The sequence below is a fragment of the Prionailurus bengalensis genome, chromosome C2 (genome assembly GCF_016509475.1).
Source record: "Prionailurus bengalensis isolate Pbe53 chromosome C2, Fcat_Pben_1.1_paternal_pri, whole genome shotgun sequence".
NCBI lineage: Eukaryota > Metazoa > Chordata > Mammalia > Carnivora > Felidae > Prionailurus > Prionailurus bengalensis.
The window spans coordinates 93,817,298-94,394,013 of record NC_057350.1 but is presented as its reverse complement, the minus strand read 5'-3'; the positions used below and the strand labels follow the sequence as shown (position 1 = coordinate 94,394,013).

General features: G+C 38.0%; 4 protein-coding genes and 2 pseudogenes across 7 annotated transcripts in view; 2 read left to right on the top strand and 4 right to left on the bottom strand.

The window, feature by feature from the left end:
* TNFSF10 (TNF superfamily member 10) overlaps positions 1–11,868 on the bottom strand; it is a 19,832-nt gene extending 7,964 nt beyond the window's left edge. Inside the window, exons 1-3 of the mRNA XM_043594892.1 lie at positions 11,650–11,868; positions 5,948–6,085; positions 3,314–3,353 (exon numbers count right to left, since the gene is read on the bottom strand). Coding sequence (XP_043450827.1) covers positions 3,314–3,353; positions 5,948–6,085; positions 11,650–11,853 — 382 coding nt within the window. The 5' untranslated portion in view covers positions 11,854–11,868. The remainder of the gene's footprint in view (positions 1–3,313; positions 3,354–5,947; positions 6,086–11,649) is intronic.
* Positions 11,869–106,621: 94,753 nt separating this feature from the next.
* On the bottom strand, positions 106,622–167,011 carry NCEH1 (neutral cholesterol ester hydrolase 1). Its single transcript, XM_043594891.1, has 5 exons — positions 166,710–167,011; positions 125,903–126,131; positions 123,944–124,013; positions 112,437–112,608; positions 106,622–110,561 (listed from the first exon to the last, which is right to left on the bottom strand). The coding sequence occupies exons 1-5, from the start codon at positions 166,845–166,847 to the stop codon at positions 109,944–109,946; spliced, it is 1,227 nt and encodes a 408-aa protein (XP_043450826.1). The 5' UTR covers positions 166,848–167,011; the 3' UTR covers positions 106,622–109,943.
* Positions 167,012–191,318: 24,307 nt separating this feature from the next.
* On the top strand, positions 191,319–256,346 carry ECT2 (epithelial cell transforming 2). 4 transcript variants are annotated; one of them, XM_043594886.1, is made up of 25 exons: positions 191,319–191,557; positions 195,486–195,637; positions 196,988–197,067; positions 197,172–197,264; positions 199,553–199,735; positions 201,618–201,707; positions 202,552–202,659; positions 203,601–203,674; positions 205,898–206,028; positions 206,177–206,292; positions 207,663–207,725; positions 209,080–209,302; positions 213,935–214,071; positions 218,385–218,504; positions 222,913–222,981; positions 224,797–224,907; positions 225,818–225,914; positions 227,512–227,593; positions 233,133–233,211; positions 233,375–233,494; positions 236,836–236,974; positions 238,280–238,434; positions 250,291–250,398; positions 251,378–251,524; positions 254,996–256,346. In XM_043594886.1, the coding sequence occupies exons 2-25, from the start codon at positions 195,508–195,510 to the stop codon at positions 255,083–255,085; spliced, it is 2,745 nt and encodes a 914-aa protein (XP_043450821.1). In that variant the 5' UTR covers positions 191,319–191,557; positions 195,486–195,507; the 3' UTR covers positions 255,086–256,346. The 4 variants fall into 4 exon arrangements, with proteins under 4 accessions (XP_043450821.1, XP_043450823.1, XP_043450822.1 ...); XM_043594887.1 differs by having other exon boundaries at positions 191,414–191,557; positions 209,080–209,215; XM_043594888.1 differs by lacking the exon at positions 197,172–197,264 and having other exon boundaries at positions 191,377–191,557.
* LOC122491725 lies at positions 244,450–244,841 on the bottom strand (annotated as a pseudogene).
* Positions 256,347–306,527: 50,181 nt separating the features above from the next.
* LOC122492380 lies at positions 306,528–307,958 on the top strand (annotated as a pseudogene).
* Positions 307,959–320,976: 13,018 nt separating this feature from the next.
* Positions 320,977–573,471, bottom strand: SPATA16 (spermatogenesis associated 16). The gene is made up of 12 exons (XM_043593302.1): positions 573,369–573,471; positions 571,911–571,971; positions 542,018–542,648; positions 489,769–489,914; positions 446,284–446,373; positions 407,365–407,449; positions 383,841–383,988; positions 366,797–366,943; positions 365,625–365,737; positions 358,256–358,420; positions 355,591–355,674; positions 320,977–321,365 (listed from the first exon to the last, which is right to left on the bottom strand). Exons 1-12 carry the CDS (start codon positions 573,469–573,471, stop codon positions 321,243–321,245), a joined length of 1,896 nt encoding a protein of 631 aa, XP_043449237.1. The 3' UTR covers positions 320,977–321,242.
* Positions 573,472–576,716: the final 3,245 nt, after the last annotated feature.

Sequence of the window (576,716 nt, the reverse complement as noted above, 5' to 3'; positions counted from 1 at the left end):
CGTGTCCAACTCTTGATTTTGGTGCAGGTCATGATCTCCCAATTCATGGGATCAAGCCCTCCATTGGGTTCTGCATTGACAGTGAGGAGCCTGCTTGGGATCCTCTCTCCCTCTTTCTCTGCCCCTTCTCTCTCTCTCTCCCCCTCTCTGTCTCTCTCTCAAGATAAATAAACATTAAAAAGAAAAAAGGAAAAAGAATAGTTGAAAAGTAGAAAGACATCATTACAACACTTATATTGAAGAACATTTTCTTCTCTGCCAGGCTGGTATGCCCTAAGTCTCTGGTATATGTATTCAGGCCTCTATGGCTATTATCATGGGAAAATAGGACTATGGTGAGCCAAATGTGAAGAAGTAGCAAACTGATTTAATAGTTTTATTTACTTATGTATTCACTTTAAAAATATGTATTAAGAACCCTCTTTTTTGAGAGAGAGAGAGAGAGAGAGAGAGAGAGAATGTATACATGAACAGAGGAGGGGCAGAGGGAAAGGGAGAATCTTAAGCAGGCTCCACACCCACCACAGAGACTTGCTCAGGGCTCAATCTCACGACCATGAGATCACGACCTGAGCAGGAATCAGGGGTCACACACTCAACCACTGAGCCACCCAGGCACCCCTGTATGAAGAACCTTCTATGTGGAGAGAGATGGTGGTGGCACAGTATTGTGAATGCACCATTTGCCACTACACTGTGCACTGAAAAATGGTGAATTGTAAAATTTTTGAAGGTAGTGGGGTAGGAGGGTCCTGAACTCACATCCTCCCATGGACACACCAAGGCTACAACCACATATAGAGCAATGCTCTCTGAGAAGGACCTGAAGACTAGCAGAACAGCTCTTCCACAGCTAAAGATATAAAGAAAGAGCCACATGGAGAAGAGTTGAAAGGGGCAGAGACAAGTCTGGTCAGGACCCACACCCCAGGTGAGGCGATCTACAAGTTGGGGGGATATCATAGGCGTGAAATTCCCCCTGGGGAGCAAGGGATTCAAGCTCCACATGGACACTGACCAGGGGCCTGCACTGGGAAGACAAGCTCTCACCATGTCCAGCTTTGAGAATGAGTGGGGCTCAACTCCAGGGGAGCCAGCTAGCACCACTCGCCTCATCCTGGCATTACCCTGTGGACCTGTCCCCCTCAATCTTCCCATCCCCTAAAGCAGCTGGGATGAGATCAATTATCCCCATGAAGCTGCTCCTTCCCTGCCACATGCCAGGGGTGACCTCAGCTGAGACTGGCGTCCTTTCAAAGTGGCTTCTGACCCAGGGCAGGTAGCCAGACCTAGGGCCAGCCACACCCACCAGCAGTTGTGGCCTAGTCACTACAGGAGGATACACATAGTCCACACAAGGAACACTCTTGAAGTGCCTGATTCTGGTGACCAGAGAGGATTATATTTCTGGTCGCCACAGAATACCTTCCACATAAGGCCACTCCTTCATGAAAAGATGCTCAGCATTGCTCATCATCAGGAAAATAAAAACCAAAACCATGATGAGATACCATCTCAGACGTGGTAATAACAAAAGGACAAGAAACAACAAGGGTTGGTAAGGATGTGGAGAAAAGGGAACCCTACTACATTGTTGGTGGGAATATAAATTAGTGCAGTCACTGTGGAAAACAGTATGGAGAGTTCTCAAAAAGTTAAAAATAGAAAAAACATATGATCCAGCAATTCCACTTCTAGATGTTTATCCCAAGAAAATGAAAGTGAAATCACTGTCTTGAAAAGATATATCCACCATTATATTCATTGTAACATTGTTTATAATAGCCAAGATATGGAAGCAACGTTAAGTGTCTATCAACAGATGAATGGATAAAGAGGCTGTGGTACACACACACACACACACACACACACACACACACACACTGGAACATTATTCAGGCATAAAAGAGAATAAAATCTAGCCATTTAAGACAACATGGATGGATGCAGAGGGTATTATGCTAAGTGAAATAAGTTAGACAGTTAAAGACAAATAACATAAGATTTCACTTATATGTGGAATTTAAAATCAAATAAACAAACAAAACAAGACAAAAAGACTCATAGGTACAGAGAACAAACTGGTGGTTTCCAGATGGGAGTGGGGTGAGGAGATGGACGAAATAAGTAAAGGTGATTAAAAGGTACAAATTTCCAGTTGTAAAATAAATAAGTCACGGTAATATAAAATGCAGCATAGGGAAGATAGTGAATAATATTGTAATAATTCTGTATGGTGACAGATGGTAACTATACTTATTGTAGTGTGCATTTTGTAATGTATATAAATGTCAAATCACTATGGTGTACATCTAAAATTAATATATTATTGTATGACAACTATACTTCAATTAAAATATAAAATGAGAATGACACCTTTTATCCCCCCCCAAAAAAGATTACTTGTATATTATGTGAATTTCATCTCAATCAAAATACATACATGCGTGTACAAAAGGTGGTCCACCTAAGGGCCAGGGGAATAAAGATTCTACTAGGTTTGGAGCATAGAGTTAGGTGCTAGGTATAGAGAAATGAGAGAAATAGACATGTGTTCTATCTTTATGTATCTTTAAAGTAGTGGGGAATCAGCACACAGATAAAAAATACATAAAAATGGAAAGAGATGAAAGGAGGTGCTTGTTATCTTACCTAAATAAGGTAGCCAGGGACATTCTCTCTGAAGAAGTAACATTTAGGCGATAGTTTGAGAATGAGAAGGAGTCAGTTGTATGAAAAGCCAGGAAGGGAAGAAGCCAGCCTGGGGAATAGCCCTTTGAGGGGAGCCCTTATGGGTTAAGAGCAGGGTGCTGACCATGAAGAAGAAGGTGACCATGGGTGAGGGACCATGAGAGAATTGTGGTGGGTGGGTCAGTGGGTGAAGGATTGCTGGGAAAAATGACGAAGTGAGGGGCTCTTGCATAAAGAAGGGCATAGAGCTTAGTGGTGGTCAGAAGCAGAGAAAAGATGAGTTACTTGGGGGCCTTTACTTATCTTACTTCCAGCCATGTACCAGAAAGGATTTAGATGGCTCATTTATGAAACACTGACAAGTAAAAGATAAATAACGGAAGAAATTGAGATGAAAGGAAAATCCACATTGGGAGAAATAAAGTTTTGACCATAGGTGGGCCACAGATTTGGCCCTAAGTGTTCTGTCAGTGCAAATAGGAAAATAGAATCAAGTGTTTTGAGACACGGAGTAGAAGTTGGAGGGGGGATATGTGGATGCGAGCAGAGAAGAAGAGCTGGAGAACTAGTCACCCCGTCATGAAGTTGACAGTAGAAAATTAAAATAACAAAAAAATACTACCTGGAACTGTAGGAATGGTTTCCTCATAGGTTCTCAAAATCTGCAAACAGTATTGAATAAAGCTTGTTAATTTCCCTAAAAATAATTAAACTGACTACAGAATGCCTGTGGCTCTTCTTGCGGGTGTCTGAGATGAAATTTCTACATAGGACATCAACCCCAGAAGCTTTAGTTGTTCAAGCACAGAGTTTGTGTGGGGTAGGGTGGGAGATGGGGTGAATACTGAGGCAGAGGCAGCTGTTCCTGCATGGTGACCGAGGATGGTCCTATGTCTGGGAAAGTTCTGTTTCTTGATGAAGTCTTCAAAAGGCCACACCTGAAGCAACACAGGAGGAAGGTGCCAGCTGCCAAGTTAGGACAGGCTAATGTTCCCTCAAACCCCCTTGTAGCTAATGGATGTGGCAACCATGCCACTTCACTCTCTCTGTGTGGGGTGTGTGTCTGCACACAAATGTGTGTATATGTGCACTACGTAATAGCATTCAGGAGCTTTGCATTGGGCAGACCCAAATCTCAAGATATAAGGCACACTTCCTCTCTCTTGGGATGCCCACAGACACAGAGCCCATCAAGCCGGGACCTGCAACACTGTCATTCTCTCATTTCTGACATTGGCTAGGGCATTCTTCACATCAACATAAAAAATAATATCTTTACTAAACAACTAACATCACTTTCTTTGTACTAACCAGTGGGGAAAACCAGTAAGAAAGAGTGAAACCTTAGCCTTTCTATCAGACGGGCTAATGCGGACTGCTCATCCACAGCTTCTAAACTCCCCTCCACCCAGCTCTGCTACTTGGGCCTTTATCCATCACTGCCTTCCTTTCCTGCCACTGTTGTTAATTTTGAAACTGCCAGAAACTCCCCTCCTCTGTACTCCCACCCCAGAGCAGAAGCTCTCTGCCTTCCTCTTGGCCTCAAGCCCTGACCTGGTAATGGAGGGTCTGCCAATAGCACAATGGGCACTGGTATATGGAAGGGAAAGGAGCTGTGCCTCGGCATAGTCTCTGTGTCTCTCTCATTCTGGGACAGAAGGGAGGAAGGAAGAAGGAGGAGCAGCAGGAAAGAGAGAAGGGTAATTCCTACAGCTTGGGAAACAGATTAAAAGAATAATGACTGTCTGGTCAGATGGTCCAGATTCAGATCTGTCAATCATTAGCTCTGGAAAACTTTGCTCGTTACTTAACTGATGTAAACTTTAATTTCTTCATCTATTTAAAAAATAAAAAAGAGGAAGATAATAATGCTTCCTTCCTCACAGAGCTGTTATGGGGATTAAATGAGATATCCTACGTAATGGGCATAGGATGTTTACTGGAAATAGTCTGTTCCATTAATGGTGCCTGGAAAAAAAAAGGGAACTCTTTCCCCCCTTTTTGTCTGCATCCTCTTCCAGCTTCTGCCTGTTCCAGTTAGTGGCAGCATATGAGGATGGGAGGGAGAGAGAGAACAGCAAGAAAGAGGTATGTGCAATCTATCCTCACCCCTTTTCAGTCTCCAGATTTCTGCCCTAGTTCTGAGTTTCTCTCTCCTACCACCTGTGGGTTTGCCCCCATGAACACCAGGGACCGCAGAGTCCCATTCATTCCTCGGTCTTCTCAGGATGTTTCCCAACCCTGGGCCTTTCCTCGTCCTTGCCACTTGGGGCCACAGAGTCACAGCTGCATCACTGTAGCTTGTGCTGTGAGCTGGTGGGCACCCTTTTCCGGCCTCCAGCCGAAGTAAGATTTCATTTCTCATAGAAATGGCATCATAGATGACATCTGGGCTCTACTATGAGGACTGATTGGGGTTATAAATCAGAGCTCTAACCACTGACATAACACTGTTTTAGTGGAAAGACAGGGCACCAAACAATGGACTTTCAATCATATCTTTAAAACACACCTTCTTCCCGCCTGGGAATGTCCCCAGTATTTTTAAAACAATAACAGTGTATCCTAGTTTACAGAGTATTTTTATACCCATGTTCTCTTCTGACCTTTCTGGAAGGCAGAAGGCAAAACTATGAAAGCAAAATGATATAATTTAGTGAAATAAACTACTAGCTAACATAGTGTTTCTGCTAGAGATCCTGCATCCATAAACAGATCATAGTTTGTAATTTGTCACTTATTGACTATATATTGAGATGTCATCACCTTCAATTTCTCAAAGCGTCTCTTCGTTCCCTCTTCTTTCCTCTTTTTTCATCTCTATGTGCATACACAAATAAAGATATATTTAATTTCAGACATCAACAAGGTGCAAAGATTATAAAACACCATTATTTGGCATCTTTTGTCTTCTGAACAACAACAAAACCACACACATCTTTTATCATTGTGTGATCTTGAACACATTGCCCAGTCTGTGCCTCAATTTTCCACAATGTGAGATAAAAAGGGCAGACTAGATGGGGAGACTCTCTGGAGGAGAGGAATGAGCTCTAGCCTGGGAGTCAGCCAGGCCCCTCTGTTTGGTGCTGTTCCACTTTCTTCTAGTTTTAGGAATTTGGGGGAGATCACTAAAACACTCTGGGCCTCTGTTGTCTCCTTTGCAAAATGAGGCATCTACGCTTGATGATCCTAGGTGTTCTTTCTCTTGCGACCCTCCACGTCTGCTGGCGGAGTGACCCGGTGGTCCACCTACCTTTCTAACAAACTGACGGAGCTGCCATTTCACTTGCCAGCACGGGGTGTTCATACTCTCTTCATCATTGGGGTCCCAAGGGATATCGTCTTCCTTTAAGAAACAAGCAATGCCACTTTGGGAGTATTTGTCCTGCATCTGGGTTAAGATGGAATATAATACATTATTATAGAGAAATGCTTTTTATTTTTGTTCATTTACAAGTTAAGACAACAGGAACCGATGACAGATTCAGAGAAGTCTTGGTACCTTGGATAAGCTTGTGGGTTGAAATAAACAGTAAGCATGCTGTCCTTTGTCTTGTGAATAAATATAAGCAGTCAGACGTGGTGAGAAGGATACAGGTGTGGGCCAGACATCCTGGGTCACAATGCCCTTCACTGATCCTGCTGTTAAACAGCTGTGTGTCCCTCAACAAATTGCTTTTTCTCTTCTGTGTCTATTTTTCATTTGAGTTTTGAGCTGGTTCATTGTGGTGATCTTTGAGGTCCTTTCCACCTCTGAAATGGGGGGTTTTCCCATTCTAAAGCTGGGAAGCTATCTAGGTACAAAGTAGGCAATAGAGTCCATTTAAATTCCAGCATCCTAAATAAAAAATTAAACAAATCTTCTGGGATGCAGACAATATTGTGTAAATTCTAGTTATTGTGATTTCTAGTCCTCTGGATGGCCAAATCTGGACCATATTGCCACTGAAAATCTTAATGTTGTCTCATTAAATGTCCACACTAGCTAGGGATTTACCTGCAGAGACTTGAAACACCATTTGAAGGTTTGCCCCCTCCTTCTGAGAGCAAACAGTTATAACGGCCAGGTAATTTTCAATAAAGTCCTAGCTTGATATTAAACACACACACACACACACACACACACACACACACACACACGCACACACACATGTGCATGCACACATGGAACAAATGCATGCACGCATATATCCCAAACCACTCAGCACATTGCAGGGTGATAACTGGTTAATTTTACAAAGAAAAATGGGAAGTCCATGCAAGGCCAGACATTGTTTTTTGGTTTTTTTTTTCTTTCCTGTTTTCGTTTTTAACAAGTGGGATTGAGGATATGTTATTTCTCTGTACAAATCTGAATTGTCTTTCTCTGGGGAAATAAATGGGAAAATGGCCATTTTTATCTGTTGTTTGAACTTAGGGGACTCCCAAGCTTGAAGGAAAGACCAAACAATGATGCTCCTTCTCATAAAAAGACAATCTCATTCCAGATCAAAATAACTTGTTTATGGGAGGTCCCAGCCAGAGTCAGCTGGTTCTGTACTCAGTCATGCACTCCTTGGACATTTGATCCAGGTCCTTCAAGTGCAAAAGTACAAACCTAAGCTGATTAATTCCTTCCACACACTCTGGCATAGAACATTCATTTACTTTTAAATGTTTATTTTCTTTCTTCCTGTTTTAAATTACAACAGTAAAACATTCAGCCTAGTAAATGTAGTAGGGGTGACAGCTGGGGCCACCTGAGTAGAGACACAACTAGCAGTGGAGTCAGTCAACATCACTTTGTCTCTACCCGCCCCATGGCCTTCTCCTGTAGAGTTCTGTTTGCATCTCCAACATATGTGGGAGCTGAAAAGCATTTCCCAGAAAAGCACTCAATTACGTATAGTTTAGAAATATGAGAACATATCTAGCAAATCGGGGCATAGGATTGGAGAGGGAAAGCTGGATGTAGTACAAGGCCTGAGGGTGATTCCAGGAAGAGCAAGTAAGCTTCATTGGACACTGTCCCAGTGCAGCCGGTATGGGTGTTCTCTGGCCAGACATTGGTATGATAAAACTGAATAAACAGGCTCACAAACTTCTGTAACATGTTGAGATGAAAAGTTGTGCATGACACAGAGGGGAGGGAGTGATTTATTTTCTTACTTCACAGCAGTTAGAAGCTGTCTCAGCAGGAAAAGATGAAGAACATGGAGGATAGGGCCAGGGGCAAGAAAGGGCAGAGCTGAGCACTGACTGAGACTGGGCAACCATGGTAGCTGGCAGCTGCCTGTGAACCGAACTGGGTGGAAGCAGGGACTAGCCCAGGCCAGAACCAACTGCTGCCTATAGGCTCTGGCTGCCCACTGGGGGTTTTCCAGAAACATCTCTAGCAGGTGGGAGGGAGAACCCTGAAAGCTGAGTAAGATCCTAGGTGTACATGGGAGGGAGCGTGACAAGCTAATGTGACTCCATTGTTACCCCCGAACTTAATGAAGCCTAGAAACATTGTTAGTACACAGGCAACCTGGAAAATATAGGAAAATAAAGAACATTTTTCTAAATGAAAAATAAACAAAAAACACACTAAAATCACCCTCATCCTACTTCCTAATTAAGCTCTGGATGATCTCTCTTGTTTACAGGGCTGTCTGTGGGCAGTTTTGTGCGTGATTGTTTTCTCTTAAGACTACATAAAAATGTCATGTTCTTTAAATCTACATGAAAATCTTATATAGATAGCATAGATGCTTTTATGACATTCACTGTAGAAAATTTATAAAATACAGAAAAACAAGACACCCATATACACCAAAAACATAGGAAAAAAGACACCCATAATCCCACCATTTAGAAGTCACAATGACCAGCATTTTGGTATTTCTCTTCTAGAAACCCAGAGAGAAAGCCCCAACCACCTTCCCCATCCCCCACATTTTCTTGTATTATCATATTTGGTGGTTTCTTCTACAGACTTTGGCCAATGCTGGAGACTAGATGCATGAGTGAGGGGTTGCTGTGGTTGTTTCAAGAATGATTCATGAGGATTAATATGATGTGTCTCTCTTTCCCCTTCTTTTGCACATCCTTTCCACTTCAAAGCATGAGTTTCCTGCCTCACACTTCAGACCAGAGCTATTCTCTCCCTAACCACATGTGGGTGTTGGGGCAGGGGGATGTGTGTGCTATTTTCATTTGTATGCTTCTCAGGGACACAGCTTTCACACAGGTTCCTGCTCTTCTGCTCCAAAAGCCCTTGGTTTTGACAAGTGGATTTCCACTGTGTTGGTGTCATCACAAACATGGTGATTGTCTAGGCCACGGCCAGCCAGTCCTTCGCAGGGCTTTTGGGCTACAGGGTGGACTCCTTTGCCAGTTGACTCAGGGACTTCAAGGTGGCAGCACTGACCCTCTCTGCTGCCCTGACATTAGTGTCTAACAACTATTTTCTGCAAACCACAAATACCATAAAGAACCACTTATGGAGATTGGTAGATAATGGTCCCCTTCTCCTTTGTCTTACCCATCTATGATACCACAGTGATAGGCAGCCCCCTTGTCACAAAACATTCTCAGACAGACAAACTTTAGAGACTAAGCCCATATTTATTGATCATGCTTGCTAGTCTATAGGCTTATTTGGGAACGTCCAGTTAGACGTTACTCAGCTCTCCTTAGGCCACACTCCCTAAAGTCCGCTCAGTGTCTTTTCTAGAAAGTTTCATTAGCCAAAGTAGAATCTGTGATTTATTTTAGAAAATTAGTACTTATGTTAAGTATGCTTTTCCAAACTTTACACAACCAAAGAGACTCAGATTCATTTTTCCTTACAAGCATTCCTGGTGAAGAGGTGGAAACTTCAAGAAACTTCTCAATACAATGGCCACAGTTTATTGAGCACTTACCTAATGCCAGGGTTCAAAATTGGACTTTCCCTTTAACCAGCTTTATAATCTTGGACAAATCGCTTAACTCCAAGAATCTTAGTTTACTTATGTGTAAAATGGGGTAATTATATTTATAAGACTTTTGTTTTAGAGACAGAGAGTGGGGGAGGGGCAGGGGAGAGAGAGGGAGAGGGAGAGGGAGAGAGAGGGAGGGAGGGAGGGAGGGAGAATCCCAAGCAGGCTCCATGCAGAGCCCAACGCAGGGCTCAATCTCATGACCCTGGGATCATAACCTGAGCCAGAATCAAGAGCTGGATGCTCAACCAACTGAGCCACTCAGGCACCCCTACAGGATTTTTATAAGGATCAAATAGAGCAATATTTTGCAAAGTTCCTGGAACACAGTATTTGCTCAATATCTATTAATTCTCTTTCCTTTCTGGAACTCTCAATGAATTCTTCTGCGTGTCTGTAAACATATGTATATATATGTAACTACACAATCAAGAAAAACATATGCACACGGGGACATGTTAAGATTTGAAATTTCCATTTTTATAGAATTCAAAAAATTACTTGATCATAAACACAGACAATTGCATGAGTCTGCTCAGTCAAGAACCAGTTAATATAGTCTTAAAATTAGGCCAACTTGTAATGTCAGCAAATTGAGGCAATGATTTTCTTTCGTAATAAAGATACAGACTCATTCTGCTTATGCTGCAAAGTCAACAAAGGTTAGGACATTCTAGATCCAAACTTGTAAACACAGCAGTATTCCAGACTCTCATGCAGACTTAGAACTAGAGGCATGCTTATAGTTACATTGATGTTTTAGTTGCAGACATACAGCCTCTTCTGAATATAGCAAAGCTGACTTTACTGGTCACCTAATGGTAACCATCACTTATATAATTACTTGCAAGTCAAACAAGAGTCTACTTCATCCAAAGTCAAAGGAAAAATTTGCAAGTATCTGAGATAACCAAATTTATACTCCACAGGGTATACAAACTACATTTCCTTAACAGATACTCACTCTATGGCATTTGGATAATTTATATTTTTCTGAGATCCTTCTTACTTGCATTTCCTAGCCAGCTGGCAGATGTAATATTGCCTTATCAGTGTGCATCACAGGGTGCAAATATATTAACCCTGTGGACACCCTGTTGTGGAGGGAGGAATGTTACTTAGCTGTCTGAAGACCTGATTTCAACTCTGCTTCCAAAGCTCTGTCTGAGCCTGGATAAGTCATTTTGCCTGGGGGTCTCTAGTCTCCTCATCTATGAAATAGAGGGTGTTCAAAGTTCCTTCCAGCTCACAGTTCTCTACTATATAATACACAATTAGTCAAAAAATACATAAGAAGCCACAAGCTGACTTGGTTTATTGTCAGCAATTCTGCATTCATAGTTCCAAACGGTTTATACAGTTGAGAAGTACATGAACTAAAAAGCCACTAAGGTTTTTTTCTGTCAAATGTACCTGGATTCCTACTTGACCACCCACAGGCATAGAATAATTGTTTTATTTTCAATTATTTTATCATGAACAGTAAAATGCTGAGTCCATATGGTAACCTCTTTATTACAGGCTTTATGCGTGGCATGTCCGTGGCCAAGGAATAGACGCGTGCCAGTCTTTAATATCCTCTCTACTGTCAACAAAGAAGTGCCACAGATCTAAAACCAAAACATGTTTCTAAGATCTGACTTACCCTCCACCCCATGTCTTGGAGGAAAAAGAGAAACCTGATGACATTCCAAGACTCAGGTCTGATTTTAGTTCGATTGCTAGTATTGTAAACTATACATAGTGTTGAAGAGAAAAAAAAAAAAAACAACCACCTCCGGAGTTTTGTTCCTGCATCTGCTAGTAGCTGGTAGCTGCACTTGGTTCACACAATCCTTTCGACTTACACTTTGACAAGGTCCTCAGCAATTACATGCGTTAGCAGTTAGGGTCCACAGGCAGAGAAAGGGAACAGTTTTTCCTACTGTAAAGTCTTCACAGAGGAGGAAACAGAGGCAGTTAACCAGGTTTGCCGAGAACCTCAGTCAGGAACTGTGTGCATTGTACTGACCTGCCTCAGTTCACTGGTGAAGTACATGTAAGTCACGGCCACGCAGAGGGACTGCAGGAGCACAGTGAAGATCAGGATCAGCACGCAGGTCTGCCCGGGACTGGGGCCCGCGGGGGCCTGCATCTCGACCACGGTCCTGTCCTCTCCGACAGTCACTGCTGCAAAGGCAGCCAGACAGCAGGTTGTTGTTTTCGAACCAACCATCGGGGGTGGAGCCCTTTTTAGGTTTCGTTTATTAAAGAAATAATCAAAGTGAAACTGAAACAACATGCTGGAAGCCAGAGGAGCCAGAGAAACACTAGTAAAATTCTGGGAAGTTCTTTCCATTTTATAGGAATGTCAGGGACCAAGGAAGTAAACACACAGGAAAAAATTGTTCAGGGCACGTGGGTGACTCAGTAGGTTAAGTGTCCCACTTCAGCTCAGGTCATGATCTCATGATTCAGGAGTTCGAGCCCCGTGTCCGGCTCTGTGCTGACAGCTCAGAGCCTGGAGCCTGCTTCAGATTCTGTCTCCCTCTCTCTCTGCCCCTCCCCTGCTCATGTTCTGTGTGTGTCTCTCTCTCAAAGATAAATAAACGTTAAAAGAAGGTTTTTTTAAATGTTTTGAAGTTGGAAGGACTGTGCGTTAAGTCAAACAGCTCCTCCCGCAATGCTCAGGGCCTTTGGGGTCCTGTGGATGCACCTTTGCCCAGAAGCTGTACTGGTTCCTAAGCTCCCAGGCTGCATCTCCTGTCAGCAGCCTATCACTGGGAGCAGGACCACAGATGTGACCCTGAGCTGAGGCCACTCTGGTCTGGAGATGCAGACTGCACTGGGAAAAGCATCCTTTGTCATCTACCCAAGGTCACTCATGGCCCCATGCAGCACTCAGCAGCCTGGCTGGTGTCTTTGGTTGGGAGGTGTGGTGTGGGGACAGCAAACAACCCCTGGGACTCAGCTGCCTGGAGTCAGATACTGGCCCTGCTGCTTCTTGATGTGTCACCCTAGGTGGATTTCTAAGGGCCTCATTCTTAAGCTTCAGCATCCATGGGATGATGGTAGCACCTACCCCAAAGAGCTGTTGGAGGGTGAAATGAAATATTCATGCCTGGCTTCCTGGGGGTGCTTAGCAAATATAGGCTGTAATGTTTCTAGCAACAGAAATGGAAAGTGAAGTGGACAAGAGGGTGGAGCATGGCCAGCTCTTCAACTTAATAAAAATTAAGTCCCATTTTACTCCTAAGCAAGATTTTATTGACAGTGAGATAGGGAATTCCAGAAAATGTACCTGAGTGGTTTAGACCAGCTACATTTACGTCCGAGGATTAATGAGATAGAGATGCAAAGCATTCATCATGGTCTCTGGCACCCCACCCCTAATTATATATATACATTTGCTTTTCCATCTTTATCTAGGTTATTCTGTATATACATTAAAATTGATCAATTTCAAAGATATGGTTTGATTCATTTTGGTGATTGGGTACAAGGGTATAGCCACAACCACAACCAAGATATAGAATAGTTACTTTGCTTTAAAAAGTTTTTCGGGGCCTGGGTGGCTCAGCTGGTTGGCAACTGACTCTTGATCTCCACTCAGGTCATGATCTCACTGTTGGTGGGATCAAGCCCCAAGTCAGGCTCTGTACTGATGGTGTAGAGCCTACTTAGGATTCTCTCTCTCTCTCTCTCTCTCTCTCTCTCTCTGTCACTCCCCTACTTGCACACGCATATGTACTCTCCTTCTCTTTCTCAAAATAAATAAATAAACACTTTAAAAAAGTGTTTTCATCCCCCTTGGCCTGAATTCAGTTTTGAGACACTTCACTGAGCTCTGTAGCCTTCTCTAATATTGACTCTCCAGGTGATTTTAGGAAAGTACTTCACCTCTCTGGATGTACCCTTATAAAATGAAGGATGTTGAAACAGATTTGTCTGTAGGGGCTTTTCTAATACATCCAGAAAACAAGAAGGTGGGGTGCGGGCAGGAACCTCAGCTTTGCCTCCCACTTCTTGATATAGCACACAGCCGTGGTGGACTCTAGTGGGTAGAAGCCTACAGTCCCATCAGGCAGACTTAGGTTTCCACTTCCTCTTTCAGTACCATGTGACCTAAGCATCTGTTTCTTTATCTACAATATCAGGCTTTTTTAAAAAAATTGAGATATAACTACACATAACTTTATATAAGAACATAATTTGATATATTCGCATATATTGATATTAATATTGGTATACATCATCAAATAATCCCCACAAGAAATCTAGTTACAATTCATCACCGTATATAGGTACAAAATTTTTTTTTCTTGTGATGAGAACTTATGAGTTACTCTCTTAGCAACTTTCAAATATATAATAGTACAGTATTACTAACTATAGTTACCATGCTGTGCATTGCATCCCTAGGACTTATTTACCTTATAGATGGAAATTTCTATCTTCTGACCACCTTCACTCATTTTACCCACCCCTCTTTCTGTCAACCACAACCACCAATCTGCTATTTGTGTCTGTTGGTTCAGGTGTTTCTTTTTTGTTTGTTTGTTTTGTTTTGCTTTTGTTTCTTAGATTCCACGTATGAGTGAGCTCATATAGTATTTGTCTTTCTGTGTCTAACTTATTTCACTTAGCCTCATACCTTCCAGGTGCACCTCGGTTGTCACAAATGGCAGGCTTTCCTTTTTTTTTTTTTTTTTTACAGGTGAATAACATTCCATTATGTATATATACTATCTTTTTTCCCCCACATTTTTATTAAAATTCTAGTTAGTTAGCATACTGTGCAATATTGGTTTCAGGAGTAGAATTCAGTGATTCATCACTTATCTACAACACCCAGTGCTCATTACAGTAAGTGCCTTCCTAATACTCATCATCCATCTAGCCCATTACCCCCCTTCCCTCCATCAACCCTCAGTTTGTTCTCTTTCTTTAAGAGTCTCTTGTAGGGGTGCCTGGGTGGCTCAGTTGGTTAGGCGTCCAACTTTGGCTCAGGTCATGGTCTCGTGGCTCATGGGTTTGGGCCCTGCATGGGGCTCTGTGCTGACAGCTCAGAGCCTGGAGCCTGCTTCAAATTCTGTCTCGGTCTGTCTCTGCTCCTACCCCACTTGTGCTCTGTCTCTGTCTCTCTCCCTCTCTCTCTCTCTCAAAAATAAATAAACATTTAAAAAAAAGAGTCTCTTGTGGTTTGTGTCCTTCTCTCTTGTTTCTTTCTTTTTCCCCCTCCCATATGTTCTTCTGTTTTATTTCTTAAATTCCACATATGAGTGAAATCATATGGTATTTGTCTTTCTCTGACTTTTTTTGCTTAGCATAACACACTCTAGCACCATCCACGTCATTGCAAATGGCAAGATTTCATTCTTTTTTTATGGCTGAGTAGTATTCCATCATATATATATACATACATATACCACATCTTTATCCATTCATCAGTCAATGGACATTTGCATTCTTTCCATAGTTTGGCTATTATTAATAATGCTGCTGTAAACACTGGGGTCCATGTACCCCTTCAAATCTATATTTTTGTATCCTTTGGGTAAATAGTAGTGCAATTGTTGGATCATAGGATAGTTCTGTTTTTAACCTTTTTGAGGAAACTCCATACTATTTTCCAGAGTGGCTACACCAGTTTTCATTCCCACCAACAGTGTAATTAGGCTTCCCCTTTCTCTGCATCCTCATCAACACCTATTATTTCTTGTCTTGTTAATTTTAGCCATTCTGACAGGTGTGAAGTGGTAGCTTATTGTGGTTTTGAATTGTATTTCCCTGACCATGAGTGATGCTGACCATCTTTTCATGTGTCTGTTAGCCATCTGGATGTCTTCTTTGGAAAAGTATCTATTCATGTCTTCTGCCCCCATTTCTTAACTGGATTATTTGTTTTTTGGGTGTTGAGTTTGATAGATTCTTTATAGATTTTGGATACTCACCTTTTATCAGCTATGTCATTTCCAAATATCTTCCCCCATTCTGTAGACTGCCTTTTAGTTTTGTTGATCATTTCCTTTGCTGTGCAGAAGCTTTTTATCTTGATGAAGTCCCAATAGTTCGTTTTTACTTTTGTTTCCCTTGCCTCCGACAACATGTCTAGTAAGAAGTTGGTCTGGCCGAGGTCAAAGAGGTTGCTGCCTGTGTTGTCCTCCAGGATTTTGATGATTTCCTGTCTCACATTTAGGCCTTTCATCCATTCTGAATTTATTTTGGGGTATGGTGTAAGAAAGTGATCCAGTTTCATTCTTCTTCACATTGCTGTCCAGTTTTCCCAACACCATTTGTCGTAGACACTGTCTTTTTTCCATTGGATATTCTTTCCTACTTTGTCGAAGATTAGTTGACCATAGTTTTGGGTCCATTTCTGGGTTTCTTATACTGTTCCATTGATGTATGTGTCTGTTTTTGTGTCAATACCATACTGTCTTGATGACTACAGCTTTGTAGTATAACTTGAAGCCTGGAATCATAATGCCTCCAGCTTTGCTTTTCTTTTTAGGATTGCTTTGGCTATTCAGGGCCTTTTGTGGTTCCATATAAACTTTAGGATTGTTTGTTCTAGCTCTGTGAAAAATGCTGGTGGTATTTTGATAGGGATTGCATTAAATGTGTAGATTGCTTTGGGTAGTATAGACATTTTGGCAATGTTTGTTCTCCCAATCCATAAGCATGGAATGCTTTTCCATTTCTTTGTGTCTTCTTCAATTTCCTTAATAAGTTTTCAGAATACGTATCTTTTACCTCTCTGGTTAGGTTTATTCCTAGGTGTTTTATGGTTCTGAGTACAATTGTAAATGGGATCAACTCCTTGATTTCTTTTTCCATTGCTTCATTATTGGCATATAGAAATGCAATGGATTTATGTACATTGATTTTATATCCTGCGACTTTGCTGAATTTATGTATTAGTTCTAGAAATTTTTTAGTGGAGCCTTTCAGGTTTTCTACATAAAGATCATGCCATCTGCAAATAGTGAAAGTTTGACCTCTTCCTTGCCAATTTGGATGTCTTCTATTTCTTTTTGTTGTCTGATTGCTGAGGCTAAGACTGAGTACAATGTTAAATAAAAATGTGGAAAGTAGACATCCCTGACCATAGAGGAAAAGCTCTCAGTTTTTCCCCACTGAAGATGATATTAGCTGTGAGTCTCTCATATATAGCCTTTATAACACTGATGTATCATTTTTCTTTATCCATTGATAGACACTTAGGTTGTTTTGGTATCTTGGCTATTGTAAATAATGCTGCGGTGAACATGGGGTTCATACATCTTTTCAAGATAGGGATTTTATTTCCTTTGGATAAATACCCAGAGTTTGCTGGATCATATGGTAGTTATGTTTTTAATTTTTTGAGGAACATCCACACTATTTCCATGGTGGCTCCACCAATTTATAGTCCTACCAGCAGTGCACAGGTATTCTCCTTTCTCCTCATCCTTGCCAACACTTGTTATTTCTTGTCTTTTTGATACTAGCCATTTAGACAGGTGTGAGGGGATATCTTATTGTGGTTTTATTTTGCGTTTCCCTGATGATGAGTGATTAGCACCTTTTCATGGACCTGCTGGTCACGTGTATGTCCTTTTTGGAAAAATGTCCACTCAGATCCTCTGCCCGGTTTTTAATCATATTGTTTTTTCTATTGAGGTGTATGAGTTCTTTATATATTTTGGATATTAACCCCTTATCAGATATATTATTTGCAAATATTTTCTCCTATTCTATAGGGTGCCTTTTCATTTTGCTGATGGTTCCCTTTGCTGTACATGAGTTGCACATGTGTGTTAGCTACTCTCCCAGAAACCTTTCATCACATTACAATAAAAGCATGGCTCAGACCAATTTCTCCCACATGGAGGTATCACTATACAAACACTTATTGGTAAACTGAAAGAACCATATCACCTGCCCTGCAACTTAATGAAGTCTCAATTGTCCTCTTGAGAGCAGCAGTTCTCAGCCTTTTCTGCCCATTGAAATCATCTGAGGAAATTTAGAAACTACTGATCCCTGGGTCCCACCCCAGAGATTCTGAGGTAAGTGGTCTGGGGTATAGCTTGGGCATGAGAGGTTTTTATCTCCCCAGATGATTCCAATGTGCAGCCAAGCCAAGAACAGCTGACTTTCATTGTGCCAATAAGCAGAGCTAATGGTGTGGGTGTGGCATGGACAGTAGGAAGTGTGGTAGCTTGGAGGACCAGCTCTGTAACAAGAATGGCAGAGACCACCTATGGGTGTCAATTCATAGTTAGAGTATAAGACCTGGGGGGATAATTTAAGCTAGCACATTTTATTTATTTATTTATTTATTTATTTATTTATTTATTTATTTATTTATTTAATTTTATTTTATTTTATAGACAGAGCACACAAGTGGGGGAGAGGGGGCAGAGGGAGAGAGAGAGAGAATCTCAAACAGGCTCCATGCTCAAGGTTATCCCACAACCCTGGGATCATGACCTGAGCTGAAATCAAGAGTCGGATGCTCAACCAACTGAGCCACCAAGGCACTCCTAACCTAGCACATTTAAAAACTCTCACTGTACTTCATGGTTCTCAATCCTGGCTCCATACTGGAATCATCAGGAAGTTTATAAAATACATCAAACACTACGTCCCACTCCATAACTTTTAAATCAGAAGTTCTGGAGGTAGGACCCAGATATTGGTATGTTTTTTAAGTTCCCCAAGAAGACTCTTGTGTGCAAAGGTTGGGACCCATTATTTTGTGATGAATACCTTTGAAGTAAATTACTTGCATCATAACAGGTAGGTAAGCTAATATATTAGACATGAACAACTAAGACTAGTAAAATGAAATAGATGGTATAATCAATATTTACCTTTTCTATAATTCTTTACTGAAATTTCAGTGCCTGCTGGTAGCTACTCACTCTAAGAATGTCTAAGTTTACAAAAAGAAAAAGAGTAAGACTTGAAGAAACACAACACTTCAGTACTGGACACACACACTCTTGATTAAATCACCCCCTTTATCAAGCCCTGAATAATTTAATCTAATGATGGGTGTGTTATAAGGCTAAGATGACATCTGATTTGCATCATATGCAAATTATTTGAACTCTTTTACTCTGGAATGGGGGGTTGGTAAATATTTTCTGTAAATGATCAGACAATAAATATTTTAAGCTTTGTGATCTCATTTACAGTGACTCGATTTTGCTATTGCACTGCAAAAGCAACCACAGGCCATACATACACAAATGAATGTGACTGTGCTCCAATAAAACTGCATTAACGAAAACAAGAAGTGTGTCAGATTTGTGCTTCGGGCCTGGCTGGCTGGCCTCCACTCTGGAACAGCAGTTCTCAAAGTGTGGTCACCAGCAGGATCAGCATCACCCAGGAGCTTGTGAGAAATGCACATTCTCAGGTCCCCACCCTGGACCTCCTGCATCTGAAACTCTGGCCCAGCAACCCATCCAGGTGAAGCTTATGCACACTAAAATCGGAGAACCACTGCTCTGGAGTAATCCTTCCATCTGGTGTGGAACATCCTGTGTGGCTTTTTAAAGTCTACCTCTGGACATTCTCATTCAGTAGGTCTACCATAGACCCTGGGTCTCTCTGCTTTTAAGAATTTCAACAGAATTCTTTTTTTTTTTTTTAATTTTTTTTTTCAACGTTAATTTATTTTTGGGACAGAGAGAGACAGAGCATGAATGGGGGAGGGGCAGAGAGAGAGGGAGACAGAGAATCGGAAACAGGCTCCAGGCTCCGAGCCATCAGCCCAGAGCCTGACGCGGGGCTGGAACTCACGGACCGCGAGATCGTGACCTGGCTGAAGTCGGACGCTTAACCGACTGCGCCACCCAGGCGCCCTCAACAGAATTCTTAAAGACATTCATAACAGCCCCACACAAGCACAAGCATGTACTACAGATTGTCTTCCCTCACACCAACCTGTGGCGGGAGACTGTATTTTAATGCCCATTTTCCCTCTGAGAACACAGGCTCAGAGGATATATGCAAATTTCCCAAAGTCACACAGTAAGGGCAGATCTAGGAGTCTAACCACACTCATTCTGACTCCAGAGCCCCGGCCTTAATCATCACCCCACATGCCACTGCAACTCCAGGAACAAAGCCCTCCAGAATATGCAACTAGTGATCCACTACCTAAGACAGTATTTTGGTTTGAATGGCTCATCTCACTTTGATTTAGGGAAAAGAAATTACTCAATTTTATTAGAGGGAGAACATTCACCTGTACTATAGGCATTTTAGCTAAAACCTTAATCTAAGGGTGCCTGAGTGGCTCAGTCAGTTAAGCGTCTGACTTTGGCTCAGGTTATGATCTCACGGTCCGTGGGTCCAAGCCCTGCACTGGGCTCTGTGCTGACAGCTGGGAGCCTGGAGACTGCTTCAGATTCTGGGTCTCCCTCTCTCTCGGCCCCTCCCCTGTTCATGTCTGTCTCTGTCTCTCTCAAAAATAAACATTAAAAAAAATCAATCAATCAATAAAGCTTTAATCCAGTTTTCATTTCCCAAGTTCCTAGGGTCCCAACCAGAGAACTACTTTTCTACTCTCAGGCTGCAACTTGGCTACAACAATGAAAATTTCCAGAGGAGAGCTTTTTACAACGTATCACACATATGTTGTGTGTGTGATAAATGAACCCACACCCCAAGTGTTGTGAGAAATATTTGTTTATTTGTAAAGAAATAATTTCTCTATATTGTCTGTAATTAACCTAGTTATTCTCATGAGGGCTTCATATGGAGAAGCAGGGTGGGGGAACTTGACGTTCATTCTGTTTCAGTTTTACCTCCGTGTTTTTCAACCCACCACATATTAAAATCACCAGGAAGTCTGTTGAAAGTGTTGCTGCCTGAAATACGGCTGTGTGAAGGTGGTGACTGGAAAGTAAGGGGACCCAATACAAGACCTTCTTCTGCCCCTGAAGTCTATGCACTCCTCTTTTATACTCACCTCTGCCCCACCTGTTCCCTTTCTCACTCTCTGTCTTTCTACAACCCCTTCAAGCCAAAGAAGGGTGGGGTTTTCTTTTATTTTTCTTCACATATCCTCATTCTACCATAGACGTCCAAGCCTCATGGCTTCGCTGCCATAGGCACAAAGGTTGTTTTCTAAACTGTAAGACAATATATGTGACTTGACATTTCCATACTTGATATTTCTTTTTTTTTTTTTTAATTTTTTTTTCAACGTTTATTTATTTTTTGGGGGGGACAGAGAGAGACAGAGCATGAACGGGGGAGGGGCAGAGAGAGAGGGAGACACAGAATCGGAAACAGGCTCCAGGCTCTGAGCCATCAGCCCAGAGCCTGACGCGGGGCTCGAACTCACGGACCGCAAGATCGTGACCTGGCTGAAGTCGGACGCTCAACCGACTGAGCCACCCAGGCGCCCCTCCATACTTGATATTTCTTACGCTGCTGTAATATGCCAGAAAGGAGGGAGGTTGGAGCGAGTAAAGTAGAAATATTCTCTCATAGCTATTGTCTTGCTACGTAATCTATTTTGAATGTCAGAATCTTAATATAAATTCTTTTGTTCTCTTTGCAAACCTTCTAAAACAAATTATAATCTCCCTCCTAATCTTCACCCCCATCCCTACCCTTACTCCCACCATTACCCCTCTTCACCATTACCTTGTGTACACACACACACACACAGGGAAGTAGGGAGCATTAACACACTCAGGCAAAGAAGAGAAACACATCAATGATTTTCCAAAATACTAACCCATCACATTCAGTGTGCATTCTAGTCTTTTCTTCTGCCATTTTCTAGCTGTTCACCATGACCAAGTCACTCACATTTTGGTGCTTTAATTTCCTTATCAATGAAGCAGTGGGATGCACTACGGAGTCTTTAAGATCCTTAACAGCCCCCGAGCTCCTGGGTGGCTCAGTCAGTTAAGCATCCAACTTCAGCTCATCTCATGATCCCACAGTTTGTGAGTTTGAGCCCCACATCAGGCTCTGCACTGACAATGCAGATCCCGCTTCAGATTCTCTGCCTCTCTCTCTGCCCCTCCTCTGCTCATACGCATGTATACTCTGTCTCAAAAATAAACATTAAAAAAAAAATACTTAAAGGAGGAGCCAAGATGGCAGAACAGCATGGAAGTTTTTTGTGTGTCTCACATCCATGAAATGCAGCCAGACCAACACTAAACCATCCTATACACCTAGAAAACTGACTGGAGGATTAACACAACAATCTGCACAACCTGAACCACAGAATTCAGCAGGTACGCAGCGTGGAGAAGTGAACTTGGGGAGCGAGAAGGCGCAGCTGGCAGAGAGAGGCACTTTTGTGGGCAGAGAGAGGACGGAGATGGTGGGGCAGAATACGGGAAAAGCACCCCTCCCCAAAAGCAGCTGGAGAGAAAGTGGAAAATTGGAAACAGCTGCAGAGACTAAACTAAAAAGGGAGAAAGGAGAGGGTTTAAATTCCATTAAGACTGTAAACAAGGGGAGCGCAGAGGCTGCAACTCCGCAGCTCCATACCTGGCGGTGCTCTGGTGGGAAGGGCGAATCCCCAGGAGCAGAGTGGGGTCCGGGAGGTTCTCTTGCCACACGGGGAAAAGCGGTTCCGCTGCTGGAAGGACATTTGGTAGAGACTGTTGAGGCCACCAGGTCCCAGCAGACCCCAGAGAACGGCCACATTCGCTGGAGCTGGAACAAGGTCATTAAGGGTGAAGCCTGGTGCCAGATGTGTGTTTTGATTTTCCATAATCCCTGAAACGCTGCTGCTACACTATCTTGCGAACTTTTTCTGGGGCGGGCTGGCACCTGGCCACAGTCTCGGGGCACCGACAGCAGCAGGATCCAGCAAGCGTTCTTGGGTGCAGCCAACATTCGGCCATTGCTCATTCGGCCATTGCTCCATGAGACACTTCCACAGAGGGGTGGAACAGGTCAAAGCCACAGTCCTTCAGAAGTAAGGGGCCAGGGAAAACAGTCCCATCTGAGGCAAAACTCGGGAGAGAGGTACTGCCTGGGGCCTGGTCACGGAGAGTGAAAAAGTGGGGAGTGGGCAAAAGCTGAAGACAGAGATCAGGTGCGTGATTGCTGATCTGGGAAAACACACTGGGTACCTGGGTGCCGCCATCTTCACCAGTCCCACGCATGCGCATACGCACCTACGAGCGCCACAACAATCCACTCTAGTAGGCTAAGCAGCGCCGTCTAGTGGAGAGGGGAGCGGTTACACTGAGCCCCGCCCAGCTGGGCCAACTTCGCTCTTCAAGAACACAAGTCTCACCGCCGGCTTAGTTTATGGACTGTAAAGCATTATATAGACTGACTTCTAGGGGAAAATGAAGTAATTTCAGTCCTACTTCAATCTGTTAGCAGGTCCATCTATTCAATTTTCTTTTTTTTTCTTTCTTTTTCACAAATACAGAAGGAGAAAAAATTCATTTTCATTTGCAATTTTTATTAAAAATATTTTTCTTTAATTTTTATTGCTATATTTTTTACTTTTGTGTAATTTTTTTCAAATTCTATTTTACTTCCATCATTTTATTTTAGTCTACTTCAGTGTATTCACCTTCTCAAATTTTCGAACGATCTCCTTTTTTCTTTTTCTTTTTTCTCTTTCATTTCTTTTTCTTGAATGCAGAAAGGAAAACTTCACTTTTACCTTCAACTTCTATTAAAAATATTTTTCTTGGGGCGCCTGGGTGGCTCAGTTGGTTAAGCGTCTGACTTCAGCTCAGGTCACGATCTCACGGTCCGTGAGTTCGAGCCCCGCGTTGGGCTCTGGGCTGATGACTCAGAGCCTGGAGCCTGCTTCCGATTCTGTGTCTCCCTCTCTCTCTGCCCCTCCCCCATTCATGCTCTGTCTCTCTCTGTCTCAAAAATAAATAAAATGTTAAAAATTTTTTTAATATTTTTCTTTAATTTTTTACTATAATTTTTGCTTTTATGTAAATATTTTCAAAATCCATCTTACTTCCATCATTTTATTTTAGTCTCCTACAGTGAATTCACTTTTTCAAATTTTCAAATGATTTCCTTTTTTCCCTTTTTTTTCTTTTTTCTTTTTTTCTCTTTTGTATCTTTTCTTTTTCTTGAATATAGGGAAAGAAAAATTCATTTTTTAAATTTTTAATAAAAATATTTTTCTTTATTTTTTCTACTATCTTATTTACTTCTGTGTATATTTTTTTCAAATTCTACTTTACCTCCATCATCTCATTTTAGTTTACTTCAGTGTATTCATTTTCTCAAATTCTCAATTTCCTTTTTTTTTTCCTCCCCCCCTTTTTTTTCTTTAATTTGTCAAACCACTTTTAACACTCAGACCAAAACACACCTAGGATCCAGCATCATTTATTCGATTTGTGTGTGTGTGTTTAATTTTTTAATTTTAATATTTTTAAAATTTTAATTCATTTTTAATTTTAATTTTTCTACCTCATTAATTCCTTTTCTCCCTTCAAAATGATGAAACGAAGGAATTCACCCCCAAAATAAAGAGCATGAAGAAACGACAGCCAGGGATTTAACCAACACAGATACAAGCAAGATGTCTGAACCAGAATTTAGAATCACGATAATGAGAATACTAGCTGGAGTAAAAAATAGATTAGAATCCCTTTCTGTGGAGATAAAAGAAGTAAAAAATAGCCAGAATGAAATAAAAAATGCTATAACTGAGCTGCAATCACAGATGGATACAGCGGCAGCAAGGATGGATGAGGCAGAACAGAGAATCAGTGACATAGAGGACAAACTTATAGACAATAATGAAGCAGAAAAAAAGAGGGAGATGAAGGCAAAAAAGCATGATCTAAGAATTAGAGAAATCAGTGGCTCATTAAAAAGGAATAACATCAGAATCATAGGGGGTCCCAGAAGAGGAAGAGAGAGAAATAGGGGTAGAGAGTTATGTGCACAAATCATAGCGGAAAACTTTCCTAACCTGGGGAAAGACACAGACATCAAAATCCAGGAAGCACAGAGGACCCCCATTAGATTCAACAAAAACAGACCATCAACAAGGCATATCATAGTCAAATTCACAAAATACTGAGGCAAAGAGAGAATCATGAAACCAGCAAGGGAAAAAAGTCCCTAAGCTACAAGGGAAGACAGATCAGGTTTGCAGCAGACCTATCCACAGAAACTTGGAAGTCCAGAAAGGCATGGCAGGATACATTCAGTGTGCTAAATCAGAAAAATATACAACCAAGAATTCTTTTTCCAGCAAGGCTGTCATTCAAAGTAGAAGGAGAGATAAAAAGTTTCCCAGACAAACAAAAATTAAAGGAGTTTGTGACCACTAACCAGCCCTGCAAGAAATTTTAAGGGGGACTCTCTGAGGGGAGAAATGATGAAAAAAAAAATATATATATATATAAATACCAAAAGCAACAAAGATTAGAAAGGACCAGAGAACACCACCAGAAACTCCAACTCTACAAGCAACATAATGGCACTAAATTCATATCTTTCAGTACTCACTCTAAATGTCAATGGACTCAATGCTCCAATCAAAAGACATAGGGTAACAGAATGGATAAGAAAACAAGATCCATCTATATGCTGCTTACAAGAGACCCACTTTAGACCTAAAGACACCTACAGATTGAAAACAAGGGGATGGAGAACCATCTATCATGCTAATGGTCAACAAAAGAAAGCCAGAGTAGCCATACTTATATCAGACAATCTAGACTTTAAAATAAAGACTGTATCAAGAGATGCAGAAGGGTATTACATCATAATCAAGGGGTCTATCCACCAAGAAGACCTAACAATTGTAAACATTTATGCGCCAAATGTGGCAGCACCCAAATATATAAATCAATCACAAATATAAAGAAACTCATCGATAGTAATAATAGTAGGAGACTTCAACAACCCACTCACAGCAAAGGACAGATCATCTAATCAAAAAATCAACAAGGAAACAATGGCTTTGAATGACACACTGGACCAGATGGACTTAACAGATATATTCAGAATATTTCATCCTAAAGCAGCAGAATATACATTCTTCTTCAGTGCACATGGAACGTTCTCCAGAATAGACCACATACTGGGACACAAATCAGCCCTAAGTAAGTACAAAAAGATCGAGATCGTACCGTGCATATTTTCAGAACACAACGTTATGAAACTCGAAATCAACCACAAGAAAAAAATTGGAAAGGTAACACATACTTGGAGACTGAAGAACATTCTACCAAAGAATGAATGGGCTAACCAAGCTCTTAAAAAGGAAATTAAAAAGTGTATGAAAGTCAATGAAACTGATAGCACCATAACCCAAAACCTCCGGGACACAGCAAAGGCGGTCATAAGACAAAAGTATATAGCAATCCAGGTCTTCCTAAAGAAGGAAGAAAGATCTCAGATACACAACCTAACCTTATGCCTTAAGGAGCTGGAAAAAGAACAGCAAATAAAACCCCAAACCAGCAGAAGACAGGAAATAATAAAGATTAGAGCAGAAATTAATGCTGTCGAAACAAACAAACAAAAAAAAACCATGAGAACAGATCAATGAAACCAGAAGTTGATTTTTTGAAAGAATTAACAAAATTGATAAACCACTAGCCAGTTTGATCCAAAAGAAAAAGGAAAGGACCCAAATAAATAAAATCAAGAATGAAAGAGGAGAGATCACAACCAACACAGCAGAAATAAAAACAAGAATAAGAGAATATTATGAGCAATTATATGCCAATAAAATGGGCAATCTGGAAGAAATGGACAAATCCTAGAAACATATACACTACCAAAACTGAAACAGGAAGAAATAGAAAATTTGAACAGACCCTTAACCAGTAAGGAAATCAAGTTAGTAATCAAAAATCTGCCAAAAAACAAGAGTTCAGGGCCAGATGGCTATCCAGGGGAATTATACTAAACATTTAAGGAAGAGTTAACACCTACTCTCTTGAAGCTGTTCCAAAAAATAGAAATGGAAGGAAAACTTCTAAACTCTTTGCATGAAGCCAGCATTACCTTGATTCCAAAACCAGACAGAGACCCCACTAAAAAGGAGAACTATAGACTAATTCCCCTGAAGAACATGGATGCAAAAATCCTCAACAAGATATTAGCCAACCGGATCCAAAAATACATTAAAAAAATTATTTACCACGACCAAGTGGGATTTCTACCTGGGATGCAGAGTTGTTCAATATCCGCAAAACAATTAACGTGATTCATCACAACAAAGAAGAAAGGACAAGAACCATATGATCCTCTCAATAGATGCAGAGAAAGCATTTGACAAAATACAACATCTTTTCTTGATAAAAACCCTCAAGAAAGTAGGGATAGAAGGAGCATTCCTCAATATCGTAAAAACCATATAAGAACGACCCAATGCTAATATCATCCTCAATGAGGAAAAACTGTCAGCTTTCCCCCTAAGGTCAGAAACAAGACAGGGATGTCCACTCTCACCATTGTTATTCAACATAGTATTGGAAGTCTTAACCTCTGCAATCAGACAACACAAAGAAATAAAAGGCATCCAAATCGGCCACAAGGAGGTCAAATTTCACTCTTCGCAGATGACATGATACTCTATATGAAAAACCCAAAAATTCCACCAAAAAACTGCTAGAACTGACTCATGAATTCAGCAAAGTTGCAGGATGTAAAATCAATGCACAGAAATTGGTTGCATTCCTATTCACCAACAATGAAGCAACAGAAAGAGAAATCAAGGAATCGATCCCAATTACAGTTGCACTAAAAACCATAAAATACCTAGGAATAAATCTAACCAAAGAGATGAAAAACGTATACACTGAAAACTATAGAAAGCTTATGAAAGAAATTGAAGAAGACACACAAAAAAAATGGAAAAAGATTCCATGCTCCTAGATAGGAAGAACAAGTATTGTTAAAATGTTGATACTACCCAAAGCAACCTACATATTCAATGCAATCCCTATCAAAATAACACCAGCATTCTTCACAGAGCTAGAACAAATAATCCTAACATTTGTATGGAACCAGAAGACTCCAAATAGCCAAAGCAATCTTGAAAAAGAAAACCAAAGCTGGAGGCATCACAATCCTGGACTTCAAGCTATGCTGCAAAGATGTAATCATCAAGACAGTATGGTACTGGCACAAGAACAGGCCCTCAGATCAATGGAACAGAATAGAGAACCCAGAAATGGACCCACAAACGTATGGCCAACTAATTTTTGACAAAGCAGGAAAGAATATCCAATGGAATAAAGACAGTCTCTTCTGCAAGTGGTGCTGGGAAAACTGGACAGCGACATGCAGAAGAATAAACCTGGACCACTTTCTTACACCATACACAAAAATAAACTCAAAATGGGTGAAAGACCTCAATATAAGACAGGAAGCCATCAAAATCCCCGAGGAGAAAGCAGGCAAAAACCTGTTTGATCTTGGCCACAGCAACTTCTTACTCAACACGTCTGCTAAGGCAAGGGAAACAAAAGCAAAAATGAACTACTGGGACCTCATCAAAATAAAAAGCTTCTGCACAGGGAAGGAAACAACCACCAAAACTAAAAGGCAACTGACAGAATGGGAGAAGATATTTGTATATGACATATCAGATAAAGGGTTAGTATCTAGAATCTATAAAGGACTTCTCAAACAACACCCAAAAAACAAATAATCCAGTGAAAAATGGGCAAAAGACATGAATAGACACTTCTCCAAAGAAGAAATCCAGATGGCCAACCAACACATGAAAAAATGCTCAGCATCACTCATCATCAGGGCAATACAAATCAAAACCACAATGAGATACCACCTTACACCTGTCAGAATGGCTAACGTTAACAACTCAGGCAACAACAGATGTTGGCGAGGATGCGGAGGAAGAGGATCTCTTTTGCATTGTTGGTGGGAATGCAGACTGGTGCAACCACCTGGAAAACAGTATGGAGGTTCCTTCAAAAAACTAAAAATAGAACTACCCTACGACCCAGCAATTGCACTACTAGGCATTTATCCACGGGATACAGGTGTGCTGTTTCGAAGGGACACGTGCACCCCCATGTTTGTAGAAGCACTATCAACAATAGCCAAAGTATGGAAAGAGCCCAACTGTCCATCGATGGTGAGTGGATAAAGCAGATGTGGTATATATATACAATGGAGTATTACTCGGCAATGAAATAGAATCAAATCTTGCCATTTGCAACTACGTGGATGGAACTGGAGGGTATTATGCTAAGTGAAATTAATCAGTCAGAGAAAGACAAAAATCATATAACTTCACTCATATGAGGACTTTAAGAGACAAAACAGATGAACATAAGGGAAGGGAGACAAAAATAATATAAAAACAGGGAGGGGGAAAAACAGAAGAAACTCATAAATATGGAGAACAAACTGAAAGTTACTAGAGGGGTTGTGGGAGGGGGGGATGGGCTAAACGGGTAAGGGACACTAAGGAATCTACTCCTGAAATCATTGTTGCACTATATGCTAACTAATTTGGATGTAAATTTAAAAAAATAAAATAAAATAAAATAATAAAAAAAATAAAATGAAAATAATGATCTTTAGCAGCCCCATCATTTAGACTATCATCACCCGATCATGCAAAGATGATAGAAATTAATTTCTTTGTCTGAAGGCAGCATGTCCAAGACCTTTTCTGACAAGTCTTCAACCGCCATAAAGCAGAAACTCTGACACCATCGCCAGGCGTTACCTAACACTATGGTTTTTGGAGGAATGCGGTGTAGGCTGGTGTAGTAGATTTCATTATTGTTCCCAATTCTTTATCCCTCCCTCTCTACATGCTCTTTGTCATGTGCTGTGTAGTTCATCTCACTAGAGAATAAAGTTCCTGCTTCACTGATGTTGGGTTTAGCTGTGGGACTTGGACATGGGAATGCTAGTAAACCTAACATGAGAAGGTTTGAATCATAATTGCACAATTCATCTTGCCCTCTTGACTACTGTCATTTCCATAAGAAGACAAGCCCTGGGAGGTCCAAGGAGGATGACAGAAGCATGGTTCTGGGCTAGACCCAGTATGCATTTTGGAGCTAAGATCCACTGAACACAGCCTACATCAGCTGAATCTTAGGCAACCCACAGACAAGTGAGCAAGAATAAATGTTGTTTTAATCCACTGTGCCATTTGCTGCAGAGCATTATGTGGTAATAGTTAACTGATAGAGCCCAGGACTGGGATTATTTAGGATACTTTCAGCTATAATTAACAGAGAATGCTACCTACAAGAGATTCAGTAAAATTTCAGTTGGGTCTTTAGTGTCAGGCAACTGAAGCAAATTCAGCCAAACTGAATAAGAAAAAGCAATTTATTAAGAGGATATAGGAGAGTTACGATTGTGGCGGAGGTTTCTGGAAACCTGGACTTGGAGCCTTCAAATTCAGAAACAACATCAGGACCTGATCATATAGTCGTTCTGGTTGCAATGTAACTGCTACCACCTCAGGCTACATATCCCTATATGCCACCTCTGCTAGACATCAGATTCTACTACTAGAACCGGTAACACTGCTGTTTCTGGAAATTGAACAGAAATGTTGAGTCTCTGGTTCTGCTTCATGAAACTTCGTGAATTGAATCACCATTAGATTCTGATTCGAGTATATGTTATATACATCTGTTTGGTAGAGCCTCGCTCATACTACACCTTAACCTCAAGAGAGAATGAAGTGAGTGTCTGACATTTTAACTTCTCTTGTGAGAAGTGGGCTATTCATAAAGTGGGGAATTCCTAACATATAAAAGAGATTGTGAGCTGGCCAGCCACAGTGAAAGATAAATGCTCATTTCAAACAATCAGGGAGGCTATCAGCTCATATATCAGTATTTCTGGATAGGGAAGGCTTCCTTAAAGCTTGACCCTGGCATATATATATGACATATATATCTGCCCCTGTTCCTGGAACAGAGCCCCTAAAACTGGTAATTCCCTAGGTAATTTTCCTAGGAGCCTTTTTTGTTCTTTGAGACAACTCTAGGTGGGCCCCTGGATGGTTCCTGAATCAAGACTGGTCACCAAAAGACCAAACCATGATCAGCAACTTTGGATTTTCAGCCCCATCCCCCATCTTCTAGAAAGGGGAGAGGGGCTCAAAGTGGAATTAATATTTGGTCATGCCTGTGTTCTATTTTGATCCCGATAGAACAGAGTTCAGCAAATTTCCAGGTTGTTGAACACATTCACGCTGGGAGGGTGATGCACCCCAACTCCATGGAGAAAGAAGTTCCTAACCTCAGGACCATCACAGACTTCACCCTATATATATCTTCATCTAGCTGTTCATTTGTATCCTTTACCACATCCCTTAATAAACTGTAAACATAAGTAATTGTTTCCCAGAGTTCTGTGAGCTACTCTAGTAAATTAATGAAACCTGAGGATGGGTCTGAGGAACCTCTGATTTGTTGTGGGTAACCTGGGCACCTACTACTTGTGATTGGCATCTGAAGTGGGGAGGAAGCAATCTTAAACTGTGGGATCCGTTGCGATCCCTGGGTAGATAGTGTCAGAATTGATTTGAATTGCAGGGCCCTCAGCTGACATCATGGAAAATGGCTTGGTGTGGGGAACAACCTCCACCCCCACATTTGGTGACCAGAAATGTCACAAGTGTTGTGAGTGTTCTGTATGAAAGGAAGGGAGACAGCCAGAAGAGAAGAACTGGGTTTCTCCCTGCATAGGAGGGAGAACCGTGGTTTTTTCAAATTTGGTAATATCCTCTGATTTTCTCTGTAATTTCTTCTTTGAGAATACTTTAGAGTATGTAGTGTAATATCTAAATCTTTATGGCATTTTCTAGACATTTATTGATATTTGCTTTTCAGTTTTATTCTATTGTGGGCAGACAATGTACTCTATATGTTTTTAATCCTTTGAAATGAATTAAGATTTGTTTTATGAATCAACATATAATCTGTCTTGGTGGAAATTCCATGTGCTATTGCAAAGAATCCAGTAATTGGTGTGGTGTTCTATAATATCAACTAGGGCAAGTTGGTTGTTAGTGTAGCTCAAAATTTCTAGAACTACTTCAATTAATTGCCAAGAGAAGTGAGTTAAAATCTCTGCAATAATTGTGGGTTTGCCTCTTTTTTCATTTTATTTCTGTCAGGTTTCTCCTTGTATTCTGAATACATTTTGTTAAATATTATGTATTCTTCATGACTTATTGATTTATAATTATACTACTTCATATATAACACAAGAATTTGTAGCATTATAATACTATTTCTCCTTATTCCTGTTGTTTAGTGCTATTGGTGACATAAGTTTTACTTCTACTTGTTGTATACCCCATAATACATGATTATTATGAAGCTTTAATAAGTCTATTGTCTTTATAAAAATCTAATGAATAAGGGGAAATATTGTTTACATTTACACACATATTTACTATTTCTGGCCCTCTACATTATTCCCTATGGGTCTGAATTTCCATCAGGTACCTTTCCTTTTTGACCTGAAGAATTTCCTTTACTAATTTTTATAGTGGTATTCTGCTGGTGACAGGTTCTCTAGACTTCAGTTTTTCTGAAAGTTTCTTAATTTTGCATTCACTTCTGAAAGATAGTTTTGCAGTATATGGAAATCTAGGTTGGCCATTGTCTTTTCTTTCATCACTTGGACTACATCTTTTCATTATCCTTAGAACTCTATCGTTTCTGATAAGAAGGTGGTTGTCATTCTTATCATTATTCCTCTATGTAATGTCCTTTTTTTCTCTTTAAAAATGTTCTCTTCTGGGGCACCTGGGTGGCTCAGTCGGTTAAGCCTCTGACTTCGGCTCAGGTCATGATCTCATGGTGCATGAGTTCTAGCTGCATTTAGGACTCTGTGCTGACAGCTTGGAGCCTGGAGCCGCTTCAAATTCTGTGTCTCCCTCTCTCTCTCTGTCCCTCCCACATTCATGCTCTGTCTCTCTCTTTCTCCTTCAAAAATAAATAAACATTAAAAAATTATTTAAAAAATGTTCTCTTCTTTTTTCAAAAGTTTTATTATGATGTGCCTCAGTATAGTTTTCTTTGCATCTAACCTTGTTGTTTCTGAGTTTCTTAGATCTCTGGAATGATGTTTTAAAGCAAATGTGGTAAAATTTCAACCAATCTACCTTTAAACGCAGTTTCTCCTCTCTTGTCTCTCTTCTTACTCTGGGGCTTTAAATATAATTATTTTAAATCACTTGATAGTGTTTCACAGCCATTGAGATTCTGTTCTCTCCTCCTTTTCAGTTTTCCTTCCTTCTGTGGTTCAGTTTGTTTTTCAGCTTATTTATTTATTTTGAGAAAGAGAGAGAAAGCATGAGTTGGGGAGGGGCAGAAAGAGAGAGGAGAGAGAGAATCCCACGCACTGACAGTGCAGAACCTGATGCAGAGCTCGAACCCTAAAACCTTGAGATCATGACTTGAACCAAATTTGGATGCTCAACCGACTGAGCCACCCAGGCGCCCCCCATTTGCATATTTTTTTATTGACTTGTCATCAACTTTGTCATCAAACTTCATCAAGTTTCTTCTACCATATCTTTCTATAATTCTCATTTGATAAATGTTTGATTTCAACATTGTTTATTTCACTTCTAGGATTTACATCTGGTTCTTTTTCAGAATTTCATGTCTCTGTTGAAATTTCGCATCCCTTAACTGATTGTATCAGTTTTTTTCTATTGACTTTTTAAATATATTTTTAATAGTTTAAAGTACCTGTCTACTAACACAAACATCTGGGTCACCCCGAGCTCTTTATCAACTTTTAAAAAAAATTTATATGATCTCATTTTCCGGTTTCTTCACACTCCTAGAAATTTTTTCTTATATATACCAGACATTGTCAGTGATACATTGTAGAAACTGTGGATTCTGTAATCTTCCTCAAAGGTGTGTTGAGGTTTGTTTTTTTTTTCCCTAGCAGACAGTTAAATTACAGATGAATCACCTTGATCCTACAGAGGCTTGGTTACAGGCTTTGTTTTGGCAGGTTCATTTTGTGTTTCCATTAGTTCTAGGGCATAGCTGTTAGTCCTGGATTTCGGTGGTTACTCTTAAGATTTGGCCCTTGAAATTTCAGCGGAAAGACCAAGGTGTTTACTAAACCTTCCAACTTAGCATGATTTGAACTCCATAATCAGGTTTTCTAACGCTAAGTAATTGCTAAAATCCTTGCCCATCTCTTTCAGGTTTCCAGAGTTGTTCTCTGGCTGAGTTCCCTGGAGACTTTGCATGGACATGCATAGTTTAGGAGTCAGCCAAGCATTTGAGGTATGTTTGTATTTGGATTTTGAGACTCACTTCTGTGTAGCTCCCTCATTCCTGGAATTTTCTTTTCGTTTTCCAGGTGTGACTATAATAACCCTAAAAACTATCCTCTGACTCTTCAACTCAGCAAGACTGCTGTTTTCTGCCTGAGTTCTGTTCCCTTTGCATCGTGAAGTCAAGAGAACTCTCTCAAGAAAGTGATGGGGAATGTGATATTTTACCCAGCATGCCTCCCTTTCTTCAAGACTGTCTCCCTTTCAGTTTTTGTCTGTTCTGAGTTGCTTTCCAGGGCTTTGAAACAACGGTTATTTCTTCTTATATTTTGTTCAAAACTTATACCTGTTGCCAGCAGAAAAGTAGTCCAATACAAGCTACTCTGCTATTAAGTTGGAAATCCAATAATGACTTACTCTTAAGAATGAGGAAGAACTTTTCCAGACATCTCTGGCAAGTTCTCCTAATGATTCATTGGCCAGAATTGGGTCCCCTGTTTTTTTCCATAAAGATTTTCAGATTGTTCTTGAGCAATGAGCATTAATTAGCAATGAAAAATTACTCCTGCAGTCAAGAGTAGAGTTAGCTTCCTCTGAGGCAAGGAATTGCATGGAGCACAGGGGATAAAGACAAATACATAAAGAAACCAATATTTGGTTAGGAAGAAAAAGAGGATATTTCATAGAGAGAAGAGAGAATAGAAGAAAGGAGGGCCAAACCACTGGTTCTCAACCCAAGCTGCACATCAAAACCATCCTTTTAAAATACTAATTAAAATCCAGTATCTTCTGGACGCATTGGGGCAGAGGTTGGGCCTCCAAGGCTCTGGTGGCCCTGCTCCCTTGGCTTTGGGTGGTCCTACCCCTGTGGAGACTCAGGGCCTGGGTTGTGTGAAGTTCCTGTTGAAGTTCTGGCAGCTCTACCTGTTTGGGCCTGCAGGGGTGGCCCCAACCCAATGGCTCTCTGCAGTGGCCCCCCATACTCGGGGAGAGCCCTCTTGAGCCTCTTTTGGAAAGACACTAATCCCATTCATGAGGACTCCACCTTCATGACCTTATCATCTCCCAGATGCCCCACCTCCTAATACCATCACATTGAGTACTGGGCTTCCACATATGAATTTGGGAGAGACAAAAACATTTAGACCATAGCACCATGGAACTTGTTTAAAATAAAAACCCCTGGGCCCAATCCTAGAATGAAACCTAGAAATCTGCTGTTCATACAAACTTACCAAGTGGCTCTGAGGTAGAATCTTTTTTAAATAAGAGGAGGTTTTTTTTAACCATTCACGAAATTTGCTCTGTTCACATTTGCACCCAAGGACTCCTTGCTACTCCGTAACCCTTCAGGGCCTGCAACCTTCAAGTGGGGGTCTACTGGTGGAGCCTGCATTATTGGAGTGGCACAAAAGCCCAACGTGCAACACTAGAAGGATGGACAGGAATATCCACATGGGAAAATGGATGGGTACAAGTAGCAACCGCATGGGACCAAAGGAAAGCAATGGTCCGTTCCCACTGAAGAGGGACATGAGAGTGTTCATAGGGGATATTAATGGAGTGTCTCAGGACATCCATGTAGGTAATGTAAGGGCACACAAGTCTATGGGACCTGGAAAAGCCACACACAAATGTCCCCATGAGATGCTGAAATGTAATATATAGCCACATGGGTTCTTGCAGGACACATGGGTTCTTGCGGGACACTGAGGGTAACAGGCTTGACAGCCAACAGGGTGAGAGAACGCTACAGCAACACCAATTAACTGGGTCTGAGTGAGGGTGACCAGAAGGGAAAGACAGGTTGGGGTGAGCCATCAAAGATAATACTTGCTCAGAGATCCTTGTACAATGTAGAGATAAGGTTCTTGAGTTTGTGAGCTCCTAAAAGGAAGTGACTTTGTTTAATGTATCCTTGCATCATTAGGACCTGTCACAGGGCCGGCCTATAGCATATATTCAATACATAAGGTGACCAAATAACTTATCCCCCAAACTGGGTTGCTTTTGGTAGTAAAAGAGGATGCCATTAATAACTATGCCAGGATAAAAGGCATAAACCAGTACCATTCTGGTACACTGAGAAGTATCGTTGCCCCACCAATAAATTTTGGGTAAACAGGTGGGTGGATGAAAGAGCGTATTACTTTTTAAGTGGAAACAGTAACTGGAAATACCTGAAGATACCATAGACTGGCGTCTCAGACAGGATGACAGGCCTTCTCAAAGGTGATAAAGCTGTGGCATAGGGGTGGCTGCAGACTTTCTGTGAAGTGGCTTGTGTGGTCCTGGATGAGAACAGCACAGTGGGAGATGTGCGAGAGCACTCACCTGGCAGCTGCAGATGCATATCAGACACTGCGTTTCCCATAAGATTTGTGTTTTTGTGATGGGGGGTGGGGGGTGGGTGTGATGGGGATGGGAGTGGTGAGCTAAGGCAATGCCCTTACCGGCTCCTGGGGCTACTACAAACAGCAGTGTCACTTCTGCAGGGAGCCTTGATGAGCTGTGCTGGCAGGTGCAGACTTCCAGCTCCCATGCACAGAGCAAAGTTAAGATGAACTCGGGAAAGAAGGCAGCTAGGGAGCAGGAAGCAAAATGACTTTCTGAGCACAGCCTTCCAGAAGTGGCACTTTCCCACTGACTTTAAAGAAACATGAAATTTGTTAAACAGTGATATATAGTTTAAAAGAAATGAGCAGAAGCAGTGGGAAAGCGAAACCATCAGGCCTTCTGAGGAAGTGGCTCTGTGCTTGACCTTCTTCACCACAGCAGGCCCCAGTGTTGCGCCTCATGCTGCCACTCCTGTCAGAAGGCCATGCCCCTTCCCCATGGCCTGCAGCCCTTGCTCCACCTCTAAAAGACAGTCTTCCGGGCCACCTGGGTGGCTCAGTCCATTAAGTGTCTGACTCTTGGTTTCATGATCCCCCAGTTCGTGGGTGTGAGCCCCACACTGGGCTCTGCAATGACAGTGCAGAGAGATCCCTGCTTGGGATTCTCTCTCTCCCTCTGTCTCTGCCCCTCCCCACTCACGCTCAATCTCTCTCTCTCTCTCAAAATAAATAAAAACTTAAAAAAAGAGAGAGAGATGGTTTTCTGTGGTAATGCAGAGGAGCCCTCGACTCTGGGAGCAGGAAAAGATCAAGAGGCTCTGCAAGACTGTGTGGGGGGTTGGTCATGCATCTCAGAAGGAGACCATATGAGCTGTGTGCTCCCGGGCAGGCCAATTAACTTCTCTGATCAGAATTTCTCTTCTGTCACGTTGGGATTCTAACAGCTACATGGCATTGGGAGTAGGCAGAGGATGGAAGTGAGGTGAGAGCAGCTGCCTCGCTTCCCGCCAGGCCTTCCTCCATTAGCCCTGCAGCCCAGAGACTGCTAGGTTCAGTGAGTTTAGCCCTGAGCCGATGATAAACAAAGACCAGGAAGTCTGCTTGGCGGGAGGAGGGAGAAAACAACCCCAGTGCAACCTCACAGGGAAACGCTTTTCTATTAATCTTTGATTTTCGGTGCTATGAGTTCCTGGCACTTCAGCACTTCATAAAGAAGCGGTTAAGTGGGAAGGAAGAGGTGGAGAGAAAGAGAGAGAGAAGGCGGTCCCGGCAGGGCAGAAGTGTCACACAGTGGCCTTGTTACAGGAAGGGAGTGAGCAGGAGCATGTGCTCAGAGGAAGAGAGGAAAAGGTGGTGGCTTGTGGTTGCCAGGTGCCAGTACTGGAGGGCAGGCCTGAAATGTTTCAGTGTGCTGGAGAAGTTTCCACAACTCATCCTGTGTGGTGGCTCAGCCTATACCAGGTCCGGGATACAACGACTGGGGAGTATTCTGGGCAACTCTGGGTGTGGATCTGTGACCGAGAAGTTCCTTTTAAGCTGGTGATATGCATACCAGTGTGGGAAAGGAGGTCAGGGGGCTAGCCTGGCCTCTCAGTAAGTTAGTAGCTGCCCCTCTCCTGTGCTGTCCTGAGAAGGGCAGAACCAAATCTTGAATGCCTGCCGAATGGGGTATGAGAGGCTGAGGGCAGAGACCCTTTGCATTTGTCTCAGTAACTCAGCATTAAACTGGTGCATAGTCAATGTTTGTACAATTTTTCAAATTCGCAGATACTCCTGTGTTTCCGTAGGTTTTGCAACCTTTCCTCTGTCTTCAGGAAAGAGCACTCTGGGATTCCTGTGTCATTTCCCTTGTGTCTTTGTGGGACATTCCCAGAGAGAATTTTAACCCCAAATAGTAATAATAATAATAATAATAATAATAATAATAAAATATTTTATCTAAACAAGTAACCTAATTATGAGTTTGGTTTGACTTTCAAACTCACAAAGCTATGGAAACGAAATGATAGAATCCAGTGTAAACAGCCCAGCTCACAGTGAGCTCAGCCTCTTTTTCAGACAATGGGCTAAATTAATTGTTGTCTGAAAGAGGAAATCCAACTGCAAATGCCACCAGGCAGATTTGCTTTTCTTCTCTATTCCAGAGTACAGTTAAACAGTCTCTGCTGGTCTACAAAACAGCACCCTTTGGGATATTTTCCCCTGCAAAGAAAGGAGAGAACAAAATAATTTTTGAAGGGTTGTTGTACCTAGACTGGTGCCTCAAAAGCTTTTAGGTCACTTCTATTGAACACAGAGGAAAATAAGGCTGTGTAATTGGCCAGGAAATAAAGGAACACGATCTGTTTTCACCTCCATTATCTAACTAATGGAGGTCACTATGTCTGATTGTGACTAAGGTTAATCATTCTGACAGATGTACCTGTGGAGACTCAGCTAAGTTGTTTTGCTTGTCCCTTGGCTGAATCGGATTGCCGTCCCTTTGTTGGGGTGGGCAGGAGTGGTTTATGGCATCCAAGTTATTATTTCCCAGTAGGTTTCTTGCATTTTCAAATGGGAACACACATTTATTTTCTTTGGAAAGTGCATTTACAACCAAGCTAATTGGCTTGCTTCTCCACTGACCAAAGACCACGGTTATTGGTGGTGTTAAGATCATTTATAAACTTGCTGAATATAATCTTACAGGCTGATAAAGGAAAGGAATGAACAAAGACCACATCACAGCTGGAACCTGAATGACTAGGGAGGGACAGCAGTGTTGTTAGGATGTTGGGGAAGAGAGGACTTTGGTACTAATGCTGTTTCTCACTTGCAAACAGTGAGAAATACCCCCAAAATACCATTAGTCAATGATTCCATTTAATGTAACGTTTTAACTTCAAACTAGTTTCTATTAAAAAGTGTTTGGGGCACCTGGGTGGCTCAGTCAGTTAAGTATCCGACTTCGGCTCAGTTCATAATCTCACGGTTCGTGGGTTCGAGCCCCATGTCAGGCTCTGTGCTGACAGCTCAGGGCCTGGAGCCTGCTTCAGATTCTGTGTCTCCTTCTCTCTCTGCCCCTCTCCCGCTCACACTCTGTCTCACTCTGTCTCTCAAAAATACATGAAAAAAAATTTTTTTTTAATTGTTTGTCAGTCTGGATTTGATCAGCAGTTTTAAACAACTGGATGGATTCCCAGTCTTAGCTGTTTTCCCAGAAAATTGTTTCCTCATACATAGTGCAGCTAGTTTGCAGAAAGATGTGGGAAATTATTCTCCACATAAGCAAGTCTGCTGGGTATTAAGTATTTTTCTATAAAGTTACATGAAGTAACAAGATTGGGCAAGACGTATGAATAGAGTATAAAAAGTCAAAATGGCAGAGTTTCTTGCTAGGATTCTCTTGGCAATTTTTCCTAATGTTTGTGCCAAGGGCTCTCTGGTATAATTTATTAGCTCCTTTAGTAATAGTGAAATTTTCATTAGAAATGTAGCTCTATGTTACTTACTAAAAATGACTACTATTTTCAAATGCTTTCTAAGTGCCAGGCACTATTCAGAACCCTGCATGAATATTATAAACATCACAACAACCTGATGAACTAAGCCTTATTATTACCCCATTTTACAGATGAGAAAAAGGAATGTAACTGTCCTGTGCCATAAAACTATTAAATGGTAGCATCATGGTTCCAGGCAGCATGGCTCCAGAAACCATGATATTCAGAGTGGGTCTGTGGACCAGTTATAAATGCAGATTCTTGGGTTCCCAGAACTCCTGAAGTCAGAATCTGCATTTTAATATGTCAGGAGATTCATCTGCACAATAGAGTTTAAGGAGTTCTGGTATACTATCTCCTTTTTGACTGGATTGATTTGGGCAAGGCATTTAACTTTTCTGAGCCTCAGATTTCTTGTCTATAGAACAGATACAATAGCACAGTCTTTGTAGATTTGTTGTGATAACACAAGGAAATGTTGCAAAGAGTCTGGCATTCAGAAAGTACTTGATATCTAGGCAATGGAATGATGCTTAAGTATCCCCAGGCTTTGGGGCACCTGGGTGGCTCTGTTGGTTAAGTGTCTGACTTTGGCTCAGGTCATGATCTCACCGTTCGTGAGTTCAAGCCTGGAGCCTGCTTCGGATTCTGTGTCTCCCTCTCCCTCTGCCCCTCCCCTGCTCATGCTCTGTCTCTCTCTGTCTCTCAAAAATAAACATTAAATAAAATTTTTTTAAGTATCCCCAGACTTCAAAAGTAGTCCATGATATTATCCAAAGAACTTAAAAAGACTATCCACTACTCTGCTTCTCCTTGCTCCAAATACTTTTTCCACTACTAAACAGTTGAGTGACTAAACGTTTACAGAAACCTGTTTTTTTTTTTAACATTTGAATTTATGGTAGTACCTCCTGACTCCAAGCCTAGTACCCGTTCTTCCATATTGGTTTCATTGCCCTTTTTAAAAAAATGATTTCTGTGGTGCAAAATATATCATACATAGATAAGGTAATTTAAAACATACATATGTGTAATATAAACAATAATCATAAAGCCATAAAAGCCATAAACTATAACCCAAGTCATAAATATAAGACTTTGATCTAGAATAAAATCTCTTACCTTGTCCAGTAACTTGGACACTACCTTGTGCTCTCTTTATTCCCAGAGAAAATAGCTATCTTGATGTTTGTATTCCTTTTTTTGCTTTCAAAAAAAATTCTTTTAATGTTTATTTATCTTTGAGAGAGACAGAGACAGAGACAGAGAGACAGAGCACAAGCAGGGGAGGCACAAAGAGGGAGACACAGAATCTGAAGCAGGCTCCAGGATATGAGATGTCAGCCTGATGTGGGGCTCGAACTCACAAGTCATGAGATCGTCACCTGAGCCAAAGTCGGACACTAAATCGACTCAGCCACCCAGAAGCCCCAGTTTTTTGCTTTAACAAAAATAATTTTACCACACCTGAATTCTATGTACAAGGGATTGTACAGGAAATATTCTTTTGTGACTTGTTTATTTCACTCAGTCTTATTATTTTTACATTTCATTCATGTTGATGTGTGAACCGTAATTTGTTAAAATTTTCATTGCTTTTGGGTATTTAATTGCATACATGTTCCACAATTTATCTGCTAAAAAGACTTTGGGTGCTTTCTCGTGTTTTGGATAGGTAGTGCTGCCATGAGTACTTTTACACATTTCCCTGACACACGTGTCCATTTACCTGGGTTGTGGCTTATGTTCATGTCGCCTCACTAGGGAAAGTTTCCAAGCGCTAGCACCAATCTGTAATCCCACCTCCAGTAAAAGAATTCTTATTGCACCGCGCACTCATCAACACTTAGTATTGTAGAAGTTTTGGGCCAGTCTAGTGGGTGCATTATTGGAAGTCATTGTGGCTTTAATTTGTGTTTTCTTATAGTGAGATTGAATATCTCTTGCTAGGTTATTGTTCATTTAGGGTTCCACCTTCTATGCAGTAGCTGTTCAAATGTCTTTAACATTCTTTTTCTATTGGAATGTCTTATTCTTATCAATTCATGGAAAATCTACACATATCCTGGATACATGTCCTTTGTTATTTACATGTGTTGCCAGTATCTTTTGGTATTTTTGTGGATTTTCTTTGCGTTCTTTTATTATTTTTTTTTCTGAAATTTATTGACAAATTGGTTTCCATACATCACCCAGTGCTCATCCCAAAAGATGCCCTCCTCAATACCCATCACCCACCCTCTCCTCCCTCCCACCCCCCATCAACCCTCAGTTTGTTCTCAGTTTTTAACAGTCTCTTATGCTTTGGCTCTCTCCCATTCTAACCTCTTTTTTTTTTTTTTTCCTTCCCCTCCCCCATGGGTTCCTGTTAAGTTTCTCAGGATCCACATAAGAGTGAGACCATATGGTATCTGTCTTTCTCTGTATGGCTTATTTCACTTAGCATCACACTCTCCAGTTCCATCCACGTTGCTACAAAAGGCCATATTTCATTTTTTCTCATTGCCATGTAATATTCCATTGTGTATATAAACCACAATTTCCCTATCCATTCATCAGTTGATGGACATTTAGGCTCTTTCCATAATTTGGCTATTGTTGAGAGTGCTGCTATGAACATTGGGGTACAAGTGGCCCTATGCATCAGTGCTCCTGTATCCCTTGGGTAAATTCCTAGCAGTGCTATTGCTGGGTCATAGGGTAGGTCTATTTTTAATTTTCTGAGGAACCTCCACACTGCTTTCCAGAGCGGCTGCACCAATTTGCATTCCCACCAACAGTGCAAGAGGGTTCCCGTTTCTCCACATCCTCTCCAGCATCTATAGTCTCCTGATTTGTTCATTTTGGCCACTCTGACTGGCGTGAGGTGATACCTGAGTGTGGTTTTGATTTGTATTTCCCTGATAAGGAGCGACGCTGAACATCTTTTCATGTGCCTGTTGGCCATCCGGATGTCTTCTTTAGAGAAGTGTCTATTCATGTTTTCTGCCCATTTCTTCACTGGGTTATTTGTTTTTCGGGTGTGGAGTTTGGTGAGCTCTTTATAGATTTTGGATACTAGCCCTTTGTCCGATATGTCATTTGCGAATATCTTTTCCCATTCCGTTGGTTGCCTTTTAGTTTTGTTGGTTGTTTCCTTTGCTGTGCAGAAGCTTTTTATCTTCATAAGGTCCCAGTAATTCACTCTTGCTTTTAATTCCCTTGCCTTTGGGGATGTGTCGAGTAAGAGATTGCTACGACTGAGGTCAGAGAGGTCTTTTCCTGCTTTCTCCTCTAAGGTTTTGATGGTTTCCTGTCTCACATTGAGGTCCTTTATCCATTTTGAGTTTATTTTTGTGAATGGTGTGAGAAAGTGGTCTAGTTTCAACCTTCTGCATGTTGCTGTCCAGTTCTCCCAGCACCATTTGTTAAAGAGGCTGTCTTTTTTCCATTGGATGTTCTTTCCTGCTTTGTCAAAGATGAGTTGGCCATACGTTTGTGGGTCTAGTTCTGGGGTTTCTATTCTATTCCATTGGTCTATGTGTCTGTTTTGGTGCCAATACCATGCTGTCTTGATGATGACAGCTTTGTAGTAGAGGCTAAAGTCTGGGATTGTGATGCCTCCTGCTTTGGTCTTCTTCTTCAAAATTCCTTTGGCTATTCGGGGCCTTTTGTGGTTCCATATGAATTTTAGGATTGCTTGTTCTAGTTTCGAGAAGAATGCTGGTGCAATTTTGATTGGGATTGCATTGAATGTGTAGATAGCTTTGGGTAGTATTGACATTTTGACAATATTTATTTTTCCAATCCATGAGCAGGGAATGTCTTTCCATTTCTTTAAATCTTCTTCAATTTCCTTCAGAAGCTTTCTATAGTTTTCAGCATACAGATCCTTTACATCTTTGGTTAGATTTATTCCTAGGTATTTTATGCTTCTTGGTGCAATTGTGAATGGGATCAGTTTCTTTATTTGTCTTTCTGTTGCTTCATTGTTAGTGTATAAGAATGCAACTGATTTCTGTACATTGATTTTGTATCCTGCAACTTTGCTGAATTCCTGTATCAGTTCTAGCAGACTTTTGGTGGAGTCTATCGGATTTTCCATGTATAATATCATGTCATCTGCAAAAAGCGAAAGCTTGACTTCATCTTTGCCAATTTTGATGCCTTTGATTTCCTTTTGTTGTCTGATTGCTGATGCTAGAACTTCCAGCACTATGTTAAACAGCAGCGGTGAGAGTGGGCATCCTTGTCGTGTTCCTGATCTCAGGGAAAAAGCTTTCAGTTTTTCCCCGTTGAGGATGATGTTAGCTGTGGGCTTTTCATAAATGGCTTTTATGATCTTTAAGTATGTTCCTTCTATCCCGACTTTCTCAAGGGTTTTTATTAAGAAAGGGTGCTGGATTTTGTCGAAGGCCTTTTCTGCATCGATTGACAGGATCATATGGTTCTTCTCTCTTTTTTTGTTAATGTGATGTATCACGTTGATTGATTTGCGAATGTTGAACCAGCCCTGCATCCCAGGAATGAATCCCACTTGATCATGGTGAATAATTCTTTTTATATGCCGTTGAATTCGATTTGCTAGTATCTTATTGAGAATTTTTGCATCCATATTCATCAGGGATATTGGCCTGTAGTTCTCTTTTTTTACTGGGTCTCTGTCTGGTTTAGGAATCAAAGTAATACTGGCTTCATAGAATGAGTCTGGAAGTTTTCCTTCCCTTTCTATTTCTTGGAATAGCTTGAGAAGGATAGGTATTATCTCTGCTTTAAACGTCTGGTAGAACTCCCCTGGGAAGCCATCTGGTCCTGGACTCTTATTTGTTGGGAGATTTTTGATAACCGATTCAATTTCTTCGCTGGTTATGGGTCTGTTCAAGCTTTCTATTTCCTCCTGATTGAGTTTTGGAAGCGTGTGGGTGTTCAGGAATTCGTCCATTTCTTCCAGGTTGTCCAATTTGTTGGCATATAAGTTTTCATAGTATTCCCTGATAATTGTTTGTATCTCTGAGGGATTGGTTGTAATAATTCCATTTTCATTCATGATTTTATCTATTTGGGTCATCTCCCTTTTCTTTTTGAGAAGCCTGGCTAGAGGTTTGTCAATTTTGTTTATTTTTTCAAAAAACCAACTCTTGGTTTCGTTGATCTGCTCTACAGTTTTTTTAGTTTCTATATTGTTTATTTCTGCTCTGATCTTTATTATTTCTCTTCTTCTGCTGGGCTTAGGCTGCCTTTGCTGTTCTGCTTCTAGTTCCTTTAGGTGTGCTGTTAGATTTTGTATTTGGGATTTTTCTTGTTTCTTGAGATAGGCCTGGATTGCAATGTATTTTCCTCTCAGGACTGCCTTTGCTGCGTCCCAAAGCGTTTGGATTGTTGTATTTTCATTTTCGTTTGTTTCCATATATTTTTTAATTTCTTCTCTAATTGCCTGGTTGACCCACTCATTCGTTAGTAGGGTGTTCTTTAACCTCCATGCTTTTGGAGGTTTTCCAGACTTTTTCCTGTGGTTGATTTCAAGCTTCATGGCATTGTGGTCTGAAAGTAAGCATGGTATAATTTCAATTCTTGTAAACTTATGAAGGGCTGTTTTGTGACCCAGTATATGATCTATCTTGGAGAATGTTCCATGTGCACTCGAGAAGAAAGTATATTCTGTTGCTTTGGGATGCAGAGTTCTAAATATATCTGTCAAGTCCATCTCATCCAATGTCTCATTCAGGGCCCTTGTTTCTTTATTGACCGTGTGTCTAGATGATCTATCCATTTCTGTAAGTGGTGTATTAAAGTCCCCTGCAATTACCACATTCTTATCAATAAGGTTGCTTATGTTTATGAGTAATTGTTTTATATATTTGGGGGCTCCGGTATTCGGTGCATAGACATTGATAATTGTTAGCTCTTCCTGATGGATAGACCCTGTAACTATTATATAATGTCCTTCTTCATCTCTTGTTACAGCCTTTAATTTAAAGTCTAGTTTGTCTGATATAAGTATGGCTACTCCAGCTTTCTTTTGGCTTCCAGTCGCATGATAAATAGTTCTCCATCCCCTCACTCTCAATCTAAAGGTGTCCTCAGGTCTAAAATGAGTCTCTTGTAGACAGCAAATAGATGGGTCTTGTTTTTTTATCCATTCTGATACCCTATGTCTTTTGGTTGGCGCATTTAATCCATTTACATTCAGTGTTATTATAGAAAGATACGGGTTTAGAGTCATTGTGATGTCTGTATGTTTTATGCTTATAGTGATGTCTCTGGGACTTTGTCTCACAGGGTCCCCCTTAGGATCTCTTGTAGGGCTGGTTTAGTGGTGACAAATTCCTTCAGTTTTTGTTTGTTTGGGAAGACCTTTATCTCTCCTTCTATTCTAAATGACAGACTTGCTGGATAAAGGATTCTCGGCTGCATATTTTTTCTGTCTAGCACCCTGAAAATCTCTTGCCAATTCTTTCTGGCCTGCCAAGTTTCAAAAGAGAGATCAGTCACGAGTCTTATAGGTCTCCCTTTATATGTGAGGGCACGTTTACCCCTTGCTGCTTTCAGAATTTTCTCTTTATCCTTGTATTTTGCCAGTTTCACTATGATATGTCGTGCAGAAGATCGATTCAAGTTACGTCTGAAGGGAGTTCTCTGTGCCTCTTGGATTTCAATGCCTTTTTCCTTCCCCAGTTCAGGGAAGTTCTCAGCTATGATTTCTTCAAGTACCCCTTCAGCACCTTTCCCTCTCTCTTCCTCCTCTGGGATACCAATTATGCGTATATTATTTCTTTTTAGTGTATCACTTAATTCTCTAATTTTCCCCTCATACTCCTGGATTTTTTTATCTCTCTTTTTCTCAGCTTCCTCTTTTTCCATAACTTTATCTTCTAGTTCACCTATTCTCTCCTCTGCCTCTTCAAGCCGAGCTGTGGTGGTTTCCATTTTGTTATGCATTTCGTTTAAAGCGTTTTTCAGCTCCTCGTGACTGTTCCTTAGTCCCTTGATCTCTGTAGCAAGAGATTCTCTGCTGTCCTGTATACTGTTTTCAAGCCCAGCGATTAATTTTATGACTATTATTCTAAATTCACTTTCTGTTATATTATTTAAATCCTTTTTGATCAGCTCATTAGCTGTTGTTATTTCCTGGAGATTCTTCTGAGGGGAGTTCTTCCGCTTGGTCATTTTGGATAGTCCCTGGCGTGGTGAGGACCTGCAGGGCACTTCCCCTGTGCTGTGGTGTATACCTGGAGTTGGTGGGCGGGGCCGCAGTCAGACCTGATGTCTGCCCCCAGCCCACCGCTGGGGCCACAGTCAGACTGGTGTGTGCCTTCTCTTCCCCTCTCCTAGGGGCGGGATTCACTGTGGGGTGGTGTGGCTCGTCTGGGCTACTTGCACCCTGCCAGGCTTGTGATGCTGGGGATCTGGCGTATTAGCTGGGGTGGGTAGGCAAGGTGCTCGGGGGCAGGAGGGGCAGGCTTAGATCGCTTCTCCTTAGGTGATCCACTTCAGGAGGGGCCCTGTGGCAGCGGGAGGGAGTCAGATCCGCTGCCGGAGGTTTGGCTCCGCAGAAGCGCAGAGTTGGGTGTTTGCGCGGAGCGAGCAAGTTCCCTGGCAGGAACCGGTTCCCTTTGGGATTTCGGCTGGGGGATGGGCGGGGGAAATGGCGCTGGCGAGCGCCTTTGTTCCCCACCAAACTGAGCTCTGTTGTCAGGGGGCTCAGCAGCTCTCCCTCCCTTTGTCCTCCAGCCTTCCCGCTTTCCGAGCAGAGCTGTTAATTTCTGACCTCCCAGACGCTAAGTCGCGCTTGCTGTCGGAACACAGTCCGCCCGGCCCCTCCGCTTTTGCAAGCCCGACTCGGGGGCTCTGCTTGGCCGGCGAGCCGCCCCTCCGCCCCGGCTCCCTCCCGCCAGTCCGTGGAGCGCGCACCGCCTCGCCGCCCTTCCTACCCTCTTCCGTGGGCCTCTCGTCTGCGTTTGGCTCCGGCGACTCTGTTCTGCTAATCCTCTGGCGGTTTTCTGGGTTATTTAGGCAGGTGTAGATGGAATCTAAGTGATCAGCAGGACGTGCGGTGAGCCCAGCGTCCTCCTAAGCCGCCATCTTGCCGCAACTCCTCTTTGCGTTCTTTTAATAGTGCGTCTTGATAAGCAGGTGTTTTTAACTTTAATGTAGTCACATATATTAATCTATTTCTGTATGTTTTGTGCTTTCTATGTCTTGTTTAAGAAATCCTTTCCTACTCCAAGTCATAAACATGGTACAAAATTCCACGTATTTATGTCTTAACATTTATGCTTTCAATCTACTTGGGATTAAAAAAATTTTTTTTGTTATGGAATGAGGTAGGATGTGCCATATTATTTTTCTTCCATATGGGTAACCAACTGTCCCAGAACCTTTTACTGATAAATGCACTCTTTTCCTGTCCATCTCTAGTACTAACTCGGTCACATATCCAGTTTCGATAAGTGCATAGGTCTTTTCTGTGAGTTCCCGATTTTGTCCTTTGATCTATTTGCCTGTTGCTTTGCCGATACTACACTGTCTTTTATAAAAAGCTATCTCAGCTTCTTCTTCAAGAGAGAGTCTTAGTTGTTCTTGTTTTTTCTTTAGTTTTCTTAGCTGTAAAATTAGGAGCTAGTGCTAGATAATTTCTGTGGTTCTAACTCTGAAAGATTTATTGGATTCTATATGACAACATATTAGGTAATCACATGGTGGTTTTCCCTTGATGATACCATCATATTTAGGGATTATTTTACAAAACTGTATTAATCTTTTGAAATAATTTTACATGGTTCTGTTATGAAATTAACACTGCCCTTTTGTTTGTTTTTTGAGAATTTTAAATGTTTATTTATTTATTTTTTTTTTTTAATTTTTTTTTTTTCAACGTTTATTTATTTTTGGGACAGAGAGAGACAGAGCATGAACCGGGGAGGGGCAGAGAGAGAGGGAGACACAGAATCGGAAACAGGTTCCAGGCTCTGAGCCATCAGCCCAGAGCCTGATGCGGGGCTCAAACTCACAGACTGCAAGATCGTGACCTGGCTGAAGTCGGACGCTTAACCGACTGTGCCACCCAGGCTCCCCTAAATGTTTATTTTTTTAATGTTCATTTATTTATTTTTGAGAGAGAGAGACAGAGAGAGAGACACAGAGAGAGAGAGAGAGAATGCGAGCAGGGGAGGGACAGAGAGAGAGAGAGGGAGACGCAGAATCCGAAGCAGGCTCCAGGCTCTGGGCTGTTAGCACAGAGCCTGACATGGGGCTCAAACTCACAAGCTGTGAGCTCATGACCTGAGCTGAAGTCCGAAACTTAACTGACTGAGCCACCCAGGTGCCTCTGTTTTTGAGAACTTTAATGCTCTTAGACTCTACCATCATTTTAGGATAATGGCATTGTTGATACACAAGAGTTTTTAGAGTGTTACATGTGCCCAGCAGTTGCTGGGATTTAAAGGAAATGTAAAGAAGCATAAATCACTGTCTCCGGTGTAGAAGAATTCATGTTTTAGCTGGGAGACATGGCAATGACCCAATGCTATCTCTGACACATCTGGACTTGGTTAGTTAATTTTCAGGACCTCGAGTTCTTGTGGGTTTTTTTTTTCTCCATATGAAAAATTAAGGTCTTATACTGTATTATGGTAATGCCTTTTTATTAGCTCTAACATTTGATGAATTTCCATATGACAGCTCTTTCTATTCTCCACCCATATGAAGGCCGTCAAAACACACATAATCTGCAAATAACTCATCCAAGACAAAAACTTGGAAGAGACACTCTTTCTCTTTATAAACATTTTGTTAGGAAGAGGGGGGTGGGGAACCATATCTGTGGCAATAAAAGAAAAAAACAACAAAAAACAAAAAAACAAAAAATAACCTTTCTGGGTTTTTGCCCCCTCTGTTGAAATCAGAGTCTGTATTGTAAAGTTCTGTTTCTATTAACTAGTTTATCTTGTTTAGTTTGTAAACCTGGACTCATGCCATGGTAATGTGTTAGCTACTTTGTATGCCATCCAAATGCTGGATATGCTAACAAAAGAATTGCCTGAAAACAGCAAAGCACAGATGATCTTTGACACATTTTGAACCTAAATTAAAAAAAAAAGCCAAAACGGAAACCTGTTTCCCAAGAGAACCGCTGCAGGGTGAATTTGCCTTGCCCTAAGGAGGAAAGGGAACTTTCCAACTACACAGAGGTAAAACCATGACTAGAATACTGATTTCCAACCCCAAATTGGCTCTTTCTCCCCAAAGAAGTATATGACTCTGACACAGATGGCCTTTTGGGGAAGGGTCTGTGAGAGAGGAGATCCACTCTCTTCTAAGTGATGAAATGATTTTAAAATGATTACTCTGTATGCAAATAGCATTTCCCTAGGAGTGCAGAGAGGAAAGTCATACCTTGCAGTACACTATAGCAGTAAATATTCATAGATGAACTCTTTCACTGAGGTCAAGGCTAATAAATATTTCTTCAAGAGATAGAATTTATGGCAGCCAAAAAATATGTCTGATCTGTATTTTTACCGAATATGTTATGGACTGAATTATGTTCCTCCCAAAATCATATGTTGAAAGCCAATCTTAGAATGTGACTTTTTTCAAAGATGGGACCTTTAAGGAGGTAAGTAAGTATAGTAGGTCTTAAGTCTGGGACCCTAATCCAATAGGACTGGTGTCCTTATAAGAAAAGGAAGAGACATCAGGGATGGGCACATCTGGAGAAAAGGCCATGCAAAGACACAGTGAGAGGGTAGTCATCTGCCAGCCAAGGAGAGAGGCCTCAGCAGAAACCACACCTGCCCACACCTTGATCTTGGACTTCCAACCTTCAGACCATGACAAAATAAAAACTCCCAGTCTGTGGAGTTTTGTTATATGGCAGCCGTAGCAAACTAACATAATACCTACAGAATCTCCTTTTCTGAAATTTTCTCATTATTATTCTGGGAATAAAGGAACTGCTTTATTGACTTAATTCCATAAAAATGTTCTAGCTGAAGCCTCCTGCCCTATCAAGTAAAGCACAAGCACCTTGCCTCTTACTTTGGCTCCAGCTACTGCTCTGCTATTACAGAGCCTCTTACTCTTCCTGTCCCATTGTGCTCTCTCTGATCCCTCCCAGGGGCGCTGGGCCGGGTTGGGGGTGGGAGCTGTAAATAAAGTAGGGTCACCCAGACTCGAGATGCAGGGGGATTCCAATTTTTCAAGTTGACACATAACATATAACTAGGTAAGCAAATATCAAGAATACTTGGGCAATCATGTAGCCAAAGTGGAAAGTTAGCATTGATTTGGAAAATACAAGCAAGGCAGGGGCTAATTTTCTTAGAATTAAAATAACGACTCTTTACTTTTGGGTTTTTGTTTTGTCTTAAAATTTTTGTTTTTTACATTTATTTATTTTTGAGAGACAGAGAGAGACAGAGCACAAGCCGGGGAGGGGCAGAGACAGAAGGAGACACAGAATCCGAAGCAGGCTCTGAGCTGTCAGCACAGAGCCCAACGCAGGGCTCAAACTCACAAACCATGAGATCATGACCTGAACTGAAGTCGGACGCTTAACTGACTGAGCCACCCAAGCACCCCTGTTTTGCTTTGTTTTTCATGCAGAGATCTCTGAATTGTCACTGGGGGTATTTGCCCAACTTATCTTGCTTAACTGTTTACCTGGTTCACATTCTTACGTAATGCTGTCTACTTTGTAATGAGTGAGCATGATTCAATTTCACCAAATCAGCATTTTCTGAAATGCATCTTTTGTTTTTTTCTCTGACTCGTATGTTTTTTAAAAAAGAAAGGGTTCTGTGGTCAAGAAAATTTAACAGTCTTCTCCTCCGCAACTCAAGGCACTTATTTTTATTTATTTACTTGTCATGATTTATTGCTGATTACTATGTGCCTAGCACTGTGTTGAGTGCTTTTTGTGCATTCTACTGTTTCATTCTTGCATTATAATTATAAGGTATATGCTCATCAATTTTATGTATAAGAAACTTGGGATCAGAAAAGCTAAATGATGATCCCAAGCCTGATCAGTGGCAGAGCTAGGATTTGAAAACAGATCTGTTGGGGCATTTAAGCACTGGGTGCTGCTACCTCACAGTCTTTCATGGATCACGTGCATGAGTCTCCCAGGCTGACACATACATTGCAGGGTTTCTCAAACCACTTGACACAAAATCCTTTACTGTTTTGTGTGTGTGTGTGAGTGTGTGTGTGGACTATCTTGGGAACCTTGTTTCCCACAAAGCACACTCTGGAAAAACTTAAAAACTGGAAAAAAGTGACCCAAATATAACAGTTTTAATTGGCGAAAGGATCTTTGTTACAGAAGTACAACTAAAATACCACCTAAGACATCAAATTCTTTGTAATTAATAAGAAAGTCTTTTTAGGGGCACCTGGGTAGCTCAGTCAGTTAAGTGTCTGACTCTTGGTTCTGGCTCAGATCATGATCTCATGGTCCATGGGTTCGAGCCCCACATCAGGCTCCACATTGGCAGTGTGGATCCTGCTGAGGATTCTCTCTCTTTCTCCCTCTCTCTCTGCCCTGCCCCCCCAAAATAAATAAATTTTTTAAAAAGTCTTTTTAAAAAATATTTAATGGTGACTATTCAAGATCACCCTAGAAGCAGAGCCTGAGATGGGTATGCGTATGCAGGAGATTTGTTGAAGGGATACTTTCAGGAGAGAGGGAACCATGAACCCAGGATAGGGCGAGGGAAGCTGGCTAGCAAGGAGGAGGCCTCAGTGGGGGCCCACCTTCACGCTGATCCCATAGGGAGCTCTGGAGCATAAATTGCACCACATTGTTTATCTCATATTGAGACAAGGGGACTGGCTTTTTGTGGTCCTGTGTCAGTCAACCTTTGGCTTCATGCTGCTCCTACATGTGGTGGGGTGGGAGGGCAAAACTTCTCGAGGCAGCTCCTGTTGGCTGGAGACGGTTCTCTGGAGAAGGAGCACAGCAGCTGGGTGGTGATTGATGCCCCAGCTCAGTAAACTGGATCTGGGTGACACATCAACAGCACTCACCATATCCTCCCCATGTACTGGTCAGATCCACTCGCTTCTTATATCAAGTTCACTCCATCTACGTATAGATTCTTCACAATTTTTTTTAATGTTTATTTTTGAGAGAGAGAAAGAGAGAGAGAGTGGGGGGTGGGAGGGGGCAGAGAGAGAGGGAGACACTGAATCTGAAGCGGGCTCCAGGCTCTGAGCTGTCAGCACAGAGCCCAAGGCACGGCTCAAACCCACAGAATGAACCATGAGATCATGACCTGAGCTGAATTCATGACCGTGAGATCATGGCTTGAGCTAAATCAACTGAGCCACACAGGCGCCCCTGATTCCTCACAATTTCTAAGGGAATCTTACAAAGGCAGATTTGATGGGGGGCACTATAGCCCCACTACTGCAGTTTGTCCTAGGACAACAATGGACATTCCACCACCTTCCTCCTCCACTTGTTTAGATTACCATCCTTTTCTGTTAGTACTTATGCTAGCCTGCGTGGCTAGTCTGCGTGGCTTGCCTGGTTAAGTGACCCAGACCTTCCTCCCTGGGGTGGTCTGAGCCACTGGCGTGTGGTTGCACTTGCCCGTGTGCAACTAAAACTGGGTATGGAAGTGTTAATATATGCCCCAGTGGAACACTGAGAGCCAAATATATTCCCCCCTAGCCCATTTTGTAGCGTAAAATCTACCTTCATGTAATCATCAGTGACTCCTGCAAGTGTGCTAATTATTTTTGTGCCTGCTGTTCTATTGGCACAAGTAGACTCAAATGACAAGGGGGTAGCTGTAGCTTTAAATTCAGTGATACTCTTACTATGTGCATGGTGTAATTGATCTCCTGTTGGGAATCAGGACACTCAGACTCACAAAAACTAAAGTTGCAGGAATAGGAGGTATGAATTCCCCAAGTGTGTCTGAAAGTGGTGTTAAGGGTTTCATCATCATGGCCGTTCATAATGGATAGTTGACATTTTGGCTGCCCACTATCCAAACACGCTTCTTCTTTGAGGAGACTGTCAACAATAGCGAGGGGGTCAAGCTTCGACTCCCAGTACAGAGGCCAGGGAAGATGGACATTACACTTCCCCTGCCCCCGGCAACGAGAGTGGCCAGGCGGATGTCTCTCCCAGTTCTTGACTGTCAAGTGGGATCAGACAGCTCTTAGTCCCTGCAACTGCAGCCATGTGTCCACAGCAACAACAGTAGAGACAACGTTCTATGAGGCAGTTTCTGTGAAAAGTTCTTGGCTATGCTTTCCTGCCTTGTTTTTGCTGGGATCTGCATGTCTGGCCTTTTCTGCATTCTGTCTGCAACCCAAGACTCTTCCAATGATTTCCCTTTCTTACTAAAGTATTCCGAATCAGTTTTTTGTCTTCTCACCAAGAACTTGGACTAACATATGCTCCTTTGTTGGCAGCAATAAAGCGTCTGACAAGGTAGGTAGTGCTAGGTAACAGACACAGAAAGATATGAACCATGGCCCCTAGAAAGAAAAATACTAGATAGAATGAGAAGATGAGTCTGTGGCAGATATTCACAGAACGTGACCAGGTGGGGAAGGGCCTCACTGAAGAGGAGAGACTTGAATTATGTTCAGGGTAGCTGATACCTAGTTATTGGAGTTACCAAACGTACACCAAATAAATACCACCACATTTACCCACATTATCTTTGTTTTTAAACTCCAGGGACCAAAGTCCACTTAATGGGAACTATTAGCTCTTATTATCTTTCAGCTCATGTGTCTTTCTGTCCCATATCATGGAACAGTTTGAAACGGAGAAATAGTCATATCTGTACTACCACATTCATCAGTCCAACCAAGATTTTCTTGTTTTCTTTTTCAGAATAACATTTTCCTTAAAATACTGATTTCAGAGTGTCTGACTCTGAAATCAGTATTTCCAAACCACTCTGAAATCAGTATTTTGTCCTCCCTCCCTCCTTCCTTCCCTTCCTTCTCTTCTCCCTTCCATTCTTTTTTTACTTTAAAAATTTTCATTTTATGAATATTATTATTCAAAATATTATTTCACTTTAATATGTATTCATTTCAGAGGAATTAGAATAGGAGAAAAATGTACATCAGAAAGCAGTAATTATCAGTAATCATTCTTGCCATATCTTTTGTTTTTGTTTCTTTGGTATATTTCCTTCAAGATTTTTTTCCTACTCACTTAAGCCTATATTAACCAAATCGTGACAAGGAATTAGTAATGTGAAAAGATTTACACGTATACAATTTATGTATATATAATAAATATATAATATGTTCTGCTTTACCCACTTAATATTTTCATTTTCCATTTATGAAACCATTTGAAGACGTCATTTTTTACTACACAATTTTCCAGCATATGACATAACTTTTTATGCGTTCCTCTAACATTTGGATTGTTTCCAAACACTACAATCAAATTAATAGTACGAATGTTTCATTTGTTCATGAATCTTTCCCCACATATCAAATTGCCCTTTTACTTTAGCAGAACTACAAGGTTAAGAGATACAAAAATGTTAAGTTTATTAAAGCATAGTGTCACTTCATCTTCAGAAAGTTTGCACTAATTCACACTGTCAGCAGCACTGGTGTGATTACCAATCTCACTACTGTAGCTTTTCAAAATTATTACTAACTGGATAATTAGAATTTTGGTGTTATTATAACAAACTTTAAGTTACAAATCCTGCTCCTGCTTTGATAACCAGAGTTATCACTCACCTGTCATTCCAGATTTACAAATGTACAGCTTGTGAGTGGGGAGGTGCAGATGATTTTTAAAACATATTCTTGGGGCGCCTGGGTGGCGCAGTCGGTTAAGCATCCGACTTCAGCCAGGTCACGATCTTGCGGTCCGTGAGTTCGAGCCCCGCGTCAGGCTCTGGGCTGATGGCTCAGAGCCTGGAGCCTGTTTCCGATTCTGTGTCTCCCTCTCTCTCTGCCCCTCCCCCGTTCATGCTCTGTCTCTCTCTGTCCCAAAAATAAATAAACGTTGAAAAAAAAAATTAAAAAAAAAAAACATATTCTTTATCAGGAAAATGTCTAACAGGAAATGTCTAATATGAGTTGAGGTTTTCTATGAAAGGAGGAAGACTACAATGACTGTAATTTTCTTATCTGCCTTGATAACCCCATGTGCATATTGTCTGTTTTACACATAAGCAAATTATGTGGATATATTTTCTATCAGGTTGTACATTGTCTATTGCAATGTCCTCTTTCAAATTTAGGTAGTTTAATCTGAGTCTAAAGACAACAAAAGTCTTTTCTTGTCTCCCGAAAGCAATTTTCCCCAAAGCAACTTGAGAACTATAAAACTAGCAATTACTAGATAAGTTCCACTGGCAAAATAAGACGTTTGGGGCTAAATTACCTGATTTGTATAGAAAAGGACTTCAGAAAACTCAGAAGGAGCACTTGAAATACTACTAACTAGACAACATGTGGAAAAGAAATTGAGTTTTGTTTCCTTTCCCTACAAAGATGTTGATTCTAAATTGTCTGGAAGTCCACATAGTAAGAATATTTTAGATAAAATTTTTCAAGTCAAGTGCAACCATGTTCTTAAAGTCTTAAAATAATATCTAAAATGTGATGAGATTTTAAAGCAAGAACTTTCAGATACAGGTTTTGTCACCTCAGCTTTTGACACATTATGGCTGATACACACTTAAAAAAATTTTTTTAGGGGCACCTGGGTGGCTTAGTCAATTGAGCGTCTGACTCTTGATTTCGGCTCAGGTGGTGATCTCACAGTTTGTGGCTTTGAGTTCCGCATTGGGCTCTGTGCTGACAGTGCGGAGCCTGCTTGGGATTCTCTCTCTCTCTCCCTTCCCCTCTGCCCCTCCCCCATTTGCTCTCTCTCTCTCAAAATAAATAAAATAAAACTTAAAAATGAAAAATTTTAGAACCTGTTAACATCTTTCCTTTACACCCCAATCAATTGCTACCTGTAGAAGAATGAACCCCAGGATTCCCTAATATGCACTCATACACATAAACATGTGCACACGTGTAACCACACCATATCTTCCCTCAGCTTTCCTTCACTGACCGTGTCACTATTCTCCATATAAAACAACTAAGAAACAAAACAAAATAGTGGCTTCTGCATCTTCTAGTGCAATTTAACTTGATGCCCACAAATGAAGCATTGGCCATTTTTAGCATCATACCGGGTAATGCAGTCTAGGGGAATTGACTTGAGTGGAAAGGAAGGCATTTCTTCTAGTTTTTTAACTAAGCTCTCATGAACTAAAAAGCTGGGTGCTGGGTTCAAGGAAGCTTTATCACTCATCTGCATTAACCATGGATTTATAAAGTTTCTGGGCATGCAAAAATATTGTGTGATAAAATTTAAATGCTGGGAAGGTTACCAACAGTGACATGATTTCCTGCTTTAGTATGAAGATTTGCTAAACAGAATAATTGAGGTTTTTTTTTTTGTTTTTGTTTTTTTTTTAAGCACTAAAGCTGCCGAAGAGATTATAACTCAGCATTATCTGGAAGAAAAGTTGGCAACATGTATCAAAGGCCATATCAAAGGTCCATCCTTCTTGACTCAGTGATTTCACTACTAACAATATATCCTAAGAAAAGAATCATAGTCTTGCAAAAAGATTTATGTGCAAAGTGTTCATCACATCATTATTTGTAAGATAAAAAATTGGAAATAACCTAAGAATCCAGCGATGGGAAAATATTAGGTGGAAACATATAAAATTGATGATATTCAACTATTTGACCTGCAAAAATGGCAATTTTATGTAGTTCAACCTAAATATATATCAAATATATTATGTTAGATCCAATTTCTAGACCAGATACCTCAACAAAGAATCACTAAGTAGAAGTATACTTAATGATGTGAAAAATATCAGAATATATTGATTGAAGAGGAAAAAACCAGTCATATAACAAAAGAGTCAACAGGACATGTCCTTCCTTTAGTGACTAGATAGACATATGCCCATGAATTAACATGATTAACATATGTTATCTCTGGCTGTAAAACTATGGATTATTTTATATTTATCTTTTGTGCCTTTGTTTTCCAAATAGCCATGGTAATTATGTATTATTTTTTGCAATCATAAAAATACACTAAATGCTACACACATAATAAAAAGAAAGGGCAGAATATTTCCATGCCATTTTACTTCTGTAGACAAAGCACTTTGCTTCCCTTCACAGTTTTCCACAATTCTTGTCATGGATCCGTTTCCATTTTCAACTGGGCAGATCGTCATGGATGTAAAACAATTTATTATCCACCCTTAAATCAAGGTTGGCTTTGGGTTTAGATAGTTAATTTGGAGAGGGGAGCTGTGCCTTCAGAAAAAAAGTTTTCTAGATGGCTGAATGTCTTCAATAGAAGAAAAGCTTTCAAAAGGACAGCCTTCTTTCCCGAACAGTATAATTCTCCTTAGGTTGGGGGAAGGGCATGGTGCTAGTGGGCCAAGACTGAGCCTCCAAGGCTCCAAGCACATGGGGCAGGGCATTAAAGGCTGAAAAAAGAAGAGCTTGGTGCCCTTACAGACCTACTCTAGTTCATGGTAGAGTAATTGAAGCATAAGATGAAAAAAGCAAGAAATGGGCTTCTAATACCTTTGCACTTTGACACATGTGTGGTGAATTGGAAGGAGTTCTTAGGTTCAAGATCGAGTTGAGAAATCTATCTGAACTGGATTCTGTAATCCACTGGAGAGAGGAAACACATGTTGAAATATTAGGGTAAATGATTACAAATATGAATAAGTCCAGATTTGTTTCAAAACATGTAACATCTTGAAGTATGAACTTAGTTACTTCATAATTTGGCAAGTTACTTCATTTGGGAAGTTTGAAATGTGACAGTTCTTTGCTAGGGCCCTCCAGATGAACTGCTTGGATCCACCCAGAATTTCAGAAGTCCTGTTTCACTGACAATGGAGGGAGTTCTCTCCTAGGGTTTTATAAAACAAGGAATTGGGAAAACACAAGTGATGTTATTGGTAAAATGTATTGATTTAGTAAATAGTTCATGTGGACAGGTGTTGTGACATATGTTAGTGTCATTTTAACTACCAATTCCTCTACTCAACACCAACTCCAGAGCTTGAGTGCCTGGGCTTGAACACCAGCACTGACACTTATTGTCTGTGTGACTGTAGTCAAGTTACCTAACCTCTCTGTGCCTGTTTCTCTATACAATGACTGTAGTAATAATGCCCGCCTCCCCTTGTTGGATTATTGTGAAGACTAAAGTGAGTTAAAATATGCAAAGTACTAGAATAACTGGACATAGTAGATAAGAGGGAAGTGGTAGCTCTCAGTATCTTAGTACTCTTCTGTCTTTTACATCAGTAGTTATTAGTTTTTTGTTTTGTGTGTTGTTTTTTTTCTTTGACCCAGCATAGTGAGAAACACAGTATCTTCTCATCGGTAATAGCAGCTTATTATGGCAGTGATTTTTAAAGGGAGGGTGTGGAAACTTCCCTTGTGTGTGTCAGGGAGGGGTGGGGGTAGATATTAGACTCTTCAGTGGAGTCCCTCACTTTGTAAAAGCTTTCCAGATAATTTTGATACCTACTTCATTCCAGTGAGGACGACAGGGTAAAATAGCATATTTGAAGACACAGTTCTGCATCATCCTCTTCCAAACTGTACTAACCTATCTCCTTGGGGACTTGCTGCTCCCGGACACAACAGTTCTCAGACACCCCTCTCCCCTACCAACTTCAAATATTATTGTCATAGGTTTGCTTCTTTTTGCTAAACTTTGGTAACATTATTAATACCACACCTGTCTTGGGCATTCTTTTTGCATCTGCACGCAACAAGCACTAGCCACTCCACTCTGACCCCTCAGGGAACCCTGCTACCTCCCTGAGCAGGAAACAGCTGCCCATAGTCTATACAATGGATGTATTCTATTACGGATCAGCCCTGTGATTTGGGGCAGGAAGAATCAATAAATGGGGATGTTTTTAAGGCACTGCCTCTGCCTTTGTTGTGGGAAAACACACAAGGCCATTTCTCTGCAGCACTCTGTCTTCTACTTCAAAATCTTCCAGTCAGAAGAGACTTCCACTCTGGCCACAACCAGGACGACACTGGGACTCTCATGGGCTCTTAGCACTTTTGCTTTCATGGCCCCTTTCTCCATAAAAAATGTTAAGTTACAATTTTATGTTTGTATTGGTATAAAGATGAATATATCGATATTATATATCAAAACATTTTATTCAGCCTAAACATTTAGATTTTTTCTTCTGATTTAAAATTTTTTAAATGTTTATTTATTTTTGAGAGAGAGAGAGAGAGACAGAGTGTGAACTGGGGAGAGGCAGAGAGAGAGGGAGACACAGAATCTGAAGCAGGCTCCAGGCTCTGAGCTGTTAGCACAGCTAAGAGAGATCATGACCTGAGCCAAAGTCGGACACTTAACCTACTGAGCCACCCAGGTGCCCCTTTCTTCTGATTTTAATAGAAATGAAAACATTTTCATAGACCCCTAGGAACACTGTGATCCCGAGCTATAGTGCGCCCCCGCCCCTCCCCCCCCCCCACCATGCCTAACGACAAGTCGACAAGTCGGTCCTCACCACAGCACCTGCCTGGGGCCCAGCACAGAAGAGAGTTGTCATTTTCCCCAGCCCCCTCCTAGCGCTCACATTAACTCCAAGGCAAAACCTAGGAGGAGCAATTCAATGAGTAGAGAATCAGGTATGTTAGCATCCTACAACTTAGCAGATATTGTTGCCTTTGGTCTTGAAGGAATAATAGTTCTCAATGTCTACAATGCATAACTACAAATGCCAGCACCTTATCCCTAACAAATATGGGTTGTTAGCTGAATTGCATGGGATTAAATTTCCAAGGGCAAATCTACTCACATCAGGTGATGAGGTCCTACCCAGTCTGGATACTATCATGGGAATACATATGAGGACTCAGGTTTATTGTCTTATGCATACACTTGCCCCTGCCTTTTATATTTAGAAGCACACCCCATTGTATACCCGCTGGGGCAGCTCTGACTTGTTATAATGCTGTTTATCTCAGAAATAAATTTAAAAACATGATGTGTGTGTCTCCATGGTGATGTATGCGATTTATGTATACATTCACATTTACATGTTTCTTTGTTTCGAGTGCTATGGCACATTTCCAGGAAATGAAAGCAAGGGTTACAGATGGTTTTTTTTAATGCTGTTGGCCAATAAGCTTTAGCTCTAAACACAAAGACTATGAGCCAGTGAGTACTATAGCAGGCTGGTCTGAACTCTGTGATTTCTGAAACGTGTAGTTTATTCTGCTGTAACTTCTTTTTCTGCAATTTAGTTGGCATTTTGTCAAGTACCTTCAATCATTAATGGTTCACCAAGGCTGTGTAAGTAATAGCACCGAAAATGCTGCAAAGTATCAAAGGAAAAGTACCATGAGAACATGAAGGGGCGGAAAAGCTCCTAAAAAAGATGCTTTCAGAATGACATAGGCAGAGATCAACAGCTACATTTGGAATTGCTGTAGATATTTAAGAGGAAACAAGAGGACACTTATTTTATGTCAATAAAAGTGAAAATTTAGATGAAATAGATGAAGTTTTGAAAATGTTTGTTATATTGAACTGACTCAAGAAGACTAAAAATCACCCACTTGAGATAGCACTTAGAGACAGTTAGCAACCTTGACCAGACTGGTTTCAGTGAAATAATGAATGGGAGGAGAATAAAGAGAGACAGTAAGAATGGACAATTCTACTGAAGACTTTTGATGTAAAGGGGACAGATCTGAATCTGTTCCAGATCCTATCCTACACCCACACACACACATGCACACACAGATTGCCTCACCACTTGACTGAATTCACCTACTCTGCGAACTCCTGGATTGGATACTGAATTCTTTTTATGCGATTCCTGCCTGGATAGGTCACACTTGCAGATATTTAGATGACATCCTTTAGGATTATGCATATCTTTGCCTGTCTCTACAGTCAAGGTTAGCTAAAGTTATGCTAATGTTCCAAGTTATTCCATGCTTTTAAATATCTAATTGGATTTTTCAAGATGTCTTGCTTTCCCACCCTTAGTTAGGATCTTATTATTGTATATCTATTATAGTACTGTACCCGTCTTCTACCCTTCAGGTTTTTTCCTTGACATCTGCCTATATAACTCAGCCAGACTGGCATTTGCCAATATGGTTTCTAAGGAACACTAGTCCCATGGGCTACACTACCAAAAAGGCTTCCACGACCAGCTGAGGTTAGGAAGTGCAGAACGCTGGAACCATCACCAGCTTCCCTATCACCTCTTGGAAAAGCGACAGTGCACACAGTGTATGAATGCTTTTAAGGAACCCAAAACCCATTGAGTTTTACTTAACACAGCCTTTTACAATGGAGATACTTGTGACCAGGTCTGACAATATGTTAAGATATCTACAATTTACTTTAAAATAGCTTCAGCATTGACTCAGTCTGTGGCTCTAAAAGAAAAATGCACATTTCAGACGGTCAGCCAGCATTCTGAACTACAGAACTCATTATTTAAGATGTTTCTGTTATACGTGCCTCAAAAGATACCCTTGTTTGTTAACTGGCATGGTGAATATTAGAAGTTTTTTTTTTTTTTTAATTGGTGAAAATAATGGCTGATTAGCCTGACAAATGGTTGGAATGAGTTCTCACTGGGGAAATTAAAGGTATATAGGATATGCGGATTGGCTTGCATTATAACCTGGTAGCATGGTCATGTGAAGTAGATGACCTTCACGCACCTCAAACTTCTGCAGTGACTATCGTTATCTACTAAAAAAATCATGAGTCAGGCATTCCTAAAGATTGTTTAAAACAGAATTTCATTTTTAAAAAATAGGCACTGTGGATTGTAGTGTACAAGACATGTAAGTGAAGGATGAGATTTGAGGCAAAACTCTAAATAAAGTTTAAAAAAGCATCACTTCCTTTGAGTATACAGATAATGATGCATTTGCTTCTCTGATTGTATTATCTCAAGCAAGGGAGAACGGCTACAAGAAACAAACCTAATCAAAACTTGTCCAGTATACTTGCCTGGAAATTAGTCATGAATCTCTATAAACCCTACGTGTCCTCTCAGTTCATCTAGAGCAAAATTATAAAAAAGAAAACAGTGCCATTGCCATGTTGATGCATCTATAATTCACAGAGCCCAGGGGATCTAAGTAAAAGGTGAAAACTTCCAACTGTTCAATGCTCTGGTGGTGTATTGTGAACTGACTTGAACATATTTGATTGTTTATAGGAATCAGATTCTTTTTGATTAGAAGGAATTAAGAGCTAGAACTCTCCTCCTCCCACAACCTACCTTTCAGATAACAATGAAGTCCAGAACTGCACAGCATTCTGCTACACAAACACACACTTGTCAGCGATGATCATTATCACCTGTCCTTGTCAGACTGATGAACTCAAAACTCTGTTCTATCATATGTCCAACCCATATCTTTCAGGAAGGCTTATTTCAGGGAAAAGTAATAAATTCTGGCAGAATTCAGCTACCTTCCCAGTTAGAGTCAATGAACAACAATCCTTGGGGAAATCTGCTGCACACGGGAATATATCGCAATCCTAAACCTACAGGACCATTATAAAGAGTATGAACTGCTAGGCTCAGGTTTGCTAGAAACTTAGATGCCCTTCAGGCTGACACAGAAATGCTGGTACAAAATCCCCAGACAGCCTGAACATCTTGACCACCACTTGTTTCAACAAAGAATAAATCAATTAGGCTGATTAACCAGGCCTCTTTTGTTGAACAAAAAAGAGATAGCAGAAACACTTGTCGTAGGCTTTTTAAAAGTTACTATAAATTCCAAGAGTGTGTTCTCCATTAAGGTTGAGTGTAGAGTTAATTTAACTAACATAACTTCCTATTCCAATGACTGTGAGGTATCTGGTACTGGACCAGTCTTCCCACCATTAACAACTGGATGTATGTATTCAATGACTGTTTTCAGATGTTGAACAACAGGCGGTTGTAGTGATCCCAGAGGGAAAAAACAAACAGTGTGAGCCTGGTGATCTCCCGCCTTCTGCCTGGAGGCATTTTTCAGACTGTGGCACTAAGAGGAGCTACTCAAGCACCGCATGACCATCTCACTGAGCTGAGTACTAGAAGAAGGGAGCTGCACAGAGAAATCTACACAGTGATTCCTGAAGTATCTGCCTAGTAATCTGCTCGTTCCTTGAACGCAACTTCATGGGGCTAGACAAAGAACTACTGAGGAAAGAAAAGCCACCTGGAAACCATGTACTGAATAGCTATTGGAGTTTCCAGAGGGCTGGAAGACGTTTCTATTCTAACCTCCCAGAAAAGAGAAACCTTCCTGTACCTTCTGGGCATTCACTGGAGACCCTTGAAAGGTGATGCCTTAGGAATAGGGCTAATCTACCTCTAGAATAAATGCAACTCAAGATCTTCCATAACAAAACTTCAAAACAATCTTGAAAAGAAAGATCAGGCTGATCTGCAGGAATATTAACTACCCACCAGAACAAAATAACACTCCTTAAAGGAAGAAACAAAACCCACCTACTCAATATAGCACTAACAAGATCTATACAATAAAACTTACAAGGATGTAATGTTTCCCAAGGACTGGAGTGATCACATTTCTGGGTTTGGTAGGATATTCCTTGAGTTTATTATGTGTCATGGAAAATATCCAGATACAGACCACTTGTCAATCTTACTTGGGAACTTTGGTTCCTTTCATTTTGGAAAGAGCATTGTCTTGGGAAATATGGGTTGGGGTACAGCAGAGGCAGAGTGGACTGAAGCAGCAACCTAGGATGCGTGTGGGATCATAACTGCACTTTGACAGTCATTGATTACATGCCTGCTGTATATATAGCATGGGGCTAGGCACTGACAGCCACAGAGACATATATAGGCATTGAGATATAAACATAAATACCTATAATTAAAATTTGAGGGGCCCCTGGGTGGCTCAGTTGGTTAAGTGTCTGACTCTTGGTTTTGGCTCAGGTCATGATGTCTCCATTTGTGGGTTTGAGCCCTGCATCAGGCTCTGTGCTGACAACACGGAGCCTGCCTGGGATTCTCTCTTCCTCTCTCTCTGCCCTTCCCTCACTCGTTCTCTCTCTCTCTCTGTCTCCCTCTGTCTCAAAAATAAATAAATAAACATAAAAAACAAAACAAACTTGAGTGAAAAAAGTGAGTTAGTACAGGGGCAATATGGTAGAAGGTCTCACAATTGATTTCAGCCAAAGTGGTGGGGTGAGACTAAGAAGGAAGGCATACGAGGGAAGGAAAGAAGTGCTCAGAATTTTTCCAACCTGGCTGCTATATAGTCTCAGGGATTGTGCTCTGTGGTTGCCTCTGCTCTTTCTCAACTTCTGGTCTGGTTCTAGGATTCTCTCCTCCTGAGAACTCTGAGGTTTGCTTCTGCAGGGATCTCTGTGCCATTGTCCCCAAAAAGGACCAAAATGGAGCAATGCCTGGGATCAAGAATGGGGTAGTGAGCTGTGAAAGAACTTATTCCTTTCATGAATTCTGGAAGCACAAAAGGAAAGAAGGGTTAAATGCATGGATTAAATGAGAATGAGGAGCAGGGTGTGTAAGTAGCCCATGGGGAAATGTCAAGAACAATAGAGGAGTGTATTTAGAGATTGTGGAAAGAAAGAAGTTCCAGATTTGAGGCTCCATACAGGAGGAGGAGTTGGAGGCTCAGGGTGCAGAGCTAAGGGCCTGGCTGGGAATTTCTATGGGAAGTGTCTGGTAGTCACGGGTTGGAAGACACATAGCTAAAGAGAGAGAGGTCTGAACCAAGAAAGATGCGCCTGAGTCCTGGTCATTAAAGAAACCTGACCCCTAGAGATAAAGGCAGCTGAGAGAAAATTCAGCTTTATCTAGAATGGGGAGAAAATGAGGAATATAGAGGCTGAGTTAACAGGTAAGGCCAGTGAGGACAGGAAAGGAGCGGTCGGTGCTTTAAATCTATGACAAGTTTGTGAATCACTATGAACTAAGAAATCTCAATTCTATGTAGTTAGCTTGTACAACTAAGATTGTCTCTATAGTATTAAATAGTTTTACTTTTGAACTGAAGTATTCCTTCCATCTTTTATTAATTCTCACCAGTATACTTATACCAGAATTTACCACGTGTTGGTTCCTAAATTATTCTCTTTATTTCTTCAAATAGTTTATCTGGGACGATATTTACATACATGCTAGTAACCACCACATTTCCTCATCCTTGTTCTATCTCATCTGTTTATCTCAACTTTTCTGCTTCTATATTGAGTTCCAACACAAGAATTAGCTTTTCTATGAAACCTTCCCTGACTTCAAATGAACTGGATAGTGGGTTGTAGTACAACGTTTTTCAAACCCTTTGTTACAACCTATTCCTGGGGCCTGAAATCAAGTTAGAGAGTTATGACCAACATTTTAAAATGTGAAATTGAATACAAAAGAATAGAAAATATTAGCGTGCCTCACATGTAGTAATTATAAGTATCATATATCATATATTTATACACATATGGATATTGGAGTGTCTAATGTAAAATGTATTTCTGACTGTACATTATAGTCAAAGATATTCTGAATGTCACAGATGCTGCAGAAAGAGTGTTGGGGGATGTGAAGGACTGAGAGATCCGGGCTACCATCCCAATTTCATCACTGTAATTTCCAGGTGACCCTGGGCAGGTAAGTCCTTCCTCCCTCTCTGGTCCATAATGATCTTCTCTTGTAAAGTGAGAGGGTGAAATTTGTTCCCCAAACTTTTCTCAGCTTTCAGCTTTTAGGAGTCTTTGATTCTTGGAACTGCAGGGAACAATTTTTGGGAGGAAAACTGCTGAAGTAAAAAGGGGCTGAATTTCAAGGATGCTGTTTTTGGAGGAAGAGGAGGACCTAATTTGTCCTGGGCAGTGGGCAAAGTCCTTAACACAGAGTGTTTCTAGCCCTTATGTAACAGAGGACTTTGTTGAACCCGTCCAACCATGATGATTTGGATTGTGCAACTTTGGGTGTAGAACTGAAATTCTTCAACAAAATAGAGGGGAGGAAAAACAATGGTGAAAAGGATTTTAGGAGAAATATTAGCCCATGAGCCTGGGTCCTGAGTGGAAAGAGGCCACCAAAGAGAAGACTTTGGTGGCTAAAACAGTCCAAGAAGGAACATTAAAGAATAGAAATACTTAAAGTTTGTTCTTTTTTGAATTGAGATAGGGAGAAGGAAGGTTGTGCAATTCAAACGGATCTTCTTCATTTCCCCTCTAACATCTGCAGAAAGTCTAAAATAGTTCTATGCACGTGCATTCTCTGCAGTAATTCAAAGAGCTGAGAGTCTTTACATTGTGAGCCTGGCTTTGCTCAGCACGAAAAAGCACATAAAAGACACAGGAGCCAGAGGAAAGGAGATCTCCAATTACTGCACACCTGAGCAACAACCCTGAAAGAAAGCTGGTGTTATCTCCAGCTCCTCAGGCCATACTAAAAAAAACACCCCAGAGGTCCCTCACTGACATTTTATGCAGTGAAGGGCCCCCTTCCCCCTCCCCCTCCCCCAATCAAATATGTTTACAATTCTCCTTGAAGAACCGGAACCCTTTTAGGAAGTCATGGTCTAGGACAGGTTTTATTCTCCATTAAATTCTCCTTTTTAGAAAGAAAAAAACATCCCTATGCTAGTGTTTAGAACCTAACAAACTGCACATGTTTCTGATACTTTATTCTTTCTCTAGGTAACTGAAAAAAAAAAAATCGTTCTTACCATGGCAACCTCCGTGCTGGCTCCAGAAAATGCCATTTTTTATTGTGCTTTGGTATACTGAACATCAATGGAACATTTCTGTAGGGATCAATTTTTTTAAGTAATCATTTTTTTATATATGTTATTTAATTCCTATCCTTCAATGCACCAACATTCTTAAATGGCAAATGAAAATTGCGCTTTCCCAGTAGAGTGAATTAATTCTTAAACCAGGGCTTCCAACAGGTTGAGAGAATGTGAATTGGTTTTCTCGCTGGACCCAGATGATATTTCTTCTGTATTTATGAAAGCAAGGAGGCTGCTGTCCCCTTGCAGAACCAAGCCACCCAAGCCTCTAAGAGCATGAAAGCAGCCTGCTAGGAAGGAGATGGGGTATAGCAAAATAAATGTTATTACGAATTTTAGCAGTACTCTTTGGCCTATTGGCTTTTTTCTACCTCTGCTTATTGCTTTAGAGGTCATTTAAAATCTACTACCTCAGGATCTATGAGGACCTTTTTGTTCACACCGCCCTCTTAGATGAATGGCCAGAGGTGGCCTAGGGTTTTGCCTCGGGTGGGAATTCTTGGCCTGGATGGGTTTGAAAATGGGCACATCCATGGGCTGGAGAATATGGATCCACAGGAGGCTAGAAGAATATGCAACTGCACTGGTGTAGCCTCTAATGGAAGGTGAAGTTAATTACCAAACAGATTCTCCAAATTGTCAACTCTGGAACTGCCAGAGAAAGAAAACCAGGTACTAAATACAGAACAGCATGCAGGAAAACCCAGGATAAGCATATGGTTGTGAGGCAAACCATGACAGGAGGCTGACCTGGGGGATTCTCTGTGATAATTTCTTTTTTTTTTTAATATGAAATTTATTGTCAAATTGGTTTCCATACAACACCCAAGGCTCATCCCAACAGGTGCCCTCCTCCATGCTCATCACCCACCCTTCCCTTCCTCCCACTCTCCATCAACCCTTAGTTTATTCTCAGTTTTTAAGAGTCTCTTATGCTTTGGGTCCCTCCCTCTCTAACTTTTTTTTCCCTTCCCCTCCCCCATGGTCTTCTGTTAAGTTTCTCAGGATTCACGTAAGAGTGAAAACATATGGTATCTGTCTTTCTCTGTATGACTTATTTCACTTAGCATAACACTCTCCAGTTCCATCCACATTGCTACAAAAGGCCACATTTCATTCTTTCTCATTGCCATGTAATATTCCATCGTGTATATAAACCACAATTTCTTTATTCATTCATCAGTTGATGGACATTTAGGCTCTTTCCATCATTTGGCTATTGTTGACAGTGCTGCTATAAACATTGGGGTACAAGTGCCCCTATGCATCAGCACTCCTGTATCCCTTGGGTAAATTCCTAGCAGTGCTATTGCTGGGTCATAGGGTAGATCTATTTTTCATTTTTTGAGGAATGTCCACACTGTTTTCCAGAGAGGCTGCACCAGTTTGCATTCCCGTGTGATAATTTCTTTGGTGAGCAGGAGGTAAGCAGTTAGGGATGCTATTATTTATAGGTTGAATTATGTTCCCCCAAATTCTTATGGTGGAGTCCTAACACCCATTACCTCAGAATGCAACCTTAATTGAAGACAAGTCTTTGGCGGGGGTAATTGAGTTACAGTGAGGGTATGAGGGTGGGCCGTAATCCAACATGATTAGCTGGGGGAAATGTGGTCACAAATATGCACGGAGAAGAATGCCACATGAAGATGAAGGCAGCGATCAGGGTGATACTTCTATACACCAAGGATGCCAAAGATTGCCCCAGCAAAACCTCTGGAAGCTAGGAGAGAGGCGGGAGCAGATTCTCCCTCACAGCCCTTCAGAAAGGAGCCACCGGTGCTGACATCTTCCCTGCAGCCTCCCAGCCTCCACGACTGTGAGACCATCAATTTCTGTCGTTTAAGCCACCCAGTTTGTGGTACTCTGTTATAGCAGTGCTGGCAAACTAACACAGACACACTGAGGGATTTCAGTTGACCATACCTCATTATAACCCTCCTGCTGCTGGTGTTCAGGCGAGGGACAGTAGAAGTCAGGTTAAAAAACAAAACCAGGGGCGCCTGGGTGGCGCAGTTGGTTAAGCGTCCGACTTCAGCCAGGTCACGATCTCGCGGTCCGTGAGTCCGAGCTGCGAGTCAGGCTCTGGGCTGATGGCTCAGAGCCTGGAGCCTGTTTCCGATTCTGTGTCTCCCTCTCTCTCTGCCCCTCCCCCGATCATGCTCTGTCTCTCTCTGTCCCAAAAAAAATAAATAAACGTTGAAAAAAAATTTTTTAAAAAACAAACAAAAAACAAAACCACCTGTCCTAGTGATTATCCTCTCACTGTAAAATCTGCCACATAAAAATTAATGACAATTCTGGAACTGCTTACCGCAAAAGCAGATGGGAGCGTCAAATACCATCTAGCCCAACCTGTCCTTTTCAGATGTGGAAACCAGAGCCCAGAGAGGAGAAGGGCCCTGCCAGGTCACATGGTGAGTCAGGAGTCAAGGACAGACTCCTATCTTAATGTTCACAAGGGCTGCCACCGCAAAGTACCATGAATTGAATGGCTTAAACAACAGAAACTTGTTTTCTCTCAGTTCTGGAGCTTAGAACTCAAAGATGAAGGTGTTGGCAGGCTTGGTTTCTTCTGAGACCTCTGTCCTTGGCCTGCAGCTGCCCACCTTCTCACTGTGTCCTCACATGGCCTTTTCCTCGGTGTGCACACCTCCCTGGTGTCTCAGTGGAGTCAAGTGTTCCGATCCTCCTGTTAACATCCTTTCTTCTCAACTTGAAGAACTCCCTTTAGCATTTTCTGTAAGGCAGGTCTAGTGGTGATGAACTCCCTCAGCTTTTGTTTCTGAAGTCTTTATCTCTTCATTTTTGAACAACAATTTTGCTGTGTATACTATTCCTGGTTGGCAGGGGTTTTTTTCTTCCTGAGCTCTGAATATATGGTACGACTCCCTTCTGGCCTGTAAAATCTGCTGAAAAATCTGCTATAGCCTTGTGGGGTTTTCCTTGTATGTAACAAGTTGCTTTTCTCCTGCTGCTTTTAATATTCTCTCATCTTTAACTTTCAACAATTCAATTATAATGTGTCTGAGCGTGGGTTTCTTACGATTCATCTTATTTATCTTATTCAGAACTCTCTAGGCTTTCTGGTTCTGGGGTGTGTCTGTCAGAGTGCTTTCACCATCGACTGAAAAAAAAAAATCTACCCTGAAAATCCAGAATCATCAGGGGCAAATGAAAAACGTATTTTTGAGAGGGAAGAAGTGAGGCAAAATTTTACCCATTTTACAGTCTGGCCACAGGCCACCCTTGATGACAAAAGCCTACTCAGTATGAGTTAATCCAGAATCCTAATGATAGTGGTCTTGTGTTGCTAAATAAGAAGCATTTACACAATACAATATTTATTTACATTTAAGAAGGCCAGGGGTGTCTTGGTGGCTCAGTCAGTTAAGCCTCTGACTCTTGATATGAGCTCAGGTTGTGATTTTGCAGCAGGAGATTGAGTCCTGTATTGGGCTCTGCGCTGAGCGTTAAGCCTGCTTGGGATTCTCTTTCCCTCCCTTTCTGCCCCGCCCCTACTTGTGCTTTCTCTCTCAAACTAAATCCATAAGCTTAAAAAAAAAAAAAAAAAAAAGGACATGGTGGTTCAATCGGTTAAGCGTCAGACTTGGCCTCAGGTCATGATCTTACAGTTCGTGGGTTTGAGCCCTGCATCGGGCTCTGTGCTGACAGCTCAGAGCCTGGAGTCTGCTTTGGATCCTGTGTCTCCCTCTCTTCTCTGCCCCTCCCTCACTTGCACTCTGTCTCTTTCTATCTCACAAAATGAATAAGTATTTTTTAAAAAAGGACAAAAAGGGTTTTTGTCAAAAGTGATTTTAAGATTTGTCAGCATTAACCTCTTACTTTCACACTTCGTGTTAAATGGTTTCTGCAGAAAATGTAGGAGTCAGGAAACAGAAAGCAGAGAGGGAGGGAGAGAGGGAGGGAGAGAGGAAGGATGCAATCTGGGGGTAGGAGTAAGGTAGTGATACTTGGGTGCATTTGCTATCTTGTCCCCGGATTCCCTGCGACAAGCAAATTTCTGAGAACAGACACTGCCTTGGAGGCCTCCTATTGGCATCCTTTCCTACCAATTGGGCCTTTTCTAAATTATTAAGCAATTTAACTTGTTTATTTGGCAGTATCCTGATTCCCTTTGATTTCTGGATTATATAACACCAAACCAAAGACAATGGTCAACTAAAGAAAACTAATAAATTTTTCTTCACATTTTGGCAAGTGTGTTCACAAGTTAAAGATCTAGATCTGAGAAACTGATAAAAACGAAGTTGCAATTAGAAAACCAAATGCCACAGAAATTGACTTACCGGTCTCTTCCAGGAGTGTTTTCAAGGTAAAATATTTTCATCGGAATGAATCATACATTTTTTTTTTTTTTTAATCGTCATGGGTCAAGTGGAGGTTGCCCTGGGTAAAAGACATGTTGCTTTGCATTCTGCTGGCATGATTGGTGAGAATGCCCTTGAATTCAAATTAGAGAAATGTTTAGTGCTGGTGCCTACAACAGTGATCTATAACTTTGTTTTGCAGTCATACACAGGTCACCTTTCATGCTACCGGGAACTTGCTTTTCAACACAAGAGATAAGAGAACAAAATGACTTAATTGATATTAAACAGAGGCTATTGTTATCTTTTACACGGTCTCATTTTGGCCTGAGCAGAATCTTTAAGAAATGTAACAAAAACTGTATACTCATTTAAATGTGAAACGAGTTCTTCATGCAGAAAACACAAGGTTATGGCCACCTGGAGAAGAAAGAGCAATAAATAGTAACCCAAAAGCAGGTACCAGCCCCACATCTGGCTTGATTTATGTGATCTTGGAGAGAGTGACCACACCCAAAATGGAGATAATAACAAATACTTATCCTACCTACCTTATAGGGACCCTTAGGGACTACTGATGGGGACCACTTTCACAATAATATGTCTTCTTTTTTACATTGACTTTGTCAAGCCTTATGCATTATGCCAAGTGCATTGCATTTTATATCTGTTTTTCCCAACTATTCTGAAACCTGAGTGGTCTCTCTCTTTCTCTCTCTCTCTCTCTCTCTCATAGAAGGAAAAAATTCAAAGTTAGAGACTCTAAGTAATTTATCCAAGGGGTAGCTGAATGAGCTAAGATCATAAGACTGAGAAAAACAGAAGTTATTCTTCATCAGGAGTTCTAAAGCACTTGAGTTTGGATTGATGCTGCTTTCATGTGATTGTTTTCTCTGATAAAATTCAGATGAAAAGGCTGAGAGGTTTAGCTTTTTACATATTAGGTCATTTTTCCTGGGAAAGGTTAAAAGCGGAATAATTGCTAAAAATAATAACAATCCTTTATATTCACTTAAGTGCTTTTCCAGTTTATGTAATGCTTTCTCATATATAATCTCTGCTGGAACACTTTCTAATTTTTTACTTTTAGTTCCTAACAAATATGAATTAGTTCTCTTCTTCATAAGCCTCAACAAAGCAAATTGAAATGTAAAGAAGAAATATTCAGAGATGAACGTCTACCACACCACTTTCACCAACTGGCCAAAGTTGACATCATCAACAAGGGACAAATCAATATCATGTGCCTTCTGGTATGATGCATTGAGAAGAACACAGCAACACTTGAGTAACATTCCTGCCAGAGACAAATAATCTAATGGTGAGGCAACATCAGACAAACCCAAGCTGAGGCACATTCTACAAAATAACCAGTTGATATGCTTTAAAAATGGTGATGTCCTGAGATTCTTAACTATAGAGAATAAACTGAGGGTTGCTGGAGGGAAGTTGGGGGGAGGGGTGGGCTAAATTGGTGATGGGTATTAAGGAGGGTACTTGATGGGATGAGTACTGAGTGTTATAAGTAAGAAATTACTAAATTCTACTCCTGAAACCAATATTACACTATATGTTAACTAACTAGAATTTAAATAAAAATTTGAAAAAAAATAAAAATAAAAACTGTGATGTCCTAAAACACAGAATATCTGTTCCAGATTAATGGAGACTTAAGAGACATGATAACTGAATGCAATGCATGACCCAAGGTTTTCATTTGTTATAAAGAACATTATTGGAATAACTGGCCACCTTTGAATAAGATCTGTATATTAGATAATAGAATTGTATCAATGTTAATTTCCTGTTGACAATTAAATGTTCATTGTTGTATAATTATACAAAAGAATGTACTAAAGCATTTAGCAGTGAAGAGTATGATGCTTGCAATTTATTTTCAATTTTTTAAAATCTTTTATGCACTGGCAAAGATAAAAATAAAGCAAAGTCACCAAAATGTTAACATTCACAAAATCTGGATGAAGAACATTCAGGAATTTTTGTAGTAATCTTGCAACTTCTTTGCAAGACCGAAATTCCATCAAAATGAAAAAAAAGTTTTTTTAAAGCACCTATGCAGATTAATTTTTGAAACCTTTCCTATCTTCTGCCTCTTGTACCTTCCTAGGCCCAGACATGGAATTGGCTATTTTTCCAAGGAGTCCTGGTTTGTTTTTGTGGAAAGATGTTACTACAAACACTATAAATATGTGTACTAAGGATACATGCTAAGTGTGTCCCCTCTGGGATGCCATTGTTAATAAGCAATTTTAGTGGATCGTCCCAGAAAAGACCAATTTTTTTCTCTCTCAAGGCATGGGTTTATAATGATATTTCTAACTCAGTGCTAACACTGTGTTCTTACTGAGAATTTTTTCTATAATTATATCTCCGTTTCTCTTGTGCTGAAAAAAATCTTGATTTTTTTTTTTTACAAAATATTACTGCTTGTTTTACCTAACAGTAAAAAGAAAATAATTCCCAAACAGTAACACCATTAATGCAAACAAGAAGATGAGAGGATAAAGCTTAGGGTTTTCCTTTCAGTTCTTTCTGTCCTTAGATTACATCTGAGGACATGTACCTCTAAGTAAATGTACCGCATCTTACGTTACTAAGATGTAACAGTGAGGTTACGTCTCACCACTGATGTGTAGTCAGCTTACTGTGGTCTCAAATCACTCACAATCCCTCATTTCTATGTGCTACAGAAACCCTTACCTAGTGAATGATTGTTCCTGTTCCTTTTCAGTTTGAGGTTATTAATCGTCTTATAGGTGGCCATTCTCAGATTTTTAGAAGCTTTTACGTTATCTTCAGAGGAGAATGAAAATCGCTTAAGAGACAGGAGGGAAAGTTCTGTGTATTAGTTTCATTTAAGTCACCATTTGATTTATCAACAGTTACTGCATGAATGGTAGGTGTAAGATTCAAATACATAAGTTCTAGCTGGGCAACCAATTCTGCTTTTTACTATTTAACAATCAAAAAATATATTAATATTATGTCTAAGCTCCTGTGGGAAATTTTTTGAAGCTGTAAAACAAGGATTACTTCATATCTAAAGGCAAAATTGCTTCCGGGTCTACTTATTTAAACTTCAGGATCAATGGTTCTTCTAGATTCAGATTCTTTGATAAAAGCAATTGCTCTATTTTCTGTTGTGTACAGTCTAGGCTTACTCTGAGGACAGAGCTACTTCTTGTTCACTATTTCTAATTTCCAACTGTGGAGATAAAATGTTCCAGATAATAAGTCCATTATTTCTAAGATTGGGTTTTCCTAACTTAGAGTTTTGGGAGTTTAGAGATAATATCTCAAAGGCTCACTCTTATGAGGCAACCTGGGGGACGGTATTCTGGCATCACTGGATGGTTAACTGGGAAGCTCTTGAAAATTCAGTTCAGGGGGCGCCTGGGTGGCTCAGTCGGCTGAGCGTCTGACTTCGGCCCAGGTCATGATCTCACGTCCGTGAGTTCAAGCCCCGCATCGGGCTCTGTGCTGACAGCTCAGAGCCTGGAGCCTGTTTCGGATTCTGTGTCTCCCTCTCACTCTGACCCTCCCGCATTCATGCTCTGTCTCTCTCTGTCTCAAAAATAAATAAACGTTAAAAAAAAAAAAAAAGAAAGAAAAAGAAAATTCAGTTCAGGAAGAATCTAGGGGATTTATGAGGCAGAGAAGGAAAGAAGCCTAACCAAATAGAAGATTTATGTTCCTGTCAAGGGTGGGTGGGGTGGAGACCAGAGTACAGTCTTGGAAGTCATTTTCCAGAGGGATTTTATAGGTGGTTGAGGGGACGCCCACTGAGACTTTTTCTCAAGGTCTTCAATGATGTCTTGGGTATTTGGTAGTAAACCTTATCTGTTAACTACACACACACACACACACACACCCCAAATCTATCTTGGTCAGAAGAGCATTTTCCAGGATTTTCCTTAGATATCTCATGATCTATCAAAGAAAAACTACCTTTTAAAAGATATTTATTTTGAGAGACAGAGAGAAACAGGGGAGGAACAGAGAAAGAGAGACAGAGACAGAGAGAGAATCCCAAGCACACTCCAGGCTGTCAGTGCAGAGCCCCACTCAAGGCTTGATCTCACGAACCAAGAGATCATGACCTGAGCCAAAATCAAGAGCTGGATGCTTAACCAACTGAGGCACCCAAAAGGAAAAAAAAACAAAAACCAACAACTAGTTTTTGAAGTCATTTCTTTTTATCTGTTCCAAATTTTAAAATATTTCACAGATTGGTGACCATAATGATCCAGCACTCGTGAGCATAGATGGGGCTCCCTTCTAATGTGCACACTGGTGTGTCCATAACAGGTAGGTTTTACCTAGGGATGCAAGCTGGGCACCATTCTTTTTACAGATCTTACAGAAAATGCATGAGGTGGAATCTCACAGATCTAGACAGATAGATGGGCAGACAAAAAGCCTAATTTTTTTCCCCTCCTTTAGATGACAGAGCTTTTTGAACAATGCAAGATTAGAGTCCAGCTAAGGCAGCCCTGGAGGGTAAAAAAGGAAGCAAAAATCATCATCATCATCATCATCATCATAAGCAGGACTTTAGCTTGTCATTGTTTCTCATCCTGCCATCACTGCTGCTGGATTTTGGTAGGAATTGTTCCAAATCTCCCAAGACTGAGACAAATTGCAAAATCCTGTGAAAATGGAGGGCAGGGCCACTGCTTGCTGGTGTTACACCAAGGTGCAGGTGAGAAAAAAGAATTCTTTTCTCAAGACACTTTTGTCTGTTGGAAAATTGAGGTAAAAAAATATACAAATCTACAATATCTACTATATGAATGGCGCCCCCTAGGATTGTGTAGCTCACAGTCTGAACATGTGGTAGCTCTGGGAACTGTGGACTGGAGATGTCTATCTGGGAGGATGCATAGAGTGAGGCCCTTAGGAACAACCCTGGTGGTTAAGAGCAGGGCAGAGGAAGAAAAGGAACACTTGGGATAATGTTCCTCCAAAAAAAAAAAGATATCTGAGAGTTGTAGCTGGATTGGAAGATATCTGAGAGTTGTAGCTGGATTGGAAGGTAGGAATTGAAGCCATCCCTATATTTCTTGGTTATGGCTCCCAAACCAGAGATAGGAGATGGGGGGAAGAGGCAAAAAATGTTGGGAAAGGCAGTGTGGTGATTGCAGTCTTTTCGCCCCCACTTAGCCATGTGAGAATGGACCTTGGGTCTGGAATACTTTCTTACCAAGAGGTAAGGAGCCCATGCACCTGCACTGGGCTTATTGCCCTGCGTGGGAATAGCTTTCAGGCTCAAGGTGTATTCCTTTGTTCTGCTTACATGCCTGTGTCAGTGCCTCAGGCACACCTCCAGCTTTCTGTGTGCCGGACCCCACAGGCGTGAGGCTGGAGTCAAGTCTTCACCTGCAGCGTGAAATAGTTGACCCTGGGGGACTGGCATATTGCAAGGGGCTGAATCTTAAGCACCCTTTCTCTCCTCTTGCTATTCACTGATGTATCACTTGAACTTGGTATGCAGGTTTTCTGCTCTCAGTGACCTCAAATCATGCACTGGTTTCTTTCCTGGGTGACCTTACTAGTTTTTTAGTCTTGACTCCACTCATATTATATTCTATCCTGATCTATCTATATGATCTATCCTGATCAACCAATGAAAGGTAAAGCAGAAAGAGATGGTGTGATGGACTAAATAATGGTCCCTCGAAGATGTTCATGTTCTAAGTCCCCAAAACTATGAATATGTTATTTTACATGGCAAAGGGGACTTTGCAGGTGGGAATAAATGAAGGATCTTGAGGTAAGGAGAATCTCCTAGATTGTACAAGTGGGTCCAGTGCAATCACAGGTTTTAACATGAGAGAGGCCGGAGGGTGACAGTCATGATGACGTGATGACAGAAGCAGAGGGAGAATAAGGAGATGCAATGTGAGGCCACAAGCCAAGGAATGCAGGCAGCCTCTGGAAGCTGGAGAAAGCAACAGATTCTCTTCAACAGCCTCAAGAAGGAACCAGTCCTGCCACCATCTTGATTTTAGGCCACTGAGCTTGATTTTGAACCTCTGACTTCCAGAAATGTAATGTAATAAATTTGTGTTGTTTTAAGCCATTAAATTTGTAGCAGCAATTAGATACTAATATAGATGGCTTGCAATCAGACCCAAGAGTAAAACAAGGCCAGGAGTTCTTTCTAATAGGCAAGTCACAGTCTGGAAGAAGAGAACTAAAATTTACTGAGTCCTCTATTATGTACTAAGTAAAAGACTACACATTTAATATGTGTGTTCTGCCTTGCCTAGTTGTATAAAGAGCAGGGACTTTGGAGTCAAATAGCCCAGGACCTGGGTGGGATCCAGCTCAGCCCTAATTTTTGCTGGGTTGCTTTGCATTTCTGAACTTCACTGAACCTCACTATAAAATGCTGATACTATGGGTCCCTGGGGGCCTCAGTCGGTTGAGCCTCCAACTTCGGCTCACGTTCTCATGGTTCATGGGTTCAAGCCCTGCGTGGGGCTCTGTACTGACGGTGCAGAGCCTGGAGCCTGCTTTGGATTCTGTGTCTCCCTCTCTCTGTGCTCCAACCCTGCTTGTGCGCTCTCTCTCCCTCTCTCTCTCAAAAATAAACATTAAAAAAAATTTAAACTAAAATGCTGATACGAACCTTGCAGTGTTGTTCTGAGACCATGAAATAATGTATCTAAAACTCCTATGATAAAGTATTATTCACATTGCTGTTATTGATATTATTATCCTAAGAGCAAAGTATGGTAGATCCATGTGTCTCCTAGGACTGGCAATAAGGCCACATGTGGGTTTAAACAGTCCCTCTTTGTTTCCTGGTCCACTGGCTGCCCCCTGTTCCTACAGCCCTTCTGCTGCAGGCCTTGCTCCGTTATTAGATCATGTCAGCTAGTTGTTGCTCTTTACTCTCTACTTAAATATAAGAGGCCTCAAATGTCCCTGTCCCTACCCGCAGCTTGTACTGCCGAATTTCACAACTTGTCACTTAGAGGGTGCTTGGGCAAAAGCAAATTATAAATGGATAATGATATTTGCATGGCCCTTTACAGTTTTGTGAGCTGTTTTGCGTTATACTTAAGGGCTTCCTTGATGCCTGCTTCTCTGACTGTTGAGCAAGACCTTTCACTCTTCCTGCTCTCAAGAAGCAGGTTAGTCAAATAGTGGTTCTTCTGGCCTGCAATCTGTTTTAGTAGAGAAATCACCTTCTAATGAGGCAGGATAAATTAGAATGCATAGAATACACAAAAGATATTCCAGAGAGTTTTAAATAAGGTGGACTAATTTTGCCTACCAGATTGTCCCTCCTGAAGGGACTACTTTGGAGTCAAACAGAATACCTCTTACAAGCTGAATGAACTTGAGAAAGTTATTTAACCTTGAAATTACTTTAAAATAAATACACACACACACACACACACACATATATATATTCAGAAATAACATCCCACATGTGATTACTGTATAATTACATGTGTAATAAACTACTCAGCGAATATCCATTTCCTTTCTTTCCTTAGTTCACATGGGCTCATTTTTAATTCTCAGTTCTTTTCTGTTTCTGTGTTGACCATTGTTCAGATATATCCTCAGTTTTGCATTGCCTTGATTGTGAGATTTAAAGAAGTCTTTCGTGTCCAGGTTTCAATAAATATAAGAGGAACCTGGGGCATCCGGGTAGCTCAGTTGGTTAAGCATCTGACTTTGGCTCAGGTCATGATCTCATGGTTTGTGAGTTTGAGCCCTGCGTCTGGCTCTGTACTGACAGCTCAGTACAAGCCTGGAGACTGCTTGGGATTCTGTGTCTCCCTCTCTCTCTGTTCCACTGCCGCCCCCCCCCCCCCCCCCGCCAACTCATGCTCTGTTTCTCTCTCTCTCAAAAATAAACATTAAAAAATTTAAAAATTATATAAGAACCAAAAGTGTCACAAAATGAATAAAAAGAAACAATGGCCATAAGAAGAATACAGATGTGGTTTGGTATGTTGCTCATCAGGTAAACTAACCCATACAGAGAAAGCAATGAGAGTTTATTTTACATTTTCATGGTGGATGAATCCTCATAAATTTTTATTATTGCAAATAAATAAAAAGTTACATTATAATTACATACTCTATTATCTGAAGGACTTTTAAAAAGAATTCACACAAGAATGGAAATACAAACATAGCAACCTTCTTCCTCCTAGGGTTAGTACTCATAGCAAAACCACAGAGGAACAAAAGTGAGACCTTAAAAAAAAAAAGGAACAAGAAACAGCTCCTGTTTGTTCCTGGAATAGAATTTGAATTAAACTTAAAAAGGAAGTTTGCTTCCTCTTGGAAATCAAACTGCATTTAAAAAAAATCAGAAGGAACAAAATCAGTTATATAATTTTGGTTGACAAAGAACTTTATTGTGGGGATGGGCCAGGCGTGTAACTGATTTTGCTTTATACTACAATGACACCTGTTTTCTTCTCAGGTGGGGCAAAGGTTTCAGTTACGCTCATTAACCTGAAAGGGCTTTTATACCTCATTAATTCAAACTCCCCTAGATGCTACCAGACTGATACTATGAATGGGTTTCACATTCCATGGGAGACTTTCATTTATCAACTATAATAATGAATGTGAAACCATCAAATACCGTTTTGGATATATGGACTTCATTTCAGAAGCTGCCTTATCAGGGCACCTGAGTGGCTCAGTTGGTTGAGCTTCCGACTTCAGCTCAGATCACGGTCTCCCATGAATGAGTGAGAGCCCCACATCAGGCTCACTGCTATCAGTGCAAAGCCCGCTTCAGATCCTTTGTCTCTCTCTTTCTGCCCCTCCCCCACTTGCACTCTATCAAAAATAAATAAACATTTAAAAAAAAAAGCTGCCTTATGAACAATCACATGAAATGGATTCTTCCAGAATCTTAGAAGGACTTAAATTACCCCAAACTTTCCCCCTCAATATACAGTAGTTAGACTAGATTTTTCTGCCTGTGTAACACTTTGCCTACACGGAAAAGGTGAAGTCTTGGTGGATGATTCAGATTGCCAAAGGTTTAAAACATTCACAAACATGTCTGAACATCGTAAGCGAAACTCATCCTATCCATGAAAAGTGAATTACTGGCTTTCTTTCTCTTTCAGCCTCATCCACAGCAAAACAGAAAATTTGATACACTAGTTATTTTCTAATATACATGAAACAACAAAATTATTTAAATTAAAATAAATATTTAATTACCATGTAAAATCATAACATGGAATACCAGTAATATCCATACAAACTTTTACAAACTATAGACTGAAGTTGTTTCAGACATGGGCAAGTGACTATTGTCTATCCCATGAGTTAGCAGCTTGAATTTGTTGAGAAAGGATCATTCTTTCTTCTAAGTGTTGCTTAACCAGTGAAATATGCGTCTAGAGATGCTGGTATCCATATAGCCCCCATATGGAGAGAGCCAGCCCTCATGAGATTGAGGTCAACGTGGGATTAGGAGTGGAGAAGGAGAGAGAGACAGAGACAGAGAGAGGTCTGCCTGCATCTTTTAAGTACTTGGTTTTAGTTATGCCCGAATCCAGTCTGATTCCTACACTTTCCAGTTACATAGTCAATACATTCTCATTTTTGATTGAACCAGTTTGAGTTGGATTTCTGAATGCAAATTTTTTGACTCTAAAACATAGTCTGTGGAAATGAGGTTTTACATAAAACAGACCCTGAATTACGTACTCGTGCAAGACAACAAATATCACAGGGCAGTGAAAACTCTCCTATCCTGGATAAGAAAGAATGATCCCTGTAGACTTTATTTTTTAAAGAAGTTTTAGATTCACAGCAAAATTGAGCCGAAAGTAGAGAGATACACCCCCTGTCCCCATAGATGCACAACTTCCCCCGCTATCAATATCCTATACCAGGGTAGTTCGTTTGTTATAATTGACAAACCTATATTGGCACATCCTTATTACCTCGAATCCATATTTCACCTTAGAGTTCATTCTGTCATATAGCAACAGGTTCTACAGATTTGGGAAAAGGTATAAATGACATCTATTTGCTGTTACATTATCATACAGAATAGTTTCCCTGCCCCTAAAACCCTCCGTGCTCCACCTATTCGTCCTTCCTTCCTGCCAACCCCTGGCAACCACTTTTCACTGTCTCTACTGTTTTGCCTTTTCCAGAGAATCATATAATTGGAATAATGCATTAAGCATGATTGGCTTTGCCAATTAGCTTCCTTCACTTAGTAATATGCATTGAAGTTTCCTCTATGTCGTTTCATGGCTTGATAGCTCATTTCTTTTTAATACTTGAATAATACTCCCTTGTCTGGATGTACCATTTTGCATATCCATCCATTCACCTGCTGAAGGTCATCTTGGTTGCTTCAACCGGCGATTATGAATAAAACTGCCGGAAACATCTGTGTGCAGAGTTTTGTGTGAACATAAATTTTTAGTTCATTTGGGTAGATACTAACTGGAATGACTGCTGGCTTGAATGGTAAGTGTGTTTAGTTTTGTAAGGGATGCCACGCTGTCTTCCAAAGCAGCAGTTCCACTTTGCAATCCTACCAGCAACGAATGAGAGCTCCTATTGCTCTACACCCCCACCAGCATTTGGTCTTCTCAGTGTTTTGGGTTTTGGTAGTGGCATCTCACTGTTGTTCTAATTTGCAATTCCCTAACATGCCGTTGGACATCTTTCATACGCTTATTTTTCTGTCTACCTTCTTTCCTGAGGTGTCAGGTAAGGTCTTTGCCCACTTGCCAACAGGTTGTTTGTTTTCTTGGGTTGATTTAAGAGTTCTTTGTAAATTTTGGATAACAACTCTTTATCAGATACACACCCTTTGCAAATATTTTCCCTCTGCTTGTTGGTTTTTTTTTGGTTTTTTTTGTTTTTTTTTTTAAATAAAATCAGGATGTATCCTTGTACCAAGCCTTGATTTGTTGGGGGTAGGGGTGGGGTGTGTTGGTGGAAAGACATAAGGAAATGAGGGTGTATTGAGTACTTTCTACAAACTTCTGTAAAGTTACACACATGACAAGTTTCTTTTTTGTTTTTCTCAATGTTTTATTGGTTTTTGAGAGAGTGCAAGTGGGGGAGGGGCACGGAGAGGGGGACAGAGGATCTGAAGTGGGCTCTGGACTGACAGCAGAGAGCCCGATGTGGGCTTTGAGCTCATGAACCATGAGATCATGGTCGGAGCCAAAGTTGGACGCTCCAACGACTGAGCCACCCAGGTGCCCATACAAGTGACAAGTTTCTATCAAATGTGGCCTGCCTGAGAGGCAGACAGGAAGGAAAATACAGTTTTTCTAAGGATATATTTTTCCTATAGCCATAAATCCAATGTGGTTGAATGGCAGATGGGCTTGAGTTTTGCAGAGTTAAAAAGCTAGAATCTCTGCACAAAGCTAAGGGTAGAGGAAGTGATAAGAGGAAATGTAGTTGGATGTAAGATTGCGACCCAGACAGCTCCTAACACATGCTTTTGGGCTTTTTTAATTGGCAAAGTTGACAATCACCTCCATTGTAAAAAACACTCTATGACATGTAACTTGGGACAAGGGGAAGGTGAAATGGTCTTCTCTAACCCAGGCTATAGTTTTTCACAGTCAAAAGGTCCACAGTCGGGGTGCCTGGGTGGCGCAGTCGGTTAAGCGTCCGACTTCAGCCAGGTCACGATCTCGCGGTCCGTGAGTTCGAGCCCCATGTCAGGCTCTGGGCTGATGGCTCAGAGCCTGGAGCCTGTTTCCGATTCTGTGTCTCCCTCTCTCTCTGCCCCTCCCCCGTTCATGCTCTGTCTCTCTCTGTCCCCCCAAAAAATAAATAAACGTTTAAAAAAAAAAAAAAAAGGTCCACAGTCATGCTGAACGCTGAAAATTTACAGAATGGATGAAGCATTATAACCTGGTGCTATGTCACAGAATCCCTCAGATTTAGCTCTTGACTCAAGAACCATAACTAGTCAGCATCTGTGGAGCTGAATAAATACAAATAGAGGCTAATTGACTTTAAAGGAAATATGCTACCAGAGAAACCCCAAACCTATTACCCAAGAAATCAAAACCCTGCAAAAATACAAGTCCCAATGAAACCCCTAGGCCTCAGAACCCACACCAACTGGAAATAGACTAACAGTACATCCCCCAGGAAGTGAATTCTCCACCGTGCTCATCTCAGCCAAGGCAGGAGTTTGTGTATCCACATCAATGGCTCAGTGCCTGTGTGCTTATTAAATATTTGGAGCAGCACGTCTAATTGAGAGGGAGACACTGCTCTAAATTGTGCTTTGAATGTATTTTTTGTTCATGAATGGTTGTCTTGCTTAATGTAATTGGGACGGCTTCAAGTACAGTTGTAAATCTAAAATTTGATCAAATAATAGAATAATGTGGATTTTAACCTAAAGTATAAAATCAGAAGAAAGACATTAAAAAAAGAGTGCTATGGGGTGCTTGGAAAGGCTTGAGCAAGCCGCTAGTCCTAATTTTCAGGAAAATGTTAGGATCCTTATAGCTCTAAATTTGGAGTAAAGCAAAAGTGAAAGAGCTAAGTAAAAGGAAACTTAACAATACTTTTAAAGGTGGCTAATTCTGGGAAATCAGGTTTCCACTCAAACTTTGCCAAAGAAGCTTGCAGCGAATAAACACACACACTCACACACAGTTAAGTCTTCCACACAGACACGCAAACAGACAGAATCGGTGAAAGAAAGCATCTCATAAAAGCATCTTGTTTTATTTAAACCGGAGGAAGGCATTAGTGAATTCAGCCTGAAATAGTATTACGGGCATTCTTTTTCCTTCTGGAAATTCTGCCAGCTAATCTAGGCATGCTCAGATTTACATCTTTCTACATTTTTACCCCCATTAAATTCGTTCTGGAAGTCTGATTATCAGCACACACCTAGCTTTTTTTTTTTCTTTCTTTTCTTTTCCTGGGTCCATCTTCAGAAACAGGAAAATTTGTTTTACTTTATTAATTTTTTTGAGAGAGAGAGAAAGGGAGAGAGAGTGCAAGCAGGGGAGAGGGGCAGAGGGAGACAGAGAAAGAATCTTAAGCAGGCTCCACACTCAATGTGGAGCCCAACACAGGGCTCAATCTTATGACCCTGGGATCAGGACCTGGGCCGAAATCAAGAGTTGGGTGCTGTACCCACTGAGCCAGGCATGCACCCCCCAGAAACAGGTAAAATTTGAGAGAGTGGACATGAGGAGAGTAAAGAAAGGAAGAAAGAGAAAAACACAGGAAAAGAATATAGGTCAAGGCCTGCGTGGATGGGTTTTGTACGTTTTCCTCCAACTCAAAGTCTAACCAGTAGGCATTCCTGTTCACGAGGCCAAATTCCCTGAGTGACCCCTGAGGGAACACCTTCCTTCCCGCCTTTCTTCATTCCTGCCTTCCCTCCTTTCCAAGGACAATGCAGACAGCTGTAATTACACTTTGGGTTCTCTGGAGGTAAGGAATTATTACTTTAACAACTAGCTACAAAGATACACACACATAATATATATTCATATACATAAAATGAATATATACTAGTTTGCATGTCTGTATCTTTAAAGCTGCAGAAATGTCTTTTCCAACTTGCTGTTCTCTTAGATGAGAATAGTATTGTCCCTTCACACTTTATTCCTTAGGTAAAGAGGAACTGTGTGCCAATTCAGGGCGACACAAAGGTATTTAAATGCAACCGAGCTGGTTCAGTCAACTAGAAACTGCTCCCTTGAGTGACCAACCCAGTGCTTCACTAATTAACTAGAATGGGCAGGAAACTATTCTGGAATTTCCCAAGGACTGGGTGGGGTGTTTTAGATAAGTTTTGAATTGAGTCCAAGGTAATGTAAGAGTGCATGTTCATATTGGACTAGGAAACCCAGCAAAAGCTTTATCAATCTAAGAAAGATTAAGAAATCCTAATAAACATGATAAAGAAGGGGAAAGGAATAATGATCATAGTTCTTAAAAGCTATCTTTGGATGTAGATGACCTCAGAATGTATATTTCAGGATTTGAAGTAGTTTGTTTTTATTCCAAATTGCTGCTTCCCTTCACAGGTTGTGCAAGAGACCAAAGGTTTTTGTGCTATTTCTCCTGTCCTAATATGACCCCATCACTTTTTATGTAATCACTCATTATATCGGAAGAGGGAGGGAGTGTGCATTGACAAAGCAATCAATGTCAGGGCTTATTAGAATAAACCTTATAGACTGAAAGAGCCTAGAGTTCCATGAGAAAGGACTTTACAAGTCCTGGTGTGTTGCTCCTGTGGCCTTGACCTTCCCCTGGCCATGGACAATAAGTTAATTAAAGAATAGAAAGTAAAACTGACAATGTCATTTGAAAGAAAACAACTCAGGAACTGTGAATGTTCACAGGATCTGTGTTCAATAACTGCCCTCTGTAGGTTCCCCTGAAGAGTGCACTAGATGGGACAGAGATCCCTGAGGGGACTTTTTGCTGGTTTTATCATTACTGTACAAGCCAAAAGCCAGAACCTTCTTCGGTCTCCAAAGTGAGGAGAGATGTGATCTTAAAGCCTCCGTCTTGCCATCCTGGGCGGCCCTCTCAGGAGGGGGACACCAAAGCTGTTCAGGTGGAAAATGTCACAATTTGAGGGCCATGTACTGGGTGGAGGTGTTTACGGAGACGTTCACTTTGTGGATAAACATCTCTCCTGACTTCCCTTGACCTCCTTTCATGCCAGGAGACCCAATGAGAAAGAAAAAGGAGCATGCGCTGTGGTCTAAAGGAGTTGATTCCAGTTGGAGCAGTTTCTGAGCTGTGGGTCCTTGGACAAGTCCTTCAGCTTTCTGAGCCTGAGATTTCTGCTTGCCCACTTCTCCACCACCCCCAGGTAGTAATCAAGATGTGGAGGTGTTGTGCTTATGCAAACTCGAAGTACAGGTGTCTAGTCCTGGCTTCAGAAGAATAAGAATTCATGCAAACATCATGTTCTCATTCAAACGACTGAGGATTGGAGAGTAAAAGTCACCTTAGGTTTCTGTCTGTTTCCACTTTTGAGGTCCTAGGAGGCATTCTGATCTAAAAAGTGTAGACTCTGGAGCCAGACAGACATGGATGCAAATACTGTCACTGGTTTTTGCGGGTCACTTATCCGCTCTATGCTTCTATTACATTATCAGCAAAAAGAGGAATGGTATGGACGCAATAAATACATTATATTTCTAAAGTTTTTCACAGAGACCAGAGTTATAAGAAACACTCATTATTCAAGCATAAGTGGTATCAGCAAAGAGCTGAAGTGAAGTAATCCTCTTCTAATAAGGAGCAAATTTCAAGGTAAATAATGAAAGTAGTGATCCTAAAGTTAACAGAATTAATATAATTAGTTGCAATGATGTACTGATTTTCAATCCGAAGAATGTTGAGGGGCTGATTTGACGTGGAGAGGACACATATTTTTCTTGGACAAAACTATAGGATGGCACAGTGCAATGCCCTTTAGCTCACATTACCCTGTGCAACACCATCAAATGAGGATCATTTTTCATGTATAAATAAATAAGTTTTTTTTTTCTAACATTTATTCATTTTTGAGAGATGGAGAGAGAGAGCATGAGTTGGGGAGGGACAGAGAGAGAGGGAGACACAGAATCCAAAGCAGACTCCAGGCTCTGAGTTGTCAGCACAGAGCCCAAAGCGGGGCTCCAACTCACCATCTGTGAGATCATGACCTGACCTGAAGTCCAAGGCTTCACCAACTGAGACACCCAGGCACCCCTAAAATAGGCACCTGCCAGGTGACAGTAAGTTTTTTAAAAAAAACATCAATCTTCTAGGAGCGCCTGGGTGGCTCAGTTTGTTAAGCATCAGACTTCAGCTCAGGTCATGATCTCACAGTTCCTGAGTTCCAGCTCCCTTTTGGGCTCACTGCTGTCAGTGCGCATTGCGTAGGATCTTCTGACTCCTCTCTCTCTGCCCCTCCCCCACTCATGCTCTGTGTGTGTGTGTGTGTGTGTGTGTGTGCACGCGCGCAAGTGCATGCACGTGCACACACTCTCTTTCTCTTTCAAAACAAACAAGCATGACCAAAAAAAGACCTCTTTAAAAAGAAATCAGTCTTCTAGAAGGATTTGTAAAATTCTTTGATATTTACGCCAGTACCTTTTGGAAACATTTATTGTGTTATCATCCTTACCGACTTTCTCTTCTTTAGGTTAATTTGCTTGATTCTTTGTGTACTTTTCCTTCTTTAGTTTTTACTTAGTGCCTTGACACGTGACTATACATGAGACTGGAACAATTCTCCAACGTCATTTTCATTAATTTCATAAAATTCTATACCTTCTGCAAGAATTGCAACTTCGCCTTGCCATCTAGTTGCTTTGTATTGTGAGACGTTTAAATATCTTACCCTCAGTAAAAGACACACTGAAAAAATTTTAACTGATCAGGAATAGTCAGTCAAGCCAAACTGGGAAGGTTGTGTGAAAGGAGAATAATTTTATAAGTATTCAGTTCATCAATAAATACTTACATGTAATGACAAACTTCCTTCCTGTATAACCATGTCTTTTTTTTTTTAATGTTTATTATTGAGAGACAGAGAGAGACAGAGCATGAGCATGAGAGGGGCAGAGAGAGGGGGAGACACAGAATCCGAAGCAGGCTCCAGGCTCTGAGCTGTCAACACAGAGCCGGACATGGGGCTTGAACCCACAAACTACAAGATGATGACCTGAGCCGAAGTCGGACGCCCAACTGACTGACCCACCCAGGCTCCCCTTTGTATAGCCATGTCTTAAAGGAATTTGGGTAAGGAAAACACAGATGAGTCTGAGTTGGAAGAGATGCCTCTTCCAACCGAGAATTCGTTTCTTTGTTTGTTGACTCAGCCATAATGGATTTAGGCTAAACCATATTTACTGTCATATAAAGGACTAGCATTTGCTTTTCAGTTCACAGCCCGAGTTTAGGAATGCTAACTTTGTCTGGAAAATAATTTTATATTGTATTAAAAACTGTCAATAGCTTAATGTCAAACAAAACTAAAAAGTGATAACTTATTGGATTTATTGTTTCTACCAGTAAAGACAATAGTTTATTTTTTGTGATACCAAAAGCCAGTAATTCAATCAAAAGCACAACTAACAGAATGAAAGATTGGAGGGGGCATTTATAATACATATATTCAATGAAGGACTTGTATCTAGATTTGAAACCTAATTTTAAAAATGAGCCAGTGTTTAACAGGCATTTCACCAAAGACTGTATCCAAATAACCAATTGACACATAAAAGGTGCTGACCATCATTAGTCATCAAGGAAATGCAAATTAAAACCTCAGTGAGATACCAATATACCTGTGCCAAATGGCTTAAATTAAAAAGGCTGGCAATACATGGGTTGGTGAAGATATGGAGCAACTGGAACATTTATAAAGAGCTCATAAGAGTATAAATTGTGTAGCCTCGTTAGAATATGGCTTGACAGTATCTACTGAAGCCGAGCGCATGCATACTCTATGACCTAGCAATTCTACTTTTGAGAATATACCCCACAGAAGTGCTATGTTCATCCACCAGCAAAATAGGTACAAGCATGTTTATAGCTTCTTTAATAATAATACCCTCAAACTGGAAGAACTCAGTACAGTAGAACAGATGAGTACATCATTTTCATTTCTATGTCATAGTCCATTGGAATATTGGGTGGTAGTTATATGGGTACATGTAAAAATCAAATGGGGGCACCTGGGTGGCTTCGTCAGTTAAGTGTCGGACTTCGGCTCAGGTCATGAACTCACAGTTCATGAGTTTGAGCCCCGCATCAGGCTCTGTGCTGACAGCTCAGAGCCTGGAGCCTGCTTCAGATTCTGGGTCTCACTCTCTCTCTCTGCCTTGCCCCTCCTCATGCTCTGTTTCTCTCTCTCTCTCTCTCAAAAAAAAATGAATAAACATTAAAAAGTAAATAAAAAATAAAATCACATTCTCATCCTTCATGGAGTATTTCCTAATTTACTTCATGCAGTACTTTTCATGCAGTTTAATTTTAGCCTCTTTGAATCCTGATAACCTTTTGTTTTTCCTCTTATTCAGCATTTCTAACATTCTTTTGTTTTTCAATTATTTGGGTGTTTGTCTTCCCCCTCCACTTCCATTATTTATCTTAAAAGTTCTTATACTGCCCAACATAACGGCTCAAAGAGGAAGATGTCTTTGAATGGATGAATAAGTGAGTTAGTGATGTAGCAGGCAAATGGGTGCACGTTTCAATATATGGTTCATGAAACAAGCTTGAGGACACGTGTCATAATACACAAAAACAGTGCCCTTTGTTGAGATATTTGACTCCAGCAAGGGACTTGCAGATTCTACTTGCATTTCATTCATGAAAAAAATTTTCGAGGTTTTAAAAATAGGATTCTTGCTCAGTTGTCCTTGGATCTGACCTCATTAATAAACTGGAAATGAATTTGCTCTCCTTTGCGGGCACATTAACTCCTACAGGCCACAGAGACGGGGCACTCATAGAAAATCCCCTGAATGTCAAAAAGATGAGAGGGCTGGGGTCAGAGCCCCTTAGCAGCAGATACGCAGCCAACCTTTCTCTGGGTGGGTCAGGATGCTCCTGCTCAGGGCAAACGTCATATTCAACGGGTTTGTTTAACAGACTCCTCAGTATGAATAAGGAGACTGATAGGAAAACCCTCTTAGATATGGCACAGTCAATTATATTATCTGATGCAAAATGTGGTGCTAGAAATTAGGGGAATTATTCATTTCCATTTTTATGCATTTCAATTTTGTAATGTCTCCCTTTCTGACCTCTAAGTTTCATGTGGCTTGAGATATACTTGAGGCAGTTTGTACAGTATATTTTGTGTGTTGATGAATACATACCTGACTGTGCACAGTAAAAATAGAAAAATAAATTTGTATTTTGAGCCAAAGAATCTGTGCTTTTAAAAAATAAATTTTGCTAGCATTCTGTCTCTCTTTCTTAAAAATAAACATTAAAAAATTAAAAAAAGAAAAAGATTCTCTTTCTCTTTGCCCCCTCCCCCACTTGTGCTCTCTTTCTCTCTCTAAAAAAAATTAAAATTAAAAAAAAAGAAATTTTGGGGTGCCTGGGTGGCCCACTCAGTTGAGTGTCCAAGTCTTGATCTCAGGATCATGTGTTCAAACCCCACATAGGGCTCTCTGTGCTGGGCGTGAAGCCTACTTAAAAAAATAAAAAATAAAAAATAAATTTTATGTTTAAACATTTTTTAAATGTTTATTTATATATTTTGAGAGAGAGCTAGAGAGAGAGCGGGGGAGGGGCAGAGAGAGGGAGACAGAGAATCACAAGCAGGTTCCACAGTTGACAGTGCATAGCCCAATGTGGGGCTCAAACTCACCAACCGTGACATCATGACCTGAGCCGAAACCAAGAGTCAGACACTTAACTGACTGAGCCACCCCGGCACTCCATGAGCCACTTTTTATCTCCAGAAATTCTCAGTAACACCAACAGTAAGTGGGTGTGAATTTTGCCAACAAGAAAGTATAGTGGGAATTTCCAGAATATTATCAGAAATGAGTGTATCAGAGGTTTGGAGATGGACCAGATGAAACAAATAACAGCTGGCTGATTGATCTCAGAAAACTTGCTGGGAAGAATTGTGCACTGGTCTGAGTTCTCTAGAGAAACAAACCAATAGGAGATACATAGATGGATAGATGGATTCATTTTAAGAAACTGGCTCACAGTTCACATGTTTGGGAGGCTGAGGACCCCCAACATTTGCAGTCAGCAAGCTGGGACCTGGGAGAACCAGTGGTGGTTTCGGTCCAAGTTCAAAGGCAGAGGGGCGCCTGGGTGGCTCAGTCGGTTAAGTGGCCGACTTCGGCTTGAGTCATGATCTTGCGGTCCGTGAGTTGAGCCCTGAGTCGGGCTCTGTGCTGACAGCTCAGAGCCTGGAGCCTGTTTCAGATTCTGTGTCTCCCTCTCTCTGACCCTCCCCCGTTCATGCTCTGTCTCTCTCTGTCTCAAAAATAAATAAACATTAAAAAAAATTTTTTTTTCAAAGGCAGAAAAGATAAACATCTCAGCTTGAAGTCAGTTCAGGATGAGGGGAGTTTCTTCTTATTAACAGAAGGGGCAGACTTTTTGTTCTACTTTGGTCTTCAATTGATTGAGTGAAGTCTACCTTGGAAAAAGCGACCTGCTTTACTCAGGCTACTAATTCAAATGTTAATTTCACCCAAAAGAGCCTCAAGGCATGCCTCAGAATAACGTGTGACCAGAATAAATATCCTGGTACCTTGTGACCCAGTCAAGTTGACACATATAATTACCATCACAAGTTGTTTTAACAGTATTTTCCCCACTGCCCCAAACAGTCAATGCAGCTCTTAAAGTTGGAGCTTAGAGTCCGAAGACTCACTTCCTCCGGTGTAGAGTCATGTGATGACAGAGCTCAGACTTTGGAGTTAACTGGGTCTGAATTCAAATCCCCACCATTTCAGCAACTTTTTAGCTATGTGATCTTGGACAAGCTAATTAACTTCTCAATTTCCTCACCCATAAAGCACAAGATATTGCACATAATTAGGGGATAATATTTATGATGTGATTGTCACATACATAAGCATTTAATACATCATATCTATTATCATTAGTGCTTCCCTCAGGATTTATATAGCATTGCTCCAAAAAATAATTTTTCCTCTTCTTCTTCTTCTTCTTCTTCTTCTTCTTTTTTGAGAGAGAGAGAGAGAGGGAGCGAATGAGCAGGGGAGGGGCAAAGGGAGAGAGAGAGAGAATCTTAAGCAGGCTCCACATTCAGAGCAGAGCCCTACCCGGGACTCACTAAATCCCACACCGTGAGGTCACGACCTAAACTGAAATCAAGAGTTGGATGTTCAACCGACTGAGCCACCCCAGCAGCCCCCAAAATAATTAATCTGCATTTAGTACTTTAGGTTACATAGGAAATAGTTTGTAGATGGAAGATAAATCAGAGTAGTATGAATGTAGTCTTTTTAAAGGTATGTTCAGTTTTGTTTTAAAATAACTAAAATGGGGGCGCCTGGGTGGAGCAGTCGGTTAAGCGTCCGACTTCAGCCAGGTCACGATCTCGCCGTCTGCGAGTTCGAGCCCCGCGTCGGGCTCTGGGCTGATGGCTCAGAGCCTGGAGCCTGTTTCCGATTCTGTGTCTCCCTCTCTCTCTGCCCCTCCCCCGTTCATGCTCTGTCTCTCTCTGTCCCAAAAATAAATTAAAAAACGTTGAAAAAAAATTTTTTTTAAAATAACTAAAATGGGGGCACCTGGGTGGCTCAGTCTGTTGAGTGTCTGACTTCGGCTCAAGTCATGATCTCACAGTTTGTGGGTTCGAGCCCTGCATCAGGCTCTGTGCTGACTGCCTGCTCAGAGCCTGGAGCCTGCTTCGGATTCTGTGTCTCCTTCTCTTTCTGCCCCTCCTGCACTCATACTTTGTCTCACTCTGTTTCTCAAAAATAAATAAATGTAAAAAAAAAAAAATTCTAAATCACTAAAATTTATCTGCAACTTTAGTCTGAGAGTCAAACCAGGCCATGGTATTAATTCTTTATATAATCCACATTCCTCTGTAATGTGCTTTGTATTTGAGACATCCTGGATCTTCCTTGGATCGCTGGTATGCCAAGTTGGCAGGGAAGCCTAGGAAGGAACGGGAATGTCTCCATCAACGGTCAGCAAAGTGTTCTCTCTTGTTTACTCCACTCTCCCAGTTAGGTCATGCCAACTTGGAGACAGAGGAAAAACATGATGTTGGGACTGCTGATGGGACATTTTAATTTGGCTACATAGAGCTTCATGTGCTGTTTGGGGCACAAACTCATTGTGGCCCCAGTGAAAAAGCAAATGCTGACCGTGAGGACAAAGAAAACACAGTCTATCACATTAACTTGGTATTCCACTCCCTTTCAGCAAAGCTGGAACAAATAATCCAGGCTTCATTATAATTGGCCTGGCTAGAGACTCAAGCCTAGAAATGAATCCTGCAGATCTGGAGCAGTCATGGAGCAGGGCCAGACCTAAGTGGAGTTGTGAAGTAGTGATGTTGTCTGTGGGTGACCCTCATCTTCTGTTTTTATACTGTTCTCCTCCTCTCCAGACCAACTTTCACTATGTACCTCCTTTCTTTTCTGTGTTTTCTCAAGGCCTCTGTTCCTGTCAGTTAAAGCTGGTTTGTATTTTGGCATTAAGGACTTGGTATTTTGCCCTTCCGGGTGTATTCGGGTTTCAAAGATGGCAATTGCAGAGCAATGCCCGGCTGAGAGGCGTATGTCCTACAGTTTGGGACAACCTTCTCCACCAATAATTACTGACTAACCATCAGCATCTCAGTTACTCACCTGTAGAATCAGGACAATAAAAATGACTCCCAAGTTGAGGGGCGCCTGGGTGGCGCAGTCGGTTAAGCGTCCGACTTCAGCCAGGTCACCATCTCGCGGTCCGTGAATTCGAGCCCCGCGTCGGGCTCTGGGCTGATGGCTCAGAGCCTGGAGCCTGTTTCCGATTCTGTGTCTCCCTCTCTCTCTGCCCCTCCCCCGTTCATGCTCTGTCTCTCTCTGTCTCAAAAATAAAAAACGTTAAAAAAAAAAAATTAAAAAAAAAAAAAAGACTCCCAAGTTGAGAGAGGACTCAATAAGATAACATCTGTAAAAAAAAAAAAAAGAAAAAAATGCTTTGGTAAACCATGGATTATTACAAACACTGTTAGTTATTTTTTTATTTTTATGTCTTATTAATTTTTTATGTATATTTATTTATTTTGAGAGAGAGAGAGCGCACACACACAAGTCGGGAAGGGACAAAGAGGAGAGACAGAATCCCAAGCAGGCTCTGTACCATCAGCCCAATGCAAGGCTTGACCTTATGAATGGTGAGAGTATGACCTGAGGCGAGATCAAGAGTCCAACACTTAACTGACTGCACCACCCAGGCGCCCCAGTGTTAGTTATTTTTATAACTAGATCAATATCACCAATTTTTCCACTTCCCTCACAGGAATATAAGCTCTTTGAGAGCCCTGGAGAGTGTCTTGTTCACCACTGATCCCCAAGGACTGACACTGTGCCAAGCATTCAGGAAGGATGCTACAACATTCCTTAAATGAATGAAGGAAGGAATGACCATGAGGAAAGTGCAGATTTTGAGATATAGTGTTTAGCTGAATGCATCATCCTTTTGTCCCTTCTTGGCCTGGACAGTCCTCAGTGGCCATAGGAAAGAGGCAGGCCTCTCTCTCTCTCTCTTTTTTAATGTTTATTTTGACAGAGAGGAGAGAGAGAGAGAGAGAGAGAGCATGTGCATGTGAGTGGGGGAGGGCCAGAGAGAGAGAGGGAGAGAGAGAGAATCTCAAGCAGACTCTGCTGTCAGCACAGAGCTCAACACCAGGCTCGATTTCATGAACCGTGAGATCGTGACCCGAGCTGAAATCAAGAGTCAGATGCTTAACGGACTGAGCCACCCACACTCACCAGGGTTCTCTTTTTTGATTGACCAATAAACTGACAATTTATCTGAAGTATTCACCCCTATACATGTTGGAACTGTAGTCTACATGAGGTCCTTTTTCTACCTACATAAGCAAAATTAGTGCTCAGAAGCATGCAGAAAAAAAATCATTCAATCCTAAAACTCATACTTGAAAGGCTAGTAGGGTATTTTTAGGTAGTTCTTGTGCCTATGAATTTTGAGCCAGGATAACCACCAGGCCTAGATATTGAAATAGAGCAACACCTATTATTTCTGCCAAGTTCTATCCTACATTAAACATCACTCCTATTTTTTAAGTGTAATTATTTCAGAGAGCCTAAAGAGCTAAAATTTGCCTGTGTGAAATAAACATGAAAAACACCCACTTCCCTTTATTATCTGTGCTGTTAAGTCTTGGGCTACAAAAGCACTAGATGTGGGGCACAGCCTACTTGCTCTGTGTGTCGATTATCTTCTGTTTCCAGATTCATCTTCTGCCTTTCTTACCCTGCTGTGGGCCCAGAGTCTGACCAATATGGACTGCACAAGCAGGGTTCCCCACTTCCAGTTCAGAACATGGAAGGCACAGGCAGCAGAATGAAAGGCAGAAGGAAAAAGTTTGGAGAATTTGTTCCCCCTGTTTCTTCTCCAATGAACCAGCAAAGGACACAGTGGATGCCAGGCTTTCTTCACACAGCTACCCTCAGAATGGGGATTGCTTCCTCCTTTGTGTTACCAGGTCTAGATGAGGTAACAGCTCTGTGTTGCCACAAGCCCCAGAATACTGCACTGCCTGGTGGTGGTGTTCTTAATCCCTGCTCATATCTCTGCACAGGGTCTTTTTGTTAAATGCTTCTCAAATGAACTAGTTTAAGCATGCCTCTTTCCTGTCAGGAAACTAACTGATACACCTCACGTGCAGAGAGAAAATAATGCATCTGTGAGTCAGCCTTTCTAGCCTAGATTCTTAAATATTAGCAAAAGCCTGGATGGAAATCATCTCCTATCCATTTCTCTGAGTAATTCACTAACTGCTATCATTTTCAACGTTTATTTATTTTTGGGACAGAGAGAGACAGAGCATGAACGGGGGAGGGGCAGAGAGAGAGGGAGACACAGAATCGGAAACAGGCTCCAGGCTCTGAGCCATCAGCCCAGAGCCCGACGCGGGGCTCGAACTCACAGACCGTGAGATCGTGACCTGGCTGAAGTCGGACGCTTAACCGACTGCGCCACCCAGGCGCCCCTCATTTTTATAGTTCTAAGTAATTTCATTAATATTTACATGCATTCTTTCTGTCTGTCCTGTTTGTGAGATGGGTGACCATCAGTAGCATTAACACATGACAAAGGGCTCTCACAATGTGCTCAGCATCAGCAGCAACAGTGTTACCTGGGACCTTATAAAGATGTAAGTTATTGGGCCCAGTCCCAGTCCTACTGTATCAGAAATTTGAGGGATGAGGCCAGCAATCTGTGCAGCTATTTGTGTTGTAACAAGCTTTCCAGAGGATTCTAACATGTGCTAAACTTTGAAAACCACCATTGTAACATATGGCTACATATGCATTTGAATGTAAGAAACCCCATCATGTTCTACCCCATCCTCCACTCCATTGGAACAGACTTTCTTTAATCCAGTTCAGTGGTCTCAGACTGGAGTACACTAATACACCAGAATGGCCCATGCATGGAACTTGTTCAGAATCCCAAAGCCTAGACCCCTCACTGGATTCAGTGAACCAGAATATCAAGTTTGAGAACCACTGATTGATCCATCAGCTCAAAATGGCAAGAACCACACCTAGAATAGATAGAACAAAGCTGAAGGAAAAATGTACTTCATCTGGATGTTGTGACATGAAGAGCCAGAATTACCTTTGGACCTGACTTTAGCTTGTTGTATACTGGCAACAGGGGAAGAAGGTTTTCTATTGTATACAACTGGATCATATTCATGGCAACTTTGGATGCAGACAAGACTAAAATGTCTGACCTATGTTTTGAAGGTGCCTGCCCACCCATTCTTTTCTTTCTCCTAGACTTTTTTCCCATCCACAACTCCTGCTAAGTGGGCATGCCATACAGTTATCCCAGGCCATATATGCTTGCATCCAACCCAAATCATTGACTGACTAGCCATTAATCAGACACCTCTCAAAATGTGGTCTGCCGACCAGCAGCATGAAGCTATCACCTGGGTTTCTCCAGACCCACCTAGACCTACTGAATTAGAATCTGCAGTCTAACAAGATCCCCAGGTGATTCACATACAGATTAATGTTTAGAAGCTCTGGTTAAAGAGACATAAACATTTTAGAGAATCAGGAGTGGATGTTTCAACCCCACTCCTGATCAGTTTTGATCATACAGAATTATGATGGATTCTTTTTTTTTTAATTTTTTTTTTAACATTTATTTATTTTTGAGACAGAGAGAGACAGAGCATGAACGGGGGAGGGTCAGAGAGAGGGAGACACAGAATCTGAAACAGGCTCCAGGCTCTGAGCTGTCAGCACAGAGCCCGATGCGGGGCTCGAACTCACGGAGCGCGAGATCATGACCTGAGGTGAAGTCGGCCGCTTAACCAACTAAGCCACCCAGGCGCCCCCAGAATTATGATGGATTCTTAAAGAAGAAAGCCTGTTTGCTGAGAACAGGTGGCTATTGGGGAAGATAAGAAGGAAGAAGCAGAAATTAGGTACATGGAGAAACAGAGAAAGTAGCTGGGTTCTTGAATTTTCTATACCAAGCTCCCTGACAGCAGGCTTTCTTTCATTTTTTGATCATGGATTCTAAGAGATTTCTGATTGTATCATTATAATAAAACTCCCTTTTTACTTAACCTAGTTGGAATGAGTGTTTCTTGCAAGGGATAATTTGCAAAGAGATGAACTAAATTGCAACTAAAAGAAAATTAAAATAGATGTTTGAAATCCTTTTTAGGGTATACTGTATAGGGTACTACTTATGAGTAAATCATCTTTTTAAAAATATTAAGTAGTACATAATCATTATGAAAAATTCAAATTCTTTGGAAAGAAGCAAAGTAGAAAAAAGAACTTTCTTCCCCTAAGATCCTTCTTCCTATCCCCCAGAGGTAAACAGTTAAGTGTCTTGTATAACCTTTAATAATTTTTCTATGTAACTATAACAACCCTTGTTTTCTTCCTTTGGCACCAAAGAAAGCTGGTCACCTTATTATCAGTATGCCTAGAGAAATACATCTATTTTATTTTTTTTATTTGAGAGAGAAAGAGAGAGTGCAAGTGGAGGAGAGGGGCAGAGGGAGACAGAGAAAAAGAATCTTAACCAGGCTCTACACAGAGCCCAATGTGGGGCTTGATCTCACAACCCTGGGATCATGACCTGAGCTGAAATCAAGAGTTGGTCGCTCCACCTACTGAGCCACCCAGGCACCCTGACAGGTTCATTTAAAAATATCTAACATTTGGTCCATCAACGGATAAATGGATAAAGAAGAAGTGGTATATATATACAATGGAGTATTACTCAGCAATCAAAAGAATGAAATCTTGCCATTTACAACTATGTGGATAGAACTAGAGGGTATTATGCTAAGTGAAATTAGTCAGAAAAAGACAAATATCACATGACTTCACATACATGAGGACTTTAAGATACAAAACAGATGAACATAAGGGAAGGGAAGCAAAAATAATATAAAAACAGGGAGAGGGACAAAACATAAGAGACTCAAATATAGAGAACAAACAGAGCGTTGCTGGAGGGGTTATGGGTGGGGGGATGGGCTAAGTGCCTAAGGAGCTTAAGGAATAATCTAGTCCTGAAATCATTGTTGCACCATGTGCTAACTAACTTGGATGTAAATTATAAAAAATAAATTACAGAAAGTAAAAAATATGTAACACTTGTTTAACTTACAACTTTTAAAAATGCCCTTCTATAGCTTTATTTATAAAATAGTCCTTGGAGGCCTGAAGTAGGGCAAACACTCTAACTTTCATGGATGTAAAGTATGGATATGCTGAGGTTTAAAATTATGCTCTCAGTTTTCATTGAGGTTCATTAAATAAATAGTTATGTGAAAGTTCCTGTTGTATTTGCTTTAGAATACTCGAAGACACTGTCCAGAAGCACACGTAGGAATTTTCTTTTAGAATTTGGTGCTAGAGAAAGACTGCCACCTCTGAGACGTTGGGATTCTTCATTATGAAGCAAGCTGACTCACCGCCCGCCGTTGTTATTTTTTGCCTTAACCGCCAGGGTGCTCGGAGTCAAACCAGAAATTAACCCAAGCAACTGATTTTTCTAGCTGGCATATTTTTGTTCTTTTCCTTGGCTATGAGCTCCTATGTCTATATAACTGTTTCATTGTACATTTTGTTTAATTATAAGCTGCTTCAAGTATTATTGTGGAATAAGAAAGAAGTTTAGATAAAGACTGTCTAGCTTTTTAAAGGGTGGAAACAAGGCACTAACCAAGACTTACCTAAATTTGCTTAGATATTTGCTGGCTGAGCTGGACATGGAATTGTGGTTTAGTAAATGCTAGTTCGTGCAATTTCCTCTGTTCCATGTGGGCTGGTTGAGTGGCAAGCTTTTCCCCCGTAACTGTAGAACATATTATATGTTTTTAAAATATGTCAGTCCTGCAAAGTCCCTGCTGAATGTTTTTTGAATTGAAAATGTGCTTTAGCTTTTGAAGGCTACCTAGGTCTGCCTTACATATTGTTTTCAAAAGCAGTTTCTTCACATCTAAGGATCCACCAAAGGCTGGGTCCCTGGGGTTTGCCAGCAGGCACAACAAAAGATGAAGGTCCTGTATTTTCTCTGGCATTAAATGGTCCTTCAAAAATGCAGAACACCATTCTTCTGTCAGCTTTTTTCCAAAAGGACGGCAAATATCTACCTTGAATACAAACATGTAAGAAAAAATGACACACACACACACTCTGGTGGGCAGGGAAGTGAGTCATGCTTTAACAAAGGATTGATGTGAGTCCTTTTTTTGTTTGTTTTGTTTTGCTTTGTTTTGAGATTTCAGTCATTCTCTACCAGGTGCTTAATGAGGATTTTAAACTCTACTTAAAAAAAAAAAAAAACCTCAATTTATTCTGTGATGAAACATAGCGTGGCTTTTTATTTACCTTTTATAAATATAAAACGTTCCAGAAAGCTACTGGGAAATCTTTTTTTGAAATTCCAGATGAAACACAGCAATGTCGAGGATGGTTAATGCCTTTTACTTTCAAGAGTGCCCTCTGCTGGCAATAGCCTTGAATTTAAAAATATTCTATTACAGGCTTCAGGATTTCATTTGTTGACCAAATAAGTTTTTAGTGCATTAGTAAAAGAAAACATCTGAAGGAAAACAAAAAAACAAAACAGAGATTTTATATTAAGAATATAAATAAGCAAATATATATATAATAGTATCAGGCATAATTTTACATGTTATGAGAACACTGTTTTAACTTGTGATGACATGAGAACATTTGTTCAGCAAAGATTTCTTGAGTGCTTATTCTGTGAGAGGTACTGTGTCAGCCATTGGAGTCGCAAAGGTGGTGCTGACATGACCCCACTCAAGGCTCTCATGGTGCTGTGAGGGAGTCAGACCCACTAACAATTACCTGGCCATGTTTTGAGTGCAATGTGAGACCAGAGGCTGAATCATCCTGTGGAGGGAGGAGTTAGAAAGAGGTACCCTGGAAGAGGCTGGCAAAGGGAGACAAGGCAGGATGAAGAAAGGCAGAGGGAAAAGAATTAAGTAGGAGAACACGTGGTGTATGTTTAGAACCATGATAAGTTCAGCATTGGCCGGCTGTATCTTAGCACAACATACAGGGCCTGCTAAGAGATGATGATGTACAACAGCACTTCTCCAATGTTTCAGTCTCAGGACCTTACATTCCTGAAAATTACTGAGGACCCAGGAGCACCTGGATGGTGCAGGGGGTTAAGAGTCCAACTCTTGGTTTCACCTCAGGTCAGATCTCATGGTCTGTGAGTTCAAGCCCCACGTTGGGCTCTTCTCTGACAGTGAGAAGTTTGCTTGGGATTCTCTCTCTCCCTGTCTCTGCCCCTCCCCTACTCATGTGTGCACACACACGTGATCTCTCTCTCTCTCGAAATAAATAAACTTTAAAAGAATTATTGAGGACCCCAAGAGCTTTTGTTCATATGGACTTTATTTATTGATTTTTAATTTACCATATAGGAATTGAAACTGAGAAATTTTAAACATGGTTACTAATGTATTTAATTACATGTTAAGGCTCAAGCTATATTTTTTGGAAAACGAAACCCTAAATTTTCTAAGCACAAAATGAGTGAGACGTGTGGCATTGTTTTACATCTTTGCAGAAACTCTTTCATATCTGGCTTCACAGGAGCCAGCTGGATTTTCGTATCTGCTCCACATCCCACCTGCTGCAGGACCACATGTCAAGCAGCAGCTGGAAAACTCCACTTGTGAAAGAAAAACAGTCAGGAAGCTAACTAACATCATAGTATTGTATGGAAACAGTTTTGAGAGAGAAAGAGAGAATCAAGAGTCGGTCACTCAACCTACTGAGCCACCCAGGCACCCTGACAGGTTCATTTAAAAATATCTAACATTTGGTCCATCAACGGATGAATGGATAAAGAAGATGTGGTATATATATATATATATATATATATATATATATATATGTGTGTGTGTATATATATATATATATATATACACTTCACCTGGAAGGTGAAGTATATATATATATATACATATATACATATATATATATACTTCACCTGGAGGGTGAAGTCTGCAGGCGCAGGGCTGTGAGGGAGAGCTGTGTATGTCAGGTGAGGTGCACTGGACTTAACCGATGGCCTGAAGGATTTTGAGCTTGGAACTAGAGCAGAGGGTCCAGGCATGGAAAGAAGGGAATGGATTTTTGCATGTTTGGGATATTTGATATAGAAACACTTTCATAGGGGCGCCTGGGTGGCTCAGTCGGTTGAGCGGCCGACTTCGGCTCAGGTCATGATCTCGCGGTCGGTGGGTTCCAGCCCCGCGTCGGGCTCTGTGCTGACAGCTCGGAGCCTGGAGCCTGTTTCGGATTCTGTGTCTCCCTCTCTCTGACCCTCCCCCATTCATGCTCTGTCTCTCTCTGTCTCAAAAATAAATAAACGTTAAAAAAAATTAAATAGAAACACTTTCATACAAATATCTTAGACATATTAAATATATAAGTATTTTATCTATAAATGTTTGGGAAATAGAACTGAGTGGTCTTGGGGACTGCCAAAGTTGAAGGCCTAAGATGAAGACGACCTTCACACTCCTAGCCTGGGTGACCGGAGACTGGAGAACTACCCTGCAGTGAAATGGGCCTAGATCAGGCCATGCCAGAGCAGGGGGAGAGGGCAATGTGTGCATTTAGTCTGGGACTTGCTGCACTGGTGGGGCTACTGGATGGCCCAGGAGAGGCATTTAAGTGAGGGTGAAAGTATGAACTGGAATCTTGTGCAGGGGGAGATTTACCATAAAATTTGAGCTTAGGGCCCCTCATAGGCATGGGTCCCATTCAAGGAACTAGAGGGACCCCACTCAAAGGTACACAAGATTATTGCCTTTTTCTTAAACACACAAAGTTTAAAATACCTTCTAACTGCAGCCGGTTACTGTCACTGACTCCACCCCAGTTTCTCCATCACCATTGCCCAGGTGTCAGATGCTTAGAGTGGTGGCAAACATTTTGGGGATCCAGTCAAGGGAAAAGTGAGATGGTGGGGCATTTGGCTTGGGTTTAGTGGGATATGTTTATGTGATTTGCAGCTGTGTCAGTTAAGTTATTGCTGACTCACCCACAAAGAGAATAACTTCCAGGAATACCCCTAACCCTCCCTCTGCTGACGTATGAGGCCAGATGTACTAAAATATGAACTGTCACCAGCACCAGAAGTTGAGGAGTGGTGGAGGAAAAACAAGGTTAAAAACGTATGGGGGCCAGAAGTATGGGAAATTCTCTATGGAAAATTCTCCCCATCATCAATGTACTATAAATGCAAGCAAAGGATTTTGTTCTTGTCAATGGCTCATCAAAATGAAAACATCTCCAGGCAGGAATTGTGGTGCATTGAAGAGGACTGTAATTCTTTGTCACTCCTTCCAGTAAGCAGTGCTGTTTCACCTCCCCTTGAATCTGGGCTAATCCTGTGATTTGCTTTGACCAACAGAATATGGTAGAACGATGCTGGGTAACTTCCAAACCTGGATCTTAGGAAATACAAAGCTTCCCGCTGTTGCACACTCAGGCATGCTCCATCATGGAATCCAGATGCCATGCTTTTAGGACTCTAATCCAGGAGGAAAGGCCATGTGCAGGAGAACCCAGTCACCCTGTTAATAGCCAGCAACAACTGCCAGGCATGCAATGAGCCATCACGATGTTCCAGCCCAGTGGAGTGCTACACTTAGCATATGATCCACCAAGCTAAGCTTAGTCAACATCACGCAGTAACATTTGGCTGGTGTTTAAAATTATGAGTTTCAGAATAATTTGTTACTCAGCAATAGATAGGACAGATTTGGCTATATTTATAGAGCTAAGAGGAAGGAAGGAGTTCAGTGAGAGTAAAAGGTCCAGCAGAAAGTGGAGGTAGTTTAGCACATCTTTGAATAAGTCAATAATGAATTGATCAAGGATGCAAATTGAGGTACTGGTTTTGGGTATAAGGCAGGCAACTTGATTCCATGAGAGTGGTGAAAATGGAGTCAGCAAGGGTGATGTGATGTTACTCGGCTTAGTAAATCTTTTAAAGAAGAATACTCAAAATAAGTTTACTCTTTGGCCAAGCAAGTAAGTACTGCATGAATATTTTTTAAGTTTTAATTTTTTTTTTTTTTTATCAATTTCTATACCCAACATGGGGCTCTAACTCAACTCTGAGATCAAGTCGCACGCTTCCAGCTGAGTCAGCCAGGCACCTCTACTGCATGAATTTAACTGGAATAAGGAACATAGAATTTGATTCCCAATTTAAAAATAATGAGACCAGAAAGAAGACAATATCCTAAAGTTCGTAGAATTGTTTTGACTGATTAAAATTTCTCAAACTCTTAAATTGACTTCCATGGAACACTTTGAGTGATGTGTTATATAGATCTTTTTTTTTAATTAAAAAAATAATTTTTTTAATGTTTATTAATTTTTTGAGAGAGAGACAGACAGACTACGAGTGGGGCAGGGGCAGGGAGAGGGAGGAGACACAGAATCCGAAGCAGGCTCCAGGTTCTGAGCTGTCAGCACAGACTCCGACACAGGACTGGAACCCATGATCCCCGAGATCATGACCTGGGCTTAACCGACTGAACCTCCCAGGCACTCCTATAGATCATTCTTTTAGGGCAGTTTGCAACAGTTTATTTAAAAACCTCAGTCAATATTTGTTAAGAAAAATACAGAAAGGACCCAAGCTATGAGAGAAATTGAAAAAAAAAAAAAAAAAAAAAAACCCACAAACCCAAGCTGCACTTTATCTGATGTGATATAATGTATTCAGGGTCTGGGAGTGAACCGTGAAGAAAGAATTCTTGAGACATCCTTGGTGCAGAAAAGTTGGTTTTATTAAAACATGAGACAGGACCCGTGGGCAGAAAGAGCTGCACTGGGGTTGTGAGGAGTGACTGACTGGTTATATACTTTTAAGTTGGGAGGGGTTTAGGGATAGCAAAAGTCCCTAAGGAATTTGGAAGCAAGGTTTCCAGGACTGTAAGGGGCTAGCTGCTGTTAGTAAAATGTCATTTACTACTGTCTAGTAAAACCTTAGTTATGGGAACTTCAGATGTGTATCAAGGGACCAAATGTTTGGAGGATGATTGTCAACATATATTTTGGGGGGTGGGGGTGAGGGTAGAGATAAAGGAAGTTTCCAAAGGGATTTTCATATGTTAAAGGAGACTTACAGGATCCTGGAGGCTGGCTAATATCAAGCTAAGGTTGCCTTTTGCCTCTGGCAAAATATCAACATAGAGGCAGTTGTCAATTTTTCTTGGCGAGGATTTATTTATTCAAAAACACTTTTCGAAAGTCCACCATGTGTTCTGTTCTAACTGCTGAGGAAATAGAACTGGACAAGACAAAGTCCCCGCCTTCATGGAGCTTAAATTTAAATATGGGGAAAACAGAAAACAAACACATAATCAAGTAGTGAGAATTGCAGACAGAGGACTAAACTACAAACAGGAGCAATAAACAGAAATCAGAGGGGGCTAGAGAATGGGTGGTGACTGGAAAGGCTGGGTCTAGTTTGGGCAGTCTCTCCAGAAGGTGGAGCTCTCTATCTCAAATGCCAACAAGGAGCCAGCCCTGAGAAAATCTGAGGGAGGGGCCTTCCAAACAAGACACACAAAAAAATGCCAGCAGCTTCTCTAATGACACAAGATACTGGTTCTAAAGTGACAGACAGGGCTACATAGCCCACGTATGCCTACTTGAAAACATATTTACGTTTCTGATCTCCGAGATTTGGGGAATCTGGTACTGGTATAAACATCTTCTAGATGTTTAAATACAGGATCTATTGGAAAACATGTTAAAAAAAATAGTGGGAGATTAAAGAAATGAAAATCACAGAAACAACAATATTAAAACACATAAAGTACATCTTTCATGCTCCAAAGGAGAATTGTTGGAACTGTTAGTGGATCTCTCCAGCCAAACATAGCCATCCAGCAGAGGTTTTGTTGAGAATGAAAGATTGAGTTGAATAACTGAATAGAAAAATATAATTTATATACACATATGTGACCGTTTAGAATAGGAACAATTCACTTTGAAAAAAAGTTTTGAACATTCCTACGATGTTGATATAAACTAAGCAAAATAAACTCATGTGTGAAATTATTAGATATGCTTGTAATGTCAGGGTTAATTTGAAAACTTGCCTCTAGTAATACTGATACATCTCCAGTGATATTGATACATCTGTGGATTGAATTCCAATCCAAATTCATCTGCCCTAAAATCATCCCTTTCTAATACGTGTATTGAAAGACCCAAAATAGCCCCAGGGTCTGCCTCACTTTTAAGAATATTCTAGCCAGACCAAGGCAGGTTTCCCCGATATGAGCAGCACATACTGTATCCAGACAAGAATCGATTGTCATCAAGGAGGCCACTGAACTACCTCTCAGTGATTGAAAGGCAGCTGGAGGATTCTGACCGGCAGGAGATTTGAGCAGAGCTGTGGCTAGGGATCTGAGATACAGAGACAGAGATGGGAACCAGAAAGGGAGACAAAAAGTGAAAGAGGCACATTCCCAGATGGAGCCATTTTATTTCCAAACTTGAATCAAAACAGATACAGGCTTTCCTATCTCCACACTGGATTTTCGTCTTATAAAATAGATTTGCTACCAAAATCCTTCATAAAATCTGCCTTGCCCTTGGCAGTAGGAAATAAGCAAAAAGTCAAAAGTTAAAAGGTCATGCATAAAATATCATAGCCACCAAGAGAATGATACAATAGTCTCAAATTCTTCACAAATCAATGATAAAACATTAAGATCGATTTACACTTCACTATATTTGTAGCACTTCAAGATTTTTTTCTTCATATATTTATGTTCATATTTCACAAACATTACAAAAAGACTATCAACTTTTTCATAAAATAGAAAAACAAAACAAAGCCATCACACTATAAAAAAAAAATCAATCTGCAGAACATAAGCTTATTTAAGAACAAAAATTAAAAGAAAGCGAACTCACCCCAAACTAAAATATCTTCACCAAAAACTCTGTAGTCTTCCTAAAGGAGTTCTTAACGCTCAGATTTTTGGTTGGTTTAGCCTCTCTTGTATGTACTGGTTTTTCTGTATCCTGATTCCCAGCTGTTATTCCAGGGAGAATTTCAAGAAAGAACTTCAAGCAAGGTCTGGGGTGGGATCCAGTGCAAGTCATTAGGCAAATCATTCACACATAAAAGCTTTAATGAAACTCACGTGTTTCATTAGAAACAGTGGTTGACCCTTTTTCTTTTACTCCCTTTTCATCCAAGAGAACCCTTTAAAGGTCTAGAATCATTTTTGTCTGTAACTATGGCAGCATTTGGCTCATAATTCTGGGTGAAAATATGCCATTTTAAGAAACTCTGCGCATGTATTATATTTTCTTTGCTTTCTTAGAGGTAGATAACCTCAAACTAAGGTCCAAACATTGGTCCCTTCAAATGATGTAAGAAAACAATAGTATTAAATGAGAGTAGCTGTCAAAGAGGAAGAACTAAAATCCTGTTGTTGTTTAGGAAAAAAAATCTTTAATGATGTTTGTGTCTGTGTATATATGGAAAAATGACCTACCAAAACCCCCCCCCAAAAAAACAAAACAACCCAAAACACCATAGAAGAAGCCAATACAATTTGCCAGTCCAACCAAATGGTTGGAATTGACTGTTGGAAGACACCTGGCAGATTAAGTAATTCAAATCTCTGACTTTAGAGGAAAGGGAAAAGAGGCTCAGAGACAGTAAATAACTTGTGTCTGTCCATTAGCATGTTAATTTGCATGATTATTTTTATACACATACAGGCACACACACATACACACACTGTTGCATTTACATCTGTTTTGTACATAACAATGCTACTGGCTTGTACAATAAATGAAAAATAAGGGGTGCCTGGGTGGCTCATCAGTTAAGCGTCCGACTTCAGCTCAGGTCACGATCTCCCGGTTAGCAAGTTCGAGCCCTGCATCGGGCTCTGTGCTGACAGCTCAAAGCCTGGAGCCTGCTTCAGATTCTGTGTGTCCCTCTCACTTTGCCCCTCCCCTGCTTGTGCTCTCTCTCAAAAATAAGTAAACATTTAAAACATTTTTAATAAAAAAAAAAAGAAAAAGAAGGGTGTACACTTTCACTTATTTCTTTGCCAGAAGTAGGAAATGCCCAACTTTCAAATGAGTGAAAAGGTTCCTCTTCCTCTCCACTGATGAACTGGCTGTATCATGACCTGGCCTTGGCAGTCCCTGCAAAGAGCAGGGTGGGGGCAGTGGTAAAAGTGGCAGGAAGGAGGGCAGAGGCACTCAAACCACAACTGGAGTCCCTTGCTATGCCGAAGATGTTCCCACTGGCAGTGAAGGCTTTACACAAAGTCAAGCTTGGGCTATTGTAACTCCTAGACCAGGCTGGTAGGAGACAGAAAAGGGGTGAAGGAACCAGGTATGCATCACCCTGGAGAATATGAGCTAGCGTTCCTCTCACCACAGAGGGCAGAATTGAGCAGTGTGTGTCTTACCTAAATTCTCCAACTGTCAACTTAGATGAATTTACTAAGTGTAGTCACAGTTTCTAATTACTGTAATTTGTATATGCATATAGACATCAAAATATTTAAGCCTAATGTACAGTAGTATTAATAGCTACTTTACCTCTTTCCATAAAATTACATGTGGATATAATTCTAAGGTAGTTTCTTAAAAAATATCGTTATTTTTAGTATTCATCATAGATGTTATTCTGAAAAATCTTAAGTCGAGCTGTATATATTAACATTAAATAACTTAAAAAAATAAACAATACATTTCATATATATATATGGTTATATATATATACCAAATATATATATATAATACCATATGTATATGGTATTATATATATACACCAAAATAGCCCAATTTTAAAGCCATGTAAGTGAAAAAGTTGAGTTTTCAAGAATAAACTAGACCTTCTAAAGGTATTTTTTCATAATTTCAATATTAAATGTATCTTCTTTTCTGACTATGCCAAAAATATACACACTGCTCTTGGTAATTTATGTCAGAAGTATTCATTATGAAAATAAATAAGTTAGTTCATTTGTCTGTTTTCACTTGTTTCTGTAATGACAAATTTATACTAAATCTAAATGAATTTGCTCCCAAAAGATCTCCCCTATGGAGACAGCATAACCAAAAAACTTTACAATGTACAGATATCCACTACATGCAATCGTATATTTTCTAATAATAGTGGTAGAAAGTAACCTTCAAGTATCGTCATCATCCAACTGGACTTACAGAGAGCTATCCCATAAAATTAACACTCTAAAGGAAGAAAGTTATTTGAGAAATTTGTCCTTGCTAGAACACCTTTGTTGAAATTCCCATAGGAAACAAAACCATCTATCCATAAAGCACACAGGGCGCTTGGTATCTAGCACTGACCTTAATGTGCACACAAGTAACACTGCTCTGAATGTAAAGTAAACTCTACAAGCTAAAGAAGAGCCCACATATGCCACCCACAGCTGGAAGAATTTCTTCTGGAAAGAATTCCTTGACGAAGACAGAACGCAAAGCTATTTCAGCTCCTAGTCCTGCTTTCTGTAGCCGTGAGTATTGGTGGTAGTTTGGCTAAAAACAAAACAAAACAAAACACAAAAAACAAACAAGAACAGAAAGACTGGTCCACTTGGAGAACCAGATTTAGACATTTTGTACTTACGTTAGTCAAACACATTTTTCAAAAATTAAATTAACATAAAGTCTGCAGGGAATGGAGATTCCATAACTCACAAGTAACAAGGGAAAAGTAATCAACTAAAAAGTGCATCTCTTTCCAAAGCAGGTGCAGGAGGTCAAGATTCTGGAAATTTTCCTCTTTCACAGGTTTTGATCCAGCCACTTGATGTAACTATTCCTAGTCCGGATTCCCACTGAGAAGTTGGTGGGCCAGCTGGTGAAAATCATGCATCCATGGAAGCCATCCTCAAAGTGATCCAGGGTCACCTCCACACCTGCGCTCTCCAGACGCTTTGCATACATGATCCCATCGTCTCTTAGGACATCATGCTCACACGTCAGAATATAGGTCTTCGGGAGGTGCCGTAGGACTTCCTGGTCTGCAATGAGCGGGGCCGAGCGAGCATCCAACAGCTGAGGGATCTCCCTCAGAATCCTGGCGTTGCCGGTGGTCTGCACCACAGGCTTGTAGTCCTTTGTGATGGATGCAGGCAAGAGGGACGTCCAGTTTAGACGGGCCCTGAGGGCAACTGCCTCTTCCACGTCCATCGAAGTGTGGTTGTTAACAATCATCGCCTGGACAAAGTCATAGTTGCCTTTGAAGTAGTCCACCCAGTACTTCACCATGACGTAGCGGGGCAGGATTGGGGTGTTCACATTTTGCTGGTAAGAGGGTGTGTTGAAATCTAAAGCTTGAAGAACTGGATAAATTAAAGCTTGCACTTTGAGCTTGTTTTTGAGGTTGGCATCTTGAGTAAACTGGAGAAGAGGAAGCAGACACATTATTTCCTGCTGCATGGCTCTTTGTATGGAAACCACACCTTTTAAAGTAGCTGAATGCATTACCTGGAATCAGTCAAAAGGTTCTAACTAGGAAATTTCTACCAGACATGGTATTAAGTAACACGGTTTATAAAATAAAAACTTCCCCACCACCCACCACCAGCACCACTCCCCACACATGCATCAAGCTGCTGGATGTTTACTAAGAAAGTTATGATGTTTGCAACCCATGTTTTTAGTGAACACTGCAAATGCATGTGATCTCTTAGGTCTTTAACCCCCCGTGAACACTTCACTTGTATCTATCCTTCGGCACTAGCACACCTTGCTGGGTACTATGGATGGATAACATGAGAACTTTTCTTAGTTCAGTATTCTGTGCAAAGTGAAAAAAGGCAATGGCTTTCTAGGGAGAAACAAACTAGTCTAACTCTTCCAGAGGAGAAGGGTAGGAAAAGCTAAATGAACAGATGATGGGACTCCAAAGTGTTATAGCAGGACCTCAGGATATCTCCTCTGATGAGCATTTAGTCTTCATGCTGCATAAGTGAGAATTTAAATAGTGCTGGCAACATGCCCTCCATTCTCCTTAATGAGCATGTGCCCCAGAGTTGAGGTTAAATGGGAATGTGAACGCATCCTCTACCTCATCAGATCTCCATCCCCCCATGCCTTCACAAAATGTGAACACACTGCCTCATTTTCCAATCCTAGGGTCCAAAATGGTACACATTTGCATGTAACATCTAAAAGGCAGCTAACTAGGTCACTGGGTTTTATAGGCAACTAAACAACCTTCAAGGTCACTTTAGCTGTACAATTTTGTTTCACGTCAGAGTTTAGAACCCCATCCCCCAGGGAAGATATAACTGCTCTGTAAAAGCAAAAGGAAATGATCAGTTAATAGTACTATTAATATGTGCCAGGAATTGCATATACATCATTTCACTAAGTCCCAGCAATAGTCCTGCAATCAGATGGCATTATCCTCATTTTCCTGAGAGTCACAGATATTCAGGGGCTTGCCTGAAGCCCTGTAGCTTCCAAAGCAGGGAGACTGGATTCCATTCCACTGCTAATTTTAAAGCCCATGATCCTCTCCCCACTGCACCAGGACTTTCTTCTTACCACATCAGAACACATGTATACCAAACCCATCAGTGCCCACCGAAGTTCTCTATGTACTGCAATTTGAGAATACCAAAAGAAATCTGGAGATGAGAAGACAGAGATGCTCTTCTAAACTTGTTTAATCCATCAGAGGAAGAATATATACTTATCTTTGAATTTACACAGCCGCCCAAAATTTTGGGTGCTATTAGAGCTAGATAGTTTTAACCAGAGAATTTAACCAGGTAAGCTCAGGTTAACTGGTATTATAACACTCGAAGTGGCTGACCCATTTTAATTTTTTTTCTTTTAGATTTAAAAAAATGTTGGGAAACACTTTTTAGCTTTTCAGTTTGACTCAAAGTTCTAAGGAAACAATCTTAGCAACTGGAATTTAAGCAAAAATATTTTGCAAGTCCAATATGGAAAAGAAGCTGGAGATACTTGATTTCCATGCATATTGCTGAGGAGCAAGAGAGCCCTATAAACTGTTAGCCCATCTTTCATATTAATTGTAATCAGGGACTTTCCAAGGACTCAGAGGTGACATCTCTTTCAATTACCCCTCTTGCTACTTCAGAAAGATCCGAGAATTCTCCCAGCGCAGTCATCTGAATAACTTGGCCCCATACTGACCAGCCTACCTGCTAAGCCTTTGCCATACATAGCGAAGAATATGTGTGTAGGTCTGCAGGTTAGCAAGAATCCTCTTACCACCAGCCTGTCACGGCAATCTGTTACCTGTTGGCCCAGAGCAGCGGCCAAATTCCCACCAGCACTGTCACCAGAAATGCCAATTCTGCCCGGGTCAACCGAATACTTGTGTAAGACTTCTGGCTGCAGAAAATACTTCGTGGCACGTACAACATCATGAATTTGTGCAGGAAAATAAACCTTTGGAACTAGCCTGTATCTGTGAAGACAAAAGTTGTATTCATTTAAGGACTTCACCAAGTCTTTATAGGCCCTTTAAAGTTTATGGGGAAGCTGGTTCTTTTGACACAGAAGTAAACAGGTAAGGATTGAAATAAATATAAAAATAAACCATTCATTTTCTTTTTTTAAAAAAAGTTTATTTTGAGAGAGAGAGAGGGTTGGGGGGGGGTGGAAGCATGAGTGGGGGAGGGGCAGAGAGAGAAAGGGAGAGAGAATCCCAAGCAGGCTCTGAGCTGACAGCTCACGAACCGTGAGATCATGACCTGAGCCAAAATCAACAGTTGGATGCTTGACCAACTGAGCCACCCAAGCGCCCCTGAGCCATTCATTTTCTTGCAAATCAAATAGTTTAAAAATGTAATGATTTGGGGGTATCTGGATGGCTCAGTCGGTTAAGCATCCGACTTTGGCTCAAGTCATGATCTCAAGTTTAGCTCTGCATCAGGCTCTGTGCTCACAGCTCAGGGCCTGGAGCCTGCTTCGGATTCTGTGTCTCCCTCTCTCTCTGCCCCTCCTCTGCTCACACTCTGTCTATCCCTCTCTCAAAAATAAATAAACATTAAAGAAAAAGGGATTAAAAATGTAATGATTTTGTATTAACAATAATCTTTCCCCCCTTTTTTATCATCAGCCATGAAACACAACTTCAAAGTTAAAGGTGGATGTTGATTAAGATATGGGTAGAACCATAACAGATTTGGGAATTTTATTTCTGGATATCAGTGTTCAATTCACGACACTTATGGATTAGAAGGTGACTTGGCAACATTAACCACTTCATTGATCTCCTGTTTAATGACTCCATATGGGATCCTTCATGATTTACTTGAGAAACATAGCAAAACTGTGTCAGATACCCCATCCATGATAACATCTTACAAATCCATAGTTGCTTGTAGTCTCTGCTTGGAGTGCCCTCTCGGCCTCCTCCTTCTTTCCCTATTAATTCTCACTCAGCCTTTAAGCCTTACTCATGGGTTTGGACTCCTCCAGGTAGATTTCCTTGACTATAATAACTCCACTTGCTTCTGGGGCTGAGCTGGATGCCTTTCCTTGATCCTTCTATGTGCTGGAGTATATTACTGTTCTTACTGCCTCATCTTAAAATGATTTATGTGTTTCCTCTGAAGAGTATGTTCTCTGAAATCAGGACTATGTTTTATTCATCGCTGTGTTCCCAGTATCTATCAATGTGCTAGGCACGTAATCATCCATCCAGTAAACCCTTTTATTAACATACCTTCCTTTTGCAGACAAAAGAAACTGGGGCACCAAAAAGTTACTTTATTTGTAAAATAAGTCAAACACAGATAAAAACAAGGTGGAATAGAAACTAAGTACTTAATTAAAATCTAGTAATATTAAGAATTCAGGTCTCGGGGTGCTTGGGTGGCTCAGGCAGTTAAGCGTCCTACTCTTGACCTTGGCTCAGGTCATGGTCTCACAGTTCATGGGTTCAAGCCCCATGTTGGACTCTGCACTGATGGTGTTGTGCCTGGTTGGAATTCTCTCTCCCTCTCTCTGCCCCTCCTCTGATCATGCTCTCTCTCTTCAAAGAAATAAACAAACAAACAAACAAAAAACTCAGGTCTTTTCATTTTCATTTTATAATTAACATACCTATTCTTAGAAACTTATTTTCTCCCATCTAAAATCCAGATAATTATCTTGCCATTCAATGCAAATACAATCAAATGAACAAACATTTGTGAAATACTCTGAGAAGTAGTGAATATTGATTACTGCATTTTAAAAGTCCTAAATGTGACATTCCTTCAGTGGTTACCTTATAACAGATAAAATAATTTTTCTAATTTATTTTTTATTTTCCTATCTGTGGTGATCATTTAATCATCCAAAATGTTTTTTGTCCCTTTGAATTTCATTATGCCCTAAAGTGGCTGCTATGCCATACAGTACTACTATCCTACTGATCAATGAGTGAAAGGAGTAGGATTATACAATTGTGTCCACTAGATGGCGCCATCTTACATGATTCCATTTACCCCCAGTTTTAGGACTTGATCTCAATTTGAACTTCAGTTTACCAAGCTGAATTCTTAATTCTTTCAATGAAATAAAAACACATGTCCTTCATGAGTCAAGTTGTGAGAATAAGGGCTATTTTGTCTCAGCAAGATTCCATATATCATAATAAACTGTTTTCCTGGTAGCCCAATATGACAGAGCATATTCTACCAGTACACATACATGAATTGAATCTTCAGATGTTATTTCCCAAAAGGTCTAGTGACTTTGAACCAAGAGAAATTGGTGGGACACTTGAGTGGCTCAGCTGGTTAAGCATCTGACTCTTGATTTCAGCTCAGGTCATGATCTCACAGTTCTCGAGTGCACACCTGCTTGAGATTCCCCCTCTTTCTCTTTGGCTCCCCTACTCACACTCTGTCCCTCTCAGAATAAATAAATAAACTTAAAAAAAAAAAAGAAATTTCTAGTTAAGAAAAAAGATACCCTGCTACTGCCACAATCTTATCAGTTGATTAATAACTGGCTCAGATAACAGAGTAAACATACTTAAAAAAAAAACAAAACAGATTATAATACAAGCGTCTTCCTGGTGCCCTTAAAGATCTACCTCCTAAACCCTTCTCTTTGTTCAAGCTGAAAACTTTCTCTAATTTTATTCAATAAAAAGGGACACTATTTTCATTGATTTGAAAATATAGTTAAACTATACATTTCTGAGGTCAGCTAATTCAAGATAAGCCTTGAAAGTAACTTGAATTTGACCTGAGAAGTATAATAAAAGTTCTGTAATATTTTTGTAGCCACAGAACACTCAAGAGTCAGAAGAAAATTTATGAGTGCTATAGCCAAAGAAAGCAAGTATATGTGTATTTGTCTGCAGCTTTTGTTTAAAGATAGGTCTCTGCAAAGTACTGAAAGGATTCTGACTTTTTTTAATTTCACAATTATAGATCTTGAGTTAAAGCACCTGATGAATTTATGGCAGATATAGTCACAATTTGCCCAGCTCACTGCAGGGATAGATGACTCTGCAGTGCTGGCTTCTGCCTATCTGTTAACTGCACATGCCTCCTGCTATAGAAATACAAAATTTGCTTGTAAACTCAGGAATGAAGCTTAATCAGTTTAACAAATGTGTACACTCTATAAAAATTATGTTATTTCTGCTAGGTGAGGCACCCGCCAAATATGCTACAGATGTGTTTCACTCAAATTGCAGGGCAAACCCGTGGGTTTAAGAATGAGAACATGACGGGGCGCCTGGGTGGCTCCGTCTGTTAAGTGTCCAACTTCAGCTCAGGTCATGATCTCATGGTTCGTGGGTTCGAGCCCCGTGTTGGGCTCTGTGCTGACAGCTCAGAGCCTGGAGCCTGCTTCAGATTCTGTGTCTCCCTCTCTCTCTGCCCCTCCTCTGCTTACGCCCTGTCTCTCTCTCTCTCAATAAATAAATAAACATTTAAAAAATAAAAAGAAAGAAAAGGATGAGAACATGAGGCTCCAGGAGGATGCATAACTTGTCTACAACAGCTGATAAGTGGCAAAGCTGCGTGGTGAATTCACCACTGACTTCAAAACCCACATGTAACCCCTGCCTTAAAAAATATTCTTATTCTTGAAAATCCACAGCCTTTTAAATGTGTGTCTGTGTGTTTTCTCATGACCTCATCAAAGCAGTAAATTCTCAGAACTATAGACTTCTGACATCCCAGGACACCCCTTATGATTTCAATGGTTTTGCAAAAATATTCTCAAACAAACCACCTAGCACAGTGCCTGACATGTGATGCATCTTTATGAACATACTTTTATTTCTTCCAAACAACACTTTAAGGATTTATTTTACACTTTTACATATAAAATATGTCATATGGCACCACCTGTGGCGAGGAAAGTGATAAGCCATATGGCTTTAAAAAAAAAACATAAAAAAAAAGAAATTGTTCCTAACCTACCTACTCTGGGGGCACATCGTCAAGGCCTCTACTTCCTGTATTCTATGCGTAGTTCAGGGTTTCTCAACTCAGCATGCATCCTAGGATAATCCTGGGAGTTTTACAAAAACATTGAGGCCTGAGGCCATCTATGAAACATTCCAAAGTATTTGGTCTGGGGTGGAGCCTAGCATGTCTATATTTGAAGGAAAATCCTCCCCCCACAGCCCGCCCCCAATAATTCTAACGCACAGCCAAACTTGAGAAATATCACTGAGTCCAGCCCATACAGTCACTGTTCTCCGAACACATCTGCCTGTTGCCTTCCCCAGTGCTTTGTTCTCTATTCTCTCTGCCCTTCCCCCAGCAACTCATCAAATGTTCCGATCCTGTAAATTTAATCTCAAATGCCACTTCTTTCATGAAACCCTCTCCGAGTCCAGCCAAAAGTCACTCTCCTTCCTTGGAGCTCTCAAAGTCGAACAATAGGTCATAGCACAGACACCTCTATTTCCTCTAGAAGTAGACGGAAAGTCATAATTATGTACTAAAGACTCTGACGTACACGTACCTAAGATAAGCAGTATCATGTCTCTGGTCTGTTACTTTGTTACCTACTTTATTCAGGGTACCAGGGAAATGGAGAGATGCTCAGAAAGACTTACAAGGTCTTTCTTAAGTCCAAAGCAGACATGCACACAAGCCCAGAGTGGGGGGAGTTGATCCAAACCCACTGAAGTTGAAGTCCTGAATGACACTAGCATTCTATGAGCATTGTGATACACGTTGTCCCTCAAAATAACCTCACCTGGCAACAGTGTGTACAAACTTGAGCTGCAGGCAAGGACACTAAGGTTGCTTCATCCAGTGCCACTTAGGTGAAAGATACAGGAGATATACTGGAATGAAATTATACTCCTTTAGATTCAGTAGGATTAAAATAAAGTCTCCTTCCTTTTTTTCTTTTTTGGCTTCCCCACGCTCCCTCTTACCAGCTCCTGAGAAGAGTTCAATAGATTCACCTTGAGAACATAAAAAGGTTAATTATGTTCCTCAGTCTTAAAGAATCCCTGTCTTCAGCAGGGGTTATCTGAAACAAATCAATTACATCCCTACTACGCTCTCTATTTGAGAGAGACAACTCCAGAGGAAGAACCTCTTTATTCATCTACCAGGCAGATGCTTTTTTTCTATTAAAGAAACACAAAAATAAATAAATAAGATAAAAAAAATAATAAAATAAACATATAATAAAATTGCACAAAAGTGGAAGCATAAAGGTTAAGGTTAAGGAAAGTTCTTCCTTTCTGTTTCTACTCTCAAAATCTGCCCCTGCAATAGTTTTGACTGCCAGCCATTCAGCAAGGGAGAGCTGAGACCAGTGAAGGCTTGGCTGATTGGACAAGAATGACATTCAAAAGAATTGACAAGAGGTCAGGATGTTTTGCCAAAACCCTAGGAGTGACTGAGCCTAGAATTGTGATCCCACGCTCTTTCTGTCTCTCTCAAAAACAAACATTAAAAAAAGTTTTTTTTTAATGAAGTGATTCTTTGATGCACAGTTCACAATTTAAGACTTTCTGAGACTTATCTATATACACAGCAGGGATCTCCCCAGGCTCTTGGTGTTTATCTAAACTGCCTCCTCCCATTCAGACCAAACCTTGCCTATACCCACAAGGGTAACAAAGGCGCCAGAGCACTCCCAGGTGGCCATGAAAGCCCAAGAAGGCTTAGTGCCTCCTCCCCCTGGCCTCCTTTCGCGATTTCAGAAGCTAAACGATTTCAGAAGCTAAACGTAGCTTCCCTAGAGCTCAGGTGTGGGTGGAAGCTGGCTTCACAGCCTCACTGTGGTTTGCAGTCAGGTGCTCTGCAGCTGCATCACAGGCTTTTTGTAAAAGCTCCGATTACCCCCTGCTCCCCAGAAATTCTCAAAGACCTAAACCACAAGAGAGGAACCAGTGGATTTTTCAAGTTACTAGAAAACACAGCCAAGAAGACATTAGTCGAATATGTCTAAACAGGAGAGATTCATTAGCTAAGGATAAGGAAGAAAAGAAAACAAGCTACTTCTTAAAAGAAGCACATTATCTCTCTCTAGCATTAAGTTATTTGTGACGTTGGCCTTTACATTGGCTAAAGTTGGCCTGGACTGAGTGAAAGGGAAATTTTCAAATCTTTCCTTCTTCAGAGGAGAACCCTCGGGAATCTGATCTGCCCACCGTCCGGTGCTGCCCAGATAGGAGTGATGCATGAGCATTTCTCTCCTCAGGACTCAGAGGAAGAGCAGGAAAAGGAACAGAGAGCAAGTCACAGCTAGGTCACTGTCACTCTGTGTTCTTCTGAGTATCTTATTTGTACAACTATTTACTGAGATGTGTGGTGTACTGAGCCTCTTAAAAGCACTCTGATTTTGTCAGCTTGCACTCATCTAATTTTGTGGATTAAAAAGAGAAACATAAAGATCCCCTTCCTTATAACCCTGTTTGCCGCAGACTAAGATAAGTACTCCAGCTTCTTTTCTGTCTACATTAGCAATATTCTTTACAGCTCTGTGAAGTTTCAAGTGCTCTGTGCACAATGCCACCTGACATTTGGTGGAATGGGACTATGTCTCCACCTACATAAAATAGGGAGTTTGAGTGTAGAAAAGATTTAATTAAAAGCATAACACAACTTAAAAACCATTTGCCATACCCAAAAAAAGCAACGAAGATGCCTTGTAGAAGTAATGAATTAAGTAGATCAAATAGAATTTAATCACATCCAACATGCCTCCTTTGCTATTATCTGACATTTTATCTTTAAAAAAAAGATGGGGGCACCTGGGTGGCTCTGTGGGGGTAAGCATCCAACTCTTGGTTTTGGCTCAGGTCATGATCACACGGTTCGTGGGTTCGAACCCCACATCACACTCTGTGCTGACAGCAAGGAACCTGCTTGGGATTCTGTCTCCCCCTCTCTTTCTGCCCCTCCCTGGCTCGCTCTCTCCTTCTCTCTCCAAAATAAACAAATAAACATTAAAAAAAAAAAAAAGAAATTAGGGGCAGCTGGGTAGCTCAGTAGGTTTAACACCTGACTTTGGCTTAGGTCATGATCTCGTGGTTTGTGAGTTCGAGCCCCACATCAGGCTCGCTGCTGTCAGTGCAGAGCCCGCTTTGGATCCTCTGTTCTCCTCTCGCTACCCTTCCCCTGCTTGAGCACTCTCTCTCTCAAAAAAATAAACATTTAAAAAAAAAAAGAAAGAAAGAAATTAAATCTTCCTTATATCTTATGGTTCCAATACTGTGTCTTATTATATAAACTACAGGTAAAAAGGTACAGTGTTCTGGCTAAAATGCACTATGAAATAGGTTTATGAAAATAGGTTTAGGAACATAAAATAGGACCTTCCTAGATTATATAAATGAGCATGAATTCATGTATCTTACTTGCGTAGTATAAGATGAACTTTATTTGTTTAACAAATATTTGTGTGCAACTGATACGTAAGAACAGCATCGTATTGTAGAAGCAACTGAACAGAAGCATGGTCTATTTTTATATCTTAAGGCTGTTATCTACCTTAGTTGCTGGGCCTGTTCCCAGAACTGTGAGCCAGCACCAGCAACATGAACTGAGGCGTTCCAGCTCCTAGTACTCGCTGCATGGGAGTGATTCCATTACCAGGGCTGCCCTCAACCACTGCCTACCAGCTTCCTCAGGCTATAACCTTCCCCGGAGCCACACCCCATGGGAAGCTAAGCCATGCTGCCACCCAAACCTATGGCCCTCAAGGATAAGGAGCAGTGGTCTCCAGATGGCCTCCCCACTAGAAGGCAGAATTCCAGGAGAACCAGGGGTCCATCATCCTCCTAAGACTCTCAAATCATCCACTCCTCTTTCTTATTTTCCTTATTCATGGCCAGAAATCTCCCCATCTGTCTTCTCTTGTGTTTTGTTCCCTTCGCGCTCTCTGCTTTCTCCCCTTCCTCCCAAGCTCTCTCATTACACCACTCTGGACTCTCATGACCAGCTCACTTTGTCTAACTAGATTCTGCTCATTCTTAGGAGCTCAATGCAAACATCACTTTCTTTAAGACATGAATTCTCTGACCCTTCAAACTAGGTAAGATCTTACCTATTTGGTGAGGTACCAGGATTTTTGCATTATTATTACTTTCACCACAATTGCTATAGTTATTATTCACATTCTTATTAACACTATTAATAATAAACCCTTTAAACTAGGTAAGATATTACCTATTTGATGCCTTCTACTTCATATCACTTATCATAATTTAACCTTACTTGTTTGTGTTTTGTTTTTTCATCTAGATTGTAACCCCCAGGAGGCAGGATTATGATTGCTTTACACTGTTATGTCAGCAGAGTGTAACAGTAACTGGCACATAACAGAAATTCAATAAACATTTGTGGAATGGAAGAAAGAGGAAAGAAGTGAGCAGTGAGAAGAAATATGTTCCCAAGTTAGATAGCTGAATATACTTTCCAAGAGAAACAGCATGATCACGGACCACGTGGTATTGGCTATCCTTCAACTAGAGCATAGGTTATGTGACTTTTTGTGGGCTGGCTGGCCTAGATTCTAACCACCTTAGCTCTTGATTTCTGCAAAGGAGTGCTATGAGTTCCAAACACACAGGTGATAAATAAATTTGTAAGTTGGGTCTTTCCATTCCATGGCTAGAGCACTGATCCTCCAGACTTGTCTAGTGCATTAGAGTATCTGAAGCCCTCTTACCTCCACTGTCCAAACTGATACTCATGACAATTCTCTGGAGTCACTGACCTAACTCAACATGTGTTTTACTTAGCCTACATGTTCTAAGTCTTGTACTAGGTGATGGGAACCAAAGGAAAGAAGACATGATTTCTCTTCCCAGTAGCTCACATTCTAGATATACAGGAAGGATTCTTAACTCCAGTTTGCACATTTCATTAAATGATCTGCCTGAGGTCATGCAGTCTTGAGTAACAGTACTTGCCTACTGCTGTGACGCCTCCCAGTAATAAACTTGTGGATAGTACACTGCATAGATGAGGCACAATGGAAAGGTAAGATGAGAGCAGTCCTTCTAGATTTAAAAGAAATCTTAAAAACATCCTATCTATGTTTTATGATAAGCCTGGAATTAAAAGAACACCTGTTTTACTTGAGACAGATGGTGACGGGTAGAGAAGGGCATGTAGGAAGAATTTAGGCACGTTGCCAATTGCTTATATTGAAGCCCTGGATGGTAAGGCCTGTGTGGAGAATCCTCACGGTGCCAAGTTAAGTAAGCCCAGTTTCCCTCCTTTTGTCAGCCTTTTGAGGATTTGAGGAGCTGGAGCTGCACAGGAAACCACTGAAAAGTCCATGAGGCTGGTTCCTCAGTTCTGAGCTGTAGGGTCTAGCTCTATAATGGGGCTCAGCTATTTAAACAGCTCCTGCTTTTCTCTGGCCAGCTGCCCAGGCTAGATGATGCAATCCTTTACTTGAAGGTTCCTACATTATAAAACTGCACTGAGGGCCCTTGAGTGACCTGGGTGGTGTGTGGAGAGGCCAGGGAAGGCTGGGAGCTGTCCAGAGCTGTCTCGGAGGGCAAATCTGCTAAGGAGGAGCAATAACACTGCTCCGTGTGACTAAGTCTTCTGTTCCAGGATCACAGTTGCCCAAGTGACTTGGGACACCAGCCCTTCCCAGACCCTGCAGAAGAACAGATTCTCTTAGGTCTCAGATCTGGAGCAAGGGCACAGAGGGGATGAGCTATGGTGGAGAGAGGCAGAGGGAAGAAGAGAGCTGGATGAGCTCTGGGCGTGGAAAGTGGTTAATGTTATAATCTTGTCGCTCAGCATTATCAGCTTTCTTCAATACTGGCTTGATATTGGATTAAAAATGTATAGGGGCCTCAACACCTGGGTTTAATGCCTCACTCTATTTATGTAACTTGCTAGCTATGTAACCTTATGAAGGTTACTTAACTTCTGGGCTCTCAATTTCCTCATCTATGAGAAAAATAACAAAATACTTATCTTGGATGATTTATAGGAGAATTAAGAAAGACTCCTTATTCATTCCTTCTGTAAATATTTATTGAATACTCACTATCTGCCAGGGATGTCTCCAGGGACTAATGATTAACAATGAACAAAACAGGGGCTCCTGGATGGCTCAGTCAGTTAAGCGTCACACTTCAGCTCAGGTTATGATCTTGCAGTCTGTGAGTTTGAGACCCTCATGGGGGTCTGTGCTGACAACTCAGAGCCTGGAGTCTGCTTTGGATTCTCTGTTTCCCTTTCTCTCTCTGCCCCTCCCCCACTCATAGTCTGGCTGTCTCTCTCTCTCTCAAAAATAAACATTAAAAAAAATTAAAACAAACAATGAACAGGCAAAAATCCCTAAAATCCCTCTCTTCATGGAACTTACTTAGTCTATTTCAACCTAGCACACTACACACATAAGTATTTATTATGTATTAAATATTTATTATGGTCTGTCAGAGGTTGATGACAGTTCTGGAGGAAAATAAAACAGGAAAAGTGGGCTGCAATTTTAAATAGTATCAAGAAAAGCCTTGCTGAAAGGATGATATGTGAACAAAGGTCTGAAGGAGGAGAGACAATGTATGCAATAGCTCCGGCACATGCCTGCCACAGGACAGGTACCAGGATTTCTGTATTATTGCAATCACCACAATTGCTATAATTATTAGTCATACTGTTATTAGTACTATTAATAATAATGACAATAACGGCATTGACTGAGATTTGCTGAACACATTACATTTACAAGGTCTGAGATACAGAACGGAACTCCAGCAGAATGACTTTTCCAACTCTTAATTGGTTTTTAAATTTTATTTAAAAAAATTTTTTTAACGTTTATTCATTTTTGAGAGAGAGAGACAGAGCACGAGCAAGGGAGGGACAGAGAAAGAGGGAGACACAGAATCCGAGGCAGGCTCCAGGCTCTGAGCTGTCAGCACAGAGCCTGAGGTGGGGCTTGAACCCACGAACCGCAAGATCATGACCTGAGCTGAAGCCGGATGCTTAACTGACTGAGCCACCCAGGCACCCCTGGTTTTAAATTTTAAAAGGTAGTAAACAAAATTATTTCCTGCAGATAACTGATCATATATTTTCCTCAGTTTCCATTAATTCTTTTCAGAACTTTTCCAGAAGTTTTCAAAACTAAAATAAAAAGATAATTCAAGGTGTTATAAAACTAGTTCAAGAAATTCTATGTTATATCAGAAAATCATTTTGTGTGACCTTGGGCAAATCCCTTCATCTTTCTGGATCTGTATTTTTCACTTTATTTTACTGATTACAAAGTACAGTAACTAGATGGTTATCTAAGATCCCTTCTTAAAAATTATTTTTTTATGACTAGTATTAATTACTTACTCAATGGAGACAATGACAGCATTCAATTCTTCAGCCATTGCTGTGCACAGTTCATCATAATACCTGATTTCTAAAAGAGACAAAGGAACAATCATTATTAAACAAGTTACTTAACACGGTCCATTCTTAAATTCTGCTAATCGTGGATTGCTCTTAGACTTGCACTTAAGTTATTAATAATAAAAACCATAAAAAGCAAATATCAAAATATGTATCATTAATAGGGTTACATATAAAAATGCAAACATTAAATCTGGTTTCTGATAAAATGCAATTAGTATAAAATAACAGGACATCCATATTAGGTTACCTTTGAATGCGTTTTTAACTAAGTAGCCATTGATTTCATAATAGGCTATGAGAAATGCACCAAATTCTGATTTTGTAGCTCTTCAAATATACGTGTTTTCAAAAAACACTGCAGATGAACAGTTACCTCCTTAGAACTACATAATTTTTCTGTTTTAATATCTTTATTTGCTGCAATTCAATTGAATTCTTCCAATTTGAAGAACAGGATATTTTGTTTAAACCAACAAATAAAAAATAGAATTTTAGGAAGTCTTAGCATTCTTAGAAACAGGATCCAAAGGTGTGCAGTGACAAACAATTTTAATACATAAAAGTTGAATCCCTTAGGTCTTATTTCAATAAACTAAGAGATGAATTTGCTTACAGAGAGCCAAATATTACTTTAATTATACATTTTTCAAGGCAGTCTTAGAACCAGAAGTTTAGTAACTACATAACCACCTGCAGAGAGCCCACAGCCCGAGCTCTTCCTCTGGCAGGAGTGATCAGTCAAAATTATGGGGAAAAGGCCATGTGAACTCATAATCCATGCCATTTCCAGCACTTATACTTCCTGGTCTCCATGGAATGTCTCACTGGGCAAGTGTCCAATACTATATAGATTGCAATCATTTCTGTTACTCCCTTTTGTGTTCTCATCCCCTAGCACACATTAGGGTAACCAAAAGTGTAAGATTGTACCTAACTATTTGAGTTTTTCTACTGGAAGTCCTGTACCCCCAGAGAACCCCTCAGTCCTGGGCAAACCTACTTACTCAGTAAACATCTGTTGAAAACTTGAGCAAATCCATGAAATCAAAGAATAAATAATGAATATGAAATGGGATTACAAGAAAAAGTTATACTTCTTTGGGCTTTGCCACATTCAACAAATGTTATATAAAAACACAAACTGGAACAAGTTGTCATTGCCTTAAACCTAGGGGATGCCAAAAGCTTTGAGCTAACGATGTGGTAGTAGCTCCACAATGACAGGCAGAGATAAGGCCCTTACTTCCTCCTTGGTATTCTTTCCGCCAGGCTGCTCCACTTGGCTGCCTGCCATTTTGAATGTGTTCTGCTCATGAAAGTTATCCGACACCAACAAGAATATTCTTGAATTTTGCAGCATTGTTTCCTTTTAATGGTGGTACACCCTTTATAGCTTCATCTTTGGTTTCATAAGCAGATGGAACGTGGATGAGTTAATGTAGGTATTCAGAAACACTTGTCCTATTTCATAGAAAAATGTCTTCAAACACAAGTTGGCAAAAGAGCTGCAGATAATTTCCTCATATTCCGGCCCAGCGAAACTTCAACTTGTATTGGTAGAGAAAGCTATTGTCAGCCCTTCACAGGAGTTAGCCTATGATTTCGGTCACAGGAAATATTTTCAAAACAGTGGGCCTGAATTAACAAGCAGTAAACAGGTGGGCAAAACCTTTATGTATGTAGGGTAATCATAGAATCAATCATCAAAAACCAGGACCCTTTTGAGTGCGAAAAGGGGACACTATTAACAATCCTGCTGGGATAATAGAGGTAGCTGAGACTGTCCAGGGGAACCAAGTCAAATGGCCCTTACCCAATAAGGAAGTCAAACTCAATCACACATCCCTCCCAGGGCCAACCACAATCCCAAACAACCTGAAGGTGACCAGGACATACTTGCACTGGCTAAAGCCCAGCCTCCTCCATGGATGTAAACAATGCTGCGTTTCAAAGGCTCTTCTGGCTTTGGGGAGCCCTCAAACACTCTGACCTCCACACCGTCAAAGTCAGTATCGGTCACCTTCACCTGAGGAGACGACCAGGCGCTTTTCTTGCCAAAAGAAACGATGATAAAATTCAGTGCGAGCAGATGATGGCTCAGGCCCAGGTAGTGGATCAGGTTGCTCTGCAGGGAGAGGGAGGGAACACAGAGGGAGGGTATGAGTCAACTCCACCACCACCAGAGCCACACTCACCCACTCTTGGTGTTTGAATTCCTACAAGCAGCTGACAGTACTCTTGAGGACCCACTGCCCACTTTTAATATGATAACAAATTATATTTACTTTTTGCTTTTTAGAGCCTGCAAAGTATTTTCATACATGAGATCTGATTTTTTGGATTAGCTCTGAGAGGGAAATTGGGCAGGTATCATCAGTCCCATTTTACCAAGACGGCTTAGAAATTAAACATGACCATTTGGCTGGATAAGTGGTAGTTCTAGGACTGAAAACTAAGACTTGTGCATTTTAGGATTTAGTCCTTTTCCTCCTCCTCTCCATCAGCAATCACAGATCCAATAACACACTAGGAATCGAGGAAGAATACTTTATCTAAATGCAAATAAAAGAGAGAGAAGTTTCATATTTACTATAGGTATCTTTAAATTTGTAGCTGATATACTTAAGTGTGTCGGTTGTTTTGAGAGTAGAAGAAAGAAATGCGTGTGGGAGAGGCAAACAGCCAGTTAACTCTGGCTCCAGCACTGAGAAGCAGAACGCCTCAGATGTTACCAGGAGCTTTTCAGAAATGTGCAAAGAACATACAGTCTGCCATCACTTGTCCTTTGAACCTGAGGGCATTGAGCTCTGCATTAAGTGTCTGCAGGAAGTTACTTGGTTGGAGAAAGAGCAAAGAGAGAAGAGACCCAAGTCATCCACCCAGCAAAGACCCTACAGAGTATATTCCCCTCTTTGTACTTTTAAAAAAATGTTTATTTATGTTGAGAGAGACCAAGAGCATGAGCAGGGGAGGGGCAAAGAGAGAAGGAGAGAGAGAGAATCCCAGGCAGGCTCCACACAGCCTGAGCCTGGTGTGGGGCTCAATCCCGTGACTGTGGGATCATGACCTGAGCCAAAATCAAGAGTCAGAGAGTCAACTGACTGAGCCATCCAGGAACCCCTCAACCTTTCCACTTCTTATACAAGGTCTTCCTATTGAGTAGACTTATCAAACTAACCTCTCAGTAAGACTTAATGGCCACGGTTCAAAGCCAGATAACTGGAAGCCATGTGGCAGTGAGTGACTAGTCCAACTAGTGTCCAACAAGTGTCAAAAAGAGGCAGGAAACTTTCCTGACACTGGTGCATGAATTTAGATACTATATCTCCTCGAGACTCTCCAACCTAGGAAAGAAGGACAGCTAGAGAGTAACAGTGCCCTTCTGGAAAATATGAAACAGAACGCCGATGATTAGTGAAACATTTCATGTCATCATAAGATCAAGAAACAATGTTACTAGCAGAAATCAGGACTATATAAAGTCTGTGATGCACCATAATACAGCTTCCCAGAATAGGCATGCAACACGCTGGTGTGCCTTGAAGAGGGTACACGCGTACTAGAATACTGATCCCCTCAGCCCCTGAGGAGCTAAGCTCCAGAGAGCCCTTTACCCCAATGTCCTATATAAAGTATTATTATTATATACGTATGCCTGGCCATGAAGTGAGCTGGAAAACGCTGCATTATAACACCATGAACCAATGTTTATGAAAAACAAAAACAAGAGGCCATTAATCTAACCACGAAGAGCTATTTCAGTAATTTCATTAATATTTGTTTGCTGGCAATATAGGCAGCAGAGCAAATAAATATTAATAAAATAATTCAACTTCTATATGTATCAGTTGCCCAATTTACTGAAAAAGTTAAAACAACTGATAGTGTTTTTTTAAAGCTTATTTATTTTCAGAGAGAGAGAGAGAGAGAGAAAGAGGGAGAGAGAACACATGTGCGAGTGGAGGAGGTACACAGAGAGAGAAAGAATCCCAAGCAGGCCCTGTGCTGTCAGAGTAGAGCTCTATGCAGGAGTCATTTGCAGGAGTCAAATGATCCCACAAACTGAGATCATGACCTTAGCTGAAATCAAGAGTTGGATGCTTAACCGACTGAGACACCCAGGCACCCCACAACTGATAGTGTTCTTGCTATGAAATAAAGTGTGATAGGAAATAAATTCACATGCACAGGGGGCCCAGTTGGTTAAGCATCCAACTTTGGCTCAGGTCGTGATCTCACAGTTCTTGAGTTTGAGCCCCGCATCAGGCTCTGTGCTGACAGTTCAGAGCATGGAGCCTGCTTCAGATTCTGTGTCTCCCTCTCTCTGTCCCTCCCCCATTCACTCACGCTCTGTCTTTCTCTCTCTGTCAAAAATAAGTAAACGTGAAAAATATTTTAATTTAAATTAAAAAAATTCACATGCACAGAATTCTAATTCTAACCAAATCCAATTTGGCAAATTGGATAAAGATAATCATCATTTGAGTTTTGTGGTAAAATGTCAGTCTTACTGAGGGTATACTGACTTTTGCCAGGACGTAGCCAAGAATCACTGCATTCACTAAGATTCTAGAGTTCACACAAAAAGCTCTTGTCAATATCGTTATCAATTAATACAGAACACACAGGATCCATCCCATTTCTTGCAGGACAAGTAGCATGATAGCATGGACTAAGGAAATATGAACAAACCAATGGCAGGCTTGCATCTGTTACTTTCTGGACTATTTTTTTTTAAGTTGAGTGAAGACTATTCAATACTTTAAACAAATCATATATGAGTTTCTTCAATTATAGGAAAGCTGCAAAAGAGGTGAATTGTCTCTCTAAGACAGATTAGAGAAGATGGCTCATTTTATAGAGAACCCACCTCGGGTTTCCTTCATGCACTGCATGCTCTGAATGCATGCAATCTTGACTCAATTTGCCCATGCCTTTCCAAAAATACCTCTACCATGTCAGATCGCTTGCATGAACAGAATTTCTCAACAACTATCTGCATTGTTCACCATACTGTCAGGGTGGCGCAGGGGCAGGAGGGTTGACTCAAGAAGGGGTAGTTTATATGGAGAAAAACAGATAAGCAGATAGGAATAAGAAAGGGTCAGAGAGGTGCTAAAATAAAATACGATAAGTAAATACAATTTTATTTTTTGCATCCTTGCGTTTGTGAAGTGAGATTCAGATCCATCTCCAAAAACATTGCAAATTAACAGTTTTCTGAAACCTCTTTAGAAGTAGCTGGAAAATTTCAGTAGCACAAAGAAGCAGGCCAAGTGTTAAGAGCCCCACAGGTTAAGAATTGACCAATTCTTGGCAAGTTCTTGAAGTACTTTAGGGCAGTGCTATAGATCTTAAAACTTGCCCCCGTAACCATTCTAGGATTTAGGAGAGAAATTCTACCTGAGGAGATGGAAGGGGTGAAGGGTCATTACTCATTACACCTCAGTGGAACCAGACACAACAAAATAGGTGGGCCACTGGCTCCCTACCCAGGTATGATGGCCAAAGATCAAAGGACAAACAAGAATCAAAGGAAGCCAGGTACCTGGTGGCTCAGTAGTTACGTATCTGACTTTGGGTCAGGTCATGATCTCAGGGTTTGTGAGTTCAGTCCCACGTCGGGTGACCTCAAGCCCCGGCTTCAGTGAGCCCTGCTTCTCTCTCACTTTCTCTCTGCCCCTCCTGGGATTCTCTCTCTCTGCCCCAAGCTCATTTGCTCGCTCTCTCTCTCTCTCTCTCTCTCTCTCTCAAAAAACAAATAAAAGAACAAAGAATCAAAGGAAGCCAAGCAGAAACTGTACTCCGTTTCTCAATATACAAGTTAGTTATTATGTTTGTGAATGGGGTTGTTCTCTGTTAATTCATTCAACATGTAAATCATGAGATATATTCCAAGGGCAGGGAAGCTTAAGGTGGAGAGACAACCTTTCCGGAGCTTGGGGAAATAGAAGAGGACCAAGATTTGTAAATGAATAGCTGATGTTAGCTAAGCAATACAAGCACTAAGAGAGATCTAGATAAAGAATTAGTTCTGTTTGTTCTTCCTGGGATGAAATCCAGTAAGGCTTCTAGCCTAAACGGTGGCTTAATGGAAGAGGAAGCATGGGTAGCAAAGAAAAGGGTCGGAAACCAAGATGTGAAAGTATTGGGCAAGTGCTCTAATTCAGATACATATGGGAAGGTCAGGTAAACAAGGGAAGCGAAGGCAGGGGGAACATGGAAATAAAAGGCTAAATCTAAGAGGCATGGATAGCAGGCACCAAGGTCAACAGCACAGACTCCAGACCTAGAGTGCCTGAGTGAAAAGCCCAGTTCCTCCACTTACCAGCGGTGGGATCTTGGGCATCCCAATACTAAACCTCTCTGTGTCTTGAGTTCTCATCTAAAGACAGAAATATAATACTAACTACTTCAAAAGATTGTTGTGAAGCTTAAAATAGGCAAAAACACCTAGATTAGCACCTGGCACATACTAAGCCTTATATGGGTTAACTGTTATTATTATACCCCTGATTCAGCAGGTCATTGCATGAAGAAACGTGAGCCCAAGGACTGTCCAGTATCTCTAGGGAACCTGGGACTTTCATTTTTCCTATTATGTACATTTGTTACGAGGACCACACTGATGACCAAGTTCTGAAATTATTATGGGGTAAACAGATGTAAAATAATTGTCTCTAAAAAGTTCATTTGTATGCTCATGTCAAAGGGGGAAAGGGGAAACTGGGGAAAAGCTATAGTACACTGACACTACCAATGCATCAGTAACTTAGCCTGGGTTTCAATTTCAACACGAACCAACCACATTAAATACTTAAAACATCTATTGTAACTCACTACCTGCCTCATCTCCCATATTCAAAGGTTTAAATTCTGTCAGTGGTTCTCCCAACTTTACCAGTGATGGCCATTTTATCCTGCAAACACCTTTTAAATTCTCCTAGGCAGATTCTGTTCAATTTCATACTACAGGAGAAAAAAAAAAATTCAAGGAATATCTGCATGAAAATTTGTGGTCATGTTTTTTTTATTTTTTTTTTAATTTATTTTTTTTTTAATTTTTTTTTATTTTTGGGACAGAGAGAGATAGAACATGAACAGGCGAGGGGCAGAGAGAGAGGGAGACACAGAATCGGAAACAGGCTCCAGGCTCTGAGCCATCAGCCCAGAGCCCGACGCGGAGCTCGAACTCACGGACCGCGAGATCGTGACCTGGCTGAAGTCGGACGCTTAACCGACTGCACCACCCAGGTGCCCCGGTCATGTTTTTTTAAACATGCTAAAGTTTGCGTGTATTTTTAAATGCAGATTTTTTATTGGCATGCAAATTATATGCCTCACATTTAAGCCCTCTGTAGGGATCACATGCGATTCACTAATGCAGAACTCTTGTTCTACAGGAAAACATAAGGTCTGTGGCAAGAAACTACCGAAGGTCATATAAGTATACTTCAAGTATTAATTAGGCACTTACTGTATTAAAGACTCTGCTACATCCTCTAAGAATGCAAAGGTCGGTAAAAGATGGACTGAGAACTTTAGTTTAGAATTTAAATCTTCACTGATTCCCTCCCTTTCCCCAAATTTCCATCTCTCCATAAAACTTTCATAGTTCTCTGAACTTTCTCTAAGACTTTAACTTTTAAGAAAAATCCTCTGATTTTAAAGCATTGATTCAATTTTTTTTTAATTTGCATACAAAACAAATCATGCCTGCAGGCCAGATTAGGACTAAGGACTACCAGATGCAAATTCCGATGTAGAGGTAACCTGGTCCTACGGAAGGTACAGCTGGAAAGATGTAGCAGGTAAATTAATTCCCTTAAGTACAGGCCCTAGTTGTCAATGGTGAAACAGCAAAGATTTTTGGACAATTTTTTTTTTTTTTTAAAGATTTGATTTTTAAGTAATCTCCACACCCAACATGGGGCTCCAACTCACAACTCCTCAATCAGGAGTCATATGCTCCCCTGACTGAGCCAGCCAGGCACCTCGGACATGTTTTTTTGTAATGAGACTATACTTTGGGAAGAATTTTAGCTGTGGTATAGATAATAGATTGGTGAGAAAAGAGATTGGAGACAGAGGTAACAGCTGTAAGAATTTGGCAACTGTCTGCCGGAAAGAAAAATGAAGGTCTGCCCCTGGAGAATACAGAGGAGGAAACTATACCAAAGAGATCACTGAGGCAGAGTTGATGGAAAGATAAATTCCATTTCAGAATTATTCCCCCTAAAGTCAGCAGAATATCTAGGCAGATGGGTCCAAAATTGCAGGCAGTAAATGTATAGTCAGAGATCCAAGGGGCTGACGCCTGGAGAAAGAACTCAGAAGTAACTATTAATAACTCAAACAACCTACAAATATGCAAACATGGGAACATCCTAGGGATGTTCACAACAGATGATTATGAGAGGATACAGAAATTTCAAAAATAGAGATGTGGTACCTTTAGTACAAAGGTATGTGACCCAGCCTAGAAGAGAAGAGACAGAGGCTTTCCAAAGAGGCTGCCTGGGCACACAGCATCAGCTAAGTTGAAGTGAGTTTTAATAGATGCTCAGTTGGCTGGAGACAGGGAGGAGGGTGGGAAAAGGCATGCAGATATATGTGGCTGTGGGGCAGGCGTTCCACACTTCCCTGTCCTGCCCACCACCCACACTTTCAGTATCACTTTCCTCCAACAGGGGTGGAAAGTCATCAAAGTCTTCTTTCCTAGTCCCACCCAGATTACAAAGGATAAACATATTCCCTCTCCCTTGCTGGGGCTGGATCTCCATTTCGACCCAACTCTGATGAAAGGATAGGGCTGTCTGAACACCATTCCTGGGAGGCTTTAGGCCATACAGTAAATTCCACCAGTAAATTCCATCAGGGAAGTCAGTTTTGCTGAGGGAAAGCAGGAATTGTAAAGCTGAATAGAATAAAGACTGAAATCTTGGCAACACCATCTGTTAACACAGCTGGGAGGCAGAAGAGAAAGAACCAATCATTAAAAGATTACCCCACCCCACCCCCTGAAAAAAAAAAAAAGAGGAAGAATTCATTGTTAGCATGGCAAGAGAGACAAGAGACTGAAGAAGTTAAGGGGGAAGAGAGTTTCAAGAAAAAGCAAGTTGTTAAATGCCTGTGGAAAGACCAAATCAGTCACGGGTGTTGGCAGTGGGGTCATGGGATCATTGGTGAACCTGTAAGTACTGTTTAGTCAGAGATAAGGGGCTGGGAGCCAGATTGTAATGGGTTGCAAAGTGAGTGGGAGTGAAGAAATAGAGATAGTGAAGGCAGAGGAGTACTTTCACAGCTGAGATTAGGGAAGCAGTCAGACAATAAACAGGCTGAGGGAGAGTAAACAAAACCTGTTTTGTTTTGTTTTAGGTGAGAGACTTGAGCCGGTGGTAAGGAAAGAGCCTGTGAATAAGGAGAGATGAATGTTGAACAAGGAGGGGGGGGCGGGGGGGAGGGGCGGTGGGGAATGACAAGTGAATTGAGACCCTAGAGGAAGAAGGAAGGATCTGGCAAAGAAATGGAAGGGTTGGCCTTGGGGGAGGCCGTAGCAGGTGAGCTTAGAGTAGGCAGGGAAAGAAGCGGAGATAAATCTCTCAACAGAAGCTGACTTCTGTTGAGATTGATTCTGTCTTTACCCCAAAGAAGACAGGGGTTTTTCATAGATCAACCTCTTTGAAGGCAATTCATTACAGCTTGGCTCGAAGCCCTGAATCTCTGGCAAAAAACAGGCCTTACTGGGTTCACCAATGACCTACCTACTTGGCCTCTCTGTAGGCAGTTAACAACAATTTGCTCTTCCTTGACACTCTCTTCTCCCCCTTAACTTCAATATCTTGTCTCTCTTACCATACTAATAATTAACTGACATCAGGGTCAGTAGCTTGAAATTGGCCATGATGGTAATATGCACATCACAGAAATCAGCAATAGCTACAAATCAGGGTTCCCTCAATTCTGGTTCCCCCTCCATCCCACAGAGGGCACTCCACCACTCTATTTCACCCCTTCTCCTTCCCTACTCATCCAGAGGATAGCACAGTGTTTTACAGTGCAGACTATGAGGTCAGTTGGCCAACATTCAATCCTGGCTCTGACACTTACTAGTTGGGTGATTCTTAACAAGTCAGCAAACCTCCGTGTGCCTCAGTTTCTTTACCTGTAAAATTGGAAGTGATCATAATTATCTACTCTACCGTGTTTTTTAAAGGATAGCTAGCATAACAGAATATAAGTGCTCATAGTGTTGCCTCTTTTTATTTGCTTATGTCAGGCCTTCACAGCATTTCAGTCTGCCGTATAATATAGTCTTGCTCCATCAGCGAGGAAGAGCCAGGCTAAATCACCAGCCGCATGTTCCTAAACTGGGGGATATACAGGGACTTCAAGGCAGCAGGGCTCTTTAACTGATAGAAACCCCATCTTCCTAGGTATTTCATGCTTCTTGGTGCAATTGTGAATCGGATCAGTTTTTTTATTTGTCTTTCTGTTGCTTCATTATTAGTGAATAAGAATGCAACTGATTTCTATACATTGATTTTGTATCCTGTGACTTTGCTGAATTCATGTATCAGTTCTAGCAGACTTTTGGTGGAGTCTATCAGATTTTCCATGTATAATATCATGTCATCTGCAAAAAGAGAAAGCTTAACTTCATTTTTGCCAATTTTGATGCTTTTGATTTCCTTTTGTTGTCTGATTGCTGATGCTAGAACTTCCAACACTATGTTAAACAACAGCGGTGAGAGTGGGCATCCCTGTCATGTTCCTGATCTCAGGGAAAAAGCTCTCAGTTTTTCCCCGTTGAGGATGATGTTAGCTGTGGGCTTTTCATAAATGGCTTTTATGATGTTTAAGTATGTTCCTTCTATCCCGACTTTCTCGAGGGTTTTAAGAAAGGATGCTGAATTTTGTCAAATGCTTTTTCTGCATCGATTGGCAGGATCATATGGTTCTTATCTTTTCTTTTATTAATGTGATGTATTGCATTGATTGATTTGCAAATGTTGAACCAGCCCTGCATCCCAGGGATGAATCCCACTTGATCATGGTGAATAATTCTTTTTATATGCTGTTGAATTCGATTTGCTAGTATCTTATTGAGAATTTTTGCATCCATATTCATCATGGATATTGGCCTGTAGTTCTCTTTTTTTACTGGGTCTCTCTCTGTCTGGTTTAAGAATCAAAGTAATACTGGTTTCATAGAATGAGTCTGGAAGTTGTCCTTCCCTTTCTAGTTTTTGGAATAGCTTGAGAAGGATAGGTATTATCTCTGCTTTAAATGTCTGGTAGAACTCCCCTGGGAAGCCATCTGGTCCTGGACTCTTATTTGTTGGGAGATTTTTGATAACTGATTCAATTTCTTCACTGGTTACGGGTCTGTTCAAGCTTTCTATTTCCTCCTGTTTGAGTTTTGGAAGTGTGTGGGTATTTAGGAATTTTTCCATTTCTTCCAGGTTGTCCAGTTTGTTGGCATATAATTTTTCATAGTAGTTCCTGATAATTGTTTTTATTTCTGAGGGATTGGTTGTAATAGTTCCATTTTCATTCATGATTTTGTCTATTTGGGTCATCTCCCTTTTCTTTTTGAGAAGCCTGGCTAGAGGTTTATCAATTTTGTTTATTTTTTCAAAAAAAAAAAACAACTCTTGGTTTCATTGATCTGCTCTACAGTTTTTTTGTTTTTGTTTTTTTTTTTAGATTCTATATTGTTTATTTCTGCTCTGATCTTTATTATTTCTCTTCTTCTGCTGGGTTTAGGGTGTCTTTGCTGTTCTCCTTCTATTTCCTTTAGGTGTGCTGTTAGATTTTGTATTTGGGATTTTTCTTGTTTCTTGAGATAGGCCTGGATTGCAATGTATTTTCCTCTCAGGACTGCCTTCGCTGCATCCCAAAGTGTTTAGATTGTTGTATTTTCATTTTCGTTTGTTTCCATATATTTTTTAATTTCTTCTCTAATTGCCTGGTTGACCCATTCATTCTTTAGTAGGGTGTTCTTTTTGTAAAATATCTGTATGCTGAAAACTATAGAAAGCTTATGAAGGAAATTGAAGAAGATATAAAGAAATGGAAAAACATTCCATGCTCATGGGTTGGAAGAATAAATATTGTCAAAATGTCAATACTACCCAAAGCTATCTACACATTCAATGCAATCCCAATCAAAATTGCACCAGCATTCTTCTCGAAGCTAGAACAAGCAATCCTAAAATTCATATGGAACCACAAAAGGCCCCAAATAGCCAAAGTAATTTTGAAGAAGAAGACCAAAGCAGGAGGCATCACAATCCCAGACTTTAGCCTCTACTACAAAGCTGTCATCATCAAGACAGCATGGTATTGGCACAAAAACAGACACATAGACCAATGGAATAGAATAGAAACCCCAGAACTAGACCCACAAAAGTATGGCCAACTCATCTTTGACAAAGCAGGAAAGAACATCCAATGGAAAAAAGACAGTCTCTTCAACAAATGGTGCTGGGAGAACTGGACAGCAACATGCAGAAGGTTGAAACTAGACCACTTTCTCACACCATTCACAAAAATAAACTCAAAATGGATAAAGGACCTGAATGTGAGACAGGAAACCATCAAAATTCTGGAGGAGAAAGCAGGAAAAGACCTCTCTGACCTCAGCCACAGCAATATCTTACCTGACACATCCCCAAAGGCAAGGGAATTAAAAGCAAAAATGAACTATTGGGACCTCATCAAGATAAAAAGCTTCTGCACAGCAAGGGAAACAATCAACAAAACTAAAAGGCAACCAACGGAATGGGAAAAGATATTGCAAATGACATATCGGACAAAGGGCTAGTATCCAAAATCTATAAAGAGCTCACCAAACTCCACACCTGAAAAACAAATAATCCAGGGAAGAAATGGGCAGAAAACATGAATAGACACTTCTCTAAAGAAGACATCCAGATGGCCAACAGGCACATGAAAAGATGCTCAATGTTGCTCCTCATCAGGGAAATGCAAATCAAAACCACACTCAGATATCACTTCATGCCAGTCAGAGTGGCCAAAATGAACAAATCAGGAGACTATAGATGCTGGTAAGGATGTGGAGAAATGGGAACCCTCTTGCACTGTTGGTGGGAATGCAAATTGGTGCAGCCACTCTGGAAAACAGTGTGGAGGTTCCTCAAAAAATTAAAAATAGACCTACCCTATGACCCAGCAATAGCACTGCTAGGAATTTACCCTAGGGATACAGGAGTACTGATGCATAGGGCCACTTGTACCCCAATGTTTATAGCAGCACTCTCAACAATAGCCAAATTATGGAAAGAGCCTAAATGTCCATCAACTGATGAATGGATAAAGAAATTGTGGTTTATATACACAACTGAGTACTATGTGGCAATGAGAAAGAATGAAATATGGCCTTTGTAGCAACGTGGATGGAACTGGAGAGTGTTATGCTAAGTGAAATAAGCCATACAGAGAAAGACAGATACCATATGTTTTCACTCTTATGTGGATCCTGAGAAACTTAACAGAAACCCATGGGGGAGGGGAAGGAAAAAAAAAAAGAGGTTAGAGTGGGAGAGAGCCAAAGCATAAGAGACTCTTAAAAACTGAGAACAGGGGCGCCTGGGTGGCGCAGTCGGTTAAGCGTCCGACTTCAGCCAGGTCACGATCTCGCGGTCCGTGAGTTCGAGCCCCGCGTCAGGCTCTGGGCTGATGGCTCAGAGCCTGGAGCCTGATTCCGATTCTGTGTCTCCCTCTCTCTGCCCCTCCCCCGTTCATGCTCTGTCTCTCTCTGTCCCAAAAATAAATAAACATTGAAAAAAAAAATTTAAAAAAAAAAAAAAAAAACTGAGAACAAACTGAGGGTTGATGGGGGGTGGGAGGGAGGGGAGGGTGGGTGATGGGTATCGAGGAGGGCACCTTTTGGGATGAGCACTGGGTGTTGTATGGAAACCAATTTGACAATAAACTTCATATATTGAAAAAAAATAAAAATTAAAAACAAACAAAAATAAAAACCTGAGAAAAACTGAGGGTTGATGGCGGGTGGGAGGGAGGGGAGGGTGGGTGATGGGTATCGAGGAGGGCATCTTTTGGGATGAGCACTGGGTGTTGTATGGAAACCAATTTGACAATAAATTTCATATATTAAAAAAAAAAAAGAAAGAAACCCCATCTTCAAGGCTTCTTTACAAGAAAAGGCTATGATGAATCAGTTTGCATTATCCCTGCCTTGAAATTCTTTGAACAAGGGCAGAATGGGTTAAGGAAAAAGGACTGAGAAGAAAGAACACAGACTTTACATAGAGACAAGTCCTGGTTCTCTTGTTTATTAGCTATATGACCTGGGCAAGTCCTAAGTTCTCTGGGCCACAGTTGCCCAGATAAAAAGAGGGGGAAAGTACACATGAGGAGTAAATCCACATTACCTATTGTTGTCCCCTCTCTCTGGAAGTCCTGAATTGACAGAACCCCATCTGGCTAAGGACCCTTCCCACGCCTGACCTTCCTCCAAGTTTCTCTCATTTCTTTTAGTCAGCATTATTTTTATAAAAAACAAACAAAAAAAGAAAAGAAAAACAACTTCTGTCTCACAGAGTAGGCATGGACCAAAAGAGTTCAGTTTGGGGCCCTGTCATACTCTCTCCATATACCCAAACACTGGAGAGAATTATTAAGCAAGCCTGTGAAGCACAAATATAATTATGTAACAGTAGGACTCTGATGAGATTACTTTATTACAAAATTTCAAATTGGTTTAGTGTCATATCCAAGGATTTCATTACAGGCTACAAAGCAAACCTGAGGAGAATCTCACTGCTGCTAAATTAGCAGGGTAATCTAGAATCACAGGATCTGACACTCTAGCCCTTTCGCCCTAAAACCTTCACTTTGTTCTCACACTCCCAGGGTGGAAATTCAGTCTGGGGGGAGCACAGAAAAGGACAGGCTTGTCTCTTCCCAGTTCTAAAACCTTTTGTTTCGTTTTTACTATGACACAGAAGATAAACATTTCTTTAAAAAAACTTTTTCTTAATGTTTATTTTATTTCTGAGAGTGAGAGAGAGAGCGAGCACACAAGGTGGGAGGGGCAGAGAGAGAGGGAGACACAGAATCATCACAGAGCTGATAAGCTGTCAGCACAGAGCCCGATGAGGGGCTCAAACCCACGAACCATGAGATCATGACCTCAGCTGAAGTTGGATGCTTAACCGACTGAGCCACACAAGCACCCCAAGACAAACACCTTTACATCAGAAAAGCACTTGCTTAGCTCCAAAAGCCTCCTATATTCTCTCAGGGTATGTCAAGGGGAATAATAGCTCACATGTACTGATGTTTGCTCTCTGCCAGTCTCTGTTCTCAGTGTGGGGGAGTCTTGGATCAAGTGCAGGTCCTGTCAGTCACCCAAGGTCACACAGGCAAGAAGTGGTGAGCTGAATTTGAACTCGACATTCTGATTCCAGAACTCTTAACCTCCAGAACTTCCAAAGGACACTCATAAGTCAATGTAGTTTGCAACCCATATCATAAAACCATAAGATTTTACATCTGGAGTGAATATTTAGCCTCCCCTAAAACACAAAAGGAAACTAATCTCAGGGTCAGCTGCTCTAGCATAGTCTGGCCTTGACACTTGGGCTGAAGAGACACCCCCATCTTCCCCTTTCCTCTTCCAGCTCTCCCTTGCCGGCACATTTCTCTCGTGACATCTCTTTCTAGCTCACTCTTCTTTGCCTTCCAAACACATGCTTGTGACAGTTGAAAGGAGACTTTAAAAACTTACTTTGAGTTCTTTTTCATTCACAATTCTGTTATCTCTAACAGCAATAACTAATTGTGAACTCCTTGGGACAAGGTCTGAGTCCTCAGGATCTAATTTCTTTTTGCCAGTGCCTCATGTACAGCTGGTCATAAACAAATGTCCTTCCTGAGGCTACTCATGCTGCTAAAAGCCTCCCTTGACTGCCAGGACAAGAGGCATTTGTTTTCATTGGAGTGTTCCAAATAGCAGCTGACTAAAGGCAACACAAAAGAATTAAACTTGGAAACAAAACCTCCCAGACTCCCTTCTGCTATATGGCAATCCAGGGCTTGCCCACTCACACCCCTTGCTTGACTTCACAAGGGTGTTGCACAGGACACCCCAGAAGCTGGGGTCACCTTCTGCTTTACGGAAAATGCGGCCAGCAGCACATTAGATGTGACCTTTGAAAACGGGTTCTTAAATGGCATGTAAATCCAAAAGATAAGGCAAATGATTTTTATAGATATCTACAGACGTCTGAAGGGTCAGATTCAGATGGTCATTATAATAAATTGAGACTCCTTTGTGCACAGAGTGTGATTATAACAAATTAATGCATGCTATGTGAAATATTTAAATTATAAAAATTATAATACTCTTTTGTACAACGCTTTACAGCTTAGAGCCGCTTGCACCCTCACCACTTTGATCTCACGAGGACCTGTGAAGTAGGAAGAGCAGGTATTGCGCTCATTTTATGCTCATTTGAGGCTGAAAGAAGTTAAACGCCTTCACCAGGATTATAAAGCTCAAGAAAGCAAGTACTAGAACCCAAACGCCCAACTGACTGACCCATCATTCTCAGGGTTATGACTCAGAGCTCGGACAAAAATCAGTAACAAGCCACTACAGAGCCTCTCACATCACACAAGTTTTGAACACTTAAGAGTGAAAGGTTTAAAACCAGGGTGGGGAAGGGAAGTAGGTCAGGAAAAGTACCCCAAACTCTACTCCGCCAGAGGCATGCTTGCCAGCAGATCTGCCAGGCTGGTTCACGGTCAACGTAAACAGTACCTAAGAAAACTAACAACAGTACAAAGCTTTAATAGCAACTGGAATTTCTACACCCAGCAGTTTCAAGTGAAGGTAGTTCAGTCCCTCCTTGGCCCATGTGTCCCAGAGGCTCAAGAAGGCAGGCACAGGCCACTGTGATAGAATGTGGAGTCCCTAAAAACGGAGGTTTCACATCTACCCCAGGAGAAGCCTCTCACTTTAACACCCAGGAAACAGGAAAAATTTACTACTCCTTACACACAGTCAGTCAAGATCCACAATCACAAATGTATTTAATATTTAAAATATTAAGTTAAAATAAAAATATCTATACAGCAGATAACTATATTGCCCTCCCGAGGTGAATTTATAGGTTAGATATCCTACTACAAGGAAAAGGCTATGGATCTATTTTTCATCTACTTGTTCAGCAAACATTTGAATGTTTACTGTGTTCCAGACACCAAGACTGGTGGGGAGACGAGGGGAAATACGAAGATAGGCTCCATCTTTAAGAAGCTGACGGTGTATAAGGTGGATATATACAGTGCAATGCAATAGTGTGATAAATACCAGAGATACAGACACAGAGAAAGAAGTAACAATTTCCACCCAGAGGAGTCTGCAATGGGTTTGCAGCATGGGAGACATTTGGGCTGTGTCTTTAAGAACAAATAATAACTTGCCAGGAGAAAAGGGGGAAGAACATTCCACCCAGTGGAATAATAATAGAACACACAAAGATGCGGAAGAGAAAGGCTTATTGGAAAGTTGGGATGGACTACTGTCCTGTGGTCCTGAGAACAGGGTTGGCCCTGTATTTTAAAATACCAAAATAGTCTTAATTCGATGAGTTTGCATCTGGTCTTTATGATACTTTTAAAGAACATCTGTTCCCCCCACCCTTACCCTATCCCCAGGACAAAACCCAGGGAAGCCAAAGTATGGCTCCACTTAGAGAGATAGCTCCCAACTGAAGAGACAAAAGGAATTTGGTTCACCAATATATTAGCAAATTATTGATTTTTTAAAATTTACCTGTTTTTAAGAGGTTTTTAAGAACTAGTTCTTTTATCTCTTAACTCTATTATCGCCATTAAATAATCATAGAGGCTGTCCAGTCCAAGGCTTCAAAGGGTGGTCCATAGACTGGCATCATCTGAATGCAAATTCTTGTGTCAACTCTCCCTATTAAATTAGTGTCTCTGGGGGTGGGCCTTAGGAATCTCCCCAGGTAGTTCTTTTCCATGTTAAAGTTGGGAAATGCTGGCCTAGCTCAAAGTGTAAAACAGTGTTTCATTAGACAGGTTTTGTTTCAGGTCTTTTTGTTTTGTGTTTAATGTCAGCTGTACGCCCAACGTGGCACTTGAATCCACGACCCTGAGATCAAGAGTCATATGCTCTACGGACTGGGCCAGCCAGGTGCCCTTTCAGCCAGGTGCCCCTAGACAGTTTTATAGTTACTGATTTTCTTTGCAACAGTAACGGGTGAACAAATTTGAGACAACGTTGCTAAGATCAGGGCTTGCGGTGACAAGGCGCCGTTAGGTTTGAAGGAGCACTGCTGGCCTCAAGATCGACTGGTCCCTTTTATCCTTCGAGACACCTCCACTGTGAAGTCCCCCTCCCACACCCCCAACACCCACCCCAGCGGCCCCTGCTCGCGGAGAACAAAGCTCTTTCCTCCCGGGCAGGCCAGGCGCTCTGTGCGACGACACCGCTTGAACGCATCTCCACTGCCGCACCTGTCCTTTCTCCGAGTGAGGTTTGCCCTGCGTCTGTCTCCCCCGTGAACTCTGAGCGCAGAAACCGGGTGGGGCCCTCCGCACACACGAGCGCCCAGGCGGGCGCGCAGTGGCTGCGCACCGAGGAACGGCTGCGGAGAGGGCGTGAGGTCGCCTGAAGGCCACGGGGACAGGGGGCAGGGGAGGCGTCTACTTCCTACCAGCCTGGCTGACTCACAGCCACAGCAGCCGGCCGGGTTTGGTGCAGGCGCTGAGTCACAGGCCCACCCCTCCCAGTTCCCGCCGTCTCGTCCGCCGGCCCCTCGCCCCGCCCCCAGCGGCTGGGAGGCCAGTGCCCCCTTCACCTCTAACCCTCATCCTCCAACGTGGCAGACCCAGGGAGCAGGAACCTCCGGAGCCCCGCCAGGAGGCGGAGGTAATGAGGAAAGGAGGCTCGAGGAGGGGGGACTGACAGGGCAGTGGTCACTTGTCAGAGGAGCCCAGGCCCCGGCAGAAGAGTGCACCCAAGTCTAAAGTGCCTTTAGGGTGAGCCGGCCGCGCTCTGAAATGCCCAGTCCTTGCCCTCAAAGCTGCAGAAGCGGCGTGATCCGAAAGAGGTCAGTTAATAAGGAATTTCAGATTCTGGGAAAGAAGTCCAATGACCTAAGATCTTGTCAAAATCCATGAGCTCACCAAGGAGGGATACGCGTGGACCTTACAGGCTGAGGACCTGACCAGGTGGGAGCCGGAGGACAAAGAGGAAGAAGATAAGGTGGAGTCTAATGACGAGGGTCTATCTCTGAAATGTCAAATAATGACACTCTGAAGTGTCTCAAGATGCAGAGAAAGAAGAGGGGACAGAAATGGAGAAGGAGAAAGAAAATGAAAGAAAAGAAACACTAAAATAGTTTAAAGTATTGAACTTCAAAGTAACAATAATATGACAATGTGATATAAACAATAAATATGATAATAAAATAACAATGTGAACCTATTCATACATTCCTAAATCATGTTAAAGGTGAACAACTAGATCCTGGCCAGCCCCTTGGTTTCAAATTTGACTTTCATTCTGTTTGTGTTTTTTTTAATTTTTTTTCTTTATGTTTTTGTTTATTTTTGAGACAGAGAGAGACAGAACATGAGCAGGGAAGGGGCAGAGAGAGAGAGACACACACAGAATCGGAAACAGGCTCCAGGCTCTGAGCAGTCAGCACAGAGCCCGATGCGGGGCTCCAACTCACAGACTGTGAGATCATGACCTGAGCCGAAGTCGGACGCTCAACCGATTGAGCCACCCAGGTGCCCCTGTTTGTTTTTGTTTTTAAAGTTTATGTTTATTTTGAGAGAGAGAGAGAGAGAGAGAGAGAGAGAGAGAGAGAGAACGAGCATGAGAAGGGTAGGGAGAGAGAATTCCAAGCAGGCTCCACATTGTCAGTACAGAGCCCGACACAGGGCTCAATCTCACATAGCAGGAGATCATGACCTGTGCTGAAATCAAGAATTGAACACTCAACTGACTGAGCTGCCCAGGCACCCCTTGATTTTCATTCTGAACACAATACATCCAAAAGTGTTAAAGAAGGAGTTAAACTTGAGATGATTTTTTTCATGATCTCTTCTAGGAGTATTGGAAATTAGGGTTTATAAAGGTTATCAAGTAGGTATGAAGTGAAGAATTTCATTTTGAAATGCTTTTCCTGTGCTATCACACTACACATGGAATACCCAAGCCCAAACTGAGTAGGTTCTAAGTGCTTAATTTTTCAGCTCCTTTAGCCCTGAAATTTCCTAGTGCAGAAAAAACATAACTCAAGAAAAACGCTTTTTTTGTAATCCAGAGAGAAGGCCTGTGTTGGCAATCAGGACACTACCGTTAATGAGGCCAGGAAAACCACCGATCCAAGAGTGTGCCCCCATCTCCAGCTCAGAAGTGGAAAAGGTTTGTTTGCATTAGTTGTGCCTTCGTTATTTTCCTATGTAAATATAAAATGGTGCATGATCACATTATGCTTGAGGATAGACTGGCAGATAGCAGTTAAGGATTTTCAGGAAAAACATTTAATTCAAAGCCCCTAGCTTTGGGAAACCTGGGTGGCTCAGTCGGTTAAGTGTCCAACTCTTGGTTTCAGCTCAGGATCTCACAGTTTATGGGTTCAAGCCATCAGGCTCTGCGCTGACAGCAAGGGTCCTGCTTGGAGTTCTCTCTTGCTCTCTCTCTGCCCCTCCCCCACTTGCTTTCTCTCTCTCTCTCTCTCTCTCTCTCTCTGTCTCAAAATAAATAAACATTAAAAAAATTTAAGGGCGCCTGGGTGGCTCAGTCGGTTAAGCGTCCGACTTTGGCTCAGGTCATGATCTTGTGGTTTGTGAGTTCGAGCCCCGTGTCGGGCTCTGTGCTGACAGCTCAGAGCCTGGAGCCCATTTCAGATTCTGTGTCTCCCTCTCTCTCTGCCCCTCCCCTGCTCACGCTCTGTCTCTCTCTGTCTCAAAAATAAATAAAACATTAAAAAAAATTTTTAATAAAAAAAATTTTAATTTAAAAAAATCAACAAAAGTTTAAAAAAATTAAAAAAAAGGACTTAGTTTCTTTTGTGGGTTTGAATTGTATGCAACCAGCAATTTGCAAAGAAACATAAGTATAGGGGTTATTTACCACTGTGGTGTTAACAAGACTTTGTATTATCAAACATTTTCCTTCTCTCATGCAGTGTATTGGATAAATAAGGTGCCTAACGTATTTTCTTTCTGGTAAAGCTGTGCTGAAAGTTACCGTTTCATCATTCTTTCATAACTTAAAATGAATAGAATAATTAAATCAAAATGAATGAAGAAGTTAATATTTGTGTGTTCTTTGTCTGAAGCTATGTATGTAACCACACAAATCATGAGGATGCATTTGTTCACTGCTTCATATCACTGCCTGGCACACAGTGTGTATACAACTAACACTTGTGGAATGAATGAATGTCCAAAATCACACTTAGAAGTATGTATTTAATGCTTGAAATGCTTGAAAAAGTGCTCTCCATACGTTGGAAACTATTTACTGAGACGTGCGTTACCGGGTCTCCTAAGATTACTAAAACTAGTTTTACCAAGAACATCAAATCTAGAAAACGTCAGAAGACTGCAAACAAAATTGGAAACGGAGCACCACAGTGTGATTATTCAGGTACTCTATTAACCAGAACAAAACAAACAAAAAACTATAAATCTGGGAAATCCAATCAAATAAATCAACTTCTTAGGACAATTAATGATAACTCAATCTAGTTCGGATGTCTGGTGGGTTTCATTGGAAAGTTAAGCCATGTTAACATAAGAAGTCAACCAAATACTGTCTAGTCTATGTGCAATTCTGTAGAGAAATCCCAGTAGTTGGAACTCAGTTTCACAGAGGACCATTAAAGATCCATCCCCCAGGAGCTTGTAAAGCACCTCTCTTGACCTAATTCTCTCTAATCTGGGTCTCAGCTCTCATTTGTTCAAACATCTTTCCTCACCAAATCCCTTTCTGAAGGACTCAATCCTTACTAACTTATACAGGATACAAATAAAAGTACAATTTTAAAACCTAAAAGGGCCTACCTATATACTCTCTCTTTTTGGAAAACTGAGAAAATGGATGCCCAGAGAGATGGGGAGACAAACCCCCAACCATCCAGGTCAGTGGATTACCAGCTACAAGTTTTTTCACTACATCTCTATTGAAAAAAGTTCCATTTCACCTCAAAAAGTTTCTGAGACACTAACTTTTCTGTCTTCCCCTTCATAGCGAAATTGTGTAAGTCTACTTACTTTTGTTCGTTTAATGACACCCTCCCACTGTATTGTTCCATCTGCCTCCTGAACGGAGATCAGGAGTATCCACGTTTCAACAGCATCTTCCTAAATCCTCATGATCTGCAATCTTTTCAGCTGTGTCCGTCGACCTGATCCTGAGCTGTCTTTGACATCTCTAGCTTTCTAGGGTTTTGCTGCCTTTTTACTTAGAATATTAGAATGTTGGGCTAACATTAGCTTTCCCCAAGCTGAGTTTTGTAAAACAGCAAGCAGCTTGAGGAGATAATTTGCACAGAGAACAAAGAATGAAGGGTTTGGTGATGCTGTGATTAAATAACCTGGGAAATGCAGCATATTCATTCTTCTCTCAGAGATTCACAAGGCACAACACTTGTTAAGACCCTGACAAGTCTCGGAAGTGAGAGAAATTTATTTAACTCCGCTTACTCTTTAACCTCCTCACATCTATTAACATCCCTTAAAAGTGGTTTGGGACCGCCTTACCTAGTCCAGTCCTATTTTATAAATCAAAACTTAAACTGAATTCGAATGATTTACAATCTCCTTCTATTTGGGGGCCAGAGCCAGGGCTCCAATCCAGATCCGAGTCCCAGGCAGGGACTACTTTCTAAGTATTATTTCTCCTCTACTGGCTCCAATTCTGTCTGGTCTTCAGCATAACTAGTACCCAACCATTTGCCCTGGGATAGACCATAAATGTCATGCTGTGTTCTATGCTTGATCTTACTTCAGCTTGATCCTGCATCTAACCAGACCAGAGGACTGTGCTGGGTCCTCAGTTAACCGACTTCTACGTAACACTAAACCCTGTAGAACTTAAGTCTTAAACTCGTGTCTTCAGGGGCCAGAACAGCTAATGCAAATGAGTAAAGTAGGTTGTACTCTGTCAGGGGAGTGGTAGGCTTGTAGCAAACTGAAGAAACAAGGCCCCAAATAAGGAAGAAGCTGTGGTGCCCCTAGGTGATTGTGGGATATGGAAGGTCTGGCCTAGTGTTGCCAGATGATCTGACGTTTCAAGGGAAGTAGGAAGCCCAGATTGTTGTGTGAAAGATCTTGAATTTTAGGTGTTGGCAATGAATCTAAAAATACTTAATATATAATGTGGACCAAAGATAACATATCTGCAGATCAGTCTGACTCTCAAGCTGCTGGACTGAAAGTCAGAACACGTTTTTTTCCACACAAATAAGATGCCTAATTGACAGTGTTCTACCCCCACACCTGGATAGTGATAACTAAAACCGAGACATAAAATTAGAAATATTTGATTTTGGGATTTTGTTTCTTTTGCATTTTAAATTGCAATGATGCATAGAAGCAGTTTAGAGAACAATGATAGTAGACCTGGGAATTATGGACAATCTGAGAGCAATGATAATGGATATGGCAATTATGGAGAATCTGAATGGGATTTATGGGCTCTCTAAGGACTGCAGAGGCTGATGCACTTGTTTCTTTTTAAAATTTCTTTTCCCTTCAAAGCAAAAAATAAATAAATAAAATTTATTTTCCCTTTAAAGCATAAAGATTTCCTTATCCTTGATTTGAGTATAGTCTCCTTGTCAGAAGTAATTAAGGTATCACTGCTTGGGGATTACAAAAGAAATAGGGGATAAAGATTCATTTTTCTGAGATAATAAACTGGGTTAAAGTTAGAAGACAAAAGGAAAATATGTTAGAGAGACCATAAAATAATATGATGTAGTGTAAGTATGAAAGAAAGTCCAAGCTGCCTAAGTACTGTCTCCTTCACTACCATCACCTCCAAGGATGCTGGGAGGTGGGCTATTTGTAACTGGGTGTTATAATGATAGGTGCCCAGTACTATGCTAAGGGTCACCGGTCCTTCTCCTTGAGGCTGACAGATGTGTTAAATGCTTGGAGGTACTCTGGATGTGCAGTGCCCTACAACACAAGCAGGGGTGGAGGTTGGCAATCCTCACAAACTGAAAACCAAAGCAATTTCTAGAGCAAGTAAATGACTTCACCCTTGCAAAGAAGCAGGAAGTTCATATGTATGATCCAACGTGGCTACCACTGACTAACGTATTTCTTTAAAACTGCTTCCAGAGACTTTCGCTCACTCCTTTATAGACTCTTAATAAACACAAGTCTTCTTTCCCTGAGGCTGAGTTAAAATACATTTATGTACTGTACTGAAAAAAAGATCCACGTGTAAGTAGAGCTGCGCAGTTCAAACCTGTGTTGCTCAATGATCCACTGGACAACTGTCCGTGCTGGTAAGGGCACAGCACAACTGGCATTCTCTCACATTGCTATTAATCACGTACAGGAAAATAACTTGGAAATGGGAAATAAGGCCTGTAAAATATTTACGCCCTTTGATGGTAGTTCTAACTGGGGGCAATCACTCAAGGAAAAACCCTAAAAACAAAAAGATTATGTATTCAAATATGTTCACAGTAACATTATTTATAATAGCAAGTAACTAAATAGTCTAAATATCTGGTAACAGGGGAACAGTTAGGTTAAAACTGGCACCTGCTCTTTGATACATCCATTCCAAAGGGAAGGGAATATTATGCAGCGATAATGCGACAAACCCTTCTGGTAAATGATAAGTAAAATAAGTTGTGCATAAAACTGTATATACAGTGTGATAGCATCCAACAAAAGTAAGCCAACATATACACAAAAGGAGAGACTGAAAGGAAATATAACAAAAAGTGAGTGGTGGCTATGTTAAGGTGAGACTGTAGTCAAGTTTTTCTATGTTCTGCGTTTTCCATAGCATGATTCTACACCTCTTATGGTATATAAAAAATAATTCAGTCCTGTAATTTGTTCAAGGAATTATGCTTCTATGGGAAAACATTTTTAAAGCAGCTGTAACAGCTAGGGATTATACAGCTTAAAGAACATTCTCCATCTCCTGATATCCACCTACTGTACAAACATACCTTTTATCTACTCCTATTACTACATACTACTTCCCTGGACACACTTTCGCAGGTACAACCTATCTCGCCCATATACTATATATACCGTCCTCAAAGTTACAGAAGGCTAACCTGCAGGGTTCCATCTGCTAGTGGAATTTCTCCCTCTTCCTCTCACAATCAAACTCCTGTTCATCCTTCAGTATGCATCTCAAATGCCGTCTCCTCTATGGCACCCTGCCCTACTCACTCCTCAGACACTCTTCCCTTTGAGCTCTCCAGTTCTTAGTTCAAGCTTCTACTTTTGATACCTGTGGAAATGGATAGTGATAATATAACATCTACCCTCCTTCCCTTTTGTTCCCCTAGGACTGGTATACTGTCTGGTACAACACTAGTGCTCAATATAATTGTGAACAGATTAGCATAGTGTAGATTATATTTCTCTTCATTGTTGCTTTTAAGTTCATGCTTTTTTTTAAATTTTTTTTTAATGTTTATTTATTTTTGAGACAGAGAGAGAGCATGAACAGGGGAGGGGCAGAGAGGGAGACACAGAATCCAAAGCAGGCTCCAGTCTCTGAGCTGTCAGCACAGAGCCCGACATGGGGCTCAAACTCACGGACCGTGAGATCATGACCTGAGCCAAAGTCGGACGCTTAACTGACTGAGCCACCCAGGCGCCCCAAGTTCATGCTTTCTGAAAAGAGCAGGCAGCTTACCTGCCCCCTATCATTTTTCTACTTGGGCTCTTCATGGAGAGGAACAGGAATCTGGGAGAAAAGCAAGCACATTTTGGTGCTGATCCTACTGATGATGCCTTATTTGAGAAGTGGGGTATATGGGGAAAACTTCTTGTCAGGACATCTTTACCACACCTCTTTACAGTAAAAGGTATCATGGATTTGCTCAACAAATATGTGAGTGTTTACTTCGTGCCAGGTACTTTTACGAGTTGGGTGCATGGTGATGAAACCCACAGACATGCTCCCTCCCCTCACAGAGCTTCCAGCTGGCCAGGAAGACACAATTACTTAGGAAGACAAATTACTTAGGAGTAATTAAACAGGGTGCTTGGGTGGCTCAGTTGGTTAAGCATCTGCCTTCAGCTCAGGTCATGATCTCATGGTCTGTGAGTTTGAGACTCATACCGAGCTGCATGCTGGCAGTGAGAAGCTTGCTTAGGATTCTTGCTCTCTCCTCTCTCTCTGACCCTCTTCTCCTCATGCTTTCTCTCTCTCTCTCTCTCTCTCTCTCTCAAAATAAATAAACTTAAAAATTTTTTTAAAGTAATTAAACAGACAATTCCCATCCATCGACAGATGAATGGATGTGGTACATATACATACAATGGACTATTACTCAGCAATCAAAAAGAATGAAATCTTGGGGCACCTGGGTGGCTCAGTATGTTGAGTGTCTGACTTCAGCTCAGGTCATGATCTCATGGTTTGTGGGTTCAATCTCCAGCATCAGCCTCCGTGCTGACAGCTCGGAGCCTGGAGCCTGCTTCGGATTCTGTGTCTCATTCTCTCTCTGCCCCTCTCCCACTTGTGCTCTGTCTCTCAAAAATAAATACATGTAAAAAAATTTTTTAGGGGGTGCCCGGGTAGCTCAGTCGGTTAAGCGTCCAACTTCGGCTCAGGTCATGACCTCACGGTTCAGGAGTTCGAGCCCTGCATCAGGCTCTGTGCTGACGGCTCGGAGCCTGGAGCCTGCTTCGGATTCTGTGTCTCCTTCTCTCTCTGCCCCTCCCCAACTTGTGCTCTATCTCTCTATGTCTCTCAAAAAAATAAATACATGTAAAAAAAGAATGAAATAAAAAAAAAAAAGAATGAAATGTTGCCATTTGCAACTATGTGGATGGGAACTGGAGGGTATTATGCTAAGTGAAATTAGTCAGTCAGAGAAAGACAAATATCATACAACTTCACTCATATGAGGACTTTAGGATACAAAACAGATGAACATAAGGGAAGGGAAGCAAAAATAATATAAAAACAGGGAGGGGACAAAACATAAAAGACTCTTAGATATGGAGAACAAGCAGGATTACTGGAGGGGCTGTGGGAGGGGGGATGGGCTAAACGGGTAAGGGGCACTAAGGAATCTACTCCTGAAATCATTGTTGCACTATATGCTAATTTGGATGTAAATTTTTAAAAATAAATAAATACATAAATAAATAAAGGACAATTCCCAATAGCATAGTTCTGTGGAGGGAAAGAACAGGGTGGAGCAGGACAGGGAAATAGGGAAGGACAGCAACTAGACTGGGTGGTTCAAGCAAGAGGTCCCTAAGCATAGACCCACCCCCTTTGATGTGCATGCAAGAAGCTTTTGTCTCAAGTAAGGCACCATAGCTGTCAACAACTGCAGTGTTTTAAACTTTAAACAAAGAATGACTTTTCTGAAGCAGTGCACTGGGGACACAACAAGGAAGACTGACTTAAAGAAGTTTTTGTTTAAGATGGAAAAACAAAAAACTACTAAATCCACACAACCGTAACAAACAATTTTTCAATCAAATTATATATTTGGCTGCCCAAATTTAAAAGCTATTCTACAGGTTTGTCACAGAGAATATTTTTAGTAAGTAGTTTGAAGCTTTTCTCACTAAGCCATACTTATTCTTGAAAACTCACACTTTTGTTATATGTTTTCATAATTCTATTAGCTGACCTGGAGTTAGCATAATTAAAACAGTGGAATATATCTTAACACAAGACTGGGCCTAGTTCTACATAAATTATAGAAGTTACATAAATATCTCCTTCAAACTTCTTATATATACCTTACAGAGACTCCATAGAAGGAACGCCCTGTAGGTGCCATGCTATCTCACCTCAGAACTGTGCACCTGCTCTTTCCCTGCAATGCCCTTACTTCCCCCTGTCTGGTGTTGTTCTTCATATGCTTGCTTTCAGACTCAAAAGTGGGTGGCAGGGGGAATGGCATAAAGACATTTAACCACTGACAACACCCAAATGAAAGTCCAACTTTTGAAGCAGTTAACGTTCTAGGATTTGCCCCCAAATATGCTTTTATGGAGTAGGGAAATCTTGTTGTTTTTAGAGTAACTGAAAATCACACCACTCAGCTTCCTTCTGTAGACATGACCAATAACAATGTTTCTGTTTTCATCCAAAATGTCTTCATTTAATTTGCAGAGTTATGCCAATTTGGATTTGCTAGGTGAGGAAATGGAACTATCAAGTTATTGGTTTGGATCAGTAAGAGCTTCTAAGGTAAGCTAGCTAGCAGTAAGAGCTGCTAACTAAGGCTCAAATACAGCATATGGTGTGTCCTATAAAATACTGGCCCACTGTTCTTGACAAAAGTATAGTGTGTACATTTACATGGTATACTGTTAACCACAGAATTAATAGGCTTCAATCTACAAGGAGAAAGTTGAATATTCGTCTGATGTGAACCTCATTGTGAAGCAGATAGAAAAAGCTACTTTGTTCACTCATATGAGGACTTTAAGACACGGAACAGATGAACACAAGGGAAGGGAAGCAAAAATATAAAAACAGGGAGGAGGACAAAACATAAGAGACTCTTAAATATGGAGAACAAACAGAGGGTTACTGGAGGGGTTGTGGGAGGTGGGATGGGCTAAATGGGTAAGGGGCATTAAGGAATCTACTCCTGAAATCATTGTTGCACTATATGCTAACTAACTTGGGTGTAAATTAAAAATATATATAAAATAAAAATTAAAAAAAAAAGAAAAAGCTACTTAGCCTATAAAAGTCCAAATTTTAAGATATGTTTCCACATAGATAAATTAACCAACATAAATTTAAAATTAGCTATTTGGGAAAATTAACAATTTTACTTTTTCCCCCCTTTTAAAGTATTTAATACAGGGGTGCCTGGATGGCTCAGTCGGTTAAGCATCCAACTTTGGCTCAGGTCATGATCTCACAGTTCACAAGGTCAAGCTTTGCGTCGGGCTCTGTACTGACAGCTCAGAGCCTAGAGCCTGCTTAGGGTTCTGAGTCTCCCTCTCTCTCTCTGCCCCTCCCCTACTCACTGTCTCTCTCAAAAAAATAAACATTAAAAAATTAAAAATTTTTTAAATACACATTTTAAAATGTACTAAATGGGGCACCTGCACGCAGTCAGTTGGGTGTCTGACTTTGGCTCAGGTCATGATCATGCGGTTCGTGAGTTTGAGCCCTGTGTCAGGCTCTGTGCTGACAGCTCAGGGACTGGAGACTGCTTCTGACTCTGTCTCCCTCTCTCTCTGCCCCTCCCCTGCTGGTGCTCAGTCTCTGTCTCTCAAAAATAAATAAGCATTAATTAAAAAAAAAAAAAAATTAGTTTAAAAATAAAAAATAAAATATACTATATATATGTATACATATACAAATATATAGTATATTTTATTACATTTAAATGTGTATATATAATATACAAATATATAATAAATATACAATAATATAATGTAATAAATATATATTATATATAGAATATATAAATATATGTAAATGTATATATACTATACTATATATGTATATATAATAAAATATACTATATATAGGTATATGTGTATATATACACACATATACATATACATATATATGCATATATATTCATATATACATATATATGTATATATATACATATGTATACATATACACATATGTATATATATATGCATATATATGTATAGAGAGAGAGATTTAGTACCTCAGTAATATCCATCAGTAACCTCCATCTCAGGTTTTAATCACAAGCTGTAAAATTTATTTTGGCTACTTCCTGTCAGAAATGATAGCTCAATACGATGAGCATCACCAATCAAAACATTAGTTTTGGCAGACATCCTCGAAATCATTCTAAAAATCAGGCTACAGGTTGAGACCCTGAAATGTAAACTCCACAGCTGCTTGGGAATAGATTTTGTGGCTGATACTTTGAAGAGTCCACCAGGATACAGGGTTGAGGAACTCCATTCCATCCTCACATCCCTCCATCTCTTAGGGAAATTCAACACAGTTGACTACCCTTTCCTGGTACTGCTCTCTGCTGGTTTCTTTGACTCTACTTCCCCCCACCTCCCCCCCCCTCTGTATTTCTTTGTTCCCTGACTGCTCTGTCCCCTTTGTTGGTACCACATCTTCTCAGATCTAAAACTACTCTCTTCTCATCCAACATCATTTCCTTAGAGGATTCCATGTCTTCACAGGATTTCAATAACCTTTGACATGCCAAAAAATTTCTCAATATTCACATTTTCATTTATATAATTACTTGCCACATATTTTTGGCATGTGATTGTAGCACTAGGAAGGCCAAGTGCTGTTTTTTTGTGAATTGCTATAAGTGCCCAATATATGGTTGTTAATGAATGATAGAAGCCATTGTGAATTTCTTCTGTTACGGTGGTCAGCTGAAGATACCTGCCTTTAGTAACTTCAGAAGTCAAAGTCATCTTTTCCATAGGTATAGGCCAGATCTCTAGGCCCAACAGATGGCAATCATTTGAGCAAATCCAAAGCCCTCTGTTGAGAAAAATATCAGCCCTACTTGCAAGTACTTCACCATTTCACAGCATGGCAAGATGGCCCACCATTGGGACAGAATTCAAATAAAGGACTTTAATTTATACAACAAAATGTCATGTCACTAACTGTACCTTAGGTACCTGGAGTCTAAGGAACTCTTTCCAGGTGACATCATATTCTAAAATGAATTGATACCTTGACGAACTCCAGTGGAGATCTTTGATATAAGACAGTGGAGGCCTAAGAGACATTCAATTTCTTTGGCTTTTAGAGCACTAACTCTAAAGCCAGAATCCCTGAATTAGAGGTTTGGCTCTGGGTGTGTGACTTGGGCAAGATATTTAACCCCTCTGTGCCTCAGTTGCTTCATTTACAGTATAGGAATGATAGTACTTATCTTACAGGATTGTTTTAAAGATTGAGTTATTATGTATGTAAAATGTAGGAGTTAGCTATGATGATGAGGATTCATAGATCTACTCAGGTAGAACACCAGCAAACTAAGGCCATGGACTCCAATACTTTAACCATAAGAAGTTTTTAGTTCTAGCTTTATACCAAGCACTGTGCCAAGAATTTTATATATGTAGTCACATCTAGTCCATATCAAGCTTTGAGGGAAGCACTATCATTATCCCACTTTTATAGATAAGAAAACTGAGTTCAAGTAACTTGCCCAACTAGTTTCAAAACTAGTTAGTGCTAATGCCAGGATTTAAATCCAATAGCCAAAGCCAACAGAAGTTCAAGTTAAAAAGAGCTATACCTGTATAGAGCCAGTCTGCTAGTAAGAACAGCAACAGATTGACAAGAATAACGGTAAAAACAAAAGAATACAAAACAGCATGTTACTGCTGGAGTATACTGTAGACAACTGTAGACAACTGTCAAAATCAGATCTGGACTACATAGATTTCTTATGTCAGGTACTGTTGCAAGTCCTTTACATATTAACTTATGTGTGATAATGATGACAAACAATAAAACTTTATACATATAACCTCAGGCAATCTTCATAACATCATTATGGGTTAAGTATCATGACCATTTACATGATCAAGAAACAAACTCCTAGGTTAAATATGTTAAATAGGTCACACAGCCAGTAGAGCTCAGAGTCTGGATTTGAACACAGATCTCCCTGATTCTCAAATCACTTAAGCACTATGAAAAATTTCCCCCAAATTTGGTAAACACACCATCAGTATCATGAAGTTTTTTGTAAAGAAGGAAGGATCTATAGTTAAGTTTGGGACTCACTATATATTTTCTCATTAAGATTCAAAACACATGTTAGTATGGCAGGGATTCTGAAATGTCTTACAATTAAAAAAGAAATCCAAGTTAACTCTATTTAACTCATCATTCCCCAGTTTATTTAACCATGGAACTTCTTCAGGTTAAATCCTCCAGGACTAAATTTTATTCATTCATTCATTCTTTCTTTATCTATGATGTTATTCTTAAGCAATCTCTATACCCAACATTGGGCTTGAACTCACAACCTTGAGGTCAAGAGTCACACGCTCCTCTGACTGAGCCAGCCAGGCATCCCCAGGACTAAAATTGTAAATGCATAATACATAAAATCCTCCAGGACTAAAATTTGTAAATACATGATACATCCCTGTGTGATGCTTTCGTAATGTGGATCATACAAGTAATACAAAACATTTCAGAGTGCAGGGGATTGAAGGGGAGAAGACTGAACAATCATAATAGGAAGCTGTGGAATATAGTTGAAAGGGCTATGGAGCCTCCTCAGACCTGTTCACAGCCAGCCTCCCCCATCAGTTATTTAACTTTGCTATTGGTTGTATTTATAACTCAGTAAATAGATCCATTGTTTTTTTTTAATATTTGTTTGTTTGTTTGTTAGAGGGGAGGAGGGACTGAGAGAAAGGGAGAGAGAGAATCCCAAGCAAGCTCAGCACTCTCAGCACGGAGCGTGACATGGGGCTCAAACCCATGAACTATGAGATCATGACTTGAGCCAAAATTAAGAGTTGGAGGCTCAACTGACTGAGCCATCCAGGTGCCCCAAACAGATCCATTATTATACACATACCTGACAGTAATTTTTCTATTAAAAGCAGATCATTTTCTACAAGCAGAATTGATTTGCCTTACTAAGAAAGTCAAGGAAGCAGGGATTATTGCTACTGTGGACTTGCTCCTCACTAAGAGGGAAGAACAATGCCATGAAATGAAAGGAACTGTAACCCTGGGACAGAGTGAGGCATTAGAACTGAGGCATAAACTAGGAATAAACTCAGTGAGGCATTAGAACTGAGGCATAAACTAGGAATAATGAGATAAACATCCTGCATTTTAGAAAAGCAGACTTCAGAACAAAGCAAAGGTAATTTGGGCAGGGATGATATTATGGGACAGGCAGTGCAGAAGACGGTCAGTGAAATCAATTTTTCATGAAATATTTATCAATTATCCATTCAAGAGGAAAACGGAAAGGTAGAACGATATCAAATGAATGTGGGAATCCACCAGTGATCTTTTAAGGAGACGGCCTAAAGTGTTGTTAGAAACAAGCAGATAAATTCATTACAAATGCAAAAACAAGCATAAATCTGCAAAAATAGCATGAGGAAGTTAGAAACCCAGAAAACAGTGAGGCTTGCAAAAAAGAAAAAAAATGTTGCAAAGGGCAACAAAAAACTGTTCTGGGGTAAGTTCAGGGTCACAGGCACATAAAAGCATTAAGTCTGCCCTTTCGGACAAATGATGTCACAGAAGACTGAAAGAAAGCAGAACCAAGAATTCCTGTTTTTCTATAATGAATGATCTTCCAACCACAAACAAACGCTAAAACAGATAGGAAGGAAATTGTGTCTATGATAGCTGAGAAAGCCTAGAATATGGGGGGGGGGGGGGAAGGTTGTACATAAAGAGACAGCAACCTAAGGAAAGAAACATACAGGGGCCACACACACACACACACACACACACAAATGCTAGCAGAGTGTAAAGGAATCTTAACCACCAAGAGAGATTAAGGCAGACTGGGGGAAAAGGTAAAGTTTCTAAAAGAGACAATTTCTGAGTAGGTGTTGAAAGATGAGTGGAATGTTAGCCAAAGTCTGCATGTGGGAGGGCATGAGAGGCAGAAGTAACAGGAAGAAAGTTGTCAGATACAAACATGCAGACTGTCATGGGAACAGGGAGACTGGATTCAGCAGTGTGGGACAGGCTGTGGCAGGCTCTATGTGCCCATTAAGGAATGTAGTACTTTTATTCTGCGACTATTGCAGGGGACAGGAGGCCAGGGGTGAGGGAAGGGATGGCGGAGGGGGGGGGGGGGGTGGTGGTGAGATCCACTGGAGGGTTAACAGTCAGATTTGAGCAGAACAGGGAGTCCAGGAATCATTCTACAACTTTGACTTGATTATGCTGAATGTTGACAAGCCAAATAAATGTAGACGGAGCATCTGTCCAGATTTGTCTGGGAATAATTCTGGTTCAAAACCGTTGCCCAAGCATGATTATTAATAGCAGCCTCTAGCACTCTCAAAAATGTCCTGGTTTTGACAATAAGTTATAGGATTACCTAGATATATGTAACTTGGGGACTATCTGTGTTTAATAGCAATAATAGTAAACTTGTATTTAAATAGCTACAAACTGCAGAGAGTTTCCCAACAGGTGTGACACAAGTGGATTACAGGTGGACCACGGGCCATGCAACACTGATATTTAAGTGTTTCACAGAAGTAAAAACGCAAAACCATTTTTCATAGCCATTCAAAATTTATCAGAGTTCATATTCTGCTTGAGAATAATTTTTAAATTTCTTATATAAATCTTTTGAGTTCTAGCATTCAAGCCCATACAGACCGATTTCCTCCTTATTCCCCCCAGTTTCCTCTGGAATACTTCTACAAACATAATCAAGTCTAGGGCATGAGAACAAGATTGGGAGACACTACTGTAGATTAATTTAACTGTGGGAGTTCAAAAAAAGGTCAGGATACAGTCAGCTAGCATCAAGTTATCACGAGCATTCCCACAGGTAGGCGTTGGTCACAGAGACAGAACCAGAGGCAAAAAGGAGAAATCCATCACAGAGGACTTTGTTTTCAGGTCAGCCTGGCTCAGCTGTGAGAGTGTCAAAATAGGAGCCCAGGACATGTGACTCCAGTCTCTGTTGAACTAATCATGTGCTCTTGGGGATGTCACTGACCCTTTCTGAGCCTCAGTTTCCTCACTTGATAAGTGGAAGTAATTCATGCCAGCCAGTTACTTATTATAAAAATAAAATGAGGGGTGAGGCACCTGTGCTGGTTCAGTGGGTAGAACATGTGACTCTTGATCTTGGGGCTGTGAGTTCAAACCCCATACTGGGCATAGACCCTACTTTAGAAAAAAACAAAACAAAACAAAACTTAAAATACAGATTTTGAGGGCAAAAGTGAGATAGATGGAAACTTTATAAAATCTAGACTGCTGGGGCACCTGGGTGGCTCGGCCAGTTAAGCATCCGACTTTAGCTCAGGTCATGATCTTGCGGATCGTGGGTTCAAGCCCTGTGTCGGGTTCTATCCTGACAGCTCAGAGCCCGGAGCCTGCCTCAGATTCTCTGTCTCCATCTCTCTCTGCCCACCCGCACCCCATTCTCTCGCTCTCAAAAATAAATCAACATCAAAAAAATTTAAAAATAAAAAAATCTAGACTGCTATATAAATGTAAAATAATGAAAAATTATGTTCGTCAGGATCTCATTTCTCTTAGGGCTGGCTTCCTCTTCCTATGTTGTCACTGGTGTCCCCTTCGGGTGTCCCCAGAAGGATCACACAATCTTACTCTCACCCTATGCACATCCTTTCCCACTAGTTCCACTAACACCCATTCACCAACCGCTCCCAAATGTGTATCTCCAGCCCAGCTCTCTCTCTCTCCTGGGCTCTGGTCTTGTTGCTGTAAGCTATTCGTGAAAAGCTGTCCTTGGACTAGTCCCATGGACACCTCAAAACAAGGTCCAACATCTATTATCTTCACTTTCAGATCTGCTCCTTCCCCTAAATCAGGATCATCACCACCATTCACCCAAGTTCTCTAGAGTCTGTGCCAGGAGCTACCTTTGGCTCCTTTCTCTCCTTTACCCCATACAATCCCTTCATCAGCAAATCTGGTTCAGCTGCACTGCCAGCCAGCCTGGCTTTATTAGTTCAGGCTCCCACCTCTCACCTGAATTGCTTTCTAAGTGGACTGTCTCCTTCGCCTGCTTCCTTAAACTCCAGTGTCTCTACACTGCTACTGAGAAAAGACTGTTCTAGAACACGGGCTTGATTATGGGTTTCCCTGTGAAAAACCTTTCAGTGGCTCCTTGCTTGGCCCACAGAGCCCTTCATTATCTGGCCTGTGCTTCCTTCCAGTCTTACCACTCTGAGGTCTAAGCAACTTTTAGTTCCTTGGCTCTATCATCCTCTTCCACCGGAATGTCCCTTCTGACTGGAATGCCCCTTCTTTCTCCCTCCTGTTCTCCTACCCCACCTCCTTCACTAAGGTCCTGTAGAAAGGCAAGCTCGTACAATGGTTAAACTCTAGAGTTCAGAGTGAGACAGGCAGGAGTTGAATCGTGATTCTACCTCTCATAAATTGTGTCAGCTTGAGCAATTTTTCTTTGCATTTCAGTTTCCTTCTTTGTAAGATAAGGAAAATAAGAACACCCACCTCAAAGAATCCTAGCATGGACTAAATGAATTGCATGCCAAGCACATAGCACAGTATCTGGCACAGGGTGAATGCTCACTATATGCTTAATAGAGGTTACTGTATATTTTTACTTTAAACACTTAACCTTGATGACTCAGATTAGATGCCCGTGTGAAAGGGTAACAATCCTCAATGCCCAATGACCGGGTGCATATTACAGGTCCTTTCTAAGGCTCTTGCAGCAACCCATAAAGCCTCTGTCAGAACTCTGTCATTCAAGTGCTACTCTGTAACTGTCCATAGGCTTATCTCCCCTTCACCCCACTGGAAACTCCTCAAGATCAGGCATGTGTCTTTCATTTTTGTTTTGCCAGTTGGTGTTTGGTCAATTTTTCTTATATGAGTGATGACTTACAAATGGTAGTATTTTAAGTTTATTTTGGAATACTGAAGGGCACATTGTGAAAATTTCATAATATGACACAAATTAGTTAGAATATAGCTGGGTTTGCCACTTGGAAATTCAATTACATTTCTTAATTCTTTATAAACATAAAATGGAGAAAATAAGTAATACACATTTCCCACATCAGTTCATTTGGCAATAATATATACTCATTATTTTAAAAGATGTAATTGTGTATTAACAGACTGGTTAAGGGGAGCCTGGGTGGCTCAGTCAGTTGAGTGTCTGACTTTGGTTCATGTCGTAATCCCAAAGTTCAGGAACCCGAACCCTCTTCGATCCTCTGTCCCCCTCTCTCTGCACCTCCCCTGCTCACGCACTCTCTCTCTCTCAAAAACAAACATTAAAAAAAAAAAAAAAAAGAAAACATACTGGTTAAGAACGGTTACTGCACTTCCACACCTCACAAAAATGTCTTTAGATCAAGCTCAAGCCACATGTTAGAAACAGAAGGTCCCACTAAAATACAATAACATTCCTGTGCTCAGGGCTATATTTGTAGGATTCTCAGAAAAATAACAAGGAAAGCTGTAAATTAGGCATTATCTAACAAACCTGGTAGCTGAGTCAATCTGACCTTAATGTTTGATTGGATCCATCAGAAGGTGTCGCCTATGTAGTCCGACTCAGATTGCTCACCTGTCAGGATTAATACCGATTAAATATTGCCCCTAAAGCTATTTAGAGTCTTTCTGCTGCCATGTGTTTACAAAAACTCCATCAAGTCAACTAAAAACTATTGAGCTTGGTGAAATCTCTAATTTACATGAATAAATATGTATCACAACAAGCCTAGAAAATGGCAGACAAAACTTAAATATTTACAATGTTCTCACATTAAATTTACCAGCCATTAGTAAAAGTCCCAGTTCATGAATGGTTATGAAAAAGGTTAACAAATTGGAGTTCTTCACGGCATGACAGTGCAGCTGTCATTTAAACCACCCTCACACAGCCTGAAGGCACATGCATCATGCACAGAACATCCAGGAGGAGACATGTTGCATTTTGATGTTTGGGGGCATTTTACAAGATGAAAAACCTTGCTCAACTTGTTCGAAAGCACTGACATCCATAAGAAATGGGGGGAACATTCAGCAAATATGCCAATTTCAACAATCTTTTACATTATGTCATCAAAAAGATACACAGTAGAACTAGTAAGCTGGGAGATGATCAAGGTAAGCCAAGCCACGCCCCTGCTCTGAACTCCCTTAAGATTCCTTATTGCCTTTGGCCCCTCCTCTAAACAGCGTATAACCCCTCCCTCCTATGAGCTTCTGGAACTGTGCCTCTTCAGTAATGCCTATCAGCTCTTACCTTTTTAATACCTGTATAGTAACAGGTCTTCTCCATTCCACCAGGCTGTAGGTTCTTTTAGGTCATTTTGGCATCTCCCTAACACCTCACATAGTGGTCTTTTGATCTGTGTCACATCTAATTGATCATGAAGCATGGCACTGTGACAGCTCTGTCAGGGGATCCAGGACGCTTCTTGTCAAGAAATCTGATGTTCTTATAGAACAATTACTAAAATATTAATCACATTGGCATTGTGTACACATCAATTCCACTTTAGAAGTAGGAAATCTACAAAATTTTTTTTAAATCGTTTATTACTACATGTTCATTGTAGAAAAACTAGAATATACAGATATGAAAATTGAAGCTATAACCTTATGGCCTAGAAAAAAATTACATTTTAAATTAGATCCTTCTACTTTTTCTCTAAGTATAGATAGACAAATATATATACATAGCTATAGGTTTTGGGATATAAATATTTTAAGCGGGATAATGGCATGCATATATGCTGTTTTGTTGCGTTTTCCCACTTAACATACAGTACAAATCTTCTGTAAGTCATTAAACATTATTTTATAACCTAAAGGTTTTGAATGTATAGTATTCCAAATTATGTGTACCACAATTATGTAATCTCTAATATTACTTGCTTTCATTCTTTTAAATAATGCTGCAAAAAAAAAGGAAGAAAGAAACCTAGGTTGCTGAATGTTCCCCCATATTTCTCATAAAACAGCAGTACTTTTTGACTAGTTGAGCAAGGTTCTTGACTCTGTAAAATGTTTCCATCTCCACAGCTATAGCCTTGCCTATATCACTGAGTACTTAAATTCATACTGGGGCACCCACCGGGTGGCTCAGTTGGTTGAACATCCAACTCTTGACCTCGGCTCAGGTCATAATCTCCCAGTTCATGAGATTGAGCCCCAAGTCCAGCTGCGCTGACAGCATGGAGGCTGCTTGGGATTTGGTCTCTCTCCCTCTCTCTCTGTCAATCCCCCATGTACTCCCGTGTGCGCAGACTTCCCCTCTCTTTAAAGAAATAAAATATAAAAAATAAATTCATACTGAGGGATTGTTGGGTCAAAGAATAAACATGCTTCTACTGCTTTCAATGAATATTGCCAAACTCAGCAGTGTGAACTTCTCAGGATCTTCACCTGTGTTGGGATTACTATTTTTAAAAAATCTTTCCTTGCACAGCATTCTGAGATCAGCCTCCAGAACCTGCCCAACTCCCTACTTTTGTCCCTCTAGTCTCTGGCTGACCAATCTTCATCTACACCTCTCTCTCCTCTGCCTTTCCCAGACCTTTTTTGTGTGCTGTTCTGCTCACATCTTATGAAGGCTTTGCTATAACCCTGAAATTTGCTTAGCTAGTATTTTATCCCCTTTAGATTCTTACAGCCAAAGTGTCAACCAACTAATCTGATAAGCTAATCCATGCTAATGTAAAAGGGCCCATCCTCAGCAACATGTGTTCAGTTTAAGGAATACATATTGCCTACATCTGTAATGCATTTTATTTACCTTAAGGAGCATTGTTCTCAAATTTTACTGCATATTGAAATCACCTGGGGAGCTTTTAAAACTGATGCCTGGAATTTACCTCCGAGTAAATCTGGTATAGGCATAGGATAGGACTTAAGCATCAGGATTTTTAAAAACAAATTTTAATGTTTATTTATTCTTGAGAGAGAGAGAGAGAGAGAGAGAGAGAGCACATGAGTGAGCAGGCAAGTGGTGGGGCGGGGGGAGGGTCAGAGAGAGAGGGAGACAGAATCTGAAGCAGGCTTCAAGCTGTCAGCCCAAAGCTCAACGCGGGGCGTGGGGCTCAAAATCACAAACCAGGAGATCATGACCTGAGCTGAAGTCGGAAGCTTAACCGACTGAGCCACCCAGGTGCCCCCAAGCATCAGGATTTTTAAAGCTCCCTAGGTGATGCTAATGCAGCATCTGTGTTTGAGAGGACTTTAGAGAAAGATCTCCAGTACCTTCTTCTTAGGTAAAATTGGAGGACCCCCCAGGAAAAAAAGCACAATGAACATAATCTCAATAATCTGACTCACCTGCACAGGGTAAAGGAGGGAAGAATTGGCATGAAAGGGTGAAGTGTTTGCCAATGACACAGAATAAAAGCAGCATTCGTATTTCTTGATGCTGGGCGCGAGCCTACGGTGTTAAGAAGTAGGCCAAGAGGCCAAGCTTCACTTCTGAAGTAGCTTCAGTTGCTTTTGTAATTGAGCAAGTCAGCTCTAACTAAAATTGTCTGGGTAACAAACTTCATGCCATGCAATCTAGTGGTAGCTCTCCACATTTCAATGAGATAAGTCATGTCCAGTTTACATTTGTTTTACCATTTGAACAAAGTTGGGCAATCCAACAGATCTTCATAATCCATAGTGGACCTTTGGAACAACTCTTAGAAGAATAACTACAAGGTCCAGGCATTTAAATGCATTACTAAACCTCACAGCAACCTTGTAAGGTAGATATTAACCCCATTTTACAGGGAAAACTGAGGACTAGTAAGGTTAGTAATTGCCTGGCCTCGCTGCCAGCAAGTAGCCTGGCTGGAACGGGACTCAGGGAGCCAGGACTCTACCTGTCCTGCTCTTACTCACAATGTGTTAAGTCACATTGCCTTGTCCTCAGGATGATGTGGAGTGACATTGGTAAAATGCTTTATTGGGTAGAATGTGCTTCCGTGTGGTCTGAATGATCTTTCTAATATTTCACAATTTAGAAGAAAAATGAGGAGAGCCACTTCTGTGCAAACTGACTCCCAAGCCACAGTGTCAGGTGAGGATACTTGGTTACCTCATTTATCTTGTGACCTGGCTTTACACTCATTATCACTCCCAAACACCAGCTGAGGGCACATTCTAGCTAGAGGACCATAGGGCCCAAAGGCCTTGCCCTTGGTGGGTTGACAGCCTATAGTTAGGGAAGAAAGGCTTTTCTCCAAACCTGGCTTTTCCCAAATTACATATGATGAGGAAGACTTCTTTGGTGACCTGAAAACCATCTATCTCTGCAGGCAATATAGCCATTTTTCATGTTTTTCTTATTCTTACTAGTCATTATTCTTATTGTTGAAGGCCATTATAACCCATCCGGGGTAAATGCCATTGTACCCCAAAACCTTAAAAGGATATCACTCCCAAATTACAGAATTTCTGAAGGAAGAGAGGGGCCGTAGGGCTTGCTACAAGAAGATTGCCTTTCTTGAAACAAATGCTAGAGAAGGGGATGGTCACTCTTTCACCATGTCAGTAAGCAGGAGGGAAGGAGGGGGGTCTGTAACTTCATAGACCATCCCTAAGGGACAACAGGGGACTTTGGGATTGAAAACATGGCTGGATTTAAGAAAAACAAATCCCTAGTAGGAAGGTGCTACCATACCCTACTTAAGGTGCTTTTTGGTAGGACAAAGCCTCAGAGACTCCGTGATCCTACACACAGAACAGACAGGGGAAAAGGAACATCAGCCCTCTAGGAAAAATCACGATTTTTTTTCTCTTTGTTTAGTCACTCCTGAAAAAAAAGGAGCTTATAAAAATAACCTGCGATTGAGGAGGGTTAGAATAATAAGGCCCAGCTTTGCGGATTGGAGTTCAGATTTCAGATTCTCTGCCACTAAAACGAATGCCTCTTACTATAGAATAAACTCCAGTTCTATTTTACTGTCTATGGGGAAGAGATGCATCCCCATGATACAAGAGACAGAAATGTCACCCACCAGGGTAAAAGCAGGAGTATCCTGGCTCGGGTAAAGATTGTCTCCTTGACAGCCGAGGACATAAAATAAATGCCGCAGGGCAGGCAGAAAAGTGCATCATGCTGCCGCCCCCCTCCACCGCCTCTCCTCTAACCAGGCTGCCAGGCCTCCTGGCCTCCTCCGTGGGCTGAGCTGATAAGCCCCACGCATGAAACGGGAGATCCCCGCGGTTACTCAGGTGCTTAGACGAGCCCTGCCTGCAGCCCCCGGGAACGGAGAGCTCCACGGTCCGAGGATGTTGGGAGGCCGCCCGTGCCGGCTTCTGCTTTTAAGGTGGCTGCATTACCAGGAATCAGAGACTGCCCCCCGCCCCCCGCCCCGTCCCCCGCCAGCCTTCCTAAAACATTTAGCTCACTCTCTCCTGGCCCCTACGGGAGAATGAAAATGGGGGGAAGGGTGGCTTCTAAAATGCTGTAAGGTGTTGTTTTTTTTTGACGTTGCAAACCAAGAAGGAAGGGGGGCGCTTAGGACAGACAAAGGGTTAAACAGTTGTCAAATTCGATTCAAGAACTTCACCTTCGCGATCACCAACGCAGAAGAGAAGACACAGATCTAGCCCGCTGCTAGCAAGGAGGCAAATGCGACACCCTGAAAAAAAAGCCCGACTGAACCACCTTAAAAATCGATCGCCTAAATGCGTTAGAAAAATATGCGTTCTCGTGGGACGCGGTCCGGAAATCTTGCTTCCCCCTCCAAATATTGCTTAAGAGGGAGAGAGAATCAGCGCTGGGCTGCATCTCACCACTTGCTGTGCGCTCCGGAAAGTCGCGTCCAGCAGCATCAGCTTCCAGGGATCGGACACGGAGCTGGGCAGGGGGATGTAGATGTAATAGGCGGCCAGCGCCACCAGGGCGGTGAGCAGGACACAGGACGACCTCATCCTCCCTCGGCTCAGCTTGCCCGCGGTTGGACGAGGGAGGAAAGGTATATGCCACCCGGAGACCTCCAGCAAGTTTCTGCAAGGGTCAGCCGCTCATTCACCGTTTCTTATACGCCCAGCAGCCAATCAGAGGCGGCGTAGGGAGGAAGTCGGAGCGCTGACGTGCCCTGTCTTCTGTGTCCTTGCAAAGTGTTGCAGACGCTTCAGGTTTGAGAAAGCTCGGGGGCTGAGCTGGGCGAAGCACAGCGGACTCTGGAGGACACAGGTCTGTATTGCACGCCTGTGACTAAGGCCTCCCTCCAGAAGGATCCCAAACTGAAACCGGGAATAGTTTCAATGGGATGAGTCTCTGTGTGGGTGCAAAGTACGTGGGCCATTCTGACTCAAAATGGAGAGACTGAGAAAGGGAATAAAAATCCACTGTCTTCCCGAGCCAGACTTGCAATGGATACGTGGTGAAAAAGGATAATAAATTCCCGTAGCTCAATGACAAGCCAGTAGTATATCTAGCATCCAAGTCTTGATTTCCAAATCTCATTCTCCAGTGAAAAGAACCACGACTCTGCTGTCTCTTTGGAGAAAAGGGTGATTCCAAGGCTGGGGCAGGTAAAATAGAAGATGAATCTGTTGTGCTGGAAGGTAAGGAAGTGCTCAAAAATTATGGAATTGGTCAAAAGGACACAAGGGACAGCCTGAAGGATCTCCCAATAGCTGGGTAATTTTAGCATCAAAATAAATAATTAATGGATTGTAAATAAATGAATAAAATCCAGGAGTCTATACTAATATAAATGAATAAGTGGGGAAATGCCACCTGAAAAAATTCTTCCAGTGGGTCAATAGTAACAGAAAAAGCATTTGAATCCCGATTTCCAGTGTGGGAGAGGGTGGATATAGAATGGGGCAAAGAACTTCACCAGCAGAATTCAACTGGAAATCCAGAAGGAAACCTTTGGGAAGAACTGTTTAAGGAGCTGGTAAGAGCACAGCTTTATCCAATCTTATTGAAACTTAAACATCCTTAAAACATCTGGTACATACAATTTTACATCTTAATATAGTCTTTTAAATTTAATCTGATCCAAAGAAGTGAAATAGTCATAAATTTGGGACTGATAATGAGATTATTAGGAGAAAATTGGTTTCTTGTTCACAGTTGGAAAAAAACACTTATATAAGGGGAACACTTCAATAGTGTTTCAAGCATTCGAGTTTGAGATAAAGGTTTTGTATCTTTTTTTTTTTTTTCTGTAGTTACTGGTTAAGCAAATAGCTCTAAACAGAAAGAGATATATATGTTTGTGGGTGAATGTATGTGTATAAGGTTAGAAGCCAAATCTTTATGGGTGATTAGAAATAATCCCAGAGATATGGACCAAACTGACTACTGAATTACTATAATTTACTTTCAGGTAATCTGCAAAATAATTCAAAGTTTTACCTCTCAGACTTTAATGTTTTCTTCCTGGATTTTGATTGTGTTCATAAAATCATAGTTCTTAGAGCTGATGACAAACCACAACAACCCTCCCTCCCCCCACATCTGACTCATCCTTCCATTTTCAGCAGTAGTAACAAGCTCAGTTTTATAGATGAAACTCTCCAGGCCTAGAGCAGCTTGCTCATAGTCCTCTGGTTTGTAAGTGATGGAACCGACGTTTCTTTCTCCTGCCTCCTAGTGCAGTACAGCTTTCCTGAAGCAATACACTAAGACATAGAAACCAAGAAGGAACAAAGAAACCACTATAAGTCTCAGTGCTTCGTCTGTAAATCTCAGGGTTTTAAAAAATGAGACCACTTTGGGATAAACTTAAACATCTTCATTACTTGTATCCATTACTTCGTACATTCAACAAATATACCTGGCCTACCCTGGGAAGTAAAGGAGTGGGGCAGGGCAGTAAGTTCTCTGCTCTTTTTGATTTTACGCACTCAGTGGTGACAGTGGTGGTCTGGGGAATGTAAGTTAGGTACAGAGATATGCTCTGCAATAAGATACAAGTTGGGGTCTTGGACCAGAGGTAGTTATTGCTTAAAATCAGGCACATTCTGTTTTCTAAAAACTCTTGTGCTCCCCAGGTAACTGAATGTTATTTTGGTGTCCTTGGTGGATCTACCTACCAGAAAAGGTGTGGCCTATGCAGGTGACTGGGCATAGTTGTTGGTCCTGGGGTGAATTTGATGGAAAGTTGTGAACTGGTGGTAATCAGGGTTCCAGGCTGTGAATTTGAATATCATCTTCAAATAAATTCCAAACTCATTTCCAGACCTATCAACCTGGGCTGGTCTGCCTCCGCCTACCTCTGTAACTCACCTCTAGGCCTCCCTACCTGTCTTCTATGCTGCAGCCGCTGGGGCTTCTTTTCTATCAGATATATGAGGCTTTCTGCCTTGGGGTCTTTATGCATGTCATTACATACTGTTTCCTCTGCCTGGCATTCTGCCTCCTACTTTCTCCTAGTTGGCTCACTCTTATTATTGGGATATGTACTTAATGACACTTCCTCAGAGTGACAGTATTTTATAAAATTTAGCATGTAATTGGGCCCCGAAGCTTGTAAGTACCTTCTGTAACTGCTAATTAGAGTCTTATCTTTCTCACAAAGCTAATTTAAATGACCTTCCTCTGAGTAAAGATGGAAATGAGTTATGTTGTTGAGTATTTGCATCCTGAAAGAACCTGTTTTAAAGTAATTTTCAATATATCTGAAAATACTAAAATGATTTTCTTTTTTTTCTTTTTTTTTAATCTTTATGTATTTTGAGAGAGAGAGAGACAGAGTGTGAACAGAGGAGGGGCAGAGAGAGAGGGAGACCCAGAATCTGAGGCAGGCTCCAGGCCCTGAGCTGTCAGCACAGAGCCCGACACGGGACTCGAACTCACAAACCATGAGATCATGACCTGAGCCGATGTTGGATGCTTAACCAACTGAGCCACCCAGGTGCCCTTAAAATGATTTTCTTATTTCAGAATCTTGTTTCAGAAAGACTATTGAATATTTACCTGCTTAAAAGCCAATCTTTTGGGAGAGTTCTGGTTAAGTCTCTTTTCTCCATTTTCCATTTTTTTCAGATTTTCAGATGGAATCAAACAAGTATGGGTACCATATTTAAGGTTTATATTCCTATAATCCCTGAGAAAGTGATTTCATAATTCTTGGTATAAAATGGCTCCTTCCATTTCATGTGTGCATCCAAGAACCAGATGTCTTGTATGTATGAAACTACGTATCAAGGAATTGATAATATGAAAACTTATATAATATGACAATATGTTATAATTACCTTATCATCTTTGGACATAGATGTCATTTATTTTCTAAAGTCTGCAGATATTTACCAATGACTTACTCAGTATTGAACGTTGTATCATGTTGGGGATGGCACGTAATAGGACAGAAAATACATAGTAAACAGGAAAGTTAAAGAAAACTTGCTAGGTGCTATAGTAGAGGTGTAGAAAGAGTAGACTTCAAAGGCTTCAAAGCAGACAGACGTGGGGAGAAAGGCATATGCTAGCATTCTGTGTAATCATAGGTCTGGAGAATGTTCTAGGTACACTTGAGAAGAATGTGTATTCTGCTGTTGTTGGATGGAATGTTCTGTACACTAACATGTCTGTTAGTGACATTGGTCTAAAGCATGGTTCAAATCCAATGTTTTCTTATTGATTTTCTGTCTCGATGATCTATCCATTGTTGAAAGTGGGGTATTGAAGTCCCCTGCTATTACTGTATTGTCTCTTTCTCCCTTCAAATCTGTTGGTATTTGCTTAATATATTTGAGTGCTCTGATGTTGGGTCCATATATATTTAGGATTATTACACCTTCTAAATGAATTGATCCCTTTATCATTAGGTATTAATATTACATTAGCATTGTTTTAGGGTTTTTTCCCCTGAAGTTTGTTACTCAGTTATGAAAATTTGATATACATAGTAAAAAATGATATGGCAGACTTTTGGTGCATTTGTTTAAATAGTTTAAATATGTATTATTTTAACATATATCAATATAAAAATCCATTGATAAAAATAAGTACCTTTTAACAATGTTCATGTTCATGAAGCAGAAAATACAGCTACTAAAGAGATACATGGGAAAATGTTTAACCTTACAAAGAGTCAAGCGATGTAAAATAATTTTCAGTGTCCTGTTTTTCCTCCAAAAAATTATGAAGAGAGAGTAGATCATAGATGGAAGAGATGTTATAAAAGGTAGGTAAATACGCAGTATCCAGCATCCTTTTATAAATGATGCCATGATATGAATCCTTATATATAAAAAAATTCCTTAATAAAGATTACTTAAAAAATTATATGCATAAAAATAAATATTTAAAAATAAGTTTTTCCTACATATCAAAACAAGTAAATACTGTATCTAAATGTAAATAGAACACTTAGCTTTTACAATAATTTAGGGGCACCTAGGTGGCTCAGTCAGTTAAACGTCGGACTTCGGCTCAGGTAATGATCTCACGGTTAGTGAGTTCAAGCCCCACTTAGGGCTCTGTGCTGACAGCTCGGAGCCTGAAGCCTGCTTCGGATTCTGTGTCTCCTTCTCTCTCTCATGCTTCTCTGTCTTTCTCAAAGAATAAATAAACATTAAAAAATTTTAAAATAATTTTAAAAAGCAGGATACTGCCACAAACAACTGCTTAGCTTATAATAAATAAATATGTATTCTGACAATAATTATGTTTTAAAAAATGCAAAAAGCTTAAATACAACAACTGGAGGTAAATACACCCAAACCTCAGATGTATTTTTGTTTATGTAGAACTATGAATAATTCTATTTTCTTTTTATTACTTTGAGTTTTTCAATTTCCTTCATTCATTACTGTATAATAATGTTTTAAAAATAACTTAGAAACAGGAGGTCACAAATGCCTAAGAAAATTGGTACTGGACCCATCTTATACCAGATAAACCTGAACTTTTATTGAAAATTACATCTATTAACATTTATTTACCTAATTTAAAAATTGTGTTTATAAAACATCCTCTATGTTTATCTCAAACTGCCTGTCCTAACAAAGACATTTGAGTGTAGATTCTTGACTCAGCTGACTCAGCTGTATCATAGGCTGCTCATATGACCTTGGGAAAGTTCCCCATCATTCTTGACTCTTAGTTTCTTCATCTGTAGAATAATGATTTGGATCCAGGATCTCTAAGATTCCTTCTAGTTCCAAGAGCTGCCAGTTATATGAGAATGCAAATAAATACAAGCTAAACATATTACAAAAGGCACTTTAAATAAGGCTCTAAAAATGTACTCTTATGAGAAAAATGCAAAAGCTCCCATGAGAAAGTAATTTGTGTGTGAAAAAAAAAGCAAGGAATGCTTAAAATATATTATTAGCTCATTAAGTGATCATGATCAAATCACAGAATGTGTATTTGGCAAGAAATTCTATTCATGGGAAAAAAAAACCCATAGAGCATAATTAAACTCTTCTAGATTCATTGGCCTAAAGTTATTTTTCCTTTGGTAAAATAAATCATTCAGTTTTTGCAATATTCATGACTAACTCATTACAAATTTATAAATGTGTATATATATATATATATGTATATATATACACACACATATTGATATGTATACATATATACCGTTTATTGTATATGATGGCCTATTTCTATTAAATGAAAATCCATTGATTTTAGAAATTATTTGATATCATCTACTTCATAATAGCTTCATATCACTAGTTTTTTAAAATTATTATTTGGGGTGCCTGGGTGACTCAGTCGGATAAATGCCTAAACCTTGATTTCAGCTTAGGTCATGATCTCACAGTTCATGGAAATCAAGCCTCACATCAGGCTCTGCACTGAGAGTGGGGAGTCTGCTTGCGATCTCTCTGCCTCTCTCTCTGCCCCTCCCCTGCTTATGCCACCCATGTGTGCACACATGTGCGCGTGCTATCTCTCTCTTTCAAAATAAATAAACTTAAAAAATATCTTTTATGCTTTTCTAGTTTTGTTGTTATAATATTTTATCCTTTTCAGCCTTTCCAAGTCCATGTGTCTTGTTCTTCTCAAGGCCTGAAATAGGTTGATAGGAGCTGAGCCATTTCTCCAATTAAATTTTGTTGTGAGGGCTCTTGGCATTCTGAAAGAAGACCCATTTCCTACACATTATTTGCTGAGTACAACACCTCCTGATTTTGTAGGCTAAGCTTTCATTTTAGTCAGGTTATAGATTGTCATAACTGCTAGAATTTGTGGCAAAGTGAAGAAACTTGTAGCAAAGTAAAGAAACTCAACACTAAAGCTATCTGAAGGCCAAACTCCCTGCCATACTACAGAATTAATTACTGCTTGGGGTTTAGTACTTTTCTGTCCAGGTCACTCAGTGATAAAATGAAGACAGCAATGTCCCTTATTTCACCTTGTTCAGTCACTAGGACTACTGTTGTACTACTGTCTACATTCTGGAAATTGTGGAATTTTCATTGATAGAAGCTCTTTCATCTGTGTGGATTTTTCACTTAATTCATACAACTCTATGAAAGTGGTGGAATGAACATTATTTTTTATGCAACCTTATAGATGTGAAAACTAAGGCTCAAATAAGGTAAGTGATTTGCTTAACATCACAGAGTAAGCAGCATCAGGACTTAAGTCCAATGTTCTAGTAATGAATCCTATTTTCTAAAAACATCATCATCCCCTATATCACTTCTTGAAGTGATGTTGAGGAAGAAGGGAGGAAATTATTAATCTGAATGATAAAGTAATTGTTTCATTTTTATTTTTCCAATCAATAAGCATATGCTTTCTTTTTTTTTTTTTCTGTAAGTATTCTCTCCTTAGGATAGAGTGAGTAATTCCTCTATTCTTTCACCAATCAAAAATAATGTTTCAAAGTATTTAAAACTTTCTTAGGTTTTCAACCCTTCAAACCAGAAACACAGTTATGATGTTTAGTAGATGGATATTTAGACATTGTGCATTGTGTGCAAGAAAGGGATGAGGATAGGGAAATATTCTGGTTATCTCAAGAATTATATCTACCCCAACTAAAATTAAAGTCAGACTCTTTATTGGACATATCTATCTTAGAAATGCTAAGGTTGCAGATTGTAACAACCTTAGGAAATAATGATAATTTTATTCTAATGTTTATTTATTTTTGAGAGAGAGAGAGAGAGAGAGAGAGAGAGAGAGAGAGAGAGAGAGACAGAGCCCAAGCAGGGAAGGAGCAGAGAGAGAGGGAGACGCAGAATCCAAAGCAGGTTCCAGGCTCTGAGCTGTCAGCACAGAGCCCGACACGGGGCTCGAACCCACGAACTGTGAGATCATGACCTGAGCCAAAGTCGGATGCTTAACGGACTGAGCCACCCAGGCACCCCAGGAAATAATGATATAATGTATTCTATTTTTTTAGAGCTCAGTTTCTCTGTATAAAATATGAAACATAATTTTCTAGTGTGGTTGGCTATTATATTATTGTCATTCTCAGGTATGATTTTTGTTTGGTTTCATATATTTATTCTTTCACTTATTTAAGCAGTATTTACTAACTTTGTATTACTATGCTAGGTTCTGGAATATAAAGGCAAAAATACAAAGAACTTACAGTGTGGTTTGGGAGGTATGGTCTAGTGATTAAAAAAACATCATTCCTCCCTTGATATTAAAATTCATAATACATAAGCTTAGTTCTCCCATGTCTTTGTTTCAGTTTTTAGATAAAGGATTTTGGGGTCTTTGTTGATACCTTATCAGCCACTACATTCAAAGAATATTTACTCATTAAATCAAAAGTATGCCAAATATGGATACATATTATACATACATTCATTTACAAGCTGGTGACTAAAGGGATTTTGTAAACACTTAAAATATCCCATTGCTATTAACCAGTTTTCATTAGCACAATGCTTTTTAAAAATGTTTTAAGGATTGGAAATACTTAACTTTGGAAAAATACTAAATTTAGCTTGTTCTCTATGTTCAAAAGTCCTACTTACATATAGTGTGTGACTGTAAAGCAGTAATATTGATTTCACAAGCCACCTTCATGTATTCAGCAATAACAAATAAAAACCTCATAAACTTCAAGGTGTAATGTATTAAAAACACTAACCTGCAATTTGGTCAAGTCCAACAAAAATATACTGAATGGATACCATATTGCATGTATTATGCTAGAGGGCAGTGGAGGGGGATGGCAGGTAGGGATGGTAAGATTACAAAGATGTGACTTTCCTGCCTTTTAGAGAGGGCCTCTCAAAATAATACACTATGAGCAGCAAAACACAAAATACTGTACACGCACCACTGCACAGCGTGATTTGAGTGAAGTACTGCAGGAACACAGAGGTGGGAGCACTTCGTCAGAGGTTAGGTGGAAGAAGGCTCACAGGAGCAGTAATATTTGTTTGCTTTGAACCTTAAGAAGCAAAAAGGATTTGGAGCACTTGGCTGGCTCATTCGGTAGAGCATGCCCCTCTTGATCTCAGGGTGGTGAGTTCAAGCCCCACATCGGGCTTACTTTAAAAAATAAATAAAAATAAAAGGAGAATTATCTGACTTTGCATATGCCTTATAGTGAATATGTTTGGGGTGTATGAACAGAGCATCATTCCAAAGAAAACCTGCATGAGTATTACCGTGAACACTTGGTATATTATGAACTCCCAGAACCTTTTAAACACTCTTGGGGCGCCTGGGTGGCGCAGTCGGTTAAGCGTCCGACTTCAGCCAGGTCACGATCTCGCGGTCTGTGAGTTCGAGCCCCGCGTCGGGCTCTGGGCTGATGGCTCAGAGCCTGGAGCCTGTTTCCGATTCTGTGTCTCCCTCTCTCTCTGCCCCTCCCCCGTTCATGCTCTGTCTCTCTCTGTCCCAAAAATAAAATTAAAACGTTGAAAAATTAAAAAAAAAAAAACACTCTTGATAAATGCTGGTAATTTCCCACATTGTGAGTTCTACATCTGCAAGCCGGAGGCTATGTATGTCACTATCCTAGTCCCTCTCGTATCTCAGACACCCAGGATGTGCCATAGATTCTGCCATTAGCAGCCCTCGTGGAATGCCTTGGACTCAAAAGAGCATCGTGAGGAAGGAAGTGTGGTGTAGAGTCTGGCTGTGAGGCGCGGAGCTCGCAGTGGCATCAGGGGTGAAGGTTGCTGGTATATCCGTACTTGTTCCCAGAGCACTGGAGACAGCCTGGTGGACGTTCTGGGTATTGCTGCAAGCAGCTTTAGCCTCTGAGAATGATTGGCCTTTTTTTGTTAAAACTAGCTGGAGTGAGCTGGTTCTGTTGTTTGTAATTGAAAGTCCTAATATAATCGTTTATAGAGTCAATTCACAATTATGGTGATTTTTAATACTTTGTAAACCCACCTCAATATATATGAATTCCTGTAGCCAGCGAAGGCAGAGGCTAGCCAGTGGTGGCACATCCATTGGATACAGCGGAATTATAACTCAGATTTATTCTCCCCCTCTTCACCCCTTACCCTGTTCTGTCTATCCACAGGTCCATACCACTGCATTTCCAGATTTAATGAATGCACAAAATAAAAATATATACTGAACCCAATATATATTATTTGCCCATGTTTTCCAGGGAGACAAAATAAATACAATATTGAGGCATCTTTAAGAACTTGTCCAGGCACCTGGGTGGCTCAGTCAGTTGAGCGTCCGACTTCGGCTCAGGTCGTGATCTCACAGTCTGTGGGTTCGAGCCCCGCGTCAGGCTCTGTGCTGACAGCTCAGAGCCTGGAGCCTGTTTCCAATCCTGTGTCTCCCTCTCTCTCTGCCCCTCCCCCAGTCTCACTTTGTCTCACTCTGTCTCTCAAAAATAAATAAATATTAAAAAAAAAAATTAAAAAATAAAAAAGAACTTATGGAATTGCAGAATGGAGTGGTAAAAGGCAGCTAGGGGTATGAGAAAGAGCATTTACATCTGGTCCTAGTTCAGTTGTAGACCGACCATGTGATCTTTGGCCTTTTTGGCCTAGTTTTCTCCTCTGTGAATGGTAGGATTGTGCCAGTAATAATAGCTATTATTTATTGAGCACATGCTTTGATAGTCACTGATTCAAGAGAGATAAATTACTACATCAGGCTAAGAGAGAAGATTGAGAGGTTAAATAACTTACCAAAAGTCACACAGTTAGGCAATGACAGAGCTGGACTGACACAGACATACTGTTACTGAAGCTTTCAGTCTTAACCTTCATTAGGTGATTTCTTGTGTTTCTTTCAGCTATAACTCTCTAAATCAACTTGTATTCTCTTGTAAATCTACATAAACCTGCAAGGAAGGTGGGAGCTGACTTTCACAAACAACACTACACATTTTAATTATTAAGCAGCCTAAGGCAGTGCTAGGTTTCTTGGTAGACTTAATATCCTGGTAACTCCCATTCAAGCTGATGCAGAAAGAGAAAGAGCCATGAGGTTTGGCTGCTGTGGGAGGAAATCCATGATTATTGATAAACGTGTGTTTGGAATGGCACAATGACAGGGCAGAGCCCCTGGGGTGGGGCCTACCCCAGCAGCGAGGGACCAGTAAGCACAGTGGTTGCAAACTGCAGCAGCTTGGGAACAGAATGGAAATCCTTGATGGTTATAGAAGAGCAAAAACAGAACTGGCAACTGCAGCATTGTCACTGACATCATGGCCATCATCATCATCATCACTGGGAACACCTATTGAGTGTTTCTATGTAGCAGGCAGTGTTCTAAGTATTTAAAATATATTATTTCATTTAATCTTTTTTCGGTTAATATATTTCCACTTTTACCAAGGGTAAATGTATATATTTATTATAGCAGTCTCATACAATATAAAGTTTTATCACCACTTTTATAAGTTCATATAGGGTAAATACCTTCTCTTCTCTTTGAAAACAGCTTCTCAAACTGTCTGTGAAAGACCAGGAGTTTTTTCAATCCTTCCCAATGACCATTTTTGCTAAATTATTCTGAGCATGCACTTGATGTCACAGCACTGTTCAATTGCTGTTAAACTTTCTATACGTTTATAAACTGGTTCTAATCTACAGATCACACTTTGAGTAGCACTGTTTTAAAACACCTCAAATGATTGCACCGCATGAAGAAAAACCAGTTGGATAGCCAATCCTGTTGGCGATATAAGATAGCACTGTTCGGGGCGCCTGGGTGGCGAAGTGGGTTAAGCGTCCGACTTCAGCCAGGTCACGATCTTGCGGTCCGTGAGTTCGAGCCCCGCGTCAGGCTCTGGGCTGATGGCTCGGAGCCTGGAGCCTGTTTCCGATTCTGTGTCTCCCTCTCTCTCTGCCCCTCCCCCGTTCATGCTCTGTCTCTCTCTGTCGCAAAAATAAATAAACGTTGGAAAAAAAAAAAATTAAAAAAAAAAAAAAAAAGATAGCACTGTTCAACGCCAGTCACTCCATTCAGGGGCTCTACCAATTTTACTGCCTTGAGAAATAAGGCAAGCTCTACTGTAAATGTACTAAACCTTGTAGAAAATCAACTCCCTGTAGCATGTTACCTGTTACAAAAATTTGCACTTCGAACTTTATATTATCTTCCTACATCTAATCAGTCACCAGCAAGCCTTCAAGTTTTGTTTACTTTGCCTGTCACATTAGTCTTCTTTTTTATTGCCAGCATCCTTCATCATGACTGTAAAATCATGATTCCTAGATTATTAGAAAGGAATCATAGTCCCCTTGCCACCGTTATCTAATTTCTTTTCTTTTTCTCATTTAGAAAAATGAAGTGAGCAGAGATTGATTTTCAGGTGTCTGTTAGCTCTAATATTCCATGATTTACCCCCTACTGTTCTTATTGATTTTGACTCTTCTTTGCCCAAAATACCTTATCCTAGATTTCACATTAGAGTCTTTCCACAGAAAGTAAATATGAAAAGGAAGTATAGCCTGGAGATCAGTAACTAAGATTTGAAGGGTAGAGCTAGGCTCAATATGCTGACAATCCAGAATCTGTAACCTAGGCAAGCTTGCATGGATGGTTTTGGTTGTTTTATTTGGTACTATACCCCTCAAGGTAATTAATATTTCTGTAACCTTAGGAAAGCAACCCCTAAGAGGAATGAGGAATGATAATAAGAATAGTATAGAAATAATGAAAAGCATAAATTTAAATTCAGAGTATTAATACTTTTCTAACTACTTGAAGTATAAAAGTAGTAAGAAGTTTTGTAATCAATATAATTTGTATTTAGTTTGATAAATGTGTATGTAATATTTAAGAAAATCTGATGTATTAGACTTGTGATTTTTAATTATGACATTTCTATTATATGTTTCAGTGTTTCATTAAGTAAATAATCAATGTTTAATTTAATTTGCTTTGTTTTAGTATCTCATGACCCAGGTTTTACAAAGTTGGTTTTACTAAAGAATCCCTTCCTTTTGATAATCTTGTGATAATCAAACACAATTGATTTTTCTTTAGGGACCTAAGATCGTAAGATAGTAAATATATTCATTACAATTCTAACAGATAATGAAATAGACTAGTAGACTAGAAATTCAAGCTTTTCTTTTTATTTTTGTTTTTGAGATTTGCACTATTGTAAAATTTATGGATAGCTGATTTATTTAATTTCTCATTTAAAAATTTCAGATAAATATATGAATTGTGTTTCCTACCTTAAGGTACTCTAAGAGATTCCAGGAAATGGGTCTTTTAATTTATGTTTCTTATTTTCATAGCATGGAAACATATTTGTTCTATCTGGTATGGGGGAGAGTTGGTAAAAGACCTTGAGTGTTCATGGGAAAGTGCTTGGATGTATGCTATTGATAACTAATAGAGAGTCAAGGGTTTGATAAGGAGAATGGCATAATTAGGGCTATTTTGTTTCCCCAACTTTTAAATTATAAAAGTAAACCATGTTCACAATTTTAAAAATCAAGCAATATAGAAGTGCTGTCTAGAGATATCTGCTGTATGTTAACATAACGACTTTTAATTTCATATTGGTGTTCCCAAGAGCAGTGATTTAATGCATATACATTCCTTGGTCAGTCACATTAATGCGAAAAGAAAAGAAAACAAATGAACAATATTTTAATTAGGAAAATAAACCAAGGTAATTTTAAAATATTGATAAACATCTCAACTTGTTATTATACTCTACATACCAGCTCCATTTAATTTTCAAAAAGAGAAGCAGGCAAAATGTTAATGAAAAATTAAAGCAAATTATGCTTAATGAAGGAGAAAATAGCCTAATATTTTAATAGCCTCTGTAAAATAAATTCAACTGTGTGTGAAAGAGAAGGTAAAAATAATGAGAGATAAAGCATTGGGCTTTTTTATCACATCTGTGACAATATCAAGCATCACAACTTTCATGTTAGTGTACATTAGGGAAACATTTTTCTACTTTATACACATTACCATGAAATTACCTATCTACCATGGATGGTTAGGATGTCGTATGGCCTTGTGAACTCCAGTTGTATGAAGAGGAAAGTAGTGGGCTGGAATGGGGATTGTTGAGATAGACCTCAGTGAACTCTGAGCTCTACGAGGGCAAAGACTGCATCAGCTTGTTCATAGTTTTATCCCCAGGGTCCAGCACAGTGCCTGGTGTATAATAAGTACTCATAAATATTTGTCAGATAAATAATAATAGTAATAGCTAGCATTTAGTGAATGCTTTCAATGCACTGTTCTCCACACTAATACTATTTTATGCAATCCTCACAAATGCTCGCAAATGACATCTATTAAGTGCAGGAATTGACAACTTATGGGACATGAGCTCAAAGGCACTAGAATCTAAGAGAAGTTTCTAGTTCACTCACTATACGGCAAAGGTTAAGAACTTTAGGAATCATACAATTCCCTGAATTTTAAGTTTCCTCTGATTTACCTTTGTTGTCCAAAATAGAGAATTTCTTTGCCTGTCTGTGCTCTCTGGTCCTTAGCATCTCACACAGTTTACTTGGTCTCATATGCTTGCTGCAATTTCAGTAGCCTAGTCATCACAGATTTAAAACTTATCTTTGGTTTTCAGCAATTTGACTATGATATGTAAGACTTATTTTGTATTTATCCTAAGTTGGGTTTGCGGATCTTCTGGAAGTAGAAACTTTTCTTGTGGCAAAAGCTATCCATGTCTTTTGACAAATTTGACAAATTTGGGGCCATTGTTTCTTAACAATGGGATTCCAATTACATGTGATATTTTCCCACAGGTTCTTGAAGCTCTCATTTTTTTTTTTTAAGCCAAACTTTTTCTCTCTTGGTGTTACTATTGCATAATTTCTATTAATCTATTTTCAAGTTAATGGACTCTTTCCTCTATCACCTATGTTCTACTGTTAAGTCCATCCAGTTAATTTTGGATTTTAACTATTGTATTTCCCATTCTGGAAAAATTTTGAAAACAGATTCCATTTTGTTCTTTTTAAAAGTATGTTTATCGAGGTATTGTATGCAGTAAAATTCATGAGTTTTGACAAAGGTATACATTTGTGTAGCTATTACCACACTCAAGACGTGAATACTTTACCATCCCCAAAAGGTTTTTTGTGGCTCTGTAGTAAACCTGTCTCCTTACCCTCAGCCTAATCTGTTTTTGGCCTTATCTTTTTCAGAATCCATACAAATGGAATCATAACAACATTTAGCTTTTTGTTTCTGGTTTATTTCACTTAACGTAATTCTTCTAGGAATCATCCTTTTGGTTGCATGGAAATTGCTGAGTACATCCCAAACGTGGGATGTGATGTATCGCTCTCTGTTGATGCATTCACTAATGATATACGTTTGAGTTTTTCCACTTTTTAGCAATTGTGAATAAAATTTCCTCAAGCATTCTTATATATGGGAATGGGATTGCTGAATCTTAAGCAATTGTGTGTTTAATTGCAAGAAACACCCACACTAGCAATGTATGAGAGGTCCTATTTTCTACATCCTCACCAGACTTGATACTATCTCTGTTTAAACACTTTTTAAAAATTTTGTTTATTTTATTTTTATTTTTTGAGAGGGAAAGAGAGAGAGAGAGAGAGAGTGTGCACACACACAAGTGAGAGAAGGGTAGAGGGGCGGGCAGCGGTGGGGGAGAGAATCTCAAGCAGGCTCCACACTTAGCACAGAGACCTATGTGGGGCTCAATCTCACCACCATGAGATCTTGACCTGAGCCAAAATCAAGAGGCAGATGCTTAACTGACTGAGCCACCCAGGCGCCCCAAGAGTTTTCATATTCTAATAGCCATAAAATTGTGAAACTTATCCCATGTCAGCCCAAGCTTTTACTCCTCTGCAGAATCTTTTGATCATGCTTTTTTCCACTGTTCAGAACATTTTTTTGCACTTTCCTCAATATGTATAGTTGTTATTTGCAAAAGAATTGGTTATTTAACAGTTTATTCAGATATAGGAGAAGCAGAAATACTATTCTCATGTTTTTTTTAAAGTTGGAATCATGATCCAAATTAAATCCGTATATTGTGCTTGGTTATATGTCTCTTAAGTCAGATCTATTGATTACCCCTTTGTTGCTCATTTTCTTCTTGCTGTTTATTTGTTGGAGAAACCAGATTTTGTTGCAGAGTGTCTGCAAGTCTAGATCTTGCTGATTGTATCCTTATGGTGTAATTGATCATTTCTCTGGTTCCTGTATTTACTTAAAAAATCAGATTTGGAGATTACTTAGATTCAAATTCAAAAACAATTACCTTTTTTACAAGATAACTTCAAAAATGGGTGTGAATTTCTATTAGGAGTAAATCTCAACTTCTTGTTCTATAAATTAAGGGTCTGATCCTTCAAATTCAGTGGTCAGTGGTTTTCAGATTTTGTGTTTTAGAAAAAACTTAAATTTCTGCAGAATCTTCATGAAGTCAAGTCAGGATCTCTCTTCCCCTTTTCAATTCAGCTTGGCTCTTATCTGTTTTATATATGGGAGTTCATTGTGATGTTTCATTTGAAGAAATATTCAAAAAGTTTGAAAACCTGGGGGGCTCAATTGGTTAAGCTTTCTGATTCTTGCTTTTGGCTCAGGTCATAATCTCATGGTCGTGGGATTAAGCCCTGCATTGGGCTCCGCACTGATCATGGAGCTTGTTTGGGATTCTCTTTCTGCCTCTCTCTCTCTCTCTCTCTCTCTCTCTCTCTCTCTCTCTCTGCTCCTCCCCCACTCACATTCATTCTCAAATAAATAAATTAAGATTTTTTTAAAAACTTGAAAACTTAACTATAGAGAACAAACTGATGATTACCAGAGAGGAGGTGGGGGGGGGGGAGGGTGGGAAAATGGGTGATGGGGATTAAGGAGGGAACTTGTTTTGATGAGCACTGGGGGTTATATGGAAGTGTTGAACCACTCATTGTACAACTGAAACTAATATTACACTGTATGTTAAGTAACTGGAATTTAAATAAAAACTTTTTTAAAAGAAACTTTAAAACAATTGATAAATGACTAAATTTTCATTATAACATGTAGTATTTAAAATTTCTTAGATCTTTCCCTTCTTCCTCCTTTTCATTTTTCATTCCCCATTTCTTCTTTTGCTTATTCTTTCTTTGAAAAAAATGTGAGTACCTATAATGTGGCAGGTAGTGACCTGGTCACTGGAAATATGTCAGGGAACAAAACAGACAAAATGCTCTGCCTTCATGGAACTCACATTCTAGTATGGAGAGACAGAGGATAAACAATGACTGAACTGCAGGTAATAATGGCACTGATGTGGAAATGTTTGGGTTTAGAGCCAACAGCCAAGAAAGAATTCTTGAGATGACTTCAGTGCAAAAAGGTGGTTCTATTAAAGCACAGGGATGGGACCCCTAGGCAGAAAGAGCTACACTGGGGTTCTGACAGGTGACTGATTATATACTTTTTTTTTTTTTTAATTTTTTTTCAACGTTTATTTATTTTTTTGCGACAGAGAGAGACAGAGCATGAACGGGGGAGGGGCAGAGAGAGAGGGAGACACACAGAATCGGAAACAGGCTCCAGGCTCTGAGCCATCAGCCCAGAGCCTGACGCGGGGCTCGAACTCACGGACCGCGAGAACGTGACCTGGCTGAAGTCGGACGCTTAACCGACTGCGCCACCCAGGCGCCCCTGATTATATACTTTCAAGTTAGGAGGAGGTTAGGGACAGAGCAAGTCTCCAAAAAATTTTGGAGGCAAGGTTCCCAGGATCCGAGGGGGCTAGCTATGATTAGGAAAAGTTATTTATTACTGTTTAGTAAAAAACTCAGTCATGAGATCTTTCAGATGTATATCAGTGGGCCAAATGCTTGGAGGATGATTGCTAATGTATATCTTGAGGGGTAGAGATAAAGGAAGTTTCCAAAGGAATTCTTATGTGTTAAGGTAGACTTACAGGATCCCGGAGGTCAGGATAATGTTAAGCTAAGATTGCTTTTTGCCCTTAGCAAAGTGTCATCGTTGAGGCAGTTGAGTTCCTAGAGGAGTGTCATTCTGCCTGTCTCAAGGACTTGCCAGTTGTAAGGAAATTCAATTTTTTCTTTTGCCTTTGTTTCCCAGATCAGGTATGAAATGAAAAAAACAAAAAAAAAAAGTGAGGCAAAGGGGGACCTGGGGTGGCTGTGAAGGGGAGAGGAGTAGGTGACGAATGGGAAGCTATTAAAGTTTTTTGAGCACAGTGACAAGAGCTGACTTCTGTTTTCACAGGAATGCTCTAGTTGCTTTACTGAGAATAGACAGCCAATGTTTAAGGGTGAAAATGGGGAGATGAGTTGGGGGGGCTACTGCAATAGTTCAGGTAAGGGAAGATGTTAGCCTAGAAAAGGGTAATGGGGGAGGGGAGAACAGGTCTGTTCTCGATATATTTTGAAGGTAGAGCTGACAAGATTTGGATTTGTAAAAGTAACACATCTTGTCATTCTTGGTCACAAGCAATAGAAACTAACTATCTTAAAGGATAAAAAGATTTATTTTTTTGCACAATTAATGTGAGGATCAACCTTGGGAAATGGGCAGGAGCTAGTGAGGAGTAGTAGGTGGTAGAAATACTAGCAAAGATTATTGCATCCACAGACTCTGGTTTGCACATTGATGTTGGCTACTGGAATGCGTATGATCTTCACTTCTTTCCATATCTTTAGCACATGCTAAAAAACAAAGTCCTATAAAGATAGCATCTGATTGGCAGAGCTTTACTCAAGGGAAGACTGCAACCCCATTCTTATCTATGGTAACAGAGAAGCATTACCTCTCATTAAACCATATTCCATGAGGGATTCCTCAAAAGGGATGTTGGAGTATTAGGAATGAAGGGTTAAATGCTCAACAGCCAGGAAAACAACAATTGTCCACTAAAACACACTCAAGATAAAATATTTGAGAAGTACCAAAAAAAAAAAAAAAATGGAGGGGTGCTTGGGTGGCTCAGTAAGTTAAGCGTCCGACTTCGACTCAGATCATGATCTCGTGGTTTATGATTTTGAGCCCCACGTCGGGCTCTGTGCTGACAGCTCAGAGCCTGGAGCCTGCTTCAGATTCTGTGTTTCCCTTTCTCTCTGCACCTCCACCATTTGCACTGTCTCTCTCTCAAAAAGTAAATAAAACATAAAAAAAAAAAAAATGGAAAGGAGAGGGAGAAATAATCTCAAATGCTACTGGCCAGATACAGACACTAAAAACATTTATTGCATTTCTTCATAATTAATTCTTTTCTACATATAGGATTTATATATAGTTGCATTATGCACTTAAATATCACTTGCAACCCTATTTCAGGTTTTAAAAAATGTTCCCAATGTACTATTATTATTTCTTACATGTAATTTTTCTCTCATTATTAAACCCACAGTTAATCTGCTTATTGCAAATGGGCATATAATTGAGGTCAAGTCTTCACTATTTTTTTGATGACCTGTGTTCTATTTTCATTTCACCTTAACAATCCCATTTTTTTCCATTCATTTGAACAGCAGCAACAAAAATATTGCTAAGTACGATCAAGGTATTCATATTGTTGTCATAGGAAATACTAGTCTACAAGATAAAGCTGCTGTCAAAACTTAACTGGCAGACAGTATTACTTTAGGATACCTCAGATATTTACAAGTTAGTTGATAGTGTGGAAGAGGTAATTTATGAGTGTCAGTGCATAATAAATGAAAGTGCAGGTTGTAGGAAAACTGAATTTTTGATATGGATAATTGCCTATGTTCATAAACTGTCAAATCTTAACTAAATCAATTCAGTACCATTAACTCTCTCCCACTCATAGCTGGGACCAGCTGTGATGCAAAAATCATTCAATTCTTGGGTAATTTACTCGAATGTCAAAGATGTAAATTATTTTATCCTTGATGTAAATGTATTAATTTTGGAAACATGCCACTTAGTTTTTCCTGAAAAACTGCCATTAAAAATAGGTTAGATGAAAGTAAAAGTAATACAAACTTTCTTTAGTGTCTTTGGAAAAAACATAACTGATATTATAATACAAATGAGCTCATCCATTAATTCATTTACTTGTTATTTCAATAAATATTTAATCGAATGCCTTCTAGGTGTTAGGCACTGTGGTTAATATGGTTCTGATAGTGTGGCTAGTTAGGAGAGACCTTCCAAGGAGTGGTAAAGTGAGCAAATGCTAAAGGATCAGTCAAAGTTGCCTTCTCTAGGTGAAAGGAATACAGATCAGAGGGACTGGTAGAGAGAAGAGCAGGTGCAAAAACTCTTGAGAAGGAAGGCAGGTATAGAACTCAAAGAAAGTGCACATGGTGTAAGATGAAGCTGGAAATGTAAGTAGAGGTCAGTGCTTGCAGGCCCAGTAGGATGGAAGTGTTTTAAGGAGGTGCTCTGATGAGTCTGGATTCAGATAATGTCACCCTGAATGCAGGCAGGAGAATGGATTAAAAGAAGGCAATATGTATTCTTAGAGATCAATTACACCTTTTTCCTGCAACAACTTTAGAGAAGGTACTATATGCCAGGAACTGTTGCTAGGTGCTGAAGATACATAGGTGAAGAAGACCAACAAGGCTCTTATGGAACTGGAAGTATCTTAGGGATAGTGGTACTTTTATAAGTATGATATAAAATATAGATATTAATATTTTAATAAAAAGACAGAGTAGATTAATGAAAATAAAACTTTCGATCTTGATTTTGCCACTAACTAGTTATCTGACCTTGGTAAAGGAATAAAACCTCCAAGATGCTGGCATTGGTAAAAGTCATCTGTAAAATGAAGAATGAGACTAACAAGCTGAAATTTTTTTCCACATCTAGAATTTCACTAATCAAATTACATAATTTGAAATAATGGCCTCATCATATTTGGAAACCTCTTGCTCCATCAAGCAAAGCTAAGTCTCTTTGTCCAAGTGAAACTTTATGTGCTAAATTTGTATAGTCTTGCAAATCTATGTTAAGTGATTTATAACCTAATGATTCATATGAATAAAGCTACAATTCAAATCCTAATTGCTGGCTATTGAGGTATGTAAAATAGCTTCTTCTGGCTCCCAGTGATTATAATTTCTAAAGCTTCTTTTATTGGCAGAGATGATGGGTTAAGAGATGCTGCATTATAACAAACTTGGAAATATGACATTTCCATTGGAAAATGTTATTAGTTCCAAGGAAGGACAGAATTCCAAGGCTATTCATTAAAATTTTTGAAATCAAATCTTAAGAGATAAGTACTTAGAGAGACTGAATCTTTGTATCTCCTGTGCCATTAAATATACCTATGTACTTCAAAAACGCTTTGAGGAAGGGCACCTGGGTGGGTCAGTTGGTTAAGTGTCCAACTCTTGATTTTGGCCCAGGTCATGATCTCATGATTTGTGAAATGGAGTCCTGTGTAGGGCTTTGTATGACAGCACAGAGCCTGCTTGGGATTCTCTCTCTCTCTCTCTCTCTCTCTCTCTCTCCCTCTGCCTCTCTCCTGCTTGTGTGTACACACTTGCACTTGTGTTCTCTCTCTTAAAAATGCTTTGGGGAAGTAAGGATGGTGATAGAAGGAGAAAAACAATTTCATGAAATCTATGTGACATCCTAATGTTAATATTTAGTTACAGTAAAATATTTAATCCTATGATGAAATGTTTAAATTTACTATAAAATAGTATTACTGATTGATGATGTAACATCTCACATTTTATTTATTTTTTATTTGAGAGAGAGAGAGCAGGGGAGAGGGGCAGTGGGAGAGAAACTTAAGCAGGCTCTATGCTCAGCACAGAGCCCAATGCAGGGCTCAATCCCATGACCTTGGGTTTATGACCTGAGCTGAAATCAAGAGTTGGAGCTCAACTAACTGAGCCACCCAGGCGGCCCAACATTTCACACTTTAAAATAAAATCTAGAAGTTGTAATATATTTCATTACAACTTTAGGTAATAAAATCAAAGTCCAGTACAACAAACATTGCCCATTTGTTGCAACAGATTTAATAATTTTCCAGATATACTAGCTCTTATTAGGGAGGGTATGGGGTGGAGAAAGATATCCCATAGCTCAAAAGTAACTTTCCTAACTCTCCATTCTCTGCTGCTCTGAAGAAGCTGAAAGATGGAGGCGGAGGGGAAGGGGATGGAGGAAAGAGGAAATATGAAGAAGAGGGAATTAACTAGAAGGAGGAACAAGTGTGAGATGGGAGTCAAGAGAGTCCAGAGTGTCACCCAGCTTGGAGATGGAGGTGGGAAAGCTGATCCTCCAAAGGAGGAATCTCAGTAGTTCTATCTTTCACATTTCATTTTCTCCATCTCCATAATTTTTACCCCCCCCCCCCACTCTAGAAACTATTTTATTGCTTGAGGGAAAATGTCAACACACTTCAATATATTAAGTACTTAAATTCAGTTAAATTCCTTCAGTATTTTGTATCTTAAAACCTGTTCATTCAGTATCTTGGGAGTTGTGGATGACACATAAGAATTAAAGGTTTATTCTTTCAAGCTACTCCTCATTTTCATTTATCTTTCTACCCCATACAAACAGAGGTTGATATATAATTATTATAACTGTATTTCCAGTGAAGGGGCCTAGAGAGAGAGGCTAACATTTAACACAAAGAATCTTACCTAGGACCTGTCTTGGAAGGGGACAAAGGCCTGGCCAAGGGTAATAGCAAGAGAGCCATGTCTTCCAGACAAGAGGAGACAGCTCGAGCACAGCAGGACAGCAGGGTTTCTTTAAAGGAGAAAAGGAAGACTAGATTTGGTGTAGAAGAAAGATTGTCCTCCTTCTGCTAGAAAAGAAAGCACTGGAGGTCTTGGCTGCTTCAAGCTTGGAGCTTCGTTGGGGAGGGGTTAGTTTGTGGCTAGGGTAGCGTGGGGCAAAGGGAAGCATAGGTGCCATTGCTGCGGTGGTCAGGGGTGAGAAGGCAGTGTAATGAACATCAGTCCCATCAGGCAATTACAGGGCTTAGCTGACACAAGAGCAGTAGTAAAAGTCATAGTAATATTAACAGCTAACATGTATTAGATGTTTACCATATACCAGCATTTTTTAAAAAAAAATTTTATTAATTTAATTTTTTTTTTTTTACTGTTTATTTATTTTTGAGAGACAGAGACAGCATGAGCAGGAGAGGGGCAGAGAAAGGGAGACATAGAATCTGAAGCAGGCTCCAGGCTCTGAGCTGTCAGCACAGAACCTGACGAGGGGCTCCAACTCACGAACTGCGAGATCATGACCTGAGCCGAAGTTGGACGCCCAACCGACTAAGCCACCCAGGCACCCCCAGAATATGTTTTAATTACCTATATTAATATATATTAAACATACAGAATATGTTTCAATATATGTTAACTCTTTCACAACAGTACTATGAAGTACTATTAAACCCTTTTATAGAAGGTAAAACTGAGGCACAGAGAAGTTAAATAACTTGCTTGAGGCTATACGGATAGGAAATGTAAAAGGAGGTCACATGGTTATGAAATGGAAGAAGACTATTGCCTGTTCGTTAGTCAAACTGCCATATATCCTAAAAGCAATCAAGCATAGCTTTTGCTAGGCTAGCATACATTTCGTGTGCTGATACCACATAGTTAGTCATTAGATTTGGGTGCAAAACTAGTTTAACATAGACCAGTGCACAGAGGAAATAGGCTGCTTCCTTCGCTGGCTTAATATATTTCAGTGATGAGAATTTTTGGAATGCTGGGCACACCCCGGTTTCAGTATGCAAAAGCACATTCCAAAGTGAAATTTCAATTACTATTTTTTTTTTTCCGTTTGCCTTGACAGTTATCACAGCATTGTAATGAAGGGCAGACTGCAAATATTCTTCATTTATAAAGAAGGAAATCAATGATTACCAGATTGTGTCACTTTTTAGATTACATTATGAAATTTTCAGGTGTTCTAAGTTGGCCTGACAAAATCAGGAAAACTTGTAAATTCTCACCTGTGTGTGAGGTTCGGAAGTATTCCATTCCAAAATACAAGTTTTCCTTCTCTTACTGGAATTTAAGATTTGGGCAAAGGATTCCCCTCCTTTCCTTAAATCAGAGATTAGGTGGGAACCCTGGGTGGGGGATAATTTTTTTAAAGAGATAATATTATAGGGTATTATATTTAGAAGTTGAAGAAAATAAAAGATTGTTTTTACAATAGCAGGACAAATGATAAAATCTTGGCTAGACTTCAGAGGAAAGAAAAGATCTCACGGTGACGGGAGGAGGCAGCAGGAAGCTGCTCACGCTGGCTCCAGGAGATTCTAGAATCTCCCTAAGTATTTTTACATTTGTTCAAATACAAGCTTATGTTTAAAAAAAAAAAAAAAAAGTCCGAGAAACACTAAGAATTTATTCCAGTCACCCGTTAAATTTGCCAGACCAGAGAAGTGCCTACATACATCAGAATTTATTTATTTATTTATGCTTAAAAAAAACCTTTAATGTTTATTTATTATTTTGAGAGACACAGACTGTGAGCAGGGTAGGGGCAGAGAGAGGGAGGGAGACACGAAATCCAAAACGGGCTCAAGCCAGTTGTGGGGCTTGAACTCACGGAGCACCAGACCATGACCAGAGCCAAACTCTGATGCTTAACTGACTGAGCCACCCAGGCGCCCATACATCAGAATTTAAATAACTGGCTGCTGATTTGAAGTCTACCTGGAGAGTCCCCGAATTCCTAAGTCCTGGCTCTGTCACTCCAACAGAACTACCAAAGTGAAAACACTTTTAGCCAACTTTAAATAACATTCCTAAAGCAGAAAGCATACAGGCAGGAAAATCAGCTCCAGGGGCTGTGCCCGTAGGGGCACAGATTTAAAGGATTTAGTGACAGTTAGTAATAAAGTTGGCAGGGGAGAAAAATCCACTCAAACTTGACTCAGGAAATGGGATGATTACTGAGTAAACAAGCGGTAGCCACAGACACACCTGCCACTCCCAGAGAAGCCCAAGAGCTACCACTTCCACCTTCCGGCCACATCCGGGCACTTCTCCTACAACCCGTCCTCCCCCGCCCCCCCCGACGTTCGGACGTCTGAGCCGTTGGGTTTATTTGAAACACACGCAGAACCAATCAATCGGCGTCTGAGGCGAGGTGGGCGGGGAGCAGCGGCCAATCACCGCCCCTCTGGAGACCCCAGCCTATGGGATGGAGGTTGACATCACGCGCCAATCGGCATGGCTTTTAGAGAAAGCGGCTCACTTTTTGAATTGTTTGTTGCTGACACCGGCGAGGAATGGCGGTAACAGTGAGGGGAATCGGTGCTTGAAAAGGTGGACTTTCAAGGCGATTTTTGAGAGTGGTGAGGACTTTGTGGGTGTGGGTAGGGGAAGTGGGAGTGGGCCAACCTTCCCGGAGCAGTGGACCCCTTCTCTAGTCCGACTGCCCCGCCCCGATGACCGCGAATTCCGGAGCATCCCTGCCCAGGCTTCCTGGCTCTGGAAACCCCCCCACCGCACTCCCGACAGCTGGGCCGTGACGCGCAGTGGGATCCCGAAGTCCCCCAGGTTGCTGGGCATCTTCACCCGCTCACCTGGTTAGATATTTCTTCCGGAAGAATGTCTGGGTGAAGGGAGGGAGTTGGGAAGAGTGCTCTCGACTAGCCGCATTGTCCTCTGCGGCTCTGGCGGCCGGCAGCTGCAGTCTTTGTGGGCTTATCTCAGAGTGTTTAGTGGTTTCACTCTTAAGATTCTTCTTGGTGTCTTCTCTGTAGGAAGCTTAGTTTTTAGTTTTTAAAACGCCAGCTTATTCCGGCCTCTCCCCAACCCCTCCGCGTGCGCCTTCCTCCCCGGTACAGATTTGTTTGGCTTGGTGGTTAAAAGTGCAGCCTCTGGAATCAGCCGGGGTTTGAATCCCTGTTTTAATGACTTGGGTGGTTACTTAACCTCTCTTTTCTAGGCTTCTTTATGAGATGGAGACAATAATAGTACCTGCCTCTTAGGATTGTTTCAAAGATTAGATAAATACAAGTAAAAGACTTAGAACAATATCTGCCACATATTAAACATTAAATCGATATTAACCAAAATTTTTATGTTAACACTAATGTTATTATTGTCAGTAATAACAACCATCATACCCACTATTGTATTTAGCTCCTCTGAAAGATGATTGCTTTAAAAAAAAAAAAGTAAAAGGAAACCTAAAGTGAGTATTTAAGTGACAGGTTTTCTGTTTGGGATGAAAAGAGGCATGTTTTGCTGTTATTTAGTCAAAAACTGCTTGAGTATGTTCTTGGAATGAGAAATAAGCTTAGTATAGTTTATGAACACTGATCCTCTTGTCTTTATTTAAAAAGTTTACAGGGTGCCCTTGGTGGCTCAATCCATTGTCTGACCTCAGTTCAGATTATGATCTTGTAGTTTGTGAGTTTGAGTCCCCAGCCCTGTGTTGGGCTCTGTGCTGACAGTTAAGAGCCTGGAGCCTGCTTAGGATTCCGTGTCTCCCTCTTCTCTCCCTCTCCCATTCGTACTCTAATCTCTCTCTCTCAAAAATAAATAAACATTAAAAAAAATTTTTTTCTAAAAGCTTGCAGAATACGTGAATATGAAAATGTAATTAGTGCATTTCCATTTGTAATCAGAGTGTTGGATATTGTCATCAACTTTCCATGCGGCTCTTTTTTTCCCTAAAATTTGAAGCTATTTCAGCAATAAATTGATCACATATAGTATTATCAGAGACAATTTTAATTTTTAATTACCTATTTTGATGATATTTAAACAGGCAAAGGAGAGGAGTGCCTGGGTGGCTTAGTTGGTTGAGCCTCCCACTCTTTTTTTTTAAGTTTATTTACTTATGGGTAAGAGAGAGGGAGAGAGAGCACAAGCTGGGGAGGGGCAGAGATTGAGAGGGAGACACAGAATCTAAAGCAGGCTCCGAGTTGTCAGCACAGAGCCTCACCGAGGGGCTTGAGCTCACCAACCCTGAGATCATGACCTGAACCAAAGTCAGACACTTAGGTGTCCCAAGCCTCCCATTCTTGATGTTGGCTCAGATCATGATCCCAGGGTCATGGGATCGAGCCCTGTGTCCAGCTCCATGGTGAGTGTGGAGCCTGCTTGACTATTAAGAATCTCCCTCCTCCATTCGTTAAAGTATGTTAGTTCATCTCTCGACTTTTAAGTTTCTTTTAAGAGAACTTTGAATGAAAGCCTTTTCTTTTTCACTGGTAACAATTACATGTAAGAGACTTAACCAACAAAAAAAATAAGGGCTGGATAGAATATGTTGTTGATTCTAAATACTCTTATTAGCAACTATTGGAACATTCCTTTGGAGATCCTTAGAATAATGATTGATATAGATGTATGGGAAGACAATAAAAAATGTCTACATTGTGAATATTAGGAAGGTTAGCAATTGTTGCTCATTTTAAGATGTCATCTATTAAGTTTTCATGACAACTAAATTTGATTTTCTTTCACCGATTTGAAAACTGAGTGCAGAGTTAGATGGGAACCTGAGTCGCCTGGCTTTGAAGTGCTCACCTAACAATGATGCTGAGGTCTGTGGTTATCGTTAGTGTGCATATCTTCACTTCCGGATGTATCACCATCCAGAAATGATGCTAATGATACCGTACTGTTTCTCCACAGCATATAGTTTACTTAAACTATTACTTTGATAAAAACCAGGTGGATGATATTTGTATATTTTATTAATCTAAAAAAAGTAGGGAAGTATAAAATAGATCAGACATGTACCTCCAGATAAAGATAGGACCTTCTCTTTATATTTGTCCAATATTCTGGAAATTAACTTAAAGATAATAATAAACTTACATAACAACCTTTGATTTGAATTGATGAAAATTCACTTAACTTTTCTTTATTCCCTGCTTGCCTAACTTTTCAACTCTTAAGTCCTGGAAGTCTAAAAAAAAAAAGATTTTCTTTTTTTTTTTTTTTTTTTTTTTTTTTTTAATTTTTTTTCAACGTTTTTATTTATTTTTGGGACAGAGACAGACAGAGCATGAACGGGGGAGGGGCAGAGAGAGAGGGAGACACAGAATCGGAAACAGGCTCCAGGCTCCAAGCCATCAGCCCAGAGCCTGACTCGGGGCTCGAACTCAGGGACCGCGAGATCGTGACCTGGCTGAAGTCGGACGCTTAGCCGACTGCGCCACCCAGGCGCCCCAAAAAGATTTTCTTTCATTGTCCACAGTCCTAGTGACACTAATCCCTGCATAATTATCTTGTTAAATCTTTTAAAGGAGAGATAACTGTAAAGTAATAAGAAAATACAGATAAGCGGGCAATCCACTTATACATGAGATATACAGAGAATGAGTCAAGAGCAGTGGGTTGGGGGTTGAAAGATGTGCTAGGTAGAGAATTGAGCACTATTAAATGTAAGTGGGTATGGAGTAAATTGTGACCTGTGTTTAAAAAGTGTTGAGAAATACACTGTGGCTGGAGCATACAGTATATGTGGAATGTGGGAATTGAACAGGAGATGAGGTTGAATAGGTAGGCTAGGACCAATTTTAAACCTGATGGTGAATTTGGACTTGGCCTTATCAGGAGGAGTGCCCATGGAAGTTCTTAAGCAGGGAGGTGATATGGTCACTTTTGTTTTTAGGACTGTACCCCAGGAAACCATGTGGAGAGTGACCTGAAGAAACCGATGATAAAGTTGTTTGGGGCTGTTGTATTTGACCATTGTGGCATTGAGCACAGAGAAGACGGACTGGGTCTCAGCTCTTTTTTTCCTACAATTTGATGCTGCTCTGGCAATAAAATGATAATCAGAGATACTTCCTATGAGGTTCCAGAGTACTTGAGTTGGGATTGATAGGGATTTGGGGGAGGACAAAGAACGTAGAGGAAAGAGTAAGGATAGATCTAGTTTTTGACCGGGATTATTTGAGAGATGGTAATAATATAATGAACATAGGAAGAGGAATAGGTTGGTTGAGGGCAAAGGTGTGGGGGAGGGAGACAGAATATTTATGACTACCTTCTGAATTTTCATTATATGTCAGATAATGTTTTGAGTACTTTTCATACATTGTTATTTTTACTATATTCCTATGAGTCATGCATTAGTATCTTTATTTTACAGAAGAAGAAACTGAGGCTCAGAGAACTTGAATGACTTTTCTTTGGTTCAGTATTAAGAAAAATGAGTAATGCTACTTTTTATAGATTCTAGATATAAAAGTAGAGCCTCTAATGCTTGTTTTTGCCCAATGATCATGTATTTTTATTCAAACTCTATTTTTTCAGTCATCGTAGAAGAGTACAAACAATGGCTGACAGTAGTGTATTAACATCCACTATTGAAAGGACAAGCTTGGCAGACTCCTCTATTTTTGATTCTAAAGTTACTGAAATTTCCAAGGAAAATGTACTTATTGGATCTGCTTCATATGTTGAAGGTAAACCTGTTAATCAGCTTTAAAACACCAAATCACTATTTTAATCCTAAGCTTACTAACTAGGGACTTAGGATTTAAGTGTAATACTAACTGTTAAGGTAAAGTACAGGTATTCAGTAAATATTTGTTGACAGAATCTCTTTATACTGTGTAGATTTTTTTGTTTTTATTTTAATTCCATGTTAGTTAACATACAGTGTTAATATTATTTTAAGGTATACAATATAGTAATTCAGCACTTCCATACATTACCCTCTGCTCATAACCTATTTAACCCATCCCTCCCACCCCCTCCCCTTGGGTAACCATCAGTTTATTCTCTATAATTAAGAGTGTCTTGCTTTGTCTATTGTCTCTTATTTTTTCCCTCTGCTTGTTTGTTTTGTTTCTTAAATTCCACATGTGAGTGAAATCATATGGTATTTGTCTTTCTCTGACTTATTTCTCTAAGCATAATACTCTAGCTCCATCCATATTATTGCAAATGGGAAGATTTCATTCTTTTTTTTATGGCTGAATAATATTCTATTGTATTTATATATACCATATCTTTATTCATTCATCAATTGGTGGATACTTGGCTTCCATAATTTGGCTATTGTAGATAATCCTGCTATACATATAGGGGTGCATGTATCACTTTGAATTAGTGTTCCTGTATTCTTTGGGTAAATACCTAGTAGTGTGATTGCTGTATCACGAGGTAGGTCTATTTTTAACTTTTGAGGGACCTGCATACTGTTTTTCAGAGTGGCTGCGCCAGTTTGCATTCCCACCAGCAGTGCACAGGGTTTCTTTTTCTCCACATCCTCACCAACACTGTTGTTTCTTGTTTTGTCGACTTTAGCCATTTATATATGCTGTGTAGATTTTTGGTTATTGTTTGGATTAATGCTTCCCAACTTTGAAGGAGAAAGCATCTTATTGTTCAATATTGCTTTTTTCTGTATGGGAGGGCAATGTAGCTGCAACACTGTTGGTTAGAATTTATTCAGTTATGACCGGTCAGGCGAAGAGCCACTTCTTCACTTAACCGTTTTATAAATGGGTCTGTCCTGAAGCAGCATCCACTGTTGAAGAGGATGGCTGTGCAAGATAGTGAATGCTTTTTTTTGATTAGGAGGGGTGCTGATGTTTGTATCTACTACAGTGTGTTTTCTCTTTCTCTAAAGTGATAGATGGCCAAATTTGTAAAAATAAACTAGGAGTTAAGTCATTTTGATCTGAGAGAATATTATGATCTCCTCAAAGATGGAAAACATGCCAGATATAGCCAAAAAGAGATTAAGGAACTGCTAATTTTGATGTTGTTACCTGATAAACATATTTAAACATTTTTGATTTTAATAGAAGAAATGCCTCAAATTGAAACGAGAATGATATTGGTTCAAGAAGCTGGAAAACAAGAAGAACTTATACAGGCTTTAAAGGTATGGAGTTTTAGCTTTTTTTAAAAAAAGGTAATTTTTCTTCCATCAGCGTTTAAATAATTTTATAGTTTTCTTAATCTTATACTTAAGTCTCTTTTCCACAGACTATTAAAATAATGGAAGTCCCTGTTATAAAGATAAGAGAAAGTTGTCCTGGAAAATCGGATGAAAAATTAATAAAAAGTGTTGTTAATATGGTAGGTCAAGCATTTCATTGCATGTGGCATGCTGCACTACTCTTGATTGTGTTCTTATATTCCACTTAATGGTGATTGGACCTAAATTAGGCACAAGGTATATTTTGTGCACTTCGAAGCTAGAGGAATAGAAACTTTTATATTTATTTTTAAAATTTGGATATTTCTGAAACCCCAAACTATAGTATGTTTCATAAGTAGCAAAATCCTTACTACTTTGTTCTTGTTAAATTTAAAAGTCACATCATATGTATCTAGAAAGATCTGATGTTTTTCTTTCTTTAAACCCTTTGGCTTCTTTTTTTTTTTTTTTTTCCATTAATTTTATGTTTACTCAAAATTCTTGCTTTATTTCCAAATTATAAATCATAATAAATGACAGTCATCAGGGAATTTGTCCCAGCATATGAAATATATCTAATTCTGTATTAGCAGTTATATTAGTTTGTGAGGGCTGTGGTAACAAAATACTGAGACTGGGTGGTTTAAGCCACAGAAATGAAATGTATTTTCTCAAAGTTCTGGAGGCTAGAAGGCTAAGATCAAGATGTTGGCATCTTGATCTCTCTTGAGATCTCTTTCCTTGGCTTGCAGATGGCTGCTGCTTTTTTACTGTGTCTTTCTTTACATGTCCTTTCTGTGCATGCACATCCCTGATACCTCCTGTATGTCCAAGTTTCCTCTTCTTAAAGTACACCAATTAGACTGGATTAGAGCCCACCTACGTGATCTCATTTAATCTTAACTACCTCTTAAAAGGCCCTATCCAAATATAGTCTCATTTTGAGGTATGGGGTTTAGGGTGTCAGTGGTTTAGGGCATCTTGAGGATACACAATTCAGTTCATCACATCAGCCTAGCAATAAAACCCAAACAATTTACTGACCTTTCAGAATTTTCTTTTAAATGGTTCTGTTCTTTTGGGGCGCCTGGGTGGCTCAGTCAGTTAAGCGTCATGATCTCACAGTTCGTGAGTTCGAGCCCTGTGTCGGGCTCTGTGCTAACAGCTTGGAGCCTGGAGCCTGCTTCGGATTCTGTGTCGCCCTCTGTTTCTGCTCCTCCCCCACTCGTGCTCTGTCTGTCTCTCTCTCTCCTTCAAAAATAAATAAAAACATTGAAAAAGAATTTATAAAAAAATAAATGGTTCTGTTCTTTTTGCACAGGAGCCATGCAGGTACTTAAATACCTTCATTCTTTTTTGTAAATGCACATTATAAAATTTTATGCTAAATGGTAACTTGCCTTTTTATATCCTACATTTGCTGTGTGGCAACTGCCAACATATTTCATATCTTTCTATTTCGCTCATATATACTGAAATGATTAAGTTAATCTGCACCCTTTTTGTAGATTAAAAAAAATTTTTTTTAATGTTTATTTATTTATTTATTTATTTATTTTTTTTTTAAATTTTTTTTTTCAACGTTTATTTATTTTTGGGACAGAGAGAGACAGAGCATGAACGGGGGAAGGGCAGAGAGAGAGGGAGACACAGAATCGGAAACAGGCTCCAGGCTCTGAGCCATCAGCCCAGAGCCCGACGCGGGGCTCGAACTCACGGACCGCGAGATCGTGACCTGGCTGAAGTCGGATGCTTAACCGACTGCGCCACCCAGGCGCCCCTAATGTTTATTTTTGAGAGACAGTGTGAGCAGGGGAGGGGCAGAGAGAGAGAGAGAGAGAAAGACACAGAATCAGAAGAGGCTCCAGGCTCTGAGCTCTCAGCACAGAGCCTGATGTGGGGCTCGAACTCACAAGCCATGAGATCATGACCTGAGCCGAAGTTGGATGCTTAACTGACTGAGCCACCCAGGTGCCCCCCCCTTTTTGTAGATATTAAGTGCCATAGTATCTTATTTTTTGAAGGTAATTTATGTAGGAAGAACTATAAGTGTGGCATCATTTTCTTGGTGAGAATAAAAAGTAATAGTGGATGTATTTCTAATGCATCTTGTGTCAAAATGTATATACTTAAAAATCGTTTTAATTTTATGTGCATTGTAGGTGATTTATAATGACTACTAAGTCACATTAAAAGTTATGCCTTTATGATATTAATATTCAAAATTTAATGTCAATATGGATGGAGATATGTATATGTAAAAATACAAATAAGTAATGAAATAAGGCTGTTTATTATTAAGTATAACGCTCACTGTGTGATTTTACAGTTTACTACAAATATAAAAATAAAAATGTTGAACTGGTTTTTAGATTAGTTATTTGAATTAATTTTATAATCTATAAATAATTTTTTTTTCTAATAACCACCTGGAAAAAAAATCAAGGAAATTAAAGTACCCTTTGTAAAGATGGAATCAGTGGAAGAACTTGAAAGTTTGGATTCTCCAGAATTTGAAAATGTATTCATAGTCATGGATTTCCAGGATTCTGTTTTTAATGAGTTATACAAGACTGATCATAGAATTATTGGGCCACCAGTTATCTTAAACTGTGCCCAAAAAGGAGAGGTAAGAAAATACACATTTATCATGACTTTTCAAGGTTAAATTTTTATTAATGAATTTTCTGAAATTCATAAGCAGAAAAATCCTGTTAATTGTTGGGAGTATGTAATATTTAGAATAGGGATAGTAGTGGCTACTTTATTATAGTCCTTTAAATCTTTCTATTATAACTTGCAGGAGTGAAAATCTAAGACTTTTGAAAGTTAATAATAACAACTAGATATTTGTGTGTATATATACCAGCAATGTTTTGGGAAGAAATAATTTCTTAAACTTGGCTTCCAGAAACGTATACACGTACATAAACTTATTTTCTTTCATAGAACAGATACACATTTCCATTTTTATTAGTTACCCCATGGTTTAAAATTATTTTAGCTTTTTGTTTGTTTGTTTTATATTGGGTTGTAACTTTATTTATTTCAAGTAATCTTTATACCCAGCATGGGGCTTGAACTTCCTGCCCCAAGATCAAGTATCACATGCTCTTCCAACTGAGCCAGTCAGGCACCCAGCTTTTTGTTTTTGTTTTTGTTTTAAAGTTTACTTTTGGTGGGGGAGGGACAGAGAGAGGGAGAGAGAATCCCAAGCAGGGTCTGCGCTGTCAGAGCAGAGCCCTACATGGGGCTCGATTGTGCCACAACCATCAGATCATGACCTGCAAAATCAAGAGTCAGGTGGCTTAGTGGACTGAGCCACGCAGGTGCCCCACCCTCCTCCAGCCTTCACCACCGACTTTTTGTTTATAAATAACATTTCAGGCTAGAGTTGTAATAAAGTTAGTCCCTATTCTAATGGCACCGGGGGGCTCAGTTGGTTACTGACTCTTGATTTAGGCTCAGGTCTTGATCTCATGGTTCGTGAGATTGAGTCCCATGTTGGGCTCTGTGCTGACAGTGGGAAGTACTTGGGATTCTCTCTCTCCCTCTTTCTTTGCCCCTCGCCTGCTCACTCTAGCTCTCTTGTGCACTCTCTGTCTCTCTCTCTTTCAAAATAAATAAGCTTAAAAAAAAAAAGTGGTGCTTTCAAAAATCAAGACCAAAATTATGAAATAATCTTGTATAATGGTGGGAATTATATATTTATACATTTTTTTAAAATAATTTTTTTAACGTTTATTTAATTTTGAGAGAGAGAGACAGAGCACGAGTTGGGGGGGGGAGACACACACACACACACACACACACACACACACACACACACTGAGTCTGAAGCAGGCTCCCAGGCTCCGAACTGTCAGCACACAGCCCGACGTGGGGCTTGAACCCACGAACCATGAGATCATGACCTGAGCCGAGGTCAGACGCTCAAACTACTGAGCCACCCAGGTGCCTGATAACATATTTTTTTAAACCATTCTCTTTCTATTATACACACACACACACACACACACACACACATATATCTCCATTGGTTAAATTATTTACTATTTTCATTTTTTTAGCTCAAAAATTGGAACATTTGATTCAAATATATGTCATTTGCCTAGTGTTCATTATAAAATATCTTTGAACTATTTTAACTCTAATTGGAAATTTTTACAATAGTGGATGGAGTCTGAAATTTTTGCTAGTAGATAAGACTTTGAATATGTCAAGGTATATTTTAAAACTGGAGGTTTGCACGTAAATATATTTTAATTTGCCATTAGTAAAGTATTTAGATTATGTGTGTCAAATATGATTTTGGAATCCTGGGAAATGTTTTTATTGTAAAACTTGTAATTTTTTTTTTGTTTTGTATCAAAAAAATGCAAGAAATCTTTGGATTGACAAAGTTGATTTGGATTGACAAAGTGGAGGGGGAAATATATTTAGCTGGGGAAACATATGTTTTGTTCTCTACTATAAAGAAAGCTGACAGATTTAAAACTTGTATCCTTCAGCCTTTGCCATTCTCATGTCGTCCACTCTACTGTACAAGCATGATGAACCTAGTCCTGTGCTTTACTGGATTTAGGAAGAAAGAAGAACTAGTAAGTATTTTAAAACATTCTATTCAAGGAATATTTCTTCTAGCCTAATAAGTTTAAACTGACATTTTTTGTGGGTGGTTATATCATGGTTTTATTTAAAACATATTGAAGGACAAGTTTTAAATTTTGTGAAGAAACATTCTGAAGACCCTTGTAAAGAAACCTTTTGAATTTTTTTTTTTTTAACGTTGATTTATTTTTGAGAGAGACAGACAGAGCTTGAGTGGGGGAGTAACAGAGGGAGAGGGAGACACAGAATCTGAAGGAGGCTGCATGCTCTAGGCTCTGAGCTGTCAGCACAGAGCCCGACGCGGGGCTTGAACCCACGGACCGTGAGATCATGACCTGGGCCGAAGTCGGATGCCCAACCGACTGAGCCACCAGGCGCCCCAAGAAACATTTTGTTTAGGATGGCAGGCATATGAATGAACAGAAATACTTCATAACTATCATCTGTTCAAATTGTCATTTTGTTAAGTATTATATCAGCTACATTATTTGAAGTTTTTGTTTACAAATTGTAATTTATTTTTTTAATAACATTTACATTTTTTAAAAAAATGTTTATTTTTGAGAGAGAGAGAGAGACAGAGCATGAGCAGGGGAGGGAAAGAGAGAGAGGGAGACACAGAATTTGAAGCAGGCTCCAGGCTCTGAGCTGTCAGCAAAGGGCCGACACAGGGCTCAAACCCAGGAGCTGTGAAATCATGACCTGAGCTGAAGTCGGATGCTTAATTGACTGAGCCACTCAGGCGCCCCTACACATTGCAATTTCATGTTAAACATAATTTAAAATTTTTTCAAGTTAATCATAAAGTTAATGTTGCTTAATTTTTCTTTTGAGGTCAGATTGGTGACATTGGTTCATCACATGGGTGGAGTTATTCGAAAAGACTTTAATTCAAAAGTTACACATTTGGTGGCAAATTGTACACAAGGAGAAAAATTCAGGGTATGTAAACTTGGGTGTATTTCAATATAGCATTTTGGGGGGATGGATTTAAGCCTATCTGTTTCTCCCATTATTTATTGAGGGTCAGAAATTCAATTTTTGCTACATATGCATTTAGTAAAAATTTTAAATTGTAGGAGTGTGGTCCTTTTGATTTTAAGGAAGCAATGGAACCTCAGTTAGGTCTTGAAATAAGTAGGATTTGTGAATGAGTAGGATTGTGGAGGTTGGTAGATGGGTAACATTTCAGGCAAAGGTTGGTTGGTGAATGAGCATTGGTGAATTGAGAGTTGGGAAGTGTTGAGCAGATATTTCACTCTTGTCTAAATGGTCTAAATAAGAACAGAGCTATATTCTTATAAAATAGTTCTAAGATTTAACTAGTGAAAACTATAAAAGAATGGGAGAAGTTACTTCTATTAGAATTAAAATCTTTAAGTTTACACTTGAATATCTTAGGGAGAGTTTATCACGTTCCCACCCTCCATCAGTGTATTTATGTAACAAATGGTAATTTTGGGGTAATAACGAATTCTTGGGAGGTATACTTTTCAATTCATATCTTAGTTTTTAGTGACTTAATTAGATATTTTCCTCTGTTGTGTTGTCTTGGGGGTCAGTACTTCCAAAAGGAGGAAACCCAGAGAAAGGAAACACAGAGAAAGGAGAAATAGAAATGTAGTAAAATAAACTTAACTTCAGAGTTGTATTTATTTAAAATAAGGAAATGGTTTAGACATAATGGAACTTGTTCTAAATTATTTTAACCTAAGTTGTACAATTGAAAGACAATTTTTTGTTGATTTTTATTTACATTTTGTCATAAAGTAGATGAATAATCTAAAACTCTAAAAAAAAGTATGTATAAAATTGCTTAGAACTTCCATCAATGCAGTTATTTAGGGTGAAAATTTATCATAATTAATGCTCTATATTTTTAGATTGCTGTGAGTCTGGGCACTCCAATTATGAAGCCAGAATGGATTTATAAAGCTTGGGAAAGGCGGAATGAACAGTAAGTATTTAGAAATTCAGTAGTTTATTGTTAGAATTAAATATATTATTAAGGTAAACCTATGTGCCCCAAACCCTAAATTCATAGCTAGTATAGACAAAATGAATTCAGTCTTTGGGTGGCCTAAGGAATAAAGTCTAGGAGGAACATAGTTAAAAAAAAATTATAAAAAATTGAAAGACATCTGTGGTACCGTTTGACTTTACCTTGTAAAATAATTGTGATTATCATTAGCATTCTTTTTTTTTTCAATTTTTTTTTAAATGTTTTTTTATTTATTTTTGAGACAGAGAGATAGAACATGAGCAGGGGGAGGCAGAGAGAGAGGGAGACACAGAATCTGAAGCAGGCTCCAGGCTCTGAGCTGTCAGCACAGAGCCTGACGCGGGGCTCGAACTCACGGACTGTGAGATCATGACCTGAAGTGGAGTCGAATGATTAACTGACTGAGCCACCCAGGCACTCTGATTATCATTAGCATTCTTTTTTCCCCCCAAGATGTTATTTAAATTCAAGTTAGTTAACATATAGTGTATTATTGGTTTTAGGAGTAGAATTTAGTTATTTATCACTTAGGAGTATATAAAACCCAGTGCTCATCACGACAAGTGCCCTACTTAATGCCCAATATCGATTTAGTCCATCCCTGTACCCATCGCCCCTCCAGTAACCCTTTCTGTAGTTAAGAGTCTCTTATGGTTTGCCTCTGATTTTATCTTATTTTATTTTTCCTTCCCTTCCCCTATGTTCATCTGTTATGTTTCTTAAATTCCACATATGAGTGAAATCATATGGTATTTGTCTTTCTGTGACTGACTTATTTCACTTAGCATAATACACTCTAGTTCCATCCACGTTGTTGCAAATGGCAAGATTTCATTCTTTTTGGTGGGTAATATTCCATTTGACACTACATCTTTATCCATTCATCAGTTGATGGACATATGGGCTCTTTCCATAATTTGTCTATTGTTGATAGTGTTGCTATATGTTTACATTGGGGTGAATGTGCCCCTTCAAATCAGTTTTTTTGTATCCTTTGGATAAATACCTAGTAGTGCAATTCCTGGGTTGTAGTGTAGTTCTATCTTCAACTTTCTGAGGAAACTCCACACCCATTTTCCACAGTGGCTACACCAGTTTGGATTCCCGTCAACAGCTTACTAAGAAAGTTCGTCTTTCTCTGCATTTTTGCCAACATCTGTTGTTTCCTGAGTTGTTAATTTTAGCCATTCTGACAGGTGTGAGGTGGTATCCCATTGTGGTTTTGATTTGTATTTCCTTGGTGATGAGTGTGTCTGTTAGCCATGTCTTTGGAGAAGTGTCTATTCATGTCTTTTGCCCATTTCTTAACTGGAGTATTTATTTTTTGTGTGTTGAGTTTGATCAATTTTTTAAAATTTTTTAGTGTTTATTTTGAAGAGAGAGAGTGCGAGTGGGGGAAGGGGAGAGAGAGAGAGAGAGAGAGAGAGAGAGAGAGAGAGAGAGAATATGAAGCAGGCTCCAGGCTCTGAAACTGTCAGCATAGAGCTGGACATGGGGCTCGAACCCATGAACTGTGAGATCATGACTTGAGCTGAAGTTGGACGCTTAACCGACTAAGCCACCCAGGCGCCCTGATAAATTCTTTTTAGAGTTTGGATTCTAGCCCTTTATCAGATCTGTCATTTGTAAATATCTTCTCCCATTCTATAGATGGCCTTTTAGTTTTGTTGATTGTTCCCTTTGCTGTGCAGCTTTCTATGTTGATAAAGTCCTAATAATTCATTTTTGCTTTTGTTTCTCTTGATAATAGTTTCATGCATCTGGGTATTTAGATCATATTATGTTTTTTATGTTTATCTGGTAACATTCTAAGTGGTGATTGCACTTCATAACCATGTTAAGCTCTCTGACCTCGTAATTCCTTGCTATTCTACTTCATCATTATTTAACATTTCATGAAACCATAGTAAACCCCTGGAACACAGAAAACTTCATGTCCAAAGCAGTGAGTTGAATCTTGTAAAGACTACTCGTGATCAAATTTTGTCAGAAGTTACTCTGAGATGACTGAGAACACATCAATTTTTTTTTTTTTAACTGATGTTTTTATGAACATTTCAGGACCACATGTAAAATATTTTTGACATATGGATTACACTAAAACTTTAAGAATTAGTATAGATTTATAAATTCACATTTAAGTTAAGCTGGTTTTAGAACAGTATATTTTGTTTTTAGGGATTTCTGTGCATCAGTTGATGACTTCAGAAATGAATTTAAAGTTCCTCCATTTCAAGATTGCATTTTAAGTTTCCTGGGATTTTCAGATGAAGAAAAAACCAATATGGAAGAAATGACTGAGATGCAAGGTAGAATTTAGTATAATTTAAAAGTTATATTTTTGTATTTTCTTCCCCACTCTTGCTTAATTCCCTCCTGGTGAATATGCCTCTCTACAAATTCAGGTTTGGAGATAAATAGTTAAGCTTATTTATGCTTGTATGCATTTCTTTTTAGGAGGTAACTGTTTACCTGTTGGAGATGAAAGATGCACTCACCTTATAGTTGAAGAGAATATAGTAAAAGAACTTCCATTTGAACCTTCGAAGAAACTTTATGTTGTCAAGCAGGAGGCAAGTAATTGTAGAATAATTTTTTAATAGACTTTTATTTTAATTTTGTTATTTTAAGTAGGCTTCACATCAGTGTGGGGTTTGAACTCAGGACCCTGAGATTAAGAGTTGCATGCTCAACAACTGAGCCAGCTAGGTGCCCTAAGATGGGTTTTTGAAAGATACTACTAATAGTTTCTCTTTTCTTTTCCTTTTTTGTTTTTTTTTTTTTGTTTTTGGTTTTTTTTTTTTTTTAAATTTTTTTTTTTTTTCAACGTTTATTTATTTTTGGGACAGAGAGAGACAGAGCATGAACAGGGGAGGGGCAGAGAGAGAAGGAGACACAGAATCAGAAACAGGCTCCAGGCTCTGAACCATCAGCCCATAGCCTGACGCGGGGCTCGAACTCACGGACCGTGAGATCGTGACCTGGCTGAAGTCGGACGCTTAACCGACTGCGCCACCCAGGCGCCCCACCTTTTTTGTTTTTTAACGTTTATTTAGTTTTGAGAGATAGGCAGAGTGCAAGAGGGGGAGAGGTCGACAGAGGGAAGCACACAATCTGAAGGAGCCTCCATGCTTGGAGCTGCCAGCATAGAGCCTGATGCAGGTCTGAAACCCATGACCTGTGAGATCATGACATGAGCAGAAGTCAGTCGCTTAATCCACTGAGCCACCCAGGAGCCCCTTCTTCTTCTTTGTCGTCTTCTCTGTCTCTGTCTCTGTCTCCTCCTCCTCCGTCTCCTCCTCCGTCGTCTTCGTTGTCGTCTTTGCCTTCTTCACCTTCTTCGTCTCTTCCTCCTCCTCCTCCTCCTCCTCCTCCTCCTCCTCGTCCTCCTCATCCCCCTCCTCCTCCCCCTCCCCCCCCTCCTCCCCCTCCCCCCTTCTCCTCCATTTTATTTATTTTTGAGAGAGAGACAGACAGACTGAGTACTAGCAGGGGAGGGGCAGAGAGAGGGAGATACAGAATCCAAAGCAGGCTCCAGGCTCCAAGCTTGTCAGCACAGAGCACGATGCGGGGCTCAAATTCATGCACTGCAAGATTGTGACCTGAGTTGAAGTCAGATGCTTAACTGACTGAGCCATCCAGGCTCCCCTCTTTTTTTTTCTTTTTTTTTTTTGTTTAATGTTTATATATTCATTTGTTTTGAGAGAGTGAGAGAGCTCAAGCACGGGGAAAGAGAGAGAGAGAGAGAGAATTGCAAGCAGTCTCTGCACTGTTGGTGTGGAATCTGGCATGGGGCTCAATTTCACAAACTGTGAGATTATGACCTGAGCCGAAATCAAGAGCTGGATGCTTAACCCACTCAGCCACTCAGGTGCCTCACCTAATAGCTTTTCTGAGAAGGTAAAATCTTAATTAAAAAGTTTTTTTTTTGTCTCTCACCTAGTGGTTCTGGGGAAGCATTCAAATGGATGCCCGAGCTGGAGAAACTATGTATTTATATGAAAAGGTATGCTTTTTTTGTCCCTTAGTCATTTGCTCTGTGAATTTGGTGATATAAAGATAACACTTCTGTCTGAAAAGAGCATATAATTGGCATACCAGTCATCTTTTACGTCATGTTTAGGAGTTTCAGAATAATTGGATAATTGGATATTGAGTAATAGGCTGTGTAGCTTTAAGTAAAACTTCAATGCAGTAGATATTTTAATCTAATCTATGTCATTCTGTGCTACTTCTTAGTGATACCATTATGAACAATAACAATCCTATCTTTAGAAACTTAGAATCTTAAGGAAAAGATGGATATACAAACAGTTACAGTGTAGAATATGTGCTATAGTTGAGTAATTATTTTAACTAACCTCACTCTGAGAGACTCAGGAAGGACTGAAAAGAGCAAGTAAGTGTTTAGTCAACTTACTAAGTTAACCTTGTACAGACATTCAGGTTAGATAGCAGGTGGGAGATGGTGTTAAGCTTGAAAAAGCAAGTAGTTTAGTTTACTATGGCTTTAGAAAACTGTGGGAAAGGCCAACAAATATAGCTTATGATGTAGGCAGAATCAAGGAGTTTATAATATGTTAAAGAATTTGGGAAGTATTGGGAGCCATTGAATAATATTAAGGATTGGGAACTGGTGAAAAATATACTAGGTAAGGAGTATTGGGAGCCATTGAAGAATATTAAGGGGAGAGATGTCATTAAAAAAATGACTCTAATAGCAGATTGTAAGCCAGGAAAATGCAGCCTTCGTCCTAGATTGGTGAAAAGTGGTATCATTCACCAAAACATGAAGGGAAGATTTTCTTTATTTGGAGATTTAATTTGAATGGAATATTGAAGACAAGGTACAGATTTATTATGTTTCTATAAAATCTAAATAGGTGCTATATTGTCTTCTGACTCTTTTGTTCTCAAGGTTTTTAACGTAAAGTTTAAAATCTGTGCTTAAAATATCAAGAGAGAGCTTTTAAAGTCAAGTGTTATTTGGCAAATATTGGAGAGCAATATGTCCAGGCGCTGTGCTAAATGCTAAGGATACAGTGAACAAAATATGAATGGTCCCTGCCCTCCAGAGTTTATGGCCTAACGGGACTAGACAGTAAACAAGCTTACAGATGAATACGTAATGGTGATAGAGCTATGAAGAAACAGAATGAGGTGCTTGGGGTTAGGCAATTACAGTGGTCCCTTGACTATTATGTTTTATGAATCTTCTGAATTACCTGGCAGAGTGTATAGTTGTAAAATCATTGTGCAAAATCCAGGTTTTGTCAAACTTGTAAATACATTTTTCTTCTGTTCCTGTCTCAGTGTAGAACCAAGAAAGTAAAATAGAGCTTTTGTGCTTTTGATTGCAGGCTAATACTCCTGAGCTCAAGAAATCAGTGTCACTGCTTTCTCTAAATACCCCAAACAGCAATCGCAAAAGACGTCGTTTAAAAGAGACACTTGCTCAGCTTTCGAGAGAGACAGACATGTCACCTTTTCCTCCCCGTAAGCGCCCGTCAGCTGAACATTCGCTTTCTATAGGGTCACTCCTAGATATCTCCAACACACCAGAGTCTAGCATTAACTATGGAGGTAATTCACATTTTAAAAAATTGATGATTACAGTTTAGCAGAATGGAATAATTATTAGAGTATAGGTAAATCACTACTACAGTGAACATGAAAGGTTCTACCTTTTATTACTGTTGTTCTTGCTGAGGAGAAAAGGCACATAAAAATGCTTCCATGTAATGATTGCTTACTATATGCTAAGTGCTTTCTATATTTTATTTGTATATTACTGTAGAAAATGATAGAGCTGTTCAAAGAGCAAATTCTTAACTAGCAAAAAAAAGATCACAGAAGGTGTCACATGAATTATGGAGAAAATAGGTACAATTAAATCACTGTAGGGTAAGTTCGGTTTGTCTTAAATGATAGAAGAAAGCCAGCCCTATAATTAACTCTCCTCTCTTGGTCATCAGTTTTTCTCTCTATTTTTGGTTTTCAATCTGCACATAAATATGTTGTGTTTTTTACACTTAAGAAGCAATCAAAGCCTTCCCTTAACCCCATGACTCTCTTTACTATCTCATTTCTCTCTTTCCTTTTATAGGAGTACTCTTCAAAGAATTACCTTGATCTATTGTGTCACTTCCTTGCCTTTCATTGTCTTTTTAACCCATTCCAATTGAACTTAAGTCCCTACTGCATGAAATTGCTCTTACTGAGGAGACTGACCTTTTTTATGCAGTCAGCAACATTGAACACGTGAACAGCTATTTCTTCCCGGAGATAGTTTCCTCTTAGATTTTGTACGTCATTTCTTGTTCTCTTTTGCCTAACTTCTCCACCTCTAACTATTATTGAATGTTATTTCTGAGTCATTTCTTCTCTATTGTATTCTTCCTAAATTGGTCTCATTTTTAATTCCATGGCTTTAGAAACATTCATATGCTCTTGACTCCCTAATTTGTCATCTTCTCTGTCCAACTGCCTTCTTTTTTTTATTTATTTATTTTTTTTAACGTTTATTTATTTTTGAGACAGAGAGAGACAGAGCATGAACAGGGGAGGGGCAGAGAGAGAGGGAGACACAGAATTGGAAGCAGGCTCCAGGCTCTGAGCCATCAGCCCAGAGCCCGATGCGGGGCTTGAACTCACGGACCGCGAGATTGTGACCTGAGCTGAAGTCGGGCGCCCAACCGACTGAGCCACCCAGGCGCCCCCCAACTGCCTTCTTAATACCTATTCCTATTTGTCCATGCCTAATACACTTCTTAAACTTAATCAAATTAGAACTCTTGGTTTTGATTTTCTCTACCACTCTCAACTCTATTCCTTTGCCACCCTTCCTTTATCGGCCTTTTCTATAAAATGGATCTCTCTTAGACAATTATTTTTGTCTCCTAAATGGTCTCTCTCTATTCATTTTTGCCTTTTTATTTATTATTCATTATTATTATTATTTTGTTAATGTTTATTTTTGAGGGGGGGAGGAAGGGAGGGACAAAGCATGAGTGGGGGAGGGGCAGAGAGAGAGAGGGCAATACAGATCTGAAGCAGGCTCCAGTCTCTGAGCTGTCAGCACAGAGCCTGACATGGGGCTCGAACTCATGAACCACGAGATTGTGACCTGAGCCAAAGTCGGACATTTAACCAACTGGGCCACCCAGGTGCCCCCTTTCCTTTTCTTTCTTTCTTCCTTCCTTCCTTCCTTCCTTCCTTCCTTCCTTCCTTCCTTCCTTCCTTTCTAATTTTAAGTTTATTTATTTATTTATTTTGAGAGAGAGTCAGCACAGGTAGGGGAGGGACAGAGAGGGAGACAGAGAATCCCAAGCAGGCTCCACACCATCAGTATGGAGCCCGACATGGGGCTCGAATCCACAAAACTATGAGATCATGACCTGAGCCACAATCAAAAGTTGGACACTTGACCAACTGAGCCACCTGGGTGCCCCTTCTTTTTTTTAAAGTTAGTTTATTTATCTAAGTAATCTCTACACCTATCCTGGCCTCTAAACACACAACCCTGAGGTCAAGAGTTGTATGCTTTTCCGACTGAACCAGCCAGGCACCCCCAATTTTGTCTTTCTGCATGCAGCACTTAGGTTTCTAAAATACATATGCCACTTCTCTGCTAGAAGTCATACAGTGGCTTTTTATTACCGTAGCTTCCAAGTTCCTATGTGATCCTTCCTCACTTACCTCCAACCTCATAGGATACCATGCTCTCCTGTAATATTTTAAGTTTCCGTCACACTATCTTTGTTATTCTTCAGATATTCCCACTACATTCATACCTCAGGAACTTTATACTTGCCCTCTTTGCTTTAAAGAAATCTTGTTGGGTTTTCTACAAAGTTACATCCTTGTTTGAGTACTTCTCACCAACCCATTATGTGGTTGTTGTCTTTAGTAGTAGTTTTTACTGTTAGAAACTATATTTTTTGTTTATTTTATTTGCCTCACCAGAATGTAAGCTTTAAGAAAACAAGAACAGTGCCTCACTAAATATTCATGGAAGGAATTGAGTGTCAATTTAGGGTAGGCCCAGAAAACCAAGGTGGAGTTGAGAAGTAAGATGAGTAAGAATACAGATAACAGTATACAAATTCGTTTTTTAGGAATAGTGAAGAGATTAGTTGACTTGTAGTATGGAGGAGTAATAGTTAAATTAGAAAGGTTAGTTGGGGCCTAATATTAGAGGACTTTAAAATCAGACTGGCATGTCTGAACTGCATATTGTCATTAACGAGGAACTTAAGCTATTGAGCAGTAGAGTAATTGGTTGAGTAGGTAATTTGTAGTGAATTATTCTGAAAAATGATTCAAAGGAAGACAGTTTAGAGATCGCCAGACCATGAAGTAATCTATAGTGGCTTGGGCCATAAGGTGATAAGGTCCTGAGTCAGGGTTACTGACTGAACTGACTGAACTTACTGAAAGAAAAGTGGAGATATTGATGGAATGGAGTGACAGGAAGGGAATAAGGATGATGGCAAAGTATTAAAATAGGAGAAATGTTACCTTAGCAAACAGGAAGTCTATATTTTGGAGGAAGATAGTGCAGTTTTAGAGAATATCCAGGTAAAATTGAGGTACAAATGTCCAGTGGGTATTTGGAAAAATTGAACTTGGTGCTTGGGTAGAGGATTATGATTAGATACATATGTCTGAGAATTTACTGGTTCCATAATCATGATGGACATACTGGGCATGGGATGGTAAGAGCTGATCATAAAGGACTGAAGCTTGAATATGCAGTTGAAGGAACAGGAGAAGAAAATGAACCACTAAAAAAACCCAGACATGACAGTTGTACTAATATATTAGGTACTCTGTATAGGAGAATGCCCAGTTTGTAGATCACTGCCTACACACAATTAAATTAGATCAATGTATGTCAGTTTCCTCCTCCTGAAATATGTAACGGCAGAAGCTCTTGGATCTGTCGAGAGCAGCCTGAAATAGCATATGGCAAGTGGGAGAATCTTTGAAGTCTACTAGCTTTAGAAAACATTCAAAGTTCCATAGTACACACCATTGTATTAATAATATTTAAAATTATCATTGAGTAAAGTTAATATACTGGGACTATATTGCTTTTTTCCATGTCATTCTATTGTATGTTATACATTAGTTTTCTTATTGAAAAACTTGCTATTAGGAGATTCTGTACATAATGTTAAAGTATTTTAATCATAACTGATAGTAAGAAAGTGTATATAAAGCTTTTATGAAATATCATGTTTTTTGAAATACATATAAAAAATACTAATGTGTCCTCCCATTTTGTGTTGGACTAGGTGTTTTCATATTATGTTAAGAACTAATGAAGAATTTGCAGTGATGTTGGTTTTTTTGAGGAAGGCTTCCTGCATATATATGTGATAAGTTTTCTGTTACTGTGTAATCATAACAACCTCTTTATCTTTTAACTTAAATATTTTTATGGAGTTTTAAATTTTATTTTTTTTGAGCTTTTTATTTTGAAATATTTTAGATTGCAAAAAGCTACAAAAATAGTACAAAGATTCTAGTACTCTACTCAGATTTCTTTCCCAAATGGAAATATTCTGCCATGATTGTGTTAGCATTCATTCATTCATTCTCTGTCTCTTTCTATATACACACATATTTTTTATGTCTGCACCGTTTGAGATTAAGTTGCAGATACGATGACCCTTTATTTCTAAATACTTAAATGTGTATTTCCTAAAATAGAGAGACATTTCTTGTACCACTATAATACACATATTGTAATTAGGAAATTGACATTAATACTATGTATGACCTACTCTTAATTTTTATTAGTTGTTCCACTCATATCCTTTTTAGGAAAAGAAAAAAGTTCCTTTTTTTTTTTTTCCTGGTCTAAGACTCAATCCAGGATCATAGAGAAAGTTGTTATCTCTCTCTAGTCTCTTCTAATCTGGAATAGTTCCTAACTTTCTGTTTTTAATGACTTCAACGTTTTTGAAGAGTACAGGCCATTATTTAGTATAATGACAGGCCAAATCTGTCAATTTGGAGTCATTGATACTTTGGACCATTATTTTTTCCTGGCTTTATCCTGTAAAGAAATTTTACTTTAATGAAAAACTAAATGGGTATATTTCTAAGAGTGGATATCTTTCCCCCTTTTTTTTGTTGTTAAATCTGCACAGTATCTGGTACTTGTATCTGGTTTTCATTAAATCTTTCCTCCTTTTTACCTTTTAGAAACACCAAAATCTTGTACTAAGTCTTCTAAAAATTCCACTCCGGTTCCTTCAAAGCAGTCAGCCAGGTGGCAAGTTGCAAAAGAGCTTTATCAGACTGAAAGTAATTATGTAAATATATTGGCCACAATTATTCAGGTAAGAGTTTGGTGCAAAATGATCCCTGTTCCAGTGTTCATAACTAAAAAATCTGAGAAGTGTTATTTCTTACAAGCAAATTATATAAGCATAGAATTTGAACATAGATACTAAAAATGAAAATGTATGATGAAAATCTGCTATTAGGGAAATACCATAACTGTAATAGTAGCTTTTATTCATATAGAAATAGCACCATTTTTTATAGTGACTTTAAAAAGAGAAGGATCCTCAGTAGATAATCTTGGAGAGAACTAACTTTTATTCAATGCAGAACTTTGCATGTTCGCTGTCAGGATACTGCATTTATATTCATACGCGGATGTGGTAGGTAACTTTTTCTGAAAGTGTGCATTCTAGGAGTCATACTGTATATATGTGAAAAGCAATAGCAATGAAGCATAACAATATGAATGTAATTTTTGTTTTCAGTAATCCTTTCATGTGTCAAGTTTCTTTTTTTTCTTTTTTTCTTTTTTTTTTTTTTTAATTTTTTTAATGTTTAGTTATTTTTGAGAGACAGAGCACAAGCAGGGGGTTGGAAGGCAGAGAGTGAGGGAGACACAGAAACCGAAGCAGGCTCCAGGCTCTGGGCTGTCAGCACAGAGCCTGATGCAGGGCTCGAACTACTGAGCCGTGAGATCATGCCCTGAGCTGAAGTCAAACACTTAATGGGTTGAGCCACCCAGGCCCCCCCCCCTCATGTGTCAAGTTTCTTAAAGTATGTAGTGGTTAGTCATAAATATTAATTCCTTGCTTATCATTAAAACGTACTATGAAGTTATTGCTGAAGAACAATTCTAATGGATCCTTCTAGGATGAGACTGAAGATGATATTAAAGAAAAAACTGAAATTCAAGGTTCTGAAATACAATAATAGGATATTATTTTGGCATCTGCAGAAAGAGGTAATAGATTTGTTTTAGGTAATGAAGGAGATTGTCAGAAAAATAAAGTTGATACCATCATGCTTGTCTCTGAATAGAAAAATAATAGGGAGCTTCTGATTGGGGTTAATTTTTAACTGACCTGTATTTGAATTCTTAATATAACTCATTAGGGTTCAATATAATAGCCTTTAGTTGCTTGTACTACTGATAAAATGCATGGATAAGAAATGGAAAGACTTCTTTCTTGTTATTCATGGAGAGGTTATTCTTCACAGTTAATTTGTTTAGCAGCAGTCAAGGGTTTATGAGGCCCTTTGCTGTATTAAACTTTACTTGTTTTAAGTCAGCTTTGCTCTTCTTCCTCAAGGGAAATCATTCTGGATGAGTTTCTTGTTGAAGTTTTTATAGTCAGCCAAAATGTAGTCGAGTAGCAGAAAATCCCGTTGGCATATACTGTTCATGTACTTTGGTAGCATTTATTACCCAGAAATGTAAATCCTTTCAGACCATGGTAAATGCACTGGAGTTTCAGAATTCTAATTTGCATATCAATTAACTTTGTTAAAATGCCTTAAAAAGACCCTTAGAATTATTAGACTTACATCATTTCATACCACTATGCTTACTATAAACTCACCTAAGATTTTATTTAAAAGATTGTGATCTAAATTCATAATAATGTTCTCTTCAGTCTTTATTTTAGGACTGATGTTTTTCTTCCTTTTTTTTTGAAATTGGATTTGGAATAATTTAATTTAGCCCCAGAAGCTTCTTTATGTATTTCATATAATACTTGGGTGCCTATTAATATAAATTAGTTTCCCAAGTGTCAAAGAAGATTGCTGTTTTAAAGGAGCTTAGATTGGAAGAGGAGATAAAACATACATACCTAATTATAATACTGAGTAAAAGGGTATGAACATCATGAGGGAGGTTTAGTTAAGGTATTTGGAGATTTGTGAGGTGGGAGTTTTACTTATATGAGCTTAGGGAAGGTGTTGGGTTGGAAGTTTGGTGGGTTGAACATTGGAAAAAGTATCATAAAGAAGATAAAAATTGAAGTGAATTTTGAAGTAGGAGTATGATTAGTACATGTAAAAAATATGGGTAGGGAGTGTATTTGAGATTGTGCAAATAATCTAGACAATTGAAGATGTATACAACATTCAAGGTATAATGACTAGTCTAGGGGATTAGCGTTTAGGGTGATTTAAGGGAACTAAGGTGCAAGGGGTAGGGTGTGGATACAGTGAGAGTTGAGGTCAGGCTGTCTATGCCAGACTAGAGAAGGCCTTTGTATAGTGTTATATGTAATATAGAGAAGAATTTTTTTTTTTAATTTTTTTTTTAACGTTTATTTATTTTTGAGACTGGGAGAGACAGAGCATGAACGGGGGAGGGTCAGAGAGAGGGAGACACAGAATATGAAGCAGGCTCTAGGCTCTGAGCTGTCAGCACAGAGCCTGACGCGGGGCTAGAACTCACGGACCGCGAGATCATGACCTGAGCCGAAGTCGGTCACCTAACCGACTGAGCCACCCAAGCGCCCCTAGAGAAGAATTTTTGATGGGAAGGGGAAGATGGTATCTGACTTGCATTTTTGGAAGATAACTTGTTTCACTTAGAAGGAGGTACTGAAGAGGGGAAATTATGGAGACAGGACTAATTTGGAGGTTATTTCAGCAGTCTTAGTTAGAGATTTTGAGGACTTGAACTTCTTTCAGTGAAAATGAAAATAGGACAAATTTGAGAAATGTTGGAAAGGTAGAATCAGAAGTGTTTGGCTATCTAATTTTTTATGGAGGCTTAAAGCAAGTACAGAGAACCGTTTTGTATAGTTTAACATGTCTTAAGACTACTGGGAGGTTTTAAAGTAAAAAGTAAAATTTTAAAAAATCAAATAGCTATTTAAAGTAAAAGTAGTAATGTATTGTTGGGTTCTTAACATACGTGGAAATAAAATGAATGACAATAACACAAAGGCCAGGAGGAGCAGAAGTAAAATAATAATAATAATAATAAATAAAATAAAAGATAGTAGTAAAGAACTACATGAAAATTATGGGGGCATCTGGCTGACTCAGTCGGTAGAGCATGTGACTTCTGGTCTCAGGGTTGTGAGTTTGACCCCCATGTTGGATGTAGAGGTTACTAAAAAATAAAATCTTTAAAAAAAAAACCAAAACACTTCAAACGAAGATTATGAATTGTTACTGGTTTTAAGAATTACATTTCTATAAGTTTAGTCACCCAAAATACTTATATACATAAAAACATATTAAATAAATATTTTTCCAGGCCTTCCATTTCTGCAATTATGAACCCTACCCACTAGAAACAATAAAAATACTGAAATCAGAAAAAAATAAAATAAAAAAAGAAAAGCCTTTATTATTCTAAATACATCAGTAAGCTGATAATAAAGTGAGGTATATTCATGGGGCGCCTGGATGGCTCAGTTGGTTGGGCAGTGGACTTCAGCTCAGGTCTTGATCTCGCGGTTGTGAATTTGAGCCCTGTGTAGGGCTCTGTGCTGACGGCTCAGAGCCTGGAGCCTGCTTTGGATTCTGTGTCTCCTCTCTCCCTCTGCCCTTCCCCCACTTGTGCTCTGTTTCTCTCTGTCTCTCAAAAATAAATATTAAAAAAAAAATGTTTTTTAAATGAAGTGAGGTATATTCAGAGGCCAAAATCTAAGTAGGGAGTTGTGTACTAAAACCAGCTTTTACCCCAAAGACCACAAGGCCTCAGTGGACACAGAAAACCAACACAAAAACTAGTTTCCAACCTACTGTCAAACTTCCAGTAAAGTTAAAAATGTGTATAGCCGGTGACCCAGAAATTCTAAATGTCAAAACATTTAGTATTTCTGTTAAGCGTATGTCTGGAAATCACTGATTGCTTATTGCTTTCTTCCTTAGTAATTTGAAAGAAAAGTGCAAATTACTCTTGTATTATACTAGCAATTTCATGTTATTAGATTCTAACATAACATTTTATGATAATATATATACACACAGATGTATAAATAAATAGGATAAAATACAAAATGTTATGAGAAAAAAGGTCTCAAATTTAGGGAGAGATTTCTTTTTTTAATTTTTTTCTTTTCCATCAACCTCTCTCTTACCACTGTCAATATGTTTTTTTCTAAGTGTTTTTTTAATGTTTATATTTGAGAGAGAGAGAGAGGAAGGGAGTGTATGCGAGAGAGGGGGAGGGGCAGAGAGAGAGGGAGACACAGAATCTGAAGTAGGCTCCAGGCTCTGAGGTGTGGGGCTCTAATTCATGGACCTCAAGATAATGACCTGAGCCGAAGTCAGACACTTAACCAATTGAGCCATCTAGGCGCCCCTCACTGTCAATATGTTTGCTTTTTTTCCCTATAACCTATCTAAACTAGTGTGTTTTTTTTTAACCTTTTAGTTATTTCAAGTACCATTGGAAGAGGAAGGACAACGTGGTGGGCCTATCCTTGCACCAGAAGAGATTAAGACTATTTTTGGTAGTATCCCTGATATCTTTGATGTGCACACTAAGATAAAGGTAAATTTGTGTATGTTAGGTTGGTAGTAATTCTTTTTGGATTGTGTTTATATAATGTTTTTTTAAGGTACTATTGATTGTCTAAATGAGTTTTATACCTAAAACTTTTTATTCTCTCATTTATTCCTTTGAATCATTTATGTCCCTTTGCTCCAGTGCCTTATTAATATTTGTTGTTGGTCTGTTTTTTAATTTTGATTAATCCTGAAATAAGGAATTAAACCTTTTGAAGTTTTTTCTATAGAAATATGTGGTTGCTGGTGGTATTTTTCTTATTTTCCTACTGTTCCTCTCAGGTTGTATGTTTTGCTTTGAATTGTTTGAAAAACTGAAGCTGCAAGAGACTTAGAGACCATTTTGTTCATTTCTCTGTTTATAGTCAGGTAAATAAAAAAAAAAAAAAAAACCAACACATAAGACAATGCTGTCCTCTTAATGATTTTTACTTTGATGAAGGGTCCATGATTTATAGGTACCAGTCTGTCATAGTAAAGTAATTTGGGGGCAGATTTAGCTGAACTTTTAAAAGTAGTTAAACTTTATTTTCTACTTGGTACTTGAGCAAAATTGATCAGTTTTCTCTTCAGAACAACCCATATGAATGGTTATTTCATATTCCAATAAAAAGATCAATCTATATTATAGAAGGTTTTCAAACAAGTACATTATATTACTTTTGATTTTACTGTACATTATAAACAAAAGTATAAATGATCTATAAGTTAATAAAAATGCAATTTTAAATGCTTGCATTTGTACTTTATCAAAATCCATGATCATATTTCACTTATTTCTAGATCTAAAGGGACTCTGAAGGAGTCTTTACTTTCATAAAAAGCTATTGAGTTTCAGCCTAGGTTAATCTTATTCTAGTTTGGTTTCTGGATATTCAAAGAGTGTTTTTGTTATATTTTTTCTTTTGTAAGAAATACTGAAAGGCATAAAGGTAGAATGGGAAGGCAAGTAGGTTTTCATCTTGGTGTCCTAACACTAATTTGTGGATCAATTTGAATTTGTGTCATTCATTTAGTTCGTCTGGGTGTTAAAGTGCTCTTCTAATATAAAATGTTACACTTGTTATGTGTATAGGATCATAATCTCAATAGAGAAAGTCATGTTCTCTGATTCACTGGAGCTTTGAAAATGATTGTTACTCTTTAGTTTTCTCATGTGTAACATTCTTCAAGCTTCTTCTATAAAGTTGGATTGCTGATATTTAAACTATTGTTTTTTAGCTGATTTCAAGTTTGTCACACATTTAAAACTTTCAAAGCCTGTGTTCTTTTCTACCACAAAACCAATAATACATGTTGTCAAACATTTGTAAAATCAGGAGTAAAGGAAAGAGGAGTATAAAATACCCACAATCCTATCACCCAAAATTTTAAATTCTATTGTATTTTCTTGTCTTTTTTTATACATAGCAGTTTTTTCCTTCTTTTAAATGTAGCCGGCCATCAAGTACTGGCACATGTAGCGAGCAGTATCAAGAAGTTGGTATTATTGTCTGCATTTTACAGATGTGAAACTGCTACACACAGAAATTAAATAATTTTTCCCAAGCCAGTCATCTAATAAATGTTGGATCTAGGATTTAAATACTTGTTTGTCTGACTTCAGAGTCTGTTCTCTTAAATCCTAATGCTATCTTGCTTTTTTGTTTTTGTTTTTGTTTTTGGAAATTGAGATCTAATTGACATATCATTGTATTAGTTTTATTATACAAATAATAGTTTGATATGCATATATATTATGAAGAGATCACCATGATAAATTTAGTTAACATCTATCACCACACATAATTACAAATTTTTTTTTCTTTTAAAGTTTATTTATTTTTTGAGAGAGAGACAGTGTGAGCAGGGAAGGGACAGAGAGAGAGGGAGAGAGAGAATCCCAAGCAGGCTCTGCACCATCAGCATAGATGGCTTGAACCCATGAAGTTGTGAGATCATGACCTGAGCCAAAACCAATAGCCAGATGCTTAACTGACTGAGCTTACCCAGACACCCCACAAAGTCTTTTTCCTTTGTGATGAGAACTTTTAAGATCTGTTCTGTTAGCAGCTTTCAAATATGCAATACAGTATTGTTAACTATAGTCACCATGCTTAATATTACATTCCCCAGGACTGTGAGGGATGTCTCACAAACTGTGAGACCATAGCTGAGCCGAAATCAAGAGTTGGACACTTAATCGATTGAGCCACCCAAACACTCCGATTACATTGCTTTCTGATAGCAATGTTCTTATATAAATATACAGCCATCTTACAGTTTTTTTACACTTTTTTTTTAAGTAGGCATTATACCCAGTGTGGGGTTTAAACTCATAACCCTGAGATCAAGAGTCTCATACTCTATAGACTGAGCCAGCCAGGCACCCCCAGTTTTTTATACTTAAAAGAGGACTACTAGATTATATTGGCAGAGCTTTAAGTTTTTTCTCTTTTGTATCACAGTTTTCCAAATATCCTGTGTACTTTATATTAAATACATAAGTAAATAAAGTTAATAGTTGCTTACTCAGTATTACAGTCTGTTAAGGATTCTTTTTTTTTTTTTTTGAGATCTTATTTATTTTTAATTCCTTTTAGAGAGAGTGCATGTTTGGGAGAGGGATAGAGGGACATGGGGGGGTGATAGAGAATCCCAAGCAGGTTCCATGCTTAGCGTGGAGCCCAACATGGGGCTTGATCCCACAACCCGGGGATCGTGACCTGAGTTGAAATCAAGAGGTGGGACATTCCACCAACTGAGCCACCCAGGCGCCCCTAAAGATTTTATTTTTAAGTAATTTCTATACCCAACATGGGACTCAAACTTACAACCTGAGATCAAGAGTCGCATGCTCCCCTGACTCTGAGCCAGCCAGGCTCTCATAAGGATTCTTCTAAGTGCTATACAAGTATTAGCTAATTTAATCCTTTGAAGTAAGAATTATTACTATCCTCATTTTGCAGAATAGGAAATTAAGGCACTTTGAGGTTAAGTAACATGTCCAAGGGCACAGAACAAACTCCAGAGCCAGTATTTTTTTTTTTTTTTTTTTTAATTCTAGTTAGTTAATACGTAATGCAATATTGGTTTCAGGAATAGAATTCAGTGATTCATCACTTACATACCACACTCAGTGCTCATCACAAGTGTCCTCCTTAGTACCCATCTTCCATCTAGCCCATCCCACCACTTCCCTACGCCAACCCTCAGTTTGTTCCATGTCTCAAAGTTAGGGCCAGTATTTAAAACTAGCAAGTCAGTATCAGAATCTACTATATTATATTGCCCAAAGGTTAGTTTTATTTATGAATTTTTTCTTTTCTTTTGTTGTAAATAATAACCTTTATGGAAAATAGCTTATTTCCAAAGCTGAAATAGTAAGAAGAGTGATGCTGTTTTACATTTTTTCTGTCTTGCTTAAGAGAAGACTGTTTTCTTATATCGGCTTCTGAATTCAGTCTGTTGTCATATCACACATCATGTAACCTCTAGAAAAGTCTCTAGTATGCTTGTGACAGAATTAGAGTGGAAAAGTCATATGGAGCTTTAGTGTTGTAATGAAAATAGTTTTAATCTCATGAATTCCACTACAGAGATTTCCTGGGGAGCCTGTGGATGACACTTGGAGAACTTTTGGTTATAAGGGCTTATTGATTAATTTCTACTTTAAAGTCACTTTTAGAATTTAAATTAGGGAATGTCATTTCTTGGCATCTCATTTTACCATCTGATTTGTATTTTATTATCTTAGAATACTTTTAAATGTCTTCAAAATTTTTACAAATATTTAATATTTTAGGATTTTATAGGTCAGGAATTAGCAAACTATGGTTGATGGACCAAATCTAGTCAGATTAGGATTTTGGTAAAGTTTTGCTTGTTTTGCTAAAGAAAGTTATTGAAACACAGCCACATTCAATTGTTTATGAATTGTCTGTGGCTGCTTCCACACTACATGGACAGAGTTGAGTACTTGTAACAGAAACCATATGGCCTTCAAGGCTTGAAATATTTACCTTCTGGCCCTTTAAGTAAAATTTGCTGACCTGTTAGAGATTACAGTTTCAGATGAGTGCTTTAGCAGCAAGATCAAAAGTAATTTTCTACAATTAATAATGGCAATCAATTTTATAGTTAATAAGAAAAGATGTTGAACTGGCCTATCATTTTGGAAAGTTAGGCTGTCTTATTGACTTGACACTGTGTTTTCTTAATTATTTTTCAAAGGGTATTTTCCTCATAGTCAAAAGTTAATTCCTTATTGAGGAGAAAGAGTGTGTTATTGTTTTGCACATCAAATTAATATACTTTGTAAGGTACTTCTTTCAAATGAATATTTCAAAAATATTGGAAAATGTTTAAGGGACTGTCAAATTCAAGCTTAAATGTTGCATTTTGTGCTCTTTCAGGATGATCTGGAAGACCTTATTGTTAATTGGGATGAGAGCAAAAGCATTGGTGACATCTTTCTTAAATATGTGAGTATTTAATTTCTTTTTTAGGTTTTCAGGTTTAAAGCATCATCTCATTAAGTACTCTCAGGGAATGACAGGTACTTGTTTAAATGTGTGAGCTTTCAAAACTTTGACATAGTTGTGTTTAGAAAATATATCAGAAGTGTTCTTGTCTTCTGAAACATATTTGCTATATATAATTTAACACTTCTTGATACCCCAAGGTCATCGTTAGGAACACTAATTGTCCTGTGCCATAAAATTTTACTATATATCAAGTTATTTTTCCTTCATAGTCACAGATTAATGATTTTGTGAAATTTTCTGTAATTGAGTTTTTAATTTTTTCTTTTTAGTTGATATCATTTTTTACTGTCTTTGTGTCTGCTCTGCATAAAAGCTTATAAGGAACTGCTTTTCTGTGCTAGGGCAAAACCACATGGCTTAAGTTTATCAAATAAAGTAAACTCATTTTGAATGAGGTGCTGTGAATGGGATTTCTAAGTGTCTTTCAGTCTGTTTGAATACATTTTATAGGTTTCAGTGCCTTGGGTTCTGGCACACATACTTTTCTTTTCTGAGGCCTCCTCCTAACTTCCATTCTTACCATATAGTCTTACCTTTTTTTTTCTGGTTGGTTGAGAATTCCAAATATGCAAATTATTGTCACATATCTTTTTTTTCGGTCACATATCTTTTTGATACCTGTTAGTCTCCTCAATTAGCTGAGACATTTTTCCTTTTTTGTTGCAATTTTGGGTACTATAATTGATATTTTTAATGTTTATTTTGAGAGAGGGAGCATGTGTGCCAGTGGGAGAGGGGCGGAGAGAGAGAGAGGGAGAGAGAGAGAATTCCAAGCAGGCTCCATGCTCAGCACTCAGCACAGAGCCTGTTGAGGGGTTCCATCTCCCAACCATCAGAGCATGACCTGAGCTGAAATCAAGAGTTGGACGTTTAATCAACCGAGCCACCCAGGTGGCCCTATAATTAATCTTTTAAGTAGTGGTTTGGGGGCACCCAGGTGGCCCAGTTGGTTAAGCATCTGACTCTTGGTTTTGGCTTAGCTCATGATCTCACAGTTCATGAGTTTGAGCCCCACATTGGGCTCCATGCTGGTGGAACCTGCTTGGGATTCTCTCTCTCCCTCTCTCCCTGCCCCTCCCCAACTCATGTACTCTTACTCACTCTTTCTCTCTCAAAAATAAATAAATAAACTTTATTTATTCTTTTAATTTTTAAAAAACATTGATTTATTTTTGAGAGAGAGACAGAGTGCAAGCAGGGGAGAGTCAGAGAGAGAGGGAAACACAGAATCTGAGTCAGGTTCCAGGCTCTGAGCTGTCACCACAGAGCCTGATGACCTGGGGCTCAAACTCCCAGACTGTGAGATCATGACCTGAGCCAAAGTTGGATGCTTAACCAACTGAGCCACTCAGGCATCCCTAAATAAATAAACTTTAAATGATGGTTTGGGTTTGTCAATAAATAATAGCATGTCATGTCCTGGGGTGCTTAGTACTATATTCTGAACTTATAGAAGTTTTAAAACTTTGTCATGTTTATGTCAATACAATATGTATGAGTATACTTTGTTTCTTTCTGAGTCTTTGTTTGCAGTTTTAGGCTTTGTGTACCAGTTGATGCATTTTGTTTAGCAATTAACTTGCTAATGAGAAATGTGTAAAATTTCTGTATTTAACTTGACAAGCTTATTATAAATTTTTCTTTTGTATGCAGTATGTCAGATTGTGACTATTGATTATTTGGTTTTAAATTTCATTATCTAAGGATAATATCCATAACAAATTAATATTTTTTTCTTCTTCTTCCCCCTAGTCAAAAGATTTGGTAAAAACCTATCCTCCCTTTGTAAACTTCTTTGAAATGAGCAAGGAAACAATTATTAAATGTGAAAAACAGAAACCAAGATTTCATGCTTTTCTCAAGGTAATGTGCATTTCTTTCCAATAAAAATCTGAGAATAATTTCTAAAGGAGTTCATTTAAATTATACATTTAGTAAAAATATATCCATGTAAGAACCTCTTAGTGTGTAACCTATTAACTTTAGCCATATCTGATAGTGGCAGTGATAGTAAAGCTTCAGAAAAATTTTATCTGTTTATTTATTTAATGTTTATTTATTTTTGAGAGTGAGAGAGCATGCATGCAAGCAGGGGAGGGGCAGAGAGAGAGAGAGAGACCCACAGAATCTGAATCAGGCACCAGGCTTTGAGCTGTCAGCACAGAGCCGGATGTGGGGCTCGAACTCACAGACCATGAGATCATGACCTGAGCCGAAGTGGGGAAGTGGGATACTTAACCGACTGAGCCACCCAGGATCCACAAAGCTTCAGAAGATTTAGATAGCAGGGGCCACGAGGGAACTGAGTGAATGAGAATGTTGTCTGTAGTTATTCATGTTTTTTAAAGTTATGCATGTTTTAGTTCTAAAACACCTAAAAATTTTTCAGTGTGATTTGATTTTGCCTTTAAGAATTTTTTTTTTCTTTACCAGGGCTTTATTTTGTTTATTCAATGATATCAGCATAATTAATACTTCACAACTATTTTTTTCTTGTGAATTGTGTAGACTCAAGAGAAACTTAAGATACAATAGATAGGAGTGTGCAGAGAAACTCATTTTGTGTTTAAGATGTCAATCCTTGAGTGGCCAGGAGGTCATTAAGGTCCTTGGAAGATTATTCAGTCATAGTAATCTTTAATAACTGCCATCCCATCTCTTCTATTAATTCTTTTCAGGGCATTAGTGATAAGGTGTAATCTAGTAAATGTAGGGCATTTAATCTTTGCAAAAAACCTTTTTTTTTTTAAATTGTTTAATTGATTCCTTTCAGATAAACCAAGCTAAACCAGAATGTGGACGGCAAAGCCTTGTTGAACTTCTCATTCGACCAGTACAGAGGTTACCCAGTGTTGCATTACTTTTAAATGGTACTTGTCTGATCTATTTTCAGACTATTTTGGATGTTTTTTATGGAATTGTTTTATTCTAAAAATTTTGAAAGTCTTCTCATTTTCATAGTTTTCTTAGATTTCAGCACTAAAGTTTATATCTTATATAGAAAATACCTTTATGGATGGTTTTAATAATCACTGGTGCTACAATAATTCAGTCTCCTAAAATGCTTTATTTGTTATAGTATTAATTGACTATTATTTTGTCTTTTGTTTCTCTACTGAAAGTATTAAATTTCACGGTGTGTCACTAATTCAGTTAATTTACATCCAGTTGAACAAAATTCAGCCACAGAATCACAAAACGAGAGATGATTCATATGTCTCCAGTTACATAATCCTTTTCTGAATCTTCATAAAGTTCTGTATACTTGCTCTAATGCTTACTTTTTTTCTTAGATTGTGCAGAACACTCTTGAAGCATGCATCCATTTATTCTAGAGCTTAAACTATACATATCAATGGAAGGGAGTTTTACAAGAGTTAATTTTCATGAATAAATTTTGCCTGTAGCAAAAGAAAAGCATATGTATATGACTTTACATTTAGTTAAGGTAGTGAATATTTTCAGGAAATATTTTTTAAATTACGTATGAAAACTAAATTACTAACAGGAGTAAGTCTGTAATAAAGTATTTTGAGCCCTAAATCTTAAGTATAGTAGTAAGGGTAACAGATAAGGAGGCTAATTTTGTGACTGTTTAATCTAGTTTTCTCTTTAAAATATTTTGGGAACTGTATGAATTTTAGTTGTAATTTAAAAAGTAAATCATTTTTGTTTTCTTCCTAAGGCTATCTAATGTAGTTTAGAATTGTTAGTTTATAAGATGATTTCCCTAGTCTTTAAAAGCAATCCTGTTTTTTAGATTATAAGGAGAATACATGAACAAATAGTGTGACTTAACTTTACAAAGTAGTGTGATTTTTTTTTTTTTTTTTTGGATTATTTACTTACCTTCATTATTTTTTCATTAGGTACTTGTAGAAATCCATCAAATAGTTTCTAAGCCTTACTTGTATCATTCCAACTTCAAAGATTGGGTAGGAAAAAAAAAAAAAAGATCGGGTGGGTATGGTATTATGGAACCATCAGATGGAATATGGCATAGGGAACTTAACCTGGGTAAGAAGAGTCCAAGTATAAGCATCTCATGAACCTCTAAGATAAAACCTGTGCTCTCAAGGTTACTGAATATTCTCTGTGATAGAGCCATGGGCCCCAACATGAAATATACCATATATGATAACTTCTCAGCTAATTGAGGATCATGCGTTTTCATTCAAGCACTATGGAGAGAGCTTGAGGAACCTAGGTGTGAGCAGTGTAAGAAAATCTGTAATATTCTAAACATTTAGTCAATACAATACCATTCTAAACAGTTAGTGGAAACCTTAACAAACGTATAAGAGAGCTCTTAAGGGAACATTGTGTAAGACTTTTTTAAAAGTAAAGTTTAGATATTAGCTTTAAAAATGAACCTGCCTATATCAAAATGGACAGTATTCTAAAGTCTTTGATAAAAAACCACTGTATTTTTCTAATCACAGAAAAAAAACCATTTTATCGTAACAGATCTTAAGAAGCATACAGCCGAAGAAAATCCTGACAAAAGCACTCTAGAAAAAGCTATTGGATCACTAAAAGAAGTAATGACGTGAGTGCATTATTTCAATTTCTTATTGTTGCCTAGATTAAAATGGAATTTTTAAAAAAAAAATTTTTTTTTTTCAACGTTTATTTATTTTTGGGACAGAGAGAGACAGAGCATGAACGGGGGAGGGGCAGAGAGAGGGGGAGACACAGAATCCGAAACAGGCTCCAGGCTCTGAGTCACCATCAGCCCAGAGCCTGACGCGGGGCTTGAACTCACGGACCGCGAGATCATGACCTGGCTGAAGTCGGACGCTTAACCGACTGCGCCACCCAGGCGCCCCTAGATTAAAATGGAATTATAGAGCAATTAGAGTCATAAATGGAGAGAAGAATGTCAAAGCAAATTTTTATGTAGTGATATCTAAATTATTTTTCTTTTTTTTTTTTTAAATTTTTTTTTTTTTTTTTTTTAACATTTTATGTATTTTTGAGACAGAGAGAGACAGAGCATGAATGGGGGAGGGGCAGAGAGAGAGGGAGACACAGAATTGGAAGCAGGCTCCAGGCTCTGAGCCATCAGCCCAGAGCCCGACGCGGGGCTCAAACTCACGGACCGCGAGGTCGTGCCCTGAGCCGAAGTCAGCCGCCCAACCGACTGAGCCACCCAGGCGCCCCTCTAAATTATTTTTCTAATAGTGTAGTTACACATTAAAACGATGAGAGAGAAGTATTTTAAGAATACAGTCATTAATCAAAAACATTTAACAATGTTTTAGAAAGTAACAACAATTTAGAAATTTGGTAATGTTATAAATGCACTTTTAGACATTTTCTTCATATACCTCCAGTCATAGCTTGTTCTTGTCTTCATTTAAACTATCCAAATGTAACTCAGGAAGATGACTATGGTGAAATAAAAAGTAAACATTTATAATACTTCTTTCACTTTTACTTTTGACTTTTTATTTCTTATTTTGAATTTAATAGAATATAAATTGATGGTGTTTCTTGGAGATGTATTAAAAGTGTAAAACTCCATGGAATTAATTGACTTGGGTACTTGATTGTTAAACTTAGGGTAATTATTCTAGGTCTAACTTGGAGGCCTAGCTCTAATCAGAAATGATCTTTCTTGATTATTATCAGAAATGAATACTGTTGCTATTAATTGTTCTGTGTCATGGAGGGCAAGGGCACTTCAACTCTTTGGACTTTACGTTATCAACATGTTTAATAGATTTAGTTAAATGACTTCTGAGAGTCCCTGAGGTGCTTCTATATGTAACAGAGTTTCTTAAAATACTTGCTAAGGAGCTCTTACGGACTTTGCTAGTTCTAGAGAGAGGGCCCAGCAGTAGAATAATGCTCAAATTGGCGAATACCAGGTCTGTTGCTGCCAAAAGGGTTGCGCAATTTTTAAAATTATGTTTATATTTTACATGTTGATCAGCCAGTCTTCATGCTTCATGCTTTTGTTATTTTGATGTCAGGATAATAGTTTTTTCCCCACACTTCATGGTTTAACATACTCTGCACATAATTTACCTTGATCCTTTCAACAAATTCTATGAAGTGGGCAGTCAACACCTTCTGTTTTCACAAAAGAGAAAGCTGAAGGGGTTGGTATCTTAATAGTATTTGTTATTTATGTATAATATGTTTTGTAAACAAAGATTGTAAAGTAACCTAAATAGGGAATAGTCTTTTGACCTGTTGTGTCCCTTAGAATAGTATCAGTTGGCTGCTATAGGGATAATGAGCATACTGATAAGACAGGTGATTAAAGATTTACTTCTTTTTCAATATTACTTAAGTTTCTGAAACTTTAAGAATCATGTCTAATATATCCTTATTCTAATTTTTTTTTTTAATGTTTGTTTATTTTTGAGAGAGACAGAGACAGAAAGCGAGTGGGTTAGGAGCAGAGAGAGAGGGAGACACAGAATCCGAAGCAGGCTCCAGACTCTGAGCTGTCAGTACAGAGCCTGGGGCTCCAACTCACCAGCTGTGAGATCATGACCTGAGCTGAAGTTGGACGCTCAACCGACTGAGCCACCTAGGCACCCCTAATATATCCTTATCCTAAATGCCATGCTCTTAATAGGTTTTCAATAAATGTTGAATTATAGGAGCTGTTATTTTAAGGATGAATTGTGATGCTGACTTACAAACCTAATAGAGTTTGACCACATCTCCATCTCATTTCTTGAGATTTTTGAATATTTAGCCTAGGGAGTAAATGCGTATTGTGGTTGACTGAAACAACCATAATTTTTCAGGTAAAGGAAATAAAAAGATAGTGCCATTTAACTAGCCTTTGCCATTTAGGCAAACCAAAAAACCCTAAAATTAGATTCTTACAATATTAGTTACATATACTTAGCTTATATAGATTAATTTGTTATAGATATATGCTCTAGTAGCTTCAGTATGTGTATGTTTTGTTTTTAGAAACTATGTATGTTTCAGATGTAGTTTGTTAATTTTGGTATATATACACTCCCACAGAACCATCACTACCATCAGGATAAGGAACACTATCACCTCCAAAAGTGTACTCATGCCTTTTGGTAATAATCCCTTTTCCTGCCTCTCCCAGTACTTCCTATCCCAGGGCAACAACTATTCTTTTTATTTGTATAATTTTCATTTCCTAGGATTTTATCTAAATAGAATCAGACAGTATGTTGTGTTTTGTGAGTCTTTTTTCACTCAGCTGATTATTTTGAGATTCATCTTTACTGTTGCTTTTATCAGTAGTGCATCCCCTATTCTTGTTTGCTATTGTATGGTTGTACCACAACTGATTGATCCATTCATGTGTCGGACATTTTAATTGTTTTCCCAGCTCTGGTTCTTACCATTAAAGCTGCTATGAACATTTGTGAACTAGTCTTTGTATGAATATATGTTTTCCTTTCTCTTGGATAAATACCTAGTAGTAGGAATGGCTAGGTTGTATAGTAGGTAATATGTGTGACTTTTAAAAAAATTGTCAAACTGTTTCCAAAGTAGTTGTAATGTTTCACATTCCTACCAACAGTAAATGGTGAGTTTCAGTGTTTCCATGTCCTTACCAACTCTCGGATGATTAGTTATTTTAATTTGTGAAACTTTAATAGTTGTGTAGTAAAATCTAATTGTAGTTTTGACTTGTGTTTTCCCTAATGATAAATGATGAGCATTTTCTTACGTGCTTATTTGCCATCCATATCATCTTCTTTGGTGATATGCATGTCCAAATCCTTTGTCTGTTTTGTTTTGTTTTTGTTTTTGTTTTTTTTTAATTTGGATTGTTGTCTTATTGAGCTGTGAGAGTTCTTTGTTCTGGTTAAAAGTTTTTTGTCAGATATGTGATATGCAAATATTTTCTTGGAGTCTGTGGCTTGTTTTTTCTCTTAACAATTTCTTTCAAAAAACAGGAGTTCTAGATTTTTATGAAGTCCAACTTATCAATTATTTTTTATGGGTGGTACTTTTATCTAAAAAAATTTGATCTAACCCAAGGTCACAAAGATTTTTTTCTGTTTTCCTCAAGAAATTTTTTGTGTTTGGTTATTAGGTAAAAATTATCTAGGTCTATGATCCATTTTGGGTTAATTTTTGTATGAGGGTTAAATTTTGTATAAGGATCAATGTTTATTTCTGTATATGGAACTCTCTTCTAGTACTATTTGTTGAAAAGACCATCCTTTCTCCACTGAATTTCTTTTGCATCTTTACTGAAAATCAGCTGACCATAAATGTGAGGGCTTATTTCTGTCCTACTCTTAATTCTATTTCATTGATCCTAAATGACTATGATTATTCTAGTACTACACAGTCCTGATTACTGTGCTTTGTGTATTAAGTTTTAAAATGGGGAAATGTGAGTCTGTCAACTTTATTCTTCCTTTTCAAGATTGTTTTGACCATTCTGGGTCCCTTGAATTTGCACTTAAACTTGTATTCCTGGGGTAAAAATCTTACTTTATTATGGTGCATAATCTTTTTTAAATGTTGCTGGAGTTGGTTTGTTAGTATTTTGTTAAGGATTTTGGTGTCTGTATTCGTAAGGGATATTGGTCTACAATTTTCTAGTGATGTCTCCTGCTTTGGTATCAGGCTAATATTGGTTTTAAAAAATACATTGGAAAATGTATTCTTCTGGGTTTTTTGGAAGAACTTGGGAAGAACTTGTATTAAGTCTTTAGGTGTTTGGTAGAATTCATCAATGAAGTTACTTGGGCTTTAGAATCACTGCTTGAATTTATGGTTATAGACCTAATCAGACTTTTTATTTCTTCTTGAGTCCGTTTCTATAGTTTTCTTTGTAGGAATTTGTCCATTACATCTAAGCTATCTACTTTGTTGACATGCAATTGTCCATTGTATTCTCATAATCCTTTTTATTTCTATAAGGTTTGTAATGATGTTCCATCTTATAGTCGTAATTTTAGTAATTTGAGTCTTCTTTGTTTTCTTGGCCAGCCTAGCTAAAGGATTGTCAATATTGTCAGTCTTTTCAAAGAACCAGCTCATTCTGTTGATTTTGTTATTTTTTTTATTCTCTATTTCAGTAATTTCTACTGTATGATTTCTTTCTTTCTCTTGCTTTAGATTTACTTATTTTCCCTAGAGTCTTAAATCAGTAACCTAAACATGTTATTGATTTGAGATCTTTTTTTATTACATGCACTTATAGCTATAAATTTGTAGGTACTGCATTAGTTGTATCTCATCAGTTTTTTGGTTTTTTTTTTCCCCAAAGAATTTATAATTTCCCTATGATTTCTTCTTGACCCATTGGTTATTTAGGGGTATGCTGTTTATTAATTCCCACATATTTGTGAATTTCCAAAGTTTTCTTTTGTTATTTCTAGTTTTACTCCTTGTTGTGGGAGAAGATTCTTTGTATTGTTTCAATCCTCTCAGAATTTTTGAGGCCTATTTTATGGCCTACCCTGGAAAATGGTTCATACACACTTGAGAAGAATGTGTATTTTGCTGTTGTTGGGTAGAGTATTTATTTCTGCCATTTTACTTTCGGCCTATTTATGTCTTTGAATCTAAAGAATGTCTCTTATAGACAGCATATAGTTAGTTGGGCTTGCCTTATTTGTCTCTTGTCTCATAGGAATTGACTTCCTAGTACCTTAACAACACTTGATTCTTTATATTTTGATGGTTTTTAGTTGTTTCAGGAAGAAGGTGTATCCTTTCCTTCTTAATTTCATCTTACATGGAAGTAGTAGTCTTAGTTTTTGTTTTACTGAAATGATTAACATATGACTTGGGAATGAGCTACATAAAACCTTAACTAATAGAACTTCTGTTAACTTGAAGTTGTACAGGTTTAATGTATTTTAGGAAATACATAGTATAGTAAAAAAGGAATATTGAAAGAAGTTAGTAAAACATAATTTTCTGGAGGATTCTTTAGAATTTTTTTTAATATGGTAGGATACTTTTGGGAGGTGTTTTAACTGATTCAGTTGTCAAAATTAAGATAGACTTGCATGGAAGATCTTTTTTTGTGACGAGATATCTTTGAATGCAGTTTTCATATTTTAATTTTTTTTTTAAGTTGAAGTTCTAAACTAAATTTATTAATTTTTCAGCCATATTAATGAGGATAAGAGAAAAACAGAAGCTCAAAAGCAAATATTTGATGTTGTTTATGAAGTAGATGGATGCCCAGTAAGTATTCATTTTTGATGATTGTTAGTTTATTTTCTTTTTTGTTACTGAGAGTTTATAGTTTTACTATAAACAGAATATCGGTATCTTTTTCTTTTAAATTATAACTTTAAAAAGATTACTACCAAGTGATCTCTTTTACTAATATTTTCAATCTATACAGGCGAATCTTTTGTCTTCTCACCGAAGCTTAGTCCAACGAGTTGAAACAATTTCTCTAGGTGAACACCCCTGTGACAGAGGAGAGCAAGTAACTCTCTTTCTCTTCAATGACTGCCTGGAGGTAAATTTGTACTTAATATAGTATAACACTGCTGATCTGTGTGACTTGCCTGAATGTTTAAAGCCAAGCTTTGATTGAAGTATAATGTAGAAGTTAAAGTTAACAAAACACATTTTTTTAAATTGAGCCCAATTGTTGGTTCAGTAGTATTAATAGAATACTTTTAGGAGAAGGCCTAATACTAAGAAGTATGATGAATTTTCATGACTTAAAATCCAAGTCAAAATGAAAATTTAATTTATTTCCATGCTAATAAATGTTTAGATCAAGGATTTAGGAACTTACTGGCTCTATTAAGTATGTTTATTCAAGATCTACAAAATAATTTGAAATTGAAGTAGCTTTTTCAATCAAAGAAGGAGCCAATATTTTGTTGAAGAGTAGAATAACTTGATTATTGAATATTAAGAATCATGATCCCCTGATGATCCCTTAAGACAACAGATTTTAGGGTAAATGAGTGGTTAGCATATCAGATGGGCTGCACTGATTATAATTCTAAAATTCTCATCTATTAAAGCTTTTATTTAAAGTCTGTACCTCTTCCTTTTATCCTTTTCTACTATACTTCTCTTGAAGTGCTGCCCTCTTATATACATTATTATTTGGTATAAAATACAGGGAATCTTAGAGAGCCAACCATGTACAGTTATAGGCCTAATAAAATCTCATCAAAAATTGCTTGTGTTAAATGCAGTGTTTTGTTGTAGTGAGGTTAATGAAAAACTATTTTTATTTGATCAGTAATGTCACAAAATACAAAAGACAGTGAAAATACTATACATAATTGACCATACCCTAACTGAAAAAGTCATGAGGCAGATAATTCTGAACTACTTGTTTTCTCCATAAGGAGAACTTCAGCCTGCTTTGTTTTGGAGAACAGGGGTAGGGGAAGTCAGTTTCCAATGGGGTTTTACTTTACATAGTTGCTCAGTACTTCTATTTGTTTGCTTTTGCTTCTCTTCCTATTAAAGTGCCCAGGTCAGCTGGCACCTTTCATCTAATAGGTTAGGTTGCTAATCCATTCTGGGTTTTATCCCCTGAGTCCTGAGAGAGTTGTGGCTTTAAATTTTTGATCATACATCTTCTTCAGATTCCATGAAGTTTTTTATAACTGGCTCATTGACTTACCTGCCACTTTAATTCCTGTCATTGCTTACTTCCCATAGCTTTTGAGTACATTATGTGATACCCTGGTTCCTCATTTCCTTTACCTTCTTAAATCCACTGACTTTTGTTCTAGTTTCTCTTAAGCCTCCCTAACTCAGAATCATATTAACTGAAACAGCTTTATGTCTATTATTAAATTTGGACTTCAAGACTTATAATCCTAAACTTTTATTCTTTAGCTTATTAAAAAAAAAATCTTAGCAAATCTGGAATGAAGAAAATGATAAAACTTAGAAACATTTAAAATGGATAAAATCTATACTGACTTCTCTTAAATAGGACAGAGGATATTTTACTGAATCTAAATTGAGGATTTATATATTTTCCTTTTTATATTTTACATCTGTTTGAGTTTTTACCTTGATGTGCTAACATTTGTGTCATCGATATTGGCACTTGTCATTGTTTCTCCTTTTTAAAAACGAACTTTAAAATTATTTGCTTAGTTGGGAATGCAAGCTGGTGCAGCCACATTGGAAAACAGTATGGAGGTTCCTTAAAAAAGTAAAAATAGAACCACCCTACGACCCAGCAATTGCACTACTAGGCATTTATCCACGGGATACAGGTGTGCTGTTTCGAAGGGACACATGCACCCCTATGTTTATAGCAGCACTATCAACAATAGCCAAAGTATGGAAAGAGCCCAAATGTCCATCGATGGATGAATGGATAAAGAAGATGTGGTATATATATACAATGGAGTATTATTCGGCAATCAAAAAGAATGAAATCTTGCCATTTGCAACTACGTGGATAGAACTGGAGGGTATTATGCTAAGTGAAGTTAGAGAAAGACAAAAATCATATGACTTCACTCATGAGGACGTTAAGAGACAAAAGTCTCTTAAGGGAAGGGAAACAAAAATAATATAAAAACAGGGAGGGGACAAAACAGAAGAGACTCATAAATATGGAGAACAAACTGAGGGTTACTGGAGGGGTTGTGGGAGGGGCGATGGGCTAAATGGGTAAGGGGCATTATTAAGGAATCTACTCCTGAAATCATTGTTTCATTATATGCTAACTAATTTAGTTGTAAATTTTAAAAAATAAAAAATAAAAATTATTTGCTTAGCTTAGCCAAATTGATTTAAAACTATATTCAAATTTATAGTAGAAACTATTTCATCTTTATTGCCTATTTTTACTATATTAATGTAAATTAAAATTTATTATTTGATATGTAACATATATTTGAGTTGTATTTCTGCTTCAATGTGAATATGATATTGACTGCCTTTTGATCTTTTCCAATAGCCAACCCAGGGTAGTGCATTTTTAGCCATATTGAATTCATGATGGTGACCAATCTCAATTCATCAAGTAACTTAACCTAAATCATTTTGTGTTAATGTCTTTCAGTTGATGATTATAACCTCAAAAGAGACTTTCTTTTAAAAAGGCAAAATAATACATTAGGCTTTCATGGAAATGAAAATAATAAATTTAAAGACCTTATAAAATTCACAGAATTCAGTACATCATGAATTACAAGGCCCTTTCTGATTTTGCTCCTGTCTTCTCTAGTTACTTTACCTATCTCCTCCTTTTGTAGGAGTTCCCAGCTTAGGTAAAGTTATATCTTAACACTGTACCTTGAGTTTATAATTTGTATCATTTGTTTAGTGTATTATTTAGTTACTTCTTTACCCTGCCTCTTTCTCAATGATACCTAACTATCATGAGCGCCAGAGCCATCTCTATATTATTTACTCTTTTGTCCTCAGTGCCTTGTACAGGATTTGAGATAATTGTGAATTCTCCTCTTCAACTAAAATCAATTTTTTGAACCCACGACTGAGATCCCAGAGCAGCTATTCCCTTTCCTGAACTCAGGGCCTTCTATTGAAGATTCCTGTATCCTATAATGTTATTCCTTCTCAAAATGCTTCTAAGTTCTTTCACACCTCGTGGACCTTTTGCTTAGATCCTGTCCCTTGGTCTGTTTTCCTGACTTTTTAAGCTCTTCTTATATATGCATGAACATTTCTGCTATACAATTACATGTATGAATTTGTTACATGGTAACTCTGCTTCTTATTGCATAGTAATTCTGGGATGATTAATAGTCAAGTGAATTGCATGTAGATTTATGTCATTAGTGTCATTTTTAAGTATTTAGTCTTTAATAGTTTTCATTCATATTATTTTTTTTCTGTAATCAGATAGCAAGAAAACGGCATAAGGTTATTGGCACTTTTAGGAGTCCTCATGGCCATACCCGACCCCCAGCTTCTCTTAAGCATATTCATCTCATGCCTCTTTCTCAAATTAAGAAAGTGCTGGACATAAGAGAAACAGAAGGTATGCTCATTGGATAAATGTTGGTTAACTGAAAATAGTTCATAATCATTGTAGGTTTGATTCACTCCCTTAGGTTTTTTTTTTTTTTTCTTTCTTAAAACTGGTAAATTATCTTTAAATACAGTTGGTTAGTATTGGTAAAGTAATTTTTCTTATACTTCTATCCAAAGTCTTCTCTAGAACCTACTTGATGTTTTATTTTTCTCAAATGAAAATGCTATCTCATCCTGTGGGGTGTCTTCATCCCTTAAGGGACAAAGAGCTTTTAAATGGTTTCATGTCAAGATAGTGTCCTAACCTAGCTTTTTCCCACATCGAAACTTATTTCGTTCCTTTAGAATCCAAAGGAAATCACCAGTCTATTACCTGTGCTCTGCATCCTATTGCTTTCTTGTTGGCAATGGCTGCATTGCTAGAAATATGTTTAGAATATGACCAGGAGAGATGTGTGTGAATAAATGTACCCAAAGTAACTATGGTAGACTCAACATGGGTCAAACGTGTGTTAAGGAGAGCTTTTACTCAACTGTGGTAGTGTTAGGGAGGGTTCTCTGAAGGCCTGAAATTATCAAAAACAGTATCAACTGTTTGTTTAATTGGCATTTAGTAATGTGTGTGCATGGCCATATTTTAGATGTTAGGACCTTTTTTTTTTTTTTTTTTACAAGTAAGCTGTTTCCATTACTGATCTCATCCTCTAATGATGGAAGGATTTGAGTTTATGAGAAACAATCACAGAAAACATGAATAACAACTTATTTTGTGTCTTTATTTGGTTGTCAGATTCTGGTGTATTAAGTGTTACAATAGTGCATTTATTTAAATCCTCTCCATGTTTTTGGATTTGAATTATGGATTATTATTTAAAATAGGTTCTGTTTTAGTATTTTGGTCCAAAACCATTTTGTAAAAGTTTTAATATTTGGACATTTGATTTCTTTGAACTTGATTTAAGTTATCAAATTAGTCTTATAATGCCATTTTAATTTAAAACTTAAATTCTGGAATTCTAAGAAATGATCTAATTCAAAAAAACTTTCTCAGAAAATGTTAAATTTCATAGAAAATACTGCTTAATGTCAATAAATCATCATTGTTGGTCTCTCACATGGTACTTACTGTTATAATTCTTGCCAGTTTCAGTGTAATATCATGTTCCTTGTGTACTTAAAAATATAGAGGATGGAAAGGGTGGGGAAGAGATCATTTCATTGGAGTTTTGTTACTCTGAGGGAACTAAACTTGCATAAATCTTCATTTTGCAAGGAGTAACACTTAATGTCTATGATTATTCTGGAACCCTAGATTGCCATAATGCTTTTGCCTTGCTTGTGAGGCCACCAACAGAGCGGGCAAATGTGCTGCTCAGTTTCCAGATGACATCAGAGGAACTTCCAAAAGAGAACTGGCTAAAGATGCTATGTCGACATGTAGCCAATACCATTTGTAAAGCAGATGCTGTAAGTTCTTAAACCACTATTATAATGAAAGTTTTAACTTCATTACAATGCATTCAGACTAACCCTACATTTCTAATGACTTGGTAATTATGAAATTATGAATGTAGGAAAGTTCTAACTTTATGTGTGTTGAGGAAAACCAGCTTAATAAATTGTTTTTGGAAAGATTTTTAAAAGTATAGGCACATGAGGGGCACCTGGGTGACTCATTTGGTTAAGCATTTGATTTTGGCTCAGGTCACGATCTTGGGGTTCGTGAGCTCGAGCCCTGCATCAGGCTCTGTGCTGACAGCTCAGAGCCTGGAGCCTGCTTCAGATTCTGTGTCCCCCTCTGCCCACCCCCCCCCCCCACTCGTGCTCTCTCTCTCTCCCTCTCTCTCTGTCTCTCTCAAAAATAAATAAATATTAAAAAAAATTTTTTTAAGTATAGACACATGAGACCATTTTGAATGCCTAGTTTACTGAAAGGCTAATAGCTCCTGTGCCTCTGATTTAGTGGGGCTTTGGGGACTTGTTCTGATGTACCCTGTGATTTTCATTAGTGTTCTTTGACCTGGCTATTTGTAAAATAGAGGGTATTTTGTTCCATTGTTCTTTTACCTTTGTTGAAAGCAGTAGGTAAGTTGTAACAAGTTGTTTTTCTGTTAGGCAAGTTGCCAATCCAGTTTTCTCAGTCCATCCTCTGAAAATCAAATACTCTTATGAATATATAATTATCTTATACAGATTAAATGCAGCTACATGAGAAAATCAAATTATTGAAGTTAAATGACTCACAGAAATCAGGTAGTCTATAGTATATCTTGGATGAAATCTAGGTCCCTTTACAAATAACTTGATTTCTTCATTATATGTGGGAGAGACATGTGATAGACAGGTATAGACCTTTTCATCTTTGGACAAATGACATAGATAGAGAAGAATGTAATGATAAGCAATCCTTTATATTACCCTAGTACTATAACAGATTGCCTTGGACATTTCCTGTTGGAAATAAATGTTTATTTTATCATAGCTAAGTCTGACGTTGAAGGCTGTTGAGGTATACTTTAGTGATTTATAGAATAGGTAGTGTTTGATTAAAGCCTCTTGCCTAGGTGTTGAACAATTAACAGACATTTTGAATTATTATTTTTTTAAGCAGAAGATTTCAATTTCTCTTTTTCAACAAGTGACATGACAGGGAAAACCAAGGAATAAAACCCTGAAATTGACAAATTTATCCTAATTATTATAGAATGCTTCAATCCAGCATGATTTTTTTTTTTTAATTTCTATGTGCTAACAATATGTTGTTATAAAGGATTGTTCTACAAAAAGTTTCATGGAAGGAAATACAGCTAGTGCTGACTAGAAAAATAATGGAGACGGCTTTTGTTATAAAGCTTACAAAAGTGCTCATTGTTAAGAGGGATTTTTTTTTTTCATAGTTCTAGGTATCCATATAAAAAATGGATCCTTGCAGTATAGTGACTGCTTATTGCAGAAATTAATCCTACATTTATCACAATGTCAGACTAGATTGCTTATGAAGTCCTTTCCAAATGTATAACCATAATACTTAAATGTAAATAGTTAACGGAAAAATTTCCTTAAAATACAATCTATTGAATTACTAGCCACAAGATAGCTAATAATTCTAGAACTGATGTATAAAACAGCTAATGAAAAAAATTTCATATAAGCTAGCCACAAGATGGCAGCAAACGTTTAGCAATGTCCTGATTAAACAGTAATGGTGAGAGTGGGCATACCTGTCTTGTTCCTGAACATAGAGGAAAAGCTCTCCAATTTTCTCTGTTGAGGATGGTATTAGTTGTGGGTCTTTCATATATGGCCTTTATAATATGGAGGTATGTTGCATCTATCCCTGCTTTGTTAAGGGTTTTTATCAAGAATGGATGCTGTATTTTGTCAAATGCTTTTTCTGCATCTATTGAAAGGATAATATTTCTTATCCTTTCTTTTATTGATGTGGTATATCACGTTGATTGATTTGAGAATACTGAACCAGTCCTGAAGCTCAGAGTAAATCCCACTTAATTGTGGTGAATAACTCTTTTAACATACTGTTGAATTTGATTTGCTAGTATCTTGTTGAGAATTTTTGTATCCATGTTCACAGGGATATTGGCCTGTAATTCTCCTTTTTGGTTTTGGAATCAAGGTAATGCTGGCCTTGTATAAAGAGTTCGGAAGTTTTCCTTCCACTTCTATTTTTTGGAATAGTTTGAGAAGCCTAGGTATTAACTCTTCTTTAAATGTCTGGGTAGAATTCCCCTGGGAAGCCATCTGGCCCTGGACTTTGGTTTGTTGGGAGATTTTTGATTACTGACTCAATTTCTTTGATGGTTATGGGTCTGTTCAAATTTTCTATCTCTTCCTCTTTCAGTTTTAGTAGTTTGTGGGTTTCTAGGAATTTGTCCATTTCTTCCAGATTGCCCAGTTTGTTGGCATATAATTTTCCACAGTATTCTCTTATAATTGTATTCCTGTGGTGTTAGTTGTGATCACTCCTCTTTCATTCATGATTTTATTTAGTTTGGTCCTTTCTCTTTTCTTTTTGTTAAGTCTGGCTAGGAGTTTATCAGTTTTATTAATTCTTTCAAAGAATCAGCCCTTAGTTTCATTGATCTCTACTAGGTTGTTTCTATATCATTTATTCCTGCTCTAATCTTTATTATTTCCTTTCTCTGCTGGCTTTAGACCTTCTTTGCTGTTGCTTTTCTAGCTCCGTTAGGTGTAAGGTTAGGTTGTGTATTTGAGACTTTTCTTGTTTCTTGAGGTAGGCCTGTATTGTATATACTTCCCTCATAGGACTGCCTTTGCTACATCCCAAAGGTTTTGGACTGTCGTGTTTTCATTTTTATTTGCTTCCATGTACTTTTTTATTTCTTCTTTAATTTCCTGGTTAACCCATTCATTCTTTAGTAGGATGTTCTTTAACCCCTATATTTGAGGGCTTTCCAAATTTTTCTTGTGGTTGACTTCAAGTTTCATAGCACTGTGATCTGAAAATACGCATAGTATGATCTCAGTCTTTTTGTACTTGTTGAGGGCTGATTTGTGACCTTGTATGTGATCTATTCTAGAGAATGCCCCATGTGTACTCAAAAAGAATATGTATTCCATTGCTTTAGGATGAAATAGCCTAAATGTATCTGTTAAGTCCATTTTGTCCAGTGTGTCATTCCAAGCCAGTGTTTCCTTGTTGATTTTCTGCTTAGATGTTCTGTCCATTGTTGTAACTGGGGTTTTAAAGTCCCATACTATTATTGTATTATTTCCAAAGAATTTCTTTGTTATTAATTGATTTATATATTTAGGTGCTTCCAAGTGGGGGCATAAATATTTACAATCGTTAGGTCTTCTTGATGGATAGACCCCTTAATTATGATGTAATGCCTTTCCTCATCTCTTGTTACAGTCTTTGGTTTAAATTTTAGTTTGATATAAGTATGGCTGCTCTGGCTTTCTTTTGACCTCCATTACTATGATACATGGTTCTCCATCCCTTCACTTTGAATCTGCATGTGTCTTTGGGTCTAAAATGAGTCTCTTGTAGGCAGCATATAGATTTTTTTTTTTAATCCATTCTGATACCATATGTCTTTTAATTGGAGCATTTAGTCCATTAACATTAGGAGTGATTATTGACAGATATGAATTTAGTGCCTTTGTGTTACCATAAAATTGGTGTTTTTTGTGATGTTCTCTGTTCCTTTCTAGTCTTTGTTGCTTTTAGTTCTTTTTTCCCCAAAGAATCCCTTTTGATATTTCCTGCAGGGCTGGTTTAGTGGTCACAAACTCCTTTATTTTGGGGGGGGGGGGCTCTTTATCTCTTTATTCTGAATAATAGCCTTGCTGTCTGAAGTAATCTTGGCTGCATATTTTTCCCATTTAGGACATTGAATATATCTTGCCACTCCCTCTGGCCTTCCCAATTTCTGTGACAGATATGCTGCAAACCTGATCTGTCTTCCCTTGTAGGTTAAGGATGTTTTTTCCATGTATAAACTAAAAAAAAAATAAATTAAAAAAAAATTGCCTTTTCCATATCCCAAGGCCCAGGGTGCGGGGGGAAGGCGCAGAAAATAAACAAGAAAAAAAACAAAGGAGGCTATATCCTTTTTCCCCTAGAGCTGAAGCTTTGTAGCACTCTATGATCTGCGGACTTGGTGTGTGGGAGGGGTTTGTGCCAGTCTTCTGGGGGTGGGGCCTGCTGTGCTGACTCTCAAGTGGCTTGCCCTAGTGGTGTAAGCCGCCCTGGCCTCCACTTGGTGGCACTGATTTGCTCACTGAAGTCTGTCAGTCCTGATAGGCTGGGTGAAAATGGAGTTGTCCTGCTCTCATCCCCAGAGCATGGAGCTCAAGCCTGCCACTCTTCATGAAGCCCTCACAGAACAATCTCCTGTCTCGTGTCCCGGTTTCCACCAGATCCCCACCTTCACCCTGCCTGCCTTTGAGCTGTCCACCTGCCAGGCAGCACAGCATGTCTGTATTTTATCTCAGGTACATAGGTAGGTTTCAGAGCTCCAAATTTTGGAGACCCATGCTGATCATTTGGGGAGGGTTTCACTGCGCTGTGGCTAGGTCCAGCTTGTTCCAGAAATCGGTTGCACCACTGCACAGCAGTTTGGAGTTTATGATAAAGTACAGCTGAAAGCTGGTACCAAGGCTTGCTGCCCTCAGTTAGCATTCTTGTTTCAGTGTTAGTGAACAGGTCAGCTCAGTGGCACCTCCTGGGTCTTTTGTTCCCAGAGAGGCCATGCCACCTTTCCCAAATGCACTCCAGGCAGGGGAACTGCTTCTCCCTGCGCTACTCGGAATCCTCAGAGCACGTTGCCCACTCCCAGGTCTCTGACCTCATTTCCTACTGGAACATGGCTAAATTTGCCAGGTGCAACACTGGCGATGGTGCAGACATCCAAAACTTCAGGCTCTATGTTCTACTGTTATGAAAACTAGGGGTATTCAACCCCTCTCCTTTTCCCAGTCATTGGTTTTGGGGAAGAGTGTTTCTTGTGAAATTCCCTATGTGCACTTTCACTCTTCTTTCTCTTTCTTTTTCTCTTGCTCTTCTCTCTGTGATCAGGCCTCCTCCCCATTGCAGTTCCCACAACTCTTCTCTCTCCACCCAGTTCAACTCTCTACAGCCCTTACCTTTCTTAATGTGGCATTTTTATTCTCCTCCAGTTGTACATTTTTACTCTTTGCCCTCAGATTGATTTCTTGGGTGTTCGCAATGATCTGATGTTTATTTAGCTGTTTTTGAGGGACGAGACAAGACTAGTGTCTCCCTAATTCTTGCCATCTTAATCGAAAGCCTCCATTACTACTTTCTAATCTTGAACTTCGCAGATTTGTTTCCAGAACTAGTTTTAGGTACATGTGGATTTGGGGCTCATTATTATGTTGAGTAAATCATGAAATGTTTTTAGAATTATGTTAGTATGTTATTAAAAATTAGTTTTTGTTATGGTATAATTTTATTTTGGAGATTTAGAAGAATAAGGTTTTTTGGGGGAGGGGTTTCTTACTTTTACTGATAATTATTTTTTTAAAAAATCTGGTAATGGTGATGCAATATTTCATTTATTCTGTTAATAACTAATACTTGAGAACATTTATAATATTAATGGAAATTAATCTAAGAGAAGTTCAACTTGTTTCTTACATTTTAACATTGGGTATTAATAGAATCAAAATAATTATGGTCAAAATTAATACATCAAAAACATAATACCTGCTTGGTGTTGGTCTACATACAATTAACTTTTTTGGCATAAAGTTCTTTGGCTGCAAGAAAGAACATTTGGTTTACTTTACTAATAGGAATATTTTTCTTTTTTTTTTTTTTTTAAATGTTTATTTTGAGAGTGAGAGAGAGAGTAAGCAGGGGATGAGCAGAGAGAGAGGGAGACAGAGAATCGTAGGTAGGCTCCACACTCTGTCAGCATAGAGCCAATTACAGGGCTTGAACTCACAAACCATGAGATGATGACCTGAGCCAAAACCAAGAGTTGGAAGCTTAACTGACTGAGCCACCTAGGTGCGCCATGGAATATATCTTAATGCTGGGATAGCCTTTTCTTGGTATTTCTTCTGCCCTTGGTTTTTAGCATAGTTATCTGTGATTGTATGAATGGAGTTGAGCGGAAAGGTACTTCTCATGTTTATTCCAAGTAAGTGTACATAACCAATTACTATAGGAATAAAGAGGTAGATGGGCAGTGCAACTGCACAATATTTTTGAGGCCAGTAGGTTAGTAAGTCTAAGGAGTTTAGCCAAGATTCGGGAATAAAATCCCATATAATATATAGTATGAAGCCAAATTGGGAGCTTAAAAAAGAACAAAGCCACAGATCGCTTTTTCTGGCAATAGCGATGGTGAATTTTCCACCATTTTCCCTGTGCCTTTAACCACTCTCAGTGCCCAGTCCCCTGTGCAAGCGCTGGTCTGCAAGGCTCAGGGGGGCAAGAAAGGAAAAACTGAGGGAAAGACCAGGTTGCAACAGCACCCCTAGAGTAAAAATTTTTAATATTTGGAAGAGAGAATGGGGACTATTAATAAGAAAAGCAGAGTAATAGGAAAAAAAACTTGGGAATATTGAAAACAAGTTTCCCCTATTTAGAGTTTTTGTCTGTGATTTGCCCTATTTACCTTCCTCTATGGAGAGAGAACTAAAAGAAGTACTTCATCTTTACATCTTAGTAAACAGCTATATTGTCTTCTCAGCCACCAGAACTACATAGATGTTTACCCTTTCAGCCATTCTGAACCCAGAGCCTTCTAGAAATGTGAAAGACCTCATATCTACCCTCATCAAATCAGAAGTAATTGAATATGAAATATGAAGCCATCTGCTCTCTTCAGTTCATATGGGGTTATTATATACTCAATAACAGTTCAGATAGCAACAGGAAAGACCGAGAGTCTCTTTTCTTTGTTAGCAACTGCTTAGGGATTTAAATTTCAGGGGCTTTTATTATTAAAAAAGCATTTCATCAAAATTAAACACACTTGGAGTTGAGTTTCTTTATATATACATTATACATTATGCATCTAAAAATTTTATTCAATGAGTAAATTAAAGTTTACCAGTATTTAGTTTTATATTCATATTATGAGTTTTACTAACTTAAATTGAACAGTAATATTTGCACACAACGAAACATTAAACAGAGGAAAGTGTGCTGCAGTAAAACATATGCACCTGTCCCGCTATTTTCAGCAGTGCCACTTTTGATGCTTTCATCCCTCTTTCCAGAAAGACAAGTGTAGACACATGCATTTCTTGTTAAATGTATTCCTAGGTAATTTTCTCTTTGTAATTCTATTCATAAATGAGATATTTTAGCTAAGTTGTTTTCTAGTTTTATATGCAGGTTAATCTTTGATATGTATGTTAGTTTTGTAACCACTTTTATTAAATTAATTCTCTTACTGTTTCTAATTGTGTCCCACCTAATTCCATTGTATTTTTCAGCATTTAATTTTTAAAAAAATGTCATAGGCTGACCAATTTAGCATGAGCATTGATGAATTACTTTGTGTTTTGAAATCAAAACATCATGAAGGAAAATATATTTGTGTCAAAACATCCTTTTTCTGAATTTGTCTCTGTATCTAGGACATAAAAGGCTTCTATCAAATAGCTTTTAATATACATTTGTTGATTGAATGAAAACCAATTTGAAATGAAACTAAAATTGAAAATGAAATGAGAACAAAATCAAGTTTATAAAACTAAAGTGACAGCTGTGCTTAGTTTATGGTGTAATATGTACAGCAGTGTAGGAAATGTGATCCCTCTACTATAAGATGTAGGAAATCTTAATAATGCAGAGCCTTGCAGATGTATGTGAATGAGGATGGGGGAGACTCGGGGATAGGCAGAGCTTGAATCACAGTCCCAACTGCTTTGTTTCCCATGGGTTGTCAAGATATTTTACTATTCAGAGTTATTTTGCAAATGATTATCTAGATAATTAACAGGAACCAATTGAAAAGTATTAGAACTTGTAACAGTTTAGTTTAAGTAACCAAATAAAAAATAAATACACACATATCAATAGTTTTCTCTATGCTGGCAGTAACCTACTAGAAAGTGTGGGAAATGGAGACCCCACTTCCCAGTAAAGCTTGGTGTGTAGATTTAGGAAATTTTAGTATAAATCTAGGAATAGCCTTAAAAGAAATGAATGAAACCTATGTTAAGAAAACGATATACTTTACAGAGAAATCCATTATGTTCTTGAAAGAGAATGCTGGCTGGCATAAAGATGTCAATTCATTATAGTTTTTATAAAATCCTACAGGAAATTTCTGGATTTTGACAGAATGATTCCAAAGATAATTTTTAAAGAAAAAGCAACAACAAGAAAAGTAGAGAACAGGGGTGCCTGGGTGGCTCAGTTGGTTAAGCATCTAACTTCTGCTCAGGTCAAGATCTCACTGTTTGTGAGTTTGAGTCCTGAATTGGTGAGCTCAAGCCCTGCTTTGGGTGAGACCGGCCCCTCCCTCCCTCCCTCCCTCCCTCCCTCCCTCTCCCTCCCTCCCTCCCTCCCCCCTCCCCCTCCCCCCTCCCTCCCCCTCCCCCTCCCCCTCCCCCTCTCCTTCTCTTCTCTCTCCTCTCTCTCTCTCTCTCTCTCTCCCTCCCTCCCCCCTCCCCCCACCCAGGCCCTTGCTCACTTGTGCCCCGCGCTCGCTCGCTCTCTCTCTCTCTCTCTCTCTCTCTCTCAAAAAAAAAAAAAAACACATTGCTTCTCTGATGAGATATTACATTATATTTTTTAAGTTACAATGATGCGAACACAACTGCACTATTAAAGGTGGATCAATGGAAAGGATACATGTCCCTGAAATAAGAGTTTATTGTATGATAAATGTAGTACTTTAACAACTTAATAAGATTGTTAACCTATGTTGATAAGATAGTTGGTTAAATACTTAGGGAAAATTAGATGTATATCCTAACCTTATATCTACATAAGTTTATAGGTAGATTCAAGAGTTGAAAGTGAAACCATCTCAAAAACCTGTAAGAAAATGGAGATGTAGGTGGTGAATGTAGAATCTGGTTATTTGTTTTTTTGATGTTGAGTTTTGGGCATTTGCTATATATTTTGGATACTAATCCCTTCTCAGATATATCAGATATATGATTTACATTTTCTCCCATTTTGTGGGTTGCTGTCTCCTATATTGAATGGTGTCTTCTGCATATTTACTAGTTTTTATGAAATCCAATTTTCTGGCTTTTGTTGTTGTTGTTACCTCTGCCTGTGGTGTTGTGTTCAAGATATTGCTGCTAAATCCAGTGCCTTGAAAATTTTGACCTCTGTGTTCCTTGTCTTCAAAGGTTTTGTAGTTTTAGTTCTTATATTTAGATCTTTGATCCATTACAAGTTAATTTTTGTATATGGAGTAAGATAAGGATCCAGCTTCATTCTTTGGCTTGTGGATATTTAGTTTTCCCAGTACCATTTATTGAAAAGACTGTCCTTCTCCTGTTATAGTCTTGATGCCCTTGTCAAATCATTTGACCATATTATATGAGGGTTCATTTCTGGGCTCTCTAGTCTGTTTCATTCCATTCTATTATGTTTCTTAGGACAGTACCATATTATTTTGATTACAGTAGTAGGTTTTTAAACCAAGAAATTTAAGACTTCAAACTTTGTACTTTTCCCCCCCAATATTGTTTTGGCTATTTGGGGTCCCTTGTGATTCTGTATGAATTTTGGAATGAACTTTTTTTTTTTGCAAAAATATTGGGATTTTTGTAGGAATTTCATTGAAGCTGTAGATTGCTTTAGGTAGTATTGACATCTTAATATTAAATCTTCCAGTTCATGAACACAGGGTGTTTTTCCACTTATTCATGTCTTTAATTTTTTTCAGCAGCATTTTACAGTTTACAGTATATGTCTTTCATCTCTTTGACTAAGTTTATTCCTAAGTATTGTATTTTTTTGATGTTGTTATAATATTTATTTCTTAACAAGAAGAAAGTAAAGGCAGTTTTTGTTCAAAAATAATGAAATAAAATTCTCATCTAATCAGAAGAGACTTTTATCATTTGTTCATTAATAGTAATTTCTTTGAGTATCCAATGATATGGAAAAAAACCAATAACATACAGCGAATTGGAAAATACAAGATATAAAACTGAATAGAATGACTCCAGTTTTGTTAAAATAAAACATTTCGTGCATATAGAAAAATATATGTAAGGAGTATGTTTAAATGTTAATAGCAAACAGTCACTACATTTGTGGAAATTTTTATTTTTAAAATTTTCTTCCAAATTTTTTATAATAGATGTGATTTTTCTTTTTTTAACTTAGAAAAAAAATTGTGCGTTTAAAAAAAGGCACGGTAGGGGCGCCTGGGTGGCTCAGTCGGTTAAGCGTCCGACTTCAGCTCAGGTCACGATCTCGCGGTCTGCGAGTTTGAGCCCCGCGTCAGGCTCTGGGCTGATGGTTCAGAGCCTGGAGCCTGCTTCCGATTCTGTGTCTCCCTCTCTCTCTGCCCCTCCCCCGTTCATGCTCTGTCTCTCTCTGTCTCAAAAATAAATAAAAAACCTTTAAAAAAAAAATAAATAAATAAAAATAAAAATAAAAAAAGGCACGGTTACCTGAATGGGGTTAGATAAGCTGTGGACTCATTAGCAAATGGATGAAGTGGAATGAGAGGGTCTAGAGCTGGCAGGGTGGATTTGCTTGTTTTAAGAAAGTTTGGCAAAACCAAGCCTGTCTATGTGGGTGTCCGTGGTGAAGAGCCAAAAAGCAAGCATTTATAATTGTAGAATATAATATTTAAGGCTGTTTGTAAAGGAGCTTAACATTTTATTTCAAAGGACTACTATGCATTATCTTGTTTTATGATTCCTGTGGGTTAATTATACTAGATATTTTCTACATTTTGTAGATGAGAACATTTCCTGAAAAACCAATATTCACAGGGTTGTATAAAAGTCTCTCTAGCCACAGAATGACAGTGCTGGAGGATAGTCTTAATAGTGCTAGATTAGCGGGGGAACTTGCCGATGGCCTAGATTTATAAATTTAAAGGGCAAATTGGTATAGAAATATGCAAAACCTTTTTGTCTAACCTGCTTTTTTTGAAAAGCCCAAATGTAATTTGAGCAAGTGATATTTTGGGTTACTTGCAGATTAGTTGTCTCATTTAAGGTTAATTTTGACCAATGGTTCTTACATGAAATCTTTGACTCCTTTTAGAATGTAACATGAGCTATGAGCCCACTCCTCAGAAAAATGTCCTTTGCATTTATGCATATGCAGAGATTTGCACATGATTTCAGGGAGGTTGCATACCTCCTGATTTCTATCCATTGCCACTTCTAGGAGCTCTTGATCACAGGTTTAGAACCTCCAATTTAGAATCTACCTAGATGTTAATTGAGGAAGAAAGGAAAACGTAGGAGAAAGTCTATGTTTTAATTTTAGATAGATTATCTCAAGAAAATTGTTTTTGATATTGGTTTTACAGCAGGCTTTATGCTTAGACATTTGTCCACTAAGTTTCTAGCTTGTTGGTTTTAGTGTTGTTAAAAAGATTTTATACTGAGTTCTTTTTCCAGTTGCTTTGGTGTCCATGGTCCTTGCAATGAATTTTTCATTTAGTGAATGCTAATTTTTTACTATCCTTAAATTAGTACATTTCAGAGTAGAAATTATGTGAAGCATATAAAAAATCTTGAGTAACTTCATTTATATTATACTTCCATGTGTATATATATGGAAGGTTTGATTTTAGAAACAGTCGTGTATTTTTATTTTCTATTTTACTTATTTTAAAATAATAAAAAGTGTTATATTTTCAACAGGAGAATCTTATTTACAGTGCTGATCCAGAATCCTTTGAAGTAAATACTAAAGATATGGACAGTACATTGAGTAGGGCATCTAGAGCAATAAAAAAGACTTCAAAAAAGGTGAGTCATAGTGAGCTTATTATTTAATATGTCTCCAAGATGTATTTTTCAGAGTATATTAAAATTATATTGCCACAGACATCAGTGTAAGGATAGTCTGTATAGCAGAGCTGTTTTCTTGGTTCTAGGAAATGGCCCATAGAGGTAATAAGTTTTATTTCAGCACGTTCTATAGCGCTTGTTATCCCTTCCATTGATAGTGATACTTCTGTGACCTGTGCTTCAGTAGAAATGTACTGATGGTGGCTTAGATGCAGATATGTGTGCACTCATCTTAAATATTGTCTCAGATATTTTTCAGCAAAGGGCACATGACAGAGTCAGGAGACCTCGGATCTATTCCTGACCTTACGTATGTTTCAGTCTTCTAATGATGAAGATCACTTCCCTTCTTATCAGAGTTGAGGACTATGTAAGAATGTTGGTAATGGGCTTTTAAAAAGTAGAACTAGCATTTTAATATTTTAAGCAAAATTTGCTGCCATCATCTGCTAAAGTTACAATTTTCTGTTGTTTGCTTTTGAGGGGAGGCTTTCTCCTTTATTTAACTATCTTTGTATCTCCAAGCATTTAATGTGTATGATATATAGTAGATAAACATGCTGAATAATGATTCAGTGAGCTCCTTCACTTTTTAATAAATAAATTGAGGTTCATGTGGCCTTGGGTTAGAGATTTCATGAGTAAATTTTAGCAAAATCAGATAAAAACCCAGATTTCTCCTCTTTGCAGACCCTGTTTTCCCTCCTACCTTTTTTCTCCCATCGACTATGGTCCTTTATGAATGCAGAATGGAATAGTCTACAGTGTACTACCACAACTTTTCACTGTTTTGTCCAAAGAGATTCTAATTCTGCCGTATAATCTTTGTAGAAAATCTTCATGTGTATTTGGCTTTGTTTATGTTCTTACCAGTTATATTAGATTTATTAGGCTTAATTTATTAGGCTTAATTAATTGTAACTTGTTTTAACTGTAGGTTACAAGAGCGTTCTCTTTCTCCAAAACTCCAAAAAGAGCTCTGCGAAGAGCCCTCATGACATCCCAAAGCTCAGTGGAGGGAAGAAGTCCTTCCAGCAATGACAAGCATGTAATGAGTCGTCTGTCTAGCACATCATCATTAGCAGTAAGTGACTTTGATCTAATGGGCTAAATGACTTACTCACATTTATGGAGTTGGTATGGAGTTTGTTAACTTTTTGAAGATGGAAATGTTAATACCTCCATTTTTTTTTTAATCTCTAAACTTCTAACTTGTTTATTGGGTAAAGGTAACTGAGAAAAACTTCACTTAATGAACTAGAGATATAGAGTGTAGTTTGATATGAAATTTTATTGGGATTGAGATACATTAAAAAATCTCTCAGAAAAGAAACCTATTTTAATGAGTCCCATCACTTTAACTCATGTAAATAATGATGGTTCTGTTTATGTAGATTGGCTCCAATAAGATAGCGGAGATTGAGGGGTTTTTTTAAACCTAGAGGTTTTTTTTAAAAACCTAGTTCTGTGACGAGTAGAATATAAACTCTGAAGCTGAAGGATGATATGGATTCTAAATTCATGTGTATATTTTTAAATGTTTCCTGAATAATTCAAATTTCTAGTGGTGTTAGATGTATTTGATATTTCATATTGGGGACATTTCTAACATTCTAAGTATGTGAGTGATGTATTTGTTCTTTGTAAAATTATTATTATTATTATTATTTTTCAACGTTTATTTATTTTTGGGACAGAGAGAGACAGAGCATGAACGGGGGAGGGGCAGAGAGAGAGGGAGACACAGAATCGGAAACAGGCTCCAGGCTCTGAGCCATCAGCCCAGAGCCTGACGCGGGGCTCGAACTCACGGACCGCGAGATCGTGACCTGGCTGAAGTCGGACGCTTAACCGACTGCGCCACCCAGGCGCCCCTGTAAAATTATTATTGATCTAACCTACTAAGGTTAACAAAAGCAAGTAACACTTCTTTTTTTTTTTTAAGGTGTTTTTTTTTTTTTTTTTATGTTTATTTTATTTTTGAGAGAGAGAGAGTGAGTACCCGAGCGTAAGCAGGGGAGGGGAACAGACAGAGAGGGAGACATAGAATCTGAAGCAGGCTCCAGGCTCTGAGCTGTCAGCACAGAGCCTGACCTGGGGCTCAAACTCACAAACCTGTGAGATCATGACCTGAGCTGAGGTTGGCGCTCAACCAACTGAGCCACCCAGGTGCCCCAAGTGACTGTCACTTCTTAGTTGTGTGTCCTTCAGCAAGTTTCTTGTTCTCTTATCTTCCTTTTTGCAGCTGAGAAAAAAAGAGGTTAATAGTACTTAACCATATAGTGCTATTATAAGGATTAAATACACACACATACACACACATATATGTATGATGTGATTTTATATGAGAGGCAATTTGAATAGTGGTTAAGAGCATGAACTCTGGAACTCACATGTTCAAATCCTGGCTCAGCTATTTGCTAGCTGTAGGACTTTTGGCAAGTTATTTAAGGTCTCTCTGTTTCAATTTCACTGTTAGTAAGATGAATTTAAAGTAGTAGCTGCAAGGATTATATAAGTTAATATATGAGAAGTGCTTTGAACAGTACCTGGCACATCATGAATGGTCTAGAGTTTTATGAGTGGTCACCTCTTATATAAAATTTATAGATAAGGTACATAATATTCAATAATTCTTATTTTTTTTAAGCCAATTAAGTCTTGGTTAATACATCAAAGACTTAAAGTTGATATCTATGAGTATGTTTATAAAAATTTTGGATGAAGGTTAGCCTTCCAATGGGAGCGAAGTTGTGCCTGATAATATAAATTTGTGCAAAGAAATTTGATAAATGAAAATGAATTAAAATGGACAAAATACAGTTGGGCCAAAGTACTATCCCTTGTTTACTTCCTGCATCTATAGTAACTATTATAAACATTTCTCTTCAAATGAATATAATTGGACTTTACGGAAAATTTTTAGAAAATTATTTATAATTTTGTCACTCCTATGTAGATAATATAAGAAGTACCTAAAATATCTTTAAGACATTCATGTCCTTTTCTCAATTGCTTATTTCTGTTCTAACAGATTGCCCATTTTGTTTCCACAAGCAATACAGTTGGATTTACTAAGTATGCTTATGTACAGTGCTCAAACTCTACTGGTGGGCGCTCTCAAAACTCCTGGTTTTGATCTATACGTCATTCTACCTCACAAGCTAGCTTTTCAGAGATACTAGACGGAACTGTTGATTTTTCATATTTGCAAAAAAGTCCTATCCAAGTCATCTTTGACATTTGTGAAGAATTAGGAGATATGCCAGCCAGTAATGGAAACAAGCCTCGTGAAGTTTAATGTGAGCTTATTAGCTATTTGAAATGTGTATTTGTGAAAAAAGAAAGTATTCTTTCTTCATTGAATCTTTATTAGGTGGGTGGGGACTTTTGAATTCACAACTTTATACCTTTGAATTCACAACAGTTTAGGCTTAATAGAGTTTGTGCTATGTGTTATGTGTATTGACACATAAAGATATTTTTTGCTAGGTAATTTACTCTTAAGTCCAGAAAAAAGTCAATCCCATTAGAAATTTTCCTGTTTATGAAAATGATCGTTTTAAAGAATAGTAATAATTGTGATCTAAAATGGATTTTTATTCCAAATCTGATTCTTAATCTTAGATTTATGGCACTTACATAAAATTTTGCTTTTTAATATGGCAGATCATAAATGTTTCACCTAAAAATAAAGTAAGCTTTTATACTATCTACTTAAATCATCTTTGTTATCACTTGAATGGCAGTACTTTACCAACCCAGCTCTTTAAGCACTACATTTTACTACCTTGTTGATGAGAACTTACAGCCAGCTACCTGCGGACTCTTAGTATGGTTAGCCATTCATGTATGTTAAAATAAAGTAGTAGCTTTCTTTAGAACTCATTTTGATTTATACCCACTCTTAGATTTTGGCTGTTCTTGTGCATGTTTTTTTGTTATTGTTGAAAATTCTGAGGATATTTAACTTTGACCTCTGAAACCATAAGTTTTGATAGCTTAGTAACTTAATCTCTATTATAAGAAGTGCTGCTATTTTGCTTTTTATATGGAGCAAACTTACACACACACACACACATACACACCTATGTATGGGTTGCGCACATGATACAGACTCTCTAGGAGTGTATGACCTTTAATCATAGAGAATTATTTCTCATGGAGTAATTTCACTCCTCTGAATTTTGCTTTATGATTAAGAAGAAACTACTAGGGTTTGTTTTTTTTACCTCAAAAACTTACTAATTTATAAACTTTTAAAATAACCTGAAGTTATTTTAGTACCTTCCTAGCAGTAAGCCAGTATCTATTCCATTTGAGTTAATATGTAGTTAACTAGTCCATTTTTTTTCAGAATGCTAAAATAGTTTTATGTTTTTTCCCTATCCTCCTCCCCTAATTTAAATTCTTTTATTTATTTGAAGAGTTTAGAATTTTCAGATGTTTTTTAATTAATTGTATTAATTTTAAAATGATATGCATGATCCTAAACTGTGTTATACTTTTTTAAAAGAAAACTTTTAAGTATAAAATATTTGTCTTGTTTTTACAGGGTATCCCATCACCCTCCCTTGTCAGCCTGCCTTCCTTCTTTGAAAGGAGAAGTCATACTTTAAGTCGATCTACAACTCATTTGATATGAAGCTTAAAAAATCTTAATTTAGAGCAACTTATAAACACTTCATACTTAAAAACTGACTTAAATGGTACTTGTCATTAGCACTTGGGGAAAGCTGGAAAGAATGTAGGTAACACTAAACTATGCCATTTGATTTTCTTCTTTAAAGTGTAAGGTTAACCTCTTACATTTTTTTAGGTAATTCATGTAAAAAATTATATTGATTTTGATGTAATTTTTCTCTTCCCTCGAATCCTTCATTCAAAGACCAATAATTTAAGTTATTCACGATATTAGTAGCTTTGCAACTTGATAACAGTAAATAAATTTTATTGGTGGATGCGAAATACCGCTGTGAATCTCTTTGTATATAGTGTCAATGAATGAATTTTTGGAAATACCTATTTGTGTATCTCAATTTGTGAAGAAATTAAGTGATATCACAGTACTTACTAGATAAAAAACCACAGATTCCTGATTAATAGTGGGGACTTGTTTCACATGTGCTATTTGAAGTAGTTGTTTAACTGCTTCTGTTGCAGTTTATTTTATTCTCAAGTGTTTTCGAGATCTAGAGTGGATTTTTAAAGATTTGCCCTTATTAATAAGAATAATGGTTAAAGGAGATTGTTTCAAAATACTTTTGCAAATTGAGATAAGGACAGAAAGATTAAAGAATAATGTATATTTTGTCAAACATGATATTAGGGTATACTTATAACTTTTTCAGAGACCATATATTTTCGGCGATTTTAGCCACTAGCAAATCTTCACTTAGTTTGATAGTGTGTGAAATTTTATTGTGAAGGATAAGACCATGGGAGAAGTTGTGGGATAGAGTGTTTATACTTTTTATGAAATAATTCTAAAGTTGGCACCAGTTTTACTAATTTGCTGTAAAATACATAGGTATGTGTATGGTCTACCTTTTATTTTGGTCCTATAATTAAATGTAAAATCAAAATACATTTATTTGCTGTTGTAAAATATTTTTCAAACCCTGATGTTAATTTTCACAATAGTTTTTGTTTTTGTTTTATAGTCAGTGATAACAAAATAATCAAGTTCCTATGAATAAATGCACTTTTAGTTCCTATCTGTAGGGAGTACTGCAAACATTTAATTGTCATTTAACAATTTCAATCATCTCCTTTATTAGTATAACTGACTATATAGATTTTTTTCTGTGCCACATATTTGCCATTTTTAAATAGTAAATGACTATTGATATATTTTAGAAGCAGTGTATTAGTAAGAACTTTGTAAATAAATACTTAAAACTCAAGTATATCTTGTTTCATGTTTTAAACAATTCCTTTACACAGATTTTCATAGCTCCGTATGAATGCTTGCATCTACCTCTGCTCTCATATATTTGCTTGCGTATTTATTTGCCTATTCCTTTCTCCATTAATATTTTTGACCATTACATCTACTGAGCTTTATGTAGGATGACAGCTTTTAATCTAGAATCTATTTTGCAGAATGGGTGTAGTGAATCCTATGATAGTTTATATAAAATTTTGTGTTTATGTGCATGTATGCATTTTTCTGGCGGAAATTACACAGCTTTTATCATTTTATTAGAAATGGAGCTGTGATTCCCTCCAAAAGTATGGTGTTTCCAGTGAGAGAAAATAACCTGAGATAAGGCATGAAGTTGGAAACATATTGGATGAACACTGGCAAAATATTAGCAGGTAGTTAATTTTAACTTTAAAAGGAATGCCTCTAGTTTTTCTCATGATACCTGCTCTACAACTAGTATTTTTGTTATATCCCCGTTATCAATTAAAGACTGTTTGTATGGGGGTGCATGGGTGGCGCAGTCAGTTAGGTATCCACTTTCAACTCAGGTCATTATCTTATGATTCGTGAGTTCAAGCCCCACATCGGGCTGTCAGCACAGAACCCACTTCACATCTGCTTCTCTTTCTGCTCGAAATTCTTCTCTCTCTCAAAAATAAATAAACATGAAAAAAAAAGAAAGACTGTATACTTAATCTGTTAAGATGCTTTATCATGTATGGATATTAAATATAATTAAGCTTTCCTTCTCTATTGAGAACATGTTTTATTTATTGATCTTTAATCAGTTGCATTACAGTAATACATTTTGTAATGTTAATCTATTCTTGTATTTGCAGGCTACACCATGTAATTTTCCACATGAGGTATTAAACGTAGAACCATAGCAATAAAGAATCACATTTATGAAAGAGATGTAAGAAAATGTTAACTCTATAACAAATTTGAAAATCTGGAGGACCTAGACAAAGTATAGCCAAAGTTGACTCAAGAGGAAGTAGAGAATTCTAATGGCCCAATAAATAGCACAAGTTAAATATGCACTGCTAAAAAAAAGATGCAAATTCCAAATGATTTTAAAGCTGAGTGCCAGCATTTAAAGACTACTTAATGTATAGTAATAGTCATACTTTGCAGAATTAAAAAAGATTGTCAGCTATCCAGTTCATTTTGTGACATTAACATAAACTTTATATTAACGTTTTAAAAGGATACTGTAAGAAAGAGAAGTACTGATTAATTTCAATTATGAATATAGAAGCATAAATTAAATTAATTATTAACAATTAAGTCTAGAAGTATAATTAAAATAACAGTCCAGCCAAATATATGACCATTGGACTGATTAATAAACATGGTAAGTCTAGATCGACATAATGATCATGGTAAATGGAACATACTTCTCTTGACTGAAGGAAGAAGGATCAGTCATGTGACACACAACATGATTACAGGATAATGGTGCATTACATTGATTTGAAATCTGAATATATCCTCATCTATTGCTTTAGCCTTCTTAGACTAAAACAGTTTGATTCAAGTTTATATCTCAACTCAGTACCATTAGGGAGCCAAAATGGGAATCAGTTTCCTAGATGGCTGCAATATTAATGCTAAAGAGCCTTTTGAATTGTTTTAGGGATTTTACTGCATCAAATAGTGTTCTTTCAAGAATACAAATGTGGTTCAACATTTGGAAGTTTACCAGTATGACTTATTGACAGTTTATAGGAGAAAAAAAAATGACATCAATATTTTCTATAAGGTCATTTAGTAAAATTCAGCCACTGTTCTTCATAAAATTCCAACTAAGGACTTTTGGGCAGTATGACTGAATACATTCAGAGTGGGTGTCCTTCTAATAGAAAAATTAAACGTTTATGAAATATTTATTTACTTAGAAAGCACGTGCAAGCAGGGGAGGGGCAGAGAAAGAGAGAGAGAGGGAGACAGGATCCTGAAGCAGTCCCTGCGCTATTAGCACTGAGCCTTAGCAGGGCTTGAACGCACAAGATCGTGATCTGAGCCGAAGTCGGTTGCTTAAACAACTGAGCCAGCCAGGCTGAAATATAATTTAAAAATAATTTTAGTATATAACTGAGGTTAAAAGAAAAATATGGAAATCTCTAGGTGTGGGAAATTGATAGAAATCTAAGCCAATCAATCAAAATACAGGTTTGTGTTTGTGGTGTGTAAATGACAAGTTGTGTCTAGAATGTATGTGCATATACAAAGGGTTAAGAATGACCAATCAGTTGAAGGAGTGAGAGAACTTACTCTATCAGAAACAAGGTTTATTATAAAACTAATAATCAGGGGCTCCTGGATAGTTGAGTCAGTTAAGCGTCTAACTCTTGGTTTTGGCTCAGGTCATGATTTCACAGTTTGTGAGATCAAGCCCCTGCATTGGGCTCTGTGCTGATAGATGGAAACTGCTTGGGATTTTGTGTCTCTGTCTCTGTCTCTCTGCAACCCCCCTTCAAAATAATAAACATTTCACTAAAATAACTAGTAGTCAAGACAGCGAGATATTGGAAGGCTCAGTGCACTGAACACAAATAAATTAATGGATCATAATTGAAAACCAATAAACTAACAAAAGTGGCACTTTAAAACTGAACACAGTGAACACATTATTCAATAAATGGTGCGGAGGAAAATAGGTATCTTTTGTCTTTAAAGAGAAAAATCTATTATCTTCACACTCTATACAAAATGAATTCCAAGGGAATTAGAGATGTAAATATGAAAAGTGAAACTATAAAAATTTTACTAGATAATATAGGAGAGTATCTTAATCTGTCTGGGGCTGGAAAATGTTGCTCAAATGTGTCACTATGTTTAAGATAATTATAGTAAGAAAGACTGATAAATCTGCATTAAAATTAGGAACTTCTTGTCCTGAAAAGACATCATTAAGAGCAAAAGTCACAGAGGAGATGTTCACAATACACATAGCTGATAAAGGACTCATCTAAAAGTGGATTATAAAGAACTAAAAAGCCAAAAATATTAGACATCCCTGTAGAAAAACAAGCATTTCATAATTGAAAAAATGAAGTGGTTAATGTTGCTGGATCGTATGGTAGTTCTATTTTTAATTTTTGAGGTGCTTCCATACTGCTTTCTATCGTGGCTGCACCAATTTACATTTCCATCAGTAATTCACAAGAGTTGGCTTTTCCCCACATTTTTACCATCTCTTGTTATCTTTTACCTTTCTGATAATAGCCAATTCTAACTGGTATGAGAGGGTATCTCATTGCATTTAAATTTGCATTTTCTTGATAATTAGTGATGTTGAGCACATTTTTATACCTGTTAGCCACCTGTATGTATTTGGAAAATGTCTATTCAGGTCCTCTACTCAGTTTTAATTGGATTGTTTTCTTTCTTTGCTATTGAGTTGTATGATTATATATTTTGGATATTACCTCCTTATCAGCTACATGATTTGCAGATATTTTCTTGTATTCATTAGATTGCCTTTTCATTTTGTTGATAGTTTCCTCTGCTGTGCAGAAGCTTTTTCATTTGATGTAGTCAAAGCTTGTGTATTTTTGCTTTTACTGGTTGTCTTTGCTTTCAGTATCAAATCCAAGCCTTACCAAGACCAGTGTCAGGGAGCTTACCACCTATGTTTTCTTCTAGGAGTTTTATGGTTTCAGGTCTTCCTTTCAAGTCTTTAATCCATTTTGAGTTAATTTTTTGTGTATGTTGAAGATAGAGGTCTAGTTTGATTCTTTTACATGTGGCTCTCCAGTTTTCCCAACACTGTTTATTGAAGAACCTGTCCTTTCCTCACTGTATAGTCTTAGCTCCTTTGTTGTAAGTTAATTGACCACATATGCATGAGTTTATTTGTGGGCTCTTCATTTCTTCCATTGAGCAATGTATGTTTTTATGCCAATGCCATACTGTTTGTGTTACTGTAGCTTTGTAATATAGTTTGAAATTGGAGGCCGGGGGTGATGGCTCCAGCTCCATTCTTTTTCAAGATTCCTTTGGCTATTTGGGTCTTCTGTGGTTCCATATAAATTTTAGGATTGTTTCTCCTTTTCTTGTAAAAAAATGCCATTGTAATTTTGATACAGACTGCGTTATGTTATGATTGCTTTGGATAGAGTGGACATTTTAACAGTATTAATTCTTTCAGTCCATGAGCATGGAATATCTTTCCATTTATTTGAATCTTCTTTAGCTGCTTTTATTAAAGTCTTGTAGTTTCAGTGTACAGATCTTTTACCTCCTTGGTTAAATTTATTCCTAGATACTTTATTCTTTTTAATGCATCATTCCCTCCTTTTATAAAAAGCCTTTCCTCGGGGCGCCTGGGTGGCGCAGTCGGTTAAGCGTCCGACTTCAGCCAGGTCACGATCTCGTAGTCCGTGAGTTCGAGCCCCGCGTCAGGCTCTGGGCTGATGGCTCGGAGCCTGGAGCCTGTTTCTGATTCTGTGTCTCCCTCTCTCTCTGCCCCTCCCCCGTTCATGCTCTGTCTCTCTCTGTCCCAAAAATAAATAAAAAAAATAAAAATAAAAAAAAAATAAAAAGCCTTTCCTCCTTTGGCTTTTGTGTCACTACTTTTTTCCCTGCTACCTGTTGAGCTACATCTCAACAGATCTCTTTAAGTGCATAAAATAATCTTTTCCCATCCTTTATATGTAGATGCTCCCCAAATAATCCATCTTTGGTTCTTATTTCTTTGTTTCTTACATACACTATGCTATTTTGTGTATGTATGTATGTACGTATGTATCTCTATCCCTACATCTATGTCCATGTATCTATAAAACTGTATCTATTTATAATACATCCCCTGATTTAAAACCATCTCACACTTTGTAGTTTTAAATCTGAGGTCTCTTCTCCTTCCTTCACCCCTGTAATACTGTTTTTTTTCTCTACAGCTTTCTGTGAATGGCATTACCATCCACACTATCACCTGAGCCAGACACCTGAGAATCATCCTATGTTTTGGCTTGTCTCTCTTATTCTTCATAGTCAGCCAGCTGATCCCACATCCTTAGGGTCTTATAAATGAATCCATGCCCTCATCTCTATTCCAACTGTTATGCTTTATTTCAGGCATACATGACTTTCTCCTGGATTTATGTGGTAATCTAATCCACTCTTAGCTTCAGATCCGCAAAAGCACAATGTGGAACAAGACTTGTATTCAAGGTGGTGGTGGTGGGGGCGGAGGGGGGGGGGAGGTTTGTTGTTTTGAGGTGGTTTGTCTTGAGGAGTAGCAATGAAGAAACAGAGGGAAAGCCAACACAGTTTGCTTTATCAAGTTGGCCACTTGATAAAGTGAAAAAATTTTATTTGTTGTGTGAAAGGGGGAAGCATTGATTTCTCTGCTTCCATCCCCAGTTTTTTTAGGTTAGGATTCCAGCAGTTCCAGGCAGCATGTGCATGAATGTCAAGCAATTCTGACACCACAAAGCCTCAGAAATGGCCTGGGGCAGAAGTGAGGTAGGTAGCACATACTCCAGGAATGGCTTCAGTAAGACAGAGGGGTTTTGAGGTAGATTAGGAAGTGTCTGATTTCCCTTCTCACTGATATTTTTCTTCTCCTTCTGTGGTCCATCCTTTAGAGCCAGAGTAATCTTCCCAAGCCTGTTTAAAACGTTGTGATGTCTCTGCTAGAGACTTCCAGAAAAATGTAGGCTTCTTAGCATATTACAATGGTCCTCCCTTTATGATCTGCCCCCATTCTACCTCCTTAGGGCCCTCACTCACCACTTCCTCTAGGAAACCTTCCCAGAACATTCCTCACTCTTATTCTGGCTCCTTATCTATACTGTACCCTCTTCCTCGAATGCCCATCCTCTCCTTTTTTGCTGAAATATCCTCTCCTTTAAGAAGCCTTCCTTGTCACTAGGTTAGTTCCCCTTCTGCATGTTCTAGCAGCATTCTGTGTTTGTTTGCCTTCATCACAGTACTTACATTTTGTTACTTTTCGGGGGTCGAATTTATCTGTTAAACTAGATTGTCAATTCCTAGCACAGAACCTGACAGGTAACAGATGCTCACTAACTTGAAATTGTTCCAGTATATCGGGGAAAGTGCACCAGCTATATCACTGATGTGAAGAATAACCACATTCAGTGTATGTCTAAATACCTTTGGGGTTTTAGTTCCTCTCAGCAGGTATAAATTGAACATGTTCCTGTTAGATGTGCCATAGGAAGATGCAGATTGTAAACATCGTATGGAAGAGTGTCAGGTAAAGCGAAGAGAAAGGGAGCAGCTCTGACGTGCTGCAGTGGTCCAGAGAGCAGTCTTGTTGTTCCTGATGGAAACTGCTTGGCTGGTCGCCTGCCTGGAAGAAGTGCGAAAGCTGATAACCTCTGTAGCAATCCATCGGAGGGAGTGTTGCAGCCATCCACATACACTGCCTCCACATGCTGAAGCTAGAAGAGCAGCCACAGGAGCCTGGATGAAATCGGGCTGCGGGCCAGGATCATTTTTGTAGAGTTTGAAAATGTGACATAAGGCACTAATATCGTACCTCCCCAGGATTTGAGCCTCGCTGCCAAGAGGAGTGGCGTTGCTGGAAATAACCCTGGGAAAGTGTGGCAGAGACCTGGGAAAATATTGTAGGCTGCGAGATTATTTTTCACTTCCAAATAAATCTGCCAGGCTGAATTCATTTGCAAAAGAATAGATTAAGCTTGATTTGTTTGGCTTTTGTGGTTTCAACTTCCCTAGAATTAATTCATGCCAAATTCATTATAACTTTATTTTTTTAAAGCAAAGAACTGTATAATTTTCTACTTGATTAAAAAATAATAAATGCTTATACTATTTCTGGTTTTAGTGTTTCTAATGGTTACTTCCCTAACTTTAAATAATAGAAAACACTGCTGTTTCTTCAACTGTCAGCTTTAGGCATTATTTATCAGCTGAACTTCTGACAGGCTGAAAAATACTTCATCTACGTAGCCCCCAGCTTCCACCTCCACTTTAAAACAGTTGTTATTTTTGTTTTATTTCTTTATTCTACCAGGTGGAACAGCATCTCCTAATTCCCAATGATGTTGGAGTATGGGGTGCTTAACTGTATGCTGGGACCCATTCTAAATACTTCATTAACTCATTTATCCTCACACTGGACCTAAGAAATCAAGATGATTTCCCCCATTTTCACACATGGAAACTGAGGCACAGAGCAGTTATGTAACTTGCACAAGGTTACAAGTTAATAAGTGGTAGTGCTGGGATGGCCTTAATATCTGTGCTATTATTAAGCTCTTCCCCCAGAGGAAGCTCTTAGAATGCCTGCCTGCCTTCCACCCGGTCATATCTACTGCCCCCCGCCCCAGGCCTTACCGCTCTTTTTCCTTTTCATTCCCCACACATCCTGTTCACCTATAGCGAAACATTAAATTCTTTTTACTCGGTGGCTCTTCTCCCCTCAGAGGAAGCCCTCGTACCCTCGTGCGCCTGAGTTCTGGACGTGAAAATGCAGCTCCCCCAAGTCCTGGGCATTGGAGGTGAGAAGGTAGTGCAGATGGTGGGCGCGCTTCTGCGTCTGGGGCTCCGTCGTGGCCGGTGCCCTGGGACAGAGGCCTTCATGGAGGACGCTGGGGGCTGGTGATGCAGGTGGAGAGCATTAAACAGGCCGCGCCGAAATTAACTAGATGGTGTCAAGATGGTAGCAGTTAACATTCTGTCACATTCTGTTAACATTTTTAAGTTTTGCAGATGTGCTTTATAGGTGAATTCAAAGTTTGAACGTTAATGCACAGCGTTTACGTTGTTAGGATGGAGTAAATACTCTCCATTGTAGAGGCAAATAATGTTAGGATTATAAATCTGTGTTTTAACCAATCAAAGAATGATCCTCGTATCCAGTTCAAATGGGTTTCCATTTCTTCAGCAAGGCCTCTTCCAACTGCTGAAAATCATGCCATATTTTAGTTTACATGCTTTGGGGGACATGCCTTTCTTGTAAGGCTCTTTCCCCATGTGTTCCTCTCACCTGTCCCCACACCCACAACCTCCTCACCCCCATCTCCCAGAGTGTTGTTCAGTAGAAGAATTTTAACTAATCAGTCTTCAGCACCCGATCTTCCCATCTTCCTTACCATAATATATAATAATTTAAGGCAATACAAGACCCCAAAACACCTTTATAACTATGAGAACAAAGTCAAATTATGTTCAAGATTAAGTTTAATACAAATTATTTTAAGCTAGGACTATAGACCTTTGTGATAAATATATTTATTGTCCTACCACATTACATACACAGCACACAAAAAGATAAAAGATAACAATGGCAAAAAGTAGAAATGGTAAGATGAATCTAGGATTGAGGCGGTGACTCAAAGTGCCTGCAAAGCGTCTGGAACATTTGTTAGAAGGGCACCACACATTTTGTTCTGAACATCTTAATAGCTGAGCAATAGCCAATTCCCCACTGAAGGACCATTTCCTTCAGTGAATGCAATATGAAAATGAACAATTCACTGTGGAGAAGACCTATTTCTGGAACAAATACTGGGGCAAGTTACAACTTCCTGTGGGCTCTGGTAAGGAAGGCATGTTTCATGTTGGAGTATGATGTACTCCCTAACTTATTTAAGTAATGATAGCAATGTGATGCATATGGGAGTTGTAGAAACAGGAACAAACAGAACTTGATAGGGCTCAATTAGAAGCAACTTCATTCTCCTGCTCCTCGTACCGCAATCACTATCCATTTAATACCTGTTGATTTTCCCCATGCCTTTTTTTGAAGTTTAGGACATGGTTCGTTGGGTTTTCTCATCATCCTCAGAACATGAAATGTTTCCATTCACTTTTGGTCACTAGAATAGTCCCCTTTTTGTCTGGTATGATCTGTCCACTAAATAATGGGGAGGGAACTCACAAACTTGGAATTCTCCCTGAGGAGGAAAGAGTTTGAACCCCACGTTAGACACCTTAACTTTTAAGGCCCACACCCAAGAGACAACTTCCTTTGAAATTGAACTTCCCCTTCCTCCTTCCAAGTTGGGCTGGACATCGGTAGTGGTAAAGGAGGAACAACGTCTTGTATCTTGCTTGTTTCCAGGTCCTGAAATTTTCTTTCTCTCCTTTACTACACTCTGCCCCCCTACCCCTGTGACTAAGTTTGGGATTGTTCTGATCTGGGGAAGGGAGAAGAAGCTGGGTCAGGAAGCATCTTACCTGGCAGGGCTGTGACCATGCTGTTGGTGCAAGTGTGGGTATTGTCCCCTGCTGTGTGGGCTTTCCATGGGGTCTTCTACCTCCGGTGGCTGATCCTTCAGGGTGTGTTGGGCACCCGTCCTCTGTGCCCTCCACATTCCAGGAAACACATGTCAAGCTCTCTAAACGTTATCCTCAAATCTCTTTTCTCCAAGCTTGAGGTAAAGGACAAACATCCTTCTTCACGCCAAAGGAGGGGAAGAGAAAATGTCACAGCACTGGTAGGTTTTCTTTATTCACCTCTTTTACAAAATCTTTTTTTTTCCTTTTTAAAAAATGTTTACATATTTTTGAGAGAGAGACAGAGTGTGATCAGGGGAGGGACAGAGAAAAAGGGAGACACAGAATCCAAAGCAGGATCTAGGCTTTGAGTGGTCAGCACAGAGCAGGGCTTGAACTCATGAACGGTGAGATCATGATATCATGACCTGAGCCAAAGTCGATGGACTGACTGAGCCACCCAGGCGCCCCTACGAAACTCTTTTATACCTTTGATGTGGTATTCATCTCAAGGTAGAAAAATCAGCTTTTTGGTGGCCTCTGTTGAACCAGATTCAAAAAAGAGTCCCATTTTAATACTTTGTTATATTTTAAATAAAGTTCTGCAGTATAAGTGGATGAGAAATATAGTTAAAGTTCCTTTTTACTTTGAAGACCAAAACAATGTGGTTCATGTGTAAGGTACTCTGCTGGCCGGGGTAGATGGCATTTTATTCTATTGATTTATCTCGTTTTCCCATTTAAACTACAAAAATGGATACATACTCATTTTGGAGAGATTAGAAGCATTAATGAACAAAAAAAAATTTTAAAACGACTGTCCCATCTTTCAGAGATAGTTACTATTAACCTTGGCTTATATGCTTTCATATTCTTCTCACACTATAGTGGATATGTCTTGCCTTCTGAATCTCGCTATCCAAATCTTTGTTTAAATGATATAACCTTTTTCCCCCCAAAATCCACTATCTGAAAAGAGAACTTGTTACAGCAAATCCACATTGTCACAGCAGAAAAACTGCTTGATTTGTGCATAAAATCAGAGGAGAAAACAGAGCACATGGCAGTGGTTCTCGGCTCTTGCTTTGATCATCCTGAATCCTGTGCTCGCATGGTTAAACCATGTTGTGTGTTCTCTCATTTTCCCCACATTTGTTTCTCTCAGATTCCCCACATTATTACATGAAAATGTCTCTAAGAATGCTAAAAAGCCTGTCTGTGAAGGAAGTAGATGGGCCCATGAATTGCAGAAAACTATTGACAGAGGTGATTGAACCACAAAGCCAGTTTTTAATGTTGACAAAACCAGCCTGTTCTTGAAGCGAATGCTATCTTGTATGTTCATTTCAGGAAAGGAGCCAAAAATGCCAGAATAAACCATCCAAAATAGGCTAATGTTGCTTTAAAGTGAATATGATGTTAAGCTAAAACCTCAGCTGCTGAATCCCTTCAAAAACCCCACTGCCTTTTAGGGACTATTGAAGAGTAACTTGTCTGTTATGTGATACTCCACTCCTAAAGATTAGGTGACCAAGTCTGTATTCGGTGATTACTTGAGGGGCTAACTGCCTCTATTCATCAGAGGGTACACTGGGATGGAAAACTTGCAAACAAGGCTCTTTTGATAATAGACAATGCTCCCAGATGTCCTTCAATGTTGACAATTATGGAGATAATATCACAGCGGTCTTTTTCCTCCCAGCATTATGTCATTATGGTAGCCTCCGGGCCTAAGGGTGGCTGCAGCCTTCAAGGCATATTGTTTACAGATGGTGATGCAGTCTGTGGCGCTTAGATGCTGATAAATGGTCTGATGATGCAGGCAACACTGCTTCGATTAAGGATTTATGGAAGGGTTTGACATTCAGAAGGTCTTCAAATTTATCAACTGGGTTTGGCATGTATCATAACAAACAATGAATACAGTATGGGAGAAAGTAGTCCCGCAATTGTTGCTGACTTTCAAGGTTTGGAGCAAGTGATTAACGCAAAACAAAAATCCTAAATCTTGTGAAGAAGGCTAGATTTAGTGAAGTGGCTGGTACAAAGAACTTACGACCAAGCCACTTGTTTAACTTGATGTTCATTCTAGGTCAAAGGAAGAGAAAAAAGCAGAGCCGGAAATACCTGTTGCTGCTCTTTAGAGAACTTGGAATTATGCAGAGAAATGATTGCTCTTGCAAGTTTTGTTCTGTTGCTCCACGGCCATCTACCATTTTAGATAATGGTTCACAGTCATCCACTTCTAGAGATTCAAGTGCCAAAAAGAGACAACTGGCCGTGAGAATCTTGGGCTTGAGCACAGGTGGACCGCAGGTGTTTGCTCCTTCCCTTGCGGTCCCAACTGACTCCTGCTCACCGTCATCATCCAATCTGAGCAGCATCTGCGTCTACCTAACTGCAGCCTCTGCCTTCCTCTCCCTAAACTACTCCTGATTTCATAAGTAATCATTTAAAGACAATTTCCATGCTTGCTTAACTGTTATTTGTATTCACAATGTAACTTTAAAATATATAGTAGCTTTAAACTTACATTATGGTGTGTGCTTGTTGCAGTACAGAAGGAAAAGTAATTTCTACTGCATTGTTGCATATTACATGAAGATATATACATTAAAAAGCCCATTAAGAAGTAAATAATTATGTAGTTGACATTTTATATATTTACGCAGAAGTCCTTGGCAATATGATTATATGTAGGTGTTCAAGAATATTTAGTTACATTTTGGGAAATTTGTTGGGGTTTTTGGATGGGCTTAAAACAGATTATCATTTTTCCCATTCCCGATAGTGGAGTACATATAGCTCACTCTCCCACTACTTCCACATTTGATATCCAACATATCAAACCAGAGAAGGATTAGATTCAAAGAATAAGCAATGCCTATATACAAATGTATCTATATTTTACAAAAATTGAGTTACTAATCGTATTGATTTGAACCTACTTTTCTTTTTTCTTTTTCCTTTAAGTAATCTCTACACCCAACATGGAGCTTGAATTTATAACCCCAAGATCAAGAGTTGCAAGCTCTACTGACTGAGCTAGCCAGGCGCCCCTTACATCTATTTATTTATTTTTTTTAATGTTTACTTATTTTCGAGAGAGAGAGAAACAGAGTGTGAGTGTGGGAGGGAATCCGAAGCAGGCTCCAGGCTCTTAACTGTCAGCACAGAGCCCGACATGGGGCTTGAATTCATACACTGTGAGATCATGACTTGAGCCAAAGTTGAAGGCTTAACCGACTGAGACACTGAGGCACCCCTGAATCTGCTCTTTTTGCAACGTATTGTGACCATATCTCTATGTAAATAATAGATACCGATTATAAAATGTATGCATTTGCCCTGTTTGTAATGGATATGCGTATGTGTAATGGGTAAGCCATGCCTCAGAATGTCTGGCATACCCACAGCTTCCTGCTGATGATCTCTTGTCCATGGCCCTCTGTTGAAGGAGCAGGAACATATTGTTTCTTACAAATGGGGAACTGTTTCTTATCACCTGACTCCACCACTCTGGTCAGAAATGATTGGAGCATAGGAGGGCAATTAACCAGGGTTTGCAAACTCAAAAGCCACTAGAGGGCCAGGCAGGTAAGCAGACAGATGCATGAGACAATAGGGAGATCACTGGAGACTGCAGAGAACTGAGCAGAGCATGTCCTGTTTTAAGGGGGAGGATAATACTCAGTTTTTGCCAACTATTCTTATCCAGGAAATAAAGACTAAGTATTGCCCAAATTTTTGGATTTTCAAGAAGAGCCCAAAGTTTCCACTTTTGAAATGAAATTCCCTGATCTCTCCACGGTGTGGCCAACACAGTTCAAGCCAAACAGATCGTATCTATAGATGAGATTTAGTCCACATGTGGGTTGTTTGCACCCTCTAGCCCTTCTAAGAGCAATCAATGTGTGCATATTCCAAAGGCCTAGGATCGAAGAAATGGCCTGTCACCAAACTTGCTTAATCAGGGATGATGGCAAATGATACAATCAATCATATCCTTTAGAGAATTTGTACAATATATACAAGGATTGGGTCAGCAACAGAGCAGAAGGTAGATATCCTCATGGGAGAGGTTTGCAGGAGAAAAATAAATGCCAAGAGCAGATGCCAAGAGTAAGAGAAAATTATTATTATTAGAAGTTAATAATACAGAGGGTGAGGTATTTGGTTAGCAGAAGCAGTTAGTAGCTGAGTCATGATACAGTCAGGACTAACACTCACAATGACTAGTGGACAAATACTCTGGATTTCTTAGGTTGCTGCCTGAAGAATGACTCCTTAGTTCTTTTGATTACACTCTCATCTTTGGTGGATCATTTTTTTTTTAAGATTTAATTTTATTTATTGAGAGAGGGAGAGAGCCGGGGAGGGGCAGAGAGAAGGGGAGAGAGAATCCCAAGTAGGCTCAGTGCCATCGGCATGGAGCCCGACATGGTGCTTGAACTCATGAACCATGAGATCATGACCTGAGCTGAAATCAAGTGTCAGATGTTTAACCTCCTGAGCCACCCAGGTGCCCCTCATCTTTGGAAGGTCTTAATAGACGGTTGTGCTAATGCTTCCTCTGAGAATATTTTTGACTTCCCCTGAAGCATGAAAATGTGGATAAGATTCTCAACTTCATTTTGTGCCATTTACGGTTTCAATAAATATTCACTTACTTGAGACAAATTGAACATGTGTCTCTTTTATAAGCAAAAAATCCTAGTAGTATTAATGTACCATAATTTATTTAATCAATTCCTCATTGTTGAACATTATTTCCAACTTTATACACAATTTTGTCATGAAAACCCATATTATACATTCATTGTAATGTACTTGATATTCCTTAGGATAAATTCTCAGAAGCAAAATTTCTTAAAGTATATATGGGCATTCTAAGGATTTTTTTTTTAAAGTTTATTCATTTATTTTGAGAGGGACAGAGACAGCATGAGTCGGGGATGGGCAGAGAGAGAGGGAGACAGAGAATCCCAAGCAGGCTCTGCACTGTCAGCGAGGAGCCTGATGTGGGGCTCAAACCCACAATCCGTGAGATCATGACCTGAGATGAAACCAAGAGTCACTTAACTGACTGCGCCACCCAGGCACCCTCATTCTAAGGGATTTGATATGCATTGTCAAAGTGCCATCTAAAAAGATTTTACACACCAACAAACTATTGACACACTATGGGTAAATCTCAAAAACATGCTGAGTGAGAGAAGACAGACACCAAATAAAACATACTGTATGATTCCATACATATGGATGAAATGCTAAAAACAGGAAATCAGCTGGGGAACAGAGGGAATTGAGTCAAGGGAACATGAGGGAACTTTCTAGAGGGATGGAAATGTCCTCTATCTTGACTGTGGTGGTGGTTACACTGATGTATACATTTGTCAAAATTCACTGAACTATACACTTCAAATGGGTGCATTTTATTGTATATATGTGTATCTGTGTAATAAATAATTTTATTTTATTAAAAAAATTTTTAACATTTATTTTTCAGAGACAGAGAGAGACAGAGCACAAGCAGGGGAGGGGCAGAGAAAGAGGGAGACACAGAATCTGAAGCAGGCTCAAGTCACTGAGCTGTCAGCACAGAGCCCTATGTGGGGCTCAAACCCATGAACTGTGAGATCATGACCGAGTTGAAGTCTGAGGCTTAACCAACTGAGCCACCCAGGCGCCCTTGGTAGTAAAACAATTTAACTTCACCTCCCAAAAATAAATAAATAAGATTTTACAGATTTATACTCCCCATCAGCAAACTATGAGAGTCCTCATCCCTTCCACATAATATTTGGTATTATTTTTCATTTTAATTTTTACTAATATTTTGAGTGAAAAATGTTGATTTGCTAGACTTTTCTTTAGCTTATTAACAATAATAGCTATTATTAATTTAGAGCTATGTGTCATACATTGTGCTAAGAACTTTAAAAGTTTTGGGGCACCTGGATGGCTCAGTCGGTTGGGCGGCCGACTTTGGCTCAGGTCACAATCTCGCGGTCTGTGAGTTCGAGCCCTGCGACGGGCTCTGTGCTGACAGCTCGGAGCCTGGAGCCTGCTTCGGATTCTGTGTCTCCCTCTCTCTCTGCCCCTCCCCCATTCGTGCTCTGTCTCTCTCTGCCTTTCAAAAATGAATAAATGCTAAAAACTTAAATGAATAAATAAATAAATAACTAAATAAATAAAAGTTTTATTTAATCCTACAACAACCTAAGTGGTAGCTATTATTAGAGAATGGAAACTGAGTCAAGAGAAGTTTAATGTGATCAAACATGAATACATAATGATCTGGATTACCTAATCCAGATTGTGAAGTTGGTTAACTGTTTGTTTGTTGGGGTCGCAGATGCTGTATTTTCCCCCCAGTTTCCATCTAATTTTATTTATAGTGCTGTTACGATTGATGCTAGAAGTTAAAATATTGTATATTAGTATATTTTTATAGATGCTATATTTTATATGTAACATATATAAAATATTTTATATATGCTATATTTTATATATAACATATAAAATATCTTATATATCAATATATTTTTTTCTTATGGATAGTTTTCATTGTCATGCTTTAGAAAGACTTCCCCATCTCAAAGTTAAAAGAAAAACCTTTCACATTTTCTCCTAAATACAAATTTTATTATATGCAGGAGATGGAAAGGACTGTATACCTTAGGGATTATACTTCTATATCCTGATTTTTATCCTCAATGAGAATTTTCTCATATTTTTATGTATTCATCAAAAGCTTGATTTTAAATGTCTGCACAGTATTTCATTATGGCTGTCCCATTAATTATCTTCCTGTTATTGCACTGGTAGATATTTAGTTGGTCTCTAACTTTTCACAACTACTCTTTTAAACATCCTTAATGTAACTTTTTGATTGTATCTTGAGTATTTCTTCAAGGTCTATTCTTAGTAGTAAGATTGTTGAACCAAAAGGTCAGGACATTTTTGCCTTTTAAGAATTTTCTTTATAGACTTCATGTTTTTTAGAGTAGTTTTAGGTTCACCTCAAAATTGAGCTAAAATTATAGTTCTGCTATATACACCACCTGCCCCTCGACATGCACCACCTCCCCTATTATCAGCATCCTGCACCAGACTGGTACACTCATTACAATGAACCTGCATTGGTATTTCATCACCCAAAGTCTATAGTTTACATTAAGGTTCACTGTTTGTGTTTTACATTCTATGGGATTTGACAACTTTGTAATGTCATGTATCCACCATTTATAGTATCATACAGAATAGTTTCACTGCCCTAAAAATTCTCTGAAAATATGCATGGTATGATCTCGATCTTTTTGTACTTACTTAGGGCTGATTTGTGTCCCAGTTATATGGCCTATTCTGGAGAACATTCCATGTGCACTGGAGAAGAATGTATACTCTGCTGCTTTAGGATGAAATGCTCTGAATATATCTGTTAAGTCCATCTGGTCCAGTGTATCATTCAAAGCCATTGTTCCTTGTTGATTTTTTCGTTAGATGATCTGTCCATTGCTGTGAGTGGGGTGTTGAAGTCTCCTACTATTATGGTATTAGTATCGATGAGTTTCTTTATGTTTGTGATTAATTGATTTATATATATGGGTGCTTCTACATTTGGCGCATAAATGTTTACAATTGTTAGGTCTTCTTGGTGGATAGACCCCTTGATTATGATATAATGCCCTCTGCATCTCTTGATACAGTCTTTATTTTCAAGTCTAGATTGTCTGATATAAGTATAGCTACTCCGGCTTTCTTTTGTTGACCATTAGCATGATAGATGGTTCTCCATCCCCTTGTTTTCAATCTGTAGGTGTCTTTAGGTCTAAAGTGGGTCTCTTGTAAGCAGCATATAGATGGATCTTGTTTTCTTATCCATTCTGTTACCCTATGTCTTTTGATTGGAGCATTGAGTCCATTGACGTTTAGAGTGAGTACTGAAAGATATGACTTTATTGCCATTATGATGCTTGTGGAGTTGGAGTTTCTGGTGGTGTTCTCTGGTCCTTTCTAATCTTTGTTGCTATTTTCTTCCCTCAGAGAGTCCCCCTTAAAATTTCTTGCAGGGCTTGTTTAGTGGTCACGAACTACTTTAATTTTTGTTTGTCTGGAAAACTTTTTATCTCTCCTTCTATTTTGAATGACAGTCTTGCAGGATAAAGAATTCTTGGCTGCATATTTTTCTGATTCAGCACATTGAATATATCCTGCCACTCCTTTCTGGCCTGCCAAGTTTCCATGGATCAGTCTGTTGCAAACCTGATCTGTCTTCCCTTGTAGGTTAAGGACTTTTTTTCCCTTGCTGCTTTCATGATTCTCTCCTTGCCTGAGTATTTTGTGAACTTGACTATGATATGTTTGTTGATGGTCGGTTTTTGTTGAATCTAATGGGAGTCCCCTGTGCTTCCTGGATTTTGATGTCTGTGTCTTTCCTCACATTAGGAAAGTTTTCCGCTATGATTTGCTCACATAACCCTTTTACCCCTATTTCTCTCTCTTCCTCTTCTGGAACCGCTATGATTTTGCTGTTGTTCTTTTTTAATGAGTCATTGATTTCTCTAATTCTGAAATCGTGCTCTTTTGCCTTCATCTCCCTCTTTTTTCCTGCTTCATTATTCTCTATAAGTTTGTCCTCTATATCACTGATTCTCTGTTCTGCCTCATCCATTCTTGCTGCCATGGCATCCATCTGTGATTGCAGCTCAGTTATAACATTTTTAATTTCATTCTGACTAGTTTTTACTTCTCTTATCTCTGCAGAAAGGGATTCTAATCTATTTTTGACTCCAGCTAGTATTCTTATTATCGTGATTCTAAATTCTGGTTCAGACATTTTGCTTGTATCTGTGTTGGTTAAATTCCTTGTTGTCATTTCTTTGTGCTCCTTCTTTTGGGGTGAATTCCTTCATTTTGTCATTTTGAAGGGAGAAAAGGAATTAATGAGGTAGAAAAATTAAAATTTTAAAAAATTAAAATTTAAAAAATATTAAAATTAAAATATTAAACACACACACACAAATCGAATAAATGATGCTAGATCCTAGGTGTGTTTTGGTATGGGTGTTAAAAGTGGTTTGACAGATTAGAGAAAAAAAGGGGGGGGAAGAAAATCTTTTGAGAATTTGAAAAAATGAATACACTGAAGTAGACTAAAATGAAATGATGGGAGTAAAATAGAATTTGAAAAAATTTACACAAAAGTAAAGAATATAGCAGAAAAAAATTAAAAATATTTTTAATAGAAATTGAAAATAAAAATGAAGTTTTTCTCTTTCTGCATTCAAGAAAAAGAAAAGAAACAAAAAAGAAAAAGGAAAAGGAAATCATCTGAAAATTTGAAAAAGTGAATACACTGAAGTCGACTAAAATTAAATGATGGAAGTAAAATAGAATTTGAAAAAATTTACACAAAAGTAAAAAATATAGCAATAAAAATTGAAGAAAAATCTTTTTAATAAAATTAAAACTGAAAATGAATTTTTTCTCCTGTATTCAAGAAAAATAAAAGTAAGAAAGAAAGAAAAAAAAGAAAATTGAATAGATGGACCTGCTAACAGATTGAAATAGGACTAGAATTACTTCGTTTCATAGAAGTCAGACTATGAAGCGCTTTACAGCGCTCTAAGCCAGTGGTGAGACTTGTGTTCTTGAAGAGCGAGGTTGGCCCAGTTGGGCGGGGCTCCATGTAATGGCTCTGCTCTCCACTAGATGGCGCTGCTACCCTACTGGGATGGAGTGTTTGGCTTCATAGGTGAGTATGCGCATGCTCGGGAGTGGTGAAAATGACGTCACTCAGCTACCCAATCTGTTCTCCCAGATCAGCAATCGAGCACCCTTCCTCTGTCTTCAGCTCTCGTCCACTCCCGGCTTTTTCACTGTCCGTGACCAGGCCCCAGGCAGTACCTCTCTCCCAAGTTTTGTCCAGATGCGGCTGTTTTCCCTGGCCCCTTACTTCTGAAGGACTGTGGAGCTTTGACCCGTTCCGCCCCTCTGTGGGAGGGTCTCACCGAGAAATGGCCGAATGAGCAATGGCCTAATGTCGGCTGCACCCAGGAACGCTCACTGGACCCTGCTGCTGCGGGTGCCCCAAGACTGTGGCCAGGTGCCACTCCGCCCCAGAAAAAGTTCGCAAGATAGTGTAGCAGCAGCATTTGGGGGATAATGGAAAATCACAACACACATCTGGCACCAGCCTTCACCCTTAATGACCTTGTTCCAGCTCCAGCGAACGTGGCCGTTCTCTGGGGTCTGCTGGGACCTGGTGGCCTCAACAGTCTCTACCAAACGTCCTTCCAGCAGTGGAACCGCTTTTCCCCGTGTTGCCCGAGAACGTCCCGGACCCCACTCTGTTCCTGGGGATTCGTCCTTCCCACCAGAGCACCGCCAGGTATGGAGCTGCAGAGTTGCAGCCTCTGCGCTCCCCTTGTTTACGGTCTTAATGGAATTTAAACCCTCTCCTTTCTCCTTTCTCCCTTTTTAGTTTAGTCCCTGCGGCTGTTTGCTATTTTTCACTTTCTCTCTGGCTGCTTTTGGGGAGAGGTTCTTTCCCTGTATTCTCCCTACCCCCCCCCCCCCCCCCCGCCATGGTCTCCGTCCTCTCTCTGCCTGCAAAAGCACCTCCCTTCCTGCAGCTTCTCGCTCCCCAAGTTCACCTCTCCGTGCTGTGTACCTGCTGAATTCTGTGGTTCAGGTTGTGCAGATTGTTGTGTTAATCCTCCAGTCAGTTTTCTAGGTGTGTAGGATGGTTTAGTGTTGGTCTGGCTGTATTTCATGGACGCGAGACACACAAAAAACTTCCATGCTGTTCTGCCATCTTGGGTCCTCCGGCTCACTGCCCTAAAAATTCTCTATTTCACCTATTCATGCCTTCCTTCTCCCCAACCCCTAGCAACCACTGACATTTTTCAGTGTCTCCATAGTTCTGCCTTTCCTGAATGTCATATAGTTAGAATTATACAGTATGTAGCTTTCACTTTTACTTTTTTGAATCATGTTGCCACAGTGCTTTCCAGAAAGTTTGTACCAATACACAAGCCACCAGCAGCAACGTATGAGTTACCCTGTCTTACCTTCATTAGCATTGGTTTAACTTTACAAAATCACAATTCTGAGAAGTGAAAAGTCATTTTATTTTTTTATTTTTATTTTAACAAATTCTTTTTTGAAATGTTTATTTATTTATTTTGAGAGAGAGAGAGACAGAAAGAGAGAAAGCATGAGTGGAGGAGGAGCAGAGAGAGGGAGAGAGAGAATCCCAAGCTGGCTCCACACTGTCAGTACTGAGCCCCACGCGGAGCTTGAACTCCTGAACTTCGAGATCGTGACCTGAGCCGAAATCAAGGGTCAGATGCTCAACTGACTGAACCACCCAGGTTCAGTCACTCCAGGTGCCCTAGAGAAGTGAAAAATCATTTTAATTTGTATCTTTTAAAAATTTCTAGTTAGGTTAAATGTTGTGTAAGTAAATCAACTGAGTTGTTAATAATTATGGAGTAGCAAAGAGATTGAGGTTTTAATCTTAACAGGACTTGTTTGGAGCCATTGTGTACTTCTAATGCAATGTGGAGACGTGTATTTTCATAGTCCCTGAGCAGGATCGGTGCCTGTGGTTGTGGAAAGTGTGCTCCAGTTGGCCCAGAGAGGAGAGTTGGGACTGAAGTATTGTCTGTGCTTATCAAGTTATGTACCCTGGGATGGGGCTGCATCAGGCCATTACAATTACAGGAATCTAATTTTTTCAGGTTCTTATTTCTAATAATTTGTGTGAGAGCGTGGCTGCTCTAATGAGGACTGGATTTATTTAGTGGTGAGAGTATGGCTCTTCCCACCTCCCCCAACTCCTACAACTAAATTATCTGAAGACGGGACCTCTTCCAAATTTCTCTAGGGACTTTAGGGACCCCCCCCCCCCCCCCGAATTCAGATAGATTTCCCACTTGGCTGTGAATGGGTGTAACAGAGAACCACACCACCATCACTGATATCAGCGTCTTGCGTACCACAGGGATGTTGGGACAAAATAAAAGTTGAAAGCTAATGTCATATTGTATGGCAGTAATAATTTTAGCCTTGAACATTGTTATTTTGCCGGATATATAAAAAATACCCACAACACCTCCTTTCACAGACATAGCAGGTTATGGAACAATCATGGAACATTCTTCAGAGAAGCTCTATGAGCTGCAAAGTCCCCAGGGATGCCTGTCTCAGAACGTGACACCATTTATCCCTCTTCTACTTGTGAAGGTTGAATTTGCTCCCATCTTACCCAGAACCCCGGTATTTCCCAAGCAACAGACATAGATGCATGTCCATTTTGCGAAATACACAATTTAAGATATTTGCAATAATTCAAATGGAGATGAAATATGTCACCGCTGAAAAATGTTCCTTGTATTGAAAGAAGGTGTATTTAAGGATCAAAAGACCTGAATTCAAATCTCAGCTCTACCACATACTGGCTATGATATCCTGGGTTTAAGTTTCTTTTGTAATTTTATCGGTATCTTCATTTTATTTGTAAAATGAGGGTAATAATGTTTCATTATTTTGGTTGAGTTAGGAATAATTACAATTATGCATGCAAAGATAGTATCCCCCAAATGTTAATTAATTCCATTCTCTCATAAGTGTGATAAACTTTTCAATACCTTCAAATGGTGGCCAACCTATAAAAACCTCATTGGTTGGGATCATTAGAAATCAATATTAGAAGCCACAAAACAGTGGTAGGTATTTCATGATATATTTTCATTTTTATTAAAATTCTCACTGAGGTCATTGTGGCATAAAGTCCTCTGGGGACTTCAACCTGCAATAATGTGCAGACCACCAATATGTAATTATTTTGTTTTTAAAGAGTAAGGGATGGGGGTGCCTGGGTGGAACAGTTGGTTAAGTGTCTGACTCTTGACTTTGGCTCAGGTCATGATCTCACGGTTCATGGGTTTGAGCCCTCCATTGGGCTCTGCATTGACAGTGCAGAGCCTCCTTGGGATTCTCTCTCTCCTTCTCTCTCTGCCCCTCACCCCAGGTGTGTGCACTCTCTCTCTCTCTCTCTCTCTCCCCCCTCTCTCCATAAACAAAGAAACAAACGTTAAAAAAAAATCTTTCGTTTGTACCAAGTACCTAGAGCAAAAAGGCACGGGCAAGGCCAGAGGACTCATTTTATAGATGAGGAAATTCAGTGATTTATCTGTATCTAAGGCAGATCGTAAGTCTCCATAGCATGCACAGGAGGATATGGCCTTCAGTGGCTTGGCTAGAAGAGAATCTCGTAAGTTTGGGTTTTATGTCGAAATTTTGATCAACATTGGTACTCTAAAGTTCTTTTTACATTAAATTACAAATTAACACGAATGATACTCATTGGACAGAGTTCACATTTTATTCTCAATATCACTTGTAGGGATTAAAAATGAAATCTACATGATTACTCCACATACTTCTTAGGACAGCATTTTTTTCTCCCACAGATTTGAATTACTACATTATTTGTTCTTTCTGAGCCTCACGGGAATAAAAGAGCTAGTATAACCCACTTTTACCCATTTTCTTTTCTCCAAGGGAATAGGTAGATGATTAATGAGATAATGAATGTGAGGAGAACTCCCTGGAGGAAACACATTTCACAAACACGAAGAGAAGACTTTAGCTGACTCACTGATTCCAACAGCTCAGAGACATGAATAAATCTTTTGGTATGAACTCTAGCTACTTAGTCTGTCCATCCTACGCACACCTTAAAACTGGATTCTGGAGAGTTTCCTAAATATCAGACTGATCTTACTTATAACAAAATTCATCACCCGGTTTGTAATTAACACCAAGTGTTATTGAAATTCAATGCTTCTGCAGGGTGGGAAGCAGAGCAGTGATCAAGACTAACATGGAATTGAATTGCCTATGTAATATAGCTTGGCTTTCCATGGTCTTTCAGAATAAAATGTTTTATCCCACATCCACTCCCTTAAAAAAATGATATTTTCATTATCTGAAGAATAGAAATGAATTGGTAAAAATTTAAAAAGCCAAGAGCAAAAGCTAAAAACTCACAGCTGGAAAAATTAAATGAATACTATATCCAGCTGTTTCCCAAGGACCTAAAGTATGTCGAGAATATTAAGATGTTACTGTAGATGTGGCTGGAAGCTCCCCATTATGCCTCTGGCTCTCTGGGTTGAAATGAAAACAATTTCTTGAACAGCAGAGAAATGGTTTTCCAACCCAACTTTTGTGTTAAATGAGACCCATAACATTTTGTTAGATTAGAAAATCAGTCAAGAGACACACTACAATAACACACATTTAAAGTTGTTATGTATTGATGATTTTTTTTTTATCATTAGAAAATATCTCTCCTCTGTATGTATTGTAGGCATGGCATCTGTAGCTCAGCTTCCTTTGCAGTGCTCTTCTATCTGCTTTTTGTAATAATTTTTTTTTTTTTGAAATTTCTTGCCTGTTGAGGGTTCTCATAGTTTCTTCACTGGCGTGGATTTAGAAGTTAGTTTGTTAGGTAGCATCTCTGATCATTGGGGGAGAGCTGGACTTTTTAATAAATGGTGCTGGACAAGTGGGTAGCCATTTGGCAGAAGATAAAATGAGAGCCATATCTCAACTATACACAAAAATAAACTCCAAAAGTTTTAGGGATATGTATGTAAACAATAAAAGCACACAATATGTGATGAAAACATGAGCGAATTCCCCTTTAACCTTATTAAACGTGTAGGGAAGAGCTCTCTAGCCATGGCTCAAAATCGAAGAGGAATAAAAGCAAAAAACTGAAACATCTGACTACATTAAAAGATTACTTACAAGAAAACCCACATACAATAAACAACTCAAAGGAGGACTGAGACACTAGGGCAAAATACCTCTATACTTTGTATACCCTAGACAAAGAAATATAGATAGATATATATACACAGAACTTGCAGAAATGGAGAGACAAAGGACCAAGACCTGTTAGAAAAATGGGAAAAAACCATGAGCAGACACAAAAATATGTAAATAGCCCTCAAATATATGAAAAAATGTTCAGATTCACTTATAAATAGAGAAATGCACATTAAAAAATATTGAAGCATAATTTCTCACTATCAGAGTGGCAAAAATCATAAAGTATGCCAACACATGTTGTTAGTGAGGCTGTGAGGACACAGACACTCCCTCATAGACTGTTGGTGAGAATGTGTGCCACTACAACTTCTGGAGGGTAACAAATCTACCTATGCACTTGCTTTTTGACCCAGAAATCCCACTTCTAGGAATCTACCTTGAAGATGTGCTTCCAATAAATACGAAAACATATATGCCAGTGTTACTTACGATGGCATTGTTTGTAGTTGCAAAACACCGAAACAACCTAAATCCTGGGACCCAGGGGAGTGGCTGAATAAATGATAGCACGCCTACACAGTGGATACTCTGCTAAGAGAAAAAGACATGAGGAAGATCTCTATGAACTGTTATGGAGGGATTTCTGGAACATATTCACAAAAAAGTGGAAAGGAAAATTACAAACAAGTGTATATGGGATGCGATGTTTCATGTGTGAAAGAGGGGAAATAAGAAAATACATATGGCTCTGCATATCTGTGCAAAAGAAACACAGGAAAGACAAATGAGAAACTAAAGAGACTGGTTCCCTGCAAAGGTTGGAGGGAAAGATGCAGAAAGAAGACATGGTAGGAACAGGTTAGTAGGGATGAAGAGGGGGAGACACTCCTCTGAGTGTGTGTGTATATACATATATGCACACACACAAATATACACACAGAAACATACTACATATGTTTTAATATTATAGGTGTGACCTCCAGAACCATAGCAGAATGACACGTACATGCCTTCTCCTCAATAAATAAAGTTAGAGAGGAAATGAAGGAAATCCAAAATCGAATGTAACCAGTAGCAAATGAACCAAACTGTATTAAAAATTAAAGACATAACTGCATTGAAATGAATGGATAAAAAAAAAGAGCTCAACTAGCTTTGAAACAATGTTTTGACTGGATACTGTGAGGCTAAACATGAAATGAATGATATAAAATTGCTGTTATCTAGTTAGTAAGTGTTTGTCCTCAGGATATAGATGAGCAATAGTGTAACTATGTTAGGGGTAAACTAGCAGTGAACAAATAAGTGATGTATTATAGATAATGAGATCTGGGTCTTTCTGGGGACAGAAGTTACAGAAATATAAAGAGAAAGGGCTCGAATGAACCTCATCGTGTTGGATTCAAATCATAAGTATCAATATGAACTCATGGTTTTTTTAAAAAAATGTAGATAGATGTAGAAATAAATATAGATGTGTACATGTGTGCGTTAGTATTCGTATATATATTTCCCATCTTTGTCCACCGAGAGGGCACAGAAGTAATGATACTCCAGAAGCCATAAACACTCCCGGGGGCAAAATCTTGGCTTATAAATACGATTTTTATTTTTTTTTTTAAATTTTTTTTTCAACGTTTATTTATTATTTTTGGGACAGAGAGAGACAGAGCATGAACGGGGGAGGGGCAGAGAGAGAGGGAGACACAGAATCGGAAACAGGCTCCAGGCTCTGAGCCATCAGCCCAGAGCCCGACGCGGGGCTCAAACTCACGGACCGCGAGATCGTGACCTGGCTGAAGTCGGACGCCTAACCGACTGCGCCACCCAGGCGCCCCTAAATACGATTTTTAAATGAAAGAAATCGGAACTCCTTGAAAAGTGATTGATTTCAGGGTTAGGGAAGAGAAAATAGAAGATGAGCGTGAAGTATCTTGTGATGTCAGGAAAAAAGGAAGTGCTCGAATGAAGGTGAATGGCATGTTGTCAGGACACAAGAGCTAACCCGAAGGAGCTCTCAATGGCCAAAGATGGAGCAATTTGAACAATAAAATACATAACGGTAACATTGCATTATAATCAATAAAATAAGCATCCTTGAGTCAATACTTGATATTTGATTAAATAAATAATCAAATAAATACACGAAGAGAAGGAATAGCACCTTCCTGCAGAAAAAAATCCAAGTAAAAAGTATAGAAGGAAATACAAAATCATTCCTGAGCAAATCCAGAAGTAAGATCCACTAAGACGCTAAAATGATGGGGCAAAAGTTTGAGGAAAATCAGGATATTAGCACAATCTCAAACTATCTGTTAATTAATTACAAAGGGAATCACAGTAGCTTTAGAATGGAAAAACTTTGCAGACACTACTTAAGCCAACGATCAAGGCTAACATCACAACTAATAAGGCATGACCTTCTAATACACACTGAGAAGGCCAAATGGCACTTAATGCTGTGTTCTTGCCCCAAAGATTTAGGTCAGTACAATCATAAGAAAACATGAGAAAAAACAAATTAAGCTCCATTCTACAAAATTACTTGCCAGTATTCTGTCAAGAACACACACACGCGCACACACACACACACACACACACAGAAAAAATGAGGAATTGCCACAGATTATAAAACTAAGGAGGCAATCTGGGAGCAGATAAAGGACTTTAGGGGGGAAAACTGATGGAATTTGAATATGTTTTCTAGTTTAGTTAATAGTATTGTTACAATGTTAATGTCCCAGTTTTGTTCATTAAACTATGTAAATAAATTACATAAGTTACTAACATTAGAAGAAGAGTAAAGGGCATACATGAACTTTGAACTGTTTTTTTTTTTTTCAGATTTTTTTATAAGTCTAAAATTATTTTAAAATAAAAATTTAAACAAGTTATTAGCATTTAAATCTAGTCTCAGAAAGGATATTATGATATACTTTTTTGCTATTTTGAAGTGAAAAATGTATACATTTACTTTTTTGTTAAAATTTTTTTTTATTGTGGTAAAGGCAATACGATAAAATTTATCACCTTGACCTTTTTTTCTTTTTTGCCCATTTAAAAAAAATTTTTTTTAATGTTTATTTATTTTTGAGACGGAGAGAGACAGAGCATGAACGGGGGAGGGGCAGAGAGAGAGGGAGACACAATCGGAAGCAGGCTCCAGGCTCTGAGCCATCAGCCCAGAGCCTGACGCGGGGCTCGAACTCGCTGACCGCGAGATGGTGACCTGAGCTTAAGTCGGACGCTTAACTGACTGAGCCACCCAGGCGCCCCTTTTTTGCCCATTTTTAAGGTTAAATTTTGTAGCGTTAAAACTATTTACACTGTTGTGAAACAGATCTCCAGAACTTTTTCATCTTCCAGAACTGAAAGTCTGCACCTGTTGAACAAGTCTTCTCCGCTCCCTTCTCCCTGTGCCAGGTAAACCATCATTCTATTCTTGGTGTCCATGTTTTTGACTACTCCATGTACCTCATCTAAGTGGAATCATATAGTATTTGTGCTTGTGTGACTTATTTCACTTAGCATAATATCCTCAAGGTTCATCCAAGTTGTAGCATGGGACAAGGTTTCAGTTTGTTGTTGTGTTTTGTTTGTTGGTTTTTGAGAGAGAGAGAGGGTGCAAATGAGGGAGGGAAAGAGAGACAGAATCCCATGAGGGGCAGAGAGAGAGAGAAAGAGAGAGGGAAGAGCGGGGCTCACCCAAAGTGGGGCTCGGGTTGTTTTTACCCAATGCAGGGCTTGTGCTCACCCAATGTGGGGCTCAAGCTTACCCAGTGTGGGGTTCAAACTCACGAACAATGAGCTGATGTCAGATGCGTAATGACTGAGCCCCCCAGATGCTCCAAGATTTCCTTTATAAGGCTGAATAATATTCTGTTGTGTGTACATAACATATTTTGCTTATCCATTCATCAATGGACACTTGGGTTGCTTCTGCCTCTTAGCTATTGTGAATAGTGCTGCTATGAACATGGGTGTGCAAGTATCTCTTTGAGACCCTGCTTTCAATTCCTTTGGATATATACCTAGAAATAGAATCACTGGGTTGTATTTTTTTAGTGTGAAATGTAGCAAATGCACTAAGAGTACATTATACATATATACACACAATCACATGAACTAAAGATAAAATTTAAGTAACGTAACAGTCATTTCTTACCCTCAAGCTTAAATAGTACTGACACCTCAGAAGTTCCTATGATCCTTTCCTTGATTTTATCATCCATACTCTCCTATCAAAGGTTACCACTGCTCTCAATACTGTGTTGGTCATGTCCCTGGTTTTTTTTTTAATTGTTTCACTACATATGTGTTTTTTCCCTAAATAATGTATTGTTTAATCCATTAAATACTGAATTCCTATAGTATATAAACTAGATCAAACTCTGCAAACCTCTGCAAAGCGACTCTCCGGGTGTTTGGAGCTTGAGCTATCTCAAGGCTCAGCTCAGGGAGAATTTGCCAGTAACCTCACTCACATGGCTCGGGTACGCCCAGGCTGCTGTCTGGTGATGTCAGTTCTTTGTCATGTGAGGCTTTCTATAGGGCAGTGCACACCATGGTAGCCGGCTTTCCTCAGAGCCAGCGAGAGAGAGGAAGAGAGCAAGCAAGAAGAAAGCCACCGTCTTTTTCAGCAACCAAATCTTGGAGGTACTTGTTGCCACATTCCATTTGTTAGAAGCAGATCACTAGGTCTAACACACGGTCACGGTCAATGGGAGGGCATGAACAGGCATGAACAGGAAGTGGGAGTCTTTGGGGACTTATCGCAGAGGGTTCCTGCCACAAACAGCAAACAGCAGTCAGAGAGGGCCAGAGGGAGAGCTGGGCTGGGTGCTGGAAGGATAACCAGTTCTACTTGCAACATGACAGTATAAAGCGCTGGGGAATTTTTCAGCAGGGATGTCCATCTGGACGTTCGGCATGCAGCCTGAGGCGCAGATAGCTGATGAGAACAAGAGGTGGAGATGTAGGCATCTTTGGCCTGCCAGTGGCACTTAAAACAATACGGTTAGAAACAAATAGCATTCAAAGGAAACGTGCAGCTGAGGCAGGGAGCACCAATATTTAAGACATGTGCAGATGAAGAGAAGCTCACAGAAGAGAGCACAAGCGGAGTGGCCGATACAAACTTATTTTAGCAAAAATAATAAAAATGGATGGTAAGATTTATAATACAAGTAGAAATTTATGCCAGCAATAACATAAAGGACAACCGAGAAGAAATGGAAATATAACATAATATTGTTACACATCTGAAATGATTAACAGTTCAAGGTAAATTGTGACAATGTAAGGATGCTTATTGTCACTGGAACAACTAAGAAAAAATTATACAGAGGTATAGCTAAAACACCCATAAAGGAGATAAAATGGAAAAAAAAATGCGGTATCCCAGAAACCAAAGGCGAGAGCCTTGCAAGAAGGGAGGAGTTATCAGTGGTGACAACCGCTGGGAAGTCTGTTATAGGACGAGTACTGGGAAGTATTCACGGAGTTGGAAATTAAGAGGCCCCCGGGGCCTAGGCAGCGCTAGTTTGGATGGACTGGTGGTAAAGTAACGCCGATGCTTTCGTTGCAGAACGAATATGAGCCGAGGAAGTGGAGAAGCTGAGTAAGTTTAGAGTCCCCTCTTGAGAAGCCTGGAAGGAATTTATATGCCACCCCTTGTAAGGGCATAGTTACACCCACGTGGCTATTTGAGGGTGATGAGAAATTCCCATTCTGCCACCCACCAGCCAACAAAAGGCTGAGTTTTAAAACATTTCCTGTTAACTCCCCATATATAAAGGATGAGTCTATATTTCTTAAACATGCACTTGTTCCTATGCTCTTTAAAAATGGCAGACTATTTCCACAATTGCTGACCATGTGAAGTGCTTTTCCCATCATCAATCTCATAAATATTCAGCTATTGTACCTCTCCCCAAACAGCCAGAGATTTATTCACTATATTGAATTGCAATCTCACCCTTCCTTTCTGCTCCTTTGTAAAGAGAAAGATAATATTTCGGCATTTTTTTGTAACACCTCAGCCTTGAGGGAATGTAAATATAAGCATAATTGATTTTCTGAACTTGCTCCCCCCCTCCTTATGTTCCGGTGCTTTATGCATTACAGGTGGAATGACTGACAAATCAGCCCTGATTGCTAATTAGAAAACAGAATATATTAGAAGCATAGCACATATATCCAATTTGCTCTCAGTGCAAACCCTGGAAATGTAACGCTCCTCAATGCTCTAGTGCTTGCTGTCTAATTACCTGCTCTTTCGCTTTGACTTAACCATTCAGGAATTACACTATCTGTGTCTGGCAGGTCAGGGGTGATTGCTTATTAAATGGTGGAATTCACCTGCCTCACCCTGACTCATCCCTCCTTCCCCTCACCCCTCTGAAGTGACACTCTTCCACAGAAAGCATTTCTTCCCTTCACGTGTTGGCTGGATAATGAAAGCTGGTGCTCTTATCCCTGTTTGAAGCCCAAATTCTCAAGGTGATTTTACTTCAAGGATTGGTGAAATAGGAATTCCGTCCTCCCCTCTCTCTCACTGCTGGTATAAAGAGGTCTTTTTGTGTCAGAGTCCTTAATGGCAAGGCAAGACCCCCGGGGTTCCTATTCTTCCATGCATCACCTCAGCAATCAGCTAGTGGCCCTGAAAAGAGAGGCCACCTTTGCCTTTGTGTTTGAAATGAGAGTTCACTATTCACACCAGGAATCTGTGGGCACCTGAAGGCTGAAAAATAAGAATTGATTTCTTTTCACCCTCCCACTAATCTGAATGTCACCTCGGAAGCGCCCAGGATTTAATTGATCTGTGACAACTTCAAGGCAGCCCCAGCCCCCATTGAATGATTAAGAATATTAAGGAGGTTGGAAGCACTAGCCAGAGGTAGGGATCTGCTTCTCCTCCTGGGACTTAGGCATTAGGCATTTGAACAGAACTTGATTCTTACAAGTTCCTCTTCATTTATTTGAAGGTGGTGTGGAATCCTCATAGAAGACTGAACCATAGAAAATTGCCAATATTTATGTGTTTTTCACTTTTAAAGATGACATTTGCATATGGTTTAACTTAGTATTAGCTACTATCAGAGCAATAGAAGGTTGAAACCTAGATAGATAAAATGACTTCTGAGACCGTATCCAGAATCTTTGCCCTCAGAACTCATGAATTAGGAAAGTCACCCATTTATTCATTAACAAAACATTTGTTGTATATCCATTTTTGTATTGCTCATTGAGGCAAGGACGCTAAGGGTTGGGTATATCTATTGGCCCCACTTAATTACCCACCAGGTAAATTATGCATGCGTGTAAGTTTCCACAAAATACAGCATTATATTTTTTTCAATTTAGTTTAGTTTTTATTTTTATTTTTTGAGAGACAGAGTGAGCGAGCAGGAGAGGGTCAGAGACAGAGGGAGAGAGAATCCTAAGCAGGCTCTGTGCTGACAGAGCTCTCTGCTGATGCAGAGCTCGGTCTCACAAACCCTGAGATCATGACCTGAGCCAAAATGAAGAGTTGGACACTGAACCAACTGAGCCACCCATTTACCCTCAGTGCCCCATTCACGAAATGTGCCTGTTGCAGTGCTTATAAGGACAGAGAAAGGGCAAATTCAGGTACCTTTAATACTGGGTATATAACTGCACATGATTGGGTTCACTTTCAGAGAAAACATTCTGACAGCAATGTAGAGAATGCATGGAGGTATTCAGAGTGAAGAGTTAGACCAGTTAGAAGGGCCATGGTGGTTACATAACGATGAAGGCCTGAACTCAGGTAGTGGTAGCATGAGTGGATGGAGGAGAAAGGGTAGATTTGAAAGGTTTAGAAGAGAAAAATATGTGGATTTCATAATTGGATATGGGGAGAGGGTATGTGGATGAAGAATGTGTCTTAAAGACAACCACCAGGGTATCTGATTTGCATGGTGCCATTTACTGAAGAAGAGAACCAAAGATAAGGAAGAGGTAGGGGCCAGTTGAAAATACCCACTTTTGGGTAAGATAAATGTGAGATGCCCGTAGTCCAATAGGCAGACATATAATATGTATAGACACATGTACACATGTACATACTGATTGTCTGGGGCTCAGGAGGGACGCCTGGGCTGGAGATAGATATATGCTGCATTCAATAGCTAATTGTTACCAGTAACAATTTTTATGCTCCAGGCCAAGATTGGGGTGATCTTTGCCCTTAATATGATTCTAGTATTTGGCAGACACAGAACAATGGGCACATTATAAGAATGTCTTAAGAATAAGGTCACCTACGGAGAACGCAGTTAAAAGTGCAAGAGCAGGATCTTGTGAATGATTAACATTCAATATGCAGGAGGAAAAAGAATAATGAATGATATCAAGTGAATGAAAATGGGAAGGAGGATCAGTCAAATAGGAGGAAAACAAGAAAAGAATGATACCGAGGAACTCAAAGGATAGGAAAGTTTCAAGGAGGGAATAGTGAATGGTCCCAAGCACTGCAGAGGCCAAATAAATAAGGAATGGAACATCCATTCAACATCACTTCTTGGAGGTGCATGAGTGATTCCATTTTCCCATAGTCGGTGAAACTGTGGGTTGAAGGCTGAATATGGAAGAGAGAATGAGAAGCGATAGAATGGACATGAATCTTTATAAAGCTTGTCCATGGGGGGATACTAGAAATTATTGGGCAGGGAGTTTTGGAGAGGTAGAGTTGGCTAGAGGTCTGCTTCCTGCTCTATATGATGTAGGGGCAGAACTCATAAAAGTCACTGACACAGAAATGAAGTAGGGGTAAAATCATCCAAACAATGAAATGCTAAAGTAGTAAAGGAGACAAAGTCAGTTATTCATTTCAAACTTTGTTCTTTTTAAATAAAACACATGTCCTGGTAGCTACATGTTTTAGAATGCAGTCAGGGAAGTGGTGGCTAAGAGCAGACATGTCGTGTGAGCGGCAAGCAGACAGGTGTCCCGTGAACAACTTTGCTGAAGTGAGCAGGAAGAGGTGCCATGGTCAGAGAGGCCCTTTCATGCCTGCTCCAGCTCGGACAGGACACTGTGTGTAGGACACAGTTCCAGGAATGACGCTCCATTACAAGTGAGTCAGCATTTCTGGGACTGTCACAGTTTTACTGGAAGTAAGTACCACCTTATCTTCCTGGGCAATTACTTTCAAGAAATATGATGAGAAAAAATTTCAAAGCCCTGACCTCTCCAGATTTACTCTTCATTTTTTCAAATTCTCTGTAGAATTGTTCATAGCTAAGAATTGTTTTCATCAGAAAGTACATATGGAGCCCATCGGCAATTAAGAGCAGCCAAATCTAGCCCCAGGTCCAAAGGTGAGACACTACGTGGGAGTCTGGAGCCAAAAACTTGGCTTTGAGGTCAGGTGTGCTTGGGCATAAGTCCCAACTCTGTAATTTATTAGCAGTGAGACCTAGGGCAAGTCACTTAGCCTCTCTGAAACTTAGTTTCCTCGGCTGTATAATCAAGGATAATAAAAACAACTTTACAGGAATTTTGCAAAATAATATACATGAAGTGTCTTGGAAGAAATAGTTTGCTCAATAGGCTCTGTGTGCGTGTGTATATATGTATATGTATGTTAATGTATATGTATATTTATATTTGGCATATGAATCTGCTTGACTGGTTCAATTTGAGCAACATTTGTTCAACATCTATAAGTGATGTACTCTGTCCGCATATACTGCAGAAAGGTAAGGAATAGCCAGTATAAAAAGATGGTCAATGACTCTGTTTTTACTTACACCAATAGGTCAAGAGAGAATGGAGGGATATTGATGCTGGGGGAATTTAAAGTGCAGCAGAATACAGTTCCAAACTACAGTGAAATGCCATCATGCCATTATAAAGAGAATCAATAAGAAACCTTTGGTAGAGATTTAAAAAAAAGGGGGGAAAAAGGGTAATAACTGTTACTTTGAGATGAGTTAAGTGCTAGAAAACAATGATGTCACTTCCATGGTTTAATGCTATCTTTATTATTTTATACTCTCAGGGATGTCTGGGTCACTTCCATATTTTGAGACACCTGGTACATTCACAAATGGAGAGATGCTAAAATAGGGTTAAAAGTTGTGGAATATTAAAAAAAAAAGTATGTGTGTCCATAGGTATATCTATGAACAATCAATTCTTTTAACACAAAAATACAGTGCACTGTAAGTAGGTTTTTCACAAGACAGTCATAAGATTTATAAAAATGTATGTCAAAGTCCACTATAGGCACTGTGAAGAACTTCTTTCAGTCTTGCCAGTGTATTGTTGGGAAGATATCACAGCCTACACTTAACTGAACTATGTACATTGGCCTTTGCGCATGTGAGGTCTAGACCATGGCCTTTGGCCCTAAACTCTTGGTGATGGATTCTGACCAGTACATCTGACAGCTCATAACATAGATGCCCAAGACAGGTTTGTTCAAATTACGAGTGAGTTCTTATGCACTGCTTACCACCTAGAAAGCTGGCTGGAGATCTGAAAAACTGGTGTGCCGCTAGATGGGGTAATAGGTTGAGAGTCCACTCATTTTCCAAGAGGAAAAAATACATTACCTACATTTGCTGGGCTTCTGCACGCTTTTTATGGGTGACCGCCTTTTAATCAGAAAGTGCTTGTTGCAAAGTAGAAGAGGGGAAGGGGAAGATGATGAGGGATGTGGACAAAGGAGCTTCTTCAGTTTGCTTGGGTTTTTACAGTTCAGAGCACTTAAAGATTTTGGATTTTTACAGAGCAATAAAGCACAAATGACCCAGCATCAACCTTGTAGTATGCTAATAGGAGAAGTCAATTCTATCAGTAGCAGCATCAAGGCATTCCTAATTTCCCTAGAAATGAAGAGAAACCCATCTGTTTTTAAATGCAAGGCTTCTTTCTAATCTCAAATCTCTGTTCTTTATAATTCAAAGTTGTGCTAACTCCAGAGACAGTTGCTATCTTTAGACTTCAAGTATCTAGAATAGGCTATGCCAGCTGACCTCATGCGAGATGCTTGCTCTTGTTGCTAGACCTCTTTCTCATCTCAATGTGATTCACTTCTGACACAGAGAAAACAGGCGAAAGCATTTAAATCCTCCTTGGATTGATGCAGTTTAGCAGGCTCATCTTGGAAGACCTCTGAGTCCCAAGGGTCTGGTTTTCCCATTCTAGATGGGATAATGCTGCTTCTGCTCATTCCCCCCAGAGTAGGGAATTACTTCTTGCTGGTGCACTGGAGAGAAGGTGAAGACAGGCTCCTTTAGTTTTTTTTGTTTTTGTTTTTTTTAATGTTTATTTTCGAGATAGAGACAGGCATGAGAGGGGAGGAGCAGAGAGAGAGACACAGGATCCCAAGCAGACTTCAGGCTCTGAGCCGTCACCATAGAGCCCCACGCGGGGCTCAAACTCATGAACCACGAGATCATGACCTGACCCAAAGTTGGCATCCTACCGACTAAGCCATCCAGGTGCCCCGAGGCTCCTTTCCTTTTGAGTTTTTAAGACTCCGGTCTCCTTTATCCATGGGAATCGTTGAGTATTCCTGGGTATAAGACACAGGAAGAGCAGTCATACTACTATTGGTGCTAGTACTAAACCCATTATAATTTTGGACTTAGAAGTTACTCAGACACAAAAATCTGTGGATTTTAAAAAACATGGCTAATCTACACATCACCCTCCCTAAAAGTGAAAGAAAACCAATGCCTTTCATTGAGGAAATTCAATTTAGCCAACATTGATTGAATGTTCAGTACATGTGTGATTCTGTATTAGCTTGAAGGAATATGAAGATGATTCTAGATTATGATCTTTGTTCTTAAACTCAAAATCTAAAAGAAGAAACAAACTCATGCCTACATAATGGAGCCTAGTAGGTCTCTGCAAAATACCTGTGCCTTGTCATCTTGCTGTCCCCTACCCTCCCTCCCTTTTCTCCTTCCCTCCCTCTGTTCCTTCAGCCACCATTGTCTGAATGACTATTTTGTGCTAGGCCCTAGGCCAGGTGCTGGAGTTTGCAATCTCAAGAGTTGCTCAGGTAAAATCAGAAACTGCCTTCTGAACCCCGCTCACTGTACACAAAGGGCAGGCAGACACCAAAGAAAGAGGCAGACCACCTCAGATTGGTAGGTGGCAGGTTTAATAAGCAAGGGTACTTAGTTGCATATGAAACTTGCCTTGGGCTGCTGTAAGTGGAGCATATCTCTGCACCTGCTCATTGGAATCTTAAAAAAGGAGGAAGTGTGGGACCTCAGAAACCAGTTCCATGAGGAAGTTTCCATCAAAGGACTGTCAATATAACATGAGTAGTAAGTTCTAATGCTGGAAGTGACTACTTAATGTGCACTGCATTTGAAATACCAGTGGGCTCCCTTTAATCTATCTAATAAATGGAAGATTTTCAAAGACCTAAGGATAAAGTGGAAGAAGACATATTGTTGTCTCAAATCTAGCAATAATGTCTTCTTGATATCTTTGTGTGAAGTAGAAAAAGGTACCCCTTCCTCGAGACACCCTACTGACATTTGTCTGGAAATTTTTATAATGAATGGACGTATCTATGATAAGATATGAGTATTGCCCCCTAGAGTAGTGCAATGCACAATCTACACAACCACGTGTTTTGGTTCCCCAAGAATTTTCCAAAGTGTCTAAAAGATATGATGACAAAGAAGTGATCAGGGAGGAATGCACATTTAGTCAAATTAAAAAAAGGATTCTTGGGACACCTGGGTGGCTCAGTCCATTAAGCATCCGACTCTTGATTTCTGCTGAGGTCATGATCTCATAGAGTGAGTTTGAACCCCATGTTGGGCTCTGCATTGATAGCACAGAGACTGTTTGGGATTTTGTCTCCCTCTCTCTCTGTCCCTCCCCTGCTTGCTCTCTATATCTCTTAAATAAAAATAAACTTAAAAAAAAATAATTCTTATCCAGAATCTGTAATAATCTCCTTTATATTCTGAATGGCATGAAAAAGTTAAAATTAAACTTTAATGTACTAATCTGAAGGTTATTATATCAATTTTAAATGAATCAAAATGAAGCAGAGAGGGCAAATGCCTGGCCCAAGGCTATTGAGTGAGTGACACAGGTAAGCTTTAAATGGAAAGTTCTTTAGTTTTTTGTTGGAAAGGCTTATTTTTTCTTGTTTTTTCCCCCCTAGTCATCCAGATGAGACTTCAAGATTTGCTTTAAGATACAAGTGGAAAGTGGCAAAGGCTGAACATATAAATAGATTTGAAGAGAGTTTAGATAATTCATAGATGACAGACCCATAGTGGTAACCAAGGGAGATAAGAATGCCTGAGGAGCATCCCTAACTATTGCACATAGTAGCAACACCGATGATGGCTCTCCAGGGGACTGCTGACAGAGTTGGGAAACTAGGTCAGGGGCTAGGGTGTTTGTTTCCTATTACTATGGACCACCCTAAAGTTTTAATGAATGGTCTTCTTCCCTCTCTCCTTCCCTCCTTTCTTCCTTCTTTTCATTATCGATTTTAAAGTCCTACAGACACAGGCTATTGTTGCAAAAGAACAGAAATGGGGCTGTGTTTCCAACTGCCTCACAACCACAGAATATTCCATGGAAAGCTCTCTTCCTGTCTATTTCTTGGAACTTCTATGATGACCCTTGTTCTTACAGTTGGGGTGTGTTATCGGGGGGTAAAAGTAGAAAAAGTGGGCCTACTGAAATCCCACTTTTAGTTTCAGCTTCCAAATTTTTTCTTACTTCATTGATTGAGTGTCCTATTGATTGAGTCATTTATCCACCAGGAGTAGCAAATAGTTTTGTGTGTAAAATATTTCACTAGGGTCTATACAGACAAATAAGTCATGGTTCTCAGGCTGAAAGAGTTATATACTGATAATGATGGTGATGACAGGCTAATAGAAACAACAACAACATTTGGTGAGGACTTATTATGTGTCAGGCACTGAACTAATTCCATTACAGGCTATGATTCTGTGACATAGTTATTATTGTCTGCTTTTTATGGATCCAGAAACTAGATTCATTGCATTCATTACAAAGCTAGTGAGGAAGGGGATGAGACATAACAACTAAAAAACAAGGAAGAAAGTAAGGGGAGCCCCAAGAGAGGAGTGAGCACACTCTGAGCCAGAAGTTCATGACATGAGAGATGAGCTCAGGCTTTAAAATGATGTCTGACTTGGGTCTTGGGGATGAGAAGGGAATGGTAGGTAGAAAATGAGCATCCTAGATGAAGATAACGTGGTGCAGATATTTGTTGCTTTTGACCTCCCAGCCTCCATTATTTGTTATTTTGGTACTAACACTCTAACTCACTTTGGGGGGATTCTTTTCTCCATTGGATAAAGCTTGCAAAATTGTCTATCATGGTGGTCTGATGTTCTCTAGCCAAAGCTAGGTCTATTGAATACTCTCTGGAGCTGGAATCTAAGCAAAAGCAGAGTGGCAAACAAAACAACTCAAAAGGTTGGGGTGCATGGATTTACTTTGGCTGGGCCCTGAAGAGATGGTCCAACAGTGCCCATAAGTGGGCAGCCCTCTCCCCTGAGTAACTGGTTCCTGTCCTTTCTGTGCCTTGTTCTTCAGATTCTGTGAACTTCCATACATCTTTTCAGCACATCCGTTTGTTCCCAAGATTGGCCACATTGGTTTTTGTGGCTTGCAACAAAGAACTAAAAAATGGCAAGAGCAGAAGCATGTGTGGGGTATGCTGCTGGCACTAAACCATCCAGACTGTCTGCGGTGTGGAATGCATGGAAGTGAATAGTGAGAGATACATCTAGAAACGTAACTCAGAGCCAGGTTATCTGAAGTGAAGTGCCAGGTTAAGGAGATTGAATTTCACTGGATGAGAAGTGGAGAATTTTTGAAGCATCTACGCCAGGATGATATGAGTGTATCTGTCCTTTGGACATTAATCTGGCAGTGGTGTGGTTGGTTATACAAATTGGAGAACGTGGATACCAGAGATAGAGTTCCCAGCTAGGAAGCTATTGCAATGGTCCAGGTAGGGGGTCACAAAGGCTTGGACCTCATGGTGTAGAGGTGGCAATGAAAGGTGTCCATGGAGGAAAGAGCTTCTTGCTTTTCTGGATGGGAGCCAAGGCTAGAGAATGCTGATTTGTAACAGGGCCAGTGGGGAGCACATCCCATAGGCATAAAGAGCTGATGAATTCTGCTGCCTTGCACCTTAGGCACCCCAGAGGCTAAGGTTGGGCTCATAAAGAGGAATGCAGAAACTCAGTCTGGGGAGATAGTCAGTTGGATTTCGACCAAATTAATATCATGTTGTTGATGCTGAAGCTTCGACCACTCCCTTGGCGAATAATTTTTGGTTGAGGCAGCAGGCAAGACGAGTTCCCATTTGGAAGATTTGGTATTTCTGTGGTTTCTTTTTCAGAAAAAATTAAGATACTAGCCCCATTTTTTTTAGTGGTTCATAAAAAGTTGCAAAAGGGAAAACATTATTGAGCAATAAAAGGTGTGTTTATGTGTATTCATAAGAAGTGGGCTAGAGGCCAACTCCCATAAATGTGTTTGACTTATACCTCGGTACTGAACAATTACAAGAACCCTGGAGGCTCCTATTTCACTCAGTGGATGTAATAGAGGCAGCCTCTGCAGCCTTCCCAGGCTAATCACCTTGATAAAGACTGAATTGGGGAGCCTGACCCTTTAAGTGTTTGACAGTAAGCAAAATTGTGCTATTAGTGAAGATGGCCTTTAGAACCTAATTATCTCTATTTTCCTCCCTGGCTTGGCAAACTACCTGTGTCTCCATGCATCACCTCGTGTTTCCAGCCAGTATTGTTGGTTCCAAGCCTATCTCAATTGGCAGCATCCTCTGCTTATCAAGTTTGGGGACACCACTTTCAAGTGACATTTTGTTGTCCAGGCACCATAGCAAGTGATTTTCCATTGTGAAAACTGGACCCTTGAGAGTCACAGTTATAAGATTTCCTTATAGATCAGGGATGGCACCCTATTTAACTGGATGAGCTATTACTTTTCCAGTTCTCAAGGCCCAGTGGGAAGTGAGAGGGACATTTTTGGGGGAAGTAAATTGGAGGACCTCATCCTTTTCCATGAAATTACACCACCTTCCTTATTAAACTTCCTTAATATTTCCTTATGAAACTTTCTTTCCTTTTCCATAAATCTTGGATAGTTGAGTCTATTAGTTTCTTACTGCTTCTGTAACAAACTTGTCTCAATTTGGTGGCTTAAAACAATACAAACTTATTATCTTATTCTGAAAGTCAGAACTGAGCTAAAAACAAGGAATCAGAAGGGCTGCCTTCCTTTCTGGAAGCTCTGGGGAATATCCTTTTTCTTGCCTTTTCCAGGTTCCAGAGGCTGCCCACGTTGCATGGCTTGTGTCCCCTTCCATCTTCAAAGTTGACAATGGCTAGTAGAGGCTAGTATTTAGGGAGTCAGGTGCAGCAACCTCACATGGGGTTGCTCTGACACTAGCTCTTCTACTTCTTGTTTTCACTCTCAAGGACCTTTGTGATTATATTGGGTCCACCCGGATAATCCAGGAAATCCTTCCTATTTTATGGTCAGCTGATTAGCAACCTTAATTCCATCTGCATCTTTAGTCCCTCCTTGCCATGTCATGTAACATATTCACAGGTTCTGGGGATTAGGACTTAGACATCTTTGGGGACTAGATGGTCATTCCATCTATTGCTGTAAGGAAGGATTAAAAAATCCGATCCCATCTCTTCTGTGTTCAGGTAACTCAACAAACTTTTAAAAATTCTTAAAATGTATTCAAACTAGCACACAAGTTCGAAAGTAGCATGCCCCCCAAAAAATTTTCAGATGACTTCAGGGTGCAAGGTCCTATGCTAGGAGCTATTGGAAGTACAGGGGAGAGCATGTGGGATTATACTGCCTTTAAGGAACTTTTACACACTCTTTAAGTAGATGAGCTAGACATGCACAGACAATAGAACAGAGCAGGATTTGATAAATGCCACAGACTGGTTCAGCCAATTGGTGCCACAAGAGTTCAGAAGTGGAAGCAGCGCTCTGAATCCCATTGACTGAACATTTCCCCTACCGACCTTTGGTCACTCCTTCCAGTGGAGCATTTCAATAAGGTTTCATGGGAGCAAAGTTTTCTCCATTATTTTTTATTACAGCAGGTATCCTCAGGCACAGGGGAATGGGGGAGGAGGTGGGGGAGGGGAACAAATGCCAGGTATCTGCGCAACTTGACCCCAGGCAGCTATAATTTATTTACACAATACTTCCTTGATATGATGTGATACTGGAGAGATTTTATCCTTTCCTTCTAAAGCAGCCAATTCCTTCAGACTGATAACAAGAGTCGGCAGGCATCTGAAAGCCAGAGCGCAGCTCATTGGTGCAGCTGCTGTATCAACAAGGAGACAACTACTGTGTAAAGGGATGGGAGGGAAAGAAGCAGGATTTGCTAGAAACCTGGGACCATTTTCAAATGTGGCCCCAGAAGAAGTAAACAGCAGCTATAAATAATTTCTACCACAAATGTTTTGGGGTCTTTTCAGCTGCCTTCATCCTTGAGCATCTCCTGGGACTTGATATATTTGGTGAGCAATTTGAAGGGGGTTGAATGAATGTTAGTGTCTTTGGGGAAAGCTCATGTAAGTTGAAAATACAGTCATTGGGGCTAGCTTCCGTTCCTCAGTTATTTGTAGAGCAATATATCTAGTGATGCCAAAAAACGTGTTGAGGTGATCGCCAAGCATTACGGATGTGGTGGTGAAAGCAAGGACCCTCCTTGCCCCCAACCTGCCGTCGTTGGCCAGTTTCCTGCACAAGACTTTCTGTAGCAGGCTATGGGCAATGCCTTCTGTCTTCCTGATGCGTGGCTCCCTCCTTAATCTACCCAAAGGGACAGGCTCTGGAAAAGAAAGTATGGAAGCATGCAGACTTTTCAACCCTGCTAATAAACAACAAACAGTTGCACACACATGGTTTTAGTTCAACATTAACACGTCCCAGAGTGTCATTTTCATATGTGAAGATGGAATGATTTCTGAAAGGGAATTCTTTTTCATCCAGAGTGCTCGAGTTTCAGAATTTGTCATTCCTAGTAAATAAACCTGCCAAAAGATGAAAAAGCAGCCTTGGAGGCCTGACCTCTGGGCACTGTGGAGGGGAGTTGATAAGAATAAACCAAGCAGGAGAGGGACTCTCATAGGTGACTCCTCTTCCACCGTGACCACCCAGCCTCATAAAGAACAGTGAAGGCTGAAGGGCTGCCTGCTGATTAATACCTGTGGTCCAGGGGGAGAGTCTGGTTTTAGGTCTGCTGGGAAATACAGAGTTAGCAGCAGGTCAGGTTACTGTCCCTTTGGCTTCCTTTGAATCTTTCATGACAGCTTCCTATGATAGGGCCCTGGTGATGCTTGAAGGCAAAAATTTATTTCTTTCATTATTCAGAGCACCAGTAAACTGTATTTAGGGAGTCAGGTGCATTATCTAAACCATGGCTAGGCCATGATTTCCTTTCTACAACTAGCAATGCTGCCCATTATAGTGCTGTCAGTCAAAGACAAATTAGAGAGTATAACTTGTTTTTGTCATAGAAAAGTAGGCTTGTAATCATAGACCTGCCCAAAGGGGAGGAAATTTAAAGGTTACCATTCTCCCATTTTAAAGAACATATTTCTTCCACATCCTGGACAGAGCCAGTCTCTACTGGAATACTTTCTATAATGGGAATCTCACAACCTCATTAGTAGACCAGAGGTCAGCAAATTTTTTCTGTACAGGGCCAGATGGTAAACATTTTAGGCTTTGCAAGCCCTAGGGTTTTTGTTGTAACTACTCAATTCTGCCATTGTGTGTGAAAGCAGCTAAGGATAATATGTAAATAAATCGGTGTGGTTGAGTTACAATAAAACTTTATTTACAAAAATAGTGAGTGGCCTGGATTCAGCTTACTGGCATAATTGGCCTATGTAGAGATAGACCTTTCTTTTGTGGGATGGCCCTGGTTATTAGAATTTTCTACTTTGAGCCCAAATATGCCTCTCCTTAAATTAGGTGTAAACTTTTATATCCTTAACCATGTATTATTTTCCTTAAAAAATTTTTTGATTGGTCCCAACTCTGCCTTTTGTATGTAAATTATTCATAACAGATAAATTCTTCAACCCAAATCATTTTCTTCTAAAAACAATATGATTAACTGATTGCTTTATTCATTTATTCGTTCATCATCACTCAGCACTTGAGTAGGTACTGGGGATATAGAAATTAAAAAAAAAAAAATCTTTGCCCACTAAGAGTTAACAGTCTTGTGGGAGAAGATAACATGGAAGCACTTGGAAGAAAAGGCTGTGGTGGAGATATTCACTGGGGTGTGTGAGAGCATATAAGAGTAGCACCTACCCAGCAGGGTGGATAGTGGGAGGATGGGGTGGATTCCCCAAGGAGGTTCCACTGGAGCTGAGTTTTAAGGCAGGTAGAAATGAACAGTGCCTTCTGGAAATTTTATGTGCAAAGGTGTGCAACTGAGACAGACTGCTGGTCTGTATTTCAGGAACTGAAGGTAATTTTCCGTGACTAGAGTGCAGTGTACTTGCACATGTGAGTGTCCGGGTGGCGATGGAGGTGTAGTCAAGGGACGGACCTTGCCTGCCAGCTGAAAGTCAAGGGAAGTCAACCAGGGTAAGTGTAATTCTGCTACTATTGCCGAAAATCTTTTAACGAAAGTTATCTGAATTGGTACAGAATGCTCTACTTTATACGCAAGGCATCCTGGCCTTAAAAAGTCCCGGGCCTTTGGTTTAAAAATACTGTAAGTTTGGGGCACCTGGGTGGCTCAGTTGGTGAAGCGTCCAGCTTCAGCTCAGGTCATGATCTTGTGGCTTGGGAGTTCGAGCCCCACATCGGGCTCTGTGCTGACAGCTCAGAGCCTGGAGTCTGCTTCAGATTCTGTGTCTCCCTCTCTCTCTGCCCCTCCCCTGTGCATTCTCTCTCTCTCTCTCTCAAAAATAAATAAACATTAAAAAAAAAGAGAAAATACTGTAAGTTTAAGTAACTATGACAACACCTTATGTTCATACCCAGAATATACATTTGCAGCATAATTTGTTGGGTTTTTAGTTTGGTTCTGGACTGTTAGGAACAGACATCTACTGTCCTTATCTAAAAACAAGTTGCAGGGATTTTGCTGGAAATTATCAAAAGACTCTAAACTACATATTGCAAGCTTGCAGGTTCTCTGGTTCCATGCCATGCCAACGGTGGCTGGGTGTATGCAGCACAGACACACAAATTTTCCTAACATATTCTCTGATAGTCCCGGAACATCCTTACTACAAATTTTACTCCCCATCCCCCACTGCTAAAGCATTTTATTTTATTTTATTTTGGTTTATTTTATTTATTGAAGTATAATTGACACACAATGGTACATTAGCTTCAGGTGTACAACATAGTAATTCAACTCCTCTATACTTTATGCTCTGCTCACCACAGGAGTTACCATTTGTTACTATACAATGCTATTGCAATACCACTGACTATGTTCCCTATGCTGTAGCTTTTATCCCTGTGACCTACTCATTTCATAAATGGAAACCTCCACCTCCCACTCCCTGTCACCCATTTTGCTCACCCCCCTCTTCACCTTCCTCCCCTATGGTAACCATCAGTTTGTTCTCTGTATTTATGGATCTGTTTCTGCTTTTTTTAATTTGTTTGCTCCTTTTTTTTTTTTTTTTTAGATTCCACATATAAGTGAAATCATATGATATTTTCTTTCTCTGTCTGACTTATCTCTCTTGGCATAATACCCTCTAGGTCCATCTAAGTTGTTGTGAATGGCAAGATCTCATTCTTCTTTCTGGCTGAGGAAAATTCCATTGTATATATACACCACATCTTCTTTATCCTTTCATCTATTGATGGACATTTAGGTTGTTTCCACATGTCGGTTATTGTAAATAGTGCTTTACTTTTACTTTTGACTTTCATAGAATAGTACTTTAGGTCTTTGCACAGATCCCTTTTTCTTTCAGGATATGTTTTCCCTTCCACTTGACAACTGTCCAACTAAACTTTCAGTAGCCCTGCAGTGCTCTGAATGATCTTCCAGCTCCCCTCTTTAACTTGTTCATTCCTGACTCTCCTCTGAGCTCCCAAGACTTCCTGTGCACACACTATCAGAGATTTAAGGCATTGCATCATTATTGTTTTACTTGTTTCTCCTCAACGAGACTCTGAAAGCAGAGATGGAGTCTCATTTCATCTTGTGTTTCCACACAAAGCACATAAGACATATAATAATAGTTGCGGACCCAGTGTTTGGTAAGTGAAGAAATGAATGAATGATTGAATGAATGAAAGAACCAAGGATATTTACCATGTGTCCCTAGCTAGAGTCTTGGCTAACCCTGGCTAGTCCTTTGATTATTTGGGGATTCCTACCAATGCAGAGTGGTGCAGGGAAGGGAGGACCACAGATAGTTTCTTGGGTTTAGACTTGTGTCGTCCAAGACCACAGCCACCAGACACCCGTGGTCACTGGGCACTTGCCAATTGAGATGTGCTGTCAGTGGAAAATACATACTGGACGCCAAAGACTTAGTACAAAAAAAAAAGTAAAATATCTTGCTATGGCTTTAAAAATATTGTTTATATATATATATTTTTTTTTAAATTTTTTTTTCAACGTTTATTTATTTTTGGGACAGAGAGAGACAGAGCATGAACGGGGGAGGGGCAGAGAGAGAGAGGGAGACACAGAATCGGAAACAGGCTCCAGGCTCTGAGCCATCAGCCCAGAGCCTGACGCGGGGCTCGAACTCACGGACGCGAGATCGTGACCTGGCTGAAGTCGGATGCTTAACTGACTGCGCCACCCAGGCGCCCCGAAAAATATTGTTTATATTTTGGATAGATTAGAATCAGTACAATATATTAATTTTTTTTTTTTTTTTTTACATTTTTAATGTGGCTATAAATTTTTTTAAATTACATATGTGGTTTACATTTGTAATTCACATCATGTTCGTACCGGGCAGCACTGGTATGGAGAGGAGGTCCTGCTCCAGGAAGTGGCTGCTGCACCTTTCCATCCTGGCAGTTCTTTAAGAGAATCTTGCCTTCAGATCCCAGGTCCTGTTACCAGACCACGTGTTTTCATTGTCTTTAGCAAATCCAGTCCCCTTACCACTTCATTGCTGAGGCAGTAACTAGCTCCTTGAGACTTGGTTCTGTCCTGCAACTGCATTTGATAGTTTCCTACGACTCGGGAGATCAAGGGAGATAGCGATGTGAAAGAGCAGGGCCCCTTTGTGGCTGTTGTAACAAAATCTTGTCTTTGTGTATAAGAGTGGAGAGAAACAGGAGCAAAGTTCCAAATGATCTGTCCTGGAGTTTGCCCGTGTCGTGTGTTTTCGGGAAGGGGGAGGGAAAGCAGGGGAAAGTGGATTTCCTTTAGTGAGTTCGATTTTGCTTAGGCCAGGACTCAAAGTGAATTCTCTTGACACACTTCTTCTCCTGGCCTTTGCTCTTCCCCCTGTCAGGGATGTCCTCTGAGGTGTCTCCCTTTGGAAAGGTCCTTCTCATTCCTCAAATCTAACTCAAATAGCATCTCCGCGAAACCCGCCCGCTTGGGTTTCGTGACACAGAATTTTAACTGTACATGAATTATGCCACGTAACAAACAAATAGTACTTCTCTCTCCACTAGGGCTGACGCTTCTTACCATTTTTGTGTGCCTCGTGCCTGTTACCCTCTCACACAGCCCAGTGCATGAGATGTAGGCAGGAGTTAATCTATTGTCTGAGAAGGATACTGATTGGTAAAAGAAGTGGGTGACAAGACTGTTTTTTTTTTCCCTTCAAATACCACTTGCCAAATCTACATGCAAATGAAGAGCAGAGTGTAGTTTCATTTACATTTGTGTAATGACCACAATTAGAATAACAAACAACAAGAGGCTCTTTATATATCCAACTGGAATTCCTGAGGCTGCCAAATCTATCATAAAGCCCTGAGTAGAAATGTTTTAATGAGCTCCTAGATATGCCACACATGATATAATTTCCCCTAAGCTTTGCAGCCTCCAATGGGAAATTCCCCATAGGTCCCAAATGCCACCTGTGTATAAAGCCACCCAGGGGCAGTTAGAATATAAGATAAGTGATGAGGATAGGAGTGTAGTTCTGTAAAGTCAGGTCAGCTGTGGACATGCTACTAATTTCTTATGCTCCATGTATTTTTTATGCTATAAAAGCCTGGGCCATCTAGCTGGGCTGAGGGTGAAAACAACACAGAGAAGAAAAAGTTAATATTTCCTTTTTAATTTAGAAATTACTGGATTTTTATGTCCTCCTTGTATTTACCCAACTGTAGGGTTTGAATAACACCTGAAAAATGTAACATAGTCCGTGTCTTCCTTTTTCATTTTTCTGGCGTTGGTGCAGCTATAGTTTTCCAGATGGCTACATATATAGCCCAATAATACAGGTAAGTGCACACTACTATAGCTCTTCTACGGGCCATAATAGTTAATAGCCAGGCTAGAGCCCAGAGGCACCAACCAGTTCTAAGGCTTTTGCATTCCTTTCTTTGCATATGAATTTTGATATCTTCGCACTGCTTTTGTGAATGGTGAATTCCTAGAATAACAGAAAATTTGCGTTGTTATAGAGGTTCTTATCAATTTTATAGAAGTTCCTTTAATACAAAGAAAAACAGATTGAGCTGAAAAAAGTGCCTACTAAGAAATAAAGCACATTCTCCTGCAGCAGGGTGTTGTGGGGAAGGGAGACATAGAAATTTCCCCAAGGTTTATTGACACATAAACTGCATACGGCCAGGAAACATTAGGAGAAGAATGTCATTTTAAAACAATTCAGGGGGAAGAGCCTTGCTTTGTGCCATTTCTTGTGATTACAGGCTGGGAACCTGGAACAAGATATTAGGATTTAATACTCGAGCTACTTTATGAAAAGCACTAAGCAGCAGGCTTTTTGCTTTAACCTTTTTAATATTCTGGAAGGTAATTGTCCAGACCGTCTCACCTTTCCAGGTTAATGAGGTAGCTAACAGTCCACAATAGAAAATGGCTGCCCAATCAAAAAAAAAAAAAGGGAAAAAAAAAAACACAAATGGGAAGGTCTGAAGTTACATGGGTTTTTATTGTCTTTCAAAGAAAGTACAGCAGCATTACCATTCTGTTGTCTTCTTGTGATGGATTGCAAAAAGAATCAGAAAAGGCACAACATGAATCTGCTCTCAGGACAATGATTGTAATCAAAATAGGAAATGGTACAAATGTAAGCCATTCTCCTTGCAGTTTAAAGATTATAAATCCCTTATTCATCTGTTATGATCCAGGGCCTACTTGTGATTTTTATAGTTCTTTACACGCTCAGAATTTTAAAACTGTAATGCAAAGGGGCTACAGCTGTTCTCCTTCCGATTTGGGTGTTTAATCCCCACTTGGAGCGTCCCACCCTGGTCTCCCCTCCCTCTGCCCATCTGCAGACTGAGCCTGAGGCCAGCGCCTTGCACAGGAGAAATCCAGCTCACCGTGGTCTCTTTGCCCCCAGGAGGTTGAAACACAGCACGTCCTCTTCCAAGAAGCTCTGGGAAAATGTAGGAGCCCTTGCCAAATATTTTGCTCTTTTTTTTTTTTTTTTTTTTTTTTTTGAGAACTGAAACTTCTTATGATCATTATACAATTTAAAAGGGAAGTGACATATACAGTAGATTTGGACCCAGAAGACCTGGAGCTTTGCCTTCCACATGCCTCTTTCTAGGAATATGACCTTCTTTCTCTGAGCCTTTGCTTTCGCCTCCACAACATCAAAGCAACTAATGTGTGAAGTTGCTTTGGAACTAGGGCCAGCTTTTCACATGTTAAAATGGTGTTCTGAGACCAATTCTGGTGTGTGCGGTGTGTGTATTTGTGGGATTCCCCACAACAAACTATGCTCCAGGCACTGGCTGAATGTCCTGTAATTTAACTCAGTTCTGACACTACCCAGAGATAACGTCAGATTCTATGGATTAGGGTTCAGTCCTACAAGACTGCCCTCCCTGTACCTCTCAGAGGCCAGCCACAAAGCTCAGGCTTGTTACCTGCATTTCTAACCAACTGACTATAAATCATTGGTTCCCAAGATTTCCTCTCAGCTTTGATTGATTTGCTAGAGAGTCTAGAACACAGAACTCAGAGAAATATTTTACTTACTAAAATACTGGTTCATTTTAAAAAGACCAGTCAGGTGGAAGAGATACATAGGGCAAAGTATGGTAAAAGGGTATGAAGCTTCCATGCCTTCTATAGGCACACTGCTTTCCCCAAATCTCCACATGTTTATCAACCTGGAAGCTCTCTGAGTCCCCTCCTTTTGGATTTTTAGGAGGCTTCATTACATAGGCATGGTTGATTAAATCAGTGGCCATTGGCAATTACATTTCTAGCCCTTTTCTCCTCCCCGTAGGTCAGGGGGTGGGACTGTAAGTTCCAACCCTCAGATCACTTGGTTGGCTCCATTCACCATGAACCTCATCCTTAGAAGCTTTGCAAAAGTCACCTCATTACCATAACAAGTGACACCTTCATGTCTCTTCACACTTAGGAAGTTCCAAGGGTTTGGGGAGCTGTGAGCTATGAACTGTGGAAGAAGGCTAAATAGATAAGGAAAATATATGTTTGACCAAATGTATATTTCTTATAAACTGCAATATTGCAAATGTAAAATATTGTATATGATATCTAGCAGTGGGATAAAAAAGCTAAACAGGAGATAATAGTCCTAGTGATTTGTGGCCTTATAGATTTCTTAAGTACATTGAATGTTTTGAGCTAGATCTTTCCTGTTTATAAAAGACTGTTAACAGTGAATGAAATCCCGTGAGAGATCCAGTTGTTCTAGCATACTGGGGAGACACTGGGGTAAGAAAACTTGTTTCCTGCACTGTATCTAAGGGACAATGGAGGTGATGCACTCTACTCAGCTGATACCCTGGAAGACTCTCGTTTGTTGGGTCTTTTGTCCTCACCTACACTTTTTATCTTTTATTTTTTTCAAATTAAAATTCTTCAGAGAGGCCTGGCATGCCTGCAGCCTCCCCAGTTTCCTGAGCCCGCTTCCACCTCCCCCCAGGCATGGCACAGGGCAGCGCCTCACTATGGTAGCAGCACAGCACAGCACACGAGACTTCATGCTTGGCACCAAAGCTGATGGTGAGAACATTCTAAAAGGCCTGCAGTCCATCTTCCGGGAGCAAGGGATGATGGGGTCGGGCACACCTGGCAAGACCACAGTTATTCGGCAACCTACATAAACAAAAATGGTAGCCTTGCCAATCTGAGAATTTACTCGCACGATCGGTGTTGTTGGACCTTCAGAGTTATGATGGGGATTCACAAGACCAAGAAGTTCACAGTCTTTTGGACAAAGTAGAAGAAAGAATAAAAGAACTGAGGGCTGTACTGAGCGGGTGAAGCGATTACCTCCCATAGTTCGAGGAGGGACCATTGACAGATACTGTACTATAGCTGATGGTTGCCTGGTTGGGGATGAATAGATGAAGTGGTGTATGATGAAGATTCACCTTAAACAAACATTGAAATTCTACGCTTGAAGCAGTTTGGAGATTTTAATCCGGTGGAGAGTGATTTGGGCATACCCAGGCCATCATGGACAGTGGAAAAGGAGACAACAGTGGCAAAGACATACTGATTCAAGGGGGCAGAGATAGGGGCATATTATGTGAAATATTTAAACTGAAACCAAATATGGTCACTATGGTAGAGATTGACCAAATGGTGATTGATGGATGTAAGAAATACCTGTGGGGGCGCCTGGGTGGCTCAGTTGGTTAAGCATCTGACTTTGGCTCAGGTCATGATCTCCTAGTTCGTGGGTTCGAGCCCCATGTCAGGCTCTGTGCTGGCAGCTCAGAGCCTGGAGCCTGCTTCAGATTCTGGCTCTCCCTCTCTCTCTGCCCCTCCCCAGCCTTCACTTTGTCTCTCTCTCTCAAAATGAATGTACATTAAAAAAAATTAAAAAAAAAAAAAAGAAATACATGTGAAAAACATGTGGTGAAAAAAGGAAAAAAAAAAGAAAAACATGTGGTCATGCCTTAAATAATCAGAAAGGAGACTGCTCTCAGGTTCTAATAGAAGACTGTATTCCAGTACTGAAGAGGTGCCCCAAAGAAGGGAGAGAGACTGATTATGTGATTAATGATTTGACAGCCATTCCAATCTCCACAACTCCAGAAGAAGATTGCACATGGGAGCTTTTCAAACTGATTCTTGGCCTCTCAAAAGAAGTACTGTAACAGGAGGGAAATAGTTTACATAGAGCGATTGTGTCAGTTTGACGGAAGGCCTGAACTCTATGAAGAACAGCTTGGGTGCCTGTATTCTCCTGTGGACTTCTCAAAGGAGATCGTCTGTGTTCCTTCACACTTGGAACTGTGGGTATTTTACACCGTTTGGAAGAAAACTGAACCTTGAAGACTAGTGTCCGCTAATCACATGCACTGCAAATAGCTTTCCCGATCTTCAGAGACAGTACATGACATCGACATGTGTCAGGCAAATGTATATTTTGATGAGCTAGGGTATAATTTTTTTGTGAAAGTCAGCTGAAATTTGATTAGACGGCATAGTGAGACTGCTTCTTGCATTGAACCCCTAGAATGTGATTTTTGTTACTTCTTTTTGTGCGGACTCCTTGTTTTTGTTTTGGTAGACTTCAAATTTGGTTATTTGGAGGAATGAACATCATTATTTTGTTCTGGAGGGTAGTTCTTGGTGGTGTTTCTTTCCCCAAATTGGACTTGGATATTACAATTTGATGCCTATAAGAAAGAGTTAAGAAAAAATGAATAGCAATGCTTCGATTAAAATTATAAATGAGAAAAATTAAAATTCTTCAGAGATGAGCAAGATAAATATTCACATCCCCAAATATTTGCAAGTACAACGTACGAGTGTTTATGCTTATTGTCTCAACACGTCTCAATTTGAAATGCTTTCTATTCAACACCAATAGTCGTATTTTGAAAATGACATCACAGCTTGACTATTGATACAAACTTACCAAATGTGCCCTTTTCCTGTTCCTTGTGGAGCCCATTTTTCTCTGGAGTGACCATCCTTTCAACTTTATTGCATTTTTGCCTACTGTGAGTCTTTCCGATGGTAGATCCCTTGTTGGCAAGTAATTCATGTTTTCCACTGCTCTGTAGTATCACAATCCCTGTCTTCCAGTCATGTGTGGCTTCTTTCCCTGCAGTGTGCCTTTCTGCATAACCCATGTGGTTTCACTACCCGGGCAGAATTTCTTACTTCCCATGGTCACTGCTGAGCAAGAGCTTAATATTCTTAACAATGGCATCTTTGAGTTGGAGGTCCTGACACGTCCACATTTGGGGAGCACATTTATTTTGTGGCTATTTTGGTTTTTTGCATTTTCTAATTTCAGTCATTTTTGGTTTCTTTCATTTCTAATTTCTATGGAGGGAAAAGTAGTTTTAAGCCTGCCTTTTACCAGGTGGTCTTGTGATTTTAAAGAATCTTCACCCATTAAAATTCTATTTTTATGTAATACCATTTTAATAGAAATGTTCATTTTATGGAGGGAAAATGACTGATAAAAATTTGAATGCTTCTTAGGAGCCTCTTATACCCTTTTTATTGCATTTTGATGTGGCTTAATTCATTAATAAAGGGGGATGAGTTGGAGCTGTGGCATGTTTTATCTCCTATCATTATTCAACAAAAGAGAATATTTTTTCAATAAAAATTTTAGAGCAAATTTCCAATTTTCTGAAAAATACATTTTCAAAAAAACAGAATGACCTTGGACTCAATTCAAAAGTGGAATTTTACAGCCACTCTTTCAATTCATTTACTCCCATAACAGTGGCAGGGAGGTAAGATCTATTATTATTATTTCTACTCTGCAGATGGGGTGAGTGACATTCACAGAAACAATGTGTGTTGTCCTTGATCACAGAACGGCAACCTCGTCTCTAGGAACCAGGCTAAAAACCAATTGTGTTAAATTCTAAACTCAATTTCTAAGCACCACCACCCCCCCCCTTTCTCTTTCTTTCTCTTTTCTGGTCCCTGGTTTTCCTCTTTTCTAGAAATATTTTTGGAGGAATTCACTCCATCCTGGACACTTTAAAGGACTACCAACTGGCTGCCCTCATTTTATAAGATGGTATCTTGCCCACACCCACCCTTAAATTAGGAATAAAAAGGGATGTTCTTTCTCTAAGAGTTACATAATGGAGAAAAAGAATGTGTACACAATTCATTCTAATATGATGTGACATGACCAGAGTTGTGCGGGGAGTCTGACGAAAACGCTCTGTAAATGCTGAGGAAAGCATGATTGGCGTCTGCCTGGGGTTGAAGGAGGAAGTGAATGGATGAGTAAGCGACATTTGGGGCTGAGGTTTGAAGGCGGAGTACAGAGAAGGGAGGAGTACAGGGAAGAGGGGGAGCAAGTTAAGGAAGGCAGAGATGGCCAGCGTGTGGCGCCCCCCCATGTCCACATGTCCACATGTGGGGTGTTCCTGGGCAGGGATGCTTGAGACAAAGGGCAGGTGATTGGGTAGGACAAGTCGTGCGGTGGCAGTGCCTTCCACGTGGCCTGGCCTCTCCTGTAGGAATGGGGAGCTGCTGACGGTGTGGAAAGCAGTGCAGACACTGTGGGATCCTGAGAGGTTGCTCTGGTCACAACATGCAAGAGGGATTGGCATGAGGACAAACTGGAGAGTGGGGCCTATCGGGAATAATAACCAAAAGAGGATAAAAAGGCTGAACTAAGATAGTGACCATGGGAGCCAAGGGAGTGGGATGGACATGTTTGAGATTTTGAAATAAAATGAAAAAAAAAAAAAATCCCAAACACCTAGTTGTAAAGTATAAAGCGGGAGGCATGTTTCTACTTCACAAAAATCTAGAATTCTGGTAAAACACAAACATAGGTAGCTTAAAATTGTGGTTATTTGGACCATAGCTCATTAAATTCCTCAAATAGTTGGTTTTCCTGTGCTAAACATTTACAGGAAAAGCAAATGACAAGAAATCAAATGGAAAACAATTTTATTTTCAAGCAGGGAATTCTTTTTGTGGTGGGATCATTTCATATCAGTTCAATTTCTTACATCTTCTGTGCCGTGTTCCTCCCCCTTCTCATCCCAAGTTCACACACACACGTGCTGCAGTGGCCCTCCTTCCTTCCTGCCAACGTGGAGGTGCACAGTCACCCTCAGCTACAGCACTGCCATAGGGGTCTGAGGACAAGACTGGTCAGCTCCTCGGACTAGAGCATTAACTCCTTTAGGGCAGGGACTGTTTTCCACTCTCCTAGCTCTCAGAGGGAGGGCACTAAGATTTAAAGTCTTTACTATGTCACACACAGTCTAGGCAATTAAAATACATGATGGCCTTAAGGCTTTCAATACCCATTTGAAGACTATTATCATTGTTTCACAGATTAGGAGACTGAGACCTGGATCACATAATGAGAAAGCCAATGCTTTTTATATTATTTCACATTACTGTCCTAATGTCTATTCTATGTTCTGGCATAGAGTTGGATACTCTCAGTAGATGTTTAATTAGCATTTAAACAAAGGTGGATTTTCTCATCAATAGGTAGCCCTCTGTCATACTTGCTAGTGGATAGGGATTCCCCTGTCCCTGGAGTACATAAATCGTATTGTGTTTCAGCTTTATTCTGGGTTAAATGCAGCATTATGTATTAGTACAGAAATTTTGCTTTAATGCCACTTACGTTTTTATGGGATAATGTGACTCAGGGGACCAACACTGGTTACAAATGTAACCAGTATGTCCTTGACTTCTTCTGTGTTAATTACACATGTGTCATATTTGCAGTAAGATCACAAATCTCAGTGTTCTTTGAGTATCTACCTTCCTGTGAGGAGGAAGTTCAGTCTTTTCCTATATCTTTTTCTCCAAGTATTCCCAGCATCCCCTGTTGTGCAAGATGGGTCCCTTTCTGGTCACCATTTGTCATGAGCCATGGAAAATTCTATGGGTTAGGAAGGCTTCATTAGGGAAATTTTAAGCAAGGTTGAGCAAGATGTGGTGTTCATGACATCCACAGAAAGACGAACTGTGTGCAGAGCACTGTGTTGGGCGCACTGAGGGTGAACAGTCTAGGAGCAAGACCTGCTTCTTTCTCACTCTTTCATTGTATAGGGCACGTGTAGGGGAGGAAAACATTCCTCTTCTTCCCTTCCAGGTTCTTTGGCTAGTCTAATCATTAAATTAACATAAGATTAACAGGAGCAAAACAAATTTAATCTTATACCTACAAAAACCCTACAAAAAGAAGTTACCAAAACAGACAGCTTTTATACCTTTTAGACAAAGAAACAATAAATTTGTGAAGAACTGACAAAACAAAGGCGATCTGGGGTCCATGGTTAACTTTATAGCCAGGGTAGGCAGGCCAAATTCCTGTTCAGCCCTCTTGCTGGGAAGAGGAGAGAGCTCTTAGTTCCAGCTGACTCATTGTCCAGGTCAGTGTTTGTCAATAGAAATACAATGTAAACCATATATGCAAGTTTGGGTGTTTTACTAGCTACAGTAAAAAAAAAAATAGGGAAAAAATGTGAAATGCATTTTAATAATACATTTTCTTTAAATCGCTATATCCAAAATGTCATTACATGCAATCAATATAAAAGTTGTTGTTGAGATATTTTACATTTTTTTAAAATAATAAGTCTTTGAAGTCAAGTGTGTCTTTTAGACTTATAGAACCTCTCCATTTGGACACTAAATTTCCTTTGGAAATACTTGATCTGTATTTAGATTTCATAAAATATACAGTTAAAAGGAGATTTTCACACCCAAATTTTTCTGCATATATACTTTGAAGTTTTCTAATACCGAATTAAGTACCAATTTTTAACTTAAATTTAAAACCTTTTAAAAATTAAAGTTTATATTAAAATTAGTTTTTGGCTCTACTAGGTACATTTTAGGGGCTACATAACTAGTCCTACATAACTATGATAGTCCTACATAACTAGTGGCTACTGTATTGGACACAGAGCAAGCTCCTGGGGTCATTTTTGGGCAATCCCAGGTATGTATAATGTTAATGTTACCTGGAACCCAGCAAGTCTTAAACAAAGTAATATAATAATAAAACACAAAAAAGCTATATATCAAGTCCCAAGTCTAGGTTTGAACTCCAGTTTTGCAACTTTCTATCTATAAGGAAGTTACTTCACCTTCTGGGCCTCAAATTACTTGTCTGTGGAAGGAGAAAATAATATTTCCAGCCTCAGCTTTGTAGTGAGGGCTAAATAGGACAATGCCTAGCTTATAGTGAGTTATCAAGAGACACAAGGTCATATTGTTTCAGAGTTTAAAAATCCTTTCATATTTCATTATTTCATGTGCCCTGTACTGAAATCTCATTATGAAAGGAAAGAATTATTATCTCCCTTTATAAAAGATCTAGAACTTGAACACAGGTCTTCAAAATCTAAGCCCATTTTGTTTTCCATATTATGATTATCATCACCATCAGCTAGCTTGATTAGAGTGGCCCTATGAGAGATACTGTTCTTAGGGCCATACTTTTAATAGCCACACTAACACCAAATTTCCCTGTCTGGTTTTATAACACAGGTATTCGTATCTATAAACTTACTGTACAAGGCTTAGAGACAAGGTGGATTTGTTATTCGTATCAGGGATCCTTTCCCACTTCTTACTAAATATTTGCCTTTCTACTTCCCTAAACACTTACTTAAAAAGAAAGTTAAAGTCTTGATTATTAATGAATGTTTGTTCTGCACATTGCCTCGGATCGATAGAAGATCACAGCAAAAGAACGTAAGCAATAGTTAATGTTCAAGTTCCCATTAAAGAATACATGTGAAGAGTGATTTTGAGCGCTAATTATCTCATGTGGTCTGAGCGTTTCTGGTTTCTTTTCCTCAAGGCACAGGCAGAATATGTTTACATTTGTAAATTTTGGGATGCTCTTTGGGTCTGTTTTCTGATTTTCCCTTCTTTTGATGACTTGTCAAAAATAGGAGTCTGCCCCCAGGTATCATTCCATTCCATTCCATTCCATCCCATCTTGACAATATGTTGCTTGTCAAGGCTGCACAGTAGTCCTTTGTATCCATGTCCTGGAGCCCAGGGCACTGCTGAGTGGATCAGGCAACTTGTGAAATATCTGATTGAACTTGGACTCCAACACACCATCTCAGTGTATCCAGCCACTGTAAATTAAAAGCTTTGCTCTGCCGGTGGTTTCTTCAACTTTCAATACATTTTGATTTAAGGGACTTTGGTCTCTGATCATCTCATACTTTAGGAGATGTAAGTGCAGGGAAAGAATGAGACAGAACAATAAGAGAAGACAGTTATGAGGAACACAAACAAAGGAAATAGGGACAGCCCACATATGATATCATGTTGTTATTTACAAAGGCAGATAAAACATCATAATTGGTGCTGTGTAATAGTTACTTGAGTGATCTTCTGGACTGTGTGCTTCAGGGCTGTGTGGTAGAGGTAGTCATAAAAAATTTTATGTCACAAAGAATTCTGCAAATAAAATGCTTCTACAAGCCTCTGTCTATGCAACAACAAGTATCTATGATGTAAGTATCAGAATATATAATTTTTTCCTTGCAAAGAGGCAAAGAAAAGCTGATAGGAATTGGTCTTTCTCTGTAGAGAAATATTAAATAATGAGTTGTTGAAGGATTTTTTCTTCTTTTCTTTTTTTTTTTTAAACTTTCTTTTTTTAAATTTTTTTATTTATTTATTTTTTTAATGAAATTTATTGACAAATTGGTTTCCATACAACACCCAGTGCTCATCCCAAAAGGTGCCCTCCTCAATACCCATCACCCACCCTCTCCTCCCTCCCACTCCCCATCAACCCTCAGTTTGTTCTCAGTTTTTTTTTTGTTTTTTTTTTAAATTTTTTTTTTCAACGTTTTATTTATTTTGGGGACAGAGAGAGACAGAGCATGAACGGGGGAGGGGCAGAGAGAGAGGGAGACACAGAATCGGAAACAGGCTCCAGGCTCTGAGCCATCAGCCCAGAGCCCGACGCAGGGCTCAAACTCACGGACCGCGAGATCGTGACCTGGCTGAAGTCGGACGCTTAACCGACTGCGCCACCCAGGTGCCCCTGTTCTCAGTTTTTAACAGTCTCTTATGCTTTGGCTCTCTCCCATTCTAACCTCTTTTTTTTTTTTTTTTTTTTCCTTCCCCTCCCCCATGGGTTCCTGTTAAGTTTCTCAGGATCCACATAAGAGTGAAACCATATGGTATCTGTCTTTCTCTGTATGGCTTATTTCACTTAGCATCACACTCTCCAGTTCCATCCACGTTGCTACAAAAGGCCATATTTCTTTTTTTCTCATTGCCATGTAATATTCCATTGTGTATATAAACCACAAGTTCTTTATCCATTCATCAGTTGATGGACATTTAGGCTCTTTCCATAATTTGGCTATTGTTGAGAGTGCTGCTATAAACATTGGGGTACAAGTGGTCCTATGCATCAGTACTCCTGTATCCCTTGGATAAATTCCTAGCAGTGCTATTGCTGGGTCATAGGGTAGGTCTATTTTTAATTTTCTGAGGAACCTCCACACTGCTTTCCAGAGCGGCTGCACCACTTTGCATTCCCACCAACAGTGCAAGAGGGTTCCCGTTTCTCCACATCCTCTCCAGCATCTATAGTCTCCTGATTTGTTCATTTTGGCCACTCTGACTGGCGTGAGGTGATACCTGAGTGTGGTTTTGATTTGTATTTCCCTGATAAGGAGCGACGCTGAACATCTTTTCATGTGCCTGTTGGCCATCCGGATGTCTTCTTTAGAGAAGTGTCTATTCATGTTTTCTGCCCATTTCTTCACTGGGTTATTTGTTTTTCGGGTGTGGAGTTTGGTGAGCTCTTTATAGATTTTGGATACTAGCCCTTTGTCCGATATGTCATTTGCGAATATCTTTTCCCCTTCCGTTGGTTGCCTTTTAGTTTTGTTGGTTGTTTCCTTTGCTGTGCAGAAGCTTTTTATCTTCATAAGGTCCCAGTAATTCACTTTTGCTTTTAATTCCCTTGCCTTTGGGGATGTGTCGAGTAAGAGATTGCTACGGCTGAGGTCAGAGAGGTCTTTTCCTGCTTTCTCCTCTAAGGTTTTGATGGTTTCCTGTCTCACATTTAGGTCCTTTATCCATTTTGAGTTTATTTTTGTGAATGGTGTGAGAAAGTGGTCTAGTTTCAACCTTCTGCATGTTGCTGTCCAGTTCTCCCAGCACCATTTGTTAAAGAGGCTGTCTTTTTTCCAATGGATGTTCTTTCCTGCTTTGTCAAAGATGAGTTGGCCATACGTTTGTGGGTCTAGTTCTGGGGTTTCTATTCTATTCCATTGGTCTATGTGTCTGTTTTTGTGCCAGGATTTTTTCTTATTTTCAAGAAACATATACTTATTGTATAATGTTAAGGAAAAGATAATAAAGTCACCCATAACTACTTCCACTAAAGATAACCATTCTTAATATCTTATTGTATTTCCTTCCAGTCTTTTATATGCATATATTTTATAACCTAGTTATAATTATGCTGTATATAGTTTTATATCTTACTTTTTTCTTTTAACATTATAAAATTTTTATGTTATTAGGTTAGGCATTGGCTAGACCATCATAAATCACTTAGTCTATTACCTGTATTGGAAACTTTTCATTGAGTTCATTTTATTTTTCTACTTAAAATATCCCTGTGATGAATCCCTTTAAATTTTTATCTTTTTTAAAAAAAAATTTCTCTTTAAACATGCATTTTATTATTCCTTCAGTATAGTTTCCTAAAAGTGGAATTATTGGGACAAAGGTTATAAATATCTTTAGAGCTCATGGTACATGTTGACAAATTGCTTTCTAGACAGGCTTTTAATTTATCCAATGTTCTGTTCCATCGGAAGCATATAGTAGTGCTCGGTGCCAGTTATTTTTAAACAAACATACTAGCATGTAGATACCAAGATACAGGTGGTTCTCTTCAGAGGAGTCACCTTGGGAAGCTATACTTATTTAAATGCAGTTGACTTGGTACGTGCCGTTACTTCAGAGATGCCCATGATTTAGATACCCATTTGGGGTCTGAGTAATTTTTGGTTGTTTTCAAAAATTGCGTGATCTGTTCTCAGAGAATAAAGACTTGCTACCCTCGAAGATATACAGAAGTTTGAATTACGAGCAAATAGCCTTTGCTACGTTGCTTTGCCTTGTTCAAGGACCCTGCTCCTGCTGAATGCTGCTGTGACCATCAAAGCAATGCCATAGAAAAGCTAGAAGAGAGGAGGAGGAGAGGGACAATGTGGCATGTACAGTCCATAGCTCTTCCCCCGCAGTGTCTAAGTAACGGTGGTCACTTGGCTCCATTTGATGCAGAGAAAAAATTTAGACCTGAAAGTGGGAGATTAGCATAGTATATTCACAGAAAGGTGATTTTATTAACGGAAACAATTTGATTTTTCCAAGGAATGTGTTTTAATGTATTTTACTTGATGAGAGAGAGTGAAATAGAGAGAGAGAGAGTTACAAGAGATGGAGAGAAAGCAAATGAGACAAAATATTAATAATTGGGGAAATCCATGTGAAAAGTATATGAGTTATGTTTTCAATTGTTGCTACTTTTCCATAGGTTTGAAAAGTTTTAAACTGAAAAGATGAGGAAAACTAACATCTGAAGGGGAGGAAAAATTAATTTTCATTTACCTTTCTGTGTTCTTGGCTGAGACACCCCTGTGTAACAGGAAAGATTAGCGGGAGAAAAACAAATTTAATTATGTATGTATGTATGAATATCTTTGAGGCGCCCCTCAAAGATATGGGACACAAAGAAGTGACCAGAGTGGGCAGCTTTTATATCATTTAGACAAACAATGTTTGTGTAGGATTGGCAAGGCAGAGGGGTTTATGCTTGGGATAGCAAATGGTAAAAAATTAACTAGGCTTATGTATACAGACTTCTTGGTCCTAGATTCCCTATCTTTGGTGATAAAGATGTCTTCTATCCTCCTGATACAAGGAGAGTAACTTTCACATGGGAGATTTATTTCCTGCTTTCAGGGGGACAGAGGAAAGTCAGAATGTCCTTCTTGCACTGGCTGTTTCTTAAGTATCTTTATTCAAAATAATCAATATGCCAATGTAGCATATTTTAGGGTGACATTCTGAACCCCTTCACATAACCCTTGAACAATACGACAATTCCCTGAAGAATGATCCAGGAATGAGTGAGAATGATCAAGGGTCTGGCATCAAGGCAGATGTGGATCGGAACATACATAATTTTCACGTGATCATGGGTGGTCTCCTTTGGAATTCTTCCTCTGAGTGGGGAACTTCTATACTTGAACTATTTCTTACTGAAGACTACCCAGTGACAAACCCCAAAATACATTTTATGGCAGAATTTGTCACCCTAATGTAGACAAGTTGGGAGGAATCTGTTCAGATATTTTGGAAGACAAGTTGCCCCTAGCATCAGAGATCAGCAGAGCTCTGTTCCCCATCAAGATGCTTCAGCATATGATGCAGGGGCATGGGAAGTAGTGGAAGACAAAGGAAGCTGAGATTATTGAAGCATGTAGGGTGTGGACTAGCTATATAATGAATAATATTTAAGTTGGTCTGATCATCAAGTGTATGTCTCTTCTCCTGTTTGGCTAATATGTCTTTTTTGTTTTTATTGTTTCACTTAATGTCTTTGGAATGTTACAGAATGAAATCCAAGATCTCTTCAAGAAAATGACAGGGAAATAGCATATATCCTATTATCACTGAACTTTTAATTTCTGGGACTTTTGGTTCATGAACCTCTGCAAAAATGATATTAGGAGATATTAATTTGAACCAAAACTTAAGAGTGGCTACATCATCAGTCCCTGTGTCACGTTAACTTTGAGCTGACAAGAAAATATTTTCCAACATGGTAAAGGAGTAATTCTTGGACTTTAATGTACATAAATCACCCAGGGATCTTCTTAAAAACAGATTCTGATTCAGTTGACCTGGAGAGGAACTTAAAATTGTGCATTTCTCTGGGGTACCTGGGTGGCTCAGTCAGTTAAAAGAGTCTGACTCTTGATTATAGCTCAGGTCATTAGCTCATCTCACAGTTTTTTAGATGTAGCTCCGTGTTGGGCTGTGCACTGACAGTGAGGAGCCTGCTTGGGATTCTCTCTCTTCTCTCTCTGCCATACCCCCGCTGATGCTCTTTCTCAAAATAAATAAATACACTTTAAAAAATTCTGCATTTCTCATGAACTCCCAGGTGATGCTGATACTGCTGAGCACGGACCACATTTCAAATAGCAAGTAGAGGACAGAACAAGTCTTTGGAGTCAAAAAAGGCGGGGCACCTGGGTGGTTCAGTCAGTTGAGCATGCGACTTCAGCTCAGGTCATGATCTCACAGTTCGTGGGTTCGAGCCCCGCATCAGGCTCTGTGCTGACCACTTGCTCAGAGCCCGGAGCCTGCTTCAGATTCTGTGTCCCTTTCTCTCTCTGCCCCTCCCCCGCTCACACTTTGTCTCACTCTGTTTCTCAAAAATAAATAACTGTAAAAAAAAAAAAACAAAACATTAATCTCTTTGGGTCTTGGTTTCCTCAAGTGTAAGATAGAGAAGATGCATACATGAAATTCTTGTGAAGTTGAAATAAAATAAGCATTTTGAAAGTACTTTGTAAAATGTGCTTTCTCTAATAATTTTTTTTTTTACTAATACCATATTGCTTTATAAATCCTTCTTTTGCAGAAAACTTAAAAACAAAGAAGGGATGGGAAGCCAGGTGAGGTAAATTATGCTGCATTGTTGCTATTCAAGGCTCTTGACACTAATGTGGAAACCATGAACAAAATTCATTCCTATGGGCAATGTTGTTGAACCTATTAAGAATTCTAAAGAATTGATACCTTGATACCTTACTGAAAAGCTGTTAATATAGATTAATAATTTTTTTTCTGAAAAGAAGTTTCTTTTGGAAGTTTTGGATTTCCATTATATATCATCCTTCCTAAGACTGAGTAGATGTCTCTTCTTTCCCTTAACCAAGCACCAGCCAAAATAGCCAATGGACATTTAGTATTGGATTGGGGAAAATGGTCAAACAGTGAAGCCATAATCTTGTAATTGAAATTATATTATATTCAAATATAATCTTCAGGCACTGTGGAATGAGAGAACTCTAATTTTCAGAAAACAGAAAAAGCAATTGATTAGCTATTGAATGCCAATACGCTTTTCAGAAGACAGTTGAGTAAACAAACAGGCAGTACTAAGACTCTATCTCAATGAAAAACAAGCAAACAAACAAACAGTTTCAGGATGTAGAAATCCTTTTGGAAAATAAAATTTTAACACTAAAGTTAAAATTCAAAGCTAAGAAGCTTCGTTTCCCAGAGATATTGTGAGGATCTTTCTTTCTTTCTTTCTTTCTTTCTTTCTTTCTTTCTTTCTTTCTTTCTTTCTTTAAATAACGGGAAATTCTCACGATGGAGAGAAGTGATAACAGAACAGTAGAGGTGGTAGGATGGGAGGCTAAGCTATTTACCTTAGACTCCCACATTTGGCTAGACTCAACTTCCCAGAGAAAGTAATTATTTTCCAGCATTTATTTATGAGAATAGAACTGAGATGCCATGCCAGTGTGAGTTTAAAAACAAAAAGGAGTTTCTTAAACTGTCTTTAACTGCCTACAATCTTGAGGGAAGGTGGTAGCAGTGATGGACTTCTTTGGGGTGGGGTAGAAAAGAAAAGAAGGTAAGATAGTCCACAGGAAAACCAAAGTCCCATTTTCCTTCAAAATTTAAAAATATTTATACCTTGCATAACTACGACTACACAAATCTAACATGCACTTGAGATTAAGTTATTAATTGATGCTTTTACAATCTCATTGTATAATGAAAAATTCAGCTCTAGGTATGTTGTTATTCTTTTTCCCTTTTCATGTTGTTTATTATCAATGTACTCTACGATCCTAGTCAGTTTTTCCCATTATTTAAAAAAAAAAAAGTTTTCCTTTTTATTTTACTCTGTATCTGAGTTCTTTCTTACTATCCTGTCTTTAAACCCCCTTTTTGGTGTCAGCAGAGGTCTTAAGTGATGGCTATTGACTCAGTACCTTGTCACATATATGTGTTTGTCACACATTTGAGTCATGAGTCACACATTTAAGGGGAGAGAATGTAAAGAATCCAGAGGAGAGAACAGAGATTTTAATGAGATAATTCAACTGATAATATCAGCCATACCACATCTGACTTATCTCCATAAGGATTGAGAAAGTATATTATCAGTTTTATAATTTGTAAATTTGCATGCATATTGTTTGTCCGTATCTATATAAGGTATGTGAATAATTCTTGATCATACACATGACTATGAACGAATACTACAAACATACTTGGGTAGAACTAGTAAACCTTAGTAGATTTTGAAAGAACAAAGCAGGTGAAAGAGGCAGCAATGGTTATTTTATAAGCTGTTTACATAAGTCGAATTTGAACAAGAGTCAAGTCAAACTTGTTGAGAACATTTACTGCTGCCAGTCAAGATTAATGAAGTATAGAACACCTTTGTAAAGAAGAGCCAAGGGGAGTCCAACCTCACTTCTTTGGTGATAGGCCTTTGTTACTGGATTGTCACAGTGAGGTTGGTTGGAGGCCATTGCCCCTTTCTCTGGGACATCTTGATGGTTAGTAGCACCTGCTCCCCAGTGACTAGCTTTGCTGCACAGTTTGAAGCCGCTTCAGTTTTGTTTTTTGCCTTCTAGCGGTTCTCAGTTTTTTAGTTTTTAAGAAGCTATCCTCTAATTGGTATAGGAAGTCTTCAATTCGTCCAACCTAGAAGAAATAAGCACAGAGAATGAGATTTGTTGTTTTTTCCCAGGTTTTGTGCAGTTAGGAAAATGGTGAGGTATTTAAAATTAAATGGCACATACACATCCATGTTGGAACAGAATCGGCGGAGATGGACATGATTGAACGTAAAAGCCTCCTTCTGTTTCCATTTCAGATTCCCCTGTTTTAGGAACATGAAGCAGACATGCAGGAGTTTGCTGTACCACTCAGTCCTATGTACTGGGTATAGAAATGGGGAATATCATCACCCATTATCTTTAATGGTCAGAAAAATCAGGGATTTCAAAAAGAAATAAATGGTGAAAAACTCTACCGTTAGCAAAAGGAAGAATGGAAAAACAAATCCACACCCCTCAAAGCCAGAGATTCTAGCATTTATGTGCCTCTGGCCAACTTGGGAGAAAAATGAATATTACACATTGTCTTAGCAAGAACTATTTCTTTTAAATCAAAACAAAATTTTGAGAAAATACATTTTCTTAAAAAATGCCACACCCCAGGGAATAAGATAAAGTAATGATATACAAAACAATAATTCTAAACCATAAGTCTTTCTCCAAAGAAAACTTGTAATTATTCAGTGACGGTTGAATATGTTACACTATTTGTCACTATTTTATTCTGCTAAAGACCTATAGAATAAAACAGTTTACATATATGCTGCATTGGGCTCTCATGAAAGTCTGTAGATGTAATAATTCATACTTAACCTTGACTCCCAGCACCTGCATAGCGTATTAGCCTAAAATCACTCACTGAAGAGCCCATTGTCATAAAGTTAGCTCAAAGCTAGAACACTTACTACTCAAGATACATGCGCATATCATCTCCTTAAGATAAAAGGACTTAAACTCTAGTTTTCCAATTTTGAGTTTTACTTTTAAGTCACTTGATTTATCATTTAGGGTGATATCAAAAAGATAATTCAAATTGTCAAAAAGAATAATAAATGGTAGCATTCATTTATATGTTATGCTTAGGACTTATGTTACACTAGGTGATGTAAATTGTCCATTGGTTTCCTTAGAAAAATAATATAATTTACTTTTATGAAAACAATTCTTTTTGAAAACTTAAAATTACTTCAGGCAAATTTCTCCAAAAGCACGTTGTTGTTTATGACATCTGATCGTTGCATCAATCATCTAAATCATTTGACAGAATATTTTTGGACTGTCATGAAGTCAGTGAATTATTCTATGTATTTCATACATTTATATTATGCAACTTACACCAAAATCATAAATACAAAATTAACACAGAGCACAATCAAAACAAATGTAATGGATGGCACTTTACCATTACTTCGATAGTTGAGTTGATGACTCACTCATGTTTTTGCACTGAAAATGTGTCATTTAAATCAAAGCTCTCTACAATTAGAATGTTTGCAGTTAACCCAAATGCAATTTAAAATTACAATCCTAACGCACAAACTTTCTTCATTGATACAGAAACATAATTGTTTTAAAATATCCATTAGGTGGCTATTGTCTTTTTTGCTTTTTAAAGTGTATTTATTAAAAGCAGGGTTGACTAACTGGGTTGCCTTTCATTAGAAAGGACAAAGAAGAAACATAAAATGTCTGATTGAAACAGAGTACTGTTAAATTAAACTGGAGGTCTAGAGTATATACCATGTGCATGTCTAACATGCCTATGTGTTTACCTCCTACCTGGTCTGTCTACATGTTATCCTTTCAACTCATTCTCCTAATGATACCAAAATGATCTTTTAAAAATGTAAATCTGGTTATGTTTTTCCCTTGCTGGAAAAACCTAAATGGATTCCCAAGCCCTTAATGTGGCCTACACACTTCTGAGTGATCTGGTTTCACTTGCATCTCTAATTATGTCTTCTATCACTCCATTTGCCCCAGTTGTGTAGTACATCTTTCAGTTATTTGAACACAGCAGTGCAGTGTACTCTGTTCCCTTAAACTTCCTAATGTTATACCATGTGATGGATTACTCCCATTGGAAAATCCTTAAGTTTCCTCTGGATTTCAGGTTCAACATCAGTGTGTCAGGAACATTTTCCTGGATAATCCAGACCAGGTTGGGTTTCTCAGTAACATATTCCCATTGCAGCGCATTAATCTCTTTGCAAATTATATGTGTACACACACACACACACACACACACACACACACACATGCATATATATCTTACTTGATTATAATGATTTATTTAGTATCTGTCTTCCTATCTGGGTTTTAAGGATTATAAGGCAGACTAAGCCCACATTGTCCACTATTCCTATCATTTAGAATATGGTGGACCCTCAATAATCTTCTTTTCTGATAATAGAGAAGACATTCAGAAACTGATTTGTTTTTCCATATTCAAAGTGTTGCCTGGTATGGAGCATATCAGAAGGCTTTATTATCTCTTACAAATTACCTTGAGAGTCTCCAGGCAAGATGATTACAAGGTGTGGTCTCCATACTTGAAACAGAATGAGGTAGAAAGGGCACTGGATAAAGAGAGTTAGTGTTGAATTCTGCTCATGGCTTGTAATCCTTGTGGCTTTATAACCCTAATATGTGACTCTCGAAAAGTCACTTGGTCTTTCTGAGCTTCAGTTTAACTAACCTTTGGTGAAGAAAAGGTTGGCCTGGATAATTTCCAAGGACACTCCAAGCCAAAAAATTCCATGACTTGTACTCACATCAGATCTAGGTTAGTTCAGTCTTATGTGAGTCCTCACATTTTTCAAATCACAGGTTATTCTCTTAGATTATACCATTAGATGAATGACACACTATGCAGTAAAGTAAGTCAATTTTAGCTTCTATACTTTCTGAAGTGTAGGAGAGCTGCAACATGTTTTTAGTGAAGCTGGTTCTTTATTTTCTTTTTTACGTCAAGGAAAGAAAAATGCTGGTTGAAGAGAAAATAGATTCATATAACTAAGAAGAACAGATTGCAAATGATAGAAATTTCTATAAAGCCCTTAGGGAAATAAAACACAAAGAAATATGTAAGCATGTAAGGAAGGAAATGAGCCAGTTTTTGGAGCAAAGGCCTTATTAGACTTCCTTTTAGGTACAGAATCTCCTTGCTTAACTATATCAGATAGTCTACTTGGTCATTCTGGGTCTAATTTTCCCATTTGCAAAATGGGCGGATAACATTTTCTTATATATCTATATGCCAATGCTGACTTGGCTTTACAGGGATATGGACATCAGACCAAATGAGCATGCAAAGAATTTTGGGATGTCCGATGATCACAGGGACTCAAGGTGTCAGTGAGAGGGCAGATTCTCACCTAGCACATGGCTATCAGTCATAATTCACATCAAAGGAAATTATTATCAACTAGTTTCTGAGGACCTTTAAATCTTATACGCAAAAATCTGTCAGCCATGATTTAGTGTAGATTCAAGAAGTTCAGAATGAAGATGCCAGTGCAACTCTAAGCGAGAAGACAGCTTGAGAAGTATAGGAGATCTTAAAATTAAAATTCTAACAGTATAAAAGCAAATAATACCAATGAGAGAGAAATGTGGAGGTAGCCAAACAGACCAATTTAAATTACAAGAAAATTTTTAGTCAGCTCAGATTTCAAAGGGAGCACATTTGTTCTTTCATGCAAATATTTATTGAACATTTACTATACACTTGGCACTATAACAGGGTGATAAGCAAAAATATCAAGATAGTTGCTTATGAGGAACTCATATTCATGGAGGAGAGGATTAATGAAGAAATGATTGCAATAGAGCATAACTGTTTATGTAAGAATTATGTACAAAAAGTTCTATTAGCAAAAATGTCAGAACAGTGAATTCTTTTTTTTTTTTTTTTTTTTTTTTTTTAGAGCAATGAATTCTATTTGAAGGGATATGGATGTGCATTGGTGGATATAGGAGCTGGCTCTTTGCCAGGACAAGAAGTATGTTTCAAACTGAGGAAAGGGCATCCATAAGAACAAGGTTGTGAAAGTACATGGGCTATTTGACAATGATAAGTTTCTTACAGCATAGATGTGGGCACCCGGGAACTGGGAGTAGAGATACAGATAGCAGGAAATACTGATTGGAGTCAGCTTGTAAAAAGTTGAAAAATATTTAGCCATGTGGTTAGAAAGTAAATCTGGTAACACTGCAGGGAGTGAATGCAGCCAGGGAAACTAAAGGAAGGTGAATTAATTAAGGGACCAGTGTAATAGGATATGGAGAATACTATGAGGGCCTGAAGAAAGAACTTAAGGAACATTTAGGAAGTAAACTCTATAGACTTGATGAAAAATTCTGTGTTGGGACAAGAGGCAGGCAAAATTAGGAATGACTGCACAGTTTCTAACTTGAGATAATGGTATTTTAATGAGATATGAAATATAATTAGATGAACAGTTTTAGGGAAAAGAAATGAGTTTGACTGGTGACAAATATAAGAAATAGGAAAAACAGTTCACATAATCAGAAATTAACAAAAAAAATAGATCTATAATAATAATCTAGTACTAGGCTAAAAGCCAGAATGAAACACAACTCCAAATTAAAAGAAAAACCAACAACCTCTATTCCTCAGTCCACCATGTGAAAAGCATTCTAGTAGTTATAAAGTGCTAAGAAAACAAGAATGATACTTTCAGTTATTCAGAGTAAAAAGGTGATTATTGCAGAGATACGGTATTAGATTGAAGTCAGATATATCTTGTTTGGAATTCCAGCTCCAGCATTTTCATGTGTGAATTTGTGCCATTTTATCTAAATTCTTAAAACCTAAGTTTCCTTTTCTATCAGTTGTTTCATAGGATCTTAGTAGGGTTAAATTAAATAATTTATGTGAATTATTTGCATAGGTCTGAATTACTATTATTTAACAGTAGTATTAATACTTGAATCTGGAAGTGTATGCTTGGTACATAGAAAAAATGTAACTAAATGAAAAAAATACAAAAGTGAAATAAAATAAAAATATAAACAACTTTAATAGACACTATGTTTTTGGCCTCTACTCTGTGAGGGATGCTGCGTCAGTAACTGTGCTAATTGTAGGTGCCATATATTAAAGTCTTGTGATTAGGTCTCAAAATTCAGTGACATAAAAGTCAGAATTAGGAAGGGGCAGAAAAGGGAAAGGAAAGATAAGTTTCTGATAGCTCATATTAGCTCATTGTCAATAAACAGTATTTTCTGGTGGCCTCCCTAAATACTAATCTGATTATAGACAACAATGTGTCTGTCTCATGGAAGCAACCTAAGTGTTCACTGATGGGATGAATGAAAAAAGAAAATGTCTTACACACACACACACACACACACACACACACACACACAAACACACACACATTCACACACACAGAAGAATATTATTCATCCATAAAAAAGAAATCTTGTCATTTGCAAAAAGATGAATGGAACTTGAAGTCATTATGTTAAATGAAATAAGTCAGAGAAAGACAACTGAGCTCATAGATACAGAGAACAGACTGGTGGTTGTCAGAAGTTGGGGGTCGATGGGGGGCACCTGGGTGGCTCAGTCGGTTAAGCGTCGGACTCTCGGTTTGGGTTCAGGTCATGATCTCGCTGTTTCATGAGTTCGAGCCCCATGTTGGGCTCTGCTTTGACAGTGCAGAGCTTGCTTGGGATTCTCTCTTTTTCCCTGTATCTCTGCCCCTCCCCTGCTGTCTCTGTCTCTCTCATGTGGTCTCTGTCTCTCTCAAATAAATAAACTTAAAAAATAATAAAGAAGTTTGGGGGTGGGAGGTCAGCAAAATAGATGAAGGTTGTCAAAAGGTACAAACTTCTGGTTATAAAAAAATAAGTCATGGGGATGTAATGTACAGCATGGTGACTATAGCTAACAGTATTGTACTGTATATTTGAAAGTTGATAAGAGATTGGATCTTAGAACTTCTCATAACAAGAACAAAACTTGTAACTATGCTTGGTAATGGATGTTAACTATACTTACTGTGGTGATCATTTCACAATATATATGAATATCATTATGTTGTACATCTGAAACTAATATAATGCTATATGTTAATTATATCTCAATAAAAATATGAAAAAATTCCCTTTCAAGTAAAATGTGTCTGTTTCAAAGGAGACAAATGCTTTTATCCCTTCTCTTCTCAGGTCATATCATATCTGGGCTATCATGTGTGGTTGTGGGTATGTCAAGGGGCTTACTCCAAACTGTATGAAGAAAAGTTGAAGGATCTAGAGGTCTCTAATATGAAGAAGGGAATCATAACAGGAGTCTGTGGTGTCCAAGTATATCAAGGTTGTTATGTGCAAAGAGTAACAGATTTGTTTGTGTTAGCTCATACAGTGGAAAGAGTGCTATCTGGAATTAGATGGTAAGTTTGATTCTCGAGTCTTCCACTGGTCATGTGACTAAGTTAAGTCAGAGACTAAGTTAAGAGAGACTGGGGTGATAATTCTATAAGGCAAGGTACACTAAAAATTACCAGCAAACCACCAGAAGCTAGAGAAGCATGGAACTGATTCTTCCTCACGGCTCTCCGAAGGAACCAACCCCATGACACTTTGATCTTAGAATTTCCAGCCTCTAGAACTGTGAGAACTTACATTTTCTCACCTCTAGTATAAATAATAAATTTATGGGGTGCCTGGGTGGCTCAGTCGGTTAAGTGTCTGACTGGCTCAGGTCATTATCTCACAGTTCATGAGTTGTGTGACTGTTCACTTCAAGCTCTGTGCTGACAGTTCAGAGCCTGGAGCCTGCTTTGGATTCTGTCTCTCCCTCTCTCTCTGCCCCTCCCCTGCTTGCACTCTGTCTCTCTCAAAAATAAACACTAAAAAATTTAAAAATAACGACTTTATAATGATAATAATAGTCCACTTGACAGGGTTTTTGTGAAGATTAAATGGTTTGATGTTTGTGAAAAGCTCTTCATAAATGGCTAAGCTACCCATGAAGATTATAATAGCAGTACATTGTATAGTGACTGGTGACATAGTAGATTCTCAGTAAATATTTGCTGAATCAATGAATAACTAAATGAGTCTTCAAATGGGTGAAAAATTATAGCATGTAAATAGTAGATATTACTGTTTTTTTCACAACTGTCTAAAAATGAAAGGGACTTGAGGGTGAGGTATGGCAACCCCCATCACAGAGACTGGAAATCACACATTAGATGACTCTTTTGGAGAGCATGAAGTATTTGTGAGTCATGTGTGAACTAGGGGTTGAATTCAATAAATTTTTTAAATCCATTCCAACATTAAAGGACTGATTCTATGATGTTTAGTTTGGCCTGGATTCATTCTACAGAAATGTGCTCCATGGAAGGAGAACACAGTGCAACTTGCCTGTACCACATGGAGAAGCCCTACGGAAATGAGAGGGAACCAACAACCTCTATTGTTGTGGTTTTATATATACTGAAAAGTACTGAAGTGGTTAATATAAACACCCATAGATACTGGGATTCTCGAGCCTCCCCTATGTCCCATTTATAAAATTATCATATCTAAAAAGCCAGTATTTTCTTCTCTAGATGTATCAAAATTGTATGTTGTATACAAAGGGCCCCTATTATGGATTAGCTTAATAGCAGAAGGTAGTTCACAGCACACTCATTTCCTTTTCATCTCATAACTGCACAAGATTATGCACTGGCACTAAAATATTTCTTTTCAGTTAATGATTTTATATTTTTTCAGCATATCAAAACTTACAACTTTCTGCTGGATTTCAGGATAAAATGCAACATTTTTACAGATAAAAATAATACGGTTTCCCACATATAACCATTCATAATCACTTTAAATATAGGCATGCTGAAAGGTACTTGCATATTTACTCCAATAATCTTTTACTTTAAATTGGTTTGTATCAAACCACAAGAGACTCTTAATGATAGAGAACAAACTGTGGTTGTTGGAGGGAGGTGGGTGGGAGATGGACTAGATGGGTGATGGGTACTAAGGAGGGCACTTGTGATGAGCACTGGGTGTGGTAAATACGTGATGATTACTAAATTCTAGTCCTGAAACCAATATTTCACTGTATGTTAACTAACTAAAATTTAAATTAAAAACGGGAAAATAAATTGGTTTGCAGTTTATACGTAGGTGGAAAGTATGAGGATGCTCTTGGGTCAGGTGACACTGTTCATTTAAAAGCTTTCATGTGAAAGAGGATGGCTATTAACCCTCCACCATTGTGTGATGCTGACTGTGCCTTCATTTGCACATAGATCCAACTTACTTTCATGTGGTAATTGAAGGCATGTAAGCCACATTACTGCCTTCCATTTATTGTGTGAGTTCTGGCCATGAGGCCAAAGGCACTGCTGAGGAAGAAACTGAATTTTAGGGCAATAGATAGAAATGGGGCAAACTAAGGAAAGAAATGACAAGAAGCTCAACATGAACCAAGTTGGTGAGAGATGGTAACAGTAGGGGACTATATGGCAGTGGCCTAATAAGGCTTTGAAAGGGGAGTCATTCAGATATGGTAGAGGGGAGGGAGGGTCACTTTGAAGATTTGGGTGGCCTTTTTCCTTCTAAAGTTATTTAAAATCAAACACTACTGGACTGAGTTGATTTGTATTCTTTCAAAATTCATATTTTGGTCTTTTTTTTTAAGTTTATTTATTTACTTTGAGAGTTAGAGAGCACAAGTGAGGGAGGGACAGAGAGAGAGGGAGAGAGAGAGAGAGAGAGAGAGAGAATCCCAAGCAGGTTCTGCACTGCCAGCATGGAGCCCAATGCAGAGCTCGAACGCATGAAATGAACTGTGAGATCATGACTTGAGCTGAAATCAAGAGTCCCACGCTTAACCGACTGAGTCACCCAGGTGTCCCCAAATTCATATGTTGGTCTTAATCCTCAGTACTTCCGAATGTGACCTTATTTACAGAGGTAGTCAAGTTCAAATAAAGTCATTAGGGTGCGCCCTAATCCAAAATGATTGGTGTTCTTATAAAAAAGGGAAATTTGGATGGGTGCACAGGGAGAGTGCCAGGTGAAGACAAAGGCAGAGAGACTGGGGTGATAATTCTATAAGGCAAGGTACACTAAAAATTACCAGCAAACCACCAGAAGCTAGAGAAGCATGGAACTGATTCTTCCTCACGGCTCTCAAAAGGAACCAACCCCATGACACTTTGATCTTAGAATTTCCAGCCTCTAGAACTGCGAGATCATCAATTTCTGTTGTTTAAACCACTTGGTTTGTGGTACTTTGTTACAGTAGCCCTAGCAAACGAATACAACAACTAAGCCATTAAAGTGAAAGGAAACTCACTTAAGTTCTAATTTTCCCCTCACACATGACAGATGCTTTCTAAAATTCACTTTTCCTGCTGGTTGAAGCTCCCTACTAAGCCTACCCATGTTTAGGGTGTACCTTGGGAACAAAGGTGGCTTCTTTCCAATAATGGCAGAGGGAAGAAGTTAACCTCAAACATGAAAGCGTGGGTAAATTACACTGAGAAGACTTGAATTGGGACTTTCTATGGGATTTCATGTAGTCTGGATCACGGAGAGGGGATTAGGTATGTTTATAGGGGTTTGTTTGCATATGTTCATGCCTTAGGAATTGGGCGCTCAAAGGATTTTTTAGTAAAGCTTTTAAAGATAATTATTAAGAAGGAAAAATGTAGATGAAATAAGAATCACATTCTTCAGGAATAAATATCATGTTTATATGACTATGATGGTAGTTACAGAATGAGAATGTGTTTCTGGAGATTAGCAGTATGGACCAAAATCCTCTCAGCAAAACCGACATTTCACTCCACCACAGTGGATTTGATAACATTAATTTCTTTGCTCTGTTCCATTTAGTTTCCAGACCAAATGCTTTTAAATATTTATCATCCAAAATAGTTTGAATTTTAATTCTTATTAGAATGACAATTGTTTTCAAACAGGCTTGAAATTAATTTCTAAAATAAACTTAGTTTCTGAAACGGAGTTTTTTCTGTTATTCATAATATATCCGTTTCCTTTAGCTTTTGGCCTGCATTCAAGCGGACAAACAATCCCCATATTCTTCCTTTTTCACTTAGTTAACTTGTTATATTATTTAGTATTTTAGTCATAAAAGTACAACGTGAAGATATGAGGCATCTACCCCTGAGAGGTTACAAAAAGTACAAAAATACTTCCTGCTAAACTGTATTACCACTCTTGATTGAAAATTCTCTTAACGATAATACTTTTTGTTATGCTTAGTATAAAGAACAATTACAAAACCTTGCTATCCCTTTGTCCAGGAAACCACGTATCATGGTTTTTAAAAAAAAATTTTTGGGGGCACCTGGGTGCCTCAGTTAAGGTCCGACTTCGGCTCCTGTCGTGATCTCACAGTTCATGGGTCAGAGTCTGGCATTGGGCTCTGCTCAGAGCCTGGAGCCTGCTTCAGATTCTGTGTCTCCTTCTCTCTCTCTGCCCCTCCCCAACTCGTGCTCTGTCTTTCTCTCAAAAACAAATAAACGTTAAATTTTTTAAAAATTATTTTTCAACATTTAATGGATAATTTATCTGAGGGTTTAAATACATATTTTTAAACTTTTTGAGACAAGTGTGGATTCACGTGCGTCAGTGGGAAGCAATACAAGAAGAATCTGTGTACTCTATTTAACTCGCCTCAATGGTCATATCCTGCAAAACTGTAGAATACCACAGCCAGAATATTGACATTGATACAGTCAAGATACAGAACAGCTCCATTACCACAGAGATCTCACATGTTGCCCTTTCATAGCTACACCTATTTTCTCCAGTTTCCACATCTCTTATGCCTTGGCAACCACTAATCTGTTGTCCATTTCTACAATTTGTTATTTTAAGGTTATATACATACAGTACAAACATATAGAACATAATTCTACACGTCTCTGGAGATTTATTCAGGTTGTTGGATCCATAGTTTGTCCCTTTTCATTGTTGCATTATTCCATGTACCACAGTTTAATGATTCACTTTTTGAAAGGTATCTAGATTTCTCGGGAACAAATGGCCAGGAGTACAATTGTTTGGTCATATGGTAGATGCATATTTAGTTTTCTTTTTTTTTTTTTCAATATATGAAGTTTATTGTCAAATTGGTTTCCATACAACACCCAGTGCTCATCCCAAAAGGTGCCCTCCTCAATATCCATCCCCCACCCTCCCCTCCCTCCCACCCCCCATCAACCCTCAGTTTGTTCTCAGTTTTTAAGAGTCTCTTATGCTTTGGCTCTCTTCCACTCTAATCTCTTTTTTTTTTCCTTCCCCTCCCCCCATGGGTTTCTGTTAAGTTTCTCAGGATCCACATAAGAGTGAAACCATATGGTATCTGTCTTTCTCTGTATGGCTTATTTCACTTAGCATAACACTCTCCAGTTCCATCCATGTTGCTACAAAGGGCCATATTTCATTCTTTCTCATTGCCACATAGTACTCCATTGTGTATATAAACCACAATTTCTTTATCCATTCATCAGTTGATGGACATTTAGGCTCTTTCCATAATTTGGCTATTGTTGAGAGTGCTGCTATAAACATTGGGGTACAAGTGCCCCTATGCATCAGTACTCCTGTATCCCTTGGGTAAATTCCTAGCAGTGCTATTGCTGGGTCATAGGGTAGGTCTATTTTTAATTTTTTGAGGAACCTCCACACTGTTTTCCAGAGTGGCTGCACCAATTTTTAGTTCTCTAATGAAACTGTCATATTGTTTTCCACAATGGCTGTGCCATCTTATATTCCTACTAGCAACATGTGAATGTATGCAATGTGTCAGTGGTCCTCACCAGTATTTAGTGTTGTCACTATTTTTTATTTTAGCTACTTTGATAGATGTGCAGTGGTTTATCTCATTGTGGTTTTACTTTGCGTTTCCCTAGTGGCTAATGATGTTCAATGTCTTTTAAAGTGTGTTTACTTGCCATTCTTTCTAGTGAAATGTCTGTTCATATCTTTTGTCCATTGTCAAATTGGTTTAACTGCTTGGATTGTTTACTGCTGAATTTTGAGATGTGTGTGTGTGTGTGTGTGTGTTTGTTTTGTTGTTGTTGTTTTGTTTTTTAGAGAGAGAGAGTGTGAGAGGGGGAAAGGGACAGAGGGAAGGAGAGAGAATCTTAAGCAGGCTCCACATTCAATGTGGCACCTGATGCAGGACTTGATCCCATGACTCTGGGATCATGGCCTGAGCTGAAATCAAGAGTCAGGCACTCAACTGAGCCACCCAGGTGCCCTGAGAGTTCTTTATATAATCTAAATACTTGTCCTTTGTTGAACATGTAGTCCACAAATATTTTTCTCTTGCCCTGTAACTGGTCTTTTCATCCTTTGCAAAAGAATCTTTCATAAAGCAAAAGTTTTTAATTTTGTAGTCTAATTTGCCAATTAGACTTTTATGGATCATGCTTTTCGTATCAAATCTAAAAGCTCTTTGCAAATACTAAGATCCCAGAGATTTTCTTCTATTTTTTTCTAAAAGTTTTATAGTTTTATATTTTACAGTTTTAGTCAACTTTTGAATAAAGTGTGATACTTAAGTCAGGATTTTTTTTTTTTTTTTTTTTTTTGCCTATGTATGTACAAATGCTCCAGTTTCATTTGGTCAAGAGGCTATCTTTCCTTCATTAAATTTCTTTTGCTTCTTTATATTTATGTGGATTTATTTCTGAATTTTCTGTTTTGTTTCATTGAGCTACGTGTCTATTTCTTCATCAATACCACAGTCTTGATTACTAATAGCTAACAAAGTCTTGAACTTAAGTAGACTGATTCCTCCCACTTCATTCTTTTTCTAAAGTGTTTTAGCTATTCTGTTTTCTTTGTCTTTCCATATAAATGTTAGTATAGTCTTGTCTTCATCTATGGAAAATCTTGCTGGAATTTTAATAGGAGTTGCCTTAAGCCTCTATATCAATTTTGAGTAAGTGATGTCTATACTATGCTGAATCTTATAATTTATGGACACAGTATGTCTCACCATTTATTTAGATCTTTGATTTCTTTCCTTAATGCTTTGTAGTTTTGGGCATACATGTGCTATACATGTTTTGTTAGATTCATACCAAAGCATTTCACTTTTTTTTTGAGCAATTATAAATGGTATTATAAGTTTCAGTGACCTTGATCACAACTAGTATATAGTTATATAATTGAGTTTTGCACATTTATCTTACGTCTTGCAACCTTGCTGAACTCACTGATCCTCCTCCTCCTCCTTCTCCTCCTCTTCCTCTTCCTCCTCCTCATCATTTTGTAGATTCGTTGGGATTTTCTATGTAGACAATCATGCCATCTGCAAAAAGGGAAGTTCTATTTCTTCTTTTATGAACTCTACACCTTTTATTTCCTTTTCTTGTCTTTCAGTGGTGGACAGAATTTCCAGCACAATGTTGAATAAGACTGGTGAGAGGTGACTTCCTTGCCTTGTTTCTGATCTTAAGGGGGAATGCCTTTAGTCTTTGACTATTAAGTATAATGTTAGCTGTAGGATTTTTGTAGACACTCTTTAACAGTGTGAGGAGTTTTGCCTCTATTTCTACTCTTCTGAGTGTTTTTTTTTTATATCATGAATAGGTGTTAAATTTTGTTGACTGCTTTTTATCAATTGATGTGATCGTGTAATTTTTTTCTTTTGTATACTGTTAGTATGGAAGATTAAATTGAATTTCAAACATTCAGACTTGCATCTCTGGAATAAACTCCACGTGGTTATGGACTATAATTCTTGCATGTTGCTGAATTCTATTTGCTAATGTTTTAAGGATTTTTTGCATCTATATTCATAAAAGATACTGATTTGCATTTTTTTCCCATTTTTGTCTTATTTGTTATCAGGATAATACTAGTTTTATCATGTGAATTGGGGAGGGTTTCTTCCCCTTGCATTCTTTGAATGAGATCATACAGAATTTACATCAAACCAGCTGGGATTGGAGATTTCTTTTTGGAGTTTTAAATTATGAATTAATAATTTCCTTAATAGTTACAGAGTGATTGAAATTATTCCATATTGGGTGAGTTGTGCTGATTTGTGTTTCTTGAGGAATTAGTACATTTCATCTAAGTGTCAAATTTATATTTCTAGAGCTATAGTATTCCCTTTTGATGTTTATATTTGAAATTTATATTTCTAGAGTTATAGTATTCCCTTTTGATGTCTGCAGGGTGTATAGTGATACCTGATTTCATTCCTGATATTGGTGATTTGTGTCATCTCTTTTTTATTTCTTTAGTCTTACTAGAGGTCTGCAGGTTTTATTGATCTGTTCAAAGAACCAGTGCTTTCATTGATTTTCTCTATTTTTTTTCTTTCATTTTTGTGGAGTTTTAGTTTTCTTTTTATTATTTCCTTTTTGTGCTTGATTTAGGTTTATTTTGTTTTTCTTTTTTATGTTGAGGTGGGGCTTCAATAATTGATTTGAGATTTTTTCTTTTATACTATATGCATTTAATGTTATACATTTATCTTTCAATGTAGTTTTTAATTTTTCTTGAGACTTCTTTTTGATCCATGGATTATCCTAGTATTTAGAGATTTTCCTGTTATATTTCTAATATTTGTCCATTGCAGTGGAAGGAAATGTTGCTTATGATTTCAGTTTTAAAAAATTTGTTAAGTTTGTTTATAGCCCAGGATATAGTTTGTCTTGGTATATATTCCATGGGCACTTGAAAAGAACATGTATTCTGCTCTTGTTGGATAGATGTTCTATAAATGTGTGCTATGTACTCTTGGTTGATGGTGTCATTGAGTTCTATACATTCCTGCTGAATTTTTTGATTAGTTGCTCAATCAATTGTTGAGACAGAGGAGTTAAAATCTCCAACTATAATTGTTGATTTGTCCATTTTTCCTTTCAGTCGTATCAATTTTTGTTTCATATCTTTTGCAGCCCTGTTGTTTGGTGCATATACATTGCTATGTCTTCTTGGTGGACTGATCCTTATAATTATATAATATCTCTCTCTGCCTCCAGTAAGTTACTTTGCTCTGAAGTCTACTTTGTCCGGTATTAATATAGCCACTACTGCTTTCCTCATACTAAAGTCTGTGTGATATCTGTTTCCATCCTTTGACCTTTAGCCTGTCATTATATTTGAAGAGTATGTAGACAGAATATTGTTGAATCACGATTCTAAATTCTTTTTGCCAAATTCTTTCCCTTGGCATTATTTAGACCATTTAGATTTAATATAATTATTGGTATGTAAGGGCTGTGTCATTTTATTTTTTGTTTTCTTTTTGTTCTCTCTCTCTTTTTTTAACCTTCCTAGGGGCACTGGGACATTTTTTAGAATTCCATTTTAAGTAATCTAGTGTTTTTAGTGTATCATTTTGTATAGCATTTTTAGTAGTTGCTCTAGGTATTAATATATATATTTCAATATATAATATATATAAATAATATTTATATATAAATACACTTCAATAAAAAAATGTAGACACTAGTAGTCTGAAAATTTTCAGCTTACTCTTTTCTTCATTTTATGTTCAACTGGAGTGTAGACACTTTATTTTCTTTAACATGTCTTTGCCTCCCCCCATTTATAATTTGCTCTACATATATTCCCCCATTTAAATATTTGCTGTTCATAAGAGACTGTTAAAAACTGAGAACAAACTGAGGGTTGATGGGGAGTGGGAGGGGGGGAGGGTGGGTGATGGGTATTGAGGAGGGCACCTTTTGGGATGAGCACTGGGTGTTGTATGGAAACCAATTTGTCAATAAATTTCATATATAAAAAAAAATAAATATTTGCTGTTCATATATTTAGAAGGTTATTAATTATTGGGCTCCTGGGTGGCTCAGTTGTTGAGTGTCCACCTCTTGATTTTGGCTCAGGTCATGATCCCAGGGTTGTGACATTGAGTTCTAAATCAGGCTCTCTGCTGAACATGGAGCCTGCTTAACATTCTCTCTCTCTCTCTCTCTCTCTCTCTCTCTCTCTCTCTCTTTCTCCTTCTGCCCCTCTCCCCCACTCATCCTCTCTCTCTCTTTAAAATAAAAACAAAAAAACAACAAAAATGTTATTGATTATTGATTTAATACCCTTAATAGGCCTGTTCTGATTATCTATTTCTTCTTGAGTGAGTTTTGACAGATTGTGTCTTTCAAGGAATTGGACCATTTCATCTAGGTTATCAAATTTGTGGGCATAGCATTTGTTCACAGTATTCTTTTTTATCCTTTTAATTTTGATGGGATCTATAGTGATAGCCCCTCTTTAATTTCTGATGATTAGTAATTTGTGTCTTCTGATTTTTTTTTTTTAATTTTCTTGGTTAGCTTGGCTAGAGGCTTATTGATTTTATTGATCTTTGGTTGTTTTTCCCTATTGATTTCCTGTTTTTGTTTTCACTGATTTCTGCTCTAATTCTTAATATTTATTTTTTTCTGCTTACTTTGGATTTAATTTGCCTTTGTTTGTTTGTTTTAGTTTCTTCAGGGGAAACTAAGATGCTTGATTTTAGATCTTCTTTTCTAATGTATACATTTAAATGCTACAAATCTCTCTCTAAGCACTACTTTTACTGTATCCAACAAATTTGGTAAGTTATGCTTTTATTTTCATTTAGTTTAAAATATTTTAAAATTTCCCTTGAGATTTCTTATTTGACCCATGTAATATGCATCTGTATGTTGTTTAACTTCTGTGATTTTGAGATTTTAAGTTATCTTTCTGTTATTGATTTCTAATCTAATCTAATTCTGTATGATTTCTATTGATCTAAATTCTCAGGTGGTTTTATGGCCTAGAATGTGGTATATCTTTGTGAATGGTCAATAATAACAGCAACAATGTATTTGGTTAGGTATGCTTATGTAGTATGTGTGTATGTATATATATATGCTTATATTTGCTTGTATATATAAATAGAGTGATGGACAGCAATGATACAGAGATGAAAAAAATAAGATTGTTATTATAAGGTACTCACACTACTTGTGTACTGGTATAGTGGTATCCATTTGAAAGTGGACTTGCCAGGGCACCTGGGTGGCTCAGGTTTTTAAACATCCAACTTTGGCTTAGGTCATGATCTCATGGCTGGTGAGTTTGAGCCCTGCATGGGGCTCTACGCTGACAGCTCAGAACCTGGGGCCTGCTTCAGATTCTGTCTCTGTCTCTCTCTGCTCCTGCCCCTCCCCAGCTCACATATTCTCTCTCTCTCTCTCTCTCTCTCTCTCTCTCTCTCTCTCTCTCAAATATAAATAAACATTAAGCAAAATTAAAAAAAAAGAAAGTGGGTTTGGATTAGTTGTAAATGTACATTGAAAACTCTAAGACAACCAGTAAAAAAGGAAAAAAAGAAGCATAACTGATATGCTAAGAAGGGAGAGAAAATAGAATCATATAAAATGCCCAATTAAAACCCCAAAAGGCAGAGAAAGACTGGAAGACTGTTATGACTTTGTCAACATTTGCTAAGTAGAGCAAGGGTACTGAATGATGAACTGCTCACAGTTTAACAAAAGACCACAAGAGAAACTGAAATAGAGAGTATATTATTCATAAGTCCTGGAAGAAGTACATAGCATGCTTCGAAATGCCATATGGGGAAGTTGAGGCAGAATCCAGGCAGAGAGAGAGAGAGAGACAGGACCCAGGGCACATACCTTTATTAGAGCCCATTGGTATTGTTTAGATTGGGTAATTTCTTTTTTTTTTTATGTTTATTTTTGAGGGGGGGGGGGAGAGAGGGGGAGAGAGAGAGCAAGAGAGAGAGAGAGAGAGAGAGAGACAGACAGACAGACAGAAACAGAATCCAAAGCAGACTCCAGAGTCTGAGCTGTCTGCACAGAGCCCTACATGGGGCTCTAACTCATGAACCATGAGATCATGACCTGAGCTGATGTCAGCTGCTTAACCAACTGAGCCACCCAGGTGCCCCTAGATTGGGTAATTTCTATTTTCCTATCCTCATTTTACTGATTCTTTCCTCTGTCTCCTTTAGTCTATTATTGAGCCTCTCCACTGAGTTTTAAGTTTTTTTTTAAATTCCAGTATGGCTAATGTGCAGTGTTGTATTAATTTCAGGTGTACAATATAGTGATTCAACAATTCTATATATCACCCAGTGCACAACATGATAAGTGCACTCCTTAATTCCCATCACTTATTTCACCCATCTCCCCATCCACCTCCCCTCAGGTAACCATCAGTTTTTTCTCTATAGTTAAGAGTCTGTTTCTTGGTTTCTCTCTGTCTCTCTCTCTCTCTCTGTCTCTCTCTCTCTCTCATTCTCTCTCTCTCTCTCTCTCTCTCCTTGCTTGTTTGTTTTGTTTCTTAAATTCCATATATGTGTGAAATCATATGATATTGGCTTTTTATGACTGACTTATCTTTTTTTTTTTTTTTAATTTTTTTTTTTCAAAGTTTATTTATTTTTGGGACAGAGAGAGGCAGAGCATGAACGGGGGAGGGGCAGAGAGAGAGGGAGACACAGAATCGGAAACAGGCTCCAGGTTCTGAGCCATCAGCCCAGAGCCCGACGCGGGGCTCGAACTCACGGACCGCGAGATCGTGACCTGGCTGAAGTCGGACGCTTAACCGACTGCGCCACCCAGGCGCCCCAATGACTGACTTATCTTACTTAGCCTTATATTTTCTAGCTTCATCCATGTCATTGCAAATGGTAAGATTTCATTCTTTTTTATGGCTGAATCATATTCCATTGTATATAGATATACCTCTTCTTCTTTATGCATTCATCAGTTGATGGACACTTGGGCTGCTTCCATAGTTTGGCTATTACAAATAATGCTGCAATAAACACCAGGGTGCATGTATCCTTTTGAATGAGTGTTTTGCATTTTTTGGGTAAATGCCCAGTGGTGCTATTCCTGGATTGTAGAGTAGTTCTATTTTTAATTTTTTTGGACCTCCATACTGTTTTCCATAGAGGCTGTACCAGTTTACATTCCCACAAATAGTGCAAGAGGGTTCCCCTTTGTCGACATCCTCACAAACACTTGTTGTTCCTTGTGTTTTTGATTCTAGCTGCTCTGACAGGTGTGAAGTGATATCTTGTAGTTTTGATTTGCATTTCCCTGATGATCAGTGATGTTGAGCATCTTTTCATATGTCTGTTGGCTATCTGTATGCCTTCTTTGAAGAAATGTCTCCTTGTGTCTTCTGCCCATTTTTAATTGTACTATTTGTTTTTTGGGTGTTGAGTTGTATCAGTAGCTTACATATTTTGGATACTAACCCTTTATCGAATAAGTCATTGGCAAATAACTTCCCCATTCAGTAGGTTGCCTCTTAGTTTTATTGATTGTTTCCTTCGCTGTGCAGAAGTTTTTTATGTGTGTAGTCCCAATAGTTTTCCTTTTATTTCCCTTTCTTCAGGAGACATATTCTAGAAAGATGTGATGGCAAATGGCAGAGAGATTACTGTCTGTGCTCTCTTTTAGGATTTTTATGGTTTCAGGTATCACATTTAGCTCTTTAATCCATTTTGAGCTTATTTTGGTGTATGGTGTAAGAAAGTGATTTATTTTCATTCTTTTGCATGTATCCAGTTCTTGAAGAGACTTTTTCTCATTGGATATTCTTTCCTGCTTTCCTACTTCTTCTCACTGGATTTTCCTCATGGATTAATTGGCCATGTAAGTATGTGATTATCTTGGGTTTTCTATTCTGTTCTGTTGATCATTAAGTCTATTTTGGGGCCAGTACCATACTGTTTTGATTACTACAGCTTTGTAATATAACTTGAAGTCTGGAATTGTGATACCTCCAGCTTTGGTTTTCTTTTTCAAAATTGCTTTGGCTATTTGGGATCTTTTGTGGCTACCTATAAATTTTAGGATTGTTTGTTCTAGTCATGTGAAAAATGCTGTTAGCATTTTGATAGGGATTACATTAAATGTGTAGATTGCTTTGGGTAGTATAGACATTTTAACAATATTTGTTCTTTCCAATCCACGAGGATGAAATGTGTTTCTGTTTCTTTGTCTCATCTTTAATTTTTTTCATCATTGCTTTATAGTTCTCAGAATATAGGTCTTTCACCTCTTTGGTTAGGTGTCTCCTAGGTATCTTATTCTTTTTGGTGCAATTGTCAATTGAATTCTTTCCTTAGTTTCTCTTTCTGCTGTTTCATTGTTAGTGTATAGAAACGTAACAGATTTCTGCACATTAATGTTGTATCCTGTGACTTTACTGAATTCATTTGTCATTTCTAGTAGTTTTTTGTTGTAGTCTTTAGGATTTTCTGTAAATATCATGACATCTGTAAATAGTGACACTTTCACTTCTTCTTTACCAATTTGGATGCCTTTTGTTTCTTTTTGTTTTTTAATTGGTGTGGCTATGAGTTCCAGGACTATGTTGAATAAAAGTGGTGAGAGTGGACATTCATGTCTTGTTCCTGATCTTAGGGGAAAGGCTCTCAGTTTTTCCCCACTGAGGATAATGGTAGCTGTGGATCTTTCATATATGGACATTATTATGTTGAGGTGTGTTCCTTCTAAACCTACTTTGTTGAGAGCTTTTATCATAAATGGATGTTGTACTCTGTCAAATGCTTCTTCTGCATCTGTTGAAATGATCATTTTTTTATCCTTTCTCTTATTGATGTTATCTATCAAATTGATTGATTTGTGAATATTAAACCAAACTTGCATCCTGGGAATAAATCCCACTTGATTTTGGTGAATGACTTTTTTGTTTTTAATGTATTGTTGGATTCAGTTTGCTTATATTTTTATTGAGGAGTTTTGCATCTATGTTCATCAGAGATGGCCTGTAATTCTCTTTTTTTGTAGTGTCTTTATATGTTTTTGGTATCAGGGTAATACTGGCTTCATAGAATGAATTTGGAAGTTTTTCTTCTATTTTTTTGGAATAGTTCGAGAAGAGTAGGTATTAACTCTTCCTTAAGGTTTTGGTAGAACTCCCCTTGAAGCTGTCTTGTCCTGGACTTCTGTTTGTTGGGAGTATTTGGACTACTGATTCAATTTACTTTTTTTTTTTTTAATTTTTTTAAATGTTTATTTATTTCTGACAGAGAAAGACAGAGCATGAGTGGGGGAGGGGCAGACAGAGAGGGAGACACAGAATCCGAAGCAGGCTCCAGGCTCTGAGCTGTGAGCACAGAGCTCGACCCGGGGCTCGAACTCACAAACCATGAGATCATGACCTGCGCTGAAGTTGGTCGGTCGCTCAACTGACTGAGCCACCCAGGTGCCCCTAATTTACTTGTTGCTAATTGGTCTGTTCAAGTTTTCTATTTCTTCCTGCTGCAGTTTTGGTAGGTTATGTTTCTAGGAATTTATCCATTTCTTCTAGGTTGTCTAATTTGTTGGCATATAGTTTTCATAATATTCTCTTACGATTGTTTGTATTTCTGTGGTGTTGGTTGTTATTTCCCTTTTTTCATTATGATTTTGAGCCCTTTATTTGAGTCCTTTTATTTTTTTCTTGGTGAGTCTGACTAGAGGTTTATCAATTTTGTTGATTTTTTCAAGGAATCAGTTCCTGGTTTCATTGGTGTGTTCTGTTGTTTTTTAGTTTCTATATGATTTATTTCTGCTCTAGTATTTATTATTTCCTTCCTTCCTTCCTTCCTTCCTCTGGTTTTGGTTTTGTTTGTGGTTTTTTTTTCCTATGTCTTTTAGGTGTAAGTTTAGGTTGTTTATTTGAGATTTTTCTTGCTTCTTGAAATAGGCCTGTATTGCTATAAACTTTTCTTTTAGAACCACTTTTGCTACATCCCAAAGGTTTTGGGCTGTTGTACTTTCATTTTCGTTTGTTTTCATGTACTTTTTGATACTTCTTTGATTTCTTGGTTGACCCACTCATTTTTTAGTAGCATGTTATTTACCCTGCATGTATTTGTCATATTTCCATATTTTTTCTTATGGTTGACTTCTAGTTTCATAGCATTATGGTCAGAAAAGATGTATAGTGTAACTTTGATATTTTTGAATTTGTTGAGGCTTGTTTTGTGGCCTAAAATGTGATCTATTCTGGAGAATATTCCATGTGCACTTGAAAAGAATGTGTATCCTGCTGTTTTAGGATGGAATGTTCTGAATATACTTGTTAAATCCATCTGGTCTAGTGTGTCATTCAAAGCCACTGTTTTCTTATTCATTCTCCATTTGGATGATCTGTCCACTGATGTAAGTGGGGTGTTAAAGTCCCCTACTATTATTGTATTACTATTGATTAGTTTCTTTATGTTTGTTCTTAACTGTTTGATGTATGTGGGTGCTTCATGTTGGGTGCATAAATATTTACAATTAATATATCTTTTTTTGATTGTCCCCTTTGTTATAATTTTTTAATGTTATTTATTTATTTATTTATTTACTTACTTACTTATTTATTTTGAGAGAGAGAGAGACAGCACATGAGCAAGGGAGGGGCAGAGAGAGAGAGAGGGAGACACAGAATCCGAAGCAGGCTCCAGGCTCTGGGCTGTCAGCACAGAGGCCAATGCGGGGCTTGAACCATGAACTGAGAGATCACGACCTGAGTTGAAGTTGGCCACTTAACTGACTGAGCCATCCAGGCTCCCCTGTCCCCTTTATATACTATCCTTTGTCTCTTTTACAGTCTTTGTTTTAAAGTCTATTTTGTCCAATATAAGTGTTGCTACTTGCCTTTCTTTTGATATTCATTTGTATGATAAATCTTTCTCCATCCCCTCACTTTCAATCTGCAGGTGTCTTTAGGTCTGAAATGAGTCTCCTGTAGGCAGTATAAAGATGGGTCTTTTTTTTTTTTTTTTAATTCACTCTGTCACGCTATGTCTTCTGATTGGAGTGATTATTTCATTTACATTCAAACCAATTATTGATAGATACGTATTTATTGCCATTTTGTTACTTGTTTTGTGGTTATTTTGTAGTTTTTCTCTGATCCTTTCTTCTCTTTTGCTCTTTCCTTGTTTGCTGGTTTTCTTTAGTGATATAATTGGATTCCTTACTCCTTATTTTATTTTTTTGCATATATATTACTGTTTATTGATTTTTGGTCACCAATCAATTTGTACATAACATCTGCATATAGCAGTCTATATTAAGCTGATTGTCACTTAATTTTAAAGTCATTCTTTATTTCTCTCCACTCCATGTTTCAGATATTTGGTATCATATTTTACATCCACTGAGTTCTTTGTTTTTTAATATCAGTTTTTCTTTCAGTATTTGCAGTTCTAAAATTTTATTTGGTTCTTTTTATATCTTCTGTTATTTGTTAAATCTTTCTAGTTCTTTGTGGACACTCAATTTTTTCATTCACTTTAAGGTGTTTGTAATTGCTCATTAAAACATTTTTTTTTTTCAAATGATGGCTGCTTTAAAATCTTCATCAGATAATTCTAATATCTCTATCATCTCTGTGTTAGAATCTACTGATGGTCTTCATTCAATTTGAGATCTCCCTGGTTCATGGTATGATCAGTGATTTTCAGTTGAAATCTGGACATTTTGGGCATTGTGATACGAGGTTCTGGATCTCATTCACACCTTCTCATTTAGCTGGATTTTTCTGACACTGGTATGGCAGAGGATGGGAGGTGTACTGCCTTGTCACTGCTAGGTGGGTATGGAAGTTCAGGTTCCCCATTCAGCCTTCATTGACTCCTGAGGAAAGGGTTCCTCATTACTTCTGGGTGAGGATGAGCATTCAAGCTCCTCACTAGGGTTTCACTGATACCTCCCTAGCTGGGAGAGGTAGCAATCTCACATCAGGGCTTGCCATGCAGCCTCCACTGACATCACATGGAGGAGGCAGGTTCATAATTGTTGGCATGTGGCAAAATTCTTGATTGTCTACTAGGCCTCCTCTGGCACCACACCAGCAGAGGGAAGGGAGGAAGTGGTGCCTTATCACCCAGTAGAGATGGAAGTCCAGGCTCCATATCTGGTGTTCTCTGACACCACCCTGTTAGGGTGGGAAGGCGGGCATATCTTGTTATAGCCTAGTGAGAGTAGAAGTCTGACTCTTTACTTGTGCTTTGCCGACATGGGTGGGTGTTGGAGCACTTTTTTTTTTTTTTTTTTTCTGTGATGTTTGGCTGGAGTAGAGTGATTATCGTCTAAGAGTTTTCCATTTTACAAGGCTTCCTCTTTCCTTGTCCTCTGGCTAGAGAGGGTAGGCTTTTGTTGGGGCTTGTTTTGTCTACACATGTTAGTGTTTCTGGATTAGTAGCTTCTTCAGCAACGAGTGTAGTATGTATGAGGAAAAAAAAAACCCAAAAAACAGTGAACTTACCATAATGTCATTCCTCAAGTCTCCGTGTCCCTCAGTTGTCAGTCCTTTTCATTCCACCTTCCAGAGTCTTGTGTTTGTTTTACATGTAATGTCCAGGGCTTTTAGTTGTACTTAATGGGAGAAGTAGGGAAAAGCATATCTACTCCATTTCCTGAAGTGGAATTCCTCTATCATGGTTTTAAAAAAAATAATTTTTGACCCCTGTACTTCAGGATAGTACATAGCAGACATACCACCATTTCTTGAATCAGTTTTTCCAGCTGCTTCTAAATATCTATGTTAATGTGATTAAGCGAATCACTGTGGAGCTGAAGGGGTCTTTTCTGCATAAGAGGTCTTGGGAAGTTAAAAATCTTTTGGGTTTCTTCGAATTCAATGAGAGGGCTTAATTTTGTCTTATTTTTAGGTTAGGATCTCTAATACAGGTCTATAGTTATCCTTTGGTCAGCCATTCATTCTCGTCTCCAGAATCTTCTTTCAAGCAGAAAACCATTTTCAGCAGAGTACACATAAGGTTTACACACAGTTTTGATGATGCTAAGAGATAAGGGTGTGTTTATGCTTATGGCATTTGTATGTGTTTTAGATTATAGCCTTTCCCCCTCCTCCACATACACCGTTTTAAGAAAGTCATAATCAGAATGAGAAATGGCCCATACCTTCCTTTAGGGCTGCATGTAAAGGCACTTTCATTTCTGCCCTTCTCCAAAAGATGAAAGGTGTAATGAGTACACTGTGAATGATTGAATGAGCTACAAGTCAATTGCTCTGAACTCTGTATTAATCCCACTTTCAATACAGAATGGAAGATGTCCTATGGTTCATTTAACTACCAAGTGGTATAAGCTGTTATTGTGTTATTCTCCAGAATTATAAAGTATTGCAAAACTTAATGTATAAAATACATGCAATAAAATGCTGGGCTGCCAAGCAAAGAAGACACCTTTGGTAATTTAAGGAGAGTAACTTTTAGAATGAACTGCAAACTCGCTCTTCGGTTCAAAATAGAATTGAGATATACGCTCCCCTCCCTTGCCCCAGATATTTCACTGAACTTCTGAAAGATGCATTTTGAAAAGTTTTTATAGACATTAAAAAACTAAATATAAGCATTTCCAATTTCTGTTTTAGTTACCTTCCTCTATCAGCTCACTAGTGGGACAGGCAGGGAGGGAATCCCAGGAAGTGAAGGAGTGAGAAATGTGCTATCCAGTTCCAGTCTCAAGGCTTCTGGGCTGTGAGGATAAAGCCTGGAGGAGTTATGGCAATATGTGCTTCTGAAATTGCGGTATCATTGACAGGTTGCATTTCAGAATAATTCAGATAACTTACCAGAGGGTGACCCTCAGATTGACAGTAAGTACACTATAGGAATGACCAGACTTCCAAGCTGTTCCCTTGAAGTTCTGATATTGCAGGAAGAGGGAAAGCAGTGAGCTATCAGAGCCAACCTAAACACGATGTTTATAGAAGGAGGGATGATGAGAAAAGACAGAGCAGATGATCCAGGGGACAGTGGGTTCCAGGGTTTGGATTTGGTCAGGCAGCGGCTGCAGAGATGTCTGGGTACATCCTCAGCTGGGCCCGTCAGCTGTGATCCAGAGAAGGGTGGAGGATGCCTACCATAGCCTCTGATGCTCCTGTTCAACTTGCTGCTGAAAGGGAGACTGGAGGGTTGTCTCACTGGTTGTCTTACAGAATCTGCACCTGGGTCAGAAAATATTCTTTGTGCCATTGACTTTTAGTAGCTGCATTTCGTTTAACATTAAGTGCTCTACCTAATGATTAGGAATGGAGCCTTTGATCCACCCAAACAAATCTGACTCAAAACTAAACCCTGTCACTACAAACTTAGGTTTGTTACCTTGTTAATTCTACAAAGCTCCTTTCCTCACCTTTCAAAGGAGAAGTAATGACACCTCCCTCACAGGGTTGTTGCAATGATTAAATATGATAACTTGATGAAGTGCTTGGCACAATATTAAAAGATCAATGGTAATCACTGATAATATTTGCCATCATCACAGTATTAATTAACTTAGTTATTTATATGAAATAAATTTCTCTATAGCTTGTTTAAATTGTGATAGTTATTCAAAGGCAAACTTCAAAGAGACTAACGTAGTTTGATCATCTGTTGACTGACACAGTATTTTATTATGCATGTGAGCACAATGGCAGTTAGCTTTGTTTGCCCCTTGATAAACTCCTGGTGAGAACTGGCAAAGCTCCTGGGTACATGCTCTCTGGATGAGGCCATGCTAGGATTTGACTCCTGCCCAGAAATGCTTCTGCTGCAGAAATTTCTTGCCAGATCATTAAAGTTTTAGAATATTTTCAACCAACAAAGTACATAAAACAGGTATTCCCAGTTTTGTAGGGAAGACCGCACACAGGTGGGAAATAAGTGACCAGCAAATACAGTTGGCTGAAAATGTTTAACAAATTAACCACACACTTTTTTTCCATTAAGTCAGAGGAGAAAGATGTTGTTTGGTTTAAATGGTAACTAAAGTTTGTCATTTAGATTTGGAGGATCACACTGGAGCTTGGGAAGATGGCCAGCACCAAGGCTTTTGGCCTCCTCCACTTTCCAGGTTAGACTTGGCTTTGCTGAGTGCAACATTTGAGGAGGAGATGCTCCCCGCAGGTCCGATGGCCCCAGGGCTCAGCCTCTGACCACAATCGGAGGTCTGCTCGGGCTTTGGTGGAGGTTCCTCCACTACAACTGCTATCTGGACACCTGCTGGCATAGGCTCACTTATCCCAGGAACTTTGACCATTTATCCCAGGCACCTGGCCTCTTCTGCCTCTCGGCCCTTGCCTCTCTCTCCTTGTCCTCATAGTCTGTCCCTGTCCTTCTCCCCAGTGTGGTCAGCAACAAGAGCACTTAGGTTTCTCCACACGATCTGCATTATGCCATGGACAGAACTGCTTAGCAGTGCTTAGGGTACACACTGTAAAGGAATTTGGGGATATGCTAATGAGGAAGCCCATAACCAGAAGCAGAGAAGATTCACAATCAAATTGCAATAAATCTGCAGAGACTCCTTAAAGAACAAGACACACAGCAAAAGCCTGATTGCTGGAAAAACTGCTTTGCAAATGAGTAGTACGGCTGCTGAATCTTTGAAAAGACAGCAGTACTTTCAGAGAGACACAACCGAAGGCCCTAACCACATATTAGTCAGCCCAAATGACTGGCCGATGAATGATAGTGCCGCATGTGCAATCTCTCTCAGAAGAGTTTCTGGAGGGATTCAGGTTTGAATGCTGATGTGGAAAGTAAATAAAATGTTCCAATTTGCTCTTCTCTCTTCCTCCTCAACCAACTGCCCCTGGCCCATCTCCCAGATTTGTATTCTCCCCTGCTTGCTCTGCCTACATCAACAGCCTTGAACAGCACAGAGTTGCTAAGTGACATACAATTCTATCCCATTTTCATCTTAAAGGACCAAATTAGTATATCAATGAACGTCACGTCCGTGTGATGATGAGTACAATTTATAAGTTAAGATTTTGAGGTAAAACGGAACATAAAAAGCTAAATAATTTTGGACAAGTTCATATGGATGTCTTTAAACATCCACCTATATACTCCATTAGGTGAATTCATTGAAGATTGTGATGTACTATATTATAATATTTGATGGAACGTAAAGTATTATTTCTTTTCATGAAAATTCACAGGACCATGATTATATGGCAGAGTCTTTCTCTCGTTACCTTTAAAATAACAAAATTTCATTTTTCCTCATTTAGGGTCAATCAGCGATCCAGAGGTATATCAGAATAAGACAGTACTTTATATGTTGTACCAGATTAAATCCTGATCTTCTCAATGTGAAGTTTAGACTTTGTAAAGGAAAAGCAAATAACTTTTCTTCCGAGTTAAAGACAGAGTGCTGCTTAACTGTTTCTCTTAACTGATTCTGTGGTGAAAAGAAATAGGAACGTTCCAACTTAACAGTTGGCACATTTTTTTTAAAGCCTCCTTTTTCTAAAGACTTCTTTTTCTATTTATCTTCAGGCCTAGTTCATAAAGCTTTAATGGGCTTTAGGATTCAATGCTTGGTAACATGAAATCATAGACTCTGAGGGTGGTAAGGATTTGAACACGTTATGTTTCTCAGAAGGTTGTGACTTGCCCAAAGTCCCATGAGTGGGGGCTGAATGGTCAAGGATTTGCAGTTAGGTTCTGTATTCTTTCTGGTTATAGATGAAAAACTAAGGAACAGAGGATGTGGATCTTGTATAGGTGGATTATAAAGGTAGACTAAACTAGAAATTCCTTGTGACTTCTTAGGCCCAGAATGAAAGAAATTTATTTTGAGAATTGAAAACAAACAAATTGTGCTGGTTCATGGTCAAATTCCACATTAGATGGAAGTCACCACAATTCCCCATTTGGCCTCACATCCACTGTGACCACCTGGCTTCAAGGTTCAAGTCCTTTGCCGTTGGGTACAAGTCACCTCTTGTGACGTCGCAGCAAACTAGTCTCCTTGATTCTACCCTTGCCCTCCCACCCCCACCTCCAATCTACTCTCATCTCAGCAGCCTAGAGTGATTTTGGCTTTTTGTCTGACAAAGCATCATGTCATCTGTTTCCTCACTTCATCTTTTGTCACTCTTGTTCATTCTATTGCAGTCCCCCAGCCCTCCTTGTATTTCCTTGTACATGCTAGGTCCTCTCTAATCTCAGGATTTTACATTTGCTGTTTCCTTTACTTAGAATGCTTTTCCAACATATTGCATGGCTTGCATTTCTTTCAGATTTTTGTTCAAACGTCACTTCAATGAATCCTGGCCTGACTATTCTAGTGCAGTTGCAATCATTGGCACTTTCCATTTTCCTTTCCTGCTTCCCGCAGCCATGGCATTCATTACTTATAATATATTGCATATTTCTTTAGGTAGTTTAGTGTCTACTTCAGAATGCAGACATTGTGATGGTACTGTTTTTTCATGGCTGTATCTCCGATGTCTAGAACAATGTCTGACCCCCAGGAGATGCCCGGTAAATGTTGGACGAATGCATGAATGAGCAGTGTGATAACAAGACCTCTGGGATATTCAAAAGATTATGTTTTCTCAGGCTTTTTTGTTTTGTCTTTTGTTGTTGTTGTTGTTGTTGTTGTTGTTGTTGCTGTTATGGACTGAACCTTGTTAAAGGGTCCTGCTGTGGCACGGAACTTTCCAGCATAAGAAAATTTACGTTTTTTGGACGTAGTCTGCTTTTTTTGCACAGCTAAACCAACATACATATATCTTTTTTGAGTTGATTACTGGAAAGGAAATATGCTGTAAAGCCAAACCAAAACAAAAGCCACTTTCCTAAAACTCTATAAAGAATATATTTTCATCCTGGTAAATTAGGAAAAAACACAATTGTCTCTTTCTTTCTTCTTCTGAGTTCTTCAAGAAATCTCAAAGAAAAAAAATGTAGACAGGAGGTCAGCACTCATGAATCAGATTTCCTCTTGATGGGCTTTTTATAGACCTATAACAAAGTGAAGCCCTGGAAATTGTGTTAGGTAATGGGGATTCTGACAGACCCTTTAAGTACGTGGAACTAGGAGGTGCTGCTATAATTCTGCTGCTTCAGATGAAAATTTCAAGTGTTTTCATTAGGTACAACAGCTGTTTCTATTACAGATAACAGATCTCAGAGGTGGTGATGCTGATATCAACTTCTAGTGGGCTCAGAACACAGTGTAGCTTGTACAATTAGGTTTTTTTAATTATTTTTTTCTGCACACGCAAATTAACTCTGTAGCAGTAAAAGGAAATTACTTACTTGCTACCGGAATTGTCTGAAAGTGATATGATCATCCTCTGTAGAGTCACATTAACCAAATTAAAAGCCCTTGGGAAAAATTTGGCACCCTGTTCCTTCCCATTCACATCTTCGTAAAGACCTCTCAGGAGCTTCCATTTAGAAAAAGTTAGGATCATTACCAGGGCTTTTAATTTGGAAAGATGAGCTGCTCACCAGTGAGTCCTTCTAGACACCTAGTGGTTGACTAGAGCGGCTCTTCAGTGTTCCAACCTCAGAGGCCTTGACATTACTATCCTCCTGATTCTTGCTTGCAGGTGTTTTCCAGCACAGGACACAGGCCCATAGCTCTGCTGCTGAAGCTTGTCTCCAAGATAGATGCTATCATTTCATTCTCCTCATGAATGCACTCGTCCTCGGAGAAATGGAATCTATTCCTCCAACCCTGTGAATCTGGGCTGGCCTGTAACTACTTTAACTAGTAGAATATGGTGGAAGTTCTGGAAGTGGCCTTAAAGAAGACTGGTGGTTTCCACTTCCTTTCTCTTGAAATATTTCCTCTTGGAACCCAGCTGTAATGCTGTTTAAAGCCTCATTCACATGGACAGGCCACATGGGTAGGCAGTCCAGTCAGCTGTGTCAACCATATGAGGGAGCCATGTTGTAGTCTAGTACATCTTAGCCTTCAGATGACTCTAGCCCCAGGCACAGAAGCCAGTTGATTGAACTACATGAGAGACAGTGAGCAAGATCCGCCCCTAGCTGAGTCTCGTCAGCTCATAGAATTGTGAGAGATAATATTGATTATTCTAAACCACTATATTTGGGTGATTGATGACACAGTAATAAATAACTGCAATAGCAGCAAAGTGGAAGTCATAGGCTAAACATTTCTTTGAATGTAAGCATCAAAAACTACCTTATTGTGAGGTGGAATTGGTGGTTATCTGTAAGATGTAGGTAGGTATAGACAAATGTCAATTTCTCTTCCACATTTTTAGCTAGTCCTTGGAATTTCATTGCTGGACTGCCACTTTATTATCACTTGGATTTGTATGTGCAAAGATGTAGTGTACAAAGGTATATACTTTTGGGATGGATAATGCTATAAACCAGGGTACAGCATACGTTTTCTGTGTAGGGTCAGCTAGTAAATATTTTAGGCTTTGTGAGCTATACAGCCTCTCTAGCAACTACTCAACTTGGCCAAGGTGACATAGACCATATGTAAATGAATGACATGGCTGTGTGCGATAAATTTTATTTACAAAAATAGGTGACTAGTTGGTTTTGACCTGTGCACTCTAGTTTTCTAACCTCATGCCAAAAAATGATTTCTATAGCGAACAGAGATATTTGATTCTTTTGCTTGACTCTCATCAGCATTGCATTTGGTTTACCTCCAGCTGCAATTCCTCTTGCCATTTCTTCTGAGTCTCCTTTGTATGGTTCTCTTCTTAAGTTTGGAATGTGCTCTGCAAGGCTCTCTTCTTATTCTATGCTCTTTCTCAGCCATCTCACCCTCTCTTATGATTTCAGTTGATATCAATTTGCCAACAACTAAAAAAATCTCTATTTGGTCTTTTATCCAGAACTCCAGACTCCTGTACTTTCCCTTGGATATCTTGCCAGCACCCTAAGCTCAATGCATTTTTGTGCCAGTTATTAGCCCATAATCTCTTAACTCCAAACCCACCCTTCTATGATTAACTCTGTGATGCTGGGGGCTGGAACTCTGCAAACCTCATTTCTGTTTTGCCAGTTGTTAGTCTCCATCACTAGGAGGTGCTATAGGGGCATTGCAATGCCAAAGGAGAAAAGAGGGACTTGCTGCTGACTTCCTGCCCTTTGGGGTTCCTGTGAGCGTCTCTGAAACGAGGCTTCTTTGCTCCAGAAAGTTGTGTTCTTTTCTGTAGTAGCAGGTGAATCTAGTGTTTCCGAAAGTTGCACAATTACCTCCATTACCACTCCCTCCCTGCTCCTGCCACCCTCCCTCCCATCAGCACCAGTGAGTTAGTGCCCCCTCCTAAGTCTGGATCTCAACCCTTCAGGATTCCGCTCCAAGAGTGGAGATAACAGCACCAGTTGAGCAATGCCTTCTAGTGGGAGGTCTAAGTTTTGGTCCAGCAGGGTCCTTGCTCCAAATTTCGAAGTTTTAGTAATTCCAGTCTCTTCTCTTTGATTTCCCAGCCCTAATGGGTGGTAACTGCTCATTTTAATTGCTTCTTCTGTGCTAAATTTATGGTTCTCCTTTGCTTTTTCAGTTCCCTAGTTAACAATGACATACATACCTAGTTAGCCATTCTTTATATTAAATTCCCTTTCAAGTCTCCTGACTGGATTCTGAAAGAGTTTACAGTCTCAGCCCAAAGCTACACTTTTGAAGGGCTTTCTTCCTTAGTAAATGGTACCAGCGAACCTCTCGCCATTCCCTGCCCAGTGACTGAAGCCCAATGTCTGGGCATCATTCTTACTTTTCCTGTTCTCTAAACTCCCTTATCCACTCAGTGAACAAGGCCTATAGATTTGGCTTCCTGCACATTCCTTCTATCTGTCTGCTTCTTTTCGTCTCCACACCCACCACCATAGATCAGGCCATTGCCTTATAACTGACTGCCCCACATTTCTATAGCTCCTCAATCTGTTCTCCCACTGTAGCTCTAGAGATGTCTCAGAAACATTTTCCAGATAAACGCTTTCTGAAACATTCCAAATCCTTAACATAATTTATAAGTCTTTCTGTGATTTGACTTCCGTTTCTGCACTTCATTTTGAAATATGTTCCTTGCTCCTTTAACATTTTTTCTCAGTTGTTAAATGTGCCCTGCTTTCTTTGTGCTCTTGGCATAAACTCTTCCTTCTCTGCAGAAATCTCCCTTTTCTCCTAGATAACTACTACATATCCTTGAAATGTTGTATAAATATCACTTTCTCAGAGATGGCTTTTCTGACCTCCCAGACCAGATCATATTTCCCTATTTGTTTCTATAGATTATTGAACATCCACTTTTTAACTACAATATTCAGCAAATTTGTAGCTGTATACTTGTCTTCTTTCCAAGATGGTCAGGCTCATATAGGCAGGGGCTGTGTTTGTATTGTCCAGCACAATATCCGTAAGTGTTCTTTCTAACACAGTAGATCGTCGACAAATATTTGCTGCATTCAGTTAATTTCTGTTCTAGGTATTTTACCATAGGACCTCTGAAATGATTACAGAAGACACCCATTTCCTCACATACACTAGATTCCTTCATGGCTGACTATTACCTCTTAAACCGGAGGCTTCTTTGGTTTATTCTCACATCTCCTGACACCAGGTCTCCCTTTATGGGTTCTCACAGTAATTGGAGGAGACTGAATGGAGAGTAGACTGACTAGAATTTATTACCTTTAATTGGACTGGAGACCCAACATTACTCCCTCCTACATTGTCAGAGAGCTCTGTAGTGTCACACAAGTCTTCCGAGTACCTTATGCTAGGTGCATCTTTGTCCTTGTTTTATTTAACTCAGGTAACCAATGAAGGGATGCTCCTCTACTTCTCCCATCCAAGTACTAACCAGGCCTGACCCTGCTTAGCTTCCGAGATTAGAAGAGATTGGGTGCATTCAGGGTGGTATGGTTGTAGACTATTCCTCTACTTCTTTTTTAAATGTTTTATTATTTCTTTATTTGGGTGGGGGGAGAGAGAGAGAGGACGAACCATGAGATCACGACCTTAGCCAAAATCAAGAGTTGGCTGCTTCACCAGCTGAACCACCCAGGCACCCTGACTGTTCCTCTACTTCTAATAACCAGTATGTTACCCCTCCACTCAAAGCATCAATGTGCTAGTTTTTCTGTAGTTCTCTGAAATGTAGCCATTCTTCCTCAAGTGACAAAATATAGGGGAAAGTGTTGGGAGGTGGACTAAAACATTGATGAATGGGCCTTAAAAAAATCTACAATAAGCAATAATGGAGAAGGCAGATAATGAAAATAGAATATGAAAATGAGCACAAGAAGACCCATGAAAGCATATGACCACAATCTGCTGGAGGAGCAGACCTGAGGAAACAGATTAAATAAATCCATTTTGATTCTGGTTACACTTCCAGGGAGATAGCTGCATTTATTTAAAAAAACCCAAACAGACAATAAAACAACCTGAAGAGCTTTCTTTTCTTTGTATCTTCTAAACAGATTTGACCCAAGATGGACATTTTCTCTGAGAATAATATATCTTTTTTCCTTCAGCTCAAAGTTTTACCTTTTGGATTGTATTCCACACACGTTCTTTATCGTTTCTTCTTCCTTCAAGGGTGTCCATAGCATCTGCCATTAGTGACTGCAGCTGTGGCACCAAGATAAAAATTATCAGCATGGAATTCACACAGAAATAACTTCTCTAAATACACAGATTAAAACCTAATTAAAAAATCATTTGTACGCTGATGATTTTATTACTCATCTTTCCGACAATGAACACCGCCACCTCATCTTTGCTTCAGTCATTACCAAGTATTATTGCAGATATAAAATATTGTAACAATGGAAAGATTCTTCTTGAGGATTTGTAGAAAACGTATAGGTTTTAATGTAGTAAGTGTTGCTGTTTTGTAAAAACAGATTTGGGTTGTAAAGAATGAAGGCGGTAGTTAATTCTCTCAGGAAATGGCATGTAGTACATGAGCGCATTTTAGTATTTTCTCCTGAGGCTAATGTATCATAATTCTAGGCCTCATGCAAAAGCTCACCCGAGGACAATACTAAAATTGTGCTGTTTTATTGCATTTTAAAGGATCTAGCTCATTTAAGTTCTTTTACTATCCTTTTATTTCCTAAAATTTCAAAATAACCAAGTTGCCTTTTTGAAAGGCAAGTTTAAAAAATTCCACCCTTTGCCCCAAACTGCCTTGTCCCAATTGAAAAGAATCTGATCTACATGCTACGTATGCGGTTGTAAGGTAATGAAGCTGCATCGAGCCATGCGATATTCAAAGCTAGAGAAGAAAGTTCTCTAAAAAAGAACAAATCTCAGTTCAGTTCACTGTGCCATCAAAGAGTATGAACCCTTAGATAATCTCTCTGTACTTTAGATATTGCAGAGCTTAAGCAGGAGGGCAGAGGTGAGTCACTCAAAACTCTTCTACTGAGCAGTCACTGTTTATATAGCATCATAAAAGATATTACCAGGATTTATTTTCTAGGTTAACCTATGCTTGGAAGTTGGAAAGTAAAATCTATTACTTAAGGTGATGAAATCTTGTAAGATACATGATTTTTAAATATTTGGCCTGTACATGTACGTCCATATACATTACATTTTTTTCTAGTAGGCATATAAATTATGAAAATACCCCTGAAATCCTATTTTCCAAGGTTTCAGATAATGGGATATTGCACAACATGTGAGTAAGGGATGTCAATAATGCTAGTTTGATGCTCTGTGTATATATTTGGAAATGTAAGTATTTCCAGAGGAAAAAAAAAAAAAAGCTCCAGATAGGTGGTTAAGAAGACCTAAGTGCAGAAAACTCCCTTGTATTTTTCATTTAAATCTTGAGTGTGCTTTTTAGGAAGACAGGATCAACACTGTGCCAGCTTCTTAAATTAACATTTTCTTTGCTTCCTCTTATCTCAGAGGAGCATTAATCATCTAAAATTGGCTATAATATGCACTTTGAAAACTCCATACTTACTGCACTCCTGAATGCGTTATGAATGGAAGGATAAACACTTAGCCTTTTAGAAGGTGCTCCACTGCGCACAACCATAAAGGTTTACAAAGTATTATTGCCGGTTTTGACTTAGTAATTCCTTGATTACTAGACTCCCTCCCCCCACAGTTTAATACTTTGGTACGCATAGTTTTATCATTCAGCTAGTCAGACCATTTTATATACTTTGAATATCAGTATTTATAATACCTTTTTATAGGGTCAGATGAACATTATAAATGTTGGCAGTTCACTTCTTGATGGATTAATTTGTTACAACTTTAAAAGCTCAAAGAGGGAGGGTTGCTTTAGTTATCTGAAAATTACAGGTGATCGGTTTGGGCTGTTCTCATCCTTGCTATGTGAATTCAATTCAGGTCTATAATTAGTTTTAGCTACCTTCAATTAAAGCCTCAAAGTAAAGAGCCCTCCCTTACAACACATTAGGATTTCCATATACAGTGAATTTTACCTTTCCTCGAATGGCCCTCACATTGGTTAGTAATAGTTTTACAAATGAGGAGCCATCATTTCTCATATTAATTATGGTTATAATAGACACATCTGTTTGAAGATTGTTTCTGTGAGGTAGTCCATCAACTGATTTTTGACTGGCTCTGTGTTTTCTGAGTTAATTGGTCAACTCACTTAAAAAAAAAAAGCCATTTGTCTAACTACATTTTCCCTTGCAATGAAACAACTGTTTTATCTAAATGTACCAGTGTGTGTGTGTGTGTGTGTGTGTGTGTGTGTGTGTTGGCACTGCCAACATATATGTGATGCTAGAAGTGAATAAGAAAACTATAAAGACTATTTCGTAGGGTTGTTTTTTATATAGTAATTACTCTTGTCCTCTCTACTTTCTCTTACAAGAAAATTATATACTAACCCATCTGGGAGTTTAAGAAATAATTTATCAAAATTATATTTTATTTAAAGCAAAAAGCCTGACCCACAATATGAGTAATCAGCCCTTTTCCATGTTTTTACACATCACAAAGTTCTTACTATAAAAATGGAGGCTAGTCGACATGAGCAAATAAAAGACAGAAACACATCTTTCTACATTTTCCAATTTCTTTATTAAAATGCCTCAGGAGGGTTGGGCAGGTTGCCCTCAGACTACATTGATTCTCACAATTTTGTTTTTCAGGACATATCATTCTTCTGTTGGCTGGGGGCCTGTGAAAGCCTTAAACAAAGAAAAACACTTACCAATTCTGTCTCCTCTTGACTGATGTCCTGTAGATAGGGAATGGTTGCCAGCTCCGCCATTGCTTGATTGATCACCTGGGATTGCTCCTTCACTCTCTGCAGCCGGCTCAGGAGGCTGGCATACTGCAGCTTCTCCATCACACCCGAGCACCCGTGGAAACTCCCCTAGTCTCCCAGTAAAAGGAAATGTTTTAGACCAAAATCATGGAAATAGACCTCTCCCTAGAGATTGAAGTCAGGGATTATTATATTTACATCCTTGGAAGCGATGGCTACCTAACACAAATAAGTGTTTCTTTCCATTATTTTAGAGAATTGTCTGCACCCTTCCTTCAAACAGATGAATGTACAAAAAGGAAACGCTTTGCAAGACTGTTGAGAAGGATGTGCAGGTGGCCCTGTAGAAGGAACCTGGGCTGAGGGGAAAAGAGGGGACTGAAATTGAATGTGTTCCACTCTCCCAGTGGGGATCCCACAAAGTTGTGTTCATTTAGAGAGGGTGACTTCATCTATGTCACCAAGGCATCATAGGAGCTAAGAGTTGCCTACTGTCTTGTGTATATAAAAGAATACTTTTTATGCAAGTTGAATCCTGAAAAATGTTATGCATATTGAATTCTGTCTACCCTAATGGCTAAAATTAAATCTGCTTTTACCTTTAGTTCTCACTGGATGGCCTTGGACTCTGGTTCCCCTCCTTGTGGTATTAGAGCACTTGATTCTGGTTCCTTGGACCATCCCAACAACTGACACAATCCATCCTGAAATAGGCTACGTACACATTTGTAAGGGCCAACCCCTCCCCCATGAATCTATTGGTATTTTGGGCTTTCTTAAAAATGGGGCACACTTTTAATAAGGTGTGCCAGTCAGCCATAGAACAGGAGACATGACCTTCTCTAAAACTTCTAATACAAATTGTAATGCTTGATGGGAAAAATAAAACATCACAAAATTCTCATTTATATTTAGGAAAAAGGGGACAGAGGGGTATCTAAGGGTTAATAGAAAAGCTTGAGTTTCTGCTGTGTTTGGAGGGTGATAAGAAGTGGGAAGTCACAGGAATATATAGTTTGGCAACTGCATTCCACGTCCTGGTGCTCAGAAGAGGAAGTCTGGATGACTGGTGTTCCTTTATAACAGGGTTCCTCCTTGACCACCTGTACAGGAATCATGAGGTTTTTTTAACTGTGCAGAGTACTGGGCCTTACAAGGTGAATCACTATCTCTTGATATGTTGCCCTAGAAATATGATTTTTAGCTAGGTTCCCTCCCCATATTCAAATATCTCAAGTTGAAGTTGAACAAACCACCATTTTAAAGCCTAATATTTGAACAAAGACTATTTTAGTTTGTATATGTTTATAGAACAGATATTTCTCTCCAGACATTAGAGAAGGCAGACATGATTTTTTCTTCTTAAAATAGAATCTCTTCTAAAAAGAAAAATTATTAGAAACTAGCATTACTAAAGAGCATCTGAATTTCAACTTGCATGTGGAAAGCAGTTCTTTCTGAAATGTCACATTCGTGTTTTGATGGACACTGACCTCTAGAAGTTGGCACTCTTCTAGCATCTTGGTAGTATAGGAAGGTTGAGGAGCATTACATTGTATATGCTGTATATGCCTCCCTAACACTTATCTGTGCCATTTGACTAATGCCCTTCTATCTCTGCTAATTTGTTTTTCCTGATTAATCATTTATCTGAAAACCTGTGAGCCTATAGGAGTGATGATTGCAATTGTGGATTTGGGATCCCTTCTCTGACTTGACAAAATAGCTAGCTTACCCATTTAGTTTAAACATGTAGCTAAACAATGGGACACTGTCAAATAGAGGAAAGCAAGTTGCAGGAGAAACTGTTTTCTTTCTGAAGAAAAATTGCTTTCTTTGTTCTTCTTTAAAATAAACAATGGGGCTCATTGTAGGAAAGTGGTGTAGTGACTCAACTCCAAAGAGCAGAAACAACAGCAGTCTGCTCGGGAACATAATCTATCAGTGTAATTTTCCAAAACATCAGGAAAATAAAAATAGTGGAAGGCAATGGTGCTTTGTTAGCTTGATTGTTGGATGCATAACAAAACAGGAAGCGCTCCATACAAATCAGATTCTAGGGAGAGAGCATAGTTGACTGCTAATCGTTACCTATCCTTCCCCACTACCTTAAGCCAATGCAATTTAGTTATCAGGGGACTATAAGTTAATATTTTACCTATACAAGATGCGGGTTTTTGAGAGACATAGTGAAAAAGAGATACAAATTGATATCTAACGCCAGGAGGAATGTTTTAATGCTGTTTCTTTAAGAAAATAAAGGAAATAATGAAACATGAAGGAATTAGGTTAAACATCTAATGTTACCAAAAGCTAAATCTAAAGGGAAAGTAGCCCTCCCAATGAGACTTCAGGAGTGATCAAAAGTGTCCTTAGCTGCTGGAAAGAGTGTAATAAAGTGGCCAAGACTGAAGCTAAAACCTCATACAGGTACAATGAAGGTTAGGTAAATATCAAGTGCAAATGAAAGCTTCAGTCTGAGAATTGCCTAGATTTAACAGCAGGTATGGTTAAATGTTTGGCAAGTAAGTGGTACTATATAATACCATTAGAAAGCAGAACCCAAGTAAATATATTTCCATTTGACATACGTGTAGAATCATTAATTGCAAAAAAGGGGTAGAAAACGCATATCATTGTTCATTTCAAATGTGTATATGTAAACGTTTTTTATGCTTCACTTGGAGGAAATTAAAAGTAAAATTAATGAGGTATTAAAACATGGTTAGGTCATTTTTTGGCAAGTCAGGCTGTGAAGAAGGCTTCATGCATGGCGAGAGACTTTATTATTTTAACTCTTTAACATTTAGCCCAGGAAGCACAGTACATAAGGTTGAAACTGACAGCAGCCAATAAAGTTAATGAATGGAAAAGCACAATGGCATATGGTAGCATGTGAAATAATTAGGACAAGGATCCAGAGAAGGAAAAATACCATTAGAGCAGAGCTACTGGTTGAGTGGGGTTGATGTTAAATGGGATTAAGAGCCACCGGGTAGGAAGGTGGTAGAATATTTTAGATTATAACTCTTACGGTACCAGAATCATTCTTGTTTGGCCATGTGTTATTGTTGTATGCCTAGTAAAGGAATCTATAAAGATAAGGAAACTGGGGTCAGAGTGTAAGGAGAATCATTGCCTGACACACAGAAAACCAGGAATGTCCTTGTCTCCTTCTACCATCTCGTGGCAAGAGATGAAAATTCATGTTCCCTGGGAAGCCCTACTGTGGTGAGTAGATTCACTCCATGGCTGGAGATGACACTTTCTAATCCTGCCTTTGTGAATAGATCTGAGCACATTAGTGATCTAAGGAAAAAAGTTAGAAATCTGTAGGACACTCACACAATCATTTTAGAGGAACATATAATTTCCAAGTATACAGCTTGCATAAAGAAAAACAAAGGTCTATCAAACTGTCCTTTGTCAAAACAAACTAAAACCAATACAAATAATTTAAAATCCTGAAATTTGTACTGCTTTACAAAGTGTTTCAACATGGGTTATGTACTTTTGGTCTCCAACAACTCTGTGAGGTGGGCCTGGCAGATATCAGCTTATTTAATAAATGAGAAAAAAAGCTCAGAGGTTAAGTGACTTGCCCTAGGGTTACACAAAGCATAGCCTTGGACCAAAGTCTTCATCTGTAGGTGTCACAAGTGAGGGTAACAACTAATATGAACAATGCAATACCTAAACATTCAAGTGGACAGCGTTTGATATGTGACAAGAAAAAAAACACATACTTCAGGGAATCTTAAAAACACTGTTGAGTGTTTCTTGGGTCACAGTTAATGGCACAATGTAGCAATAATTTCTACTTACCAACTCATTACTTGCTTCATTAAGCTAGGTTACCTTCGCAGCCAATTTTATTCAGTCCTGCTTTATGAAGCTGTAGTTGGACATACAAGAAAAAGCCTAGAGGCCAATATTTGGATATACTTGTGGTTCCTGGGTACCTTCTGGCTCACTTGCTTCAATTCCATTGCATCCATATTTGAGATAATCTTCTAAAAACTATTTTGGAAGATTCCATTTCCCATAGAGTTAACCTAGAAATGTTGATAAAATGCCTTGCACGTAGCAAAGTGGTGCTGACTTATTTTAAAGGAGACTGAGGGATTATTTCTATCCTAAGAATTTTAGTTGTGGTTTTCAAATATCCTTTATGGACACATGAAGATACATGCACATACAAATTTATAAGTGGATAGAGAAACGTGAGAAGAAAATGAGTGAAGAATATTTAAAAAGTGTGTGATGTCTAGATAGGCCCAAAGTGCATACACAACACACTGTGAGATATGAACTGGCAAGAGGTGATGTGGCCAGTGCCCTGACAAGTAATAAGGTATGGCCACTGTTACCCCAAAGAGCCAGGGCACCAAGAGATCACTTCCCAACTTTCAGCTCTGCTAAGCTAACCATGGCTCTGCTAGGCTAACCATGAACTGAAGAGGTGAAATAATGCTGTATGGTGATGGTTTTTGTTAGCAAAGATTCCACTGCTTGCAAGGGTCTGGTGATGACAAGGATGATGTACGTGTGTCTCTAACCGAGGTTGGTGATGGTGTGTGTATGGCTGGAGGAGGTTATGATAGAGGGTAAATTGGAGAACAGGACCTAAAATTTGTGGTAGAGCCAATGAGATTGCTATAAACTGAAAGTTTGTATCCACCCATCCAAATTCATATATTGAAGTCCTAATCCTGGGTGTGATGGTATAGTGATGGGGCCTTTGGGATTAGACAAAGTCATTAGGGCGGAAGCCTCGTGATAGGATTGATGCTCTTATATGAAGAGACACCAGAGAGCTTACTGTCTGCCACGTGAGCACACAGATAGAAGGTGGCCAATTGCAAGCCAGGAAGAGGGACTTCATCAGAACTTGAGCATGTGGCACCCTGATCTTGGATATCTAGCCTCTAGAACTGTGAGAAAATGGAAATGGATTTCTTCTTCTTCTTCTTCTTTTAATTTTTTAATGTTTGTTTATTTTCGAGAGAGAGAAACAGAGTGTGGGTGGGGGAGGGGCAGGGAGAGAGGGAGACACAGAATCTGAAGCAGGCTCCAGGCTCTGAGCTGTCAGCACAGACCCCAATGTGGGGCTCAAACTCATGAGCCGTGATATGACTTGAGCCAAAGTCAGACGCTTAACCGACTGAACCACCCAGGCACTCCTGGATCTCTTCTTAGTAGAAATATAGGAGAGATAATTGAGTGGAACGCAGTTATGGGGGGGGGGGGGGAGCTATGTGGTAGGAAAATCAGTAAAAATGTGCTTTTGTATTTGTAATGCATAGAATTACAAATCGTGCAAATAGATTAGGGGTTTTATAGCTTTTTAAAAATGCTGAATAATGTTATTGAGCAGATAAACTGCTGAACAGATGTTAAGTAGCTGTTTGTGATGACCCCCTTGGTTCCCCTTGTAAGGTAAGAACATCAAATCAATGATGTAATACAAGAGCCACAAAAAGAAAATTCTTCAAAATTTCCAGCTTCTAGGCCTTTTGAAAAATATTTTAAAAGGGGAAAATCTGTAGTCTTTATAGCCTGTTAATGGGAAGTTCCCTTTATGAACTTTCAGCATAATTGCTTACATTTTGTAAAACAGTACAGCATAATTCAGGTCTTATTTTGGGCTTTTTAACACTGAAAGTAGAAAGGGCAAATTTTCCCTGGATCAGAAAACTTACCTTAGGGGTGTACAAAGATCAATTGCCAACTGCTAGGGTAGTATCCAATTTAGAAGTGTGGTGCAGAGGCACTAGCTTGAAAATTCCGAATTCTTGTGTACGTAACAAAATAGTTACGTATAATAGCCCAATATATGAAGTAGGGAAACACTGTGTTCACTAAAAATGTGTTGCTGATTTGAAGTGACAAATGTACTGCAAACTTGAATTAGATATCAGGAAGGCACAAAGAAAAATCTCTTTAAAGAGACACTAGCCTAACACATTCTGGAAATTGCATAGTGTAGCATTGCAATATGTTTTAAAAAAATATATATACACACACACACACATATATATATATACATATACATATATATGTATATGTGTGTATATATGTGTATATATACACACACACATATACACACATATATACATATATATGTATATACATATATATGTACATGTATATACATATATATGTATATATATGTGTATATATGTGTGTGTGTGTATATATATATATATTTTAAAACATATTGCAATGCTACACTATGCAATTTCCAGAATTTGTTATGTATATATATAGATATGTATATATATGTGTGTATATATGTGTGTGTATATATATATTTTAAAACATATATACATATGTATATATATGTGTATATATGTGTGTGTGTATGTATATATATATACATACATATACATATGTTTTTTTAAAATATGAAATTTATTGTCAAATTGGTTTCCATACAACACCCAGTGCTCATCCCAAAAGGTGCCCTCCTCAGTACCCATCACCCACCCTCCTTTCCCTCCCACCCCCAATCAACCCTCAGTTTGTTCTCAGTTTTTAAGAGTCTCTTATGGTTTGGCTCCCTCCCTCTCTAACTGTTCTTTGTTTTCTTCCCCTCCCCCATGGTCTTCTGTTAAGTTTCTCAGGATCCACATAAGAGTGAAAACATATGGTATCTGTCTTTCTCCATATGACTTATTTCACTTAGCATAACACTCTCCAGTTCCATCCATGTTGCTACAAAAGGCCATATTTCATTCTTTCTCATTGCCATGTAGTATTCCATTGTGTATATAAACCACAATTTCTTTATTCATCAGTTGATGGACATTTAGGCTCTTTCCATAATTTGGCTATTGTTGAAAGTGCTGCTGTAAACATTGGGGTACAAGTGCCCCTATGCATCAGCACTCCTGTATCCCTTGGGTAAATTCCTAGCGGTGCTACTGCTGGGTATAGGGTAGGTCTATTTTTAATTTTTTGAGGAACCTCCACACTGTTTTCCAGAGCGGATGCACCAGTTTGCATTCCCACCAAAGTGCAAGAGAGTTCCTGTTTCTCTACATCCTCTCCAGCATCTATAGTCTCCTGATTTGTTCATTTTAGCCACTCTGACTGGCGTGAGGTGGTATCTCAGTGTGGTTTTTGTTTTAAAATATATTAAAACAACCCAAATCATCAGCTAAACTTTGCTTGGTTTTGCAGATGAGATTTATCATGAATGCTTCTGAAATCTTCCAATATTTGCAATATTTGCACCATAAACTTTCCATACTTTTGGAATTGTCTAAAATTTGTGCTTTGGACAAATATAAGACACTCATATACCTACATTCAATTGGGTGCTTCTAATAAAATCCAGTATTGGCAAGATCCGCTTCCCCATTGTCTCCATGTGCCTCACTGTGTCTTCTTTGGTCAGCAGACCGAAGGGAGTTTTATGTTCTAAAAATTGTAACAGTAAACTTTTATACTATTTTTCCAGACTTTCATTTCAAAAATGCTTTCTTTAGCAAGCTATATACAGATATCTCAACGTTAATAGATATGAAATCTTTAGTGTAGAAACTAGTACCATCCCTAGACCACATGCATAACAATGAAAGATCTATGAGGAGAAAGGCAGAGGAGACATTGCCCTTTCGAGACTATCATTTATTCATTTTGTTGTGTTTCCTGATTGAGAGATCTAAGAGACAGCCTATAACAATTCATCTCTCTCTGCAGAGTGTTTTTCCTGACTTGTGAAAAAATGTTGTCATAAATGTGTCTGATTCTTGTCTTGTTCCTCCCAGGTATTATTCAAGTGTGCAGATCCCATTGACTTTGAATGTGGCTTGAAGTTGAGATAAACCTCGGAGGATAGAGTGCCAGATAAAACACAAATCCTTAATTATGTGGGTAGAGCTGAAGGAATAAATTTAACCTGGTCATGAATTCTGCCCACATTTCTGAGACTTCGACTCCATGTGAATATTTTCTTCATTTTTGAAAGTTTCAACTAGAATTACTGAATACCATTTAACCGTAATACTCTTCAGGAGATCTAAGCTCTCGGTTAATTACATAAGAATGGAACAAATATCAGTACAAAAGCAGATAATCCAAGTGATTTAAAGTTGTCATTGGCTATATTTTTTATTTTGCATAATACTTTTGTCGGATAATTTCCTTCTACATTTGCTAACTGATAAGAACAAAAACTTGTATTCTTTAAGTGCTTTATGTTTAGGCACTTTATGTTTAGTGCTATAGGGGTGAGATGGTTGGAGTGAGGGAGGCAGGCACTCTAGAATTGCATTGGTCTTGGGTGAGTCTGAATCCCAGGTATTGTTAACTAATCCACAAAGAAGACTGGAAGGAGTTAATAATTACCCAACAAACAGTTTTTGGGGTCTAGCACTACTATATGCTAGGCCTTGTGATGAATAAGATTTGCTGAAGAATGCACAGTTCCTGCCTTAGAACAGCATTGAAGGATAATAATAAGTCCATGTGATTTACCTGTAAATGTAGGCAGCTTCCTACTTGATAGTTTTTCCAAAAATTTTCCATCTTCTTTGTTTTTGAACCCAAGAGTCAAGAGGTATTGTTGAGGAGGAAAAGATGACCAGTCAACTGTCTGAGGCAACATGTGGACTCCTTGAAGATCTGAAATACAATAGGAAATGAACTAAAGGCTTTGATATCAAAGGGTATTTTCTCCCTAAATTTCAGGAATTGTACTTGGAAGGCATTATAAATACAAATATTAAAGGCACAGTAGAAGTATATGCATCAAAATGTCAAATGCATGATATATCAAAATTTTATTATGGTATGTATTTCATTATTTATGCTTTCTAAAAAATATAAACATACACAGAGCATAGTAGTAAAATATGGTTAGATTACATGGATCTCCTTCCATTCAAAATAATAGAAAGTTCAGGACAAGCTTGCAGGCTTAATATTTTTCTGTGTACTCTTTTCAAGAGAATTTGATTTTTCTGTTCATAGTTTAAGATTTAAAGAAATAACGTTATATGAAAGGAAAGAGAAAAATTGCCAAGTGAGAATTAAAATATAAGACTAATTAGTTACCATCCCTCCTGTAATTGAAGAAAATTTGAAATGACAAATATACTGATTTTTGTAATTAGACTTGGAAATAATTCAAGTGTCATGAAAATGGTTGCAAAACAAACTCATATACTTAATGACCATGAGAACTAATATTTACTGAGTACTTATTTTCTACCTTCCCTTGTTCTAAGTACTTTGTGCACATTGTCTTTTTAAATCCTCATGATAGCTTTACAAAATTGGTGCTATTGTCCCCATTTTGTGAACAGAAAGTTGAGGGACACAGATAGGATGTGACTTACACAAGAACACAGCCTGTAAGTGGACAAAGCGGGATTCATCAATGGCAGTCTGACTGCAGAGACCGTGGACCTAACCCCTGCACTCTGCTTTAGGTTTGCTTGGCTCTGGATTACTTTTGAGATACGGACAAATGTCAGCTATGGGGTCTTGGTGGCCAGATTCACTTAAATCATTTCCATTCTGAGTGACAACGCTTTGGTTAATTGTAATAGACTTCACAAATGAAGGATGATGAACAGAGGGTTTAATGAGCTCTCCTGACTTAACACTGCCAGAAAGGGAAAATGATGCAATTCCAAATATCCTTCAGTTATGATTTGGTTAAAGGTCAGTTTTTAATGTAGAATCAGAACTGAAATGGTAATGATTCAAATACAGCCTTCATTATTTATCTGTAATATGCCTTTAAAAAATAATAGATACAGAAACCATGAATGTTTTTATCCACCCTCTCTGGCATACTCCATTCCTATTTTTAGCTGCAGAACCCTTTGTTCAAACTAAAATTTACTGAGAAGCCCAGTATACATATATGTTTTAAATAGAATTTATTGTCAAGTTGGCTAACATACAGTGTGTAAAGTGTGCTCTTGGTTTGAGGAGTAGATTCCCATGATTCATCACTTACCTACAACACCCAGCGCTCATCCCAACAAGTGCCCTCCTCAATGCCCATCACCCCTCTTCTTCTCTACCCTCCCCCCCCGCCATCAACCCTCAGTTTGTTCTCTGTATTTAAGATTCCCTTATGGTTTGCCTCCCTCCCTCTCTGTAACTATTTTTTTTTCCTCTTCCCTTCCCCCATGGTCTTCTGTTAAGTTTCTCAAGTTTCACACATGAATGAAAACATATGATATCTGTCTTTCTCTGACTGACTTCACTTTGCATAATACTCTCCAGTTCCATCCACGTTGCTGCAAATGGCAGGATTTCATTCTTTCTCATTGCCAAGTAGTATTCCATTGTGTATATAAACCACATCTTTATCCATTCATCGGTTGATGGACATTTAGGCTCTTTCCATAATTTGGCTTTGTTGAAACATTTGTATAAACATTGGGGTATATGTGCCCCTATGAATCAGAACTCCTGTATCCCTTGAGGACCCCAATATTTAAAGTTGATAAAAGTAGAGCTGTTCTGTTTGGAGCCTGGAACACCAACTACCCACCCACATGACCGTAACCCGTTCTACACCCTACATGCAATAGTCACCTTAAACCCTTCCACAGACCAACAATTTTTCAAAGCTCTTTGACACATTTTGGTTAATCAAATAAAGCATGGCTGTCAAACAGAGAGTTAACATGTATGCTTATTGAAAAAAGCAAAATACCACAAATTATCTTTTAAACACAAACACAGAATAAAATATATTAGACATGCTTTAGTCTTTCTTTGGTGACTCAAGATCAGGTAATCCCTTGATGTTATTGACAGCCAACATTTATCTGGCACTTCTGTGCTATACACTTTTCCAGGATTACCCTTTTCACTCAACAACTATGTAGGTGGGCCTATTATGATGCTTACCTTGCAGACGGCAAAACCAAAGCTTCAAGAAGAGTTTGCAAACTTGCCTAGGATCACACAGGGAGCAAATGGAGCCACCAGAATTGAAAGTCAGGCAGCTGGACATCAAAACTTAACTCTTAAAACTATCCCCATGACAATGGAGCCATGACAATAATCATTATTCTAAGAATCAATGGGAAGCGTGTTACAGAAGCACGGCAATGCCAATAAATAGATGGTTTTAATAGACATGATTCTAGATAGGAGATTTCCTACTCTATCTAGAAAAGTACACAGCAAGCACAGAGTTCTCAGAACTAATAGAGTAACTTTTAGGTGCTTTAACATGCAGATTTAACACGGCTCTTTAGTTGGTGTTTGAATCACAAACTGCTTCTTTTTTAAACACTGTCTCATTTCTCTAAGCAAGGTAAAAATTGTGATTTTTGCATTTAAACTTCAAAGGTGCAGGAAGTTTCTGTGCTTTTGAAATCTTCTGTAGATAACCACAGGCACATCTTCTGCTTCCAGCCTAATACTGTCTAGTTGTGTATAGTAAGGGAAGAGTTCACCAGTTTGGCTGAAGTGGCCAAGAACCTGATCATGTAGAAAGGCAACTAAGTAAAAACAAAAAGGACACTAACTCACCCTTCTGATATATGATCATCATATTTTTTTTAAAATTTTTTCAACGTTTATTTATTTTTGGGACAGAGAGAGACAGAGCATGAACGGGGGAGGGGCAGAGAGAGAGGGAGACACAGAATCGGAAACAGGCTCCAGGCTCTGAGCCATCAGCCCAGAGCCCGACGCGGGGCTCGAACTCACGGACTGAGAGATCGTGACCTGGCTGAAGTCGGACGCTTAACCGACTGCGCCACCCAGGCGCCCCATGATCATCATATTTAAAAAAAAATTTTTTTAACACTTATTTACTTTTGGGAGACAGAGAGAGAGTAAAAGTGGGAGAGGAACAGAGAGGGAGACACAGAATCTGAAGGAGGCTTCAGGCTCCCAGCTGTCAGCACAGAGTCTGATGCGGGGCTTGAACTCACTAACCATGAGATCATGACCTGAGCTGAAGTTGGATGCTTAACCAGCTGAGCCACCTCGGTGTCCCTCACGTTTATTTCGATTGTGGTCATCATTTAGCATTCTATAAGATGCCTAAATTTATAAACTGTCAGCATTTTCAGGAATTAGCATACTCTGGAGATCAAGGCCAGAAGGTATGTGATCTTTGGCTACAGTTTGCTCTTTAACTTGGTTTTGCTCCCTGACTTACAAGGCCTGAGGCTTTCAGGCCATGCTGGGGATGATGTTGGGGGCTGTTCCATGGAGACGTCCTTGGCGTCTTGGGTACCTTTGGAGGGCAAGAGGCCCCCTGAATAGGTGTGGATAGGCTTTATGTCTGCTCTGACCTCCACACAAACCCAGAGTATATGTAGACATAGAAGCTTCTGGATCCCAGGGCTGAAACTTCCTGTCAGCACCTGCTTCCAGCTCAGAGGGGGTTCCTGGCAGGACACCTTTAAAGCTTTAAGGCCTACATTGACAGAAATGATAGGAGGCTCCAGAGTGCCAAAGTTCAGAAGTGATTAGGGTATGCTGGGCATGGGCTGGTGTTGGCAGTAGGCTTGCAAGAGGCATCTTGAGATTTGTCATTTTCTGGTGCAGCTCTATTGCCAGAAGCAGGCAGATGTTTGAGGGCTCAATTACATAAATAAATGGGGAGTTTGAAAGGTTGACCTCTACTCGCTCTTAAATATTTGGTGGATAAAGAGGAGAATGGCACTGATAGTGGCAGTGATTAGATTGACTAGTGAAACTAATGTTAGCAATATAGCTAATTTATCATAAAATATGCTTACAAAAATAAAAGTATCTTCTGTTCCTTTCAATCCCCTGTTTTATCTCATGTGTTCCGTCTATTATGAACTTCTAGTTGAAGTTTTAAGACATGAGAAGGCCCCTACATTCAAACTGTTAAATTTAGAGAAAAAAATTTTTTTAAAGTATCATTCTTATTCCATTTGTATGCAGAGTAAATTGCAGTTGTATGAACATTTAGCCTAGCAGGTGGTCTATGACCCAAAATGACGACATACTTACCAGATGTTGAATCTCATGTAACATTAATTTGAGTGCTAATTGTTCTCAATTTTATGCTCATAAACCTCTACCTACGTCCGAAAAGCCCTGTGCCCCTGATGGATATGAAAGTTAACCAGATTGTATTGTTCTTTGGTAGGAAAGTTGAACTGATTAAAAATGTTCGCTTTGCTTCTGTCATTCCAGAAGAAAACATGAGAAATAAATCCGTTAATGCATTCTTTTACAATTTATCACAATTAGAGGTGAAATTTAGATGACTATGACCAAATTTATTATTAAAAAAAATCAGTTTTTCAGGTATGATGCAGTTCCAAATTTTTACCATTAGGAAAGTGAATGCTTTAAAAAAGAATATCAAACATAGTTTATGCAGATTAAGTTTCTTGCAAAAACAAAATCTTTCAATTCTTTTTGAAAGATTTCTAACCTCAGCAAAAGAGGATAAAGTTTGCCCTTTATCAAGAACATTTTATTGTACCACAGAAGGCTGGTCTTCAGTGTTATTCATGTTTTCAGGTCTTCAAGTTATTCATGCAGTTTGACCTTCTGTACTGTTTCCCTCCTCCTTCTTCTCCAAGTCACTTTCCTGGAGTTCAGTGACAGTCTCTTCTCTTTCTACCTGTCTCTGTCTGTCTGTCTGTCTCTGTTTCCTCCTCTCTCCTACACACACACACACACACACACACCCCTCCTGATTGCTCTTTCTCCCTTGCTCTTCTTGCCTTCTCATTCAGTGGTCTTCCAAGCTGTCCTTGGATCACTGATAAGTTCTTCATACGTACAGTCTTGGCGGCAGGGGGGCTGGTCTCTATTCTGGTGGCTTTAGCGATTACTGCTAAACAAAACATTAGGGATGGAAAGTATAGTCTTACCTGAAAATCTCCACCCAATTCAAACACAGCGTTTCCAAATGCCTCCTGGGACATTGCTATTTGCTCATCCTTATAGAAATTACCACCAACAATGCAGCGAATACATTCTTCAAAAGTGATTTTTATAATCACCACGACTTCCTTCTTCCCTGCTTTTCATCAACGTGTTATAAGGATAACTATTATTCACCCAATTATTTGGGTTTAAAATCTGGAAGCTATCGTTGACTTTTCTTTCCTCTTATTCCCTGACATTTAGTGAGTTTCAAAACTAATTGAATTTGGCCATTATAATACATCTCATATTAACTCCTTTCTTAGCATAACCATTTCTACCACCCTGGTCAGATTTATGATCATAACATCTGGATTACAGAAAACGTTTCCCAACCAACGTCACTGGTATCATTTCATGCCAGCATATCTCCACACCAGCACCCAATGAATATTTCTGGAACATCGCCTTTGTGGTTGTCACATCCTTCCTCAGGAACTTCAGTGACTTCTTTCCTGGTATTCAAGCCTCTCAACTGTGTGCATCTGTTTCACAATCTGTACCTAATTCCTACATTTTTTCCAGTATAAACCTTAATCATCAGCTCTGCTGATTTCACTAACTTGTACCAGCCTGTGCTTTTCCTGCTTCTGAACTTCTCTTTGTTCAGAAAAGTTCTTTCCACCAAGAAACACTTACATATTCTCTCTCATATTGTAAATGAGTATCCTTCCAGATGTACCTAATTTAAGTCCCACCCTGTCCATGAAGAGTCTCCTGAATATTTCAGTATCCCCCTTCAAGCTCTTAAAGAAATCTATACTATTCACTCTAGAGTCTCTTAAGGTTTCATGGGGGTATGTCTTATCTCTTTAACAGGTTTTAATCCTCTTGAGAATGACATCTTCAAGTTATGTTCATGCCCCAAGCATCTAGTGGGTGTCCATCAATATTTGAATCTAAAAACAAACTTTTCCAAATCCTGAGTTTTTAATGGTAAAAAAGAAAACTTCAGAAAAAATCTTTTTCAAAAAAAATAACTTCAAAAAGAACAAATAAAATGTTCAGAGCTTCTGAGATATGACTTATTTCTTTGTCACAGCCTTTGTTCTTTATTTTACCTAAACCTTAAGTGATTTCTGTTCAACGTACGAAGGATGAGTGAAGTAAGATAACCAGCATCAAATAATCCAATGAAATAGATGCTCAAATGAACAATTTGAGCTTTTCCTGGATGGAAAAATTAGTTTCATATTCAGGTTGTACCCTGGCTGCAGCTTGTTCTTGGGGAAATATGAAGTCATAGCTACAGAAGAGGACTGGATTAATAGAGAGAGTCTGACTTAGTGAAACTGTCAGAACCACCAGAAAAGCATCTGTGCAAACATGAAATACTGATTGTAGATCAGCAGACTCATATATATATATGAGGGATAGCTTTATCTGTTATGAAGCTAAATATGCATAAAATAAAATTTAAACTCTCTGGAAGTAAAGTACAAAACATAGATGCCGCCATCATCATCAGTATTTTCTGTTGGACACCTCATCAGAATCATAGCCAACGGATTGTGAATGAACTTTTCAAAGCAAAAAAAAGACTTTTTTTTAAAGAAAAAGCTTAAGAAGTTTAAAAACTCTTTGAGAAATACGCAAATCTGTTAGTGTTCTATCACCACCTTTCTCTAAGTTTCATTTCCTTCTCTATTTTCTGGTGTCTATGTCATTTCTCTGCCCTTTGTCCATAACAAAATGTTCTGACATTTTGGGTTAGAGTGAAATCTCATTTCTAAAGGTCCCAATTGCTCAGTATGAGATGGGACCATGTCAGTTTTATATGACTTCTTTTTACTGATCAGTTTCAGAGTTTAACTTCTACAGTGCCTTCGTAATGCCAACACTTTGTCATTAGTTCTTTCCCAACCATTTTCTGAGTTTTATCTTGTACTCCTTTTAATGCCAATACTTCTATCTTGGAAGTTATCCACAAATTCACATCAGCAAGAAAATAGCAAAAGGCAGCAACTTTACAGCTAAGTTATCATTATTGCCCCCCATAAATAATAAAAGTTTCTACTTTTAAAAACATAGCATATTGTGATTTTTGCATTCCATGTGTGAGAAAGCTATATATATATAATGAATCTTTGTATAATAAATTACATTTTCCCGTTGACCTTCATTATAATTTCAGAGTTCTAGATGTAAGTGGAAAAAATTGGTTTCCATTCCTAAGATTCTTAATTCTCACTTCAGACTTCTGGTCTACTTCTCCAAAACCAATCTTTGTATTTTTAAGTTTCTTCTCATAACCCATATATACACTTAGTGAAATAAATAATTCCACAGGATTTTTATGTATAGTTCATTTCTATTTCACTCGAAATTCATGTTGATTCCAAAGTTTTATGTTCAATCTGCTGCATTGTATTCTGGGGAAGTGCCTTAATTCCATCCCCACCAAAGTAGATTTGAAACGATATAAATATTAAGGATACTGCTATCCTATCAATATTTACTAGACTCATGATCAGTGAAATAATACAATGTTGTTATAATTCCCATAAACAGCTGTATTTTTGCTCTATATGAGAATTGGAATGGCCATTGGTTGGTTGGTTACCTACTATGCATTCCCTCCTCCTTTTTTTTCCCCCTTGGAGAATTCCCTCAATCTCTACTTGCTCTAAAAGTGTGACCTAACTGATGCAGACCAGTCAATCCACGGCATTACTCTGAGCTCAGTTTTGGTTCAATTATAAGCATAAGTGCAATTTGGGCTGATGAGAAGAGCAAGTCTCAGGAATTGTGTGGAAGAGGCACTCACTGTTCTTCAGAACAGTGTGATTTGAGATCTCTAATGACATTTGAGCATTTTGCTATTACTCAAGATCTTAGCATTTGAAAGTATGGTACAGGAAGTGGGATAGCAGGCAGAACTTGAGAATAAAGCTGACTGCAGAAAACAGAGCAGTGAATGAGCTGTTGGATTAAGCTGTATTTAAAGGCAGTGCCACCTGTGGGTCTTTCAATAATACAAATCAATTGTTCCCTGCCTCCCTCTCCTCCTTTAAAATTTAAATATAATGAAGTCAGTTTGAGCTGTGATTCCTACCACTTGAAACCAAAGATTTCTGATATAGGGATTTAACTAGTAGTTTGTACATTTCTAAATACTATGGATTCCTTAAAATATTATAGCTGAGATGCAAGACAGTCATAAATTCTTCAAGTTAGCTATCTGGGAAGAATATTTTCCTTATTTAAGACACAACAGTTTGAGGATTAGGAATTAATTTTTACAGCTACTACAAAGATAGCAAAATTGAATGCATCTTGGTGATGCCATTATTATGATAATATTATTATGACATTATTACCAATAATTGAACTTAAATGTATATTAGCATAATCTGTCTTGATCTATATCATAATTATTACTTTTTCATTTTTGGTTAGATTCTACATCTTATAGAAAGTGACTTTTGGGTAGTTAACTAAGAATGCATAATAAAGTCTTACATAATCTGAAAACCTCAATTTCCCTTATTGTCTGGATTGGTAATCTATGTATTTGTTTGTTTATATCCCAAGGTAGAAGTGTAATGACTTGCCTTACATAAATACATACGACATAAGAAAAAGTGTGAAAGAATGCTTGAGGAAAACACATCAAAAGGAAAAGTAAGAGATGGATGATAAAGCCATGAGATTAATACACAAAGTGTGTTTTATAAATTTTTATATATTTGTTAGAATTAAACAGGATCAGCTATCTCATTCACAATATTCCTAGAGATTAACACTGGAAAGGAACTACTTATCTGTTTATTAGGGAATAAATTTGAGGAGAGTATTTGGAGAGCTTAGAGTAGGAAAGAGACTTGGAGAGAAGCTGCCATATAAGTGTGTGTGTGTGTGTGTGTGTGTGTGTGTGTACACACGCGCACGTATGTGTATGTGTGTATGCGTTTTGCAGAGCATTATGGATACAGTACCTGTAATACCTGCTTCCTGCCATGTATCCCATTCCAAGAGTTCCATCTTGCCCTAACTCATTGGTTTTTCTTGAGAAGCTGCAGTAAAAATTTACATTACTCGCACTTATTTTTGGATTATTAAACGGCATTTCTTTAAATGCCATTCTGTCTGTCTTCAGTCAGATCCTATAAGAAAATATACTATGGAGGATATATTATATAGTTCCAGAGAAGTCCAGGAAAAATGCAATCGTGAAAGGTAACAGTAGATGACGGAGACCAGAAGCAAACAGTGCCGTAACCTGCTACTGCAAAGGACAAGTGACCTGTTTGTTGAGAAGACAGAGTAGTGCCAGAAAACCACATTTCCCATTGGAAAGACCAACATTTTCATATTTTAAGAACAGAGACTTTAGCTCTGTATATGGGGGAGTTACATACTTTGGGAATGATTCTCTGTTTCTAACAAGAATTCTGTGGTACAAATACAAGATGATTTATCATCTTTATAACCAACCCGGTCGTAACACTTTCATAATAATACTGGGGATATAAGCTCTTTAATTCTATAACCTTTTCCATTTGAGAAAGTGAATTACAGAGAGGAAAATAGTCTTATCTTGAAAACTCATGATCATGATAAAATTATAATATTTTAAAGAAGAAAGAATAAAATGAGGAATTTTTTATTTCCTATTTTAGAAAGCATAAGAATGTATTATCCTTACTGGTAAATGATGACTGAAAAAGAACAGGGTTATACATTTTAGTAAAAAGCAATTCTTAAAGGTCTATTTTAAAACAATATATTATTCGTCTGAACATACATATTTACTCTTGGGAGTTAAATTGCAATGGAAAGACAAAATATGACTCTATCCACCTCAGTGTTAAAGTAATTGATATCTGATCCAGAAAACTTTTCTATTAAACATTACTAAGCACAGATCCATTACTGAATATTTATTTATTTAGCAAATAAATCTTGATATTTTCATCAAGAGGAGACAGGATATGCTTATTGTATTACTTTATTATTATTAAAATACAACCATGCAAGAATAAGAACTATACAAAATTGCATTATTTCACTGGAATATATGAGTAAAAATCTCAAGCAAAATCTTTATAAATGAAAACATAATAATTCTGGGGCTGATGAATTATTATTTGTTTTATATACCCTGACTACTCTGCATGAATCAAACTGGATTTTTCCTTAAATAAGAAAAATGGATAGCTACACTGTTAAAAATTCAGTAATTTTTTCTCCGTAAAACATAATACAATACAGCTCTATTACAATAAGGATTTAAGATTTTCGCGGGTCTTACCATATTCCCCAAATAGCAAAAGATGCACGGTAAGTTCCCGAGGATATGTAAACCTGGTTGTCCCAAAAGGCAGATTTTAATTTTAACCTTCCTTCATCAGTCTTGTAGAAGTTATAAAGGGCAATATAGTTTAGTACCTGCCACTGAGGGTGAAGGGGTTTTTTCTCACAATAAATCACTAATTTAGTCAGTCTATACAATAAAAAGATTCAAAATATTTATACCTGTTTGCATTTCAAAATGGATTTATTTTTATAGCTTTTCTCTTTCCATCTGTTTCTCATGTGAGAATCCCTGACATGGGTTACTATGAACTGGGGGCTAGCTAGAGAAAAATGCACTGCCTGGGGAATCTTTATTGTGAAAACCCTTCCCGCTCATTACCGCCACCTCTGCCAGCTATTGCTGGGCTCATTGCACTGTCACGTGACCAAGGAGTAATGAACTCAATACTATCAGGTTTGATGAAGGTGACCTGGAGTTGGGCAGAGTTTCTGAACTGGGGGTTTGTCTGCCAGCCCCTGCTGGGAGAGTTAAATGTGTTAGTCTCCAAGTTTTAATGACAATAACTATTTATCCAGCAAAACTTTGATAGGTAAACTCATCCAAGATCTTCAAGGTATAGATTTTATGACCTTCATCTGTTGATTGTTTCTTTAGTTGGCCTCTGTAATTTAGAAATTCTTACTTATAACCTAAATTTCTCTTGCTGCAATGAAAACTATATAATTGTGTTCTACCTTCCATAGGGCCCAGTGAGTCTCCTGAAATGTGATCTTTCTGTGGGTGGGTACAAACATGTGTGTATGACAGCATTCACCTGTAGTTGTCCAGGGAAGGATGAGTGAGTGTGAGATAGGAAAGAATGTGTACAATCTCTGAGCGTTTCTGAGTGTAGAGTTGATTGCAAATGAAGGAGTGTTTATTCAGTCACTGAGTTCACATGAATTTATTGTGTGCATTACAGATGGACTAAGAAGCTGCTACCTGTTATGATGTAAGGCAGTGTATTAGAGTAAAGCTTCCTAATGTAACAACAACAAAAACACCCAACACAGGGGCGCCTGGGTGGCTCAGTCGGTTAAGCGGCTGACTTCGGCTCAGGTCATGATCTCGCGGTCCGTGAGTTCGAGAGCCTGGAGCCTGTTTCAGATTCTGTGTCTCCCTCTCTCTGACCCTCCCCCATTCATGCTCTGTCTCTCTCTGTCTCAAAAATAAATAAACGTTAAAAAAAAATTAAAAAAAAAAACACCCAACACAAAAGCCTCCAAATCTCAGTGATCTAAAGCAATAGAATTTTGGTTTTTGCTCATGTGGGTATTCAGTGGATGACCTTCCACAAAGTAATTCAGGGAATCCAAGCTTCTTTTGTCTGTGGCTTCTTCAGTTCCATGGTCCTATCCACTCAGTCAGTAGCCAGGGAAAGAGAGTTCTGCATGTAGGGTTTTACAGGCCAGGCCTGGAAGTGGCCCACATCTTTTCTGCCCACATTCTATTGGTCATTATTCAGTCACAAGCCTCACCTAATTGTAAGGGAGGTTGGAAATGTATTCTAGTTGCATATATGGGGAGAAAATAGTTTGGTAAACAACTAGCTAGTTTTGCCACTTTCAGTGCACTGTCCAAACTGCTCCCTTGTCTGTTTTCTCCTCCATCATGATTTTAATTAGAGTCAGCCTTCCATTCTACCATTAGAGCTTAGGTTTTAGTTGAAAACATTCTATAAAAGAGTGGAAAAATACAGTCCAATATTCGCCCTGAATTACAAATTACTAAAATCAGATCCCTTCTTAGAAACAGGTATATTCTAGCACTCCCTAGAATAGTGTCTGGAATATATGTGTCCAATAAATGTCTGATGACTAAATGAATAGATGACAAACCACCCATCTCTATTGTTGATCCTGAGGATCTTGGGATTCTGGAGCATAAAGGGAGAAGAGAAATAGAAAAATAGCATAACAAGTTGGAGAGAGGGTTAAAATTACTTTCAGTCTTTAGTGGAGTAAAGGGGATTTCTTGAGTAAGACCCAGAAGGTGACATGGTTTACAAGCCAGCATTCTGGCAGGGAAAGGGAATCTCAGAGAATGGCTGTAGGTTGGGCCAAGTTATGTGGTGAGGGTGGTTGGTGTACATATAAAGAAGCATCTACACCAAAAGGCAGCATGGGGAACTCATATACGTATCCTTTGATCACCTAACGTCTTACATAAATGAACCCATCTGGTCCTGCTCAAACCAACAGAGATTATCTGAAGTTGAATTAGCCATGTAATCAGCAACCGTACCAACCTGCACCAAACTTTGAAAAAAGAAACTTTCCTCACATGCCTACTGACCTCTTTGGATTTTGGATATGTCTGAGCTATGTGAAAGTTGAAACCAGACCAGGGGGAGAAGAAAATCCCATGGGAAGGGGAAGGAAGCTAGTGAATTTGATTTAATAGTTACTGAAGAAAGACTAAATTTTAGAAATGATTGAATGAGACTGACTCCTTTGCAATGGGATAGAATATATTATTGGGTCTGGACAGACAAACAATGAATATGTGTAGGGGAAAAAAAAGCCTCATGTCTGCACACATCTGCTTTGTGATTGTCCAGTCATACTGCTGTATGGCTATTTGTTGAAATAAATAACTGAATACATTTTTGGCAGAATAAAAGTTTCTTAAATTCCATCTACAAGGAAGATAAAAGGAAAATCCTGGTTTTGGAGAAGTGCCAATAAAACAAAATAGCTACTCTCTTAGTGTGACTCTCTTTCTAGCCACTACCTTTGGCTACGGATGCCTGCCCTAATCACTTAGTACCACCTGTAAGATGCTAAAGATAACATTTGACCTTTCCTATTCCTATGCTTTGTGTCCTCACTCACCTTAGAAGCCAGACCACTAAGGCTGTGCATATACAGTTAATAACGATGGTTTCACTGTCATTCCAGCAATGACTTTGGGGGAAGATCCTTTACTGATTTGTAACAGAGAAAAGTAATGTCATCAGTGCAATACCCTTCCTTGTTCGCCCAAGGTACAGGTTCTACAGAGCAAAGAACCTACCCAATTCCAATGAAATTTAAAATTCTAGACTGCCTTCTCTACCTCCAGAAGCTGTCTTTCCTCTCTAGTTTCTTATATAGCACTGTCATACTCCAGCAATTAGTAATTATAAAATAATAGAAATAATCATTAGTAACTTATAATTACCATCTTTTCCAAAGTATAAGATCCTTTAGTATGAATCTCTTGCCAATAGATCACAATTCATCTTGATAACAGGTTGATGGAGTTATATGAGACATGAATCTGGATTATTAATGGTATTATTGTTTTTAAGCTCTCAGTGACAACAGTGCTTCCTAAGTGTTTATTAATCTTCATGACTTCTCTGTGAAGTAGGTTAAATATAACTAAATTCATTCTACCAGTAGAGCAGTTGTCATACAGGTGATCTTCAATGAATTTCTTTTCATTACCAATGGATCCAAGAATAGAAATGGAAATAGCTGAATCCGATTCATTTTCCATGACACTAGATTGACATGACTCTTGTGTGCTATTAAAGCCACTCCTCCCAAAACTCTTAGCATATCCATAACAAAATAATAAATGATTTATAACAATTAGCAGAAAATGTGAGTTCTGAAACATTTTTATTTACTTCCTTACAAAATGCTCACACTAAGTAAATCAGCATTAATGGTCATTATAGCATGCACTGTATTTCCTCTTCCTTTTCCTTGCCCTCAAATTCTCATTGTTCTTTAGAGATTCATTATTCAATCATCACTAGTTAGATTTACTTAATATCTTTCCTCCACAGAGTTTGAGGCACTGTGGAGAAAACAAGGACTATATAGAACCTAAATGTAATGCTTCTATCACACCTCTGCTCCTATCAGATGGCAATGGTATAGCTCAATGGCAAGGACATGGGCTCAAATCAAAGGCCTGCCACCAGTGATTTGCTGTGCATCTTTGGAAAAGCTATTTGTTTTCTCTGGTTGTTGTTCTCTTATTTCTAAGTAAGAATCATCTTACTCCATAAGATTTGGGAATAACAAGAGATAATAAACGTAGAATGCCTGGCACTTTAAAAGTGATCACTAACAGAGTGCATTACTAATCATATAAATCAGTGACTTGGCCCCAAAGCCATGAAAAAAGGAACTGAAAGGCCCTTAATAGGAAGATGAGATACTAGGTATGTGCATTTAGAGATTTCGCTCAACATGGTAGTTGTTGAGTGACTCTTAATTTTGTACAAGAAAATCTTTGTCTTAATTCAGAATAATAGCTAGCACATAATAGATACTAAAAAGTATTTTGAATGAATTAATAAAAGCAAGTGGCTTCCAAAGACAAAATGAGGAAAAAAGGATAACACTAATGTTGTGTCCTCTACGTACACTTGACCATCCAGATCTCATTGGGATATCAGTGATCCAAGAACATAAGGAAAGAAGGAGGTTTGAAGTGTGACAGAGATGGAAGGAGAGTAGAAATAGCACTGGAAAAAAAATCCATCTTTAGGAAAATACTATAGTCATCTAGTTTACTAGTAAAGAGTATGGGGAAAGGTGGCATTTTATCACATGTTATTTTTTCATTTAAAAAAGTCTTAGGGTTTCTCCTTTTCACGCATAGAATCATCATGGTACAAGGAATATTGTGCTAGACCCATAGGATTAGTTCTACTTAAAACCTTAAAATAACTTCCCATTTCAACTCATCAGATTAAAACAATGTCCTCCTAAACAATCCTAAAAGTTTTATGGAACCCTAAAAGATGCCAAACAGCTGAAGCAATCTTGAAAAAGAAACACAAAACTGGAAGTATCACAATTCCAGATTTCAAGTTGTATTACAAAGCGGTAGTAATTAATACAGCAGGATACTGGCATAGAAATAGACACATAGATCAATGGAATGGAATAGAAAATCCAGAAATAAACCCAAAATTATATGGTCGATTAATTTTTGACAAAGGAGAAATCAGTATACAATGAGAAAAAGACAGTCTCTTCAACAAATGGTGTTGGGAAAACTGGACAGCCATATGCAAAAGGAATGACACTGGATCACTTTATTTTACCATACACAAAATTAAACTCAAAAGGGATTAAAGACCTAAATGTGAGACCTGAAACCACAAAAATCCTTCAAGAGAGCATAGGCTGGAATCTCTCTGACATCAGCTATAGCAGCTTTTTTCTAGATAGGTCTCCTGAAGCAAGGGAAATAAAAGTAAAAATAAACTACTGGAACTATGTAAAAATAAAATTTTCTGTACAGTAAAGGAAACAATTACAAAACTGAATGGCAACCTACTGAATGGGAGAAGATGTTTGCAAACGACATATATGGTAAAAGGTTAGTGTCCAAAATATATAAAGAACTGATACAACTCAATACCCAGAAAACAAATATTCCGATAAAAAATGAACAGAAGACATGGACAGATATTTCTCCAAAGAAGACAAAAAATGCCCAAGAGACACATGAAAAGATGCTCAACATCACTTATCACCAGGGGGAAATGCAAATCAGAACTACAACGAAGTATCACCTCAAACCTCTCAGAATGGTTAAAATAAAAAAATAGAAGAAACAACAAGCATTGGCAAGGATGTGGAGAAAGGAGAGCCTCTTGCACTGTTGGTGGGAATGCAAACTGCTGCAGCCACTCTGGAAAACAGTATGGAGTTTCTTCAAAAAATTAAAAATATAACTACTCTACAACCCAACAATAGCACTACTGGGTATTTATCCCCAAAATACAAAGGGATACATGCACCCTGATGTTTATAGCAGCATTTTCTACAATAGCAAATTATGGAAACAGCCCAAGGGTTCGCTGATTGATGAATGGATACAGAATACAATGGAATATTACTTAGCCATAAAAGAGTGAAATCTTACTTGTCACTTGCAATGACACTTACATTGCAACACTCACATTGTCATTTGCAACAACATGGATGGAGCTAAACAGTATTATGCTAAGGGAAATAACTCAGTCAGAGAAAGATAAATACCATATGATTTCACTCATATGTGAAATAGAAGAAACAAGACAAATGAGCAAAGGGGAAAAAAAAGAGAGAGGTAAACCGAGAACAGACTCTTAACTATAGAGAACAAACTGCTGGCTACTGGAGGGGAGGTGAGTGGGAGAATGGGGTGGTGATGGGGATTAAAAAGTACACTTATCATGATGAAAAAAAAATAATACAATAAAATGAAAAAAAACCCCAAACCCACCACCAATAGCAATGTACTCCTAAAACTGGAACAATAAACGAACAAAGCAGAAATGACCCATTTTATTAATGGAAATAAACTAGCAGCTGACAACTTGAATATTACCTGTGTAGATGTATTCCACATATGCAGGATGAGTTTTTGTGAAAACCTCTCTTACTTTTTCTATTTTATCAGCTCTGATTTTTGTTGCAAATGGTGTATACATAACTGAGAAAGATTCTGCTCTGGTGATGGCTTCTTCAATCATGGCCTGAGAGAAAGCAAACAACCCATTTGGCATCAATAACAATATATGACTTTTTAAGAATGTAAAAAAATATAATTACCTTTATGGATGATTTAAAAATCTATATACTGTACTGCAAAGATAACATATTTTGGTCTTGAATATTCATTAGAATAAAATTTTAATTAGTTCTGGAAATACTATTTCATATTAAGAAAACCAATTAAATGAAGAAAGTTTGTAAACAGGCACCTCTACACTGAACTTGCTTTAAGATAAAAATAAAAATTCTATTTTCCAAGGTGTCATTTTTTTACTTGATTTTAAAAATAAAATTCTTAAGTCTAATATAATTATTCTACTCTTGAACAGACATTGATGAGCAATTTGTACTTTAAAAAACTAATTGAAATATCTAGATATAAGTATTTTCTATAAATAACACAACAAAGTACATTTTCTCCCCCTTCTTCCAATGCCTAGGAAAGCCTTTTGGAGTAAGAGAAACCTTTCTCAACTTTTTCCCACCAAAGCTTCCCTTCCCTCCAGATCACAAGAGCCACTTGACATGGATTTGGCTATTTAAGAAGTTCTTTAAATTTTCTTTGCTCATGTACCATTCTTGATAAAGCCAGCCATCACCCTGAGCTTCCTGTTTTAACTAGGTCCATTACTATTTGAAACAGACCAAAAGGAAAGTTATGTGAAGTTTTAAAAGGAATTTATTCCTTTCCTACAACTTATCCTTCTAATGAGGGTTGAACATTGAATAAAAAGTGGAAATGTCTATAGTTATCTCATTTTTCTGAAAATAGCATAAAAGCATATTACAAAAACCCGTATTTATTTATAGGAATAAGTTTTTTTCAGTGACAACTAAGAGTGCCAACAATCTTAAGGAAAAAGAATAGATTTGAACCATCCAACAAAGAAAAAAAGATTTAACAAACAGCAATTTATATTATTACCGTCATAGCACTTTGTAAACAAGTTTCTGATTGGTATTAAGAGCAATAAGGAATTGATTTTAAACTGAGAAACCTAATTGTTCACCGCCTATTCCATTTCTCAAGTGACTTCCAGTAGCCTCTATGATCATCTAGACTGTGTGCAACAGAGCAGCTTTGTAAAAATTTTCTGGATGTAAAGGGTCCTCCTTTCTCTGAGGGGCTCAGAAAATGATGTAAACTTTAAAATTTACATTTTAAATTTGTTGTGGGGCGAATTTCAGAATGGCTGAATGAAAGAGCTTACATTGCCCACCATATTGCCCTTCCCAGGTTTGAGGAACTGTCAGGGGAACAAAGAATACAACTGTGATTCCAAACCCAGAGCTAGCCCTCAGCGGAGGTAGCAATGGATTATGATTGTACAGCAGGATCTGGGTGCTGAGTCCTGGATCCCAACTTTGGAAGGCTAACAACGGTAATGCAGCCAGCAGGTCTGGAATTCAGAGATGTGGATTGAGAACTCAAATATGGTGTTTAGGTACCAGGTTCAGTTCACAGCTGGAACCAATCAGGGGATGGCCTGTCCAGACCAAAAATGTAAGTAATCATACCTAGATGAGTGTGGGAGGATATGCTGAAGAGGGGAGCTGTTTTAGACCTGAGTTTAAGGTCATGATCTGACTTTTTTACCTTTTGTAAACTATTCCCATATTAGCTTGCCAGAGTTGACATAATGAAGTATCACAGACTGGGTGCCTTAAATGATGGAAATTCATGGTTCCAGAGGCTAGAAGTCTGAGATCAAGGTGTCCGCAAGATTGCTTTCTTCTCAGGCCTCTCTCCTTGACTTGTAGATGGCTATGTAGCTTCTTGTGTCTCTATATGGGTTTTGTTTTGTTTTGTTTTGTTTTGTTTTGTTTTGTTTTGTTTTCCTCTGTGTATGTCTGTATCCTAATCTCATTTTCTTATAAGGACATCAGTCACATTGGATTAAGACCCACCTAAAGACCTCATTTGAACTTAATTAACACTTTAAATACCTATTTCCAATACAATGACAATCTGCAGCACTGGGTTAGGACTCCAGAATATGAATTTTGGGGGGACACAATTGATCCCATAATAGTTCCTAACTCCCAAATAGCTTTTCTCTAAATATCTTGGTGAAGGGTATTTTGCTTTAAATTCTGGCTCAAAAAAATTAACAAAGGTATTTAATTCTCTAGTTTGCTTCCAGAGAGACATTAACAGTATCTCAGTAAGGCCAAGATAGAAGAAAACACTCTCTTCATCCCATTTCTTTTCCAACTACTGGCAGCTTAAGTGACTGCTGGCAAGGTAACTTTGCTAAGCCATCTCACAGCAGGGACAGTAAGACTCGTGCCCAAGAGCCTATACCAGCTTTTTTGCAAGTGGCAGAAGTGTGGGTTTTGTGTGGCAGCTTGATCTGTTCATTTAAGGCACTGTACTCTTGGCTTGCTGCTCAGCGAATTGCATTTAGGGTTTCACAGGGCTCTCCACTCAGGAGGGTATGTGCTGGGCACAGCCTCCCTCTCTCACTAATCACAGTCAGTAGATATGGGGTCTTTTTGTGGTTTCTGCCCGCCATCTTGAAGATGCGTAAGGAGGTGGGTGAGTGAGCAAAGTGTGTATGTGAGAATAATAATTGAAGTTTCCATAGAGATATTTTCTCAAAACACATTATTATAACCCCAAGAAAAAATACTATAAGATAGAGTAGAAATGAGAACACAAATTACCCTTTCACCAGATCCTGACACATCCTTTTTGTGTCTTTATGTATTAATATTTTTTGTTCTTCCAGAGACAGAGAATCTTGGGGCTTTGAATCTGTCTCACATTGTTCTTGTAAAGGAATACAGTATATATTATATAGAGTATTATATTATTGTATTGGTATATTACATAGAGTCTAATATATATATATATATATACACACACACACACACACTATTATATGTGTGTATATGTGTTTATATACAACATTTATATATAATATTTCTGGTGCATTATTGAATGACTCAGTGAAATAATCTAGAAAAAAATTTAGCATTACTAAAATAGAGGGAATTTTTGACTGTTCGAGTTAGACACCAAAATATCAGGTTTTCATTTTGTGATGATAATGATTTAGTAATTTAGGGTTGGGCTTGCCTTTCATGAAGAGTCTAATATCAGCAAATGAAAGATTATGCTTAAGGATTTTTAAACACTGGAATATTTTGTAATAATCATAGGTACTAAAATATAGATTGTAAACTATTTCTAATCATCAAAGATTTTCCTTGATTTTGAAAATAAATAGAGGAAGAGACAAGGTGAGGAATTGCAGCCTGTAAAAAGTAAGATGCACCAAGAAATCTGTTGCATTTCTATACACCAATAATGAAACAGCAGAAAGAGAATTTAAGAAATCAAGCCCATTACAATTGCACCAAAAATAAGAAGATATGGAGGAATAAACCTAACCAAAGAGGTAAAAGACCTGTACTCTGAAAATTATAAACACTGATGAGAGAAATTAGAGATGACACACAGAAAAAGGAAAACATTCCATGCTCATGGATTGGGAAAACAAATATTGTTGAAATGTCTATACTACCCAAAGCAATCCCTATCAAAATATCAACAGCATTCTTCACAGAACTAGATCAAACAATACTAAAATTTGTATGGAACCACAAAACACCCTGAATAGTCAAAGCAGTCTTGAAAAGCAAAGCAAAGCAAAGCTGGAGGCATCTCAATTCCAGATTTCAATTTATATTACAAAGTTGTAGTAGTTAAAACAGTATGGTACAAAAATAAACACAAAAATAAACACATACACCAATGGAATAGAAAACCCAGAAATAAACTCACAATTATAGGGTCAATTAATCTTCAACAAAGCAGGAAAGAATATCCAATGGGAAAGACTATCTCTTCAACAAATGGTGCTGGGAAAACTGAACAGTAACATGCAAAAGAGTGAAACTGAACCATTCTCTTTCACCATACACAAAAAATAAGCTCAACAGAGATTCAAGATCTAAATGTGACACCTGAAATCATAAAAATCCTTCAAGAGAGCACAGGCAGGAATCTCTCTGACATTGGCTGTAGCAACTTTTTTGAGGCAAGGGAAACAAAAGCAAAAATAAACTATTGGGACTACATCAAAATATAAAGCCTCAGCACAGTGAGGGAAACAATCAACATAACTAAAAGGCAATGTATGGAATGAGAGAAGTTATTTGCAAATGACACATCTGATAATTTTCCCAAGAAGACATACAAATGGCCAAGAGACACATGAAAAGATGCTCAACATCACTCATCATCAGGGAAATGCAAATCAAAACTACCATGAGATATCACCTCACACTTGTCAGAATGGCTAAAATCAACAAGAAGCAACAGGTAGTGGTGAGGATGTGGGGAAAGGGGAACCCTCTTGCACTGTTGGTGGGAATGCAAACTTGTACAGCCACTGTAGAAAACAGTAGAACTACCCTGTGATCCAGTAATCGCACTACTAGGTATTTACACAAAGAATACAAAAATACTGAATCAAAGGGATAAGTGCACCCTTATGTTTATAGTAGCATTATCTATAACAGCCAAATTATGGAAACAACCCAATGTTCATCTATTGATGAATGGATAGAAAAGAGGTAGCATATATATATATATGGATATATATATGCATATATATGTATTAATATTACTCCAATATTATTCATGTATATATATGGAATATTATTCAACCATAAAAAAGAATGAAATCTTGCCATTTGCAGCAACGTGGGTGGACCTAGAGAGTATAATGCTAAGTGAAATAAGTCAGAGAAAGACATTTCACTCATATATGGATTTTAAGAAACAAAGGAGCAAAGGGGAAAAAAAAAGAGAAAGAAACAGGCAAACCAAGAATCAGACTTAACTATAGAGAACAAATTGACGGTTACCAGAAGGGAGGTGGACAGGGGGGGTGGGTTAAACAGGTGATGGGGATTAAGGAGTGCACTTGTTGTGGTGAGCACCTGGTGATGCATGGAATCGTTGATCACTATATTTTATGCTTGAAACTATTACACTGCAATATTAACTGGAATTTAAATAAAAACTTTAAAAAGTAACCTATACTAAAAGATATATTTTATTTTTTTTTAATTTTTTTTTTATGAAATTTATTGACAAATTGGTTTCCATACAACACCCAGTGCTCATCCCAAAAGGTGCCCTCCTCAATACCCATCACCCACCCTCTCTTCCCTCCCACCCCCCATCAACCCTCAGTTTGTTCTCAGTTTTTAACAGTCTCTTATGCTTTGGCTGTCTCCCATTCTAACCTCTTTTTTTTTTTTTCCTTCCCCTCCCCCATGGGTTCCTGTTAAGTTTCTCAGGATCCACATAAGAGTGAAACCATATGGTATCTGTCTTTCTCTGTATGGCTTATTTCACTTAGCATCACACTCTCCAGTTCCATCCACGTTGCTACAAAAGGCCATATTTCATTTTTTCTCATTGCCACGTAATATTCCATTGTGTATATAAACCACAATTTCTTTATCCATTCATCAGTTGATGGACATTTAGGCTCTTTCCATAATTTGGTTATTGTTGAGAGTGCTGCTATGAACATTGGGGTACAAGTGGCCCTATGCATCAGTACTCCTGTATCCCTTGGATAAATTCCTAGCAGTGCTATTGCTGGGTCATAGGGTAGGTCTATTTTTAATTTTCTGAGGAACCTCCACACTGCTTTCCAGAGCGGCTGCACCACTTTGCATTCCCACCAACAGTGCAAGAGGGTTCCCGTTTCTCCACATCCTCTCCAGCATCTATAGTCTCCTGATTTGTTCATTTTGGCCACTCTGACTGGCATGAGGTGATACCTGAGTGTGGTTTTGATTTGTATTTCCCTGATAAGGAGCGACGCTGAACATCTTTTCATGTGCCTGTTGGCCATCCGGATGTCTTCTTTAGAGAAGTGTCTATTCATGTTTTCTGCCCATTTCTTCACTGGGTTATTTGTTTTTCGGGTGTGGAGTTTGGTGAGCTCTTTATAGATTTTGGATACTAGCCCTTTGTCCGATATGTCATTTGCGAATATCTTTTCCCCTTCCGTTGGTTGCCTTTTAGTTTTGTTGGTTGTTTCCTTTGCTGTGCAGAAGCTTTTTATCTTCATAAGGTCCCAGTAATTCACTTTTGCTTTTAATTCCCTTGCCTTTGGGGATGTGTCGAGTAAGAGATTGCTACGGCTGAGGTCAGAGAGGTCTTTTCCTGCTTTCTCCTCTAAGGTTTTGATGGTTTCCTGTCTCACATTTAGGTCCTTTATCCATTTTGAGTTTATTTTTGTGAATGGTGTGCGAAAGTGGTCTAGTTTCAACCTTCTGCATGTTGCCAGTTCTCCCAGCACCATTTGTTAAAGAGGCTGTCTTTTTTCCATTGGATGTTCTTTCCTGCTTTGTCAAAGATGAGTTGGCCATACGTTTGTGGGTCTAGTTCTGGGGTTTCTATTCTATTCCATTGGTCTATGTGTCTCTTTTTGTGCCATAAAAGATATATTTTAAATGATACTTTTTAATTTGACAAAAATTTTCTGCAGTTGAGTTATTCTTTCCCAATGTGTGAGTTTCTCTGGTGTCAATAAATGTTGCACGTGTACAAAGAATGGGGAAAACAGTCAGTACACATGTTCTGTTGTTAAGTGTGCATTGCTGTTAATTATGCTTTCTCTGTTGCTACACACACAAAAAGGCTTTGAAATTAGGTGTTTACATTTGGGGCTTCTAATAACTCTCTATTGTTATCCTCACATTTGTCAAGTTTTAAAGCTTATAGTTATATAAACCAAGAATGTATGTGGGCAGCTCATTTCCTCTACAAACAGTAACTTATAATAATTTCTCCTTGTTCTTTAGCTAAGCAAAAAAAATCCATTTGCTACCTCAGAAATCAATTTGCCCAGGATAATTTTACAACAAGGGAGACGATGGGGGAGACAGGGAAAGAGAGATATTCTGTCAACAGTAAAGGAAAAGCCATCAAAGTAGAGGGAAAAGAAGACTAGCAAAAAAAAGAAACACTATTCACTTCCTCTTCTAAATCCAAGAGAGTTGCTTCTTCCTGGTAAATTTTTAAGGGCACTCAGGGTGCCTAGGATAAATCTGGCAGAAACTATAAACATTTTCAGGATGATGAGATTATGAAATTTTTCCCATATTTTTGCTGGAGGATTTCAACAAATTGCAACCTTTCAACTATGTGTCCAGTGATAGTGATTCAGTAGTAGAAATCTTGTCAGTTCTAATTAGAAAATGTGATCACATTATTATAGATTATTATCAAATTATTCCTTTAATGCTTCCAATATCAGAGTTGGCCATAATTGCAGTAAATTGCTTTACTTACAAGATTAGATCTGGAAGGAACCTTGGGAATTTTCCAGCCCAATTCACTGAATTGGAGATGAATTAAGTGACTTGAAGAGGCTTAAGTGACTTTTCTCAGGATGAACAGCTTTTTAATTTTATAGAATTTAGAATTAGGGTCTCAAATATTATATTTCACTTTCTCTTCAAAAATTATGGTTTTACCTCCTGGGACTCTCTTGTTTTAAAACAGTCATATTCGGGGCACCTGGGTGGCGCAGTCGGTTAAGCGTCCGACTTCAGCCAGGTCACGATCTCGCGGTCCGTGAGTTCAAGCCCCGCGTCAGGCTCTGGGCTGATGGCTCAGAGTCTGGAGCCTGTTTCCGATTCTGTGTCTCCCTCTCTCTCTGCCCCTCCCCTGTTTATGCTCTGTCTCTCTCTGTCCCAAAAATAAATAAATGTTGAAAAAAAATTAAAAAAAAAACCACCAGTCATATTAAACACTGGTTTAAATTCTAAATCATTTACTTTCATTTTGTGGTATATGTGAGTGCTACAGAATTTTAGGACATATACATGTATAAGTGTCCTGGGCACGTGGTTAGGCATTTTTCAGGCCCCCTTGCAGTTAAGCATAGCCATGTGTGGATAAATGGAATGTAAGTGGGAAGGATACTTTTTCTTGGCATTGCCCATAAAACTCTGCCTAGTGTGATCCTCCATTTTCTTTCTCTATCAGCTTCCTGAAGAGGGAAGACTGCCAGGACATGGAGGAAGATGGAGGTATATAGTGGAAGAACTATGGGTTCTCATTATTGCTGATTTTGGGAGAAACAATCAGAAACACCCAGGAACTGCAACAGTGAGTGAGAAATTGATTTTTATTGTTTTAGGTTACTGAAATATTGGAGTTGTTTGTTTTAGCAGTTAGTCTACCCTAATTCACAAACAATAATAAACAAAAATTTGAATCTCTTTCATAATCCATTTTTTCCTTCTAAGCTTTACGTATTGTTTTAAAAGTAAACAAAAAACATGGTGTTTAAAGAGATAAAATAACTTTTCATTTAGCAGTGTGATAGATGCTTTTTTATATCCTATTTCTTTTAATTCTCATAAAGTCTTAGTATTACTAGTGAATGAATATTATGATTGTATTATTCTCAGAGTTCACATTAGACTCAAAGGAAGCAGTGCTCTACTTTCAAGCTATAAATGATTGAAACAGGAATCTTTAGATTTTAGTGGCTAATATGATTCTTTGCTATTACATTAATAATGATGTAATTTTGAATGATGACTGGAATTTTCTAGAAAATGGAAAAATAAAATTTTGTGAGCAATAATTTTCAAATTTAATCCTTTTGAATATATATGGGTTCAATTTGAAAGAGTCCAATTTTCTTGAAATTTAAGATTAACTTAAAGAACAAATTTTCCTAAAGAGCAAAACATCTTTCCTTGAGATTTCCCTATAAACCTATTCACTGTATCACTTATGTAATAGCCAAGATTGACATTTTAATGATGATTTTATTAATATAATGGTATGTCAGAATAAAATACGTAATAATTGATTGTTTGCCCCTGCCTTGATGATCAACATTTTAAGGCTGAAATATTACCTTGCATTTATGAGAGTTCTTTTATTGAACAACCTTCACTGAAAGTTCTGTATATTCTATATAAGGGAATATTTGGCAGCTTTGCCATTACATTTATCAATCCAGTGATGTGAAAGTCATGTCTTCATGCAATTTAAATCAAGAAATTTAAATTTTTATTTGCAGTATCTGACCAAGATTGTATGAACAGGTTACTTGTACTGAGGTGAGCATATAATGAATTTTTTTAATGTTATTTATTTTTGAGAGAGACAGAGAGAGACAGAGTGTGAGCAGGGGTAGGGCAGAGAGAGAGAGGGAGACACAGAATCTGAACAGGTTCCAGGCTCTGAGCTGTCAATACAGAGCCCAACGCAGGGAAAAAACTCACGAACTGAGAGATCTTGACCTAAGCCAAAGTCGGATGCTTAACCGACTGAGCCACCCAGGTGCCCCTGAACAAATTTTTATATAGCTGTTGTGAATTTTTTACTTTGCAATACATCCTATTTAAAAATAGCCATAATATTTGAGAAAAAAAAATTAAAAACAGCCATAATAAATATCATTTTAAATTCTAAACATTTAATTTACTTTAGTTTTGCAGTGTGAGTTCTATAGAATTTTAGAACATATGTAAGTATATATATATATGTATATACTTATATATATATGTATATACATATATATATATCCATTTAGTGTGTGTGTGTGTGTGTGTGTGTGTGTGTGTGTGTGTATGTGTACACTGTTGTCCACCATCCAGTCTGGTTAGGGTTAGAGTTAAGGTTTTGATTATATATGATGCTTCCGTTAGCTGAATAACTTCAGTATTGAATGACTAAAATTCACTCTGTATTAACTTTTAATCATATTTGATAGCAAAATTTTATTTCCATGCCCCTTTAGCATAGAACTAAAGAGATGAAAAGAAACTAAGATATTATTTTAAAATCACTCAACTTCATAACCAAGGTAACTGAATCTTGCTGAGTTCTGGTGACTTAACTCAGGTAACAAAATTAGAGAAGAAAGCAGGACAAGAAAGCAAGTCTCCTAAACCAATGCTTTCTCTTATGCTAAGTGATTTTTCATCCTTCTAGTTAGACAGCAAATTTGTAGAATTACAAGATCAAGTTTTACTTTCTTTTCCCATGACTATCTTATTCCTGTCTTCAAAGACATCAAGAACTTGACTCTAACTCTAACAGAGAAACAAACAGACCACATCAAACCTAAACCAGGTCAAGATCCTCTTCAAAACAATAACCCTAACAGAAAACAGAATAGTCATCCTTCATATCTCCTGGCCACAATAAGACTGTTTTGCCCATCAGCCCCTCATTAGATTTAAGGAATGCGATCAACTAGAATGCCTGTCTCAAAGAGAAATATTTACAAAAATTAAATGAAAGCCTTCTTGATAGGGGAACTTAAATAATAATGTGCTTGAGTTCGTCTAGCTTATTTAATGGTAAAGTACATATAATTTATAAATAGAATTTAAAGTACATTCATTATAAAGACCCTGAATCATTTTCTGCTTGCACACTAAAGAAAAATCAGCTGATAGAAACTCAAGAGTTATAAGTGTGGGTTTCAGCAGCCTCCAGACTCTTTAGGATGCCACAGAGCTTTTATTCCTGATGATTTAAAATGAATCACCAAAAGGTATCACAGGAATAAATAGCTACATTACCTGTAATTATTTCATAAGCACAAACGGGTATTACTAATGGGCTTTGGCCTCTGTGTTTGGTGGTAAATGTCAACACAGTTTGGGACCCTTTTTTTGTCATTGTGCATTTCTTCTCTATACTTAGTTTAATTATATGAAGATAGATATTCCTATTCTTAACTGTATATTGTTTTCTGATTGCATTTCTTGACTGGTGGTTTTAGATTGGGGTATGACTTGCTGGTGCACAGAGCTGACTGATGGCAGAGTTGGGACGAGAACCTGGTGACCTGGTTCCCAGACTTGTACTTCTTTTATTTTGTCCGCTAGTACACAAGATGACTTTGAGTGGAAAAGTGTAGGATGCCCTTGAAATGCTGTATACTGGAGGAATTGAAAGAATCCAAGTATGCTTAATTTGGAGAGAAGACGTTAAGTTTCAGGGACTAACTTTCTGTCATCAGAGAGCAACCTGCTATTGTATGTACTCTGCGTAGGTAGACTTCATTTATTTCATTGACAAATCTGTAAAACTCCTTTACCAATTAAATGAGTGCTCTTGGGCAATGGCTAAGTGCTATAGATAAATTATTCTCTTTACTTGCTAAGGCAACACTGGAAAACAGATATTATTATCCCATTTTAAAGATTAGGAAAACCCAGTCTTTATATTATACAATCTGCAGTACTTCACATGGCTACCTTGGGACTGAGCTGGGACTCAGCAGTTCTAGCTCAGTCTGAGCCTCTTGCTCTGAGCCATTTATGGTGTGCAGACTCACAAATGAAGTTTATAGCTTCCATAAAGCTTCACAGGGCATAAGAGGAATCCTTAGCAGGGGGAAAAACGTTCTGATATAGCGTTCCAATGAGGAAGCTATTCATCTTGGAAGCTAGTAGCTCCATGGCCCTGGTGGTACACAGACCAAGGAGAGATGATGGTCTATCTAGGATCTAGTGAAAGGTACTGTTTGTGTAGAAAAATGTATTTATAGTGCTATAGTCTACCACTCAAAATTTGTCTTTGGTTTACTTCCATATCCCCATAATTTCTTTTCTCTCGCAAGTTTCAGCTTTGTCCCAGCAACCAGATACCTCTTCTTCTTTGTTATTATTTCTCTTATTTATCTGCAATAAATATTTTCCAGGCTGTGACTCCTCCTGGAGGACTTTAATTTTTAGGAGGTAAGAGGTTGCAGGAAGACGCTATTATGGAGCACGTATACTCCTATATGTAACTTCCCATCAACAAGAGGTCTCAGAAGGGGCATAATTGTATCTGTGAGAAATGTGACAGACCTGTTGTGTGTATGTGTGTGTGTGTGTGTGTGTGTGTGTGTGTGTGTAATACTGTATATTACACACTGTATATTTACTATACATACACACAAATATATATCTATATATCTATAAATATTTATTATGCACCCATACACATACTCTATGACAATAGCAAACTACAACTTGAAGTCATATTAGATGAAATGAAATGAAATGCTATCTTTAAGAGACCTGCCACTATATTTCCAAGTTATGTGTCCAATCTCCAGTTTTATTTCCGATCTTGGCCTTATACATGAATGTTAAAGCAGGCCAACCCCCACGTGATGAAGAATAAATAAAATGAAGATTTGTCATGGTAATTTTGGTGTTTTCTGTCTCTTTAGGTTTGGGCTTGAAATAGCCCTTCCAAGGTTTTCTGGGGGCTATTGTCCCTCATAGACTGTTGACTCCTGGTTTAGACTGCACTGTATAAAATATCATCTATGCTCTCTTGGATAAAAAAATAGGTCAGTTTAACAGTTATTTTATGATCCTCAAAAAAGCAAATCATGCCACATGTTGAAGATTGACATTTAAAATGCTGAGGCCTCATTACCTGGAAGAAGGAAGATTAGAAAAGATGAGAAAGGGATGAAAAAGGAAATGATTCAACCAGGAACTACAGGATAGGCAGAGTACACAGTCTTCAAAAATTAGTGACGAGAAATCAATCGTATGAATTCAAGAAAAGAGGAGAATTCATATTTAATTGGCATGCAATGCCATAAAAAGATGGCTGAATATAAATAAAAACATTAAAAGCTTTGAGCTTTACAGATTATCTTATACTTGGGTGCACACAGCTTAAAAAATTTCATGATTTCATGGAATATTTATTCTGCATCTCCAACTGCTAAAAAAAAGTGACCTCAATTTCTCTGCAAGCTTGTAAATCAATAACCCATAAAAATCTATGGGAAATATAAAAGATAACTATAAAAACCTCTAAATTTGGTTTGGATCATAACAATTTTTGATTTTTAGATGCAAACAAAGCAAAGAAGGAATCAACATGTTTGCAAATTTAAACTGGGAGGCAAAATCTTTATGGAAACAAAATAACCTCATGGCAATCTAGTAGAATAGCACTGACTCCTGGGAATCAAATAGCTACCCTTAAATTTGTTCAAGTAAAAGAAGGCCCAAACTGCCTTAAATCTATGAAACCCATATCATTCTCAAATGAAAGAAAATGAAAAGAAACTTAGAGGTTACTTTTTGTTCTGTTAAGAACTGTCAGAAACCTAAAAAGCTTTTTAGAAGGGAAAAAAAGAAAAGGAAATGCTGACTTTATTTAAATGGTGTGAGTTTCCTTAATAACCTACTGAAATTTTTACAAAACCAAACTGATACCATATAAATATATTTAATATATTTATTAATTTATATGTTATTTATAAATTAATTTATTAAATATATATTTAATATCTTATATATTAATATAATATATACATATTTCTGAAGACAAATACTAAGTAAATATTTCTTAGGAGTGGCTGAAAATTGAATTTTCTTGCTTGATATGATGCCACTATTTTCTAATGAGCTTGAATTATCAACTTGTGGATAGAGGGCTGATACACAAGTGAGATATGCGGTCCTCCTGCAGGGCCCATTCTGAGGCACTGCTCCCAAATTCTTATATGATCTGGATGCCTCATTGTTTTAGCCGGGGACAAAGCTGTTTATTTCTCAGTGGCAATTAGGGTTTCAAAAGCAGACAACCTCTGAAAAGGTGGCACTCTGACTAAAATTCACACTGAGGTGAGGTAATTGATTATATGACACATTTTTGAAAGGCGGCTTTGACTCTTGGCATGTATAGGTGGAGCGAGGAGTGGGGACAGCATGGGGAGAAGAGAGGAATGGGGCACATAAAAAGCAACCTCACCTACTTGACAATCTGGGCAAATATGTGTCACTAAATATATATAATGGTACTAAATGTACACATGGATTCAGTATGTGAATATGATTCACATTTTTTCCTCCATCCTTTCCTCTCTTCCTTCCTCCCTCCCTCTTTTCCTTCCTTTCTTCCTTCCTAATGCCTGGGACACTCACAGAACATCAAGGGAAGAACTACACTAAAGTATACAAACAGCAAATAATGTCATGGTCACTATCTTCTTCACAGAAACACTCAACCTTACATCAAATACATGCCTCAATTACATCTTTCATTTTAAAGTGAACCTCTCCTACTGGCATACTACCTCAAATAGCATCAAAGCAAAGTGAAACACAGGCAGCATTTAACAACGCTGGTAACCATGGAAACATATCATTAAAGAATATATAAACAGGAATGAATAATTAGATGAGAAATTCATTTCTACATTTATCTTTTTCCAAGACCCAGGAGGGGAAGCTCTCTTTTACCTCTCATCTCAGTTTGGACACTTCCTCGTTAGCCTGTCTTCTAACCAAGAAATAGGAGAATTCACAAAATGAGGATTTTAATACTGCCTAGCTTAATGGACAAATCTCTTTGTAGGCAAGTGACTAAAAATGACTGCAATGCTCATTGTTGTCTAGATGTAAAACTGAATGTAGGAAAGAACCTGAAGCAGCAAAGAGTTTGCTTTGGGGTTGGGAGGAGGGCAGGGAAACCTGACTTATATTCTGGTGAGAAGGGGAGAGCAGTTAACATTTAAAAACAGGAAGAACAGGCTGCCTCACTTACTAGAGGCATCTACACAGTGGGAAGACTGAGGGGAGAATATGGGCTAATGGATTATATCAGTTGCATTGTCAGGTAGGCAGTATCACCTGTGCAGGTACCCTGACACTCTGCCTCTGCACCTAGCAAAGCTGTAGATAAACGCTATGGTAGGCAAAGTTGTTTGTAAACTTAAAAATTTGTAAATGGCCTTACAGACCGTCTAGCTGAGGGTTGTGCATCAGAATCACTTAGTTGGGGGGAAGTAGACAAACACAGTTTTTAGAACCTCACCCAACACTGTGATTCTGATGCAGTTCACTAGACCAGTGTTTGAGAATCACAGGCCTAAGCCAACTTCGTCATCATACAGCAGCAGAAACTAAAGTCCAGAGCAGTTATGATAAACCAGATTGAGTTGCTGGTCTCAATTTCCCCCATCTCTGTAACAATATTACTTTTATCATGGTTTGGCAGTGAACAGAATAACCATATATGGCTTGCTCTGGCTAACAGGATGTTAACAAGCATGGTATAAGCAGAGGCTTGATATGTGCTTATATAGTTCTGCTTTCTCTCTTAGAATTCTGCAATTTGCCGTAAGATAAACAGACATCAGATAGCCATTGCATGTGGACCATACTTGGGCCTCTCCACAGCTTGGAGCTAAGGGTAGCTAAGTACAGCCAAGACTAGCCTAGATCAGTCAAATCATGACTGATAAGCCAACCTGCTTATTATTATGAGAAACCACTGAATTTAAGAGTGATTTGTTACACAGCAGTATTGTAGCAGTAGCTGACTAATATGGAAATGAAGTGACTTACCCAAAATTAAATCCTAGCATTGGAACTAGAAGTTACAGCTTGTGAATCGTAGGCCTGACTTCTTTCTACTTCCCTATAGTGTCTGTTTTACTTTCTTTCATTCACAGGGTTAAGCACATATATCCATTGCCTTTATAGGGTCCTTCTGCTCAACCTATATTCCTTGTATTTCAGAACATCCTGTCATCTTTCCTCGTCAGAGCTTACCTTTCCTTCCATCTTGTTCCTCAGGATTCTGCTTTCATATTTCCAAAGGGACTAAGAAGTTTCAAAATAATCCTCACAATTGTGTTCAAGAGTCATCCATTAATGAGTTAAACACTTACAGATAAAATTTCTTCTGCATATTACCTGGGGTTGACTAGAGACTCAATGGCAAATGGTGAGAATTTAAGCATGACACATGGTAGTTGACAGGAAAAATATTTTTAGGTAAGTGAGTTTGGTGCTTATTAAATTATATATAATATAAATATCACAAGGCTTGTATTGCTTTCAGACACTCCTGTCCAAATATTTTATAAACTGTATGCTTGATGGGGCCAAATAAATAAATAGACTATAAACAAAGGCCATTAGGAGAAATGCTCATATGGCATTTTTATTTTGTTCCTTTCTGTGGAAACATTTTTCACATGGAAGCAAATCTTTAAAACACATTTTTATTCTACTGAATATGTAGGTGTTTTGTTAAAGATAATAAAAAAAGGGGCACGTGGGTGGCTCAATCAGTTGAGCGTCCGACTTCGGCTCAGGTCATGATCTCACAGCTTGTGAGTTCAAGCCCCGCGTCGGGCTGTGTGCTGACAGCTCGGAGCCTGGAGCCTGGAGCCTGCTTCTGCTTCTGTGTCTCCCTCTCTCTCTGCCCCTAACCCACTTGCATTCTGTCTCTGTCTCTCTCAAAAATAAGTAAACATTAAAAAAAAAGATAATAAAAAAAATTCTGGTTGACCTTAATTTGCCTGTAATTTTATGTTGAAGATTTTATTTTTACTCTGAAATTGAGATACCATAAGTCTGTATCATGTAAAAGACTAATATTGGGGTAATTTTGCAATATCAAGAAGAAACACAATGAATTGGAGTAAAAAAGTTAGTCTTCATTATTGGTATAAGGGATTAAGTTACATCAGTTATTGTGTATCATTGTCTGGTTAGTGCAGAGAAATTCATTAGTTTGCTGCTGTCTTGATTGCTATGTTTGAAAGAAGAAGCTAATAGATAAAACCTTAGGGTTTTCATGGAGAAAACCATGAGCACAGAAATCAATGAAGTAACAGACTGTTGGAAATCTGCAACCTTCTCCAGATACTCTGATAAATCTCAAACTCGAAGCACAAAAGTTGTCCACATTTGTGAACTTAAAATACACACACACACACACACACACACACACACAAATAGTTGTTGAAATCAATAAGCACTGATTTTTTTAATAACAAATAAAGAAACTATTCCAAAATATTCTTGACATTATTGGTTTGAGTTTCATGTCAAATAATATTTAACTTGGTTGACTGACTTTAACAAATATGTATTGAATTGCTATTTGCAATGCACTACGGAAGAAAAACAGATTAGGAAGAAGTGGTGTCTAATTTAAGTACCAGATGTTTTTCTTGTTACATTTTTGTGCTAGAACGCATGCTTCTTGAGTACAGGACAAGCAGTGAGCATTTTGTTCACTGCTGTATTTGTTAATAGCACAGTGCTTTTAGTACAGTGCACGTAGCACAGTGCTTAAGACACAGTCACTAATAAGTGCTCAATAAATATTTGCTGAGTGAGTATGAATGACAAATACAGTTTGAAAGTAAAGAAGAAAGTACCCACTAATGTTTTTAATGTTTATTTATTTATTTTGAGAAAAAGAGAGAGAACATGCAAACATGAGCTGGCAGAGAGAAAGGGAAAGAGAGAATCCCAAGCCGGCCCCTGCTGTCAGCACAGAGCCCAGCATGGGGCTTGATCCCATGAACCATGAGATTATGACCTGAGCTGAAATCAGGAGTCCAATGCTTAACCAACTGAACCATCCAGGCACCCAGAAAAGCACCCACTAATCTAAGAGTAGTCTGCACACACTGGATTGGAAAGGTTTCGAGCTTGAATGACTGTAGTGCAGTTTCAGGAGGAACTATATGACACGAACATTCTGGGTGCTATTTTTTGCTTTGAGTTTTGGAAGCAGTAAATGTCTCCTGCTAGGCCCAATACCAAAAAGAAAAAGAGCTGTTGCAAAGAGGAGTACAGAAGGGACTTAACCTGTGGTCTGTGAAAGCCATGGAAGGGCCCATAGACTGTGCACCATCTTCCTCAAGCATATGGCTGGGGAAAATCTTTTCTCTCTCAACATAGCCACCTCCTGAGTTTTGTCCCTTGAGAGTAGACTAACTTCACCAAAGAAAAATTTCGTGTTGGTGAGCTCTTTGGAAATCATTTAGGCCATTGATATCTTTAAGATGGTGAACGTTCCATGCCAAGTACAAGTTGAATTGGATGGGAAGTCTTGGCATTCTCTGCACAGATGAAGGATCTGTGAAGTTGGCACTGCCTCAGCCTTAGCTGCTTCACTGAGGAAAGATGCTCCACATGTCAGGCTTTCTACAGGGGCCTGTATTGGTGTCAACAGCCCCTCCCACAATCCCAAAAGAGGTCTTTCAATTGCTGTGAAAGTCTTCAACTTCCTCAGAGCCAAGAGCTCACAACAGTGCCTTTGCAGTAGATCTTTGTCAAGACACAAGAACACACCATGAGGCTCTTTCTTAATAGAGGAGTTTGTTGGCAATTCAGAGACAAAATTTAGAAGTGATTTGGTTTGATTAATTCTTGAAAATTTTTTAAGAGAAAGGAAAACTCCTTAGAACAGATTGATAGTGAGAAGTTCATTCCAGGACTAGCTTTATAATGGCTGATATCTTAGTCACATATATGAAGCAAATCTTTTGGTTAAATGCTGAATTTACTATTAGAGATGCTGCTGAAAAACTATGAGTTTTTTTTGTTTTGTTTTGTTTTGTTTTGTTTTTTTGTCAAGCTGCTACTGTAAATGAGGTGGCTGGAGTCAAAAACACAATATGAATTTTCTAATACTGGAGGTGAGATTGACACAGCCTTGAGAGTTTCTAGGGACAAAAATCAACAGACACTTGGCAAATGGCTTTTTCTCCTTTGAAGGTCATTTTTGTTCAGATGGCTTTAAATTGAAACAAACTGCTGACATAGATAACTTTGATGATATAGACTTAGTAAAGATAATCTCATTGACTTGAACACAAAGGGAATGATGTAATATGAATTTTGGTTATTCTTGATGCCTGCCTATCCATATGAGATCTTGTGAGCTACAGGAGCTCTGATTCCATTCGCTATTAGAGATTTCGTGAATCAGGGTTGTACCTGTTATTGCCATTAAAGTGAAATATTGACATTGATGAGATGTTGAATATATTTTAATTTCTTATCCCAGAAAAATTGCATAACCTTTTCATAAGAGTGAAAAAACTATAATTCTCAGTATTCTATGTGTAGATCAATTTCCAATATAATGAGATCTTATTTTAGATCTTATTTAAGATCTCTCTGAGATCTTATTTTCTCAGAGAGGTTTGTCATTCAAAAAAGAAAGAAAGAAATTTGAAAAGAAACTATTAAGGTGAAGAATGGGTTGATCAAGCAGCTTGCCCCTGTTTAGTGGGGGCTCCTCTGTGCTTGTTTTGTGGGACTTCTGCAACAGAATTAGCTGTTATCTTTTCTCACTCCATTTTGCTAAGCAGTGCAAACCAGAATTGGTTCTGTTACTCACACTGCAAGAGATAAAGCCACACACCAGAAAATCCATGTGGCTGACAGCATGGCAGAAAGTGAAGGTGAGAAACCAGGAAAGGGAAATAGGAATGGAAGAAGAGGGAGTTTCGTTTCTGAATGCTATTAAATCTAGCCCTGGATCTAAGGGGCAAGTGGCTTAGGAGGTGGACTCCAGTTTACTGTAAAAAATCTTGAAATAAAATTGTTACTTTAGGAGTAGTGTATAAATACATAGTGGTCACTGCTTCAAAAGAGCTAATTCTCAGCCTGATTAGGGGATTTCCGTTTTGTTAATTAGTTCAGAATTGTGATGAGGTCTCAAGGTGTTTCAGAAAATGAGAGTGGCTGATAATAGGAGACTGGGTATCGAGTTGCAGAGGCATGCATGTAAGTACAGTTGTGACAAGTTATTTCCAACCCTCTCTAGCTCTGAAGAAGTGATGCTATTATAGAATAACATGTGCAAACACTTTTATTCAGAGTGATATATTCTGATGTGAGCTTTCATGTAGTGTAGAGTTGTATGCCTTTTTTTCTTGCTGGGTTGATGATATGAAAACCATTCCTAATACAATTCAAAAGCATTCTTGAGCTCACCAAAGCGAAGGTCTGTTCTTTTATATCCAAGGCCTTATGAGCCAACCATCTGTGAGAGTAGGTATAGACTGGTTCTCACATTTTTACATACTGAAATTTTCCATTTCCTGTTTAAGACCTCTGAGAAGAATAACTGATCAGAATGGTAGGCATTTTATGTGGTTGAAAGGAAGATATACAGTAACTTCATCCTCTACAAAAGTAGTGAAAATAGCCTCTAAGCCTTCATTGATGTCTATGGATGTCTATGAAGATACAGTTTCTTGTCTGTGATGTTTGGAGGGCATTCTTAAATTTAGCAGTATAACTGTCACGGTGGATTGGGTGGTGGTGCATCCCTGTCTCCCTGTGTTTAAAGATGGCATGGATTGGGCACTCACTGGCAATGTCCAAAAGCCCCTTTTGATTTAGGACAGAAGGTTTGGGAGGGGAAGATGTATACATTTAATTTAAGATCAGGGAGAGGCAGGCTCACATAAGGAAGTATGTAATTGGTGAGAATGGTGTGGTGTGCTACTATTGAGGCTAGTCAGTAGGGTTTAATTTATGGACTTTATCTGCAGGATGAAATTTCTAATTATGTCATTTCTTTCTATCTTAATATATGTGACATCATTTTTGGATGTGCTTAAAATATTAGATTTTAGTGCTAAAATGAGCTTTGAGAATACACCTTCCCAAACACTTTCTGCTGGTCTCTCTTATTTTCTAGTTGAAGTTCTTCTAAAAACTAACTTGCCTTAGGTTAGATAGCTATTTGGTGTTAGAACTTAGATGGAGTCAGACCTGATTTCCAAACAAAGGCTCTTTTCCAGTATGCCAAGTTGCTTCAAATTAAAAGAGAAAAAGAGCAACTCAATACCTCAAAGATGAATAATCCAATTAAAAATGGGCAGAAAACATGAATAGACATTTTTATAAAGAAGACATACAGATGGCTAAAAGACACATGAAAAGATGCTCAACATCACTCTTCACCAGGGAAATGCAAATCAAAACTATCATGAGATTATTGCCTCACACCTGTCAGAATGTCTGAAATCAATAACACCAAAAAACAACAGGTATTGGTGAGGATGTGGAGAAAGGGGAACCTTCTTGCACTATTGGTGGGAATGCAAACTGGTGCAGCCACTCTGGAGAACAGTCTGGAGGTTCCTCAAAAAGTTAAAACTAGAACTACCCCACGATCCAGCAATTACACTGCTAGGTATTAACACAAGGAATACAAAAGTACTAATTCAAAGAGATACATGCACCAAGATGTTTACTGCAGCATTATCTGTAATAGCCAAATTATGGAAACAGCCCAAGTGTCCAACAACTGATGAATGGATAAAGAAGAAGAAGTGGTATGTATAAACAATGGAATATTATTCAGCCATAAAAAAAAACCAATGAAATCTTGCCATTTGCAACGACATGGATGGATCTGGAGAGTATAATGCTAAATGAAATAAGTCAGTCAGAGAAAGACAAATACTATATGATTTCACTCATGTGTGGAATTCAAGAAACAAAACAAACAAGCAAAGGGGAAAAAAAGGAGAGAAAAAGAGAGGCAAACACAAGAACAGACTCTTAACTATAGAGAACAACCTGATGGTTGCTAAAAGGGAGGTAGGTGGGGGTGATGGGTTAAACAGGTGATGGGGATTAAAAAAATAATAATAAAAATAAAAGAGAAAAAGAGAATACAAAGAAAAATATGTTTTTCTTATCTTTTATTAATACAGGATAATTAAATAATAGTATTTGTTTTCTTCCTTTTTGTATAGCAAATATGCATGTATTGGTAAGTGGAGATTATTTTCTTAGTTTGATGTAAATAAAATGGGGGTATTAGTGTTCTTTGAAAGCTAAAGGGAACAGAAAAAAATTATTTACAGTTAGTCTTAACCAGTCTTAGGTTGTACCAACACTAGACCTATTTTTTCCTAGTTCAATGTAGAAAACACAGGAAGTAGTTGATATTTGCTTGTTTAGTGAATGAACAAATTAAATCAAACATTTATTTGGGACCTACTATATGCCAAGCTTGCTGAATGTTATCTAACCCTTAAGATTCAACTCCTTTCCCACTTCTCTCCAGAAGCTTCTGAAATCCTTTAATAAAAAGTCTTCTTCCTTTATTATATCAAAGCCCATATTATTTGCTTATCTTTTACATCTAGCAATTCTTTACAACTATTTAATTACATGACTATAAGTGCTGCTGTTTTGCATGTTACAGATTCCATTAGGAAGATTTTTAACCTCTGAGCAAATTAAAAATATTTTTGAGATTAAAATTTTGTTTACTAGAAGGTCAATTTTTTTCAAATAGTCACAGGTCTCAAGTATAGTAGGACTAATGTAAACCTTTATTTTTTATAGTAGGCTAAAACTCCAAATATTTAGATGGAACCATATAAACTAGTGAGCCTTTTACATGATAAATCTAATACTTTATTTTCTAATAAATACATGATATAAAAACAGAAAATGGGCCAAGACACAGTAGTGAAAATATGGGAAAAATCAGGAAGTATAAAAGATTATTGATGATTATTTCTCCCTTTCATATTTGTGTTTGAACATATCTTATTCTAGTTAGTTCAAAAGGTTCATATTCAATTCAATTCAATTCAATTCAATTCAATTCAATTCAATTCAATATCTTGAAGTATGAGGAATAAAATGCCCCATACAGTCTGGAGAGAAGATATGGAGGAGGGAGCTGGCTTTTGTAGTTCATTTTCAAATAGTTGAAAAAATTTCATTTGGAAATGTGTTTCCATTTTGTCCATGTTGCCCTACTGGGAACCACTGGATTGAAGTTTTAAGGGAGTAGAAATCTACTTCATATGAGGAAAACAGTTTAATAATTAGCAAATTGGATGTTGTTTCTTGGGCTTAAATGAGCTCTTCATTTTGGATCTATTTCAGCAGAAAGTCATCAACAATTTGCTCAGAGAGGACAGGAAATGAATAGATTTGTATGTTGTAAAGGAGATTGAACTAGTAAATTCTAAATTCTCTTTATAATTTAAGAAATTATGACTCTCTTCTTGGGATCTCATTGACCTTGGATATGAATTCTTGCTGCCATTTTGAATAATAAATGAGAAAGAAGATCTGCAGTTTGTTACTAGTTAAGTGTTCCAACACTAAATATTACTCAACAAATACAACTGATCTTTGCATTTTCCTTTATTATGTAATTGATATTACTTCTAGCATCTGCTTTTACAGGTCATAGATCAAGAAGAATCTATGAGAATACAATGTTCATATTTTAAAGGATCATGTCATTATAGCAGCATACTTGGGAAAATAGTTCCTGGGATGTCTAAAATTTATATTGGGTTGTAAAACTGAAGTATGGGCCAAGGGTTAACAACCTTGAATTTTGCCCTTAAAATAAGTCACAGAAAGTCTACTTCATTATAAATACATTACTACTGAGTGGTGTCCTTCTGATTGATATGGCCAAAGCTACTTTCTTCAGCAGTCATTTAAGCACCAATTCTTCATTTTGGTTCTAAAAATGAGATGGGTTCCTCCTCCCTAACTGGGATATAAATTTTTACCTGCCAATACAGTTTGATGAGCTTGCTTATACACTGTTCACTTCCTCCACAGAGCCAGAACATGTAGTCAGCAATCATGGCACTCCTAAGAACAAGGACAAATTAAAAACAAAAAACAAAAAACAAAAAAATTTATAGGACAGAACAAAACCATAACAGGTAGTATATATAAATACTGAAGAAGAAGATTTTGTAATATATAAAATTTGACTAGACTAATATTGAGCAAAGCCCAAGCAAATTTTAGGATGTAGAAAATAGGGTTGTTTTTGCTTTCTGGGTTTTGTTTTTTGTTTTTTGTTTTTTTGGTTTTTGGTTTCTTTTTTGTAATCTAAGCTAAAAGAATAAGAAGCAAACAGCATTTGTATTCTAGATTTTTTTTTCTGTTTGCACAGTATAAGAATATTTAAAGACTATGAAGGAATGCATTGTTTTGGTTGCCCCTTATTAAGCTTCAAAACCTTTATAGAGCAACACATATGTTATGGACTCTAAAATGCCTTCAAACCTAACATAGCATATGTAGCTAAGTATTGTACTGCCATGTAAGCATATCTTAGACTTTACCTGAATTAAAGATTATTTACCTCTGATTAAATTGGCCTCCTTAAAAGTAAAAATAAAAATTTCCAATTCAACAAACACTCCCCTCCCCCAACTTTTGTGTTTAATTGAATTGGTTTTAGTATCTAGTGTGTACAACCATTGAATTAGTCTTATTAAGCTGAGAAGATATTAAAAACTATTGTGCAATTGATATTAATTCATTGCTTAGCACCCTTTGGAAAAACAGTTTACTTTTATGACTGTTTCTGCTGGGCCTCTCTATTTCTTTTCTCCAGAGATTCCAAATCCAATTAAATGTGACTAGAAGTAATTCCAAATTGTAACGTTAACCAATTAAACATATAATAATCCTGTGTACCTAATCACTAGTACCAAAAGTTTTATTTATTTAAGTAGACCTATCGCTGTGTACCCCTGAATGTTTTTCTTATCTTTGCCTGCAGATATGTGTTGTTTCTTGACATCATTGTAAATTGAATTGGAAATTTCCTTTCCCTAAGTATAGGTTGTCTAAGGCACAGCAGCTATAAACTTACTATGGTACTCTGTTGAAAGAATTAAAATGTTTAGATTCTTGCTCAGGACAGACAAAAATTAGGACTTTCAAAATTAACAATGGAAAAAAAATATCGCCATTTGGAGGGTTATTCAGCTCAATATATTTCTTTTTACACAAATGGTATTGGAAAGGAGCTGTCCACCGACATTTAAAAATAAATGTCAATAGTTTAGGAATAACTAATCTTTTAAGAACCCTCTTACATTTTTCAAAGCCCTAGTTTAATGATAAGATAAAGTGAGGTAGGAGGTTTTGATGTTGTGTAAATATATAAGAAGTAGAAAAAGTTATAAAAATTACAGACAAGAGGGGACAAAAGTGAATTTCAAAATATGCATTTTGATAGAAACACTTGGAAAAATTTTCCTCTCATGACTACCTAAAAAGGAAGTCTATTTGACGGGTAGGTACCTGTCACCTAACAGAAACCCATTTAATAAATTCTGAATTTGTGAAATCAATGAAAAATGTAAAAAATCTCCCTCTCAAAGACAGCACACACATATTCATAGAAGCTGTCTGATTCCTCCTCCCATTACCATATGGATATGTATTTATTTCTCAACAAACATTGATTAATGAGGATACCAACCATTAGTTAAACCAGGGATGGGAAAACGTTTTTCTATAAAGGGTCAGATAGTAAATATTTTAGGCTCTGCAGGCCATGTGGTCTTACAACTACTCAACTTTGCCTTGTGGAAGGAGCGATAAGCAATAGTAAACAAATGAATGGGGTTGTGTTCCATAAGACATTATTTCCAAAAATATATGGGAGGCTGGACTTGGTATAGTTTGCCTAACTCTAAGATAAATGATGAGGTTGAGCAACAGGTGGCCAGCATCGATATGCCTGTCGGTTAACAGGCACCAGCTTCTATATGTCCTGGCCACAGGCCCCCTAAAACATTTCAGTCTACTGTTTTCTCTTTAGGGACAATGTATACATTGTACTAAAACTGTTGTGCAGAGTTCAAGAAAGAAACTTTACAAATTTGAAACATGCAAAAAGTGTAAAAGATAATCCTGGATCATAGGCACAGAGGCTTGAGTTAAATAAAAGCTAAACTGATAGTTTCTATCATATTAGTGATTGTTATTCTTAGATGAGAACAATTGTGAAGAGAAAAAGGTCACGACAGTGGATTTCTAGAGCTTTCCTGAATTTTTAATGCTTTTGATGGTTTGGTTTTGAGTTGACCATTGTAAAAATAAGGAGTTTTAGGGGCGCCTGGGTGGCGCAGTCGGTTAAGCGTCCGACTTCAGCCAGGTCACGATCTCGCGGCCCGTGAGTTCGAGCCCCGCGTCAGGCTCTGGGCTGATGGCTCAGAGCCTGGAGCCTGTTTCCGATTCTGTGTCTCCCTCTTTCTCTGCCCCTCCCCGTTCATGCTCTGTCTCTCTCTGTCCCAAAAATAAATAAATGTTGGAAAAAAAAAAAAAAAGGAGTTTTAGTACTTTTATTAATGTCTTCCAAAAGTTGCTTTTTCTGTAATTACATGCTGCCAAATTGCTACATTCTTTAATTTTTTCAATGTTTAATTATCCTAGAGAGAGAGAGAGACAGACAGACAGAGCACGAGTTGGGGGTGGGCAGAGAGAGAGGGAGACACAGAATCCGAAGCAGGAGCCAGGCTCTGAGCTGTCTGGACAGAGCCTGGTGCGGGGCTTGAACTCACAAGCCACGAGATCATGACCTGAGCTGAAGTCGGCCACTCAGTGATGGAGCCACCCAGGTGCCCCACACTGCTACATTCTTAAATATGATTTTATTATACCTGGGGGCTCAAGTCTTTTTCCAAAGGAACACATCTCCAAATTTATATTGAAACAAGCGAGGAATTGAGATTTATTGAAATTTATTATCTGACCTCAGCAAAGCACAATTCTTATAATAGTAAAAAAGATACTTGTATTAAATAACAAAGTATGGTTTCATAAAGTCACATGTTGGCTGATACATTTTTTATAAGTGTTAGATTTATTTTAATATTGGGAACACAATTTACATCGTAGTTGTTTTGACCCCATTTTCTTCCCAGTGGAAGTGGCAGTTATGCTTTTACCACCCACCTTCCTTTGTTTGGTCTTCTATCACAGCTCTGCCCTACAGCTTAGCCTTTATAAGTCAGTATAAAATTCAGTGGGGGAACATGAAAAGAGCATGGAAATAACATTATACCATGCAGTACTTGTGAGGCAAGAGACAGGGGTTTTTCATCATGCTGAATTTATAAAGGGCAAAGATAATTAATTAATCAACTCAGAGCATCTACAAGGAGTCAAGTACCTTGTGGGATCCTGGTCCTGTCAGACTCACCTCATGAATCGAATGTAAACGGTATCTGTGATTCTTCCTACTTTCACTCAGGTATCTCTGTTTACCTTTAGACCAATATCCTGGAGGCTAGTCAATGTGATTCAACGTTGCTTCTAAATGTCTTTGTTTTGTTTTCATTATTCTACTCAACTTATTTTCATTAATCTACCAAATATTGTGGCTGCACTGGAACTGTAGGATCATGTTAGCAAAACCCTTTTAATTGACAGTGAGTGGTTTCATATCTGTCCCTTTTGGACTTTTTTTAGTGCTAAGCACCAGGTTAAGCATTTTACATGGCAGAGTGTGAACCCGACCACCCACCCACCCACTCATGCACACTTCTGCATCAGATCTCATTCCACCCATGGGACTGTCCAGTAATTCATTCTTTCTTCCTTGTTTCTTTTCTTTTCTCTTTTTCATTTTCTTTTTCTTTTTTCCCCTGGAGCTTTTCTACCAGCATACAGAAATGCTGTTGTTTCTGCCATCTTAAAGTAAAACACCCCAAAAGCCTCTCTTGATCCACTTCCCTTCCAATTATCATCTTAATGCTTTCCTTCTGTATAAAAAAACAAACAACAAACCCACAAAAAACTCCTTGAAAAAGCTGTGTGTACCCTGTATCTCGAATATCTCTCTTCCTGCTCTCCTCTGACCTTGCTCCAACAAGGCTCTCATTCCTACTACTTCCCTGAAACTGCTCTCTTCAATGCTATTAAAGGTCTCCATGCTGCTACAACAGTGGTTCAGTTCTCAGTCTTCATTTTGCATGGACCCTTGGGTGCAAGTGATGCGACTGCTTGTTCCCTCTTCCAGTATATACTTTCCCAGTTGGCTTCCGCAACTCTGCTCTTTCGGGTTTCCCTCCTATCTTATCGGTTGCCCTTTTCCATCTCCTTTTCTGCTATCTTCTCATCTCCCTGGGTCCCTACTTTTGGAGTACCCAAGGGCACAATGCTTGGACCTCTTCTCTTTCCTTCCAAATGTAATTTCTTGGTGATTTCACCAGTTTCATGATTTTAAATACAGTCGATGGGTTGACAACACTTACATTTATATCCTGAATTTAAAACCTCTTTTTGGATCTCGAGACTCTTGCAGAAATTATCTTCCTCACATCTCTACTTGGATACCCAATAGGTATTTCAAATGTAATCTTTCTATACCCGAGACTCTGACCCTCCTTACTTCCCTTCTTACAGTCTCTACTGGTCCCCTCCATCTATCCAATTTCTCAGGCCAAAAAATTAAAATTAGTGCTCCGGAGCAGGTCACTACTGTGCTTAAAACTGCAAAGGCTTCTTGTCTCACTCAGAGTAAAAATCAGTTTTGAAAATGGCAATTGACCCCCTGCCATCTTGTCTCTGATCTTATTTCCTTTTTACTCTGCTCCAGACAAACTGTCTACCCTGCTGCTGCAGGTACACAACTGCCTCTGGGATTCTGCATTTGACAGTCTGTCCTGGGATATTCTTTCTCTAAATGCCCCCTGATCTCCTGGCTCAACTTCAGGTCTTTTTCTCAGTGAGGACTACCCTGACCACATTCCACTACTATCCATACCAAAGCCCAAAATATTTACTATCTGGGTCTTTACTGGAATGCAACCTTCCTGAAGGCAGGGATTTCTGTCTGTTTTATTTACTGCTCTATCCCCAGTGCCTAGAACAGTGTCAGTGTGGTAGTCACACAATAAACGTTTATTGAGTTAATGACCACACACTATCTAATTTTTTTAAGTCAAAATAATTAAATTCGTGTTACAAAAAAAAAAAAAATCAAAACTGAGGGCTATAGAGTTACATAGCTTACTAGGATTCTAACACAAGCAGTCTGGCCCTGGATTACTTCTCCGCTCCTATTTGACAGAATGCTTTTGTTCTGAAGGTGGCAGGGAATGCAGTGACAAGGTGGGCTTTGTCAATTTAATTTGTCCAATGTAGAATCCAACATTTAGCTCATATGAGAGTTTAATAAATGCTAATGGATGCTGATTTATTTTTTACATAAATTAAAAAGGAAAGGTACCAGGAAGCACATTAGCCTATTATGTTGTATCTAAAATTATTTTTAACATGATGGCTTCAGTCATGTGTCAACAGCTATGGTTTCCCTGCAAGCCTATTCTACTATTCTTTTGATACTACATTTGAGCTTATTTTAGAAAATTGTTTATGAAGTCACATTTAATTTACTTAATACATCTGTTAAATGTAAAAGGGTCAAAATCTGGCTTTTAAATATATATGCTTCTAAAATAAAAGATTTTTGTGTGATAACTCAGCTTATTGTGAATCAAATCCCATTCCTACAGAACAGTAAATACACAATATAAGAATGTGACATGCTATTATTAAGATAGGTACCAGCTTTGTTTTCCAAACTAATAGCATACAAGGATCACAGTGTATAAGCATTTTCATGCCAGCTGACTTTACAGATTGAATATTTACAAACAGACTGTGTAATTCTAAGTATATTCAAAGCATATACTTTGACATTTCTCAAGGCCTCTGATCATATGCAGAATTTGTAACATTTCTACTCAGTGTGGCCACTTGGTGGTGTAAAACAATAAGATATGGGTAAACAAAAGAAAATCACAGCACACAATCAGCTGTGTGTTCTCATAGGGCTGACTGGCTGGGACCTTGAAAAGTCATTCGTTCATCACCTTGCCTTTAGGCAGGATCACACTTAAACCTTTCAAATGAGACTGATGAGAATCTATTCTGTTTTAAAGACCTCCACAGAAGGACACTGCTCTGCTTTCCTCACTGAGTCCAGAGTTTCATAGCCATAAATAGCATCTTCTGCTGTTTTAGTCTCCTGGTTTCAGTTCTTTCTCCTGGGTTAGTGCAACCTAACTAGACCTTATCCTGTGAATAGCAGTTCTACATATTCTTACAAAAATTTATTAATCTCTCTTCCCTAGGTTAATTAATTAACCCCAGTTGCTTTAATCTTTCTCCATGGGCCTCCTTTGCTTGACATTAGTCAGTTTCATGATTGTTTTTTCAGTTGGTTTAGGTTCCGCCTTTTCTTCCTTCTATACTTGGAAATTGACCTCTCTCAAGAGTCTAAGGATAATCTTACGGTGTTTGTATGCAGCTATTTCACTTATGTAACTGGTATAGATACTTCATAGAAGTGCATCTATTGGATAGTTCCAACTACAGAATCCTTCCCTATTGTCAACATACCTAGGAGGCTGTTTCCTTTCTCCTGTACTTAAAAAAGCTAAAGAACATATGTATGCATATATATATATATATATATATATATATATATATATATGTTGTTAACTTAGATAAATTAATATTGATCAAAGTTTATAGTCCTTTTGAATATAAATACACACTAATATGGAAAAGATTATATTCTGATCAGGAAGAGAATCAAACTATCAAACCCACTCAAGCAAACACACACACATACGTGCGTGCAAAGCTTCTTTTTGTAGGCTCACATATTTTCCACACAGTGATCTCTAAAAACAACGTAAATATAAAATACCTCAAATAGAATCCGAGCCCCTTCTGTGGTCTACTCTTCTTGTAATAGGTTGGCCTTGTTTTTCTCTTCAAAACACCTTCCATCATCCTCCAGTCACCTGTGGCTTATTCAGTTGCTCAAAGTAAATAGGATTTTTCCTGCCTTGGGGCATTTGCGTATTAAGGCCCTCCTACCTGGAATCTATTCCTTTCATTTTTTACCTGGCGGCCTCTTCTCAGGATTTGGCCCTTTCGACTTTAGCTTAAATATTGGCAATCTCCTCAGTGAGGCCTTCTCTGGCCACTCTGTGTAAAAAAGTTCTGCCTTATGATCCCTCAACTAAAAATTTACCCTTTTCCTGAATAAGTCTCACATTTTGTAATTCCTGGTTAGTTTAACTATTACCTTCTTTTCCTAGACCTATTACTGTCCAATATGGTAGCCACTAGCCATATGTGGATATTTATATTTAAAATAATTAATAATTAATTTTAATTAAAATTAAAACTCAAAACCCAGTTTCTCACATACATAAGGCATATTTCAGGTGCTCAATAGCCACATGTGGCTAGTGGCTACTACGCTGACTGACATGGAGCATCCCCATCAACACTGTAAGTTTTAGTAGCAACACTCTCACACACATCGTGTTTAATCAAACATCTGGAGTGGTTGATTTTATGTGTCAACTTGACTGGGCCACAGGGCACCAAGATGTTTGATTAAACATGATGTCTGTGAGAGTGTTTCTGGGTGAGGTTAACATTTGAATCTGTACACTGAGTAAAGCAGATTGTCCTTCCTGATATGGGTATGGCTCATCTAATCCCTTGAAGGCCTGATAGAATGAAAAGGCTGAGTAAAGGAGAATTCCCTTTCTGAATGTTATTGAGTTGGGACATCAGTCTTCTCCAGCCTTTGGACTCAAACTTGGATTGGAACTTATACCATCAGCTCTCTAGGGTCTCACGCCTTTGGCCTCAGACTGGAACTAAACCTGTGGCTCTCCTGAGCCTCCAGTTTGCCAAACTACAGATCTTAGGACTTCTCCGCCTCCACAACTGCATGAACCAATTCCATATGTTTATACATCCTATTGGTTCTGTTTCTCTGGAGAGGGTTCAATAATTTATATCTGCTTTTGTTCACACTGTGCTCTGGGTATCTTTTCCCTTCACTCCACTACCCCTAGTCATTTGATACTCATCAGGAGGCTCAGCCCCTACAGTGTTCTGAGGTCAAGTATTTCAGTGGTTGATGAGCACTGAAGAAGTTATTTGTAGGCTTTGTGACAAGTCTGCCTCTGTGCCTAACTGCTCAATTCTAATAGCTGAGAGTTGTCCCTGAGACCAAGTCTCTACCTTTTGCAGACCAAATCTAGTTAATGTGTTCCTGTCTTGACTGTAAGTCCAGATTTTGATTAAACTGGGGTTCTAGATATGCTTGCTCCTACAAGATTGACCAGGAATGAATACTAGCTTTTCTTGAAGTTCACTGCCTGCTTCTAGTCTGAAATTTCAAATATTGCCTGTCTTTAGATTCTCAATTGATAACAAGAAAAAGCAATAATAATAGTATTACTGTTGTTACTATTTGTAACAGCAACCAATATTTATAAAGTGCTTACCACATATATAGTAAGTGTTTTTATGTTGCATTTGATTCTTTTTATTAAAAATGTTTATTTTTGAGAGAGAGAGAGAGAGAGAGAGAACCACCCAGACATCTCATTTAATTCTTGAAACCAAGCTATGAAATGAGGAAACTGAGGTTCCTTAAATCGAGGAGGCTGATTTCTAAAAACATTGATAGCAGGTCAGGATTCAACCAGATATATTTGTCATAAAATTTTGGCCTCTTAACCAGGGTTCTGTACTGCTTCCATGTTGCCATTATTTTTCTGTGCATCTTCTACCAGACTCTATTATCTTGTGTTGGGCTTCCCTGATGCTCATTTCTTGCCAACCTGCTGACCACTGATAAACTCTCCAAAAACCATATTCCCGTGATTGATTAAGGGGGGGTGGCCTCTGCCTGAGGCCTGGTCCTCCTCCTTTACTCCCATCCCATGCTTATCTCACTAGCAGTCATGTCTTCTTGTTAGTTCTGGCTTATTAATCTGACACAGTCAACTTTTCCTTTCCTGGCCATGTCAAGAGATGTGTCATTACTTCCGTAGAAAATATATGTCTGGTTGAAGTGGTCTAGATGAGTAGAATTCATTTTAGATTACATATGAAGGTTTGATTTTGATTGTGATTATTTTTGTTCTGTGTGGAGAAACCAAATATGCCTATCAATATTATTAGGAAATATTTATTATGTTTATTACAATAGGCAAGGTTGGGAGTCATGGTAACATGGAAATGTATAAATACATGATGTTGACCTTCATGAACTGCCAAAATAACTATTGATATAACAGCCATATTTGAAAAGAGTAACCAAAATATAAGGCGGTTTTATAGCCATTAAGAACTATGCAAATGTTAAGTACATAATGTTAACTAAGAAGTACAGAGCAGTAAAGGGGGAAATGATGACTCTTGGCTGCAATGGACTGATTCAGTCCTGAGACCTGAAGAATGGCTAGCATTATTTTTAAGTGATGATGAAGAAAAGGGAGGTTTCGTGGTTTTTGTTTGTTTGTTTGTTTTCCAGAGACATTATTACATGCAAGAGCATTGAAGGCAGAAAGTATAATACAGGTTCTAGGGAGAGTCAGATGGTTTTGTGTAAAAGAATAAAGGGAAGAAAGACACGAAAATTATGTTCTGGACAGGTTATGGTAGGCCTTGGATTCCAGGCAAGCGAATTTGAACTTTGTCTTATAGACATTGGGGAATAATTGAAGGATTTTTGGCAGGGAGAATAACATGAAAACTTCTAGTTTTAAGATCTCAGCCACTGGTGGTCTGGATTCTATAATGGGGAGGACAACTTATCCAGCCAGGATCTTTCAGACTTGTGTTTAATAGGGACAATGACAGCCTGTGGCTATATTGGTGGCATTGCTGAGATGTCTACTTTTACGTGGTTTTATAAGCAGTGTCCCTTGACATCTGGACCCATTTGCTTTCCAGGACAAAGAAGATGGTCTGGGGCACCAGGGTCCTGATAGGGCAATATGGATATAGAAAGGGGACTGAGTACACATTTTTATTAGATTCATATTTGGATACTTCATGAATTCTTTCATTCTACAAAGATGGAGATTCTAAGATGAATATGCCATTTTCTATCATTAGGATCTAATGGAGATGCAAACATATAGAGTTAATTATATCACAGTGAGTAAAGTGGAATAATTGATATATAAATTAATGCAGTTGTGAGGACTGGTGTGTTTGGGGAGGGGGAACTGGAAGAGATGAAAGCCTGGATCAGCCTAAATGCTGAGCAAGAGTTAGCCAAGCAAAGGGAGAATGCCCTAAGAAGGTCATCCTAGGCATAAGGTACAACTTGATCACAGGCTCATAAGTTAGGAGGAAGAGTAGGAACCTCCAACAGGATCATCTTACTGAGTTCAGATCAGGCAAAGAAAGCATGGGGAAGGCACAAAGGAGCATGGGTTTCATCATGTGGATTTTAAGTACAGAGTGACATGGAATGTTCTATGGTTTAGAGAGAGAATCTTGGCAACTCTTTAGAGGATGCATTTGAAGGTGACAAGACTGGAAGTGGGAGCTCATCGTAGGAGTTCTGAGAGACAATGCATGAGCCTTAACGAGGCAGTGACTACAGACAAATGGGAAATTGAGATATTGGCACCATTCTTTAGGACAAAGTTAAATGACAAAGGCATGTGAGAAGGAATTTGAATCCTTAAATATGGTAATATGCCAGGCCCTGTGGTGACTGGTGTCAGACACTAGAGGCAGTTTCCATAAAGGAATATCCTGTTAATCTTGTGATAAAGAAAAACCTAAAGATGAACTTGTTTCTTTTCCAGATGAATGGACTAGTATCTGATTCTCAAGAAAATAATAGATAATGATAAGAAAATAATGGGCTTAGCCTGAAACCAACATTATAACTCTTGGGTAGAGATTGACTGGTATAAACCGACATCAACTTATGTAATGTGCTGCCTTGACTCCCTGAAAAGCACTGATGAAGCCTGATAAAGCTAAGTTGTTTTTTTGGTGCTCATTCTTGAAGATTTCCCCCTGGAGCATTCTTCTAGGGAATGTTCCTGCCCGTGATCTGTCTCCTGTCTCACCTTATCACGGATCACTCTCCCATGACCAAGAATTGAACCCCCATCTTTGGAACATTTATTCATCAGCAGAGGGCGCCCTCACCTTTTGGTATTTGTGAAAATTCAGAAAATGTGTTTCTCTAATCTTGAACAGGATTATAAAGTTTCATCCAACTTCTTGCGGGATCAAAGGGGTAGGGACAAAATTAGGAAAAAACAGGGCATGTCATCTTAGGTCATCCTGAAAAGGGACAAAAGCTAGAGGAGAGTCTGGCTATACAAAACCAGGCAACCCTGAATCTAATTTTGCTTTCAGTAGTTCAAACCAGCAGTTTCTGAAGCCAATATAAAATGTAAAGCAGTTGGAAAGAAGACTGTACAGAGCAGAAAATAAACCCATTCACAGCAAAGGAACAGCTTTCAGAGAAAGAGGCCAGAACTAAATCTTGTTACTCCCTAGAAATAAGAAAAGTACAGTCTTACTGCTTGCCATTCTATCTCTTGGTCTCTGCTTGGGTAGGGAAGCATCTCAGAATATATAGAGATTATGATGAACCATCCTGAGTATTTTGCATATTGCGTAAGTGGACTGCAATCATAAACTCAGCTGCCTATTTCTCAAGAGCTAGTGACCCCCAGGTAAAGACAGAGAAAGTGAGGACAAAATGTGATTAGTGGGCACAGGCAGATTTTAATACAGTAAGGTGTTTTTTTTGGAACTTTTTTTGTAATCAGTTTTCCGTCTGAACCAAAGGATACATACACTCTGGTGAGGTTTTCAAGGTAGACTACAGACATGCATTTAAACCACAGTTTACTGAAATAATATACATTTAACAGTTATGCAATGTTTTACTAATAAAATAAGACCAAATAAAAGAGTAAAGTAACATAACACATCTGAATTTTTAACTGAATAGAAGCAGGTTTCATTTTCAGTGTTTCTCAGTAGTGGTCACTCTTGGCAATTTTAAGCAGTTACAGTTTGTGTTGTGTGGGACCGTCCTGTGCACTGCAGGGGGCAGCACCTCTGGGCACCCCATTCTACATGCCAATAGTACTTGCCAGTTACTTTGAAAACCAAAAAACCCTCATCCACTTCCCATGAATGATATAGAGAGGGTCTGAGAGCCACTTGGAGATGTTTATTGGTATTCTGAAAGGGAACCACAGGCACTTCAAAAGTTGATGGGACAGATTTTAAAGTTTGTTGTTGTTTTTTTTAGGTTGAGTTTTACTTCATAATATTTCTTAGCTGAGACCATTTTCCTTATCCGTCTTGAGCAGGATAATTTTTTTTCCTCTCAAATGGAACAAAAAAGGCAAGCCAGAAGAAAACTGTTGGAAGTTTCTATTCAGTTAAAAATTCATACGTATTTAAGCCACTTTTCTCTTTCACTTGCTGTTATTTTATTAATAAAATATTGTATAATTGTTAAATGTATGTCATTTTAGTAAACTGTGGTTTAAGTGGGTGTCTATAGGCTGCTTTAAAAACCTTACCACAGTGTATGTATACTTTGTTTTTAATGGGACATGGATTCCAATGTTGGAAGAGTATATATATCTTAGAAAAGTTCCCTGAGGTATAATAAAGTAAGCACCAAGCACGGAGAAAAAAAAAGGAGAAAGAGAAATAAATATTGTTTGCATGATCCTACATGAAGGCTGAACCCAGGCTATGGAGCCATGCATCTTACTTACTCTTTTATAACTTGCTTGACCTTGGACAAGTCCCTTAATCCTAGCAATCTATGGTCCATCTCTAGAATGGAGATGATTTTAATAATACCTATATTCTGGAGGGGGGTGTGTGTGTGTGTGTGTGTCCATAATTATATGTGTAAAACAATTTGAAATCTATGAAACAATCTACAAATTTCAGGTTGAAACCATTATTTTTAACATGATTGTTGCCAACCTGAGGGTGAATGTGGTAGATGGCGAGGGTCAGAAGTTGAGTCAGATGTTCCCAACTCAGGCAAGTTTGGTTCCTATACTGAAAGGATAGGAATGGTGTGAAAGCAGGTCAGAATAAGTTGGATGTAAGCTGGGGGAAAGGCACATTATACCTAGGGAATGTCCTCATATTAATATGGTCAAAATTGTTACATGGGATACTTGACACTTAAGTGGATCTTTAAAGCGAATTTATATGTAGCATTCTCAGTGTAATCTAGATAGAAAAACCTCCACCACCACCACCACCACCACCACTATTAACAACAAAATTTTTGTGAAAATCTCGGGAAGATACAATGAAGAGTCTGTTGTCCACATGTGAACAGCTCACTGGTGGAAGACTGGCTCATGCTTCCAAGACAGCAGAGGGTCATAAAAATAACATATAAGCATTTGTTGATTTTATAAGTGATATATATTCAGGGTGGACATTTGGCAAAATTATGATGTGTTCAGATTTGCTTTTCACACTTTTCTAGACTTCTTTAAATAGTCCGTGCCTCTGCTGTGGCATCTCTTTTCTTATTTTCTGATGTACTCTATTAATATTCTGGCCAGCAAAGAGCCTCCACAGAAAAACCCACCTTCACCTGGCCTTAATGCACTATTACAGGATTCAGCTTCTCCCTCTCTCAATATTTTCCTTAATTTAAGCATATCCATTCTGCTTCTCATTTTTTTCAAGGCAATATTACATCTAGAGATAAATAGGCAATTTTTAAGGCATCAAAAAATCCTCTGCCCCAAAAATGTTTCTCTCAATGACTTGAAGTGCCATAAAATGACACATTAGTCTCTTCTTTAGGTCGAAATATTAAATGGCATTGCACATTTGTGTTTTCTCTGAAGGCGAAGGCATTATCATTTCTTTTTATTAATTTTTTTTAACATTTATTTATTTACTTTTGAGAGACAGAGAGAAACAGAGCACAAGTAGGGGAGGGGCAGAGAGAGAGAGAGACACAGAATATGAAGCAGGTTCCAGGCTCTGGGCTCTCAGCACGGAGCCCGATGTGGGGCTTGAACCCAGGAACCATGAGATCATGACCTGAGCCGAAGTCGAATGCTCAACTGACTGAGCTGCTCAGGCGCGCTGGCATTATCATTTCTTAATAACTTGTAATAAGTTATTTTCATCAGATTAATAGGCAATATAGCACAGGAATTGAGAATGTAGACATGAGAGCTAGACTGCCTTTATTTAAACCCTAATGATGTTATTTGCTATCTGTGTGATTTCAGTCAAATTGCCTAACCGTTCTGTGCCTCAGTTTCCTCATATTACCATGCAAAAATAATAGTTGCCAACCTCACAGGATTGTCAGAAGGATTAAATGTTCTGCTATATGTAATGCACATAGAGAAGTGGAGAACATAGAGTACTTGGGAAGCACTCAGTAAGTGTTAGCTTGCAAATTATTATTCTGCCCAGACATTAGCACTGATATTTAGGAAAATGAAATACACATTGCTTCACTGAGAAGCTTGTACCCAAACAGGCTTGTTTAGACTGCTTCAAAAGTGTATTGATTTTCTAGGTTATTAAATTTTTTTTCTTGAACTTAAAAGACTTATAGAAGCTTGTAACTAACATAGGTAGTGTAGTTTTGTGAGCCTACAGAATGAATGCTACTCTCTTGATGCAGCCTTCTTGAACCCTTATTATACTTAAACATTCTTGCATTCCACCCTGTCATACATTTTGCTTGTAAGTCTTCCCTTAGAGCCCTTTAACTTTCCCTTGTAGATTAGCTATTGGTATTCTTTAAAAGCGTTTCTGATATAGTATAATTTTGTGGAGGGCAGGAATCACGTCTCATTCATCATTATGAATCCACTGGAGCCTTGCACAGTATAGACACTTGCTACATGATTATCAGATGAATGGATAACTGAAAGATCCATAAGGCCAGAGATTTTTGAAGGTGTGCTCATTGCTGTATCCCCAAGTATCTAAAACAGTGATTGGCACATAGTAGGTCATCAATAAATATTTGCTGATGATTTTGTTAAAAGAAGGAAGGCACAGATGTGCTGCTGAAGTTAAATGGGATTCTGCATATGAAACCTGAGTTACATTAAATATTTTGAGATCTATTCCTCCAGGAAAAAAAAGTACATTGGGGAAGCAAACTATGGTACACAGAGTAGGACATTTGCTTCTTCCTTTGGAGATTTTTCTCTGCAGGTAGGGGAGGGTAGTAATGATTGTTATCCATTAGCTATATATTCTTCTGTCTCTAGCTATAGCTACTACTTCATTCATTCACTCATTCATTCAACCAAAAGCTATTGACCATTTGGTTCATGAAGGACACTGTGGCTGATGATGGGTAGCAATTAGGCAGGAAGGATATGCAACGGTACGGAATTTGTTTGAGTAGCTGAAATAAAGTGTAGTGCTCTTGGCCATTGTGAATAAAGTGTGATGGTCTCGTTTAATTCACTTCTAAGTGAATTTTCTTTGTCTATGATTCCTGATGAAGAAGTAGGTTCAGGTGATCCTGATCCTCTTTTCTGTCTGGACCAGGATGTACAGTCAAATTTTATAGTCTGATGATATCACCCAGAGCAAACATCTTGGCCAAAACATGCATGACTAGCAATCACAGATATATAACAAAAGCAGGACATCCAAAAAAGAAATACCGAGTAGCAACTTTAGGCTGCCTTGATAGATCTGCTTAGGAGAAAACCTCAGGGGAGAGTAGTCAGCACTGAGATGCCCATACTCTTGGCTCCAAGCTTATGATGACCATACACCTAGGTTTTCTGGAGACAGTCCTAGTCTATTCTTGTTGTCCTAGGGTAATTAATAGGCCCCCTTTCATTATCAATATTTTCATGGTTTAGAAGATAAATGATGTGGTCTCCTATTGTTTTCTCACCGAAGATGTTTTAGAGCATGCATGCACATTGCACAGTCATCCTCCTGGGTTAAATATACATGCTTAATACCCTGGAAAGAAAATTGTTTATCTTGTCTCTAGTGGGATTATAAACTCTTGAAGAGCAGGAATCTCATTTTTTCCTTCCTCTATTCCTTCTTTCTGGCGAGAGCTGATTATATAGTAGGCTGCAATACATTCCTATTAAATTATTTTTAACTTTTTCTCTGACTTAAGATTGCATGGAAAAATGCATATACAAGTACTTTTTTTTCTCCAATAAGATGTGTATTTTCTTAGAGATATATATTTATCCTTAGTTTACTAGGTGACTTTCTTATAGGATTTATCAGGAGATGTAATCCATAGGAACCCTGATTTTTATGCTAAAACTCATTTCCAAATGTTTACTTTGTAGTTTTAAATTTACAGATTGGAATCAGAAAGCTTGGCTAATAGACAATCAAGATGCATTTTCACTCCTTCACAGATTCTCCAACACACACAATCATACTAACACAAAGTAAAATTTCTATACATTATTCTTTATATGAAAAGAGAATACAAGCTGGGTTGTGGGGAAAAAATGAAGGATTCTCTATGTGAACAGTGTCAGGAAAGCGATAAGTTTGAAAATTAAAATGGCATGTATATTAAAGCAAACAACTATTTATTTATTTATTGAGCACTTACTATGTACCAGTTACAAGTAATATTTACATTATTGAGCTTTGGGGACAGAATACATGGAAGATGTTAGAGGCCAGATGCTAGATTCTAGCACTGCAATTGTTGAGTTTGCAAGGTAATAACACTTTCACTCTTAGGAGAAGCTTTTGTATTCTTGAACTGGTTCATGGTATTGATTTTAGGAAACTTTTACATTTCTTTTGGGACACAGTGCAATATCCATCTGTTTATTTAGATGTTTGCTTGAAGGGAGTTTAATGTAGACAGAGACAATGCTCTCCACCCCCTCTGCCCATGAACCACAGTTTGCATGGTGTTTGTCTTATTTTTTTTAATTGTGTTTTTAATTTTGCAAATGTGCCCAGAGGCGTTAAGTAATGGTAGCATATTTATAAATTAAAATATAAATAAATAATTTTGGAAAGCAATAACAGCTGGCAAATATTTTTTCAAGAGAGTTGTTTGTAAGGAAAGAAACAGTTCTGTGAGCATGATGAAACAAACCATACCAGGTCACAGAAGAGTAGATTGTGCAGCAAGAGCTTCTTAACAAAACTCTCAAGTTTTTGAAAATCTTAAGACAATGAGTGTCTCCTTTGAAGGATGGTGTGGGGGCTCCAGGTTGTATCTAGTGTTGGTGGTAGAGTGAGATCTAGGGGGCTAGATACATTATAAGGATAAACATTCATGGTGAGTGTAGGGAAAACCCTGTTCTTATTATACTCATATACTCCACCTGATTCTGGGTATAAAAGAGTTAATAGTAACTCTGTTAATGCACTTCTGAGCTGCTACTACTGCCCTGGGTCTAATCAAAGGTGAGGCACAGGAAGTCCCAAGGCTTTGCCTTAATGGGATCCATTCCAGATTTTCCTGAATCAGGAAAGTGCTGGGGCTTGCATCCCTCAAGAGACAATGCAGTCATTTATGTCTCAGGAAGAGTCAGGGTTTTAAAAATCTACAGCCATAGCCATGATTTTACAGAATTTATTTGAGGAAAGCAAAATCTTTCACAGAAATCAGTTGGTATAGACTCATGACTCAAAGATAGTCTTTTGAGCAATTAACATTTATAACACAACAAACCTAGGAAAAGAATCTTATGAGATCCCTAAGAGTCTGCAGACTACACTATCAGAGAGGGGATTCCCTTTGCTTTTGGGGTTGGGGCTTGTTTCCAGTTCCTTGGTGAGGAACCCCAAGACTGAAGACTGATATAAAACCCAGTAACAATGGGGCACCTGGGTGGCTCATGGGTTTGAGCCCTTTGTTGGGCTCTGTGCTGACACACAGAGCCAAGAGCTGACAGCTTGGAGCCTGGAGCCTGCTTCGGATTCTTTGTCTCCCTCTCTCTCTCTGCACCCCCCCCCCCTTCAGAAATAAACAAAAACATTAAAAAAAATTAAAAAGAAAACAAACAAAAACCCCCCAGTAACAGCAAGGTCATATCAGACATGCCTTTAATCGAGTAGGATTCAAGAATATTGATGTAAAAACAATAGCAAAGATGAAATTTTAAGTAATACCCCATGCCAGCTTGCCATTTTATTCAATAAACTTAAGCCCATAGGCAATGAATGGAGTCAGTCAAATCAGCAATACTCATTGCTAGTTTTAAACGTATTTTTTAAATGTGAGAAAGATGTTAAGGATTTCCCTGATCAATAGCAAAGAAACCAAACATCTGCCAGGAAAGTGGGTCGTCCGCGCCTTATAGGAAGAACTTTGATAATTAACTCCGGGCCAAGGATGATTTAGATGAACTGGTAAAGTCATCTATGGAAGAGAGAACAATGACAGCCAACAGGAAGGGCCACCACAAGAGAATCTTCATTAATTTGCCAAAATATTCCAAGCAGAGAAATTCTTGAGTGAGAGTTTCTGAATGTAATATCCCTATGGAATTATATGCTGAACATTACAATAAACATTAAATGTATTTTGTGAGCATATTTGTACATAGGTTGTATATACAAAACCATGTACGTGCCTTGCATGCTAACATTAAAAATCAACGTCTTCATATCATGCTATTCCACTCTACCCTTTTCTGGAGTGTATCTGAGTCAGATCCCAGAAATCCCAAGTCACATGGGGGAGAGGTAAAATCTTGTATTTTACAGGTATATGGAGTTGTTTCCATTATTATAATATGATTTGTGTTCACAGGTTGATAAGGCTTGGAAAAATTCAAGTCATGTAATATGTAGAGCAAAAATCATGAAGTTCTCATTACAGAGCCTGGATCCAATTATTCCCAATAAATCCTTTTGTTGACTTTTATGAAGTTCTGGAAAAAGGAGCTCCCCTTTAATTCTGTATTTCTTTTAATAGATACCTGACTTAAGGGGATTTTACCTACTTCATCATCAGATTCAAGATTTTGACACCAAGATTACATTAATTTAGGTGAGGAGTCCCCTTTTAAAGAATCTGTTCAGTGAATTTAAATAGAAAAATACTATCTTTCATTTCAGAGCACTCCATCTGTGGTATATTATGTGCTTTCATATGCATTCTAATTTCACTTCCACAAATATTTATACTGTGACTAATGTGATTGAATCCTGAAGATAGAAAGTGAAGGTGAAAAGGTGAATTAATCAGTTCCCCATCTTCAAGAAACCCTTGGTATTTTAAGATAAACTTACATTTAAGGACATAATTGTGACATGGAATATGCACTAGTAGGTATAAAGACAAGGCATAGAAATAATATGGAAAAAAAGTAATTAATCTTATTTGGGAGAAAACAGAGTTAGGGAAACCTTCCCAGAGGAGGTGGGCCCCCAACAGGCTTCAGAGATAATCAGGGGGAAAAGCTATTCTGAGCAGAAGATATGCAAATGTGTATAAGCGTGAAATAGCATGCTGTGCTTGGGTAATATTTCAGTATTGAAGTGTGTGTGTGTGTGTGTGTGTGTGTGTGTGTGTGTAAAGGAGGCCAGAGTGACAGAGAGACAAACAGGGTCTTAATTACAAGAGACCTTTTAATTTTTTTTGCCAGGATTTATTTTGTAGATTATGGAGAGTCATTTAAAGTAATTAGTCTGGAGAGAGATGTGTTCAAATTTGCTCTGTAAATAGAGCATACTACACATATTGCTTTTTTTTTTCTTCACATATTGCTTTTTAACCTGCTTTTTAAAAATAACCAATATGGTAAGGATAGCTTCCACATTAGTAAATTTGCATCTGTAACAGTAATTAAAATGGTTGCATTGTATTCTGTGGGCAATTCCACTATTTAATTAATCAATCCATTATGTTAGATAATTAAGATACTGGAGAGTTAAGTTTTTGAGAGCAACAGAGTTCAGTTTAGAACATATGTTTTGGTTGAGATGTTTATAATACAGTAAAGTGGGAATATCCAGAAGGTGCTTGAATATATAAATGTGGAGGTTGGCAACAAGATCTGAGAATGTAGGCATAAATTTTGGAATCATTAGTAGATTGATTAGTTAAAACCAGCAGAGGGGATTTAAGAGTGGATTGACCCTTTGGAAACAGTAGTTTTTAAGTAGTGGGTCGATGAATAAGAGATTGGGAAGAAAAAGTTAAGAGGTAGGAAAAAATCCAGAGAGTATGATGTCAGGGAATCCGGGGGAAAGAAGACAGTTGATTCTCATAACAACTTTTAGAGAGATGAGACTGGGTCCTATCATAATTCTCATTCCACAGAGGCCAAAGGTCTTGCTAAGGCCAATGCGATTGTAAATGATAGAACTGAACTGCGGATCCTGATGGTCTAGCCCCAATTCTAATAGTGTCAGTACCAGATTTTATGACTCAGGTAATTAAAGAAGAGTATAAAAGAATATCAAAGTAAGCTCCAGAAGCTAAAATTAAGATGGAATCTGTAGGAGATATAATATGTAGAAAAAGAACATGTTCTTAAATTATAGCAGGCAAAGGATATCCCAAAATAGGCTGGGAGTGAAATATGATAAAAATGTCTTTAAAATGTTAAGTCTCAAATTTAAGAATATGGTGGATGAGATGATCAGAGAAACACTACCTAGTAAAGTTGATACTTTCAAACAAGATGGACTGAAAACAAACATAAAAAAACAAGTTTCTCAAAAGTTTTTGTTTTGAGATAATTTGAAATTTACAGCAAATTGCAAAAATAATGTATCATTCTACCTAGATTCCCCCTAGCTTCCTCTAATCTCGACAACTGACAAAGCCAAAGAATAGTGAATAAACTAGGAAATGATTATTGGTACACTGCTACTAACTAAACTATAGATTTTTCTAAGTTTCACCAGTTTTTTCCTTAATGCCACTTTTCTGTTCCAGGACTCAATCAAGGATCCCACAATACATTTAGTTGTGTATCATTAGTGTCTTCCAATCTTTGACATTTCCTCATTCTTTGTTTGTCTTTCATGGCCTTGATGTTTTTAATGAGAACTAATTGGTTATTATGTAGAATGTTTCCCAAATTAAGTTTTTATGATGTTTTTTCTTTTTTTTTTTTTTAATTTTTTTTCAACGTTTTTTATTTATTTTTGGGACAGAGAGAGACAGAGCATGAACGGGAGGGGCAGAGAGAGAGGGAGACACAGAACCGGAAACAGGCTCCAGGCTCCGAGCCATCAGCCCAGAACCCGATGTGGGGCTCGAACTCCCGGACCCCGAGATTGTGACCTGGCTGAAGTCGGACGCTTAACTGACTGCGCCACCCAGGCGCCCCATGTTTTTTCATGATTAGATTGAAATTATGCATTTTAGCAAGAATACTATAGAAGTGATGTGGTGTCCTCATTGCATACTAACGGGGGGTACATAATGTAGGTGTTTTATTACTGGTGATATTAACCTTAATCACTTGATTACAGTGGTATTTGCTCATTTATTTCCACCATAAAGTGACTAGGCTTCCCTTTTCAACTGATAAATATTTGAAGGAGATAATTTTTTTCTTATTGAATTATAATGGACATACAATTTTATATTAGTTTTAGGTGTACAACATAGTGATTTGATACTTTTATACATTATAAAAGAATCACTATGATAGGTCTAGTTACCATCTATCACCATACAAAGTTATTACAATATTATTGACTGTGTTCCCTATGCTGTATATCACATTCCCATGACTTATTTATTTTATAACTGGAAGTTGTACCTCTAAATTTGCTCTACTTATTTTCCTCATTCCTCCATTCTCTGCCTCTCTGCCCACACCAGTTTTTTCTCTATATCTATGGTTTGTTCATTTGTTTTGTTTTTTAGATTCCACATATAAGTGAAATTATATGGTATTTGTCTTTCTCTTTGGACTTACTTTACTTAGCAGAATACCCTCTTGGTCCATCTGTGTTATCTCAAATGGCTTGATTTCACTCTTTTAAATGGCTGAGTAATATTTCATTATATGTAATATATATTATATACATACACCCCCATCCATATTTTCTTTATCCATCATCTGTTGATGGACACTTAGGTTGCTTCCCTATATTGGCTATTGTAAATAATGCCATGAACATAGGGGTGGGTACATGTATCAATTCAAATTAGTGTTTTGTTGTCTTCAGATAAATACCAGAAGTGGAATGGCTAGATTGTATGGTATTGCTATTTTTAATGTTTTGAGGAACTCTATACCATTTTCCATAGTGGTTGCACCAATTTACTTTACCACCAACAGTGCACCACCAAAAGAGGGTTCTCTTTTATCCACATCCTTAAGAACATGTATTATTTCTTGTCTCTTTGATAATAGCCATTCTGACAGGTAAGAGGTGGTATCTCATTATGGTTTTGATTTGCAGTTCCCTGATGATTAATGATGTTGAACATCTATTTATGTGCCTGTTGGCCATCTGTATGTCTTCTTTGGAAAGGTGTCTATTCAGATCCTCTGCCCATTTTGATTTTTTTAATTTATTTAAAAAAATTTTTAATGTTTATTTTGAGAGCAAGCATGCACGAGTGGGGGAGGGGCAGAGAGAGAGAGGGAGAGAGAGAGAGAGAGAGAGGGAAAATCCTGAGCAGGCTCCACAATGAGTGCAGAGCCTAACGCAGAGCTTGATCCCATGACCCCAAAATCATGACCTGAGCTGAAATCAAGGGTTGGACATTCAACTGCGTGAGCCAACCAGGTCCCAGCTCTGCCCATTTTTAAATTTGGGTTCCTGTTGTTGTTGCTGCTGTTATTGAGTTAATGAATTTTTAAAATATATTCTGAAAGTAACCCCTTATTGGCTCCATCATTTGCAAGTATCTTCTCCCATTTAGTAAACTGACTTTTTGTTTCGTTGATGGTTTCCTTTAGTATGCAAAAACCTTTTAGTTTGATGTAGTCCTATTGCTTATTTTTGCTTTTGTTGCCCTTGCCTGAGAAGACATATCCAAAAAAAATTGCTATAACCAATGTCAAAGACTTACTGTCTATATTTTCTTCTAGGAGTTTTATGGATTTAGATATTAAAGTCTTGAATCCATTTTGGGTTTGTTTTTGTATATGGTGTAAGAATGTGGTCCAGTTTCCCAACACCATTTTTCAAAGAGATTGTTTGTTCTTCCTTCCTTTGTTACTGATTAATTGAATCTATAATCATGGGTTTATTTCAGGGCTTTCTATTCTGTTCTATTGATTCATTTGTCTGTTTTTTTCCCAGAATCATAGTGTTTTAATGACTTATCTGTGTAGCATATCTTGAAATCTGGGAGCATGACTTTTTGTTTTGTTATTCTTTCTCAAGATTGGTTTGGCTACTTGAGGTCTTTTGTGGTTCCATAAATATTTTAAGATTATTTATTCTAGTTCTGTGAAAAATGCCATAGGCATTTTGATAAGGATTGCACTGAATCGGTAGGTTGCTTTGGGTAATATGGGCATTTTTAACAATATTAATTCTTCCAATCCATGAGCATGGTATATTTTTCCATTTATTTGTGTTGTCTTCAATTTCTTTCATCAATGTTTTATAGTTTTCAGAGTATAAGTCTTCCACTTTCTTAGTTAAATTTACTTCTAGGTATTTTATTCTTTTTGATGCAACTATAAATAGGATTGTTTTCTTAAATTCCATTTCTGATAGTTTATTATTAGCATATAGACATGCAACAGATTTCTGTATATTAATTTCTATCTTGCAATTTTACTGAAGTCATTTGTTAGTTCTAACAGATTTTGTTTTTGAGTCTTTAGGGTTTTCTATATATAGTATCAGGTCATGTGCAAATAATGACAGTTTTACTTCTTCCTTTCTGACTTGGATGTCTTTTATTATTTTTTTCTCATGTGATTGCCGGGACTAGGACTTCTAATACCATGTGGAATAAATGTAGTGAGAGGGGGCATCCTTGTCTTGCTTCTGATCTTAGAGGAATAGCTTTTAGCATTTCACCATTGAGTAGGCTTGTCACACTCCGCCTTTATAATGTTGTGGTATGTTCTCTTAAAACCCAGTTTGTTGAGTTTTTATCATAAATGGATATTTAGGGGCACCTGGGTGGCGCAGTCGGTTAAGCGTCCGACTTCAGCCAGGTCACGATCTCGCGGTCCGTGAGTTCGAGCCCCGCGTCAGGCTCTGGGCTGATGGCTCAGAGCCTGGAGCCTGTTTCCGATTCTGTGTCTCCCTCTCTCTCTGCCCCTCCCCCGTTCATGCTCTGTCTCTCTCTGTCCCAAAAATAAATAAACGTTGAAAAAAAATTAAAAAAAAAAAATGGATATTTAATTTTGTCAAACACTTTTTCTACACCTATTGATATGGTTATATGATTTTATCTTTTGTTTTGTTAATGTGGTATATCATGTTGATTGATATGCAAATGTTTTTAAAAAATGTTTATTTATTTTTGAGACAGAGAGAGAGAGAGAGACAGAGTGTGAGCTGGGGGAGGGACAGAGAGAGAGGGAGACACAGAATTTGTAGCAGGCTCCAGGCTCTGAGCTGTCAGCACATAGCCCGATGATGTGAGGCTCTGACTCACAGACCACGTGATCATGACCTGAGCTGAAGTGGGACACTCAACTGACTGAGCCACCCAAGCACCTCTGATTTGCAAATGTTAAACCATGCTTGCATCCTTGGAATGAATTTCACTTGGTCAGGTTTATAACCCTTTTAATATATTGTTGAATTTGGTTTGCTAATATTTTGTTGAAGATTTTTGATCTATGCTCATCAGGGATATTGGCCTGTTATTTATTATTATTATTATTATTATTATTTTGTCCCTTTGTCTTATTTTGGTATCAAGGTAATTCTGGCCTCATAAAATGAATTTGAAAGTATTCCTTCCTCTCCAATTTTTAAAAATAATTTGAAAAAGGCATTAACTCCTCTTCAAATTCTTGGTAGAATTCACATGTGAAGTCCTCTGGACCTGTACTTTTGTTTGCTGGAATTTTTTTGATTACTGATTCTATTTCATTACTAGTAATTGGTTGATTCAAAATTTCCATTTCTTCATAATTCAGTCTTAGAAAATTGTATGTTTCTAGAAATTTATCCATTTCTTCTAGGTTGTCTAATCAAGTCTGTCAATTCTGTTTACCTTTTCAAAGAACCAACTCTTCGTTTTATTGATCTTTATCAGTTGCTTTTTTTTTTTTTTTTTAAATTTTTTTTCAACGTTTATTTATTTTTGGGACAGAGAGAGACAGAGCATGAACGGGGAAGGGGCAGAGAGAGAGGGAGACACAGAATCGGAAACAGGCTCCAGGCTCTGAGCCATCAGCCCAGAGCCTGACGCGGGGCTCGAACTCACAGACCGCGAGATCGTGACCTGGCTGAAGTCGGACGCTTAACCGACTGCGCCACCCAGGCGCCCCAGTTGCTTTTTTTTTTTAAAGACTCTTCATTTATTTCTACTCTGATCTTTATTTCCTTCCTTCTAACTTTGGGCTTTGTTTTGTTATTCTTTTTCTAGTTCCTTTAAATGTAAATGTAGATTGTTTATTTGAGATTTTCTTGTTTGTTTCTCTATAGGTAGTCCTGTATCACCATGAATGACCTTCTTAGAATTGCTTTTTCCATGTCCCAAATATTTTGGAATATTGTTTCCATTTTCATTTGTCTAACGATATTTTTGGTATTTCTTCTTTTATTTCTTCATTGACTCATTGGTTGTTTAGTAGCACTTTGTTTAACCTCTATGTGTCTGTGTTTTCTTCAGTGTTTTTTTTTTTTTTTTTGTAATTGATTTCTAGTTTCATACTGTTGTGGTTGGAAAAGATGCTTGATGTGACGTCAATCTTCTTAAATTTATTGAGACTTCTTTTGTGGACTAACATGTGAACTATCATGGGGAATGGTCCATGTGTACTTGAAAAGAATGTATATTCTTCTGTTTTGGGTTGTTTTAGTATGCGTTGTTTTTTACTGAAAGGTGGACATAATGTGGTAGGTAAAAGGAAGTGCAGTAAATAGACCTTCAGGAATGTAGTGGTAAGTGTGAGGAGGGGGAAGTATTCTAAAGTCCATAGTTAGGTCTCAGTCTATGATTTATGTCAGGTGAGCCTGTGCCAGGAACTATAAGCTTCATCAGTGATTTTCAGTTTCTTCTCTTCCCTTGCCTTAGGTATGATGGAATAGCTAGAGGAGACTGGTAGTGGGTAATTCCCTCCCCCAATGTAGAAGGCTAGAATAAGATGGAGTTGTGTATTTACCTTCATCTAGATATGTTAGGCTCTGGTAAAATAGTTTCTCTTGAAGGCAGGGCAAGAAGAATCGAATGCCTTGGCATATTTCAAAATGGTTTCTTTTCCTCTACTCTTGCTGGAAGTATGAAGGAATTGTTCTCTCATATTCACTGTGAGAACCTGGTAGAGTTCCTGGAGGGAAAACTCCCCAAAGTGTAGGGGCCTCCCAGTGACCAGATTCCTGTGGAATTTTTTAGTTCTCAGAGTTGAGCCCTCAGCTATTTGTCAATTATAATTCAGATTTTCCTACCTTAGTTCCCACAGATGTTTCCACTTAGAAGTTTCTCCTTATGTAAGTTGTGATTTTTGTATTTGTCTGTCTCTCCAACTTTGGGACAGCTGGCTTGCCCTGTGACCTCACTACTCTTACAGATCTAAGAAGAACTATTGATTTTTTGGTTAGTTCAGCTATTTACTTGTTAAGATGGAGTAGTTGACTTCTAAGTTCCTTACATGCTGGATTGTAAACTGAAAGTCCATTAGCGGATCTTGCTTGCAATGATTATTACTGTGGTGTTTGCTAACATTCATTTTTTCCAATTTATTCTACATATATTAATTGGAATTCTTCTGTAATAAAGAGTTTTTCTTTATCCCCCATATACTTATTCAATTATGTCTTTTATTTGCATAAGCTCAGATTTCAACATTCATTTAATATAATGGGTTATAATTTGATACTAGCAATATTTGCTTTGTTATTCCAATTGTTTTAGCTTTGGCCATTGGGGGTGCCATCTGCTTGGCTTTTGTGTCAAATAGGCATTTAAAAAATATGTAGATAGTGTTATATAAATAAAGAAGGTTTAATAAGCAAACAAAAAGCTGTTTTTTTTTTTCCTGAGGATATAAGTTAATATTTATTGGCCTAGTAACTTTCTTTTAACAGGACATGTGTATGGGGAAAAGTAGACAAGTCTTGAAGTTTTAGCAGGGCAAAGATTGAATAGGCAACCTGATTAAACTTTTTCTTAAAAATAACACTTTCAGTGAAAGAATTAGGAGAAACTCTTATAGAGGAAAATAGTGGAATAGCATGTCAGTCTTGGCCTTGGATCCTAGCAGAGGGCAAAAAAGAAAGTAAGAAAGTCTTCCTTGGGAGTTCCTAACTAGAACCTACATTATCCTGGTAGTTCTATAGTTTATGTGGAAGAGCAAATGGCTTAAAATAGACAAGATATTTCTGAAAAAGAATCAGTTGGGAACGTTTCCTTTGCTAGATATGAAGACATATTATAACTATTCTATGTAGGATAATGTGGTTTTGGCAATGCAACAGACAAATAGATGTATGAAAAGAATGGAGACCAGAAATGGACATATTCATATATAGAAAACTGATATAAACAGAGCTAACATTGAAGTTCAGTAGCAAAGGGATTTAATAAGATGATACCAACATAACTATCCATTGAGGGAAAAACATAATAATAGACTCCTACTTCACATCATATATAAAAAAAACCAATTATCATTGGGTCAAAATATTAAAGGCATAAGAAAAACTTTAAAACTCTTGAAGACAATATAGAAGTCTATCTTGATGAGCTTGGGATAGGAGAGAATTTTTTAAAAACTCAAGCAGTGCAAATCATAAAGGATATGACTACACTTAGCTACATTAAAAATAGAGATTTATTTTTTATCAAAAGATACCAAAAAGTATGATTATATAAACCATAAATTGGAAGGAATTTCTTGGAACATACATTACTAAAATTTATTAGTACCCAGAATATATAAAGAACCCCCTGATTCAAGGATAAAAAGACAATTCAATAAGAAATGAACAATAGATACACCAATGGGCATTTCACAGAAGAGAAAACATGATTATCCAATAAATATATTAAATATGCACAAGCTCACTAGTGATAAAAAAATGAAAATATGAAATATACCACAATGAGGCAATACTATTTCAAACTCACCGAAGTGGTAAATATGAAGTCTGACAATAACAAGTGCATCCTTTGTGTAGGAGTCAGGGTCTTGGTGATAAAATTAAGGTCGAATTCCAGATTTACTACTTATCAATGATATGATCTTTGGCAAGTCATTCAAACTCTGGCTTAAGTTTTCTCACCTAAAAAATGTAGAATATAATTTCTTCGCAGAGTTGTGAGGAGCAAAGATAATGTACTACAAGCATCTGACATAAAATTTGGCAAAGAGCAAGGGATCATAGATGATTGCTGCCAAAATTGAGATAAACTGGGGTGGTAGTTCAGGAATATAATATTTATACCAAAGTTACACTTGAAGGAATTAATTTAGTGAATGTTTTAGGGTTTTAAACATCATTCTTCAAAGCTTAGAGCAACAGCAGCAACAGCAACAAAACAAAGATAATGGCAGCAGCAGCAATAATTAATTGAGGGCTTACTATATGCCAGGCACTGAGTTTAGTGTTTTATACTCATTATTTCATGCAGTCCTTGTGCTTATTTTGTAAAGTAGTATTATTATCTCCATTTTATGGTTGAGGAAATTGAAACTGAAAGAGGTTACTTAATTTAACTTGCCCAATGTCACACACAGCTAGTCATTGCAGTCCTGGAAGTGGAACACAGGCTTGACTCTAATTCTCTAATGTAGACAATTCCCCATTCAGAAGATAGATACAGAAACAGAATTTTTGACTTATAAACAATTTTCACAATTAGTGGCATCAAGATCAATTTATGTGCATAATAGTGTGATGAACCAATGCCAGTATTAAAAAAAAAAGGGGGGTGGAGCAGTGCAGAATTTGAGAGTTTCTGGCTACGTGCTGTTAGGATTTCCACCTTACTCTTTTGTCAGGGTATTGCTATTTTTGACAGAAATGAGGAAAGGAAAAAAAGGGAGAACTGGAGTCAAAACCAGGTGACCTGAACAGTTCTCTTTATGTAATTTGAACTTCCACCTGCCCACTCTGGGGGAGCTCTCCACTCTAACTCACTTCAAGAATAATGGGAATATCTCTCAGAATGAAAGAGGATGCTAAAATTCATGACATATTCACATGCAAAACTTTTTAAAAAGTTCATCTTGCCCCTTTCAACTCCTTAAACCAACCAAAATCATGCCTTTCAACTCCTATGTTAACACTGGGATTTCCAAAAACACAGATGTGTTGATTCAGAGTGAGACAAGATCTAATACTATTGTGTGCAAACTTGTCTCTTGTAGTGCAATATCTCAGCTAAATGATTGCTCAACATGTTCTGGATTCAATGTTGAGAAACTCATTGTCTCTTTAGGTAGCTTCATCTATCTTCAAAGAGCTCCAATTGTTGGGGCGCCTGGGTGGCGCAGTCGGTTAAGCGTCCGACTTCAGCCAGGTCACGATCTCGCGGTCTGTGAGTTCGAGCCCCGCGTCAGGCTCTGGGCTGATGGCTCAGAGCCTGGATCCTGTTTCCAATTCTGTGTCTCCCTCTCTCTCTGCCCCTCCCCCGTTCATGTTCTGTCTCTCTCTGTCCCAAAAATAAATAAACGTTGAAAAAAAAAATTATAAAAAAAAAAAGAGCTCCAATTGTTAACAACAAAAGCAATGATAATAGCATGTTTTTTTATTGAGAATTTATGATGTGCCAAGTATTGTGTAACACGTACTACATAAATTGTCTCGTTCATTCTCATAACCTCTGTGACTTAAATGCTATTATTATCTCCAATTTACAGATTACATGAGGGTTTTGATCCATTTATCATAATCTTAGCATCTGCAGACTAAACTCTAATTCACTTGGCAACACTTAGACATTATAAAATAGCACAGAATACTCAGGAGTTAAACTTCAGCTCCTTTGCATTAAACTTTTTTATGTTTGTTTTTCTACATTCCACTCTTGTAGAAAATGTGGAATCATGTGAACATCCGCTTGAAGGGAAAGGAAAAGAAGAGGACACCTTTATTTCTTCACACTTAAAACATGACATCCTAGGGCCTTTCTGCACTCTCTCTTATGTAGTCTTCATTACACTACCACTTTTTTTTTTTAAGATGCAAGGTTGAATTTATAGGACAGGAAAAAATCTTTCTCTATATTCTTCCACAAGTTTTCCAGGCCATTATTTGCAGAGAGTGCACACAGTCTAAGAATGGTAGCTTTCTAAATTATTTTAGAAATGTCTATAGGTAATGCAAATGCATAGCATATCATTCAAAACAGAAGAGGAACAAAAGTAATTATCATGACATACATCAGCAAGATGGGAGAATTCACAGAGTCAATGTTTTTTTTTTTTACAAAAAAAATTTTTTTAATGTTTATCTTTGTTTTTTGAGACAGAGAGAGACAGAGCATGAACAGGAGAAAGGCAAAGAGAGAGGGAGACACAGAATCCGAAGCAGGTCCCAGGCTCTGAGCTGTCAGCACAGAGCCCAACACAGGGTTCGAACTCACAAGCTGTGAGATCATGACCTGAGCCGAAGTCGGATGCGTAACCAACTGAGCCACCCAGGTGCCCCAGTGTTCGTTTTATTCTAATGAATTTTTGGATGTCCTTTTCAATAGCCCATGTTAAATTTCTTTTCCCATATGTATGTAAAATAATTTATTCTTGCAATAATTTACTTATAATTTGGGTCATATCCAAAAGGTTCAACTTTTCTTAAGGCAACAATTACTTTTTTTTAATTTATATATTTTTTTAATTTACATCCAAGTTAGTTGGCATGTAGTGCAACAATGATTTCAGGAGCAGATTCCTTAATGTCCCTTACCCATTTAGACCATCCCCCCCTCCCACAACCCCTCCAGTAACCCTCTGTTCTCTATATTTAAGAGTCTCTTATGTTTTGTCCCCCTCCCTGTTTTTATATTATTTTTGCTTCCCTTCCCATACGTTCATTTGTTTTGTATCTTAAAGTCCTCATATGAGTGAAGTCATATGATATTTGTCTTTCTCTGACTGTCTAATTTCGCTTAGCATAATACCCTATAGTTCCATCCATGTAGTTGCAAATGGCAAGATTTTGTTCTTTTTGATTGCCGAGTAATAATCCATTGTATGTGTGTGTGTGTGTGTGTGTGTGTGTGTATGCATAATACCACATCTTATTTATGCATTCATCCATTGATGGACATTTGGGCTCTTTCCATACTTTGGCTATCGTTGATAGTGCTGCTATAAACATTGGGGTGCATATGTCCCTTCGAAACAGCACACCTGTATCCCTTGGATAAATACCTAGTAGTGCAATTACTGAGTCATAGGGCAGTTCTATTTTTAATTCCTTAAGGAACTTCCATACTGTTTTCCAGACTGGCTGCACCAGTCTGCATTCCCACCAACAGTGCAAAAGACATCCTCTTTCTCCGCATCCTCGCCAACATCTGTTGTTGCCTGAGTTGTTCATGTTAGCCATTCTGACAGGTGTGAGGTGGTATCTCATTGTGGTTTTAATTTGTATTTCCCTGATGATGAGGGATGTTTTTCATGTGTCAGTGGCCATCTGGATGTCTTCTTTGGAGAAGTGTCTATTCATGTCTTTTGCCCATTTCTTCACTGGATTATTTGTTTTTTGGGTGTTGAGTTTGGTAAGTTCTTTATACATTTTGGATACTAAGCCTTTATCTTATATGTCATTTGCAAATATCTTCTCCCATTCTGTCAGTTGCCTTTTGGTTTTGCTGATTGTCTCCTTTGATGTGCAGAAGGTTTTTGTTTTGATGAGGTCCCAATAGTTGATGTTTGCTTTTGTTTCCCTTGCCTCCGGAGACGTGTTGAGTAAGAAGTTGCTGTGGCTGAGGTCAAAGATGTTTTTGCCTGCTTTCTCCTCGAGGATTTTGATGGTTTCCTGTCTTACATTTAGGTCTTTCATCCATTTTGAGTTTATTTTTGTGTAAGGTGTAAGAAAGTGGTCCAGGTTCATTTTCCTGCATGTCGCTGTCCAGCTTTCCCAGCGCCACTTGCTGAAAAGACTGTCTTTATTCCACTGAATATTCTTTCCTGCTTTGTCAAATATTAGTTGGCCATACGCTTGTGGGTCCATTTCTGGGTTCTCTATTCTGTTCCATTGATCTGAGTGTCTGTTTTTGTGCCAGTACCATACTGTCTTGATGATTACAGCTTTGTAGTACAGCTTAAAGTCCAGGATTGTGATGCCTCCAGCTTTGGTTTTCTTTTTCAAGATTGCTTTGGCTATTCAGGATCTTTTCTGGTTCCATACAAATATTAGGATTGTTTGTTCTAGCTCTGTGAAGAATGCTGTGTTATTTTAATAGGTATTGCTTGAATATGTAGATTGCCTTGGATAGTATTGATATTTTTTTTTTAATTTTTTTTTTTAACATTTATTTATTTTTGAGACAGAGAGAGACAGAGCATGAACGGGGGAGGGGCAGAGAGAGAGGGAGACACAGAATCGGAAGCAGGCTCCAGGCTCTGAGCCATCAGCCCAGAGCCTGACGCGGGGCTCGAACTCACGGACCGTGAGATCGTGACCTGAGCTGAAGTCGGACGCTCAACCGACTGAGCCACCCAGGCGCCCCAGTATTGATATTTTAACAATATTTGTTCTTCCTACCCAGGAGCATAGAATATTTTTCCAGTTTTTTTGTGTCTTCTCCAATTTCTTTCATAAGCTTTCTATAGTTTTCAGAAGGACAATTATTTTTAAGCCACTGCATATCATTGAACCTTAGGATTAGTACATTTGTTGTAAGTTTAGACATTTATGAGTCTGTAATTTTAAATCCCTAAGACTTAAAAGGTGGCTATAAACTTGAAGTTTTAGTATATTTCAACCTTCTTTTTTCCTTAAAATCACAAACACTACAAATTGCGTGAGTTATAATCAGATATTTAACCTAAGCTATGTGAAATGACTAAATTTGTCTTTATTAGTGTCTGTTTTGGAAATCATACATGAAGAAGCAGCATTTTACCATGCTTAGGGGTCACACAGTTTTCTCATACCTAGGATAAGGGAAAATCACTTAATGGTAGAATGATCACGTCCATCTTGGAACATACAAGTATATGTCACATAGGACTGACTAATGCTAGCCTACACTAAAGCTGTTCTGGCAAAGGCAAACTGTCTCCAATAAAGAAAGAGAAAGCTCTTCAGGCATATGGCCAGCTTAAGGATAAAAATTAGCCTACACACTTCATTTATACTATTTGAAGGCATAAATGAGAACTTATTTTAACCAAAAAAATCTGTGATGTATTTTTAGCATCGTGCATGATGTTTGAATGGATTTTACACTTCCAATTGAATAAGAACTAAGATGAAATAAACTCCCAACACTACTATCATCTCTTCAGAATCACTTGTCTTGAAACTACCTGTCAGTATATTCTCCTCCCTTTCAAGATACATAATAATCTCATTTAAAATCACAGAGTTCTATGACACTAAAACAGCTGACACAGTATCTTCCTGCTTGCTATTGTAGTACTACTCCAGAGTGATTGCTTATCAACAGCAATACCACTGTTTCATGTTACTAGATTTCTGAACAAACACTTAAATTTACTTTTGGATCACTCTTTTCTTTGGAAGTTTGTGATTTATATATGCATCATTTCCAATTTCCAGTAAGATTAGCTTTCATAACAAAATAACAATAAAACCAAACTCCCAAATCATTTGCTGGGTCTCCAGAAACTCACCTACTCCCACTTCTACTAACTCTACTATCTGGCTTATCATGGTAGCCATGAATTAATTTATCTTAAAGTACTGTGTTTTGATTTGGATTAACAGGAACATATTGCTTGTGTATTACTTTAAGAAGGGCAAAGGTATATATTTTATTATCTAATCAATTTCTCATAGTATTATATATAATGTATTATTAAATAATAATATTATAAATAAAAGGTAGAACAGACAAGATTTGTTGCAACAAATCAGTGAGTTACATTTTTATGGAACTACTTCAGTTTTTTAAAGATGACACAGTATTTGAAAAACTTGAAATAATTGGCATTTAAAATTTAAGAAATTTCTTCTTGCCAAGTTCTGAAAAATATTATTTCTTGAAGACTCAAAAATCTGCAACACTGAACCTACATTTGATTATAGCAACATTAGCTGGACTTGAATATGGCCACTCCCTCCAGAAGGGCTGTGGTAGGTGACCAGATGGCCAGTGTAATCATAGCAGTCCTATTTTATGCCTGTTTTCCTGGTATTTCTTAATAGTGCCCATTTTCACTAATAGGTTTAAAAGATAAGTTATATGGCCATTGTAGATTGTGGTCTCTAGTTGTCTGTAATACAACAACCCTTTTATCTTATTATTGGCTTCCTTCACACACCATAAGCCTGCCATTTGTGAGCATTTAAATGTATTATTACTGCTCTAGGATCCCTCATCTAGTTCATATATGTATAAATACACAACTAACTCCTCCTTAATGATGGATAGAAGCTTTGGTTGTACTTTCCCCTTTGGTATTACCTTCTGTTTGCTTCCTCCTACACAGCATGGTCTTAACTAAATATTCTGTGTAGTATCTTTTTTTTTTTTTTTTTGCCTTATAGATCTTAACTATAGAAGGCATGATACTGTTACCATAACTTAACTATTATGTGCACACTCTCATATTTATCTTTACACCAGGGTTGTACTAAAAATTTCATGTAACATCTCTTTACTGCTGCAGCTAAATGGTTCTTAATCATAAACTCAAAACTGGCTAATTTAATTTGTAAACCCTGAACCAATGCTTGGTATATGCCAAACTCTGTGAAAGTCATTGAGCAAATAGAAATAAAAGACATGCCATTCATATTATCAAAAGTCATTAGTTGCCAGGGCGCCTGGGAGGCTCAGTTGGTTTAGCATCTGACTTGAGCTCAGGTCATGATCTCACAGCTTGTGAGTTAGAGCTCCACATCGGGCTCTGTGCTGACAGCTCAGAGCCTGGAGCCTGCTTTGGATTCTGTGTCTCCTCTCTCTGCCCCTAACCTACTCGCATTCTGTCTCTGTCTCTCTCAAAAGTAAATAAACATAAAAAAAAATTTTTTTAAAGTCATTAGTTCTCTTCACAAAATAGTCTTTACTTTTGTTTCACATCTCAGCATATTTTTCTTGTCTTACCATCTTTCTTATGAAGGTAGTGCCAAATGATGTGTGTGTGTGTGTGTGTGTGTGTGTGTGTGTGTTGGGGGAGAAAAGACAGATTTGAGCAAGGACATTCTACTTCAACACATGTACTTTCACTGCATTGAAACAGAGGTATTAAAGAGCTAGGGTACTTGTTACTTCAGGTAAAGCCTCACAGGTTGGCTGTTTCTTGAGGAGTTACAGCAATCTCAATTTAGATTTATGGTTTGAAAATGTGCTTTCATCAGTTAATCAGTGCCAGTTGTCTGCTCAAGGATGACCAGCATCCCTGTAGAACCTAAACCAAAATAAAATATCCCTATTTTTATTCATTTTCTATCATCTATATATTCTTGTTCATTGTTGTAAAGTTGACTAATACCTTCCATTCAACAGGTTATAGCATTTTTTCTAGTCTCTCTGGTTGAGAATCTGGGCTTTTATGAGGCTGCCCTGGAGATCTTTTCTGGCCTATTCACTAGGTATTCCTTTCTCAGAGGAGCTGGTTAGGCTCAGAAAACCTTAGCTGGCCCAATTTCTAGGGACTGGTTATAAATATTCTAACTTGAATCAGAAAGAGATAATCCACTGCACTGTGAATTATGGTTTTAAGATTTCCAAAGTCACATAGTAATGGCCTTTTTTTTTTTTTATTTGGTAAGTGTCTTTCAATTTCAGAAACATGACTACTTGGCATTTTAGAGGAAATAACTTTGATGTGTTGGCTTTTCCAGTGAATTTTAATATAATATTCTTGTAAGAGGACTGAATTAAACTATCTCCAAGAATTTAATTGATAAACGTGAATTTTCTATATATTGATTTGTACTTATTGTTTTATAGTAAAAATCTAATTGCTAAGGGACTATATGATATGTATGTTCATGGTGTGTAGCATTCTTTCCCTTGGGAAAAACATAATGAGTAATACTGTATATTGAGAACTATAATTCCAAAGAAAACCAAGATGACAGACACATGTATCTGAAATTAATTGTATCTGCTTCTCTGTAGGAAAGTCTATGCCAGCATAGTTCCAACAATTATCCGGAATTTCCTCAAGGAATATTGTCAGGTCAGTAATCCCATGATATTAAACAGATATGCTTATTCCACTGCAGGGATATACATATCAAGGACAATGGATATTCAGTTCCAATTTTACATGGCAAATACCGACAAATTCCTAATTTTCAAGTTCTCATTGTTTGTTTATTTTAGGACCCATAAGGATTTTTTGTCATAACTTTAACTCAATCACGCTTGGTACAATTAAGCTATAGTCTATGATATGCTGGTAATCTGGCTCTCACCCAAGCCAAAAAATCCAGGATTTGTAGCATTTGCCAATTTCCACAGTGTAAATTCTCCCAGCATTGCTAATTTCTCCTCTACTTTTATAACTGGCTCTCCCCAAATTCCAGAATATTTAACAATTGACTTTCTAGAGTCTGTACCAGCTGGCTCGGAGAACACCATTAGCCGTTTTTTACTAGTTGAGATCTAGTTCTGAAGTTGCATCTAGCCTTCTTCTATTGATCTTTTTTGTTTGTTTGTTTTGTTTAAAAAAGATTTTTTTAAAACGTTTATTCATTTTTGAGAGATAGAGAGAGACAGAGCATGAGCGGGGAAGGGGCAGAGAGAGGGAGACACAGAATCCGAAGCAGGCTCCAGGCTCTGAGCTGTCAGCATAGAGCCCGACGCGGGGCTTGAACTCACAAACTGCGAGGTCATGACCTGAGCCGAAGTGGGACGCTCAACTGACTGAGCCACCCAGGCGCCCCTTCTATTGATCTTTTGATTAGATTCAGAACACACATTAATAAACCACCTCTTAGCAAAATCTATTAAATTTTTTTAATGTTTATTTTACTTATTTTGAGAGGGAGAGAGAGAGAGAAAGAGAGAGAGCAAGCACATGAACAGGGAGTGGCAGAAATAGAGATAGAGAGACAATCTCAAGCAAGTTCCCTGCCATCAGTGAAGAACCCTATGCGGGGCTAAACTCATGAACCCTGAGATCATGACCTGAGTCAAAATCAAGAGCCAGACACTTAACTGACTGAGCCACACAGGTGTCTCAGAAAAAAAACCAAACAAACAAAAAATCATTTTACAGATAGTGGTATCTGTTTATGCTGAAACTATTAGTTTCATTTGTAGCTAGGGACTTTTTTTTTTTTTTTTAAATTATGGGACAGAAGGAAGCTTACCATCACCTCCTAAAATTCCCTCTCATTCACATAGTTAGGAAAAGTATGTGGGTGGAAAGAAAGTCACAGAGGCAAGTCAGTGGAGAAAATAAATTTAGGAAGAAGTCATAAGTGAGCGCATTCGATGGAACACAATAGAGAAAAGTATAAGGAAAAATAGAATGTAAAAAAAGAGATTGATAGATAAAGATCTATTTTCATTTTTTAAAACACACATTAACACACAGGTAAATAGATGTTGTGGCATATTAGTTGTTTGACTGCAAAGTCAGTATAGTTGGGATTAATTCTGCCTTCCATATCCATCACTTAATTCAGTTTTGGTAACTCCTAGGACCTTCTTATACAATACGGAATTCATGTCAACTTTATGGTATTAATTTTTTGGAACCATTTTATTATCCATTTAAATTCCTTAAACTTCACTTTCCAAGAAAGTGTTATTTTTAAAGGTTCTAAAGACAATAACTACCAGCAACCTAGGTTTCTCATCCTATTACTGCAGATATCTCCCTAGGAGTTGTGCTTGGAGTTAAATGTAGAAACCACTCAGATTTTCTTGCTAAATTCTTGGAATACTACAGTCGACAAGTAAGAAATAACAGGTAGCTATACCTTAGGAGATGACGAAAATTCATCAAAGGGAAGAGGAGTCTAATATGATGAGCTTGATCTGAGAAGGGAAAATGCCTTGGTTGTCATAGGTGAGAAGGAATTTCGAGTGTGACACCGAAGCTGTTGCATAATTCTTGCAATTTTTTTTTGCCATAAGTCTACGTTCTGGGGATGAGAATATTAAAATCTGTTTTGTTAGATTTTTATAAAACATATTGGGGTCTAGGAGGCAAAATGTTGGGACAGCTCTAACAACCCTTGGCGTTATAACTGATGCCATGTCCTCTAGAAAGAGCACTCCTGAGGTCTTTTTCATGTGGTTGGATTTCATTTCCAGAACTCAAGAAAGAGAGAGTTACAGAATTGTGTCATTATGACAAGGACCAGGAACCTACTTGAGAGCAGAGGTCAAGTTCATTTCTAGTCTTCCCTGGAAGTTTTCCCATCATCATCAGTGACCTCATGGCTGGAAAGTTTGAATTTTACAAAGAGTTATGAACATAGAATGGCTTTAATTAAAGAAAAAGATAGTCAATAATTGTTGGTTTGACGTTTATAAGACAATAATTCTGGTAAAATCATGCTCCATGAGAGAAATGGAAAGTTCTATTATGCTATTACCAGAAGCTGAGAATAAAATTAATTTAACTTGAAATAAATCTTCACAAAAGTTATAGCAAACATACCGAGCAGCTTCTGAATATCTCTCCAGACATCTAAACACTGTTGCCTGGCGAAGATGATTTCGGAAATAAGCTGGGTTTAAAACAATACTCCTGTAAAAAGATAAAAAGAAATGTAAATGTTATTAAGTTTTAAAGGTCAATTACCAGAAGTGTATAGGAACGAAATAACATGTATTCAATTTTATGTACTATATATTTTAAAAGATACTAATGAATGAAATCCTTTTCCTCCTGTAACTGTCAGTTAAGACAAATAAACAAGTTGAAAACTAATTAAGTTTGCATGATAAAAGCAATTTTATTTATAGCACCTAGTATCTTCTGTAGATATGACAGTGACAAAAAATTTGAATACAACTTATATTACAATAAGACATGTTATTTTATTTTTTAATGTTAATAAATCAGGTAAAAATCAGAGGTTATTTATGGTAATGTGTATTTATAATGGAGGAGTTAGTTATTGAATTTCAGTTAAAAGAAAGGAACTGGAATTTGGGTGACATGTTTATTTGTACTAAAAAAATAATTAGGTTCTGTGTCTTCCTTCAGCTGGACAATGTAGTGGCATAAAAGGAATCATGTACCATTGGTTAAGGACTTGAGTCTTGACCTTGCCACTTTTGGTTAGCCCTTACTCATTTTGGGTTTCCATTTATTCTTTATTGAAATTACAAGGCTTGGCTTGAGGATAAGATTATCTATCTTGCTTATTTTTCCATCATCTGAGTTCTGGAATCTCAATCCATGCCCAGAAGAAAAGATGACCATTCCCCAGCTATCTTCTCCCCTAGAGATAAACTGGCAGACATTTCACTTCTTTGATTCACTGAGAGCTAAGCACCGTACAAGGTATTTTATATAATGAGATGAACTAGACAGATGTAGTCCATGGCCCATCACCAAGTGGGGACAGAGCTATTAATGGAAGTTTGAAATGTAGCTTATAGTAACAGAGTGTGTTGTGTTACTGATGTGGGATACAGAGTGTAATAGAACCAACACAGTATTATTAAGCAAACTTCTTGTGAGCCTGTTTTTTACAAGTTAAATGTGAATCACTTGGCATTAATTCATTATTGAAGTAAGTGGTTTTTAATCTTTTTTGAGAAGTTCACAGAGCTTTTTGAGAATCACATGTAAGCTGTGTACCTCTACCCAGAAAAATGCACACAACATAAGTGCCCAAATTTAGAGAATTCATGTGATCCCTGAAGCCTAGTCATGTCCAGATTAAAAAAACATGCCAACAAAAATAATTCCTTTCCCAGATCCATTGCTTCTAGACAGAATAAAGTAGAAAAGAAACATCTATTTGGCCCATGTAGAATCATAGAATTATATGATGATAAGATGGCTTGATTGAATAATTTAGCTCACTTTAAACACAAGTTAACAGAAACCAGGGAGGTTATGGGACCTTACTAAATCATACACAATAAATTAGTGGAAGAAAGTTTCAGGTTTATTGTGTTTCCTGTCCCTAGCCACAGTACTTCATATTACACAGATGGCTTTTCGTATGATGATTTCTGAATTAGAGGGGCCTAAGTTAGCGAAGTTTTACTTTACCCTATGATTAACCATTTGTACAAATGAATGCATTAAACCCCAAGAACACAGATCATTTCCTTTGGTGATTTCTGATTGAAGTGTTGGAAATTTAAAAACTATTACATGAATTCATTCCATATCAGTACTGAATACTAATAACTTATGCTAATTCAGAAAAAGAGTACAGTTACAAGGTATGTTTATGCATTTTATCCTTGTAAAAGTAATTTTGTAAAAGTAGATCAGAGGGAATAAGATCAGAGTTCTGTCAAGGGCCTAGGTCTTCTGACTAAATAGAATTTTTTCTTCCACATTATAGCTAATTCTTCCCTCTCTCTTTGTAATCATTCATTCACTTGTGCATTTTTACTAAGTTCCTACAAATGTGATGGGACAAAATCCTTACTGAATGGATGTTTCTAGCTTTTGACATCTCATTGCCCATGATGTAGTGTTCTGGCATTGCTGAACTATTCTCTAAGAATCTTGCTTTGTCAGACAAATTCTTTTGACAAAAATGCAGACCTGAGAGAAGAATGGAGTGTGGGGGGGAAGAGAAGTAATGAGGGAAAGGTTTAGTAAAAGAAGGAGGAAGGAGAGGAAGAGTCATCAAAAATAGTTTGGGATGTAGGTGGAGAAGAAGATTTTCATGGATAGTGAGGTTTGATGAGGTAAACAACCTAGGAATTGTTTCAGTGTGACTTTAGAAAAATGATAGATTAAAAAAATTGTTTGTAATTACAAGTCCTCTTTCTGATGTTGAAAAAAATACAAGTAGAGAACATGAGCTTAGAAATCACTATTGGTAGACTGGAATGGTTTCTTTTAACAATAACATCACCTCACACTGTACCATGTGAATCACAGCTTTACCTGATAGTCCCAAAGAAGATCTGGACCCAGTCTACCCTGAGTGGTGGAGTTATAATCATAAAAGAATGTTTAGAAATTTGAGATGAGATATTATTTTTGGCAATTTATTATTTTTGGCTCTCGAAATTATTGAGGAGGCAGTCTAGGACCAAAATGGACAATCTGACTGGCATTAAAGTGAAAAAACAAATAAACCAACAAAAAGCCCAACATCCCTGCAATTCTAATCAGAGAGGGAAGAACTCTGTGCTGATGGTCTGATTTTATTACCGAAGAAATGACTCTGATTTAGCTATGTTGATAGGGCTTTTGGTAAACAAACAAACAAACAAAAAAACAAGATCATGTTAAATATTAAATTATAGAACTCATTGAATTTTGGTCAGAAGAATGGAGGGATCCATGATTGCTCATTCAATTGACTAGCACTATTCTAACAGAATGAGATCATGTAAAATAATAAATATTATAATAGATAAAGGCATATTTTCTTTATCAATTTGTTGGCTGTGGTATATCTTATGCTTTTTATGATTTGCATTTGTGAGTGCTTTGGAATTAATCTTTTATATTAAAGTTCACATAATTTGATTTGTGTGCATGCATGCATCTGCACTTGTTTTATTAAGTCCTAAGGTCATAATATTGTTGTAAATCCAGAATGTAAGTCTCTTCTGGTGATTATTTGAAGTGTCTCAATTCACTTGTCAAATAATTTATCTTTCTCTCAGTGATTGATATGCCACCTCTATTACATACTAAGTTTACATGCACTAAGTTGGATCCATGGCTGCACTTTGTATCTTACACTTGTTCTATGTGTTCTTTGTATCTTACAATTTGTTCTATGCAGCACAAATTGTTTCAATTATCATCACTTTAGTGGTGCCTGGGTGGCCCAGGCAGTTAAACACTGGCCTCTTCATCTTGGCTTAGTTCATGATCTCATAGTTTGTGAGTTTGAGCCCTGCATCAGTCTCTGCCCCATTGCCAATGGTGCAGAGTCCGCTTGGGATTCTGTCTCTCCTTCTCTCTGCCCCTCCCTTGCTTGTGCTTGCTCTCTCTCTCTCTCTCTCTAAATAAATAAATAAATAAACTTAAAAAAATTAATACTGTCACTTTAAAATACTCCTTAATTTCTGGAAGAGAAGAACTGCCTAATGTCCTTTTTTAAAATTTTTATTTATTTTTATTTTTTTCTTCACAAAATAGATTTTTTATTGTCTTTCACTCAAAAGAAATAAGATCTCTATGAACCATCAATCCATTTACAGAAATCACCAAGTGGTCAGACCATGAAATCAAAGGAGTGGCACCAGAAATCAAGTGAGTACTCTAAATCAAAATCAAATCCATAGTATGATATCAGAGACCCTAGGAGAGCCCAGACCACCCATCAGGAACAGAATGCAAAGGTCTCCAAGAAGACCCATTTACAAGGATGGAGTAAGCAGGGATCCAAAGGAGAGGATCAATCTCATCTGAGTCACAGTACCAAACTCTCAAAGATAAAATGCACCTGGCAGTTAAGGAGATTTTCTTAATCAGGCTATTGTAATTGTTAGAATGTTTACTAATGAGAATCACCTCAAAGAAAATAAAGAGGGCCTGAGTCATCCAGGGTCTTATGAGAATGATAAGAAAGGATGAAGATGGGGCTTATCTGAGTCACTGAGAAACAGTCTCCACTTTTTAGACTAGGTCTAATCTTGAAATGTGGAGGAGCCGGGCATCCTCTGTGGATTAGCCATTTCTCAGGAAAACAAATGGGTGGGGATTTCTTTACTAACGCTATTTTTTATGAGCACAAAGCTCTGGTGAAGTTCAATATTGTCAAATGTAAGCTTGTGAGATATAACTCCAAGTTGGATCTTGATTTAAGTTGTAATTTCTTGGGAATAGTTTTTTTGTTTTTTTTACTTTTAATTTATTTTTTAAATTTACATCCAAATTAGTTAGCATATAGTGCAACAATGATTTCAGGAGTAGATTTCTTAATGCCCCTTACCCATTTAGCCCATCCTCCCTCCCACAACCCTTCCAGTAACCCTCAGTTTGTTCTCTGTTTTGTCCCCCTCCCTGTTTTTATATTATTTTTGCTTCCCTTCCCTTATGTTCATCTGTTTTACATCTTAAAGTCCTCATATGAGTGAAGTCATATGATTTTTGTCTTTCTCTGACTAATTTTACTTAGCTTAATACCCTCTAGTTCCATCCATGTAGTTGCAAATGGCAAGATTTCATTCTTTTTGATTGCTGAGTAATACTCCATTGTGTGTGTGTGTGTGTGTGTGTGTAGATAGATAGATAGATAGATATAGATATAGAAGATATCTAGAATAGATAAAGAAGATTTGGTATATATATATACATATATATATATACATATATATACATATATATACAAATACATATATATACATATACATATATACATATACATATATACATAAACATATATATATACATATACATATATACACATATACATATATATACATATATATATACATATACATATATACATATACATATATATATGTATATATATACCACATCTTTATCTATTCATCGACCATTGGACATTTGGGCTCTTTCCATACTTTGGCTATCATTGATAGTGCTGCTATAAACATGGGGGTGCAGGTGTCCCTTCGAAACAGCACACCTGTATCCCTTGGATAAATACCTAGTAGGGCAATTGCTGGGTCATAGAGTAGATCTATTTTTAATTTTTTGAGGAACCTCCATACTGGTTCCAGACTGGCTGCACCAGTTTGCATTCCCACCAGTAGTGCAAAAGAGATCCTCTTTCTCTGCATCCTCGCCAACATCTGTTGTTGCCTGAGTTGTTCATGTTAGCCATTCTGACAGGTGTGAGGTGGTATCTCATTGTGGTTTTAATTTGTATTTCCCTGATGATGAGGGATGTTTTTCATGTGTCAGTGGCCATCTGGATGTCTTCTTTGGAGAAGTGTCTATTCATGTCTTTTGCCCATTTCTTCACTGGATTATTTGTTTTTTGGGTGTTGAGTTTGGTAAGTTCTTTATACATTTTGGATACTAAGCCTTTATCTTATATGTCATTTGCAAATATCTTCTCCCATTCTGTCAGTTGCCTTTTGGTTTTGCTGATTGTCTCCTTTGATGTGCAGAAGGTTTTTGTTTTGATGAGGTCCCAATAGTTGATGTTTGCTTTTGTTTCCCTTGCCTCCGGAGACGTGTTGAGTAAGAAGTTGCTGTGGCTGAGGTCAAAGATGTTTTTGCCTGCTTTCTCCTCGAGGATTTTGATGGTTTCCTGTCTTACATTTAGGTCTTTCATCCATTTTGAGTTTATTTTTGTGTAAGGTGTAAGAAAGTGGTCCAGGTTCATTTTCCTGCATGTCGCTGTCCAGCTTTCCCAGCGCCACTTGCTGAAAAGACTGTCTTTATTCCACTGAATATTCTTTCCTGCTTTGTCAAATATTAGTTGGCCATACGCTTGTGGGTCCATTTCTGGGTTCTCTATTCTGTTCCATTGATCTGAGTGTCTGTTTTTGTGCCAGTACCATACTGTCTTGATGATTACAGCTTTGTAGTACAGCTTAAAGTCCAGGATTGTGATGCCTCCAGCTTTGGTTTTCTTTTTCAAGATTGCTTTGGCTATTCAGGATCTTTTCTGGTTCCATACAAATATTAGGATTGTTTGTTCTAGCTCTGTGAAGAATGCTGTGTTATTTTAATAGGTATTGCTTGAATATGTAGATTGCCTTGGATAGTATTGATATTTTAACAATATTCGTTCTTCCTATCCAGGAGCATGGAATATTTTTCCAGTTTTTTTGTGTCTTCTCCAATTTCTTTCATAAGCTTTCTATAGTTTTCAGTGTATGGATTTTTCACCTCTTTGGTTAGATTTATTCCTAGGTATTTTATGGGTTTTGGTGCAATTGTAAATGGGATCGATTCCTTGATTTCTCTTTCTGTTGCTTCATTATTGGTGTATAGGAATGCAACTGATTTTTGTGCATTGATTTTATATCCTGCCACTTTGCTCAATTCATGGATCAGTTCTAGTAGTTTTTTGGTGGGATCTTTTGGGTTTTCCATATAGAGTATCATGTCATCTGTGAAGAATGAAAGTTTGACCTCATCCTGGCCAGTTTGGATGCCTTTTATTCCTTTGTGTTGTCTGATTGCTGAGGCTAAGACTTCCAATACTATGTTGAATAACAGTGGCGAGAGTGGACATCCCTGTCTTGTTCCTGACCTCATGGGGAAAGCTCTCAATTTTTCCCCATTGAGGATGATATTAGCGTTGGATCTTTCATGTATGGCTTTTATGATCTCGAGGTATGATCCTTCTATCCCTACCTTCCTGATGGTTTTTATCAAGAAAGGATGGTGTATTTTGTCAAATGCTTTCTCTGCATCTATTGAGAGGGTCATGTGGTTCTTGTCCTTTCTTTTATTGATGTGATGAATCACATTGATGTTTTCTGGATATTGAACCTGTCCTGCATCTCAGGTATAATTTCCACTTGGTCTTGGTGAATAATTTTTTTAATGTATTGTTGGATCCGATCAGCTAATATCTTATTGAGGATTTTTGCATCCATGTTCATCAGGGAAATTAGTTTATAGTTCTCCTTTTTAGTGGGGTCTTTGTATGGTTTTGGAATCAAGGTAATGCTGGCTTCATAGAAAGAGTTTGGAAGTTTTCCTTCCATTTCTATTTTTTGGAACAGCTTCAAGAGAATAGGTGTTAACCCTTCCTTAAATGTTTGGTAGAATGCCCCTAGAAAGCCATCTAGTCCTGGACTCTTGTTTTTGGGAGATTTTTGATTACTAATTCAATTTCCTTACTGGTTACGGGTCTGTTCAAATTTTCTGTTTCTTCTGTTTCAGTTTTGTTAGTGTATATGTTTCTAGGATTTTGTCCATTTTTTCCAGATTTCCCATTTTATTGGAGTATAATCTCTTCTCTTTCATTCTTGACTTTATTTATTTGGGTCCTTTCGTTTTTCTTTTTGATCAAACTGGCTAGTGGTTTATCAATTTTGTCATTCTTTCAAAGAACCAGCTTCTGGTTTCATTGATGTGTTCTACTGGTTTTTTTTTGTTTGTTTGTTTGGTTTTTTTTTTGGTTTCACTAGCATTGATTTCTGCTCTAATCTTTATTATTCCCTGTCTTTTGCTGGTTTTGGGATTTATTTGCTGTTCTTTTTCCAGCTCTTTAAGGTGTAAGTTTAGGTTGTGTATCAGAGACCTTTCTTCCTTCTTTAGGAAGGCCTAGATTGCCAGCCTGCCCCAGAAAAAGTTCACGTGTGCATGAAAAAGTTCACTGTGGCAGCAGTGTTTCAGGGATTATGGAAAATCTCAACACGCATCTGGCACCAGGCTTCACCCTAACAACCTTGTTCCAGCACCAGCAACTGTGGATGTTCTCCAGGGTCTGCTAGCACCTTTGCCTGGTGGCCGGGGGGGGGAGGGGGACTGTCACACAGCCTCTACCATATGTCCTCCCAGAAGGGAACCACCTCTCCCCGTGTGGCCTGAGGACTTCCTGGACTCCACTCTGTCCCTGGGGATTTGCCCTTCCCACCAGAGCACCACCTATTATTGAGTTGCGAGCTGCAGAGTTTCAGACTCTGTGCTCCCCGTTTATAGTCTTAATGGATTTTAAACCCTCTCCTTTCTCCTTTCTCCCCTTTTAGTTCAGTCCCTGCAGCTGTTTCCACTTTTCCACCTTCTCTCCAGCTGCTTTTGGGGTGGTGGTGCTCTTCCCATATTCTCCCCTGTCTCCATCCTCTCTCCACAAGCAAAAACATCTCCCTGCTCTCCATGGCTTCTCTCTCCCCCAGTTCACTTATCCGCGCCGCATACCTGCTGAGTTCTGTGGTTCAGGTTGTGCAGATTGTTGTGTTAATCCTCAAATCAGTTGTCTAGGTGTGTTGGATGGTTTTGTGTTGATCTGGATGTATTTCATAGACATGAGACGCAAAAAACTTCCATGTTGTTCCACCATCTTGGCTCCTCCCTCAAGAAATTTTTCAAATATCCTTTGATTTTATCAACATGATCTTGTGGACTTTGTCTTTTGACTTTTTGCAGGGATGATTTCTATTAATTACTGATTCAAAAGGACATTGAAATTAATAAACAGAATATTAAAGAATTAAGAAAGTGAATAATAGAACAGAACTATATCCAGGAGAAAAGTGAACAAACATAAAAATAAAGTGATATTATTATTATTATTCTGTGATTTTTTTTAAATTTTTTTTTTCAACGTTTATTTATTTTTGGGACAGAGAGAGACAGAGCATGAACGAGCAAGGGGCAGAGAGAGAGGGAGACACAGAATCAGAAACAGGCTCCAGGCTCTGAGCCATCAGCCCAGAGCCCGACGCAGGGCTCGAACTCACGGACCGCGAGATCATGACCTGGCTGAAGTCGGACGCTTAACCGACTGCGCCACCCAGGTGCCCCAATTATTATTCTGTGATTTTTATAAAATATTATGCTAGTATTGAGTTGCCAGAACCTTAGATTTAGCCATTCAGTCTGTTCTTCCTGTCTTTCAGTTCATTCATTTCTACTTTTATATTTATTAATTCATTTTTGTCCTCTCTAGATTTTATTTTATTATTTCTCTTCTTAATTTCACTTAATATTCAATCTATTTACGTTTTCTTTCTAAATAAAGGAAGAATCTACAGCTATGATTTTTTAAACTGATTTTAGCCTTGACTATATACTTAAGAATGATAGAGTATATTTTATTCTCATAATTTTTTTTCCTTAGTCTCTAATTATAGATTCATATTCTTCTTTGATTGAAAAATTATTTAGGATAGTGTTGTTCAATTTCCAAAGGGTAGTTTTTCTTATAGCTCTTATTGCTAATTTCTCATTTTATTGCAATGCAAACAGGGAATATGTTGTACATTTCTGCTTTTCATATACATTAAGAGTAATACATGATGAAGTTAGCAAACATTTTAATGGCATGTGGAAGAAATAATACATTCTTCATTTGTTACATATTGTTAGAAACTGCTATAAGAGAACTTACAAGGTTTTTAATGATCTAGATAAAACTACTAAATAGGTACCTCTGTTTAATTCATTTTCCTTGGGACATCTTTTTAGACCTATATTTTAATGGTAATGATTACCATTTCAAAATTAAGTTTGTTTTTATTTTTTATTTATTTTTATTTTTTATTTATTTTTTCAACGTTTATTTATTTTTGGGACAGAGAGAGACAGAGCATGAACGGGGGAGGGGCAGAGAGAGAGGGAGGCACAGAATCGGAAACAGGCTCCAGGCTCTGAGCCATCAGCCCAGAGCCCGACGCGGGGGTCGAACTCACAGACCTCGAGATCGTGACCTGGCTGAAGTCGGACGCTTAACTGACTGCGCCACCCAGGCGCCCCTAAGTTTGTTTTTAAAAGCAATATTGAGTTCATGTTCTTTGTTCTCATCTTTATTCTCTAATTTTTAGAAAATTAACTTACTTTAATATACTTTTATTTAAATCAGTGTTATGAAGCTTAATTTACACACTGTAGTATTCACCTTTTTATTTAAAAAAAATTTTTTTTTCAACGTTTATTTATTTTTGGGACAGAGAGAGACAGAGCATGAACAGGGGAGGGGCAGAGAGAGAGGGAGACACAGAATCGGAAACAGGCTCCAGGCTCTGAGCCATCAGCCCAGAGCCCGGCGCGGGGCTCGAACTCAAGGACGGCGAGATCGTGACCTGGCTGAAGCCGGACGCTTAACCGACTGCGCCACCCAGGCGCCCCTAGTATTCACCTTTTTAAAGTGTATAGTTTGATGCATTTTGGCAAGTTTATAACCATCACCACTATAAAAATATAGCATATTTCCAACTGCACCAAAAAGTCACAATGGAGGTGTGAGAGTTTCCTATATATTTCCCCAGAGACAGATGTGTTTTGCTTCTATTTCTCCACCAGAAGACATGGATTTTTGCTAGGATATGTGAATGAGAAGGTTAGCTATTACTCCTTCAGGGGCTTATGGCTTTGGCTTTATATGCGATTAGGGATCAGAAAATCAATTTCTTGTTTAGGCAAAGATGCCTAAATCCAGCTCTCTTTACCTTACTTGGTCAGTAGTAAGGTAAATTAGCATTGATTCATCCTCCTGAATGACACTCCTCTTACTTTAATAGTAAGGTACTGAAATATTTTTTTTAGAAATAGTTGGTAGATCTAGAGAATTCCAAAAATGTGGATTATTTTAATTTCACCAAACCATGATATTCTTGTGGATAAAATGGTGACATTTATGCTAGATAATGGCATCATTCAGTAGATTATAACTGGCCAGACAACTGATCAATAATATTGAAGTATGGTCTGTGTTATTATGAAAGAAAGAATTTAATGGCTTGTCCTTAGCCTTTTTTTGTGGACAATATTTCCATTAGTGACTAAGATTAAGTGATTGAAAGGATGTCTATAAAATTTTCAGATGGCATAAATTTTATCTAACAAGGAACTAATGTCACTGATGACAGAAGCAAAATTCAAAGTGATCCGGACTGGTGAAAAATAAAAACCTTATGTTATAGATTTAAAAAATAAGTTTCCAAAGACAATCGTGATTTGAGAGTGACCACGCGGAAAAAGTCTGAATATTTTAATCATAAGCTAAGTGTGGCACTACGACAGAACTACAAAAACTGTACATAAAACTTATGTTAAATCAATCAAATGCATTCTGTCCGAATAATAAATGATATTTTCTCTAAATTGTGCCTTAACCATATAGTCTATTGAATTCATCTATAGTTCCGAGCATCTGTGAGAATTATCACCATACTGTAGTGGTGTCTAGAGTGTCTAGTGGGTCTGGAGAACATAGTGTGTGATGATATGGAACGAAAATGATAAGTCTAGAGAGCTAAATAAGATTTGTGGAGAATACGCAAGTACTTTCAAATACAAAGAACTGTCATGTAGAAAACAGAATAATTCTTCTATGCAATACCAGATGAGGCTAGGCAAAACCCAGTATTATGAAGTTATAAATAGTTCAGTTCACATAAGGAGGGACCAATGATGCAATAGGTTTTGAGAAGAGTTTTCCTTTTACTGGAATCATTTAAGTGATATTTAGAATGCCATCTGTCAAGATGTGTAGAAGAAAGTCTTGACTGAGTAGGAGATTAGGCTAAATGACTTCCAAGTATATTCACAAAAATCCTTATAATATGTTGCCAAGCACCATGAAGGTTTTGAGTTTTTCTCTACTTGCAAGCTAACAAGTTAGTCTGACAGTTTCATGGATGCTCAGAGAAGACATGAACTTCCAAGGCCGGAGACAAAAGACAGTTTCTTACACCAATAGCAGTAGCTGGTGTTTATGTCTTTTGTTGTACTGATTCCTTGAGCCACAATTCCCAGATGGCAATGAAAAGAGAGCCAGGCGACATCTTCACATTCAGTAGATTGCATTACAAAAGAGGAATCCTGAGTTTAAGAAATGTAAATCTTTTTATAATGGGCTATAAACATGCCTGTCCTTATTCTAGAGGAAGACACTATCTCCACTATCTAAGGCTGTGAGCAGACTTACCTTTCCTTCCAAGGCCATCTACCACACAACCATCTTTGAAAAAGATGGTCAGGAGCAAGCGCCACTCAGTTAAAAATACAGGAGGCCCATGAAAAATTGTTTTCATACATACATTACTTCTGTTGAAATATGCAGGCACTATTTGTTTATATTCATGCCATTAACGAATTAAAAAGGTTCATAACAAGGTACAAATAGTTAAATTGTCATAGGAAAATGACAGGATAGCTAATACTGAAGAGTGAGTGACTACATTATTATTTATATTCTCTTCTAGGAAGAGGGTAAGGCAGCTTATAGAATACTTATGGGGTTAAATCAAAGTAAAAATAACTCACATGAAACAAAAGGAAAAATAGATAAATTGGACTATATGAAAATTAAAAACTTCTGTGCATCAAAGGACACTATCAACAAAGTGAAAAGGCAACATACGGGATGGGAGAAAATATTTGCAAATTATATATCTTTAAGAGGTTAATTTCCAGAATATATAAGGAGCTTCTACAATTCAACAATGAAAAAACAAACAACCCAATTTAAAAGCGGGCAAAATACTTGAGTAGACATTTCCCCAAAGAAGGTATATACATGGCCAAAAAGGATATGAAAAGATGCTCAACATCACTAACCATTAAGGAAAGACAAATCAAAACCGCAGTGAGATACCACCTCACACTCATTAGAGTGACTACCTCAGAAAACCAAAAAATAGTAAGTGCTGGCAAGGATGTGGAAAAATCAGAACCTTTATGGTTTGTGGGATATAAAATGGTACAGCTGCCATGGAAAACAGTATAGTAGTTCCTCAAGAAATTACAGCAATTCCACTTCTGTGTAAATACCCAAAAGAATTGAAAGCAGGGCTTTGAAGATGTACCCTCACATTCATAGCAATATTATTTACAATAGCCAAAAGGTGGAGGCAACCCATGTGTGACAGATGAGTGGATATATACAATGTAGTGTGTGTGTGTGTGTGTGTGTGTGTATGCATATATATATACATATGCATATGCATATATATATGCATATATATATATTTATAAAATGAAATATTATTCAGCATTAAAAGGAAAAGGAATTCTTACACATGCTACCACATGGATGAACCTTTAGGATATTATGCTAAGTTAAATAAGTCAATCACAAAAAGGAAAATACTTATTTGAGGTACCTAGAGTAGATAAATTCATGGAAAGAGAAAGAAGAGTGGTGGTTGTCAGGGTCTGAGGTGAGAGGGAAAGGCAGTTGTTTAAGAGAATGGAATTTTAGTTTTGCCAGATGAAAACAGTTGTGGAGATAGACCGTAGAGTAACATGAGTATACTTAACACTACTGAACTGTACACTTAAAGAATGGGTAAGATGGTAAATTTTATGTTACATGTGTTTTATCACAATTAAAAATAAAAACAAAACTGAATAACTGAATGGGGAAAACAATATTAGAAGTAGGGATGTTAGGATGAAGTCTGGATGAAGTTAGTACACAAAATATGTCATAAGATCCTATGTGTTTGGTTGTGATAGACTACATGTTTTCTTCTAGGTTTGCTGGTAGATAATGGAAAGAGGAACATCTAGTTTCTTTTAAACAAGCCAATTACTCAAATCAAACATTTCTTCTAGTTTAATCAGAAAGATCACTTCATTCAAAGATGCCCTACAATGTAACAATCTGTGTCCTCAGTAACAGATTTATAGACAAATCAGTAAAGGACCTATATGACTGCTTTTTAGAACTTCTTTCAACACACGGCTGTTGTTTTAATACCAAATCCCAAACTAGTAACCTAAATTCCAGAGTGGATGGGAAAAATGGAAATGTAAGCAGAACATATGCAATAGTGCTGTCACTATATAAGGATTCAGTGAAATCTTAGTGATTATGTCTTATTTGGTCACTTGGTTCACTACAAAAGATTGATTAGAATTAAAAGCTAAAATAAGGTATAACAGTCCTTAATTTGTTGAGAAGAATTGAGAAGTCCATGTACTCATTTTAAATATTTCACACTGACAAGCAAAATAGGGAAATGAAATGACTCAATTTAACTTACATAGAAGAAATGAACTATTTTATAAAGATTAAGGCATAAAATCAGAATTAAAGGCATTGGATTAAAAAAAAAGTTAATGTTTATTTTTGAGATGGGGGGAGGAGGAGGAGGAGGAGGAGAGAGAGAGAGAGAGAGAGAGAACCTGAAGCCTTGAAGCAGGCTCCAGGCTCTGTGCTGTCAGCATAGAGCCCAATGCGGGGCCGGAACCCACAAACTGTGAGATCATGACCTGAGTCGAAGTCGGACACTCAACCAACGGAGCCACCCAGGTGCTGGTTTTTGAAATGAAAAAATTATAGTAGATTATTGTCAAACAAAGCATATAGCTCTGCCCAAACAGTAGCAAAGTATGTTTTTACAAAAGCATGAAAATAAAACCTAACTCTTTCGGAAAACAACGAGAAGTCATTCTTAAATATTTCTTGACATCCCAGTGTGTGCATGCACAGCATAAAACAAATTTAGAGAAAGCAAACAGGGGACTAACTCAAACATCATCCATGATGTTTTGCCATTCAAACTACCATTAACTATATGTGGAAAATATTAAATTATTCAAGTGAGCAATACTTTATTTCTCAACATAACCAAAAGTCAAAGGGATAAATACTTTAAAATTTGCTATTTTTCACAGTATTGAAAAATATATAGTCAGAAGGGAAAGATTTATTGTCTGTCTTCTTCACAGAGTTAATAATAAACATACATTAAAGAATGATTAGGATTTATGTTTAAGTGCATTTTACTTTAGAACTTCATTGTGAGATTTTCTTGTTTAGAAAAATAGAATGAAAATTAAGGGATGCAAGTAATAAATTTAATGGGTCATTAATACCAAGAAATATGAACCTTTAAAAGGAGGCATCCTAAGGCTTTTAGACTTCCATATTCTTCATCAACATGAATATCATTGGTTAACATGTATCATATAATCATCAAAATTAAGTATGACATCCTAGTAAATCTTTAGAAGTGTGCAGTAATATGTATTTAAGCAATGGAGAACATTTATTTTTCTCTGTATTTCCTTTATGTTTTTACTCAGTTAATTACTCTGTATTCATTGGAGACCTCTCCATAATGGGAAATAATGCTCACCAATATTATCTTTATATATCCATACCTAGAAAATCCCTGACACATGATGGACACCCAATGGATGTTTATGGAATAAGGCAATGTTACTAAGTGACAGAACAAACTTTTCCTCAGGAGCCACCACAGCACCTAATCTTATCTAAGGCTCACCAATGAGATCTACATCTGTTATGAACTGAATATACCAAGGGCCCCCTTTACTGACTTTTGCACCTATATCTCAGTTGAACATCAGATTTACACAATTTCATAACCTCTATCTGTATGCAGATGTGATCAGTAATGAAAGGCAATCTATATAATTAAAGGATATAAAGACAGATAGATAAGTAGGCCCTTTGTAAAAAATTTTCAGTACAAAATTATTGTTCATAGTTTTAAAACCTCAAAAAAAACCCTCCACATTTTTGTAGACCCTAATTGCATCTTCCTATTTTTTTTCTCCATCTGTCAAATGCCTGGATAGAGTAAACATGAAATGGATTCCCATTTATTTTTCATCTACATTGTAATCCAAAGACTGTCCAGTAAAAGCTGTTAGTAAATCACTTGGTCAGCTCTCCCAACAAAACCATCTTTGAGTAATACAGTATATCAACCTATCTTTTGACATTTTCATTTTTTGTTCTTGACATTTTCTCTTAAAAAATAATACAGCGTTGGCCCTATTATCTTTTCTTTAAGGTCTGTGAACCAAATACCGGCTATCAACTCTCCTGTAGAAAAGCTATCAAGATTCAAAGACAAAGATGTAGATGTAAGGCTCTATTCATCTGTCTGTGTAATACTGAGGGGGAGGAAGGTGGAGAAGGGTGGTGGTGGTTCAAGAACAGTATGACAAATATCACATATATTTTTCTATTCTTTGCGTTGGTTGGGTGGGATGCAATTTAGAATGATTACTTTGAAAAGTACAATTAATAAATTCCCCTCTGTTCTAACCTACCAGAAATTACTTATGATTCATTCAGCAACAATTATTGAGTGTAAACCACGTTCCAGACACTGCACAGGTTCTAAAGAAAAGAGCCAGAAGGGTAAACACATGCTTAAACTAAGATTTTGAGTAGCCCTATTGTATGGAAATAAATGTCTGCCTGCATTCTATTATTTTTTTATGCTGCCTTTAACTGGAAATTATGTAAGAATCTTTAAAATGAACTGAAATAAATAGTGGTTTCTACTATATAGTTTCACTGCCTAATGAAATGGGATGCTATTTCTTTTAGAATCTGAGAATTAGAGGAATTTTTTTTATAGCAAAGTCAAAGCCATTTGTATTTTGTCAAGTTTTAATATTGTTTATATTAACATCATGATTTTTTGGTTTTGTGACCAATCAATGACACCCAGATAACAATATTTTACCTACTATAAAGTCCACTGTAGCTTCCACACCAAAGGAGAAATATGAATGTAACACTTAGACTTTATGAAGCAATTGGACTTCTGATAGTTGTCCGTGATTTCCCTTTGTTGAATTAAGAGAATTAGCGGTATTGCACCACAATGGACACTGTATCTATGTATAGTGTCTATCCCGACTAAACCCCTAGATGAAAGCCAAAATTTGAATTGAATATGGACTTTGATTATGGGAAAGGCTCTCATTGTTGGATTCAATGTTTAGAGACCAAATTACCATTACTGAAAGTGACTCCAATTAGGAAGTCCATTCATTGTTAATACTATAAAATAACAATGTTAATATTTTTTCTTTGAAATACAACAGGATTTTCTAATATGCTGATTAGTTCTTTCTTTATTGACAAATTTCTTGTTTTGACATCCTATTCTCTTTGGCTCAAAGTATTGAGTGGCAACCTGTTGTGACTTGTACCAAATAAAGTATCATAGCACATTACTTTGGAAAGAATACATTTTCCAGATATCTTTAAAAGTGCTGCCTTTTTCTGTGAATATAATGACAACAGCATGTATCATGCTTCTTTTGTTTAAAAGTTATGTTAGATACTAAGCGACTAGCCCCCAGATGAAAGTATTAACCTAATTGTGAAAAATCGCATAGATACATATATAACCCACAATAAGTGAACTGAAACTTGAAACAGTTAATTGGGGGATGCATACAAAAAAGATGGAAAGGCAAAAGGCTTAGGCAAAGGGTCTGCAATGACAGGAAAATGTAAAACTTGGAAAGAAGTCAGGAGAAAGGGAGTTTTGAGCTGAAATATTCTTCTTTAGGGAAGAAAGGTAGAACATCCAAATTGGAAGAGTGGCTCCCCCAAATGACTTGGTGATAGAGAATCATAAACCGTATTAAAAACGGCCATGTAAATTTGCTTGACTAAAGTAATAAATTGACCATAGGGAAAGGCAGGAGCCTGTTCATTAGTTAAAGGATTTTTAATTTTATGGTAGAAATTAACAATGCTTCAGGGATTACTAAGCAAACACATGATGGAAACATGTTTTAAGAAGACAATCACTGAAACTATTGTGAAGAAAGGTAAGAGATACAAGAGCTGGGAAGATACGAAGGATGCTCTGAGCTAATACAGTGATTCTCAAAGTGTGGCCTGCAGATACCCAAGGGTCCTGAGACACTTTCAGGACCTTCGCAATACTATTATAATGATTTTCATAGTAATACTTAGATGTTATTTTATTTTATCACTATTTTGACATTTGTACTAATGTTGCAAAAGCCATAGTGGGTAAAACTGCAGGAATCAAATCAGAGATACCAAACTGTTCTAGTAGTCATTGAGTATATTCTTCACCATTGCATGCCCTCGTTCCCCCCCAAAAATGATAACTCTCAACCCCTGAGTACACATCTTTTTAATATTTGGCATCATGAGATGGGACGTATGCATTAAGCACTTCTCTCTTGCATAAGAAAATATGCTGTCTTGAGGAAAACTACTTGTGCCATTGTATGCATTTGTGAGCTGACTTAGCTGCTGTTACCATGGAACACCATGTTTTATGTGGAACAACAAGGAACAAACTGATTATCAGACTTTGAATATGGCAGACATTTTTTGAAAATGAATTAAGTGTGCCTGTCACTTAAAGGAACACAACTGACAGTATTTATTACTAGTGATAGAAGTTAGAGCTTTCAAGCAAAAATTAGAATTTTGGAAAACTTGTATCTGTCACTGTGAGCTTGACAGCCACCCAATGCTTAAAGACCTTCTGACGAGATTGGTAATATTAACATGTGTAATTTAAAAATTTTACTATTGCATAATAGTATATTGCATAATAGAAATCTGAAAATAATGCATTATTTTACAAGTAATCAATGTATGATGTTACTGACTCAGAACAATCCATTCAAAGTATAAGAAAGACCAATGGCTTTTAAAGTAACAGAGTACAAGTTGATTGATAATGGTTTCAGAATCCACACTGTAATTAATCTTAAAGAAACTCTCACTTGTCAAGTCTCGGTATAGTATCAAGAAGGATATTCAGGATTATCTGAAAAGTCTATTAACGTTCTCTTTCTTTTTTTAATTATACATCTGGGTCAGATTGGATTTTCTTCATATAGTGCAAACATATAGCAACAGAGTGAATGCAGAATCAAGTATGAGAACTCAGTTTCCTTTTAAGATGCTATACATTACAGAGATTTACAACATGTGAAACAAGGCTATTCCTCTATGCATTTTTGGAAAATAGAGCTATTTTTATTTTTATTTATTTATTTTTAAATATTTATTCAGTTTTAGAGAGAGACAAAGAGTGCGAGCAGGGGAGGGGCAGAGAGAGAGAGAGAGAGGGAGAGAGCACTGACAGTGCAGAGCCTGAGGCAGGGCTTGATCCCATTTACCACGAGATCATGACCTGAGCTAAAATCAAGAGTCAGATCGCCTGAGCCACCAAGATGCCCTGAAAATATAGTTATTTCTAATAAAATATGTATTTTACATTAACATGTAATGGGTTTATTATTTTCAAATGAATAAATATTTTTAAATTTCTACATTTTAATCTCTAATATGGTAAATATTTATAGATATTACCCATATAAATCAAAGCTCTTTGGGATACTCGATAATGTTTAAAAATAGAATGGTTTATAAGGCTAGTTTGAGGACTAACGTGCAAATAAATAGTCAAAATTTATATGATGGCTGTACCTGTAAGAAGGAAGATGATAAGGCACGTGGGACATACTTGCTTAATAATTTGTACTATATAACACCATCCTTTTGCTCTCTCTTCTAAAATCAAAATATCTCTTCCTCTTTTGGCGGGGGGTACATACATGTGACTTCTTAATGTTATTCTCATATTATTTTCTTTCCACATAAAACAAAAACTACTTTCTCAGAAATTGTATCTGTTGAACACTTTCCACAAGAAAATCTTATAGGAACTTAAAGTGTAAAAAAACCAAAAAGATTGAAATTAATTAGTAGTGAGGTTATATATTAGATTTCTTTCACCTGCTAATCTCTTGTGAAACACCACAAAAATAGCAAATACTACTGTAAATATTACTGTCTTTTGCGTAAAAGTCATATTTGCTTTAAAAAAAAGCCTAATTATTGATAATACCATAAGAACATTTATATCCAATTAGAAAATTACTTTGCCTCAGGTAACCTAAGAAAGGCACATGGTCTGCATTTCTTCCAGTGAAGAAGAGTCTTAAGAATAGTATGTAAGAGCAATAACCTGTGAGCAAAGTTATAGGCAGTGCCATCAAGGAGACATTTCTTCTCAAAGTAAAGGTGTTATAACTTAGCATATGGCTGCTCTTCAGACTTCTATGAAAAATGAGGAAAGGTCACAGGGCTGAGAGAGGATAAACATAAGGAATATTTACCATAGCAACAGAAGAGGAAATGACAGAGGGTTTAGGCAAATACAGCAGTAATAGTATGACCCCAGGATTTGCAAAATGCTAGTTGAGGCTAATACTATGTTGTCAATGATATAAAATATCCATATTCATGAAATACGCATTCATGAATTGTGAAAATTAAAATGAATAGTAGACTGGTACCTATATTTGTAAGGTAGTCAGATCTTCTAAGGTAAACTAATACAGTCAGAGCCAGTCAGGCGCACTCAACAAGAGATTTCTATCTGGTAAAGGAGCAAAGAGAAAATTTAAAATATCCAACACAGGCTAGCAAAAGCTATAAAATGAACAGGGGTTGGCATCTAGGCCATGTTTTTTACTTGCTCCAATAAAAACTGGTCTGCCCCAAGTTTGTCTCTTGCTACTTGTGGCCCTGTATGTAATAGACTACACAGTGACTTCTCCATACCAAATATCTCAGACAAGATCCTTAGGACTGAAAGGATTGGGAAACACAAACGAAAGTTGGTTCAAGAATAAGATACAAATGTCAATTTTACAGGTTAGCTTGGGTGAGGCAGATTCATGGGAATAAGCTTTAATTTCTTAAAACAGTGTTAGTTAAATTTGGAAACACGGGTAGTCCCCCATTTTTCTGAAAAAATTAATTATTTTTAACATTTTTTGGACATCCAATATTCAGCAGTTCCTTGTATTTTCTTAGGCTTCCTCAATTTTAGTTTTGGTCTTGATTGCTTCAATTTCTACTTGTCTGGAGATTTTTTGGGTGTAAAGGCAACAAACCAGCAGACTAAAAATAAATATGTCCCAATGGGGACCATCAGAATGGTTTTCACTTTGTTCATGAGCATTACATAGACTAAACCGCTCACTGTGCTAAACAGAGCAAATGTGCTCATGAAAAGAAATGTGTGAGTCCTATACTTGTAACATTTCAGGCTAATCACCTGATATGTTTGAAATAAAACACAATGGTGACCTTAAGGCTAAGATTTGCACAAAAATTTTCCATTTGCAAAACACACACCTAAAATATCATTTAACCCCTTTCACAAGTGCTGAGGAAGATATAGTCATTACCCCTTGTTCAGAGATGCTGAAAAATGCAGAGAAGCTAATACAAAGAGAAATTAAGCAATTTGTAAAAGTCAAGGCTAGTCATTGATGTTACACGAATTCAAATTCAGGCCTTTGATTGCTAAAGCTTCATTCACCACATTACAAGAAAACTTATAGATCTACTCTATTTATAATTACAGAATGAATCTTTGAAAATCTAGAATTATTTAAAAAATCATTGACCTGTTCCATTGATTTATGTGCCTGTTTTCTGTTTTTGTGCCAGCCATACTGTCTTGATGACTACAGCTTTCTAATACAGCTTGAAGTGGGGAACTGTGATACTTCCAGTTCTGATTTTCTTTTTTAACATTATCTTGGCTATTCAGAGTCTTTTCTGCTTCCATAAAATTTTTAGAATTGTTTGTTCTAGCTCTGTGAAGAATGCTGGTGTTATTTTAATAGGGATTGCATTGAATATGTAGATTTCTTTGGGTAGTATCGACATATTAACAATATTTGTTCTTCCAATCCATAAGCATGGAATGTTTTTCCATTTCTTGGTCTCTTCTTCAATTTCTTTCATAAGCAGTTTATAGTTTTTAACATACATATCTTTTACTTCTTTGGTCAGATTTATTCCTAGGTAACTTAGGGTTTTTGGTGAAATTGTAAATGGGATTGATTCCTTGATTTCTCTTTCTGCTGCTTCATTATTGGTGTATAGATGTGCAACAGATTTCTGTACAGTGAATTTATATCCTATGATTTTGCTGACTTTATGTATCAATTCTAGCAGTTTTTTGGTGGAGTCTCTCAAGTTTTCTGTATAGAGTATCGTGTCATCTGTGAAGAGTGAAAGTTTGACTTCTCCCTTGCCAATTTGTATGGCTTTTATTTCTTCATGTTGTCTGATTGCTGAGGCTAGAACTTCCAGTACTATGTTGAACAACAGTGGTGAGAGTAGACATCCCTATCATGTTCCTGACTTAGGGGGAAAGCTCTCAGTTTTTCCACATGGAGGATGATATTAGCTGTGGGTCTTTCATATATGGCCTTTATGATGTTCAGGTATGTTCCTTCTATCCCTACTTTCTTGAGGGTTTTTACTTCCCAGAAATGGAACCACTAATGTATGTATGGCTAACTAATTTTTGACAAAACAGAAAAGAATATCCAGTGCAAAAAAGACAGTCTTTTCAGCAAATGGTGTTGGAAAAACTGGACAGCAACATGCAGAAGAATGAAATGGGACCACTTTCTTAAACCACACACAAAAATAAATTCAAAACGGATAAAGGTCCTAAATGTGAGACAGGAAACCATCAAAATCCTACAGGAGAAAACAGACAGCAACCTTTTTGACCTCAGCCGCAGCAACTTCTTACTAGACACGTCTCCAGAGGCAGGCAAAACAAAAGCAAACATGAACTACTGGGACCTCATCAAGATAAAAAGTCTCTGCACAGCAAAGGAAACAATCAACAAAAACTAAAAGGCAACCTATGGAATGGGATCAGGTATTTGCAAATGATATTTCCGATAAAGGATTAGTGTCCAAATACATAACGATCTTATAAAACTCAATACCTAAAAACCAAATAATCCAGTTTGAAAATGAGCAGAAGATGTGAATAGACATTTTTCCAAAGAGGACATCCAGATAGCTAACAGAAACACGAAAAGATGCTCAACATCACTCATCATCAAGGAAATACAAATCAAAACCACAATAAGATACCACCATCCCTGTCAGAATGGCTAAAATTAACAATTCAGGAAACAACAGATGTTGGCGAAGATGTGGATAAAGGAGACTACTTTTGCACTATTGGTGGGAATGCAACTATTGGTGGTGCAACCACTCTGGGAAACAGTATGAAGGTTCCTCAAAAAATTAAAAATAGAACTACCCCATGACCCAGCAACTGCACTACTAGGTATTTATCCAAAGGATACAAAAATACTGATTCAAAGGGGCACATGCACCCCAATGTTTATAGCAGTGCTATCAATAATAGCCCAATTATGGAAAAAGACCAAATGTCCATTGAATGATGAATGGAGGAAGAAGATGTGGTATATAAACACAATGGAATATTACTTGGTGATCAAAAAGAATGAAATCTTAATCTTGCCATTTACAGCAACAGGGATGGAACTAGAGCATATTATGCTAAGAGAAATAAGTCAGAGAAAGACAAATATGTGATTTCCCCTCTACGTGGAATTTAAGAAACAAAATATATGAACATAAGAGAAGGGAAGGAAAAATAAAATAAGATAAAAACAGAGAGGGAGATAAAGCACAAGACTCTTATATGCAGAGAACAAACAGGGCTGTTGAAGTGGGTAGGGGGTATGGACGTTAGGGAGGGAACTTTTTGTGATGAGCACTGGGTGTTATATGTAAGTGATGAATCACTAAATTCTACTCCTGAAACCAACACTACACTATATGTTAACTAACTTGAATTCAAATTAAAAAAATCACTTGACCTTGCAGGAAGTAGAAACAAACATATCTCTGCTGTTTTTATTATTCATACTTACCCCAGTCCACAACAATTACATGTTTTATAACATTTCAAAATTTTAAGGACATTACTGCTTTTAATGCCCCAGTGAGAATTTACAGAGGAAGAAGTTGCAGAAAGACTAAATGACTGGTTCATTCCTTCAGAATGGATTTTAGAGCTGGTGTATTAGAAAATGGGAAACCAATATAAAAGAATCATCTTAAAATAACATAGGAATAAACTCAACCATGAGGTGTGCCTGTGCAGCCTATTTGCCAGTTTCAAGGACCAAAATGAACAACATTTCCCTGAAGGCAGTATTCAGCATGGGAATTGTGCATTAGCACCCCTGGTCTGTTTTCCAAGAACCACATGGAAATCAAAAGCAAGGGAACAAACCAGCAATAAATGGTAGATTCACATTCCAAAGAGGGGTCCTGACAGCAGATGCATTGTTGCATAAGAATACTGCTCCGTTACATTAATATACTGCTTCTTCATTTATGGACCATTTCTATATCTATGAGTAAAAAGAAAGGAAAGATAAAAGCCAAATGGATACTGACTCCAGAGTTAAGGCTAGTCTAAATTATTACAAGAGAAAGAATGCAACTAGGATGAGACATAAAACACCAAGCAAGATGATTATAAACCAAAATGCAGTCAACTTGAATACAAGGGTAGATGATGACCTATCTGGGTGAAGAGCCATTGGAGCAATGGTAAAGTATAATGGAGGTAACACGGGAATGCTGAAGCCAGGGTTATTGTAACTAATCTATTGCAAGCTGTCATAATTTTTAAAAATAAGCATAAAAAGTTGTGAATTTATTTAATATAAATAGAATATAATCCTTTTATTATATCTTTTGCAACTTGGACAGGCAACTCAAGAAATCTGATCCAGGGTGCCTGGGTGGCTCAGTCGGTTAAGCATCTGACTTCAGCTCAGGTCATGATCTCACAGTTTGTGAGTTTGAGCCCCGCATCGGGCTCTCTGCTGACAGCTCAGAGCCTGGAGCCTGCTTTGGATTCTTTGTCTCATTCTCTCTCTGCCCCTCTCCAACTTGTGCTCTGTCTCTGTCTCTCAAAAATATATAAAAACATAGAAAGAAAGAAGGAAATCTGATCCAGCTTCAGACCCTGCTTATTAATGAAAACTCAAGAGAGGGTCAATCTGTTTTGTTCTGCCTTTAGTATGTCTTAAATTTTCCTCTCATATCAGAAATAGTCACTGCTGTCTCCTTTTCCCTCCTCTCCTCCTAACCTCCTCACCTCCCTGCCTCATCTTCTCCCCTCTTCGTCTTCCTCTTCTTTTTTCTCCTCCTATCCTCTGCCTCTTATCTCCCTCCCCTTCCCTCTTCATGTACTTGTCCTTCTCTTTCTTCTCGTCCTCTCCTTCTTCCTTTCCTTCTCTCCTTCCTCCTCTTCTTTTCTTTTTCCTCCTCTCTCTTTCCCTTCCTCTCCCTTTCTTCCTCTTCTTCTCCTGCTTCCCTTGTTTCTTCTCCTTCTTCTCCTTTAGAAAAGAAACTTCAAATAAGATGTCTGAGCCATCAGGGTGTGTTTCTTGTGTTCTTATTAAGATAAGCAAATAATGATTCTTAAGACACTTGGACATTTATATACCTGGATAAAATATATGACCATATTTAATTATTTTTTGGAATTTATTTGCTTTAAACTTCATTGTCTTTTTTTCTCACTTAATTTTTTTAAACACAAATAAGGCTATGTGTTTATCTTTCAAGACAGTTTTATTAATTCATGTGATAATCACAAAGAGGCAGGGCTTCAGGTAAAAAGAAGAAAAAAAGTGGTGATGATGTATGTTAGAGTCTCGTGACTTAAAACCTGTGTTGCATCAATGTTGTGCAGTAGACTTGCTACATATCATTACCCACAAATCACACATGTGAAAAGCAAGGATTTTCAAACCCATCAGAGAAGTGGAAGGTAAGCCTATAATTTTATGATTTTAGGGACAATGCTCCCTATATCCCACTGCTACCTCAATCTGGGGTGAGAACCCCTCCAGATTTTAAAGATAGTATGATTTTCATTATTTTTAAGCTGAAATGAGATGATACCAGAGTTTTTAGGAGAAAGAAAAATTACTGTAATGTTTGCTAGGTGTGGTTCCTTCATCTGTAAAATGGTAGTAAGGAAAACTCGGGAAGTTACTGGAAGGATTAACTAAGACAGCATATGAAGCACCTAATCACACCTGCTACAAGGAAGGTGTTTGAGAAATACTTGTTCTCATTCCTGCTTGAGAACTGTTTCTTATGTGGTCTGTTTTGCACTGCCGAAAGGTATCGTGGCTGTTCCCTGCAGTATGGCACAGTGAATACTTTGCCCTTCCACAGAAATTAGAATGTTTTATATTCTTTCAGAGTTATGCTTCATATATCTTCAGTGGAAGTATCTTTTTTTTTTTTTTTTTTTTAATTTTTTTTTTTTCAACGTTTTTATTTATTTTTGGGACAGAGAGAGGCAGAGCATGAACGGGGGAGGGGCAGAGAGAGAGGGAGACACAGAATCGGAAACAGGCTCCAGGCTCTGAGCCATCAGCCCAGAGCCCGACGCGGGGCTCGAACTCACACACCGCGAGATCGTGACCTGGCTGAAGTCGGACGCTTAACCGACTGCGCCACCCAGGCGCCCCTGGAAGTATCTTTTTTATAGGTAAATATATTTTTGTGGGGAGAAAATAGAAAGATACATAAAGGTACTAATAATGATCCATACAGTGTTTTTTAACATGCCTAAGCTTTTGAAGAGTCAAAATGCCTGACTTGCAAAAAGTCCAACCAGATATCCTTATGCCGTGATTCCCATTTGTTATCTTCATGCTCTTCAGCTCATGTAAACATACATGTATACATGGTCACACAAACATATAGACTGTGTTAATTTCATTCAGTTGGAAGGAATAGCCAGTAATCAAGGGATTATCAAAGGATGGAGCTAGGAAGAAACATTTCCTAGCTCAAACCTTTCTAAGTTGAGAAAAATGAGTACGGACACTGTAATGTCTTTAATGAAATGAATGGCAGTGTCTTTAAAATAGTTACCCATATGTTTTCTCAAAGCAAGACACTGTAAGGTACCCAGGGTTGTATACATTCAGGTTAAGATCAAACATTTTTCTTTTGTGTTCCTATTATTATCCTCCAAGTGGTATCAACACTGCTACTTAGTAGCCTACACATTTGTTCATATCAAGAAGAAACTGGCACCAGCAATGCTCCCATTTTTTTTTATTAATATTGTGATTTTGTTTAAGTTCATCCAAACTGTGAGAATTATTTTGTCTTAATACTATTGAACTATTGAATTTAATGGCCAAACTTTATTTACTTTTGCTTACCAATTTTTAATTTAAATTTCCCTAGTTTTAAGGTATATTTGACAAAAATTGTATGTATTTAAAGTATAAAGTATGATGGCTTGATACATGTACACATTGTGAAATTACCACAATGAAGTTAATTAACACATTATTGCCTCACATGGTTCCTTTTTTTTTTTTCTTTTGGTGTGGTGAAAACGCTTATGATTTATTTTAATAGCAAAATTCAAATATACAATACAGTCATCATGCTCTATGTTGGATTCCCAGAACTTATTCATCTTATAACTGAAAGTTTGTAACCTTTGACCAGTATCTTCTATTTTCCCAACCCCCCCCAGGCACCAGCAATCACCATTCTACTCTCTGATTGTATGAGTTAGACTGTTCACATGTGAGATCACACAGTATTTGTCTTTCTGTGTCTGGCTTATTTCACTTAGCATAACATTCTCCAGGTTCATTCATGTTGTCACAAATAACAGGATTTCCTACTTTTTATGGTTGGATTACATTCCAGTGTGTGTGTGTGTGTGTGTGTGTGTGTGTGTGTGTTTGTATACATATCAGATTTTCTTTATCCATTCATCCATTCACAGACATTCAGTTTGTTTCCTTATTTTAACTATTGTGAAAAATGTTGCAATGAACACATAAATGCAGATATCCTTTCAAGATACTGACCTTATTTCTTTGGATATCTATCTAATAGAAGGATTGCTGGATCATACAGTAGTTCTATTTTTAATTTTGGAAGACTCTCTATTTTTTTCTAAAATGGCTATAACAATTTACATTCCCATCAACAGTGTGCAAGGGTTCCCTTTTGTCTATATCTTTGGCAACACTTGTTCTCTCTTGTCTTTTTTTTAAATTTATTTTTACATTTATTTATTTTTGAGAGACAGAGAGAGCACAAGTGGGGAGGGGCAGAGAGAGAAGGAGACAGAATCTGAAGCAGGCTCCAGGCTCTGAGCTGTCAGCACAGAGCCCGACATGGGGCTCAAACCCACAAACAGCAAGATCATGACCTGAGCCAAAGTTGGACGCTCAACCAACTGAGCCACCCAGGCGCCCCTCTCTTGTCTTTTTTTTTAAGTGTTTATTTTTGAGAGAGAGTGAGAGAGAGAGAGAAAGACAGAGAGACAGAGAGACAGAATATGAACGGGGGAGAGGCAGAGAGAAAGGGGGACAGAGGATCCTAAGTGGGCTCTGTGCTAACAGCAGAGAACCTGATGTGGGACTCAAAATCACAAGCTGTGAGATAACAGCCAGAGCTTAACTGACTGAGCCACCCAGGCATCTCTCTTGTTTTTTCCATAATAGCTATTCTAATAGATATGAAGTGGTATTTCATTGTTTTGATATACATTTCCCTGATGATTAGTAATGTTGATGCCCATTCATATATCTCTTGGCCATTTGTATGTCTTCTTTGAAAAAACGTCTATCTGGGTCTTTTGCCAATATTTTAATCTGTTTTTTATTTTATTTATTTTTTTTTTTAGCATTTGAGTTGTAAGAGTCCCTTGTATATTTTGCATGTTAACTCCTTACCATATATAAGGTTTGAAAATATTTTCTCCCATTCCATAGGTTGCTTTTTCTTTTTGTTCATTGTTTCCTTTGCTGGGCGGAGCTTTTTAATTTGACATAGTTCCACTTGTTTATTTTTGTTTTTGTTGCTTGTACAATTGGTGTCCTATCCAGAAAAATCACTGCCAAGACCAATGTCAAGGAGATTTTCCCCCCTACATTTTCTTCTAGGACTTTTATGCTTTCAGAGCTTATTTTTAAGTCTTTGATCCATTTTGAGTTCATGGTATAAGGATCTAATTCCATTAGTGTGCATGTGGATATCCAGTTTTTTTTCAGCAACATTTATTGAAGAGACTATCCTTTTTCCATTGTATATGCTTGGCATCCTTGTCATAGATCCATTTTTCATATATATGTGGGTTCATTTCTGGACTGTTTCTCTGTTCTGTTCTATTGATCTATGTGTCTGTTTATATGCCAATACCATTCGGGTCTGATTTCTTTGTTAGCTTTGTAATATAGTTTGAAATTAGGAAGTGCAATGCCTCCAGCCTTGTTCTTTCTCAAGATTGCTCTGGCTATTTAGGGTTTTCTGTGGTTCCATATGAATTTTAGGATTGCTGAAATTTTAGGATTGGTGAAAAACACCATTGGAATTTTCATAGTGATTGTACTCAATCTATAAATTGCTTTGGTAAGTATGGATATTCTAACAACATTAATTCTTCTAATCCATGAATACAGGTTACCTTTTCATTTATTTGAGTCTTCTTTCATCAATATTTTACAGTTTTTAGTGTATAGGTCATTCATCTCCTTGGTTAGATTTATTCCTTAGTATTATTTTATTATATTTGATGCTATTATAAATAGGATTGTTTTCTTGATGTCTTTTTTCAGATAGTTCATTGTTAGTGCATAAAAATGCAAATGATTTTTGTATGTTGACTTTGTTTCCTACAACTTTACCCTATTTCTTTATTAGTTTTAACAGTTTCTTGATGGAGTCTTTAGGGTTTCTGTCTATAAAATCACACCATCTGCAAATAGAGACAATTTAACTTCTTTCTTTCCCATTTGAATGCCTTTTATCTATCTTTCTTGCCTAATTTCTCTGGCTAGGATTTCCAGCACTATGTTAAATATAAGTGGCGACAATGAGCATACTTGTCTTGTTCCTGATCTTAGAGGAAAAACTTTGAGTTTTTCACCATTGAGTACGATGTTAGCTGTGGCCTTGTCATATATGGTCTTGATTATGTTGAGGTTGTATTTCTTCTTTACCTAATTTGTTGAGAGATATACTTTTTTATTATCACCAGGCTTTTGAATTTTGTCAAATGCTTTTTCTCCATCTATTCAGATAATCATATGATTTTTATCTTTTACTTTGTTAAAGTGATGTATTATGTTTTTTGTTTACAAATGTTTAACCATCCTTGCATCTCAGGAATGCATCCCACTTGATTATCGTGCATGATCCTTCTTTTTTTTTTTTAATGTTTATTTTTGAGAGAAGAGAGACAGAACGTGAGCAGGGGAGGGGCAGAGAGGGAGACACAGAATATGAAACAGGCTCCAGGGGCGCCTGGGTGGCGCAGTCGGTTAAGCGTCCAACTTCAGCCAGGTCACAATCTTGCGGTCTGTGAGTTCGAGCCCCGCGTCGGGCTCTGGGCTGATGGCTCAGAGCCTGGAGCCTGTTTCCGATTCTGTGTCTCCCTCTCTCTCTGCCCCTCCCCCGTTCATGCTCTGTCTCTCTGTCCCCAAAATAAATAAATGTTGAAAAAAAAAAATTAAAAAAAAAAAAGAAACAGGCTCCAGGCTCTGAGCTGTCAACCCAGAGCCCGATGTGGGGCTCGAACTCATGGACTATGAGATCATGACCTGAGCTGAAGTCAAAAGCTTAACCAACTGAGCCACCCAGGCGCCCCAGTGCATGATCCCTTTAATGTGCTGTTGAATTCAGTTTACTAGTATTGTTCTGAGGATTTTTGTGTCTATGTTAACCAAAGATATTGGAATGTAATTTTCATATCTTAAAGTGTTCTGGTTTGGCTTTTGTATCAGGGTAATAAGTTTGGAAGTATTTTATTCTCTTCTAGTTTTTGGAAGAGTTTGAGAGGAGTGGAGTTAATTCTTCTTTAAATGTTTGGTATAATTCACCAGTGAAGCCCTCTGGTCCTTTGAGGGAAGACTTTTGATTATTGCTTTGATATCCATACTTATTAGTCTGTTCAGATTTTCTATTTCTTCATGATTCTGTCTTTGCAGGTTGTACGTTTCTATGAATTTGTCCATGTCTTCTAGGTTATCAAATTTGTTGGTTATGGTATTCTCTTATAATCTTTTGTATGTCTGAGGCATAAGCTGTAATGCCTTCTCTTTCATTTATAATTTTATTTGAATCTTCTCTTTTCTTGATTAGTCTAACTAAAGATTTGCCAATATTTTTTATCTTTTCAAAACATCAACTCGTTTTGTTGATTTTTTTTGTTCTACATTTCATTTATTTTTGCTCTAATTTTTATTCTTTCTTGTTTTCTACTAACTTTAGGTTTAGTTTGTTCTTCTTTTTCAAGTTCCTTGAAGTATGAAGTTAAGTTGTTTATTTAACATCTTTCTTTCTTTTTTAAAATATTTCCTTTTTCATTTTGAGAGACGGAGAGACAAAGTGTGTGCAAGCAGGGAAGGGCAGAGAGAGAGGGAGAGAGAGAATCCCAAGCAGGTTCCACAGCCCTACATGCGGCTCAATTTCAAAATGGTGAGATCATGACCTGAGCTGCTTATCAAGAGTAGGGTGCTTAACTGACTGAACCATCCAGTCACTCCTAATACCTTCCTTTTTTCTTAATGTAAGCATTTATCTCTATAATCTTCCCTTTTAGACTGGTTTTGCTGGATCCCATAAGTTTTGGTATATTGTGTTTTCATTTTTTTTTTTTTTTTGACTCAGGATACTTTTTGATTTCCATTTTGATTTCTTTGACTCATTGGATTTTCAGGAGTATGTCATTTGATTTGCATGCATTTGTAAATTCGCCAATATTCTTTTTTTTTAAAATTATTTCTAGTTTCATACTGTTGTGGTCATAAAAGATATTTGACATGTTTACAATATTTTTAAATTTGTGAAGACTTACTTTGTGGCTCTATTTATGATCTATCCTGGAGAATGTTCCATGTGGGCTTGGAAAGGATGTGCATTCTGGTAGTGTTGGATGGAATATTCTGTGTGTGTGTGTGTGTGTGTGTGTGTGTGTGTGTTTATATTTTTAAATTTAGCTACTACCACTCCACATCAGTGGGGAACAGCCACAGGGCCTCTGTATACATTTGTTAGGTTCATTTGGTCTATAGTGTTATTCAAGTCTGCTTTTCCTTTTTGATTTTCTGTTTGGATGACTTATCCATTATTGGGAAAGGGGTATTGAAGTCCCTTGCTATTACTGTATTTCTGTTTATTTCCTCCTTTAGTTCTGTTAATATTTGTTTTAAATATATGTGTGCTCCAATATTGGCTCCCATTGGTTACCCAGGCTGATGGGACTACCTCTGGAACTGGAGTTGACATGAGTTAGAGCCAGGTCATGTGACTGTTGCTACATCCACAGTAGGATCTGCAGTTGGTGGGTCTGTTACCAGGGACTTAGGTAGGCATGAATCATGTCTGTTTTAAGATCACTTAAAACAGTGATTGTCTTCTTTGGAAAAATGTCTATTCATGTCTTCTGCCCGTTTTTTAACTGGATTATTTGTTTTTTGGGTGTTGAGTTTGGGAAGTTCTTTATAGATTTTGGATATAAGATATGTCATTTGCAAATACCATCTCCCATTCCATAGGTTGCCTTTTAGTTATGTTGATTGTCTCTTTCACTGTGCAGAAGATTTTTATCTTGATGAAATCCCAATAGTTTATTTTTGCTTTTGTTTCCCTTGCCTCAGGAGACATGCCTAGAAAGAACTTGCTACAGCTGATTTCCAAGAGGTTACTGCCCATGTTCTTCTGTAGGATTTTTATGTTTTCCTGTCTCACATTTAGGTTGTTCATCCATTTTGAATACATTTTTGTGTATTGTGTAAGAAAGTGGTTCACTTTCATTCTTTTGGATGTTGTTGTACAGTTTTTTCAATACCATTTGTTGAAGAGACAGTCTTTTCCCCATTGGATATTCTTTCCTGCTTTGTTGAAGATTAATTGACCATATAGTTATGGGTTCATTTCTGGGTTATCTGTTCTGTTCCATTGTTCTATGTGTCTCTTTTTATGCAAGTACCATACTCTTTTGATCACTACAGCTTTGTAATATAAGTGGAAGTCTGGAATTGTGATGCTTTCAGCTTTGTTTTTCTTTTTCAAGGTTTCTTTGGCTGTTAGGGGTATTTTGTGGTTCCATACAAATTTTAGGATTGCTTGTTCTTGTTCTGTCAAGAATGATGTTGGCAGTTTGATAAGGATTGCATTAAATGAGTAGATTGCTTTGAGTAGTATAGACATTTTAGCAGTATTTTGTTCTTCCAATTCATGAGCATGAAATGTCTTTCTATTTCCTTGTGCCATCTTCGATTTCTTTCATCAGTGTTTTATGGTTTTCAGAGTACAGGTCTTTCACCTCTTTGGTTAGGTTTATTCCTAGGTGTCTTATTGTTTTTGGTGTAATTGTAAATAGGATTTTTTTTAATTTATCTTTCTGCTGTTTCATTATTGGTATATAGAAATGCATCAGATTTCTATATGTTGATTTTGTATCCTTTGGATTTACTGAATTCATTTATTAATTCTAGCAGATTTCTGGTCGAGTCTTTTGGGTTTTCTATATAGAGTATCATGTCATCTGCAACTAATGAAATTTTACTTCTTCCTTGCTTACTTGGATGCCTTTTATTTATTTTTGTTTTCTGATTGCTGTGTCTAGGTCTTCCAGTACTATGTTGAACAACTGTGGTGAGAATGGACATCCCTGTCTTGTTCCTGACCATACAGGAAAAAAGCTTTCAGCTTTCCCCCGTTGAAGATGATATTAGCTGTGGGTTTTTCATATATGGCCTTTAGTATGTTGAGGTATGTTCCCCTCTAAACCTATTCTGCTGAGGGTTTTTATCATGAATGTTGTACTTTGTCAAATGCCTTTCTTGCATCTATTGAAATGATTATATGGTTCTTATTCTTTCTTTTATTAATTTGGTGTATCACACTGATTGACTTGTGAATACTGAACCACCCTTGCAACCCAGGAATAAATCCTACTTGATTGTGGTAAATGATTTTTTAATGTACTATTGAATTTATTTTCTGGTATTTTATTGAGAACTTTTGTAGCTATGTTCATCAGGGATATTGGTCTGTAGTTGTCTTTTCTAGTGGAGTCTTTATCTGGTTTTGGTATCTGAGTAATGCTGATCTCATACAATGAATTTGGAAGTCTTCTTTCCTTTTCTACTTTTTGTAATAGTTTGAGAAGGAAAAGTATTAACTTTTCTTTATTTAAAAAAATTTTTTTTCTTAGAATTTTTTTAACGTTTATTTATTTTTGAGAGAGAGAGAAAGAGAGAGAGAGAGACAGAGTGCAAGCAGGGGAGGAACAGAGAGAAGGAGACACAGAATCTGCAGCAGACTCCAGGCTCTGCACTGTCAGCATGGAGCCCAGCATGGGGCTCGAACTCATGAACCATGAGATCATGACCTGAGCTGAAGTCAGATGCTTAACTGACTGAACCACCCAGGTGCCCCTAACTTTTCTTTAAATGTTTAGTAGAATTTGCCTATGAAGCCATCTGGCCCTGTACTTTTGTTTCTTGGGAGTTTTTTGATTACTGATTCAATTTCTTTGCTGGTTATCAGTCTGTTCTGGTTTTGTATTTCTTCCTGTTTCAGTTTTGGTAGTTTATGTTTCTAGGAATTTATCCATTTCTTCTGGGTTTTCCAATTTGCTGGCATATAGGTTTTCATAATATTCTCTTATAATTGTAATTTGTGGTGATACTGATTTTTTTCAAAGAACCAGCTCCAGTTGATCTCTTCTATAGTTTGTTTCTTTTTAGATTTTATATAATTTATTTCTGCTCTAATACTTATAATTTCCTTCCTTCTTCTGGCTTTAGGCTTCTTTTGTTATTGTTGTTGTTGTGTTTTTTTCTTTTTTCCTAGTTCTTTTAGGTGTAAGATTAGGTTGTTTACTTGAGATTGTTTTGCTTCTTGTTGTAGGTCTGTATTGCTATATACTTCCCTCTTTGGACCATTTTTGCTGCATCCCAAAGATTTTAGACTGCTGCATTTTCATTTCATTTGTTTCATTTATTTTTAAAATTTCTTCTTTGATTTCCTGGTTGACCCATTCACTGTTTAGTAGCATGTTTTTTAACCTCCATGTATTTGTGGTCTTTCCAATTTTTTTTCTAGTGGTCAGAGAAGGTGCATGGTATGATTTCAATTTTTTTGTAATTGTTGAGGCCTGATTTGTGACCATATATGTGATCTATTCTGGAGAATATCCCATGTGCACTTGAAAAGAATGTATATTCTGCTATTTTGTGACGGAATGTTCTGAGTATATTTGTTACATCCATCTGATCCAGTTTTTTTTAGTCTGGGAAACTCTTGATCTCTCCTTCTAAGTTCTGAATGATAACTTTGCTGGATAGAGTATTCTTGGCTATAGATTTTTCCCATTCAGCACTTTGAATATATCATGCTACTCCCTTCCAACTTGCCAACTTTCTGTTCAGGAATCTCTAGCTAGCCTTATGGGTTTTCCCTGGTAAGTTGAGGGCTTCTTTCATTTTGCTACCCTTAAGATTTTTCCTATGTCACTATATTTTGCAAGTTTAGTTGCAATATGTCTTTGTGTTGGCCTCCTTTTGTTGATTTTGGTGGGAGTTCTTTGTGCCTCCTGGATCTGGATGTCTGTTTCCTTTCCTAAATTAGGGAAGTTTTCTGATATTATTTCTTCAAATAAATCCCCCCCCCCCCCCTTTTCTCTCTCTTCTTCTGGGAATCCTATGATACAAATGTTATTATATTTGATGGAGTTACTGAGTTCCCTAAATCTATTTTTGTGATGCATAATTCTCTCTTTTGTTCACCTTCATTATTTTCTATTATTTTGTCTTCTAGGTCACTGATTCATTCCTCTGCTTCTTTCAGTCTGCTGTTCATTGCATCAAGCCTGTTTCCAATCTCATTTATTGCATTTTTCATCTCTGATTCTTTTTAAACTTATCTCCGTGGTAAGGGTGTCACTGATGTCTTCTTTTCTCAAGCCCAGTGAGTATCCTTATGATTGCTGCTTTAAATTCTCAATTAGGCATGTTACTTGTATCTTTTTCACTTAGATCTCTGGCCATGCCCTCATCTTGTTCTTTCATTTGGGATAAATTCCTCCATCCTGGAATTTTGTCTACGTTTCTGCTTTCTTCTCTGTGTTAGAAAATCCAGTTATGTCTCCTAGTCCTGAAAGTAATAGCTTAATGAATAAAAGGTTATGTAGTGACCAGGGACTGTTGCTTCAAGGAGTGTCTCCAGTGTGTGCTGCATGTGTTCTGCTGTTGTGTTTTGGCTGATCATCTGCAGAGGCTGTTCTTGCTGTTTTTAGGCAGTGTTCAGTCCCTGGCCTGAATATGGCAAATTTAAACTAGGTGTGTTCTAGTTTGTTTCTGAAGTAAGACTTGACACCAACTCCACTAGAATTGAGGTCCTGCAGAACTCTCTGGTTGATGTGGTGTGAGTAGGGATTTGTGTTGGTTTTCTTGGTGAGGGGACTGCTGCACTGGGACTGAGGAAGTTTAACTGAGAATAGCAGTCCTGCCAGAGCACAGGGGTGGGTGTGGCTTGGTATAAGCAAGTTAGGCAGCCAGTGTCAGTGTTGTACTGCTTCTTGTAGGTGGCTCTGTGTTTATGCTAGGGGCTGGGAAGGAAAGTGGTGTCAGCTAACTCCTTTGTTCTGGAGAAGTGACTCTGAACTCCTGCTTCTCAGGGACTTGCTCTAAGAAGAGTGAATAATCTCCCCACCTCCAACCTCCCATATGCCTCAGGCATTCTAAAGATTGCTGTATCCCTGCTGTCTGCTCCTGGGTTATTTGCCTGCCTTCTCTCCAGGAGCAGGGCAATACCCCCCAGGCTCTACCCCAGCCAAGCCCACTGACCTTTAAAAATCCAGGCTTTAAGCCCCACTGGTTGCAAGAACTCACAAAATTCAGTCCACCTGATTTTCCAAGCCAATGGGGGGGGGGGGGGCTTTGGGGAAATGTTCTCCTAGTGTGTTCCCCTCTGTGCTTTTCTCTCTCTTGCCCTTCTCTGCAACCATGGTTCCCTCCTCTCCATAGCACCCATGATTCATTTCTCCCTTAAACTACATCTCCACACTTCCTACCTTTTTCAGTGTGGTCTCTTCTCTCCATTTGGTTGCAGAGTTTGTTCTGTCAGTTTTCAGGTCAATTTCTGGGGTATTTGGATGATTTGATAGTTATCTAGTTGTGTTCATGGGAGGAGACAAGCCTAGGTCTTCCCACTCCACTGCTATCTTCTTCTCTTTCCAAATATTTTAATGTTTTAAGCTCATATCACTTCTGAACACTTTAATTATCCTCAAAATTGTGTATATAACACCTTAAAAATTGTATTTTCATAGAAGTTTTCAAATTGTCTACTTTATGGAGTATGTGATGGGTTCAAAAAGGTATCTGAAAAATAATAATCTCCTCTATGCATATATAGTTTATTGGTAATAATAAATACCATTGGAAATGGTGGTGGTGGGATCGAAAAAAATACAAATATGATATATTTTGAGATTCAGGGAAGACTTAAATCATTTTACTTAGATTTAACAATGAGAAAACTGATTTAAAGGGAAGTTAAGTTTCTTGCAGAAGTCAAAGCTAGTAATTGATGAAGCAGAGATTCAAATCCATGCCTTTGGTTGTTTTGTTTCCTTATATTTTGCCCCAAAGGTGATTTAAATATACATTGTTTAATTTCTAAGTATTTGGAGAGATTTTCTAGATATCTTACTATTAATGATTTCTGATATAATAATTACATTAACCATATTCCATTGTGGTTAGGGAACAAGCTCTGTCAGATTTCACATTTTTAAAATTTTACAGAGTCTTATTTTTATCTCTAGTAATGCTCCTTTTCTTAATTTCTACCTTGTCTGATATTAATATAGACAAACCTGACATAAAAACAAGTTTTTATGTTTACTGTATAAGTAGATCATTTTTCTCCCTTTTATTTCCAACCTATATATTTTTTGTAGACAGTATATAAATATTGTGATTTAATCCAGACTGGCAATCTCTACCTTTTAATTGGAAAGTTTAGTTAATGTACATTTAATGTAATTATTAATGTAGTTTGGTTCAACTCTACCATCTTGCTATTATCTTCCAGTATTCCATCCATTATTTGTTCCTCTCTTTCACCTTTCTGACTTATATTTAGTTAATTGAATCTTTAGTATATAATTTTAAGTCCATTATTGACTTGCTAGCTATACTTTTTCTATCTTTTAATGGCTACTGTAGGGATTATAACATGAAAACTTAATTGAACACAGACTACTTAGAGTTAATATTGTACTATGTTATGTAAAAGTCTTAGTAGTAAAATGACATTTGTACTCCCTCCCACAGGCCTTTGTGGTATTGTAGTCAAATATTTCACATCAAAATATGTAATCTTATTATTTATGGTTTTTCTTTCATCAGTTTTAAAGTTAGTCCATTGTATTCTAGCCTCTATTATTTCTAATTAAAAGTCATCTATTACTTGTATCACTGTTCTGTAGTATGTAATGTATTGTTTTCTTTTGGCTGCCTTTAATATTTTCTCTCCATGTTGGATTTTCAAGAATTTGATTATGATGTTCTTAGATGTGGTTCTTTTTGTTTTTATCCTGGTTGGGGCTAACTGAATATTCCTATTTTTTCACAAAATTTGGAAAATTTTCAGTAACTACTTTAATGTCTGATTCCCTCTTTCCTTTCCCTTTGAGACTTCAGTTACATGTAATCTAGATTTCCTGCTACTGTACCTGAGGACAGGTCACTGAAGTATTGGTTAATTTTTTAAAATCTCTTTTCTCTCCATTCTTCATATTGGGTAATTTCTATAACTTGTCTTCAATCTTTAGCAGTCTCCAAAGTTCAATCGGTACATTTCAAAATTTCAGATATTTTATTAATCTGTGTTAAAATCTCCATTTAGTTATTTTCTTAGTTTTTATTTTTCTGTGGAGATTCTCATCTCTCCAGTTATTATTACCATTGCATCTCAAGGGCCTTGGGCCTATATTTCACAGCTCTTTAAAGTCTTTCTCTACCAATTCCAACATTTGGGGCAGCTCAGGGTCTGTTTCTATGACTTTTTCTTTTCTTAAGTATGAGTCTTATTTAACCACTTCTTTGCATGTGTATTAATTTTTAATTTTATGCTGGACATTCTGGATGAAACTGTGTAAGGAATCAGATTCTGCATCATCCCTGCAAATTTGTTGATTTCTTTTTTCCCTTATCAAGTAATTAAATGGTGTATACGTTTTTTCTTGTCATGCTTAGCTTTAGTCTTTGTTAGGGCAGGTCTATTTTGGTTTTAAGCTTAATCCTAATGTGTGGTCCTTTCTAGAGGCCACGATCCTTACTCTTAAACATGGCCTTTCTGGGGTCTCAACTGAATGACTGAGGTACTCATTGAGGTCTTTTCATGTGGACACTCCACCATATCCCATCACTGCAGGTCCTCTCATATTTCCATTTAGCACTTAGTCTTGCAGCAGGGAATCTCTGCTACATGGAGCCTCACTCCTCACATTGGCTAAGAACCTATAATAAATCCTCATGCATCTCCTCACACAGCTCCCTCTTCTTAGGCCACTTACCCTATAAATTATAGCTTTTCCCTTTTTCAGTCTAGTATTCTCATCTCTGCCTCCTCAGCTCAGTGAGACAACAATTTAACTTGTTATCCATCTCTCCGAATTAGGGCAGGAAAATAACCCTCACAAAAAACTGAGAAAATTGTGGGGCTCACCATGTGTATTTCCCTTCTCTCAAGGATCATAGTCCTGCTGTGACCATTGTCCATTACCTGAAAACAGTTGCCTAATATATTTTGTCCAGTTTTATGGTTGTTTACAGTGGAAAAATAGGTCCATTACCAGTAACTCTGTCATGGATGGAATAAAAAAAATTCATGGATTTATATTTAATTTTCACAAAACTTTATTTTCACAAAACTTTGTGAAATAATATTTGTGAAGTAGGTACTATTATTATAATCTAACTTCATAGAGGATTAAACTCAGGCTAACTAATGAGTGGGGGAGTCAGAATTTGAACCTAGGCAGTCATATTCCAGACTCTTCTCCGATTCAATATACCATACTGCCTCTGTAACATTAAATTATGTTTATTTCCTTCATAGCATTTATCACATTATTTTTTCTCATGTATTTATTAATATTCATTTGTTTTTCACACTTTGACATTTCTTCTAATGTGTATAAATACCATACATTTCCTGTTACAACTGCTTCCCCACTTGCATAGCACAGGGTATTAGTAGGCATTCAATAAATATTTGTTGAATGAATGAATGAATGAATGTAGATGCCACCATTATTAAAAAAAATTGAAAATCTGATCTTTTGTACATATTTGGTATTTTAGATTTCATCTTGCTTGCTACCTTGTGGCATCAAAATTCTGCAACGAAAACAAACAAACAAGAATCTACAGGTGAGAAACACGCAAAAAAGTGGCATGCATCATTAAAATGTTTATAATTATATACATCAAAATGTAATTATATGATAGAAAAAGAGTTATAGCACAATTTCTACTCTTGTTGAGAGTAGAAATCAATCTTAGGAATATTCAAAACACTTCCTGATAAACAATGGCACTAATCTGATGAGGTAAGCACAGAAATTGATGTGTTTCATGAATCTAGGCATCACTTTTGGTTGAAGTAAAAATACCATGGTATACATATCTGCCACTTTGGACGTGTTATTAGGAAAAAAATTATTAATAATTGTTTCTAGAGCCTTTATATCACTTAGTTTCATATTTTAAATATCAGTACACATCTGATTAATTTCAAAATGTATCTTTGTTGAACTTAAAACCATAAAGTTATGGTTCCTGTAGTCTTCCACATGACAAAACAATATGCATTTAGTTTTATCAGAAACAAAACTACATGATGGTTTTTAAGCTAATTTTTGTGCTAACAAATCTCCTAAAGATATGCAGCAGACCTCACATTTACATAAAATTAAAGAAAGAATGCTTTAGCAAATGCAAATAAATGCAAAAAAGGAATATTTTAATTTTGATTCATGATTAGTATCAACCATCACAATATGGTAATAATACAAAAGCAAAGTTCTGCATTCATTGTATAATTAATGATTGTAAGCTATTTCTAGATTGAGAATTCTGATTAATTAATTTATTTTGAGAAATATATTTATTGATTATATATCAGTCTGTGTTTTAAAATCTGAGATCTTTAAAAACACTTTAATATTAGAATCATATGCACTGGCTTCTGCAGTTCTGCAGTATGACAAGCCCAGTAAAATGATTTATTTCACTCAGTGCATTATTAATTGTATGAATTGACTGTTTAACCTTTATTGATTTGCATTTCTTATTTAATGTTCAACTTAGAAACAGAAGCAAAAGTTCTTATACTATAGAAAAAAAAAGATAAAAGTTAATCTGAGTGTAATTGGTAAGATCATTTTACTATTCACCATTAAATATCCTCAGCAATTTTTAAATCTTCAAAGAGTTCTCTTAGTTTTAAAACAAAAATTGCTAAATCTCAACAGTGAAATTATTGAAATTTATCTTTGCATTGTTAGGACCTGTAGCATTTTATTGTTTCTTATATTTGGATTACAGTGCAATTTTACATTTATGTTCACACTTATTTTTATAACACTGAGTTGATTTTTTATGTGATCATGCCATTTGAAACTCTTATTATTAAAAATGATTTAGGGGCACCTGGGTGGCTGAGTCAGTTAAGCTTCTCTGACTTTGGCTCAGGTCATGATCTTGCAGTTCATGGGTTCGAGTCCTGCATTGTGCTCCGTGCTGACAGCTCAAGGCTGGAGCCTGCTTCAGATTCTGTGTCTCCCTATGTCTCTGCCCCTCCCCTGCTCACACTCTGTATCTGTCTCTGTCTCTGTCACTCTCCCTCAAAAATAAATAAACTTTAAAAAATGATTTAAAAATCCATCAAACCCATTCTGATATCCAGGAGATATTTTTCTTAAAATGTTGGCCATGCTGGTGGCCCTCTTTATGTGTGGTGAAAACCATGGAGAAGGTGATAAATAGTTACTTTCTGTGCATCTTCATTTATTATTGTTTACATATGCCTATAGATTTTCCGGGTCAGTTCCAATTTCAAATATTTTTCCTCTTGTAATTACAAGTCACCCAAGTAGCCCAGGAATTCCAATATTTTGACATACTGAAATATATGTTACATTTCCAATATTGATCCTTTCAAATGGAAATGGAATAAAATTATTTGACAGACTGCATGTCCCAATATTGGGTTTGGAAACTATGGATACATAAAATGCTTCCAGAAAGTATTGGGTTGAATTTTCTTTTGGTGCCAAAGAGACTCTGCCTTGAGGTTCTGTAGTTGACTTAAGCAGGGAAATTTCTTTCAAGCAGGTTATCTTGTGGATTTCAAAGTGATTTTGTTGTCTGCAGGTCTTTGATGGCAAGGGTAAGCCTACAGATTTGAGATTTCCTTATGACTGTGAGGAATCTTGGGGAGATCTTTTAAATCCTCATGGATGTGGAGCCATAAATAATGTTTCCCTTGCTGGCAGATCTCCCACTTACAAGATGGGTCTTTTTTTTTTAAAAAAAATTTTTTTTTCAACGTTTATTTATTTTTGGGACAGAGAGAGACAGAGCATGAATGGGGGAGGGGCAGAGAGAGAGGGAGACACAGAATCGGAAACAGGCTCCAGGCTCTGAGCCATCAGCCCAGAGCCCGACGCGGGGCTTGAACTCACGGACCGCGAGATCGTGACCTGGCTGAAGTCGGACGCTTAACCGACTGCGCCACCCAGGCGCCCCTAGATGGGTCTTAATATAACTGATAGTTAGGTTTCCTAGTGGTTATTAACAAGACAGGCATTATCTTCTCATGTTGATAGTGATTTGTTATTTGTATCCAAAAGAAGTGCAGAATGTGTGAGACCAGAGAATGAATAAGACAAGAAGTTCTAGGTAAATTGCTCAAAGTTAGGCAAGGAAGGGAGGAGGCATCATAATTCTAAGCAAACAGCTATTTGAAAAGCATAACATAATCACTTTAGCTTTGCTGTATATTAAACTATTACCCATGGTAAGAGTAAGGCATTTAGGAAACAGGACATATGAGAGGTACATGTTTACAGAAGAAAAAGAGGCCTGGGGGATTCTGGGAAGCCACAAGATAACATAATGATCCAGAATTCTGAAGAAGGATAGAACTATAAAAAGAAATCTTTAAGGACAATGATAAAAAGTGTTTCACACCTTTTGGCAGCTGTCACACCTACCCTTGCAAAGCATCCTTTGAATCAGACATCCTATCATCAAATAAACCATGTACTGTCAACTCTTTGCTTATGGTTTAGTCTGAATTTCCTTCCACCATTTTCCATATCTTGTGCATTTTTGGAAATCCTTCTCATCCTTCTGATCCCTCACTTACCTTATTCACTCCTTCCTCTCTTCCTGTAGTAATTTGCTACTCCAGATATCTGCCTTTTTATTTTGCCCTGCATTATGTGTAGTTGTGTGTTTATTTCTTCCATTAGGGTTTAAGATGCCCTTTGTCCTCTTTATCATTATCTAGTTTAACATAAATCAAGTACTAAAGAAATGTTTTTTGTTTTGTCTTCAAATTTAAATGAAATGGAAGTTGATAATACAAGCTCACATAGTGCCCTCTGCTTGCATGAACAGCGTTTACTTGTAGCCATTAATACTTCATTTTACCTGTGTGCATGATTTAGGGCAAGGTCGGGTTTCCTCATGCGTAGATAGCATGTAACAAGCTTTGTCTCAATGAAACTTGCCACACTTGCTATATCTTCAGCAGATGCTTCAAATGGTTTTCCCAGAGCTGCCCCTTTGCTACAAAGCTTAAAATAAAAAAAAAAAGACTTTAAATTTCCCGATAATCTTGGTATATAATTGATCTTTTATATAAGCAAAACACATATATGTATGCATACTTTTTCCAAAATATCAGTTAAATATTAATTTTTTGATTATAAATTAAATAAACTATTCCTATTCACTATTATGTGACTATAATATAAAATAAGTAACACATTTTACTGCAAAATGCTTCCTGTAAAACATTTTAAAAGAATGATATATTTTAAGAGGATGCCATTTGCTGAGAATGTCTATTTTAAAAATAAAGCATATAATAAGCAAAGATATTAACAGAAAACCAGGTATAAATCATATTAAATACCAGTACTTTTATGAAAACCCAGCAGAGCAATGATCTAGCACACTATCAAGTCTGATTTAATATAATAAGGGGTATCGGAAGTAAACTCCTAGGAACCATTAACATGATCGGTGATTAATTTGAGTCTGAATCATATTCTCTAAGATGTTATTGAAAGAAAAGAAGTGAAAATTTATTAGAATTTATTGGCAGAGACCACAGTATCTGAAAAACATGGCAAGAATGTGGAATTCTTAATAAAAATTCCAGGAAGTCAGTGGTTTCTGGGCACCATAGATAAACTGCAGATGAAGAAAATAATTAATTTTTTAGGAGAACCCGAAACATTAAGAAGTGTAAATAATATGACAACGATAGATTGGCACTTGTTTTCCCCTCAGAGTTTTCTACTGTTCTTTGGAATTAAGGCTGATGGGGAAGAAGAAACCCCACTTTCTGTTTAGTGACCTTATTCAGAATATCTGCTTTTTTGCTCTTTTCTATTTCCATCTGACCACATACTGGGTAAAATTGTCTCATGAGGGATAGTAATATTTGGAATTAATATCTGTTTATAAATACCTTAATATAGAATTTCTTATATTCTAAAAACTGTTTGTTTAAATGATATAGTTTAAACTAATTTTTCTTTTATAGATTAAGTCAACACTGGCTTATCATTTACATTAACATTATGGTCAACTATTTTTTAAAGTGAAATTTGTGGGGCGCCTGGGTGGCTCAGTCGGTTAAGCGCCCGACTTCAGCTCAGGTCACGATCTCGCAGTCCGTGATCTCGCAGTCCGTGAGTTCGAGCCCCGCATCAGGCTCTGAGCTGATGGCTCAGAGCCTGGAGCCCGCTTCTGATTCTGGGTCTCCCTCTCTCTCTGCCCCTCCCCCGTTCATGCTCTGTCTCTCTCTGTCCCAAAAATAAATAAAAAACGTTAAAAAAAAATAAAGTGAAATTTGTTTGAGAATGGCTATATTCTGTTCTAAAATGTATTTCTCTTAATTTTATCCAAAAGCTATAAGCTTAAATAAAATCTAGAGTCTAGATGTTTAATATCACTAGTTTGAATTGATAGTTACCTGATACGATTATCTTTTGTCTGGATATCCTGTCAATTGTGAGAATTCATATTATTTAAAAGTTTTTTCCTATCTGGTGAAAACCGTTACTTCATTTATTTGGTCAATAAATATTTATTAAATCTAATACTAATTGCCAGACAAATATTACCACCTTTATATTTTAATTTGCATTAGATAGGTCTTTTTAAAATGAGTTTTGGGGTCCCTCAGTGGCTCAGTCAGTTGAGAGTAGGGCTCTTGATTTCGGCTCAGGTCATGATCCTAGAGTCATGGGATGGAGTCCCACATTGGGCTCCACACTGAGCATATAGCCTGCTTAAGATCCTCTGTGTGTCTCTCTCTCACCCTCTGCTCCCCTCCCCCCCCCCCCACCTTTCTGTCTCTCAAATAAATAAAAATTAAAAAAAGATAAAGTGAATTTTGGCTGGTTTTAGCTCTGTGTAAATTCCTATTTTTTTAAATCCCTTGCCTATTTCCATTGACATGTTAATCTCTTATTTATTATAAGAGCTCTTTAGACATATAAGCTATTATCCCTTTTCCTGTAAAAACTATGTATACATGATCAAATATAAGCGTCTTTCCTTCAAATTATCTTTTAGAGGGGCACCTGGGTGGCTCAGTTGTTTAAGCATCCGACTTCGACTCAGGTCATGATCTCACAGTTTGTGAGTTCGAGCCCCGCGTCAGGTTCTGTGCTGACAGCTCAGAGCCTGGAGCCTGCTTCGGATTCTGTGTTTTCCTCTCTCTTTCTGCCCCTTCCCCATTCACGCTCTCTCTCTCTCTCTCAAAAATAAATAAACATTAAAAATTAAGAAAAAACAAATTATCTTTTAGAAAAATAGACAAATTTAACTCATGTTCTTAAAAGGATTCTCAAAGTACATACTATAAAACCTTTTTCTCAATTATTTTAGAAGAAAAAAAGGAAAGACGATTTGTGGATGACCTTAGTTTCGATGTTTTATAAAGATCACCCGATTAATTGGTAATAAAAGAGACAAAACATTTAACACTGATTTAGTAACTATTCCTGAGTCTGACCCTCACAAATGTCAAGGTGGTTATAAACACATCTTGAAATATACTTTAAGCACTGTAGTTTGAACAAAGCAGCTTGGGATAGCATCTCCCTTCTGCCAATCTGATCCTTTAGGACCTAGAAATACCTACACGGACAATCATCTAGGGGAAAAAAAGATTTTTGAATGGAATAGCTCTTCATAAAGCCCAAATCAGTAGAAAATGAAGTGAGTAAAAATTGTGTAGTTTTGTTAGTATATCAAAGCATTAAAATTCTAGACGTTCTTCATTAACTTTATTTTCTAAATGAAATCAGCACTTTTTTCAAGTCTCAAATACCCAAACCTCCTGAATTCCTCATATAAAATCTTACACAAATAAAACAATAAGCAAACAAGTCACCCATTGAGTGCATTCTTTGACCCTTCCTGTCTGTGTTCCTCTCTGATGTGATGGAGCAGATAAGCCTCCTTTCTCAGGCAAACTTTTTTTTTTTTGATAGAGTGGAGAGTGTGGGGTGGGAGGGGCAGAGGGAGAGAGAGAGAGAGAGAGAGAGAGAGCGAGAGAATCTCAAGCAGGCTTCACACCCAGCAAGGAGCCTGCTGCAGACTGCTATCTTGGGACTGTGAGATCATGAACTGAGCTGAAATCAAGAGTCACCCAGCTGAGCTGAAATCTGACAGCCACCCAGATGCCCCCTCGGGCAAACTTTTTGTGGGATGAAGGTGTGGGCTGTTCAGGGAGTAGTTACAGGGTGACCTCAATGAGGACATTCAGATCTTACATGGCAAAAAATAGACCTTCAGACTATTAAGGGCTTTTTCTACAAACACTGAAAGTGAAGAATAAATGTTGTTAGAAGATTAGTCTTCTAACAACAGTGATATTCTCTACTTCTATAAAATTGAAGGTCAGAATAAGAATGAAAATGATCAACCTTTAGACTTATTTGAAATAAGCCTTGCAATTAGGCAAATTGTTATCAAATATGCTGAAATTAAAGGTAGGATTATAGGTAAATGTAGACAAAAGTTTGGCATCAGTATTGTTTAAAAATTCCAGATATTTTACTGAATTTTTAAATTTATATGCAGACATTTGTACAGACTTTATTTCTCTAGAAGATAAAGGACTTTAGTGCGGTATGAGTTGAATGTAGGAAAGGTGACTTTGTTCAACTAATATTTGCCTGAAATTATATACGTAAGTCTTTGGTAAAATAAGTCATGAACACAACAGAATAAAAACTTTTAGACTATTGGATAATACATCAGTGAGGAGACTTTGAACTGGGAAATATTATTATTGGGTATTAATTTTTTGTTTACAAAGGAAGACTAAAATATTTTTCAATGAAGCATGGACAAATTAAAAGAATATTATTTAAGGGAAAATACAATGAAAAATCCTATGGGTATAGTTATTGTTCTGATGAGGAGCTAAATGTTAAAATTTCAGTAGTAAATTTGAATCACGGGTTCAAATTTTAATAAGAATATACAGGGGCGCCTGTGTGGCGCAGTCGGTTAAGCGTCCGACTTCAGCCAGGTCACGATCTCGCGGTCCGTGAGTTTGAGCCCCGTGTCGGGCTCTGGGCTGATGGCTCAGAGCCTGGAGCCTGTTTCCGATTCTGTGTCTCCCTCTCTCTCTGCCCCTCCCCCGTTCATGCTCTGTCTCTCTCTGTCCCAAAAATAAATAAAAAACGTTGAAAAAAAATTTAAAAAAAATATACATATTTATAAAATATATATGATAATTTTCTGAAAACAAGATAATACTTTGGAGTTATAAAACATTTTTTCTAAAATATCTCAAGGTTCTCTTAAGAAATAAATTATCAAAATTATTTTCAGAAATTTTGTCATAAAGAAATTTCAAGGTTTGTTTAAAAATACAGATAAAAATTGGGGTGCTTAGGTGGTTCAGTCGGTTAAGCGTCTGACTTTGGCTCAGGTCATGATCTCATAGTTCGTGGGTTCAAGCTCCGCATCATGCTCTGTGCTGACAGCTCAGAGTCTGGAGCCTGCTTTGGCTTCTGTGTCTCCCTTTCTCTCCACCCCTCCCCTGCTCCTGCTGTCTCTCTCTGTCTCTCAAAATCAAATAAATGTTAACACACACACACACACACACACACAACCTATAAAAATAACACAAATCCCCATAACAGCAGAAATAACCAATATTAAATATTATATTGTTGGTCTTATTCTTAAAAATGCAACCATGTATTTTTTTTTAATTTAAGATCAGCATTATCAAGACTAATATTGTTAATAGGATTCTCCCCCTTTTAGGATATTATATGATGAGTGCTTGCCCACTATATTTCTGAAACATAATTTTGAGTGATTCCTGAAGATCTAGGGAAGAATAATAAATTTGAAAAATATGCATTATTTTAGTTAACAAATATCCACAAATAAGAGTATATGTCATCCATCCAATAAATAATTTTCAAGGTTTTTATATTGTTTTTGGAGTCACAAAAACATCTAAAGATAGACAATAATTTATCCATAACTCTATCACAATGTGTAATTGCCATTAATTTTTGATATATTTCTTTCTTTTTTAATGTTTACTCATTTTTGAGAGAGAGAGAGAGAAAATGAGCAGGAGAGGGTCAGAAAGAGAGGGAGACCCAAGAATCCGAAGCAGACCCTGTGCCGTCAGCACAAAACCCAACGCAGGGCTCAAACCCTCAAACCGTAAGATCACGACCTGAGCCAAAGTCAGACACTCAATTGATTGAGCCACCCAGATGCTCCCCCCTACCTTTTTCTTTTAATGTTTGGCATATTTCTAATATCCCTGATAATCACAGGTGTAAATATCTTCAACAAAACATTAGCAAACCAAATTCAATAATACATGAAAAGGATCATATACCTTCGATTACGTGGGATTTATTGCAGGGATGCAAGGATGATGGTTCAAACATATACAATCATTGTGATATATCACATTAATAAAATGAAGAATTAAAAATCGTATTACCATCTTAATAGATGCAGAAAAGGTATCTGACAAAATTCAATATCCGTATATGATAAAAACTCAACAAAATGAGTATGGAGGAAATGTACTTCAACATACTCAAGCACGCAGCTAACATACTCAATGATGAAAAGCTGAAAGCTTTAAAATGAAAGCCATGAAAAGAGTAAAGTCTTGCCATTTGTAACAACATAGATAAATCTTCAGGGTATTATACTAAGTGAAATAAGAAAGGCCGACAAAGACAAAAACTGTATTGTCTCACTTGAATGTGGAACCTCAAAATCACAAAAAATGAACAAAAACAACCCAAACCAAGGTAATATGTATACAGAGAACAGATTGGTGGTTGCCAGATGTGGGAGGCAGGATGTGGGCAAGTGGCTAAGAGGAATCAAAAGGTACAAACTTCTAGTTACAAAATAAATAACTTTATGGAGGTGTAATGTACAGCATGGGGACAATAGTTAGTAATATTATTGCATATATGAAAGTTGTGAAGAAGTTAAATCTTAAAAGTTCTCATCACAAGAAAAAAATTTGTAACTATGTCTGGTGATGGATATTAACTAGACTTACTGTGGTGATCATTTTACAATATATAAAAATATCAAATCATTGTACCACCTGAAATCATCAAATCACCTAAAACTAATATAATATTGTATGTCAATTATACTTTAATAATTAAAAAAAACATTGAAAAAATTTGTTTTGGCATTTTTGTTTCCATAATTTTCATGTTTTTTATCATGATAAATTATATATTGTATATAATTTTTGTACCCTTTTTTCATATGCTTTGCTTCTTTTTATATGTTGTCAATGAAAAAACCAAAACATATTTAAAATATACTCATGTAAAAATTATAGTTGGGTATTTCAATATCCCCCTATAAGCAAATACTAAAAATACTCTAAAGAAAATCACCAAGGACACAGAAGATCTGAACAACACCACCTAATCACAGCAGAATACATATTTTTCTTAAGCACCCATGTAAAAGTCACCTATACAGACTATATTGTGGGGCATAAAACAAACCTCAACATAATTGAAAACACTAAAATCATTCAGAATATTTATTTTTGGACCGTAATGGAATCAAAACTCATCAATAGAAAAAAAAAATCCACTTTGAAAGTGGGCAAAAAACATGAATAGACATTTCACCAAGAAGGACATACAGATGACAAATAAACACATACAAGATATTTGACAGTTTACTGTTCACCATCATTAATAATTAGAGAACTGCAAATTAAAACTACCAATTATAACTACAGAATGGATAAAATAAAAAATAGTAATGATACCAAAAGCTGAGAAAGCTGAGAAACAAGATCATTCACACTCTGATGACAGAAATGTAAAATGGTACAGCTACCTGAAAAAACAATACGGCAGTTTATTTTTTTCTTTAAAATTTTTTTTTCATGTTTATTTAATTAGTTTGAGAGAGAGCGAGAGAATGTGCACATGTGTGCACAGGCAGGGGAGGGGCAGAGAGAGAGAGAGAGAGAGAAAGAAATCCCAAGCCGGCTTTGTGCTGTCAGTGCAGAGCCAATCACACAAACTGAGATCATGACCTGAGCTGAAACCAAGAGCCTGATGCTTAACCAACTGGGCCACCCAGGTGTCCCCAATATGGCAGTTTCTAAATAAACATGCAACTACTATACAGCTCAACAACTGCACTCCTGGGCACTTATCCTAGAGAAATTAATGTTCACAAAAATCCATACATGAATGTTTACCCCAAACTGCAAGTACCCTAGATGTTCTTCAATGGGTCAATGATTTAACTGTGGTACATACATACAATGGATGAATGGATATTATTTTGCAATAAGAAGAAAAAAGAGTGATACAACAACTTAAATTAATTACTAGAAAATTATGCTGAATGAAAAAAAGCCAACCCCAAAGGGTTACATACTACATTATTATATGGCAGAATTATAGGAAAAGAGAACAGATTAATGATTGTGAGGGATTAGTGGTTAGTGATGGGATGGGTGTTGTGGTTATAAAAGGCCAATAGAACAAACAGCATTATATCTTGACTTTGGTGGGCGAATACATGCATCTTACAAATCTTAAAACTGCATAGAACTAAATACACACAATACACACACATGAGTACAAGTAAAACTAGAGAAATCTTAATAATGGTAGATTGTATCAATTCTAATACTCTGGTGGTGATATTGTACTATATTTTGCAAGATCTTACCATTGAGAAAAACTGTATAAAGAATACATGGGATCTCTGAATTATTTCTTACAACTGCATACAAATGTACAATTATCTCAAAGTAGTTTAATGAATTATCATGTTAGTATTTATGTCTCTCTAATTTTTCCCTCCCCTGCCTTCTTTTTAGCACACTTATAATTATGTTTAACTGGGGTTTTGAAAGATAAATCATATCTGAGGGACTTTTCTATAGGGCTTTTTTCTCTGCATCAAATTATAGACTGATTCCTATAATGAGGAATAATAACGCATAATGAGGTTTGCTCTGAAGTTTTATTCAGAAGCCATTGTGAAAGGATGCATCAGTCCTTCCACATTCTCATCATTGTGGACTCTTCTCTGAGGACATTTGCCATGAGATGAGGGCTGTGTTTAATGACAGGAATCACAGGGGGAAGTTGGCAAGTTCTTTTGTATAATGAGCTCATTATTTATTTTTTTTTCTTAATCATCTTTCAGTTTGCTAGCACCCACTTCCAAGTAGTTTTTCCCAAGTAATTTTTTCAAGAGGGGTTATGTGAATGGTAACTTTTCTGAGCTAGTGCACAGCTGAGAATGTATTTTTGTTAACATTACACATGCAAATTAACATGGCTGAATATACATTTCTTGACACATGAAATGAATGTTTCTCTGTAAATACATAGTTCTCCGTTTATATTCTTGTATTTAGCAGGCAGAGAAGAAAAAACATAGCACTTTTAAAAAATGAAACCAGATATAATTTTTAAAAACTTCCTGTATTGAAATTTCTTCCTTTTCCTCAAGCATGTTGTATTTTTTCTATCTTCTTATAATTCAAAATATTGCTATCATAAGTTCAGATGTATTCTGTTCTCATCTACTTTACCTAGAAAGAGGTACGTTCTTTGTGTTTCCATACTCAGTTTTGTTTAACTTATGAAACTTTTCTTCAGTTACATCTTTGATTATTGGTCTCATCCTAACTGCTGTGTTTTCTTTCTTAAGAAAGTAATTCTTGTGTCTTATGTCTCTACTCTTTAGGTTTTCTGATTTTTTTTTTTTTTACCTCTTCATTCTAGGAGCATCTCAATATTGACTGCTATGTCATTGGCTTTATTTTCCTCATTATTAAATTCTACTTCTTTTTACAAAAGCAATACTAGTGATAACAAATGAAAGTATTTAAATAGTACTTAAATAATTACAAGCAATGTTCTAAGTGTTCTCCATTACCCCATTTAATAATCACAATACGAAGCACTATTTTCATGCCCATTATCTTAGTTTAGGATGCTATGATAAAATAGCATAGACTGGGTGGCTTAAGTATCCAACAGTCAGCTCTCACAGTTCTTAAGACTGAGAAGTCCAAGGGGCACCTGGGTGGCTTAGTCGGTTAAGCGTCCGACTTTGGCTCAGGGCACCATCTCGCGGTCCGTGAGTTCGAGCCCCGCGTTGGGCTCTGGGCTGATGGCTCAGAGCCTGGAGCCTGCTTCCTATTCTGTGTCTCCCTCTCTCTCTGCGCCTCCCCCGTTCATGCTCTGTCTCTCTCTGTCTCAAAAATAAATAAACTTAAAAAAAAAAAAAAGACTGAGAAGTCCAAGATCAGGGTGCTAGTATGGTCCAGTTCTGCTGAGGCCCTCTTTCTGATCGTAGACTGGCTGACTTTTCATTGTAACCTCACATGGCAGAATGGCAGATAGCCAGAGAACTCACTGGGGTCTCTTCTATAAGGACACTAATCCCACTAGTGAGGGCTGTACCCTCATAACCAAATCACCCCCAAAGGCTCACCTCCTCATACCATCACCTTGGATATTAGGCTGCAACATATGAATTGTGGGGGAGGGGTGGATATAAACATTCGGTCCATAAAGCTCATTTCACAGATGAGGAAACTGAAGTTAAGAGAGTTTAAGTAATCTGCTCAGGCTACAGAATTAGTAACTGGGAGTTTTACCTAGATGTCTGGCCCTAGACTCTGTGCTTTTAATCACCATACTAGTGCTACACAATGTCATTCCATGAGCTACTGATTTATGATGAAATAGGAAAGAAACAGAGAATAAATATTCAGAAACAGAGAAATATTATATCTGTTGAATCTCATAATAAAAAAAGTAGGTTTTGTATTTTTGTCTTATTTTCACTTCACATTTTCCTAGTAATTCATTTTTACTGTATTTAGTAAAGTATCAATCCACAACTGATTGGGAGAAAAACAAAATGAAACAGAACTGGTTCTTCACCACAGATAGTGAAAAGAACTCTCTACTAAACTATTAGAAATTTAGGTAATTAAGAAGTCATAAAGAGAAAAAAAAACATTCAAGTTCTATTATTTAAAAAATGATTAAAAGAATAAAAAATGGTTACTGTTAGATATTTGTATGGATCTATCTGTCCTTACCCTTCAATTTACAAAAATTATATTTCTCATTATCCATATTATTATGTAACCTGATTTTTTGTTTCTTTCTTTGAATATATAATAGACATTAATAAATACAGACGTATACTGTATTTTTTTGGATGGTGGCACAATTTTACTAGATCCCCATACAATATTTTCTCCAGTGAGAAATTTCTCTAATGGCATTGAAAGTTCTCAGAGCCATAAATAATGTACATTGAACAGCCTTGTATATACATCTTTGCCCACACATTTGATTATTTCCAAATTGTTGTATTCTATATGTCATTATGTTTTCTTACATACTGGAACTGCTGAGTCAGGAGTATACATCACAATCCAAAAAAACCACATTTCGATTATAAAAGTGCTCTTTTGGAAAAGTTTTTAAATGTTCACTTATTTTTGAAAGAGAGAGTGAGTGGAGGAGGACAGAGAGAGAGGGAGTCAGAGGATCTGAAGTGGGCCTTGCACTGATAGCAGTGAGCTGGATGTGGGGCTCGAACTCACAAACCATGAGATCATGACCTGAGACAAAGTCAGACACTTAACTGACTGAGCCACACAGACACCCCTAAATTTTATTCATTTTTAAATTGGGCTGTTCTAATTCTTCTTGACCTATTTTTATTTAGTAAATATATAATTTGATTCCTTTCCAAATATGTAATCTGAGTTATGCTTATCACGTTTTTGTATCAGGTTTATGCTAGCTTTGTAAAACAAACTAGAAAGATTCCTATCTTTTCCAATGTTGTGGAATGTTCTGAAATAAATAGTTGAAAAAAATTTGAACCCAGTTCCTTTCACCTCTTTTTTCTTATTTGATTATTATTCTGTTCAGATTTTCAATGTTTTGCATCAATTATATTAATTTATATTTTCGTAGAGAATTATTAGTTTCACTCAGATTTTAAAATCTGTCATTACAGTGAAGAACATTATATTCTTAGAACATTTTAAATGTCTGTGTTATTAGTGGTGTCATTTCTTTCATTATCTGTACCATGTAGCTTTGTTTTGTTTATTCTTAGCTAGAATTGCCAGAAGTTTGACTATTTTGTTTTCCCTAAAACCAACAAACTCTTAGATTAATTTATTAATTCTCCTATTCTGCTTTCTAATTTATTGATTTTGGTTTTTATGTTGGCTATTTTTTCTCTCTTGCTTTCCTTTGATTTTGTTTTTCTTTGTTTTTCCTGCAGTTCTTTCACTAACTTTCACTTTGTTTAGCTAAATACATAGTTCATTTATTTTAGTTTTTCCTACATGTAAGTTTCTTGTATGCTTCTGTGATTCACTCAGGAAAAAAAAAATCATAGCTTTTATTTCCATCTCTTTGCCAACAGCTATTTATGATACTGTGGGCTTATTAGTATTCTTTTTTTTTTTCTTTGTAAAGTTTATTTATTTATTTTGAGAGAGAGACAGAGTGCAAACACAGGAGGCGCAGAAAGAGAGGGAGAGAGAGAAACCTAAGCAGGCTCCGCACTGTCAGCAGCATGACACCCAATGCAAGGCTAACTCCCACGGACTGTGAGATCATGACCCAAGACGAAATCAAGAGTCTGACCTTAACCAACTGAGCCACCCAGGCACCCCAGTATCCTTTAAAACTTTACTACTTACTTCGCTTAGTTACTTATAAGACTAAAACTTTTTTACATTTTTGTTAGTCATTTATATTTCATTATTGATGGATTCTCTACTCAGATCCTTTACACTTGTATGGTCTTCAATGTTCTCACTATTTTTCTTGTTAATTTCTATGAGCTCAGTCATAGAAGCCTGGTGTTTTGAAATGTTCTGCATTTCTTTTCCCATTCTACAGATTTAAACTACTTCAGAGAACTGCTTCTATCCCATGTGGTAGCCCTTTCAAGATACAGATGTTACAACTGCATAAGTGCAGTGTTGAGAGATCTTTTTTTGCTACAGAGAACAACTGTGTGTCTGAGAATAAAGTCAATCTAGAAAGAGTGGAGCCAAAAATAGAGAAAGTGAAAAGCCCAACAGTGAATCCTGAAGGTATTCTCTTGAATCAAAATATGAAAGATAATTTTAAGACGTGGTATTCTCTGATTAGTTTTGAAAAAGTGAGACTAGGGGACTGGAAGAAATAAAATTATAAAAAATTAAAAATTAAATTGCAAAATGAATTTTAAACTAGAAGCAATAAGTAAAGAATAAGTTACAAAATCAAGTCAGAAATGTGGACAATTTCTAAAAATATGAAAGATATTAAAGACTCCATTACTAATGAATTTTGATAATTTCTAAAACATTTGTTAAGTATATAGTTACATTTAACTCCTTAGTATCTCCATGAAGTAGATAAAATAATTTGCCTCATTTGACAGGTGTTAAAGCCTATGCTGAAAGAGCTCTAATGATTTGCCCAGTTAGTAGCAAAGGCTAGAACTGGTTTTTTAAAATTCTTTTATTTTAATTAATTAATTTATGTATTTATTTTTAGATTCAAATCAGTTACATATAGTGAAGTATTAGTTTCAAGAATAGAATTTAGTGATTCATCACTTATATACAACAACCAGTGCTCATCATGACAAGTGCCCTCTTCGATGTTCATCACTCATGTAGCTCATCTCCCCATCTACCTCCCTCCATCAACCCTCAGTTTGTTCTCTATGTTTAAGAGTCTCTTATGGCCCCTCTGTTTTTACCTTATTTTATTTTCCTTCCCTTCCCCTATGTTCCTCTGTTTTGTTTCTTATATTCCTTAAATGAGTGAAATCATATGGTATTTGTCTTTTCTGACTGACTTATTTCACTTAGCATAATACACTCCAGTTCCATTCACGATGTGCAAATGGCTACATTTTATTCTTTTTGATTGATGAGTAATATTCCATTGTACTTATATACCACATCTTCTTTATCCATTCATCAGTACTGATTTTTTTTTAATGGGATGTTTTCTTTTCTCTACATCTGGTTCATTGTCCTAAATTATTCTGTCCACTACATTTTTTTAAAAATTTTAGTACCTAGCACCTCTGTTAGACATCGTGTAGACTTTCTCATTGCAACTTCCAATGAATTTTTTTTTTTTTTTTGGAAAATATGGTTTCTGGATTCCACCTGAGTTTAATGCTTCCCTTTCTTTCATACCATGTACAATATTTCCAAAGGCCTATCTTTGTATAAGAGACTGGTCCAAGTAAAATGTTTGAGATTGGTTGGTGGCTTCTTCTTGGCTGCCTTTGTAGTTCACTGTGGTGCTGTTAGAACTTCTAGTAGAATTGTCCTTCCCAGAAGAATTGGAAGGGAAAATGAAATAAAACCAAATTTAACCTCCAGAGTTCACTGCTTTTTCACCTCTTCTCATCAACTTCATATCTCAAGGTGAAATAAATTACTGCTTGTCAATTTCCATTTCTCAAATGCTAAAGTGATTAACACTTATGCATATACATTAAAAGAGAGGTATTAATAGTGGAATTACGGGATGAAATAGCACTGAGAATCCCCCAAATGAGACCTTGACCAAAGCTGGGGACTGCTAGCATTCTAGTTACAAAAGCCCCTGTGTCTCTGAGTTGGGAATGCAATAGATACAGACAACAATCCACTTTTTATCATCTGTTCTTCCTTTTGTTTTTTTGAAATTCCACCTGGTGTCTAGCACATTTTTGCAATTATTTTGTGTTTTAGAAATCTCTTCATCTGGGTTAATGCATCTGGAAGGCAAAAATTTAGGCACAACAGCTAACCACCATCTTAGCCTGCAAATCTTTAAATGAGATCTTTAAAATTCCTTTTAGATACCAAACTAGATTTTCACTACAAGGGTCTCATTACTAATAGTTTTACATATCAATAAATATCTTTTTACACTCCTTTAACAGAGTGGAAAGAAGCTCTACACTATAGAACAACACCCATTGGTTTTAAATTTTCTATCATCTTATTACATGAAAGAGGAATGAATCAGAGAGCTCATCACTTGTAACTTTCCACATGGTGCCACATAGATCTACTAAAGTGTCTCCCTGGGAGAGACAGAGTGTGTGGGGCTAAGAGATGCGGAGAATTATGTTCACACATCAGCAGACTTAAAAGTACCATCAGGGTTTCAGGAGCAATGCTTTTCAGCCAAGTAGGCCACTATGTGACCTCTATTAAATTTATGGGAATTGGAGAAATGAGGTTACTCCCTAGGTGACAAGCTGTTGAATGACAGTAAAAAGTAATTAATCACTCCTACTCCTATTTGTTAAAATAGCTATGCTTCAGTACCCCCCACCCCCAGGTAGTCTTTCAAATAGAGGTGTGGCCAGAGTAGGCTTATTCCACTGTGTTTCACCTTGATCTGACCAGCCAGCAATATGCTTATGCTCTGGAACATGTAGATGATACACATTAACCTTCAGATTTTTTTCCAGGAATACCCCTAAACTCCAGCTATCTGATGTGTAAAGCAGAGCAGAAGCATGGTAGGAGTGAAATGGATTAATACAATAAATCTTCCTTCACTCTTGCCCCTGCATTTTAGCTCATAAATGCAGTGATTTTAAAATAAAGATAATGTTAGTAACACGCTTGTTTTAAGTTATTTATATTATAAAGTGAATATGGTATTATACACAAACTCATCTCTTGCACAATAATTATAGCTAGCACTTATTAGTGCTGGCTATGTGTTCAGTATTGTCCTAAGCTCTTTATACAGAGTGTCCCATTAAATATTATCCTTTATATATGGTATCTTATGATTTCCAATTTTCTGATAAGAAAATTAGGTTTAAGAGAGCATGCTAACTTATCAGACGGTAAGTTCTGGAGCTATGATTCAAATTCAGATCTACTGTCTCACCTAGACCCTGTATTCTTTAGATAGTATGCTCCTCAACTGGCCATTAATGTTAGTCACAATCAAATCCTAGAAGGACCAGTGTGAATCCCAACGGCTTAACTTAATTAACACTGCTGTTTTATTTATGACTACTTCATTCATATTCATATATTCAGTGATACATATCTATATTTATGTCTATATCTCACTGGACTACCATTAAGTAAAGAGTAGGATAGGGAAAACAGGCAGGAAAAAAGAGAGACAGGTCAACATTTATTGAGCAACCTGGTAAGACACTTTATATACATGAATCACTTAATTCCTACCATCACCCATTTTATAGACAGAGTCGACTAATTCAAGAAGCAGGTTGACTAATTCAAGGAGGCTAGAACAGGCAAAAATGTAGAGAAGAAGGACTAGATAGTGCATGCAAATAAGAAAAGGAACAGATGGTGAAGGTGCTATAGGGAGAAAAGGAACACAGTTCTTGTTAAGATCACAGGGGTCCTTGTCTGGGGTCCAGTGATAAAGGCCTAGGCAGGTAGCAGGGAGAGGGATGGGCCAATTGTTAAGCCAGAACTACCAATTTCATAGGCATGGGAGTTTCTGGGCTACTCTTTCATATCCTTTGCTGAATAATAGTAAAATAAAAATTAATATTTTGAGAACATTTGATAATAACTGTGATTTTGTGGGACCCTTGATCTTAATATATACACTGCAGATTTATTTATTTTCCAATTTATATTCATGTTAATTAAATGTTTTTCATAACCTCATTTTGTTTAAGTGGGGAAAGCTGGGCAGTCTGAGAGGGTATGTTTTCCTTGGAAATGTTGGGATAACTATATAAGACAAGTGATATATCAAAAAATTGTATGCTTTTGAGGACATAGTTTTCAAGAATTTAAGAATTAAGGGAATAAAAAACCCAATAATCCACAAATTCAATGCCCTAAGACACATCACTTGATTTCACTCTCTTGTTCTCTTTCAGTTATCATGGACATTTATAGCAATATTAATTATTTTGGAGCAAACTCTGATGGAGCTGTATATGAGTCAGCAATTGCCATGAAAACACTGCAAAACAAACCACCCCAAAATTCCCTGGTATGCAACAGTATGCAATTATTTCTTGTCAACACATCTGCAGGTTGACTAAGGTTGGCCAAACCAGGATGTATTCAGGTAGTCTCGGCTCTAAGATGATAGTTAATTCCAGGCTAACTAGGAGTTGTAACAGCAACCATTGGAAACATGTTCTATCATAGAAAAGACAGCAATAGAAGGGGGTAAGAGAACTAGGCAAACACATTTAAAGCCTCGCTCATTTTAGGTCCATTAACATTCTATTGGCCAAAGCAGGTCACATGGCCAAGCCCAACATGAAGTGCTGATACCATGGCTAGGGTGAGGATGTATAATGCTATGAAGTGGATGGGTTTGGGAGTGAACAACTGGGACCAATAACTTAATTTACTATAAGCAGAGAAATAGATGTCTCTAAAAATTTCTTTTTCAAATTCCTCAACCATACATTTGCTTGTGAAAGTGTGCAATGTGGGTTATGACACATGATAAAAATCTAGGGCTCTACTACTATTGTTCTTCCTTTTCTTTTATTTTTATTTATTTATTTAAAAAAATTTTTAATGTTTATTTTTGAGAGACACAGAGGCGGAGTGTGAACAGGGGAGGGGCAGAGAGAGGGAGACACAGAATCTGACAGGATCCAGGCTCCAGAGTCGGAGCTGTCAGCCCAGAGCCCAACGCGGGGCTCAAATTCACAAGCCATGAGATCATGACCTGAGCCGAAGTCAGATGCTCAACCGACTGAGCCACCCAGGCGCCCCTCTTCCTTTTCTTTTAATACCACACGTTCCTTCAAGGCAGAAATCGACAACTCTAAATTTTATGTTCTACAGAATGCTAAAGAGTTTAAATAATTCTCAGATCAAATAAGCTTGTGATATGCTTGACTACCAGACTACTAAAACTATCCAACATACTAATGCATATTGCAAATATCTAAGGAAGATTTGGCATACAATATTTTACACATTTATTTAACCACAGAATCCCCTTCCTGCAACAAACTTATTTTATTTAAAAAGAACATCTTAAGGCTCTACTTTTGTGGAATTCATTTTGGGAAATGCTGTTTGTCCTAAGGCAACTTCCATGTTTCTTACTTCTTATTTCAGATGGGGCTGGCATCTGGTTAATACCCCACTTTTAAGATAAATTTTTCTATTTTTTTTTTTCAAAGTTTTATTTATTTTTGGGACAGAGAGAGACAGAGCATGAACGGGGGAGGGGCAGAGAGAGAGGGAGACACAGAATCGGAAACAGGCTCCAGGCTCTGAGCCATCAGCCCAGAGCCTGACGCGGGGCTCGAACTCACGGACCGCGAGATCATGACCTGGCTGAAGTCGGACGCTTAACCGACTGCGCCACCCAGGCGCCCCTAAATTTTTCTATTTTTAATGCTTATTTACTTATTTTGAGAGAGAGAGAGAGAGAGAGAGAGAGAGAGAGAGCGAGCAGGGGAGGAGCAGAGAGAGAGGAGAGAGAGAATCCTAAGCAGAGTCCATGCTGTCATTGTGGGGCCCAGTGTGGGGCTCGATCCTACAAATTGTGAGATCATGACCTGAGCCAAAACCAAGAGTTAGATGCTTAACTGACTGAAGCACCCAGGAACTCCAATATAAAATGTTTTAAAAAGAATTTGAGGAGTACACTTATAAAGAGCACTGAGTAATGTATACAATTGTTGAATCACAATATTATACACCTAAAATTAACATAACAGTGTATGTTAACTATATTGGAATTAAAATTTAAAAAAAAACGATAAAATTAAGAAAAAAAGAATTTGAGGACAGGGAGCAGGTTTAGCATATGTGAGTGCAAGGCAATATAATTGTATTATTGATAAAGTCTGGTATACTCTATTTCAATTTACCCAGGTTACCTATGTTACTTTTAAGTTAGTCAAATCCAGGTATGTCTTACTGTTCTTTAGAATTTCCTTTTTAAACATTTCAGAAATATTTATGTACACATTTAAAGTATGCTAGCAATTAGTGTTTGTGGATGCCAAGAAATTTCTATTTCTAGGCCAAGGAAGAATGGAGTTCTGAGGTCATTTAATCCATACTGTTATGTTAGGTGTTAAATTCTGATTAGTATAAAATTTTTAAAAAGTCAGCAATACCAGTGGATATTTTCATCTCAGAATGCATGTTTAAATTAACACCTGGATATTATGCTATGAAGAGTAACACTTAAAAAAAAACACCCATGAGGCTGGGACAGTTTTAACTCAGTAGAAAATATTTTTTACACTGTAAGTTTTTATGGAATGTTATAAATCTGAAAAAAATGATTTTAAACAGCTGAGATTTTATAGCCACTCAGGGATAATAAAAAGTTTGAAGAATATATTATATTATGTAGATGAGGGGAATATATTAGTCAATATTGTGACTTTTTAAGATTTTTCTCTTAAAATAAAGAAAATTATTCACTAATCTTTTAGGTAAAATGTATGTTTTTGCATAATCTCTCTCTTATCAATATATCCTAATGTTCAAAAAACAAAACAAAACAAAAAAATGTGGTATAAGATCTTCTGGGAGTAGTAAATCTCAAGCCCGCCCACATAGCAGGGCAATACATGGTCCCTGATTATAAAAGGCCACAAACTCTTCACAATATTTAAAAAGATTTTTTGAAGAGCAGCTCAACAGTTAATCCTGTACTGCTAAAAATATTTGAACAGGAATCTGGAATTTCTACAATACTTCTATACATTATCTTAGTTTTCTTCATTGAAGCTCTAAAAGGCAGATCAGGCAGGTACTGACTCCCATTTTGTGGGTAATAAAACTGAGATTCAGAGGGATCTAGTGACCTGTCCAGGGTCACTCAGTTCATAAATAGTTGAACAAGAAACTAAAAATAATTCTTCTGTTTCAAATTCAGTGCTTTCCCCCATCTTTGTACACTTTTTCCGAGATGTTTTATTCACATCATTTTTTTTCTGATTCCAAGTATATATAGTTCATATTATAAATTAGACTTCATCTGTCTCTCTCTTATGACTTTAGTCATTGGAAGTGGTAGAAGGGGTGGGAATTTAGAAAAAAAAGTATTGTTTTCAAATTTAAATATTTTAGGAGAAAAGAGGTATAAAAGAAATAAGGAAATCTGAATTCCTGAAAGAGACTTTGAAATAATATTTATGGATCTATGCAGAGAAAACTAAGTTTTTATAGTACATGGAAGTCATTCCTCCATACAAGGATAAAACTTTATTTAAAGTGCAACCATTGAAGTTTCAATGTAAAAGCAGCCATGCTGTTTCCCAGAGTTGGTGGTGAAACATAACAGAAAGCAATACTTTTCCTACAGAACTAATCAGGATTTCAAGGGATGTGAGAACAGGTGATAACTTATTTTGATGGCTCTCAGTCCAAGTGCACAAGAAGGGAAAGATTACTTTCTTTCTCATCAACTAATACCTTTATATCAGAGTCTCCTAAAGGCTCTGTGAAAATGTTTTCCATTTCTGAAAGGGAAAGATTCACCCAGACAAATAGGAAGTGAGTTTCTGTACTGACTTCACTTAGAAAAAACAGGTTTAACAAGAAGACATCCATTCCCATCTCTTGTTTGCCTCTATGCCTATGCTAACAGTGGCAGCCCCTAGGAGAACATGTATGAAGGACGAAAAAGTCATTTCTTTTTTTTAATGGTTATTTTTGAGAAAGCACAAGCAGGGGAGGGGTAGAGAAAGGGGGACAGAAGGTCTGAAGTGGGGTCTGCAATGACAGCAGTGAGCTGATGTGGGGCTCGAATTCACAAATGCTGAGGTCATGACCTGAGTCGAAGTCGGCCACTCAACTGACTGAGCCATCCAGGTGCCCCATGAAAAAATTATTTCTACCTCAATATTTTGGTTAGTCACATGGGAGGGGAAACACTCAGGAAGAAATGTGATCATTGTTAACATTTCCAAAATGAGTTATGTTATAATGTGACTTAAATTTGTTAACATTTCTTTCACAATAGCAAGTATTTCTTGAATATTTACATATGCTATGAATTGTGCTTTACTTATATTACCGTATGAAATAGGTACTAATATTACTTTCACTTTATAGATACAGAACGCAGGCAGTACCTAAGTTTAAATAACTCCCTCATTGTCACAAAGCTGTGGTCAACAACTAAACTTAGATTCAAACTCACATAACTCAGAGCCCAGAGGCAGTTCACTTAACCACTGCATTCTGAAATACTTTGATATTTAAGTACTGACGACAACTACTGCTGTACTATAGTACTGGTTCTGAGACAGGATTGTATACATCTTTCTATAGGAATTTGCTCCTTTTCAGTTACAGTCATTGGTTTACAAATTGCCCCCCCCCTACATGGAAGGCAAGGGAAGACTGAAGAAAGAGGCAAACCACTCCAGATTGGGAGGTGGCAGCTTTAACAAGTAAGGGAACTTACATACAAAGCTTGTCTTTGGCAGCCTCAGGATCTGTGTACCTGCCTGCCAGAATCTTAAAAGTTTATATAGAGACCTTAATGGGGTTCAGTCACATATTTATTCCAGATGGTTTCAACAACACATTACACCCTCAAGGTTGCATCCTTGAAACAGCTCCAGTTATGAGAACAGTGAGCAGAATGTACATTCCAAGGACAGGGGTGGGTGTGAGGAGCCTCTGATTGCTTGGGTCCAGCTTCTGGGTCAGCTGGAGGTCACATCCTTTTGATGGCCTCCTTCAAGACGATGAAGTTAAAAGGATAGATGTGTTGAGAAGAAAGAGTTAAAAGCATTTTTTAGGATGGGGAATTCCTTGAATAAAAACATACCAGTTGGTTAAACACAGTTAAAGACTCCACCAACTAGAAACATGTACTGATTCTGATTTTCACTGCTGCCACATCATATTAATTGTAGACTATACCTGAGTGGTTCTGATCATGTAAAATCATTTCAACACTAAAAATAATATTGAAAATAGCACCAATGCCCAATGACCAGAAAGGAACGATGATATCAAGTATCCATTTTAACTCAGAGACTTCCCAGTTGTCAGATTTGCACATTATCTTAGTCACTTTTTACTGCCAAGAAGTGATATCAGAACAAGCCAGATGAATGAGAATTGCTTTTCCCTTAATTAGTATTGCAGATCTTCCTTCAGGCTCCTTGTGAGCTCTGATGCCATGTCACTGTCCAAAAACACCCAATGAACAGCTGTATACTCTCTCCAATGCCCAACCTTTTATTCCGCACTAGTCTTTGCTGATGATGAATAGATGGAAACAGGTCTGCAGATGAGGAGGAAATCTTCATGGCATGATTTCCCATCTATTATGATTATACTAGTTACAAGAACTTGGAGAAGTTTGTGGCACAAACCCGTTTTGCAACTCTTGCCTGCATGTGATGCCTAAAAATGTCTATTATTAATGTCACTCTGAAAATGTTTTAGTTTGTTAAGGAATTTCTCTAGGTGCCCAAATTTATAAAGTTACTGTCTGAAATATGATACTGTCAACGAGTGACAGTGAGTTGATTTAGACAGGGCAGAAGTTCAAGTGCGATTCTCTGTATTTCTTGTGAGCTTGACAAGTCACAAATATCTTATACGCAGTCCTCATTATCACTTGGAATGACTTCTAGGTTCCAGGAGTGCATTATTGATGATATTATGGTGAACATAAATAAGGAAAACCATGTCCATGATGAGCTCGTCATTTAAAGTAAGTCAAAAAATTAAAAATATAACAATCTCCAATCCCCTTCTCAAAAATGAAACCCTGTGATCATTGATAAAATAACATATTTTCCTTTATAGAGGGTTGCAAAAGTTGCATTTCTCATTTTTTTGAGCATTAGGGAGGAGAAAGTATTGATATTATTATATCTTTTCCGTATGAATTCACTCTATCTCCTCTTTGTAAGATTTTAGTCTGACAAGTTTTTTATTTACTTAAATTTTTATAAATGTTTATTTATTTTTGAGAGAGACAGAGTGCAAGTGGGGGAGGGGTAGAGAGAGAGAGAGGGAGAGACACACAGAATCTGAAGCAGACTCCAGGCTCTGGGCTGTCAGCAGAGAGCCCGGTGTGGGGCTCAAACCCACAACCGTGAGATCATGACCTGAGTTGAAGTCTGGCATTTAACCGACTGAGCCACCCAGGTGCCCCTATTTACTTTTAAATAGAAATCTTCTTTCATCACTTAGCACGCAGGGTCAACTCAAATAATTGGTATACACCAATAAACTAGTTAGTACATACTGACGTTGTAACTTCCAATCAAGAACACAAAAATGTAAACTAAAATCACTCTTGTTTTCTTCATTAACATACTACTACTCAATAAAGGAGACATTTTTTCTACCCAGTGGATAAGTAGCAAACTGTGGTCAATTTCCTAAGCAAAATTATTACTGAAATGTTATTTTTCTGGTTCTTAATTTCTGAAAATGTGAGATTAGTAGTGAGGGTGTATGCAAAAGGAAACAAGCCTGTTTGGGATTAGAACTATTATAGGGTTGTCAGGTTTAGCAAAAAAAAATACATGACACCTAGTTAAAACTGAATTTTATATAATGAATAATTGCTTAGTATAATTATTTCCCACTTATTACTTATACTATACCACACCACAATATACCATGCCATAGCATACCTTAAAGTGTCAAGAATCTTTGTCACTTTTGAGTCAAGAGATTATCTGAGGCTTTAATTTTCTTCCTTTTGATTACCCACTCAAAGTGTGGCACTATATTCAATTTCATTTTCTAGAACATAAGTTTGGGAGAGGACGAACACAAGCCTCGCCTTTTGCGCTACCCTAAGGCAAGAGATTCCCTGGGGCCAGGCCAGGATTCTTTTTACCAGAACCTACGAGTACCCTTCAGAAAAGAAGAGTCAAAAAAGGTGGAGAAATTCCTCAGAGGACAAGTAGTTAGACATTAGGCAAAAACTGGAGAGAGTAAAGAGGCAGGCAAACAAATTGCAGAAATGAATGGAGTGCTTTCCTTCAAGGAGGAGAAACCAAGAATGAGCTTTTCATGTTGAAACTCTAAGATGCTAGGTGATGCCATCTCAGTGCCCTTCACTCATCTGATTGTTCTTTTTGAAACCTACAGTTGTGGATGTAATGGAGATGGAGAGAAAGGAAGATAAAGCAAGGGTGATGTGAAATGAGGCCCAGTAGAGACATACTAGGAAGCCACTGTGGAGAATTTTGTTCTTTTATGAAAACAGTATCTTACAAATGGCTTCTGTTGTCAAAATTATACCTGATGAATAAAGGAACAATCAATTTTAGGCAATTTCTGATCTTGTCAAAGCTTTGAATTTATGTGACGAGGACACCACTAGGCAAATTCTGAATGAATTCCCTGATTTATGAACTTATAAAATGGTACCGTAGGGAGGATCAAAAGCACATGTCTGAAAGCCCTGACTTCTAGTTAATGTAGGAGAGTTCTGCATAAATATGCCTGGTGTCCAAAAAATTATCAGGGCCTTACATGGTTGGGGAGAAATGAATTATATCTCATACAAGCTTGGAATGAGATACTCTCTGAACATGTACTGTGAGACGGCATCCAGATACTCAAGTGCTCTATTGTAAAACTTGAGTTGAGAAGAAGCCAGAAAGCAACACCAAAACTTCTGTGATAAGATGTCATCTTGTCTTTCCATTACTCATTGTTTAATAACAATCCTTTATCAAATAGTGAATATCAAAATATTAAAACCTGATCTGCGAATTTCTAGTTTAGAAATATGAGAGAGAGGAAAACACAGAGCAACAGGGAGCAAGAGAATGAATCTGAAAACACAGTAGCTAACAGATGCCTGGCAGTGTCCAGGCAAACAACTTTAAAATAGACTTGTATTCTTACTCGAATTAAAAATGCCATGTGACTTGTTTGTATTCGATTAGCTGTTTGCTCCTCATAGACAGCCAGGCCAGAACTTCCACCACTACTCTCTTCCTATGCCAAGTTCCTGATTATGTGTTAAGACTGGAGGGTGTAGGGAATGCTACTTGCCTCCAGCTGGTGCAGATTAATAACTGAGACACAGGAACCATTTGGGAGAATAATGAGTCACTTCCTGGTCTAAACATTAGCTCCAGGCAATGGTTGACCAAACAAATACAAAATCATAAAGAGGAAAATGGGGGCTCCCACTGAATCTTGAAAGAAGAATATAGGAGATAAATAAAAGTGTATTTTAACAAGCAGGTAGTAATTTTATGGAACTCATGCCTTCATGATTCGGTACAGACCAGCAACAACAATGACAACAAACTAGAACAAGGTAAAGGAATTTTTAAAAGTGGTGGAATAAATGGTAATGGTTTTTCTTACTTAAAACTGTTCATTAAAACACCAGAAAAAGCAAAAGAAATGAACATCTGCCAAAATGAGCTGGCTATAAATTTAAGATCTACGTTAAATAATTGAGTGATAGCTGTATTCTTGTCTGTGGTTAAATTTAAGGGAACACTGCTAGTATTTACCATTTAAGTATGATGTCAGTATTTAGTTCATATAGATAGCATTTATGCTAGCTAGGTATGTTGTAATCATAGAATATTAAGTGTTGAACACAACTGTTTCTTGAATTTCATCAAATGCATTTTTGTCATTTATGAAGATAAGCATATGACTTTCACCTTTAGCCTATAAATGTACCGGATTGCATAAGTAGAATATTCTATGGCTCAGCCTACTCCGCTGAACCGTGATTTGCCCTGACAAGCCTTCAACAACATCCTCATGTAAGTTTAGATCTCCCTGTTAGGTGTCCCCATTGCACCTTGTACCAGGCCTACCCCAACATCAGTAAGGCCTGAGGCAAGAATACAATGAAGGCCCACACATCCCATATGGCTAAATATTCTAAAGCTACAAATCAAGCTAAACAAACCATTAAATAAAATACATTCCATCCTCCTACCTTGACAAATATATCCATCCTCTAAACCACCTGGAAAACTAGGTTCAAATTAGAATTTTCATAATCTTCAGAGTTCTGTGCTGCTAGAACATGCCTTTGGGAGAAGTGGCCCCAGCCCCTTCTCAGTGGTTGTGGCTACTTCTCCTTGCCTTCCCACTCTTGCCTCCATCCAGAGGTGCAAGTGGCTTCTGCACGACCACACATTTCAAACTTTGTTCACAACATCCCCTAAGCATTGGTGGACATATAAGCACAAATACTATCTTCAGCAGAATGGGATGAGAGAAGTCTGCTCTGGTCTTAGAAGTCGTTTTGAACTGTTGGAACAGGGAATTCTGGTGTTCAGGCTAACCAGAGGTGTGTCTAGTGAGGGTTGTGGGTTCCAAATGGGAATGTCCAGGAAGCTCCACAGATGCTCATGGTCTCTTTACCGGAGGGTCAGAATGGGCTTCTCTGAAACCTGGGGCTAAGGACAGGTCCTTTTTGCTTGGGTCTAAGGATAGTAATGCCTTGGACCATGCAATCATAACACCTATCACAGTTTATTTTCAGTTCTTTACTCCTTGTTAGACTTTAAATCCCATATTGGTTCTTGGATCACCAATTCCTAGCATCGGGCATGGCAACAATGCAGTGTTTATAAATACTTTTGGAATAAAAAAAAAATGGTAGTAATTTTCTAATGGGACTATGTTTTTTAAAGTATACTTAAAACACATAAAAATTGTAATGTTTTAGGGCTTATTTTTAATTAGAAGTCAAAATTTTGTAGGCTTGAGTCTTTTACTATATTGATATAAAACTGGAAATAAATAGCATACGTATAAATAAAACATACACATAGAAACTGAAAAATCCTTTCAAATGATAATGGAGAGAAGGGAACATTTTTAAATATGGCAAGATATTTAGAATGAAAATCTATATGTATATAATATTCCTAATAGCATTTTCTATAAGAAAGAAAACTGGAAACACTTTAAATCACTACTAATTGGAAAATGGTTATGGGTATATCAAATCGATGGAGTACTATTAAGCAAATGAAATTATAATAATAAAGATTAATGATAGTGTGAAAAAAGTACAATATAATTTAAGTGAAAAAAGTGCAATGCAAAATGTATATCATATATTTACAATAACTTAAAGTAAGCAAGATGGGGAAAAAACAGAAACATGGTAACAGTTACAGCAGAGTGGTAGAACTGTGGCTCAAATTTTTCCTTTAAAAATAGTTTAATAAAGTAATAACAACGCCTCTGTCCAAAAATAAAAAAAAAATTTAATAATATGAAATTAAACCACTTAGCTGTGAGTAGATTTTGAGGGCCGTAGTATATATTTTATAAGTTAATTGGCCTGCTTTTAATTAGTTTCTGTTTACCCATGCTCTATACTTTGATGTAGCTTTATTTAGAAAAGTAGATTAACTGAATTTTCTACATACATATGTGATTATATACAATTGTATACATAAAATGAAAATTTAATATATTTTTTCATATTTACCTAGATGAATTTAGACACACTGGAGAAAGATCAGAGGAAGGAAACTGTATTGAACTTGAAACTTTTCCTTATAAGGACTTCTAGCCTGGAGAAGACCCAAACTGTACTTCATAAATGCATTAGATGCAAAGTACTATCCTGTAGAAGATATACTGGATAGTAGATACAGGTCCTGTAGACCACAAACATTCATCATTCATTCACTCATCCATTCAACAAAAGCTTCTTAGGACCTATTATGTTTTAGGATCCAGTGCTAGGTGCTGGAGAAGCAGTGAGCGACAAATGGTACTAGACAGGGGAGTGACCACAAAAGATATTGTGATGTCCTGTTGGGAGAGAGTATCATCAGAGAATGGAACATTCAGGAAGGCAGATTAGAGTGAATTCAGGTTAAACATTTTTCCTAATCAGAGCTGCTCAAAGATGGACAGACCACCCACGATGAAGCAAATTCCTTTTCAGGTTGTATGTCCCACTGGCAATGATATTTTTAAAAAGTAGATGTGTAATTGGACTAGATGACTTTTCAACTTTGCGGTTCCCTTTATCTCACGCCCAAATGAGAGACAAGTTCTCCTGAGGAGATTGAAGAGACAAAATAAGACTGAAACTATCTCAGTGGAGAATAGGTTTGGACATAGGGAAGAACTTACCTTCAGAGAAATGGTTTACTTCAGGTTGTGACGAGAAGTTAGAGGAAACACTGAAAGAGGGTGTGAAAATACACATCTTGTATGGTGCATTCTCTCCTTTAGAGGCAGGAGGTCATATCAGATGGCCACTGCAAGTTTTTCTCAGCTTAGTTATTGAAATATTCTTATCTATGGATGGTTGAGAAGACTAGTACCTAATAGGAAGCTTCAGGAAAGAACTGGGAAAGCAGAAGAGGCCATGGAGTTGACCACTGAGATGGAGGGCATGATTGCCTATATCAGTGAGAGCCATCAGTGAAGAGTCAGGGGCCATTGGTTTCTGCAGGAAGTGAGCCAGCAGAGGCTCTGAAGAGGGGAGTGTCTGTGATTTGAGGGGACCTGAAGAAATGGTGGTGGCAGTTTGTGTCAGGATGTGAAAGGCAAAGGTGAGAAGCTGTCATAGTCGGGTATATTATGGTGAGTGTTGCTGAAATGGGGAGTGAGAAAGGTACAAGTGTGAAAATGATGAGCAAGAGGGAAGGGACTGGGACACCAGGCAGGAGGAATGGGAAGGTGCCAATAAAATGTCGAAGTGTGGCTCCCGGATGCAGCAGTGCAGCCCTTCTTGAAGCACAGCAGGACCTAAGGTGTGGCTGGCTTTGTGAGGTCTGCTTGGAGATTTCTGACCAGAGATAAATTGCAGATCATAATCACAATCCTTTTTTTTCAACTATATTATTTCCTAAAACACCTGCTGTTAACAAGTACTGAAGAATTCCCTCAAACACATTCCAAAACAAAAATAAGACAAAGAGAATGAAATTCAGATTTTAAAAAAGCTACTTATGAGTTAAGAGTCTCCAACAAACACTTCATCATGTCATCTTGAGACAGGACTACACATTTTCATCTTTTTTTTTTTGCACATGAGGAAACTGAGGCCTAGGGTTCCCAGAGATTAGGTGGAGAGAAGCCAGATTTAAAGTGCAGGTTTTTTATTAAAAATAGAACTACCCTACGACCCTGCAATTGTACTACTGGGTATTTACACAAGGTATGCTGTTTTGAAGGGACACATGCACCCCAATGTTTACAGCAGCACTATCAACAATAGCCTAAGTATGGAAAGAGCCTAAATGTCCATCGATGGGTGAATGGATAAAGAAGATGTGGTATATATATATATACAATGGAGTATTACCCAGCAATCAAAAAGAATGAAATCTTGCCATTTGCAACTACATGGATAGAACTGGAGGGTATTATGCTAAGCAAAATTAGAGAAAGACATATGACTTCACTCATATGAGGACTTTAAGATACAAAACAGAGGAACATAAGGGAAGGGAAGCAAAAATAATACAAAAACAGGGAGGGGGACAAAACATAGGAGACTCTTAAATATGGAGAACAGAGAGCTACTGGAGGGATTGTGGGAAGGGGGATGGGCTAAATGGGTAAGGGGCATTAAGGAATCCACTCCTGAAATCATTGTTGCACTATATGCTAACTAACTTGGATATAAATTTCAAAAATAAATTAAATTAAAAAAAATTTAAAACGGAATAAAAATAAATAAATAAAGTGCAGGTTTTTATACTGCAATTTCTAAATGCCTTCCACCGATGGCTGCGGCATTTTACCTGTCAAGGAAAGCTGCTGCCATTCATCATGCTCCTTGGCAATTTGTAAGTGCTTCTTTTGTCAGCATATTCAAATTGACAAATTTAACAGAGGAGCAGTGATCTATTATGGCACAAGGATATGGTAGAAGTAGGGAGGGTGCTTTGCCTCAGTTTTTCAGGAAAGTTAACGAGGTAAAAATTTCTGAGTGGCAAAGCTGTAATTACTACATATGTAGAGTACAAATACAATCTAGTTGGCTTCTGAGCGACTCTCTTTTATGAATAAACTGCCACCTTTTCCTTGGTCTGACATCATAATGTTGGTCTCAGGATTATTAGATGGGTGGGAAGACACTGATAGCTCACTTTATGTAAGCTCAAAGTTGCTCAAAGAATATGTCTTATTGACATATATCTACTACCAACGCTTCTGCAAATAGAGAATAGGATCTATTTCTTTTTTTCTTTCGACCTACTTCATTTTTATCATCAGGTAGTTTAATATAGTTTTATATACTTGTAGCCTTCTTTGCCCTTAAAACTAGAAACATAGTAATTATCAGGTTTGAGGATTCTTGCCCTCAGAATAGGTGTGGATTAAATATGTAGAAATGAATTTGTTCGTCTTCTCTATTTCTTAGTGAAGCTCTCTGTCACTATTTTCCTAGAATGATATTTCACATTATAGTCATATTAGTACCTGGTTTTCTTTCTTTCTTGTTCTTTTTTGTTTATTTATTTTGAGAGATATAGAGAGAGCATGAGCTAGGAAGACAGGGAGAGAGAGAGAATCCCAAGCAGGCTCCGTCTGGTCAATACACAGAGCCTGACATGGGGCTTGAACTCAGGAAACCTTGAGATCATGACCTGATCCAAAATCAAGAGTCTGACACTTAAGCCACTGAGCCAACCAGGGGCTCCTGGCACCTGGTTTTCTTAATAATTACCTATTTGTATCAGGACCCTAATTAGTAAATTTGCTAATTTTTGTTACTTCATTATGAATTGAGGTCAAACTTTTTGTATTATCCATTAGTCATTTGTTTATTAAATTAGCCAAAAAGTCAACATGTTTTCATAAAGAATTATTTGATGGTAAGTCTGTAAGAAGGAACAGAGTAGGTGTTACAAAGATGTTTAAATACAATGTATAAGTAAATGGAAATTGAGCTGAACAAATGAAGAAGTTGAAAAAATAGTATGTGAAAAGAAAAATACCAAATCTTTTAATTTAAAACTAACTGATTTTAAAATGATTTTCAAAGAACTAGTCCCTATGTTTGAGAAACTGTAGACCAGGTTATTAAATGTAGATGCAGCATAAAGACACTGGAGAACAATTTTCCAAGGGTCTCTAGTTGTTGTTGTTGTTGTCGTTTATACATCTTGCAAACAAAGTAGTAATCAGTCTTTGCTCTAGATTATATTTTTAAGGATGTTTGCATATCAAATAGCCTTGGGAGAGAGAGGTCATGTTTCCTTCCAGGAAAAAAGGGATGGCATCCTTATTGTTCATTATAAATTATTCAGTCTCCCAAAGCTTGAAGTTCCTCTACTGCAATCCATGGTGTGTATAGGCATCCACTGGGCTTCATTTGTATCACCCCCATGGGACCTGGAGATAAGGGGAGCTGATGCAAATATGAGCATGCTCATGGTGCCGTGGAAAGAAGTCCTTCATTTGTGACCTAGGAGTCTCATGTCTTTTCCTACCACCCATGAACTCTGGCAGATTGTCCAGTTACCTTGCAAGTTAAATAATATCTAATACCTTTCACAGTTCTTGATAAATCATAGTTAAGAAGGAAGTGATTAAGACATTCTCCTTTACTCAGAGAGTATGGTAGGCAGAGTAAAGGCTTCCCAAGATATTTACATCTACACCCTGGAAACTTCAAACATGTTCTGTAACACAGCAAGGAGAAACCAAAGTTGCAGATGGAATTCAGGTCCTCAATAATTAAACTGCTTTTAAAATTAAGGAGATTATCCTGGATTATTTGGGTGGGCTCAAAGTAATCACAAGAGTTTTTTGAATGTACAAGAGGGAGGCAGACAAGTCAATGTCAGAGCAGGAGAGATGTGAAGATGGTACATGTGGATTCGAAGACGGATGAAGATGGGGTGCCTGGGTGGCTCAGTCGGTTGAGTGTTCACTTTGGCTCAGGTCGTGATCTCGCGATCCGTGAGTTCGAGCCCTGCATCTGGCTCTGTGCTGACAGCTCAAAGCCTGGAGCCTGCTTCGGATTCTGTCTCCCTCTCGCTCTGACCCTCCCCCGTTCATGCTCTGTCTCTCTCTGTCTCGAAAATAAATAAATGTTACCAAAAAAAAAATTAAAAAAAAAAAGAAGACAGATGAAGGGGCCATGAATTTAGGAATGAAGACAGCCTCTATAAACTGAAAAGTACAAGGAAACAGATTCTCCCCTAGAGCCTCCAAAAGGAATGCAGGCCAGTGGACACCTTGATTTCAGTACAGTGAGTCTAAGATAAAAAACAATGTTGTTTAAGCTTCCAAAATTAAAGTAATTTTTTACAGCAACCACAGAAATGCTAATACAGAGGAGCAAGTGTTAAACATTCTGACATGGAAAGTTTTGGGTTTTTTTCCCTCCTTGCCTGTTGGCTTATGCTCATCCTTTAGGCCTCAGTTTAGATGTTCTGTCTTTTTTTTTTTTTTTCAACGTTTTTTATTTATTTTTGGGACAGAGAGAGACAGAGCATGAACGGGGGAGGGGCAGAGAGAGAGGGAGACACAGAATCGGAAACAGGCTCCAGGCTCTGAGCCATCAGCCCAGAGCCCGACGTGGGGCTCGAACTCACGGACCGTGAGATCGTGACCTGGCTGAAGTCGGACGCTTAACTGACTGCGCCACCCAGGCGCCCCGATGTTCTGTCTTTTCTAAGAAGAGTTCTCTGTTCTCTCTTTGTGAAGTAGCCCCTTCCTGTTATATTCTATCATGGCGCTATGTTTTTGGAGCACTTTCTATAAACACAATTAAAATCAGGTTTTGTTATAATTTTTCTGCAGCTAAAACATTATATGTATCCTAAATTAAAATTGACAATTGTCTTTGTTGTCTTTTTTGGTGAAAGTTTGTCCTTTATTGTAAGACCATATTCTTCCTATATTTTTAATTTAAAATGTTCTTGAAATAAAATACTGTTGTTAGAAAGCACTAGTTGTTTTTTTCTTTTCTTTTTAAAATACGTTTTCTTGGGTAATAAAATGTGGGCAACCTATGTTGACCCCTATTAAAAAAACTGTACTGATACATGAAATTAAAAAATCTGGGCACCACAACTCCAGGTACTGTCAGATGCCATGTATTGTCCTAGTATTTCATTCTTCCTTCAATGGAATGCACACTGAATTTTGTTTCATTGCTTTTTCATTTATGAACTAGAATCCTTATGAAGGGAAAGGACATGACTGTTTTGGGTTATATCCCCAGAGCTTAACACAGTGCCTGACATAGAACAGGCACACAATAAAAGTTTGTTGAATGACATTGGATCAGGAAATAAAAATTTCTAAGAGATTAACATGTATATGATGAGATTATAAGTATTAAAATCATATTCCCCATGCAAATACCTCAAGATAAAAATATGAAAAAGTTATACATTTGAGACAAAAACAGCTATTGCTTTTGCATATGGCATGCTCCTAAAATTATATTTATATTTCCAAATCAATGACCTCAAAGATATTGATACTCTTCATATAGATTCTTGCAAAACAAATTTCTTTTAAAGCTCAGAATTAAAAAGACTACCTCTTCTCATGATCAGCATTATTTGAAATCAGTAAATGTGAGGTAGCCGAATGAATGCCACTTCTCTTTCACCTTGGCTTCTATAATGCACAGACTACCACTTGTGTGTTTGGAGACCAGGGGGCACAGAACAGGCTTTCGTGATTTACTCTATTTCTTCTTTCCTATCCAATTCTCTTGGCCAGGTCCCTGTCTGATTCTCTTTTTGACTTCTGTTCCTTTGCTCTTATTTTAACTGTGCTTCTTTGTATAGTAAGCCAACACAAGTACTTCTGAAAAAAAGAAAATTAAAGTACTAACTGGCTCAATCACTGAGGCATTCAAGTCCCAATGTAGGAGTTTTCACAATTGCAAGGCTTCTTCTACATTCTTTCCTCTAGGCTTTGTCTTATTTTCTCACAGTAAGAGTAACGTCCAAGGTCATCTTCCCACTGTGCAGTTTACCTGGCAACTATTTAAATAAATGAATCATAAATGTTTAAAGCCAAATTCCCTCTTGGACATATAATCCCTATGTAATGTTTTAAAAAGGAAGTAATTTTGAGATAAAGGGGAACTGTAATTATACAGATTTGAACATTCAGTAAATGACCATAAAGGACAGACATATATTTCCCAACAAGTGCATGCTAAAATGTATAAGGACAGACTTCCCTATGAAATGATACTAGAAATATTAGAATTGAGTCTAATTAAAAGACATTTTAAAGGAATTTGAATGAATCTGTATCTTAATCTCCAGTTATTCACAGAGTACAAATAAGAGGAATGTGAGCCTTCTATTAGAGCACAGGTTTATACAAACAGTATGAGGCTTTATGAGTTTTTTCTCTCCTCTGTGAGATGGGGGTTTGAAGGAGAAATAAGGATGGAATGTGCGTCTTCCAAAAATGTGTGATGGACGGGCTACAGGGGTGAGTCACAGGTCTCCCCACAGTAGCCTCAGAACAGTCCCATTTTATCTTTCTAAATTAACTGAGCTCACGGTAAGCCACGGGTTGTAGGTATCTGTTCAAATTAGCATGTGCCCTTTTTATGATTGTGCGGTGATTTGGTTATGTTGATTATAAAATGTTTTCAATGTCAATCATGCCTCTATATAAGATTTTAATTTGAAAAAGGACTCCATTGTGAAGCAGGCGGTATTGCATAGTGGTTACAGTTTACTATATGTTTGGAATCAGAGAGACCGAAGTTCAGGCTATAACTCTGCTATTTACTAGAAGGTTAATCTTAAGGAAGTTACTTGACTTCCCACAGCCTTAGTTTCTTTACTTGAAAAATGGGGCTAATGATTGTCCTACTTCTTTGGGTGGTTGTGAGAACTGAAGGAGGTGTAGTAAATAAACTGCTGGCACACACTAACTGCTTAAGAAATGCTGACACACAGGGGTGCCTGGGTGGCTCGGTTGGTTGGGTGTCTGAGGTTAGCTCAGGTCATGATCTTGCAGTTTGTGAGTTCAAGCCCCGCGTCCCTGGGCTCTGTGCTGACAGCTTGGAGCCTGGAGCCAGCTTCAGATTCTGTGTCTCCCTCTCTCTCTGTCCCTCCACTGCTCACACTCTGTCTCTCTCTCTCAAAAATAAATAAACGTTAAAAAAATTAAAAAAAAAAAAAAGAAATGCTGACACGCAAACAAAAAGCTAATCAGAGTTAAGACCATACCTCTAAGTATTTAAATGGAAGCAATTTCACAACAATAAAAGAAAAACAATATTCCTTTTTGTTGTTGTTGGGTATGGAAGTGAAGAAATATTTCTTTTCTTTACATCTTAGAGATGAAGAATGAAAAAAAGAATTTTAAAAATGTATCTATAATCTATAAATTTTATATTTAAAAAAAAACATTATTACAGGAGGCAATTGGTACTCAAAGTACAGCATCAGTCTTCTGATGTAATTCTATTAAGTCATTCTATTAAGTCACTGTCACCACAGAGAATTCCAAGTTGGGTATCATGGTTGGCTCAGCCATTATTGACAGTCTTTATATTTTTTATTCTAGAGTAAATATGTGATAGGAGGAATCAGATTATTTTCCTATTTGAAATAAATGGTTTATACCAGACACTAATTAAAATGTAACACTTTCAACAAAATTTAACAAGAGAAACGTCACCCAGAATTAATATAACTATGCTACCATATGTTACCTGTAAAACACATTATTAGATAAATATTCCAGGTGAGTTCTACCTTTAGCTAGCTATTACTTATTCTGTATTTATTTTTCCTCTAAGGATTTTCTACAAGAAATAACACCACTAGACTTGGTTCATTAGAAACAATATCAAAATCTAAAATGTTACAATCTCAAATAATAAACAATTCCTAAATTGCCAAAGATTTTATAATCTCCAAATACAAGAGAAATAATGCTTTTATACAAGAACCTTACTACTAATAAAGAGCTTTCTGATTTTTATAGACTAGGAATATTTTTTTCTAAATGTTATTGCTTAACTACTATCCCATTTCTTGAAAATATGAGCATGCACTTCGTTTTAGAGACATTTGCCTCATACTGTAAGAAATGGCCACTCAGGTCAGTGTTGGCACTACTAAAGGATGGTAATTGGGTCCTAATGCAAGTTTATAACCCAACACAAATTAAAAGAAAATCATTTTCTCCTACTCTGCAAAGAATTACCAGAATTATATAAGGGAAAACTTATTTGCCCAAAAGGAACTTTTCAAATTTCTTTTGAATTTAAAACCATTGCACTTTTTTTTTCTTTTTTTGAGAGAGTGGGTGAGAGAGTGCAAGCTGGGGAGAGGGGCATGGAGACAGAGACAGAGAGAGAGAGAGAGAGAGAGAGAGAGAGAGAGAGAATCCCAAGCAGGCTCCATGCTCAGCACAGAGCACATGCAGAGCTTGATCCCGAGACCCTGGGATCATGACCTCAGCTGAAATCAAGAGTCAGCTGACTGAGCCACTCAGGCACCCCAAAACCATTGCACCCTTGAGAAAAACACCAAAATCCCAAGTATATAAACCCAGAAGTGGAAATACACAGAAAAGCAAATGCAAATCGCTCTTAAACAGGAAAATATTCTCAACTCATACATCACATAAGAAGTGCAAATTTGCCTTACACTGATTTTTTAAATCTATTATTTTGGAAAAGATTTAAAAATTTGATAACACACTAGTTTAGTTAGAATAAAGGAAAATAGGTCTTATACACAGCCAATAGATGTCTTATTTGGCAATGTTTATTAAAGTTTCAAATGTGCAAACTCTTGGATTCTAATTCAAGGAATATATCCTGCAGACATGCCTGCACTAATGCAAAATGACATGTATATAAAGTTGTTAACTACAGCACTATTTCTAAGAGCAAAACACTCTTAATTGTAGCACTATTTCCAAGAGGAACATACTGGAAACAACCCATATGTTCATCAATAGGGAATACATGTCTTCAATATAATGGAATATTATGCCATGACAAAGAGGAGGAAATATGCATACACTGATATAGAACAGTTCTCTATTTTTACTTTTACGTAAAGATATCAAATTCAGAAAGAATATTATGTATTACCACATTTCTTATATTCATTAACTTAAATGATAAACAATTGTTGCCCATAGAGATGGAAATTGGGTGGCTGGATGATAAGAGTGGAGAGGAGACATTTTGCTGCATACTATTTTCTACCTCTTTAATTTTTATCTGCATAAATGTATTACCTGTCCAAAAAAAAACCAGTGAGAAATATAAAATATATAAAACAAATGCACTCAGTGGCCCAGCACACCTCCCACTTGTGACAGTCATGCTCTGTGTGGGTGAGCTGATGACTGACCTGAGGATTCTACTGTGCATGTCACTGTCATCAGGATGTACTTAAGTGGAGGTCAAGAACCTGTCACAACCACCTACACCTCTCTCTACCATCAGCTAAACCTTTTGGCATTCATTTTCATTTTTTCATATTCTTCCTCTGACAGCCTAAATTAACAAGAGGCAGTAGCAGCAACTGTGTGATGCCTTAAATGGACATTCCCACATGTAAGATCATGTTCTCTGGATGCCCCCTCTGAGCACTCTGCCTAAATCCATCACTTAGCAGTCGGGGCCTGCTTTAGAATGCATCCTTAGTGTTCCTGCCACTAAAGTGCAGAGAAGTATACCATAACTCAATTCTAAAGTATCTGTAAGGACAACTCTCTGTTGGAGCCAGAAATGCTGAGCAGAGACCTTAGTGCCAGCGATGGCTTTCTATGCTCGAAGATGACATATGTCCCTGGTGTTAGAGAGCATAATATTTTACTTACTACTTTTGCTTAAGTGGATACTTGATTGCTGCTCCCATAACCCATACAAATGATAGGGAGTTCTGTTCATTCCTAATTTGAGATTAGTATCAGGGCTGAGCTACTTTAAACTACGTTGGGTATCTTTTTTCAGTCTCTTGTTGAGTGAAGTTTCAAAGTTATAAAATGATTAAAATAAAAACAAAAGAACCAACTGGTGTTGAAGTTACCAGCTTTCAGCATTCACACCTCATGAAGGCATCGCAAGTGTGAATATTGATTGTTGCATTAATTTTTATTTTTCATCATTCTGCTTGGTATTTAAAAACATTTGCTTCTTGTTCTTAAAACTTAACATGCCAACAAATAACGATCACCCTATCTCCAAGCCAGTGTTCTGGGACACATCCCAAATAGAGGCTACTAAAAGCACAGAGCACGCACACACACACACACACACACACACACACACACACTACACACAACATGTTAATAAAGTCACTGAGAATTCTTATTTGTCAATATTTTAAATTATTTTTTTAAACACTCAAGGTAAATTAGGGTGACTCTTTCATTAAACAGATGTGCTCACCACTACATGTATTAATATGTTGCCTTCTGAGTAGTCATAAACAATTATTCAGTAATATTTCAAATATCAAAAACAAGCAAAAAATCCAATAAATATAAATGAGCATGCCAAAATATACAAATAACCCTGCTGACTAACTTTAGAGGTTTATTATAAGAGCGATTTATCATTGTAGTTTACATAATTCTAGTAACCCTTACTACTTTTTGATTAGTGCTGTGCATACATAGGAAAAAAGGACACAGGAGAGGTACAAGTAACAAAAAGAAGAAAATTTTTCTTACACTGTTTTTCTTCTCTTTCAGACTAAGCCTTGCTGAGTTTTCCAAGAAGACTGAGAACAAGTAGATTATGTACTGACCTTCACCTAGGCTAGACTATTGACCAGTAGAATTGAGGGGGGGATAACGTGTTTCCTTAAGCATGTTTCAACCCTCTTTGAATGAGACTCTGTGCTCTGTGGTTTCCCCTCTGAAATCTGTCCTCCTACTGCTGCCTACTCTTATATACCTGGCCCCTCCCATTGGAAATAAATCATCCCATACCCTTAATCAAGAGGTTGAATATTCTTCCACATTCTTTAATTTAAGCCAAGCCCTCCAAGGAGCTCAGGCCCCCCGCAGGCTCTGTCATATAGAAGTTTTTTTGTCCTTCCTATCCCCTTAGCTCAGTAGCTCAGAACACCTTGTCATTTAGCTATTCTACCCTCTTCAACTCTGTCATCTACAGACTCCTGATTATTTCCCCACATTTACTAAGAGGTGACCCCTGGATTATGATTCCTCTTTGTTCTCTATCCCTACATCATCCTGAGTGACATCCAGCTGTAGACGACATCTAATATGCTGGTCTTTTCACTTATTTATTTATTTTTAACTCCTCAACTCCTTAATTCTTCTAATTTAGCAGCACAATCCCATGGAACTTAACTTCTCAAATCTTATACTCCAGTACTACTCCTCGACCAAACCTCCTAGGCTTTCAGCTCTTTTACTCTCATGTGCTCACATGCCTTTCCCTGAACCATCAGTCCCTGCACCACTGTGCACTCTCTCAATCTGATAGCTCTCTTCTGTCCTTTCCTACTCAGCCCAGACCCCCAGCCCACCACTACAACCATTCTCCCATCATTAATCACAAGGGTTCTGCCCTCAAAGCCATCTCATTGAAACCTCATGTCTGCGTCAAAACTTCTGGATTCTCACAGAGACACACTGTAGAAAATCATACAACTTTGCTGTTTGTTGTCATTATAAAGTCATGGTCCCTCTTCCCTGAAGAGGCCCTGAATCCTCTGCCTTAATCCTATATAGCCCTTGTCTAATTTGTCTCTGTTATCTATGCAATTTTTGGTTTCAAGTTTCAGAACCCTCAACTGCTTCCAACTCAATTAAAAAAATCTACCTACCCTGGAGTTTTCTCTTTCTGGTTCCTTCATATCCTCATCTGCCTAGCTGCTTTCCTCTAAAAGCACTACTTGGTTTGTGACAACTGAAAGTCTACAACAAGAGGTACTGAGAAAGTGATCACCTAATAATTTGTGTTTGATTTCTTGGTATAAATTACCCCACAAAATCAATAATTTCTTATTCATAGATTGGTATCATCATCATCATCATCATTGACCAAAACAAGTACTCCAGAAATTGTTTATTTCTGGAAATAAAATATACTTTGGCAGTGGCATTCAGGTATGTATGAATCCAATGTTCTAGGTACAAAATAAGGAAACCACACTGAGACAGTACAAAAAAAACTATTTTCCTTTTTTTATTACCTCCTGCCTAACTATATATCCTATTCTCTGTTAGGAACAGGATCATCTCCCAGGTGGAAACAAAGTCTTCCCTATTTTCTTGAATGTCAAATAAGGCAACAGAGGAGTTAAGCAAATAAGTAGATGTTGAAATAAAAATTTTCCCCTGCCCTTCTTTTACATAATCTGAATCAAAAGAGTAGCTACAAACTTACTCTACAATACATTTCTGTGAACAAATTCAAGTGGATCTCATCTACTGGGCACCTGCAGGATCCGTGTGAACATCACACTGTATTGTGTATGATGGCTGGAAAGGCATGGAGAAAAAAGACAGAGGATTGCCGTTTTTAACTTTATTTGGCTTTGGAAATATTTGGAAGCCTTACAATAAATTTGGAAAGTTGGGTAGTGGGAAAAATGTTGGGCAACATTATCTAATATTTGGATAAGAATCATCTTTGTGTGTGTGTATAAACCTCAACATGGAATCATCCAATTGAAACACAATTTAGTGTTGTATAAAATTTCTGTGATTGAGTTGGTTGGGTTTTGAGTCACACAATGTAAACAATGTTAACTATATTTAAAAACTACATTGACATTTACTATCATTTGATTCAAATCCATAACAAACACTTGTAAACTATGGAAATGATCCTGTTCCTGGAAAGATCTCCCTCAGCTTCTCATGGATTAATAAATTGCTTTTCATGAGGTCATCACTGAGGGGATAAATTTAGTATTTCAGAGACGCAAACTAACTAACCACTGACTGGAATTTAGTATCATTGTATTTCTTAGTATTAACAGGAAAATGTTCATTAAGTGAATTTGCTTTTTAAGTAAATAGGAGAAGGTTATTTAAGTGTAGATTTCTAAGGAATAAATTTTCATGACAATGATATTTAAAAGTTTCTTGATGCTTTTTAACAGCTTTCAAATGTTTAGATAGTACCTCTCTTAATTTCCTTAAAACACACACACACACACACACACACACACACACACACACACGGGTTAACTTATTGTAGGTGATTTTAAAGGGGAAGAAAGTTCTCAGTAGTTCTCAGCTATTATTTGCTCAATAAAATCACTTGTGAACTTAAAAATACCAATGTCCCAGGCATGGTCATTATCTGAACCCCACAATTCTATTAGACTCTCTGGGTGGGGTTAAGCATCTATCTATCTATCTATATATGTGTGTGTGTGTGTGTGTGTGTGTGTGTGTGTGTGTGTGTTTAATAGCTTCCCTAATAAAGTTGTACTTATGTCAAGAATCTACAAGGTTCATAATATTTTTATATGGAATGTGATTCTTCTTTCATTTGTAAAGTGATATAAATGATAGTATAGTCTTCTTTATTGAACACGCTCCTTCTCATCCCTCCCCCCATGTTCTACCACTATGGAAAAACTCAGTTCTCTCTGAGATAGCAAATGCCTGCCCTGTGAACCTCACTGGTCCCTTTTCTCACTCTTTCTCTCCTTTTGATTCTCCCCACAAGTTATGAGTGCGGTGTGCAGGTGAGAATGGTTGCTCCTCTCCTTGCTGTGTCCATGGCTGCTGTTATGTGGTAAAGGAAAGGCAGGCTCAGCAGGAGTCACATGACTCAGGTATGCAGGGCCATCCACATCAAAAGGCTTGATAGTAGCAGGGGTTCACTGAATTGAGGAATGACCTTAGACATTTTCCCCACTTTCATATATTTTAATAATACTCAGTCTGAAATACATTGTGCTCCTTTAACCAATCATCAACCTCCCTTTGTAGCTTAAATCTTTTAATCTTTCTGATTCCCCTAGGGTGGGACTGATGACCACTGAAGTTAATTACACTGAAATATGTAGGAAGTACTTCTAAATGTCCACTTCAAAGACACATTTCAAAAAAAAAAATCTTAAGATATAAACAGTAACACACTAAATTAAAAATAAAAAATACATAATCTGAAAATGCAAATGAAGTCTTGTAAGGTAGGCAGGAAGTCCCTATTCTGTCTTCTTGAGGGCAGGAACTTTAACTTGCATTTGTATCCCCTGCACCTAGGACTATGATAGACTGAAACAGCTATTAAATGTTAGTGATATTATTTTCTTATAATGGCAAATCCTGCTTTTCTAGAGATATGTCTTATTTAACTAGTGTTTCACTATAGGTATATATCTAATTTTATCCTTTTATTTTTGAGGTTAAGAGCATTTATTTTGTGTTTTCCTGCTATGTAAATTGTTAGCATATAAAAAATATCTTATTAGTTATGGTGTTCCTGAATAGAACAAAGATGGCAACAATCAAGTTAAAAAACCTGAAATGTTTAATCCTGAATATAAAATTTCAAGTCAATTTATTCCTAAGAAAAATGAAAAATTTCCAGCATAACAATTTGTGCATTTAAGTGAAAGCTTATATTTTTGCAGAATGCAGTTAAATAGTTCAAAATCATGTTTGATTTAGATCACTAGTTCTAAAATGTGGAACAGAGTAGAAAACATACACTATTTGGCACCTAGCTTTGATTGAATTTCAAATATTTTTAAAAGAAGACTGTAAATTTTTAATGTTAAAGGGAAAAGAGTATATGCATTGAAACAATGATGATAAAAACTAAAATAGAAAAAATCCTTTGGGGTACTAAAGTTTTAAGTTACATACACATACTGTTCAGGGAAATGAGGTACTTGAGAAGTACAAAGACAACTTGTACATGAATTTCGAGTTCATCACATTTTCAACAAGCAATCCTACATGACAGCACTTTGTAGCTGGGCATTAGTTGTTATCATTCCTACTAAACAGTGTTCTAAGGAGTTAAGGATGTTACTCAAAGTCACACAGTAATTACAAACCAGAAACAGCATCACAGATAATCTGACTCCAAATTCAGTGTTCTGTCCATCACAGCTCTAGACCCACATGGCCACCAATGGCTATGCCAGCTAGATATACAGAAGTGCATGCCACTAACTTGCTAGAGGGACACTTGTGAATGTTGTGGGACATAAATCCTTGCTACTTAGAGGGGTCCCTAGACCAGCAGTTTGGGAGCTTATTTGAAATAAGGCATCTTGTGTCCCACCATATGTGGGAATGTGTAAGAATCTGCATTTTTTATAATATTCCTATACAATTTTTATATACTCTAAAGTGAAAAGCAATAGTGTAAAGAATTCCAGACATGAAATCAGGGCACCTAAATTCAATCCCAGCCTTGCCAGAAACTAGCTGTGGCATTTTAAGTTTTTTTTTTTTTCTCCTAACTTTTTAGAGTGTCAGTTTCTTTATATGTAAAATGAAGTTGATAATATGTCTTTAAGGGTTATTGTGATGCTTATCTAAATAAAAGGGTCTGGATCCCAGTAGGAGTTAAAAAATGCAAACTGGATCCATATGCAAATCCACATATCTTTAAAAAGATAGCACAAGCACTCAGAATTTGGTGAACTCTCCATTTCTTGATTATATTGCACTAAGAACTATGTGTGTTAGAATCGATTTAAATTAAGCTTTCTGGGATGTCCACATTTTCATGCCCTAGAGATTTGCAGCAGAATTATTCTCAGCAGAGCAATTATAGGTGAGGCTGCCCTATAATGAGATATCTTTGCTACTTCATTAAATAAACCCCCTTGGATGGGCTCCAAAATGGACCTGCCTCATACCAAATTCCATTACACTGGAAGTAATCGCATAAGAAGGCCCTGGTGCAGGTTCAATCATCCAGGATACCTACCATTTACCATAAAGGGAATGTGTTCTAGAACACTGATTCCCAAAAGCTGGTTCTCAGACCAATGCTTTATTGACCCAAGGGGAAATAAAAAATACAATTTGGTCAACTTTTCATAAAATTAACATTTAACTTATTTTTAAAATATCCTTCATTCTGAGAGTGTGCCCTTTCTATTTTCTATCTCTTTGGCGTTAAACTGTTCCATATTTTTATAAAATAATGATGATAATAGATTGCAATTTTTGTAATGTTCTCTTTTCCACCACTAACTTTTTCGGTTTTTGAAAAAATTTTACAGGTCCCTGAAATCCAACTCAACCTGGAATCCAAATTTGCTAGCTCACTATTATAGAAAAAACTGCTTAAAAGGAAATTCTTTCTTACGAAATTAGTGAGAGCATAGAGCATTTTAAGTTAAGAACCAAACTATAAAGTTTTAATTGAAGGGCAAATCTGTTAATGTTGACATACCAGAGTGCAATGTTCCTCAAACTCCAGTGTGTGCAAAGATCACTTGGGATCCTGATTCTGTAGGTCTGATGCAATCCAAAATTCTGTATTTCCAACAAACTCACACTTACAGTAGCAAAGGTACAGTGGTTAATTGGGGAACCAGAGCACCCTGGTTCAGCTTCCCATTCTACCACTTCTGGCTATTGTCCCTTGAGCAAGTTTTAACAGTTTAACATCTGTTAAAAAAAAAAAGAGGTAACAGGCTCCAAATGGAATCAGTTGTGCTAAGCTCCATGTCAGCAAATGGACTTAATACCTAACCTAATAAATTGCAGGTTCAGTTTTCCAGGAATATAACCTTTAACCAGTCAACATGGAATTAGCTGGTCAGCACTATTTGGACAATCCACTCGATGAACCTTTCTATTGCCTAAAGGCAACCTTGCCTGAAACAATGCATTCTTTATTAATAATTTCTGTTTCCTGTCCCTTTTATGCCTTTTAAAATCTTCCATTTTAGGGGCACCTGTGTGGCTCAGTTGGTTAAGTGTCTGACTGAAACTCAAGTCATGATCTTGCAGTTTGTGAGTTCTAGCCCTGCATGGGGCTCTGTGCTAACAGCTCAGAGCCTGGAGCCTGCTTCAGATTCTGTATCTCCGTCTCTCTCTCTCTCTCCCTCTCTCCTGTTTGCTCTCTCTCTCTTAAAATAAAATAAAATATTAATTTTTTTTTAATCTTCCATTTTATACAACCCTTCAGAGTTCCTTTCTATTGCTAGACAGCATGGTGCCAGATTCATGAACGGTTGAATAAAGACAATTAGATCTTTAAATTTACTCACTTGAATTTTTGTTTTAACGGATTTGGTGGCAGCAGCAAGATTAAAGAAGACTTCCAACAGCTTCTGGGACAATGAGAAACACTGGATTGATACCCTGCAAGCATTTTTTGAGTCCAATGTCTTTCTCACTATTTCTGAGGGTCAATGGGTAAGTTCTTGGTTCTGAGCTCTCCAGATCTAATTGGCTTTTCAGTCTGCTTTGAGTGAAAAACCCCAGCCCTTGTTTCTGTCTCCAGATTCCATGTTGGAAACTGCTGATGGTTTAGTCTGTAGTTTCCCATTTGTTTGGAATCCTTCTTCAGATTTCACGTTAGGAACTGCTGGTGGCAGCTGCAGTACTCCATTTATTTGGAATCAGTCCACAGCCCCTGTTCTTTGGGTCTGTTGGCCCAATCCTCTCCCTAGTCTCAGGTTCCATGGTGGGAACTGCTGTTAGTGCATGCAGAGTCTTCTCTTGGTCACTCTGCAGTAACATCTAAACCCTCAGCCCTTGATCCTATCTCAAGATCCACGTGGGAACTGTTAGTGGCAGTTTGCAGTTCCCCATTCATGTGGAACCCCTAGTCCATAGTCCCCATTTGTTGAAGTCTGCAGGTTCGATCATTTCCCCAGTCCCCAGTCTGTTAGTTATTGCCAGTATGTTAACGTGCACATGAGGTAAAGGCTAACTGCTAATGGGAATCTCAGAAAACAAAAAAGCCACAAATTGGTGGGCAAGAGTAAGCACTTAAGGCTGTTAGAGCACTCATTATGTAACTCAAAGACTCCCATGTTGGCTATCCAGATTGGGTTAGATTGACACTAGGGTCATCTGTCAAGCTCAAGAACATTTGTGTGCAATGAGGTACGCTATAAAACATCACACGGTTCTTAACCTAGTGGCACATCCTTTTCAGGTATTAATTTGGCTCTGACAGACCCAAAGGCTAAGTAAAATAAATGAATGAATGAATGAATGAATGAATGAATGAATGATAAAAATTGTATCCTTATATTCCAAAAAGTTAAATGCACCATCTTCTGTTATGCCAGTTCTTATGTCTAAGAACTATGGTCCCATCAGCTATAAATATCTAGAAAAATTGCAGTCTTACTAAAAACAACCTAGAATTACAATGGCCATTATGATCTTATTTCGAGAAGATTGTTTAAGAAGTACTCTTAAAAGTCAGGCCTCCCAAATCAAATGAACAGAATAGGATACCTATCTTAACTGTTATGTATAGGCTTCAAGGCTCCAAAGTAAGTCATTGAAAGTTTTGTTGCAAAAGGCTAATGAAAAATTAAAGATACAAAAGATATCTAAAATAACACTTAGGCCTCCCCCATTATACCCTCCTAAGGATCTATCATCAAAACACAGACCCAGAAATTGATATCTTGGTTGTAATTACCCAGACGCTGGAAAAGAGGTTGTCCTCAAAGGCCCTATCCAAATTCTTTAATAGCAACTCAAAAGCTCCCTTATCTACCTTCAAAGTAGGGCTCCTCCCCAAATTAATGGGACTCACTGATCTTCTGGTAAACTGCTACGTTATTCCTTTAAACAGCTAAAGGAAACTAAAAATAAATTTAATGAAAGCCTTGCCAAATCCTAGTAAATATCAGAGCTACACTCTCCATTTTAAACCTCAGTCAGAATCTGCAGATGGGATCCTGGAAAAACTGGCAGGCAGAAGCCAGCAAAGGGTGAGAATTCTTACTAGATTCAGCTTTCCCAGCTCTCTATCTGTAGTACTGGGTAGAGAGAGGAAATAAAAATATCTTTTGCACCTTCTCTGAGGACACCTCTTAAGGCCAAGGGGTTGTTCAGTCCTGTCAGAAATATTTACTATTTGTCTTGGCTAACAGCTACAAAGTAGCTTTGTGGTAAAAAAATTGGCCCAGTTGCAGAGCCTGATAAGAAATTTTTTTAAGGCCTCCTCCCTCAAGCTATATACCCAGTGAGATAGAAAAAAAGAGGGCTTTGAAAAAGAATTTACTAAAAAAGATAATATACTTACATTGGTGGATCAACTCTTGGTGTCATTTAGGCTGTGAGCCAATTCTTTGAGGAATTGAGAACAACTGTCCTTATCTTACATATCTTTGCAAAAATAAAAATGCAGCTCTAGAGGCAGCTCAGGGTTCATCTATCCCTTTTTAACCAATCCTAAAATCTTCCCTATTTATCTCAATAGACTTGTAAATATTGGCCTTAGGAAACCAAAGTCCTTCTTGGAGGAACTTACATTTTTCTTTGTGCCTTTGAGATATAAACTCTTATCTAGGCCATCTCCTTAAAGTAAAAACTTGAGGGAGGTAACTTTTAATGAAGGAAAAAATATAAGGGGGAAGGGAAGAGTTTCTTTCTTTTTTTCAAAAGAAAAAAGCTTCTCCACAGCTTCCGTGAGTTTACTCGTCAAGGGCAAATACGAATCCTAAGTGTCTTCTCCACAAATACCAGTAGAAGAAGTTTTAGTCATCTGAGCAGATAAACTTAATTTATTCCAAATGTTCTTTTATAACTAATGAATTTTACATTATTGTGCCTGTTTTATGGCTAAAATTTTTAAATGAAACTGCAACATCTCTGTTTGTGTCTGTATGTTTGTATGTGTCTACATATGTGTATAGATATGTGATATTTTTCTACTCCTGGATGGTATTGCCAAAATCAATTTGTAAAAGCTCTATTTAGTTGGTTTGAAGGCAAGTGCTTATAAAGATTGTGTGTTCTAAAACTCTCAGAAATACAAAAATTAATCCAAATGGTTTTTAATTTCACATGATCTAGGATTAATCTTTAGTAAATAAAAACTAGTTTAAGGCGTGCCTTTAGAGTTATCAGCATTAAATATAAAACTTTTATTCCACCTGGGTTTACTCATCAAATAAGTTCTTGTTACCTCTGTTGAAATTTGTTGGTCAAGGGGCGCCTGGGTGGCGCAGTCGGTTAAGCGTCCGACTTCAGCCAGGTCACGATCTCGCGGTCCGTGAGTTCGAGCCCCGCGTCAGGCTCTGGGCTGATGGCTCAGAGCCTGGAGCCTGTTTCCGATTCTGTGTCTCCCTCTCTCTTTGCCCCTCCCCCGTTCATGCTCTGTCTCTCTCTGTCCCAAAAATAAATAAACGTTGAAAAAAAAAAAAAAGAAATTTGTTGGTCAAAAGAATAACTCAGGATGACTTACTTTGTCTAATGTCTCAGAAAGTTTTTGTGGGTAATCTAAACATAATTGTTAAGAACGAGTAAATTAGAATACACGTAAGTAGGATAAAAAGTTTTTAGGTAAACTTTTCAAATAGTTTCCCCAAATCTTTGTAGTAATCTGAAACCTGAAAGTTTTGCTAAGTTCAATGATGAGGTAAGTTAAATTCATTAAATATCCAGATCATTTCCAAAGAAGATAAAACAGAAACATTAATTACTGAACATAGGTTTATCCTCTCTTGGTTTCCTTTTTTACAAAGGAACTGAAGATATTTGGATCTCTCAGTAAACATATTTTATGTCACATTGAAAAAACTGTACTCTTAGGAAGCATATGTCTCTAAGAATCATAAAATGTAAATTTGCCAATCTGAAGAATGTCAATGTAATAGTTCACAATTATGTGAGAAGTGAGATGACTCATTTTCAGAAATACCAAATAAAAGCTGTGCTGTCTAGTTAACAGGTTAACTAGATTAACAGTTTATACGTTTACAACCTATTGGAAATATTTATGAACAACAACCCCGCCCCCCCCAACAATGGAGTCCCAAACCCTTAGACACTTCACTTCCTGGTTCTTCCTCCCCTCTCCATTCCGGGAGCTTTGCAATGAGCATGCACCAAAGAACAGAAGTCTCTGTGACACCTCAAGAAATGCACTTTTTGCCTTACATGGGCATAGGCAACTTCCAGGTAAGGCCGGAACCTCTGCAGTACTCAGCCAATGAGGAATCAGGGTAGGGACTTGCATGCTAGGAGATAAATTGCCTGCTGAAACTGCCCGGTGTGTGCCTGTCCATCAGACACCCACTCTTGCAAGAATGTTGATTAAAGCCTTGCTTCACATGCTCCAAGTCTCTGCATCCCTCTTTTGATTGGGTTGGTGGGCTTATTTCTCACAATTGTTTACTTGGTTTTTACTAAAAATTAAAGTTATAAAAAGAATGAAAAATTCTAATATATAATTAAAACTACTAGAAATAATATGGGAAATATCCTGTATGCAAGTAAAGTAAGATGTGTAAAGTAAAAGGAGGTACAAAGAATGGAGATGGATTTTGTTGAGGAAAAAGGGGAATTTTATCCTAAAGAGAGGTAGAAAAGAGAAAAAAAATGGGAAAAATCTAAATCTAAAAAAGTTGTAGAAGAAGTACAAAGAAGGAAACTTGGGAAAATAATTTTATGCGTGATCAAGCTGGATAAAATTAAATAAAGTTATTGTAAGGTTTTTTTCAAATAAGCTTTGATATGATTAATGTACTTATCCTTAAGAAAAACTAGAACTGAATACTCTTTCATCTGCCAGAAGGACAAAGTTTTCTTGGCCTATTGGTCTGCCCTCATAAAAGATTGTGAAAGTCTTCCTCCTTTACCCTCTAAGTAATCTGCCTACAAAGCAAAGATTTGTGTTTTATCAAAATGATTTCCTGTGCTCTTTATCATCAAGTCTTTGATTATTTAGAAAAAAACCCAAAAAACTAACAGTTGTCCTTTAAAAATTACAGGGAATAGGATCTAGGCATACAAATGTGATTTAATATGAATGTGTTTTTATCTTCAGCTTCTACCTTTTGCCCTATTAGTATGTCTTCTGATGTGAATACAAACACAAGAGCAAATAATGACTGATCTTAATAAAACTTAACAAATATGAATGAGTTGGTCACAGAGCTAAGCACTAATCTCACCTACATAACTGTTTCAACTTTATATAGTAAAAATAAAGCATAAAAATAAATTATTTCATCAATCACATTTAAATAAATGCTTCCTGTGTTCTGCAATCCTAAAAGATTAAAGTTGACTGCTTTTTGGAAGCTGAATTGTTGTCTTCTGAATCATTGTTTACCATTTTATCTTAATCATTCTAAAACATTACCAGAAATTTATCTATCTAGTGGGTGACCATGTTATGAAAACAAAAGGAGCTAATACTTTGCAAGAGTATAAGAAAACTAACATAAATAGAATATTCCTAATGGGGTTATTAGAGGCCTTGAGAATTATCATGTCAATAAATATTCACAAATCTCCAGAACCTTTCCCCGTTTTTTATTTTTGTTTCTTTTCTGTGGTTCTGTCTTTAACCACAACCAGCCTTCTGTATACTCCTACAGTTGACTTTGTATCACCCACTTGGCAAGCATTCTGTATGCCTCAAAATGCCTCCCAAGATTTAACACTAGACGGGAAAGTTGCCTTCCCATTCTCTTCTTCCTCCGTAACAGAACCCCTGAATGTTAGTGCCATACAGAATAAAGACCAGATTTTTCAGCCTCCCTTGTAGGTTTGTGTGGCCACATGACTAAATTTGAATCAATGTGGGAAAAAATAGAAATGGTGTGTGCAACTTCTGTGAATTGTACTCATGGGGACCTGGTGTATAGGGACACGGTGTATCTCTCTCCTCCTTTATCTCCCTTCTGGCTGGCTAGATGCATATGATGTCACCAACAGGAGCTGCCATTTTAGACCGTGAGGTCAAAGCACATCTGGAGGAACAAAACAGAATGTGGTACTCTAATGATCATACCATACCAGCATTTGGCTATGCACATTTATGTGAAAAAATAAAAATAAACCCTCTTGCTTTAGACACTGTTGTTTCGGGTTTTCTATCACTTAGAGACAAACCTAATCCTAGCTTATGTACACTCAAATATTTGTTGGTACATATATCTTTCAGGTGTGATCCTTATCTTTAAGTCTTGGTCTCTGTCATCCATCTTGCCCTACTCAAAGCCATGTTAGGACATAATGAAAAGGAAGAGATACATTAAATAATACCTAAGAACAGTCAGTTTTGAAGAAGTTAAATTTAGGAGAAGAAAGGATTAACGAGGTTAAAAATCTTTTCTATTCCCAGAAGTTTTGGTTTATTAAGAGACATTCTAGGTAAAATTTCAAAGTTAACTCCCAAGATAATTAGACAAAAGCTAGGCCAGATGTCTAAGCTAAGTTTTGGTCTCAAAATAATTACCTTTGTTAATTACCAGTAATTAGTGTCAGCATCCAACACTTTCCTAAAAACCTTTGTGGGGAGGGGGGGTGGAGAGAGGTGGGGGGAGAGAGGGAGGCAGACCGGGAAAGAGACAGAGAGAGAGAGAGACAGAGAGAGATTGTGCATAAGAGAGAGTCAGAACAAAAGCATTTTCTAGAACAATTATATCTTGGGGTCATTAAAACCTGATTCAAATTTTATAATTTTGAACATTGATTGGGTTATGGAAAAATCAGATATTTTCTTCCAGTTAGTGCAAATACCTTTTTGCTTCTATCTAGACTTAATCTGAAGTTTATATCCTTTCTTATTTTATGCTTTTTTTCATTTCCAACATGATTATTTTTCTTCATCTTCAAAATTTTACCTTTAACTCTGCTTCCCCCACCCTCAAAAAATAATTTTTGCTAAAAATGGCCCTAAGTGGAAGATCTCAGGGTTCTTCTTGAGCCTTTCTTCAGAATCCTTTCCTCAGCCAGAAGCTCTGGTGTTTAGCTCAAAAGTACAGCATAGGACTCTCAGTGATTTGTGGATAACTTAATTTGGGGGCACTTTTTCCATAGTGCACAAGTTTACGTAATGCATTATTCTTCCTTTCTTTGTGTAGATGACCCTTTGTGAAGACAGAAATATTTACAGATGCATCTATTTTTACACTACCTCATCATTTCATATCTCTTTGGGCCTCCTTTTCTGTGCTTAAAGTTTCTTTTTAAATATTTAGGGGAACCATTGTCTGGTATTATCCATTAATAATTCATTGTAAATGTAGTCCTTTTAACCTGCAAATAACAGTGTAAATAATACTTGACTCTTTAAATCTCTATCACAAACATGTCATACTAACTTTTGCTCATGCCTCCTGTCTTATGGTAGATCCATTGCCCCTTTATCCTATCTCTTTTTAACTGGTTTACTGGTTTGTCTCCCTCACCAGATTGTTAGAGGGGAAAAAACATGTGCTAGCTCACTTTTTATATCTCCAGTGGCCACCAAGCACATATAGAATGCATTAACATTTTTTTTTTGTAATTAATGAAATATGCCAATATTGTCAGGCCAATAAGACTTTTAGTGACAAACTTTGGTCCTTTTATAGGTTCAGTGAGTCATAAGATGGAACAATTTTTCCCACCACCTATTTTGTGTTTTAGTGGTGACTCCCAATTTTATTTGAGTCCATGGGCTATTTCGTTATGCCATAAACAATACTGACCAATTTACCTGCTTGCAGAGAGAAAAATAATTATTTATAAAGCTCACTAGAAAGGGAAGGAAAGTGAAATTTGGTAATAAAGTAAAATGGTGCTATTTTATTTTTAATAGGTATCAGGCATAAATTATCAGCCCATGCTAAACAGTAAAGATGGTTACATTTAATCATGAAGACTACATATCAAAAGGGAAAATTCATAAAGTCATTAACTGCCTATTTCTAGAGAGAAAATCTATATTCTACCCACCACCACTGTATTAAAACTTTATGGCTTTTATAGGTATACTTCTAAATTACAAAACTCAACTGCATTTTTTCTGCATTCACTGCAGGGTTTGTTAACAGAGAAAAATCATGAGGTTTGCTTTTGGGGTGCTTTCTATATGTCAAGTGCACACAGGCATATAATTTGCAGGCATATCTTATTTGCTTTATGTAAACTTGGAATCATATAATCCTGATATCATTCAATATTTTCACTCCATGATCACTGTTCATTACAGTGTTCATTACAGTGATCAGAGCTGCTCAATTTAATCACACTTTCCATTTCACAACTTCCTGTAATCAATCTATATATTCTTTAATCCCATACCTCCAATGCTGTTCTGAACTGTCCTGCTGCCACGGCGTATTTCTTTTGTCTGTAGCAAGAGCTGGCATCCTTTAAGGCTAACTGAAGCCATTTGTCAATCTGAGGCAGAAAGCTGAAATTAGGTACATGCAGAGGGTCTACAATTTCAGCAGCTTGGCATGATGGTCGAATCCCAGTAGACACGAAGGACTCTACAAACTCATAGCTCACATCCTCTTCATCGATGTAGACCAACTTTGCCTCCACATCCATGATATTTTTTAAGGGGATGTGAGGCAGAGGCATGGTGATCAATGTGCTGTCAAGTTCTGTTATCTTTGCCTCTTTCTTTCCAGCTGGCTTTTCTTCATTTTCTGCCTTTCTTTTAAAAGCCACTTTCTCTAAATCATTGCTATGTTTTTCTTTGATGCTCTTTGTCATTTTTATTCTTTCGACTGTGATTTCTACCTGTTTATCTCCACAACTTTTCTTAACTTCTTGTGATGTTTCCAGGATGCGTGGCTGGCTTGCTAAGGTAGACATTTTCTTGTTTGTGTTTATCTTTGGGACAAGCTGGTCAGGACAGTCCCTATTCACTGTATTCTCCAAATTCCTACTGCTTCCTGAATCCACTGATTCCCCTCTGCAACTCCTGGAAGGGTGAGAAGAAGGAAAATAATTAAAACAATGTTTTGAAGTTCCAATGGTTTAAAACTATAGTCAAATTCATTTGAAATACTTTTTTATTCATTATGGGTATTTACTACCTTAAAGTAAAACTGTATGTACATTATCTGCTGAGAGTTTTACTAGAGAAGAATATGTTTCAATCTCAAAACTCACCAAGAACTTGTTGAAAACACATTTAGACAATGTCTTTAAAAATAATCATCTATAGCTGAACAACACTGAATGAACATTTTTATGGGGTGCCTAAACTCACTGAATAGGAAAACCTTATACATAGGCACTGAGGACAAAAAAAAGACTAAAAAAATCCATCTCAATATTAATTTCCTCAGAAAGGCAGGTGGTCTAGAATTCATTATAAAATATACTGCTAACCTGCATAATAGACTTGGAAGTCTAAAGAAACCACAGCTGCTTCCTCTGAAAAGCTTCAGAAAATGTTGTAAGCACAATGTTTCCTCAATTTATTTCTTCTATTAGTAATGAAAATATCAGGTTTAAACAGCTTTAAAGATAACTATTATTCAGAACTGATTTGATAGCAGAACATGACCTTCAACCTCACATTAATGTGGAGCCATATATTCATCTTGAGTCTACTGTTTTAATACTTTTGTAGCAATATTATCAATGCTGTACTTCTAAGATGAGACGTTTTCCTAAATCATTAATGTTCAAAAAATATAATAACTAATGGTCTTTAGATTCAAAGGCATACTATCTCTGATGCTAGATTAGTTTAAAAACATAAAATGTCCTCAGACTTAATTATGTAGTATAATTGGATCCTATTTCTTGAGACTCTTTTACCTATCAGCTTCTGTCCTAGAAACAACTCTGTAGGGTATATAGAAATAAGAACCAACATTTTCCAAAGAAACTAAAGGATAGAGAGGTTACGCTGCTTATCCATGTCATGCTGTTGATCATTAGTGTTTTTTTAAATGTTTATTTATTTTGAGAGAAAGAGCACGAGTGGGGGAGGTACGGGGGGCGGGGGGGGTGGACAGAGGATCTGAGGTGGGCTCTGTGCTGACAGCAAAGAACCCAATGTGGAGCTGGAACTCACGGACCATGAGATCATCACCTGATCCAAAGTTGGATACTTGAACAACTGAGCCACCCAGGTGCCCTGGTCATTGGTTTTTTTAATCTTGGTATAGTACAACCAGGATTGCTGTTTCCTCCCTAAGACTTCCACTCACTACTCTTAACCTTCTTCACTCTCTTCCTCTCTTAGCATACTGTTCTTGAGGATAGCTAATGGCAGACTTCCATCAGAACACAAAGAGAAGAGAAAAACACAAGAAAGAAGGGCTGAGGATGACAATAAGATAGCAATGACATAAAAGCTAACATTCTTGCTTCTTCTCATCTACCACAAGGACAGTACCTGGCTGAAGATAAAGTCTTGAGTTGCTTCTCAAAACTTAATAATTTTATTACAGTTGTTGATTATTTTCTTTTGTTTGAAAGACAGCAGTTTACCTATAGAAAACTTTTAAAACACCCTGAAATTTGACCTGGCAATTCTTTTTTTAAATGATTTTATTGAGACAGAGAGTGCCAGTAGGGGAGGGGCAGAGAGAGTGAGAGAGACAGAGAATCCGAAGAGGCTCAGAGCTGTCAGCGCAGAGCCTGATGCAGGGCTAGAACACACAAATCATGAGATCATAACCTGAGTCTGACCTGAGCCAAAGTCAGATGTGCTTAACCAACTGAGCCACCCAGGTGCCCCTGATCCAGTAAATCTTAAGGAAAGTAAAGGACAAAGCAAAACAGTATATATAGCTGTTAACCTTTCTCCCCCTACCATTATACATTTATGTCATCAGAAAGGGCTTACATGAAACATGGACATATCAAAAACCCTACTGTAATGGCCCAGACTATCTCAAAGGATAGATCAAGTTCCAATAATTCTAGTAATAGCAATCTTGGATGTCGATTTGTAAAAGTTTAATATTAGAATACTTCCCCAAAGATTTATACTGACATATTAGAGTTGTGTGTCTATGGGGAAAAACACCTAAAAAATAAAATAAAATTTTGCCAGTCTGTATTATGCTCAATATTTAAGAAGATCCCCATGACTGGGAATCACAGGCCCCATTAACACAGCATTACTTTGTGCAATGCTGTGTTTTCTTTTCTTCTCTTAGAATCATGGATGGCATCCAATACATTTTTTGGACCACTGATGTGGCTAGTCAGAGTGGTGAGGGGAAAACTGTGTTGGCCATCACTCTATCTTATGTTTGCTCTTGTGCCACGTATGATTTGGGTTGAGCAAAAGTTAGCTTCAGTCCTTGAATTAGGATCTTTGTGAGATGAACACTAGAAATATACATCTATGCTAAAAAGTTTCATTCAGTAGCAAGGTGCAGCAGAAATGGAAGTAGCACAATTCCAACACCCCCCCCCCATATACATTATATAGTTTGCTTGCTTGTTTGTTTATTCATTTTTGAGAGACAAAGAAACAGAGTGTGAGTGGGGGAGGGTCAGAGGGAGAGGGAGACACAGTTCTGAAGCAGGCTCCAGGCTCTGAGCTGTCAGCACAGCTGACATGTCTCACAAACTGCGAGATCATGACCTGAGCTGAAGTTGGTGTTTAACCGACTGAGCCAGGCAGGTGCCCCGCATTATATAGTTTTTTAAATGTTGTATGAAATTTTGAGTAAAATTTATAAACTACAATGTGGCTAAGTTCTGAACACAGATGGATTCTTATGAATACTATAGAAATTATACTTATGTTCCCTTCTTGGTCTAATGCTATTTGTGAAGCAAAAGAGATGTAGCTGTTGAAACTTGTTTAAAGCTCAAAATATTGAATTTTAAGAATTTATATTCATTCTTACAATAGACTGCAAAATATACCCAGGAATTGCTGGTAGGTGACCTACTCCAAAATTTTCATGGTATCTTTCAGGTATCTTTTCTAAGCTCTCTATTTTCAAGAACCAATGATTAAAATGTATCATAATATCTATATTTGGTTGTAGTTAGTAACATTTTTAGCATCTACAGCAGCATTACCTATCTCTTCTGCATTTATTGCACATTTCTTGACACCCGTATACGTTACACCCGTATAACCTTATCTTTATGACCATTTCTTCTAGAAGGTAATTGTTCTCCCTCTCTCTCCCCCACCTTCCTCCCTCCCTCCCTTCCTCTATTTTTCCTTCAGATTGCCCACTCCAATATTCCCTCCCAAGCCCTTTTTCATTGCAAGATGGAAGGTTTGATTGCTCTTAAGAAACAGGCATCTGAGTATTTCTGCATCAGTCCTTAAACTACTTATAGAAATCATAATTTTTGTCTTCAGTGCAGTTTTGTACAAGAAACAATAATAAAGGAAGAAAAAGTGTACATGATCCACAGAACACTCAGAAGGAATAAATATGAGGGCAGATGTTTTGTTTTTAAACATCTGGAAGGTCAACTATTATAAATTTGTACAAGAAACAATAATCCAGGCCCCCTCAAAACCCCAGAATAAATACGTGAATGTCTGAAAATGGCCTAAATGTGCAGGCTAGGCTGAAAAAGTATGGCCAAGCCCAATCAATACTTTTCAATGTCGGTTACAAATCAGGTGACTTCAGCTTCAGATTTAGAGCCTGTTCTTTACAAAAATTATTGCATGTCTCCAGAAGGGTTATGCAACTGCTCACTTATAGCTTTTTAAAAATATTATAAAACTCCATTTAAGTAATCTGGAATTCAAGGCCTTTCACCACCTAGCCCAATGTGTGTTTCCAGACTTATTTAGCACTCCTTCTATAAACTGCTCTCAAGTCAAGCTGAACTTGTTACTTCCAAAAGATACCCATTTTTAGTCTGTCTGCTAAGAATTCTCCATCTTCCTGTTCCCACCTCATTCTACCTGCCCAAACCTAGCTAGAACTTATCCATCTCTCCCTCCTCAGAATACCTACAACATTTATACCACTTATTTCCTACATTGCAGTTATGCATGAATGACTTATTTCTTCCAATGAGCTCCCTAAAAGCAGATATATGCTTTATTTATCTTCACATTAGTTCAGCACTTTGCATAGAGTAGGCATTCAATAGATGTTGATCAATATGGATGCTGTGAATCAAGGGCTAATTTACACATTTTAAGAGAAACAAAATTGGATTTTTAGAAGGATATGGCCTGTAACTCTGCAAAAGTTGTTTCTGAGATGTTTTGCTAGATTTTTAAATTTTTTTTATTTTAAATTCAGTCCTGGATAAAGTACATTTTCTTCTTTGATAGTTCAAGTGAATCATGTACCAACTAGATTTAAACTATCAACCTCTTCATTTTTTTTTTAGTAGTCAAGTTGATTAACATGACATTAGTCAGTGTTCCTGAGGCACTGAGTTACACTTTAATCATTACTTCAATAAAAATACTTTTAGAGAAAACTATTAGACAATCATTATGTATGTCAAAGAAGTCTTCACTGATAACATTCTGTAAAAATGCCCATTCTTTAATTTAGAAGACAGCACTGTAAAATCGATTTTCTCATAGAGACATACCTTAAAAAAAGATCTCCAGCAATACTTACATGAAACATTAGAACAACTCCAAGGTTTTATAACAAATATAGGTACAAGAAACAAAGAGAGGTTAATGTTCAACCATTTCAATAATATATCCAGTGGATTTTCAACACGTTTATTTTTTTCTTCAAGCATTTTATCAAGCATTCTTTTCTATGTGGGAGTTTCCACTGCTTCATCAATACCATCAGTGGTTTATATGGCTATTAGTACCACAAATTATTTATTAGAATTTTGATTGAAATAGGCAGCTTGAACAGAGGCAATTCAGAAAAAGAAAACCCTTAAAAATGTGCACTCTGAAACATTCAACATCACAGTTGCTATGGTTTTCTTTCTTAAAAAAAAGAAAAGGATCTAATTTTAACTTGCAGTTAAATGTAACCAGAGAAACATTATGAGAAAAAACATCTTGCTTGTTAGTCCACTAGTACACCTTGATATTTTTAAAAACACACTAAAAATATTTCTTCAGTAATTATGCATTGAACACCTACTAAGAGCAACAAATTGTAATCAGTAAAATAAAGGAAGCTAAAGATGACCCAGACAGGGTCTCAGCATTCTGAAGCTCATAGCTGGAGGTAGAGGTGGAACATGGGGAGGAGGGATGTATAGATAAACAACTTTACACAGAGGAGACACTATCTTATTACACTGTGAACTACTGGAGAAGTGGAAATGTGTCACAATCCTTTTACTATCCTGATGTCTAGTTCCTTCAGAGCCTGAAATATAATAGGCCCTCAATGCACATTTGTTATTCAAATGGGTGCGTGGCTGAGGTGAGTACTATGGTAGCAATAATGGACGCGCTTCTGTGGGAAAATGTGACTGATGCAGTTTCAAGAGATTTGCTTTTTAGAATAGGCAGAATGAGAGGTGTCCCTATGCAGGCAATTTTCTTTTCTTTTATCCAAGTACTCATAAGGATAGTCATCATTATCAGAAGGGAGAATGAATTTGGCTCACAATGCTTGTTAAGAAATATAAGAGAAAGCACACCATGTAGTATCATATAAATAATAATAGCAACCAACAAGTACTCCCAGTTTATAAAGTTATCTCACTGGAGGGGCGCCTGGGTGGCTCATTTGGTTAAGCATCCGACTTCAGCTCAGGTCATGATCTCATGGGTCCTGGGTTTGGGCCCCACTTCGGGCTCTGTGCTGACAGCTTGGAGCCTGGAAGCTGCTTCAGATTCTATGTCTCCCTCTCTCCCTGCCCCTCCCACACTCCTGCTCTATGTGTCTCAAAATAAATTTAAAAAACACATTAAAATTTATCTCATTGGATTATCCTATTTGTTTTTCATAACTCTTTTGCCTAAGTATTACTACCTTCATTTTACTAATGAGGAAACAAAAAGATCAACTTGAAAGAGATCATCAAGAGAGTTTACTATATCTAAGATTCGAACCCAGGACATCTGCTGTCAAATTCCATACCTTTTGGATGATAGGATAATCAATTCCTGTGCACTGCACCACAATTTGATTGGGATTTATACTTTGCCTACCTTAACTTTTTTTTTTAACTTAATAATCAGATACTAACTTTAATGCTTTTTTATTGCATAGAACTCCATTTAAAATGGTAAGAAAATGAACTGGCAATTTCTGGTTAGCAAGTATATGAACCAAATTTGTTGAGAAAGACATTAGATTTTAGATCTACTTCATTAACTAGTTAGTTGCAAGTGTAAGTGTGGCCTGTTATTTTCCAGCAGTCATTCAATTCAGAAAACAATGATGTGCACATTAAACTGCCACATGAGTGGATTCCAGGAACTTCAAACTTGAAATGACCAAACATTTGCTGATCACTAAGTCACCAAATGGGAATAATGGCATCAAAGCAACTGTACTTCCTGTATCTGGTACATTGTGAACATTTGTCATGTCGCTTCGGAGAGAGCTCTAGAAAGGTGGCTTCATCAAGGTATTCTGTAGTGGAGAGAGAATTCAGGTTGGAGTTGCAAGATAGGTTTGAATTCTGGATTTATTATTTATTAACTGAACATTCTGGGAGAAATTATCCAACTTCTCTAAGCATTATTTTCCTCCTCTGGAAATGGGAATGATTGGATACATGAGAATTATGTGAGAATCAAATGAAATAATTTATGTAATGGCACATAAATTAAGAGAAGAGGTGAGGTCATTACACAAGCAGCCTCCTGGAGCATCCCTTGGCTTTTTCAAAGGCTAAACCCTTTTGTCTGGATCCCATGTCTCTATATTATCAATGACTGTACTCTTACAATGTAACCAGAGAAACATGGTTTCTCTGTATCAATGACTGTACCCTTTCCATATCATTTCTTCCTCTCTTGCTTAATCCTGTTGATGTGCACACTAATTTAGCAATATCTTTTTTAAATTTTATTTTATATATAGAGAGAGTGTGTGTGTGAGTGGGGAAGAGGGAAGGAGAGAGAATCTTAAGCAGGCTCCATACCCAACACGGAGCCTAATGTGGGGTTTGATCCCACGACCCTGGATCATGATCTGAGCGGAAATCAAGAGCTGGCCGCTAAACCAAGTGAGCCACCCAGGCGCCCCACAGCAACACTTTGAAGAAAAACAAGCGTGCAAACTCCCCTGCCTCCACATCTTCCTGCTGCTATCCCCTGTTGCTGCTTCCATCCACTGCAAAATGGCTGAAGATAATTTTTTATATTCTCTGCATCTGTTTTTTCATCACATATTCTCTTCCCAAGCCACTCTCTTCAGACATCAGTCCCTACCATTCCATTAAGACTGCTCTTGTACAAAGAAATAACAGGGAATGTGGTCAGCAATATTATAACAGCCTCATATGGTGACAGATGGTAGCTATTATGTGGTGAGCATAATATATAGAGAAGTTGAATCACTATGTTATACACCTGAAACTAATGTAACATTGCATGTCAACTATTTTCAAATAAAAAAAATTAAAAGAAAAGAGAATTTTAAGAAAGGGTCCTCAAGATTTTTCTGTTTCTGGTCCTAGGCTCTCGTCTGCCATAGCACAAAGCCACACTCTTCACAAGTGACATTCTTTAGCAGCATACTTTTTGAAAAACTTTTTTTTACTGTTTATTTATTTTTGTGAGAGAGAGACAAAGAGATAGAGATAGAGAGAGAGAGAGAGAGAGAGAGAGAGCACAAGTGGCAGGGAGGGCAGAGAGAAAGAGGGACAGAGGATCCAAAGCGGGCTTGGTGCTGACAACAGAAAGGCCTATACAGGGTTCAAACTCATGAACCATGAGATCAAGACTTGAGCAGAAGTCGGACACGTAACTGATTGAGCCACCCAGGTGTCCCAGAACACTTCTTCTCATCTTTTATGACACCATGCTCTTCCTTTTTTCTTGTTAGTTCACTGGCTGCATATTCTCAGGCTTCTGGGTTGGCTCTTCCTCTTATGTTCCATTTGAGAGGTGGAGCCATTTGTTTTCTCCAACCACATTTTCTCCTAAGGTGACTGGTCTAGTCCTATAGCTTCAAATTTCATCAAATGCTCTTAACTCCTAGTGTTACAACTCTAGCCCTTGTATACTCTCAGAATTTCAAAATTGTATACCCTACTGTCTATGTGACATCTCTGCTTGAATTGTCTAATATGAATCTTAAAATTAAGCCCAAAACAAATCTCTTAATTTCCATTCCCTCAAACTGCCCCTCTTCCAGTCCTCCCCATTCCAGTGTATGCTCCCCATATCTATCCAGTTGACCAGGACAGAACTTTACAAGTTATCTTTGATTCCATTCCTTTTTTTCACTTACCCACCATCCTCCAACCCATCAGCAGGTCCTATGCATGGACTCTTTCTTTCAAAGTTTCACCTCTTTGCATATCCATAACAATGCTTTCCTCTAGGCCCCAAGATCTCCTGCCTAGATTATGACAATTGCTTCCTCACACACAGCAATACAAATCATCCTTTTAAATGAAAATCGGATCCCACCACTTTCCTGCTTAAAACATTTCAAGGGCTGCCCATAACCCCTGGAATAGAATACAAATCCCTATGCCTCTTCTCCCTCTGAAAGTTTATCACATCTTTCCTCCCTTTTCTATTATGTTCCAGTCATTTAGCTTTCATTCTATTCTAATTTAACAAGTACATTCTTATCTTGGAACCTTTGTACTAGTTGGGCTGAAGTGTTTTCTTTACTGTGTTTCATGTTATTTAGATCATAGCTTAAATGTTCCCAAAGAAACCTTCTCTGATGAATTAAATCTCTCCATATCACATATTACAGTGATGTTTACTTATATTTCATTAGTATCTATCTTCCTCCACCAGAATATAAGCTCTGTGAGAGAATGCATCATGAACGCCCAGTTCACTGCTATATTTTCAGAATGTGCTTGACATAGAGTAGGTACACAATAAATATTTGTTGATTGGACAAATGGAAGATTGTATCTTACTGCACATTTAACAAAGAATTCAAAATTATCTTTGTCCCCCCTTGTTGCACCACATTACAAAGGCTTTGACAGTTTAGTTGAAAGTCACCTAAATAGAAGCCAGCTGGCTTCACCACTGAAAGCTTTTCCAGGCACTGTGGCATCCTGTTTCTTTTCTTCTCTTCCTTCCTCCTTTCCCTCCCTTCCCTTCCCTTTCCTTTCTTTCCCTTCCCTTCCTCCTTCCTTTTTCCTTCCTTCCTCCTTTCCTTCCTTCCTTCCTTCCTTCCTTCCTTCCTTCCTTCCTTCCTTCTTCTTTCTTTTCTTTTCTTTTTCTTTCCTTCCTTCCTTCCTTCCTTCCTTCCTTCCTTCCCGTTTTCTTTCTCTATTTTTACTGTTTGCTACCCTAAGTCAACAATATTTATGACACACCTACCATGGCCTCTTCTACTTTAATCATTATTAGGGAACAAATAATTTGTTTCCCCAATTTTTTGTTTCATAAAGTATGGCTCATATAGAACCAAAAGCACTAGAAAATTAAGACCTTTTTGGGAAAGTGATAATGGCACAACTTACTATCTTTACAAGTGTAGTCCACAGGGGCATGACTGTACTTCTCTAAGGTTTTTAATCTAATTTGATGGTAAAAAACAATAATTCATTTGCTGTTGGAGGTAGGGGAAGTAATGTTTCAGTGTACCTCACAGATATTTGGCTACATTTTTTTCAAGTTTACTTATTTTTTAGTAATCTCTACCCCTAATGTGGGACTCAAAAACTCACAACCCCAGATCAAGAGTCATATGCTCTTTAGACTGAGCCTGCCAGGCACCCCTGGCTACATTTCTCTTTGAAACCTAAATATAATCAGCCTGTCAAATTCATGGATATCCTTAGAGAAAGTTCAAATTTTGTTTTGTTTCTTGGCAAACATTGCTCTGTTCTTTTATTGAAGTGCTCCAAGTTTCCATTTATTTAAGAGATCAAGACTGTACAGATGTATAAAGAAATTTTCTCCCTTTAACTTTGGTCACCTCTTTAATTCTGTTGATACAGTTCTTAATTCTTAGATTTTCACATTTTGTTTCTTAAACTATAACTCAGAATTATAGGAGGAGAGACTTTCAACATACTCATATCTAATCTTATTTTGTTGATGCAGAAATGGATTCTTGGGCAGGTGAAATGACCTGCTCATGATCATACAGCAAATTAGTACTTATAAACCACATCTTGCTGTTCTCACAGTACTTTCTACCTCACTCCACTGCCTCCCACCATAATACACAAAGTGAATTGTTATCACAATTGCCATTTACAAATGAAAAAAAACATATATTGGATAGCTCAGTGTTTGTTTGTAGAGTCACAAAATTAATGAACAGTAACCATGAAGATTTCATATTTTTTAATGTTTATTTATTTATTTTGAGAGAGAGAGAAAGTGAGTAAGCAGGGGAGGTGCAGAGAGAGGGAGAGAGAGAGAATTCCAAGCAGGCTGTACGCTGTCAGCACAGAGCCAGACGCAGGACTTAAGCCCACGAACCATGATATCATAACCTGAGCTAAAACCAAGAGTCGGACGTTCAACTGACCGAGCCAGCCAGGCACCCCTATTATTTTTTGATCTATCCTTTTTTAATTTCTTAATTGTTCTCAAATATATTTTAAAGTTAAATCTGTCCAGAAGTGGGAACTGTATATTAAAAAAGAAAAATAATAATAAAAAAACCAACTTTCTGTTGGCAATAATTTAAATTTATGGAAAAGTTATAAGAATAATATCAAGAAGAAGAGAATATATCAAGAATTATAAGAATAATATCAGACACACAGACATATACATTTATTAGTTATTCTTCTGGAATCATTTGTAAGTTGTATACATCATGCCTCATTAGCCCTTATTAATTCAGTGCACATTTCTTAAAATCAGTAATTATCTTATGTAACACAATATATTTATCAAATGTATTGACTTTAACACTGATACAATACTATTGTGTAAACTATAGTCCTGATTCCAATTTTGTCAGTTGTCTTGATAATGTCCTTTTAGTGTTTTTCCCCCAGTATAAGATTCAGCCTAAGATAATGTATTGCATGTAGCTGTCATGTCTCTTCAGTTTCTTTTGCTCTGGAACACTTTCTCAGCCTTTCTTTGTCTTCTATGGCATTGGCATTTTTGAAGAATCTGAGTCAGCTATTTTAGAATCTACCTCAATTTGGGTTTGTCTGATATTTCTACATGATTAGATTTAGGTTAGGCATACCCAGTCAGAATGCTATATAATGATATTGTGTCTTTTTCTAGGTATCACTTTGGAGGCACCGAATGTCCACTTGTGTTTCTTTGGTAATGTCAATTTTAATCACTTGGTCAAGATGTTAGATTTCTGGAACAGTTGCAACTTAAAAGAGGTCTCTGGGGAGATACTTTGAGACCATGCAATTATTCTGCTCCTCATCAAACTTCGCTCTCTGTTTAGCATCCACTGATGATTCTTGCCTGACCAGTCTTAACTATGATGATTGCAAAATGGTGATTTTCTCTTCTCAATTTATAGTATTACTAGACTGCTTAGATGGAGGGTTGACCATCACTAAAGTATTTGATAAAAACATGCATTTTTGTGAAATACTCTATTGTTTCTTGACTTCATATATCTTCATTTTGTAATTTTTTTAAAAAAAGTAAAATCTGTGTTTTTGAGAAATACAGATTAAGTAAAAGTGTACAAAAACATTTAAGTAATAGGCACTACTTTATTTCAAGACATTTAAAAATAAGAAAACTAAATCTTTAGCAACAGAAGGGAATCATAGGGCATACCTACCCTAATTCCTTCATTTTGGAGATAAGGGCAGAGAGGGCACATCCCCACTTGGTGGTAACAGAGTCTGGTTCTAGGTTTCCATCACATCCACATTAAATGTAATCAAAACTTATTTGTTAAAAACATAGTATCTTCATTAGTTGGAAGCAAAAACTCATTGCATCAAGATAAGAGTAGATTGACACGGTGGTGATTTAAAAATATCCACCTGTTAAGAATTCATTAATTCATTCAATTATTCATTCATGATTGACTAAGCAAATACTCTCTATCATGATCTGTGTCAGCACCAGGATGCAATGTTGAACCAGAGATCACCTCTACTCTCAAAGAGTTTATGATTCAGTGGGAGATCCTATGTTAGTATGCATCAGAATCCCCTGAGGCCTCTTAGTTTCCAGGCCCCACAGATTTTGACTCACTAGGTCTGGGGTGATGTATAGGTATCTGCATATTTAATAAGCAGAGGAGGGCTATAGTAGAAATACAAGAGATCCAAAGCTTTAATATGGTTACTATATATGCACTATATTCTGAGTCTCCTACTCTACCCTCCTACCACTTGAAATTAAATATATTAGTAAAATAAATAAATAGAAAAATAGGTAAAAACCATGCCAAACCATAAAATAAAATTTTAAAGTGTTCAACAAGGTTCAGATATTATTATGATAACTACTTTTTTGCAGTGTTAAATGCTAGACCAAATTTTTCCAGAAAAGTATTTGTGGGTAATGCTATTTACAGGTGTCCTAAACATGTTCATGGTCAGCTTATTTCAGGGGATTCTGACACAGTGGTCTGGTGAGCATGTTGGCCCTGGGCCAGCGCATTCATATGTTTTATTTTGCTGAGGTACAATTGGTCCCTGAGTTGGCGCTGATGAAGCTGACTGCCAGGAAGACAGAGACTGCATTAGCTGTTGATGCTAAAGAAACATTTAAGGCCTTACCTTCCCCAAATGAAGTTTATAAGGATGGATTATTGGTATCATTCATCCATTTAGTAAACAGACACTTGTTGGATTCCTACTAAGTGAAAATACAGGGCTAATTCCTTGGGGATTACAAAGATGAACAATGGCTTGTGCTTCATAGAAGCTTGAAAGCCAGAGATAAGAGCTGCTATATGTCTTTCCTGGGAGGGTGTTCCAAGCTTAAGAATCAAAGTAGCATAGAGGACAGGTCACATTTTTTGAACGTAGAGAGATATGGGTTCAAATCCTAACTCTGTTTTCTTACTGAAGAAACTAACCCTTCAGAAAATGTTGGATAAGACTGTTCACGTGATTTGCCTGAGAATCAATGGCATAATGTTGTATCTCACTTACCATAGAACCTGATAGGGAAGAGAAAGAGGAAGAGGAAGAGAGAGATATCTATTTATCTACCTACCTATGCATGCCAAGACATTTCACATAAATGTTCCAGTCAAAAGTAGGGTTTATCTGATTTCTTTCAAGATTTTCAGTTTGATATTTTACTAAAGATGATGTAATTATGAGGTACTTTCAAATAGAAATCTTTGGATCTTGTATATATTTGTTTAAGTTATTGTTGCACAAATAACTTTTTTATATTTAATTTGACTTCCTTGCCTCCTTCTTGAAGGCAGCAGACCCAGTTTATAAGCCTGTGAACTACTGTTGGCTGCTGCCTTCCTTCCCAGTGAAAGATACAAGTTGTTAAGTACCACGCATCTTCCCTTCACCCTCTCCAATACCCCTCTGCCTCTGGCTCAGGTCGCTCAAAGCATAGATCCCCTCTCACCCATTCCCAGGTTTGAAACACATAGCCTCATTTTGAAGTATAGCCAGTTTCCCTCTAATTTCCTCTGGAATATAAAAAGGGGTTAAAGAGAGTGAAGAGGTCTCTCTGGGCCTCCTCTACCATACACACTACACTGTCCCTTAACCCTCTCATAAAAAATTATATATACGTATATATATATATATACACATATATATATACGTATATATATATACGTATATATATATACACATATATATACGTATATATATGTATATATATGTGTATATATATATACATATATATACATATATATGTGTGTGTGTAAAGAAAAATAATAATTTAATTTCTTCCTTCTATATTTTTTTAGTGTTATTATTTGAAGATTTCTTCTTAATCTTTTTCTAGTATAAGTGATGATACTTATTTTTGCAGAAATGCATTTGTCTGAGGGAGAAATTAATTTTAGAATTAAGACAGAGGAGATATCAAAATAGTTTATAAATGCATTTTTTTTACTTGTTCAATCAGGTTTCAATTACACTTAATGAAGATTTACAGGTTTATGGAATTGAGAAATATTTGAAAACTGATTGTATATTAATTATCCACTAGTATTTTCCTAATTAATCTTAGAAAAAGAGAACCATGAAGTCAAAGAACTGCTTAGAAAGAAGTTTTGATGTGTATCAAACTTAACACAAAGCCATACTTTATAAATTAGTAATTTTTTCAATCTGAATCTGCCAAAATATATCATTCAAACTATGTGGTTACATGTCAGCTGCTAGGGGTGAAGAAAAGTAGTTTGCAGCAGATCAGAACAGTTGTTGAGAAAAAACAGAAAAGCAGGATAAAATACCAAATCATCTGTTGAGTGTACTAGGGCGCTGGGGAGGCAATGAGAAATGGAGAGAGTATACAGCCATTTTCATCCTAGGGGCATTTGCTACTTGGGCATAGGGAGGGAACTAAGAATCTCAGCATCACAGCTGAGGAAGAAGCACCCTTGGGTGATAAAAAAAAAAACCACACAGAGTTGTTTACCACCTCAAAAAAAGCCATTTTCTAGGGCTTAATGAGGCAGAATGCTAAAGACCTACATGGAAAGACTGCAAGCCAATGCAAACTTTGGCAGTCTTGTGACAGGGACCTGCAGGAGGAAGGGACTTGAACCAGAGACAGAGGTAGACTCTTTCCAGGGTTGCAACCCGGCCTCAACCTGGAACTGTTTATGATTAAATTATGATGAAATTCCATGTTATCTGTCTAGTGAAGAGAGGGATGAGTTCATTACAGAGGAAGATACATCTGAATTCTCTATAATATTCTATACATAATATACAGTCTTTAATAAAAATTATTAAGTATGCTCTCCAGACTCCCCAAGATAACATAACCAAGAAGCCAAAAGTTGACAACAGAAATGCACCCATAGATAAACATGATATTGAGTCAGTTAAAGAATTTAAAATAACTCTAATTTTTTGAATATCAAAACAATAGGGGGTGAAAAATAAGGAATTTTATTAGAGTATTCAAATCTGTAAAAAATGATCAAATAAAAATTCTAGAACTGAGAAATACACTTTCTGAGATTAAGTCATTAGACAGATTACACAAACTGATTTTTAGATGCAGAAGAGAGGGGATTAGTAAATTCAGGGAACAGTAGAAAATATCTGAATTTAAGCAGAAAAGTGGAGTAATGAAAAATATAAAGGAACTTCAGAGAAATGTGGAATACAGTGAAAAAATCTAACAGAAGTGTAGTCGGAACCCCAGAAGGATCAGAGTGAGAATGAAGAGGAAGCAAGGAAGAATTGCAGTAAGGAATGAGGAATAACTGCAGAATTAAATATATGGCCATATACACATAAAAATGAATATTGATTGTCAACTGGCTGTATAAAACAATAACAGAAATGTTTCAACCAAGTTTAAAATATATGTAGAATTAAAAGAATGGCAATGATGATACAAAAGATGAGAAAAAATAAATGGAATTAAAGAATTCTAGTGTTCTAAAATTAGTAGGAATTTGGTAAAAAATCATTTCCATTAGATTATAATAAGTAAAGGGTTCATATTCTAATTTGGGGGGCCAATGTCGAAGAATAGTAAAAGAATGTATAACTAACAAATTAATTAAGAAAAAACTAAACATTTTTGATTCATCCAAAAATAAAGGCAAGAAATGAAAGAAAAAGGGTCAAATAAAAACCAGGTAACAATATGGTAGATAGAAACCAACATGTACCAGCAATTACTTCAGATTTAAAAATATTAAACATTCTAATTAAGAGTCTAAGGTTATCACACTGGAAAAAATATGAACCCCAGCTATATTCTGCTTATGATAGATATACCCTAAATACAAGAACATAGGAAGGTTAAGAATAGAACTATGCACAAGGACACAGCATGCAAATATCAACCAGGATAATGTGATGAGTCTAACTCTTATCAGACTAAGTAGACTTTATAGTAAGGAGCATTACTAGACATAAACAAGGTGTGGTAGTTATTTATTTACTGTCTTTCAACTCCAAAAGTATCCTTCACCCATTTTTACTAGAACTGAATTCTGCATACCACATTTCTCTTTTTCCAGCTGGCCACCAATAGAGGGTACTAGAGAAACACTGCAAAGTTGCAAGGAAAAGAAAGGACTTTTCCTTCTAGTGTTCTGTTTCAACCAGTAGCTTGTGGATCTAAGCCAGCATTTTGTAAGAGTCCAGGCAGCATTTATCTCTGCTGTTGTGGCCCTCACAAAAGGGGTCTTTTTTGGCAAGTTTCCTCATCACATCCTCACTTTTCTTCCAGTTGCCAGGTAAGGGAGTCTCATTTCAGTTACTATTTGTGGGCACTGAGTTCCAAGGGCAGGTACATCCTCTCTCAGAGGTTTGAATCTTAGCCTTGCAGAACCTCCTCTAAGATTCCACATTCCTTTTTTGTTTACTTTCAGCTCTAAGAGGAGTAGTCTGCTTGCTTCAGGCCCTAACTCTATAATCCTTGGAGTTCTCTTTCTGCTCTTTTTAGTAGCTAGTCACTTTTTAATTCAGTTAACAATTCTTTGTAGTAAATCTGTTTAATGTAGTTTCTGTTTTCTGACTGTAGCTTAACTGATATAGAAGGACATTTTAAACAATAATTATACTGGTATAATTAGTATAGTATAATAACTAGTATAGTATAATTCTAAATCTGTATTCAGTCAATAACATGGCTTTAAAATACATAAAGCAAAAAATTCACAGAAAATAAGAGGACAAATTAACACATCTCCAATCATAGTAAAAAATTTAACAGAACTTTCCCAATAGCTGATTGATTTTCAGAACCCCTCATCCTAAAAAAAAGAAAAAGAAAAAAGAAAAGGAAAGGAAAAAAAAAACTTTTAAGGACACAGAAGTTCTGAGTAACACAAGTAATGAACTGGACCTAATTGATACATGTAGAATCCTGCATCAAAGAACATCAGAATGTGCATTCTTTTACAAATGTACCTGAAACCTTTACCAAAATTGAACATAGCTTAATTGTAAGTCAAGCCACAACAAACTTCACATTTTATATGGAAATAAGAATAGCCAAGATAAACCTGAAAAACAAAGCTGTAGAATTTAAGCAAATAATTGAGAATTATTACAAAGCTACAATAATTAAAGCATGATGGTTTTGATGCAAACGTAAATAATTAGACCATTTGAAAAGAATAAAAAGCTCAGAAATAGACCCACACATAAATGACCAGTTAATTTATGAGGTGAGTGACCCTGCCATGAAAGGAGGAAAATTATGGTCTTTTAAATTAATGGTACTTGGCTAAGTCCAATGGAAAAAATAAATTTGACTCTTACATTACATAATACACAAAAATTAATTCCAAATACATTGAAAAACTAAACATAAAAGCCAAGTTCTTAGAAAAAAAACATAAAATATTTTCATGACTTTGGAGTAAGCAAAAATATCTTAGGCAGGACACAAAAATTAATGAATTTGAGTAGGTTATAAGTAATAACATTACTTATGAAATATAGCATGAAAAAGGCTGAAAATCCAGTAGAGAAATGGACCAAAAATTTTAGTAGATGTGTCACAAACAAGGATTTCCAAATGACTAATAAACTTATCAAAAAGTTGCCAACTTCATTAAATATCCAAGGAATGTAAATTGAAATCCCAGATTAGATGCAACCACAAATCAACCAGAATGATTAAAATAAAAAAGATAGACAATACCAAGTGTTGGAAATTATATTGTGTAACTGGAACTATTACATACAGTTTATATGAATGCAAATTTGTATAACCACTTTGGAAAACTGGCAGCACCGAGTTTCTCCTATACCCTATGTCTGGGTAAATTTTTTTTCTCCCATAAGCCTGGCACAAATGCATACTTATGATAAAAAATACACATGGACAAGAATGTTCTCAGTAGCACTATCCATAGCAATAAAACATTAAAAATATTCTAACGTCGATCAACACTAGAAAAGAGATATAAATCGTAGAATATTTATATAATGAAAAAATATTATATGGCACTAGAATAAATGAACTACAAATACAAGCAATCACATGAAAGAATCTCACAAGTAAAATGTTGAGGGATACAAAAGAATATACGCTGTATAATTTATTTTTAAAAGGGTCAAAATTAATTTGTGGTGTTAGAAGTCAGAAAAATGGTTACTATTGAGAGGGTGGGTAGTAAGTGAAATGGGCCAGGAGGGTGTTCCTGGGCTTACTGATATCACCATTTATTATCTATCTATCCATCCATTCATCAATCTATTGATCTATATCACACTGTACATTTACAATTTGTATACTTTACTAAATATGTTATACATCAATAAAAGGTTTGCATTAAGAAAATGACAGACCAGGACAGCTTGAAGTTTCACAAACTGCATGGGATATGCAGAAGTTGTTTGCTGTCATCATCATAATTTTTTAAAGTTTAGTTACGATGAAAGAAAAAAAAATCCCTCTGTGCTTCCTCACTTATGACCAATCTCCTTACAACTCTTTGATATATTAATTGGTAAGTATGATGACCTTACGGCCAGATCAATGACCTCAGGACCAACCTTACTTCAGTCAATACTCAATCCTAAGGAAAAGGTGTGAAGGATGTCTCAATACTGAGGACAGAAGGGAGATTTTTTCAAATTATAGCTCTCTCCTCCCCACCCCCAATTCTATCCCACTATTCCTGACAGCATATTATAGATAATAAAGATCTGAGAGAATAAAAAAAAATTGAGAATTAGGGAGATGGAAAAATGAGTGGAAAACGGAGGTAATCATCTGCCATTGGAAGATGAGAACAAAGACAGATGACCAGGTTAGCATGGGTAGTAGTTGAACAGATTCTGTAACAACAAAGTAACAAGGTCCATGGAAGATAGAATTTCTGGGAGAAAAGGGGGAAAATGGCAACTGCATGAAAAGATAAAGCTTCTATGAACTTCAGATTATCTCTACTTTTCTACATTTATGGAATTTGTCAATGAATGTATGGGCAACATCTGAAGGGATTCTGTATATAGGTTGAAATGTTTAATTTCATAAATAGTATCATTTTTAATGTATATAAAATCTTGTCCCTTAGGCTGGTAATGACCCTCATGTTTAACATAATGTTCCCTTCACTGTTAATTACATTAGTTAATATAAAATATGGGGACATTAACTGAGATCTGAACTTTTGAGAATCTTTAATTAAGCCTTGCCCCTAGTACCTAAGGAGATTTAGATGCTTTCTATGTGTTCCTTCCTCTAGCATTCTCCTTCTCTGAGCAGTATTCTGTGGACTCTCAAAACACACACACACACACACACACACACACACACACACACACACACCCTTACCTTCCAAGAGTAAAGTCTAGGTATGTTCAGCCTAGGAATATACTGAGAGCTGACTGTGGAGGCCATGGGCTATTGCAATCCCCCTTTTTTCCCCTACAATTAAAATTTAGGTTTCCAAATGTCTGCTCTACAGGGATGTGAAGTAGTTATTATGTCATGGTTTTTATTCCTTACACCTTCATGTTAGCAAAATTGAGCTGATTTTTAACAATTTAAATGCACTTTTTTTTGCAAGGGGGTGACAATACAATGTCTTCTCAAGCTATAACTTAGGTGATCTTTAAAGACATCATTGAATTCTTCTGCTTGAGTTATGCTGGCTAATAGGAATTTAAGTGCTAACTAGTGGGAAAGCATTGAAGCATTCATGCATGTGAAATCAGATGAACACCCACAATGTGGAATTTCCTAAGGAAAGTTATTCTAGCGAAGAAATACAGGCCCAGGTTGAGTGCCAGTAACTTTTCAACTAACATGTGGAGCTATCATCCTAATAAGTAACCACTAAAGGTGCCTAAAGTAAAGTAAGACCAGCATTTTCAAGTCCATATTTTCAAACACATTTAAAAAACACCAACTCAAACAGAGTTGGTACAATTCCCTTCCTCTGTTGAAGGGAATACAAGTCCCCTTCCTCTGTTGAAGAAATTTAATCTTAGTTTCTAAATTTTGGTTCCATATATCAATGTTTTCTTGAAAGGCACATGCACAACTTATTTAAGTAAATCTTAAATAAACAAATCTTATTTACCTTAATAAACAGCAATGTGTCAATGAGATTATTTAATAATCAATGTTTTATTATTTATTAAGATTTAACTTTTATTTAACTTAAGTAAATAGCCAGATAGAACAACTAATTCACCTGTGAAAAGAAATTGAAATCAAAAGCTCTGATTTCTATTAGTGATTTTTATTTCTGTTAGTAATTATATTAGTCTTCCTGAAACATTTTATTTAAAATGATCTACTTAAAAACTATTTAAAACTATTTACTTAGAACTATTCTATTTAAATCAATTTTCTACTTGTCATGCAATTCTAGGTTGCAATGTGATTTCAGCTTCTACTCATCAAGGTTAAAGGGACACATTCTAATACATATCCTGTGTCAAATCAGTTCAATTACCTTTCAAAATTGCCTAAAATTGTGAAATACTGGTGGTTCAAATACACGACTCTAAGATATTTCATACTAAGTGTATATCACATCATGCAGTGGTAAATAAATTTATGCCCAAGCCTTTCTAAAAAGTAGTAGAGGTAAAGCTGAATCTTTGCTATCATGTTTATTTTACAGCAGTTTTTCCCATCATATAATTTAGGATGATGTTGATAACAATCATGGCCATTGGGTCCTCAGTTTCCTCATTTACAAAATGGTGTTAATGATAATATCTGCCTCATGTGGTTGTTGAGAAGATTAATAGAAGAAGGTTACCTGATAATAGTAGGTGCTCAATAAATGTTAACTATTATAATATTGTTATTGCCATTTTTATTATTGCTGTTATTGTTCAGATATTTTAAAAAATTGGATAATTAGGAAAATGTTCTTTATATTGGACACCTGGATCATGCTCATTTATCATGTATATTTTTAAATTTAGCCAGAGCTGTGATAAGTTAGTCTCTCCTTCAGTGATCTTTAAGCTAGACTGCTGTAGTATTTTATTTTATTAACATCCCTGAAAAAATTCAAAAAGGCTCTTCATAGGTGCAAAATGTAATAACTTGAATGTTACTTTCCAGGAAGATGACTCAATATATTTTACCTGAGTAAAGAGACAATATTCTAGGCTCCCGGATATAAAAGGGTTTAAAAACCCTTGAGCATATGGTGTTTGTATGGCTTTTGTTACCATAGCCTACCTTTATTGGGGCACCTATTTATCTATTTTCAACTGATGTGTCACATAAAAGACAGAAATTGCAGTCAAATTCTAGAGAGAATGTTGTTTTAGTAGAGAGATGTGGTTTTAGTAGAGAGATGTGGTTTTAGTCATTGTGTCTTAATTTGAAAATATTCTCCTGCAGTAAGGAATAAACTGTGGGTTTATGACTAGAGATCAGTTGAAGGTTCTATATCTCCTGATTAGGATTCATGTTCATTTGTTGTTTTCTTTTAAGTTGTAATCAATGTCCAATGTGCTAGTTTCACTGTTCAGAAGATGAATAACTTTATGCATTTAGGGCAGTTTCTTTTACAAGCAGTTCATTCTGAACAGTGGCAAAAAAAAAAAAAAAAAAGGTGTTTTTCCTGAGTGTCTTTTAAAATTATTTCTCTTTGGAAATATCTTTAAAAATGACCAGACTGGAAGTTTTAGCCATTTGGTTATAATAACACTGATGAGTAACAGACTGAGCAGGGTTGAACAGGTACTTAAATGAAAAGTCCACTTTGGGAACAAAAAAAATCTGTTCTGTCTTGATTATGTACTTGTGTTGCACACCATGGCAACTCACCAACTTAGGTTGGTTCTATGCACTTGAAAAAGAGGTTTAAAACTCTTTTAAACTTCTGTGAAACACTACACAACATAATCTTGCCTTCAGCTGAGTCCCTTTATCCCCCATCAGAATCAATATTCCATTCTTTATTCAAATCAGGCCAATGAAGAAAACTACAGAATGTGTATAGAGTTAGGCAGTTTGAAGGATTCTGGCCCATTTCTTCCTTCCAGTACAATCTTTTTCTCTTCTCTCTTACCTTTCACTTTATAAAGATATTTGAGCTCTTGCCACACATGAAAAAACAAAAACAAAAACGAAAACATAACCCTGTAAAATATTATTATTGGGTCCTAATCAAATTAATTTTTCCATTTGGAGGAAAGCAGTACATCCAGCCTGCAATAATATTTAAAAGAGCACCTGAATGGCATCCAAGGTCTAACTGGTGAAATGTGAAAGATCCAAAGCCCTTTGGTGTGCATAATAACATTATTAGCACACTAAATTTAATCATAAAATGTTAAATTATCAATAGAAATAAATTTTCATGCATTTACTTCAAACTAGTGGCTTACTGAAAATGGCAAACACTTAGCTGGTGTTTTAAAAACAGAGATCCTTCCTGATACCTATAAATACTTCATAAACAAGGAATGTGAAATTTTACTTTATTTATTTTTTATTTTAGAGAGAGCACAGCAGGGGAGAAGGGGCAGAAGGAGAGAAAGAATCTCAAGTGGGCTCCACACCCAGGTCAGGGAGGGGAGGTGTGACGCCAGGCTCCGCATGGGGCTTGATCCCACTACCCTGGAATCATGACCCTGGCCAAAATCAAGATTCAGACGCTCAACCAACAAAGCCACCCAGGCACCCCAAGGAATGTGAAAGTTTAAGCAAGGTTGACAGCTATTTTTCATTGCTCATGCTGAACCACCTTTGCACGGTAGGCTCCTTGTGAAAGACGTTCATTCACAGATTCAATGATTCACTCACTCATACATGGAACAACACATTTTATGCCAGGCATGTTAGAATACATGGATGGAAGACAATGGTCTGTGTCTGAGAAAAAGAGCTCAGATTTCCTCCTAGCCTACTACTCAGTAGCATTCAATATCTTCAGTCCACGGTCACATCATGAGTTAAGGAGACAACAAACATCTCTTACCGCAAATGATTAAAAAACAAACAAACAAACAAACAAACAAACAAAAAAAAACCACTCTGTACTGTGAAATAGTCATCATCTTTCACGTGATTACAGGTAGATGTCCTCAAAATATACACTTCATTGAGAAATACAAGGTAGGATAAAACAAAACAACAAAAAAATCTATTACTCAGAAACCAAATATGATCCTAGCTTTCCCTTTCTCATCCAAGTGGGAATGAGATACGGCAGGTCAGTGAACTGGATAGGGAAACACTTTGGAACTTTCTACCTTTCTTTTTTTTTTTTTTAATTTTTTTTTAACGTTTATTTATTTTTGAGACAGAGAGAGACAGAGCATGAACGGGGGAGGGGCAGAGAGAGAGGGAGACACAGAATCAGAAGCAGGCTCCAGGCTCTGAGCCATCAGCCCAGAGCTCGACATGGGGCTCGAACTCACGGACGGCGAGATCGTGACCTGGCTGAAGTCGGACGCTTAACCGACTGAGCCACCCAGGCGCCCCTGGAACTCCCTACCTTTCAACTGCCTGCATAAAAATGATTCCTCGGCTATTTATTAGGGTTATCTACAAGCAACGTTCCTTGTTCTTCGGTGCGAAGGAAGACCAAAAGCCCTGGGTTTCCACAATTTACTTGTGCTTTCCCCTGAAGGTCACCACCCTTCCTTCCCACCCAGCCAGTAAAAGTGAAAAGTTTTAATTGAGCGCACTTGAACTTCTTCCTACCTATTGAGCTGTGGGTCAACACAGCGGGGGCGGGGCGAAGCTCTGGACTCCCAGCTGCTGCATCTGCACAGGCCCGAGTCCAAACGTCCCTATCTGAGACCACGCCGGTCTGTGCGCTCGCAGGGGGCGCGCAGGTTTGAAACGTCACGTTCCGCGCGACTCCGCCCCGCCCCTCCCCAAGGTGCTCCACCCGCGAGACCTGGCAGGCTTCTCCGTGACATTTCTGTACAAGGCGCGATTTTTTTTACCTTGAAAAAAAAAAAAAAGTTTGTATTTTTGCTTCTGGATACTTAAGAATAATTTGTAAAATCCCAAAATGTGTACATAATGTAAAAATTACCTGTATTCAAAAGAGAAACACTAAGAACACTTATTGTGTATCTTTGTGGTCTTTTTGCTAAGAATAGATAGAAATAAATAGATCGTGCCTCTTCTCGGCCTCTAACACATAAATATGCAGGTATCATATACATAAATAAACTTTATAAAGTTTTGTACATTAAAAATTTTTTTTAATGTTTATTTATATTTGAGAGAGAGAGGGGGGGGGGGGAGGGGCAGAGAGAGAGAGGGAAACACAATTTGAAGCAGGCTCCAGGCTCTGAGCTGTCAGCACAGAGCCCAGAGCGGGACTCAAACTCCTGAGCTGTGAGATTATGACCTGAGCCAAAGTTGGTTGCTTAACTGACAGCCACCCAGGTGGCCCAGACATCTTTTTTAGAGAACAGTATTTTTACTCTAAAATATACATATGTAGGAGTTCAAACCCTGATTGTATGTATTAAGGAGAACAGCCATGTATCTATCTTCTCTACATTTAGGAAGAATATTATTAACACATTTGAAAAAAACCTATGTACTTCTAAGGACTGCATCATTCTGCTAAAAACTGTTACTAATTGTATGACATCCCCTTGCTTTTCCTTATAGCTTAACAAATCATATAGGTATCACTTTTTATTGAAATATGGTACACGTACAGAAAAATGAATTAAACTGCAAGTATGTTCAATGAAATTGCCAATGACTATAGCTATCTTTTACAAAGTACACTCAATATAATGACTTTTAAATTGGAAGTCTACTTTGTCTTCCTCACATAACATTGGATAGCATTCATTTTACATGCCATTTAACATTCCACTAAAATATTATTTATTTTCTACATACTCTAGTGGGTGGATATACCATGATTTTATTTTATTGGGAGTATCAGTGTTTTTGTTATTGTTTTTGTTTTTTGCCAAATTTTCCCAAGCAAATACATATCCTCATGCACATCTTTTGGTGTGCTTTTTGGGGTTATTTCTTTAGGATTACTCTTATAAGTGGAATTTCTAAGTCAAAGAGCATTAACTTTTTAATAGCCCGGTGTCCTGCTGTGATGTTGATTTACTAAAAAATGATGCCAATTTATAATCCTGCTAGTAGTACTCTGTGATGGTGTCTCATTTCAACTTCCCCAACAGCAGTTTTTGTCATCTTTGTTAATTTGGTAGGTGAGGAATATTTCCCTTTGATTTTCATATTTGCATTGCCTGGTTACCAGTGAAGTTGATTATACATGTCTATTATGTATATATATTTCTCTTATTATGTCTTATTTATACGGTTTTTTTTCCCCCCAGTCTTTCCAAGTTTTGACATTGATTTCTCCATGAGTAGGCAGCTACTCTGCTTGAGTCCCTTAAGTCAATGATTGGGCTAAATCTCAAAGCTGTCATATGAATTCCTTCAAAGTTTTAAAATATCTGTTGAATCCCACACCCCTCCCATAGGTGGCAGGATAGCGCTGGTTGGTTTCAATTTCTTTACAGCACTGCAGTGACTGAGTGAGGTAAGTCAGGTCCTTCTACCCTCATATACAACTGAAGAAAATTACTTTTCCACAAATGACTTATGCAGTTTGCTGAATGGGAATTTGAACCTGTATCTTCCCATTTAGATCTCTACTTTTAATAATCTTGAGCTAAAAGTTTTCCCTCTGTCATCACAGGTCAAATAGTTCAGATTTTGTTAGGTATGGAAGCCTATGTATTTCAGACGTGGAAAGAGTTTGTAAAACCAGGCAAAAGAGTAAGTAATTGCTGCAGAATGCAAACTACATGAGACGGACTCTTATACTCCTTAAATAAGGAAAATAATCCCCCAAATGATGCCACCATGCATGGCCATGAAAGTTGTACATGGCACAACTCCAGAGAAGGCATCATCCACATCCATTATGAATAATATGAATGACGTCCTCTGGACTTGTGCAGTGCCACACCTACATAATCGTATACAGCACTTTCTCAATATTTATTTTTTATAATCACAAGTAATTTCCAAGCACAGGTCAGTGTAAACTAAAAATAGAATAAGTGATTTTGGATTAGAAACCTCTTCCTGAACTTGGCTTTTAGTTGTCAAAACAATTGATACAAAAATTTGATAAGCCAAGGATCGTTGTTCCAGAAAACATCAAATAATATTAAGGACAAAAAAATGTAAGGCAACAGTGTCCCCATAGAAATATGGTTAAAACACTTTCTGTTGGTGTGTATAAAGACCTTTCATGTGCCAAAAGAAAGTAGGACATTTTCTTACAAATACCAGGCAAATGCAATACAGATTCTCTAAGACCAGTTACCTGGTGAGCCAGTGAATAGGAAAGTACTCATAGGGATAAGAAAGAGACCATGCAGTTAGCAATGAACGTTTTATAGTAGAAGCCATTTTAGAGACCATCTTGTCTTGCAGTTACGAATTGTGGTTACTTGTTCAGTCACTCAGCATGAAGTTAGGAGGAATGATTACTAGAGATTGCAGATGGCCCTAAGTGAAACTATCACCTAAGGCTCTCTGAGTTGCTGAAGATAGAGGAGTCAGGATAACTTGGGCATTTTAGTGTTTTCTTTCAGTTAACCTGCTTCCCCTCACTCCACCTGAATATCACATACTTTAATATTTCGTACACCTCAGTCAATAAGTATTAGGTTATTTTTTTCAGTGAAGCATTGTATCATAGTCCTAGAAAGAATACTGATTCAGAACTAAAAGACAGGACTTAAGCTCTTCCATTAGCAAACTGGCTGCAGTTCCTTATCTGTAGCATTTAGGCTTTGAAGTAATTGATTACTAAGATTTTTTTCTCCTCTAAAACTCTGTGTGTGTGTGTGTATGTGTGTGTGTGTGTATGATTTAAGTATGTATTTTAGAAAGAGAACATCAAAAAAACTTTCACATGAGCTCAAAGTAGAAAAATCAACACACACAAAACTATAACACATATTTATTTCTTTTTTTTAAGTTTTTATTTAAATCCCAGTTAGTTAATAACATACAGTATAATACTAATTTCAGGTGTACAGTATAGTGATTTTATACATCACCCAGTGCTCATCACGACAAGTGCACTCCTTAATCCCCATCACCTATCTAACCTATTTCCCTACCCATCTCCTCTCTGGTAACCATCAGTTTGTTCTCTGTAGTTAAGAGTCTGTTTCTTGGTTTGCTTCTCTCTCTCTCTCTCTCTCTCTCTCTCTCTCTCTCTCTCTCTGTTTTCCCTTTGTTCATTTGTTTTATTTTTTAAATTCCACACATTAGTGAAATCACATGGTATTTGTCTTTCTTTGACTTATTTTGCTTAGCATAATACTCTCTAGCTCCATCCATGTCGTTGCAAATAGCAAAATTTCATTCATTTCTGTGGCTGAGTGTGTGTGGGTGTATATATATATATATACATATACACACACACACACACACACACATACATATATTGCACTGCTAGGTATTTATCCAAAGAATACAAAAATACTAATTCAAAAGGGTACATGCACTCCAATGTTTATAGCAGCATTATCTACAATAGCCAAATTATGGAAACAGCCCAAGTGTGTGATGATTGATGATTGTAGGGCAGTTCTCTTTTTAACTTTTTAAGGAAACTCCATTCTGTTTTTCAGAGTGGTTGCACCAGTTTGCATTCCCATCAACAGTTCAATAGTGTTCCCCTTTATCCACATCCTCACCAACACCTGTTGTTTCTTGTGTTGTTGATTTTAGCTATTCTGACAGATGTGAGGTATTATCTTATGGTAATTTTGATTTGCATTTCCATGATGGTAAGTGATGACGAGGACCCTTTCATGTGTCTGTTGGTCATTTGTATGTCATCTTTGGAAAAATGTCTGTTCATGTCTTCTGCCCATTTTCTTAAATTGGATTGTTTTTTGGGTGTTGAGTTTTATAAGTTCTTTATATATTTTGGATACTAACCCTTTATCAGATGTGTCTTCTCCCATTCAGTAGGTTGCCTTTTAGTTTTGTTGATTATTTCCTTCATGGTGCAGCTTTTCATCTTGATGTAGTAGCAATAATTTATCTTTCCTTTTGTTTCCTTTGCCTTAGGAGACGTTTCTAGAAAGAAGTTGCTATGGCTGATGTCAGAGAAGTTTATTGTTTTTAGTGCAATTATAAATGGGACTGGTTCCTTAATTTCTCTTTCCTCTTCTTCATTATTGGTATATAGAAATGCAACAGATATCTGTACATTGATTTTGTATCCTGCGACTCTTGAATTTGCTTTAAGATTTTCTATATATAGTATCATGTCATCTGAAAATAGTGAATATTTTACTTCTTCCTTGCTGATTTAGATGCCTTTTATTTTGTTGTTGTTGTCTGATTGCTAAGGCTAAGACTTCCAGTCCTATGTTAAATAACAGTGATGAGAGCGGACATCCCTGTCTTGTTCCTGACTGGAGATGAAAAGATATCAGTTTCCCTCATTGAGGATGATAATAGTTGTGCGTTTTTTATATATGGACTTTATCTTCCTTCTGAACATACTTAGTTGAGGGTTTTTATCATGAATGGATGTTATATATTTGTTTCTGATATTATCCCTGGTCATTCTTTTACATATCCTTTATAAAATACCTATTCTATTTGTAATAGTAAATATCATAATTTCTTACAAAAGCCAAAGAGATTAATGCTCTCTTTTGCATATAGTGTAATTTCATCATCTGAATTGTCTTCAAAATTCTTTATTATGATTGGCAAAAATTTTGGTGAGGAAAATACAAGAAATGTGTTTCCTGTTCTTTGGAATAGGCTTAGCAATTACCTTCTGCTAAAGTGCAAAAGCAATTATGTGCTTTCCCTTGCAAACACAGATTGTTTAAGTTTTGTCCTTGTCTTGAAGTTACGGGAAAAGCAAATTAATGAGCAGGCTTGATATTGTTGAGCAAATTCAGGGGCTACCCCTGAGGATGCATGCTGAAGTCTCATTATTACATTTGGGGACTTCACAGGGTGTGGGAGCCCCGTGGAACCTCTGGAGCCAATTTTGCAAATTCCAGGTATAGCCCTGCTTGGTCAAATAGCTATTAGTTTCTGTTTGGAAATGGGTGAAGTTTAACTTTACATCCTTCTTGCCTGTTTCGGCATCTCTTGCTCTCGGCGCCAGCTGCAGATACTTCATTTGGGGCTCTCAAGGCTAAAGTTTAGAAACAATAGTCCTTAGAATAGCAAACACAGGATTTGAATTTTTTAAAAGAAAAATCTGGAAGCAAACAAAAATAAAAATGTTCATGTTTACAGAGCATTGGTTTCTACATATTACTGAAAGTTCCCATGCTCTTTTCTCTGCCTCAACATAATTTGTGATAAACTTCTTAGATTTCTGTTCTGAATTAGATTTGGATAGGTAGAGCTTCTAGGTCTGGGGAAATTATGCCACACTCTTCTTTCCAATTCTACTTCTGGTTCTGCTCCCTCTGCCCTAGTGAATATAACCTCTGGCCCCAGGCCATCTTCTTTGAAGGCATCCCGAGCCTGTTGGTCTTATACCATCCCTCTCATGTTTCCTCTGCTGGGTTTTAGGTAGTGGGCAGTGCTGTGCTTATAAACCAGCTCTCAGGAAAACAAACACACACACACAAACACTGATTGGCAGTGTGCCAATTTCCATATATAAATATTCCTTACAGTGGCCTCTTTTAAACCACTACCACAAGGTCACTGCACATGGCACTGGGAAGAGAGGTGTACAATTGGCTCCCAGAAGCCAGTAAAGAGCTGGCTCCAGCACACCATGTCTGTTTTTCTTTACAGACACATTCTGAGTTTTGGTCCTAGATATCTCTAGGCTTTTTGCCCATGATCCATCTATCTTCTTTAATTTTTTATGAATTACACTTATTAGGAGACAAAATCCTTTTTTATTTTTATTTTTTTCCCTTGCTTGGCTAGTTAGTTCCAAGCCAGGTTTTCTGCATCGCCTATATTGTCACTGGGTCCCTCTAATATGCCCACTGCCTTTCTCTCATGCTATTCTACATCACATCACTCCAGCCACCAGCACAATGTACCTGTTATTCCTTCTTGTTCCAAAGCACATGGCTGCTTGCTAAATTCCCTCTTCCTGCTTAAGGAAAGCTTTCTATTATTTTTAGGTCTCTTTCAGGACAGACAGCAGACAGGTTCTGAGTTTCATACATGATGAAGCCTTTCTCTACTCAGAGTATTATTTCCATTGATTTCTTTGATGACTCTATCCTTCAGGAAGCTGGGGGCAAAGGAGTGTGATATTGAGAATCATATGCCTGAGATTTTGCAATATTAAAATTATATTGCACCTTAGGAAAACATAATAGATGTCATACAGAGGAAGTTATATCTGTGGGGGAGTACAGTGAGAGTTCATGGGAAGAGCAGACCCAGACTTGGACCCCCACAGAGGGAACTTACTTATGTCTTGGTGCATAAGTAAGTTGAATGTGTTCAGATGTACATGTATCATTTTATGTTGATCGTTTTCCAATGTACCTTTACATTGATAAGTATTAGCTGTGCCACATATAGCCCATCATGGGGATATAAAGGCTCCTATACAGTCCTGTGGAGAAACTCTCAGGGTGTCCAGGGACTTCTCTGCTTCCATGGACATGTAGACACCTCCAGTTTCTGCACCTCTGTCTTCTTGCCGTACCACCATACCCATATCCTTATTTCTGGCTTAGCCACTGTTTTGCTTAGCATTATATTGCATGCATTTTAGTTAAATGGATATTTATATGACTTTTAGACTTTCTGAAAGAGGATCAATAAGCATGTCCATTCCAACCAAGCTCAGCTGTATTTTATTAGTGGTATCCTGAAAATGCCTCTTTTCTTAAAAAACAAAAACAAAAACAAACACTGTCTAAGACCTTTAGAGTAGAAGGCTTGTAAACAACAACAACAACAACAACAACAACAACAACAACAAAACCAGAACTCCTTGCAACTCTACTATCGCGTTACTGTATGTCCTGAACTCTGAGCCTTTGTTTCCTCAATGGAAAATGAGGAGGTTGGGGCTTAAACTTGGACCTGGATTGCTAGGTCCTTTCCTGCTGCATCCCTGCGTTGCTAACTTTCACAGTAACAAAAAGATGAGGTGGGGTTGGAAGGTTGTGGGATGTGGCTAGTGAGGAAATAGGTGATTTTTTAGATGGCCTCTTTCTGACTGCAGCCCTCACAGCTAAGGTTACTAGATGTATCAAAATTAGAAGATGCTCAGTTACATTTGAATTTTAGATAATCAACGAATAATTTTTAGTACCCATCCATTACAAATAAGACATAGAACATGCTTACACTAAAATTATTTGTTGTTTATCTGAAATTCGAATTTAACCTGTTTTTCTGTATTTTGTCTGGCAACTCTATCTAATGGCAGATAACAGCATAATCTGCCTCGACAAGTTGGGCTGGACAAGTAGGGCATTTTAGCAAAGAACAGAACATCAGTTTGTAAAGACAGAGGTGGGTAATCACTTGGTACCTGTGCAGCATGGGGTGCAGAAGGTGTTGCTTTTTCTTTTTTTGCCCAGGTTGTAATACCACTTCTGTGATTTAAAAAAAAAAACAAAAAAAAAACAAAAAAAAAACCTGTGTGACATTTTAGTACTGACATAAGAAGTCACCAGGCTAATCCCCAAATAGACCTAAGAACTCTACATGGAGTTGTAGATAGGAAAGATCAGTTACCATAAGAAGGGAAAGATGAAAGAAAAACGATTAGACTTTTTACTTAAAGCAGAAAATATTAGCATTACGTCTGGTTCAGGAATGGAATTGAATGACTTTGTAGTTTGTATTTAAAACGGAGAAAGAAAACTAATAATAGAAGAGTGGAAAAGTTTTAGTAAGTGTTAAATAAGTGTAACATTTAATCAGGGTGCTGCACCAGTATTTTCTTAATCTTCAGCCGCTTGCAAAAAACGACGGTTATGCATTTGTGCAGAAGATTATTGCATCGCTCTCTTCCATTAGTCTAATGCATATTTAGTAGGTAGAGCTTATTAACTAGATAACGGGAGCCACAACAGTATTGTGACTGCTGACATTCTATTGTCTACCCACCAGTTGACAGGCCTTATTACTGATGGCAAGCAATAGATGCCCCAGCTCCTGACCTGCCTGAGCACAACAGTTTAACCACATCCAGGTTCCATATGTACTCTGCCTCTCATGCTGAGAGATTCTCACATGGTTTGATTTTCTGTTTTAAAGTGGATATACGTATTCATCTAAGGAGGACACAGATTTTTGCCTCCTCTTCCGTATTTCTTTGGAAATTAATCGTGTATAAGGTATAAACACTTGTACAACAAATGCCTTGCTGTGGGTGGACTTCATTTTTCATTCACTCAAAATTATTAACTTAGCACTTCCTCTGGCCTTGCCGTAATGCTTGCCAAAATAAGTGAACAGAGAATCATGATGCAGCATACATGCTAATAAAGGGCTAAAGCACGAGATACGGAGGCACCACTGTGGGCAAAAGTAACTTCTTGCAGAAAGCGCATCTGAAAGGTGTTCGGTGGGTGATAACCTCCAGATTAAGACTGAAGAAATAGGAGGAGGGATTATACAGAGGAGGAGGGCAGGCTGAGTAGGTAGATACAGGCACTCTAGACACAGGTATTGCATGTGCTAAGGTTCAAGAGGAAAGAGAGCATGACACTTTTGGAGCATTTCAAGGGATTCAGTTTGACTGGCAGAGTGAGTGAAGGAGCTTGCAGTGACAAGGGGTGAGATTCAGGGTTGAGCAGGGTCCAGACTGCAATTGTCTTGATGTCATGCTCAGCAGCTTAGAAATTCCTAGGGACTGTGGGTTGCGTTCAGAAGTATTTAAAAGGGAGATCTCTTTAATAAAATCACTGGCTACAGGGTGTAGTATGTTGGAAGGACCACACAGAAGGAAGAGAGATGAGCTAGAAGCTGTAACAGTAATCTAGAAGAGGGTTTCCTAGGTGCCCTCTCTCCCATTCTCAGATTGGCAATTTCAAACGTTCTCCCTCTCCTCACACCTCTGATCCCATCTCCTGATCTGTCACTCTCAACACAAGACCTCTCCTATTCAGAAAGAGAGAGACTCAAGAGTCTCCTTGGTGCTGAGCTCTCCCTCCACACATGCTGGCTGGTCTCCGCTGTGTTCTGGACCCCAGATGTCTGCCTTCCTCAGAGAACTTGCTCTCACACTCAGGCCCTCCCCACTTCAACACCCCCTTCTGCTTACAGCTTCTCTCTCACCAGCATTGACCCTGGCATGATGGTGGTGTGAATTAGGCAAGCAGCAGTGGACATGGAAAGAAACTGATAGATTCAGGTATATAGAGAAAGAAAAACTGTGTGGATTTTGTGTTTAATGTGAAATGACGTCAGAAAAAATTCTATATGTATCACTCTTAATTTGTACATATGTGCGTACATCTCTGGCTCAATAAAACAGAAAAGTTTGGGAAGCCATGTACTAAAGCCAGAGAAATTTCCAGAGTGCCAGGAGAGGATTTGCAACAGGCTACATGTGAGTACCTAATGAGTTATGCTCTGACCATGGGAGTTGTAGGACTCCACTGCATGTCCCAGTGGAAATACCTAATGAGCAGTTGTTTACATGGGTCTGAGTCTCAGCAGAGAAAACTGGGGTGTAATTCTGGAAGTTTTCAGCATATGGATGGTAAATGAATCCATGGCAGTAGATTAAATCACCCAGGGGTAATATTTTAACATAAGAAGAGAAGGAGGCTGAGGGTGGAACCTCAATACCCTCCTTAAAGGGATGAGCCCCCCAAAAGGGACTGGAGACTGACAAAGAGACTGAAGCCCCAAAAAAGAGACTGGGCAAGGAAAGTCAGGAGAGTGTAGTGTCATGGAAGATGCAAAAAAGGGAGAATTTGGGGGAAAAAAAGA

Coding starts and splice junctions, on each gene's coding strand:
- NCEH1 (XM_043594891.1), bottom strand. CDS start 166,847: ATGAGGTCGTCCTGTGTCCTGCTCACCGCCCTGGTGGCGCTGGCCGCC. Junction 126,132..166,709: donor TCCGGAGCGCACAGCAAGTG/GTGAGATGCAGC, acceptor CTCTCCCTGCAG/AGCAACCTGATCCACTACCT. Junction 112,609..123,943: donor GCTGTCATTGTCTCCATTGA/GTAAGTAATTAA, acceptor TTGTCTTCACAG/ATACAGGCTAGTTCCAAAGG.
- ECT2 (XM_043594886.1), top strand. CDS start 195,508: ATGGCTGACAGTAGTGTATTAACATCCACTATTGAAAGGACAAGCTTG. Junction 233,495..236,835: donor TCTTCAATGACTGCCTGGAG/GTAAATTTGTAC, acceptor TTCTGTAATCAG/ATAGCAAGAAAACGGCATAA. Junction 238,435..250,290: donor CCATTTGTAAAGCAGATGCT/GTAAGTTCTTAA, acceptor TATTTTCAACAG/GAGAATCTTATTTACAGTGC.
- SPATA16 (XM_043593302.1), bottom strand. CDS start 573,471: ATGGTGGTACGGCAAGAAGACAGAGGTGCAGAAACTGGAGGTGTCTAC. Junction 489,915..542,017: donor AGTTCAGAACAGCATTGGAG/GTATGGGATTAA, acceptor TTTTATTTTAAG/CTTTGTAGCAAAGGGGCAGC. Junction 355,675..358,255: donor GTCAAGAGGAGACAGAATTG/GTAAGTGTTTTT, acceptor TTGGTGCCACAG/CTGCAGTCACTAATGGCAGA.